At 36.2% G+C, this 576,716-nt stretch overlaps 2 protein-coding genes and 1 long non-coding RNA gene across 3 annotated transcripts; 1 reads left to right on the top strand and 2 right to left on the bottom strand.

Moving 5' to 3' along the window:
• Positions 1–127,348: 127,348 nt before the first annotated feature.
• On the top strand, positions 127,349–335,418 carry PIP4K2A (phosphatidylinositol-5-phosphate 4-kinase type 2 alpha). The gene is made up of 10 exons (XM_051961622.1): positions 127,349–127,562; positions 238,621–238,718; positions 240,033–240,129; positions 272,181–272,333; positions 298,527–298,673; positions 302,986–303,024; positions 317,520–317,633; positions 328,699–328,942; positions 330,265–330,368; positions 333,120–335,418. Exons 1-10 carry the CDS (start codon positions 127,419–127,421, stop codon positions 333,198–333,200), a joined length of 1,221 nt encoding a protein of 406 aa, XP_051817582.1. The 5' UTR covers positions 127,349–127,418; the 3' UTR covers positions 333,201–335,418.
• Positions 335,419–374,467: 39,049 nt separating this feature from the next.
• Positions 374,468–414,545, bottom strand: LOC127564614 (uncharacterized). The gene is made up of 3 exons (XR_007954319.1): positions 414,316–414,545; positions 378,165–378,236; positions 374,468–375,652 (listed from the first exon to the last, which is right to left on the bottom strand). It is a non-coding gene; the product is annotated as an uncharacterized LOC127564614 (long non-coding RNA).
• Positions 414,546–495,566: 81,021 nt separating this feature from the next.
• SPAG6 (sperm associated antigen 6) lies at positions 495,567–573,017 on the bottom strand. Its single transcript, XM_052001411.1, has 11 exons — positions 572,857–573,017; positions 572,262–572,357; positions 548,767–548,933; positions 546,124–546,307; positions 529,355–529,560; positions 528,126–528,299; positions 526,939–527,091; positions 524,255–524,446; positions 512,916–513,032; positions 507,065–507,210; positions 495,567–495,877 (listed from the first exon to the last, which is right to left on the bottom strand). Exons 1-11 carry the CDS (start codon positions 572,879–572,881, stop codon positions 495,811–495,813), a joined length of 1,527 nt encoding a protein of 508 aa, XP_051857371.1. The 5' UTR covers positions 572,882–573,017; the 3' UTR covers positions 495,567–495,810.
• Between the last annotated feature and the right edge of the window lie 3,699 nt (positions 573,018–576,716).

Raw genomic sequence — 576,716 nt, 5'->3', positions numbered from 1 at the left:
TTAAAGATGTTAAGTGACATTCTGTCAGTTAAAATTCAAGCCTTTTGATAAAGTTTAACCCAAAGCTCTTCTAAGTATACAATAGAATCACTTTACACCATTGGTATTGAGGAAAGTGTTAACCTTAGCATGGATTTCTTTAATGCATTTATGTTACAGTAGGTATAAAAAAGAGACATGGAGCTCTATAATAGTTTGCCTCAGGGTTCAGCAGTGGAATTGGTTGGTTGTGTTCCTGGAGAGTAACCCAATATCACTTGCTCTCCTTGCCAAGCACCCAAATGCTGACTTTGCAACATAAAGCAGTTATTAGTTTGAAATCCAAGTTTGAAAATCCAAGATGGAAACTCTTTGCCTCTTTGAGAACAGGTATTAGATGTTCAGTCATGAAATATATAGGTAACCTTGGTTTTTCTAGGTATCACATATTTGGAAATAAAGTCTGACTTATTTTTTAAAAATTAATCAAAAAACATTTCCCTGAATTGTAAAACCTTACTTATTCTGCTAAATTAAGCTTCACATTAGTTTGGATGGGACTTGTTGGAATCCTTACTAACTGCTAACTAATTAGAGTTGATCTAATCTTACAAGAAGATGTTTTGGGCAGAACCTGAAACAAGGTACTAAGTAGAACTAAGTTCAATGAGTTCACACCTCCCTTGAAGCTCGTTGGGCCAGAGAGCACTATGGGAGAAAACCCATAATCCCTCTCTCTTGTATCCCACAATTCCTCCCTCTTGGATAAAAGAAACAGACAGAAGCTCTCGGTCAGATTTCAGTAGAGTTACGCCAGAAGCCCTCTCTCCGAGGCAAGGCAGAATATTTTCCACTTGGCTGGCTGGTGGCAGAAGTGTTCTTCAGAGAGTGAAGATGCTACAAGTCGAGATTTCAGCGGAATGACATGAAGAGTTGGAGCTGGCTGGAGGCTGAAGAAAACTGAGGCAGAGGCTGAAGGACCAGACCTTTGGATTTGGTGACATTCGGAGAGAGCTCTTGGAACCAAGCAGAGAGAGAGGCCTCTAAGCTAACCGGGCTATATTGGGATAATAAAAGATCTGAACTTTTATCACCTGGCTGTGTTTTGAGAAGAAAAAGCTCACCACATTTGGCGCCCGAACAGGGACCGATTCAGATCCATCTGAACTAGATCACAACATTTTGGCGCCCAACGTGGTGGGACAAACAGACCCCTCAGTGGATTTCAGTGGAAAAGCTCCGATCCTGATTCAAGTGGAAAAGCCTCTGATCCTGATCCAGTGGAAAAAACTTCAACCCAGAAATTAGGGTGAGTGCAACAAAGAAATTTTGTTAGAAGAGTTAAAGTAGAATTTCAGCTAAGATGGGACAGATATTTAGAAAACAGTCTGTTTCTGTTCAAGGAAAATGTTTAGAGAGCATTGTCAAAATTATGGAAAGCCAAGGTTTAATTATAAGTTTACAGCAAATCACTGAACTTTTACAAACTGTAAAGGACATATGTCCTTGTTTCTCTCTTGATAAGGAATTAGATCTAAATGAATGGAAATTGGTTGGAGAGGATCTTTGTCAATTCTATGACAAAAATGGGCCTAACTCAATAATTAATACATATAATGTAATACAATTGGCTATAAGAAGTTATTTAAGTGATAGAATGATGAAAAGGAAAGTACAGGAGGAAGTGCCAACTTTACTAGGTGAAAAGGAGGATGAATCAGATGAGAATGGAGTTAATTACAATTCTGAGTATGATACTTCACAGCAGGAGGAATTAGGTGATTCCACATCTCATGACCCTCCCCCTGCAATTAATCCTTCATGTGTGGAACAAGGGGGAGGGAGAGAGACAGAAACACAGTCAGCTTCTCCTGTAAAGCAGAATTTGACAAGATTAGAAAAAGCATTAATTAAAGCAAAAAATGAAGGAGAAGATATATCTGATTTTATAAATGCATATCCTGTGATTGAAGAGCTTAACTCCTCAGGTCAAAAAGAGAGAAAATACACTGCTTTTAATTTGGGAAAAATTAAAGATTTGAAAAAGGGTTGCACTCTTTATGGGGCTACATCATCTTATGTGAAGATGTTACTGAATAATTTGTCTTATGAAATCCTAACCCCGAATGACTGGAAATCCATAGTGAAAACTTGTCTAGAACCAGGACAAAATTTATTGTGGCTTTCAGAGTTTCATGAATTATGTAGGATTCAAGCCCAACGCAATAGGCAAACAGGAGCTATTGTACAAGTTGCTTTTGACCAACTAGCTGGTGAAGGTCAGTATGCAAAGAGTTCAGAACAGATTTATTATCCCATAACAGTGTATGAGCAAATTTCTAAGGCTGCAATAAAAGCTTGGAATTCTCTCCCTGGACAGAAAGATGGAAATAATGTTTTCACAAAAATAGAGCAAGGTCCCAATGAACCTTTTGCAGATTTTGTGGGACGTTTACAAACAGCTGTAATAAGAACCATTGGAGACAATGCAGCAACAGAAATAATGACTAGACATTTGGCTAAGGAAAATGCCAATGAGATTTGCAAGAGAATTATATGGGGGCTAGACAAAGATGCTCCTTTAGAGGAAATCATAAGACGCTGTGCCATGGTAGGCACAAATGCTTATTATGCCCAGACTATGATGAACATGGAAAGACAAGGTCCTTCTTGGCAGAGGAATTCTAGAGAAACTCGTCGATGTTTTCAATGCGGAAAAATTGGACATTTGAGAGCTCATTGTAGATATGGAGATAGAGTGAGAAGACAGGGTGAGAGAAAACCCAAAACCCCATGTCCAAAATGTAACCGAGGCTTTCATTGGGCCTCTAAATGTATATTGACCCAGAGGAATGAGAGGCAGGGCCCAGCTCCAAAGTATCAATCAAAGGACAGGTGGGGCATGATAGCAGCTGAGGTTACACCCAGAGAGACTTTAGAAATTCAGAACTCTGATGTCATCAACCAACAGAAAAGCAATCAGGATTACAGTTGGGAAGAATACAGGCCTTTTAAGACAACAAGACAATATCCAATGCAAACAGCTCCAATGTAATTACCAGATGATGAGGAGAAATCCCAAAAGTGGTAAATAGAAGAGAATTAGATAGGTTAAGTGCTTGGGGAAGAGGATCTGCTTATATTTCCACAGATGAAGAAAGAATCAGATGGCTGACAATGAGACTGTCAAACAGGAATTATTAGATTCCTGGCACATGAACTAATGGACAATGGATTCCTTATGGACTATTTCTAGGACTTATGGACATTTGTAAATTTTCAGGTCGATTTATGTTGTTACATTACTACTAGCCTGTGTTATATTACTATGTGCTTATGTATTTTAAGCAATTGCAAGAATCATTGGATTTCTTGAGATGAAAGATTGTTGATGAGACTTTTGCAGTAGTTAAATTTTCATGTTGATTCATGTTATTTGTTACATTACCACTAGCCTGTGTTATATTGCTGTGTGCTTTTGTAAATTATGTATAATGCCTCCCATATTGATGGATTTATGTATACCATGTATATCTGTTACAAAGTTCTGGCCCATATTGATGGATTTATGTGTACCCCTTCAGAAACCCCCTATGTTTTAAAACAAAAGAAAGGGGGAGATGTTGGAATCCTTACTAACTGCTAACTAATTAGAGTTGATCTAATCTTACAAGAAGATGTTTTGGGCAGAACCTGAAACAAGGTACTAAGTAGAACTAAGTTCAATGAGTTCACACCTCCCTTGAAGCTCGTTGGGCCAGAGAGCACTATGGGAGAAAACCCATAATCCCTCTCTCTTGTATCCCACAATTCCTCCCTCTTGGATAAAAGAAACAGACAGAAGCTCTCGGTCAGATTTCAGTAGAGTTACGCCAGAAGCCCTCTCTCCGAGGCAAGGCAGAATATTTTCCACTTGGCTGGCTGGTGGCAGAAGTGTTCTTCAGAGAGTGAAGATGCTACAAGTCGAGATTTCAGCGGAATGACATGAAGAGTTGGAGCTGGCTGGAGGCTGAAGAAAACTGAGGCAGAGGCTGAAGGACCAGACCTTTGGATTTGGTGACATTCGGAGAGAGCTCTTGGAACCAAGCAGAGAGAGAGGCCTCTAAGCTAACCGGGCTATATTGGGATAATAAAAGATCTGAACTTTTATCACCTGGCTGTGTTTTGAGAAGAAAAAGCTCACCACATTTGGCGCCCGAACAGGGACCGATTCAGATCCATCTGAACTAGATCACAACAGGACTGAACTGAGCACTAACAAGCCTTTGAATATTTATCAAATTGCATTAAAGTTAAGATTCTTTGTATCAGGAAAAACAAAAAAAAATTTACTAATGCAAATTCAAGATTTCTGTTCTTCATAATTTTCTCAGTGATTTTTCTCCTCTTTGCTTCAGATAACAACTCATTCTTATCCTATCCTGTGTTAATCTGGTCAATGTTTCTCATACTTTGCAAAGTATCTCCCCAAGGCACTAGAATCCTTCTTTTAGTTGTTTTTAACATCTAACATTTAATGGCTAATAGTAAAAGATTCAAGTTGTCTACCCTTTGTCTCCTCTTACTATATAACCTCCACATTTCCTTTTCTAATCTTATGTTTTCTGTATAGCATCAATTACAATACTTTTTGCTTATAAGTAATTATTACTAATATGCTGCATCCTACTTACATCCTCCATTCATCTTCCCATTGCCCTTTGGATCATCCAAAGTTCTGATTTTGGGGAGATTGTGGCATTGCAATTTTTTACTTTACATAGCATTGCTAAAAAAATTTTTTTGGCATTAAAACTGTGGGGTTTTATATCAGAGAGCAGCTTGGGATCCTTGAAAGGCTTACATTACTCAAATACTATCTTTTCTATCTTCATTCTCTGACTCCATTGGACTCCATTGATTATCTATCTGCAGTGCCAAAGAGCTATAAAATGATGAACCCTCTCCTGCATGGACAACTGAGATTCATCATAGGCATATTTAATTCAAATGTCATTACTTATAAACACATCCCTACTCCTAACTTTCCTATTTTCCAAGAGAATTATACCACTTTTTCTTGGCCACTTAGTTTCTCAATCCTGATTCACCTTTAACTCTGTTCACTCTCTCCTACTTTCCACATCTGATCATTGTCATCTTATCAATTCAATTCCTACACCATCTCATATCCACCTCCTCTCCAGTCACTTGGCTGCTACTCTAATTCATCAGCCCTTGTTTGAACTGTCTCAAATAGACTCCCCCAATCCAGTCTTTCTTTTTCCAGTCTCCCTTCAATACAGTTGTCAACTTGCTATTGCTAAAGCATAGGTTCCACTATGTCACTTCTTTGATCAAGAAACTTCTATGGCTTTCAGTTGCTTCAAGGATTAAGCAGAAATGTTTTTGCATTGCATTTAAATTCCTTCACAATCTGTATTCAATATATCTTTTCAAACTGATTTGACATTATTTGTTCTCACACACTCTTTCATCCAACTTGATTTTATTACTGTTATATGTGCATAATCTTCTATTTCCTCCCTCTATGCTTTTACACATGTTTCCCCTAATTATTTTTGTATCTTAAAAACCTTAGGTCTCTTTTGCAAAAGCTGAGCCTTCATTATTCTCAGTGTTTCATGCCCCTTCCCAGCCAAAATTAATATTTTATATTTATTTCTCTGTATACAGATTTTTCTTCCTAATAGACTAACATAAGAAGAACTCTTTCAGTTTTGTCTTTAAATCCTCAAGCTCTCATACAATGTCTTACATATGGTTAATGCTTAATCATGGGCATTGAATTGAAATAAATAATTCAATATCTGAACTTTACATGTTAAAGTCAGGATGACACGAATTTTTTCATCCATGTGGATTAGTAGACTAAACTCTTGTGAGAAAACTTAAGTCCAATGCATATAAAAGTGTTTATTGAATTGAATTAAACCTTTAAAATGTCATTTGCAAACAGGAGCATCTAGAAGACTTCATTATCTATAATTAATTACACTAAAAATTGATAAGTCATTAAAGGTTTTTAAAAAGCAATAGAAATAATTAATTGTGTACATGGAACATTCACCCTACTAAAAAAAATTAACATGGTTTAAGGACTTTTGAAGTTGTCTAGTCATGTCTCTTTATGAGATGTATTTAAACCAACTCATTAGCACACATATAGTTGATATAAACTCCCTCCCTCCAACCTTTCTTTCCTTTCTCCTCCCTCTTTTTTTTCTCTCTCTTCTTCTCTCTCTTTCTCTGTCTCTCTATCTCTGCCATTCTGTTTCCGTGTCTCACTGTCTTTGTCTCTGTCTCTATCTCTGTCTCTCTTTCTCTCACACACCCTGACACATATAGACACACGTGTACATTGCATGCAGTTTTTGTAAGATCAAAAATAGAGGAAAGAGAAAAAATTTTTTAAGAAAATTCATAATTCAGTGAATACACAATGAAAAAGAGACATTGATAACATGGCAGAATACAAAAAAAAGGACAAAATTCTTTGAAAGAAGGGAAATAATAATGTGACTACATCTATAGATATGATAATGGAATAAACCTCCAAAAGAGGTCCATAGTAAATTTTATTGTTATTCAGTCATTTTAATTATGTCTGACCCTTCATGACCCTTTATGTGGTTTTCTTGGCAAAGATACTGGAGTGGTTTGCCATTTCCTTCTCCAGCTCATTTTACAGATGAGGAAACCAAGGCAAACAGAGTGAAGTGTTTTGCCCACTCAATTCATATTTGTCCAAGGTCAGATATTAATTCAGGAAGATGTGAATTCCTCTCTTCAGATCCAGCACTCTATCTACTGTGCCATCTAGCTACCCCCATAGTATTTTAGACATACAATAAAACAATAAAAAACAAGGTTTGACCAGAGTCATAGCTATAGCAAGGGGTCTAATACTTTGATGACTGCTAAGGAGGGATTCCTGTCTCTCTTCTTCATTACTCATTCTATTGACTCATGCTGAAGGATGGAAAGTGAACTCCTGGAGAAGCTTAGCGAGCAAGTCATGGGCCAGTACATATCAGGAGATAGAGGAATAGAAATGGGATGCTCTTCTACCCTATAAAATATATTGATACCAATACCAAGACAATCATTCTATGTCTTAACCGCACTACCTTAATTGTGTTTACCTTGTGGAAAAATGTAATCATATCCCTCTTCTGCTCTTAGAATCTCTTAAGAATGCTAAGGAATTTCTTTTACAATAAATGACAAATTTCTTAACTGAGCATTTAAAACCATTCATATTGAGTTTCCTGTCTGCCATACATATTTCATATTATTCTTTTTCATGCATTTTCAACTCCAATCAGTTGTCACTTGCTTCTCTTTGAATGTAGCATTTGACCTCTTGCTTCTGAGTCTTTGTACACTCTTCTATGCTTGAAATGCACTTCATCCACTGAATCTTTATCTCTATCTAAGAAAGGCAAAGAAGTGCATATACCATGAAAAGAATGATTATAAAATCAATATTTACATTCTGCAAGGATTCAGAGGCAAGAGAGTTGTCTTTTCAGAATTTTTTTCTCTGAGAATCATCCAGAGAACAGGGCAAGAGATTGAGGAGATGAAAGGAGTGAGGAAAAATAAGTAATGGAGCCCCACAAATGGAGGTCATCAAAACAAAGAGATAGGAAGTTCAGGGTGGATTGCACAAATAGAATAGAAGTTGAGGAGTAGGTACCTCAAATTATACTCATCTTGCTTGGAAAAAGGAAAAGACAAAGGTACTGCCTTTGTGAGTCTCATTAGTCTGAAGATCAGAAAGAAAGAGTATTCATGTCTAGTGAGAACAGATAGATTTATCTTTTTTTTTTGCTGAAGCAATTGGGGTTAAGTGATTTGCCCAGGGTTACACATCTAGGCAGTATTAAGTATGAGGCCGGATTTGAACTCAGGTCCTCCTGACTTTAGGACAGGAGCTCTATCCACTGTGCCATCTAGTTGCCCAAGATAGACTTATCTTAAAGGAGGGAAGGAAAGTGGGGAGAGAAGAAGAAACTAAAAGGAAGATTGGATAAAATGACTCATTTTTTTCATATAGAGAGATTGAAGTCAACATAGCTAAGGTAACTCACTCAGCATCATGTCGCTGGTGTGTGAAAGACTTAGAGTTGAACCTGATCTGCTAACTCCAGACCCAGTGTTCCCTTACTGTATACTATGCTTCCAATTAATGAATTAATATTTCTTTCAATGGGACAATGCAGATGAAAATCATTGAAACAAATTAGGGAGGTTAGGATGGGAAAGATTCTGAAGCATATTCTCATTTGGATTCAGCAATCAAAGAAACACAATTTTCCTTTTAGAAACCTCACTTTATTGAGAAGTAAGAAAACAAAACCAGAATACTTATGGGCAAACTGCATAAAGGGAAATCAGATGTAAATAATCTAAATGAGGGAAATTAAGGGAGAATGTGAATTTATTGAAATGAGAAGTAGGAGATGGAGGGATAAGTAGAGAGAATCTTTACTTACTTTACTTATTTAAGCCCATTAAAGAAACTGTAAAAATAAAAAAAACAATAAAAGAGAAATCAGGTGATTAATATATGAACTCTCCAAGTACTAGAAATAGATAAATCAATTCTACCAAACATCTGTAGATGAATTCCCTATTCTATGTAATTTGTTTTCAAAAACAGCAAAAGAAGGCTCTCTACCAAGCTTGTTCTTTGGGATATAGTCTAGATCCACAATCTAGGGAGACATAATGCAAAAAAAGAGAAGTATAGACATATAAATAATTAACATTGATGCAAAAAATGAAAACAAAATATTAATGATAGGGCTTTAAAATATTTTTCAAATACTTTTTAAAAGATATTATGAGAAAGTTGAATTTATGTCACAAGACGCAAGAATAGTTCAACATTAGGAAAAACCTTTAGCAGAATACTGATGACAACAATAATAAAAGTCACATGATGATGATAAAGCTTTAATAAATAAAAAGACAGTGCTCATTTGTAGAATTAGTATTGAGGGACAGGAATAACACTAGCTTCCCATGTTACTTATGTCATCAAATATATGTAGTTGTGGTTATTATGTTTCAGAAGAAATGCTTTGACTCATGATATATCCAAATTCATACAATAATGGTGAATAATATATATAAATTCTATATTATGAAGGGCATCTTTGGGACTTTCATTTGTATTATCAAAATACAAATTAATTTTCTGGTTTCTATGGTCTTCTCTGAAATAAAAGCACTAAAAGCTCTGCTGGAAATAATGAAGTTTTATGCCCTCAGAACAATGTACCACTAGAAAAGATAAGCTTCCTAGGTAAAGCCAGGTACAACTTTCATTGTCATTCCAATAAACTATAGCTTCTGATACTCAATTCCTTCTTCAGTTTCTACTTCTGTATTTTACATACTTTATTCTTCAAACCATAACTTTTGCTTTTTCCATGATTACTTCACATTCCCAAACAAAGGACTTTGATTTATTTCTGTCTCTGGCTCATTCTCCATGTCAGTTTCAAATTCATGAGTTTAAAAAATTTGTAAGATTTTAACTCAGTTTCTTTCATTGTTCTTTTTGACCAAAAAGTTTTCAAAAGAAGAAAAGAAAAGTAACTGAAAGTTCTCCATTGTATTTTAGCCTCATAGTACTTTAACTTCTGTCCCCAGATTTAGTTCAAATACTCTGATGAGCATAGATAACCTGACAATAAATTATTCCATAACCAAGTAAAGTCACTTCAAAATACATTTATTAAATACTTTCCAGATACTTGATAAGTTTTGGTAATAAAATATAAACAAATAACAAAAACAATTCTTGTCCTTAAGCTAACATTCTATTCATATAAGTCAACACATAAAAGAACCTCAAGACAATTCTAAGACATAAATAAATGAGTATTTGTATTTTTATAAATAATCTTACTAAACTCTCTTAGGGCTGAATCTTCATTAAATTAAACTGAAATTATTGAAATTGTTTAACTAGAACTGTCTGGTGGATTATATTTCTTCCCCTATTTCTCCTTGTCTCTATTCTTCTTTATTCTATTTCCCTTTTTCATTTATCTTTCCATTAGCTTTGTTCAGTCCTGAAAGAGAGTATTAAAGCCTCCTATAATTTAATTGCTCTACTACTATGTATGGGATTTTGTAAGCTAACCAACATTAATAAACACCTATTACATTCAAGGCATTGCAATAAATCCCAGGAGTTCAATTAATTTTTCCTTTGTGAAAATAGATGAATTGCATTTGATGTAGGTATTGGCAATGGTTCATTGTAGTTCTTTAAAACATAGTTTCCCTATTTCTCTTGTTATTGTGAATTTTTATTTTTGCTTTATCTAAAAGAATAACTACAATTCCTGCTCTTTATTAATTTAATGTGTAGCAAACATTTTTCAAGGCTCTCATTTTTATTCTACATTCATATTTATTTTTCAGATGGCTTTTATGTTTATGCCTTTCCACTGACCTTTGTGTGATATTCATTTTCAATTCTTTGGAGACTGTTGTGATCCATGATTTACAGACAGAAAACAACAGAAATAGTTGGTGGGTATGATAAGGCAGTAACATATAATCAATGAGAAATGTGGAGAAAGAATAAGAATAAGAGATATTTTTATGGAAATATATGATAAGAAAAAAGTTGGACTTCTCACATGATAAGTTGCTGGTATATTTGAATTTCTTGTAAATGTAAGCAAATTGTTACATTTTGTTGTCTTATCCTTTGAATGAGATTATTTAAATCATATATACTTAATACTTTAATTATTAGACCTATACTTACTTCCATATTTTTGGACTTATTTTATTCCTTACTTCTTTTAAATCAGGACTTTGTAATTAGAGGCAGTTAGATGGTAAAGTAGATAGAATGCCAGGCCTGAAGTAAGGAAAACTCTTCTTCCCAAGTTCAAATCTGGATTAAAAAAATTACTAGCTGTGCGGTCTTGGATAAATCAGTTAATACTGTGTACCTCAGTAAATGAGCTATATGAGTAAACAGTAAAATGGACTGGAAAAGGAAATGGCAAATCACTCCAGTATCTTTGCCAAGAAAATCCTTAAATGCAATTGTGAAGAGTTGGACGTGACTAAAACAACTGAACAAACTACTTTGTCATTGCAATTAGTTTTGTTTTTATCTATCCCAAGCAACTTTAAGAACATAAGTTGATAATTTGCAATAAATCAGTGAGTTTCTTAATAGGAAGTTTCTTCTTACCCTAATGAACTCAGAGATCCACAAAAAGAAAAATATCTTTGATTCTGCTCTACTCCCCTACTCTTCCCTTACTCCTGTTTGCCAGCTTTATCTAAAGTTTTTTGAATTTGAGTACATTGTTAATTTTTGTAATTATGTATTTCTTCCCTGCCTTTTTTACATTACTCTTTATTTGCCCAGTTAGACAAGTAGTTCAAAATCTTTTCAAACTCTTATTTTAACAGTTGTTATTTTGTTTTGGGTTTGGGGTTTTCAAGATGTCTTCAAGACTTATCTTCCTTATTAGGCCTTTTCCCTCTCAATCTGTGCAGGATTTTTTTTTTATTCATTAGCTATATACCATTATTTGTTCCTTCTCTATTTTATCTTGGTAAATTCCTAATTTACCTAATTATTCCTAATAATAAATTCCTAAATTACCTAATTATCAGGTAAATTCCCTGATATCCTACTTATTTTTTTCTGTTTTCCTACACATCTCTATTATTGAGAAACTAGAGATTAGGAATTATCCCCTCTCTGTCTTTACCGTTCATTTACGATATGATAGAAATGTATCATCCACATCTCTTTGTCTTTTGCTTTTCTTCTTCCCATTCATACATTCTACTAATCCCATCCCAACAAGAATACCCATCCCTTTATTTTGCAGGACAAGACATTTGTTCATGATATATTAATTCAACTCTTTTATCTCCCTTCTCCTGATCCCTTATATTGCCCTTAAATTGTAGCCCCCTAAGAGGCTACCCTTGCATCTTTTTTTATCACTTGTTGATCCTACTGTTTATTCTTTTTCTTCATAGATAATCCTATCTCTTAAAAAACACTAATTAAAAAAACACTAATAACACTTAAAACTAATAACACTAAAAACAATAATAACACTTCAAGGGCTGAGATTATTTCCCTTTTGCGTATATATATTTCCAGAAGTTACAACAGAAGCTTGCTCACCATAGGCACTGGATTAATGCTTGTTGAATAGTGGTAAAGATTTTTCTCAAACTAATGATCACAACTTGCTCTGATAAATATGCTCACATAGGAAACTAAATGAAAACTTTGGTAAGCAAATTCATCTTACACATCTTACTATAATGAATGTGTAAACTCTACATCTACATTCTAATCCTGACTCTATTGATATCAGAGGAGTATTTATAATACCAAAACATAATTCTTTTAACACACATTTTATAATATAATTCTCAGCATGATCAACATAGAAAAAATAAAAGGGGATCTATCTACAAAAGCTACACAAGGGTACTCTACATCCTTAAAATAGCCCTCTATATAAAAAACAACATTCTTCTATTGAAGGATCTTTTCTCTTTGATTTTTATTATCATTTTGAAAATGTGAACCCATAAAACTTTTTTGTTTTGTCAAAAAAGGGACAAATTCCTTTTTTAATAAGAAGTCTAAATCAGACAATCATTTCTTGACAGTATGTTCAAATCAAGACATCATATGTGCAAAGTAAAATACTATCATTCTCTATCAAGTCAATCAGAACTCACATTAAATGAGTGTACTCAAGACAATGTTCCTCTGTCATGTTAGTATCACTTTTTCTCTAGAGTTATGCTTGGATGTCAAATTATAGTGAAATGGAGATGTAGAGTCTCAAATGCTCTGACAAAAGATATGGACAGACAATTTTTTATATGAAGAAATTAAAGCCATCTATAGTCATATGAAAAAATTCTCTAAATCACTATTGATTAGGGAAATGCAAATTAAAACAACTCTAAGATACTATCTCGTATCTCTCAGGTTAGTTAAGATGACAGGAAAAGATGATAAATTTTGGAGCGGATATGGGAAAACAGGGACACTAATGTGTTGTTGGCAGAGTTGTGAAATGATCCAACAATTCCAGAGAGCAATTTGGAACTATGTTCAAAGGGCTATTAAACTGTGATTAAGCCATCAAGCTCTTTGACCCAGTAATACCACTACTAGATGCTCATCAACTGGGGAATGGCTGAGTCATGGTGTATGAAAGTAATAGGATATTACTCTTTTATTAAAAATTTGATGAATAAGCTCATTTTTAAAAAGCCTGGAAAATTTGCACCAACTGATACTGCGAAACAAGCAGAATCAGGAATACATTGTACATAGTAACAGCAAGATTGTGTGATAATCAACTATGAAAGATTTGATTCTTCTCAGTGGTTTAGAGACTCAAAGCAATTCCAATAAACTATAGATAGGAAATTTGTTGTGTCCAGACTAGCTCTCTGGAGGATCTCAGTATTAATCTGAGTCCTTGGTCTTAGAAGAGGAGTGAAGAGGTGGGACTCATGTGGAGGGTTAGTATGGAGTTAATTTATTCCAAATTCTCTCAGCCTTATATACCCTAATGCCCTTATATAACCAAAACAACACTGCACATGTGCTAACTATATACTGACATGCAGGACCACATAAACAACTTGCCATTATATGTAGATGACTCTTTGCCACTTAGTAACACTCTGTTTCAACTACAACACAGGTTGTCACTGCCCTCTGACTTCTCAGGAAGGCTGAGACCCTTAGGGGAGATGGGGAGCCAAACCAGACATTGTCAGCAGGTTCCCTCTGGGCTGAAGGGTCTTATACCTCACCCAGAGTTCCCCCCTATCTGTGGCCCTCTACAGAAAATGCCATCTGCCTCCAAAAAGAGAATTGTGGAGATTTAATGTAAATCAACACATGTTATGTGCACTTTTTTTCAGTTTTTTTTTTCTCTCCTGCTTTTTCCCTTTTGTTCTCTCCCAACATGATTCATAAAGAAATGTATTGTATTTTTTATTATAGCTTTTTATTTACAAGTTATTTGCATGGGTAATTTTACAGTATTGACAATTGCCAAACCTTTTTTTCTAATTTTTCCCCTCCTTCCCCCTCTCCCCTCTCCCAGATGGCAGGTTAACCAATACATGTTAAATATGTTAAAGTATAAATTAAATACAATATATGCATACATGTCCAAACAGTTATTTTGCTGTACAGAAAGAATCAGACTTTGAAATAGTGTACTATGAGCCTGTGAAGGAAATCAAAAATGCAGGCAGACAAAAATATAGGGATTGGGAATTCTATGTAATGGTTCATAGTCATCTCCCAGAGTTCTTTCACTGGATGTAGCTGGTTCAATTCATTACTGCTCTATTGGAACTGATTTGGTTCATCTCATTGCTGGAGATGACCACGTCCCTCAGAATTGATCATCATATAGTATTGTTGTTGAAGTATATAATGATCTCCTAGCCCTGCTCAAGGAAATGTATTGTATTGAATTGTATTGTATTGAAAAAGTTAATATACATGTATAACCATAAAAAATAAATATTTTTTTAAATGACTTTTGCAATAAAAAACAAATCCTGACCTGTCCTACCAGAAAGTCAATCAGGCAATAATATGCATATAATAAGTGACCACTCCATTAAGCCAGCAAAGGTAGGCTAGGCTAAGAAAAAATAAAAATGGAAAGTCCCTGATTATGTTCTTCTAGGAATAAGATTGTCTTCATAAGTTCAGAAAGCCTCATCCTTAGGACAGCTGATGATAATAACCATTTTAGTCACTAGCAAGGTTGAAGGCACCATATATTTTAAAATTATTAATAGCTTTTTATTTTTCCAAATATGTACAAAGATAGTTTTCAACATTTACCCTTGCAAAAACTTGTGTTCCAAATTTTTCTCCCTCCTTCCCCTCTGACTCTCTCCCATTCTTGATGGTGCACAAGAAAAATCAGATCAAAAAGTAAAAGAAAAAAAAACAGGAGGAAAAAAAACCAAGCAAACAAACAACAACAAAACATGAAAAAACTATTCTTTGATCCACATTCTCTTTCTGGATGTATATGGCTCTTTCCATACCAAGTCTATTGGAATTACCTTGAATCACCATATTGCTGAAAAGAGTAGGGCACCTTATATTATACTATAGTGGGGTTGTCGTCTGTGTTGATGGAGGTCACATCCATTCCTACAAAATTATAAATTCCTTTTGGAGGCAATTGGGGTCAATTCACTTGCCCAGGATCACATAGTTCCTAAGTGTCTGATGTTAATTTTGAACTCAGATCCTTCTTATTCGAGGCGTAGAGCTTTATCCACTGCACCACCCAGCTGCTCCCAAATTATGGGTTCTTTAAAAATTATTGAATAAAACACTAGTACAACTAGAGGACCTGATTATTTATTAGCCCTATTATTTACTAGCTGTGTGACACTGGGCAAGTCCCTTAAACTTTTTTTTTTTTGTCTTCAATTTCTTTATCTGTAAAAAAGAAACAGGGAAGTAACCTTTCAGCTACTAAAGCAGTGATCTAATATATCTAGTTTTAATACCTGCTTTTTAAGCTTCTTTGATTCTAAAAATTTGTTATATTTTCAGCCAAGTGACATCTTACAATGTCAGAATTTTTTTTAATGGTTCTGGTTGTTTAACCTGCTGGTCAAAGGAAATTAGAAGTAATTAAGTGCCTACTATGTTCCAGACATTATGCTAAATGTTTTACAAATATTTTCTCTTTTGATTCTGATTTTGATTTTTGAGAAAGAAATATGTTTTTAAAATAAAAGTAAAAGAGAATTGTGAAAATTATTCTAATTCCCAAGGGAGCAAAGGATGAGATAGAACCTGGATTCAAATAATACCTTTTTCTATTTCTTGTATAACTTTGGACATGTCAACCTCTGTGAACCTCATTTTCCTCATTTGGAAAATGACAAAGTTAGATCGAATAAGCTCTGAGATCCCTTTTTGGTAAGCATGTAAAATATATTCCAGGAGTTCCTGAAATTACAAATGGTTGGGAACTTAGGAGCTTTGTGCTCTTTGAATGTGAATTTTATCAGACTACGCAAAGTGAAAGTTCAATGTTCCTAACCCCACATTATGATTCCCAAATTGCAAAAGAAGTAAAAATGATTCTTATTTTGAAAAAAAAATTGTGTAGTTTCTTATATACAAACATACATATGCCCTATGGGAAAGCTTATTAAACCCTATCTTCTAGCAGTGCCCCCTGAACAAAGAAATTATTGTATTTATTTCTCAATTTCTTATTTCCCTTTCTTGTCTTATTTTCCCCCTCATTTGTCTTGTTTTTTTCCTAACACAAAAATCTGTTTTCTTTTGCTTTAGTTCTACTTTCCACCCCTCTCTCCCAAATTCTTGGTTCTAGAACTATAATAATACTGCTCCTGCTCCTGGAAAGGATGTGTCAATCTACACTGCCCGCCCCCCTCCCCCCCCCAACCACAACTACACTCACCATCTCTGAAAACTTCTATTTTTCTAAGTTTCCAAACCAAAATACCCTTCCAGGAATCTCAGTCTTTCTCCTTTTCCCTCTCTCTTACTCTCTACCTTTCCCTCTCTCTCTGCCTCCCTCCCTCCCTCTCTCTCTCTCTCTCTCTCTCTCTGCCTTCCCCCTCTCCTTCTCCCTCTCCTTCTCCCTCTCTCTCTGTTTCTCCCTTTCCCTCTGTTTCTCCCTCTATCTCTGTCTTTTCCTATGTTTCTCTCTCTCCCTTTTCTTCTCCCTCTCCCTTTTCTTCTTTTTCCCTCCCTCTCTCTGTCTCGCTGTCTCTCTGTCTCTTTCCTCCTTTATCTCTCTCTCTCCTATTTCTCCCTCCCTCTGTCTCTCTCCGTCTCTATCCCTCTCTCTCTCTCCTCTTTTCTCTCTTCCTCTCTCTCTCTCTTTCTCCCTCCCTCTGTCTCTTTTCCCTCACTCTCTCTTTCTCTATTGTCCTCTGTATATATGTGTATATATACACATACACAAACATAAAATGCACATAATGATCTTACTCATTAGAATCTAAGCTTCCTAAGGCCAGGGATTTTCTCTGTTTTTTTATTCATATCCCCAGCATTTAGCATAGTTCTTGGCACATGATGTTGTTTAATTATTTTTAATCATGTCCAATTCTTTGGGATCCCACTTGGGATTTTCTTGGCAAAGATATTAAAATAGTTGCCATTGTTTTCTCTAGCTCATTTACAGATGAGGCAAATAGGGTTAAGTGACTTGCTCAGGGTCATACAGCTGGTATCTAAGGTTAGATTTGAATTCTGATCTTCCTGGATAAGCCCCAGCACTACTACCCCCTCCCAGCTGCCCCACCTTATCTGCTTGGCATATAGTAAACCCTTAGTAAAGATCTTCTCATTCACTGTTAAAAATTAGCTACATATCCATTGTTGGGGCCATAAAGTTCATTCAAAATAATCTAATCATATTAAAAGGCTGAGGTTTGATGGCTGAGTCATTATTTTTAATGTTTCTGTCCTTCACAGGGTTACCTTGGAAATCGTTTTTGCTAAGCTTTTATAAAATTACCTTAGCACAGTGTGATATGAATGGATAGAAAATACGTGCTAATAATAATCTTTAATAGTATTTTTAATAATTACAGTACAAAATTTCCAATTTAACTTTCCAATTTAAACTTTCTAATTTAAAATTGTAATTTTATTTAATTGTTGACTAAATTGTCTTGTTCATTTTTTTAAAATGTGTGCTGTGCTAAAAAATACTTGCTTACAAGTGATTTTTGCTGTTGGTCATCAAATTTGGAATAAAATAATAGAATTTTAGCATAAAACACTTTATCATTTGCTGTTATTGTAGGCTGTTTCAGTCAGCTGAATGGCTGAATTTACCAAACAACTATATCAGAACCAGAGAGGTGCAAGGTAGTTACATTTACAACTATTTTTTCAAAAGTTAAATTTTTTTTACAAGTTCATATAGATTTCCCACTCTGTGCCTAGATATTTGTCATTTCTAGTGCATTAAATGAGTTTTTGAATCCTCTTATCATTTATAATGAGAAAGGGAAATAATTTGATTAACAATAAAATGATTTTACTAGTAACTTTGGCAGAAGCTCATAAAGCATTTTTTTTTGCTTGAGAAACTTACCTTCTTTAAATGAAATCTAGCATTTAATGTCTCCTATTAGTATTTAGGAGAAAGCATCCAACAATCTATGTTCCTTTATTAATGTAGTGATTGTTTTTAGCCCTTGTCCTAAAAAAAATATAGAGAGACTGTTTATGGTTCAACCTACTTTTCTATTATTTTATATTTTCCTTTCCCTTTTGCTTCCTTGATCATTTTTTCTTTTCACTCCTAAGGAGTCTAGAGCCCTTATCCCCCAACTCTATTAAATAACTTTTATAAATGGTCAAACATTCACAGAAGTAAATGACAATGAGACTTATTCATTACCCCTTTCCAAAGAGATTTTTATTTTAACTAGAGACAAAGCCTTTAAGTCAGAAAATGAATCTTGAATGCAAGAATTTCAGGGATCAATTAATTAGGGAAAATGAATTATGAAAGGATGAGGTGCTTTTCCAAATCCCCCTGAAATCACACCATGTAGACTACCAATTATGCTACATAAGAGTAGTGCTTCTTGTACATATTGAATTAAAAACATCACAATGAAAAGAAAAACAGCTTAAAACACGAGATTAATTGTCTTATTGATTAATTTGCATTACAACACTGTTGCTGCAATTAATTGGGCTATTTAAGATACCTTAAAAGTCATTTGAAAAAGAGTTTGTTTAGTGGGCCCATGGTGGTGATTTTGCCAGGAAAAATGTAAGCTAGGAAGAAAAGATGGGCTGGTTATTTGGAAAGCAGGGAAGGGGAAAACAAAGAAGGCCTCCACTATATTGGGTGAGCCTAATCTGGTGAACTTTGTGGAAATTATGGACAAAAGATAGCCAGAAAGAGCAAGTATGGATAGATTATGATTTGTAAAATTATAAGAAATATTCAAATCAGTGAGATCTAATTCATTTGAAAATTTAAATGGAAAACACTGGCAGTTGCACATTGTTGATGGACACAATTGCGTCCATTTTTAGAGCCATAAAGGTGTGATAATCAGGGCGCTGGAAGGAGAAGAAAATAATTTATAATCTAATTTATAATCTGGCCCCAAACACTTATTAGCTGTATAACCCTGAACAAGTCTATCAGTCTCTGTCTCACTTTCCTCAACTATAAAATGAGAATAATAATAGTACCTATCTCCCTGAGTTCTTGTAAGGCACAAATTAGGTAAAATTTAGAAAGTATTAAACACAGTGCTTGATACATAGAAGGCAATATGGAAATGCTAGTTATTATTATTGTTGTTGTTATATCAAAGGCACAGAAAAACATTTCAGACCTCCTAAAAGGTGGGAGGAGATAAGAGTTTGAGAGAATATCAGTAAATGCTTTTCTACATGCTCACTTTCTCATTCAAATGAAATTTTCATGAGAAATAATGTACACAAACATCAAGAGTGAAAAAGAAACATGGATTTTGCAAGGGACATGTTGTTATCAGCAGGTACATGATGGGCTGCTTCTACCAGAATGCATCTGTAAATACATTCACAGACAACTCCAATCACTTTCCCTTTTTGGTTTTATTTTTAAATTGCTATCTAGTTTGTTATTAAAGCAGACTCGGATATGTTTGCAGAATGAAAACCACAAAATTAAGAAGTTGTTGATCCGATGTAGTAGGTACTAAATGGAAGTTTTTGCTAAGTACTAATAAAATGTAACTATTAACCAATAATTTGCATATATGACCTCTATTTTGTTCAATCACTATTAATTTGTTGCATTTTGTTAGTTTCTAATTCACATCATCTAATCATTAGAGAGCAAAGTAGATTTGACATCAGTAAGATGTATTCAAATCCCACCTCTGACACCAAGTTCACTTGCTCTGAACCTAAGTTTTCTTATCTGTGAAATGGGGATAATAATAATAGCAACCATTTTACAGGGTTGATATGAGAATCAAGTATTTTGTTTCTTAAAATTCAATATAAATACATGTCATCATGTTTTAGTTATATTCTTATTTTCCTCTTCTTTAATCTATGGTTCTTTATAATGTACATCACTCAAAATAGACAATATAGGAAAAATACAGTTTACCATTTGAGTAAATCAAAGATTAATTGCTTTGCAAAAGGCTTTCCAGTGTAACATTTCTTTCATATTATGTTCAGTACTAAATGAGTGATCTTAAGCACAATACGATATAGACTTTTTTAAAGTTGAATTAAAAGTTGCTGTATGATTTTTTTCATTGTTGCTCCCATCTTTCTTCTCCCCTTTCCTTTATTCATGCTTCTTAATCCTTTTTTCTTTCTGTACTTACAACCATCTTCTTTTTCTCATATTTTCCACTTTCTCTAATGCCTCTTTCTTTTCTCTATTTACTTTCTTAACTCTTTTCTCTTCCTTTCTTTTCTATCTTTTCCAATTTCTTCTCATTTCACTTTCTTTTCCTTCTTCAGCTTCTCTTTCCTCTATTTTCCTTCTTCCCATTTTTCATTCCTTTCTTCCCTTTGCTTTTTTTTCTAAGACTTTTTCTGGATGCCATTTGGAAAGAACATATATTTCCAACATTCACTGAAGTTATCCTAAGCATATAACTTTCACTCTTATATACTAGAAAGCCAAAATGTTAATTGTTCTACTGGGTTTTTTAATCAACAAAATATTATGTTGTTCTATTATTTTTTGTTATGCCGTATCTTTAGTTAATGTCTTTTGAATGCACCCCAGTTCTATCTCACAAGCTAATCATAAGTCTATCTCTTCACTGCATGGTTAGTGAAGCAGAACCAGGTACATTTTCTGTGTATGGTCCAGAAATGGGGGGCATGAATCTTCTATTATGTGTAATCATCACACCTTTCCAGAAGTAGACTCCTTAGTTTCTTCTCCATGGGCTTAAAGGCACAGACAAGGCACACAAGACATATTCTGAGAAAGGAGCTTCCCCTGGGCAGGCCCCCATTACATATTTAACCTCAAATCCTCATGATGCAGCATTAAAATGTTTCCACTGTCCTCAGTAGAAAGGGAGAGAGCAGCTGACCACTATCTCCATATATTACTCTTTATATAATTAAAGATCATGATTTCATTACTTTTAAGCCTTCTTTTCTCCACACTATTCTTCAACTTGCATTTAAGATTCAAAGAAATATTCTATTACTTTCCACTGATTGTTCATTTCCATTCCCCGGCCCCCCCCCTCATATTCTAGCACAGAGGGGGAATCGGAGTAGCTGGAAACAATTGGTATTTAAGAAAGCCATAGACAAAGAGAGGTCATTTCCCCAGCAGTGACAGGGAAGAAACTCAAATTATATTAGTCACTCTCAAATTAGAAGAGCAGGGAAGGGCCCTAGCATCTTGTGGGATAAGATCAGAATTTAAAATAACCTTTGCTAAATTGGAGTAGTGGTCAGAAATAAAAAGAACTTTCATTAAGGACAAATGCAGGGGAGGTCCTCAAAAAACAGCAGTACCACGTGAGAACTGAGTGGCTATCTTCAGGACTGACCGAAAGGGACCTTGGTATGAAAACTGATGACAAGTTGACCAAGCATCAGTAATTATATCGAAGTTCTAAAAAGAAGCACGTTAGCAGAACACATAAATAAGTGTCACATGAAGTGATCATCCTAGTATGTTGGACAAACTTTTATTGGAGCACTGTGTTCTGTGCCGGGCTCCCCAAATGAACAAGGACATTCCGATCTTGGTCAGGATCTAAGGTAAGACCACAGTGTGACATCATGGAACGAGCCTCGGACTTGCAGTCAAAAGACCCGAGCTTGGATCCAAGCTAGGTGATGATAAACAAATCACCTAATCTCACTGAGTCTCAGCCTTCTTATCTGCAAAACGGGAAGAAGAATACTTCCAACATACAGATCTATGCTGAGGAAAGAACTTTGTAAAACATAAAACACTGCATAAATGTGAGCTATTACTAACTTCTAATCCAAGGCTTGGAAACAAGTTAAGGGAGCCAGAACATTTAATCTGGATGGGAGAGACATATTGTAAATCTGTGCACGGGAAGAAGATTGGAACCTCCCCACTTAGAGCCACCAGATAGCCTGTGAAGATCAGTCTCCTGTCTTGGAGTCAGGAAGACCTGAATTCAAATCTGGCCTGAGATGCCAGATGTGTGATCCTGGGCGAGTCCTTCCTGCATCAGTTTCCCCAGCTGCAAATTGGGGATCAGAATAGCATCTAACTGCCAGGTTGTTATGAAGATCAAATGAGATATTTATAAAGCACTAACTCAGCACAGTGACATAGAGGATGTTTAATAATTGATTATTTCTTTCCTTCCTTCTTTATTATGTGCCAAACAGTAGGGATACAAAGAAAGAAAGAGAAACAAATCCCTACTCAAGGAGCTCATATTCTAATGAGAGAGATAATGGTAAATAAGTATGTACTTATACGTAAATATAAGTATGTAAATATGTAAAAGACACTTATAGAATACATAGCAAGTAACCTGGGAAAGAAAGGTTCCAGCATCTGGGGGGACCAGGAGAGACTTTGTACTAAAGATGTGCTTTGAGCTGAAACATGAAGTTAGGGAAACCAAGAGGCAGAGGTAAGGGAATATAAGATCCCTGTGGAACAGCCAATATTATAAAATGGGAGATGATCTGCCACATCTGAGGAACTACAAGAAGACCAGTATTGCTACTGCTAAAATGCATGGAGTAGGGGAGTCAAATATAAGAAAAATGGAAAGTTAAAAAGGGACTAGGTTATAAAGGGCTTGAAAATCCATACAGAGGAGTTCATATTTGATCCTGGAGGCAATAAAGAAAGACTTATGGAGCTTATTAGCAGGGGACAATGACATAGTCAGATCTGCGTTTTGGAAAAATTACTTTGGCGTCTGAGTGGAGGGTGAATTTGAAAGGAAAAAGTGGAGGGAGACTTGAGGCAGGTAGATAAATGAGAAAGATATTGCAATCATCCTAATGTGAGATAATGAGGGCTTGAACTAGTGTTGTGATTGTATAAGTAGAAAAAAAGAGGACACATATGGAGACGTTGTTGGATATGTAGGATGAGTGAGAGCGAGGTTCTGAGAAAGATGACAAGTTTGCCAGCCTGTGTGACTGCAAACATGGGGATGTCCTCTATATTAACAGGGAAGTTGGAGAGAGTTTGAGGGGAAAGATAATGAGCTCTGTTTTGAACATGTTGTGTTTCAGATCTTCAAAAGGCTGGATATTTAATCTGGGAATCATCTGCAGAGAGAAGATAATTGAACCCATGGGAGCTGATGAGATCACCATATGAGATAGTATAAAGTGAAGGAAGAAAGGGGTCCAGGACAGTACTCTGAGGGCTACCCACAGTTAGTAAGCATCAGATGAATGAAGTACCTGCAAAAGGGACAGGGACTCAGTGGTCAGACAGCCTGGAAGGGAACCATGAGGAGCAGCCTTGCAAATAAATAGAGAAGAAATGGTATGTGGTAGGAGAAAGTGATCTACAATATCAGACTGCAAAGAGATGGAGAAAGATGGGAACAATAAAAAATGTCATTAGATTTATTGGATAAAAAATAATTTGGTAACTTCAGAGAGAGCATTCTCAGTTCAATGATGAGGTCCGAAACCAGATTCCAAATATGTGAGCTTGGAAGCAGGAGGACTAAATTAAAGTCTTGTCTCTCATCTTATTAACTATGGACATAGCATTTAGATTCTCTGAGCCCCAATTTTTTTCCATAAAGTGGGACTGATTATCTACATCACTGTATTGCCTATAATCATAGAAAATTGTGATTAAAATTAAATTTAAAAATTAAAAATTAAAAAATTAAAATGAGATAAAACATGTAAAGCGTGTATATATGACTGTATATCATCAATTTTTTCTCTACCTAGAGGCATATCTATTGTTTTGATTTTTCTTGTTTTTATTTTTTTAATTTCTTTTCTTTTTTTCTTTTTAAAATTATCTTATGTGCAAACATCACTTTGATCCTGTCCTCTCCCTCAAATTTTATTCTCTTGGTTCTTTTACTGAGCTTTCTATCCTATGAAGGATCCCCCTTGTCTGTCTGGGTTCTGTCCCTTTAGCTACTGACCCACACAGTCGTTGTATTGTATATTTTGGCACCTGTCATTGTCAGTACCCACAGATAGTGCTAGCCTCCAGCTTCTGGTACACGCTGTTCTTTTTGGCATTTCTCTGATTAGTTGTTTTCCTATTCTAAACTTGTCTTTGCATTCTCAGTTATTTCCTTTTTTAACATCAGGCCCATCCCTTGCCTGGGACTGTCAAGAAGCTTTTGAAAGAGTTTTCATGGAAGCAGAATGTATCAGACAGTACAATGCTAAAAAAAGGATTTTAGCCTTTTTTGCTTTCCTTCCTTTCCTAATGGGATAAGAGATGAAGATGAAGTAAAAGATAATATTAATAATACTAAATTAAGATTAAATACTAAATTAAGAGATAAGTTGTGCTTTTTAAAAAATATGTTACAGGGTCAGCTCTAGGAAAATATCAACAAGGGGTTTGTCTTTGAACATATTTCCATCTTTTGAGGTCCAATTTGGACTTTGATGATGACTCCTACCCTCTGATACCCATTTCCAACTTCTTAACTCCTCCATATGTGACTCTGAACTCTCTCTCCCTAAATATTCCATGTCTCTATGCTTAGAGTTCTTTGCACTCATTGAACTTGCTTTCACATCATAAGTCTCTGTTTGCCTTCCCCATGACCCCTGATATTGAGCTTTATACTGCATCTAACTTTGCACAGTTAGTACCTCACAATAAGGAACACATAATAAATATATGTTAAAATAATGAGTACCATCCCTTTCCAAGTCTAACTTCTCTAGATAGGGAAGATTCAGTAGCGTGTTCCCTGCCCATCTAGAGTTTATCTCTGCTGAGCTTTTATCTCTTCCTTTCCTAATAATAGCTAATTTTTTCAAATGCTTTAGCATTTGCAGAGTGACTTACATTTATTTTCTCATTTGATACTCACAATGAGCTTTGAAATAGGCACTATTATTATCCCCATTTTCCAGATGAGGAAACTGAAACCAGGAAGGATTACACAGCAAATATCTGGAAAAGAATTAAAAACAACCATAAATTTTCTGCCTTATCCCCTATAATTCCTACCTCCAATGAGGCTTTATTCCTTTGGTTAAGACTCCTAGTATCTCCATGTTGATAGGTAGGTAATCTAATAAACTATATGCATGGGAGAAATCCTCCATCTCTTTTTAGATAATATGGATTATAACAGTGTACTTCTGAAGACAGTTGTGTTGTTAACTCAAAGGCTGGTAAACTGATAAACTGATAAACTCTCACAAAAGTGGGAAGGTAGATAAGTCCCATGGGAAGGATCAGGGATGCTACTTTTGAACAGACAGTGCTTTGCATCACCTTTCAAAATACAAAGTGTAGGTGGCTACTCATCAGACATGGACTATAATAAGCCTCCAAAAAGCGGGGAATGAGAAACACAATAACTTAACCTTCTTTTAGTGGCTTGATTCTAAAGTATTCTCCATTACTCTGAGGAAGGTTGAACAAGGAATATATACTATTAAGAATTATCTTCTGAATTGCACATATTTAACCTATGTTGTATTGTTTGCTGTCTTGGAGAGGGAGGAGGTAAGGGAGGAAGGAGGAATAATGAGGAACACAAAGTTTTAAAAAGATAAATGTTGAAAACTATCTATACATGTATTTGGAAAAATAAAATATCATTAAAAATTCTTCTCCAAATCATTTTATAAATGAGGAAACTGAGGCAAACAGTGTTAAGTGATATGGCCAGGGTCACACAGCTAATGAGTGTCTGAGGCCAGATTTCAGCTCCGGTTTTCCTAATAACAAGTCCAGCAATTGTTATCCCCATTTCACAAATAAAGAAGCACAGAAGATCTAGTTAAGCTCTGGACTTAGACCAGGACGACCTGAATTCAAATTCATACTTAGCTGTATGATCATAGGTAGTCATTTAACATCTGTCTGCCTTATTTTGCTCAACTGTAAAATGGTGGTAATAGTAGTCCTGATCTCTTCAGGTTGTTTTGAGGATCAAATAGTGTCTGGCATGTAATATACACTATGTCAGTGCTATCTGTTATAATATGTAAGAGCCTATAATTGTCCCCTCCGTCTAAGCATCCACAAATCTGGATTACTACAAAGCCTGCAGAGTTTCAGCCTCTCCAAGGCAAACCAAAGTACTGAAAAGATTATAATAGACAAGAGTCCTTCTTTTAAAAAGAGCAATTTTAACATGTAATTTGTAGAATTTGCCTCCTTCATTTTCAATGGTGCCACAGAAGTGTGTGTATGAATATGTGAGGATCAACTGGGTCCATAAACTCGTTAATATGAATATTCACTCCTCTGGTGCTTCTCATAATCCATTCAAGCTTTATATGGTAAAGGCCTTACTCAAAGTTTTCATATATTTGGATGGTAAATCTTGCCATATGATGGACCCACCTCCTTTTCCCATAATGCACTTCCTTAAGATATCCCCCATATTACCACTTATCACATGTAAGCTGTCATTGGAAATATGCCATGGCTTGCTTGTGTCCACTATACATTCTTCTGGGTTACAGAATCCTTTGATTCTTTGGAAACTGTAGTTCCTAATATTTTCAGTCATTCAATATCTCCAAGAGATCATTTTTCTAAAACAACAACAACAACAACATGGGTTCTCACACAGGGGAGCAGCTTGACATCATTTATAGTGTGGCACAATTTCCCAAATTCATTCCAGCCCGTTCTCTTCTTCCTATTCAATTCCCAGCCCAATTTACTGTCCATCTGTAGTAGCTATCCACAGATATCGGTACTGATGCACTAACTCAATGGCCGAGCCAACCAACTGCATGTCGTGAACAATAGCCTATCACAATGGGCGTTTTTCATTCGTTTAATTTTTCCTGTGTGACTTGCCAGGGGGATCTCTTGAATAATACTGGCATTCAGTAAAAAGTTACTATAGTACTCTAAGGTTTGATGTAATCACATTGTCTCTTTAAAAGAGGAGCATCTGGAAGATGGCAGCATCTCAAGGGAGTTCCCCTTCCATTTGGACCTTTGTAGGGCATCATCATTTATTAGAACATCTATTGGCACATAAAGGCAGGACAGTCTAGGGGATGGAGTGCTGAATGCAGAGCCAGGGAGTTAAGGATTCAAATTCTATCTCTGACACTTCCTCACTATTTAATTCTGAGTATACCACTCCCTAGATAGGCTGTGATTTAGCGGGATGGGGGGAGTTTTCATTCTGGGAATCTGACAAAATCATAGATGCTAACTCTTTGTACAGTGGAGATTTTGGTAGTTGTGATGATGGTTATAATAGTGATTTAGACTTAAGATTCCATCAGTGTAAGTAACTCCCCGTTGGGAAATTCTCTCCACTAATGCAAATCAGCTACTCATATTCTAAGAGTGTTTGCTTGGGGGCATTTAGAAACTAAGAGATATGTTACAGGAAGGACTTTTTGATTCTCCATCATGCTACATAGATGTGTGTCTAGGTCATAATTATTTTATAGCACCTTCCAGGCATCTTCCCCTGGAGTCAAGTTTCTACCTGGTTTCTTCCAAGCGGAAGAAGGAACTAAAGTACACACTGGAGCTTCCCCTACTCCTCTATGAACATTTGTTTTGCAAATGAGCATTTGTCCTTTTTGTTTTTGAACCGTGTCATATTTTAACCAGGTCTGGTTTTGCCAAGTACCGACTGTTTGCCTCCTCACTTATAGATGTGCAAAGGATGACTGATGCTAAAGTACCTTCCCATGAGAGAGTAAATTTGAAGGACTAGTTGATGTTGAAGCTTTTAACTAAGCAAATTGGCCACAGTTCCAATTCACCTCCCTGTGAGACTCCAAATAGAAAGTGGAGACAGAATGCAGCCTTTCATGATCAGATTTATAAATGTCATTTGCTTTAGTGAACAGATGTGGTTTTTGAGTGTTTTGGCCATGGAGAAACCAAACGAGGTAGGAGAGATTCCAATCACTAGAACAATTCACATCAAAGCAACATCTGATACCCTTTTACACTTCCTCTTGATGACCCCAAAATTAAGCATGTTCTACTTAAAAGTATTTATACTCTATTTCAATTGATTATATAAGTTATAAAGGTTTTCCTCTAAGGTGATTGATCTACTGGTCTTGTGCTTAACATGAAATTCCTTTGAATAATTTATAGAATTTGTCCCTTTCAAAAGGAAAAGCCTTTTCCCATACTGTGTAGAGCTTTGGGAAGTAGTAGTGGCTCTGAAATCAGGAAGGTCTGAGTTCTTATCCAGTCTCAGAAACTTACTAGGTATGTGATTCTGGACAAGTCACTTAGCCCTAAGTTCCTGACACAAACAATAAAAAAAAAGTCCTAGACCTATGACCTTAGCCTCTACTCTATGCTATGTAGCCATAGTCAAATAACCAAACCTCTCTGAGCTTAGGTTTCTTCATGGGCTAAAAGGAATGATAGATAATAAGGACACTTGCCATACCTGATGGATGGGGTTTTGGGAAGATCAAATAATACAAAATGTAATAATCTTTTTGCAAGCCATTAACTTCCACATGAATGTCAGCTCTTTTTATTGGAACATACAAACCAAATCTGTCCTTGGTTCTCACATTTTTAGGAATTAAAATTGCCTAGGGAGAAAAATGTTTTAAAACATTATTTGGAACTCCCCTATGGTGCCTGGAGGTGGTGACATTCTTTGGGGTGGGAGAGATCGACAGGTCAGTGGTACATGATGCTAGATCTTGGTGATCAGAGCCTGTCAGAGGGAATCAAGCACTTCTAAACGGTGGCCAATTACATTTGCCATTGATCTGTTGAGTAGTTTCTGGAGAGTTAACCTTCATGTGTAAAGCAGAAGAAAGAATATTGACCACAGGGGACTCATAAAAATTAATCGCTCTGTTCTGAGCTAGGAAATCCACCGATGTCAGGTTTATAGAGAAACGAAATGCTGTAGCTATTATATGAATACACTTGTGCCATTTATTTCTCATAAAACTTACCATCAAATATTCATCAGTGGTCAGAGTAGAATGTTCTCTTTTAACCTAAGAAATGAAATCTTGGAATTCAGCCTTTGTAAGTGAGCATGAAATCCAACTAACAGGACTACATGTTTTAACAAAGAGGTCTTTGAGATGATGAAGGATGTTCCCCTGGGACATGGATGTTGTAAACAAGTCATTCATAGGAGTCAATACTGCGCCAATAAACTACAACACATTCCCTCACTGAAAGGGCTGTTTTTCCCCCTTTTGTCCTTTGAAAATAGATTCTATATAGTGTAGCTTTGGGATCATGCGCTAAGGTGAATCACCTTCTGGATCCGAGGACCAGGAGGACATCAACTATTTGAATCTGGAAAATGATAAATTCATTTAAAATTTGCCCTCATTGATCAGTTTGACCATTAATAATACCCTACTATCAAAGGAATTTTTACTCATATTAACAGAATTTCATGAAGTTTGAAGAATAGAAGAAATATTTTGCTGTCAATAAAGATCTTCCTTTCTCTATTGACCAAAGTCAAATCAAACATGAGGACTTCAGTGCAGCTGTTGACAAGTCATTGCTTTTTATTTAAGTATTCCGCTTTTAAGCTTTTATCATTTTCAGAGAATCACAGGGTTTCAGAGTTGGAAGAGATTTCCATAACCATCTAATCTGACTGAAAAAGAATCCTACATGTAACACAATCTGCAAGAATCATCCAGCCTTGGTCTTCAAAAATACTGAATTTTTAAAAATATTAATGTTATTAATATATTATATATTGACATATTATGCTGTTATATTAAAATATCATTAAATTTTATTCATGTTTTATATTTAAATTTTTTTATTATTAATTTTTTAAAACCCAGCACATTCTACTTTTGGATAGCTTCAATCATTGGGAATTTCCCCCCTTACATCAAGCCTAGGAACAGGGCATTGAGGTGGGAAAAGCTCTGACTTGGAGTACTAGAATTGAGTTCAAGTCTTGAATCAGCCACTTAACTAACTTGTCTGATTGTGGGAATGTCATAACCACTGTTGACCTCAATCCCCTGATCTGTACAGTGAGGAGGGGTCAACCTGGTGACCTCTAAGTCCATTCCACCTTAAGATCAATGTCTCTTTATTATTCCTTCTATTATTTTTCTGCCTCTGAAACCAAGCAGAATAAGAATGGCCCCAGGGATATATTGGAGCTGATTGTTTAATTTTCGGTGTAAATATTTATGCTTCAGAAATTGGCAAATGCTATAAGCCTAGATGAAACAATGGATAGAGCATCAGCCCTGGAATCAGGAAATCCTCAATTAAAATTCTACCTTAGAAACTTACTTGCTTTATGACCCTAACCAAGTCCCTTAATTTCTGTAATTTATCTGTGAAATGGAGATAATAACACCTACCTCTCAGGGGTGTTGTGAAGATCAAATGAGGTATTTGTAAAAACACTTAAAAGTGCTCGGCACAACATAAACTCTATATAAATGTAAATAATAATTATTAAGTTAGGGCTTGATTTTAATTGTCTAAACTTAAGAAAGTGATGGAAGACAGCTAAACAGTGCAAATTAAGCTTAAAACTATGCCATACGGACTTTTTTTTGGAAGGTCATTATCACCTCTTGTTTGGGACATTGAGGGAACTTCCAGCTTCCAGGTTCTTCCCTCTTTGCTAATCCATTCTTCATGCAACTGTGGAATTAACCTTCCAAATGTAATAAGCCTGATCAACTTCTTAGCAATTTCCCAATTTAAAACTTTCAATGACTTCCAATTTTCTAAACTGTCACTTCTTGTTCTGGATTCCTGACTCATAGGCCAACTCTTATTATATAATATAGTTCGGAGTAATCCATTTAAGATAAGAAATTGTGTAATGTTTCTATTAAGATTTCCATTAGATGATTAAAATTACGTTTTGGTGCTTAAAGGTGTAAGTTTTTCTAAGTTTTTATTATTTGTGGTCATATGGAATATTTCTTCTCATAATGGGATGAAATGATATCTTGTCTCTATACTTAAAGGAAACAAAAGAAAAGAGAAAGAAAAATTCTCAGAGTCTTGGCTTAAAGGAGGAGAAAAATAAGAAGGATGAAACCTTTTATACATATATGTACAAAATTTATCTTAGCAGCCTCCTTCATTTCCACAGGATAGGTATGTAGTTAGAGGTAATTCAGCCCGTAGTGTTAGAATGGTTCTGGGAAACAATTATGAAATCTGTGAAAAATCACTAAAACTGTGCTTTTAACCAGCAATTCCATTGCACCAGGGCATATATCCAAAGGATGTCAAAGATAAAAAGGTGGGGAAAGGATCTTACATATATGAAAATATTCAGAGAATCATTTTTTCCAGTGAGAGAAAAACACTGGAAAAAAAATTGTGAGTGTCCATTGATTAGGGAGTGGCTGAACATACTGTTGTTTATAAATATATAAGAATAAGGTTACATTCTGAGAAATGATAAAAATAAGGGATTCAGAGAAGGATGGGAAGATTTATAGGAGCTGATGCAGGGTGAAATAAATGGAAGTAAAAAATAATACAACAATAATAATGTAAATAAAAACCAAATTGGAAAGTAATAATTAATCTTTCTCAGAACAGATGATGAAACACATCTCCTTCTTCTCTGTAAAGGATGAGCTGGGGTGAAAATGTGGGTACAGCAGATTCCATATGCTGTGAGATGTTGTTGCTATGTCATTTGGTTTGTTTAGCTGTTTGTTTTTTGTTACAAAGTCTGGTTTCCTGTTGGAGGGAAGGCATATTGGGAAATTACTGGAATAACAAGAGACAGAAGTAAAACTTTCTGTCTAAAATAAGAAAAATCATTTTTCTACTTCCCACATGTTTGGGAAGTGAGCATTTTTCTGTATCTCTATAAAACCTGAAATTTGAGCTATTTCCTTTTCCTAGGATAGCTACTGCTTTCAGTAGAAAGTAAACTCCCTGAATACAGTGACTCTCCCATTTCTGTCACCATGTACCCAGAAAGCACAAAGTACATTGCCAGGCACGGAATAGGTACTTAAGAAATGCTTGTTGAATTAAATCATGTTTTCACCAGATCCATTCCTAACTCTGCTTCCTGCCAAACACTATCAATAATCTTTTGTAGTCTTTGTTCTCTATTCAGTGGATCTCTGGGAATCCTAAAAAATATTCAAGGAAAACACTGTAACTGACATGATTGATAATGAGCAAATTGCAGATGATCGTGAAAAATACAGCTGACACTATTCTCTGGCAACAGGATATAAACTGCTTGCTATTTGACACCCATTTATAACCAACTCCAAGACTGTATAAAAGAATGTTCCAGTATTGGAAAAGTGCCTGAATCAAAGCTAAGCCTTGACTCCTATAAAGTATTTATTATAAATTAAAGTACATGATATACTACTACATGAGAAACTAAGTCAATTCATTATTAGTAAATCCCTCTTGAAACAGATTTAAATAGATTTTATTTTAATAAGCCTCATTTTGAAGGTTTTCTTTTCAAACAATTTCAAAACACAGTCTAAGCTTTTGTCACCGTTTTAACATATGAAGAAATTTCTGTTAGGAAATTGGCCATTTGTGATGGACCCAGAGACTGTAAGGGTTGTTGCCCAGACACACTAGACTATCATTCAGAAGGTCTTTGTTTCTGTTTACTTGGAGTTACTGATCTTCTGGGACTTTTCCCACAGTTAAAAGTTATCACTTTCATTTTGGAAGCTACAAAAAACATGAAGGCCCCAGGGCCAGAGTTTATGAGTTCTGCTGATGCATTAGTTCTGCAGAAATTTGATTAAAATTTCTTGTAGATAGATCATTTTCACAAAACATGTTACATTTTAATGCTTGTCATTAGAAAATGTGCTTACTTGTAATCTGGGCTTTTAAAACACATTTTTTATTTTAATTTTATTTTATCAGTTAATTCAGATTTATTTGCTCTTCTCAATTCTTCCTCTCACCAATAGAAGGAAAAAGAAAACAAGACTTTTATAGCTCATATGCATAGTCAAGATAGAGAAAATCCCCAAATGTATTTCCTGTTCTGTACCTTGCATCTACCACCTCTGAGTCAAAAGGTAGATAGCACTCTTCATCAGCGATCCTCTGCAAATGTAGGTGATCTTTGTGGTGATCACAATTACTAAATGTTTCCAAATTATTTGTATTTACAATGTTGTTGATGTCATCTACGATGTGGAGTCTGTCACCAAACAGGCACCAAAAGCTTGGGTTTGGTCATATGAAGAATTCACAGCGGCCATTCTCTTTGGTAAAAGGTAGGTTTATTTAGGAAAAAGGATACAGAGAAAATGAAGAGATGCAATAGATAATGGGAATGGTAAATATGAAATAGAGTGGGAGAGCATATGAAAGACAAGTTCCCCAGTGGAACTCACAGTTACCAGTAGAAAGGAAGCACTGGGACATGCCCTTAGCTGTCCATCTAAATCCTAAAAGGGACTTAGCACCCTAAAAGAGTCAGCTGTAAGGAGGAGAAGTGGAGTTGAGGAACAATGAAATTAGGGGGGTACCCATGTAGCATGAGAGAAAAGGAAAGACACCACAAAACAGTGTCATGGTGAGCTGACCCAAAGGAATGTAGCAGCATAGGGTGGCCCACAAGTAGATTTTATAAAAAAATTTAACCTCAAGGACACGACTCTAGATTTCTGACAGATCATGGCAAGGTGAACCTGCTCCAGACCTCTACAGAGAGTGAGTCTTAGGATTTCAGACTGGACCACCTCCCCAGAGGGAAGAACCATGGAGCTAAACTGATCTCTATCAGAACCTCTTGCCTGCTTGCCTCAGGGATCTATTCTTTTGTTTCTCTTAGTCTAGAGCAATATTTGGGATCTCATCAGTTGCTATTATGTTAATTATTCTCCCAGTTCAATTCACTCTGAATCAGTTCACATTAGTGGATTCTATAAAACAATCCCTTTCACCTTTTATTAAAACTCAATGACATTGCGTCACATTCGCATACCGTGATTTGTTCAGTCATGTTGACTTCTTTTTAACTAGTGAAGGACACGTTTCTATGAGTAATTCTATTTAACAAACATTTAAGAAAAACACCTATTACCTGCCAGGCTCTGAATTAGATGCTGGAAACACAATGAAGAATGCTACAATTGAAGGTGTGGACCTTCAATAAAGGAACTTAGTTTCTGTTGGGGAACACAAGCTTTTAAAGATTTCCCTGTGAGTTGGTATTGTCCAATAAAAATACTTTGTTCAGTCAGCTATGAGTCTAACTAATTGTGAATTCCTGTAAGTCAGGGATTATCTTTTGCCTTTCCTTGTATCCCCATCTAGCACATAGAAGGCTCTTCATAATGCTTATTGAAAAAAGGACAGTTCTACCTAAATTAATCTACTTGTTCAGTACCATATTAGTCAAAATGCCAAGAATTAACTTTATAGAGCTAAAAAAAAATAACAAAATTCATCTGGAAGAACAAAAGGCTAAGATTTTCAAGAGAATTAATGAAAAAAAATGCAAAGGAAGATGGCCTAGCTATCTCAGACTAAAACTATATGATAAAGCAGTAGTCATCAAAACCATTTAGTACAGTCTAAGAAATAGAGTAGTAGATCAGTAGAATAAGTTAGTTTCATAAGATACAGTAGTCACTGCCTAAAGTAATCTAATCTTTGATAAAACCAAAGACATCAGCCTCTGGGATAAGAATTCATTATTTGACAAAAATTACTGGGAAAACTGGAAAATAATATAGCAAAAATTAGGCATTGACCAACACCTAACACCTTATATACCAAGACTAAGTTGAAATGAGTTCATGAATTAGATTAAAATGGTGATACTATAAGTAAATTAAGAGAACATGGGATATTCTACCTCTCAGATCTGTGGAAAAGGAAAAGGGAGAAATTTATAACTAAAGAAGAACTGGAGAACATTATGAAATGCAAAATGGATAATTTTGATTACATTAACTTTAAAATTTTTTGTACAAACCAATGTAATCAAAATTAGAAAGGAACCAGGAAATTGCGGGGGGGGGGGGGGGGGGGCGGTGGGGTGGTTTGCATCCAGTGTTTTTAATAAAGGCCTCATTTCCAAAATTATATATAGAGAAATGACTCAAACTTATAATAATACAAACCATTCCCCAATTGATGTGGTCAAAAGATATGAATAATTTTCTTATGAAGAAATTAAAGCCATTTTAGTCATATTTTTAAAAAAGTTTTAAATCACTATTGATTAGAGAAATGCAAATTAAGACAACCCTGAAGTATCATTTCATACTTCTCAGATTAGCTAAAATTACAGAACAAGATAATGACAAAAATTGGAGGAGATATTGGAAAATTGGGACACTAATACATTGTTGGTGGTATTGTGAGATCCAATCATTCTGGAGAGCAATTTGGAATTATACCCAAAGGGCTATAACTCTGTGCATATCCTTTGATCTAGCAGTGTCTCTACTGGGTCTGTATCCAAAAGAGATCATAAAAAAGGAAAAGGACCCACATGTACAAAAATGTTAGTGGCGGCCGTCTTCATAGGGACAAGAAACTAGAAACTGAATGAATGCCCTTCAGTTGGGGAATGTCTGAATATGTTATGGTATATGAACTTAATGAAATATTATTATTCTATAAGAAATGATAAGCAAGCTAATTTCAGAAAAGCTTAGAAACATTTATGTGAACTGATGCTAAGCAAAGTGAGTAGAACTAAGAGAACATTGTACACAGCAACAAGATTATGTCAAGATCAACTGTGATAGACTTGGCTCTTTTCAACCATGAGATGACTCAAGACAATTCCAATAAACTTGTTTTGTTTTGTTTTGTTTTGTTTTTAAATTCCAATAGATTGTGATGGAAAGGTCTATCCACATACAGAGAACTATGGAGACTGAATGTGGATAAAAACATAGTGTTTTCACCTTTTGTTGTTGTTATTATTTATTTCCTTGATTTTTTTCTCATGTTTTTTCTCCTTTTGATTTGTTTTTCCCCCACAGCACAACAAATGTTTAAATATGTTTAAAAGAATTACATATGTTATATATAGAATACACATATATATAACATATATAATTTTATATGTTTAGCATATACTAGATTACTTACTGTCTGGAGAAGAGGGGTGGGAGAAAGAGTAGGAGAAAAATTTGGAACACAAGGTTTTGCAAGGATAAATGTTGAAAATTATCTTTGCATATGTTTTGAAAAATAAAAGCTATTATTATTTAAATAAATGCTTATTGACTAGTATTATTCAGGCCATGTTTCTCCACTTTGTCTACAAAGATATTGTGAAAGTTTTGTTTAAATCTACGTATCATGAATAGAGATACTACTAGTAGTCTAAAAATTTTCCCCTAAAAGAAGATCGTCTTAGTTTGGTATAATCAAATCCATATTAATTCTTAGTGATTATCCTTTCTAAATGTACATAATAATCTGTGAATTTTTACTGAAGAGTAATGTCAAACTGGAGAACAAACTCAAGCTCATCAGTATATAGTTTCTATAACTTGCCTTTTGAATTTGCCAATCTACTGCCTTTTTTGCCCCTCTTCTATTCCTTCCTCACAATGATTAATTAAATCTGTAGCTAGGTGGCATAGTGGATAGACTGTCCACTACTGGGTTTGGAATCAAGACATTTATCTGCATGAGTTCAAACCTGGCCTATGATACTTACCAATTGTGTGATTCTGGACAAATCACTTTGCCTCAATTTCCTTTTCTGTAAAATGAACTGGAGAAGGAAATGGCAAGCCATTCCAGTATCTTTGCCAAGAAAATCCCAAAAGGGGTCATATAGAATCAGATATGAGTAAAATGACACAAAAACAAAGTTTTGTCTGCAGATGTTCATTGATGGTGAGAATTTTCCCACCATCTCCTACACACTATAAAATGAAATTGCAAACCTGTATTAATACCTTTATCTTAAAAAAAAAGTTAGATTATAGAGTGAGATGATAGATAGGCTTCTCCCCCCCTTCAGAACATACATAAAATTAACAAATATATTCTAGAAATTGTAGAAGGATGAGATATTTTTGTGACATGGATGGTTGAAATATGTCTTCATTGTTATTTCATTATATATTTCTTTATTGCTAAGATATTTCATTTCTTTAGGTAATTTTTACTGCACACTTGGAAAGACAAGTATTCTTTAAAAACACATTTTAATATATTGTAATAATCTTGGGCATTAAGGCATTATTCCCTTTTTATACAAAACAGATGGTGCAGTTCTTATAGTGTGCATGGAAATCTTTATCTAAGACAGCCTTGATTGATATCTGGAGCATGAGCAGAACTTGTGTTCTTTTCTTCTCTAATTCCATGACAGCTACAATCATAAGACCAAATGGAGGCGAGTCATATGAAAATCTCCATCTCTTCTGTTCTTTTAGTCTTCTTTGGGCAGATAAATTTTAAACCAATCCTTTCCCCTGAATATTGAATAGAGTCTATGGAGATTTATGACTGTGGTGTCAGATGAATTAAAGCTTCCGTTGTTATCTCTTATTCTGGGTTTAAGCAACATCAGAAGGGACATTATGTTAAGATGCTGGACTGCACATTCAGAGACTTTGTAATCACACAGTCAGAACTGATATCCAAATACAGTAAAAATAAACATGCATGCATTATTTTTCCCAGAAGTAGTCCAGTGGTCTTGAAAGCAGATAAAGCCAGCTTTGTAACAGATATCAAGTTATTTTAATCCTCTTATGTCACCCCTGTCTTCCAGATCGCCTTGGTCAAACAGCTTATGATTTGTTAATGATGCATTCTTCATATGCTCTTTTATTTGATGCCTCCTATGAAATTCATAAATTCTGCATAAAAAGTGAGAAGGCCTGGAACACATATGTCCTCATTTCAAAGGTATGCTCTCAAGTTTTTTTTCTATAATCCACAGTATAAAATGATGTATTTAAGCATCTCATTCTTGAGAAACTGCCTTTTTCTTTTTATGTTGTAAATACAATAAATATCCTAACCATTTCTCCCTGCTTATTCAAATAGATAAGTTTATAATATGGAGTTACAGAAAAGAAAAAACCTCTCCTCTGGCAATGTGAAAAAGGAAGTGAAACAGTCATCTATATAAATTTGTAACGTAGAGAGTAAAAGATTTGCCTTAATATTAGGAGAAAGTGATGTTTTAGGCTCAGAATTATGCATTCATTATGGAAATAAAAAATGTTTCTATGTGAGAAGTTAAAGGAGAGAAACGAAAGGCAATTGACAAAATATATTTATTAAATTCTACCAAATGCCCAACCTATTTTTTGTTCCTTGGTCCAAAAAACTTGTCATCCAAAAAGTTCTGTGTCCTACCTGGAGGCCTATTGAGTTTGAATCTTAAGATCATCAGAATGCAATTTTTTTGTTTACATGTAGTACATTATTCCTCCAAAGACAGGGGGAAGGGGGGAGATAAAAATGAAACTTCTTTCAGCTCAGGAGGTCAGCAATTCAGCTGCATCCTGAAGGCAAAGGCCTTTTAGAAATAATCATTACATTGTCCTTTTAACATTAAGAAACTACAATACTCTCATTTGTTTTTATGGTGTCAGAGATTTATCCAACAATAATCGCTGCAGGCAGAGGGAAAGAAATATACCAATGTAAATCTGGTTTTGAAAGCTTTCCCACAGGGAAATGCAAAAATGGAGAGCATATGCTCAAAATCACGAATTAGTGTGGGTATTATTTAGATCATACTTGAGAAAATGAGAATCAAATAAAATAGGTCTCTTCTCTCAAGAATTTAAGATCCATGTTGCTAAAATGTTCTTAATCTACATTTCAGGTACCCATAGCTAGTATTCCTGGTCCTGTCTCTGGGACACCTCAGATTTACCTGTATTCCCAAAGTTGTTGTTGTTGTTCTTTGTCCTTCATTTTCAAAGCAGACCAATGACATCATGAGAGTGATGTCTTGGCTTGTGACTGGATTGATTTAAGTGAGGCAGAACTGCACAAAGTTGTCAGGCTGATTCTTTCTTCCAGAGTCATTGGAATTCAGGAACAAAATAAAAATCAAGATGACTGGTGATGGCCTAGGATGCAGGGGGATCATCTTAACATCTTTGATATCTTGTTAAGTTGTAAAAATGCCATGAGTTTAAACCCCATGAAATTAAATCACATTGTAAGCCCCTCAATTGCTTGACATTCCCTACCAGTTCTTTTTGTCCCATTCCCTAACTCCTCAAAAATCAGGATAAAAAGAATTTTAGTCCTCTTGATTTACTAGTCATTTTTCAATGATTCAGAATTTCCAACAATGACCACAAGAAAAACTCCTACATTCTCTCCCATAGTCATTTCCAATTTCAACCAAGATCAATTGTCTTTGTACTGAATTCTGCCATTTTTTGCTATCCTCAATGCATGCATATCGATCAAATAAATAGTCATTCTAATTAGCTGATAAAAATGGGCACCAGATCAGCCCCCCTTCTTTGACCCAGTCTTATCTGAGCTCTGAAATTATTTTAGGAAAAATAACTAAATATTGGTTTCTCTGAAACTCATTGCTAGTATTATTTTTCTTTCCCCAACATCTATTCCAGTCCCAGGCACATAGTAGAGACTTAAAAGTTTGTGGTCTATTGTCAATACCAAATAACACTTGGTTTTTTTGGTTTTCTGAACCTTAGAATTATTTTAGCAGGTAATTCTAGCATCCTGATCAAATGATGAGAAAGTAGATGTGAGTTAAGACTAGCATGACATGTGGAGATTAATGGTCATGGCAGTGGTGATCGTGGCAAAGAGCTACCTGGTCCAGCTCACTTCTACTCACCAGAATTGGACTCGGGTAACAATTACAACAATGAACTTAGATTTACAAAATCATAAAATCGTAGAGTTAGAAGGGAGTAATAGGGTATCTAATCCAATTTATAGTTGACCAAAAATGTCTTCTACAACATGGTACAATGGAAATAGTGGCTCATATCCTTACACTGCCATTTACTACTTGTGTGGCCCCAAAGCGTATTTCTTTATTTCTCTAACCTTTGATCTTTTTGTCAAATTAGTGGTTGAACTAAATGACCTTTTAGCATTAAACCTAAATCTATGTTCCACTTATGATCCAACATTCCAGCAAGTAGTCATCTGGCCTCTGTCTGAAAATCTCCAAAGTGGGAAAAGATTCTATTCATTTGGTTTTCAGTTGGACAGCCTAGGAATTTATAGAGCTCTGTGGGGCCCAGATTTACCTTCATAGTTTATGCTTATAGTCAAATTTAAAACTCAGCATTGGAGTTGTTGCTAAGTATACATTGGCTTTAGGATTTAATGACATTTCACAATTTCTGTTTCTGAAAAGTAATGTGATAGTGCAAGGCAAAAAAGCATCAAATTTAAAACATGGAGTCTGGTCTTAATTCTTAATGGTATCCAGGGTCAGATAGAGCCTTTCAAAAGGTTTAAGAGCACTTTTTTATGTTAGGTGCTGTGATTGAATTATTGATATTTCTTCTTCTCATTTGTCTAACTTCTCATAAATACCAAAAAAAGTCTGGGTAACTGCTAGGTGTGACATTGCTAGACTTGGAGTAAAGAAGATCTGGATTTGAAATCTTTTCTCAGACGTTTATAATTGTGTGACCCTGGGCAAATCACCTAATGTCTCTCAGCCTATGTTTTCTTGTCTGTAAAATAGGGATAATAATAATAGTACCAACCTAACAAGTTTATGTTGAGGATCTAATAAGCTTTTAAATATGTAAACACACACATACATGTGTGTATGTAAACACACATATATGTAACAGCTCATCTAAGTAAATATGTGTAGGCAATATGTGTAATTACATGTATGTATAAACATATACAATATCATGTTGAATATATAGGTGTATAAATACAAGTTGTAAAATACATGTGTGTAAACACATGTATATAACTGTCTTTGTGGACTTTAAAATGCCATGTAAATGATAGATTTTATTATTAGAAGTTTACATAATAGATCTAATATTTTCCATTGTAAATTTGTATATTTTGAGCCTGGAATTTTCTTATTATTCAGACAAACATGTCAGGAATACATAGTCGTAGGTAGAGATTTTTTTCCTATTATTGTACAACATATCATGTGAAATAATTGTTAGATATAATTAGCTATTTAGATAATTGCTGTCCTCTTCAGCTGACAGGTGGAAAAATGGAGTCATCTCAAGAGACAAGTAATGTTTGCTTGAGATAAAAATTGCCAACCACATTGTAATATTTAGGTCAAAATATTTTTTGTCTGTTTTGTTTAACTTATTTTCACAGAATACAATGAAACATGGAAGGGGACAAATAATCGACATACTTGGCCTTCTCTTATAACCTCAACAGTTTACTAATTCATACAGATTATATGCTAGGCCTGTGTTTACTTTGTTTCATTCTAAACCAAATGCAAATTGGGGATCTATTGTTAGATAAATTACAGTGAATCTTTTCAGTAGATCATGCACCCAAATGGAAGTTAGTACCTCTCTCTTACTATCCAGTTTGGAAAGTGCTATTGCATGTCTCCTTTAATAAGATTTATAAGTGTTGGGTGAAACAGTACATAATATTCTATGTAAAGTCCCCATGGTCTGGAGATCTGACTTCTGAAAAAAAAAAAACAGTTTGAAGATAGATCCATCTCTCCTTTGGAGGAACAGCTGAACTCAGTACATATATCCACTATTCGACTTTAAGGCCATACTTGAAGAACCCAGTAATAGACTACTCTTCTAGAAGCTCATGCTGCTCATGCAGCTACTTATCTATCCTTCCACTCATCAGTACAGATGACCATTGACAGCTGCCAATAACTCTGCTCACTAGAAAGTGAAGCTTGCTTATGTATAACAACTCTTACATCAGTTATAAAGCATTACCAGGACAAGGAAAGACACCTAGGCTAAAAAAAATTGTTATCCCCCCTCAAATATTTGGTCAGATACCACTCCTCTCACTCTTCAGTATGACAAACAAGAATATTTTTTCAGACAATAATATTTAAAGACAAATATATTGCATGTTGATTTGACTCATCTATTCAACTCAGTTTATGCTTATATTTCCTCTAGTTTACTTTTTGAAATTGGGTAAAGCAGTGGGGGAGGGAACAGTGTTAATATGTAATTGTGTAGACCTTGTGATTTATTGAATATCATATACAAAATGAGTGATGGAGCTAAGAATAAAACAATTGACTCTTCTGATTCCAGATGAGTATTTCATTCATTAGATCTTCTCACAAAAGTGGTTAGAGAGAGAGAAAATTGTTGACTTGCTGACCAGCTGTTACAAGTTTTATATTTATTTGATACATATGCAGTGAGGACACAAAGAAAAAGTCCCTTCCCTCAAGGATTTTGTGTCATAGATGGGGAAACAATATATACGCATATGATTAGATGTTATAAGTAGAACCATATGGATATATTTTTTTTAGTTAGTAATACAACAGTAGCAATATTTGCAATAACATTTGACTTTTGTAACAGGGCAACAACTGTCTCTCTCACACACACACATATAAAGATATATATATATACTTATACATACCCAACTTACATGATTCCTGGACAAAAAATAAATCCTCTGAGGGCAGGGGCAATTTTGCTTTTGTCTTCATATCCCCAGTACACTATTATGGAGTGAAGTAAGTAAAGGACTTGACATATCCCAAGTGTTTAATAAATGTTTGTTGACTGCTTGATCTTCATACTTTATATTATTGGGTTTCTTTTTCTCATACATCCTCCCTTCTAAATCTATTACTCCACAGGAATATCTTGCTATAGACTCATTTAGAACCTCTCAAATATTGATCGCAAAACTTAAAAACTGCGTGGCTTCCCAGCCTAGGGGCTCTCAAAGAGATCAAATGAGTAGGTGTGCAGGAAAACCATCTCAAGCCGGATAGAAAATTCCCCAAAGAGGTAAAGTGTAAAATTATTGATCCAGAAATAGATGAATTACTAATGCCCAGTGTAGGACTTTGACTATAAGCTTCCTTCTTCCAGATTCTAGCCACTGTTAAATTGAACTTTGATATTAAATAGAAGAAGAACTATACAATCTACTGTTTTGTTACCAAAGAGTTTTCAGTAAAATAAATGGATTCTTAACCAAAAAAGGTTTAGGATTCAACTAGAGGAAAATATTAAAGATAAATATTTACCTTCTAAAAAATTAGGCAAAAAATTCAACCTTTGCCTAAATGTTGGTGATTTTCCTAACTGTGGTTTAGGAGTAATTGTTACTGAACTCATAATTCTTGATTGAAATATGTTCCCTAAAGTCAAATATAAAAGTACTATGTGGATTTGGGGAGTCAATATATTGTTTCTCAGGCTTAAAATGAGCTGATTATTGAAACAGTGTATTATTGCTGAGTTATTGTAATTGTGTCTAACTCTCCATGACCCCATTAGGGGTTTTCTTGGTAAAAATAGTGGAATGGTTTGTATTTCCTTCTCCAGCTCGTTTTACAGATGAGAAAACTGAGGCAAATGGGGTTAAATATTTTGCCCACAGTGACATAGCTAATAACTGTCTGAAGCCAGATTTGAACTCAGAATATGTATCTTTCTAACTCAAAACCCAACCTACTGTAGCACTTAGTGGTCCTAACAGAGTGCTGCAAGTCAAAACATCATCCTCACGATGTTGTTGGTTCTCTTTGAGAATGAAAGACAAACAATAATAACAATATCCAATGAGATCAGAACTAAAAATATGACCATCCCATTTTATAAGTAAAAAAAGAATGGAGGTTAGAATGATTAGGTCATTTGCTCATGGTCACATAACTAGAAACTACCTGAGGCACAATTCACACCCAGATCTCCATAATTCTCAGCCTACACTCTCTACATCCTTTATTGCTATTCTGAACAAAAGTAAAGCATCTTTTCCTACAATTAAGCTCTTTTCCAACTTACATGTTTCTCTTAATGATGCCACACCACAATTCTTTCAATGCCCCAAGTTTGAAACTTCAGGGTCTTTCCTCTTTGACACACCCCACATATAATCAATTGCTCATTCTTACTGACTTGACTCCTTGGTTTCTTGTTGTTAGTCTTTTTCAGTCAAGTCTGACTCTGGGATTCCATTTGGGGTTTTCTTGGCAAAGCTATTGGAGTAGTTTGCCATTTCCTTCTCCAGATCATTTTACAAATGAGAAAACTGAGGCAAAGGGGTTAAGTGAGTTGCCTGGAGCCACATAACTAATAAATATCTAAGGTCATATTTGAATTCAGGAAGATGTCTTCCTAACTCCAGGTCCAGCACTCTATCCTCTTAGCTATCTAGCTGTCCCTTAGTATCTTTTGTAAATTTCCAAAAAGATATATGTATGTGTTGGAGGAAAAGAGAATTTAGCTGCAAATATCTTGACAATTGAGATATTAGTAACGAGGGTAATTAGATTATCCTTTTCCTTTCCTTCCTTCTTCTCCCTCCATCCCTCCCTCCCTCCTTCCCTCTTCTCTTCCTCCTTCCTTCCCTCTTCTCTCCTTCTCTCCTTCCTTCTCTTCCTCCTCCTCTTCTTCCTCCTCCTCCTCCCCCTTCTTTCTAATTTTTTCTTCATTCTAATTTCTTCCTCAGTACTGTACTTAAGTTTCAAAGTAATCTTTGGAATGAGGAAGATTTTTAAAAGTCTAAGGAAAAAGATAGAAGTGTTAAATTATTTGGAATAAATTAGGAAAGGATTAAGAATCAATTTGTAGAGTTAGGGTTATCCTTAGTTGTATAGGGTATGGACAAAAATGCTTTTATGATCCAAATATGATGATTTGTTGTGTGTTTATTATAGTCAGGAGGAAACTGAAGTAAGTGACAGAAAGGAAACCCTATTTCATTCTGACATTTCATTGTGATTACCATTCATTCAACTATCTTGCATTTTGTGGCAAACAACTAACCATTTTTTCTGTCCAAATTTATCCAGGCATTTTGTGCAAGATCAAAAAGGTGGAAGATTTAAAATTCTGAGTCTAGACTTTTGGGCTGATGGCATCTTCTAAAAAGAGAGAGACTTGCACTTGCATTCATTTAAGTGAAAGGCATTAAGAAGTAAATCATAGGAAGGCTGAAATGGAAACTTCTAAAATCAAAAATTAAATTTGTCCCTGTTTTAAAATATTTCATGCTGTGGATTTGATCATCATAGAATAACACTATAATTAATCAGTAGGAATGTAAGCTCCTTAAGGAAAGGGAACACCTTCTTGTCCATATCTTAAGCAGCTAGCATCTGCTTTACACAGAATACAGACTTAGCACATATCTATTTAATTGGATTGAAGGAAGGAATAATTATTGGAGAAGTTACTCTTTTCATTTATTGATTAAAATACATTAAATATGAAGTGATAAAGCACAGTTACTGACATACTGGGAATCAAAAATATATAAATTGCAATTTTTGATTTGAAGTAAACTTAGATCTTTTGAAATACTATTTCAAATCCTATTTTCTTATTTTTTGAAATCTCAATATCTTCTGATACTTATCTGCCCTTCTCAAAATCAACTATTGAAGTACAGACTAAATGTATCAGATGAACATTGACTGAGAATTTCTTCACTACAGAAGTGCCAATGTCTGGTATACTTTTAATTATTCAAACAGATTGGATTTTTCTTTCAGATCATGAATATGACTAGAAATTTGGATACCCAATCAAAAAATTTCAGAATGAATCCCCTTGAGCTTTGCTGAGTGAAAAATAAGATGATTTGTCTGTGTTGGGATCATGTATTTAATAATGTGTTCCTTTGATGCCTCATCATGGCATGGCCAGGAGTCTAATACAGTGGAGTTCAAACTCTGACTAGCTGGACTCAGACTAGAAAGGTTTGACAAACAGTTTGGCATATCTGATGCCTTAGAATCAGCTTAAATAAGTTCAGAAAGGTTCCTCACTAGATTCACTTCCTACACACACACACACACACACACACACATACACACCATAAAGATATGTACTCCAAAAAAGTCATTGATTAAAAAAAAGGAGACTTTCTATGTAAAGTAAAAGTTATAACCACTTTTTGTGGTGGCAAAGAACTGGAAACAAAGTAAATTTCCATTGATAGGAAATTTTATTGGGATTCGATTGAACAATTTAAGGTATAAATATAATGGAATATTTCTGTGCCATGAGAAAGTTATTACAAATGGTTGTGTTTTTTTCCAGCTGAAGAAGTATGGAATGTGAGAATATTCACAATTTCATTTTCTCCTTATCTAGAAATCAGATTTCCCACAAATTTTAACTATATAAGATAGAGTCATGACTAAGAGCAAACAGAAAAGAGGTAAATCTCACAAAATCTACATACTTTAGGCATTGCCAAGTCCAGACAATTATGTATAAAATAAGACAGTGCATTAGAAATGGAAAGGTGATAACTTGGAGGAAAGAACAGAACTATTAATATAAAATATTGGGGGGCATTTATTGTGAGGACAAATAACAAGTACTACCTCAGTAGCCCCACAAAACATCAAAGTTTATCCCAGTAATGAGTCTAAAATGATGGCCCTTTTTTACAAAGAAAAAGATTGAACAATGTTTGGTATTAGTTGTTTAAGAAGATAGCAAAATATAACACACATTTAAGAAAGATTCTATCAAAATGAAAAAAAATTTCAGTATTAATAATGCTAAATTTAGTTATTCAGAAAATTACTACAAGAAAAACTTTATTCACCAATAAGGCTGAAAAAAACAAGGCATTATTGTCTTCCATCATTGGTATAAGTGAGATTTCATTGACATTTGTTTTCATAGCTCACCTTTCGTTCAAAAACTTCAATATCTTGCAAGACATTACCTAATATACCAGTAAAGAAAGTAAATAATAAGCATTATTATCTCTCTCTTATTGACAGATAATTCTCTGACTACTTGAGTTTAATGTCTTAAACTAAATCCCATCAAATCTTTTAAGACAATTACATAAATGTCAATGACATACTAAGGAATTTGAAACTCATACATGTACCACTTTGAATTTTTTATTTTAGCTTAAAATGCCTTACTTGAAAATTAGGGGCAGTGAGAATCATCATTATGACCCTGGCATGTAATTTTTTCACCTCAATTAAGTTGAGACCATCACATTTCAAAATTCTGTACATGAATTTGCATGATATCTAAAGGTTATAGAAAATTTCCCTTGCTAATACAAGTGGGTAGCTTTCTTAAAGGAAAAATTATCCTTCTTTTAAAGTATGAATAAAGGTCATTTGAGTAATTTGTGCATCTATAGTGTCTATTTTCTACATTTTCTGTGGGCATCAAAGTACTTTTTTTCTTGAAGTATTACCTGACAGTATAAATTCTTAAATTCTTCCAAATGTCATTTCTATGGAGTTTATTATTTTTGTTTTCAGTTTGATCTCTCAATTTTAGACTTTCCCAAAATTTCCCAAAATTTGAGGCAAGTTAAGGAAAAAAAACTAGTATTACATTTCATAAGAATTTGGAAAAGTGACAAAATAAATTTAAGTGAAAGTGAAATTCTCTGTCTTAAAAGCTGTAGATTTTGAAAAAATGAGTTCCTGAAAACCCAGAAATTGTACAATTAGAACACAGAGGGTTAGCCCAGGAAATTAATCATAATGTGGACATTTAGAAGACTCTTCTTTATTGGGTTAATGTCTTAAAATCATTCCAATAGTGACTTATGTCAAATAGGATTTTGTTATCAGAGAAGTTCTCAAGGAACTGAGCCCAACATGAAAACAAACTACTAAGATATTCAGCATCACTTAAAAAGTTTGAGATTGCCCTGCAAGCCCTGCGAAAGGAACTCATTAATTCTGACTAGACAATCTTCTTGCACTTTGGATGGCTGCCACCAGGGGATGCCTATTTTCAGATACATACATCTGTGATTAAGTCATCCATCCTTAAAACATAGAAAACCAAAAAATGCAAAATTGTAGCTTCAAATTCACTCAATGAATTATCTACAAATGATAACTATTAAACTATTATGGACACATCTTTTGATTTAAACTCTAATGCTTAGATTGCCATAATATACAATTTAGAGCAAAGTTCAAAATAATATAAAAATCTAAGTATAATTTAAACAATATGTTTAAATGTTACTGTTCGACCTTCACCTTTATCCAATTTTATTTAAATGTTTTTTTTCTCACCTATTGGACTATCCCATAGCTCATTCACATCCATCTTTCTTCTTCCTGGTTGCTCCTCAGAATACAAGTGTTAATTGTCTCCTAAAGGTTTTCCCTTAACAGTAAGTAGCCCTTACTCTATTTGCCTCCTTGTCAGGATCAGATTACTTTTACTTTTTTTTTTCTTTTCTGGCAAAGAATTTGAATCTCACTTTTTCTGTTCTTTCTTGTCTAGTAATTCACCCCAAGCAATTCCCTAAGGGAGAACCATTTTGTATCTTTGCATCAAAGTCATGATTTCCTATTATGATCAACAGTTCTCTTAACAATTTATGACCTGTGCCTGTGAATCTTATTTAGCTAATTAATAGAAATCTGGGACAAATAATGGAGAAGTGAAAAAAATTGAGAAACTATTGAGTGACAAGATATATATTTAGAACTGAAAGTCAAAAAAGTAGAATACTGAATTGGTGAACATTTATTGAGCATCTACTATGTGCCAGACACTATGCTAAGTGTTGAGGCTACATAGAAAATCATTTGACAATTCTTGTCCTCAAAGAGCAATCAAATTAGGGAAGAGAATACATTAAAAAGGAGCATATCCCATACTATACAAACTATTTGAAAAACTAGGGAAAGGACTCCTACCAAATTCCTTTAATAACATAGATATGGTACTGATACCTAAACCAGGTAGGATGAAAACAGAGAAAGAAAATTATAATTTCCCTAATGAATATCGATGCAAAAATCTTAAATAAAACATTAACAAAGAGATTACAGAAAGTCATCTCCAGGATAATCCACCATGACCAAATAGGATTTATATCAGGAATACAGGGCTGGTTCAATATTAGGAAAACTATTAGCATAATTGATTATGTCAATAATCAAATTAACAAAAAAAATATGATTATCTCAATAGATGCAGAAAAGGCATTTGATAAAATCCTACATTCATTCCTATCAAAAACACTAGTGAGTATAGGAATAAATGGGCTTTTCCTTAAAATAATCAGTAGTATCTATTTAAAACCATCAGCAAGAATCATATGCAGTGGGGATAAACTAGAACCATTCCCAATAAGATCAGAAGTGAAACAAGGTTGCCCACAATCACCATTACTATTCAGTATTGTGTTAGAAAAGCTGGCTTTGGCAATAAGAGAAGAAAAAGAGATTAAAGGAATTAGAATAGATAATGAGGAAACCAAATTATCACTCTTTGCAGATGATATGATGGTATTTGTAAAGAACCCTAGAGAATCAAATAAAAAACTATTAGAAATAATTCAAAACTTTAGCAAAGTTGCAGGATACAAAATAAACGCACATAAATTATCAGCATTTGTATATATCACCAACAAAGTTCATAATAAGACATACAAAAAGAAATTCCATTTAAAATAACTGTTGATAGTATAAAATATTTGGGAATCTATCTTCCAGGTTAAGCTCTCTCTACTCCTACCAATAAAAGGAAGGAGGGATCCCAGAGACATAGCATGCTGATGAAATTGATTTCATCTTGCAGAATGCTGAGTTTCTCAAAATTAGGAAATTTTAGATAGGTTATGCCACAGAATCACAAAATTTCAGAATGAGAAGGGACCTCAGAATCTACCCAGCTCAGAGAATATCTGAATTAATGTTTCCTCTATATAGGTCAGCAATTGATTATATAGCCTTTATTATATGCACTCTAGCAGGGGGTAGAGGTGAAGTGGAGAACTCTGCTGTTTTGTATTTTTGTGAAGCTCTAACAGTTAAGAATTTTTTCCTTATATCAATACAAAATCTGATTCTGCACTTCAAATTAATTTTATATAGAAATCAGAATTCATCATCTTCTAGCCTCCACCAAACCAAATCAGCTCCTCTTTTTGATCTACTGTTTCTGATAGTGATACAACCATTATTTTGAAATCTTGTAATTATCTTTGAAATGCAATATTCCAAGAAAATTTATGTTTCCATAAGAAAATATACAGAATTCTTACTCTTGAGATATCTGTCAAAAATTATACAGAACCATATAAATTTGCCATATGAATCATAAAGACTGCTAATTTTTCAAGAATTCTTTGTTTATGAGTCTTTTCAGATAGTCTCTTTAAAGGATCATCCCACAGTATGAGGAACAAAATTTTCTAGTTCAAGAAAGGGCAGTATAGGAAAAAAAACCAAGTTTCACTGTTATATTATTTTGAACTTAATATTAACAGATATATATATATATATATATATATATATATGCACATATAGAATTTTAAGGTTTGCAAAATGTTTTACATGCATTATTTCATTTTTAATTTATATCAATATTATGAGTTAGAAATTACAGATATTATTAGACACTTACAGAGAGGGAACTGAAGCACGGTGAGGTTAGGAACTTGCCCAAAGTCATGCTGCCACTGGAGATTGCATTAAAAACCTATCTCAACTGATAGAACCATAGGTTTAATACTAGAAGGGAAGTCACACTCTAAGATCAAGTGATTTGCCCAAGGTTGCACAGATAGAAACTGAGGCAGGATTTCTTTTCAATGCACCTTTTCTTGAATCCAAGTCTATGCTACCTTTCTAGAATTTGATTCATTTTTTTTATTTTTAAATAACTTTTTATTGACAGAACCCATGCCAGGGTAATTTTTTTACAACATTATCCCTTGTATTCACTTCTGTTCCGATTTTTCTCCTCCCTCCCTCCACCCCCTCCCCCAGATGGCAAGCAGTCCTTTACATGTTAAATAGGTTACAGTATATCCTGGATACAATATATGTGTGCAGTACCAAACAGTTTTCTTGTTGCACAGGGAGAATTGGATTCAGAAGGTATAAATAACCCGGGAAGAAAAACAAAAATGCAAGCAGTTTATATTCATCTCCCAGTGTTCTTTCTTTGGGTGTAGTTGCTTTTGTCCATCCTTGATCAATTGAAACTGAATTAGCTCTCTTTATTGAAGAGATCCACTTCCATCAGAATACATCCTCATACAGTATCATTGTTGAGGTATATAATGATCTCCTGGTTCTGTTCATTTCACTTAGCATCAGGTCATGTAAGTCTCACCAGTCCTCTCTGTATTCATCCTGCTGGTCATTCCTTACAGAACAATAATATTCCATAACGTTCATATACCACAATTTACTCAACCATTCTCCAATTGATGGGCATGCATTCACTTTCCAGCTTCTAGCCACTACAAACAGGGCTGCCACAAACATTTGGGCACATACAGGTCCCTTTCCCTTCTTTAGTATCTCTTTGGGGTATAAGCCCAGTAGTAGCACTGCTGGATCAAAGGATATACACAATTTGATAACTTTTTGGGCATAATTCCAGATTGCTCTCCAGAATGGTCGGATTCATTCACAACTCCACCAACAATGCATCAGTGTCCCAGTTTTCCCGCATCCCCTCCAACATTCATCATTATTTTTTCCTGTCATCTTAGCCAATCTGACAGGTGTGTAGTGGTATCTCAGAGTTGCATTTCTCTGATCAATAGTGATTTGGAACACTCTTTCATATGAGTGGAAATAGTTTCAATTTCATCATCTGAAAATTGTCTGTTCATATCCTTTAACCATTTATCAATTGGAGAATGGCTTGATTTCTTATAAATTAGAGTCAATTCTCTATATATTTTGGAAATGAGGCCTTCATCAGAACCTTTAACTGTGAAGATGTTTTCTTAGTTTGTTGCTTCCCTTCTATCTTGTTTGCATTAGTTTTGTTTGCACAAAGGCTTTTTAATTTGATGTAATCAAAATTTTCTATTTTGTGATCAATAATGGTCTCTAGTTCATCTTTGGTCACAAATTTCTTCCTCTTCCACAAGTCTGAGAGATAAACTATCCTATGTTGCTCTAATTTATTTATAATCTCATTCTTTATGCTTAAATCATGGACCCATTTTCATCTTATCTTGGTATACAGTGTTAAGTGTGGGTCCATGCCTAATTTCTGCCATACTAATTTCCAGTTATCCCAACAGTTTTTGTCAAATAATGAATTCTTATCCCAAAAGTTAGGATCTTTAGGTTTGTGAAACACTAGATTGTTATAGTTAACTATTTTGTCTTGTGAACCTAACCTATTCCACTGATCAACTAATCAATTTTTTAGCCAATACCAAATGGTTTTGGTGACTGCGGCTTTATAATATAGTTTTAGATCAGGTACAGCTAGGCCATAGTAGGTGGAATTCTTTTCCTTGCAATTTCTAGGGTTTTTTTGTACTTACACCTTTGGGTCAGTCTTATATAGAACACTTGTGGTGTTCCTCTAAACACTAAAAATCAAAGTATGACTCATCTATCAGTCAATAATCATTATTGCAACTATTGAATTTTCCAGATTTTTCTATTTTTATATTTATGATGGGTCTGTGATTTCTTCAATGTGGATACTCTCTCTGAATTCAGATAGTAAGCCATCTATGCCTTTGCATTCTGAACAACTTTTATCCATATCCTCCTAATAAATCCTTTATAAGCATATAAACAATTTACTAAGAGTATTTTTATCAATTTCTTGATATTCATATATGTGTATAAAGCATCAATTAATCAACAACTATTCATTAAGTGTTTGCTATGTGCCAAACACTGTAGATATAATACTTCCTATCCCTCCCACACACACAAATTCTCCCTACTCTCAAGGACTTGAAATGTGAGCTGTTTGTCAGTTATCACTCCAGTTATTCCTCTACTCTATCCTGTTTTCCACTTAAGCCTATCTGTCAATTGGATGTTAATCATTAAAATGCTACTGCAGGTTTCTTATCAGCCTTAGGTGTTCACATTGAGATAATGACTAGTTAATCAAAGTTATAAAGATTTTGTCACTTAACTTGCTGATTTAATGTTGGCCTGGTGCTATTCATTTTGGATATCAAAAGCTACCTCAAGGTTTATTCTATCTTCCACAAATTGCCTAAAGTCCCTCAAAAGACTACCTTTTTATTTCAGAAAGAAGCCTGAGCTTTACAGTAAAATAGACTTAAAAATGAAGTTCTATGTCTTTTAATATTGGGTACACCATGTTCTAGCTTCTTAAAAATAAAAAAAAACAATCAATATGTAATTTGAATTTATGTATCTTTCAAAATTACATGTTTTTTTTTGTTTTGACTGATTAAAATAACCAATTATTTAACATTGAAGTTTTGAAGATAAACAAAAATGTTTAGATGAGTTGAATTTGGGTCCATTTCTCTTGGCCCGATCATGTCTCCTTTATCTGGTCCTCATGAAATTAATTTATTAAAATCCAAATATAAAGTTTTACTCTGTTTACCTCTTAAAACTTCATATTCTGGGGCTGCTAGGTGGCGCAGTGGACAGATCACCAGTCCTGAAGTCAGGAGGACCTGAGCTCAAATCTGGCCTCAAACATTTAACACTTCCTAGCTGTATAACCCTAGGCAAATGACTTAATCCCAATTGTTTCAGGAAAAACAAAAAAACTTCATATACGACTTAATTAAATTTAGCCCAGTATTTTAGTCTATTGAAAGAAAATTATGAAAATACAACAGTGTGGTAAAAGAGGCATGAAAAATTTCAGAAAATGATACCTTAAAAATATAATTGGCCAAATAACTCTTTAAAAAGCAGGATTGGCCAGATGTAAAATGAGGTACAAAAGCTCAATGAAGAAAATAATTCCTTAAAAATTAGAACTGGGCAAGTGGAAACTAATGATTCCATGAGACATCAGAAAAAATAAAAACAAAATCAAAACGAGAGAAAAAAGAAGAAAACGTGAAACATCACATACAAAAAAGCAATTAACCTGGAAAATATATGGAAAAGAGATAATTTAAGAATTATTAGATTACCTGAAAGCCAGAATCAAAGAAAGAACCTAAACAATATATTTCATATAATTATTAAAAAAAAAAAAAGCCTGCCACAACATTTTAGAACTGGGGATAAAATAAAAATTGAAAAAATACACTAATTGCCTCCTGAAATAGATCTCAAAATGAAAACTCCGAGGAATACTGCAGCCAAATTCCAGAATTCCCAGATTAAAGATACAACACTTCAAGGAAAAAACCATTCAGATACTGAAGAGTCACAGCTGGGATCACGCCATTATTTAGTAGCTAGTAGCTACCATTTTAAAGGAGCAGAAAGTTTAGACTATGACATTCTGGAAAGCAAAAAAGCTGAGATTAAAACCATGAATAATCTACCCAGCAAAACTGAATTGAATTTTCAAATGGGAAAAAAAGAATATTTAATGAAATGGAAGACTTTCAAGAATTCCTGATGAAAAGATCAGTGCTGAGTAGAAAATTCAATTTATGAGGAAGAGCTTTTACAATGGAGGGGAAAAAATTATGAGAATGGGGGTAGGAAAGGCAATGTTTGAACCTCACACATAATTAGCTTCAAAGACAGAAAAAACACACACACACATACACATACATATTTAATTGGTAATAAAAATCTATCTTAATCAACAGGAAAACAGGTAGGAGAGAGTTAAGAAAAAAGTGGGAAAGGTTATAAAAGGGTGGGCAGATTAAAAAAAGGCAATAGTCAAAAGCAAAAGAGACTTCAAAGGAGGGATAGGATAAGAAGAGAGAGGAATAAACAAAAGAAAATAGAACAGAAGGAAATGCACAGAGTATCATAATTGTGAACATAAATAGGATGAATTCACCCACAAAACAGAAATGGACAGCCGAATGGACTAGAATCCAAAACTGAACAGCACATTTACAAGAAGCACATTAAAAACAGAGAGAGTCAAAATAAGAAGCTGGAGAAGAATCTATTATGTTTCAGCTGAAGTAAAAAAGACAGGGATAGAAACCATGATCTCAGATAAAGCAAAAACAAAAATGGACCCAAGTAAAAGGGATAAGAAAAGATCTTGCTAAAAGGAATCATAGATTACAATGTAATGTCAATACTAAACATATATGCACCAAATAGCATAGCATCAAAATTCTATAGAAAAGTTAAATGGATTACATCAGGAAATAGCCATAAAACCATACTAATGAGAGACATCAACTTTCCCCTCAGACTTAGATAAATCTAAGTACTTAGACAATAAATTGTTATAAATATACAACAAAATAAACAAGAAAGAAGTGAAGGAAATGAGCAGAACATTAGAAAAGTTGGATATGATAAACCTCTTAGGAAAAATGAATGGAAATTGTAAATTTTTTTTCTCAGCTATACACGGTACTTTTACAAAAACTGACAATTTAAAGGATATGAACTGACAATTTTCAGATGAAGAAATTAAAACCACCCGATCATATGAAAAAGTGCTCTAAATCACTATTGATCAGAGAAATGCAAATTAAGATAACTCTGAGACACCACTACAGACCTCTTAGATTGGCTAAGATGACAGGAAAAAAATAATGACAAATGTTGGACTGGTGGGAAAACTGGAGCACTGATACATTGTTGGTGGAACAAATTCAGCCATTCTGGAGAGCAATTTAGAACTATGCTCAAAAGTTATCAAACTGTGCATACTCTTTAATCCAGCAGTGTTTCTACTGGTCCTGTACCCCAAAGAGATCTTAAAAGAGGGAAAGGGACCCACATGTGCAAAAAAGTTTGTATCAGTTCTTTTCATAATGTCAAGAAACTGGAAACTGAGTGGATGCCCATCAGTTGGAGAATGGCTGAATTAAGTTATGGTATATTGATATTATGGAATATTATTGTTCCTCAGGAGAATGATTTTAGAGAAGCCTGGAGTGATTTACATGAACTGATGCTGAGTGAAATGAGCAGAAGCAGAAGATTCTTATACACAGCAACATTGATATTATATAACAATCTATTCTGATAAACGTGATTCTTTCCAACAATGAGATGATTGATGCTAGTTGCAATGATCTTGTGATAAAGAGAACCATCAAAACCCAGAGAGAGGACTGTGGAAACTGAGTGTGGATCACAACATAACATTCTCACTCTTTTTATTGTTGTTCGCTTGCATTTTGTTTTCTTATTCATTTTCTTTACCTTTTAATCTGATTTTTCTTGTGCAGCAAGATAATTATACAAATGTTTACATATATTGGATTTAACATATTTTAAAATTTATAACAGATTGAATTGCTTGACATCTAGGGAAGTTAAAGGGGGAAAGGGAAAAATCTGAAACACAAGGCTATGCAAGGATCAATATTGAACAGTTATCCGTGCATATGTTTTGAAAATAAAAAGCTTTTAATAAATAAACTGACAATGTATTAGGGCATAAAGACTTCACAGTCACATTCATAAAATCAGAGATATTAAACAGGCCCTATTCAGATCATAATTCATAGAATCAAAGCAAATTGAACACTAAATAATCTAATGCTAAAGAATGAAAAGATTTTTCAAAGAACAAATCATAGAAACAATAATTTCACGAAGGAGAATAACAATAAGATCACATTCCAAAATTTGTGGGATGTAGCCAAAGCAAAAATTAAGGGAAATTTTATATTTTTAAATGTGTACAACAATAATAAAGAGTAGATCAATAAATTGAGCATGGAACTAAAAAAGAAATATTTGAAATACCCAATTAAACACCAAAATGAAAATCAAAGGAGAGATTAACAAAATTGAAAGTAAAAAGACTTTTGAACTAATAATTTAAACTAGGAGCTTTAAAAAAAATTAGATAAATCATTGGTAATTTGATTTTTTAAAGAAGAAAACCAAATCACTATAATCAAAAACAAAAATGGTAAATGTACCATCTATAAAGATGAAATTATAGCAATTGTTAGGGGAATTAGATGGCAGTAAAACTATATGAAATAAGTAAATATTTATAAAAATATAAATGGCCCAGATTAAGCAAAGAGAAAATAGACATGTAAATAACTTATCTTAGAAAAGGAACTTTATAAGGTTTTATATGAGTTTCCTAAGAAAAATCACGAGGATCAGATAGATTCACAAATTCTACCAAATATTTAAGGAATAATTAATTCCAATACTGTAGAGGGCTAAAACTCTGAATCAGACAAGAGAGCACTTAAGGCTACCTATCTGATGTGAGACAATGGTTCTATTAGCATATATTTGAATAATGGCTCTCCTCACCATTGGTGCTTGCTGAATGTTTGGTAGTGAGGTAATCATAGGCAAGCATTGGAGGGCAGAGGGAGAGTCAGAAGCACTTAGCAGCAGGATGAGGAAGAGAGAGGCTGGAGATTCCAGACTCCAGAATCCAGGAGAGATCTTTGGCAAGCCTTGTGGCAGCTTGCCTGCCTCCTTCACTTTTCTCCCTAAAGACCAAGGACTTTAATTTGTCCTGACCCTGGATGACCCTGAAGATCTCCAGGGAGCTAGCCCATACTCTACACAATACTCTATACATTCTTAAAAGAAAAAAAACCAGGTAAAGAGTCTTACCAAAATCCTTTTATAACATAATTATGATTTTAATACTTAAAGCAGGAAAACAAAAAAACAGAAAAAATATAGATCAATATTCTTGATGAATATTGATGCAAAAAGTTTTAAATAAAACAATAAAAAGGAAAATACAGAAATATGTCACAAAGATCACAAACTATGACTATGTGGAATCTATACCAGGAATTCAGGGCTAGTTCAATATGAGGAAAACTATCAGCATAATTGACCATAATATTAGTAATAACAACAAAAGTCATATGATTTATATTAATAGATGCATAAAAGCCTTGCAAAATACTAAATACATGCCTATTAAAAGTGCTAGAAAGCATAGGAACAAGTGAAGTCTCTTGTAAAATGATAAGTATGATTTATCTAAAACCAATAACAAGCATTATCTATTACAGGGATAAACTATAAGCCTTCCCACAAAGATCAGAAGTGAAGCAAGAATGTTTAGTATTATTTCCATTATTGACTATTGTGCTAAAAATGTTAGCTATAGCAATAAGACTAGAAGTTGAAGGAATAAAAATAGACAATAAAGAATCAAAACTATAACTCTTTGTAGATGATAATAATATACTTAAAGAACCCTAGAAAATCAACTAAAAGGCTAGTTAAAGAAATAAACAATTTCAGCAAAGTTATAATAAATATACACAGATCACCAGCATTTCTACACACTACAGCAAACCCAGCAAGAAAAAATAGAGAAATCCTATTTAAAATAATTACAGATGGCACAAAGGACTTGAGAGTCTACCTGCTAAGACAAAGATTATATGAACACAATTATAAAACACTTTTCACCCAAAGGTTCACCAAAGGTGAACCATTGAAGAAATATTTATTGTATATGGGTAGTTGAAACAATATAATAAAAATTACTATTTTACCTAAAGTAATTTACTTATTCAGTACCCTAACAAACAAACTGGGCAGCTAGGTGGCATGGTAAAGAGTTAGAAGAACCTGAGTTCAAAAATGATCTCAAACAATTATAAACTATGTTTGCCTCAGTTTCCTCCTCTGTAAAATGAATTAGGTCAGGAAATGTCAAACCAATCCAGTATCTTTGTCAAAATAGGCTCACAAGAGTTGGAAACAACTGAACAGCAATAACAAAAACAATAACACTACCAAAGAATTCTTTTGTAGAGTTAGAAAAATTAATAACAGAACGGAAGAACAAAAGGTCAAGAATATCAATCAAATCAAGGGGATAAAAAGACGTTAAAGAAGTTGACCTATTGTTTCATATTTCAAACTATATTACAATAAGGTAATTACCAAAAACAAGTTGGTACTGGTCTGAATTACTACTGATTAGAGAAATGCAAATTGAAACAACTCTGACATGCTACCTAATATCTATCAGAAAATGACAAATGCTGAAAGGAATGTGGTAAGTGGAAAAATTGGGACATTAATATATTGTTGGTAGAGTGGTCAATTAATTCAACAATTCTGGAGAACAATTTTGAATCTAACCCAAAGGGCTATAAAACTGTATTTACCTTTTTGGCCCAGAAATACCACTACTAGGTCTGTATGCTAAAGAGCTTAAAGATTAAAAAGGACTTGTTTGTACTTACAGGAGTTCTTTTTGCAGTGGCATAGAACTGGAAATCAAGGAGATGCCTATCACTTGAGGAATGGCTGAACAAGTCATCATATAGGATTATGCTAGAAAAAAAGGATGAGCACAATGATTTCAGAAAAACCTGGGTAGACCTACATGAATTTGTGCAAAATTAACTGAGCAGAATGAGAAGAAAATTGTATACAGTAATAGCAATATAGTAAGGATGATCTTCTGCAAAAGAGTTAAACATCTCTGATCAAGATAATGATCCAAGACAATTTCAAAGGAAAATACTTTCCACCTCCAAAGAAAAAACTGATGAACTCTGAATGCATATTGAAACATAACAACTTCATTTTATTTTGCAACATGGCTAATATGAAAATGTTTTGTATGACTTTATCTGTATAATCAATATTAAAGTGCTGCCTCCTCAAGAAGGGAGGAGGGGCTTGAGGAAAGGACAGAATTTGGAACTCAATTTTTTAAAAGAATTGTTAAAATTTTTATACATAATTGGAAAATAATTACTGAAATTAATAAAGATAATTAAAGTTTTCTAAAAGCACTTGTTACCAGCCAATTCTTGCCCTCAAGGCAGGAGTTTATAATCTAATGGGGGAAGACACTCAAAGGGAAATTCAAAAGTTAGCAGAGGAAAGAAGGTATCTTGTATGAAAGAATGATGATCATGCAACCAAATCTAAAGAATTTGGTTGGTGGGAAATCACGAGTTGCCTGAGCTTCTGAGTTCTCTTTAAATGGAGGCTTTGGGAGTAGTGTTTTTTTTCTTCAATCAAAGGGGCAAAGACAACTCAGATACTAATGAACTTTGATTACTTAAATAATATATTACATCTAGGTGGGTTTTGGCCATTCATTTATTCCTTTGGTAACAGGAGCTGCATTTATGAACTTGCCAACATTTGTAATTTCTGTCCACGTCTCTTCTCTTCGCTATGGGGAAAGATCTATTCTTTCATGAATCTATATCAGTCAGTGAAGCAACCTATGCTTCAAATTATATATATATATATATATATATATATATATATATATATATATATATATATATAATCTGAAATCTAACCAGTAATATTAATTTTCTACTTATATTTTCACATTACTCTTTGGACAACAGGAATTACTTATCTATTCCCACAATTGTGAGGACTGGAGGCATCCTGGAGTACATACTAGTGTTTTCATGCAATTGTAAATTAGATCAAAGCACTTAGCAAACACTCACTGCTGTCATAAAAAAAGAAAAATGAAAAAAGAGACTGAGCTTTGAGAGGCAGATGTCTTTAGACAATTATTAGCTCATTTTTCTATTGCTATACATTCTTATCTCCTTACAGACTTCCCTTGATTGAAAGTACTTCTCTAGAGTTTCTTGCTTCCTGCTTCTGTAGGGCTTCTTTAAATTTAACAGATCTAAGAAACTGGAAGCTGACATTTTCTGGTCTTTCATTTGTGCTCATATTTGTGAATCCCTGCCATTCTTTCCCAGAAGCTTCTCCCTCAATCTTGATGATCGCCCTAATACAATATCAGTCACCCCCCCACCCCAATCATAGAGAAATCCAACCTCACCAGAGAAGTGCTGATGAAGGCAAAATTAAGTAATATTATGAAAACATGAATTATAATATTACTTAAAGTTAACACATATAGGTGATATTTATATCTGTATATGTGTATGTATATACACTTATCAGCAAGAATATAAGTAAGATCAGAAATTCAGGTTGAGAAGATGAGGTTGAAGATAGTTTCAGAAATCAAGGTAAGCAAAAAGTCTTAAACTTAGATAAGCAAGCAAAGTCAGGTAAAAGCAGCAGGACTGTAAGTATCAGGATCTGAACTTGATTTTGAGAAAAAGTCTATCTCATCAAAGAATTCCCTATATAGAAAAGCACTCTTAAATTCATTGGAGAGTTGCCCTATATAGCAGTACTCTTTGTCTTCCTGTTTCTACTACATAATAAATAAGACTATAAGTAGAAATAGTGAAGAGCCAAATGCCTTTTCTTTAATAAGTCCCAGAAAATATATTCTGAAGAAGGCATTTCCTGTTACCCTTTAGCTGCTAGAACCCCCCCCCAATATTTAATGTATATATTTTGTATTTATGTATACACGTATATGTCATTTTTCCCTAATAGGTTGCTCCTCTGCTCCTTGATAATATATTCATTTTTGTTTTTGTATACCCTGTAGTTGTCATTTAGGAGAAATTAGTTCCTAGGTAGATCAGACCTAGAATAAGGAATATGTAAGATCAAGTTCAGCCTGCAACACTACTAGCATAGGAAAGTCACTTATTTGCTATCTGCCTCAGTTTCCTTAACTGTAAAATAGAGATAACAATAGCAATTTATGAGTAACAAATGAGATAATATTTGAAAAGTGTTTAACATAATATCTGATATAAAGTAGATGTTTAATAAATGCTTATTCACACCCCCTACAGGCCTGAGTTCAAAGATGCAAATGAAGATGTGACTACATTTAACCAATGAGGGTGTATAAGAAGGGAATTTTCTCATAATTATAAGACAATTGTAAGTTCTTACAATTATCTATAAAAATATAGGTGAAATCAGACAATATTAGAAAAGTTAGACATAGATATAAAAATATGATATATACACATATAAGTATATACATATATGTGGTTTTATATATATAGATAGATAGATAGATAGATAGATATGTATATATTTTTTTCCCCTCAGTCCAATTGACAAAATCACTTCTTGTAAAGGGTTGAACCTCTGAATAGGTGCACTTGAATCAGACAAGCAAGCACTTAAGGCTAATTACCTATTGGACAATAATTCTATTAGCCTGTTTGGAATTTCTCTTCTCATAGTTAATGCTAGCTCAATGCTTGGGGTTAAGAGAATTGTAAAGAGGGGTTAGGGGGTGGAGTGAGATGAGCCAGAATCACTTTGGAGGAGTACAACAAGAAGGGAAGTTGGTAGAGAGTCTGTGGAATCTTTGTCCATCTCCTTCACTTCTCCCCCTAAAGACCAAGGACTTTTGCTTATCCTAACTCTGGCTGATTTTGAGGCTTCCAGGGGGCTAACTCGGACCTCACAACTTCTCAGATTCTATGGGGTAATTTGCAAACCATAATATTGTTGCAATGTAGAGCTTTAATGAAAAAAAAATTATAATGAAAACTATCTAGGAAAGGAATAAAAGAAAGAAATCTAGGAGTAAGAAATCCAGGTAAGGAGCCAAAGGTGAATTACTCAATTACTTCTGACTGAAGACTTTGCCCCACCCCCACCCCCCACTGCTAACTTTACTATTCTTGAAAGAGCTCCAGCTCTATTCACTTTGCTCCCAACTCAACTCTCCCAGTTGTTCCACTCCATCCCAACTGCCTAAACCCCATTTGAGTAACTCCCACACACACTTTTCCAGCTCTCCTTTATGTTTCCTCTTCTTTAAAATGTAAACTCCTTGAATGTAAAGATTATCAATTTCCAGGGGTAGAGTTAAGGAAAGTAGTAAAGGTGGTGCAGTAAAGTCAGGAAGCTGCTTGAGCTCTCTTAGCTTCCCTCAAAAAACCACCTGAAATCAAGCCTCCGAACAGAGTCTGGTGGAATGAAAGTACTAATCCCTCTTCAGCTCAAGGCAGACTGAAAAAACTTCAAAAACTGTCAGTCTCACTGGGGTAAAAAGGATGTTCAGCCCAGCTTAGATAGACTCTGGGAAAGGTGGTGAGAGGGTCTTAATCACAGCAAATAAGACCTTCAGTCCTGGCTCAGTAGTGGAGCAGATCACTGGGGCAGCTTTCAGTCCCAGTTCAGAAGACAAACTCTGCAAAACCAGGTTTTTTCCTTAAAAAAGCGGGCAAGCTACCCCCTGCAAACACAAGAGGCCTCTGTGCTCAAAGCCAAGGCTCAGAGCTGCACAAGAAGCTTGGGACAGTTCCCCTTTTATCCCAGGAGCAGAGATCAACCATAAAAGTAAAAAAAAAAAAAAAAAAGGTGGGGGGGGGAATACCAAAAGAAAAGAAAAGAAAATGAATAAGAAACAGACAAGAATCTTGACCATAGAGATCTACTATGATGACAGGTTAGACCAAAACACAAACTCAGATGAGGACAGAATGTCCACAGAAGAAATTTCAAAGAGTAATATGAATTAGTCTCAAGCCCAAAGAAGCTTCTCAGAAGTGCTCATAAAAGACTTTAAAAGGCAGATAAGAGAGATAGAAGAACAAAACAAGAAAGGAAATGAAAGGTATGTATGAAAGAGTCAACAACTTGGAAAAGAAAGGGGAAAAAATTGTCTAAAGAAAACCCCTTAAAAAAAGAGAATTAACCAAACAGGAAAAGAGATACAAAAGCTAATTGAAGAAAATCACACAATAAGAACTAGAATAGGACAAATGGAAGCTAATGACTCTGTGAATCATCAAGAATCAGTAAGAATCAGTCAAACAAACTAAAAGGATGAAAAAAAAGAAAATGTAAAATACTTCACTGAAAAAATAGCCAACCTGGAAAATAGATCCAGAAGAGATGATTTAAAAATTATTGGCCTACCTAAAGGCCATGATCAAAAAGAGAACCTGGATAGCATTCTACAAGAGACAGAATTTTTTCTGAGGCAACTGGGGCTAAGTGACTTGCCCAGGTTCACAAAGCTAGGAAGTGTTAAGTGTCTGAGGCCACATTTGAACTCAGGTCCTCCTGACTTCAGCACTGGTGCTCTATCCACTGCCCCTTCTATAAAAGATCATTAAGGAAAACTGCCCCAATAATCTAGAAACAGAGGGGGAAATACTAATTGAAAGGATTCATTGATCACCTTCAGAAAGAGATCTCACAAGGAAAATCCCAAGGAACATTATTGCAAAACTCCAGAACTACAATCTCAAGGAAAAAATACTGCAAGCTGTCTAACAAAAACAATTCAAATATTAAGGAGAAACAAGATTACCCAGGATCTGGCAGCTTCTACAATAAAGGATCAGAGGGCATGGAATACCATATTCCAAAAGATAAAGGACCAAGGATAACAATCTAGAATTAACTACTCGGTCAGACTCACCATCATCTTTCAAGAGAGGCAATGGAGCTTCAATGAAGTAAGAGACTTTCAATCGTTTCTATTGAAAAAAACAGAATTAAATAGAAAATTTAATCTACAAACATAGGACTCAAGAGAAGCATAGAAAGATAAGCAGGAGGAAAATAGATATTATTTAAAGGTTAAATTGTTTACATCCCTAGATGAGAAAACAATATCTGTAACTCTTGAAAACTGTATCTGTCATTGGGGCAGACAAAGGGGGAGAGCATTACATGAACTGAAGGTGTGATTGTGAATAGATTCTGATATGATAATATCAAAGAAAAAGACATTAAAGAGTGAGAAAAGGTCTGTATTGGAAAAGAGAAAGAAGGGGCATAATGGGATAATTAATTCACATAAAGAGGTGCAAAAGACAATCAAGGGAAAAAAGGGAGGGAAATGAGCATTATCTGAAGATTGATATCATCAGTTTTGGCTCAAAGAAGGAATAATAATTATTCAGTTGGTTATAGAAATTTATCTAACCCTATAAAAAAGTATAAGGAGAAAGAGGAAAGAAAAGATAGAGACAAGACAAAAGGGAAGAGAAAAGGGTAAGAGAAAGGAGAATGGGGTGTTGAAAATAAGATAGTGGGTGGGGTGGGTAAAAAAACACTACTAAGGACAGGTTGGAAAGAGAGAACAAAAGTATATACATAGAAGAAAATAGGATGGAGAGAAACCAGAGCTGGTAATCATAACTGTGATTTTGAATGGGATGAACTCTCCCATAAAACAGAAGTGAATAGAATGAATCTTTAAAAAAGAATCATACAATATGTTGTTTACAAGAAACACATTTGACACAGAGAAACACATACAGAGTAAAGGTAAAAGGCTGGAACAGAATTTATTATCCTTCAGGTGAAGTAAAAAAAAAAAAATCAGGGGTAGCAAGTCTTATCTCAGATAAAGCAAAAGTAAAAATAGATCTTATTAAAAGAGATAAGGAAGGAAAGTACATGTTATATGAAACAATGAACTAGTAACAATACTAAATATGTATGAACCAAGTGGTAGAAGTGGAAAATTCCTATAGAAGATTTTAAGCCAGTTGTAGGAAGAAATAGACAGCAAAACTCTTCTAGTAGAGGACATCAACTTCCCCTTCTCAGAATCAGACAAACCTAACCATATAATAAACAAGAAAGAAACTAAGGAAGTTCACAGAATCCTAGAAAACACAGATATGATAGACCCCTGGAGAAAATTGATAGAGACCAAAAAAATAGAGACAACTTTTTCTTTTTTCTTTCTTTTTTTTTTAATAATAACTTTTTATTGACAGAACCCATGCCAGAGTAATTTTTTACAACATTATCCCTTGCAGTCACTTCTGTTCCGATTTTTCCCCTCCCTCCCTCCACCCTCTCCCCTAGATGGCAAGCAGTCCTATATATGTTAAATATGTTGCAGTATATCCTAGATACAATATATGTATGCAGAACTGAACAGTTCTCTTGTTGCACAGGGAGAATTGGATTCAGAAGGTAAAAATAACCCGGGAAGAAAAACAAAAATGTTTTACATTCATTTCCCAGTGTTCTTTCTTTGGGTGTAGCTGCTTCTCTCCATCATTGATCAGTTGAAACTGAGTTAGGTCTCTTTGTGAAAGAAATTCACTTCCATCAGAATACATCTTCATACAGTATCGTTGTTGAAGTATATAATGATCTCCTGGTCCTGCTCATTTCACTTAGCATGAGTTCATGTAAGTCTCTCCAAGCCTCTCTGTATTCATCCTGCTGGTCATTTCTTACAGAACAATACTATTCCCATAACATTCATATACCACAATTTACCCAGCCATTCTCCAATTGATGGGCATCCATTAATTTTCCAATTTCTAGCCACTACAAACAGGGCTGCCACAAACATTTTGGCACATGCAGGTCCCTTTTCTTTCTTTAGTATCTTTTTGGAATATAAGCCCAGTAGTAGCACTGCTGGATCAAAGGATATGCACAGTTTGATAACTTTTGGAGCATGATTCCAGATTGCTCTCCAGAATGGTTGGATTCATTCACAACTCCACCAACAATGCATCAGTGTCCCAGTTTTCCCACATCCCCTCCAACATTCATCATTATTTTTTCCTGTCATCTTAGCCAATCGGGCACGTGTAGTGGTATCTCAGAGTTGTCTTAATTTGCATTTCTCTGATCAATAGTGATTTGAAACACTCTTTCATATGAGTCATAATAGTTTCAATTTAATCATCTGAAAATTGTTAGAGACACCTTTTTCTCACAATACATGACACCTTCACAAAAATTGACCAAATATTAGAACATAAAAACCTCACAATCAAATGCAGAAAGCACAAATAGTAAATTTTTCCTTTTCAGACTACAATGCAATAAAAATTATATTCAATAAAGGGTCAAGGAAAAATAGACCAAAAACCACCTGAAAATTAAATGATCTAATTCTAAAGAATGAGAGGATTAAACAAAACATCACAGAAACAATCCATAATTTTATCCAAGTGAATAACAATACTAAGACAACATACCAAAACCTATAGGAGGCAGCCAAAGCAGTTCTTTGGGGAAATTTTATTTCTCTAAATAGCTACATGAATAAAATAAATAAAGAGGAGATCAATGAATTAGGAGTGCAATTAAAAAAAAACTAAAACAGACCAAATTAAAAAACCCCAATTAAATATCAAATTAGAAATTCTGAAAATCAAAGGAGAGAATAATAAAACAGAAACTAAGAAAACTATTGAACTAATAAATAAAACTAAAAGTTGGTTTTATGAAAAAACCAACAAAATAGATTAACCTTTGGTTAATTTTATCAGAAAAAGGGAAAGAAAAAACATAATCACTAGCATGAAAAATGAAAACTTACTACCAATGAAAAAGAAATTAAAGCAATAATTAGAGCTATTTTGCCCAATTGTATGGCAGCAAGTCTGACAATATAATCAAAATGGATGAATAGTTACAAAAATATAAATGGCCAGATTAACAGAAGAGGAAATAAATTACTTAAACACTCCCATTTTAAAAAAAGAAATTGAACAAGTCATTAATGAACTCCTTAAGAAAAAATCTCTAGGAGTGAATTCTACCAAACATTTAAAGAACAATTAATTCCAATATTATGTAAACTATTTGGAAAAATAGGTAAAGAAGGAGTACTGCCAAATTCCTATGACAAAAATATGGCAGTGATATCTAAAGCAGGAAGAGCCGAAATAGAGAAAGAAAATTATGGAACAATTACCCTAATGAATATTAATGCAAAAAATATTGAATAAAATATTAGCAAAGAGATTATAGCAACTTATCAGTAAGAGAATACATTATAACCAAGTGGGGTTCATACCAGAAATATAGGGGTAGTTAAATATCAAGAAAACTATTATTGTAATTGACTGTATTAATAACAAAACCAATAGAAATCATTTGATAATTTCAATAGATGCAGAAAAAGTTTTTGACAAAATACAGCATCTATTCCTATTAAAAATTCTACAGAGCATAGGGATAAAGGAAGTTTTCCTTAAAATAATAAGCAGTCACTATCTATAACTTCCAGCTAGTAGTATTTGTAATGGAGAGATGGATGCATTCCCAACAAAATCAGAGGTGAAACAAGGATGCCCATTATCACTATTATTGTTCAACATTGCACTTGAAATGTTGGCTTTAGCAATAAAAAAAAAAGGAAAAAAGGAATTAAAATAGGCAATGAGGAAATAAAACTATCACTTTGCAGATGATATGATTATATGCTTAGAGAATCCTAGGAAATCCTCCAAAAATGTACTGGGAACAAAAACAGCTTTATCAAAGTTGCATTATATAAAACAAACCCACACAAATCATCATCTTTCTATATATTATTGACAAAGCCCAGTAGCAAAAGATAGAAAGAAAAATTCCATCTAAAACTATTGTAGACAAAATAAAATACTTGGTGATATACCTGCCATGACATATCCAAGAACTATATGAGCACAATTACAAAACACTTCTCACACAAATAAAGTCAGATCTAAACAATTAGAAAAATATCAATTCCTCATGGCTAGGCTAACATAGTAAAAATGACAGTTCTGCCTTAATTGGTCTTATTGTTCAGTGCCCTACCAATCAAACATTATTTTATAGAACTAGAAAAAATAATAAAATGCATCTGGGAGAACAAAAAGTCAAGAATATCAAGGGAGTTAAGGAGAAAAAATATAAAGGATGGTGGCTTAGTAGTATCAAATTTAAAACTATATTATAAAGCAGCAATCATTAAAACCATTTAATACTGCCTAAGAAATAAGAATGGTGGATCAATGGAATAGATTAGATACACATGTCACCATAACCAAGGCCTATAGCAATCTACTATTTGATAATCCTCCAAATTCCAGTTTCTGGAATAAGAACACAATACTTGATTTTTAAAAATTGCTAGAAAACTGAAAAATAATATGTCAGAAATTCAGCATAGACCTATATCTCACACCACATGCCAAAATAAAGTCAAAATGTGTATATTTTTGTACCCATTGGTACAAAATGGGCATAAAAGATGATACCATAAACAAATTAGGAGAACAAGGGATAATTTATCTATCAGATTTATAGAGAAGGGGGTATTTTATGATCAAAGAAGAAGAAGAGAACATTATAAAAGGCAAAATGGACAACTCTGTTAACATTAAATTAAGAAGTTTTTGCACAGACAAAACCAACAGAGACAAGATTAAAAGGGAAATACAAAGTTGAAAAAAAATCTTTAGTCAGTGTTTCTGATAAAGGTCTCATTTCTAAAATATATAGAACTGTGTCGAATTTGTAAGAATACAAGTCATTCCCCAATTGATAAATTGTCAAAGGTTATGAACAAATTTTCAGATGATGAAATTAAAGCCATTATGGTTATATGAAAAAATTCTCTAAAGCACTATTGATTAGTATTATTAAATTAAAACAAATTAAAGCAATCTCACATCTGTCAGATTGGTTAAAATGACAGGAAAAGATAATGATAAATGTTGGAAGGAATGTGGGAAAAGTGGTATACTGATGCATTGTTGGTGGAACTGTAAAAAGATCCCACCATTCTGAAGAGCAATTTGGAACTTTGCCCAAAGGGCTATAAAACTATGCATACTCTTTGACTCAGTAGTGCCATTATTGGGTCTATACCCAAGTAAGTCATAAAGGAGGGAAAATAATGCACATGTGCAAAAATGTTTGTAGCAGTTCTTTTGTGGTAGCAAAGAATTGAAAAATGAATAGATGCTCATCATTTGGGGAATGGCTGAATAAGTTGTAGTTTGCGAAGGTAATGGAATATTATTGCTCTATTAAAATGATGAACAAGCTGATTTTAGAAAGGCCTAGAAAGATTTACATGAACTGGTGCTGAGCAAAACAAGCAGAACCAGGAATGCATTGTATACAATAACAGCAAGAATGTGTGATGATCAACAATGAAAGGCTTGGTTCTTTTCAATAGTTGAGTGTTTCAAAGCAATCCCAACAGACTTTGGACAGAAAAAAACCATCTGCATACAGAAAAAGAACTAAGGATATTGAATGTAAATCAACACATGTTATGTTCACTTCCTTTTTTGTTTTTTTCTCTCTCCCATGGATTTTCCTTCTTGCTCTGCTTTCTCTCTCTCAACATGATTCATAAAGCAATGTGTATTAAAAATAAATAAATTTATTAGAAAAAAATGAAATTAAATGAAAAAACAAAGAAAGTAAAGCTTGTCTATGGATATCCTCCTCCCCATCTGTGCCATTGACTAGCACATTTGTCACAATTCAGTCATTTCAGTGGTATCCAGCTTTACTTCACACAGTCATCATAAAGTCATAGGATCATCAATTTAGATGTGAAAGGAACTCTGAAGCCATACAGTCTCAAGGCTCTAAGACATGAAAGGACTTATTCAATGTCACCCAGTTAATAAGTGTGGGCAGAATTTGAATGTTAAGTCCACTTACTCCAAAGCTAGTGCTGAGCTTTGTGAGCTTTGTAAATTTTGCAAACTATGTATGACTAAAGTGTCAAGGTCTTTTTTATGATTAAGTATTCTTAATAACATTTGATGCCTTCAATGAATTATCTTTCAACATGCTATGAAATTAAAGATAATTGTACTACATTTATAAATTATATCTGTTCTATATTTCCCTTAATAATGCTGATCCCAACCTATCCCCTGTCACTTATCCACAGCCTTCTTTTGTCACAGGTGGTTCATATACACAATTTTAAGGAAAATACTATACCACAACAGATGTGGGGAAAGTTTTGGTTAAAATCCTTGCTCCTCACTCTTATTATCTATGTGACTCTGAGCAAGTCCTTTAAACTCTGAGCAATTTGGATTCAAAATTTGAAAAGAAAAAAAGTTAAAATTATCTTTATATGTAATTGAAGGGAAATAAGATATTAAATTAAACTTTTTCAGCTTCATTTTCTAATCGGCAAAATGAGAGGGTTTGATGGTCAAATTCCAACTCTAAATCTATCAAAACTTTGGAAATAGAAGGTGCAACACAGCATCTCAGACAATCTTGAAGACAGCTGGAATCTCTAACTAGACCTCTTAGAGCTAAGCACGAAGGTATAAGAAGCAAATCCTCTCAGAGGGTGATCAGAAAAGGTGTGATAGATATGCTTAACATGAGCTCTAGCATCCATGGAGTTACTGAGAGAATACTAGCAATGAAGGGGTTTTAGTTTTGGAAGACGTCCTGGGATTACTGCTGAAAGGAAGAAAAACAGTCCTTATCTCAGGAAGTGAAAGACTGACATACTGCTTTGGCTTCTTTCCCAGGACATATGAAGAATCTGGCCTGGATTTTCTGGGCTCGTCTGTGTGTGCCGAAAGTGTGTTCTTCCTCTGGGCCTGAGGTGACAGACAGACATATCACATGCCATCTCCCTTTTTTTTCTATCTTGGTTCCAAGCTGGCAACAAACAAAATCATCACCCAGTCTGTCTGAGCCATGTGGTTTCCTTAGCCAGCTGAACAAAATATTTTCAGAATGTGGAATGTAAACAAGGTTCCTACTGTTAGCAATCCCATGCAATTTACTTGTGGTTTATTTTATTTTACTTTAAGTCCAATTTAAATCCAAAAGATTGCCAGTCTGCATGTTGCATGTAAACAAATCAGAAATATAGATTAGAATTTGCAAGTGATTAGTTAGCTGTGAAAGCTTCTGTGTAAAAGCAAGGAAGGAAACCTATTATGCTTTTGGGTTATTGCTTCTCCCCAGGAAATTCAATTGTGAAGGTGGTTTGAGAGCAACGGCTTTAGTCATTTCATGTTTTGACACACTGGTTACAATAAATGCCCAAATAGAATACTTGGGTAGGTCCTCTGTTGCTGCAGAAGTGATAGTGTCTCACAAAGAGACCCACTACATGATGAAAAATTCTGGGAGGAAAAAAAGCCCTCAAAGAGACATTAAACTGTAATCACCAATTTATAGGTCTGAAGGCATTGTAAAAACATCACCACAGTTTCCCAGTTCCATTCCTCGCTATTACTTGAAAACATATACCCATAGTGCATGGTGCTGGGTGATCACAGATTCATGGATACCTAGAGTGCTCAACCAAAACTACATTACTGATCAAATTAGGACCCGACTTCCTTTCTCTGTCATTCTAGAGACAGAGGTATGTCTCTACCCCCCATTAAATAAGGTATGACAATTCTCTTATTTCCCGAAAGCCTAGTATTGCTACTAGTACTGGCATAATGATAGGATATTAATATTTCCTAATTTGTAATAGGTCTTTAATTATTCCATTCCCATCTTTCTGTATTGATTGAAAAATGAGTACATTTCTTTTTTCGATCTCCCTGTGTTTCTCTCTGTCTCTCTCTCTCTCTCTCTTTCTCTCTCTCTCTCGTCTCTCTCTCTCTCCTTTCTGATATGTTGTCAATAAGCAGTTGCTGGTGTTAGAAACCAGACAAGCAGAGGCAGATGTACACCTGTTAGCTGGATGCATTCTGCCTAGAGTTGCTACTTCCTCCTTCACTCAAGAGTAATTGGGTGCCAGATCAGCCAATTAGTCTCATCACACATTCTGAAGTGATACCAGCTGTATCTTAATTCAAGCAGGAGTCTTCTTTAATAGAAACCCTATGGAATAATGCTCTGTACCCTGCTGGATTAGACACCTGGAGGATGGAATGAACAATCATCTTGAACCACAAATCATTGGTGATTTGGCAAAGAAAAAGCAACTTCTTCAACCTGATGTAATTTGAAAAAAAAAAGTAATAAAAGTGGAGGGGAAACTATCTGAAAAAGAAGAAATAGATATCCTAGGGAAAAAATATTTAAGTCCAATAGGGGTGGGGGAGGGAAGATAATCCATGCTTTGAATTCAATTGAGTTTTATGTTTATTCTACACTTATAAGCTTTGGACAAAGAATAATGAAATCTCATACCTAAAAAATGTTAAGCCTTTAAAATAGACCTAATACAACAACTGTATATGTAGGTGGAAGCTGGCATCTTCTAACACCTTTGCCTGACATTTTATAATGAATAATTATAAAATATCCATTGAAATTCATTGAGAAAAAGCTGGGTTGTTAATAAAGGTTTTTTTTTTTTATGTTTCTCTTTGCTCTTTCTATAAAAAGTCAAGCATCTGCTTTTGTCCAATCTGGTTTCTCCACCCCTGTTTTAGTCTACATAACTAAGAAGGAACAGTGCTGGATAGATAGAGGACTGATTCTGGAGTCAGGAAAAACTGGATTCCAATTTTCCCCCTGCATATAATGGCAATGTTTCTAATGTTGTGTCATTGAGCAATTCCAATATTTTCCCAAGAGGTATGTTCAGTATAAGCAGTTACCCCTTGGAAATCAGCAAATGTTGTGAATCAAGGCGTAATAGGCTGTTTTATTGACTGCCTAAACTAAAAACTATGATGGAAAAAAGTTAATAAAAGATTTAAATTTAAATTTCTTTTGGTAATTTATTTTAATATCTAAATACTTGTAATGTAAATCTACTGGCTTTACAGCAAAAGAATTTTTCCTTGTTCTATTCTTAGGGGAAGATTTTATCTTCATACATGTCCCTATGTATAATTCAAAGCTATTTGCTTTGTCCAAGACAAACAATGTCAATGACTTCAACATTTATTTCCCTTGGACCTTATTTTCTGACGCTTAAGTTTCTGCAACTTATCTCTAGGCTATCTGTAATTTCTAAACTGTGTGGATTTCAGTATTAGACATTGCAATCTATAAAGATCTCATCAATATATAATAATTATTTGTGTTATTACATGATTGATAATTTTCTTTTTATTGCATTTAAAAGACTATTTAATGTTACAAAATTCTCTCTCCTATTTCCATCAGCTCACTGTACGGTAATCCGCCTGTATATTCTGTCATCTATTTTCACACATTGTCTGGTTTAGCCAAGCTGCATAGTAGCAAACATGACTTTAAAGTTAACATACTGAGGGCATTTCAGTATCCTAATTATCCCTTCGTGTTATTTATTGTTATAAGTATGATTCACAGGTCATAGTACTGAAAATATTGAAGAAACCATATTTGCTGCGATTTTTGGCAAGTCAAAAGAACATTGTACTCTATCATTGCTATAGGTTTTTCATTCAATTTCAGTCAATATGCATCTGGATGTCATGCTGACATCATACTTTGCCACTTCCTGAAAGAGATGCTAGCTTCTGAAATTTGATTTTTGACTTCTTTTGCCTATTGACCATAAGAAAGTGTGCCATTTAGGACAAGTGGAAGAAATAAAATAAAGTAATAGTGTGAAAACTCTTTTTAAATCCAAAAGTGAAATGTTTACAATTGTACAAAAAAATGTTACTCATTTTGTGTTTTTCCTTTGGGAAAGAGAGAGGGAGAAAAATACTCTACTCATCAAATTTTAAAATTTAAATTATGAAACAAAATATTGTAATCAATAATAGAACAAGTAATTTTCCTTGAAAAAGATGCTTGGGGAAAGAGAAATAAAGGAGGAAAAGAATGTAATAAAAAATGAAGGAGGGAATGAACAATGACACAGAACCAGAGGAAGCCAAATATTCATAAAAATCCCCATCCTATGTTCATCTAAAACATATCTTAAGTCATGTTGTATTTTTGCAACTACAGACATAAATGGAAATTTTCCATTTCTGATTTCTACGCAAAGAAGTTCCCATTGCCCTCTGAAACTTATTTTTAATTCTTCAGAGATTGTTCTAGGACAGATAGAAACAAACTGATAAGTGGGTAATTGATGTTAAAATGAGTCATTGTTTCAGGGAAAAGCTTAAGATGATTAAGGAGCTTTGCAATTTCCTTAAGGTAATACAGGCCCCTATTCTCTTCCTGTTTAGTTTTGGACCTAGATTATCGTTGATATATGGTGTTTGTCCCAGGTATTTGTACTGGTAGATAAATTTTATATCTTCTCCATCTAACAGCTTATTACAATCTGGATAATAAGCATTCTTTATCCATATATTTTCCTCTTTGTAGCCAAGGCAAACCTGAGTAATGCTGGATCTGATTTGAGAAGTTCTATAATATTCCAGGGTTTGATAGGATGAACACAATGTAGTCCGCAAACAGGCACATCAGAGGATGCTGGACCTCCTGTGACACAGTGGCAAATACTTTGATGAATCTCTATCTTCCTGTTGTTTGCCTTTCCTGGTAACAGCAACCAGAAGATGTCAAGTATTGTTACATCTGTCAAAATCTTTTATGAAAACTGATTTCTGACATACAAGATGTCTCTTGTTATGAGATGCCTCACGGGAATAGATATCCTAAGGTGGCATTTTGCTATAGCATATTTGAATTATATTTTAGACAACAAACAGAAAATATGAGAGGATCTTTTGTTCTCTATATCTTTCAGTTTCCTGTTTAATTGCAAAGATCTTTTCTACTATGGAATTAAAATTTGCAAGAAGACTTGCCATGAAAAACAAAACAAAATGTAGAGTATGAAGCCTCCTTCACCAGCAACGATATTCAGGTGAGCATTCAGCAGAAATAAGCAGATGCTTTTAACAATAAAAATTAACTTAGATATCTTTTTTTGAAAAATTACATATCCAACAGTCACATTATATAGATAAGAAAACTGAGGCACAGAACAATTATGTCATTTACCCAGGTTAAAAAATGTTTTTTAATGTGATAGAACTGGGATTAAAATCCAGTTCATTTGATACTAAATTCAATAGTCTTTTTACTGTCTGATTGCTTCTTGATTTATTTGTATTATGTGTATATGCACCCATATGTGCTAGTAGGAATGGATGGGGCTCCCACAGATAGATTCCTGACAAAAGAGATCCTGGACTAGGCTACATATTGGGCAAAGTCAGAAGAAGGGAAACCTCTTTCCATGTTTCCATTCCTACTCCAAAGATTCTCCTCTAGATGGGGATATCTGTCCTTTGGGAAACCAGACTCCTTCTTAAGTATGCTATAAGCAACCATATATTTTTCTAATTTAGCTTGACCTGAATGAGCTTTATGATGTGTAGATGAAACCAAAGTCTTACTATATAGAGAAAAAGTTGAACCTGCCTTAGTAAGAGAGTGGATCCCATGGATATGAAAAGAAGCCTAGAAGCTTGTTATCAGGTAATCTGACAATGCAGTTCACTCTGGGCCACCTCCCAGCCAGTAAGTGCCCCCTAAATGCAGGGGAAGTATAGAGACTCCTAAGGAGAATTGGGTTTGTTTCTTGCTGCTTCCTCTGCTCCTGTCTAAGGGAGAGGCACATAACTCAAAGGGCCCTTGGTTCTTTCCAAAGCTGCAACTATCAGCCCAAGTGAAGCATCTCATAGGGTAGCAGACCTGGGAGATGCAGTAATATATATGTATACACACAAACATATACATATATATACATACATATATATGTACACATATATGGATATATACATACATATATACATACACACATACATACACACACATATATATTTTCTAAAATTCAAAGACCAGATTTCATTCTCTTTTTTTCCTCCTGTTTTTACATGTTTATCTCCACCTCTCAGTGTTATGCCTTGTCTCCTAGAAGTGATAGTGTTTCATTTTACAAAATTGATTTTTCTTAGACTATATTAGTTTTGGAAGAACTACTATGAAATGGCATTGCATATACAAAATCCAGCTCCAGAACTGAAGGACCATTGTGACAAGAGATTTTAGATCTAGAAAGAAAGATTAAGACATGCTCTAAGCCAGTGCAGTCATTTCACAGATAAGGAAAGTGGGACCCCCAAAGATGTTCAAGGTCATACTAAGAATAAGAAGCAGATCTGGGATTCTAATCTCACTCCCCTGAATGAAGATCCAGTGTTCTGTATATTACAGCAGAAGTTTCTTCTGCCGTACTTACACAGTGCCCACCTGTTTTCCCATTCCTTCTCCAACTCACAAGTTAACAATTATTCAGCTTAGGAAAGTAGCCCAGATTCTCAGGACAAAGGCCTAAAAGAAATAATACTGTAGGCAAGTAATTTTTTTTAAATGAAATTTAGACATAATCTTAATAAAACCTCCTTGGTTTTGGTTAGCTCCTGATGCTCGCTGATATGATTTATATCACTTAGAAGACAGAGATAAATGGGGGAAACACTGAACTGGTGAACATTTTGAAGAACAATACATTTTGACAGGGCAGAAGACTTTCAAAAGCTCTGTCAAGTTTAATTCAGTTTAACCAACAGTTTTTAAATTTTTTTATAATATCTTTTTATTTACAAAACATATGCATGAGTAATTTATTCAACATTGACCCTTACAAAACCTTGTGTTTCATATTTTCACCTTCTTCCCTCCACCCCTTCCCCTAGATGGCAAGTAGTCCAATACATGTTAAATATGCTAAATTATATGTTAAATCCAATATATGTATACATATTTATACAGTTATCTTGCTGCACAAGAAAAATTGGATCAAGAAGTAAAAAAAAAAAAAAAACCTGAGAAGGAAAACAAAAATGCAAGCAAACAATAATAGAAAGAGTGGAAATGCTATTTAACCAACATTTTAAATCATCTTCTATCTTCAAGGAAGGCACTATTTTAGATGTCGAAGAAACATAAAACAGAAATGGGACCATCATTGTTCCCTCCAGTTCCCTTTCATTTTTCTATCAAGGGTTAATGGAATGGAGGAATTAATGGGCACTTATTAAATACTGTGTTTCGGACTGGGGATACAAATACAAAGAGACAATGTTTGACCTCAAGGAGCATACAGTCTAACAAGGGGGAACAATACATATCGGGAAGGGAGAGATGGTCAGGGAAGGGCCTGGAAAGTCACAGGAAGACATGGAACTCTATATCATACTCATCATGTGGTATATACTTCCCAGAAGCAAACTACTGTTGGTTTGATTACACTCCCTGTAGCAAAAGAAAAAAGAAAAGCATTGTGGAAGGAAGTGGTGGTGGTTATGAGTGAAATAACATGATAGGAAGATGTTTGTGGAGTATGATTGAGTGACTGGGACACCCAAAACATGGGGAACTTTCACTAATCAAGCAGAATGATGTCAGAGGAGTCACTAGAAAGCTGTTGGAGGGGAGATGAGATAGCATTGCTCTAATTTATTAAACTATTTGGAGTTTAATAGTATTTCTAAAAAGGTAAATAAATGCTGATTTCTATTGGAGAAACTAAGGAAAATCAACAAGAAGAATTTTTTGAAAATGCTTTCTAGTGAATTAAAATTAAAGTCACCAATATGTGTGATGTTGGGGTTTGGGAATTTGAATGTCTATCTGAAACATTTCTTCTATTTCTTTAATTATTTAAATCTTTTCCCTCCTTCAGGGAGTATTGCTTTCTCTGTGATTCTTTCCCTAATTTTTCCATCCCTTTACCCACACTAAAAGTAATCTTTCTGTCATTATATTTCTGTTTGACTTCTTCTATGCCTTAGTAATATTTTATCATATATTATATTTTTAACATTCAGAAGTGTATTAATAAATGTTTAACAACTGGTTCGCCCTCCAGGAAAAGAAATAATAATAAATGGTGTATTTTAAAATTTGATCTGCTTGATTAATATTTTCTCTGTTTCTTAAATCTAGACAATCAGCAGAATAATAAATCAAACCCTGATTTGGAGCATTTGGCAAATTCTTAAGTGTAAATTGTCACACTGAAAATTTAACAATCTGCTCCTGAGTCATTTGGAACTGGCTCCAGCACACTCCTGTCTGCATCTATCCATCTCTTTATTGATTAATAAATGATCAGCTCTTTGAGAATAGATTATTTCACTTTTCATCTTTATGTCTTCCCCAGTACCTAGTACAACTAAGTCCTAATACTGAAAGTCCTTAATAAGTGTTGTGACTAATTCTAATATTCAGAAGAAATTTCTGAAAGTATCAGAACTGCAGCTTCTGGTCCCAGAAATACATTACAAAATCATGCTTGAAGTGAAACTGATAATTAAGCTAAATGTTCTAAGTATGGGTAATTTCCTTGATTCTATTAAAAATTTCTAATTTAATCAATCAATGAAATAAGAGAATTTCATTATTACAGCAGGGCTTTCAAGCAACCTTTGGGTTTGGTGGCCCCAAAGCTAATACAGGATCCCAGAAAACAATCTCTAAGTCTAATGATGACTAATATGGCATTTACTGTCCAATCTACAAATTCAATTAATATGATAATATTAGCAGTACCATGAAAGCAGAAGCAAAGTATGTATGTGCATATATAGATATGTGCACTGTGTATGTATACACACACACACATGCACTGTATATATGTGTTCAGATTGTGTGTTGTTTAGTATTAGGAAATGTTTGTATTAGATAAATTATTTGGAATAAAAGTATATCAGATTTGAAAAAAATAAATTGTCATGCTCACTTTTGGTATGAATTTATATATAAGCAATCTACATAGATCATGCGGACATGAGAAAGGAATAGCTCTAACAAAATTGAAATGAGCTTTCAATGTCTGTAATCTCATATACTTTGAAGCTATTTCTCCACCCCTCCCCTCCCCCCCGAAAGTAGTCTGTTGCTATTTCAGGTCACCTTCAATATGCTGTAATAATTGTTTATATTTCACTATATCGTTACTTCAAAATACTTTGATTAAGTGAGTCAATACAACAAATATTAAATAAGTCTATTAGGTGGAAAGCACCTTACACTGAAAGAAAGATTACTTGCTAATGAGCACAGAAAGAGAGTGAACTGATGTCCACCAAAAGAGAACAGTAAATAAATTCACTGTTTAAAGTTTCTGTTTATACTACTAAGGCCAAGGCTAATTTTTTGTTACATTCTTCTGCCTTTATTAGTCTATGAACATGATTTTTGCTAAGCCTAACTCTTTGGCATCAACTTTATTTTTTTTTTAATTTTATTTTATTTAATAATAACTTTGTATTGACAGAATCCATGCCAGGGTAATTTTTTACAACATTATCCCTTGCACTCGCTTATGTTTCGTTTTTTCCCCTCCCTCCCTCCACCCCCCCCAAGATGGCAAGCAGTCCTATATATGTTAAATATGTTGCAGTATATCCTAGATATAATACATATTTGCAGAACCAAATAGTTCTCCTGTTGCACAGGAAGAATTGGATTCAGAAGGTAAAAATAACTCGGGAAGAAAATCAAAAATGCAAATAGTTCATATTCGTTTCCCAGTGTTCCTTCTTTGGGTGTAGCTGTTTCTGTCCAACATTTACCCATTGGAACTCAGTTAGGTCTCTTTGTCATAGAAATCCACTTCCATCAGAATACATCCTCATACAATATCGTTGTCGAAGTGTATAATGATCTCCTGGTTCTGCTCATCTCACTTAGCATCAGTCCATGTAGGTCTCTCCAAGCCTCTCTGTATTCATCCTGTTGGTCATTTCTTACAGAACAATAATATTCCATAACATTCATATACCACAATTTACCCAGCCATTCTCCACTTGATGGGCATCCATTCATTTTCCAGTTTCTAGCCACTACAAACAGGGCTGCTACCAACATTTTGGCACATACAGGTCCCTTTTCTTTCTTTAGTATCTTTTTGGAGTATAAGCCCAGTAGTAGCACTGCTGGATCAAAGGGTATGCACAGTTTGATAACTTTTTGGGCATAATTCCAGATTGCTCTCCAGAATGGTTGGATTCGTTCACAACTCCACCAACAATGCATCAGTGTCCCCGTTTTCCCGCATCCCCTCCAACATTCATCATTATTTTTTCCTGTCATCTTAGCCAATCTGACAGGTGTGTAGTGATATCTCAGAGTTGTCTTAATTTGCATTTCTCTGATCAATAGTGATTTGGAACACTCTTTCATGTGAGTGGTAATAGTTTCAATTTCATCATCTGAAAATTGTCTGTTCATATCCTTTGACCATTTATCAATTGGAGAATGGCTTGATTTTTTATAAATTTGAGTCAGTTCTCTATATATTTTGGAAATGAGGCCTTTATCAGAACCTTTAATTGTAAAGATGTTTTCCCAGTTTGTTGCTTCCCTACTAATCTTGTTTGCATTCGTTCTGTTTGTACAAAGGCTTTTTAATTTGATATAATCAAAATTTTCTATTTTGTGATCAGTAATGGTCTCTAGTTCATCTTTGGTCACAAATTTCTTTCTCCTCCACAAGTCTGAGAGATAAAATATCCTATGTTCCTCTAATTTATTTATAATCTCATTCTTTATGCCTAGATCATGGACCCATTTTGATCTTATCTTGGTATATGGTGTTAAGTGTGGGTCCTTGCCTAATTTCTGCCATACTAATTTCCAGTTATCCCAGCAGTTTTTATCAAATAATGAAATCTTATCCCAAAAGTTAGATTCTTTGGGTTTGTCAAACACTAGATTGCTATAGTTGACTATTCTGTCTTGTGAACCTAACCTTTTCCACTGATCAACTAATCTATTTCTTAGCCAATACCAAATGGTTTTGGTGACTGCTGCTTTATAATATAATTTTAGATCAGGTACAGCTAGGCCACCTTCATTTGATTTTTTTTCATTAATTCCCTTGAGATTCTCGACTTTTTATTGTTCCATATGAATTTTGTTGTTATTTTTTCTAAATCATTAAAATATTTTTTTGGAAGTCTGATTGGTATAGCACTAAATAGATAGATTAGTTTAGGGAGTATTGTCATCTTTATTATATTTGCTCGGCCTATCCAAGAGCACTTAATATTTTTCCAATTATTTAAGTCTGACTTTATTTGTGTGGAAACTTTTTTGTAATTTTGCTCAAATAATTCCTGACTTTCCTTTGGTAGATAGATTCCCAAATATTTTATGCTATCAACAGTTATTTTGAATGGAATTTCTCTTTGTATCTCTTGTTCTTGGATTTTGTTGGTGGTGTATAAAAATGCTGAGGATTTATGGGGATTTATTTTGTATCCTGCTACTTTGCTAAAATTATGAATTATTTCTAATAGCTTTTTAGTAGAATCTCTGGGGTTCTCTAGGTATACCATCATATCATCTGCAAAGAGTGATAGTTTGGTTTCCTCATTGCCTACTCTAATTCCTTTAATCTCTTTCTCGACTCTTATTGCAGAGGCTAGTGTTTTTAATACAATATTGAATAATAATGGTGATAGTGGGCAACCTTGCTTCACTCCAGATCTTACTGGGAAAGGTTCCAGTTTTTCCCCATTGCATATGATGGCATCAACTTTAAAACAAGACACTCAAATGCATTTCTTTCATGGAAATCATTCCTTTCTTTTTATATATACAAAACACCACGCTTAACTTAATCAGTTAGCTGTGGCAATAGAAAGCTAACTAGAAACACAATTCATGACTCTTCTGATTTTTTTGCATCATCACTAAAGATATTGGCTGATATTACACCTTTTTCACAGGCATAGAAGTGATGTTTTTGAAGCGGTATAAACAAGGAAACATTGAACAGTATTATAGAATTTTACAGATTAGCATAGAAATTCTAATATAGACAATTTAAAAGAAAACTGACAGAATAAAATAATCTGAATGAATTCATTCTTGATTTGGGGAGGCTAAAATGATATGAGATTTATGAATTTTAAAAAATGAGAATATGAATTGAGCATTCTTCCAACTCTGTAAATATAGCCAGTATTCACGCATTAGATATGATCATGTAAAATGAATAACTTAAAAACAAACAAACAACTGTCTCTTTTCCTCATATTCTGTAAAGCAGAAGTTTCTAACTTGCAAGGGCTATATGAAGCCCACAAAGCTCCCTACTATGAAATGAAACAGATTAAAATATAAGTGGGAACTATTTATCAAAATAAATTAAAATACAATAAAACATATATAATGTTAATCTGTGGTTTTTTTTAAGTCAATGTGTGGTGAACAGGAATCCATTGCTGTTTGACTTTGACCCCATTGAAATAAAGCATATACACATAAACATCTCTAAATGCACATATACATGTCTTATAATACATATGCATGAGTATTGTGTATATACACATATGCATATGAAATATATAGTATATGGTCCATCTCCACTCTTCCCTCTTTTGTAGCTTCAGCTCCATTTATTTTCTTTACCAGATTTCTTTCTCTTCTTTGATAGGTTTTCCTTATCTTTCTTAATTTTTCATAAGATAGCTGGGATTTATGTATTTAAAAATAATAATTAGTAATTTATCAACCCTTTCTTTAGACTCAATATTCCCTCTCCTACATTACTATAACATAGATTTTTTTCAGCAATTCCCCCAATTAATAGGCACCCACTTTTTTCCTAATTCCTTACTAAAGTGTACTGGTCTGAGTACCTACTATATACTGAACCTTTGTTTCTGTCCTTGAACTCTTCAGGGCATAAACCCAGTAGTGTGAATTTTTGGTCTACAGAGCATCATGTTTCTTGTATAATTCCAAATTAATATTCTAAAGAGTTGAACCGATTCACAACTTTCCCAACAGTGTGTTGTAGACTTGTCTTCCTACAGTGACCTCCAACATTGATTGTCCTTAGCTTTTGCCATCTTTACTAATTTTTAAGACATGATGTGAAACTTCAAAGTCATTTTATTTTCTCTTTGTCTTAATTTTTGTGCTTTAGAGCATGTTTTTATATTACTAGTACTTATTTATAATCCTTTTTTTGAAAATAATTTGTTCATTCTGTCCCTTATTTTATTTATGTTCTCAGAATCTAAAACAATACTTGGTACATAGTAGGTGTTTGTTCATTGGTTGATTCACTGATTTATATCCAGATTATCTTTATATAAATATATATTTAGATATATACATGTACATACACAACCATATACACATGTACATATACATATAAAAATAGAACCATATGGGTAAAATATAATGTAAAATATTATGTCTGGGTATTAGTTCCTTATATTTCTTAATTATCACATCAATTTATGCAAATATTTTGTCCATTCACCAAAGTATTTTCTTTTATCTTGATTAATTTTATTCTTTCAAATTATTTTAAATTTTATTTTATCAAAATTATATATTTCATACTTTATGATTTCATCTAATCTCCATTTCATTAAAGATTTTACATCTAGCCAAAGTTATAAAAGTCTCTTGTTTTCTTTTAATTGTTTTTATAAAATTACAATCTATAATTAGACTATATATGCATTTTGAATATATTATAGTATTTGTATACTATAAAAAGATATTGTATTAAGATATTGGTATGAACATAATTTATGCCAAAGTGATTTCCAGTTTTCCTAGCAGTTAATGTCAAAATGTAAGTCTTTAATAAGTTATGTTCTTGGGTTTTAAAAGTATTAGGGTATGCTTTTTCTTTATTCACTGTCTTTCAATTTCTATCCAATACAAGAAAATTTTGACAATTATTTATTTGTAAAATGGCTTGAGGTCTAATAATTCCATATGCCCTCCATTCACACTTTTTTATTATTTTCACTAAGATTCTAGAACTTTTTGTTCTTCCAAGTAAATTTTATTGTTGTTTTGCCAACTTCTATTGGGTCAAGTCAAGGTTTAAAGGATTCTTAACCTTTTCTATGTCATGAACCTTTTGAAACTCTGCTGAAGCCGATGGTTCCCTTCTTAGAATATTTTAAATGCATAAAATAAAATACAAAGGATTAAGAAAAAAACCCATTTTATTGAAATTCCACTATTAAAATATTTTTAAAATAAGCTCATGGAACCCTGGGTAAGAACCCCTGTGGGTGTTAAATCTATAAGTTAATTTGAAGTTCCATATGATATTTTTAAAATTATGTGTGACCAACCTAATGTTTTAATTCATTTTTAAGTTGCTCATTAGAATTCTTGTAGGGGTATTCAGCTTAAAAAAATTTAACTTTCACTAAAATTTCCATTCTCTTTCTCTGTGAAACTATAAAAGCAACATTACCTTACTTTACACCCATCTGGAATCTGTGTTGAATCATGCAGGCTATAGTGGGGTTAGAGAAATTTTCTAGTGCTGAAAAGAGGGGGGTAGGAAATGGCAAAGGAAATTCTGATAAAGAATGGGAAAAGCCTAATGAGAATCTACAAAACTCAGAATGAAAGCTAGATAATGTGTCTCAAGTTTATAGGAGTGGTGGTAAAAATTAGTTTCATTAAGAAAAAATGGAAACTAGAAAGCAAAGAGATATTATTGGAAGAAATTTATGAACATCTGGAAAATAGTATTCAGTAAAATACTTCAACAGATCTATGATCTCATCAATGTGGCTACTTCTTTCACTGGTGCAGATCCCAAATGATCCACGCCTTCACATTCCATGTGATTTCTGTCCCATTTTCTTATAGATCCTTCATGAACATCCCATCCATCTGTTCTATTCCATACCTCCTCCCCATCAACACACAAAACATGCTAAGAGACTAATGAAATACTCTGGCTATCCATCTCTTGCCCTTCACTCTCATACAAGAAACTATGTATCAACCAACACCTTACACTGTATATATCAAGATAAGATCAAAGTGTGTTCATGATTTAGATATAAAGCATGTTACCATAAGCAAATTAGGGGAATATACAATGTTTTCCTGTCAGATCTATGGATGATGAAAGAATTCAAGAGCAAATAAAAGATATAGAGCAATATGAAATGCAAAATGAATAATTTTGATTATACTAACTTAAAAGTTAGTGTGATCCCAAACAGAACCAATGCAGCCATGATTGGAAGGAAAGCAGAAAACAGGGGGAAAGGAGAAATTTATAGCAAGTATCTCTGATAAAGGCCTCATTTTTCAAATATATAGGGAATTGAGTCAAATGTATATAAAAAGCCATTCCCCAGTTGACAAATGGGCAAAAGATATGAAAAGACAACTTGGGGATGAAAAAAATTAAAGTTATCTATAGTCATGTGAAAAAATGCTCTAAATCATTATGTTTTAGAGAAATACAAATTTAAGAAAAACTATGAGGTGCCACCTCACACCTATCAGAATAGTTAATATATGAGATAAGAAAAATAACATGTTGAAGGGAAAGTGGAAAAAAATGGGACGCTGAGGCACTGATGGTAGAATTGTGAAAAACAGTCATTGTCTTTTTAACAAACCTTTCTTGGAAATGGATAAATCTAACAGAAAGATAAATTAAGAAAAAAAATAAAGAACTAAACAAACTATTGCATAATTTGGAGCTGGTAACTTGATATAAAACATTGACAGTGAACAAGAGCTACAATCAGATTATCAGTGTCACAACAAAGATAAATGACACTTATGGCACAGTAACTAATCCTCATCATGGATCATGTTCATCTATACCTAATTAATTAAGGGGCATTTCTCTCTTTTTTGCAGTCTGTTCCTATGCTAGGGTCAATACCAAGATTTTCTACATACCCCAAATCATTATTTAGTGTTTCTTGGCCCATACTGTTTGTATTGTTTTCTTGGCTCTGCTTACTTCACCTTCAATCAGTTTATATAAATCTTTCCTTGCTTCTATATATTCATTACACTCATCATTTCTTTTTTCTCAATGATATTTTATTTTTTCCAAATACATGTAAAGTATTTTTCAACATTGATTTTTATAAGATTTTGTGTTCCAAATTTTTTCTCCTTCCTTCCCTTTACCTCCCCCCACTTCAAGACAGCAAGTAATCTGATACAGGTTAAACATGTACAATTCTTTTAAACAAATTCTCTTGTCATGTTGTACAAGAAAAATTAATCACAAGAAAGAAAAAACAAACAAAGAAGATGAAAATACTATGCTTTGATCTACATTCAGTCTCCATAGTTCTCTCTCTGGATGTGCATGGCATCCCAAATTTACGGAATTGTTTTGCAATCCAATCATTCTTGAGAGCAATTTGGGACTACCAAAAATACCACTACTAGATCTTTATCCCAAAAAGAAAATTTTAAAACAATGACTTATATGTACAAGAATATTTATAGTAGCTCTTTTTGTGGTGGCAAAGAATTTGAAATTAAGTGGATAGGTAACCATCTATTAGGGAATGGTTGAAAAAGTTGCGTTATATAATTGTAATGAAATACCATTGTATTATAAGAAATGACGAATAGGACACTTTCAGAAAAATCTGGAAAGATTTGCATGAGCTGATGTAGTATGAAATGAGCATGAGCAGGAGAACAATATGCATCATAACAGCAATATTGTACAGTGGTCACCTGTGAATGACTTGGCTATTCTCAGAAATACAATGAGCCAAGATAATTCTAAAGACCCATGATGAAAAATTCTATCCACTTCCAGATAAAGAACTGATGGATTTTAAGCATACTGTTTTTCACTTTATTTTTTGCAGGTTCTTTTTTGGTCTGTGGTTTCTTTCATATCATGACCAATATGGGAATATGTTTTGCATAACTGCATATTACTTACCCATATTAGGAAGAGGAGAAAAGAGGGAGAGAATTTGGAACACAAATTTTTAATGTCAAAAATTGGTTTTTCTTCTAATTAAAAATTATTCAAAAATAATGTAATTATAAGAATAATAAAATGGAACTAACCAATTAATAAATGGTCAAAAGATATCGTTATATGAAGAAAGGAAAAACCTATGTATAATCATATGAAAAAATATTCTAAATCACTGTTGATTAGAGAATTCCAAATTAAAACAACTCTAAGTATACTACTTCATCATATACCTATCAGATTGGCTAACATAACCGAAAAAAGAAAAAGACAAAATGTTGGTGGGGATGTGGGAAAATTGAAACACTAATGCATGGTTGATGGAGTTGTAAATTTATCCAGCCATTTTGGACAGCAATGTGGAACTATGCCCAAAAGGCTATAAAACTGTGTTTTTCCTTTTTCCCACAATGCCATTATTAGATCTCTATCCCAAAGATATCATACAAACTGGAAAAGGACCATGTACAAAAATTGTACATGGTCTCTTTGTAATGGCAAAATATTGGAAATCAAAGCAATGTCCATCAATTGGGGATTGGCTGAACAAAGTGTGGTATATGAATGTAATAGAATGATGAGAAGGCAAATTTCAGAAAAACCTGGAAAGACTTCTATGAACGGATGCTGAGAGAAATGAACATAACCAGGAGAACATCGTATTCAGTAACAGCAACATTGTTACAGTGATCAACTTTGATAGACTTTGCTCTTCTCAGAAATATAATGGTCCAAGACAATTCCAAAAGACTCATGATGGAAAATGTCATCTGAATTCAAAGAAAAATCTATGAATTCTGAATGCAGATCAAGGAAAACTATTTTTACTTTTTTTGTTATTTTTTTCTTTCTTATGATTTTTCCCTTTTACTCTGATACTTTTTTCACAACTGACAAATATGGAAATATGTTTAACATGATTGTATATGTATAACCTATATCAAATTGCTTGCTGTCTTGGGAAAGGGGAAAGAGAAGGAAGAGAGGGAGAAAAAATGAAAATCAAAATATTGTAAAAGTAAATGTTGAAAACTAATCCATATTTAAAAAAAACATGAAACTGAATTCATGAAAAAAAGAAATTAATTCAAACATGGTTATAAGGAAAGTTTTGTTGTTTGTTGATATTTAAGGTTTCTTTTTTTAAAAATTAATTATAAAAAACCTAAGTGTTCTATGGATGGCTTACAATCATCAGGTTTTCAAGAAGTTTCAAAAACAGTCATTTAGAAAGATTTCAGAGTTTAGGTGCCATTATACTAGACCTTGAAGAAAAGATAAAACTTTACATTAAGTAGAAAGAAAAGAGGGTATTTCAGACAAAGAGGGTAGCATGGGGAAAAGATATGTAAGAATGAACATTCTCCAGCAGAGTAGTAGATGTTACTCTGAACCAAGTTTTCAGAATTCCAATGGATTAGGGACCTTACTCTAAACATCGCAACTTCTTTTTCATATTAGTATAGTTTAATGGTTGTTCCTTACTCATCCCATGATATTCATTATCTAATCAGCCTTCCTCCTGTTCTAAGTCTCTCCTGTCTCCCAGTCTAATGCACATCAACTTCAAATAAATGAACACAACATGGCAGGTAATGTTCCTGATTCTTAAGCAGAAAAGCTATTTTGTACCTTTCTAAAGTATGAATTAATCTATTCAATTTTGAGCAGACATTTTAGATAAATATTGGGTTAAACTGAAATTGAGAAGTACTAGTAATTCTTTTAGTGACATACTCAAATTTGTAGTCATCTACAACAAAGTCTAAAAAGGCTTTGCATAGTTACGTTCCTTAATTTGGTGAGATGTCAAACGCCTGGGCCCTAAATTGAACATGACATGCCATAGAAGAAGGATTTAATTTTTCAAAAATTTAAAATGTATTGTGCCCTAAGCTTGTCTTGAATGTACTTGAAGGACATTTCTCCATCAATGCTGACTTCAAAAAGGAATCAAAATAATGAAATTTGCTGCCTTCTGCTCCTTAGCTTCTCCTGCAAAGTATGGGACCTAACCACACAATTTCAGAACTATACAGAGAATGTTTTACTATTTAACACAGTAACTGAAATTGTTTCAGCCGTAAAAATGTGCTTCCTCTGAAGGATGCAAATTTTGGCAACTGATCCTTTAACTTGTCTTAAAAGGGCAGCTTTGCAGCAAGAGAAAAGGAAGTGGAGGTGGCAACCTTTTATCTGTAGCAACATAGAAATATACTAAATGTATGCTTAAAATTGGAATGGAGAGGTGCAGTATGGTTATTACTTTAAATTATATCTTTGTTATTTGCTCTAAGAATTCAATCCAAATTTGTATATTTATAAATTAACTTTCTTGCATATATATACTAAGATGTTACAGCTGCAGACACTTTATGACACATAAGAGGGGAATTTTCTGATACCTAAATATGTTCTCTATGTAAATTTTATACTTCTCCCTAATCTTCACATTGATTGTATGCTTTGTAAGTAACTTGGAATGTGACAACTAAAATGTGTACTTCATTGAAATAACATGTAAGCATTACATAAATGAGTCCCAAATATTCATGAGCTATTTTCAGGAATGATATTTATGAGACTATTAACAATAACTCATTACTTTAGCAATTCCTCTCATAAGTTGACAATTAAGCAGAAGTTATTTATATCACTGCCCTAGAGACAGTCATAATTTTAGTTTAGAAAACACTTGCATCTAAAATATATCAAGCAATAAGTAAATAAATAAATGATGAAATGAATAAAATATAATATATCAAGCAACTGTCATTATATTAATAATTTTTAAAAGTATTCCATATTTCTATAATATCTATGATTAGATCTAGTTCTATTAAAGAGCCATATAATGATGGACCATTATTAGTGGTTTTTTTCCCATGATTATTTATGTGTTTAAAATGTTGTGCTTTAAAGGGACAAATATAACACTTGTAAGAATTCTCTTTTTTATAGAGACAACATATGTTCTAAAAATCTAAGGATTTAAGCATGGGCTCTGTCATTCAATACACATGTAACTCCATCCAAAGTCATTTCATCTTTCTGAAAGTTTTCCTCATTTACTTATTATATAAAACTGGAGTAATAAAACCTAGTATTTCAACTTATTGTTAGTGTGATAAAATTGTCTTATAAACTAGAAAGTCTTATAGAAATGAGAATGATTATCATTATCATTCATATGATATTATTGATTAAGGTATTATTGATAACTATAAGGTCTAATCAGATTGGGAAGGAAAAGGGTCCAGAATTAAATCTAGTTTGGGAATACTTTAGTCTGTATGAAACCTTGAGATCTGCCCTATCTATCCTATCACTCCTTCATTACAGATGAGACTAATTGGAAAAAATAATGCATATGTTTCAGACAGACTTCTCTGGGCTATAAACCTATTGAGATTCTTCTCAATTGTCCAAGCTATCGTAATTTATTAAAAGGTATTTATCCATGCTGTTTCTACATTTTTCAAGGTGGGAGCTGGTAGCACAGTGGATAGAATACTGGGTCTGGAGTCAAGAAGATCTAAGTTCAAATCAGCTTCAGATTTGGTCCTCATACCTCATCAATACCCCCCAATTAGCTTTATCCTTTTATTTGAGAGATAGAAGATGGAGAAAAACAAACAAACCTTCTCCCAATGTGTCCCTTTAAAGAAAGCCCAGAGACTCAGCCAATTCATTTCCCACCAGCTGAAATACTTCTCCACTATCACTATGCTCTCGCTGGATAAACTCATCACCATAGAGTTTGCTTCCCTGTAATCTCAGTGGTTTCTGTCCCTCTAATTGAAGGGCTGGAGGGTGGAGCAAAAACTGTTTCCAAAGCCTTTCTTTACAGAAGACTCAGAAGTTCAGCCAACTTTTCATTCCCTATCAGCTTTACTGCCAAGTTTAAACTCTACTACCACAGGGGATTGAGAGGGGAGAGGGGATAATGAGGAAATCTTTCTTTCCCCACCCCACTCCCCATGTTCTTTTCAACTTTTTGTGTACTGCCTTGCCTCATTAAATTGTAAGCTCCTCAAGGGCAGAGAAAATCTCTAGCAATTCTGCATAGTGCCTGGCATAAAACAGACTCCTATTGAGTGTTTATTATATTATATTTTATTCAAATCTAGCTTCAGATATTTATTAGCTGTATGACCTTAAGTAAATCCTTTCATCTCTCTTTTCTTTGGTATCCTCCTCTGTAAAATGACACCCCCACCTCTCAGGTTTGTTTTGAGATCAAATGAGATAATATTTGCTAACAGTACAGCACAGTGCCTAGTATAGAGCAGGCAATATATAGGTGCTTGGTCTTTTCCCTTCTTTCTCTTCTAGAAGCCTTTCCTAATCCCATTAATGCTAGTGCTTTCTCTCTGAAATTATTTTCCATCTTCCTTGAAACCTTTATGGTTGTAGTTTTTTGGATGTTCTCTACTTCATCAACTCCTTGACAGCAAAGGCTATTTTTGCCTTCCTTTGTATCCCCAGAGCTTTGCGTGTTGCCAGACGTGACTGACTGATTGATTGTTTTCTATCAATGATTTGAAATGATGACCAATTAATTTGCTTTTGTTGTTCAAAAACTCTTGGTTAATCCACTAAAGATGGTACTAATAACTCATCTGCACCCATTCACACCTATATGCATTCCTACTACTTTTAGTGAACAATGGCACACATTAGTAAAAGCAATGACAGAAGCCAGTACTGAGCACAGAATATTAGCACAACTCACACTGTCAGCTGTTACATTAAAAAACAACCCCCAAAACTACAAACAGAACTTCTATTATCATCAAAATCCAGCAAAGTATAAATGACTTCTTGATGCAGAGGAAACAAAAGGAATTTTAAAGCTTTTAGAAAACACATCTCCTAGCTCTGCTTCTCATTTTGATACCCAATTTCCTGTGCTACAGTAAATCATTCCCATAAGATCTTATAATTTTTCTCAGGGCTAAGTGCTTCTGTAATTCCAGAATGATGACAAGATTATACATTAGCTATCTAGGCAACTGCAAAAATACAAGACTTTAGCACTTTCCATGAAAAACAAAAATCTACAGAACAGGCATCATGGCATTGTGCTCAATGCCCTGGACTTATAAGCAGGGGGCCTGGCTTGGCATCCCAGCTTCAATCTTTTTGGCTATGTCGCTCCATAGACCAGCCACTTAATCATTCTCTGCCTCAGTTTCCTTGTGTGTTAAATGAAGATAAAAATTCTCCCATTAGCTACTTCCAAATCTTGTTAGGAGCAGCTGATGGCACAGTAGATAAGAATGTCAAACTTGGAGTCAGAAAGATATGATTTCAGACCCTTATTAGCTGTGTGATCCTGGGCAAATCACTTAAACTAATTTTCCGCAAGCATAAAATGAGGGCTATAATAACATCTATTTTGTAGGGTTATTACGAAGATCAAGTGAGATAATATTTGCTAAAATTACTTTGCATAGTTCCTGCCTTGTAGTAAGCCCTGTCTAAATGCTTAACCCTTTTGCTTATTTCACTTTGTTTTGAAAAAATGCTCTGTAATCTTTGTCAGAAAAAGATAAAAAAGCAAGCAAACAAGAACAAAAAATGTGAAAATACTATATTGTGATTCACCCTCAGTCCCCACAGTCCTCCTTCTGGATGCAGATGGGTCTCTCCATAACAAATCTATTGGAATTGGCTTGAATGATTTTTGAAAAAAGCCACTTCCATCAGAATTGATCATCACATAATCTTCGTTCTACTCACTTCACTTACCATCAGTGCATGCAAGTTTCTCCAGGCCTTTCTGAAATCATCCTGCTGATTATTTCTTACAGAATAATAATATTCCATTATATTCATATACTATAACTTATTTAACCATTCCCCAAATGATAGGTATCCACTCACTTTCTAGTCATAGGACAATATCGTATACAGAAACAGCAACCTTGGGCAATGATCAACTATGATTGCTTAGCTCTTCTCAGAAATACAACTATCCAAGACAATTTCAAAAGATTCGTGATAAAAAATGCTATCCTTGTCCAAAGGAAAAAACCTATGGAATCTGAATGCAGATAGAAGCCTACTATTTTCACTTTTTTTGTTGTGTTTTCTTTTGTATCTTTCTCATGGTTTTTCCTTTTTGTTCTGATTTTTCTTTCACAACATGACTAATGTGGAAATGCATTTAATGTGATTGTACATGTATAATCAGATGTCTCGGGGAAGTAGAAGAAAAGAGAAAATTTGGAACACAAAATCTTGTAAAAAACGTTGAATGTTGAAAACTATCTTTACATATAATTGGAAAATCTACCAAAAATATTTTTAGTTCCAAAATGGGTAAATTATAACATAGAAATGATATGAATATGATGTAATATTATTGTACTATAGGAAATGATGGGACAATTTCAGAGAAACCTGAGAAGCTTTGTATGAACTGACACAGAGTAAAGTAAGCAGAACCAGAACAATTAATACTGTAATGGGCTGAGGTTTGAGTTGATGCACTGAGGTCCCAAGCACATGAGGCTAAATAGTAATTGGACCATACTCTATTAATATATAAGCTTGGAGAAAGAATGGCCCCCGCCCACTCTTTGTGCAAGTCCTGATGTGTTGTATAGGAAATGACAATTCTGGTGGGTGGAGGCAGGGGAGTGAAAAAGGAAGGGGAGGAGAGCTCAGGCCCACTTTCTCTGCTAGCTGGCTTCCTGTCGCATCTGCCCATATTGCTATCGCAATCCTTCTTGCCCATATTGCTATCACAATCTTTTTTCACCTCTTCACTTCAATAAAGACTGAAGATTTTTCCCTTAACCTGAGTTCCTGACTCCGGCTGATTTTAAATATGCGATCATTACATAATACAATAACAATAATAATGGGGCAGCTAGGTGGTATAGTGGATAAAGCACTGGCCCTGCAGTCAAGAGGACCTGAGTTCAAATCTGGTTTCAAACATTGTGACAAGTCATTTAACCCTGATTGCTTCCAAAACAAAAACAAACAAATGAACAAACAAAAAAAAAACCAACACAATAATATTATAAGAACAAGTTTTGGTTGACTTTTTGTAATTGGGATTGATTTTTTTTCTTTCTCAATGGATATAGATAGAGGGGAAATATAAGGAATGTTCACTGACCAAAACAATAAAATTTAATGTAAAACAAAGCATTATTACTGTCTCTCCTACTAAAAGCAACAAGTTTAAGAGGGAATTCTGTTCTACATTGACAGAAGGATTTTCCTTACCAGAAATTATATACATAAATGAGATCTTGGGTTCACTGCAAAATAAATTGTATACTTTATCTATAGTTATAACTATTTCACTGCAGTATATAGAGGGCTAAACTTGAAGTCAAGAAGATTGGAGTTCAAATTCTACCTCAAATATTAGCTGTGTCATCCTGAGCAAGCAGTTTATTGTGTCTCAGCCTTGATTTTCTAATCTGTTCAGTGTAGATAATAAATAGCACAGGGTTATTGTGAAGATTAAATAAGATAGCATATGTAAAGCACTGTGCAAACTTTGTGATTAAAAAAATATACAAATGCTAGCTATAATTATCATTAGTATTCAATATACATTTTTAAAAACTATGCCAATATCCTAACATTTATATAGTGTTTACTATGTGTCATGCACATTAAGAACTTTTACAAATATTAGGTGATTTGACAACGAATAGTTAGCAGTTCAATATCTAATCCTTTTTTTCTATTTGTATATTCAAATGCAAGTTTGTTGATGTTCACAAGAAAAAAATTAAAAATTCAAATGGCAGTTTTAACTATTTACCCAGCCCCAGGGGAAGATTCACCTTCCTGAATTCAGATCCAGCCTCAGACATGTACTATCTGTGTGACACACCGGCAAATCAACTAATGCTATTTGCCTTAGTTTCCTCATCTGTGAAATGGGCTAGAGAAGGAAATGGCAAGTTATCTTTGCCAAGAAAACCCCAAAAGGAGTTCAAAAAAGCTGGACACTTCTGAAGTGACTCAACAACAACTATATCTAAGATATCATGTTGGTTTCCAATATGTCTTCCATAGATTGCTGCAACATCTTCCTAAATGATTTCTTGCTAGATCCTCTCCTCCTATCCCAACCCCTTACATCTTAGAGATCTCTGTCCTTCAGTGTCTCCTGTGTACAGCTGCCAGAGCAACTATCTTAAAGCACAGCTGTGCTCAGGTTATTTCTGTCATCCTTGTGTCAAAGGCTCTCATGTAACTCAGAGATACTTTGGGAGAACTTCCCATCCCAGTGACTATTCACAGCCACCACCCAGAAAATTTGGGAGTCTCCCTATATATCCCTGTGCCCCTTGCAAAAACTCAGTTCACAAAATTCAAATGAGAAAAGCTTCATCTTAGCATGGTGTCTGGCACAAAATAAACACTTAATAAATACTTGTTTCCTGCCTTCCTTTCTGTTTATAGGTCAAAGAAAAAACAAATAAAACTCAATATAGAACCCGTGGGAAAGGACACCTGCTGATGAAAGTGTGTTCTCCCTATGCTTGTTAAGCTTCAATTACTCACAACCCTGGGTTAGGTGAAGGATCCCAACTGGGGTTCCTTTCACAGATGCTCAGGGGATGTCTCCTTCTTGCACTTCCGGATAGTTTTCAGTGGCTGTAATAGTATTACTTTCCTGGATTCTTCCCTCAGATATTTCTTTGCGTCAGATATTTCAAGACTCTTGAATCAGAAGAAAATCTGCTGTGCTGAATCTGGTTCTGGCATTACATAGGAAAGCAGTCCCATTTTCTCAGCCTCTATAGGAGGCAGAGATCTCACTACTTTCAACTTGAATCCAGGGCTACATAAGAAACTCAGTCTGGATTGGTTCCCTCCTAATATGGTTCTTGCCAAGCTCTGGTCTCATTAAAGCCTGCTCAAGCACTAAGACAACACCACCCCTCGAAGTTGCTGTCATGGTTGGTAGATACAGACATGGAGTCTCCTGACCTGATGTCCTCTCTCCCTCCAGCATTTGTGCTATAGGCTCTCCTCACACTCCAGTGAACACTCTCCAAGAAGCCAAAGCTTCCCAGTTATCTCTAGTATTCCCATGAGTTGTTCTGGTAGGAGTTGGGAAGAATTATCACCTCAGATGCTGATGAGGATGTCACTCCCCCCCCCCCCGCGCCCCCCCCTTCCCCAGCTCACACTGAAAACTGGAATAGTATAGAGTGGAGAAGAGCAGTCTATACACCTTTGATCAGAAATCTTCAAAGGCATTCATTGACTGTCTTTCCCAAAAAATGCAGATTAAGATTGTATTTTGTCCTCCACATTTTGGCACCAGCTTCTCACTACAGTCTTATATCCCAGTCCATATACTTTTTGTGGTTGTTGTTTAGTCATTTTAATCCTGTCTGACTCTTTGTAACCCTATTTAGATTTTTTTTTGGCAAGAATACTGGAATGGTCTGCCATTTCCATCTTTAGTTCATTTTACAGATGTGAAAACTGAAACAAACAGGGTTAAGTGACTTACCCAGGATCACAAAGCTAGTAAGGAAGGTCAAAGGTCTTCCTGACTCCAGGCTTGGTATTCCATCTATATCATTATCCCCCAACCCCACCTGCAAAGCCTAAACAATCAAAATGAAATATTTACTTTTACTTAAATGTGCTTTCCTACTTCCTTCACTTAAGTTTTCCCTCCCTTTGGCTTAAAATTCTTTTCCTTCCCATTTCTACCTTTTAATATCCTATCTGTTCTTTAGTTCTCAGTTAAATTTTACCTTCTGCATGAAGCCTTCTTGATGCCCTCACTCAGTGAGAGGAGCTATTTTCCTCTTCCCATGCTCCCTGGCATGGCTCCTTGTTTGTACCTTTACTATACTTGGGTTGTCTTATAGTTATTTATTTAAGTATTTTTCCCCTTCTGTTAGATTGTATGGTCTCTGAAATTTTTATTTTTCTTAAAAAATAACTAACACTTATGTAGCCCTTAAAAGATTTTAAGGCATTTTACATCTTCCTTCTTATTTGAGCCTCAGCACCACCACAAGATGGGAACTACAGATGCTATTACCCCCATTTTATAGATGGGCTCACCAAATCTCAGAGTCCTTCTGACCTGAGAGAAGCTAGAAGTAGGATCCAAAACCAGTTTTTCTCTAACCCAAAGTTCAGCATTCTTTTCAAGAATTCTCATCCCTTTTACCTCAGTGCCTAACATGGTGCCTCCCATATAATGGTTGACAAATAAATGTTGGCTGAATTGAATAATTATAAAACATAGTTAAATTGTTAACAGAGTTATCCCTTTAAGGAAAAAAAGTTATATCTCTCTAAAGCAGAGGAATTAAACAGCTAACAGGAAGTGACTTGCCCAGTATCAGCTTACTAGCTGTGTATCTGAGGCTGGTTTTAAACTCAGAAAAATTCCAGACCTGGCACTCTTTCCACCAAGTCACCTAGATGCCCAGTTTTGCTCTTAATCTGGCATTAGCATTAAGAAAATTTACCAACATCATATTTTTCTACCCTTTCCCTTGTTGTCAAATGAAGTCTTCTTCCCACTTATCATATCACTAAGCTCAGAAAACACAATCATCTACCCCAGATCAGATAAAAATGAAGTTCCCCCTACTAATACAATGAATTCTCATGAAAAATAAGTAAAAAAAAATTTCTCTATTTCTCATTCAGCTGTCTGATTGCTCATAGTATTATATGTGAATTGTCATGGTTATAGAATATAATTACTATTAATGAACAGCAAGTGCTGCTTCATAAAGTGTTTAATTTGTCACTTGACAAACTTAAATCCTATCACAGGAAGCTTTATAAGTAGGAGATCTAAGCTCTAGATTTCATTAACTTTCTTTAAGGACCATTTACATACCAAGGAGAAGAGTTTGCCAGAGAGAAGTCAACAAAGTTCAGTCTTTGACATATGAAGCCTGTGAGCAAGTCATTTCCCATGTTGTAGGCAAATCTAAGACTGTTTAAGTTGCACATTTCTGCGGGTTAACAAAGTTTCTTCTATATCCACCAATGAAATTACAGATCAGATCGCTATCCCTGTTATATATCAAACTCAAGATTTATAACAACTTCATCCTTACTCATACTAGAACTTTATTTATTTATTTTTATTTATTTCCTTATTTAAAAACTCAGGCATATTAGTGTATAGTGTATAAGATATTATGTGTATTGTTAATGTTTCTTAGTGTATAAGATCTCAAAATTGAAACAATGCCTTCTTTCTTAAATGAAAGAAGTCTGATAAGATGATAAAGATACATTGGAAAAAAATATGCTACTGTGCCAGTTTTCAAAAGAAGTGTTTAAGATAACAAATCTATTATTTTATTAGTTAAAGAAGTATAAAAATAAAGGCACAAAAACTCTAGTGGGAATTCTTGGCTTAGTCTCCAATAGATCTGTAATTTGTATACTAAGTTTCTGTTTTGTCCTCCCATGAATTCCCAATATTTTTCTCATTAAAGATGTTTTTAATATTTCCTGTCTTCATTAAGTCTTTATCTACAACCATAAGTTTTTATATATTTTCACACACTTTTACAAATATTTACTGGAAACCTATTATGTACAAGACAAGATAACATTGTGGAAGTAAAATCAGCAACATTCGATAGTTTATTAAAGATGAACAGGCAGAGAGACAGAGAAGAGCAGAAAAACAGAGACAGGGATAAATAGTAACTATAACTCAAGAGAATAGCGATTTCAGTGCAAAGAAAAAACATGCATATTTTGGATGAAGTCCGTGGTTGAGATATTAAAGATGAGCAAAATAAGAGAGATGACCGATTGTGAAGGGTTCTGGAAGGGGTGAAACAGAATGAAATTAAGAGCAGGCGTTATCCCTGAAATGAAAACAGAGACTTCTAAGTAAGATGGAATGGAAGGCAAACTACCCAGATACATAATCTAGGAGGACATCATGGACTTTTGAGGGCAGAATAGAGAGCAGTTTACAGCAAAATCTGTTCCTTGTTTAGTGGAATAGAGCACTTTTAAGCATTTCTAATGAAAAATAGGAATTTTGAAATGCAAACATAAGAACTAAGGAACACTTGGAAAAGTCAATGTATTTGTACAATTTGAAGGAGCTAATATAATAACATGCATTCTCATAAGAAAAGAAGAAATAAGTACTTCATCCAAAGGGTATGAAAAGAGTTAAATTAAGACAGAGAACTTGGAGATGAATTAATTCTGTACAGATTTTAAGAAGGGAAAGAGAAAGGAGGATAAAAAGAAGGTGAAAGGATAGAACTTAATATTCTCATAAATGAGCTAAAGCATGTTACTTCTTCCTGACAGAGAGTTGGTGGATATGAAGTGTAGAAGGGGACATAAATACTTGGACATATGCACTCTGTAGAATCATTTTGTGTGAATTTATTCCAGATTTTTTCCTTCAATTTTAAATGGAAGATTTTTACAGAGGTGAAAGTATAGCAATGGTGCTGCCAATAAAATGAGGGCCATTGAAACATTTTTTAAAAATATACAGAAGAGAATAGGAGGAAGTTCAGAAGGAAACACAGATAAGCAGGATATTTTTGAAAGCTATATATGGAATTTGTGATATACTTTTTTAAAAAGTAAGTGGTGTGAAATGGAAATTCATGGTCTTTGTATTCTGCTGTAGATATGGAAATGCTTTATTAAGTAAAATTAAATAAGAAAGGAGAAGGAACATGAGAGAGCAAGAAAGAAGTAATGAAGATACTGGCACATTTTGAGATAGAAAGGAGTGAAGTTGAGGGAGGTTTTATAGATGATATATATATATATATATTTTTTTAAATTAAAGTAGGAAGTTATTCCACTCTTCTTGCAAAGATGGGGGCATTACAGATGCAGAATACCACATAATGTTGGACTTTGTTGATGTGCTGTTAGCTTTTTTGAATTTTTTTCCTATTTTAAAATTCTTTGTTATAAGGAAGAAATGTAGAAAAGGTATATGATGTAAAAACAGACTATATCACTACTTTTAAAATAATTTAAATATAAAGAAAGGGATAAAAAATTGTGAATATTTGCTTCATGGAATATAAAAGAGAGTTAATCAGACATGAATTATGGTTAAAACTATTGAAAATGATTGCTATTATAATACTTTTAAAGTTGCTAATTTTCAGTTACAATACTAATTCTTAAAATGTGTTATAAATGATATAAAATACACAGGTTTCCTTTATGCTTTGATACTAGAGCTTAAAAGTCTAACAGCAACAACAACAAAACTATGTATAATGAACAAAATATACCATGTTAAAACAGTCACTTATCTTTATCAAATACTTCCTACAATATTCTGAAGCAGGATAAGGTGTATTGATTCACTGTAGATGCTTCTCCTCTTACAGCATCAAGGTCAACCACCTCAATGCCATGCTTATAGAAGCATCAGGAAGATCCCATCAATCAGTCTGTCAATTGATATTATTGGGACAAAAGAAATGTTGCCAAATAATTGAATTTTTGAAGCATAATTCAGGTTTCAAAGTTCTACTTTATTATATTATTTCATTAATATTTTATAGGTACTTATCTTGAAATTTATTGCGATTTCCTAAAATATTACAAATGTCTTCATACTATTAAACAATTTTTGGTATAACTGCTTTTTTTAACTTTGTAGAATTCCTGATCATAATTGCTTTAGGAATTTCTTTAAAATATGATGGTGAAAATTTCAAAATGTTCCATAAATGAACCTGAAAATGGCTAACAATATTAAATATGTGTATATACACATACACACAGAGATATATACATATCTTTGAATATGTGTATATATGTTTATTTACATATTATTTTATAGAGATTTTTTCCAGCTTTACTTTTTTGAAGCATTGAGATTTTTCAAGTGATTTATCATCAACAAATTAAATATCTTGTACGTGACAAGCATGATATTGCTAAGTATTGGAAGCAGAAAGAAATAAGGAAATAGTCCCTGTACTCAAGAAGGTTACATTTTTATTGAGGGACACAATATGTACACATATAAATGTATCAATATATAAAATATGGACAAATTTCTCATTGAAAGTATTTTTCCAGGCTTTGGAAACTAATGCAAAAGACAGCATAATGTGTGTAAATAAAATGTTGTATTTGTGATCAGAAGACTGAGAAAAACCAAGGCTCACAATTTCTCTGAGCCTCTGTAAATCTGTAAAATGAGAGGATTATCTGATTTAGACCTGCCAATTCTTTATCTATGACACTATGAATTCAGAGAGCTAGCTACAGAGAGAATTGAGGGGTGGAAATAACATTTGTTTGATCCAGATAAATAAGATTCTCTTCCCTATTTATGTCTCACTTTCTTATTAATATTTACTGAGTGTTCACAGTGAACACATAACTACAGTAACTATTTAATTTTAGTGGTACAAAAAGATGTACCATTCTACCACAAAGAAACTAATCTCTTGATTAGAAACAAAGAGTTGACCATTTTCACAAAAATAACCATTTGCTTAGACTTTTGAATGATGGTACAATAATGGTTAAATCTGATCAAAATTAACCTATCAGGTAGTTGAGGAAGGAAACCTGATGTTTTGTAGCTTTAGAGGAAAACTGCCTAATATTCTATCTCCAGGAGGTGATTTCCTGCTTGGCCAGTCATTTGGGGCAAGGTTCAAATCATAGTGCCTCAACTGTGCTTATGCTCTCTTTTTATGACATCAACTTTTTTTGGAGAGGAAAAATCACCATTTGACTGAGTACCTTGTTGAGTGTCCTTAAGGATTTCTTAATTGCTAAATCTAGTGTCCTTTTCTCAGTCCTTGTTTTTCTTGGCCTTTTTGTAGTATTTGACCCTATTGATCACTTGATTCTTCTGAATACTCCATCCTCTCTGGATTTTTGTGAGCCTGTGGTTCCTGATTTCTCCATTTTGTTTGACCACTCCTTCTAAGACTGCTTTCCTAGATTTTCATCCATATCACACTAGGGTCCCTCCTCTTTTCCTTCAATACCAGGGATTCTTAACTCCTTTGTGTTTTATGAACCCTTCTGGGTCAATTCTCAGAATAATGCTTTTAAAAACAGAAAATACAAAGAATTACAAAGGAAATAAATTATATTGAAAGAAATTCATCAAAAATTTTAAAGAATCAACTTCTTCCTACCCATGCTAAGAACTTCTGCTCTATACTATATCACTTGGTGATTTCATCAGCTCCCATGGGTATAATAATCATCTTTAGGCAGATGATTCCCAAAGCTACATATCTAGCTCTAGTCTATCTCCAGAAATACAGTTCCATATCACTAACTACCTTTGGTATATCTCAAAGTGAATTAAACATATCCAAAATAGAGCTCATTTTTCATCATCATCAGTTCCCATCCTCACCTCCCCCCTCCCCCCAAACCCTTCCTTTCTCCCTTCTCTTCTTTCTAATTATGGTTAAAGGTACTGTCATCTTCCTAGTAACAAAGGCTCTAAATGTCAATGTTACCTTCAACTCTTCATTCACATTCACTCTTCATATTCGTCATATTCACATTTTCAAGTCCTGCTATTTCTTTGACATCATCTCCCATACTGCTTCTCTTGACTCACATAGCTGCCATCCTGATGCAGACCCTCATCTCTTCACAAATGTACTATTTCAAGAGCTTTCTGAAGTTTCCCTACCTGAGATCCCTCTACCCACCAACATATCCTCCACTCAGTTATTTAAAGGCTGAAAAAAGCCAGTCTCCCACTTCATTCGGGGCCATCTCCATTTGTCATGATCTATATCTTGTCACTGGACTCAGATGGCTGCAGAGGAGAAAATGAAGCTGGTGACTTTGCACAATCTTCCCTAACTTAAATTCAGTTCATTTGTAAGTCATGGTATTATCTTTCTGATGTCATAGTCTTCTTCAAGAATGAAGGACAAATAACCTGTGAGTGTAGTACTTGCTGCCCTATTGGGGACCCCTTCCCTTCACTCCCTCTCCTTTTCCCTCTTTTATCTCCCTCTGTTTACATAGGATATACCTACCATACTCTGACCAGAAGAATGTAAATTTTGATCCTGGCTATTTCCCATGATATCTTGGGATTTACCAGTTATGTTTCTTTCTCAAGAACCAAACTTTAAACCTAAATCATTCTGTATCTCATTGAGAGTCCAAGTCCAGGGGTCATTCATTGTTTGAGGCCTGATCACTCAAAAGGAATGTAAATAGCACTTATTTCTCTTTGGCCAGAAACCCCAAGCAAACTGCCCTCTCAGATGGATTTTCTTTTTTGATTAGGTAAAAGAGTCCATTGTCTGCCACATTTCTTATCTAACCCAGAGCCATCTCCAGTGATCCTAATCTATATCTGGCCCCTGGACCCAGAAGCTCTGGAGGAAAAAGTGAAGTGACTTTTCATAGACCTTCCTCACTTAAATCCAGTTCATCTGTATGTCACCTTCCTGTCCTCTTCAAGAATGAAAGAGGAACAAGAACAACAATATTTAACTACCAGAGTGATTTTATTAAATTGTGGGTCAACCTCCATCCACCCTCCATTTCAAGTCAAATAAATCTATATTCAGGAGTGTTGATTGCTCATCCTTCATTATCAAAGAGGGCCAGTGACAGCAAGAACATGTCTTGAGTTGGACCCAAGGTGGATTTGAGTAAGGCATTATTGAGCCAAGTTGACAGTTTCCAGAGCTCATATTTGGGAGTACAGCCTGGAAAAGAATGAAGACATCCCTCACCTGGGTATCTGCCTTAAAATAGAGATTCTGGGAGGAGCCGGACAATCAGAGGAAGAGACGGAAGAGACAGAGGATACTTCCAGTATAAAAATTCTGGGGTGGAGTGAGCATCTAGGACAAAGAGATTTCTGTTAAGTTCTTTACTGCCTCTTCATTGCTTAGAATAATGTCTGGTACACAGTAGGCAGTTATTATATGCTGATTGATTGATTGATGGGTAGAGAAAGCCCATGAAAAGTGAGGACTATTGTGTCTAGAGGAATGAAGAAAAGAATATTTAGCCTAGTAGCTACATATTAGTTCCAAGATGAAATATAAACTCCCATGTTTGGCATTTAAAATTTTTCAAATGCCAGTTGCCCATTTTATAAACTCCAGTGGCTCCCTGCTGCCACCAGGACAAATATAAAATCCTCTGGCTTTTAAAGTCCTTTCTAATTTGGCCCTTTTCTGTCTTTTCAGTTTTCTCAAACTTTCCATCCTTTCAAGCATTCTGCAATCCAGTGACCTTGTCTTGCTAATAGTTTCTCATGCCAACTCCATTTTCTCTGAATGTCCTCATGCCTGTAATTCTTTTCTCCCTGCTTCTATCTACATCCCTTCAAGTATCAGATAAAGTCTTACCTTTCTCAAAAGGTCTCTGCTGGTCTTCCTAATACGAGTGCCTTCTCTCTAAGACCATCTCTGATTTATCCTACCTAAATCTCATTATTATGTAGTTATTTACATGTTGTTTCCCTTCATTACTTTGAGCCCCAAGAAGAAAGGAACTGGTTTTGCCCTTTTTTGCAAACTTACACTAAGCACAGTGCCTAGTGCCTCACAAGTGCTTAATAAATGCTTGCTGAAGACTTCAAAACTTAACTCATTCATCTCTTTTCATTCTTTCTATACTTTACTATATGCATTGTACCACCCAACCCTCCTGGCTTATTTACTGCTCATCTAAAACAAAGCTTTTAAACTGTGGGTTATGACTCCATATGGCGTCTTATAACTAAATATGGGGGTTACAAAACTGTGATTTGTTATCAATAAATGCTTGACTTGTATAATTATTTTACATACCTGGATATCTGAGGTTGTGTAAAAATTTCTTTGGCAAAAAGGTGTAGCAATTGGAAAATTTTGAAGAAGTACAGCTCTAACATAACACTTAATCTTGGATCTCTGTTTCCTTGCTTGGCTGTCCCCCAAACCTGGAATGATCTGTCCTTCATGCCTGCCTCTTAAGTTCCTTCACTACTTTCAAGACTCTGTTGGCTTTCCTTCTTTAACAGGAGGACACCTCTGGTACCCCCCTCCATTGCTAGTGCCTTTCCTCTGAGACCATCTCCCACCCAAGCTGTATCTGTCTTGTATGTATCTAATTATGAACATGTTGTCACCCTGATTAGATTGTGAGCTACTTGAGGACAAGGGCTGTTTTTGTCTGTCTGTGTATCCCCAATGCTAGCATATTGTGAATACTTCCCAAATGCTTGTTGACTGATGGGCTAAAAAGGGAGTTTTCTTGGGAAGTGTAGCACAGCATGGGCAGCCCTGGGAAGGTTTCAATCTACATCAATGACAGGAATAGCCACATCAAAAAGATCACTGCTCTGCTGGAGTGACTGATATGTGACCCACGACTCAAGTTCATTCTGCATGAGTTCTCACTGTTGAAAAATGCTCTGTGCCTGAGTGAGGGGCAGAATGAAGGAGAGCTTGGGAGGGAAGAGACCCTAGTCCTTTGATTTTAAGAAAAAGCACACACACACACACACACACACACACACACACACACACACACACAAAGTCCTAGGCTCTCTTCAGGGTAAGACTCTGGGAAGAAGCCAACATGGAGAAGGGCTGGTATATATGTACACACCTGCCCAATGGAAAAGGTAGCAGAAGACAAAAAGTGTTAGGTAGCATGAGGGAGCAGACAATATAAATTAGAGATTACATGGATGACAGAAGTTGAAGAAGTCTATGGAGGCAGCAAATGAAACATCAAATAATAATTAACTTAACTTGATAAGAAAAACTTTTGCTAGTACCTTAGATGTATGGAAGTGAAGGGGCAGAAGGACAAGAGGAGATTCTTTTTGAACCTGAAATTAAGAAATAATCATTATGTAAGATTGACAATTATATATGTAAATGCATCTTTGCTTAGGAGTAACCCCATCATATAATAATATTCATAACTTTTATCAAACTCTATTTTAAAAAAAACTAAAATACTTCTTTAAAAACAACCTTGGGGAAAAGTTAGTAAAAATATTAAAATCCCCAATTACCAGATGTGAAAACTGAAACCCAGAGGTTAAATGACTTGTTAATGGTCACAGAGCTCCAATAGAATTGCAAAGGCTGCTTCACAAAAGTGGCCAAGGAAGGCGTCTTGCTTAGCTGTGGTTAACAAACAGCATGTAAACCAAGATTTTGTCATCTTTTTTTTGTGTTATAAACTCTTTTGGAAGCCTGAGGAAGCTTAGACTACTTCTCAGTAAAATATTCTTAAATGTTTTGCACATAGGTTTGCAAAGGAAACCAATTATTTTGAAATAGTTATCAAAAAGATTAAAAACAAAACAAGTTCATTAGGTGACACAATGAATAGAGCACTGGCCCCGAAGTCAGGCCAATCTGAGTTCAAATTGGGCTTCAGATACTCATTAGCTATGTGACTGGGCAAATCACTTAACTCCAATTGTCACCAAAGGGGGAAAAAAACACAGATTTCAGGTTGCAAATCCTTGTAGGAACCTTGGTAAGAGAATATTCATGCAGACTGGAGCATCTGACAAAGCCAGACATCATCCAATAAATGGGGGGAAAAAACTGATCCAATTTGGTAGAGATAGAAATTAGCTACTTGGTTCCATATGGTAAATAAATAAATAAATATATATATATATATATACATACATACATACATTAAATTTTTAGATGTCCTCAAATATTCTGGAAACACATGAACTTGAGTTTAAGAGTTAGTGACTGATTAGGTTTGGGGTAGAGAGGTTTGTTTTTAAAGGTTCATTCATAAATCTTCCAATATGAAAGGAAAAAAGGTTGAGAGGTAAGTCACATAAGAAAAGGATATCAGTGACATCTGAACATAATAAAAGCTTCTGAAAGAATTCCTTAGACTCTTGTGGCTCTAGAGCAATTCTCCATTGGGAATCTGTTTATAAATTTTGCTGGGTCCAACAGGCTAATTCCTTTTTCACCACATTTTAAGGCTAATTATAACCTGATGATTTTTTTTTTCAATTTTCACATGTTAAGGCAGCCACAGCAGCCTGCAAGTCCCACGGTCACTTATCAAGAGCAGACACAGTCTCTTACATATAGAGGAAGGAAACTTGACAAGAGGATAAGACCTTCCCAGAATGGGGGAAGCAGAAAGATTCAAGAGAAGAGGGAAGTGGTAAATTGAGACAAAATTCTCACAAAAGGACCAGAAAATAAAGGCATATAAATGACCAAAAAAAGAAAAAAAAAAAGATATATTTGGATTAAAAGATTTTTTTTTAAAAATGAAGATAATACAGTATTTAAAAAGACAATAAAAATATAGAACTAAATTAGCTAGTTTGCCCATGCTTACCATCTATTAACTTTTATATTTAAAAATCAAATTTTTAAATATTGCTACTACTAATAATAACAGTCACTGGGTTATTCACACAGTCTTTCACTTCAGGTAAATACAAAAAACAAAGTGTTTACCTAGAATGATATGGCAGAAAATCATTGGATTCTGAGTCAAAAGGCCTAAGCCCTCGGCTTGGCACTGCTATCAACTGTGTGACTGTGGAAACATCAGAGAATTTCTGTGGTTCTCAGTTTCCTCATCAATAAATGAAGGGTTTCAACTTCATGATCTCTATTGTCGCTTTGAGCTTCAGCCTTCTATGATCTTTTGAAAGAATCCAGATATGAGTATGTTTTACATTCCACTGATGTAAGTAGGAAATAGGAAAGTTGTCACCATTGAGTCTGCACTATTAAAGCAGGAGGCATTTTGGCCTGTATTTGAGTTAAGAAGGTAAATAGAACATTTATTTATTTGGAGTATGCCCGGGAAAGTATGTGCTAGACTTTTTTTTTTCTGCTTCTTTACTTTTTCTTTTTCTATCTCTTAACCCTCTAAAATCTTTGTGAGAAATAACCTTTAAATATTGCGATATTTTTTAAACAACCTGTTCTTCCAGATTTGAGATTTCTAAAATTCAAAATTTGTTTGAGGAAATCAAGATAAGAAACTCAGAGCATGGTGGTTAGATCAAACTAACTTTTATTTCTTTCCTGCTAGTCCTGAAAAAGACAAAGAAATAATGAAGAGAGCTTCCTGTGACTTGCTTGGTTGAGGATGGATTGCGAATGCAAAAGATGAACTCTGGTGAAATGTGGGAAGGTCCACAAACTGCAGCTGTGGGGAAGGGCTCTCGTTTGTTTATTTTGTAAATGGGCCTCTGTGTCATCCTGACCTTTCTGTAGAAAGGGTTTATAGGTCATGAAAACAGGATCTGCAACTTTCCAGACCTAAGTAAATCATTTGAAGTGGATTGGACTCCAGGCTTATGTCCTGGATTACTTAATTTATATCTACTTTTATGTTCCTGTAGAATATAATTGTGATCAAAATCTGATCTATTATATCTATTTCGCATCTACCTACAAATGTACAGGTCATCTTGTCTGATAAAATATAATCTCCTTGAGGGCAGAAATCATTTCAGGTCTATTTCAGTGTCCCTGGTGTCCAGTATAGTGTTCAGTACATGGCAAGTGCTTAATAAATGTTTGTTGATTCATTGCCTTGATTTTGATTTTCATATGGAATTCCTTACAAGATGAAAATGAAATGCACAGAAGAGAGCAGTCAATCTCCAGTGAAGTTTGGAAACAGAAAGCATTGAGGCAAAATTGAGTTATCTTCTAAACTTGAGACAAATACTCAGCCTGGATAGATATTTTCACAGGAACACATAGACCAATTACTGCCAAAATCACACCCTTGAAAGAATAAAAATTATAACTTTGAAAGTAAATCCTACAATGCTATTTACACCAAATTCAAAAATCATTACCTAAATGACTGTCAACAAAAAGTAAAAAGTATAAATTACTCTGTCTCATGATCTAAACTGAGATCTCTTATTTATCAAAACAAAACAACATTCACCCTAGGGTTTATCTAAGGTTATTTTAGCAAAAGACCCTACACAAATAGCAAATATGTGTGCTTCCAAGTGTCTGTGTATGTCACCATCTAAAGCCCCAAGGGCTAAGGTTGAATTCTATAGGAGTTAAAGTGCAAGTAATAACTTCATTAAAAATGTAAAGCTCAACTTTATAGTCATTCTATAGAATGGAAGCTCTCTCAGGGTAGGGCTTGCTTTGTAACTTCAGGTGATATTATGTATCTGTGAACCCGAGAAAACCAGGATCACAAAGAAATCAAAATGCCAGTCATCCAAAGGGCAACATGCAGTGGGTGTGAACCCATAGTATGTACCCATTGAAGAAGCACAAGTAGAGAAATGCATAGAAAATATCTCCACAGAGATGGATAGTTGGAAAAGGAAGGCAAGTCATGTAGCAAGAGTGAGTGATAACAGATTATCAAGATGTATCCTGTTGCTGAGGTAAAGTTGAGGTCTGGGGAAAGATCTCTAGCATGGACCACCCAGGGGAAATTTATGAGAAAGGGCAGACTAGATAACACAGCTAATGTATATTTATTGTTACTAAAATGCTTTTTCTGGACCACTCCTCCAAGTCATACCCACAGTGGTAGGTTGGGTAACTGCCTACAAAGTGATTATTACTGTGAGTTCTGTGCTGTCCTGCTGGTACAAACTCCTAACTCTGTATATTCTAAGCACTTAGCATTGAGCTTCCTCTTAATAGTCAACCAGTGGATAGCAAAGGCTGTTACTAATAAGGCACAAAAAGAACAATAGTTATAAAACATAAGCCTGAGATGCACTTTCTTACAAATACATATAGTGTGGGAAAAGTGGCTACAAAGTTAGATATGGAAGCATATATGTAGGGAATATATTAGAGGCAGCTAGGGAGTGCCACAGAACATAGAACATTTGATCTGGAGTAACGAAAACCTGAGCTTAAATCCAACCTCAGACAATTTACTAGCTGGAAAAATCATTTAACACCTGTTTGCCTCAGTTCCCTCGATTGTAAAATGGGGACTCCCAAGGTTATAGTAAAGATAAAGTGAGGTAATATCTGTAAAGTGTTTAATTCAGTGCTTGGCACATAGTTGGTACTATATAAATACTATCCAATGGTGACAATGATGGGGGTAATAATGGTAGTGGTGATGATGATGATGTGGCCAAATCAACTCATAAGTCCACATTTGGACAACACTGATGCCTTTTCTTTACCAATAGTCTTCACAAACCTCACTTTGAAGGGTATCTTTGCTGAGAAGATCACATGCTGCTGTGTTTGCAGGATAAATGCCTCTCTGCAGCTTGTCTCTAGTTGCTGAATCCATATTTTCCTTTCTTCTTTAAATCTAGAATTCATATTCCTTGAAACTTTCTGACCTTGGGTGACTGCTTCTCTATATTTCTGTTTGTCTGCAGAGCAGGAATCTCTGTTTCTTTCAGTTGTATCTCAAAGTCTCTTGAACTGACTTTCCAGCTGCTGTTTCCTCCTGAGCTCGGGGCTACATACCATGGCTAGCGGGGGCAGGGTGGAATGAGAGAAAATTCCCATCCCATCCATACCACACTCTCTCCCCACCCCACCCGCAAGAGGTGAAAAGCTAAATTCTTCCCTGACTGCTGGCTCTTGACAAAAGTGACTGGATTGTTTTCCCAAAGGTCAGCCCAGGATATGGCCAATCATTGTATATCCTGTGGCTGTTCACTTTCTAACTCACTCAAGGGACTTGTTTATACCTCAAAAGGCATCATCCGGTATGGCCTTATTTTTACATTTGGTCCAATGCTTCTTTGTCAGCTCTTTTTCTATGTTTAGGTTCTGGGCTTTTAGAGAACAGTTTCCATTATATGTAGCATTTAAAATGATGGTATCAAAGGGTCTGACAAAAATGGCATATTTATGTATATGACAAATACTCAAGAATTCGTGCCTAAATTATCTTTGTTTCTTTCCCAATACCTGTTCTGAGCATTGAGGTCAGTCATCTCTGCATATTTGTTGGTGGTGGTCCATCATTTTAGTCATGTCTAACTCTTCATTTGGGTTTTTCTTGCCAAAGACACTGGGATGGTTTACTAATTCCTTCTCCAGCTTATCTGATAGATAAGAAAACTATTGCAAACTGGGCTAAGTGACTTGCCTAGGGTCACATAGCTAATAAGTGTCTTAGGCTAGATTTGAACTCAGGTCTTCCTGAATACTTGTATTCTCTATCCACTGAACCACTCATCTGCCCTGTTCTGTCAGAGTTTACTGAATTGTGGAGGAAGACATTCAGTAAAGAAGAATGGATTATTCACTCTAAGTATAATTAGAAATGATTCCTAGCATTTAACAGGTACTTAATAAATATTTATTGAATGATTTTTTAACATTTACTCAATAATTATATTTTTAAATGCAATTAATATTAAAAATCTCTTCACAGGATCATACATTTAGAATGAAAAGAAACCTCTGAAGACATCTAGTTCAATATCCTCTTTTTACAGATAAAGAAACTGAGAGGCTTAAAGAGAAGTAGAGTAATTTACCAGATAGCACACAGAAAAAGTAAATGGTAAAACCCAGGATTTTTGAACCCACGTCCTTTGCTTTCAAATCTATTCCTCTTTTTTGGTATACCAAACTGACTTAAGCACCATGCCTTGTGTATTATACTCACATAATAAATATTTGATAAATGAATGAATGGCATGCTTTGAAGTGGACCAAAAGACTCATATATCTCAAAATATCATTGGTGTCTGAAGCTTTAGTCTTTTTATTAACTCTTCAGTTAAGACACGAACCACTGTTGGAAAAAACAAATATCAGATAAATATGAAAACAAAATGACAGAGCACAAGTCATTGGTATGTTAGCCTAGACATTATTCTCTTTTTCTGTTCAGTTCCCTAAAAAAGAGCATGGCCCTGATGAGAGATCGTGGGACCAGGAAGCATTAAAATAGATTTTTGAGCAATAGTATGGAAGCTCCTGCTTTGCCCAATGGGACAACACAAGGGAAGACCTTGGAAAGCCCAGGCTGACTTGAGGCATTGGACATCTGAGCCAGGAGGACTGGTACCTAAACCTTAGGAAGTAGGAGCAACTAAGATAAATTCCAATATCCAATTTTACTAAATGTCTATACTTACAAAGACATGGACTTTCCTGAATGTCCCCAATGGGTGATCTATAGCTGAAGTAAAATGGGGGTGGGGGGGAATAATAGGGATATATTTGAACCATATCTACAGAAATAGAACTTTTAAAGTCAGAATCTAGGAAGTAAGAGCAGCCTCACATGCACAGCAGTTAGGGTGACTTCCTATTCTTTTCCTTGTCCTTCTGAATAGAATGTACCAAATGAGGGGGTAGAATGTGGAAAGCTAAGAAAGTGCTTCTTTTGCTTGTGGCAGCATATGCTTGGATAATATGCCCATCCCCTAATTGGGGAGGGCTGTTTGAAAAGAGGAACAAAAGAGGCCAAGGGAGACTCCTACTGCTACTTAGGCTTTTCCCACTTCCTTCTCCTCCCTTTCAGTTCCTGAAATGTGCTCTTGCAGCACTATTTTCAAACAATGATAGCTCTGGAGAAGCCAGTATGGAAGCATTGCAAAGATGGTTCTAAACTCCAGTTTTGTGCCTCAAGGTTATGCTCTGAAATCTATCATTCATTCAGGAAATATTAAATGCAATGAATTGAGATGATGGTAAGGATGCTCCAAGATAAATCAGACATATCCCCAATTTCAAAGAGTCTATGATCTAATTAAGAGCCGTAAAAAATAGATTGAATAAATATAATACAAATTAATTAGAGTGTGATTATGGATGCTCACAAACATCACCAACTCAACACATCCAATTTATTCTCATTATATTCTTCCCCCAGTGCTTTCCCTCTTTTGAATTTTCCTATTATTTCTGAGAGTACTATCATCATTCCAGGCACACTTGATGGCAATCTCAGCGTCATACAATTCCCCCTCTCACTATCCAACATATGAGAACAGTAGCCCAAATCTTGTCATTTCCTTCTCCCCAATACTTCTTGTCTATGTCAGCACCTTCTTATTCACACAGCCATGGCTATACTTCAAGTCTTACCTCTCACTTGGACTATCCCAATGATCTCTTAAGTGCTCCTGCCCCTTAACTTTCCCCACTATATTCTACTCCATTCTCCTAACAGCCACCAAAATGATTTTCTTGAAGTAAAAATCTGAATATGTCATACTTTTCACCCTCCACTTAATAAGCTCTGATGGCTATTTTTGACCTCTTGGATCAAAAATCAGTAAATCATCAGGCATTTATTCAGTATCAGGCACAGTGGATACAAATACAAAGAATGAAATAATCCCTATGCATAAGGAATATATATTCTATCAACTCCTATTCGGCATTCAAAGCTCTTTATACTCTTGACCTTCTCCTACCTTTTTAGACTTCTTTCTCATGATTTCCCACCACACACTGCACAATCCAGGCCTACTGACCCATTTGAGACTCCTTACACATAATTTCTGATCTCTGTGCTTTTGCACTGTCTGTCAAGCATATCTTTTTAAATTTTAATTAATTATTTTTATTTTTAATTTGTAGAATAAAACAGGTATTTCTACAATATATAATTTTTAAAAAGATGATTGCATGTGAAACTGCAGATCTATTATATAATAATAGTTACCATGCATAATTTCTTTTTTTTTTCTCCCGCCTGCTCCTCTGTCCTAGAGATAACTACCATTAGACACAAGTATGTAATATATGTAAACTCATCTATACATATTTCTCTTTACCAGTTCTTTCTCTGGATGCAAATAGCATTTTAAAAAATATATCCTTATCTCCTAAATATTCTTCCTTATCATCTTTGCCTCTTGGGTTCCTTGGTTCCCTTCAAGATTTGTCTTAAGGCTCACTTTCTACAGAGATTTTTCTTGTTCTGCCAGTAAGTGTTTTCCCCTCTAATTAAGGCTACTTTGTATATACTTTCTGTATATCTTCTATATCTATTTGCATAATATATTACCGTGTTTCCCTGATAATAAGACACTGTTTTATTTATTTATTTATTTTTGGACAGAAAAACACCAGAGGGCTTATTTTCAGGGGAGGGCTTATTTTAATGAACATTGACAGCAATTTTAATAAACAGGTAAATGTGAACAAAAAAAAGTACCTTTATTCAATAATGATCATGTCATCTTCTTCAACAACATCGTCATAAGTGTCCATACCCTGAATTCTGTCCTGGATGTCTTGCGTCTCTATTTCCTTCAGAAGAAGTGGACCCAATCTGTCATGTCCAGTAGCATAGCTCTCTTTAAATGAACATGTCTTGTCCAGGTAACCTGCTCGTAGTGCCTTGGCGACACAGCTGTCAGTAATTTTATCCCATGACTTCTTCACCCAAGTCACAACTTCTTGCAGACAGGACTTCACAAAGTTTCCACGCTGATTTCTTTCCATTCTATTTTCAATGTAGTCATTGACTTCTATGCGCAAATGGTCCTTGAATGGCTTGTTTATTGCAATATCAAGGATCTGGAGATAGGCAGTCATTCCTGCAGGAATCATTACTTGATCTATTCTTCTCTCTGCAAGGAAGTTCTTCATTTCTTTAGCGTGGTGAGTCTTTTATCCTCCATCATGCCCCCTGAGTTCTTCTTTTATCCTCCATGATGCCCCTTTTATCCTTCATCATGCCCCCTCACTCCCGCTTACATACCGGGTTTTTATGTTGTCCTGCCTCAGCTCTCCTCTGTGGCACTACTCTCAATGGCTCCAGCAAGCAAATCACTGGGGAAGAACAGGATGATGCACTCACTGCTGCAGCTCTGATTGGATGCAGCTCGGAGCGCGGCGTGCGTTTCACCTGGGGCGGGGGGGGGGGGGAGGGAGGGGAGAGAAGGGAGGGGATGGTGCATACAGAAGGTACCGTAATGTAGCGTGTAGCACAGGGGATCACCTTCACTACAGTAGCAAGCTCAATAGGGCTTATTTTCGGGGGAGGGCTTATTTTAGAGGAATCTTACACAGTGAGGGGAGGGCTTATTTTCGGGATAGTTCTTATTATCAGGGAAACACAGTAGCCATTGGATGTAAACTCCTTGAAAGCAAAGACTGTTTCATTTTGTCTTTTTATCAGCTAGCACAATACCTGGTACATGGTAAACTCTTAGTAAGTGCTTATTGATTAAGAATATAAAATGTTAGGAGATTAGAAAAAAAATTCCCTAAATCTTAGACATTTATACTGGGAATCTATATGTACCTAAGGAGTTTGCTTATTTGTTTACATACCAAAGCTATAAAAATTATGGTTCTGACCTTGACTTTTCTTCTATAATAATTGTCTAATGAAGTATTTGACAGGACAACCTACTGTTCTGGTTCCTGCAGTCATAGCCCTTAAAGCACTCTCAAGAAATGTTGTCAATGTTGGAGTTATGTCACATCACATCACTGTCTATTCTGTCACTTCTAGACATGAACTAGTTGCCATTTTCTCTTGTGTTGGGAAATAGCTTTGGATACTTCAGGCTACATGTTGTCATTTTGGGACTTTATTCACTCTTCAAGGCCACTTTTGGTATCCATTTTAACCTGATTCCATTGACATATAATTATTGTGGGTTGTGGCTGGGGATGAGAACCACCTGCAGTTTGCCCTGGGTGCTGAACTCTGTTCTATCAAGGAGGCAACTGTCCAAATTTTTCATTTTACTGAAAAGAAAACTCAGTCTCAGAGAAGTAATGGCCTAAATTTGCACAATAGCTTCTCCACAGATCTGGGGCTAGAGCCAACCAGAGATGGTCCTGGGGATCAATGATCTTTGGGAATAAAAAATAATAATAATAATGTATTCTTGGAAAAAACAGAGCCCTCTAAGGCTGATTGCAATATGATAGAAAAGAGTCTGCTTAGGGCCAAGGGACATTCCTGATAATGTACATCCTAAAAAAAATGGACATTTTTATAACTTCTCCTTTTGTTCTGTCTACCTACCTTTTCCCTCATAAATGTGGTAGCCCAGAATGTTTTGAGCTGGACTTGGTGTTTCTATTTGCCTGCAATCTTAGGGAAACCCAATCACTTATCTCAGGCCTTGGTATACTCTGCAGGATTTAAAGCTCCAGTTTAGTCTAAGATTCCTAGTGTGAATTGTTTATATACATATAGATATGGACTATAAATTAAGGTTACTTAAGAGTGAAATAACACCTTATATCAACCTTAGAGCTGAACATGGTTTCCTGATGACCTAGAACCAGAAATGGACCAGAGATAATTAGGACCATCTGGCCCATAACATGGCTTCTTCACTGAGACAAAAAAGGGCTATAAATAAAATTCATTCAATGTAAAAATATATGTCAAATTCACCTAAGATTGCCAAAACTGATGACAGTTTAGCCAAATGCAGACAAACATTTAAAACTATTCCAAATTGCTAGAACAACTAATTGACGAGCTAAGACTAAAGCAACTGCTACCTCAAGTTTCTTTGTATGTCAAATGACAAGACTAAATTGTCAGTGAACCACAGCTGAAGTTTGACTGGATCTATCTCCTCAAATGACAAATTATATATTTATCTGTGTACGGGGTGGCTACTTGGCACAGTAACTAGAGTGGCAAATAGTCTTAGAATCATGAAGACTTAAATTCAAATCCAGCTACAGACACTAACTTGTGATCCTGGGCAGGTTACTTAATCTTGTCTGTCTCAGTTTCCCCACATGTAAAATGAGCTGGAAAAGGAAATGGCAAACTACTCTAGTATCGCTGCCAAAAATAAATAACCTCTCTCCAAAAAGAGGTCACAGAGTTGAACAAGACTGAAATGACTAAACAACAGCAGCAACAACAATAACTGTATGTGTTATATTCCATAAGAAAATGAAAATTCCTTGAGGTCAAGGACCATTTTTCAGTTTGTCTTTGTAAATATCTCTAGTTCCCAGAATTTGTAGTTTTTTGAATATTGTGGATACTTAATGAATGTTGGGTTGGATTGGAAGCTACCAAATGACATGCAGCGTTGAGCCCCATCCTTCCTGCTGGTATCCAGGGCTTTCATTCCCATCCCGACTCTCCCCTTTCTCCAAATGAATGAACACTTGTTGTCTCTTTACTTAAATGTAAAATTCCTAGTCATGGTCCTGAAAATAGTCCCTGGATCTTATACTGTAGTGGAGGAGGGGGGTCAGGTAGCCAACATCCACAAGAATTGACTGAAGTAAGTGAGGATGTTTAGTATAGTCTTTAGCAAGGATTCGGGATTGAGACATAATACCAATCTTCACTTACACGAATGCCCCATGGGAGAAGAATTGAATTAGTTCTGTTGGGCTCCAAAGGGCAGAACCAAGAAAAATATGAATAATATAAAGAAGTGACCTTATGATTGATATGAAGAAAGGCTTTTTAATAAGGAGAGCTGTCCCAAACCCAAAAGGCTTTTTAGAGAGATGGTGAACTCCCCTAATTAAAAGTCTTGGAGCTCAAGCTGGATGGCCATTTGCCATGTTATAATAGTTTAGAGAAGATTTGAGGGGATATAGTAGTTGTCTTGAAGCATTAGAAGTTCTAGAGTAGTTCCTTTGGAGTATGATTGCAGAAGGTTTCCAACTCTACATTCTGCCTTCACTGGTAAAACCAGAGCCACTTAAGGAAAACTAAGGCAAAATGTGTGTGGCAAAATGGATACAGGGATCAGCTACAATGCTTTCTAGCTGTATAACACTAGACAAGCCATTTGACTTTCCTGAGTTTCAGTTTCTTTATCTGTAGTGTCAATTAGTAAATAAATTATATTTACATAAAATATAATATATAAAAAAGATATATATTGTGTAAATGAAAGATAATTTCAGAGGAACATGGAGGGAGCTGTAAAGAACTCCAGAAAAGGGTGGGATGTCAGCTGAATCATTAAGGTAGCTAGGAAAATTAAATCACAGGTTAGTAGGCAGCTAGTCCAGATGCACAGAGAAGGGAGACAGCATTATGTGTGCAAAAGCAAGCAGTAAATTTAACAGAGTAGGTGTATTGGAGATACATATAGGTGAGAAAAATATAAAAAGATTGAAAAGGGTCAAGTTATGAAAAGCTTTAAATGTCAAACCACCATTTCTATATTTGATCCTGATTATGACTGAGAATCAGTGGAATTTTTTAAGAGGAGAGAGAGTGACATAGTCACAATTATCCTTTAGGAAAATTACTTGGGCAGCTGAATGGAGGAAGGATTGGAACGGTGGGAGCAAGACCAACCAGAAGGTATTGCAATAGTTCAATTATGAGGTGAAGAGGGATGGCACCTGTAGATGGGTGAATGAAAAGAGTTTGGGAAGGTAAAAATATGAAGACAACAGCAGCTTGAATACATGGGAGAAGTATGAGTGAAGAGTCCAGGATAATCTGAATTTAAGAATCTGGCAGACTAAGAGTGACTACCCTTGACAGTAATAAGAAATAGGAAGATGAGGGATTTGGAAGGAGGAATGGGAAGAGGAGTTCTATTTTGGACATGTGGAGTCTGAGATGTCTGAGAAATATCCAATTAGAAATATATAAAAGACAAGGATATATCTCTGAAGAGAAATTGAGCTGGATGCATGGATCTAGGAATCGTCTACATACAGAGGATAATTTCACCATGTGAGTTGATCCAATCATCATGCAATATTGTATAAAAGGAGAAGAAAAGAAAATCTAAGACAGTCTTGGAAAATAGCTTTAGCTGTTATGTGTAACTTGGAAAATCCATCAAAAGAGACTGAAAATGACTGTCAGAAAGGGAGTATAAGATAATTCTAGTACTACTTACCTCACAGGGTTGTTGTGAGACACACATGAAATAATGTATTCAAAGTGTTTTGCAAACTTTAAAGAACTATATAAATTGCAGCCATTATTAACATGCAATGAATATAATGGCCTTCAAAACATTGTTCATGGTGAGAGGAAACAAGCAGAGTGTGGATAGGGAAAGGGATCTCACTTTATACAAGTATTAGATTCATCAAATGTTCCTGTTGACAGAAAGGTAGTGTGACCCAACAGCAGATGAGCTCTGACTCAAGTCTTTTGTCCTAACACTTTATTTCTACTCCTATTGAACTGGAGGCTTCCCAAAGAGAATATTTATGGGAATATATTTGGGGACTTATTTGCCTAAAATGTTGGGAATCCTTCTCATCTCTTTCTGTTGGTCATTTTGAGGAATTTACCTATTTATATGAGGGTCCCAGAAGGAAAATATTTTCTTCGTGTTTTCTGAGAGTAAGGACCTGAACTGGGACCCTGTTAATCTAATCCTCTCATGAGTAATCAGAGAAAACTGATTGTGATTTATCAGTTTATTAAAGAAAATTCCCACTATTGAGAATGGACCAAGAATTCTCTAGTTTACTCCTTGGCTAAAAGGGCATTTACACATAAATCAAAATATCACTCTCATAATGTCATAGGTCTTATTCAAGAACAAAGAGCAAACAACAACTTTCCCCCTGGAATCTCCCATCTGTACTATTATCTTTAGAGTACTTCAGAAAGAAGCTATTACCCTCAAAGAGATAATCTATAGATAACTTCCAATTTTCAAATTCTATGACTCTCAAACAGATAATTTATTCTGCTTCTTAAGTTATTAACCAAAATTATGAATATTTATTTGTTACCCAAATCCTTTTAATGAATGGTTATTTGGTTTTTTATGATTTTGTCAAAGGTGGTTTTGGTTCCTTTTCAGTTATAGTTTTCTGAGAAGCTCCAAATAATAATTAAAAAAAACTCCTGACATTCCCAAAGAGCATGGATTTTTTAAAAGGGAAAAAAAAGTGACCAACGCTAACAGTTTGTTCTACGTAACTGAAAGATATTGCTCACTTGTTTCTTACCTACTACTGAAGACTTACTGTCACTTGAAAAACCCATTCCTAATCAATAAAATGGGCAAGTATCTAGGAATAAAGGATGCAAGAGTTAGAATGTAATGTATCTACCCTTCTGTAAGAATGTTAGCAGAAGCATGAAAAATGTCAAGATAGTTGGATCCTACTGGATCCCTGATAATCAGACTTGTGTTTTAAATACATCTTATAAACTAGTAAAACACCTGATAGAATGCAAGCTTCATGGGAACACTATCTGTTCCACCTAAATTGCCCTTCTTGCTTTTCTTCAGATAAAACTATTTTCCATCTCAACTCCTTTGTACCAGCTGTCCCCCATGAAAGGAAAGTTCTTTGACCTCAATGTTGCCTTTCATGGTCATAAATCTAGAGCTGGAAGGCACTTCACAGGACAACTAATCCATTTGAGAAATGAGGAAATTGAGGCCCATTGAGGAAAAATTATTTGCTCAAGGTCACATGTAGAAAATGTTTTGGATCTAATTCAACTCTAAATCCTCTGACTCCAGAGCTATTTTGTTTCATTTTATTTAGTCTATCACAGTGACTAAGTAGCACAGTGCCTAAAGTCAGGACAACTTGAGTTCAAATCTGTCCTCAGACAATTACTGTGTAACCCTAAGCAAGTCACTTAACCTATTTATCTCAGTTTCCTCATCTGTAAAATGGGGAAAATAATAGCACTGAACTCTTAGGATTTTGTGATGATCAAATGAGACACAAAATGCTTGAGAACAAATGAAATATAAAATAAGAATAAACTACTTGGCAAAGCGCCTGATACATAGTAAATGATACACATTATATATACATGTATTTATATGCATGGCTATTATCATTGTTGTATTATGAAGCCTCTTAAAATCCCTTGTTTCATTCAGATCTTTGAGACACTTCTTACATGAACCTTTTTCTAATTCCCTTCTAGCTGCTAGTATTTTCCCTGACCCAAATTTGTTTGTGTTTATTTTGTGTGCATATATTTATTTTAGTATGTGTTGATTCTCTCAATAGAATGTAAGCTCCTTGAGAGCAGTGATGATTTTATTTTTATCTCTGTATCATCAGTACACAATAACTTGCCTAGCAGATGCTTAATAAATATCTTTTAAATATGAGATTGAAGAGTGCTTTCTGATTCAAAAAGTATTGTGCTTACATTAATTCCTATGATTTGCATACAGAAAACCTTGTAAGGTGGATCATTCCTTTATTTTTTGGCAGGATCTGCATGCATGAACTCATCAATATTGGAAAAATCTCTGTGTAGTAACTCCCTCCACTTATGCATATTGGCAACTCATCAGCAATTTATCATCTTAGAGACTTCACTTCCTCAGTGAGAAGTTAAATGTTTATATAGGACTACCTGTCATCTAGGAGAGGGGATGGAGGGAAGGGGGGAAAAGTTGGAACAGAAGCTTTTGCAAGGGTCAATGTTGAAAAATTACTCATGCATATGTTTTGTATATAAAAAGCTATAATAAAAAGGAAGTTAAATAAGTTAGTGTTATGTTATATTCAAGTGTTATATATTAGAGAAAGATCTGGAACTTGGTCTTTCTGCCTCCCATTATTCCATGCTACCTCTGCATCCAACTATTACTATCCCCATTTTACAGATGGGAAAGATAAGGAGTAGAGATTAAGACCACCTGGTTCAGGTCACTCAGTTGGTAAGTGGCAGAGCCAGCTTTTTGTCATTTTGGAGCATTGTAGATATGAAGGCATATAGGGCTCATCTAATCCAATTCGCTCATTTTACAAATTAAGAACTGAGAAAAGGTAATATGATCAGCATCATTTAGGTTAGGTAATAAGTAACAGAGCTAGTGTTTACATCCGGATCATGGAACTCTAGATGTCCAATTCTTTCCACTAACTCACACTGCCTTGGCAAGATAAGTTGGCCCTTCAAAATAGGTAGAAATGAGTAGGTTTCTATATATGTCATAACATACACATAGAGTGTTTATAAAATCTCAGTACAATTTGTACAATTTTAGTTATACATGTTAAAGCCAACTGCAAACAATGCCCTGAAGCATAATTTGTTACACTGGAACTGAATGAATTGCAGATTTCTAGGCTTTAACACAAACACCATCTTTGGGGAGACATTTTTCAAGCTTGTTTCCAAGTCACTGGAATCATTTTTCAGTTACTGCTGAACGATTTCATAAATTACATGCATACTCTTGAACCGACATTGCTTCAAGTAATGTGGTTTTTAAAAGTAAACAGTATTAGCAGGACCCTCTAAAAGTAGTTCAATGGGATTGTGCCAAATGAAAGCATTTCATTGGGCCTTTTAAAAATAGCCTATAAAAAGGGTTCATTTCTTTTTTGGATTTGACAATTATTTGTTATTGATGTATTTGACATTAGTAATGTCAAAATCCTCTTTGAAGTGAGAAAATTTGCCAATCACATTACTTCAATGATATTATTGATATACTTTAAAAAAATCTGTACTAACTATATTATTGTATGTGTTCTATAAAGGAATGACTTTAAATTACTGTCTAGCCAGAAATAAGTATGAGCATGAAGATATATATATATCTATATATAAATATATAGATATAGATATATCTATTGCTATTGCTTTATGATGGATGGATTGATTTGCCAAAGTTTTTTTTTTTTTTTTTTTAAGGTTAACTAATGGAACTGCACTCTTTACTATAGCTATAACTCAAACATTGCTCTAAAACTATAAATTGCAGAGTAGTTTTAGGTTTGTAATGGCAGATCCAGTTTCTTCACTGGAATTCTCTAGACCGATGAAATCACAAGCCCAGGTTAAAATGAAATAAAATAAAATTACAAGCAACAAAAACATTTATTGGGTTTAATATTTTTCCTGTGCAATTTGAGGATATATATATATATAAAGAAAAGTCTTCTGCTGACTGATTAATGACCTAATGAGGTTTTCAGGAGCCTCTTTCTAAAGTTATCTTTGGCATTCATAATATCCACTCTCCAAGACATCTGATGACAAGATAGGTTTCATTGTCCTCCAGGCCTGGCATCCCATGCCTTCCTTACCTCCTCCTTTTCTAATCCTTGATATCTTTAATATTCAGACTAAATGCTGCCTTCTATATGGAACCCTTTCTTTCTCTTCAATTGCTTATATCTTTCCCCACAGAAATAACCTTGGATTCATGTCATATGTATTTCTTTATATATGTGCACATTATCTCCTGTGACAGTTGGGGTCTGTTTCACATTTGAATTAGCTCTCCAGCACATAGCACAGTATCTGTCTCATAGTTGGTCACGAATAAATGTTTATGATTGGTTAATTAAACTCTTGGTCATGGGATCTTTATAGCTGTCTCACTAGGTAATAAACAAGGTTTTGAGGCAGAGAGTTCACCAATGTTAGTGAACACTGTTCCTAGAGTTCAGAAGAACTAGATTGGAATCAGGATTCTGAAATTAACTTTGGAATCTTGAGAATATTATTTAACTGAAGTGTCAATTTTCTTATTTGTAAAATGGGAAAGCAATATTTATGCTATCTTCAAGACAGGGTTGTTTTGAGGAGGGAGGTAATGTGTATACTATAAAGTCACTTGGTTAAATATTTGTTAAATGAATGACTTCAGAATTCCAAAGCTACTTCTATTGCGATCTAAGTAGCAAATGCAAAAGAAAGAAGAAAATAATTCTGATTTTAAAAAGCGTTAATTTGATTCAACAAACTTAGAGGCAATGTGGTATCTGAAATCAAAAATCTTGGTTTGAATTTGCTCTATGATTTACTATCTGTGACTTCTGGAAAATCATTTAATGTCTCTGAACTTCAGACTCTTCATCTGTAAAATGAGCAGGTTTGACTGGATGGTCTCAAGACTGCTTCAAATTCTAAATCTATGATTTACTGAGTGTGTACAATGTCCATGGAGGAAACCAACTAGAAATTTCACACTTCTGCTTCCTCCTCTTAAAATAGCACAGCTTGGCCAATATGTGTCCACGATACTTTAAGTGGGATGATGTTGGTCATCTGGTTTATTTATGGAAAGAAAAAGAAATATAGAAAATGCTGAGTGACTTTCAACCATTCTAAACACTCCCTGTCTTTTCTTGGTAACTGGCTACTAGAGCATTGCTTGCAAGCTCTAACAAGGGCATCCTTCTAGGATCAAAGTATAACACACTTTATACGAGGAGGTACAAAAGCAGGGGATTTAACTCTAGCCTTTTCTGACTCAGTTACATATCCTTACAGATCTCAGGCTCCTATGCTCTGTTTTCTTCCTCTTCTTCTTAATGAAATTTCCCTCCTTCCCCCCTCCCCATTTCCCTTTATTTTAAAAAATATTTGTGCCTCCTAGAAGAGAAATTCAGAAATTTTATTGATTATTGATAATTTTATTCTCCTTTATTTTTTTACATTGCTCAAATAAGTGTCAAATAAGTAGGATCAATTCACAGGATTTATTTATGACTTCATATTCACATAAAATGTAGGTTAAAAAAGCAGAGAAGTCAGTGTGGATGGATTGGAATGAGTAGTACTCTTATTGTTCTGGCTATCATTTAATAGCCAAGGATATGGAACAACCCACATATTCTACATTAACTTCAGTTTCCTCTTCTGTAAAATGAGGCCAATAATACTTGCACTATCTCCCTCTTTATCAGTGTTACAAAGGACTTTGCAATCAGAAAGCACTAAATTAATGGGATTGTGATGACTCAGTAGTTAAGCTTAACATACAAGATTCAATCTTCATCAGGAGATGTCAGACAAAAGAAAATTAGATTCAGTCTAAGTATCCAAAAAAGAATTTCTGAATTGATAACAGCTCACAAAATGTTTCCATGTGTAGAGAACCTAAGCATGTTGCATTAATTCAGTGACTTTTAACGACGTCCATGAACTTAAAAAAAAAAAAAAAAACTTAATAAAAGCATTTCATTATAATTTGTTTCCTTGGTAATTTTGTGTTTAATTTTATGTATTTAAAAACACTATTCTGAGAAAAAGTCCTTGGGCTTCATGAGGCTTCCAGAAAGATTTGCGATAAAAAAGGTTAAAAACTTCTCTATTATCAGAGTAGATGAGAAATAGTATGTTTCCTAACAATGAGGTTATTACACTGTTACTCTTATTTTAAAGATGCTTTTGTTTCTGTCATTAACTTCTAAGAATGTTCTCATCTTTTCCAGCCTCTGCACTAGCAAATGATTTCTCTTCCCATAATGGGCCTTAATCTCTGGATCAGAAGCAGAACTAGGCATTCTTGGACCTAGGGTAGAGGGTTTGAGAAAATGGAAAAGGCTTTGACCACACCTATGTGTAATTGAGAAACTGGAAACAGAGGTCATGGGAGTTGAGAAGGCTGAGGGAGTGTGATTTAAATGATAAGTTATCAAAGAAGATTGAGGAGTGGTCAGACAGGTAAAAGAACCAATAGAGCATTGTGACATGAAAAACCCAGAGAAAAAGCAACCAGCAGGGAAGGGCACTCAACAGTGTCAAATACTGCAGAGAGATCAAGAATGACTACTGAGAAAAGATCAGACTTGTGGACTAAGAGATCATTGGTAACTTCATAGGGAGTAATTTTAGTTGAGTGATGAGGTTCGATGCCTGAATGCAAAGAGCTGCAGAGTGAGTAAAAGTAGAGGAAGTGGACACAGTATCTCCGCTTTTTCTAGTAGTTTGACTGTGAAAGAAAGGAGAGGATGTACCTCCTGAGAAAATGATAAAGTCTGGTGAAAGTTTTTTTTTTTTTTTTTTTTAATTTCCAAGGCTAGTTTCTAAATAGGAGGAAGGCAGTGAGAGATCTGGTGATGGTTAAAAGTGGTTGCCCAGTTGGTAAAACATGGTGAATTTTTAGGATATGGTCTGTAAAGAAGTTCATTTTAGGGTTATTTAGGACAATTCAACAAACCTTTCTGAAAGTCAACTAATTTGAAAGGGACAGTATTAGGAGCTGGGAATAACAAGGACCAAAACTGACATGGTCTGTACCCTACCGAACTTAGGTCCCATTTTAGTGGATGAAACGACCGTTCACAAATATATTTTATTAGGAAGTTAAGAAGCAGTACGGCCTGATGGACCAGTCACTGAGAACTGGGCATATTTGAAAAGGTTGTGTCTGACGCTGTGCTTTGAAGGAAGTTAAAAATTCTACAAGGATTGGAGAGGAAGGAGTATAATCTAAACATGGGGTATCATTTGTTCAAAGGCAAAAGAGGGAGATGGAATAATGTACTTGGCATAGGAACCACGCAGAGGTACAAGCTGATTAGAACGTGGGAGAAGGGAAAGGGGGAATGAAGTGAAACAGACAGCGCCTGTCTTTGGACTCCTGCTGTGGACTTGCAACGACCCCGGACTTGTTCACCCTGGCATCTTGTGAAGGAGACAGTGAGGCTTCTCTAAAAGGGCAATGAACTTGGGGGTAGCAAAGAGCTGGGCCCGACTCCTGCCTCGGAGTTTTCCGGCATATGATACAGAGATGGATGCTCATACCTGTGCCCCGGTCCTAGGAGATGGTGTGAGATAATTATGTAAAGCCCTATAATAAAAGTGCGGCTGCCAGGATTCCCCCTCGCTTTTTCTCGCCTCTAGCGCAGGCAGGCCCTTCCAGTGCCTTTTGATCCCCGGTCTCCCCCGTGGGGTGGGGGTTTCCTTCTTCTTTGGTCCCCCTCCCCCCCTGCCTCACACCCCTGCCTGGGGCCGCGCTTGCGCTCGCGCCCGCTCCTCTCCCCGCCCCGCCCTTGGGGCGCGCCCCCAGCCACAAACGCCTCGGATTCCCCCCCCCTGCTCCCCGCGGCCCCCCCAGCACCCCCCCAGTGGCGGCCCCGCTTCCCGCCCGCCTTGTGCGTCATGACGCCAGCGCCCAACGCGGAAGCCGCTCTCGGCGCGCCTGGTCCAGCCGCGGGCTGTGAGTGAGGAGCGGGCGGGCGGACGGTGGACGCGGCAGACGCGGCGGCGGCGGCTCTTCGGCGGCTGCGGGGCCCCAGTCCGCTCGGGCTCCCGGCGCGGCAGCGGTAGCGGACGCAGGCGGCGGCCGTGGAGAGCGGCAGTGGCGGCGGGGCGCGGGGCCGGCATGCGGCCGCGACTCCCGGCCGGCGGCGTGTGAGCGAGGGCGGCTCCCCGGCCTCGGCGGCGCGGAGCGGCGCTGGAGGGGACCGAGGCGGCGGCGGCGGCCATGGCGACCCCCGGTAACCTGGTGTCCTCGGTCATCGCGAGCAAGACCAAGACGAAGAAGAAGCACTTCGTCGCGCAGAAAGTGAAGCTGTTCCGAGCCAGCGACCCGCTGCTCAGCGTCCTCATGTGGGGGGTGAACCACTCGGTAAGGCTCCGGCCGCGGGGGCGGCCCCCCTCTCCCAGTCTTCTCTCCGTCCTCCCTCCGCGGCTGCAGGGGGACACTGCCCTCCCCTTCCCTCCCCCCGCCCGGCCCGCGCATCCCGGCCCCTGACGCGGCTGCAGATAACGGGGCTGGCTGGGCTGCGCCCGCTGCTCCGGGCACACACCCTCCCCTCGGAGGAAATGGGCTGGGGGCTTCTTGGCACGGGGGAAGTTAGCGGGCGGCGCTTGGCCACCCCTTTCCCCATCAATGGGTGCGCCCTCACCCCGCAACCTGAGCTCCGGGGGCGGGAGCGTGCGCCCACCCTGCGGGCACTCATCCCCAGACAGATGGAGAGCCGGCCAGCCTGGGCGCAGTGTAAGCCGTTCCGAGAGAGGTCGGAGATACCTGTCATTGCGCTGGGTGCGCTCTGGGGTTTCCTTGCGGGAAGGAAACCCTGAAGTCAGGAGCACAGGGCAGCCGCTCGAAAGACTGGGCGCATTTCTTCAGTTAAGGGCAGCACTGTTTAACATAATGCGGTTTTAGGGGGGTGCAAGGGAGAGAGTCATAGAAAAAGACAACATAGATATGGCAACTGTTTTAAACCCTCCCCATCGTCTACTCCCTTTCCAAATTACTTTATCCCTCTGTTAACCTAAGGTATGCTTAGCCAGGCGTTCTCTCTCCCTCCCCCTTTTTCCTCCTTTTTCTCTCTCTTCTCTCATTTCCTCCTCTTTTGCTCCCCTTTCTTGTCCCTCCTTTTTCTTCTCTCCTTTCCTCTTAGCCTCAATCCTTCCTCCAATAGCTGGACCTAAGTCACGAGTTACAGAAGATCAGCACTTAGGGGTAAGAGTTTTGAGGTAAATGCACCGGGCATACTAGCATCCTGCTTGTTAAATTGTTATCCTTTTAGCACAATGCTTTAATGTCTCACTTAAAGGGGTAGCCGAGAGAGTTGAAGATGCACTGCTGTGGGCTATGCGGACTGCGGTTTGAGGGTCTGAAAGAAGCCTCTTGGTGATCTTAGAGTGTGAAACTCCTGCAGTTTTAATCTACTTAGAGTGGATCGGGAAACATGATAGTAGCTGTTGACAGAGCCAGGCAAGTTTAAATGTCTGAATTTTGTTCCTCATCTAACTGCAGTTAAATAATCATTTGAGGTGGAAAGTGAAAGAAAGCTCTTAGAGTTTGAATTTGAGTTGGTTTTATACGCATTGCCTTGAGTCTAATTGAAGGAAGAAGTAACATTAGATTAGATTTTTTAAGGATCCCAAATTACTGAGTTTATAACTTGCCTTTTTAAGTCGATGTTAGGGAAAGTTGATTTTATATGTACAGATATAGGTCCTGAAAAAAAAATATATATATATAGATAATGAATTGATTTTGTGGAATTTATTGTTAAGGAGGTCATAGTGGAGTGACTTCTTTTTAAAAGCTGAGGTTTCAAAATACAGGACTAAATCCATTTTAGCCTGACAACTTCTTTTGGTGTTACAAGTGCAAGATGTCATAGCTTAGAACTGAGAATATACCATTACACAAAAACTCTTAGGTTTCTTCTTTTCTCTTTGATGAATTTAATTTTCAGGGTGATATGTTTTTAGTGACTGGTCCTTTAATGCTTATTAGTATTATGCTGGTGACTGTGAAGTTTCTACTCATGAGTTTCTATAGGCTTCATTTGACTATATTGTGATTTTGGTTGTTACAGAGGTTCTGTTTTTATGGTTGAGACTGAGGCTGTGAATTGGCTTGCAACAGTAAAATAGTAGTAACTTTTCTTTGTACTTTTAAGCAATGTCTTACATCTCTGAGAGGGGCCTTCAATTGGAAAGCAAGTGTCTTAGAGAAACATTGTAACAATATATGCCAAATGTCTTGTAACTATTTATATTATTACTTTATATTAGTGTGACTGCTACATTTATTTTGTAGTAAGAAAAATCGGCTTGAAAAAGTTTGAAAAGCTTTGCATTTTTTGACAAGACAATTTAGCTTAAGGCATTTGATTTGGGGATCGGATTATGTATGGCATAATTGATGTATAGAAAAACTAATTTTAGTTATATATTGAGAATTCATCAGCTATTTGTATCTACTATATAAAATAAAAGATTACTATAAATACTAACATTTCTTTATGTGTAATATCTTTATTTTGAAAACTTGGAATTGACTTAGGAAGAGTCTTTGTGTTTATTTGGTCTCAGTTTCCTTTTTAACAATGTCAATCAATTTTGTTTAATTGGGTTTCAAAAAACAAGATAAAAATAGATGAACTTGCATTTGAATTAGAGCAACTCAACTGCCAATTTTATGTGAGGGGACAAAGGCATGTATGATATTTTGTATTAAAAGTAACTAGTTTTTATAAAGTTGGATATATATAAATATATAACATGAGAACTAAGTGGCAAAATGTCAACAGAATATATAAAAGAGTAACAATAACATTGTCAGTACATGAGGAACAGTGACTAAAAGAAAATCAGGAGAAGACAAATGAGTCTATAAGTAGTCCCTTCTCCACTTTTCTGACATAATTGATATTGATAGAAAATGTATTCAATTGAATGGTTTTAATCTGACCCTGTGTTTTAGTCTCCCTAATCATGTTAATTTGGACTGCTAAAGGAAAATGTGTGTTTCTTTTTCTGCTGTCATTAGCCATCAAGTTATAGTAAAAACTTCAATATACCTGAGTCTTTATGCTCTCTTTACTAATTAGTTTTGCAATCTTGCAAATGCCTGGGAAAGTCCATTGTATCTAAATGTCTTTATAAATAAGAGGATTGGACTAGATTATTGATAAAGCCCTTTTCAATTCTAAAATTTTTTATATAATTTGATAGCCTTAGGTATAAAAAATTATACAAGAAGCCATGGAATACAGATCCTAATCTGTCCTGCTATTTTGAAATGTTGCATGGTTACACGCAACTGCAGTATCTTTAAGATAATTTGTAAATCATTGAACAAAAAATTTAAGGAAATGAAAGAAAAACTTGATAGGTTAGGTAGATAACATCAGAGCAGGGCAGTGATCTTGTCGTTGATTTATTCAATCAATTTGAACTGTAAAAGTTAGAATAGAAATTTATTTAAACTTCAGTTAGTAGTGAGAATAAACATGGCATTATATTCACTTAGTGTGAAACTGCTTTCTAATTTAAAGTATCCATCAAAGTAAAGACCAATACCAACTTTCATTTCAAGTATTTTAAGCAGAGAATATAATTAAAAACTTAAAGGAAAAGATAATTTGTGGTATTTGTCTCCTTTAAATTAACTTAAAATGATCTGGAAATTGAACTTTTGAAAATGTATTTTAATACCACGTGAAATGTGTTTAAGACAGGAATTGTCTTAAAAAACAGATTTTAAAATATATTTGTATGCAAGGTAATCTGAAGTACTTAGTAAATGGAATTTTAATGAGATTCTTGGTAATTAAACCAGGGGAAGAAATCCGTTAGATGGTAGATATTTTAAAATGTTGACATACAACTTTGAACAAATATAAACAGTGACAACATTTAGAAATAATTAAATATACAGGGAATTTTTATTTATTAACATTTGCTTATTTTTTATTGACTAACTTTTCTGCTAGATCTATTACCTTGCATTAGGCACAGTAAAAGTCTGAGCAGAATGTGAAGATTTTATAGCATTTTGGTAACCATTCACTGTTGTTTATGAGAAAGAAACTATGAGAGATAAAAGGAAATACACCAAAAAACATGGTTGTTATAATAAAACATTTGGGCTGACTTAATAAAATCTTAACTGGGATTTGACAAAACAAAATCCTCACATAGAACATTTCTGTACTCCATTTCCCCCTGCTTTGGAAAAAGTGAGACAGTACAAGAAAAGTTTTCATAATGAACTTAGTTTAAAAAAAAATAAAACAAGAAAAAAAAGAGTATATCCTGATGTCTTTATTTACATAGATTTTTCTTGTCTACATTAAGAATACAGAGAAGATGAAAATTGGTGATTTGAAATATTCTTTAATAGTAATGACTATTTTGCAAAAGCACTTTATAAATGTTACTCATTTTGTCTTCACAACAACACTGGGAAGTAAGTGTTGTTATTTTGAGAGGGAGAATAGATGAGAAAACTGAGCATGGCAGAGCTTCAGTGACTTGCCCAAAGTCATACAACTGGCATCTGAGGCTGGATTTGAACTCAACTTTTCCTTTCTCCCAGCGGGACAGTGCTGCATCCACTACAACCCCTCCCTGCTATATCCAGAGATCTTATAGAGGGTATTCATGTGCTTAGATCAAGAATAATGTACTAAGCATTTTCAGTGAGTGTCAGACCTTCAGTTATTTATGAAAATTCAGCAAATCAGAATATCCTAACCTAGATTTTTCATTTGATTGATGGTTTATAGCATATTGTCACTTTCCTAGCCACTCGGAATGTAAACAAAAAAGAAAAGTGATCTCTGTCAAAACTGTCCTTAGTTACTTCTCATAGCAGACATCAGAAGACCTGGCTTCCCCTCTTAGCTCTGCTATTTGGTTACCTATGTGATGGGCCTTGGGCAAATGAGTTTATTCTTTTTTCTGGCCTCTAGTTCCTTAAACTTTAGCGTGAGAGGGCTGAGCTACATGACTTACAAGTTCCTTTTCAGCTTATGAAGTGATCATTAGGAAAAAATCACCAAATGTCATAAGGTTTTGGGAATCCTTAGTAAATTTAGGAGAAGACTTGGGGAAAGACTAATGTAGGAGATGTGATAGAACATTAACAGTAAGTTCTTATAATGCTTATTAATATGAGAGTAAATGATTTTTCCCTAGGGTATGTAGCATACTTAGAGAAATAGATATTAGAGGCTGAAATGAGATGACAACAATTTAACCCAATGTACTGGAAAGAGCATTGGATTTGGAGTAAGATTACTTGATATGGGTCCTTTCTCTGCCAATTAGCTATATGATCTTAGGTAAGTTTAACCCCCCCCCCCCCACACACACACACACATACACACATACACACTTCCTTACTTTGATCATGATTCTAAAATGGGAAAGGATGTCAGAGACATCTTATTTAATCCTCTTGTTCTACAATTGAAGAGACTAAGAAATTCATAAATAGAAATCAAGTGACTTGCCCAAAATCTTAAAGGCACCAAGTATCAGAGGCAGGTTTTGATTCCAGAAACTCTCAACCAGTTGCCTCTTTCTGAGGATAACAATGTTTGGAAAAAGGAAAACCACTGGTAAACTTGTGGTATTATGTAAATACTAATTTGATAGAATTTAATATTATTGGAAAATAAAAGCAATTGATCAGAATTAAAGTAGGGTAATATGAAAAGTGGAACTTGTGCTGAGAAGTAGTATGGTTAGTAGAAAGAGCCCTGGAAGACTCTAGAATTAAAAGACCTGAGTTTAAATCCCTCCTCTGGTACTTCCTATCTAGTATGTAAATCACCAAATCTCAATGGGTGTCAGTTTTATTATCTATAGAATGAAGAGATTGGATATTTTTAGAGATTCTTCAGTTCTACATTTATGATTTTATAATTTTATGAAGTTTGGCACTTATTTGGGCCTCTGTTTTCTCATCTGTAAAATATGAAGTTTAGATTAGATTCATTCTAAGGTGCCTTCCAATCCTAAAAATCCCTTCATTAATTCATTTAACAGATACTTATTAAACATCCACTGTGTGCCAGGAAATATATTGGGTACTGTGAATAAAGACAAAAAATGAAATTTTTTATCCTAAAAGGACCTCTGGGAAGGGATTTGGAAACTAATTCAATGCCCCTTCCTAACCAGGATCATTAATCCATTGATTTTTGCACTGGCTTAATCTCGACTAAAAAGAGAGATAATTTCTGTTGTGAACAATTTTGAAGAAGTAGCTGGCTGGAAGAAGACTAATAAGTCCTTACAAAACATTTGAACTTTTTTTTTTGGGGGGGGGGGCGGGATTTCTTCAGCACATATGTGTATATCAAAATGACTTCTAACCATTGAGACTGTCTTAAAAATCAAACAAACCCAAATCTTAAAAGCCAAGAGATTGAATTTGGTTGCAAATCAGGACGCCATTAGGCTGTATATTTGACATGATTCTCCAACTCACACAGAAAGGAGAAGTGCTACAACAAAAAAAGAAAAGTGATCTGGGTGCTTCTCTGCTTAATAGATGAGGGAGAACTAGAAAAAAACTCTAGAGTGGGGAAAGGAAGAGGGACCCTTGAGTTGCTGCTCTGTCCACTAGGGGAAAAAAGTATGTAGAAATTGAGCTACTACTAATTTATATAGCTGGAAAAGGAAGAAAGAATGGAAGGTGGTATGAGACATTTTCACTATGAACTTCCAGTTATTTACCATATGGAACTGAAAGCCTATGGACTTTCCCCCATTGGGCTAGGGAAATCAACTGAAGTATAATTGATTTTATTTTTTCTAGTCTTTGTAACCTGTTTTTCCTACTGTGAGTTTAAGTTGAACTTTCTGCATTTCAGACTAAATGTAAGATTTGAGGTTCATTGGTGGATGCTCCCTACCCCCTTCCCTCCAAAGGAGAGAGGTCAGTTTTTAAAACAGGAAAGGCCTGCTGTTTTAACAGCTTGCTCAGTCTATAGTTACATGGCTCATAGCTTCCTGTCTTTTTGACACATAGTAAGCACTTAGATGCTTTATCTTTTCTAAGACCTATTGTCCTTTTAGAGGTGATTGGTGTTTGTGAATTGTTACCTACCTCTCTTCCCCCAATCCAGAAATCTAAAAGGTATAAGAAATATCTCTTGATACTTTGCTTATTGGGATCATCTTAAGAGATTTTAAAGACAGAGCTTTAAAATACCCTTATATTTAGGGGGAAAGGATGAGGAAGAGAGCCCAAATAGAAACATAAAGGAAGATGTAGTAGTGTGGTAGTAGTCAGGATGGGTATAGCACCGGTTACATAAGGGAGTTTTAACAAAATGAGATAGGTAACTGACTGTGCTACAGAGTGTTAGGAAAGGTAAAGACTGCTGGGAGAAAGCCAGATTTTGTGAAGAGGTAATTCACTGGTGATCTCTGAGAGCATTCTCTGGTGATAGGGGTGAAAAGAGTTAAGGAATCCTTGAGTGATGAGGAAGCGAATAAGTATGCTGTGTGAAGGAAATGAACAGATAGGTGACTTGAAAAAGTTTAGTGGTAAAAGAAAGAGACAGAAAAACAATAAGTCACACTTTAGCAGGATTAACAGGAAAGGGTTTTTGTTTGTTTAGTTAGTTGCTTGGTTTTAGGTTGGGATGATCTTATAGAGTTGCTACAGTCGTTTCTAATGCATCATCTACAGCAATATGCAAGCTTTGCTCCTAGACTAATACAGTATTCGTCTTGCTTATTCTGTACCTCTATTCTGTGTTCCTGCACAATCAACTTTATAATTTGTGTAGAAAATTGTCAAATGCTGTCCGCTTCAATCAGGTTAACTCAGTGATGTCAGCTACATTTGTGAACTATTTTACCTCTATCTCCAAACTTAAAGTTCCATTGTGCATTTGACCACATATATGTGTCTGGCTCAAGTGGACAAAAGTACTTTATAAAAAGTAGGAGTTAAAGCTGAGAAAACAAGCATAATATTTGGGAGAAATCTCTATCCTTATAATTCCAGTTCTCATTTTTATAATCCTTAGGGATGATGACAACAGGAGAGCTTCCAGTCTTAAGATAAGAGTTCTGTTCTCAGTATTGTTAGAAGCATTATACTAAAACTGAAGTTCTTTCCCCATAAAATATAAATAATAACAACTATCTTTTTCCTAATGTTTTTCTTCTCTCCTTTTTAAGAACTGTGTTTAAGAAGAAAAATATTGCTTGGACCTACTGTTTTTTCCTTTCACCTGGAGAAGAAACATTCTCTGTTTTTAATATACATACACACGAAGAAATTACAGAACTGTATGATTCATTATTGAGAAATGCTGTGGGGAACTTAAAAACAGCATTTTATTATCCACAAGTAGGTGTTTTAAACTCATTAAAACTAGCAAACGTTTCATTCACCTATGGGCTTACGCAGTCTATTTAACATACCTATAAATTATAAAACATGGGAAGTTAATTTATTTTTAGAGTATTCAGCATACAAAAAAATGAAATTATTAAAATTGTTACTTTTTACAGAGTTTAAATTAGTCAAACCACTACTGCAGCTGGCATTCTTAAGTAGTATAAATTAATTAAATATCTAGAACTCTTCTTGTCTCTTTCTTCCCTCATTTTGCTTTTTTTCTTTTTAACTCATCTTTTACACCTTTACAAGTATGTGGCTTCCACTAATTCATTAGTTTCAGATACCATCAGTATCATATGTTGATTCACTATTTCTTCATCATTCATAGTTCTCACTGATCTACTTAGATTGTTAATTTAGAACAGCAAAAAGATTCCATCATTGTTATCAGTTCATAGTTTTAAAATGACTTAGAAAGTTCTTAATTTATGCTTTCAAATATGTACAGCTTAACTACTTATTTCAATAAATTTAGATAACATATGGTACCCACTATAGCTGTACATTTTAAAATAATTCACAATATGGTTTTGCTCCATTGTAGAACTGTATGGGATCATTTGGAGGTGGTATGTGTATGTGTGTATTTATGTTCTTTCAGAGGATCTTGGTTCATATTCCACTTCTGTGTGACTTAATTTGGGATTCATTTCCTTACTTATAAAATGAGGGAATTGGTTTAGATGTCTGAGTTCCCTTCTAACTCTAGCTCTATGTTTCTAATTTTCCTAAAATATGTCACTTTATAGTTAACAATTTTATTTTTGTTGGCTTTTGTTTTTATTGTAAATCTGAATTTCAGTCATATAAGGAACTCCCATTTGAAAATTTCCTTCTATTGATTTATAACTCATCATCTCTGAGAAATGACTTGTCCATGATCATATTGCTTTCACATTTGTCAGAGGTGAGATTCGAAACTGGATTTTCCTGATTCAGGATAGGTTCTATCCCTTGTCATGTTACTGCATGGTGCTTATGTTGGCTCTTTTAGAAATAAGTTTAGGCAGTGTGTTTTGCACAAAGCACATGGTATGTTCGAAGAGTAACAGCAAAATAATGTTCAAGAGGATCATCCTAGAGTAAGTAGAGATTTCTGATTTTTGGTAGGTTATCTCTCACAGCTTAATTTGTATAATTCTGTAAGTTAGAGTTCAGAGATGAAGTGTTGAATGTAGGGAACATCAAGGAGGCCAGTGTCACTTGGTTCCAGCATATATTTGAGGCAGAGAGATGAGCAGAGGAAAGTATGAGAATCTGGAAAGAGAGGGAGAAGCTAGATTATAAAGGGGTTTAAATGCTATACAGAAGATTTTATTTTGAATCCTAGACAAAATAGGGAGCCACTGGAGATGATTGAATGGAGGAAGTTCGAATGTAGTGACATAATCAGATTTCCTTTACAGTAAGATCAGTTTGACACGAGTTTGGAGGATAGATTGGATGAAGGAGACCAACCATAACTTTTGCTGAAATCTAGGCATGAAGTATTGATTTCCTGAACCATAGTGGTAGCAGTGTCAAAAGAGAAAAGAGCTGCTGTATGAGAGATATTGTGATGGTAGAATCAACAGGAGAAGAACTATTTGCTGGACAAATAGATCTGAAGAATATTTCCATAGAGATGATCATTGAAACCATGGGAGTACATGAAATCACCCAACAAAATAATATAGAGGAAAAAAAGAAGAGGGCCCAGAACAGAGCTTTGGATGGGGAGAGAGAAAATACACTCACAGCTATTGGATGTGACCTAAATTAGCAAAGAAGATTGAGAAGGGACGGCTAACACACAAGCAGAGAACTAAGTCTGGAAAGAGTAGTGTAACAACCTAGGGAGAAGAGAGTATAAAGGGAGAAAAGGTGATGGGCCTTCAAGAAAGCTGCAGAGAGGAAAGAAGGATGAGATTTGTGAAAAGGCTATACATTTGGCAATTGAGAGCTCTAGGAATTTGGGAGAGAGCAGTTTCAGTTGAATGATGAGATCTGAAGTCAGACTATAAATAATTGAGAGAATAAGAGAAAGGAAGTAGAAGCATCAATTGTAGGCAGTGTGCATAAGTAAATTAGCCCCACAGGGGAGGGGAAATATGGGATGATAGCCAGTAGGGACAAAAGACAATTAGCATGGATAAACAGATTAAGTAAGGGTTTTTTAGATCGGGGAGGCTTGAGCATGTTTTGTAGATAGTGTGGATGTAGCCAATAGACAGAGAAACTGAAGAGAAAGAACAGAATTGGAATGGTAGTTTGTTGGTGAAGATAGGATGGAATGGGACCACTTGTGCAAGTAAAACTATGCTCCTCGTCAAGGAGAAGGACCATCCTCCTCATTATCTGAGACAAAGTAAAGATTTCTGGAAGATGAGTTGAGAAGAGGAAGTACTTAGTGAATGACCTCTTTTTTTTCAGTGTAATATAAGGTGTTCTTAGCTGACATGGTTTGGGCTTGCAAGACAGAGGGAGAAGTGGAATGACAACAGAATGTGAATGGATAAGGGAATATCAATGTTTCTTTATTTGAATATGTTGTTATTTTGGATAATTTTAACTAGTAGAAAATTTTTTTTTCATTTATATCAAGCCTAAATCTTTCATCTATTTCTCTTAGTTTTGCCTTCTGGTCCTGTTCAGAACAATTTTAGTTTGAAGAATGTAATTTATAGGTCAGAGAACACTTCCACTGGATTAATAAAATAGTAGTTTTTATTTGTTTTTTGCATCTTATTTGTTCCATAATAAAACTATTATTATTCTCTGAGATGTCAAGTTCTATACTTTTTTGAAAGCATTCACATTATTAAATATTCAGTAATAATGTATTGTCCTTATTTGTCATGTATCTTCATAAAAAAAGAGCATTCAGATATTATAGTAGTTAAGAATTTGCCTTCTACTATCCTTTCTTATCTAAATCCCAGTGATGTTGTGCTATAATGAGAAGTATATATGTGCTATCCTAGAGGAACAAGATGATTTTAATTAACCCATATGGGGTTCATTCAACCATTTTTGGTGCCATACTATAACCACTGCAACATCATACGATATTATACATTTTCATTTGTCTTTGTCTTATGAAGCAGTTAAGATAAATTAATAAGAGTTTAAATATTAAGTAATAAGAGACTGTCAATGGAAATGTCAAAAACTGATGAAAATCTAATTGACAGGTCTTATTTTTTGGAGTAGGGAAGAAGACTGAAGAGTGGGAAGTCACTGAGCTTCTGAACTTCAGGGTTATCAGGAAATGGTTAGATCACTTGCAGAAATAAGGAAGTGGAGGAAGAGGCGCTGGTTTTAGTGGGAAGATCATTTTAGGTTTGCATCTTTTATTTTGAAGAGGCTGATATGTGCAGTTGGAAATGGCTATTGAGACCTGGAACTGACGGGTCAGAGTATGGGAGATCAGAATTGGAGTTAAAGAGTTGGGCATTTGCTATATACACTGGTGATTGTAAAGGGTAGAGGTGTTATGAACATCCTTCTTATATTCTCTGGAAAGGAGAAGAACATCTCTTTCATAGTCTGTGCCATCACTTTTGAATATTCTTCACTAGATTGTTTGGAATTGTATTTGAATGCCAGCCCTACCTTTGCTTGTTTGAGCATAGGCAGATAATCTCTCCAGGTATCAAAGTATCTCATCTGTAGTATCAGTGGGTTACATTAAATGACTTCTAGGGTCCCTTCTAACTGTAAAACTGTAATCCCAATTCTGAAACAAAGGTTTTGTACCCAATTTTCTGATGAAAGCATATTGTTACATATCATATTAAATGATACAATATGAAATCTGATATGAAAGTCTGATAGGAGGGATTTATGTACATCTTTGAAACATTTACTTTGTTCATTGTTTGTGGTTACCTCGTTTTAAGTCATAGCATTTTGTAGTAGCAGCTTGAATAGCCTTCTGTGATATAATCTTCATACTTGTCAAACAAACAGTTGTGCTGTAGCAAAAATTGCTTCAAAAATGACTAGGTCTGCAGGAATGGTCTTAGAATCAAATGTGTAAAAAAGACATTTTAAGTAGAACTTTATTTTGGTGTGGGATTCAGAGCTACATTGAGGTATTTTCTTGTACATATAAAGAGACACTTTAAAAAAGTACCTCTGCAGGGTTTTTCTTCCTTTAAAATTTTGTAGAGTTAGACATATTTTTGGAAATGTGTTTGTTCCTGCCATCCTTTTATTACTTTTAAATGAAAATATTTATGTCTGCTCCTTATAAAGCACCGTGTTTTATAAATTGAAGGGGATATAAAGATAGACAAGACACAGTCACTACAGTCAAGAAATTTATAATCTAGCAAATAAGATGACAACTATTCAGATGGCTAGAGTATAATGTAGTAGTACACACTAATGTAGATGTGAGATATATTTACAGCATTCTATGAATGTTCAGAGAGAAAAGTACAGGAGTGTGAGTAGGAAATTTGGAGCATGGAAAACATTGGCAGTTGTTGACCTTGGTGTTTGACAGGGTGATATCTTGATTTTTGACTGATTTGGATTAAAGTAAGCTGGAGTTACACAAAGTCATCAGCCTCTCTCTGGCTTCTAGAATCATCAGAATCCAGTGTCAAGACAAAAGTCAACATGACTGACTATGACCTGGCGTGCAGTGGATGAGCGGGGCATCTTCAATTTCTGACTAAACTCTAAGCACTTCCTCATGGCCCCCATGTTGGGGGAGATTTTCACATGCTTGGGTTCATACCTTTACCCAAAATATTGGTAAAGATGTTCTTGACAGGGCAACAGAAAGAGAAGAGGAAAGATGTTATGAACTGTACCTTTTTAAAATTTGGCCTAGAAATGACATATAACATGAAATATAATGATAAATGTTTTTAAGTATTTCATATGTAAAATATCTGTGCAGCTTTTTTTCTTCTGAGAGGTCAAACTTTTGCTAGTTCATGAGAACATGTTCTTTATTTAGAATAATTTTTCCTTTCAGCAGGAATAACTGAATGACTTTTAGGTATCCTTATAATATAATTAAAACTCTTCATTTTTATAATCATTTAAAACTATTAACCCATGTAATATGTTATAAAAACTTACAAGTTCTCATTCATTAATTAGTGTAACACTGACTTCTTAGCATTTTGGAAAGACCCTAAGAAAAAACAAAAAGAGCCATAATCCTCTATGAAGAATCTTTGAAGAGAATTTGCTGGTAGTTCAGAGCTATTCAGCTATATTTTTCTTCCCTTTTATATGGAAGGATTTTACTGTGATAGAAGTAATTACAGTTGCCAGTTTTTACGAGGTTCAAATTAGTGGTTATTTAAAATGAAAAAGAATTTAAAAGTTAGTTACTTCTTTACCCACTGAATAACTCATAGTGGAAGTGCAAGGTATGGAGTTCTCTCCTTCATTGTGACATTGGATCCAGGAAATTTGGACTGTCTAAAATGTCTCTACTTTATAAGTATAGATATATGATTCAAATTATCCCTTTTAGTCCCCATTTTTATCTTGGATACTTTTGTCAAAAGGCCAAATCCAATAGTTACATCCATTTTTTTGTTTGTTTGTTTTGTGGGCCTTTTCCTTAATATCTAAACCTCTCTTAGCTAATGAACACTTTTCATTTCAAAAGCTAAGGAACTTTTTCAGTGCCTCCCTTCTCTCTATCTCATGAAGGGTGGATCTGGAACTCTAGCCATTTATTCCTCTTGTACTTTATTGTCCGTATTTTGGTCATGTAATTATCTCTTCTGAGGACATAATAGTTCCCCTTTCTCCAGTTGGCCATATCCAAGACCTAGAGATTTCTACCATTGACTCACACCAAGCAATCGCTCTTGCTACTTCTTAGTTGCTACCTTCTTTTTAACAGAAAAACTCTGCCACTGCCATCTCTATTGCTACCATCTCAGGGGATTATGTCAAGATGATTGGGAAGTATTTCCTGGGGAGCTATGCTAATACACAGGTTTCATCACTGGGGATCAAAGATTGCTCTCTGGTCTTTGTGCTGTCTCTCTATATATCGGACTTGTGGTTTTTGTTTTGGGTTTTTTTTTTTTTTAAAGAAGTAGTAGTAGTAGTAGTAGTCATAGCAGCTTTTTTTTTGTTTGTTTGATTAAAAATTGTAAGCCAAAATTCTAAAAACAAAAATTTAGACAGAATACCTTTAGTCATAGATTGAAATAATAGTTTTGTCTTTGTATCCCCCAAATCTACCCAGATTTCTTTTATATGATATATTTTGAATTGAATTGCATGTCAGGTAGCTACATCTTATTCTCCCAAACTAGTCTTTTTTTCTTGACTTAATTGTGCAAAAAGGAACCTTTTCTTGAGTTCTCGTATAACAAATTATATCCAGAATTAAAAACCTTACATATAGTCTAGTCCAGTGTTTTTCAAAAATGTGGCCTGGAGACTACTGGTAGTTGCTAAAACTCTTTTAGGGGATCAGGTCATTCAGTCCTTTATTCATGTCCCATTCTTCATGACCCCATTTGGAGTTATCTTGGCAAAGATGCTGGAGATGTAGTTCATTTGACAGATAAGAAAACAGAAGCAAATTGAACTAAGTGACTTGCCTGGGGTCACATAACTGGTAAATTTTTGATACCAGATTTCAATTCAGGAAGATGAGTCTTTCTGACTCCAGGCTCATCATTCTCTCCCCTGTACTACCTAGCTGCTAAATTATTTATAGAACCCATGTAAACAAAAGCTCTTTGGGGGTGGGGTGGGATCTTAAGAGTATAAAGGGGTCTGGAGACCAAAAAATTTGACAACCACTGGTCTAGTTAATCCAACCCACAGCTAAACTGGAATTCTTTCATGTAGATATTCTTAATTCTCTTAGAACCAGAGGTTTTATATTTTGTCTTCCTTAATCATTTTCTTTTCTAATGAAATTCTTCACTACTATTATTACTATACTCAGACTTTTGCTGCCATGCAGGTAATCTTGAAATTAGCTTTAACTTTTCTCTCTTCCTATGATTGTAACAATCTATTCATGCTAAATTTTGTCAGTTATCCATTTATAACTTTGACCTTTTTTTCTTCCTTTGCATTTTCATACATACTTCTCTAGTCTGAGTGTTAAATACCTTGAAAAATGCTTCTGTAGTGATTACCTGATAGCCCATCTCACACTTCTCCTTCCTCCTAATCTGCTTCAAACAATCTCTTAAAATCAGCTGCTTCAGTTATGATTGTGGGTATGCTACTCAATCCACCTTGGTAAAAATCCTTCACTAGTTTCCACTTACGTCTTAAATTCAAATGCTGCAGGATATGCCACAAAAGGCCCTATCAAAGCACCTTTAACTCTCAACAGATCCTCCACAGAGTGGGGACTATGGCATGACAAACTGGGCTTTTCTCTAAGGCATTAAAATTTAAGGGACAGTGATAGCACTTGTGTTTCTTTGGCTTGGTACTGGTATAGCCCAAATAGTTCTGAAGGAAGTAGAAGCTAGTTTCTCTAGCATTGTTTTATTCCTGGAGTTATCTCCTGAACACTTGGATTAGCTCTGAGGCGTTGTCTTCCTTCTTCTTATCCATTGTGTTTGTCTTCAGCATTACTGGTTATGCATCTGTTTCTTATTATGATCCATTTCATTATTTCTGCTCTAGACTAGCAAACTGAATGATTTGCCTCAAGAAGTGTTATGTCAGCAAGTAAAAGTTAGCTTAGAGCCTATTTGGATAGAAGGGAAGGAGGGAACAGCCCTGTTAGAGGACAAATGCCTTTTTTTCTTTAAAAAAAATCATGTTTATTTTTAAAATTCATTTTGAATTGCCAATTCTCTCTCCTTCCAGCTCTCTTCTCTATCTTACTGAGAACAGTGTGATAACCATTATCATTGAAAAATGAAATCATACAAAACATGTTTTCATATTAGCAATGTTTCAAAAAAATCCCAAGAAAAATAAAGAAATAAATAAAAAATAAAGTGAAAAAAGTATACTTTAATCTGCTCTCAGAGTTCATCTCAATTTTCTCTTTAGAAGTAGATGCCATTTTTAATCATGAGTCTTTTGGAATTGTTTTCTTTCATCGTATTTATTGGAGTAATTAAGTCTTTCACAGTTGATCATGGTAATAATATTGCTGTTCCTATGTACATTGTTCTCCTGGTTCTGCTTGCTTCACTTTGTTTCAGTTCTTATAGGTCTTCACACTTTTTTATCTGAAACTATCACGATATTTCTTATAGCACAGTATTCCATTATATTCATTTACCACAACTTGTTTAACTATACCCCAGTGGACAGATACCCACTCGATTTATACTTCTTCGCCATCAGAAAAAGAGTTGCTATATTTTTGTACATATAAATCCTTTTGGTGAATGCCTTATAAACTCCTTCATTAAGGCCAGTAATGAAAAGTAGTCTAGTATTTGGCCAATTAAAAAGCTTCATTCTAGAGTTTTATAATCCCAATCTTTAGATTACCTTTTCTGTTTGGTTTTTATTTTTTTATCCTAAACTTAAACAACAAAAAAGAGCATTTCTAAATACACAGAACAACACTAAAAGAGTATGCTTTTTGAAACCATGAATCTCCATTTTACTGCACTTATTTTTAAAAAGTATGTAATAAATTCTATTCTTTACTTTCAAAACTATCCTTCTTACCAATGCTTCCTTCTTGTCTTCTGTGTATTTCAAAAAGTGTTTCATTGGTCTTTTTCTTTTAAATTATTTGATCATAAAAGAAATGCAAATTAAGACAACTCTGAGATACCACTACACACCTGTGGCTAAGATGACAGGAAAAGATAATGACAAATATTGGAGGGGATGTGGGAAAACTGGGACACTGATGCATTGTTGGTGGAGTTGTGAATGGATCCAGCCATTCTGGAGAGCAGTTTGGAACTATGCTCAAAAAGTTATCAAACAGTGCATCCCTTTTGATCCAGCAGTATTACTACTGGGTTTATATCCCAAAGAGATACTGAAGAAGGGAAGAGGACCTGTATGTGCCAAAATGTTTGTGGCAGCCCTTTTTGTAGTGGCTAGAAATTGAAAATTGAATGGCTGCCCATTGGTTGGAGAATGGCTGAATAAATTGTGGTATATGAATGTTATAGAATATTATTGTTCTATAAGAAATGACCAGCAGGATGAGCACAGAGAGGCTTGGAGAGACTTACATGAACTGATGCTAAGTGAAATAAGCAGAACCAGGAGATTATTATATACTTCAACAACAATACCGTATGATGATCAATTCTGATGGACATGGCCCTCTTCAACAATGAGAGGATCCAAATCAGTTCCAGTTGATCAGTGATGAACAGAACCAGCTACACCCAGAGAAAGAACACTGGAATATGAATATGGATCAAAACATAGCATTTCCTTTCTTTCTGTTATTATCTGCTTGCATTTTTGTTTTTTCTTCTCGGGTTATTTTTTTACCTTCTTTCTAAATCTGATTTTTTTTTGTGCAGCAAAATAACTATAAATATGTATACATATATTGTATTTAACATATACTTTAACATATATAGCATGTATGGAACTACCTGCCATCCAGGGAAAGAGAGGAAAAGTTGAAAGAGAAGTTCTGCAAGGGTCAATGTTGAAAAATTACCCATGCATATGTTTTGTATATAAAAAGCTATAATAAAAATAAATATAGATTTAAAAAATAAATTGATTAACCTGAAAAAAAATTATTTGATCATTATTGCTACTTTCCTTCTAATCAAAAGAAGCCCCATGCTTACAAACAAGTCCTATTATGAATAGTTGTAGTTAGTTTGAAATGTAGTATGATGTATTTTACTATACTAATAATCTTGTTTTTGGTGGCAGAGTTTCTATGCTATTCCATAAATGCCTAAATAACTCAACATGAATTTGTTTATAATACCATAGGTTATCTCATTTTAAACTCAGACTGGCCTAGAAGGACAGGTGGTACTCAGGAATTTGTTGAAGGTCTCACAATTGATAAATTGTGAACTGTGGCTAAAACTAGATTTTCTGATTACTAGTCCAAGGACTTTCCCTGCGATTGCTATATTCAGTGCTGTAATTATATAAAGTAATTGTTAAGTTTAGTACTAGTAGCATTAAGTGTATTATAAACGTGTTTCTATGGGAAAATATATTTAGACTTCCCTCTTGGGTTCATAGTGACAGAATGTTGGGACTAGAAAAAGCTTTAAAAACCATTATCTAATTTATACCAGTGACAGAGAGGCCAGTATTTTACCACTATTGAAAAAGTAGGGACTAGAAACTAGGTCACTTGACCATTTTCACATCACTATGATCTTTCTTTTGTAATCATTCATTTAATCATCAAGATTTTTGTAAGTCCTTCTATATGTCACGTATTGTGCTAAAGGCTAAAGGATGTGAAAACAAAACAAAACAAAAAAACAAGGTTCCTGCCCCCAAGGGACTGACATTCCCTACCAGGGAGATTACATGCAAACCTGTGAATCTATATATACGTGTGTGTATGTGAGTATGTATATATATATATGCATATTAATGAGAAATAGGCAGTGGGGGCTTGCCTAGGAAGGGCCTTGGATAGGTCTTTTTATAGAAAGTGGGATTTCAACTGAGTCTGGAAGGAATAAAAGTCATAGATAGATGAGGAAAGAGTTCCAAGCTTGGGATAGCCAGCCACTGGGAAAAGGCACAGAGTGGGACAGTGGAGTATACTGTATGAGTGATAGGAAAAAGACTGGGGCAGAGTATATAGAAGGGAATAAAATGTAAGAAAACTGGAAAGAGAGGAAGGTATCAGATTGTGAATGACTTTAATAGAGAATTTTATATTTGATGCTGGAGGTAGAGTGTTAAATGATCAGATTTGTGCTAAATGGAGGCTGGATTGGAGCTGGGAGAGAATTGTGAATGGAGAGAAGGGGACATGCTTGGGCTATGTTGTGAAGGTAGAAATGACAAGACTTAGAAACAGATCCAGAGTACAAGTTGAAGATGTTAGTAAGTTCTGAACCTGGGTGACAGGAAAGATGATGGTGGCCTTAGGAATAATAGAAAAGTTGGGAAAAGGAAAAGGTTTTGTGAGGAGGAGGGGTTGGGGGAGATAATGAGTTCTGTTCTGGACACACCGAGTTTGGGTTATCTGTGGGATATGCAGGAAGCAGTTGGTTGTGCTAGATAGGTCTGGAGGAATTATTGATGGCTTGATAGAGTGGGGAATTATCTACATAGAGATAAGTGACCTGCTGGGTGGGGAGGGGCAAAAGCCCAGTACTGAGCCTTAGGAAATATCCAGGGTTGGTGGGGCTTGACCTGAATTAAGAACAATGAAAGCAACCTGAAGAATAGTCACAAGTGAAAAGAGATGGGGAAAGAACTGTGTTTTGAAAATCTAGAAGAGAGAATGTCCAGGAAAAAAGGGTGATCAGCAATGTTTACATTTACAATGTTACCGAGAGGTCAGCGGGGATGAGAACTGAGAAAAGGGGGTTTGTCAATTAAGTGGTCATTGCTGACTTTGGAGAGAGGAGTTTGGCTTGAATGATGAGAATGGAAGTCATATTGCAGAAAGTCTCGAACTGAGGGAGGAGAGAGAAGTGGAGAGACCAGTGGCTTTCTTTGAGGAGTTCCACCAAAAAAATGAAAATAAATATTGAATGATAGTTGCAGGGATGGTAGGACCAAATGAGGGTTTGTTGTTTTTAAGGATGGAGACTAGGTGAAATATATTTATATTCATAAGCAATTGAAACGGCTTCAAGAAATTAGGGAGAGAGGGAGATGATGGTATTCTTAAAGCTTTAAATCAGATAGGCTATGGAGGAATCAGGAAATGGAGCCCCCCTAGCAGAAGCTGGGATAGCAAAAAGCACTTCAGGATTTGTTTTCTTTTTTGTTCCTTCCATCTCTTAGCTTTACTTGTTTCCTTCTCTTTCCATTTCTGTCCTTATGAGAGTGAATGATAATGGTTTTTTATAGATATTCCTTCCTCCAACCATTTCCCACAAACTGCCTCTGGGGCAGAGGTTCTGAACTTTTTTTCTGGGGGTGGGATAAGATGGGGGGGATAAGGGAGGTCTTATGCATTTCTCTGGTAGTGTCATAAAGTCTGTGTACTTAGAATGTCTTTAAATACATAACATATATATAATTTCAAAAAAATTAGTTATCTTGAAATATTTATCAAAATGTTTTTTTTTTAAAAAGCTAATTTGTGGACCTAAGGTTAAGAATTCTTGCTATAGAGTGAGGTATAAAGCTGAAAAGATAAGACAGGTATGGGATGACTTGAAGAAAAGGAAGAGGAGTTGCTGTGGTCTCCTGGCTGGGGCAGCTGTTCACAGAAGATGAAAAATATGGAAATTTATTGTATTGTCTAAATCCAGTTGTATTACTAATTAGGGCCCTGGGAAATGTGAATTATATTTTAGCAGTTTTTTTTAAACTATGGAAGCTTTTTTACTAACTACTCAAAAATTCCTTATTTATTTTATTTATTTTTAATCTTAATTTATTATTTATTTATTTTTGATTTATTTATTTTTATTTATTAATATTTTATTTTTTAGATACTGTAAGCAGTTGCAAGGTAATGTTTAAAGGAGTGGGGTTTTGTTTTTGTTTTTGCAAAGACCACCCCCACAAACTCCTATTTTTTTGGCTATTACTTTTTCATTATGTACTATATATTAAAAGCATTGTAATAATAAAATCAGCATGGTCTTTTCTGTTTTAAGATAAAATGCTATCGAATTCCTAAAATTTTTTTTAAATGCATACATTTAAAATAACATTTTAGAAGAAAACTTAACATGACCTTAGGCAAAAAAAATTTAGCTTGACTCTTCTGGGCTTCCATTTTATAACTTATAAGATGAGAGTGTTGGTCCAGATGATCTCTGAGAATCCCTTATTAGCTCTAAATCCAATGTCCTTAGCTGAATATAAAGTCTCACTACTGAGTTGAAATTTTTGAAACATCTATATATTTTACATAAATTTATCCTCTTCAGTGCTAAAAATAAAATTTGCCAGCTCATTAAAAATAAAAACCATGAGAAATCACCAGTTTATAGAAAAGAGAAAATACTCATTGTGACCTTTTAAGTAAAAGGATAACAGAAAAAAAGTATAATTAGTCATATGGAAGATGAACATTCAAGGTATACAGTAAGTCCTGGAAGAGATAGACCTCTACTATTCTGCTTTGGTTTCATAAAAAAAAATAAATAATTTAGATTAGAAAAATGGATTGTTTTCCCCTAGGAATAAACTGATATTTGTTCAAACTTTGGCAGTATGTTAATCATGTTTTATATTCAAATATGGAAGATAACCTGTTCTTTTATATCTTACCCTTGTTATTACCATGATTTTGTACCATTTCCTAGTAAGTCGCATCAGTGTATTCAGATATTGAAAGGTCATTTGTTAATAAGTGTCATCTCTTGTTAGAAGAGCCTGACTTATTTCATTGATTTTTTACTTTGTTCATGAAGAAATTTTTTTGAGTGATTCAGTATTACATTAACCTTTTGTGTTTTATTCATTACTGGGTCTTGACATTTGTTGACCCTGATAAATAAGTGCATAACTATTGATAAAGAAGTTCATCTGTTTTTGCATGTTATTAAAGATAATAATCTTTCAGAAAGAATCCTTTAAAGTTCTCTTTTTCTTAAGAAAAAAAATAGGGCTTTAAAAGAAGACAGTAGAGATTTAATCTATATGTTATTTTCATGGGTAGAAAATTTTAATCCAATATCTTTTGGTAAAAATGGATTGATTTTGATGTGTATTTTCTATTGGATTTGTAGAATAATTATGAGTGTAGTAAAATATTTTTATGCAGTAAAATATTTTTCTATCTTCTATTTTTGTTTAGGCCTATGATTTTATTCAATGGAGGAAAATTCTAGTGACATTCTTCTTCTGTCATTGAAAATCTGCACATTTTCTGCAATTTATAGGCTTTTGAGGATTACCTGGGAAACTGAAAAAAGTTTGCCCAGGATCAAATGCTATGTATCAGAGGTTCAAACCCAAGTTTTCCTGGTATGGAGGCTTGTTCTCTATTGTGCCATATTACCTCTCCCTTTTCTGTTATATTTAGGAAATACAAAGGTGAACAGGTAACATCAGGTTTTAATGTAATAGTTTAAATGATAATAGAAGGAAATATAATGTGATGAAAAGAATTGTAGACAAAAAATGTCAAATCTGGATTCTAGTCCCAAACCTACCACTTTGGACAATAACTCTTCCAATTTTCTCCCTACAGAATAAGGACTGTTGGCCTCAGCTGGAATTAAGATATTTCTTCATCCGACTTTGAAAGTTAAATATCCTATTTGTTATTGTCTGGCAGAGACCTTGAGAATTTGTTTTGAATTTATTCCATACAATCATTTTGATTTATTCCACAATACCATATGCAATGGAATGTTGATTTTTCTTGAACTAAACTTGTATATTTATAAAATATCCTGTTGAAAATCATTCCTCATCTTAACTTTTCCTTCCAGATTTTTCTTTGTTGTTGTATCCTATGGGGTTGCTTATTTCCTATACTTGTGACTCTGACTCTGACTGCATTCAAGAGATTTCTCTAGACTCCATTAAGGGAAGGGAAAAAAGGGGCAGAAAATCGTGCTGTAATTTAATTCAAATAAATTCTTCTGAAAGGTTGAATATCCCACTTTTAGATTATCTGCATCTTTTGTTTCTCTTTTTACATTCCCTTTTAGTTCAGTGCTCATTAATGCCTGTTAAAGGGACTAAAAGGAGATGTATTTTAAAATGTAATATATAGATTGTATCCCTAAAATTTTATCTTTTTGGAAGGAAGAAAAATCTTAAATGTATGCTGAAAAATTATTTCTCACCACCCTTAAAAAAAAAAACAGTACAGGATTTAAGTAGACTTTTCATAGATAAGGAAAATGAAACAAGGGGATTCCTTTCACACTTTCCTCTTTTCTTCATTCTCCACCTAGGGTAGTGCTTGCTCATTTGCATGCAAAGCATGGGATCCTCTCCCCTGGGGTTCTTACCCTTTTTTGTGTTACAAACTCCTTTGAGAGTCTATTGAACATGATTGTTCTCTTCTTTGAAGAAAGTTTTAAATGCTTAGAATAAAATACAGGAGAAAAATAAAGTGTAGGGATAAACAAGATGGAATTTTTTTCCCATCAAGTTTCACTGCCCCACTGGGTGCTAGTTTAAGAACCTCTGCCCTCTTTGGGCTTTTCCATTCCAGCCTCCCCTCCCCTTGCTTTTGCATTTTGACGTGGAACATCTTGGACTAGGCTTTGCAAGCTGTATCATGAGCAAGTTGCCTCCCAGGGAAAATCAGAGAGCTAGTGATGTGAGGTAGGAACAGACAGCTGGTTCTTCTTGAATCTAGGTCTCTTATGTTCCAGTCCAAGAACTCTACCATTGTAGGGTAGAGAGAGGGTATTATTTGATGCTGAAGAGACCAGGTAGGCATGAGATTGGTCTGTGGTACTAAGAGCACAATAAGAGGCCATATTAGATTTTATTTAGAATTTGGGGGAATAGAAGTGGACATGCAGCCTACATTTGAATCCATTTGGAATTTGTTGGAAGGGCTGGTAGCTTTGCTTAGCTTGGAGCTTAAAATAATCCTTATTTTTTATTTATTTGTACTAATGCAGGTAAGGATTGTCACAAATAATTAAAAACTACAGATTTTTATTGAGATTATCACAGGACATGACAAAAATTGCATCTTGCCCTCTGTAGCAGTAAAACTCAGAGCCTCCAAACCACTTGGGAACCAAAAAATACTAATACAAGACACAAACATGTTTAAGATGCAGAGTGGTTCTCAGAATAGCTAGGCCAGAATGACAGCTTTCTATGTCAAATTTATCTGTCACTGAGAGCAGAGCAGCTAGTTGGCAGGGAATCACTTAAAAATTTTTTTTCCAGTTAAAAAGATTTTTTTCCCCTTTCTCTTCTCAGACTAGGGGTGGAAAGAAGAAAAATAAAAACCCTTGAAATAAATGTGCAATCAGGCAAAGCAAATTCCCATATTGGCCATGTCTAAAAGAATATATCTCATTCTACTTTTTTAGGCCCATCACCTCTTTGTCAAGAGATGTATGGCATATTTGACAATGGATCCTCTGGAATTATGGTTAGTCACCGCATTTGATCAGTCTTCAAATTTGTTTATTTCTACAATATTTGTTATAATAAATATTGTTCTCTTGCCTCTGCTTACTTCACTCTTCATTCAATTCATTTCAGTTCTTCCCAGGTTTTTCTGTAATGATTCATTTTACCTTTTTCAAAAAACATCAAAATCATATTTCCTGATATTCATATACCATATTTTGTTCAGCAGTTCCCAAATTGATAACATCCCTTGTTCATAGTTTACAGTTCTTTGTCATCACAAAAAGTTGCTATAAATATTATTGTAAATACATGCCCTTTTGCTTTTTCTTTGATCCTCATGTGACACAGGACTAGAACTGGCTTAAATAGTATGGACAGTATAGTAACTTTGGGCTTATACTTTGAAATTATTTTCCTGGAAGCTGTACTGATTAGACAGCTCCATCAATATGAGAATGAGCCTCTGTCTCCAGAGACCCTTTCCATATCTCTTGTTATTCTTTTTCTTTTTGGTTATCTTTGTCAATTTGATGACTGTGAGGTGGAACCTCAGAGCTGCTTTAATGTCCACTTCTTTAATTTTTTGTGATTTGGAGTAGTTTTTTCATATGGATATTAATGCTTTGAATTTCTTTTGTTGGAAGTTGACTTTTCATATGCTTTGAACATTTATCCATTGAGGATTCACTTTTTTTCTTACAAGTTTCTCATATATGTATGTACGTGTGTGTACACACACACACACACATACACACATATATATACACAACACACACGTGCATACAAATAAATATGTGTGTATGTACACATATATGAAAGATATGGAACATTTACTGTAAAGATTCCATCCCTCCAGATGTTTTCTTTCTCATCTTGGCTTCACTGATTTTGTTTATGCAAAAACTTCAATTTTATGTAATCCGAATTGCTAATTTTATCTACCTTGATCCTCTCTATTCTTATTTGGTCATGGTGATTTCTTCCTTGTTCCTCTGATTAATTTAAATATGACCTTTTTATAATATACCTTTTTTTACATCTTCATTTGGAGCATTTCTTGATGTATGCTGTGAGATGTTAATCTGTTACACTTAATATCTGGCAGGCTGCTTTTCAGTTGTCCCAGCGATTTCTGTCAGTTATTGAGTTCTTACCCAGGTAGATGAGATCTTTGGGTTTACTGAATACTAATCTGCTCTTTTTGTTTGTTAATATGTTAAGGAAAGACTTCTTAGAGTATTGGATAATCTGCCATTGAATACTTTGGATTTACATGGTACCAATCTTCCTGAGAACTCAGATTGCTTTCGTGTATATTATTTCAGCCTCAACATCTTTTGATAGAAAAGACAAATATCCTCACCTCTATCTTGTAACTAGATATTAGTTTTTAGAAAATGAATTGTTTTTAGCTTAAAACAAAATACTATCCCTAAATCTTGGTCACTTTTGAAGAAAAAAACTTTATAGAATTAGATGGAATTTTTTTTTTCCTTTTTTATTCTTTGCCACAATTGTAGGATGATAAAAAGCTTAACAGTTTCATTCAAAAAATGTAAAGTATTCATTGGTTTTATTATATTAATACATATTTTCAAAAATAGAATATTTTGGCCATTTTTAATTGAGGGGGAATTTAATTAGTTAAATATGATGTGCCATAGTAAAATAATATGAATAATTACAAAGTTAAGTGAGACAAGATTTAATTTAAGTTTATAGTAATAGTATTATTAGAGTAACTTAATTAGAAGAAAATACTTTTGCATAAAGTGAATTAAAAGACATTTATAACACTTTTTCTCCTTTCTGCTGGGAATTAACTGTTTTTGAAAAGAGTAAGCAAGTTCTGGCTTATCAATTCAGTGATGTTCTTAAAGTGATCCTGTTTTTGTTCATCAATCTCTTGATTTGTAAATGATGTAAAAGAAACCAAAAGCATGAGCAGTCAGTGGAATATAGTATAGAATATACTAGCTATGGTCAACAGTTTGGAGTTTTTGTTTAATTAGCTCCTTATTTACTGTAGCAGTTTTTCTAAGGTATTTTTAAAATATTGCATAAACTTTTGCAAGTTTTTTAGTGTTGTTTTCACAAGAATTCTAGTATTTGTCCCAAACAAGGATCAATGGTTTAAACTTTTTATGTTGGAAGTTTTTTTAATGTTGTTTTCCCATGCAGAAGCAATTCCATTATTTGTATCCAAAAAAGTATCAGATTGATAAATCGCCAAGGAATAATTTTTTGAAGAGTTAGTATTTTAAAGTTAGAGGTAACTTTTTAAAAGATTACTTTTCTGTTCCAATTATTGGTATCAACTGTTTGTTTTAAAAGTGTGGCAAATTGTGATTAGATTGGGCTTATTTATTCTAAAGTCAAATATTGACTCTATCTGAAGTCAGATATTGAAAAAGGAGTTCTTTGTTGTTTGTCCTTCATTCTGGAAGAGGAATATGACATCAGATAATAGAAACTCACCTGATCTTGTAGCATTTAGTTATTTAACATTTAGTTATCAATCAGTTGCCATATTAACTTTATAAATAGAGAGCTTGGATAGGGAGTCAGAAAATTAATTTTGTATTCTGTCAACAAGCACTTTAGTACCTACTATATGTTAGGCATTATGCCAAATGCTGGGATATGAAGAAAAGCATCAAACCAGTCACTGTGCACTCTTAATAGGTGACAAGATGAAGCAACTATTTAAATTATGTGTGTGCATTATGTGTATGTGCATATGTACACACATGTATGCATACATTCACACACAAATATATATACATAATAAATTAGCGATAAACAACAGAGGAAGGGAATTGGAAAAAGCTTCTTGTAGAAGTTGGGATTTTTCTAATACTTGAAGAAACTCAGGGAATGACGGAGGAAGAGAATTCCAGTCATGGAAGGCATAGATTTCCAAGATGGAATATTTTCTTTAGGAAACAATGAGACTAGTTTCTCTAGATTACAGAATACTTGGACTATACAGGGAATAAGGTGTAAGGATATTGGAAAATTAGGATGGGATGAGATTTTGAATGGCTTCAAAAGGCAAGCAGAGGATTTTATATTTATTACTTGTAGAAATAAATGAGTTCCTATACAACAACAAATGGGAGTCCCAGGGTTGAATATGAGGGGTGGAGAGCAGGAATATAGTCATACCAACACTTTAGGATGATCAGTTTTGCAGATGGATGGAAGATAAGGCTTAAGTAGGAAGAGATTGGATAGAGAGAAAGTAAGTATTCCAAAAGGGGAATATGATTTTAAAACACTGAGAATTAGAGAAGTAATATTATGGTAAATGTTATAGCCTCTATAAATGAAACATGCTGTGCTTTGATGTAAGATGGGGCTTTCCCATAGTGTATTATCATTAACAATTAAAGAAAACTGTGAGTAAATTCATCAGAATTAATTCTTGGTTATATGATGACTGTTTTAAGCATTGCATTTTTGTATTGCTTCAATGTAGTACTTCATTTTGGCTCTATATATTTTATGCTCTCACTACTGTGCTCAACTACTGCAGGATTGCAGATTATATATTTCTATTTGTAGCATTTTGTTTTCCAACTCCAAAAAGTTTAATTCTTTTAAAAATATTTTATGCTATTCATGCATTTTGTGGATATTTTGTTAATTTCTAATAAAACATGAATACTAAATTTTCCCCAAATTCATCTATTTTAAGGCTTTGCTAAAATTTCAGGTGCCTTTTTTCCTAAGATTTTCTATGATAAAGATTTTTTAAGGATCTGAGTTTGAGATCAGATCATCTGAAATTACCTTCTCATCCCTTTTATAGATTTGGACAGACATTTCCTTGTCTATTTGATCCTTTTGATCAGCTAAAATATTATAGTACTTAGGACCTACTAAGGTAAGTCCAGAAAGATTTTTCTGAGCCTCTCTATTCCAGATTATCTTTCAAAAATTCCCTATACTCTTTTCTCCAGGAATTTACTATTCCAAATTATTGCTTGATAGTCTTGTGTAAATAAGAGAAGATAATAGCATATGAAGGGGGCAGACAGAAGCAGTTGGTATCAATTAATTAATTATGAAGCTCTGGTAAATCCAAATGATTTGTGAATGAATTCAAAGCTTTTCATTTCTAACTATTAGTTTAACTAAATTTTTACCTTAAAAAGCTTATATTTGTCATCAAAGAATATTTCAAGGATTAGCAGCTTCCTCAATATGAAATCTCTTTCCAATACTACAAAACATAACTTTCTCACATGCCATTTAACCTTCTGGTGATATCTTATTAAATTGAGTTAATTTAGTCCTTGAATGACAATCATGTTCCTCCATGGGCTTTGAATTCATTAATAATCCATTTGTTGATAGTAAAAAAAACATAATTTTTTATTGAAATCATAGTGGAAATAAAGAAGATCTGAAACAGTATTGACCTTAAAATAAATTAAAATCATTCTGAAACTTTGAATTTTAAAAGATCAAGTTGTATTCAAGGCTTATCTTTAACATTGAAGTGCACAAATGCTTGAGTGCCTGCTATATGTAAGATAATTTCTTAGGTGATGAACATTCATCCTTCAGTGATGATGAAGTACTTTTATCTATTCTTTAAAAGTTTATAATTTAATAGAAAGTGACACTCTTCCCAAAATATGCTCTGTTAAGAACATAACTATGAGCAGTGAACCTTCTCCCAGGGCAGGGCTTCTGACTTCATTTCATGCTCTCCCATTCATGATATTTGAATACCTATCCACATTTAAAAATGAATTTAGGAGCTTTATTTGTTCTAAATTAGTACAAGAAACTCCTGGGTGAGGAAATTCCCTTTACCAGAGCAGGTGCCTAGAACTCTGAGAGGTTATGCAACTTGCCCAAATAGCTTGGATGTGCCCCAAGTGGCAGCTGAACTCAGATCTTCACTGCTCTCTGGTGATGAGGAGATAGCGACATCTGAAAGGGCAAGACTGTACTGGTAATTTAGAGTTATGCCTGTAGACACAGATAATTACACCATTAACGCAGGATGTAGAAATCATTTGGTTGTTCTTAGCCTTCATTTTTTTCACATGTTATGAACTTCATCTTCAATTATTTTAGTTGACCTTTAATGTTCCGTAAAAGAAGTGGAGAGATAATAGCCATGCTCCATGCTAAGTGAGGAATCTCACATACAAATTCCTCTTCCAAAATAATGATTCAGAATCAGTGGCCAATTCATATTCTCTTTGCTAATAATTGTGAAAAAAGTGGCAATCTGAGATATATTTGTCCATTTATTTCCAATGTGATTTGGTCATCAGTGTTCTGTCCTTATTTGCACAATTTCTCCCTCTCAGTGACATGAAAAACGTCCTCAGTGTACTAAACTAGTTTTCAATTTGATAGGAAAAAACTAAACAAAAGATATATTTAAAAAGTAGAAAATAGTTCCTATAGCCTACATGAATAACAAACTGGAAATATTATTGTTATTATTTCATAATGTGAGACTTATAAATATCTGAACTTAGAATATCTCCTTTAGTCATCCATAAGAAAGGTAGATTTGCTTCAAATTAAAGCGGTTTAAATCCTGACAAGAGAAGCAAACATAATATATTAGAATTATGTTAATGTTAGAGAGCTGACATGTCCATTCTTGTAAATTTTAAAATACTCTTTTCTTTCATAATTTTCCAGATTCATTTTGCAGCTGCATCACAAAGCACAATTTTGATCCAGTTATTTTATTTGCCAAATTAATTGAGATACAGTGAAGCTTATTGAATCATTAAGAAGTAAATTATATCTAATTCAGTATATTAATCTGCTTTTGGGTAGCTCTCAGTGAAAACAAAAGATGCAGTTCATATAGAAGGGCTTCATCTTAGTTGATATAGCCAGCTCATTTCCCCCTCTGAGAGATATTGAGAGCCAGCAGAAAGAGCCCTGGCTGAGGAGGAAGAGAAACTGGGCTCAGGTCTCATTGGTGATGCTTACCCTGTAACCTTGGACAGGTCAGGCCACATCCTTATACTTAAGTTTCCACTTCTGTAAAATGAGAGAGTTCACCAAAATGGCCTCTAAAGATCACTTGAGCTCTTGGCTATGATCCTTTGCATTATATATGTTTTTCCCACTACAAATAGTCTAATTCTTCAAATATAGTAGATAAATATATTAAAATTCTTTATATATAATAATAAATATGAAAAGATATATGCTTTTCTACCAAAATTTACATTACAAACTTAGAATATTGAAATATTTAGCTAACTCAATCTTCATCTCCCCTCCCAATTCATTCATAGACTATAATAGAAAGATGAAATTTCTATTAAAATTCTCAAATGATTTCCCAACATGTAATGAAAACTGATTTATTTATTTCTAGAGGAGAAAACCATTCTTCCAACACATATTTACAAAACTACTACTATTTTCACTTCAGTAGTTTCTAACAAATTAAAGTTAATTCTGTCAGTTTATTGGTAAAACTTTTTTAAAGTTTCAATAGCAAACTTATTTCTTGAATGATTCATTTCCATCTGAAATTTATTATTTTTTACAGTTAGTATGAGTTAGTATAAGATATATGCCAGGGCCACAGTTAACTTTGACTTTAGTACTTAAGGAATGATCTTGGTAAGAAGTATTAAGGCTATTGACCATTAAAAATGAGGCAGAATTTGTAAATAATTTATTCATAAAATGTTTTCAAACCCATTAATATAATCTCACGAGCATTATTTGTGCTAAATTATAAATTGCTTGAGCATAGAAAATGTCTTACTCATTTCAGTGCTTAGCACAGTGTCTGGCACGGTAAGTGCTATATAAATGTCTTTATTATTTTATTGTTATGTATGCCTATATTACCTTGCACATAGTAGGCACTTACTGAATTTATTTTTTATTATCAATGTTATTATATTAAATGAATATATGAAATACTTTGTAATACTCCTTATTCAATAAAATCTTAAATGTTAACTTTTTAAAAATTATTTTAGCATTTCAAAAAGTCCTATTACATGTAAAAAATCTAACATTTAACTTTTATTTTTGACTTCATAGTATTTTTCTCCAATTACATGAAAAGATAGTTTTCAGCATTCATTTTTGTTAGATTTTGACTTCCAATTCCCCTCCCATTTCCCTCCTCCCCCAGACAAGCAAGCATTCTGATTTAACTTATATATGTATAATCATTTAAAATATATTTTCATATTAGTCATGTTGGGAAAGAAAAATCAGAACAAAAGAGAAAAACCATGAGAAAGGGGAGGGAAAAAGGTGAAAATAGTATGCTTTGATCTGCGTTCATTCTCCATAATTCTTTCTTTGAATGTGGGTGGCATTTTCCATCCCATGACTTTTAACTTTTAAAAACAATAATTTTAGAAAATGTGTCAAAGTAAATATGAACCCTATGAACCCATTTAACTGATCCAATATGGTAGTTATTTTCTATAAAGGTGGCATTTGCTAGGCAAAAAGCAAAGGATTTGTCTACAGAAATAACAAAAAAATAATCTTGAGAATAGTTTTCTTGTAAATAGATTATGTTTCTTGAAGGCAGGAACTATTTTTTGCCTTTTTTTTGTAGCTCCATTGCTTAGCGCCATGTTTGAAAGATGTTTAGTAAATGTTTATTGAATTAAATTAGATACTGTGAAAGAACTATAGGTAGGATGATAAGTGGCAAAATATGCATTTCATATACTTATGATAAACATCATCTTTTTCAAACAAAGGGGCTATATATCTAACAAGATTCCAATCTACCATGGCCTTTTAAATACCTCTTCTAAATATCCCACATCCTAAATCAGTATATAATAGGAACATATCATTTATAGCTCATGTTAGAGAGATCTGTGCCTTAACAGAAAATCATTTAACAAAAGTCTGACTATAAATTGCATATATCCACTCTGGAAAGTAACACCTTTAGTATTTGGAAATTTTGTATTACTTAACTTTCTGTTTTGTCTCAGTCACTACTACCATTAGGTCAAATGCCTAATCTTCTTAACTTGACAAACATTGAATATATTCCAAATGGTTGAGAATAGAATGCTTATACTGGCATAATTTATTTTTTGTTGTTTTCATGAATAATTAACCAGTTTTATACAGTATTTATCAAAGATTGCACGTAACACCCCTTAGTATATGTCTGATCTCCTACCCAAGGATCAAGTAATCAGCTCTTATGTGTTATAGGTGTTAATGATAAAAAAAAAAGGTTTGAAATGATAGATTTTAAGTTCAAGTGAAAAGTTTAACATAAAAGCAAACTTATAACATTTTGATGCTGTTAAAAAACAGCTATGTTGCTGTATTAACTTTAGTAGATCATCTGTTAAGCAGATGATCATATTGTAAATGATTGATGCTATCCTTATATATTTGCATTTGAGATTTTTTCTTTTATCTTTTACTTTGATTAAAACATAAGATTTATACTTTGGGTAGTTTTCTAGTTACATCAGAAAATTACCATTATCCCTTTTCTTAAGAATGTAATTTGTAAAGCGCGCATTTAAGGTTATCCTCACAGTGATTTTGTTTCACAAAAGAGCTGGCATTTTCTTTAATAAGAGAATATCTCTGGTTTCATAATGTTAAAACCATGGGGAAAAAATTCAGTTTACATAAATTTGTTTTATAGGACATTTTCATAACATGCACCTATGCCACCAAGAAAGAGATTTGTTACCTAGAAAGTTTTAGGTAGTCAAGATGATGGAATTAATTATTGTAGTAGAGAACGATGAAGAAAATATACAGACCTTTGGTAAAATAATTTTCTTTCATATATACATATTTGTCTGAGTCTTCTTGGTCTATTTCAAGCACTATGTGGTTTTGTAAGGTTTATAGTCTATTTCCAAAATGAAATGTAGTGCAAAAGAGAGCAATTAGAAGAAGGAAAAAAAAAAAAAAAAAAAAAAACCTCAGAAAACACTTGAAAGCAGCAGAGTTGATCCTAATACATATAATCAAACAAAAAATTTAAATTCAGCAATATCTTTTTGGAACTAAGGGGCCAAGTTTATTAAAATTCAGAAAACCCAGATAAACCATTACTATGTCCAAGTCTAATACAGTCCTGCATGCTGGGGAATGATCGAACATTCTTTGTTTAACTTTGTTTAAGAGAAGCTTCTGTCCTCAGGTCTCATTTCACTTAAAAGATTTGTCACATGAATTGAAATCTAAACACTATACCTAACTGCCCCAGAAAAAAATAATATGAATCCACAGGAAAGGAGTCTTTAGTGAGTAGTTTCCTATCATAAGCTTAGCCTTCCAGCAGTTATAGCAAGAGCAATTTGACTTCAATCTTGTCAACAATTTGTTTTCTTTACATTCTTCCAGGTAGAAAAAGAAGGGGTTCTATAGAATAGGGAAATGAAAGATGTAGAGAAGATTTGGGGATAACTAGTTTTGAAGTTCTGACAATAAAATCTTGTTTAAAGTCTTTTATATGTGTGTATACCTATACATACATATAGATGTGCAAATATATGTATATATACACATGCTTTTCCCTTAATGGCTTATTTCCCCCTGTTATGATATATATATATGACCTGGGTTCTCAAAATCTGTGCCATCTTCTAAACTGGAAAACACTGAGTTTGAACCCAGTTATGGACTGACTATATAATTTGTCCCAGAACCAGTTCTGGCTTAGTTCATATAGCTTCATCACCACATTGTCTTGTGATAAATTGTGTAGCACGTCCCCTTCTCCTTCCCCAACCCCAGGGCTCTCTGTAATCCAGTGACACAGGCTCGTTGTTATTCCTTGAAGATGATACTCCATCTCCAGACTCAGGATATTTTTCACTGACTGTCTCCCTTCCCTGGAATGCTTTTGTTCATCTTTACTTCCAGACTTCTCTGGATTTCTTCAAGTCCCAACTTAGATCTTTCAACTACATGAAATCTTTCCTAAGCCCTTTTAATTTTCTTGCTTCCCTCCGATGCTCATTTCCAGTTGATCTCTACAGACCTTCTTTGTCCCTAATTGTTCATATGTTGCTTTCCCCATTAGATTGTAGAGTAGGTCTGTCTTTTACCTTTGTATCCCTATTATTTAGCATCGTGCCTGGCCCACTGTAGCTACCAGCTTATTAATGGACTCCCCCAATTTCCCTTTCCAGTGAAAATCTTAGCTGCTGCAAGAATACTTTCCTCATCTCCCATAATACCAGTATTTTCCCATTTAAGATTATCTCCCGTTAATCCTATGTAGATCTTGTTTGTGAAAACTACTTTGCAAGATGTCTCCTTAGTATTGTGTCAAGAACATAATGAACATTTAACAGAAGCTTTTTTTGACTTAACATCCTAAGAAACTGTTTGCTACTAGTGGGTGCCATAGATAGAATATTGGACTTTGAGTCAGGAGGACATGTGTTCAAATCCTACCTCAGAAACTTATTAGTTGTATGATCTTGGGCTTTGGCAGATTCCATTTCTTTATCTATAAAATGGGACTAATAATATCACCTACTTTCTCACATTGCAACTATGGAATCAAACAAGATAACATTTTTACAGCACTCTGCACACTCAAGTTTTACAAATATTGTCTCTCATTATTGGTATTGCCACCCTCAAGAGTCATAATTGTATGCAAGTTTCATTTAACTTCCATTTAACCATGCAGTCAGAAAAAAAGGATTCATTTGGAGAAGAAATAACATGTACTTTTGTTATGTAAGGGTACAGAAGGCCAAAATAGTCCCAAAGGTATTTTGGACTTAGGTGGTGTAACATTATATCATTATAAATGTAATTATGATGTAACAATATAATACCTGGCTATATCCTGCTACCAAAATACAGCTAGAAGATAAATTTTCTTTTTTATCCTTACTTAATTGTATTTTATTCCCTTCCCCCAATTACCTGTAAAGATAGTTTTCAACCTTCATTTTTTGGTGAGATTTTGAATTCCAATTTTTTTCTCCCTCTCTCCTTCACTTACTCCCTCCCCAAGAGAGGAAGCAATCTGACATAGGTTATACATGTAGTCATTTTAAACATTTCCATATTATTCATGTTGTGAAAGAAAAATCATAATAAAAGGGAAAAAATCCAAAGAAAAAAAGGTGAAAAACTATGGTTTGATCCATTCATTCTTCATAGTTCTTTCTCTGATGTAGATGGCATTTTTCATGACAAGTCTATTGCAATTGCCTTGAATCATTGTATTGCTGAGAACTAATTCTATCATAGTTGATAATCACACAGTCTTGCTGTGTTCAATGTATTCAGTGTTCTCTTGGTTCTGCTTATTTTACTCAGCATCAGTTCATGTAATTATTTTTCTAGTTTTTTTTGAAATCAGCCTGCTCATCATTTTTCATAGAACAGTAATATTCCATTATATTCTTATACCATAATTTATTGAGCTATTCCTAAATTGATGGACATTCTCTCTATGTCCAATTCCTTGTCACCATGAAAGGGATTGCTACAAATATTTTTGCACTTGTGGGTCCTTTCCCCTCTTTTGTGACCTCTTTGGAATACAGACCCAATAGGAACACTGTTGGATCAAAGGATATGCAACTTTATAGTCCTTTGAGCATAGATCAGTTTACAACTCCACCAACAGTGCATTAGTATTCCATTTTTCCAGCATCCTCTCCAACATTTGTAATTATCTTTTCTTGTCATCTTAGCCAGTCTGATAGAGGTGAGGTGATACCTTAGAGTTGTTACATTTCTCTAATAAGTAGTGACTTAGAGCATTTTATATGACTATAGATGACTTTAATTTCTTCATCTGAAATTTGCTTGTTCATTTCCTTTCACCATTTATCATTTGGGGAATGACCTGAATTCTATTTTCTATTGGTACAAATGAAATTTAAAAAGAAAAAGGCAAAAAAACTGTTAGCATTAGTTTGCAAGAGCTGACTCTTCACTATCTTATACTTTTGTTTTCATCTATAAACATTGACTACAGCAGATAGGGCAATCAAGGAATCCTGAATTAGCTTTTATTTTTTTAAAAAATAGAATTAGCCTTATTCGTGTATTCCATTTATTGCTATGTGGTATTGTTCAATCTCATCAATCAAAAATGCCTTTTTGTAGCCCTATTTGAGGTTTTCTTGGCAAAGAATCTGGAATGATTTGCGATTTCCTTCTTTAGTTCTTTTTACAGTTGAGGAAACTGAGGCAGACAGGATTAAGTGACTTGCCCAGTTTCTGTATTTCTGAGGTTAGATCTGAACTCAGGAAGATAAGTTTTCCTGGGTGTAGGCTCCATATTCTATCCACTAAGAAAATTCTCTTAAAGCTGTTTTTGATAGTAAGATATAGCTGGCTATATATAAGATATACAGATAAGATGTGGCTGATTCTATATAATATATATGTGTATTATAACATAATTACATCTAAAAAGTAACCTTTGAAAGAGACATCCACTTCTTGAAGTTATCTGTTTTTCTTAATGACTTGTTCATAGGATGATTCCTCAAATCATTTTGCCTATTTTTGTTAGCTCTGTAAGACCAAAGTTCTGGTGTGATAAAACTGCTGTAGGTACCATGATAGAAAGAAGTTCTTGAGTTCATTGGTGTTAGTGTAGATAGTATTCCCTTTATATGTAGAAAGTCTCCTAACCATCATTGCTACTGAAAAAGAAATTTTTTTTGAAATTCATTCACTCAGTAGTCATTTGGTAAGTGTGAACTCTGTGCCAGTAGGCCCTATATAAAACTCTGCTGGGATACAAAGAAAGGGTAAAGTAGTCCTTGCCAGCCCTCATGGAGCTGATGCTCTAATGTTGGGGGAAGATAACTTGTAAATAGCTAGGTATGTTTAAGGTATGTGCAGAGTAGATGGAAGGTAATCCTAGAAGAGAAGTTATTAGTCTCTCAAGTTGGGGAGAACCAGGAAGGACTTTTGTAGAAAGTGGTACTTGAGCTGCTTTTGGAAAAAAAGCCAGTAAAATCAAGAGATGGAAATGAAAGGGCAGACATTGCATGCATGGAAGGAAGCCAGTGCAGGGCCTTGGAGAAAGAAGGTGGAATGTCATGTCCAGGAGCAGACCAGTGTGACTGGATAGTGGCTATAGTGCAGTGGGACAAGAAGATTAGAAGGGTAAAATGGGGTCAGGTTGTGGAGAGCTTAAAATGTCAACCAAAGGAGTTTATATTTGATGCTGGAGGTAATGATGTAAGCAGAATGCCTCACCCTAGAGGTGACTAGATTGGAGCCTTAAGCCACTGAGGCAGCTTGATAAGGTGAATTTTATTTCTTGATTTCCTTCTGATGACTCCTTAAAAAAATTGGAAAGGTTGACATTAAAACACAGAATTTCCAAGTAGTTCACATTTTAAAAAGTTGTATGTAAAGAAATATGTAGATGTAATAAAAAATTTAGAATTGTAAGATTAGAGTACTGATCACTCCCCACATAAGGCACCAAATTAAAGCACTCTAGGGGTAATGCCAGTTTTAGAACACTCTCCTTTCTGCTCATAAATTCTCTCTGATAATCATGACTTTGTACTTAGTCTAGAGGAAGCCTGGTAGAGATAAGCCATGGGAACAATTGTTTTGGAGAGATGCCATTAACAGACTGATGAAAAGAAAAGACAACAAGGATCACTGGAAAGGAATAAAGGAAGATGGTGAGTCATTTGAACATTTATTGAACATTCATTGTATGTAAATCTATGCGCTAGACTGGAACACCCAGAAGTTAGAAAGGAAGTAGAAAACATTCTTTGTCCTCAAGATATTGACTGTTGGCAAACAGAGTCAGGGATGTATAAATACATCGTTGGAGGGAGGAGGGAATGAGGACAGAAAAAGTAGAGAAGAGAAAAGGAGAAAATCTTAGATGATCTTCATATTTTGAAAATTCTTAAAAGAAAAATATGTTGGTATTTCAGTTGGTAAAATGATTGCTCATTTAGCTGTGATATCCCTTTGGGCTGGATCTGTGAAATCAATAAAAACAAAGCTAAAGAAAAGCCATTCTGTTTTAGGCAATATGTAATTAAGCCATAGAAATCAGTGCCATCCAGAATATTACCACGCCCAAAAGGATTAAGTACTGGTATGAATAAAAATAGTACCTATTATTGTTCTCAGTGGAGTGAAATTACAAGGATTGTCAATCATCCTGTTTCTGGGTAAAGTTGATTATTGTCTAGGTTCAAGAATATCTCTCTTCTTTTTCTTATTGCATAAGGTTAGGGATTTTAACTTTTTCTTTAAAGGTTGCATCGGCCTATAAGATATAGCCTTAGATTTGTTCTGATACGTGTCATAAAATTTTAGTCAGCCAGCTAGCATTTATTAAGTTCCAGCTATGTGCCAGGTAGTGTGCTAATAAACACTGTGCATACAGAGGAAGATAGAAGGCAGTCTGCTTTCGAGGAGCTTACAAAATGTGTTGAGGGAGAGAACACAAAAATGTGATTTATGTAATTTAAATTGAAATTAATCATAGAAGGAAGGCACTAGAATTAAGAGGGATTAGGAAAGACTTCCTGTCAAAGATGAGGTTTTAGCTGGCATTTGAAGGAAGCTAGGAAAACTAGGAAGCATCAGTGAGGAGGGACTGTGTTCAAGAGGTTAAGGGCTGTTAAGGGCTCTTCTGAACTTGACTTTTATTGGCAGTATGGACAGTCCGTGGAAATGTTTGAAATCTGGGCATGGAGGCCATTGTCACTGAATGGCAAAATGTATTTGGAGGGGATGGTTGGGTATAAATTTTAAGAAAACTAGAAAAATAGATAAAAGTGATGTTATGAATGACTTTAAAAGCCAAACCAGGGATTTTTTATTTCATCTTGGAGACAGTGGGGAGCCACTGGAGTTGATTGAATGGTGGTTTTGATGTGGTCATATCTGTGCTTTAGAAGATCAATTTGATAGCTGATTAAAAAGATGGAGACTTGTGGCTGGAAGACCAACTAAAAGATAGTTGCAGTAGTGATGGCTGTTTCTTCACCTTTCTACCTGCATTTGTAATTCTTATGATTGATAAATTCACAGCTTCGTCCACAAACAAATTAATGGTATATGCAGATAAAGAGAAGCATCAAAGAAGGTTCAATTGTTAGGATGCTATCTTGTTCTCCAGTGTTCTCCCTGGCTTCAAAATATTAGATACTTTTTATAAACCAAGAGTAAAATGTTAAGAATTTTGTAACTTTGGCCATAGATATCAGACACCAGTTGGAAATTCAGAATCTGTCACAGGTGTTGTATGTGGAGAAATAAATGTTAGAAAACAGAATGCGGCACATATATAATCTAGAGAAATCACTGTAGTGGGTTTATATAAGCTGAAAACAGTTGATATGAAGCAAGCAAGGAGATGGGGGTAGAATAAATCCACTGGCCAGTGTGCTCACCATTGCCTCTTTGAGAAATATTTTTAATCTTTGCACTCTTTGAATCTTCTTAAATATTTGATCATATATTTATAGGTTGATCAAGTTATCAAAACTGTTTCCTTAACTGTGTATTTCTCTTGAGTAAAAGGTGTCAGCAGCTGAATAAAGAATTCCATTAAGTCATAAGTTTCTCTTCCCTCTTTTGTGTATGTTCTAGTAAACTTTTCACTATTTTGGATGGTTGTCTTTAAAGTAGCAGTTTACCATCAGTAAATAATAATGAGATTTTTTAAAAAATTTTTATTTAATAATTACTTTATATTGACAGAATCCATGCCAGGGTAATTTTTTTTTTTTTACAACATTATCCTTTGCACTCGTTTCTGTTCCAATTTTTTTCCCCTCCCTCCCTCCACCCCCTCCCCTAGATGGCAAGCAGTCCTTTATATGTTGGATATGTTGCAGTATATCCTAGATACAATATATGTTTGCAGAACCGAACAGTTCTCTTGTTGCACAGGGAGAATTGGATTCAGAAGGTAAAAATAACCCGGGAAGAAAAACAAAAATGCAGATAGTTCACATTCATTTCCCAGTGTTCTTTCTTTGGGTGTAGCTGCTTTTGTCCTTCATTTATCAATTGAAACTCAATTAGGTCTCTTTGTCAAAGAAATCCACTTCCATCAAAATATGTCCTCATAATGAAGTTTTGTAGGCCTCAATTTTACATTACAAAGGTCTAGTTGATTCTCTTTGTACCTCCTACACTTACTATCTGTGTGACCCTAAGCAAGTCACTTAATTCTGTTTATCTCAATCTCCTTATCTCTTACTTAATGACCTCTCTGGTTCTTTCTCCCTACAATCTCTGATCCATGGGATGAAGCAGGTGACTTGTGCCACAGGGGCACAATATAGCAATAAAGATGGAGTCATTTCAGATGTATCTATTGATGTGCCCACACACATTAGAAATCGAAGTTACCTCAAAAACTCATTATAGGACAACAAGTAAGGGATGTTACTCATGAAAAAATCCATGCCCTAAAGAACTATAACAAGAGTCCAGTCACAGCCTTTCTGAGGCTGTTTCTTCCAATTACATCTTTGGACATGTGGGGGAAATGGAAACATTGGGAAGTGAAAGGGCTTCTCTGGTAGCAAGGTCACAAACAGCAGAACTTGGGGGTGGAACCATGGTTCTTTGATCTCTAGATCCAACACTCCTTTAGTTTTGTTTGTTTTTAATCCTCCATATTGTGGATAGCTATCCCGGTTTGCTCATTTGAGTTTGTGGAATGAAGACTTGAAAGCAGAATTTCTTTGTCCCAAATGGGAACCGATTTAGATGAAGATAGTTCCTTAGGGACTTAACAAAAATGAGGTGGAGTACAGGAAGAGAAGACAAGGAGGGCATTCAGCTGCATATTGTAAAAACTCAGGTATGGTGCTAAATGATTGGTTAAGGAAGACGGGATGTAGACCTCTTCTTTCCTATCATATGTAGTCTACATAACTCGTTGAATAAATGATTGCTGATTGAGTGATCACTGGAGTCTGGAACATGAGCATTCTTGAATAAATGTGTTCATGCCTTTACTCTTGGGCATTTCAGAAGTGGTTTTAATAATTTCTAATGGGTTTTTGTACCTGCTGTTTTTCCTCTAGAAACCTCTGAGTGCCTCACAAATTTTGGTATCTAACTTAATTTTTGTAGGATCTTCTTCAATCTTATTTACCTTTTGGTAGCAAGGGTACTTCTTCCCTCATTTCCTACAGACTTATGTCTTTATTTTTCTGTGTCTCAAGGTTTAATTCATCTGCTTATTTCCAGTCTAATACCGAGGCAGAGCAAAAATCAGTTTATGGAATAGGCCCCTTCCTGCTGACATACTTCAGTGACTACCAGTTTCCTTTAGCTGATTTCTGAGCAAATACTTTATGGCCCTCCTCTCTATTTCCTGATTTTGATGAGGGTTTTCATTACTCTACATTTAAGTCTTCCTATCCCAGTCAAATAAGCTAGATTTTTGTTGTTTTCTTGAAATCTTCTTTCTCTTTTGTGTCTAGCATTATATGATCAAAAATCCTATATTGGAGAACTGCAAGGAAACTTAGAGAGCTTCTAGTTCAACTCTGTTGCTTTTTTAGAGGAAACTCTGACTCATAAAATTGCCCAGGCACATAGGTGACAATGAGTGGCCATATTGGAAGCAATCAAGCCATTTCTCCTTTATGCAAAAACATTCTCTTTCCCATCCTCCTTTCAAATTTAGGACCTAGTTTAAACTTCTGGAAGAACTCTTAAATTAACCCCATCCATTGATTCTAGTTTGCTAGTAAATCAATACCATCTGTTTCTTTTAAAAGTTCATTAGATATGCCTTTAAGAAGCCCTGATATATGAAAATCTAAACTTGTAAATCAGATGAACTGCTTTTTTCTGAAAGGGGTGGAAATCACAGGAAACCGAATAAAAAAAGATCAGAAGATGTGTAAGTGTTCTCTGCTCAAAAGCTGTCTTTCTCTGAACTCATCAGACAAAAGAAAATACTTTAGAAGTCATTTTGAAATATTTGATATATTAACTACAGCCATCAAAGATCATAAAGCTTGGAATGTCACATCTTGTCTCATCAGCTGTTTGCCAAAACAAACATGGGCCCAATTTACATCGATTCTACTGCAGTTGCAACTCCCATCAGTTGGTTGTTTTTGTTTTTTAAAGAGTAGACCCTCAGAATTTGTTATACATAAAACATTTTAAAAATTACACAGTTTTAATGTACAGATATTAGTGAAAACTTGTACTCACTTTCAAACAAGAGAAGAAAAAAATCCTTTATGCTTTGGCAGTTGGTTAGAGCAGATGTAGCTTATGCAAGAGATCACATCCTCTTGTGAACCTTTAGTAGATTGCCACTAACAAGTCTTTTTTTTTTTTTAATATTGTGTTTTGCAGCAATAGGTATATATAAAGTTGTTGATTTTTAGTGATACGGAAAATTTAGTGTAATGGAATATAACATATTCTTACCATGTTGGTTTACTGAACTATTTTTCTTGTTTAAAAGAATTTATTTTGCTTACAAAAATTACCCTAGATTCCTTTAAGTATACTCAGATACACTGAGTATAGTGCTAACAAGAAGGAAGCATTAGAGCCGTAGCATAATTAAAATTATGGTGTTATATAACAATTGAAGATAATAACAACTAACATTTAGAGTGCTTTAAGGTTAAAAAACAAATACTTTACATTAATGATTTCAATTGATCTTCAAAGAATCCTGGGAAGTAGGTATTATTATTATTGTTATTATGATTATGATTATGATTATGATTATGATTACCATTTACAGATGAGGAAACTGGCTGAGAACTTGGGCCAGTGTCTGGGGCCTTCCTGACTCCATGCTTAGTGCTCTGTCCACTGTCATGGCATCTGTCTGTGTTTAGATAAAACATTTAGATAAAAACCTCTTGGAATAATGATTCAATTAAGGTATATTTCTTTTTACATTACTTATATCCCATTTACATGATATGCATTTCATGCAGGTCCAGTGAAACAAAATAGATTTTTCAAAGGTAGGATTCATAAACTCTAAAGAACTCTATTCTTTAATAGATTGGGGGAGGGGAGCATCTATGAACTTGCATGGGAAGAAGTTACTCTTTTATTTTTTACTAAGATCTAGTTGAAAATGAGCATCTCCTTCAATCATTGGAAAACATGAATTGTAAAAAGGGTCCATAGGCTTTAGTTTTTTGTTAAATCATTGGTTTATAAAAAAAAAAAAAATGTTTTAAAAACCATTTCTGTGCTTAAGAAAAGCTCAAGTTTGCATTTTATTATCAAAGTCATTTTCATAACCACTTATTAGATCATAAAGAAGTACTCCCCAGAACTCTGTGTTAGATCTATTATATATAAAATCTGTTCTTTTTTGACTGTGTTGCACATAGCCAGTTTGGTGCCCTTATATTGATCTAGCACAAGTCTAAATGAATGGGTTCAGTTACCTCATTTATCTCTGGCATGAAAAAAAGAAAATGGCTTTGGGAAACTATAGAAAGCTGAATTTTTGTATTATGATACCACTTTTTTTAATTATAGCTTTTTTATATACTAAACATATGCATGAGTAATTTTTCAACACTGACCCTTCCTTGCAAAAACTTCTCTTTCAACTTTTCCTCTCCTTCCCTACACCCCTTCCCCTATATGGCAGGAAGTCCCATACATGTTAAATATATTAAAATATATGTTAAATACAATATATGTATACATATTTATACAATTATCTTACTGTACAAGAAAGAGTGAATTTAGAAAGAAGGTAAAGATAACCTGAGAAGAAAAAACAAAAATGCAAGCAAACAGTAACAGAAAGAATGGAAATACTGTGTTATGGTCCACACTCATTTCCCATAGTTCTTTCTCTGGGTGTGGCTGGTTCTGTTCATTACAGATCAATTGGAACTGATTTGGATCCTCTCATTGTTGAAGATAGCCATGTCCATCAGAATTGATCATGTAGTATTGTTGTTGAAGTATATAAAGATCTTCTGGTTCTGAAGATCATTATACTTTTCAACAACAATACTGTATGAGGATGTATTCTGATGGAAGTGGATTTCTTCGACAAAGAGAAGATCTAATTCAGTTCCAATTGATCAATGATGGACAGAAGCAGCTACACCCAAAGGAAGAACACTGGGAAATGAATGTAAACTGTTTGCATTTTTGTTTTTCTTCCCAGGTTATTTTTACCTTCTGAATCGAATTCTTCCTGTGCAACAAGAGAGCTGTTCAGTTCTGCAAACACATATTGTATCTAGGATATAGTGCAAAATATTTAATATGTATAGAACTGCTTGCCATCTGGGGAGAGGACATGGAGGGAGGGAGGGAAAAAATCAGAACAGAAGTGAGTGCAAGGGATAATGTTGTAAAAAATTACCCATGCATATGTACTGTCAATAAAAAGTTAACAAAAAAAAAATCTCCTTGTTCTGCTCATTTCACTCAGCATCAATTCATGTAAGTCTCTCCAAGCCTCTCTGTATTCATCCTGCTGGTCATTTCTTACAGAACAATTCATTATAGCATTCATATACCACAATTTATTCAGCCATTCTCCAACTGATGGGCATCCATTTAATTTCCAGTTTCTAGCCTCTATGAAAAGGGCTGCCACAAACATTTTTGCACATGTGGGTCCCTTTCCCTTCTTTATCTCTTTGGGATATAAGCCCAGTAATAATCCTGCTGGATCAAAGGGTATGCATAGTTTGATAACTTTTTGATATAGTTCCAAATTGCTCTCCAGAATGGCTGGATTCTGGTACCACTTTCAATAGGAAAACCCAACTCAAGATTATATTCCTATACATATGTTATCTTTGCTACCCAGGTAGCTGTAGCCCCAGCAGAGCCACAAAATGAGAGACATTTGCAAGAAGCTGGTTGTATTATTAAACTTGTAGTTTCTTAAATCTTTGAGACTTCCTGCCTTTCTCTCTTGAATAGCGAGGTAGGGCACAAATCATTGTTGCCATGGTTGCATTTGAGTTCTAATATTCATCCCCTTTACTTCCTTTTTTGCTTTTGACAGCTTAAATTTATTACCCTTCTTAATTTTTCCATGTATTGACATCTGTTTCACACATGATATTAAAGAAAATGGCCTCTGATTTCCGTGCTTCTAATTAAATCTGGTACCAGACCATGGCTGACTCACTGCCAATGACTGCACTGGAGTTCATACTCCTGAGGCAGTCTGGTTATGGGAAATGCATCAACTCTTTCTAGGAAACCTTTCCTTCCTGAATGCCAGGCTTTCTTCCATTGTAGTCTCAACCAAATCTGAGCACATTTGCTTCAGGTTCCTTTTATGCAACAATTGCTTTTTTTTTTTTTTTAAGTATTCTAATTAGGAACATTTTTTTCCTTAAATAATCTTGTATTGATGGTATGACATTTTGCTTGAATTCTTTTCATGCCACTTCCAAAACACAGCAAACCCTTTGAAATTTGTATGCCAAGTTCTGAAAAGATCAACAAGGAAAGAACAATTTTCATAAGATTATTTCTAAGGAAAGTGAAGGCTTCTTATACATTATTCATAAGAAATTGCTTGGAAAAAAGTGTATTTTATTTTCTTTTTGGGATTTCTGGATGTATTTTTGATGGTGAGTATTTCAGAAGGCATGTCACCAGGGCTTTGAATTGAAAGAAAAAGTTTTTTAATAGCCAATCTTTCAAATCACTTTGAGCATAACTTTACTTAATGTCCATCTAACCAAGCATTCATTTTCTTCAGTTCACAGACAAAACTAGCAAATTTCCCCTTCTTTAACTATTCTTGGGACATATAAAATATGTCTCCAGTACAGTTGAGAACTTGCCCATGGGCCTAAGTATAGTAACTTTGCCTTTGAACCACATGTCTAACATTTCCTAGCTTTGTGATCCTAGGCCCTTGGGTCTCAATTTCCTGATTTGTGAAGTAGTGATAATAATCTAACTCCCAGGATTGCTGTGGGGAAAATGCTTTGTAAAACTTTAAAACATCATATTTGTTGTGATACCATTATCCCCAAAGGATCTGTGCTGTCATAGATGGTTCTTGTCCTTCAAGACTCAGATCCATTCCATCCATGCTTGCCTCCCTTGTGTAACTTGTATCCTTGCCTCCCTATAATTTCACTGTAGTATCTCTCTACATGATTTGCAGAAGGCTTTTGTTAAGCTCATCTGATAACAAGTGAACGTCAGTTCAGCATGTGGGCTGTCCACATTTTCCCTTGCTCTCATTTCATGACTGGTCCATTTTTTTTTAAAGTAGTAATATGTTCTTGATGACATCTTTTGCTCTTCTTGCATAAATCTTGGTAATATATTGCAACCTGCACATATCCACCATGGGCCTCCTCATTGCCCTTCGATTCTTAACTTAAATTCTAATGTTTAAATTTATAACTCCATTGCTCTTCCAGAGATGTATAAATGCAAATCATATAACACTATACTCTCTGAAATTTGAAGTTCAATATTAATTTTAGTAGCTCTTTTCCATCCCAAGTGAAATAATTAGATTACATCCTTAGGTACTGAAGTAAGACTGAGCTTAAGGTTGAAAATCACATTGCCTAGATTCTCATTCTGAGCAGTGTGTCTTTTCTTTGGCAGTAGAGGACATTTATATTAAAAAAGCAAAATAAACCAAATGGAGATGTGCAAATGCAATATTTGTCTTTATAGAATCTAACTTTTATTTCAGTGGCTTCTGCTGTCAAAGCAGAGTCTTCTTTCCAACCAAGAGGAGAAAGGAAGATTAAAGTCATGCTGCTCAGATCCTCCAGGAGAGATTAAAGCTGAAATTGGTCTTCTAGCTTCAATTGGCAACTAATATGCAGCACTCAGGGTGACTGCTTCATAACTATCCAGGGGTTGTATTTATCCAAGATAAAAAGCCCTTGAGAAGTTGTTTTAAAAAAATTAAAACTCAGTCTCTTAGATATCAGATTGTTGAGGGTAGTGATAAGGGGTAAAGTTTTGAGTTTTATTTCCCAAAGCCATTTATAGAGCTACATGACTTTTTTTCCCCCTAGCTATTCTTTCTACTAAATCTCCTGTGTTGAGGAAATATGAACTATGGGGTAAGAAGACACCAGAATTCCATTAGAATTGCCTTGGCTAATGTGTGAAGGTGATAAAAATGAAGGTTATTTTAGTTTTGAAATGCTACAAAATGGTATTTCATAGCATCCATAGGAACCATTTGTTTAATCAGGTAGAGTAGTGGAAAGATTAATAGATTTGGAATCAGGAAGATCTAATTAACATCCTGTCACAGATATTTACTAGCCATGTGACTTTAAGCAAACACTTAAACTTTCTATGCTTCAGTTCAAGTAGAAAATGAAGGAACTAGACTCGATGACTTCTACAATTCCTTCCAACTCTAAATGCTGTGATTGATGTCATAAGTATTTATTGAGGCCATACTCTATCTTGAAATGGACAGAGGACTGACTCTTGGAGTAAGAAAGACCTGGATTTTAGTTTTTCTTTTGAAACATATTAATGTTTTACATCACTTAGCATCTCCAGGCAACTCTCTTAAGACATTAAGTAATCAGTGAGTTGTATGTCTGCAGTAGGAGTGAAGAGAGCCTCTGTACTTGGAAATTCCAAATAGACAAATAACAGGTCCCATTTCCACAGATTCTATGTTCTAAGTGCTGTTTAAGACACTTTGTAGGATACAAAAGAAATGTAATATCTTATATGTTACAATATATTTTATCAGACACAGCTATTACACAGGAGGCAACAATAGAATAAAAATGTGATTAATAGTATTTCTTGTTCAGTCATTTCATTTGTGTTCAACTCTACACTATCCCATTTAGGGTTTTCTTGGTCAAAATACTGGATTGGATTGCCACTTCTCTTTCCAGTTTATTTTACAAATGAGGAAACTTAGGCAAACAGAATTAAGTGACTATCCCAGGGTCATACACTTAATGTCTGTGGCAGGATTTGAACTGATGCCAGGACAGTGTTTTCTAACCATTGTGCCACTCGTTGTTCTGCTTAATGGTAATAGAACAGCTAAAAAGTATTAGAAAGTTGTCAATAGAATATAAACTCCTTGAGGGCAGAAGACTGTATCATTTTTTAAAAATAACTTTTTATTGACAGAACTCATGCCAGGGTAATTTTTTACAGCATTATCCCTTGCACTCACTTCTGTTCCGATTTTTCCCCTCCCTCCCTCCACCCCCTCCCCTAGATGGCAAGTAGTCTTTTACATGTTGAATAGGTTATAGTATATCCTAGATACAATATATGTGTGCAGAACCGAACAGTTTTCTTGTTGCACAGGGAAAATTGTATTTAGAAGGTAAAAATAACCTGGGGAAGAAAAACAAAAATGCAAACATTCATTTCCCAATGTTCTTTCTTTGGGTGTAGCTGCTTCTGTTCATCCTTGATCAATTGAAACTGAATTAGTTCTCTTTATCGAAGAGATCCACTTCCATCAGAATACATCCTCAAACAGTATCGTTGTTGAAGTGTATAATGATCTCCTGGTTCTGCTCATTTCACTCAGCATCAGTTCATGTAAGTCTCCCCAGTCCTCTCTGTATTCATCCTACTGGTCATTCCTTACAGAACTTTAATATTCCATAACGTTCATATACCACAATTTACTCAACCATTCTCCAATTGATGGGCATCCTTTCATTTTCCAGTTTCTAGCCACTACAGACAGGGCTGCCACAAACATTTTGGCACATACAGGTCCTTTTCCCTTCTGCAGTATCTCTTTGGGGTATAAGCCCAGTAGAAACACTGCTGGATCAAAGGATATGCACAGACTCTATCATTTTTAATTTTTATATTCTTAGCATAGGTCTTACACTCTGTAAGTACGTAATGTTTGCTTGATTGGCTTGATTCAGTGGGAAGAAAAGTCATTGCAGGATGAAGTGATCATGGAAAACTTTTTAGAGCTAATTGGATATAAATGGGATCTGTAGAATGGTTAAAGCCGGTTTGACTATCCTTAGGATGAATGAATGTCTAACTGATATATTTATATATCATGTGGAAATATATCATATTTCCATTTGATCTACTCAACTACTAATGTTGTGTAAGGTCAGTTTTGAGAATATAAGAGACATGGAAGCTAAATTCTCTTAGCCTGAACATCCTTCAAAAAAAAAAAATCAATTATTTGGAAACCTGTAAGCTGATTACTTTGTTCTTTTAGTCTTGAAACACACATACAAGAAGATCCATAATGTCAAGGCACTGCAAATTTAGCACTGTGGTCTGCCAATGGCATGGAAACAGTGGAGATTACCTCCACTTCTGCACCACGAAAATGCTACAGGTACCAAACTTTTAATCAACCAAGCGGAACTGAAAAATTCCACCCAAACTTGATTCCTAAGTAGCCTGCTACTCAGGTTTCATCCATTAGTTGACAGAGAAAACTGAGACAGCATACTCTTTCTTTATGAGCTCTCCTGTACCTCTCCTGCCTGGTGACATGCCACAAATACTATATCATGCTCTCAACAAAAAATTAAAACCTGACAAGCCACGGTAATATGCACATTTGTGACTGGGCTTCCTGCACTTACCACAGATGTCACATCTGGCGATCAGCTGTTTGCCTTCTCATCCAGCAACGAAAATTAAAAACCTACACACCTTAAATGCCTAATTTTCCAAGCTGCTACATGATATGTAGACTCAGTTCTTATGTTCTAACTGCTGATAAAGATCATCTCACTTTGACATGGTGCTTTGAATTTTGCAAGATTCTTTTCTTTGTTGCACCCTTGGAAGTTATTAATATTAAATGTAGGATATCCCCAAAGTCTTGGTACAGTTTAAAGCTACTGACATTTAAAACATTTGGGATACATTGTTTACAAAACACCATGTCTTATAGTTATCATTGTATAGCCAAATAAACTGAGGGTTAAGGGCATTGAATCACAGCGAGCATGTAAGAGACCAGACTTGAACTAGTGTCACTGTTTTATCCTACTGTAGCATACTGCTTTTTTCCTTTTTGATTTTTATTTTTGCATATATCTGTATTATTATACTTACTTAATTTGGAGTATTCTTTTAGTAATAGACTGCCACAGTAGTAGTACACTGGCACAGTGTACAAAATATTGGATGTATATTGGATGTGGAGTCAAAAGAGAAGGATTCAAATCCCAGTACTGTCGTTTGACTACTGTGGCAAACTTGGCCAAATGATTTAACCTCCTTGGACCTCCATTTATTTGATAATGGAATACATGGCCTCCCACATCTCTTCCAGTTTGAAATCTTATGCAAGAAGGGAATAATAATGATGAATAATCTATCCATTATTTTCCATCTTCTTTCTGAATATAGAAAAATCTGTGACTTCAGAGTAGGACAGACCTCATGTGGAAATAGCCTCCACCAATACACATTGAACAACCTTTAGGCTACAATTACGACCGAGCAAGTTTAATAGCTGTCAAGTTATCCTGTTAGGTGGGAAAGGGAGTGTTCGATATTAGAATATGTTCTACAACCTGAGGAGCCCCCTTAATGAAGCATTCCTTTCCTTCCCTATGTTGACTATGGCTCTCGGTTCCTTTCAACCTGGGTTGGGAATGTTTTATTCTCTCTACAAACGATTTCACCCCCAGTTCCCCTATCTAGAAGACCACAATGGTCTTCAGTGAGAAGTTTCCATTTCAGACTGGCCATGGGACCAGAATATGCAGGTCCCATCTCTCAGCTGCTCTTGAGAGGCAGGCTGCTCCTCTCAGTGTTGAGGAGACTGGACCGAATATTTTCTGTGTAGCTAGACGATCTGATAACTAGCATATTACTATATTATTTTATGTGTTTTTAACCTTAATTTTTGAAATCTCTCTCTTGTTACAGTATCAAATATGTTACTACATCTAGGAAAGAGTTCTGGATATAGAATCAAAAGAACTTGGTTCAGATCTTGGCTGATATTCTTTTGGTTGTGTGACTATGGGAAAACCATGTAACGTGTCTGGACCTCAGGTTCCTGATCCACAGGATAAGGGTGATAAAAATGTTCTCTCTCTATGGGGTTGTTGTTAGGAAAGTACTTTGGAAATCTTAAGTACTATATAAGTGTAAGTTAATTGAGTTTTTGGGCAGGGGTTTGGTTTTTTTTGGAGAGGCAATTGGGGTTAAGTGACTTGTCCAGGATCACAGAGCTAGTAAGTGTTATGTGTCTGAGACTGGATTTGAACTCAGGTCCTACTGACTTCAGGGCCAGTGCTCTATCCACTGTACCATCTTGCTACCACAGTATTAATTCTTTAGTTATTAGTGGGACCACTCTACTCTTTTATTTCCCTTAGCTTAGATTATGTTCCCAATTTTCCCAAGCTCACTCAGAGTATGAGTTATTTAATATGGGATTTGAACCTGTTTTCTTGCTACAAGTGCAGTACTAAGCCCTTCATGTCCATTGTTTCATTGATCTTTACAACCACCTTTGTTGGATTATCCTTATTCTATAGACAAGAAGCCTGAGACTTGGAGAGTTAAAGAATTTAGACCAATGATGCTTTTCAAAGCTAGTAAGCACCAGAAGCAGAATTCTTCTTGCAACTCAACTTGAATTTTGTTTAAAGAATTAATAATTATTCTGGATTTAAATACAAGGAAGAATTGGGGTTCTGTTTTACCTGTGGTTATAAACAATCGTGCTGAACTTTGAGGAGACTAGATAATATCTTATTTTCTAGATCACTCTAAACACAGATCATAGAATCATAGATTTAGAGTTGGGAGTGGCCATAAAACAAACTGAATCTAGTGGCCTCATTTTACAGATGAGGCAGTTGGGGACCAGAGAACTGAAAGTTTAGAAATAAGACTTATTTTGGACTCAAACTCACTTTCAGATTCTGAGAGTGTCCTCTGTACCTCATTGCTTCTCCATTTCAGCTCTGCTTTCTGCCTATATTTTTCCACCTATGTTTTATTTTTTCACTTGTATTCTAAATAATAATTGTTAATTTTTTCTTCTTTAGTAGACTAGAGTCTCTTTGAAAATAAAAGACATTTCAAAATCTGAATTTTTCTTTTATAGCTTTCTGTAACATGCAGCATGCCCACGGTTGGAGTTCAGTAATTTTGAACTGACTGAATGACTGACCCTTGGGCAAGAAGAGTCTCTGTTCTTTTTTTTCCCTTAGCATTTCTGCAAATAATTATGAAACAAAAGCTTCATGATTCTGGAAGTGCCTGCTGTCCAAACCTAAGGTGGAAAACATTCCCAGTATTAGACAGCTACCTGATGCTGAGACCTGTTTCCCATTACCCCACTCTGACTTCAGAAATAGCGGGAGGCTTTTTCCTATTCAGCACTGTTAAATGTGTCCACTGTAGGATCCTGAGGGTTTTTGTTCCTCGCCACAAATGTTGACTGGTCCTCAGGGCCTCCGACTGTTTTATCATCTCTCTGTGTGACCAAGCCCATTAGGCGGTGTGTTTGGTGATGCTGTTACTTCCCAGTCTAGCGGATGTCTTGGATACAGGTGGGCCTTTACTAAAGCTGGTGCTAACTTTAGCACTGAATGATTGATAGCGTAATTTCAAAAATAGCAAGTCAGGGGCTCCCAGCATTATTCTTTAGCCAAGCTGAAGATAATCCCGCTAATGTATTATATCTTCACTCTGACAGCTCTTGAATGAGAATCATTAATGAGAATAATTACTGAGGAACATCGTGACTAAGAACAGATTGTGATGACTTAGTTGCTAGTGTCACTAGAAATATGTCTTCCTATAAAGTGGACTCTATGGATAGGAAAAGGATTTTGTGTTTTTAGGCCAAAAAATGTTCCATTTTCCCAAGGCTAACTGTTGCCAATACAGTCATTGCTAAGTATTGCTGAAAAGGCAAGTGGTTCAGGCTGGGTGCTTCTCCCTCTCCTCTCACTGCGCTCCCACCTCTTCCCACCTTTTGCTCTTTCCTTCTTCCCTTTCCCTTCCATTGCTGAGGAAGCCACAGAGAAAGTAGCTGAGGATGACAGTTAAACAACAACAATAATAGAAGATATGGGTAAAGTGAAGGGACTGCCTGTCCTCCCTTCCATCTACAACCTTTTTTCCTTTTTAAAAATATCCTTTTTCAACTCCTTTTGTTCATTTAAAACCTTGGTTTCTTCTTGCATACAAATATTAGGGTCTCTATACCCTGTAAGAATAGCCTGGCTTGAAAAGCAGGCTTCTTTCTTTAAGAAAGTTACAAGGCAAGCCCATATTAAATCTTTATGATGTGCTGGGTACCACTCCTAAGGAGGACACAGACCTAAGGAAAGTTTCTGCCCTCCTTACAGTCATTCTGTTGGGAGCAAACATCACACAAAAGGGAATTGTTGAGGGATGGGCTAGTGAATATATATTGTCTTTATCCTGTTGGCCCTTTTCTCCCAATTCAATTTTCAGTGTTGAAGTCCAGAAAGTCAGGAGCATGATTGTGAGGAAATAGCAGGATAGCCAGCAAGGGTTAGCCTGGACTCTTCCCTAATATGGAAACCCCAGCAAGAAGGAGATTAACAAAGCACACAATCTGTGTTGTACTGTGAGAAGGCTAGCGGGGATGGATGGGTGTTCCAAGGTAAAGAGGTTCCAGCATGAAACTGTAGCTGAGACATGATAGTGAAGTCCAGAATGTAGAAGCACAACCAAGGAGGAAAGTAAGATAATATAAATATGTCCCCAAAGTCTTGGTCTAGTCTAAGCCATTAAAACTTAAAGCTACCAAGACTTTTAGTATAATTGTATTTATGTCACTTAGCAGATGTGCAGTTGTTATATACATGTTATTTTTATTGTTATTACTCTCATCAAATCATTGTTGCAGTAGTGAAAGGACTTAAAATTGCAATTTATCCGTATTTTGTACATTGTAAGAATATTTTCCTGATTTATGGCATTTTTCACATTAGTTACCTATTGCATTGTGACCTATAAGAATATCTTATGAAATCAATACTCTGGAAAGGACCTCTCAGCAGAATTAGCTCCCAGAAGAGAATTTACCACACAGTGAATAATGCTTTTTTAGTTTTAATTATATTTGATGCTCTATTTAATTGGCTGTCTTTAAAATGAAATGTTACCCATTCTCCTTATGTTTAGGCACAGTGCTTTTTATTGCAGGTGCACACAACTGTTCTAAGTTTTTAAATATAGAATAATTATTAATTCTTTAAATAAAATACAGTGTTGGTTGACATAAAAGATAGTAACCATAGGAACATAATGTTTTTCGGGAAAAAAACCCACAAAATAATATGATAATTTCAGTGGTCTATAAGATATAATTACCCTCGCAGATTAGTCTAAAATGCTAGCTATGTTGTTAGTAGAACAGATGGCTACATTAAATGATACTTGCTTATATAACAGAGTCCTTTTTAAAAGTAGATATTGTACTGCTAGAATAGAGAGGGGTGGAGTTGGGAAGATGATAGGGAAAATTATTGTTCTAGGTTTCAATTGTCTTTGAAATGAATGAAGAAAACTTGAGGGCTTCTTTCTGTAATCACCAGAAAACTCACCAGTTAGACTGAATTTCAAAGACTAGTTCTTTCCATTTCACCCAGTTAATATCTCTTTAAAACTAAAAGAGATCTTATCTCTAAAGATCTTCTAGATTGGGATTTTTAACTTTTTTGTATGTCTGTGGAATCTTGTGTGTGTATGTGTGTGTGTGTGTGTGTGTGTGTGTGTGTGTGTGTGTGTGTGTAGAGTCCTTTGACAGTCTAGCAAAATACATGGACTGTTTGTTTTTAAATGTATAATATACATAGAATTACAATTGAAATAATTTCCTATGCATTGATATAGATATATGTATCTATCTATATAGTTCACATACCTTATATTAAGAATCTGTGATCTAGATTCAATGATTATTAGCCTTAGTATTTTCTAGGTCCTTATTCCAAAGTTATATAATGATTTGCTTCCAAATACTTGGTAAGTGGAAATCAAAATAGTTAAATATTTGGTTTACTGATTTCTAGCATGTTTCACTCTTGATTAAATTCACCATATTCATCATTTTTTAACTTGTATATAATTCCCTGCCACTCTGCTAACCCCACCTCCCAATCTAGGCTACAGGATTCACTCCTTGATTAGATGATAATAACTGGAATTGAGTGGCAGTCAAATAGTATGAAACGATATTCAATCCTGTTTATATCTTATTCACCCCAAACCACCTGTAAACATTTGACTACAAGTAATCTTTCTGAAATAATATTCCTCATCTACAAAATACAGTTGGATTCTATGTATACTTCATGATCCTCAATTCTGATGGATGTGGCTCTCTTTAACAATGAATTGATTCAGACCAGTTTCAATTGTTCAGTAATGAAGAGAGCCATCTACACCCAGAGAGAGGACTGTGGGAACTGAGTGTGGACCACAATGTAGCATTTTCATGCTTTCTAATGTTTTTTTGCTTGCAGTTTTGTTTTCTTTCTGAGGTTTTTTTTTTCTTTTTAGATCTGATTTTTCTTGTGCACCAAGATAACTGTATGGATATGTGTGTGTATGATTTAACATATATTTTAACATGTATTAGAACACCTGCTATCTAGGGAAGGGGTTAGGGGGAAGGAGGGGAAAATTTGGAACAGAAGGTTTTGCAAGAGTTAATGTTGAAAAATTACCCATGCATATTTTTGTAAATAAAAAGCTATAATAAAAAAATGAATAAATAAATAAATAAATGCATGATCCTAAGTGCCGGTAGGTGCTTCCTTACATAGAATAAGTTGAAATAGGTCTCTCCATTGTTAGTACCGTCCCTCTGAGATTACCTTCAATTTACTCTGTATATCTTGTGTTGTTTTTTATCTTATCCTGTAGACTACGAGGTCCCGAATAGTTTTTGATTTTATTAATAACCCCAGAGCTTAGCACATAGTAAGTGTTTGATAAATGTTCCTTGGACTGACTAGGATCAACTTAACTGTCAAACCATTGTCTTAATCGGTCTATTATGAAACTTTAAAAAGCTTATCAAAAAGAAAATTCCACCAAAGAGGCATTCAGATAGCTTAAGCCATCAAACTCTTTTCAGCTTGTTAATAGGATAGGATTCATTGAAAGGACTAGTTTCTCTTAGGAAGACATTGAGAGAATGGTACTTATTTTATTGTGTTTTTGGAGATAGTGAAAGAGTGGGTTGGAAATGTCTAGAATAAGGGAGCAAGATTTCACTGTTAGGGATATTTCCTTTGTGAGTGTAGACCAAAAACTCCTCCACATACCTTAGGTTGCAGCTTCTTGAATTGTGGATTGAGATTCCATATGGAGTCGCATAACTGAATGTGGGGGTCATAAAATGATGATTTATTATCAGTAAATGTTTGATTTGTTGATCTATATTACATACTTATATACTTGGGGTCATCTAAAAAGTTTCTTGTGCGAAAAGGGATTGTGAATAGAAAAAGTTTAAGTAAAAGTCTCCTTGAATGATTTCAAGAGCTGTTGGAACCAAAAGAGTTTTACTGATTAGTGGCCAACTTTCTAATGATGACCTCCTTGAATGGAGCTGTTTCCCTGGTCCTAAGACAATGGACACACATCTTATCAGGTCTGTACTGAAAACCTTTTCAGCATGCCTCAGATTGTACTCTGTTAGTCTAGCCGCTAGACTAACAGTGATCCTCAAACTTTTGTTCTCAATATCTTTATCCTATTAAAAATGATTGAGGATCTGTCCAAAGAGTTTTTGTTTATGTAATTTATAATTATAGATATTGATCACCTTAAAAATAAAAACTAATTATGAATTTGTAGACTCTCTGAAAGGATTTCAGAGATTCCCAGGATGCTCTGGACCAGACTTTGAGAACCATTGGCTAGCCTTTGAGAGTTCCTGATCATTGCATGGAAAATGATCAAACATTAAGATTTTCATTTGTGTGAAAATCCTTACCAGTATGAATATTCTCACCTTTGTTACATCAAAAGGGAAAAGCAACTAGCAAATATTTAGTCAGGCACTGTTAAGTCACCTCAGATATAGAGACAAAAATGAAACAATTCCTACCCTCAATGAGTTTACATTTCATTAGAATAAAGATTTTATCTCTTTATCATTCCACAGATACCTTATCAAGATATATCTTATCTATATCCACATATATCTGAGACTTTTTAAGAAAATATTTTGATAACTGTATTTCAGTGTAATTGTTTTCTTTTATATAATCCCATGAATTTTATGTCTTCAAATATATTGTTCTGAGAAGTCTGAGAACAAGCCCATATGCTTCATTGAAATGTGTAGGAGGGGTCCATGACACAACAAAGTCAGTTAAGAGCCCTTCCTATATAGTTTCTATACAGATGCCAGGGAATATTGAATGAATAATTTTGTATAGAAAAGAAATCCTTATGACATGTTTTCATAGGATCAGAGAGCTGCTAATTAGAGGTCTACTCCAGTCTTCTCATTATGAAGATGAGGAAGCTCAGGTTTAGAGACATTAAATTAATTGCATAGGGTAACATCCAAATTAGTAGTAGAAATGGGATTTGAATGGGTCCAAATCCATTACCCTTTTTGTATTATGGTGCTTCTCTATTCAATGTACTATCTCTCTTAGATTCAGAAGTGAAGGAGGGAGAAAATTGATTTGACCAGCAATCAATATTAAGGTGTGTTAATTTACAATAATTTTTTTTTACCTGTGAAAATCATAAGCAAAGAAGCACCAGCCTTAGACAAGCTTGCAGACTGATTTGATGGTCAATGATATAAGAGAAAAAGTTAAATAATTCAAAAGTTGCTTGATAGCTGGTTAATGAATGTATGATGGAACCTTTAGAACCTAGCAAAGACTTTCAAATAATCTATTAAACAAATGCATGTGATCATCTGGGAAGATTGTTGGAGAATATTTCATCTGGTCAGATTATAATGTTAAATATGAATTCTTATTGTGCGGAAGTGAGGATTGGTGTATAGGGCTGAATGATTTGAGCTTCATTGACAATATTATTGAATAATTCCTAATATAGTTTTTTATTTATGTAACTGGGGATTTTGAAAAACTTTAGAGGACCTGTTTCTGAAAATAAGATCTTGTTTGTTAGTCACAATGTGTGTGTGTGCACACGTGTATATTTTTAAAGTTGATATTTGATCAGGAAAAAATGAAGGCGGTTTCTGCCACTGAGTGCATCAAAGTCTTACATGAGTAAACTGCATGCAATACTTTTCTTCACTTGATGTTGATTCTCTCTGGTTGGTCATTAGCAATATGGATATTTGGGAAAGACCTTGATAATTTGGAGAGCATTCAGAGGAGGGAAGGCAGATTAGTGAAAAGCCTTGAGTTCCTGTCTTGTAAAGATAGATTAGAGTACCTGGGATGTTTTCCCTGGAGTGAAGACTTTGGGACTCAGCACAGCATCTGTCTTCAAGTTTTGAAGGACCTGGAAGGACAGATCTCTTATGTTTGGCTTTCGAGGACAGATCTAAAAGTAACAGATGGAAGTTTAAAGGGGGCGGTTTTAGTCTTGATATAAGGAAAACTTTCTAACAAATGGACCATCCCAAAGTGAAAGGGATTATAGTGATTGTTCTCTCTCTAGAATTGTTGCAAAAAGCCTGCTCAGCGCTCAGCAATGTTGTGAAGGGGGCTCAGTTCAGTCTCCGTACCGCCTCTGCTTTGCTGGGTCTCCCCATCACCCCCTTTGCCTCAGAGAAAGCCCCCTCTCATGTCCTCGGCACCTTGAAATCCCTTCCTGACTCAGCTCAAGCATCCCCTTCCTTAGGAGGCCCCCGATGGCCCCCCGGAGCTGGCTGTGCTGCCCCTCCTCCCCGATCACCCTGTCTTTCCTTTTAAGAAGAGCTGTATTAATAAACATTTTCGCTTTCCCCCTTGTTTCTTCTTCCCTATCAATGCATTGCATGTATCCAGCTAAGATGTGTGCCATCCATTTATGAAATGGTTTCTGTTTTAGGGTTAGAATAAAGATAGTCAAGCTAGAAATCCTGGTCTTCAGCCGGTTATAACAGGGTAGAGCAAAGAGAGCTTTACACCCAGCATTGATGTCTGAGACTGTTCTGTGCCATCCTCCCACCCTTTCCTGCTTTCAGTTGTTTTTACCCCCAGAGAAAAAAATGGCTTAGTTACAGCTCCGCTGGATTTCCAGTGTTTCTAGAGAATAACAGCGGTTGCTGGTGGTGTCCTTGGGGGAAGGAAAATGCAGAGAGCTGCAGTGTTCATTTCCAATCCTGGTTCCACCCTTCTTATTCCCTGGCCCTCTTAAGCTGTAACAATACCGAGGCTCCTCCTTGGAAGGCTCGTCAATAAAGGAGTGAAAGTGGGAGGCAAAATCTCTTTAACAAGCTATTTGAAAAACTCCAGTAACTTCTTTCAGCCACATTTTATTATTTTTTTAAAGTGGTACAATTCTTTAAGCAGAACTCTCCCCTTTTTGAATTGTACCTTTAAAAAAATACACACAAAAACGATTGCAATCTCCAGGGACCACTTGGTAAGATCTTTGCCTCTAGTGAAATCAGGCGAGGAGTAATAGTAATGAAAATAATCATGCAGCCTCGTGTTTATATACTGCTTCTTCTCTGAGAGTATAAAAAGCCTCTTTCAGAAGGCACTTTTGGATCCTTGTTTGAAAAGAGCTCTCAACTGTAAGTGCAAAGTGTTATTTATTTTTTATGAGAGAAAACAAACCGGATCAGATGACTTTCAGACATGCATTGACTTCTGGATTTCATTAATTTTTATTTTTTACCCAGGAATGATGTCATACAAAAACAAATTTCTTTCTAGAATGAAGCCTCCAGACCATCTTTATGTTTCTTTAATAAGAGGGCATAAAATAGAAGACTTTGGATCAGACCTGTGCCTTGTATTGCCAGAGTGTGTTTAGCTGCCAGTGAATGTAAACAGAACGTGGTCTGTACTGTGCAGATTCAAGCAGGACCCCCTGCTTACCCCCACTTAGGGTCAAGGGGAGGGGGGGAAAGAGTTCCTTCATGAGTTATGAACACAGCTTATGCACTGCAGCTTTTGCTCCTGATAAACAGAGCTGGGCATTCCAAACAGTTATTCTGAGAAGTTAAGGGTGGTCTTGATACTTTGCCATCCACACTAGTCTGCTTCCTGTCTTTTAGAGTCTGAAGCTATTTATAAGAAAAATATGTATGGTTAAAAAGAACAATTCCTTCTCCCTCAAACACACACACACACTCACACTCACACACACACCACTACTAGATAAGTACAAGATAATGTGCAGGAAAACAAAAAAAATGGCCTAATCAGGAGTCATTCTAAAGTCTTTGTATAATAGTACATGGGAAAATATTAAGCAAACATTAAGCACCTTCTGTGTGTATAGTAATATTGGGCAAGGGGATGCAAAGAAAAAACTCAAGGAAATTACAGTATGCATGTTAAATGAAATAACATGTCCTTTAAAGTTCTATAAGGTGCTAGATAATAATAATTATTATTATTTTCTGAAGGTAACATTTATATAAAGAAGTAAAAACAAGATAATTAAAGAAAAAATATTTTTATCATATTTTGAAATTCTCTTCATCTAGCCTCAACCTACCAATTTTCACATTATTTCCCATCGTATTAATTTGGACTAGAATTCTTTGAACTTTAGAGTTCATTTCGTGGTCCTTCATGCCTTCTCATAAGCTGATTCCTGCTGGGATACATTCATTCCCTCATCAGAAAGGTAATATGGGGATCCTCTTACTCCTAACAACTGGAGATACACTTCAAAGAAGAAGAAGAAGAAGAAGAAAAGAGGAAGGGGAAGGAGGAAAAGAATGAAGGAAGCAAAGAAGGGCAGGAGAGCCATAGGAAGCAGGGAAGTGAGAGAAGGAGAAAGGAAGGAAAGAAAGGAGAAAGGAAGGACTTTGTTGATTTCATTCCCCTCATGTTTGTAGAGACTTATGTGACTGATCTATGCTCATAAACCAGAATTCAAATCCATACCCTCTGACTTCCAAATCCAACATTCTTTTCACTGTTTTAAAAAAAAAAAAATTTTCTATTTGATCATGTTCTGATCTTTGTTCCTTGAAAGTAGTTTGCGTTACTTAGTATAAAGCATCATATTCAGTAATTTAATTATTTCATGGGGTTGATTTAGAACTGGAAAGACCTCAGAGGTAATCTACTTTCAATCCTTTTGTTTCGCTGCTGAGGAAATCAAGTCTTAGAAAGGTGAAGTGAGAGGCAAAAAAGCAAAAACTCAGATTTGTAGATTCCAGATGGAGTCTTGTTTCTCTTGCACTGCTTTAAACTGGAATAATAATGACAATAATGTGTATTTCTGTGATACATATGGGTTTATAGAGTGATGTCTTCCCAGCCATCTTGTAAAGTTACCCATATTTCACAGGTGAAGAAACTGAGGTTCTAGTTCTGGTCTTTGAAAGGAATGAGGAGGAGAAATAAAGGGAAATTGTGATAAGGGTTCCACTTTATGCCTGTGTGAAGAAGTCACCTGACTTTTCTAGGAGTCTGTCTCTAGACAGACTAGGGCTAGATATCTAGAGCTGGAAGACTCATTGAAACTAATGTAGTTAATCTGTGAAAACAAAACTTGGGAGAACAAAAAGATGCCTCTGGTCAGATTCCTGGGAGACTGACAGTGGGGGACATGAAATGGATAAAAATGCAGCTGGAGAGGTACCGGATTCAGGGGACCAGAGGCCAGAAAGGTGGGGGGAGATGAGTGAGTAGGACAACTATGACCAGAGAATATGGTGATGATAGTTAACTGTGTCAACACTGCAGAGGATTTAGAAAAGATCATTCGATTTGGCAAACAAACCATTGGCAGTTTCAGTGAGTGAATGAGGTCCAAAGCTACATTGTAGAGAGTTTAGATTAAAGAGAGGGGAGGAAATGGAGGAACCACTTGTACAGAGCCTTTTTCAAGAAATTTAGCTGAAAAGTAAAATCAGTAATTAATGCATGAAGAATGGCTGTATTTTCTGCTTCATGTTACAGTTTTTTGTGTACTTGTACCTGCAAGATGTAAGCTTCCCAAGGGCAGAGATAGTTTCAATTTTTGTCTTATCTCCAATAACTAGAGTAAGTAGTGCATCTAAGATCAAAAAAAAATCATGGCTTAGCACTAGAGAGAGACTTGAGAGATCACTAGTCATGAACCCTCTTAATAAGCACAAAAGTTATTTGTCTAATTGGATCCTTCTCCCTGTTAGATTAGACGTTCCTTCAGAGGAGGATATGTTTTATTTCATCTTTGTCTCCCCAGTGCCATGCCCAGCCACTTAATAAATGGTTTTTCTAATTGAGTTATATTGAATGGAATTTTGACTCTTGAGTCCTGTTTTTCTCACTATACTATGTCATGTTGTTTATCAGTTTTCCCACTAAAATTATCATTGAACTGCATTTGAACTTAAGAATAGTGCTCATTAGGCTTCATTCTATAATTAAATTGTTAGTGTCCCAAACTACACAAGATTCTTTCTTGACATATTTGCCAGGGAATTAGTGCAAAATGTTTACCAGAAATTGAGCTTATAGTGTTTCTGGTACTTGTCTATGTTCCTTTCCTTGAATATCATTTGTTTTTGATTAGTTGCTTTGGTTTTGGATGCGCACTGACATCTGACGAGGGTTATTACAAAAATCTTAACTTATACTAGAATTTAATAAATTGATATCTTTTATTTTTATATCACCAAATATAATATATATATATTCAAATATATCCCTCCTCCATCTCTTGTAACAAAGAAGAAAAAATCTAAAGAAGAAAAAGGCAATTTAGCTAAACCCATTAGCATACCTACCAGGTCCAATAGTATATATACAATGTTCAGTGCTGTACATAGTTGCTTTTCATATCATGAATTGACTAGAAAGTATACATTTTTTTCTGGTCTCCATTTATTTCATAAAAATTATTTGTACTTTTACTTCTGCTTGGAATTTCTTTAGCCTCTATAAAAGCTGCTTATGCAATATAAAGCCCAAGTAAATAATTTCCCTTCACTTTTATGAATTTTACATTAAAGTGTTACTACATCAGGTAAATGCCAGTCGGTTGTGGTGACCTGATTCCGTCACATATGATGCACTCTTTTTAGTATTTATTGGAGGGAAATAAAAGGATGAGTGAGCAAGTGAGCCCCCTTTAAACATAGGTTGTGCAATACTTTAAAGGTTTGGGTTTGCAGAGAAAGCCTCAAGAGCCTGTTTATTCCTTCTTATAAATTTTACTTGCAATTAGACAAACTGCCACCAGATGAGCACTGGTGACTTGGTTTGGGATTTGTGGTTGGAGCCATTAGCTTGGTTAACAGAAACCGATTGTTACATTTTCCCACCTAATTATCCTTTTCTAAAATTAAGAATTATGGTTTTTTTATTATGATAGCTAAGCATAAAAAATAAAAAATAAAGTAGACATTGTCATAAAAGAAAATTTTGGAACTAGGAACACTGTAAGCTATTATCCCTATTTGATATAATGGATAGCTTTTTACTTTTGGACTGGAGAAGATCAGGGTTTGAATACTAGGGCTCACTCACTAGCTGGTGTGACCCTTAGGCCCTTAACCATTCTCTATCTCTGTTTACCTATTTATAGAATGGAGAATGTGGCTCTAATCTTACAGGAAACTTTTAGGGATCAAACTGGATAATATATGTCATTTTGCAAATCTTAAAGTATTTCAGTGTGAATTTTTCCTTCCTGATGAATGCTGAACTGTATAAGTTGATTTTTTCTTTGTTTTTATTTGTAATGAATTATCCCTGTGACCACCATTTAATATTTATCCAACCAATCAGAAATTTTCTCTAGCACTTTGGAGATGCTGGCAGTTTCTTCTTTTAATATTACCACAGGAAGACAGCTGTAGAGCTGGAGGGAGCTGGGAAGTGTAGCATACCCTTTTCATCTTACAGATCAGGAAACTCAGGTACAGGGAGATGTTTGTGACATGACCTAGGAGTGACTGGGTAGTAACCATCACAGGTGGAATTGGAACCCAAGTCTGCTGATTCCAGTCACTGTTTTTCCACTGAAGCAGATTTCTCAAGTATAAGCTGAGTGAGTACAAGTATCTACCTCTTCTGGAGCACAGTATTTTGTATACAGTAGATACCTGATAAAAATAATGGCTGAATCATTGAATAAATGAACCATTTGCCAGTTGTTACACATTGCTTGGATTTGACTGTAAAAGAACTAAACTATGCTGTTTATTAATTCATTAATTTACTCTTTTGAACAAATTTGGTTTTGGATGCACACTGACTTCTGATGAGGGTTATTATAAAAATCTTAACTTATATTAGAATTTAATAAATTGATATCTTTTATTTTTATATCACCAAATATAATATATACATTCAAATATATCCCTCCTCCATCTCTTGTAACAAAGAAGAAAAAATCTAAAGAAGAAAAAGGCAATTTAGCTAAACCCATTAGCATACCTACCAGGTCCAATAGTATATATACAATGTTCAGTGTGTACATAGATGCCCCATCTCTGCAGTAAAGGGAATGAGGTGCATTTCTCATCTCTTCGGGAATAAGCTTCTTCATTATACTCACACAATGTTTTATTAACTGGTTTTGCAGCTATATCTCTTAACAACATATCTAAACAGTTTAGTAAAAATTTTTAATGTAGATAGAGTGGTTTCCTCATAGACCTTAAGGTTCCTTATATTTTCATCGATTACTTTGAAATTTAAAAGGCATTGCATATAGATGGCTTCTAAATCCCAGAGCTCCTCAAAATTTCCAAGTCTCTTCCCAACTCTCATTTCTTATGCCTTGATGTTTCAATACCAGTCAGTTCCCACTCTGCCATAGTACCATAGCTAGTAAAGATTATTTAGGTGAGAGAAAGGGAGGTACAAAAAAGATTTCAGATCTGTAAATGTTTATATATATAGGATGATGATCATCTGTTCTCCATCTCTGTGAAGGATAGAAAAGAGGAAATGTGGCTGAGGTATTTGGGTAACATAAAGGGGGGAGGAAAAAGAAATTTCTTGGCTAGGACACTTGCATGTCCAGGGGAATCTCTTTGTCTCCTCAGTAAAATATAAACTCCTTAAAAACCACATTTATTGTATGTATCCATTATAGTGCAAATATACTGAGAAGCTAAAAACATCATCTGGAAATGAAATTAAGTTCCTGTATGCTAAAAGTAATGAAATTATTTGCCAACAGCCCTGTGACCTAAGCCAAATTATTTCAATTTTTAAGCCTTGATTTCCTTAACTGAAGAAGAAGGAACTTGGAGCAGAAGCCTTTGAGGTTCCTTCCAGCTTGAGATCTGTGATCCTGTGACATCTCAGCTCCTGACTGGCTTTAAAATGTTCAGATTTTTCTTTGATTTCGAATACTTTCAACATGAATTATATAGCATACTGCAAATTTAGAAAGCAAAAGATTTATGGTAGTTTTTATTGGACAAAATCTTGTTTAAAAAAACTGTTAGTTGTAGGTTAACATTTAATAATATGGTATTAAAATATCTGCTGAGATGTACAAGTGCATGGGGACTTTATGAAATTATCCATTTTCTAACTGTACTCTGGCTTCCTTAGGATCCCAAGCATCCCTTACTCAGCTTAATCACTTATTCCCCTGGACCTCATTATGTAGCCCTTGCTCCTATCTTAGAATTGTAAAGATTCTTCTTTTTTCCCAATAAGAGGATGTGTCTTTTCTCTCTGCTGTACCTTGCAACCAAATTTGCATCAGGGAAAATGCTAACCAGAAAGGGTAACCAGAAAGCAGATCCCTAGCAGTCATTGGAGTCTGGACCTCTTTTTTTCCCCCCAGAGTGAGGGAGAAAATTAAACAGATAGAATCCAGCCAGAAGCTGTGTTTGAGGATGGCCTGGGAATTGTCTCTTACAGTCGGACTCCATGAAAAGGGGAGGCATAGTGACATAGGTCACTCCATTAGCAGAACTCACAAGCTCGCTCTTTTCTGGGGTAGTGGGTAGGTCTTGGCCATTCTACTGCCCATCTAGGCTAGGCTGCTGTTCATCAGAGCTTTCCAGTTTCGTTACAATTCATGTAACATTTCATTTCTGGGAACACAATCTGAGTCTGAAAGAAGACCAGTTCTGTGTTGGGGACTGAAACCCTGATTTCACATTTACATGATAAAATTCCACCCTTCCATTCCACAAAGAAACACCATAGACAAAATATTGTCCGTTTATAGAGTACTTGATTCTTGCCAAGGTGTGTAGGGTTTTTGTTTTTAAGTGAAAAAATAACATGATACACAGTAAAGGGAGATATTTAAGATGTGGATTTTCCAGGTGCATCATAGATACTCTTAGTTCTGTGATTCTGAGTCTCCATTATGTTAAGCTAAATAAACATTTTCTTTCAATATTCTAGAATTAATCAGAAATCCGGTGAACATCATGTCAAGGATTGTGTTTTAATAAAAGTGGTAATTCAAAACACCTGTTTCACTTCTGGCTTTCCATTCCAATCAAAGCCATGCTAATCCTTTACTCGGGACATCCTGAATATTTTTAGAGAAAGGGGGAAAAAGGAAAGGAAAGACAACATACCCAATTTGATTGAAATTTGATTCTTCTGATGTGAAACTGCCAGTTTTAATTAAATTTGGAAATTGAAATGAAGCTGGGAATTGGAAGAAAGCTTAAGAATTTTCTTTAAACATTCTGCATAAGGACCTTAGAATTATGCAAATGAAGTCATTTGTAGTATTTTAGTAGTTCCCACTTCTGTGAATTAAGCAAAACTTTCTAGTTTTAACCTTTTTAAGAATCATTTTCTGTTTATTGTTATGAAAGGATCATCCATAAGTATATATAAATTTATATTTTAGCACAGAACGTGACACATGGTGATAGATTTTTAATTAATGCTTGTTCACCTGATTTATTTTTTAAGGATTTGTTGTGTGTGCAAGATGGTGATTATATAAATATAAACACAAAAACAATGCCTCCCCTGAACAAGCTTACATTCTAATAGGGGAAGACCCACTTAAATGGAAGTGGCAAGGTATATTTTAGCACCAGGAATTCAATGGCCTGGGGGAAGGAAGTCACTCACTGATGTCTAGAGCATTTTTTTTTTTTTTTTTAATGCTTTCTGCTTGCCCAGGCACTGGGCTCACAGGCTGGGTAATACAAAGAAGGACAGAAAAAAAAAATCTCTGTTTTCAGGGAATATTCATTTTATTAGCATTTGATGGTTGCTTTCCAAGAATCCTAATGTTGATTTGATTTTTGTTTGCCAGAGCTTATACTTGGGTATAATTTAGAGATCTAGTGGTTGTCTGAAGTCAATAATCGGGATCAGAAGTAGCACTAAAATTCAATTGATTCCAGAAAAACTAAAATTAATTACGGAACCATTGCTTCAGTGGTCAAGGGAGATCATGGTTCCATTGAAACTTCACTTTAATAGAATATATCTTTTCCTATCTATAAACCTTTGTCTAACACAGTTATCATAGGTTAAATATATTATCTGATGAGGTCCTGAGATCAAATTTTCAGTTCCATCTCTACTTCAAAATTTGAGTCTCTGTCTTTCTCAGAATTACATATCTGTAGCAGAACTAAAATTTGCAAATTTTCATTCATATCCATACATGTCGCTCTGCCCAGCACTGGGAATACAAAAGTAAAATAAGAGATGATGCCATCCTTTACCTCCTATGAGCATTGCAAAGATGGATTGAAATTTAAATCAGAAAGATTATGCGATTCTATCTTTGCAAAACTTCCCCCCCACCTCCTAAATTCTTTTCTAAATAAATTTTGCTGTTAGTAGCCTTTTAGGAGTCCTGCAGTAATTATATTAAGATAGTGAAAGCCATAGATTTTTGATACAGTGAATTTTTAACTCACTCATCCCCCACAGGCAAAACTAAAAACCAAAACACCTTCTTTGACAGGATGTTGCTTAGAATGGAACTTTTTGGAAATGATCATGGTCTGTAATAACTAGGAGCTAAGAGCACAGATGAAATGAGGGAACAAGGGACAAACATTATTCCAGTATTGGTGGTCTATTTTACTGGGGAATTGAGTGGAAATCCTTTAGAGCCTCGCTTCTTAAACCCTACCTAAGGTCTCATAATTGAATGTGGGGATTGTGAAGTTATGGTTTATTATCGGTAAATGTTTGATTTGTATACTTAGTTTATATACTTACATACCCAGGGTCACATAAAAATTTCTTGGACAAAAAAAGTGTCGCGGGTGGAAAAAGTTTAAGAAGCACTGCTTTAGAGAAAGAAGAAATAGTAATGAGAAAAAGGAGTTGTGTTTTTTTTTTGTTTGTTTGTTTGTTTTTTTCCCTCTGTTTCCTGACTGACTTAGGACAAAGGGCATCTGGAAGAGGAAAGGATCCAAAGAGTTAGGGAAATCAATTTCTTGAACTTAGCACATCCTCTTCAGTTCCCTTTATCTGCTCCTTATCTCTGCCTTTCAGAATTTTCTTCTTTCTGGTTCAGGGATACTATCTATTCTGTGCACTCTGTTCCCCTTTTCCTGTTCTCTTTGCCCTCCTCATCCCCCCAACTATTAGTATTCTCTTCTTTCTCTGACTCTTGCCTTAATAAACTGTTCTTTGTATATTTATTCATTTATATGTCCAATTCCCCCTATTGGATGTATGCTCATAGGAGGTAAAGGATGGCATCATATCTTATTTTACTTTTGTATTCCCAGTGCTGGGCAGAGCGACATGTATATAGAGATACTTCATAGATATTTACTGAAGAAATGAATGAATGACTGCAATGGTATAGGAAATTCTGAGGGAGTAGATGATGGAAAGGAAAGATCTAGTATTATGTTGCTTCTAAGTTAAAATACAAATTCCTTTGGTCTTAAAGACTTTCACACTTTAGCTCCTTTCTAGGCTTTCCAGCCGAACATTTCTACTTGCCAGTTCTCTACACAGAACTTCCTACTCCCTGTCTTAGCCTGGGCTGTTCCCCATCCCTGGAATGCTTTCCCGTCACCCTGGTTTTTGGAATCCCTAGCTGGTTTCCCTCTTCCTCTTCTTAAGACATGGTTTAACTAGATTCATTTATTTTGAGCAAGTACAGACAGTCAGGAAGTAGAACCCAGCTCTAAAGATTATTATCCAAAATGCAATTCTCTGGGAAGTCCCACCGGGGATCATTAGCACAGATTCCACTGTAGGTCTTCATTGCTGAAAGGGTGCCCGGAGAGCGGGGTGATTTGAAAGGAAGCAAGCCAGAACACAGAGCGGAGGCCTCAGTGGGCCAAATTATCCAGAGATTGTGTCCAATTTTAGGCCCTGCCTGTTTCACTTATTTTTGAATTGTCCATTTATGAAACCATTATGCGTTGTGGAAAACGCCTCCCACCTGCCTGGGTGGGATGGTTCCGGAGCAGTTCCTGTAGGTGTCATAGATGGAGGCTGGTACCGAGTCCATGTGTCTTCCCTTTTTGGGGGTCACATTCTTTCCCAAGTGTGTTGGACACTTTGAGCTGTGATTATAGCTGGCGCCGGATGGCACATGGACAAAAGTTTGAAGTGAGGAACGGACCCTCTTGTGTTGCCTCATCTTACCAGGCTGCTTCTTTTAAAGCTAAACCTGTACCTTCAGCAATTCAAGAGTTCAGGACAAGGGGGTGAACTGGGGCATGAAATACATCCACTCCTTAGCCTGGCAAAAAGCCAGACTGCAGAAGTGGTTCTAGGAGGGGACGGGAGGCAGCAGGGCAGGCCTGGCTAGCCTAGAAACCATCACTCCAAAAGTCACCCCGTACACTGGGTACCACAGATGGGGAGCCTCGGGAGTGGGGAGACCTGCATCTCGGGCCACTGTCTGCTTTCTTTTCCTAGGTGAGTGACCTTACATGGATGGGAAGATGGGGAGGCTTGGTGGTTGTATTAAATAGGCCCTGAAGTCTAACAGTAAATCCTGGGATCATAGATTTAGAGCCAAAACAATCCTTAGAGGTCATCTGATAGGTGGTACAATGGATAGAGGTCTGGCCCTGGAGTCAAAAGTCCTGAGTTCAAGTCCAGACTCATTTACCAACTGTGTGACCACTTTGCCTCAATTTCCACATTTGTAAAATGGAAGTAATAATAGCATCTACCTCCTAGGGTTTTGTGAGGATCAAATGAGATAATAATTGTAAAGTGCTTAGCCCCGTAAGCACCATATCCATGTTAGCCGTTACTGTTTTACAGATGAGGGAACTGAGACCCAGAGAAGATTTATGATTTACCTAAGATTACCCAAGGAGCAAAAGGCAGTCAGAATTTTAACTTATTTCTCCTGGTGACTCCAGACTTGCTTTCCATTCACATTTCTTGCTGCAGCCTCACAGAACACTAATTTAAATAACTGACATTTGCAAAGGACTTTGGAGTTGGCAAGATGTTCCATATCCATTATTTCATTATAGCCTCACATGAGTCCTTCAAGGTGGATGCTACTGACACTACTCCTCTCATTTCCCGGAGAAGTAAGCTGCGGCTAGAGAGTTCTGAAGCGGACAGATTTAGAGCCAAAAGGAACGTTAGGGTTCATTCAGTGGAACCTTGTCGTTTAACGGTGAGGATGCCCATCGAGGTAAAGTGCCTTGCTCAGAGCCATCCATGTAGGGAGGAGCAAAGCCGGCAACTTTGGGTTCCCAAGCCTCTCCCTTGCATTGTCTCATGATTCCGTGCCCTTTCTCACACAGCTTGTTTCAGAGGCTGCATTTGGATTCCTGTGTCTCCTGTTTCCCCACTACCTGCAACGTAATAGCATGTAAATACCTTGAGTAAATAATATAGGTTATTCATTCCTCACATTTCCTTGGATCAAAGGATTTGGTGCTGAATGAGGGGAGGACCCAGCATTCCACTGGGCCAGCCCCTACATTCTACCCGAGGAAGCTGAGCCCCCAAGGGGTGGGGATCGTCCAGAGGGGAGGTCTGAATTTGAACCCACATCCTTCTGTTGCCAGATCCCAAGCTCTTTCCACTAAGCTCCCACCAGGAGTGTGGGGGTCACATAGAATTCTCCAAAATCAAACCATGGGCATTGAGCTGACACCGAGCACAGGAGAGAATGATACTCATGTGGAAAGAAATGGTAACTGATCCCACCAGGAGAAAATAACAGCAGCATTAAAAAACAAAACAAAACAAAACAAAGCAGGTGGAATAGAGAGAAACCCCTGGGTTATGTTGACACTCCCTTGGTACCCAAGACCCTGGAGCCCTCCTCTCCCCTCTAGTTTGCCATTATAGTCTTTCACCGACAACAGGGGACTCCTGCGTCTGCTCATAATAGCGTATGTCTAGAGTTCAACCTCAGAGAGCATCTGGACTAACCTCATCTTCTTACCCAGGAGTAACCTAAGGCTCGGGGAGGGCGGTCACACATCTAGTATGAGTCCAGCCCTTAGCACAGTGCCCGGCGCTTAGTAGGCACTTAATAAATATTGATTAGTTGCTTGATCAACGAATCAGAGGTGAGATCTGAACCCTTTTTCTCTATTCCCACTGTACTGATCACTCTCTTCCTGATATATTCTTCTTCAGGTAGCTGTTTTTCTCTGCTGCCCCTGAAGTGCAGTTATTTTCCACTTGTATTTTTAGTGAGTTTTTCTTTTTTGTGACTTGGTTTAACATTTTACTTCCATGTCCTATGAATAAGCATCCGTCTGTGTACAGCAATGTGATGTGATTGTAAGGGGACTTAATGTCAGGAGATACTCGAGTTTGAATCTTTGATCTCATTCTATATATGTGATCACAGGCAAGTAAATCACTTAAGTCTCTGGAAAATGGATAATACTACTCCTAGACGTACCTAACTCACAGGACTATTATGTAGAAAGCATCTTATAAATAAATCCCACAATACTATTTAAATTAAAAGTTTCCAGAAGGCAGGTGCTCTATCAATATTGTTATCTTTGTATATGTACACAGTACCGCGTGTGCATTTGCAAACTCTCCCCCTCCCCCCAAAAAAGTGCTTTAATAATTTTTAATGATAATGGGCTGTAATTTTCTGCCCATTCCTGCCGCTGTGAAATTTGGCAGAAAAGGACGGAGCCTCTTCCTTCCCATCTCCATTTAACCAACAAACACTTAGTAAATACTGTAGTCCACCCTGCATCTGAACAGAAATTGCAATTAAGTTGTCATCCCAACAGCATGTGTTGCCAACATGTACAAATAGAAGTTTTCAAGAAAAAATACACCAAGTAAAATTATAGGAAAACTTTGAAATTAAAGTGAATCACTGTGGCTGTTATTAACACTTAAATGATTGGAATGGAAATACTTAAAGTGACAAGTGAAAATTTAAATTTCACTTCAGAGCACAAATTGTTCATGCCAATGGGACACAGAAATGGAAATACCTTCGTAGATCAGAGGTCCTCAATTGTATAAGAAACATGAAACCTTTTGCAGAGTTAATTTAACTTCATAGATTCCTAACCAACCTAACAAATGTGTCACAATGTAGGACTTTAAGAATATCTATTGCATTTTTAAAGATCAAAGAAAATGTAGATCTAATGAAATGGTTGTGCCCATGAGGCATTAAATCACTTTATTAACCAGAAATAATAGAGCTAAAGAAAATCTTTGCCATTATTCAGTTTGGGGGTAATGCTTTCCTTCCATGGAAGTTCAAGGTTTCACAGAAGGCTGGAAAAGCACTTTAAAAAAATCCAATGGTCACTTTTAGGACTTGTCTTAGTACTTAATGCATTGAACTTTGAGGTTATGGGTGTCAGTGTTCATAATACTGAACAGTTCTTAGGTGACAAAATTATAGGCCTTTCTTATTTCATGTAAGAAATGTGTGTGTTCCTTAAAAGCACTGCATAAATCAAACATGTAGAAGCTGAAACATATATAATGCCTTAGAGGATCAAACTATTTTTTTACGTCTGCAGTGAAATTAAAAAAAAAATTATTTATGTTCAGTAGTCGCTCTCTACTTTGTCTTATAAATTCAGATTTTTCACTTATCGTTGTTTTATTGTTTTGTTTCTGTGTTGTTGTATCAACCAAAATGAACATAAACGCAATAATTGTACGTTTAAGCTAGGTGCCCTTGCATGAATTATGTCAATGGTGACATGTGGGAAGAGAAAAATGATAGCTTTAGAGTAGAAAGGGATTTTTTTTTAGTTTCACATTACATATGAGGAAACTGAGGAAAGTGAAACCTAGTGTATTACTTGTCTAAGGCTGCACAGGGAGAAAGGGTCACAGGTGGAATTTAAACTCAGGTTCTCCTACTAAAGAGTCAATGCTTAATTTAATCTCTGGGTAATTTTGGTAAATTTCTTCATTTTTCTAGGCGTTAAGTTTCTTCTGGAAAATTAGGATGGCCCAGAAAACCAGGATTTGAAATCAATCAAATGTCAAAGAATTCTGTTGGCAGTATGGATTAAAAATCAGAATCCAGTAATATGTTGTTTACAAGAAACACATTTAAGAATAAGAGAGTTAAAATGGAAGTCTGGAGTAGAATTTATTATTCTTTGGCTGGTGCAGAAAAATTATTGTTTTGTAGAGTTAGAAAAAAATAATAACAAGTCATCTACAAGAATAAAGATCAAGAGTATCAAGGGAATAATTTTTTTTTAATGTGAAGGAAGGTGGCCTAGCAGTTTCAGATTTCAGATGACATTAAAAGTGGTTCTGGCTAAGAAATATAATGACAGATTAGTGGAATAAATTAGGTATACAATATGCAGTAGTAAATGACCATATTAATCTAATATTAGATAAACCTGAAGATCCAAGCTTTGAGGGCAAGAACTTAACATTTGACAAAAATTACTAGGAATACTGAAAAGCTGTTTGGCAAAAACTTTAAATATAAATCAACTTCTCATACAATATACCAAGAAAAGGCCAAAATGGATACATGATTCAGACATAAGTAGTGATATAGGCAAATTAGAGGAACATGGAAAATTTATGGAGAGCTGTAGGTAAGGGAAGAATTTATGACCAAACAAGAGATAAATAAATAAAAGTAAAATGAATAGTTTTGATCACAATAAATTAAAAAGGCTTTGCACAAACAAAACCAAATGCAGCCAAGATTAGGAGGAAAGTAGGGAACAAGGGAAAACATTTCATAAAAAGTTTCTCTAGGTAAAAGCTTCATTTCTCAAATATATAGGGAATTGAGTCAAATTTGGCTCAAATAAAAGCCATTCTCCAACTGATAAATGGTCAAGGCATAGAATATGCAGTTTTTAGAAGATACCAAAAATATTAGTGAACCCATTAAAATGCTCTAAATCATTATTGATTAGAGAAATAGAAATTAAAATCACTCTAAGGTACTTCCTTACATCTATCAGATTAGTTAACATGACAGAATCATTAAATATTGTAGAAGTTGTAGAAAAATTGGGACACTAATGCACTGTTACTGGAGTTGTGAATTGCTCTAACCATTCTAGGCAACTATTTGGAACTATGCCCAAAATGCTATAATATCCCTTGACCCAGCAATGCTATTAATAAATCTGAATCCTTAAGGGATGAAAGAGAAAAGGAAAAGGACCAATATATGCAAAAATATTTATAACAGTTCTATTCGTGGTAAAGAATTAGAAATTGAGGAAATGCCCATCAACTAGAGAATGGCTGAACAAATTGTGGCATATGATTGTGATGAAATCAAAATTATACTATGAGAAATGGTGAACAGAATGCTTTCAGAAAAAAATCTATAAAGGATTACATGAATTGATACAAAATGAAGTGAGCAGAACCAGGAGAACCTTGTCCAGAGTAACAGCAGTATTATGACAGTTAACTGTGAAAGACTTATCTTCTCTGATCCATATAATTCCAAAATTCCAAATAATTGGAATCCAGATAATTCTAAATTTTCATGATGAAAAATGCTATCCATCTCTATCCTCTAGATCCCTAATCTCTAATTTTACTGTCATGTGATCTCCCAGTCTCAGTTTCTTATCTGCAAAATGGGGATAAAGCTGACTACAGCACTTAACTCTGAAGGTGTCTTCAAGGTCATCATGAGAGACTGTATAAAAACAATTTGCAAGCATGAAAGTGCTTTCTAAATGGCACTTGTTAAGACTAAAACAATGTAGGAAGAATAGTGAACTTGGAGTCACCAGTTCTAGATTCAAATTTTGTTTGAATCCAAATTTAAAGGCAAGGTCTCATTTATTCACAAAGGACAAGATATTAGAAGATTATGAATTGCCTTGAAAAAATATTCTAGTCAGGGGTTCCCATGCCATGGAGGCATGGGTTCCTAGCCTTTACACTGAAGAATATTAGGGGTTGTGGGATTATTGCAAAGCATCTTCCATAAATAAATAATCTGTAGGCCCTCCATGCTTTGTTAATTTCATTATGATTTAGCACCAGCAAAATAGTTTCCTTGTTCAGTGGGAAGATCTATGAAATTGGAGTTGGGGGAACTCATTTAAATCCCTGGCTCTGTGGGCCACTTAGAGTATGACCTTGAGTCTTTTCTAGTTCTCAAGTTCTTTATCTTTAAAATGACTTGGTTGGGCTGGATGGTTTCTGATATCTTTTTTAAATCAGTTATTCATTCATTTATTTTTAACATTTATTTTTTTTAAAAATTTTGAGTATCAGATTCTCTTGCTCTCTTCCATCTTTTGCCCACCCATTGAGAAGGCAAACAATATGATATCAGGTTATATATTTGAAGTCATATTATCCATATTGAGAAAAAAGGCAAGCAAAATAAAGTGAATAAAATATGTTTCATTCTACATTTAGAATTCATCAGTTCTCTCTCTGGAGGTTGATACCATGTTTCATCTTGTGTTCTTTGGAATTATCTTGGATCATTGTATCATTGGATCACAGTAGCTAAGTCTTTCACAGTCAAACAGCATTATAATATTGCTCTTGCTATGTTCATTGATCCTCTGATTTCTCTCACTCCATTTTGAATGAGCTCATATAAATCTTTCCAAGTGTTTCTGAAAGCATCCTGCTCGTCATTTCTTATAGCACAATAATGATCCATCACAGTCTAAAGTTGTTTCAGTGTTTCCCAGTTGATGAGCCATCCACTCTGTTTCTAATTTTTCTCCACCACAAAAAGAGTTTCTATAAATATTTTTGTCCATATGGATCCTTTCCCCCTTATCTTTGATCTTTCTGGTCAAAGGTTTTGTGTGGTTTTGTAGCCTTTTGGGCTTAGTTCCAAATTGTTCTCCAACATGTTTGGAACTGTTCAGTTTATAACTCCACCAATAGTACATTAGTGTCCCAATTTCCCACATCCCCTCCAGCATTTATTTTTCTTTTCTATCATGTTAACCAGTGTGATAGGTATGAGATGGTCCCTCAGATTTGCTTTAATTTATAGGCTTTAATCAGTGGTGATTTAGAGCATTTTTTCACGTGCCCATTGATAAATTTTATTTTTTTTCTTCTGAAGACTACCTATTCATATGCTTTGACCATTTATTAGTTGGACAATGGCTCTTATTTTTATGAGTTAGACTTTGATTTCTTCTTTTGAAAAATATCAGTTCATATTCTAGTGTTATTTTTGAAGTCTAAATCTATGATTCTGTAATTCTTATTGAATCATGGAGTAGCTTTTTTGTTATACATTTTCTCAATCAGCAGATACTTGTATTGTCTCAGTGAGAGATGTCAGACATGCTGCCTGCTGGCCACAGTGGCCTGCAAAACTCCCAAATGTGGCCAGAACCAGAATAAAAAGTAATTGGGAAATGTTAACAAAATAAGTAAAAATACAATACAGAAACTTTTCTGTGGTGCCATTTTTGATGCTAAAATAGTGACTATATAGAAATATCAAGATGATGGAAATCAGTAGCAAAGTAATTCTACTGCCTCCTCTTTGTTGATTATTTCTAGTTATATGTGTGTGTGTGTGTGTGTGTGTGTGTGTGTGTGTGTGTGTGTGCTTTTAGAATTGTTTGCATGATGTCTCTCCCATGAAACAATGAGCTCTTTGAAAACAGGACTTTTTCTGCCTTTTTGTATACTCAATGGTTAATACATTGCCTAGAACATAGTAGGCGCTTACTACTTGTTGAATTTTTTTTTCCTTTTTGATTGACTATTAAAGAACAGAAACAAGAAACAAGAAGTTTAAAAGGGTAATTGATATGGGATAGAAATAAATGGCAATTTCCATTAATGGGAGATATAATTAACTGCTCTAGTCCTAACCCATGCTAAAAATACTGAAGAAAGTGTGGAACTAAGAATCTCCCATGATGATACCAATTCTCTTTTTTCCCATTGGCTGAGTTCTGTGAAGCCAAATGGTTCCCCGGGGGATAGCTTTATGAACCACAAAAAGGACACAGCTATTCACTTCAGGGTAAACTAGATTATTTCTCACTTTGCTTTCAGGTCTAAGGTTATCTGATTCCCTAAAATCAAGGATTTCTGAAGTACTGTTCACATATGGTTCATCTGGCTATATATTTAACCAAGTAATGTGGAGAGATGGTCCCCTGACCATATCCTCTAACACTAGGGTTGTGTTGGTTTCCCTTAGTAACAAAATATGAGTCCATTGTATTTGAATTCATCAAAACCTTTTGTGAAGCTGGTTACATATGTGTGTGTATTTGGTCCTCTACTACCCCTTGAACCAAAAAGCTCCACATATTTTCTATTCATTTCTTTTTTTCTTAAAATCATCTCTTTCAAGCAGCAAGGGGTGTTGTTGAGATCCCCAAAGCTGGAAATTGATAAACAAAATAGGGTATACTCTATCCATTCTTTTTATATTTCTCTATCTAAAAAATCTGTAAATGCTTAGCTTATTTTTAAATGAACAAATACAGAGTCTTAGCAATTTTTGTGTGTAGAAGCAGACTGAAAGGTGACTGTTAAGGAAGGTTAGAAATACCTTTTTTTGGTATTAGTTTTTTTTTTTCATGTGTGTTGACTTTATATTACTTTTAACTAGCTTCCTTTTATGTGCATGTAAACTTTCTAGCATATAATTATGTCAATCTTCTCTAGTTTCTTAGTTGTACTTGTAATGCACAGAAAAAAGGGTTATCAAAATAAAGAGGGTTTTTTTTAAAAATTAGAATTTAGAACTAAGATTCCTCTTTATTTATTATTATGGGGGGGATACCTCTGAAAATTATTCTTTTACTTTGTGACGTTTCCCAGGACAGTGCAAGTACTTTTGCCCCAAGTTTAGAGATTTTAAACAGATTAGTTCAAATTCAGTTCAGTTTGATGAGCATATATTATGTATACATCTACCAAGTGTGAGCTGCTATGGTGAATGCAAGAGAAACAGATGCAAACATTTACTCAAGGGATTTTCTATTCTGGAAAAACACATAGATACAGACAAATAAAGACAAAATCTATAGAAAATGCTATCAGGGAGACTGGAGAACATTTTTAATTGGGATGGACTGGGAAAGGCCTTCTATAATAGGGAAAACTTGAACAATGTCAGGGATGGATTTAAGGAAACGCACTTATTACATGCTTACTGTGTGCCAGGCACTGTGCTAAGCACTTCGCGGATATTAGGATGCCCATTGTTGGAGAATGGCTGAATAAGTTGTGGTATATGGATGCTATGGAATATTATTGTTCGGTAAGAAACGACCAGCAGGATGATTTCAGAAAGGCCTAGAGAGACTTACATGAACTGATGCTGAGTGAAATGAGCAGAACCAGGAGATCATTATACATGGCAACAACAAGATTATACAATTACGTGACTCTTCAACAATGAAGTGATTCAGGCCAGTTCCAATGATCTTATGATGGAGAGAACCATCTGCACCCAGAGAGAGAACTGTGGGAACTGAGTGTGGATCACAACATAGTATTTTCACCTTTTTTGTGGTTATTCTCTTGCATTTTGTTTTTTCTCACGTTTCCCTTTTTGATCTGATTTTTCTTGTGCAGCGAGATAATTGTGGAAATATGTATAGAAGAATACATGTGTTTAACATATTGGATTACTTGTCTAGGGAAGGGGCTTAGGGGAAATGGAGGGAGAAAAAATTGAAACACAAGGTTTTGGAAAATTGTGCATATGTTTTAGAAATAAAAAGCTTTAATTAAAAAATGACAAATATTAACTCATGATCCTTACAGCCACTCTAGGAAGTGGTTATTATTACCATCCCCATTTTACAGATAAGGAAATTGAGGCAGAGTTTAACTGAATTGTCCAGAGACCTACAGCTAATAAATTGTCTTAGGATGAATCTGAACACTAAGCTCCCCGAGTCTAGGCCCAATGCCCTTTCTGAGGTGCCGCCTACCCAGTTCTAGTTGAGGATCCCACCGTTTTGCTTGTACAAAAGGAGGGGAGATAGAAAGGGCTATACAAGCACCCAGGACCACGGGCTTCTCTTGCCTGTCCCACCCACAGCCCTTAGGCCCTCTCCCTTGACTTCTCCCAAGGCTTCCCCTCCTGACCGCCGTCCAGCCAAGCACCTGTGATTTTCCCACCCCAGTACCGACCGCACTGCAGTAAGGAGGCAAAGTCATCGCTTGTCAAAGCTGTGGATTCCTGCAGTGGCCGTAGACCTTGGAACATCAAGAATGCCCAAGAGCCTCTTCCCTTCCGATTCCGGGTCACTTTATGAAGCCGAGTGGAATCTAAGTGTCAGACGCCATGTATGCCTTGAAGTACTCGAGGTGACTTGTGGGATGTGGGAAGAAGTCTCATCCTGGAGGCTGAGAGTGCTTTCCATTGCCCGTTCTGGAGTTTGGGGAGTGACCGTTCACATTTAACGGAAGCTCGTAGTTAAAGCTAGAAGGAGGTTGGGATCTTCTAGTCTACCCATTTTTCAGATGAGTAACTGAAATTACCCAGAATCTGATAACAAAGCAGTGGCTTTGGAGCCAAGTCCAGCTCTTGGTACTCTTTTTTGAATGTAAAAATATTGGGTCTCCTTTTCCTCCTTTGTAAAAATGAAGTAGGCTGAATTGGATTGAGTTCCTTCCCAGGTAGCTAGGTGGTGGGGTGGGGGGAATGCTAGTCCTGAAAGTTCCTAGAAGACCTGAATTCAAATCCATCTCACGGCATTTACTATCTATGTTACCCTAAGTCAACCTCGGTCTGCCTTAGTTTTCTGATCTTTAAAATGGGCATAAAAATAGCACCTACCTCCCAGGGTTATTGTGATGAACAAATGAGATAATGTAAAGCACTTAGCGATGTGCCTGGCGCATACTAAATGTGCTATAAACATTTGCTGTAGTATTGTTGTTGTTCTGCATCCAGCACTTTTCTCTGTGATAGACAATGGTTATGGTGTTCTAAAGGAAAATCAGCAAGGTTATTTCTGTGCAGCACTGAAGGCTGAAGAAATACACAATCTGGCTGAAGCGTCTGACTTGATATATTCAAATTGACAAGTGAAAGCAATCCCATTTGCCAAGTATTGTTATGCTATATTTTTATACTGGTTTGGATTTAAAAGCCATTTGATAATTATCTTTATTGTGAAGTTGAGTTCCTGCATGGAGGGTAGATTCTGTGTGGCTACCACACGGGGCCCAGGTAGCCCTTTTTAACAGCCAGATAATTTCCTGGACACTCTGTCAGGAAGTCTCAGCTTTAGTGCCTCGGGGCCGTTGTAGACTCGAGAATGGATGACATGATGCAAGGTATCATAATAAACAAGCCAAGTGTAAATCAAGCAGAAAATAGAAACCCAGGAGGAGAAACAGTCCAGGACTGTCAGCATTGCACCTCAAACGCTCAGAGGTTCTGTAACCTGTAGTTGACCCCCTGTTTCAAATGTCCACATGGATTTTGCCCGGGGAGAGAGAGAATCATTTAGGAGTCCTCCAAATCCTGAGGTTTAGGATGAAGAACTAGAGAAATGCAAATGTCCTCTTATCACCTAGTGAAGGTAAATTACATTTCTCTCTAGGAAGATAATCTTTTCTTAAAATGGAGAAATACTGAACTACACAGAAGCTGCATTTGACTGAAAGAAGGAAGCCAATTTTTTGTAGTGAATGGCTGTAGTTTTCCATTAGCTAGGTGTAAACATTAGGCTCTGAAGGCTTTGATTACTTCTGAAGTAATGGTTTCTCTAGAGAGTATGTTCCCTTTAGCCTATTAAAGAGACTTGAGAAAATGAATGTCTAGTTGGGTTAACACATTATGAAAAAGATATACATTTTTAAAAGCCATTATGGGCTAAGTTCAGGGGCCATTTATTCAGCAATGAGATTATATCATTTCATACATACATATGTGTGTATGTATATATGTTTTTGTTGTCATTTGTTAGTTTGTTTTTACTGTCCTATTCTAGATATTTTTAATATTACTTTTGAAAAATAAAGATTTCTTTTAATCATAAATACCCATAGAAGAGTTATTTTAAATTGTTTGGAATGCATACTTCTGAGACCTTAAGTGTGATAGAGGACTAGTTAATTGCAAATTACTTTAGTATTATGCACGTCAGCCACTTAAGTCAGTTCAACAAACAGTTTATTAAATCTAAGTATTAGGGAGAAGTAACTGGGGCTTGTCCTCCAGCTTGAAATTCTGAAGGCATAATTTTTTTATAATGATTAATTAAGTCCTTTAGCAGCAAAACATCTAATTTTATTATATGATCATCGAATTAGGCCTAACAAGGACCCTAAGAATCTTCTAGTCCAGCTTTCCCTCCCACTCGTATTTTTACATATAAGGAAACTGAGGTTCTAGGAAGGAACATCTTTTACACAAGGTTATTAAGAAAGTATATATAATAGAACTAATATTATATCTTCACCTATTTGATTCTCATTCTAGAGTTCTTCCCCTTTTGTTATTTGTTCAGGGTTTCTGCCATAGTTCTTAAAAAAAAAATATAGGGGGAAAAATGCATTTTCTGTAATTCAAGGACTATATGCTAACAGAAGTGAATAAATTTTCTGAGAAATTTTATTTCTCATAAAATTTTAGAAATGTTCAACCATTGGGCAACCAGCTTTTTTATTTTGTGAGTTATCTGCATGACTTAGTATGTAAAATGATAATATATGTGTTATATGATATCATTATATAGCGTTTATATAATGATTTTAGATTTACAAAGTGTTTCCAAATATTGCCTCATTTTGTTACTGAATTTTATCCTTACAATAACTTTGGGAGTAGATGTATTTATTATCCCAATTTTACAAATGAAGAAATGGAGGCAAACATTAAATAATTTACCTAGTGTCCCCCAGCTAACTAGTAAGTGTCTAAGGCTAGATTTGAATTCAGGCCTTCCTGATTCTAGTGCTATCCGGCACTCCATTCTCTAATAATTCCTAGTATTCCCCTCCTGCTGGGTATTTACAGGCAAGAAAGGGGTCTACCTCAGATACGAATATTTTCCTAATTAATTTCCTTTCTGATTAATTTCCTATTTTCTACCCCATAGAAACATGCAAAATAGGTAGGTTAACTAGGCAATTTCTATTCAGTTGTACAAAGTTTTATCTAGTATGGAAGATTCCAGGGAAATGGTGGGTGTGGGACTAAGCACATAGTCTATCACAGAAAACAACAAAAGTTTTTTTGGACCACCACATCATTCTATTAGTTTAACTGTTGAGTAACCTAACAAAGTAACTTAATGATTAATCTTCCTGAATGATTCATATAAATACTAAGATTTATCTTTGCTAGCCAAATGAATAAATATGAATACTAGCACATACATGATTTAGCTATACATTCACTATTCATTCAGGAAATATCCATTGACTATTTTGTGAAGGAAGACTGTTAGGTTTATGGGATCTTAAATAATAAATTTTTATTAATGTCTTTTTTTTAACATTGCTCTAGATTTTCTTCATCTTCCTCTCTCTTTGAGAACTTTCATTCTTTATTACAAAGACTGATTCAGAAGAAGAAGAGAAGAAAAAAATTCAGTAAACCTGAAGATCAAAGATATAGAGCTGAAAGACCAGCTACTCCAACTGAGGTCCAGAGAAACTCAATGACTTATCCAAAAACTCAGAATAGTAAGTGGCAGACTCTGGATTTGAGCTTAAGTCTTCTGATTTCATTCGTTCTTTTTTCTCCCACCCCATATTACATCAGGTATGGTCTATGGGGTAGGAGTAAAGTTATATAGAGAAGTATAAGAGTGTAGTTTCTGTTCTCACAGAGCTTCCAGTCTGATAGAGGCAAATAAGTACAAAAATAATAATATAACACAGGCTTTATCCATTATGAAAATTCAGGGTTTTTTTTTTCCTACTTTGAGCCTTTCCTTTATTTTTTAACTTATAGATATTAAGGTCCTTGGAAAAGAAGAAAGGGAATTAAAAAAAAATTATCACCCACTACTAGAAAACAAAGGAAAAATTTCAAATGAAAAGGTAGTGAAAGACCTAAATATCTGAGTAGTTTTTGTTTTGTTCTTTTAAAAACAGTGTTACAGAAAGTTGTAAAATGAAAGTGACTGCTCTTATCTGTGAGATTTTTGGCTGTGACTTCAGTGAGTCTCTTTAATTTCAGAGACACTTCTGTCCTCATCCTTGATTAGTAGGAAAAGACACTTCTGCAGTATCGAGCTATTTGTCTGTCTCTGTTCTGCCAGCACAGGTATTTTTAATGCTGAGTTAGTAAGGGTAAGCACTTGGAAGGTTTCCCTCTTTCTTTGGAAAAACACAGGTAATTATGAAAATGGTAATCTCCTGGGATTAAGCAAGGGGAAAAATGATATTGCTGAAAATTTCTCATAGGATCAATTTGAGATTAAAACTTGAAGAGGTTTTAGCATCAGAAGAATAACCTGGTTTTAATTTATGCCAGGAGTTATTACAACATGACTTTGAAGATTTCCAGGTGACATCCTTGTCAATTTCAAATATCCTTCCTCATTTCAAATTATAAATAGCATTTTTAGTAGGTTTCCTAGAACAATGTTTCTCAAAGAGAAGTTGCAGTCCAGCTCCTTTCTCAGCTTCCATTGGTGTAGCCTTGGGTGATGAGGTAAAAAGATGTCTGAAAAGAAAAAGGACTTTGGAATTAATGAAAAAAAGAGAGAGAGACTTTCAGCAGAAAACTTTTGTTACATATAATTTTAGAATATCCATTCTGTCATTTGTTAGTGTCATTTGTTAATAAGCCTAAATTCAGAATCGCTAAAGTGGTCATATGAGTTTCTGGCTTTGTTAGTTAAGAAGCTGTATGTCTCTGTGTCAAGTGTTGCCTTCTTTCATCTGTGGGAAATGCACCCAAATCTCCTGTAACTTTTAGCCTTAGAGATTAAATGATGTCCCCAAAAGAGCCCTTGCTGGGGAGCCAGAAGGCCCTGAGTTCGATTTTTCCCTTTGGTGTTTACCACTTTACATGATGCCTGAGGTAAGATAATTAACAACTCTGGGCCTCCATTTCCTCCTTGAAAAATGAGAATGTTGAACTAGGTGGCTGACTTATCAGGGCCTTTTTAATCCTCCAGCAAAGACCTTATGATCTTATTCCATTCAGTATTGCCTGATTTGAGATATTGCAAATTAACCAGTTTTTGTTATTTCCCTTTTAACAGATCTGAAACAGAATTATTTTTTACAGGGAAGAGAGAAATAGTTGGGCCTTTTCTTTTGTTTGTATAGGTTAGATGTGTGGAATTAATTTCAATTCAAAAAGCATTTTCTGTGCTGTGGGATTTACAAGATTTGGACAATAAAGTATACCTGCCCTCATTGATTTCACAATGTAGTCATTTATAGCTAGGTATGAAATACTTTTAAGCACAAAGGATACAAAATACCCTCTTAGAACACCAAAAAGGGCAAAAATAACTATTAAAAACAACTATGCTTTACAATTAAAAAAAATTACAAACCTGTTTCTTAAGGAAGGCATCTGAACACAATAAAATGTGATGGAAATGTAGTTTTGTTTTAATCTGTAGAGAAATGTTAGAGTCTTCCTGAATTTAATAATAATCTGTAGTTTTGTGGAACTTTTTCCAGTTAAAAAGGAAAACAGAAAGAATGTTTTCTGGTATGTCTTATAAACAAGATCCCTTCTAAATCTTGTTTGCTAAACATTTCTACTTTAGACATAGTTTAATTTGCTTTATTTTTTTTTAATGTCCATTCACTTGTTTTAATGGTCTTTTCAGTTGTTTTTTTTTTTTTTTTTTAAAGTCCTCGGGTATATATGCTTCTGATGGAGATGAGTGAATCAGAAGGACCACAGGCACAGCAATGTGCCTCCCCAAAGCTTCTTCATGGAGTAGATGATAGAATTTGAAGAAAGGAATTACTGCTTAAATTGGATGTTTCAAGGAGCAGAGTGTAACCCTTAAAACAGGTTTACCAGTTGTTGTTCTCTGTTATCTCTTGCCTTTTGCACAAGTTGTCTCCCTGGTTTGAAATACACTTCCTTTTCACCTGCCTCTGAATTTTGATTTCTTCAAAGCAGGGCTGATTGCTCTCTTCTACCCCAGGTCTTCTTGAGTCCACATCTCCTTTGGGCACTATCCACACTCCTTCCCTCTTGAAATGACTTTGTGTGACTTTATACCGTGTATTTCTATGTGGATTGTATCTTTGCACCCCCAGCACAGTAAAAGGTTCTTCTTGTTCTTCTACTCTCCTCCCTCCTTCCTTTTCTTTGTTGTTCTTCCTTTCTTCCCTCTTCCCTCTTACACATAATAGGCACTTAACTGTTTGTTGAATTTATTTCTGAATAAACAAGAGATTTAAACATCATCTGTCAGTGGCATGTTTTAATTTTCTAGTCCTAAACAAAATGGACTCATCCCCCAGGCCTCCATCCTACTGAAAAACTCTCACAATGCATCTTAAAAATTCTCCTTTGTAGGTCCTGCCCTCTCCCCCAGGCACTCATCTCTACTTGTTGCGGCTTTCCCTGTTACTTTGTCCTAGTCTGTGGGAACTTTAATTCTAGGCCTGGGAATCTTTGAAGGATACTGAGAGCTATGTACGTTTATACGTGGCATAGACACTACCATTTCATGGCAGAGTCATCTCTTCTTTGTTCCACTCCTAATTAACTGGGTGGCTGTTAGGAAAGTTGGCTAAGCCCTTTGTACTCCTTAACTTCAGTTCTGCTATCTATTCAGTAAACAGTCAGTAAAACAGTAAGCATTTATCCCTATGTGCCAACATTCTGCCTTATAAAGACAGGCAAAAAACAATCCTTGCTCTCAAAGGGATTTACAGCCTGATGAGGAAGACAAAGTTAAACCTACGATATACAAACAAACCATACAGGATAAATTGGAAATAATTAGCTAGCTAGGCAAAGCACTGGAATTAGGGGGGAATGGGATTTTGGATGGGACATGAAGGAGGCCTGTTTTTGCCTTCCCACAGTATCATTGTGAAGAAAGATTAATATCAGTAACTAGCTTCAAAACCTGGATCTTTTATTTACTATCTCTGATCTTATTATCTCCCTTCTCTGGTCCTGATTTTTTTTATCTAAAATATGAAGGAGTTGGACTAGATTGCAATAGTCTGGTTTGTTGTTAGGTATAATAAATATCTGAAAGAAGCATGTGTATATGTGTGTTTCTGTTTTAAAGTTTTTTAAAAGTCCATATCTCTACCTCCTTATCTTGCTGTATTTGGACTTATTTGCTTTTCATTCATTCAAAAGCAATATAGAAAATACTAGTTTTACAGTAAGCTTGAACTACTTGTCTTAAGGGTTCAGTTTTTATTTCTCCTATGAATTCCATCTCTGTAAGTCCTAACTAGTTACTGATGCCTGAAGTTTCTTGATTTTCAGCCAACAGCTGAGGATGTCAGATGACACCTCATAAAATTCTGTAGCCAGGTCTGTATGGATTGAGTCTCTAATAGTAAGCAGAATTCTGAGTTGCTTGGAGTATATTACTTATTCTGAGCAATGACTTTTGGCTGAAGATAAAGGTTCCACCATGCAATTTGACTTTCTGAAAGAGGAAAAAAATTATACTCAAGCCAGCCCAAGATCCTGCTCAGGATGATCCCTAAGCGGTAATACTGGGCTGTCCCTGAAACAGCCTTTCTCATCCAGAAGTAGGCATCAGGGTGGTGCAATGTACAGACCACTGGCCCTCACTCAGTTCGGTTCCTGCCTCTGACATTGACCAGCTGCCTGACCCTGCACATATCACCTAACTGCTTTCTGCCTCAGTTTCCCTAGCTGTAAAGTAGTGTTAATGAAAGCATCTACTCTAAAAGATTGTTGTCTCAAACAAGATTATATTCCTACAGTGCCTGTATGTTGTAGACTCTTAATAAATGCTTATTCCCTTCTCCTGGTCCAACCTATAGTTATCCATGGAGTTTATCTCTGACAGAAATCAATAGACTCACGTTGGGTCCTCCTTAACAAAATGCCTTTGAATATTTGGTTGAGAATATCCGCCATGACTATGGCACCTCATTCCCCAAATTGATGTGAATGACAGTCTGTAAAAAACTTGCTTGTGCTTCCTCTTACCTTTTATTAAGGAGATCAGGGATGTTCTACTTGAAACAATGGGCAGCAAAGACCGCATTCTTCCACTCTCAAGTTGACCCATTAAATACTTAAGTTGAAAGATGTCTTGACTTTGGAGTGAGGAAAACTTTGGATTCCAATCCTGTCTATCTCTGAAACCCCCAGACAGTAATTGATCTTAGCTTCAGTTTTCTTATCAGTAAAATGGATGATTAACATTCATGTAACACCTTGATGTTTGCCTACTTTGATTTGATCTTAACAATAACTCTGGGAATTAGATGCTGGTTATTATCCCTGCTTTTTAGATGAGTAAACAGATGGTAAGTTAGGTATTTTGCCCCCACACACACAGCTTAAATATTTTGGGGACACAGTTTGTGCTCTTATCTTTCTTTTTCTGGGTTCAGCTTTCTATCTGTCACCTGTCAGGGTTGTTTTGAAAAACAAATGAAAATTATATTGTAAAACATTTTATAAACTTTAAAGTACATATGGAAATACACAACTGAGCTGTAATTTCATCCAGATGGCATTCCATAGTGAGGGAACACCCTCTGCCGTAGTTGATAGCGACTGGTGTTATTTAGTAGTTAAATAGTAAGGCTTTTTCCACACAAGACAGTTTTAGTGACTTGACCAGGGTCACACTGCTACTAAATGTCAAAAATGAAATCGGAACCAAGGGCCTCCAAACTCTCTATATTGCCAGTTGCAATTATTATAGTCAAAAAAAATGGTAGAAAAGTTATTTTATGTGGTGATCTAGTATCAATCATTAATGAATACAGCCGTATCAAGAATTATTTTAAGACGTATCATACCAGTTTTTGTTTAAGAAAAGTTCTGATTTTCCATTATTTAAGAAATTTTCCCTTATTTAAGCCATGAATGCCAGTTAAAATATTACAAGATAATATTTATGAATGGTTCTCTTCGACTTGTTGGTTTCGTGTCAGATTTTTGGCTCACTGAACATTTTAAAAAATATTGTTCATTTTACATTTGATTGTGATGAGGCATAGTGTAGTCTAATGAGGCAATATATTGCATTAAAAATAACAACCCAAATGATCGTTTAAGCTTCTGAACACTGAAACTGACAAATATTTTGTCATGGCATTTGTATCCACATTGGAAATTAAAATAAGACTTGAAATGTGAGTTGAAACATTTCCAATAACACATTTGTTTTTGCTAGTCATTAATTTAAAGATTGACTAAATGATACTCATTCAACAGAAGAGTCCCTTTAAGTGTATTAATTTGGCCTTTGAATTTATAGTTGCTGAAGTGTAAAACATTTATTGCTTTTCACACAAATCTTACTCTACTCTGCTTACAGAGTAATTACTTCTCCATTTGCCCATTCAGAAGAAGAATCCAAATGATCCAGGCTTTTTTCCCTAGGTATTTCGAATTCATTTATTTCAGGAAAAGGTAGTTATTTGAATATGCTTGTGTATTTTTTATTTATGTTTGTATATTTCTACGCGGATGCTATTATGAAGTTGACCCTTTGCCTTGAAACCAGTGAAAATAATTTTCCAAACCTTTTAAACCACCTATTTCTCCTATCTCTATGATTGCCTCATATTTATTCTGCCTCCCTCACCTAATTCAGACCTCAAAGTCTTCCTAATTGCCATTCCATTTACAGAGAAAGTTACAATGAGAGACTCACCATTCTAATGATCTGTATCTAACAGATGCAGATTTCTGGGACATCTGGGAATGGACTTCTATGAACTTTTCTTTCCTTGGGTTTTTTAACCAATTTTCATTATTATTTAAAATGAAATGAAATACCACAAAATTGCCCCCAAACAGGAACAGGGTCCCCAAATTACTGATTTTTAAAATGAGTTTAGAATATTATAAATGAGTAACACATGGAAACATTATCAACCAGACTTAAAAAAACAGTATTTCATACCTAGAATTGTTCTTTCTAAACTTGCTAAAGACATCTAGGGGAAAGCAAGATATGCTCCCTGTGTTGAATATTTTCTGTGATGCTTTTCTCCAAAGAGCTTCAAGTACTTGCCCAATGTTATCTGTTTAGTCCGGAGGACTTCCCTTCTAGGATTAGGAAGGTGCTGTTATCCCCATCATTCAGATAAAAAAACAGAGCACAGAGCAATTATAAGATGACCTGCTCAGAGTCACAAATCAGAAATAGAAATTACATTTCAGGCACCTAATTTATTGATATATCTATTAAATCTTTTTCAGTTTCTGGAACCTTTGACTATAAGTGTGTAAAACATGTGTCACTCCCAAGGGTATGTGTATCTAAGTTAGATTATTCTGTGTAATCTGGGCAATCTCTTCTCTGGTACTTTGTTAATTAAGATTTTATTATTATTATCATAGTGCATCAGGTTGTCATGTATTTCTTTAAATTCTTCATTCTTCTTCAGCCATTTCCTATAATTGACTACCTCTCTCACCAGAAAAGATGGTGGCAAAGGAAGTTAGGAAATCATGTTCAAAGTAACATGGGGGGAAAGTGTGACATTTTAGGGAATTTTGATCAGTGCCACTTTGGAGACTTTCCATTCTTTTATTCAAGTTGTAGTTTATACTATTGAAAGGAAGACCCAAAAAAGTTGTGATGCCCTTTGGAGTGCTCCTTTGTCTTTGAGATAGGCTATGTTTTAATTCGATCCACTAGTGAATCTTCCGATTCATTTTGCTAGAAAAACCTAACAGCTTCCTCTTCCAAATTGCTTTTCTCCACATCCCTGAAAGTGGTCAGTACTTAAAAATATTTTTAAAAGTATTTTTTGCATATGAATTTTCTCTCTTAATTAATAAGCCATTTTTCTTTTTTCATCATGACCCCCAAAATTATACATGATTGCATATTTTGTATAGTATTTTGTAGTTTATAGCATACAGATAACATCAATCCTGTGAAGCAGGTAATATGTTATCCCTAATTTATAGATATAATTTAATTTTACAAGTATTGATAAGATATTATAATTTTTATTATGTTATAGTAAGTATGGGTAATATTACTACAAAAAAAAAAAAGAAGAAATTGTGACATAGGACTCCACTAACGTGTGACTAGAGCTCCATTGATGAATTTTGGGGTTGTTATATAAAGATACTAATTGGATCCATTGGTAATAAGATTGGGGTACACTCCTGTTTAGTAAATAGGTGGATGATGATGATGGAGAGCCATGAGTAATTAGTGGTTCAGGCTGTCTGGAATATAGCCTAGAGAGAAAAGTGTGTTACAGATACCTTAGGAGAAGACAATGTTCTGGGACAAGAAGTCATGGAGCCCTAATACAAAGTTAAATAAAAAGTGGGCCACTAAGCCATCTATAGGGATTGCTGGGCGCCATACTGATTCAGAAAACTTCATATTAATATCTACATTATGTTGTATTTTAATTTGTTTTGCTAAATGTTTCTCAATTACTGTTTATCCTTAGCCTCTCCACACCCTATCAAAATGTATAGAAAATTCAAGGAGAATGAGGCCCGAGATTAGAACAGACCTTTGGATTCTGTCATTGGAGGAGGAAATTTCAGTCATGTCATGGATTCTGAGGTCAGATTTCGAATGTTTGAGAAGTGAACAGGGGCTGAGAAGAGTCTCAGCAAGACTCATTGACTTTGCTCACCATCATGTACATGGCTAGTAGCATTTATGTGGGGCTGTTAGGTTTGCAAAGCACTCTACAATTACTATCTCTTGACAGTTTTTACAGAAGCTATTATTCTTATGTCCATTTTATAGATGAGGAAATTGAGGCAAATGGATTAAGTGACTTTCCCAGGGTGACACAAGTCTGAAGTCACAGTTGAACTCGGGTCTTCTAGACCTTGTTTGATGCACTCTCCATCAGCACTGTACTGTGCTGCTTTTCCCATATAGTATCCATGCTGGTATTCTGGAGAAAACTAACCATTTCTCAGTCAGAAGAAGGCCGGGGGAAGGGAGGAAATATTGCACACTTAAAGATTTAGCTCATGAAGTAAAGATCTTTGTTGAATCTGGGAACAGAATTGCAAAAGATATGGAAGGAAGGATGATGAGTCATATTTGAATAAAGAAGCAGTAGTAGAGACTTAAAAGAAATTGGTTTTGACATTAGTCATTCCAAATAGTACAAAGTCTCTCGTTTTTGATTCACATGAGAATTGGATTAAAATCATATATGAAAGCATTCATTTAGTAACGATATCACCATCTACGGCGATTAGGTTTTGGCCCATTCTCCGCACTCCCCTTCTAGACCTACTTTCATATGCAGAGGCCCTCTTTGGTTCATTATTCAGCAGCTCCCCACCCCCCTTTTTTTGGTTGTTGTTGTCAAATGGCTTGTTTTAAGCAAGATCTGGTTGTGTGGCCAGATGTCCAGGGCAGGGGCTGTTGTTTAAAAGATAACTAAGAATCAGCCCTACTCAATCTGCTTCTTTGATGAGGAGAAGGGCTGAATGGGCTCTGAAGGCACTGCTCTTCCTGGGCTGCACCCGCTGTGACAAAAACAGCTTCTGCCCGTGCCCATGCAGAGGTACCAGCCCAAGGCTTTTGCCTTTGTGCCCAGCCCCCACATCCCTCAGCTTCCCAGGCTGCCCACTTTGTGTTCCATCTCAATATGTCATAATTTGTAGTAAATTGTCTTTATTGTAATCAGATTAAATGTCTCCGTGTCTACCCTATGTGCGAGCCTTTTTTTTTTTCTTTCTTACGTTCTGACAGAATGAAAATTAATGGCTAATTATGCATTAGCCTGGTAATGCAGTGTTTAGGGTGAATATATCTGAATTAAATAAGTGTCATTAATAATGCCTTGCAATTTATGAGTGTATTCATTGCTTGGCTTAAAATCATATAAATTAGTGAAGTTTATTTAAAAACGTCACAGTGCAAAATGGCTTGGTGAGGAACCCTCTGTGTGCTTTCATTTCTGAGCCTGTTACCAGCTGGGTCTCACTTATTTATTCCTTGTCCAGTAGTCATTTATTGTTTCCATTTTTTTTTCTCCTGGCTTAATTGCAACCTCTGTTTTCTAGCCAGTGTGAGCTCAGTCTTAAATCTGCAGGAGTAATATGAGTTGCAATCAGCAAATCGTGCCCACAAAAAACAAACATATGTTTTACAGAGTTGGAGGTAACTTGATTGTAATGTAAATTTGAAGATTAAAACTACAGCTTTGGAACAAACTTATCAACTGTGAGTTGGCCTTAACTTTTTATTTAAAAAAAATATATCATAAGCTATTGCCACAAGTTTGATTGGATTGAGGCCTAATTATGTATTTACAGACTTCAAATTCTGAACTATTTGCTTTAATAAATATTTCTTCTAGCGATTACATGTAACATTCTCCAAGGATATTAATTGTGAATTCCTTGGATTTGTGACAAGTTTGTGGTTTGTTCTTGGGATCATAGAGTTAGAACTAGAAGAGATCTTGAGGGCTCCCAAGGCTATCCCTCTCCCTTCACAGATGAATAAACTGAGGCTGAAAGAAGTTAACTGATTTAGTGGGAGAGAATGGGTTAGTAGTTGGAGCCCAGATATAAAACCAAATCAATTGAATACAAATCCCATGTTCTTTCCATTGCATCATTACCTCTTTGGACCAGTTTTAATTAGAAGGAAATGGAAAAGAAAAGAAAACATTTTTTTTTTCCCATCAGTAAGTTAGACCTCCCTAATTTCAGTGTTTTAAATTAAACCTAAATATGTCTGTCAATCTGTTTATTGTAGCTACGGTAATATTCCCAAATAACGTTGCTCTGATTTATGTCCATTTAGAATGTCATTAATACCTCATAATTAAGCCCCACCATTGCAAAACCCAACTATGATGTCACAGCTCTCATGGGAAACTTTTGCACCTGGGGAAGCAACACAAAAGGCTGATTTAAAGGAGAGTGTATGTGTACATTGCCATTCAGTCGAAGGACCTTTGGCCATTGGAATGATGTTCCTGGGGAGACAGCTGAAGGGAGAATGAGGACCAGAGCAATACAGAGAAGGAGCGCATCAAAGGACTACCTACATGTCTTGTTATTAATGCCCTTTATATTTTGCATCCTGGACCAAAGCCCCAGTGCCCAGCCCTAGTTAAGATTTTGTGCAACGTCATTTGGCCATTCACCACAGTAGCTCAGATATTGTTGTTTGTCCTTCATTCTGGAAGAGAACTATGACATCAGGGAGCTGATGCCATGATATGCAAGTGAATTAGATTTAAATGAGGGAGGGCTGGGCAAGGTCATTTGCTTACTTTCCCCTCCAGAGCCATTGAGATCCAGTGGCAAGACAATTGGAGTTAACCATGGGTATCATTTTCCCCCTTTAAAGTTGTCTTCTCAGTTAATTATACTTACATTTCTTTTCATTTACTTATCTGCTTATTTTACTTGTTGCTCAATTGACTTAATTACTTAATTTATTTACTGCTTGCATAGCTTCTGTCCTTTGTAACAACGAATGTTGCATGAAGTTGGCATAAAATATAGTTAACAAAATCAGATTGATCCCAATCCCATAATAATAGTAAATGATAAAGGTACTTTCAGTGAATCCACAGATGACCTTCAATCCCAACAATTATTTACAAAGGTAAATCCAACACTAACTATAAAAGATTTAACAACAATATAATGGCTTGTACTCAGATGTTTCTTACTAAGTGTCAGTTATTGTGCTAAGGCCTGGAGATACAAATACAGAAAAACAAGACAATCTCTGCCCTCCGGGAGCTTACCTTCTCTTAGGGGAAGACTACCCAGAAAGGGGAGCTGGAAAGGAAAGAAAAGCAGAAGATGGACATAGGGGAGCCTGACTCCAGCCAAACTTCTTCCACTTCCAGCCAATGTTCCATCTATCAGAGACCCACAGTGGTCCTCCTTTCTAAAGGGATGGGGATGGGAAAGGGTGCAGGGGGGATAAGTGAGAATAAAGGCCAGAGTGGTTTTCTCCCAATTCACAATGCAGTATTCTTTTTATTCTCCACACTAAAATGTAATCCATGTAATTATTTTTTCCTTCTTTTCTGTGTGCTACAAATCTTTTAAAAATGGAATTTTAAAGAGCAAAGGAAAACTAATAGCCCATGTGCTGCTCTGGGAAGAGATCATTTTGGTGGAGGGTTCTTAACATATTGGGTGGACAGACCTCCTGTGGTAACTTTATGGGATAATGTGGATGAGAGTTGTGCAAAAGGGACAGGCCAGGTGGGTTGCTATCTAAATCATTGGAGGGAATGCTCACTAACTGAAGTCATAGAAATTACCAAGGTATCAAAATGCCCAAGTTCATTCTATTTCATTTAATAATGAAAATAATATTAAGTATTTGTTGTTTAGTCATTTCTAGTCATGCCCAACTCTTTGTGACCCCATTTGGAGTTTTCTTGTCAAAGATACTGGAGTGGTTTGTATTTCCTTCTCCAGCTCATTTCACAGATGAGGAAACTGAGACAAACAGGATTAAGTGAGTTGCCCAGAGTCACACAGTGAGTGCCTGAGGCCAGATGAGGAAGATGAGTCCTCCTAACTCTAGCTGCAGTATATTTATTAAGTATATTATATCTATTAAGATGAATTTATTACTATATCATAAATACACTAAATGTATTATAACTAATAAATAGAGCATATTTTAATACTATATGATGATGACGATGGTAGCTAACATTCATGTAGCGTCTGTCTGCCAGGCACTGTACTAAGCACTGTAAATATTATTTCCTTTGATGCTCATGACAACTCTGGGAGGTTTTACAGTCAAGGAAACTGAAACAGATGAAGGTGAAATGCCTTGCCCGAGGTCCCACAAAGCTGGTAACAGTCACAGGGCTTCACAGGGCTCCAGGGCTGGTGCTTTCTGCCTTTAGTTCTAACTAACTGCAGTCACCCCTTATTTTCACAACACATTAATATTTACAAAAGCTCTTTCCCCTAAATGTTCCTGTGAGGTGGCTAGTAGCATTATTCCTGTTTTAGAGATTAGCAGGGATGAGTTCAGTGATTTTCCTGCAGACACACACGGAGTGTGACTCTAGATTTGACACCCCCGACTCCAAAACTTTTCACCTTTATTCTATCTGTGTATTTCAATCAGTTCTTAGTCTGTTTTTAATTATAGGCTTTCATTTTCTCAAATGCTTAGAAAACCTTGAAATTACATTTTTTTTTAAGGACAATTAAGTGCATTGTCGATATTTTTTGTCCAGCCTGTCTATCTGAGTTTTGACAACAAAGCTTCTTTATTTTCCATGACTTTTGGGTACCAGCTACATCACTGTCAACACTGATGTAAGGATTGTACTTGCCCTGGCAAAACAAACAGAAGGTCCTGCTTTGCACTGATCAATTTACTTTTGGTAGTGACTGACACCATGTGCTTGGGAAAAGAGAAGGCCTTCGTGGAACGTTCAGAGAGCAAGCTGCCTTTCAGCATCTCCTGGTGCAGCAGGTGCCAGGGCTTCTATGCCAGTCAGGCTGGAAGCCTGCTTTGTTTCTCCCTTTTACTTGAGATTGACATAAATATATCAGTTCATATACATTTGGGGGTTTTGTTTAGTTTAGTAAGTCAGTGCTTTATGAAGAATTAATCAGAGTGGAGCTTTGTGTTTTACAGATATTTACTTATTTTCTTTTTACTGTAATAAAGATTTTAACTGACCCTAAGACACATGTATCGTTTTTTATAGATTTATAGGTTTGTCTTCATCATTTACACTCATTTTGTATTCATTATATACATATACATGTCTGCGTACACATATACACATAGATAATATCTCCTCTTTTGTGGGCAAATTAAAAGCTTTCTTTTGGAGGCATAAAAATGTACACAGTGAATACAGATGTGTTATTTATACATCACATAGAATTACATAACTTTGTCATTGGAACGGACCTTGAAGATCATATAGCCTAACTTATTTTGTAGCTGAGGAGTAGAAGTGCAGAAATAATTTTTTTTTTTTTTTTTGCCCAAGGTCTGAAAAGTTAAGTGTGGAAGCCTAATGGCAGAGTGAATAGAACACTGGGCTTGAAGTTCGGAAGACTCAGGCACTTACTAGCTGTGTGGCCCTCAACAAATCACTCTCCCCCTGACTGCCTCAGTTTCCTTATCTGTATGATGGAGATAACAGTAACCTTTTCCTCCTAGGGTTGTTGTAAGAATCAAAAACACTTATTACAGTGCCTGGCACATAGTAGGTATTTAATAAATGCTTTTGTGTTTTTCTTTTAAGTAATTGGTTAATCTGGGCATTCCTAGATCCTCTAGCTCCAGAACTATCAGTCTCTCTGCTTCGTCCTGATAACCGAATACATGCGTTTTCATATGATATAAAGAAAAGCATATGTGCCTTAATGAAAAACATTGTAGGCAGGGGGTAAATGCTAACAATGACAAGGGTAAAACAGGCCAGAATTAATCTGCTATCCTGTTTGGGAATAGGGTATATAAATAAGTTGGGTCAGGTGAAAAGCCAGACCATGAAATTAAAATTCTACCATAATAAATGAAGGACCTGAATACCTAACCTGAAAAGGCTTCTACTATGTCCTGAGGGTTAACAAGTCCCAGAGCTCCATCAAAACCAAAAATGAACAAATGAAATGGATAGAAGGGAAAATAGAAATTCCCCCTTAAACCTCAAGTGTTTTTTCTGTTAGCCACAATTAATAGAGAGTAAGTCAGAAATAATAATTCTAGAAGCATGAAGGAAACTAGTAGGACATTTTTATTCATTCTACACAGATTCGATTTATACATTGACTTTTCAGGAACAAATCTATGATGTAGCCTGAGGTGTTTGTGTAATTATCTCTTAGAAAAATAAATTCAGCAGCCCATATAAAATACATGTCTGTATCTTAGAACAGTCTGATTTACATAGACAGAAGGTTTAATGAAAGTAATTAAGAATGTTCTTACAGGATTGCCTACATCGTGAAGATTAATCACTTCACAAATCATTCTGAAATGGCTCCTTCCAAGAACCTGTGTAGGAAGTGAGATGATTTTTAGATTTTGCTAGCATTGAAAATCACTGGATAGGCAGCTCAATACCATCCTGAAGTCAGGAAGAGCTGAGTTCAAATGTGACCTCAGATACTCCATAGCACTGAAAAGGAGGTGATCACAACCCCCCTGACTTCTCAGGAAGGGAGGTGAAAAGCACCAAAGGGAAGTGGGGGTTGCTAGCGGGTTTCTGGGCTGAAGGGTCTTCTTATGCACAAACCCATCAGCTTGGGAGGTATTACACAAGCACATAACAATAACGCAGAGGCTATTAGTGATGATTCTCCCCACAGTCAGTACAGGCTTGATATGGTGTAATAAACAAATTGTACACGCAAGTAATGATAGAACAAACAATATAAATCAGCATGGTGTAAAAGATTGCCAGAAGTCCTAGAAGGAGAGTATGTAAACAGCAGTCACACATATGCCTTCTTCAGCAGCCAAGAGATAGTCCAAAACCAATCTATTGTCCATTGCTTCACATGTCAGGGAATCCAATGATCCCCCCCAAGTTTTTGAAGTCCTGCAAAAGTCTTTTTATGTGTTAGGGAATCCAATGATTCCAGCAGATTTTGAAGTCCTGTAACAGTCTTATCATTTCTCAGAAAATCCAATGATTCCTGAGGGCTTTCAAGTCTTATATCTCAGAGAATCCAATGATTCCTGAGGGATTTCAAGTCTTATATTTCAAAGAATCCAATGATTCCTGAGGGTTTTCAAGTCCTACAACAATCTTATCATGTCTCAGAGAATCCAATGATTCCTGAGGGTTTTCAAATCCTACAACAATCTTATCATGTCTCAGAGAATCCAATGATTTCTGAGGGTTTTGAAGTACAACAATTTTCTATGTCTATGAGTCAAATGCAATAACTGCCATGCTCTTTCATGGTGAGCACAATCAGCAACAGAACCACCCGATATTTCTTGGGTCTTCTCCTTCGTTTCAGGGGTCTGCTCCGTCTCTCTGCGATGGACAAGGCGAATATGGCTCGTTGGCACCCATCTGATTCCTTCTCCACCTGTAGAGATACAAGCAAACCCTCTCCCTCAAGCAGTTAGCCTATCTGGTCCCTTCCATTCACCACTTTCTGGGTCTGTCCATATCACCTGGCGATTATCTAAAGATAGTGGAGCTGCTCGCACTGGACACTGCCCTTCCGGTGGGTTATAAAACCTGTCTGCCGGAGCCAGTGCATCTTTGTCAAAAATCAAGAAGTTAATAATATAAAGTAAAATAATAAAATATATAAATAATATAAAAATATAAAATAATAATAATATAAATCTAGATTTAGAAGTTCTCTAGGGTTTTCTGTGGCTCCCCCTTTCTTTTGTTTTTGGAGCAGTGTCTTAATGTCTCTGTTTCTCCTCTCTACTATTGCCTGTACTTGAGGATTAAAAGGTATGCCAGTGGTGTGTAAAATCTTATACTGTGCACAAAAGTGTGCAAAATGTTCGGAGGTATATACAGGACCATTGTCTGTTTTTATTGCTTGTGGCACACCCATAATGGCAAATGCTTGTGTGAGGAATTCAGTGACCACTCGGGCTGTCTCTTTTGCTGGTGGTATTGCAAAAGTGAATCCTGAAAAAGTGTCTACCACAATGTGGATAAAAGACAGGTGACCAAAAGATTTATAATGGGTCACATCCATTTGCCAGATTTCATTGGGTCTCAAACCACAAGGTTCTTCCCTGGAGGGAGTGTAGGAGGGTGGAAAGGAAGGCAAGCCGTACAGCTTTTTACTATGCTCCTAGCTTCCTCTTTTGTCATCCCAAATTGTAAACGCAAAGCTTGAGCAGCCTGATGGCATTTAGAATGGGATTCCTGGGCCTCCTGAAATAAAGGCGTACTGGCTAACATAGGTAAAAGGCTATCTGCCTTTGAATTCCCATCAAAAATAGGACTTGGAAGTCCACTGTGTGAGTGGACATGCAAGATATAAATCTTTCCTGGATGCTTTCTCACTTGCTCCTGAAGTTCCTTAAATAGCTGATATATATTAGAACTGCACATTTTATTTGGGCTGTGGCAATTCTTTGTACCACACCTACTGAATAGGCTGAATCAGATATTATATTTATGTCTCCTGGGTAATAAGTGAGAGCTAGCTTGATCGCATATAATTCATTCTGCTGAATGGACTGAAAAGGAGTTCTGATTACTCTATAGTTAAGTCATGAGAGTATACAGCACAAATATTGTTTTTGGATGCATCTGTAAAGATAGTTGGTCCTTTAAGAGGAACTTTAGAAACTTTTTCTTCAAGAATCCGTCGCCAATTATGTAAAAGTCTGGTTATCTTTAATGGAGACCCATGTGTAAAATTTGGAGCCATGGCTACTAAAATGTGCCACTCTGGGATGGTCTCACAACACACATTAATTTGTGTATTGGTGTAAAAGGTGTGTATCTTATCAGGTCTTGTCCCAGATAATTGTATTGCTCGCTTAATGGCCTTTAATAAAATTCTAGCCACAAGCACAGGGTAAGGAGTAAGGCTTTGTTCTGGTTGTGGTGGGAGATTCACCCACTCTATATCACTGTCTCCTTGATGAAGGACTGCTGTGAGTGCCTCTTGTGTGGCAAAAACTGATATTTCCAAAGGTTTTTGAGTGACTCTTTCAACCACATTAGATAAAGCCAGTTTAACTTCTCTCAAAGCCTCTTGAGCTTCTTTTGTAAGCTGGCATGGTGAATTTAAAGCAATGTCTCCCCTTAAAATGTCATATAATGGTTGTAACTGATAGGTAGTCAAGCCTAACACTTTGTCACATCCATTGGATATCTCCTATCAATTTCTGAAAATCCTTTAAGGTGTTTAGCTTCTCTGTTCTTAAGGACAGTTTTTGTACTGTAAGCACCTTAGGGTATACTCCATATCCTAAATATTGAAAAGGAGCATGTCTTTGAATTTTCTCTTCAGCTATGTACAATTTGTAGTATCTTAGTGTTTCTATGGTCTTTTGTAGACATGCTTCTAGCATTTGTTCCTCAGGTGCACATCCCAATATATCACCATATAATGTAATAGCATAACGTTTGGAAATGCTTTTCTTACTGGAGCAAGAGCAGCAGCAACATACATTTGACACATAGTGGGGCTGTTTTTCATTCCCTGTGGCAAAACTGTCCATTCACATCTTTTATAAGGCTCAGCTAAGTTAACGCTGGTCACTGAAAAGGCAAATCTTTTCATATCCTCCTTATCCTGAGGGATAGAATAGAAACAATCCTTAATATCGATGACCCAAAGAGGCCATTCTCTAGGCAACTGAGTAGGAGATGGAAGTCCAGGCTGAAGAGTTCCCATAATTTCCATCTGTTCATTCACTTTTCTTAAATCAGTGAGCATCCTCCATTTTCCAGATTTCTTTTTTACAATGAACACTGGGGAATTCCAAGGACTTAGAGAAGGTTGTAAGTGCCCTTGTTCAAGCTGCTCCTGTACTATATCTAATAAGCCTGAATTTTATCGCTACTTAAGGGCCACTATTCTATCCACACTGGTGTATCAGTTTTCCATTGGATAGGAACAGGTGAAAGTGTTGGCAGGCCTTCAACAGCAGCCCTGCTTAAAAAACCGAAGTACTCATTTTTAACCCTAATTGCTGTAAAATGTCTCTTCCCCACAGATTGATGGGTATTTTTCAACTATAGAAAAGGAGTAAAAACTCCTGTTTTGCCTTCAAAAGTCCATCTCATAGGGGCAGCACTAACTTCAGCTGCTATTGATCCTCCTACGCCAGACATATAGGTGTCTGCTTTAATCTTTGGCCAGTGACTAGGCCAACTGGCACCTCTAATAACTGTACGATCTGCACCTGTGTCTACCAATCCTTCCAATGGTAGGCCATTTATATAGATCGTGAGCATAGGTCGGTCAGCTGTTACAGCTGTGTCCAGTATATTCCTGGATTTTGTGGCCTGCAGTCAGAATCTGGGTGACTATCACCAGGTTGCTTATTAGGATTCTGTATGAGTAAACCTGATGCTACTACGTCTCCTGGGTGATAAGTCACACATTGACTACCTGTATTAGTGACTGGGATATTATCTACACATTCCCCAGTTTCCCACATCAGTGTGTGGATGGACACTGTTTTGTACGTATATAAAGGAGATGAAATGGTCAAGCCTACTGTACCTGGAAGCAAAGGACCTATAAGCTGGAGAGGAACAGATTTCACCTCTCCAGGGGGTATCTCAGTTGTCCCAGCTGCATACAGCTCTATTCTCCCCAATTGTAATTCCCTTCTGCCATCAGGTTGCTTCCTGGCTGATTGACTGTGTAATCCCCTTCTCCCATCATATGGCTTTCTGGCTGATTGGTCATGTCTGAGTACTGGACTTCCAGGCACTCTCTGGGTGCACCATTGGCTGCCATCATGCCCCAAGTGTTTTTTTGCCTTGGACCCTGGGGCTGGGCCCCTCATCTCTTTTCCCTGAATCTGTCTACATTCTGAGGCCCAATGGAAGCCTCTGTTGCATTTTGGACATGGGGTATTGGGTCTTGTTCTCCCACCCTGTTTTCCCATTCTGTCTCTATACCAACATTGAGCTTTCAGATGCCCTACTTTACCACACTGGAAGCATTGACGAGTCTCTCTGGAAGTCCCTTGCCAGGAGGGACTCTGTCTTCCCATGTTGAGATCTTGGGAAGTCTGCATCATAGCCTGGCTATAAAAGGCATCTGTGCCCACCATGGCATAGTGTCTTATGATCTCCTCTAAAGGAGTCCTTGCACAGTCCTAGTATAATTCTTCTGCAAACCTCATTAGCATTTTCCTTAGCAAGTTGCCTTATCAAAATGTCTGTTACTGCATTTTCCCCATTAGTTCTTGTGATAGCTGTCTGCAAACGTCCCACGAAGTCAGCAAAGGGTTCATTTGGCCCTTGTGTTATTTTTGTGAAGGCCCCCCCCCCTTGTCATCTTTATTGTGGAGAGAAGCCCACGCTTTGATAGCATTAGCAGCAATTTGCTCATATGCTGCTATAGAATAATTAATCTGTACTGCGACATCTGCATAAGGACCTGTACCTGTTAGTAGGTCACAGGTGATTGCAGCATAAACTCCACTTTGACTATTTTGTTGGGCTTATATCCTACAGAGCTCACTATATTCAGAAAGCCACAAGTAGTTTTGTCCAGGTTCTAGGCATATCCTTGCTATAGATTTCCAGTCATTAGGGGGTCAAGATTTCAAAAGCCAAATTCTGTAATAACATCTTAACATAAGCTGAAGTAGCCCCATAAAGAGTGCAAGCTTTTTTCAGGTCTTTGAGGATTTCTATATCAAAAGGTGAGTATCTTCTACTTTCTTGACTTGAAGAATTAAACTGTTGAATTACAGGAAAAACATGGTGTTGAAATTTCAATACATTTCTCCCTTCCGCTTTGGCCTTAATTTGTCCCTTTTGCAATCTACTCATAGGAGCTGCTGGATGCTGGGGAAGAGGTGCTGGTGCTGTCACTGCTCCCCCCTACCCCCCACTATCCCTCCTCCCTCCATCCCGGAGGGTGGAGTTGATGGAGGAGAGTCAATTACCTGCTCCTTAGGTGGGGTTGAAGCTGCCTCAGATTCACCCCGCCCTTGAGCCTCACTTAAGTCTCCATGCCCTGTGGGGCTTTGGTCATTAATCTGTTCTTTGTCTTCCTCCTTTATCTCAGGCCCCATTTGGCTATTCCTAGAGTTTTTTTCCTTTTCTTCTAGAACTTATATAGTTTCTTAAGGCCAATTGTATCGTATTGTATAAATAGAATGCCTGGATGGAAATTGATTGAGGACCGATTTCATTGTAATATGCGGAGAGCTGTTGACCAATCAATGCCCAATTATCTGGAGAGATTTGCTCTTCCTCTAAGAATCAAGGGGAGATGCCGTTTTAATGTATCAAGAAGTCTAGCTGTCTGTTCCCAAGTTATAAGTAGCCCTTGATCTTCTATCAGCTTAAGCAGGCTTTCTATAGGGCCACTCCTGGGTGGGGCTGGGGGTGGGGGGTTGGGGTAGGGGATGGAGAATCTTTACCTAGGATCTGTCCCATTTCAGCCAAAAAAGGTTACTAGTTTAGTCTTTAAGAAATAGACCTGTTTGCCTATTACAATGCTTACCTAAGTTCCTGGTCATCTAGAGACTTCTTCATTGAAAGTAGGGTCCTTGGCTCCCACGCTTGGGCGCCAAATATGATGACCTCGTATTTAAAATCGGCCGGAGTCAGGAATTCAGGTTAAGGGAAAAATCTTCAATCTTTATTCTCAGTAGAGGTGAGGGGGGATTGTGATAACAATATGGGCAGCTGCGACAGGAAGCCAGCTAGCAGAGGGGGATCGGAGGTGAAGGGTCGTCGCGATAGCAATGTGAACAGCTGTGTCAAGACGCCAGCCAGCAGTCTCTCCTTCTGCTTCCCTTTCCCCTCCCCTGTCTCCACTCACCAAAATCGTCATTTCCCATACAACACATCAGGACTTGCACAAAGATGGGCGGGGGCCATTCTTTCTCCAAGCTTATGTATTAATAGAGTATGGTCCAATTACTATTTAGCCTCACGTGCTTGGGACCTCAGTGCATCAACTCGAGCCTCAGCCCATTACACACCATCTAGTGATTTTCCTTCTCGATTCATTTTCTTTTGACTTTGCTTATGGCTTGTATATATCTGGTTATTTGCATTTTGTCTCTTTCATTCAAACACGAGCTCCTTGAGGGCAGAAACTGTCTTTGCTTGTTTTTGATCCCCCTCATTTGGCAGAGCCTCCCTAGCACATAGCAACACTTAATAACTATTCGTTGACTAAGTATACTTTGTGGTTGGTAATGTATTAAAGACTACTCATGTACACCCTGTGTCTCTTCTTGCCCTTTGTCAACTTTTGAAGACTGTGGTAATTGTCACTTAATACAGTGGCAGTGACAGAATAGTTTTCTTAGAAAGATGGAGCTTTGCTTGAAGAATAAGCTTCGGTTACATAATAACACTGGTCAGTTTTCAAAACTAAGTATCCAAGGTTCGTTGTCATCCATAGTGTCTGTCCAAGATAAAGGAACTGAGAAACTGAGAAACACACAAAAACATACATATACACACCTACATAGACATATATTATTGATATTTATTATCACTTATATACCTATATATGTAATTAATATATATAATTTCCATCCATTTGCATATCACAGCATAGATAGTAGACATCCTTTGTTCATTGGCTTTTTTCCATGGGTAGTTAGACTAAAGTGTTTCAAGTGACTGATGCTTGTTTAGTTGCAGTGTCTCAAGCTTTGTACAATCAATATGACATCATTTGCTAACAGAAACATTTATTACTAAGGATATTAAATTTTTGTGTGTGGCTTAAATCCTGGTCTAGTGAAGCTTATGAAATTCTTCTCAGAATAATGTTTTTGAATGTTAAAATAAAATACACAGGAGTTCAAAGGAAACTAATTATATTGAAATATGATTATGAATATATGTGTATATATACATATACATCTGCATAAATCCACACCCACACATATAAATGGTTCATGGGCCTTAGCTTAAGGCTCCCTAATCTAGAAATCTCTGTATCCAGAAGGAATCCTTTTTTTTTTAAACTCTGAGCTAGACATCCTCCATGTTTATTAACTGATAAACTATTTCTATTCTTGAGCAAGGACTTTTTTATGACTGTGACATGTGATCTATGCATATTTACCCAAAGGATTTAACATTCAATAATCTAGCTGAAATATAGGGGAAGAACCTTACTGACAGAAATACAAACTTCTGAAAGTTGGTCTTTTGTTAACTATCTCTTTCATCTCCTTGTGAAAATAGATACATCATTGGATGTTCCCAGTGTGAAATTTGCTTTGTTTTCTAGTTATTTCTGTGTGTTTTATTTTTGCCACTGATGTCTCAACAAATCTAGAAAAGTATTTACTATGTATGTATGTGTTTATTCCATTTCTTGGTTTTTTGAGATCTTAGTTTGGTGTTGACTTTAGGGTCCAATCAAGTTTAATAGGTCCATATAAAATAAGTACAGAATGTTGCTGCTGTTGTTGTCTTTTTTTTTTTTTTTTCTAAAAGGACTAGTGACATCATGGGGTGATGTCTTGACTCACAGTTGAATTGGATTTAAGTGCAATAGAGTTGCATAAAGTCTTCATCCTTAGTCTCTCTTCCAGCGTCATCAAAGTCTAGTGGCCAGACAAAAATTAAGACAGGTGGTGATGGCACAGGATAGTGGATGACTTTGGTGTCTGATGTCTGACCAAGTTCTTAAGTTCTTCACAGCAGCTGCTTCAATGACCTTAATGGCTGTTGGAACATATTGCTCTTATCCTCTCATTCTTCTGGGGGAAATCTTCATATGCTTAAGGTACACACCCCTAACTCACTAGTGGGTTAGAAGCCTGTCAGTTGCCCTCAGCCTGAATTAACCTGTCCAGCAAGACAATTATTCCAACGGGCACTACAGCTTCTTGGAGCCACAGGTGAGAGGTGTATACCAAAGGTGGATGCAGCCCTGAAAAGGGCTCATCAAGCCCCACACACCCCTCACACTCCAGGTACAGGTGAAATACTTTTGAATAATGGAGGTTTTCTTCTGGACTTCTACCACCTGGGAAACTTTGTCAAGAAGCGAGTTTAATGAACTCAGAACACTTAGGCTTGTTCCAAAGTAGAGATAGGGATAAAAAGAAGACTTGTGGTTTGATTGATGTGATGAGCACTTAGATGAAGAAACTCCCTGTACCAATATAGATAGGCACTTTTCCTGAAACTTGGGATCTTAAGAGCACAAGTTATTAACATTCTGGGGTGGGGGGTCATGCAACTCTTTGACAGCTTAGTAAAACCTTCCTCAGAATATATAAAATATATAGAATTACAAGGGAATCCATTAAAATAAAGTTGCCAAAATGTTAAAAAATAATAATAATAATTCATGGATCCCAGAGTAAGAATTCCTATTTTAAAGACTTGCTTAGAATTTAGGTCAAGGTCATACAGACAGTTTATATTAGAGTCAGAACTTGAATTCTATTCTTCCTGGCTCCAGGGTCAGCATTATTCACTCCTGAGGTAGAATGAGTGATGCATGTGGAATCACAAGATCTGTGTTAAAATCCTGATGCACATTTCCGATTGGTGTGGTCTTGTACATGGGTTGCCTCCATTTCCTCATCTGTAAAATGATAGGGTTGAATTAAATGACCTTTAAGATGACTTTCAGCATGAAAATCGTCTAGATCCATGATCCAAACCAAAGAATTAAACAGAAAAAAAAAAATAGAAAATGGAACCAAACTGGCCAGTTGGTGTAGTTCATAAGAAAGGCTTGAATATTTCCTTGGATTGACCCTGAGGATATAAGTTCTGATCCCTGGACACTGTTTTGCCTTTCCATTAACTTTTTTTTTTTTAATGTTTCTGCAAGAGGGGTAAAATTACTTGCCCAGGGTCATGTAGTTAGTGATTGAGGTCATATTTGAATTCAGATTTTTCTAACTATAGGTCTAGTGTTCTATGCACTGTATCATCTATCTGTTATATATGTGTGTGTATATATATGGCTATACACACACACACACGTCCTATTGCTCTCAGAAAGCAAGGATGATTGTTCTTTGTAATCTTAGCATTTAGCACAATGCTTTCTATATATTGTAAGCTCAGTACATCATAGGAACATAAATTTAGTTCTAGAAGTGAACTCAGGGTCATCTAGTGCAAGTTTCTTCATTTTAAAGTTAAATCTTAGACCTAAGTAAGTTAAGTGACATGTCCAAAATTCCATTATTCAAATCCAACGAATTCTACAGATGTATCCCTGAACCTTATTTAAACCAAGACCTTTTAAATCCTCTCCCCTGGATCCTTCCCAGAGCAACTAAAAAGAAAGAATTACACTGATTTTTTTACTGTTTCATATGGTATGATTTTAAAAAAAAATAGTCTTGGATTTGAAGTCAGAGAACTTTGGTTCAAATCCTAGCTCTAACAGTTTTTACTTGAAGCACCTTGAGCCAGGTCACTTAACCTTGATTTGTCTGTAAAACAAAAGGGTGGACTAAATGACCACTAGGGTACCTTCCAGCTCTAAGTGTGTAATCCTGTGGTCCTTGCTCACCCTCTGGTGGAGATGCTAATGAACAGAGAGGAGGGGGAATTAGCTGGGGAGAAAAGAGGAAGGGGGGGGGGGATTCCAAGGCAAAGAGAATGGCTCATCTCTGAACTATTAAGACACTGAAATCAATGTGATCATTGATCACAGAGACCATAAATGTGATTGGAGATATGACTATTAAGGAGAGCCACCACTAAGACTTTCTTGTCATAGGATGATAGATTTGAACTGGAAAGGGATCTCACAAGTCACCTGATTTAACACTGTCATTTTACACGTCAGCAAACTCGTATTTCCCCAGAGCTGGTAAATGAGATGGTGTAGATTCCAAGCGTCCAAGCACCAGGTCATCTGGCTCCACATCCAGAGCCCTTGTCTGCTCTAGGTAGTCACCCTAAATTGTTGTATTCCCGCAGGCACATGCTCCCTTTGTTTTGACACCTTTACTTGCCTTATTTTTACATAAGTCCTCCTTTCCAGATCTTTAAACTATTTAAATAATTATCTCCATAACAGTCTCTTTAATTATAAAGTATATTTTAATTATCTGGCCCCAGGATTTATGTTAACAATTAGTAAGTTCTAATTATGGTTCTTGAGTTGATTTTTTTAAATGTAATCTTTCAAGCATTTACAATGTAATAGTAAAATGAATCTAGAGGTGTTTATCTGTCTTACAAATTTGCTTTGTGAATTACCCTGTACTGGTGAGGTACTTAAAACAATAGAGAATGAATCAAAATAGCTATATAATTTTCTATTATTGTTCCAGTTTTTATAAACAGCCTGTTGGTGTGTTTAAAAAGAGAATCATGCAAAGGAAACTCTGGAGATGTTACACTCCGGCAAAGCTCGGACGATCTCCAGGTGATGCTGGATTAGCTTCCTTCTTTGACTTGTGCTGTGATGTTATTTTGGCTTGGGTAGTAGCTGTTGGCAACAGTAAAAGAATCCTCAGAGCAATTTATGGCAGTGAAAAACCTGAGAGCTAATTGTATGGAAAGGTTTTATAAATCAGCAGTCTGTGCAGTACAAGAATTAATTGGAGAGTTGGTGGTTGTAATTAAGATTGTTTGGGACTGATTTAAGGTTTTATACAGGTCATCTCCCATTACAGTGAAACCCGAGGCTCTATTCTAATTCTTTTGTTATACTAGATTTGGGTTGTCCCAAATATGGTTTTGACTAGGTTGTTGCTGAAGGCGTAGCAATCTTTATGTTTATGTACACGTACATTCATACAGCTTCTTTGTTAGAATTGTGCTTATTTCAAATGGGTTTGACCTGTAATACCACACAGCCAATTTCCAACCAGCAATATCTTCAGCACTCGGTGCTGAAATGCTTTATAATATGATTTTAAAACATCAATAAAGCAAGCTTATCGGGATCAACAAACTCAGAATTTTTCTTAAATTTTTCACCTTTATTCTTTAAGAAGTTGTGATTTCATTGGTATGACTGTTTCCTACACTGATTAATAAGTGGCCTAATGAGTTGCTAGGGCCTTCCCCCCCAAAAAAAAAATTTGTCACCCAGTAACCAGCCTCCTGATGATGATACCCTCTGCATTTACCTCCCTTCTACAAGCAAGCTTTCCTCCTTTTAGGCTTTCTTGGTCCCCTTAGTATTCTTCCTCTTCCATTTTTGCCTTCCTCTGCATGTTTTTACCACTCTCTCCCCACCCCAGGAGGTTTTCAAGCTCTTCACACTGTAGCCTCTTCCTTTAATTCCATTCTGTGTGTGTGTGTATATATATACATATATATATATATATATATATATATATTTTAATCCCTCCTATGTTCTCTGTGGTCCAATCCTGCTGACTTTCTAGTTGCTCTTTCTCATGGTATGCTCTATCTTCCTTTGCCACGTCTTAGTATTGACACCCACCATAACCTGGAATGCCCTCACTCGTCACCTCTGCCTCCCAGGAATCCCATCTTTCCTTGGAGACAGCCAGAGTGACAGCTATTTAGGGAAACCTCTCCTGGTGCCCTCAGCTTGTGTTTGATTCGTATATATCTTAAATTTTCCTGTATTTGTACATGTGGTCTCCCCTGTTAGAACATAAGCTCTCTGAGGGTAGGAACTATCTGCATCTTTGTGTTTATCTCCAGATCTAGCAAGGTCCAGCACAAAGTAGAGTTCTTGGTTGGTTGAGGGAAGGGACTGACTAGTCCTTTTGACATAGTGTCTCTTGCACCTAGCACAACACATTATATACCCTATATTCTTGTAGAATTAAATTGCAAGGGGCTGAAGTTTGCATTTTAGAGGAAAGCCTAAGTTGTTCTTCAGACATTTCCTTTTGTCAACAAAGAAGTCATTCCCCCCCCCCTCCCCCCAGGGGAGAGGATTAGCACCTTGTACTTTGTAGATGGGGGAATGGTGAGGGTATTTAGAGTGAAAAAAGCCAAAATATTGTGAAGCAAATAAGGCAAGTAGAAGGAGGTAGAAGGGAGGGAGGGGAAAAGTGGAATTCCCCAATGGGGACTGGAGCCCACTTGGGCTGGTAATTAGGAGCAATTAACAGAAAGAGCTCTTGATTTTGGAAACCAACATTAAACTGGAGGCTCTATGACTGGAGCCAAACTTCAAAGAGTAACAAAATCCCAATGGCCACGCTGAAGTTAGCAGTGATGTTCTTAACAATTCCCCAAAGTGGGAAGTCAGCCTTAGAAAGAAGGAGGTGAGAGTGAACACATTCCACAAAGGGAAAAGGGTTTGTAGGTGTCAGCCAAACAATCCTTAGACCTGAGACACTGGTAGGTAGGAGAGGTAACCTTTATAATGTTGATTCCTTGAGAATAAGATTTGTTAACATTTTTTGGTTTTGTATTGTCAGTGCCTACCATAAGCTTGGCACACAGTAGGCACTTCATACTTTTTTGATTGATTGGTTCAATAGTGACAATGTGCTAGATAGTCCTCCTCATTTTGCTTAAGTGCCAGTGCCAGGGGGAGCTCCTGCTGCGAGGGTCTTACCTTTTTCCCCCACATTAGTCAACATATCCTGACCCTTGGTGAGAGAACCAAGCACCAAGGATCTGATTTAGGGAGTGTTAATGTAATGGGACTCAAGAGGCAGCTGTTTATATATCACAGTGGCAAGGGGATGGGAAAACAAGGGAGGAAAACCTTTAGAAGAGCAGCAGGGAGAAACGGAGAATCCTAAAACCAACGCAGGGCACACAGGAGGAGAAAATGAGAAGTGGCTTTCCAAACAATGATAACCACTGGGGAATGTTCCTTTTTTCCCTTCTAGATCAATGAACTGAGCCATGTCCAGATCCCTGTAATGCTGATGCCAGATGATTTCAAAGCATATTCCAAGATAAAGGTGGATAATCACCTTTTTAACAAGTAAGTTCAATTACCACCTTTCTCTTGTGCTGTTAGAGTTCCTGGGAGTTCAGTTTTTATAAAGTTTTTAAAAACTCCATTATTTTTCAATGGGTAGGAGTAAAGTTTTGCTGATTAAGTTAATCTTGTGATAAACACAACCATCTGTTCTGTAGAAAAAAGTAACAGCAGGGCCTACTGGGGAGTATCCTTTTGCCATATGCATATTGTTCTCTATGAATAGCTTACATGTTAAAAGTGAAATTCGCATTATAATGGGAATTTTTGAAAAGATGTAAATTATTTGGATTTTAGAAGAAATATAAGCTTGCCTCTTATAGTGTATATCCTTAAAAAGACTCATTTTGGATAAAAATCAAGAAAATTTGCTGGTGAATAAAGGTTGATATACATTTTTGTAAAACCTAATAGGAGGCCATATAAAAGACTGAAAATTTTACTCTTGTCTATGTGAATTTAAATGAAAGAATTTCTAAATAAAGCCAATAACCTGAGTGAAACGGGTAAGCCAGTCCTTGTCATAATATAATTTGGAGACTGGGCTTTCAAGAATTAGAAGGGTAAAAGAAAATCTTAATTCACTGTTTTGTTATCTAAATTGAATTTGAAAAGTAGTAAAAACAAAAAAGTAGCATATTCAGTATTTGAAAATGAGTAAGGGAGAGAGGATAGTCATTATTTTTTGGAGGACTCTAATTCAGTTCTACTACTTGTAAGTAACTGAAAAATGGCCTAGGAGTGTTCACACCTTTCTTTCCTGCTGCCCTCTACTTTTTTCTCTTTAGGTTCCCTTCCTCTTCCTGTCCTACTTCTTCCTTCCTCCTTACCTCTTCTTCCCCTCCTATTCATGACTTCTCTACTTTATAAAACATGAAACTGAAAACTAAAGGATATGCATGGTGAAGAGAAGGGAGGTCTGCATCATCAGGATAATGAAGGAGGAAAACCATGATCATTTCTCTCTAAGGACTACGTGTAAAATATGTACTAGAACAAACCATCAGGAAATTTTAGTGGGATTAGGCAAGACAGTAAAAGAGCTTTGGGTTTGTAGTTAAAACCTAAATTTGAACTCCAGCTCTTGATACGTCCTGCTTCTGTCTTCTTGGACAAATGATACAATTTCTCAGAACCTTAGTTTCTTTAACAATAAAAATGAAGCTGACAGTACTTCTGGTGCCCATCTCATAAAGCTGATGGAACTATCTAATGGGATGAATGTGTTTGTAAAATGCCTTACAGAATTTTTAAAAGCTACATAAACATTAGTTTATATGTGCCTTTGCATCTCATTTTGCGGTATTACAATTTCAGAGAAAACATGCCGAGTCATTTCAAATTTAAGGAATATTGCCCGATGGTTTTCCGCAACCTGAGAGAAAGGTTTGGAATTGACGATCAGGATTTTCAGGTGAGTGATAGCTGTTTTAACCTTTGCTTGGGATGGTTATTCTCAAGTCTCCCAGCATCCTGAGAAGGAAGGAAAAAGTACTGTTTTAAAACATGTTTATAGTCTAGCTCTGGTTCATATCAGTTATTAGTTATTAACTATAAAGAAAGACCTAGCAAATACCAGAGATACAGGCCCATTTGTTTAAATGAATCAAGTTTGAAAGGAATGAAGCTGCCACAGCAAAAACACTGAATTTTAGGTACCAGCTCAGAGAAAAACTAGAATGTATGGATCCTTGTTAGCCACATGTTGATATAGAAATCCATATTGACATCATCTATATTTTATTTTATTTTTATGTGTTTTATTAAGTATCTATTTTCAAATTACATGTAATGTGTTTCAGGCCACAGTCAGGGAGGTCTTGGGATTAACAATTCTGGTCCAGTATATTAGCTGAGAATTCAGAGTCACAAAAGCACGCTCAACCTTATTGGTTACGTTACCTAGGACAGATCAGTGCCTCTGTGTTCTTATCTGTAAAATGGGTTAGAATGGCTAGCCTTAGAGGTCTGCTCTGGTTCTAGAGATCCTGTAATTCTTATAAATAATATAATAATAACACCATCTTATTAGATGATTTTGAGGAAATCAGTTTATAATCTCTAAAGCCCTGTATGAGAAGCATTATGGCAGGGGTTCTCAAACTTTTTAAATAGGGGACCAGTTCACTGTTCCTCAGACCGTTGGAGAGCTGGACTATAGTAAAAACAAAAACTTTGTTTTGTGGGTCTTTAAATAAAGAAACTTCATAGCCCTGGGTGAGGGGGATAAATGTCCTCAGCTGCTGCATCTGGCCTGTGGCCGTAGTTTGAGGCCCCCTGCATTATGGAGTAGTGGGTATAGAGCTGTCCCTAAAGTCACGAAGGTTTGATTTCTAGTCCTGCTTCTGACAGGCTGGCTTTGTGACAAGATGCATTTTCAGTGCCCCAAATAACTTAATAAACTTTGGAGAGAGAGTTTCTTCCCTGGTAATCTCTCTCAACCCCCTTGTTATTTTTGTGTAGTTGTGTCCCATTCTCTGTGATCCCATTTGGGTTTTCTTGGTAAAGATACAGGGGTGGTTTTCCATTTCCTTCTTCATATCATTTTACAGATGAGGCAAACAGGATTAAGTGTCTTGCTCAGGATCATACAACTATAAGTGCCTGAGAATGAACTCAGGAAATTTCCTGATTCCAGTCCTGCATAGCTGCCTTAAGCCCCCTCCCCAAATCATTATTTTCATAAGAGAACATAGAGGGACGGAGCATGGTAAAATGCAGCATACATACTGCTCATTAAATTCTCTTTAAGAGTACAATTGGAACAATTGGATGGAGCAACAGATTGCATCAGAAGAGCCACATCCATACCTTGCCTCTGCTCCTTTACTTGTCTGACCTTGAACAGAGAGGTAACCTTTATGGGTCTCTGTTTCTCATGTGTAAAATGAGGGGATCAGAGGTTCTCATGATCTGAGAGCCTTGAGCCCTGCCATCAGTGCCCCAGACAACTCTCAAGAACCATGAATTGCAGACAGCTTTCCAACTTAAATCAGAGGAGGGACTGTTCAACTTGGGATTGTTTTCTCTGTGACAAAGAAGTGGGAGACCAGGACCCTCAGAAGAGGATGGAATACAAAGACTTTAGAATTAATTAATTTCATTCATAAAAAGCCGTGTCTTCCCTTGAAATAATGCCCTTGAAGAAAGAGATGCAGTCTACTCATGTAATGTTAAAGAATCACGATGTATTAGAGCCAGAATCAGTGTCTTAAGTATTAAAAGGTTTTGCTCGGGTGTCAGAAGTGAACCCATCAGACCCATTAGCCACTTTTGCTTCAGTCTAGTGTCACTCTGCTGTCTCTCTGAAGAGTCCTGGAAATAGCCAGCCCTTTGGCTGCCTTGCCAGCAGCTGAGTTATTTTTATTCAGGTGGTGTAGGGGAAGGCAAGCAGGTGAGCACTGACTTAGGAAGGGACTTGGGCCAGCAGTTGATTCCATAGCCCTAATATCTGGGACTTGCAAGCAAATCTAAGGCATTAAATAATAAGTAATCCCTTTGCTATCAGCAAGCTGAAAATGCAATAAGAAGACCCAAATGGCAACTGAGCTTGTTTGTTTGCAATGCTTGAGACATTGACAGATATTTAAATTTCTTGTCTGACCTCATTTTGTGAGTAGGTATTTTTGTAGCTACAAGGAATAATGTGAAGTTAAAAATCACTCTATACATGAAACCTTTAGCATTCAAAATAAGGGTTCTGTCAGTTCTGTACATTTCATATACACTGGTTCACTGTAGAGGTCACTAAGCAAATGAGTGTTTTCTCTATATAGAGAGGGAAATGAAAGGGAATAAAAGAACAAACCATCATGATGTTCTTAGACAGATGAACCTTGCTTTCTTAATAAGCAGATCCATATTTAGATCTCTGCCTTAAGTGTCATCTATAACTTGTATGCTTATATATTGTCCTTTTAACTGCATATTTTCCTTTTACTGAGAATTTGCCAAATGCTTTTTTCTTTGCTGATTTGCTGCTTTCCCATTTGAGAAGCACTTACATTTCTCCCAGTTTTTCTAAGAAAATGAAGGTGCTTTGACTTTGTTGATTTACGATATTTGTTTGCTGGAGAGTCAGCAATAGAAAGAGAAGGCTCTTGGGTAGAGGATTCTCACCTTATTTCTATATGTTCCACAACAAAATGGGCACTATTTTACCATGTGTAATAGAATATTGCATTTGTCATTAGAAAACCTGGGTTCAGATACCAACTCTGTGATCTATCCATTACATAATCTTGTTTAAAGTTCCTTAACTTCCTGGAGTTATGGGTTCCTCGTCTGTAAAATGTAAACAATAATATTGGAAAATGCCTTCTTCCCAGTGTAGTTATGAATAAAAAGGTCCTTTACAAATCTTAATGTTTATAAACATGAATTTTTATTATGCATTTATAGTTCTGTGGTCCCGAGTTGTGTTTCAAAAAAAAAAAAAAATTATCATGTTCTATCCCCAGGGTTGATTAATGGTTGTTTTTTCCTGATGAAGGGACCTGGCATTGATTATCATTTTCTCATCCTGCCAGCCAAATTCATAAAAATGCTTAAAAGCCAAGTACTCCGGATAACTGCAGAAGCCAAACAGCAGACACATTGTCTGCAAGGAGAATGGCTGGCTGAAGCCATAAAGTCCTTCAGATCTCATCAGTAGCTTTGTCACTTGAGGCAAGGTTCTTGGATTTCATTGATGTGGGCATTCCTTCCACCAACATTGCTTGCAACCTCTCAATGCTTTCCTCAGTATAAAAAGCTATTAGGACTTGGTGTAGTCTCCCAAAGTCGTGTCTTGATGTCTATCCTGATAATAAGCCTCTGTGATTTTAGCTAGCCAGACCCTGGGTATTGGGCCTTTCTATCTCAACCTTGCTTGAAGACTTTTCAGCTACATAAGACCAGCTAGAACTAGAATTCTGCTGTCAAAGCCCCTGGGTACCTAGGGCCACTTCCTTGCCATGATGGAAAAGAACTGAAAAGATTTTTCTTATATATCCCAAATGGAAAAGCTTATTGCATCTGAAATCTCTCCCTGATTAAACAAGACTCAAGTACCTTTTTTTGTTTGGTTGGTTTTATTTTGTTTTTGTCCTAGAGACTGCCGGAATAACAAAATAAAACTGATCCATTCCCTGCCTTTAGGAAGCTTATATTTGTGGGAGAAAGGGAAAAAAATGAGGAGGAAAATATAATGTGGTCAGAGATAACTTCAAAACAAAAACGTATATAGATTGGGGTAGCTCTAATAATTGGAAAAATCAGGAAAGGCCTCTTGAAGGTGAAGATACATGAGCTAAGGCTTGAAGGGAAAAGGAGTTTTAAGAGATGGATGAGACACTGCATTCTACTCATGGAGGTACAGTCTATACCAGGGTTCTCAAACTTTTTAAATAGGGGGCCAGTTCACTGTCCCTCAGACTGTTGGAGGGCCGGACTGTAGTAAAAACGGAAACTTTGTTTTGTGGGCCTTTAAATAAAGAAACTTCATAGCCCTGGGTGAGGGGGATAAACGTCCTCAGCTGCTGCATCTGGTCCTTGGGCGTAGTTTGAGGACCCCTGGATACAAAGGTACAAAGGTGGGAGATTTTTCCTTTTTTTTCATCCTAGCCAGTGAACCCTTCTCACTTAAGCTTATTTCACTCAATTCCTTCCCTCCCTCCTTTCTCTCCTTACCATCACAGTGTTTTGTAAATAGGACAGAAATCATGCTTTTTTTGTTTGACAGTTTCCTTGATCTAGGTTGACTGCTAGTAGCCCAGCCCCAGTGGCAAGATCATATGCTACCCACCAACAAAATTTCCCCGTGATGCCTCTGAAGCAGATCAGGCTCAGCGCTCCTTGCATGAAAAGCAGGGCTTCCTCTCCCTACCTTAATGTCAAAACTTCTCTGCTCAAATTCTTTAGAAACTGGCTCTTAAGTCTCCCATTACTATCATAAACATCAGGTTTATACCTCACCTCCAGGCCAGCAAACAAAAACCAGTAAGTAACTACTGTGTGCAGAGAGCATTGTGTGGGCAGAGTCAAAGCTTAGAATCTATTTAGAACCTTGTAGAGACAGTTAGCACAGCCAGTCAGAAGCAAGCTACAAAAAAAGGACTCAGATGTTGAAGGGAAGTCTGTCATGAAGCATTTCTAAGCTCTTAAAAGTGTCCTGTATTTTTAAGCATTGAAGAGATAAAAAAGGAAAAAAACCAGCCCGTGACCATCCTGGCTACAGGATTAGGTAAAGCATCTTAGAGGAAACAGTATCTGAGTGGGTTGTCTGACTGTTGGGGGCAGAACTAAGTGCCAAGGGTGCAAATTGCTCTGAGCATCATTGGAAGAAAGACCCCTTCACAATTAGACTTTCCTGCGAGTGGTACAGGCTGCCTTGGGTATTGGGCTTCTGTCTTTTCAGATCTCTTCAGGGATTCATTGAGGGCTCTGTAGTGGATGGTCTTCTTGTCTGAATGTGGGTGGGAGGCTGGTTTCTGTTCAGGGACTCTTCCAGCATTAATTCCGATTCTTTAAAGACTGGATGTAACAACAGCCAGGGGAAGGGAAGGCTTTCCCAACTTCGGAACCTGGAAGCAAAAAAACATGGCAGCAAAGGTAAGCATAAGGGATGGACAAGTAATTCACTTTGGTGGTAGCTCATAGAGAAGAGTATGTAACAATGTTGGAAATGTTGAACAGTGTCATTTTATGGTAGGATAAGCAGTTTGACTTTTATCCATTTGGCAGCGGGGACCCATGGAAGGATTTAGGCAAATGACATGTCCAGATCTGTAGACCTCAGAAATGGTCTAATTCTAATATTTTTGTTTGCTTGTATTTGTTTTCTTTTCAAATGAGTTTAGACATGTTTAACATATATTGGATTACTTACCATTTAAGGGAATGGGTGAGAGAAAATTGAAACACAAGGTTTTGCAAGGGTCAGTGTTGAAAAATCATCCATTTTGAAAATAAAAAGTTAAAAAAAAAATAATGGGTGTATAAAGAGGTTTTACAAAGTGAAGATATTCAATCTTCACTTTGTCTAAACCATGAGATTAGTCCCAGCGGCCACCATGTTCTCAATGGCATCTGATAGACTCATGTAGACGCTGGAAGAAGCTCTGCTGTAGAAATAAGGAACAACATTGTCCAAGCTGCCCAGATATCCCTTGGTTCACGGACTAGGACCATGATTAACTTAACGCCTCTAGCTTGAATACCATTTAATGTCTCCCCAGATGTTTTGCCTCTCACACTGATGGAGGCTAAAAGGAAGTGTGCACTCATGAGGATGTGGGTATGTTGGCTTTCTTTCTCCAAATCTGCAAGAGAGCCAAAATTGAGGTTTGGGTTCCTTGCTCAGAAGAGAACTTTGATCAAAATCTTGAACTTGAAATTTGCAAAGTGGGGGGAGGGGAAATTTTCCACCAAAAGCTTTGAAGTAAATCATTCCTGAAACAATTGAAAAAAGAAAGATTTGCAGGAAGTTGGAAAGAATGGACTCTCTCTTGTCCAAACACTTTAATTGCATGTAAGATGTTTTGTGAAAATGACTTTTATGATTTAAAAAGGAGAAATGGAATAAGCAGAAAACATCTTTGAACTCTACACAGAATCTATTTGCCTTTTTAAAGGAAATCAGCTTCTCTTCTGTTTACCACCACCGCCCACATGTTTTCCTTCTAAGCCTCCACAGTCCCTTATTTTTATGAGAAAGGAGAGAGTTCTGTTTTAATGCTGTCTTTGGAGTTCCTGTTGCTGTCAACCTACTTATAAATAATTAAAATAAGATCTTTTTCATACTTCCAATAATAACTGCTCTCTTATATAAGGGTCAAGATTAGATATTATATAGCTGAATTTCCTAAAATTGCTCAAATTGGTTACTGAAATAATGAGGTACAATTCAATTTCCCCCCTATTTTGCTTTTAAAAAAAACAGCAGAAGTTGATATTTAAGTAAGAAATGCAAACTGCTGACTAAAAACTTTGGAGGCAAATTAGGCAACTAGAAGAATGATTCACAAGAAACTAATTGGCTTTTCTGTTGAACTTTTAGTTTAAGAGATCAGTATAAGTAGAGTTGAGTCGAAGTATAATTAATCATTTGTACGCCACTCTTATCCTCTGCTAACTCTGACTAGTGCTTTTGGCATTTAAATTGCTGCCTCTCCTTAGAGACTGATTTTTCTATTGTAAAAAGTGTTTAAAGAGCTCACTAAGCAGAGATATTTCAGGAACTCCCTTCCCCACCCCATGTTCTATTCTCTTTGGATAGTAAGCACAAAAGTCAAGCATATATTGAGAAGAGCTTCTGTGTGGTCTAGGACTAAATGATGTCTATAAACCTTCAATCCATGATGATGATGATAGAGGATGGGAATTAGATAGAAGGCAAAGAGAGGGATTTATAATTCTCTACAAACATAACATGCACAGAAGCTAATGCTGATGTGAAATAAAAACAAGACTACTACACTCTCTGTAAAGAACTGGCTATCTCCCATTAGACATGCCTCCTTAATATGAATCAATCTGAATTTCTTGTTCACAAAATACCTCACAAAATGCCAATTATGTCCACCATGCTGATCTCCAGTCAGGTCGATGCTAAGACCATAACCTTCTCAAATACAGGGTCCTTGTCTGGAGGACTCTGAAAGGCACTTAAATATTTTTTGTGATAACACTTAAAAATTGCTATAGATGTAGCACCAGAACAACCAGCCAGCTCATTCATAATCAAATGGTCAGCTCAGGGGCAAGGAGCAAGAACCAGGTAAAGAAGTGAATTGATAAATTAATGGGGTATTAGATGGAAATGACTAATCAAGCTCCCCTCTCCCATTTAATAGTATTTTCTTTTTTCCAATTACATGTAAAGATAGTTTTCAACATTTATTTTATAAGATTTTGATTTTGATTTTTTCTCTTTCCCCTCCCTTCTCCTTAAGATGGCAACTAGTCTGATATAGGTTATACATGTATAATCATATTAAATGTATTTCCACATTAATTATATTGTGAAAGAAAAATCAGAACAAAAGGAGAAAACAATGAGAAAGAAAAAACAACAACAAAAATAAAAATAGTATACTTTTATCTTCATTCAGATTCCATAGTTCATTCTCTGAATATGGATAGTATCTTCCATCATGAATCTTTTGGAATTCTCTTAAATCACTGTATTGCTGAGAACACCAAAGTCTATCAGAGTTGATCATTGCACAATGTTGTTATTACTGTTGCACAATGTTGTTATTACTGTGCACAATGGTCTCCTGGTTCTGCTCACTTCACTCAGCATCAGTAAGTCTTTCCAGCTTTTTCTGAAGTTCATCATTTTTTTATAGAACAATAGTATTCTGTTTCCCAATTGAGGGGCATCCTCAATTTCCAATTCTTTGTCACCACAAAAGAAAGCTGCTGCGACCATTTTTAAACATATGGGTCCTTTTACCTTCTTTATGAATTGATCCAATTTCTTGGCAGCTCCACAAAATGGAATTACTACTGACAAAGAACTTGAAGCAGACCAATTTTATTTCCCAAAGCCACACACACACACACACACACACACACACACACCAAAAAAAACCAAAACAAAACAAAACAAAAAAAAACTTTGACAAATTTATTTGTGGAAGATAAGTTGGGTACCTATCAGTTAGAGAATGGCTGATCAAAATAATGGAATAGAATACTGTTGTCTGATAAAATAAAAATGGGGGAACTTAGATAAACATAAGAAGATATGTATGAATTGGTTAGCAGAACCAGCAAATAATATACATGATAAGTAAAATAAAATAATGGGAAACATCAAAAGGCAGAAACAGTGACTGATTGATTGTAATGCTCAATCTCTAGGTGATGATATTGGGAGATTACTAGTGTAGAATATTGTATGTGCTATAGGACATGGTTGCTGTCTGTTGTTTTTGCTCAATTGTTTGTTTACTTTTCTCTAAGGAGATTGAGGGAAATATTGGGAAATGACTAGAAAAGGAATCAATAATACTTTTTAAAAAACATGATACATATATTGTCTCATTTGATCCATAAAACTGGTGCAGCAGGGAGATTGGGCATGGGAAGGTAGCCCAGGTATTATTCGCATTTTACAAAGACAGAAACCTCTGCTCAGAAAGAAGATTAAGGGAAAATGAGTAACCTGTGGTCATATAATTGATAAATGTCAACTGATACATGACAAGTGATTCCTACATCTCGTGCTTCCAACTATACCAGGCTATTTCTCACAACCCAATTCTTTTATTTTATGACCATTTCTGAGTGAGTGACCATTTCTGGCCGGGTTCACTACAAATCGGTCACATAACTTCAAACTGTCCTTATTGCTAAAAGGCATTTTTTTTTACCCACTTCTAATCATCTTACTATTCCACATAGCAAGTCTTTCAAACTTTTTCCTCCCTTCTGAATCATCTTATTGTTCCCACTTTCCTTCATGTCTCACATGAGAACCTTATGTTTTACTGAAACTTCACATATTTGACCAAAAAAGTTGAGGTTACTTTTTCTCCATTTCTCCTCACCTCACTTAAATATACTATCCACTCCTTCTCCTCTGGGTCATATGAAGAAATGATCATTCTCTAAATGCCCAAGTGATCCCATTCCATCTTATCTTCAGTCTCTCTCTGTCTGCTGGCTACTTCCTTACAGCTACAAACCATGGCATTTCCCCATGTCCAACCTCCCCCCCCTTAATCCATCTGTGACCCCCTAGACAGCATCCAATATCCCTTTTCTCTCTGGTGGCTAAACTCCCGGACAAAGGCTATCTACAGTTAGTGTTTCCACTTCCTTTTCTCATTCTCTTAACTCTATAGTCTGACTTTATACTTTGTCATTCAATAAAACCATCATCTCCAAAGTTATTAATGATCTCTTAATTGCCATGTCTAATGACTTTTTCATGATCCTCATTATTCTTGACCTCTTTCCAGACTTTGATACATTTGATCAGCATCTTTTTCCTAAGCTTCCATGCTACTAGCTCTCCCCTAGTTCTACCAGCTCCTTCTTTGTCTCCTTTGCTAGATTTCCATCCAGGTCCTACTTTCCAACTTTGGGGTTCCCAAAGGGTTCTGACCTGTGCCCTCTTCCTCTTCCTCTTCTTCCTCTGTACTGTTTCACTTGATGTCCAGCCATCTTGCCTTATGTCTTGTCACAGACATCTTAAAGTCAACATGGCCAAAACTGAGCTAATTTCTCTTTTCCTCAAATATATCTTCTTCCTAACTTCCCTTTTAACTGTTAAGGGTTAATAGTTAACAATCCTCTTAGTTATCCAGACTCATGGCCTAGGTAACATTCTCCTCTCCTCATTCTTATACTATAGCCCTTCCTCTACTCAAAGTGGTCAAAGTGAGTTTACTGAGCCACAGGTCTGACCATGTCAGCACTCCTGAAATTCCAGTGGCTCCCTAATACTTGCAGGATCAAGTTTAAAATCTACTTTTTTGCATTTGAAGCCTTTCAAAACTGTCTGTCCCTCCCTCTACTGTTCTAGCCTTCTTACAAATCTCCACTCCTACTTCCTTACCTGGCCCCTATATTCCATGATCAGTGATCCTCCTTGCTATTTGTTCCCTTCAACTTGGCTTTTTCATTGACTGGATCTCCTGTCCGCAATGCTCTCTCATCTTTTCTCTAGAGTCTTATAAGTTCCAGTTTAAAAATTCCACCTCCTATAGGAAGCCTTTGCCAATCCCCTTTAATTATAGTGTTTTCCCTTTTTAGATTATGCCCTATTTATCATATATGTATATATGTGTGTGTGTATGCACAATACATACATTGTAAAATATGTGTGTATATATATTTTTATATTACATATATGTGTGTATATTTTTTGTGCATATATTTGTTATTATTGTTTGTACATAGTTGTTTGTATGGTGTCTCCCCCATTAGACAGTTTCTTGAGACCAGGGACTCCTTTTGCCTTCTTTTATAAGGTGATGGCTATTGATTGACTGGTTTATACATATATGACCTACCTACTTAATAAATCATATCTGTAGAGGATTAAACCCGTTCTAAACTCTCCAGCATAAGTTTCTTAAGATTGAAGCCTTCTGCCCGTATATGGAAGCATTAGATTCTTGAAGAGGATTGCCTTGTTTTACTGTGTGGCTTTTAAAAAGTGTTTGTTCTTTGTGACTTGGGGGAAAAGGGGGGGAATGTTGTAAATCAATATGGTGATAGTCATTCTCCCACCTGGTTTATTTATTATTCAGACTTTTTACATTAAGTTAAAAGGATAAATGGGCCTGATTCTTATTGTTTTTGTTAATGCCTTTTGCTCTACCTGAAAGGAGTCTGTATTGATCCGTGGAGACCCCTACAATAAAAGTAGAACATGGTAATTAGCCCACTTAATTGACCTTTATCAGAGTAAAGAAACAGTGAATTTAATCAAGCCTCTCAGGCTGAATGGGAAAGCCTGCTTCCTGCCCCACTAAATGTTTGTGGCTCTGCTCTCTCTTGTCTCCTAAATGCTGAGATTTCCTTTTTTTCTTCTCCCTGGCACGGAAAAGCTTTTAAAGTCAAAATGAGGCATCAGCTCACCAGCTACAGAGGCTTCAGCCTTACAGACTTCCTCCTTACCATTGTTATTGCGAAGTAGATGTCACTCCTGTTCCCTTTTCCAGCCCCCCTGTACTCTTGAGCACCCCATAACCACCACACCTTCGGAAAAAGCATCCCTCCTACGACACGGCCACTCAGGCAACCCTGTGGCTCTGTAGGGCTCCTGCCGCTACTTCCACTTTAGGCTCTGTTGTTTCAGGATCAGAAACTAAAGTTGTTCCCACCCAACTTTATTTCTTCACAAATGCATTCAATGCAGAGCCCTGGGACAAGATGAAGGGATCCAAAGACAAAACAAAACAAAAAATGCCTGACCTCAAGGAGATCCCATTCTGTCCTACTTTAAAGCGTGGAGATTCATGTTCATGTTTGACTTCTGTTGCATTCGCTTTTATTAAGCCCTTAAAGTAAGCGGTGCTAGGTGCTAGAACAAAGTTCGAATTTAGATTAGACAGGCTTTCGTGGAATTTTTATTAGAGCAAGAAGATACGACACATACACTGAAATAGTGCCCAGTGAGACGCGAGTGCAGTTGGACAGAGGAAATCAAAATACGTTTTCAGGTCCAGGAGTTTTACCAGTGAGAAGGCACACAGAAAATTTCCTGGAGAAAGTGGCATTGTAGTCGGGATTTTTAAAGAATAACAAGGAATGGAATCGACCTCCTTCCTTTATAGTCACATTGTGTGGTAACACTGGTCTGAGTTTCTAGAGAATCATGGTCTAAGAGTAAGATTTGGAAGGAACTTCGGAAGTGGTTTTATTGTGTCATGTCTGACTTATGGTGACTCCCTTTGGGGTTTTCTTGGCAAAGATACTGGGGAGTTTTGTCATTTCCTTTTCCAGCTCATTTTCCAGCTCATTCACTTCAACAGAGAGTTAAGTGACTTACCCAGGGACACACAGCTTGTTAGTGTCTGAGGCTGGATTTGAACTCAGAAGTTGAGTCTTCTTAACTCTAAGCGTGGGCACTATGTGCACTATAGTGTCACCTCTAGAGGTGGTTAGTAGTCCAATATCTTCAATATATTATATTAAGAAACAGGCCTCGAGAATTATGGAATTTGTCTGGGATCATAAGGATGGTATCAAAATTGCATTTGAACTGGGAGCCTCTGACCCTGAACAGGAGTTCTCAACATTTTTTTCTGTCGCGTATTCTTCTCAGAATAATGGTTTTAAATGCATAAGATAAAATACATAGGTAGGAAACCAATTTTATTGAAATTTAGTCAGAATATGAAAAACAAAAGAAAATTTCAAGGAAAGCCAGTTTCCTTTCCCCTGTACCACTCTGTAACATAACTTTATTTTAGCAGTTTTCTTTTTAATTGTCTCCACTAGACCTCATCTCTAAGCAATGTGTGTGTGACTATAAAAGAGAGACTATTGAAGAGTTACTCAAAGAGGATAGATCTTTGACAGGAAGAGAAGAATCCTTAAGTATCTTTAGAGTACAAATGAGGAAAAAAGCCTAAGTGACTTGCCTGTGGTCTCAGACAAAGGGAGAAAGGTAGGAAGTAGCAAGGCCAGAATCTGAATCCGAGTCTTGGGGTATCAGATCACAGCATCTTCCTCCTCTGCCATGTTCCCTCTCCTATTGACGGGCAGTGTTGCCGAGTACAGGCCAGGGCCCAGTACTCAACCAGGTCAGGTACGAGAGTCCTGTCTAACGCTGTGAATGACCCCCCGCATGATCAGCAGCAAAGGGCAAGGAGCATTAATTAGCCATGCTCTCATGCTTCTCCCTGAGCTGAACTCCAGACTGGAAGTGCTGTTGGGCGGGGAGCTCTTTGATCTCCAGGCCATCTCTAGCTTACCACTTCTAAAAATAAGCGGCTCAGAATTCCTGCAAGATTGGACTGGTCCAAGGATGCATGAAATGGAATTGCTTGCTAGCTGCAACCGTCCTTGGAATGGTCCTAGTATTTGTTTAGGGATGGAAGATGTGGAGACTGTCAATAAATGGCAGTTGTCACGGCCCCAGAGACATACGTGGTACATGGACTGTCTAAGCCTCTGGTGTCCTCTTCATACATAAATATACTGGCAGTGTGGTGCAATAGCAGGAGTCCTGACTTTGGATTCAGAGAACTGGAGTTTGAATTCTAACTGTGGCAGGATACTTGGGGGAACTTGGCCAAATCTCTTTAGCTTTCTGTGTCTTCAGCCTCAGAATCCTCATGAACTAGATCACCTTTGAGAATTCTTCTTCCCTCCTTCTCTTCCTCCCTCCCTCCCTTTCTTCCCTCATTCTCTCCTTCCTTCCTCCTTTCCTTCCTTCTCTTCCTTCCTTCCTTCTTTCCTTTCTTCTTTTTTTCTTTTCTTCCTCCCTTCTCTCCTCCCTTCCTCCTTCTCACCTTCCCTCCCTCCCTCCTTTCCTTCCTTCTTTTCTTCCTTCCTTTCTTCCTTCTACTCCATTTCTTCCAACTATATGTAATGATAACTTTCAAAATTCATCTTTGTAAGATTTTTGAATTCCCAATTTTTCTCCCTCCATCTCCAAAATAGCAAGCGACCTGATACAACTTGTATGCATACAATCATGTCAACCATATTTCCACATTTGTCATGTTGTGAAAGAAGAGTCAAAACAAAAGGGAAAAACGACAAGAAAGAAAAAAAAATGAAAATAGTGTGTTTTGATCTGCATTCAGAGTCCGTAGTTCTTTCTCTGAAGGTGGATGGCATTTTCCATCAATAAGTCTCTTGAAATTGCCTTGGATCACTGTGTTTCTAAGAAGAGCCAAGTCTTGTCATAAGTGATCAGCACATAATCCTTTTTTTCCCTGAGACAATTGAAGTTAAGTGACTTGCCCAGGGTCAGACAGCTGGGAAGTGTTAAGTGTCTGAGAGGGATTTGTACTCAGGACCTCCTGACTCAGGGATGATGCTCTACCCACTGCGCCACCCAGCTGCCCCCGATCGTCACACAAGCTTGCTGTTACTGTGTCCAGTGATCTCCTGGATCTGTCCCCTTCACTCAGCATCAGTTGATGTAAGTCTTTCTAGGAATTTCTGAAATCAGCTTGCTCATCATTTCTTAGAGCACAGAAGTTTTCTATTACATTCATATACCACAATTTGTTCAGCCACATTGATGGGCATCCCTTCATTTTCTTTGCCCTAAACAAAGAGAATGACTATAAATATGGGTGTGTGCTGTGGATTAAGGGTCCTTTCCAGCTCCCCTGAATCTGCCCTCTGTGTATCTCCCTACTCTTTTGTCTTATCTAAATAGCTTCAGTTGAAGCCTGAATGTTTTTAGTATTGTGTATATTGGACTAGGGCTCCTCTCTCTGCAGAGCTGGGTTGACCTCCTAAAGTCCACAAGGAAATCTCCTTTGTCCCTTGCTCCTCTTCTCTGCCGAGGTTCCACTTCCTGCTTTTTGTGGATTTAAGTGAGCCCCCTCCCATCTGCCCGCATTATTTTTATAATATCTATATATTTCTAATGTTGCTGCTCCCTGTAGCACAGTGAGGGGCCCCTCCTTCCAGCTGTCACTCATGCTTCCTGGACAGTTAAGTCCCCCGAGTTGCCACACCAATCTGACCCAGAAAGTTTGGGCTGTAATACTCACGTTTCCCAACAAGGGCGGACAGTTGTCCTTGCTACAGTCTCACAGTCAGGTTAAATGCCGCTTTGCTAAAGAAAGCTGACTCCTAACCTCTAGAAACCACTTTCAGCTTAAGGGAATTTCAAGATTTTGTCCCACAGCCACACACACACCCTCCTCCATGATGCAGTTAGGGCCTCCTTATTCAGAGACCTGATGGGGTCACTCATGTGCTCACTGTTAGCTTCTGGGTCAGGTTCAGACACCGTCCAGCCCTTGGCCAAGATGGGCTCCCCAGGGCCTCTCTGCACACTGGGCCACATGCGCCTTTCCCCCTCCGTGCCTTCGCGTCTATTTCCCAGGCTTGTTTTCTGCTCTCACACAGGTTTTTTTGAATTCCTGCCAGCCATCAAACTTCTCAGAACCAAGCCCTGTCAGCGGTCGGTGGTCCCGCCCTGCCAGTGCCAGTCCTATAAGGGCTCCTGCTCCCACGCTGCTGACTGGCCTCCTGGTCTCACACGTCCTGCTCTTGGCTGGTAGACTCAGCTCCCTAAAGCCTGGATATGATTGTCTCTCTCTGCCCCCGCCCATGTCCCCCAAACTCCCTGGGATCCCACAGAAAACTCTCTGGCTTTTTAATCCCTTCATAGCCTGGACCCCCATTCCCTCCCAGTCCTCTCTCCCTGGCTCACCAGGATGGGCTGTGTTAGGGGCCTGCCACATCCTGCCCGCTAGCACGAATGCTGCGAGGGCTGGCACTCTCTTTTTTTTTTTTTAAATATAGCTTTTTATTTACAAATATATGCATCGGTGATTTTTCAGCATTGACAATTGCAAATCCTTTTGTTTCAATTTTCTACTCCTTCCCCCCACCTACTCCCCCCGATGGCAGGATGACCAGTACATGTTAAATATGTTAAAGTATAAATTAAATACAAAATAAGTATACATGTCCTAACAGTTATTTTGCTGTACAAAAAGAATCAGACTTTGAAATAGTGTACAATTAACGCGTGAAGGAAATCAAAAATGCAAGCGGACAAAAATAGAGGGATTGGGAATTCTATGTTCACACTCATTTTCCAGAGTTCACTGGGTGTAGCTGGTTCAGTTCATTACTGCTCTATTGGAACTGATTTGGTTCATCTCATTGCTGGAGATGGCCTCGTCCATCAGAATTGATCATCATATAGTCTTGTTGTTGAAGTATATAATGATCTCCTGGTTCTGCTCATTTCACTCAGCATCAGTTCATGTAAGTCTCGCCAGTCCTCTCTGTATTTATCCTGCTGGTCATTTCTTACAGAACAATAATATTCCATAACATTCATATACCACAATTTACCCAGACATTCTCCAATCGATGGGCATCCATTCATTTTCCAGCTTCTAGCCACTACAAACAGGGCTGCCACAAACATTCTTACACATACAGGTCCCTTTCCCTTCTTTAAGATGTCTTTGGGATACAAGCCCAGTAGTAACACTCGTCACTCTGTCTTAACCAATGCACTTTCTGGTCCCCTTTCTCAGCGCTCTGTGCATGTTGGGGGTGGAACGAGTGAAGGCCTTTGTTCTCTGGGGAGTGGGGCATCAGAGCCCCTGGAATACTTCCCTTCCCTCACTGACCATTGTCTTGGATTTTATTTTTGTGCCTCATTTTAAAATTAGTAAATAAGGTTACTCTGCTCAGCCTTGTTCTGCCTTCCAAGGACAGTGACGTTCTCCAAGTGAGCTCAGCAGTGAGGCTGGTAAAGTACATTATTTTCTTGCTTCCACTCACCACTCAGTGCAAGAGACCCGTGTCCTCACCTAAACAGCAACCTTTGGTCATCTCTTTTAAAGATCGCAGGAGAGAAAATTGAGGCTGAAAGAATGTGAGTAACTTGCTTGGATTCACAGCAGGGTCACGTTTGAGGCTGGGCTAGAACTCAGCTCTCAGCTCTCCCACTTTAGTTCCCTACAAAGAAACGTGAATGGAAACATGAATGTTCTGCTGTCATCAAGGACATTTATGTCCAGAGTTGGAAAAGGGACTTTGGAGATCATCTCGCTCAATACCCTCATAGATGAAGAAGCTGAGAGCCAGGGACTCAGTCACACAGTTATTATGGTGGATTTAGGGTTGGAGCTCAGGCTTTCTCACTGCAAGTCTAGTCTCCTTTTTTAAAAAAAATTTTTTTTTAGGTTATAATATATATATGTACATTCACTATATGTGAACCATGTTGAAAGAGAAAAATCAGAAAAAAAGGAAAAAACTACAAGAAATTTTTAAAAAGAAGGAAATAAAGGTGAAAGTACAATCCTGTGTTTTCAGCAGACAGCCTAATCTTCTGAAAAAAACAATTAACTAAAATTTAGAAGGCCTGGATTCTAGTCTTGGTTATTCCACTTACTGATTAAGCAGTACTGAGTAGCTCATCTTAACTATGAAATCCTCAGTTTCTTCATTTATAAAATGGTCTTTAAAGTCCCCGTATTCTCTGATTCACTGTCCAAATGTAGAGGAGCAATAATTAAAATGGTCTCCCCAATCCACCCCGAGCACTGAAATTATTATCATTATTATTATCCTATCCAAACAGAATCTCAAGGCCTTTTATTTTTATAAGTTGACTCTTTAGCCATATTGAAAGTGTGCACAAAGGAAGTTTTATTAGAGCAGAATCTTATTTTTTCCTCCAAAAATCATCTTCTATGTAGCTAAAAAATACATATTAAAATAGGACACTAGAATTCCTTGGACCCACCATATCTATTAAACATTCAATATACTTAAATTTTCAAAATGATTAGATATTAAAAAAGGGGGTGAGGAAGTAACAGCCTCTAAATCATGACATTTTTATGCGATATATAAAAGATTAGTGATGAGAATGAGCTAATTAAATTGACCTTTAAATTTTCCCCACCCTCCTGGAGGCCCAGCCTAATCTTGGACCTCCCACTGTGGAGATAAACATACTCACTAGAGACTTATAGAAGAGAGAGGAAGAATGGTACCATTAATCTTTTTCTTTGAAAAAAATGTAATAAATCTCCAATTATAAATGTATAAAGCCCATCACAAAGCAAACTGGGTCTGTCTCATTCTAAACAATTATTGGCTGCCATGGCCCTTGCGCTCCTGCATCAGGAAGACAGCACTGTGTCAGGTTATGAAAATGAATCTGGGGGACGAGCCCTTCACTGATCAAACTTTAAGAATGAGGCCAAATTGAATTAAGAGTGAGCCACACTATGTTTCTGCCAACTCCAGTATTTTTCATTTGCCCTGTTAATTTACTATTAATTTGTTCCATCCCTCTGTCTGCCCCTTCATATCCTCTCTTCATGTTCACCCAGAGGTGATCTCTCATTCTCCAGTATCCCAGAATGTTTTTCCTTTAAGAGGGATCACAAACAGGCATCCAAAGTGAGAGGAGACCCCAGGGATCATGAGACTATTTTTGAACACTAGAGCTCCTAAGGAAAACCCCTGTGATTCCTCAGGTGCCCAATTAAAACTTTGAGAAACCCTTGAGATTTCCTTATGTATGAATTATTGGAAAGTCACTCATGAGCATTTGCAAAAATAATGACAAACATTTATCTGTAGCTGTATCTTGGTCATGGATTGAGGAGTTGGAAGCCATCACTGAGAGACAACATAGAATAATTCATAGAGTGTTGTACTTGCAAATAGGAATCCTGGATTCAAATCCCATCTCTGCCAGTTACCATAGGCAGTTTACTCAATTTCTCTGAGCCCCCACAAAGAGGGGCTAATAATGACTGTTGTAACTGTCTACTCACGAGATAATTGAGGAGAAATGAAAGGAGATAATCAAAGTTGAATATTACCAGTTCAGGAGAAAAGTCAGAATTCTGAACTTAATTCTTTTAAAAGTAGTTCCTTTCTTTTTCACCACTTTGATTTTTAACTGCTCATCAGTCAAGCCGTGTTCTGTTGTCCACAAGCTATCATTTTATTTTCTTGTCTTTTGTTTTTGTTTGCCCAACTTTTCTCTGCATGAAAACTGTATTTCATACTAATCATGATTATGAGCTACAATCCAAACCAGATACAAGCAGTTTGTGCTGGAAGAGCCAGGCAAAATTCTCTTTTGTTTCTGCTTGAAAAGAGAATATCCCCTCCTAAAACAAATTCATTTAAGAGATTATCCATCTCCATGAGATTATTGACTGTTTTATCCTGACTTGCAAAGATTTTTTTAGTTTCAGCATCTCCATGTGCTGTGTCCCACACTTATGAATGTTATTACTATATCCAAATCTGTTGCTTAGAAGTTCTTTTGGGAAATTGCCAGATTTTATCAATTGAGAAACTTTATTTCTTCAGGATTTGTATAATTTGTTGTTTGTTTGTGTTTTTGTTAGTTTTCAAGGTAAAAAAAGATCAGTACCCTTAAAGATGGACATTTCTTAGTTTTTCCTCTTTTTTCTTTTTTTGAACCTGCCCAAATCAATTATATCTAATTATAATCTATCTATATCTAGTATAGATATATAGATATCTAGTTATATGATTAAAGCATACATTGAGGGAGGCTTAAAAAAAAGGACATGGCAAGGCTCCCGACTCATCATTTGGTGCTTACTGGTAATTGGCATCTATACATTATTTGTGAATTGAATTCTGACCTGAGCAAGCCCTGTGACATTTATTTTATAGCTGGACTTCTCTTATATGAGAAGTAGAAAAATAAACCATTCATCAGGCTGGTGGAACTTAAAAAAACTAGAAGGCATTTAAGGAGAATCTAATGCACAGTGACTTTTCCATTAGGGAATCAGCATGTTTGAGTGAATCTAGCTTATGAAGAGACAGCATGAGAAAGAAGTAACAAATCTTGACTCACACAAGACAAAGCACAGAAATTAGTGCTTTGTACCTGCTCCTGCTCCAAGTAAATGGAAAAGTATGGTCATCCATCTTAAGCATTAGGAAATCATATTTAGCAGAGAATTGCAGATGAAAAGCACTTGCTGAGAAACTGAGAATAAGAGGGAAGAATGCAATATAAATGGATTTATTTTCCCCCCCTCGGTTTTATTTCCTTGGTTGGCAGTTTTGTGATCCATTTCTTGTTGTCTGTCCTGCACCATTAAAGGCTTCAATTTCTTTTAGATTTGAATTCATTTTCCATAGCTAACCCAGACCTTAGCATTAGTACTAGACTTTTGATTTCCATGGGCAAAGGGGAGCAACTCCTTCTTCCATTGCAGGGAATCCCTTTAATGTAACTTTGTCTTTGAGAATCATCCCAAGACCTGACAGCACAACGTGTGTGTGTGTGTGATAAAGAACTTGAGTTCAGATATTTCTGGCCCCAAGGCCCATCCTACTAATGAAAGTAAATCCATTATGGATCATATCAATGCATCAGTAGTGTTTGTGTCAATGTGCTTAGCTGCCAACCTGAAAAACTACCAGAGAACAATCCAAAGTGTCGCTGAGTTAGAGAAACTGCTTTCTGAACCTCAAACCCTTGAAGTGCATCTCTCAGCTTGGTGTCTGAGTTAGGTGTTAGGAACCCCGAATTTGGAAAAGCTTTCTTCTGCCTCAGATTGCAAGCTTATGGTAGCCTTGGAGCATCCTTTGGATGCTTAGAATTTCCTTGAGGAAATAACCAGATATTATCAATTGAGAAACTTACAAGTATGTCCTCTTATTTCTATGGGGATTTTGGATACAGTTTCTCGTTCATGTTTTTATTAGCAGTTTTCAAAGTAAAAAGAGCAGTAGACTAAAAGATTGACATTTCTTAGTTTTTCTTCTTTTCTCTTTCTTGCACCTGCCCAAAACAATTATATCTAGTTGTGTGATTAAAGAATACATTGAGAGAAAATTTTTTGAAATGACATGCCAAAGTCAAACCCAAAAGAGCTCCTGACTGTGCCCTAGCCTGGTCACCAAGGAAATACCTAGTACTGGGTTTTCCAAGTTTTCCAAACAGCTTGACAAGTTGCTCGTATCATTTAGCCTCCTTCTGCTTAAAGGACATTTGAGAATTTGAGTTCAAACATGCATGGTTGCTACTTTGCATGGAGCTTGACACAGAGCTTTAGGATTCCTCCCAAGCTTTCAGGACTATTTCCTGATACTGATAGTACCAACTTAATTCTAAGTGGGTATTTGACGTGGCTACCTTCTGTGCCTCTCTTAAAGCAAAGAATTAAGAGATGAATAAAGGTACCATTTTTGCTTTTATTAAACTTAAAATCTAATGAGAGCATAGGACACAAATATATCAGATCTTAAATATAAGATAACCAATAACTATAGTGCAGAATTGAATAAAAGAAAAGCATAAAACATGTACAAAAGATTATTCAAGGTCAGAGGGAAGGGAATATCATTTTCAATTGAGAAGATTAAGGAAGATTTTTTGGAGAAGAAAGTATTTTATCTGGGTCTTGAAGGATGGGTGGCTTTTCAAAAAGCAGAGGTAAGAAGAAAGGGGGAGTGTTTCCTGCTGTCTTGGGTTCTAGATTCTCTCATATATTGCCTTGGTTCCTTCCATGGGCTTCAACTTGCAACTTTCCTATTAAGATAGTTCTAAAGATAAACAGGATGTAGAATTTGACAAAGAAAAGTATTTACTCATTTGGAAATGGGCTCTTTAATAAATCCTCTTTCATTTTTAGTGTTTTGATATATTTATTGTATTGAATCACTAGAATTTCTCTCAGTATATCAACTACCCCTCTTCCTTTCTTCTCTCAGAGGAGAAATATGTGCATGCACATACATATACACATGTAGTTATGTATAGGTGAAAGACATAATTGCATATATAAGACTATATATACCCATATATAAAAAATAATATTTTAAAGAAAAATAAGATAAAATAGCAAAATTAAAGTCATTTGCATATTCATATAATATATGCATTGTACTAGATCTCTAGTCTGAAATGGAATAGGGTGGGGATCTCGTCTCATTTCTCTTCTTTGGGGCAGTAGATTTTGATTCTAAAATGACTTCTGCAAGGCTTGAAAATGTCAGGATCTCTTAAACCTTATTGTTTTTTCTCTGGAAAAACTCTTAAGATGATGCCTTTAAATAAGGAGATGGAATGAAATAGATCTAAGACCTTCTTTGTAACATAGAGATCTTGATATTATTCAAACTTACTTTTTTTTTCATTTTATTGACATATTTTGGTTTAAACAACTTTTTAAAGAAAATCTATCCTTGTCCTTCTCCCTACCCAAATATCTATCTGTTTTAGCAAGGAATAAAAAAGGAGAGAGGAGGCAGATCAACAAAACTAACCAACATGTTAAAAACTTAACATGTGTTTACAATAGTTTCTCACCCATCATCTCCCACTTCTATAAGAGAAAGAAAATGTATTCTCATATATCTTCACAGAAAACCTGAGTCATTTCTAATTACACTGTTCAGTTGTTATTTTATCCCTTCCATTTACATCTTTAGTCACTGTATATATTGTTTTCATAGTTCTTATCTCATTTTGCATCGTTACATCATCTTTTCCTGTTTTCTTAATGTTCCTTTTTTCTTAATGTGAAATAATATTCATTACACGTCCGTATCTGGGTTTTTCTAGCCATTCCCCAGCCTATGATGGTTCATTCTGCCTTCTGACCTATCGTTTTCACCTTCTCAGTAGCACAAAGCTTGACCAGAAGAGCATCGTCCCTATGATTCAGGATGACTGCTAACCTTAACTGCATCTCTTTGAGCTTCAGGTCCGAGCGTCTGTTCTCTGTCATTGCTTTCTTAAGCAGAGAAGACGAGGGTGTAGGTAGTGAGGGAGAAGCCAGTGACCTGAAAGAGATGGAAATCTTCAGCAAGACCCTCTGCATGTGCGCTCATTACAAGAGACATGGGGAAGTGTGCCGCGGTAACCTGATGATCTATGATGTGGTGCGAGTGCTGAAAGTTGCGGCTGCCTCGAAAGGCCCCTTGGGAAAACTGGAAGCTGGGGAACCCTACAGCTTTACCTATGCTGCATATGGATCCTATGAATCTAACCACGACGCAGCAACATATGGTTGTTTCTCCAAGCCCGGTTCCACAAACACACATCTGTTTCAGCCATGTCCTCCAGGGATGGCAACGTCCTCCTTCTCCCTCCCCCCTCACAGATGAAGGGAGAAAAGTGATGAGCACACTTAAAATGATTCACCAGTTTATTTGTATACATGTAAATAAAAGTGTAAATAAAAGAAGGATTCTGTATTTCATTAGCTTTGCTGCCACCGCTGCTATTGGGGATGTTTTTCTGTATGCTTTATTCAGCACTCTTGCAGACATCGAGGTTTGGTTCTCAGCCAGCTGGCAGCTTATCTAAATTGTTATTAAGATGTGTTTGTTGTAACAGAAAAAGAAAATCTATATTTAAAAGCCATTGTACATATAAAGACAGACAGGGCTGGGGGACACGTCCTCGTTTACCTGTGGGAGACCCCCATGGAGGCCATTTCATGACCTTATTTCTTCTTGTATCTTGTCTGAGATTTTCCTCTTCTCCCCCGCCCCCATCCAGCCAACCTTGTTTTAATGCTGTGGTTTGTATTTGGCACATAGCGAATGCTTAATAAGTGCTTGTTGAATGTCTCTTTTTCTTCGTGAGAGAAAAGCAAGCAGCCTTGTGAAATTCAGTCTTCGGTTCTCTCAGGAGAATGGACCATTCTTAGGATGTTCTTTAGATCAGGGCTTCTTAAACTTTTTTCACTTGTGACCCCTTTTTGCTTGAGAAGTGACTCCAATATACAGCTTTATAAAATAACTATGAAAATCAACTCACTGATTTATGCTTTATAAATTTATACAGATCTAACTTACTGGATAATAAATCATAGTTTTTATGCTCGCGGTCCCCATGTGAAGTTATGAGATCCCATATGGGGCCACGAACCAGTTAAAGAAGCTGGCCACCGTAAGCCACGACATATCCTTCTTCAATTTTGAATAGTTCTTTTTTTCTTCCTTGTGCTGCACACATCTGGAACCTATGAAATGCCATTTTCATGCTGACTTAAGAACCCTTGTCATCTCTCCTCAATTCTTGTTCCAAATGCCCTGAGTCGTCCCTCTGCCTCTGCTGAGAGGATCCCTGGGGTGTCCCCTGACAGGCTCAGCCCTCTCTTAGGAGTGCAGTTCAGTGGTCCTTGAGGCCACAAGAGATGTCCTGGAATGACAGAATTAGAGTTTGAGGAGACTTTAGGCATGAATAACTTCAACAGTCTCATTTTACAAAGGAAGAAACAGAGGGAGGCGAATGTTTTGCCAGCGCTGGCAGTGGCATTTCTGAGCTTTGGGGCCCCGGGTCCCTGCGCCATACCACAGTCTCTCTCATGTCTTGCTGTCTCTTGCTGGATTAGTGATACCACCTTATTTCAGAGGGTCACGTTCTAGGGTATATTTTTAATGATTGACTCTGACTCATGGCAGACATCATGATCTTATTTTGTGAATTGTTTCTTCATGATCTTCAAAAAGTAAGCAATGGTCTAGATAGCAGAGGCTTAATAAAAGATAGGATGGATGCCTCAGGACTGCTTCCCAACATTGATTGTAACTTTGGGAAGAATCACTTAGTTTTCTGTTACTATCCTTATTCTTCATCTGCTAAAGAGGCATAATAATATATCCCTCTTCCTTTCTCGTAGGGACCATATAAAGATCATGTATATGTATTTGGGGGGGTAACACACACAGACACGCATAGATATTTTGGAAAACAGAAAGTGCGTCTTTGGATAATCACACTCAGTCTTCCAGGAAATCACTTAATAAATTGAATTTTTTAAAGATGATAGTATCTCTACAAAGTCCCACTCTGGTGCCTGAAAATGGCATGGAGGTGACTGTGTATTCTGGGAGACTGCGCTTGTGGAGTGCTACCTCTGATATGTAGGTTTTACCACACTGGAAATCCTTGGACTCCAGTCCTGGTGATGGACTATGATTCAGTTTAAGTCACCAGGGGAGAACCATGAGGTGATTCTTTTTTGTGTGCACAGAAATCCATAAAACAAACAAATGAGAAGTGTGAAATGGCACCAGCCCTATAAAACTTTGTTCCCTTTCTGCAGTGATGTTGTCAGTGTTTTAAAAACCAGCTAGGAAGAAGTTGCTAAGAATCATACACTTTTTAGATTATCCATAAAAGCTCATTAAAAATACAAGTGGCCACATTGTTCAGTGGCCACATTACTACCCAAGAAATTGAATCATATCATAGGATCATGGATTTAGAGCTAGAAGGCTTCTTAATTTGGGGTCTTTAGTTTAATATCATCATTTTTATATATGGAGAAACTTAGGTTCAGACTTTAAGTATCTTGGTCACATAACTAATAAGCACCTGAGATGGGATTCTCGGGTGCTTATTAGTTATGTGACCCTGAGCAAGGTACTTAACTCAAGTTTGCCTCAGTTTCCTCATTTGTAAAATTTGTATAATAATAATAGTACCTATCTCACAGGACTGTTTTGAGGATCAAATGAGGTAATAATTGTAAAGCATAGTGTCTGGCACTCGAAAGTGTTCTATAAATGAGAGCTCTTATTATTCTTCAGATTCTGATTGAATGAGTTCTCTTTGCTCTGTGTGATGATCCTGCCATTCTCATTATGAATGAAACCAGAAGACAAAAAGAAGTCGATAGAAGGATGCCTCAGAGTTACTCCTTGGAAATAATGGAGTTGGTTTCTCCATATCCACATGACTGTGAGAAGCATTGAAGCAACAGGGCACTTTGTACTGCGGTGCACATGACAAGCGTTTACGAGAAGACCTCCTAGAGATAATGAGACCTTAACTGAGAGTATTGTTGAAGAGGACTTATTAGGACATGGCTGAAACATTGAACCGGGGAGACAGGAAGAATAGTGGGGCTTTTGATGAAAATAGGGAAGCTTGTAGTTATAGGGTGAGTTTAGAAGGGAAGATAATGAATTCTATTAAGAGACAGATTACCTTTGAGGTACCTCTAGTTGGAAGTATATTTGTAGAGTTCATTAGAGACACCCGGCTTACACAGAGAGATCTGGAAGTCATCTACATAGAGATGATAATTCGTGACAGATAATTCATGGGCTCACTAAAAGAAAGGATATAAAAGGAAAAGAAGAGCCTGGGAAACAACCACAGTTTGGGAGATTGTGCCATGGATATTATTCCAACAAAGAGGTCTGAGGAGACTCAATGGAAAACCCAGAGAGGGAGACAGTATCGCTAACCATGAATACCAGGGAACCCCTTAATAGTGTCCATTGGTCAGCAGATCACATGCTCCTCGGAGTTACTATCACCTCCTCCAGCCTCAGTTTCTTTATTTGTAAAGTGAGCCTTAGTTCACAGGGTTGTTGCGAAGACAAGGACTTTGTAAACCTTCCAGAAGTGTATGTGTGTGTGTCTACCAGCCACAATAATGATGATAAAGTAAGCATTAAAGCAGTAAATGGGCATCTAAGAGGTACAGTGACTAGAGCACCAGATGTGGAGTCGGGAAAACTCAGCTTTGGGAGTTCAAATATGGCGTAAGACATTTATTACCTGCATGGCCCTGGACAAGTCACTTAACCCTGTTTGTCTTAGTTTTAGGAAATTGCAAACCACTCTACTATTTCTGCCAGGAAAACCCCAGATGGGATCACAAAGAGACACGATTGAAATCACAGAACAACAACAATGAAGAGAAGTAACTGAACTCAAAGGAAACGTGAATACCTACTTAAGGAAGGGCTTTTATCTCTGCAGCACTTGCCGTGCCTGCAAAAAGCATCCTCTCTTGTATTGTCCCTAGCGATAGGAGCGCCAAGCTCTGCACGCCCCTAAAATGGTTACAGAATGGTTTCAGAATGACTGCTAGCACCCAAAGACTGCGGGATTGAAAGAAATGCCCACAGTCAATCTACTGAAGCTTTGGGTCCCTCATAAAGAAGTGGCCACATGCACTGAATTGTTAATGGATTACATCTGGTCCTGCCCTTCAGTGAGTATTTGCTAATAGGCAAACAGAACAAGGTTGCCATTCCTCATTTTCCATTCAGTGGCACTCTGGTCATAAGGAAAAAAAATGGTCCTCATGTATCGGTTGATTGTTTCAGAGGCTTAATGCAGAAGCTAGTGTTTTATGCATATCTGCGGTTGCATCTTTGGGAAAGGAATTGAATGCTAAGGGCATTTAAATACTGTTCTCCTTGGTCAGCAAGGATTGTTCAGCATCCCTACGGACATATTCACAGTCACCGCTACCTGCCTGAAAACAACCTTGGAAGGAGGACAGTTTTTCGAATCTAGAAATTAATCTGAATGAGGAAACATTTTGTGTCACACTAATAGATCTGCAAATCACCTTTGGGAAAATGTGCTTTATGCTCCAAATTTGAGGAGTAAAATGCTTTTCTATTACTGACAAAAGCAGTTTTCAGATACAGACATAAGGAAGACTCATTGTGAATTCTCAACCACTATGTACTATGTAATCTTCTGTAAAATGTGCTTTCTTTCCCTCCCCTTCTTCTCTTACCCCCCATGACCAATTTCTCCACATACCTCAAGAAATATTTAGTTCTGCAAAGGTGTTACCTGATTTCTCTGCCTCTTCCTTTTTTAAAAAACATACACAAATATTTGCAGTTTCATCAGTTCTTCTCAAGGGCATCTTTTTTTTTTTTTCTGTAGTGCTGAGCTTAAGCTTGCTCAAAGGCAAATAAGTAGACCATTTGTGGTCAAAAGAGCAGTTACATATACATAGCAAGTTGATACTTGCACATGCGGTACAAGTCACTGTCAACAAATTCACCATGTGCCAAACAATTTGTAATGGCTCTGCTTCCATACTGTGTCTGTTGGCGTGATAATATTTTTTTTCTCTTTGATTTAGGAAAAAGAATTGAGCTTATCAAATGTTTTTTTTTATAAAAATCCTTAAAGATATCAGTAGTAGTGAACAGATTACCTGTTTCTATAGCATGCTTAGAGTATACTAGAGAATATGCAAATAAACTTCAGAAGTGATACTAGTGATGTAATTTTTTTTAAAAAAGAATGTATTAAACATTAAATGCAATTAGCAATTTGATATAGAGTACTCCCAACAAGACATACCATGGTACTACTGATTCTTGAAGCATTATTCTAGGATATCAACTTAATATTTGTAGTATTTAAAAAGATAGATGGATGGAGTATGTAATACCGAGGATTTATAGATAGTTTTTAATTGATTTCCTTGAACTACCTTTGTCCAGCCCACTGCTTACATTTGACTATTAAACCCAGTAGTGCTGGACCACACCCTCTCTTTTCTATCTATAGCACTGCCTGACTGAGTTGTCAGTCAACATCCAGCCCATCAACTTCATTAAACATTGGTGGTTATAATATAGTAGACTGATTGATACTCAGCTGGCCAGTGATAAGGAATGTGTTAATTTAGGATAATGCCAGTCATTATTCCTTCTCTGAAGAAGAGACTAGAGCAAAAGCAGGCGTTTCAAAACTTCAGAGCTCAGCTCCATCCCTGCCTCATAACTAATCAGAAAGGGAATAGATTTCCATTCAGAACCAAAAAATTTCCAAATGAAGAAATAGCTTAGTTTGATCAGTGCCATAGCAGTCAACATTTCTTTATCTTCAGTTTTTGTTTCATTTCTGTCACAGATCCATAATATTGGGAAAACATTGTTATAACTTTCAGTATATGTGGTATAAATTATGTATTGCATAATGAATTATTTATCATATGCTGTGTAATAGCTGAGAAATAATAACTCAATACCTTGTGTTAAAAAAGGCAAGCTTCAATATCAGTGGAGTTGATGAAACTCAGTGTTAGCTATTTTAATTTTTTTTCCAACAAGTTAGCATTTTAAAGAGTCATGTTTGCAAGTTTTTCATCCCAATTCATATGGTTTTTGTAACTTGATTGTTTAGAATTTTAATTTTCATTTTACTATTCTTAGATTTCTCCAGCAGATTAATATTTGAAAAAATAAGATAAAGTATTTTCATGGTTCTTTTAACAAAAGCCAATCAGTTTGCTAGCTTTTAAATCCCAGTAAATGAATTAAAATGTATATTTTGTCGTCTTTCATTTTCTGTTCACAGGAAGCAACATGAGGGAGATTTACTGAGATAACCAATATAATTGAAAATTAATCCCCCATTAATATTACCTTTTTTCATACTGAACTATATAGGCTACACCCAGGTGAATTGATGAATTTCAATCTGCCTTGAAAATAATTTTAAAGTCAGTGGTTATTACATTGATTTTTTCCCCTCTTTCTCAAGTTTTGTAATACGATAAAGTAACAAGCAATATTATTTCTCATAATTTAACAGGTGTGTGTGTATGTTAAAATCAGGAGTCTATCTCACAATTGAATTATAAAGCCATTACTGCTGCAATATTTGTCTGAAAGAAAATATGAGCATGTAGTAATTCATTAGTAAGTGCCAAGCCTCTCAGAGCTGAGCCACTGCCCTTTTATTATACATGACAAGCTTGTATCCTGTTGATGATATCAAGGAAGGAAAAAGAATAATTGTGAGGAAAGAGACTAGCATGTCTCTATCTAAAATAGAAAAATAATCTTTTATTTAAAAGATTTATTATAAAAGAATTCTGACTTCCTGATGGGGAGGGCTGTTTTACTAAAGAGAGTTTTGTTCATTTATCAGGATGGTTTCTGAAGCTTTTGTAAGTCAACATTTAATTCAAGTGCCCATTTGGCCCATCATACCCTATAGTGTACTATAAGGCATGGTAGAGCAATAGAGAACAAATTGAAAGAGTGCCCTTGAGGAGCTTATGGAACAGAAGGGACAGAATGAAAACAAATACTCTCCAGCTGTAGGGCCAAATTCATGAGAAAGGGGGCCACCGAAGCGTAGGCTGGTAGGCTGGCTTATAAAACCGCATGTTACATTATCTGCGTAATGTTGTGTTTTTATTTATTTTGTTAAATATTTTCTAGTTACATATTAATGTGGTTCAGGCTCACTGGAGTAGTGTTTGTACCTCGGCTTCATCCACACACTTAACTGCAAACTGAGAGACTGTTGAGCCAGGCTTGCATCTAGCATAGATGGCATAGGGTGATTTCATGTGAATCTTGGGCTACTTGGAGGTTAAGATAATAAATCCTGGGATGGTAAAGTGGAAAGAATTCATTCCTAGTTCAGACATATTCAGGCTTTTGGAGATTGAGATTCCTGACTGTAAAAGGAAGTTGGACTTGATCTCCAAAGGCTCTTCCAACTCCATGTCTATGATCTTTTAAATGCTAAATCTCTGTAGAGTTGAGATTTCTGAGATGGGTTTTGCCCCAAAATGGGGCCGAGAGAAACCTTGGAGTTGTTTCTTCCAGTGTGTTCCGGAGTGGTTCTCAGCCACTAAGGAACCAAAAGGGTGAATGAAGCCCTCTCACCCCTTGGCCCTGACTTTATTTTCTCTGTTATTTTTACTTCTCTGGGGCACTGACAGCCCGCCCTTTGATCACTGCAGTTTAGCACATGCAGGCAGGTCAGTGTCCACTTAAACTCTGCTGCCCTGTGAGGGAATTTAGAATACAAGCTATGTAGATAAGAATATATTATCAGCCCAACTTCATGGCATTCAATCCCCTTGGGTTTGAAAGCAATCAATTGTGTCACTACAGAAGCAGCTGGAGATGGCTCAGGTCCGCGCGCCTGCAGTTTCCTCGGGATGGGCTGGTTCTTGCCTTTCCTGACGCCCTCGAGATCCTTTTGGACTGCAACGAATGCCCCATTCTCAAGCTCTTATAGGCCTCCCATGGGCCACCCTTCCCCTTGTATCTGCCCTGCCCTTCTTCTTACCGCTTTCTTGCTCTTTTTTCTCGCTAATCATAATAATTCAAATTTTGGACAGCTTGGGGATTTTTTTTATAGCACTTCCAAGTGTACAAAATGCTTTCCTCACGGCCTCCTACGAGGAAGGTGGCACAATCAGGATGCCCACTTTTGATCTGCTTGAGGTCAGGAGCTGAGAAACCAAAGAATCAAAGCTCTAAGTCCGGCTTCTGCCTCGTTTTTCTCCCATTCTCTCTGCCACTCAAGTCCTGGTTCTGGCACTTAGAATATAATGCCCATAGTTCTTGATGCTAAGAACTATTTCATTTTCCCTTGTATTCTCACTACCAGCATAGTGCAGATCACCTGGTAGGCATTAAATAAATGCTTATCAACTGATTCCTGCCTTGGGACCTGGTGGAGAGTTGCAAAGTAAATAAACTTGACATGGGGTCAGGAAGACCCCCTTTCAAGTCTCATTTCAGACATTTCCTAGCTGGTGGCCCTGAATAAGTGATTTAGTCCCTCTCTCTCTCAGTATTCTCATCTATAAAATGATGACCTTAAAGCCTCTTCTAGTCTTTATGAGTCTGGTAGCCTCTCAGAAACTCAGATTCCCCCTCTATAAATTGAGTTTAGACTTGATGTTCTCTGAATCTATGACCACCAAAGCATGGTGCTTACCCAAGCTACTGATCATTCTGCAAGCATTTATCAAACACCTACTGCCTGCCAAATGCTGTGCTCGATACTGGGGACATTAGTCATCTATCAGTAAGTTAGAATGTGTGTTAATAATGAATTTTCCTCGAGAGAATTTTTTTCACAGAAAAAAGAAGAAAAATGCTAAAGCACATAATCAGAGCTAGAATTTTAAACTGTTAAATTAGTAATAATTCTACTTTTTGTGATGTATTTAGATCTCTCTGGCTTAGTCTCTAGAGTGGTGCTGTTATTTTGTAAATTCCCAAAGAACATGAAAGGAATTGGGTTCTATGACTGCTTTTCTAGCTATGATTCTTCCCAGTTCTTTATCTGTGATCTTGTGATCATTGTCTTTTGTAGCAAAGTCAAAAATAAAATCATCATCATTATTTGAAAATTGTTAAGATATTCCATTTTTTAAATACCTTGCAGTTTTATATTGTTATCCTCCCTCTTTAAAAATATATCCCACTTAGTAGAATTAACCTCCATTTTACAAGTGGTAAAATAGAATCAGAACAGATAAGTGGTTTCTTCCAAGTTGTAACAGAGCCAGTGGATTTAAAAAAAAAAAAATGGTATCTGCTTTGGAGGTCTCCATCTGCTGTCTAGACCATAGAATCATGCTATCAGACATAAGCACTAAGCCATTGCTCAGTGATCAGTATGTAGAAAGGCAATATTGAAAGAGATGATGGCATAAATAATAATTATTTTGACTACAAAAAAGTAGAAATTTCAATAGAACCAGTGAATCTGACCCAGTTTTCTTTCTTTACCACTGTGAACAGAATTCCTTGACAAGAAGTGCACCACTTCCAAATGACTCCCAAGCACGCAGTGGAGCCCGATTTCACACTTCTTATGACAAAAGATACATCATCAAAACGATCACAAGTGAAGATGTGGCTGAAATGCATAACATCCTCAAGAAATACCACCAGGTAATTTTCCCTTTCTCTCCCTGTCTTTATGTGGAAATCTGAGAGTGGTTATAAATGATGATTAAATATTATTAAAGCTGAAGGCTTAACTGTAAAATAGCCAGAAAATGATTGTGTAAGGACAGATGTGATATATAAATCCCCTTTCATCAGAAAGTTTCTTAATATTAATATTAACTTGCTCCTATTACTGACAACTAATATGTGGGATTGCTTATACCATAAAAAATAGGGTTCTGTATTTATGTAAGAGCTTTCAGCAGAGTACCATCTCTAAATTAGAAGGAAACAACTGGTTTGAGTTTTCTTAAGTCTTAAAACTCTTGTAAGATTAAGGCTTTGTCCATACATCAAAAACTGTAGTTGAAGGGGAAAAATTTGAATCAGTCATTCAGTTTTGCCCACAGTTTTTTTGGTGACTTTTCTTTAGAAATGATTGAATTTTTTTCTCTACTTAATTGAATGAATCCCTTGCATGATTTGGTGACATGTAAATACTAACTTCATTAAGGGGTAAAAAGTCAGGATCAATAAGAACTTGAAAGCATGTTTTTGAGAGCAAGTCAAGTGTATGTAATCAAGAGTTGACTATGTTTTGAAACCATTGTTAATATTTTACTTATTTATTTAATAGCCCCTCCAGTTGCCTTCAAAACAATTTTTTACATTTGTTTTTAAGATTTTTGAGTTCTAGGTTCTCTCCCTTATCCCCACCCACAATTTAGAAACCACATGTGAAGTTATATAAACATTTCCATCCATAAAAGTCAAGTTGTGAAAGAAAGCCTAAATTTCCCACCATAATGAAAATAGAAATTCTCAAGAAAAATTGAGAGGTGAGGAGGAGGGAGGAAGGGGGAGAGAGAGAAACAGAGAGACAGAGAGAGAGAGAAAATGAAAATGCTTCAATCTGTATTCAGATATAACCAGTTCCTTCTCTGGGTATGGATAGGATTTTGAAACCATTTTAAAAAAAATTGTATAAGCTTCATGAAGTTTAAATCTTAAGTGTATACTTTCAGAGTTTTCAAATTGAAAAGATTCTTCTATCACATAAAAATCTTTTTTTTGTCCTAAGTTACATATGTGAAAAGTAAATAATGTGTTGGCTATCCTTTGAATCTAAAAAGTATAGTTAATTACCTGGCATTTCTTTTGAAAAAATATTGAGTTAATATACCATTCTTTGAAGATATTCCTTTAATAAGAATACAACATGACTTAATACAAGAAACATTTATTAAGGGTCTCCTCTTTGGCAAGTTCTCCGATGGTACAAAGACAGAAAGTCCCCTGCCCTCAAGGAGCTTATATTCTCCTGGAGGAATGCTATACTTATAAATAGACATATTAGGACAGAAAGGATCTAGACCTTGTTATAAAGAACTCCTTGAGGGAGTTCCCTCTACCACAGCAAATGTATCCCCATTCTGTAACTTTAAGTCTTAGAGAATCATCTAGGGCACTGAGACGTTAAGTGATTTATCTAGGTCCTAGGTGTGTGTCTGGGATGAGACCTGAACTCAACCTTTCTGCCTAAGACCAGTTCTCCATTTATTATTGTCCTACTGCCTCTTACAGACACCTATTGTGTCCACCCAATGTGGATCCATTAATGGGGAGATTCCCTCCACAGTCCATTTGTGCCTTCTCGTCCTTTGAGACTGTTGTGTGTTTCAGAGATCTTTCACAGAGGATCCAAGAGCTGGAAGCCTTTTTTTTTTTTTTTTTGGATCTTTTATCATTTCATAATGATCAATACAGCATTCTGATTGTCTTTCTGATATCCCATACCTGTGACTAATCTTCATCCTTTCCCAATCATGTTGTCTCAGTGACAATTATTTATTGATTATGAAATTTCAGAATTCATTGGGAGAATGTTTACTAGGAAAAAATGAGTTTCTTTTCTTTTTTTTTTTTTTGCAAGTAAGCGACTTGCCCAGGGTCACACAGCTAAGAAGTATTAAATGTTTGAGGCCAGATTTGAACTCAGGTCCTCCTGACTTCAGGGCTGGTGCTCTATCCACTGCACCACCTAGCTGTCCCTGGAGAAGATGAGTTTCTGTGACAAATCATAACCCAAGTTTATTAAATATATTGTGTAATTTCCCAAATGCAATCCAAATTTTTTTCCTATTTATTAGCGCTTGTGGCCAATACTGTTTCATGGGTTTCCATGAGTCTTTCTGGGCCACACCACATCAAGTAGGAGCCTCTCTTCATCTTTAGCCAAGATGGACAAGGCCTCTCCAAGGTACGAAGCAACTTTGAGGCCCTCGCTTTCTCATTTTACAAAGGAGATATCTGGACAGGAGGAAGGGTAGGAAACACCACATGTGAGCAGAGAAGAAGGAAGACCTAAATGACCCAGAAGGAGCTACTGAAGAGAGACTTCAAAGGGAGTAGACAGCATTTAGCTTCAACTGGGGCAAGAGGAGTCTAACAGACCCATAGGATAGCTTCTAACCCTCTTCCTACTTTTCAATTCTGGGCCAACTTATTCTCCCTCTGCAGAGGATATCCCAGATATATGTGTGTAACTAATTTCTGTGTCATAGCCAAGACAGGAAACATCTATAGATCCACTGACCCTTTGGATTGTTCGGATGATCTCTTTAAAATAATCATATATTTCATTAAGGATTTCAATTGCCAATCTCACTCTCGGGGCATGACCATGAACTAGCACAATATTTCCCAAATAGGAGTTTTGGAATACGTTATCTTCTGTGGGGAATCTTTTCTCATTTTAAACTCTACATGAAAGTTAGGTACTTGCTGGTAAAGTAAAAAAAGTTTGCTTAGGGAATTGAAGGATCCTCCCTCTGATATTTGCTATCTGTGTGACTTTAATCAAGTCACTTAACTTCTGGGGGTCATCTGTAAAATGAGAGGATAGGACAAGATGACTTCTGAAATCCCTTTTAGCTCTCTTTCATCCTGTAAGTGTTGGGAAATCAGGACCCTTTAATATGAGATATTTTTAGTGAAAATGATCAGTGCCTCTGGGAAAAAGCACACTATCTCCTTGTTTGAGCCCTTGCTTGGCATGAATAATTAGTCATTGAAAAAGTTATGTACAATTATATTTATCAAGGAATCTTATTTAATTTTAAATATTTGCATGACAGATTTCTTGCTGAAGGAGAGCCTTTACAACTGGATTTTGACCTGATGTGGTGCTGAACATTTGTAATCCTGCTTCCTGGAAGGCTAAGGCTGCTAGATCTCAGGAACTTGGTAGTTCTGAATTGCAGCAGACTAAGCCAGTCAGTCAGGTGACTGTATTAAGAAATGAAGTTCGGTAGTGATATTATGAGCCCCTAGGAATGCATGGCTACAAGCTATCTAAAAGATGTTAAATTACCCAGGTTGGAAACAGAGCAGCAGGTCAAAACTTTCTTGCTGATCAGTAAGAGGATCAGTACTGTGAATGACCAGTTCTAGATGAATCTCTGAATCTGTATGAATCTCAAAAAAGAAATAAGATAAAACTGTCTTAGACTACAGGACCCTTTAAAAATCAAAATCCAATAAATACAAGAAGATCTTGAAATCTGGCACTTTCAGATTTACATTACTTTATTAAAAGAAAAACTTTTAGATTTTGAAGTTCTTAAAAATATGTTTATTTCAATTTAAATATTTCCCAATCACATGTAAAAAAAATTTTAACCATCACTTTTTAAACTTTTGAGTTCCAAATTATCTCCCTATCTGCTTCATCTTCCCCGTCCTTGAGAAGGCAAGTTCTTTGATTTCAGTTATGCATAGGAGTTCATGCAAAACATTAGCCAAGTTGTAAAAGAAAACACAGACAAAATAAAACATCAACAATAAAATTTTTAAAAGGGTGTGCTTTAATCTGCATTCATAGTTCATCGATTTACACTCAGGAAGTAGATAGCATTTCTTATCACAGGTCTTTATCAATTGGATAATGGCTCTTATTTTTATAAATAGAGTTCTCTGTATTTGAGAAAGACAAAGAATCGACAGAAAAACTTGTTGCAGTTTTTTCTGGTTTCTCATGTTCCTTCTAATTTTGGCAGCATTAGTTTTGTCTGTACAGAAACTTTTAAATTTCATATAATCATGATTATCTATTTTACTTCCCATAATCTCCTCAATCTATAGTTGGACATAAACTCTTCCCTTATCCATAGATCTGACAGATCCATTCTTTCATATTATTCTTAATTCCTTGTGATATCACTCTTTATATCTAAATTAAGATATAAAGAGTGATATGGATCCATATACCAAAATTATTTATCCATTTTGACCTTATATTGATATACAATGTTACTGTAAAAATATGATCTTTTCTAAAACATTATTTGCCAAAAACTGGATTTCCGTATTATGTTTTCTTTTCTTAAAAAATACTATTTATTTTACTTTATTGTTTTTAAAAACATTATTCTGAAAAATATTATTCTGAAGCTTCATTAAAATTGTCAGGGGAAATCATGACATATATAAAAAGGTTAAGAACTCTTAATATGAAGCAGTCTTTTGAGACTTTCAAGATTTTGTTGATCTAGCATGGTTTTCCTCAGTATTTACTAGGTCTCCTCTAGCTGCTCTTTTCAATTTTATCTTTCTAAGCTTCAATCCTAATTCTTTTCACATAGCACATCAAAGACTACCTGTTAGGGTTAAAATGTTATTGCTGTTGCTACTAATAAAAGAAAAGTTGTAACAGGAATGCTGGTAAATTATTCGATTTTACATCCTTCCCTGTAGCCAACTGAACTTTGAAGTTATTAAGAAACACAGTATATTTTGATTTGACTAATTTTGACTAAATTGTTAGGTTCTTTTAAACATTCCTCTTCATCTTCTGTAATAGATATTGGCATGTAAACTGTAGCTCTCTCCATGGTGGATTTTTGCTTGTGCTCAATAAAATCAAACCCCAAGAAGCAATCTGGCTTAGTGGATAAAAATCCTGCTTTGGAGCCAAGAAAAAAATCGGGCTCAAGTTTCCCTTCTAATGCTTATTGGCTACTTTAGACAAACATAAGATGTGCAAATTTAGAGACATCTCCATTCCAGTGTTCATGTGGACTATTTGTGCCTGTCCTGTGATAGAGTCTTTTGAGCTCATGTTAGTCACCGATGGATACACTATACATTGATTCCAACATAGTGATGTCACTTTGGTCCTCTTCGAACATGAAGGACACCAAGATAACCTATAATCCTGGGCAAACCATACTGTAACTCTCCATCCAGTACTCTAAGCTCATCAAATTCAAATGGAAATGGGAACCACCTATCTGTACATAAAGATCCCAGTGTGCTGTATGTTGACTTAGTTTTCAAATACCATATTATTTGTGTTTTATTGTATTTATTTATTTTGTAAAATATTTCCCAGTTATTTTCTAATCTGTATCAAGCTCCACTAGGGAGTGTTATGGGCCCTTCAATCTAGGCAACTTTAGGACTATTGGTACAGGAAGTTTCCTTACCAGGAAATTCTCTATACCAATAAAATGACAGGTCCAGATGCTCAGCCTAGTCTCTATCAACAGGAATGTTGCATCTTGTTTTCTTTGGTTATCTGATAAAAACCAATTCTGCCCACTTGTTTTGCTCCCTAAGAAGAACCTATAAGTCATTCTTCCATTTAACTACATTCTTCTTTTATGTTCTCAATCTGCTATAAGTATTGATGTAGTTTAGGTCTTCAAAAGAGTATGACATTTTAATGATAATCCTGTAAAAAGACTCCACACTTAGATTATCTAGAGTTAAATATATAGGCAGACTAAAAATTTGAATTCCAACCTCTGATCCTTTTTCAACCACTCCATCACCATCATTATGAACTACCAAAGAACATATGGGATTGTGAAACATTTTTATTAAAGCTTTTTATTTTCAAAACATATGCATGAATAATTTTTCACCATTGATTCTTGCAAAATCTTATATTCCAATTTTTCTCCCCCTTCCTTCCTATAGATGGCAAGTAATCCAATATATGTTAAACATGGTAAAAATATATGTTAAATCCCAATATATGCATACATATTTATACAGTTATCATGCTGAACAAGAAAAATCAGATCAAAAAGGAAAAAAATAAGAAAAAGTAAAATGCAAGCAAACAACAACAAAAAATAGTGAAAATACTATGTCGTGTTCCACACTCAGTCCCAACAATCCTCTCTCTGGATGCAAATGGCTCTCTCCATCACAAGTCTATTGGAACTGGCCTGAATCACCTCCTTATTTAAAAGAGCCATGTCCATAAGAATTGATCGTCACATAAACTTGTTGTTGCTGTGTACAATGATCTCCTGGTTCTGTTCATTTCACTCAGCATAAATTTTTCAAAGTCTCTCCAGGCCTTTCTTAAATCATCCTGTTGGTTTTCTTATAGAACAATAATATTCTATAACATTCTTATGCCACAATTTATTTAGCTATTCTCCACCTGATGAGCATCCATCAGTTTTCAGTTTCTGGCCACTACAAAAAGGGCTGCCACAAACATTTTTGTACATGTAGGTCCCTTTCTCTCCTTAATGATCTCTTTGGGATATAAGCCCAATAGAAACACTGCTGAGTCAAAGGGTATGCACAGTTTGATAAATCTTTGGGCATATTTCTCTCCAGAATGTTTGGATCTGTTCACAACTTTGTGGAACATTTTGTATGTTTGTTTGGATTTCTGGAGAGATGATACAGCATAGTTGCCTGAGAGTGGATCTTAGAGTCAGCAAGACCTGGGCTCAAGTGGTACCTCTGACATATACTAGCTACATGACCCATGAGCAATTAACCTTACCATTCAGGGCTCCAGGCAGCTCTCTGCAACCACAAGTTTGTCTCCCTACCATGATAGAGAGGAATTTCTTCAAATGAGAATGCCTATGCCAATGAAATTACAGATCCAGCCCCCATCGCTCTCTCTGCCACCAAAGACATCTCCTAGTGACCAGAATTTTGACACTGTGCTCTCTGTTCTGAGCTTTTGCAAAAAGAGCACCACGAAGAAAAGTGCAGCTTCTCTGTCCGTAGCTGTAGCTGTTTCAGAAACTAAGGAGGAGAGAAATTCGATGAAGAAATTAGCAGCATCATCTCAAATTAAGTTACTGTATAGGTATGATTGAATACTTAGGGATGATCATAGAGTGGAAAACAAAAATATGAATGAAATGAAAAAATGGTTCAGGAGTAAGAAATGAGAGCAGCCAGAAGTCTTAAACCTATATGTCAAGAGTATTTTTTTCATATGTAAACAATGGGATTGGCTGTGTATCAAAATTGAGAGAATGCCAATGGACAACTTATATGCTTTTTTGAAATTCACACAGTGCCAAAAGGAAAACTCTCAACATGATGGGTGACCCCTTCTGAAGAATTTGTAAGATGAAAAAAGAGTCACAAAGAGTAAGATGTGGGTGGGTTGTGATTCTCATCACTGGACTGGTGGATTACAAAATCATAGAAAAGTATGTGAATCTGTCTTCATGTCCATAAAAGTGTGTGTATGTGCATATGTGTGTGTGTGGGGGGGGTGTATTTAAGCTACTGAAGTTTAAAACTACATGAAGATTATTGGAATGCCTTGTGTTTTCCTTCACTCTATAAAACAGGGAGTCTGTTGATGTCCTTCTTGGGATAATGTTCTTAAATATATAAAAAAAATTTCAGAGTATTACAAAAGAAATCAATTATATTTAAATACAGTTATAAAAACATTTTTTAAAGATCAGTTTCACAGGTTAAGAATTCATGCTCTCAAATAAGTTTTTTTTTTAAAGAACTTCTGCTTTAGAATGTTCAGTCAAGGCTCATTCTGACCACTTTGAAGCTTTTTCATTGGTGGCTTCCTTTGTAATTTACTTCGTCAAAGGACGTAGGGACAACCTGGCCCAGTGAATAGAGAATTAAGAAAGAATTCATATGACTCTGGACAGGTCATGCAACCTGTTCTTGCTCTGAACAACCTTCAAAAACATTAAGTTTCAGAAAAGTTGCTGGCCTATCCTGGTAAAGAAAATTTCTCAACAAGAACACTTTACACCAATGAAATTCCCTGTACCATAGAGGTCTTCTCACAAAGTGTAGTGAGGTAACAAATTAAGATTTGGAAAATGAAGGGCGAGTTTAAACTGAGCTTTATTCTGTTGCCAAATCCTCCGGTCACATTTTTAGAATAGAGAACAGGTCAACTGCTTATGTCAAAAAGGTCGTTGATATATAAGATGTGACAACCGTCTTGGTGCAGCATTAAACTTTAATAACTTATAAACCGTCTAACAGTGATAAAGTTTACAGCTGCCCTGAGACTTTTGGGACACCTTGTCGCTTGGTGGAAATTGGCACAGGCAGCAGTGCTGAATGTCCTTTACAATTCACCTGCACAGTACCAAAAGGGCATCTGGACCTTGACCAAATGTGTTGAGAGTTCAGAAATTCAGGAGACCCATCCTGAGGCCTCAAAACAAGTAGCATGAGGAAGTCAGACAGGCAGCAGACAGGTGGAGAGCTCAGTGAGAGGGAACTAGGCAGAAAGCAGCAGATGGAGTCCTGGCAGTGGGTAGTAAGGATCTAGTTACAGGCACTGGGCAGGGAACCAAGACAAGAGCTTGGACACAAAAAAACAGGGACTCGTTACTGGGACATAGAGGGCGGCTGTTTGGTCATAAGAAACAAGGTAAGACACTGATGACTGGCACTGTGGTCCAGCCACAAAGCTGACTTGTTCCTTGTCTCATCACACTTCGGCTGTCTGGGAAGGAGATAGACTGAGCCGGGCAGGAGGTAAAGGAGGTGTATGATGAGTGAGGCAATGGGAAAAAATGGAAGGGACACCTGATTAGTAGTCAAAAGTTCTGCGTCCCAGGTCCGACTCAGCAAACACGACAAGCTTTGTGAATTTAAACCGATCACAAATCGGCTTCTGGAGTATGAAGGAGAGTACCAGAATGGGCATCCAGAGGGATCTGGAGGTTGCATTCTTGCTCCAATATTTAACTTGCTTTCTGATCATCAGCAAGCCATTTAGTTTGAGTCAAACTCTCTAAAATGTGTAATGGGCTGAGGCTTGAGTTGATGCCCTGAGGTCCCAAGCACATGAGGCTAAATAGTAAATAGAGTATTGGACTATACTCTATTAATATATAAGCTTGGAGAAAGAATGGCCCCCACCCACTCTTTGTGCAAGTCCTGATGTGTTGTATAGGAAATGACGATTCTGGTGGGTGGAGGCAGGAGAGTGAAAAAGGAAGGGGAGAATGCTAGCTCTCTCTCTGCTAGCTGTTTGTTTCTCTTCTTCTTTGTGCTTTTTGCTGGGGCAGTTGGGGTTAAATGACTTGCCCATAGTCATACAACCAGGAATTGTTAAGTGTCTGAGGCTGGATTTGAACTCAAATCCTCTTGACTTCAGGGCTAGTGCTCTACCCACTGAGCCATCTCCTCCCCTTCTTCCTGACTTCCTTTTTCACTCCCCTGCCTCTACCCACCAGAATTGTCATTTCCTATACAACACATCAGGACTTGCACAAAGAGTGGGCGGGGGCCATTCTTTCTCCAAGCTTATATATTAATAGAGTATGGTCCAATTACTATTTAGCCTCATGTGCTTGGGATCTCAGTGCATCAACTCAAGCCTCAGCCCATTACAAAAATGGAGATAACATACCAGGAAAATATACCTTACAGAGTTGTTGAGAATCCAGTGAAATAAGTATATGAAGTACTTTATAAACTTCAAAGCCTTGTGTAAATGTCATCTATTATTCTTATTTTTACTATTTTATGTAAAAGGAGAGGTTTAAGATTAGATAATCTTTAAGGACCTTTCCAACTCTTTAAGTTCTTAGATTACATGAATGACCCCAGTTTTAGACACTGGAGAGATTCCAGCCAAATTGGTCCTTCACAATAGTAGAAAAACAAATCTAGAAAACCATTTACCTGGAAAAAAGATTTGGAAGCAGTATAGACAAAAGTGACAGATTACAAGGAAAGATTGTGTAAGAATTATTAGGTTTCCAAAGAAGAGTGAAGAAGAAAAGACCCTGATTGCTATGTTTCAGGAAGTAGCAAAGGAACATTTTTCTAGTGATATTGAAAATGAGAAACAAAGTACAAATTGACCAAATTCACTGGATGAACAAAGGATGGAGCACAAGATTCAACTCTGATAAATCATTGTCAAAACTATAATGACAAGGAAATGGTTTTTTCACCTCTATAGATAATGTTCCTAATCTCTTCCAATCTCTAATATTCCATCACTAAATGCCTATTGAACATTTCCACTTTGGCATCCCATAGGCATCCAAAATTCAGCATATCCAAAGTAAAACACATTCTCTTCCATTGTAAATGTGTGTCCTTCTCCAAACTTCCCTGTTTCTTTTGAGGTCATCTCCATCCTTCTGGTGTACCAGGTTTATAACCTCAATCATATTTGACAACTCTGTTGTTATAGTTAGGTCCTTTCAGTCATAAACCCCAATGGGGTTTTGTTGGCAAAGATATTGGAGTAGTTGGCTGTTTCCTTTTCCAGCTCTTTTTGCAGATGTGGAAACTGAGGCATAGAGATTTAAGTGACTTGCCCAGGGTCACATAGCTGGTTACTGTCTGAGGCCAGATTTGTTCTCTGACACCAAAGCTGCTGCTCTATTCATTATACCACGTATTTGCCAGCAATAATTCTATTACTTTTCATCTGTGTGACCTTGAGAAAAGCATTTTGCCTTTCTGGGCCTCAGCTTTCTCAGCTATAAAATGACCAGATTAAACTTAATTACTTCCAAGTTCTTTACACTATCTCTCACATCAATTCTCTTTTAATGTTATTTTAAAAAATTGATCCCTGTGCATTAAAGTAGTTGTATAATATACTTCCCTACTTTATTGAAGCTTCCCTATAATCAGTGTGTGTCTGTGGGAGGGAGTTAAGTATGACCCACAAAAGGATTGAGTATGACTAACTTTATTATAATCTGTACCTGTGTCCTCCAGCTATCTTCCAAAAGGAAGAATATGTTATCTCATCTGTTTGCTGTACCAGTGAAATCACAAAACCAATCCCCATTCAATTATCTTTTAGTTATATTTTCACCTACATACGTGTAGTCAGCGTTTATATTGGCTTTTCAGTTTTGCTTTATTTGTTCTCCATAGCCCCACACAAATTTTTCTGGTTCTCCCTATTCCTCATATATATTCTGCTATTTTCATATAGAAAAAATAGGAAAGCCCACGAAGCTCTCCCACTCTCGGAAGACACCGCTCTTTGTTAATCGGTTTGCTTTGCTGATGCAGTATTATCTAGGTAAAGATAGATACAATTTAATTAAAAGTATTTCCTTAGAATGTTTTTAAGATTCTATTAGGAGTAAGAATCTGTGTACACCATAGAATATTAGGGCTACATTTTACATTTTAACTGTAGAAAAATAAACACTATTTGCACTTATTAAAAACCTTATTTTAAACCAAATCAACTCTTTTTTTTTGAAGATGGTGTTTATTTGGCCTTACAGAATTAGCTCAATCTCTAGTTTCATTTGGGCAATCATAAGCACTTTAGGGCAGCTTGGTGCAATAGAAAGATCTCTAAATTTGGAGTCAGAGGATCTAGGAGCTCTGATGCCATCTCTGTCACTTTGCAATCTCTGTGACTGTGGAGCAAATCTGTAAGCTTATTTGATCCTCAGTTTCTTCATCTGTAAAACATAAGAACTCGACTACATGATTTTTAATATCCCTCCCAGCTCTAGATCAATGATCCCCTGATTATCAGAGCCCCAGCATTTGTTGATAATTACAGGGAATATATAGTTCAAGACTGATTTCATTAAGCTGAAGGAAAAAAAATAAATTGTTCTGTAAATATCAGACTGACTAAAAGGTTTTTTTTTTTTTAATGCTAATAAGTCTTAAGTAGCTTCAGAAATATATGAGATAAATGTTGAGTGCTCTTAAGGCTTATATCAGTGACCCATATCTATTCTGTGATTCCATTATGCCAAAATACATCCTTGATTGAACATTATTCAGTCTAGTGTGAGTTCATTAGTTGGGATGGAGGAAGAGTGAGAAGATCTGGTCAATCAAAGCAATTACAAGTTTTCTTTTTTTCACTGGTAACATGATGATGAGCACACACAGAGCCAATAAGTCATTTTGAACATTGAGGGAGATTTAATTTTTTTTAATTAAATGAAACACACATAGGAAGTATTAAGTGGATATGATTTTTTGATAAGCATAAATGGACTAAGCATAGGAACAATAATTGCCTATTAGCCAGAAAATCAAATTCATGATATCACAGAAAACAATTGATATTTCCATATTTTGGTGTATCACTTAAAGTTGACCTCAACTTAAAGCTACATCTGGTTCTTAATCTTTGAAAGTCCACATTTCATTTTGCCTTGAGACAGGTAGCAAGTTATGGATTTGTAATGGTAGTCATTTTTGAGTGACTATGGGATGAAGAGCAAATGGAAACTGAAGTCTTAAAACATTATAGTTTATCCATTTTAAACAATGATACTTAACCTGGCACGTAGTAGGCACTTGGTAAACGTTTATTGGTTCATTGATTAAACTGTAGCATTAACTCTTTGGCCAATCACTTTGTTGCTGCTTTAGTGAGCTGACTGGGGAAAAATTCCCTGAGGGCCCTGAAGAAATAAAATGTGCTTTTCTGGATGGTTATGAAATCACAAATGAGTTTTTAAAAGAATAAAACAAATGCAGAAAATATTACAGTTGGAAATCCAGAGATCCAAATTGGTTACTACAGACAAACAGTAAAGTGTTCATCCTGAAGAATAATACAGAAAGAAGCAAATAAGCTAAGGAAAGTCCTGGGGATTGTCAAAATGGAGGGCATCATTGAAATCAAGCCATTCAGTCTTCTTGTTTCATAGATGAGGAAGCTGAGAATCTGAAAGATAAAGTAGCAGTTGACAGAATTAGGATTTGAATACAAGTTTTCAGCCTCCAAATCTAAACCCTTTCTCACATGCTTCCATGTGGTAGTCTAGGAAGATGCAAAAATAGAATATATATTACTGAGAAGTGTGAATTATGGAAGCAGACCCTGGAATCATTCATAACTTATTTGACTAAAGGTATAATAAATGTAGTGAGAAGTAAGGAGAAATTCCATTTAAAATAGGAGTTGGGTTTTTCAAAATGTGCTTACTCAAAGCCTGCTCAGTGTTTCATGATGAAAGAAAATATTCATTCTTGTTGATTAGTCACCACCTGACAAGCAGAACCATACATACCAAGTGAAAGAACTTAGCTATAGGTCATTCAGAAAACCTATGGAAGGGAGAAGTAACAAGCAGACACTGAGCTGTGAGTGGAAATGCCCTACATTATGAAAAATGTGGGTTCTGACTGGTTCTCATATCAAAACAAGACAGACCTGTTGTGTATTGTCCATATGCCATGTTTGCTCTCCAAAGAGACTGATTTCTCATGGCTGACTTGTGACACAGAGTTCTGGACCCAGTTCTCGTCTGGAAGATAGACTTTGCTGTGCATTTGGTCCATTTGCTTCCCAGGCTCCTGTGGGACCACCAAGCAACAATAAACATGATCCAGCAGACTTGTCTGGGGGCCAGGAAGGAGTCTGCTAGACTGCATTCTGTCATTGCACCTGTTAAGTCTTTAAACTGAGATGTTAATAGAGTACTGCTTTGCTTCCAACGCTGCCATCGTGGAATTCGTTTGGAAAGAAGCTCTCCAGCTGGGGAACACTTGTGACGGCTCTGCCCTCGCTGTCGGCTCTAAGGAATTGCTCTGTGGCCAATTCTGGACTCTCACCCCAAGTGCAAGTAATGTTTGCACCGTTCCTACAGACCAAAATGCAAGAGGTGACTCAAGGGAATGAGTATTGTCCTGTTCTGGGCTGCCATTCAGAAATAAACCTAAGCAAGTGGAAGAATGATTACTGGGAGGATCTGCAACATGCCAACCTGCTTTGGGAACTTCCTCCATGCACCTTCTGTGTGATTCGGTCAATAAGACCTAGAGGAGCTGACTTGAAACTTTTACGGCTTAAGTGCTGCCCCATAATCCCATGGCTAGTAAATGTCAGAGGCTGGATCTGAACACACATCTTTTTGACTAAATGCCCAGTGGCACCTCTCCCACTTTGTTGCTTTTTTGGCCAGATACCCTCTCTTTCCCCCATTCTTCCTCTCTTAGTCTGTTACTCTTTTGGGTGTGTATGTGTGCCTGTGCATGTGCACATATGAATGGGTATGTGTGTGTGAGACATGGGGGGTCAAGGGGGGGAATCCCTCTTTAGATTGTAAGCTCCTCGAAGGCAGAGACTGTCTTTTATCTTTATTTGTATCCACAGAATTTAGCAGAATACCTGGCACATAGAAGCTATTTTATAAACATTTATTGATTGACTGTCTCAATCATGTAAAATTAAAATATGCAATTGTCTAAGGTATTTAAAACAATAGACTCTACTGATAGTTGTCATAGTATGGAGTGACATCAGTTTTCTCATCTATAAAATGGGAGGGTTAATAGATCAACATTCTTAGCCTGAAGTCTATGATTAAAATTTTTTTTATAATTATATTTCATTATATTTGGTTTATTTTGAGATTCAATTTTATTTTATGTTGGAATCCTTACTAACTGCTAACTAATTAGAGTTGATCTAATCTTACAAGAAGATGTTTTGGCAGAACCTGAAACTAGGTACTAAGTAGAACTAATCAATACAAGGCTTGTGTTAACACCTTTACTCATTGGAGTTCAATGAGTTCATACCTCCCTTGAAGCTCTTTGGGCCAAAGAGCACTATGGAAGAAAACCCATAATCCCTCTCTCTGGAAGGAGGATAAATAGGCCAATGGGCCAGTCGAAGGAGTGCTTCAGAGTGAAGACGCTACAAGTCGAGATTTCAGCGGAATGACATGAAGAGTTGGAGCTGGCTGGAGGCTGAAGAAAGCAGAGGCAGAGGCTGAAGGACCAGACCTTTGGATTTAAAGACATTTGGAGAGAGCTCTTGGAACCAAGCAGAGAGATAGGCCTCTAAGCTAACCGGGCTAATAAAAGATCTGAACTTTGATCACCTGGCTGTATTTTGAGAAGAAAAAGCTCACCACATTTTGGCGCCCGAACAGGGACTGATTCAGATCCATCTGAACTAGATCACAACATTTTGGCGTCCTGAACGTGGGACAAACAGACCCCTCAGTGGATTTCAGTGGAAAAGCTACGATCCTGATTCAAGTGGAAAAGCCTCTGATCCTGATCCAGTGGAAAAGACTCTTCAACCAGAAATTAGAGTGAGTACAACAAAGAAATTTTGTTAAAAGAGTTAAAGTAGAATTTCAGCTAAGATGGGACAGATATTTAGAAAACAGTCTGTTTCTGTTCAAGGAAAATGTTTAGAGAGCATTGTCAAAATTATGAAAAGCCAAGGTTTAATTATAAGTTTACAGCAAATCACTGAATTTTTACAAACTGTAAAGGACATATGTCCTTGTTTCTCTCTTGATAAGGAATTAGATCTAGATGAATGGAAATTGGTTGGAGAGGATCTTTGTCAATTCTATGATAAAAATGGGCCTAACTCAATAATTAATACATATAATGTAATACAATTGGCTATAAGAAGTTATTTAAGTGATAGAATGATGAAAAGGAAAGTACAGGAGGAAGAATTGCCAACTTTACTAGGTGAAAAGGAGGACGAATCAGATGAGAATGGAGTTAATTACAATTCTGAGTATGATACTTCACAGCAGGAGGAATTAAGTGATTCCACATCTCATGACCCTCCCCCGCAATTAACCGTTCATGGGTGGAACAAGGGGGAGGGAGGGAGACAGAAACACAGTCAACTTCTCCTGTAAAGCAGAATTTGACAAGATTAGAAAAAGCATTAATTAAAGCAAAAAATGAAGGAGAAGATATATCTGATTTTATAAATGCATATCCTGTGATTGAAGAGCTCAACTCCTCAGGTCAAAAAGAGAGAAAATACACTCCTTTTAATTTGGGACGCAATAGGCAAAAAGGAGCTGTTGTACAAATCACTTTTGACCAACTAGCTGGTGAAGGTCAGTATGCAGAGAGTTCAGAACAGATTTATTATCCCATAACAGTCTATGAGCAAATTTCTAAGGCTGCAATAAAAGCTTGGAATTCTCTCCCTGGACAGAAAGATGGAAATAATGCTTTCACAAAAATAGAGCAAGGTCCCAATGAAACTTTTGCAGATTTTGTGGGACGTTTACAAACAACTGTAATAAGAACCATTGGAGACAATGCAGCAACAGAAATAATGACTAAACATTTGGCTAAGGAAAATGCCAATGAGGTTTGCAAAAGAATTATATGGGGGCTAGACAAAGATGCTCCTTTAGAGGAAATCATAAGACGCTGTGCTACAGTGGGCACAAATGCTTATTATGCCCAGACTATGATGAACATGGAAAGACAAGGTCCTTCTTGGCAAAGGAATTCTAGAGAAACTCATCGATGTTTTCAGTGCAGAAAAATTGGACATTTGAGAGCTCATTGTAGATATGGAGATAGAGTGAGAAGACAGGGTGAGAGAAAACCCAAAACCCCATGTCCAAAATGTAACCGAGGCTTTCATTGGGCCTCTAAATGTATATTGACCCAGAGGAATGAGAGGCAAGGCCCAGCTCCAAAGTATCAATCAAAGGACAGGTGGGGCATGATAGCAGCTGAGGTTACACCCAGAGAGACTTTAGAAATTCAGAACTCTGATGTCATCAACCAACAGAAAAGCAATCAGGATTACAGTTGGGAAGAATACAGGCCTTTTAAGACAACAAGACAATATCCAATGCAAACAGCTCCAATGTAATTACCAGATGATGAGGAGAAATCCCAAAAGTGGTAAATAGAAGAGAATTAGATAGGTTAACTGCTTGGGGAAGAGGATCTGCTTATATTTCCACAGTTGGAAAAGGAATCATATGGCTAACAATGAGACTGTCAAAAGAACTTTAAAATCTTCAGCTTTCAGTTCCTGAAAAACCAGCAAGAATCACTGGATTCCCTGAGATGAAAAATTGTTGATGAGACTTTTTGCAGTACTTCAGAGCTTACAGGAATTATTAGATTCCTGGCACATGAACTCATGGACAATGGATTGCTTATGGACTATTTCTAGGACTTATGGACATGTGTAAATTTTCAGGTTGATTTATGTTGTTACATTACTACTAGCCTGTGTTATATTGCTATGTGCTTATGTAAATTATGTATAATGCCTCCCATATTGATGGATTTATGTATACCATGTATATCTGTTACAAAGTTCTGGCCATATTGATGGATTTATGTGTACCCCCTCAGAAACCCCCTATGTTTTAAAACAAAAGAAAGGGGGAGATGTTGGAATCCTTACTAACTGCTAACTAATTAGAGTTGATCTAATCTTACAAGAAGATGTTTTGGCAGAACCTGAAACTAGGTACTAAGTAGAACTAATCAATACAAGGCTTGTGTTCACACCTTTACTCATTGGAGTTCAATGAGTTCATACCTCCCTTGAAGCTCTTTGGGCCAAAGAGCACTATGGGAGAAAACCCATAATCCCTCTCTCTGGAAGGAGCATAAATAGGCCAATGGGCCAGTCGAAGAAGTTCTTAAGAGGAAGACCCTACAAGTCGAGATTTCACCGGAATGACATGAAGACTGGAGCTGGCTGGAAGCTGAAGAAAGCAGAGGCAGAGGCTGAAGGACCAGACCTTTGGATTTAAAGACATTTGGAGAGAGCTCTTGGAACCAAGCAGAGAGATAGGCCTCTAAGCTAACCGGGCTAATAAAAGATCTGAACTTTGATCACCTGGCTGTATTTTGAGAAGAAAAAGCTCACCACATTTTGGCGCCCGAACAGGGACTGATTCAGATCCATCTGAACTAGATCACAACATTTTGGCGTCCTGAACGTGGGACAAACAGACCCCTCAGTGGATTTCAGTGGAAAAGCTACGATCCTGATTCAAGTGGAAAAGCCTCTGATCCTGATCCAGTGGAAAAGACTCTTCAACCCAGAAATTAGAGTGAGTACAACAAAGAAATTTTGTTAAAAGAGTTAAAGTAGAATTTCAGCTAAGATGGGACAGATATTTAGAAAACAGTCTGTTTCTGTTCAAGGAAAATGTTTAGAGAGCATTGTCAAAATTATGAAAAGCCAAGGTTTAATTATAAGTTTACAGCAAATCACTGAATTTTTACAAACTGTAAAGGACATATGTCCTTGTTTCTTCTTGATAAGGAATTAGATCTAGATGAATGGAAATTGGTTGGAGAGGATCTTTGTCAATTCTATGATAAAAATGGCCTAACTCAATAATTAATACATATAATGTAATACAATTGGCTATAAGAAGTTATTTAAGTGATAGAATGATGAAAAGGAAAGTACAGGAGGAAGAATTGCCAACTTTACTAGGTGAAAAGGAGGACGAATCAGATGAGAATGGAGTTAATTACAATTCTGAGTATGATACTTCACAGCAGGAGGAATTAAGTGATTCCACATCTCATGACCCTCCCCCCGCAATTAACCGTTCATGGGTGGAACAAGGGGGAGGGAGGGAGACAGAAACACAGTCAACTTCTCCTGTAAAGCAGAATTTGACAAGATTAGAAAAAGCATTAATTAAAGCAAAAAATGAAGGAGAAGATATATCTGATTTTATAAATGCATATCCTGTGATTGAAGAGCTCAACTCCTCAGGTCAAAAAGAGAGAAAATACACTCTTTTAATTTGGGACGCAATAGGCAAAAAGGAGCTGTTGTACAAATCACTTTTGACCAACTAGCTGGTGAAGGTCAGTATGCAGAGAGTTCAGAACAGATTTATTATCCATAACAGTCTATGAGCAAATTTCTAAGGCTGCAATAAAAGCTTGGAATTCTCTCCCTGGACAGAAAGATGGAAATAATGCTTTCACAAAAATAGAGCAAGGTCCCAATGAAACTTTTGCAGATTTTGTGGGACGTTTACAAACAACTGTAATAAGAACCATTGGAGACAATGCAGCAACAGAAATAATGACTAAACATTTGGCTAAGGAAAATGCCAATGAGGTTTGCAAAAGAATTATATGGGGGCTAGACAAAGATGCTCCTTTAGAGGAAATCATAAGACGCTGTGCTACAGTGGGCACAAATGCTTATTATGCCCAGACTATGATGAACATGGAAAGACAAGGTCCTTCTTGGCAAAGGAATTCTAGAGAAACTCATCGATGTTTTCAGTGCAGAAAAATTGGACATTTGAGAGCTCATTGTAGATATGGAGATAGAGTGAGAAGACAGGGTGAGAGAAAACCCAAAACCCCATGTCCAAAATGTAACCGAGGCTTTCATTGGGCCTCTAAATGTATATTGACCCAGAGGAATGAGAGGCAAGGCCCAGCTCCAAAGTATCAATCAAAGGACAGGTGGGGCATGATAGCAGCTGAGGTTACACCCAGAGAGACTTTAGAAATTCAGAACTCTGATGTCATCAACCAACAGAAAAGCAATCAGGATTACAGTTGGGAAGAATACAGGCCTTTTAAGACAACAAGACAATATCCAATGCAAACAGCTCCAATGTAATTACCAGATGATGAGGAGAAATCCCAAAAGTGGTAAATAGAAGAGAATTAGATAGGTTAACTGCTTGGGGAAGAGGATCTGCTTATATTTCCACAGTTGGAAAAGGAATCATATGGCTAACAATGAGACTGTCAAAAGAACTTTAAAATCTTCAGCTTTCAGTTCCTGAAAACCAGCAAGAATCACTGGATTCCCTGAGATGAAAAATTGTTGATGAGACTTTTTGCAGTACTTCAGAGCTTACAGGAATTATTAGATTCCTGGCACATGAACTCATGGACAATGGATTGCTTATGGACTATTTCTAGGACTTATGGACATGTGTAAATTTTCAGGTTGATTTATGTTGTTACATTACTACTAGCCTGTGTTATATTGCTATGTGCTTATGTAAATTATGTATAATGCCTCCCATATTGATGGATTTATGTATACCATGTATATCTGTTACAAAGTTCTGGCCCATATTGATGGATTTATGTGTACCCCCTCAGAAACCCCCTATGTTTTAAAACAAAAGAAAGGGGGAGATGTTGGAATCCTTACTAACTGCTAACTAATTAGAGTTGATCTAATCTTACAAGAAGATGTTTTGGCAGAACCTGAAACTAGGTACTAAGTAGAACTAATCAATACAAGGCTTGTGTTAACACCTTTACTCATTGGAGTTCAATGAGTTCATACCTCCCTTGAAGCTCTTTGGGCCAAAGAGCACTATGGGAGAAAACCCATAATCCCTCTCTCTGGAAGGAGGATAAATAGGCCAATGGGCCAGTCGAAGGAGTGCTTCAGAGTGAAGACGCTACAAGTCGAGATTTCAGCGGAATGACATGAAGAGTTGGAGCTGGCTGGAGGCTGAAGAAAACTGAGGCAGAGGCTGAAGGACCAGACCTTTGGATTTGGTGACATTCGGAGAGAGCTCTTGGAACCAAGCAGAGAGATAGGCCTCTAAGCTAACCGGGCTAATAAAAGATCTGAACTTTGATCACCTGGCTGTATTTTGAGAAGAAAAAGCTCACCACAATTTTATACATTTAAAAAGCATTATTCTAAGAAGAGATACATAGACTTCACCAGAGAGCTTCCGGGAGGGTCTATGACACAACAAATTTAAGAAGTCTGAACTTTCTGGTCTCTAAAGTTTCTTACAGTTCTAAATGCTTTGACTGTCCTGTTTTATGACTCATTTTCTAAACCTCATCCTGTTACATCTGGAAACCGTTGATTCTTAATTTGGCTCTATTCTCTGTTTAACTATCTGGAAGAATAGATCATCATTTGATCTTACAAGCCATGTAAACCAAAAAGGATTTAATATATTTAACTACACAATTGGATGGGATCCCACGTTTGATATTAGTGTGACTTGTCTTAATAAAATCAAGCATATGAAAATTCATAGTTTATTAAAGAACAACTAAGAAGTTCTTCTTGATATTAAGGAAAGGCATTACAAAGCTATTGACATAAACATTTTCAGTACATCATTGCTTGCCTGAAATGAAGCAAACTTGGATGAGTATATCGGATCAGGATTTAGAAGGATTTGGGAAGGTTTGAGAACTGACAAAATGCAAGTGGAATAAAGTTTAGTACAGATTCAGGGGTATGGGGGAAGACTGTACAAATGGGACAATTGTAAGAGAATAATGTCCAGCAAGGTAATTCAACCACAGTAGCATTGAGATTTACCAAGCAAACACTACACGGGGAAGTGCGTGTCTATGTAGTACAGAGATTTATCAAGTAAATACTGTGTGTGTGTGTGTGTGTGTGTGTGTGTGTGTGTGTGTGTGTGTGTGTTGGAAATAGCAAAAGGTAACATTCTCATTATATTTGGTCCTGCTTAGCTTAATCTTATGTCTGAGGACTGTGTTCAGGTCTAGATCCCACAATTATATTTGATTTAATTAAATAAATATTAACATCTCTGGCAGTGGGAATACAACAACTCCCTCAAAAGAAGAAATAAGTTTAGGGGATGGGGATGATGATGATCATTCCATTGTGTGCATGCAGCTAAGATTATAAACACTTACTATGTATTGTATAATGGGAATAACAAAAATAAAACCATTCCTTCCCTCAAGGGAATTATGTTATATTATATTATATTATATTATATTATATTATGTTATGTTATGTTATGTTATGTTATGTTATGTTATGTTATATTATATTTGGAAGACAACATATATAGATTTTAAAAATCAAAAGTTATTTGAGAGGGAGGAAACTAGCAGCTGTAAAGGGGGAAGGTAAGATCAGAAAAAGCCTCATATAGGAGTTGATGCTTGTCAACAGAGTAACCAGATGGGAACATCCAGCAGAAGGAGAATGTGAGATAGGGAGTTCCAGAGGAGGATTAGAGCTGAACAGCAGAAAAGACAGAAACACACACATACACACAAAAAAACAGACAACAGAGATATGCATATATACAGAGACAGAGAAAAGGCACATAGCTATACGTAGCAGTAGTGATGGATAGTGTGGAAGCTGATGAAGTCACTTTAGGAGAGAAAGTATAGAGAACAGAAGAGGCCCCACAGTTTGGGGGCTAGGAGAATCAGCCAAGGAAATGGGATTCCGTAGACAGGCCAGAAATACCACAGAGAGCAAGGTCGCAGTAGCCAAAGGAGAGAACATTTAGAAGCAGCAGGACTTGGGAAATGACATTGGTTAAATCGGTTCAGAAACTTAGGAGAGAGCAACTTCATTAGAGTTGTGGAGTAGGAAGCCAAAGTAGAAGAATTTTAGAAGTTATGGTCAAGAAATGGAAAAGGAAGACTGGATTTCTCTTTGTAGGGATGTGTCAATGAAACGATGATAGCCAGCCTTTATCTGAGAGTCTATGAGAAGGCAGCTTGAGAAAAGAGAAGAGGATTAACGGGTTTTAAGTGGTTGAGGAGCTCACATTGCTCATCCTTAACAACTCCTCTCCTTTGTATACCCCATACCGGGATCATACTGGACTTCTCCCTGCTCATAAACGTGACTTATGTTCTTTTAGGGTTTGGGCTTCTCTCCTTCATTATAGCTAGAATTCTCTCCTGTCCCTCCTGTCCCTTGCCCTCATTGAAATCCTTACCAGTTTAAATACCCACTCTGCCAATACCCTTCCTGATCTCCCTAGTCAAAAATATTTTATCTCTTGGATCTAGCCATAATCCAGTCTTTCTTTGGCATCTGTGTTTTACTTTGTATTTTAATCATTTGTTTACATGTTTCTATAATCTCCCTAAACTCAAGGACCATATCTTATCTTTGTATACTCAGTACCTATTGCAGGGTTTTGCACACCAGATGCTTAATAAATGTGTATTGAAAGTGTTATTGGTAACTATTTCTAAGACAACACAGAGTCATTTTTGCCCTAATATTCAGTTGGCTTTCTGGTGTATATTCTAAAAACTACATACTCTCTAAGCAATGACTTGTTTAATAATACAGTGAAAAATTTAGTCACCATATATCTGTTTTATGAGCACAAATGTACTTTTGGACTTCAGAGTAAAGGAGCAAAATTAAATTTAGAGCTAATTGCTCAATTTGTATGAATTTTAAGTCCCTTTTAGAGACACAGTGTTTCTCCCAATCTTTTTTCTCTCTCCCTTAATCTTATTGTGGCCATCACCATTTCCTTGCCCAACCTTTGCCTTATTCCAAACTGGTACTTTGAGTAATTTGATTTTTTACACATTATAACATAATTTTTATGTGCTGAGGACAAAGTAATTTAAAGATTAAAGTCACAAATTGATACTTTAGTTGATTTGTTTTATATAAAATTTACCCAGATTTGGCTGATACTCTAACATCATTTAAAAGTAGGAAAATGTTTTTAAAATACAACTTCCAGAATGTTTAAAGTAAACTCAATCTTTTCAGCACTTCTTAAATTGACCTTAACTTCACCACACCATTAATGCAATTTTTCTGACAGAAAAAGATGTAATTCAACAATAATTTCACTGTCGTAAATTTTTTCCAGTGGCAAATATATGTATCATCTTTTTTTTTTGCTTCCATGAATGTTCTGCATTTATTAGAACCAACATGAGGAAAAATCTTTTCATATAAATCAGATAGGTTCCCATTTTTCTCCCTCAGGAGACCAGAATTATCATGATTAAATAACTTGGGGTCCTAAACATTAGCTAACTGTAGTGCTTAGAAGAGTAGGTCATGGAATACATTTTGAAATTGCATTAAAGATTGTGTGTGTGTGTGTGTGTGTGTGTGTGCTTGTGCATGCCCACCTGTAACTTAAAGTACAGGCAAAACATTCCTTTGGGTAACATGTAATATCTAAGAATATCCAGTCATATTTGAAAAGAATATATTCAAGCAGCTATATGAAGCTGCTTGACATGTTATATAGTGTGTAATAACTTAGTGGTAACTCATTTTGTGACAGAGCTCAACTCAGTTTTTTTTAAAGGTTGTTTCATTTTAAGTTGTGATATATAATCAATGACAATTGAATATATTATTGTCATCTGAAAAAATGACAGGCTAATTGTTTTTAAATGTAATTTTTGGAGGTTTTTTCCATTGTCATCATCCATAACTATTTTTATTGAATGTCCACTCTGTGGGATGTTATACAGAATGTGCTTGAAAATGGAATTCAGTAAAAAGAATCTTTCTGTAGCCTTAGGGAGTTGGGATTCTAACATGAATAACACATTGTTTAGGACACGCTGATTGGAACTGCCCAACTAGAAATTTGGTGTGATGAGAGCTTGCAATTATTGTTACTTTTATGAGTTCCTGTATATGTGTATGTATGTGTATATATATATCCAGTATATATTTTATCCCTTTAGTGTGGAGATGAGAAAACTTTATTTTCAAGTGAGAAACTCTACTAATGAAAAAAAAAATAAAACCCTCATTAAACAAAATTCAATTTCCCTTTTTCTTTTGAGAAAAATAGAAACCATCCTGCTTGCCTGCTTTATAAATTAGATTGTTCAATAACTGTGTCTAGTATGACTTCTTCAGGGATATGTGATTTTTTTTAATGTCATTACTCCCTCTGTCCATAGAGACCCAACCCATCCATGCTTAATTGAGGAGGTTGATGAGTTCCTCTACCCTAAAAAAATGCATCACCTTGTGGCAAACTTTCAAAGCCTTGAATGAGAGACTTTGTCTCCTCTGTTGCCATCACCTTGTGGCAAACTTTCAAAGCCTTGAATGAGAGACTTTGTCTCCTCTGTTGCCAGAATTCTACACAAAACCTTTATCACCAGATCTATCAGATCTACAGAGCTTGATGTACCCTTCAAGAATGAATGGTTCATTTCACGCTATTACACTGAGACATGAGAATAGGATTCTAAGATTCAATAAACAGCTAATTTGTTTTTTTAAAATTCTGTTCTGTAGCATAGTCACTTAAGGGATAAACACAGACAAAGCTTTAAGGTTCTCTAAAGATCCAAAAGAGTGAGAGAAATCAATCATGCTATTTTAGGGGATGGGTAGAAAGCAAAAAAGAGAAATAAAAGCTAAAGATTTCTTAAATGGCTAAACATTGACAGCATTTGCTGTTCATAAAGTTGAAAAATTGCTTTATTCTTGAAGTCTTTCCCTCATTTTCAATTGAAAACAAAAAATTAGTTCTCTGTTTCAGGGAATATATCAATGCATTTGGCAGTAGAAAAGATCTCATTTCTTGGAGTAGTATCTCTTTCTTGTGGCCTTTTAGGATATTATTTAAAAATTAAATTATTAGGGTTTTGGGGGAAAGGAGTTCAGTTTGCATAATTTGACTCCTCTCTGGGTACTTGTTTAAGGGCTGGATGAAATGAAGTGGAAGGCTAGAGATTCTATTCCCCCATTTTAGAGAAAGGAGAAGGAATAGATAGCAGAATAAAAACTGGTTTTCTACCCGATTCTTTTCCTCAAAGAAAGTCTGTCTTTAGCTTTTTACCATCCAAAGCCAACGTAATCCATAGTATTTCTAAGCGTTAGATAATTTTTCCCAATTTGACCGGATTCTAGCTTAGAAACTAAAACCAGAAATGAGCCCTTTTTGTTGAGTATTTATATATTCTTTCCACAAAATGATCTTCATTTCATCTACTTTAGTTATTAAGCCAGGTTTCATGGAAGAAAGTGATTTTTAGTGGCATGGTAGGAAGGTACAATTAAAGGTTAATATCTGGTTTAATGTTAGTACATGGAGAAGTCAAGTAAAGGGTAATTATTTAAAAAGAATTATGGGAGGACACCATCATTTATGTGTTTTGGGTAGTTACCTTGTCTTCTGTATAAGATTTGCAGTTCTGCAAAGCAATTTGGGCATTTTCCCACCGAAATAAAGCTTCTCTGTGCAGGTAGAACTATGACGTGTTATGTACTTCTTGTGAGTAACACAGATTTAACCTAGACTGGGTTTTTGGAAACATAAATATAGCTATTTTTTTTGGCAAATAAGCCCATAAGGAAGCTTTTTCTGTGTACACAAATAGATGAAAAAGTATTGAACCTTTGATCTTCATGAATATCTGTTGCTTGAATAATTTCTCTCTCCCCTTTCTCTCCAAATATAGTACATTGTGGAATGCCATGGAATTACTCTTCTTCCTCAGTTTTTGGGCATGTACCGGCTTAATGTTGATGGAGTGGAAATATACGTGATCGTCACAAGGAATGTGTTCAGCCACCGTTTATCTGTTTATAGGAAATATGATTTAAAGGTGAGAACCATCTTGTGATTTAAAGGTAGTTGTCATTCACTTTTTATTCAGTTTAACATTTATTAGACACATATATAAATCACAGTGCCAAGCTCTTGGGATGCAAAGACAAAAATTAATCTTTGCTGTGCCCTCAAAGGGGTTGTGTTCTTCATGAGTTCATCTCATCTTTTTTCAGTCCATAGTGTCAATAACAGCAATAAGTTAGCAAGCATTTATTAAACACCTGTTATATACAAACCCCATACTAAATATTGGAAGATATAAAGAAAGGCAACATCGTCCCAGTTCTCATGGAGCTGATAATTTGATAGGGAAGAAAACATTCAAACAGTTACATACAAACAAGATTATACAGAATGATTTGGACCTAATATCAAAGTGAAGACACTCTCCATAGTTTGGGTCAGAGACAGAGGAGTCTTTCCTATTTCAGAACAAAAAAAATCTAGAAAACTAGAATAATTAACCCTTGTGGATTCTACCTAAAGACATTTCTACAGTTATTCGTGTATGAACAAAGTGCAGTTTGGATTGGAAAGGGAAGGCAGCAAGCATTTTTAAGTGCTTTTTAATATGTCAGACAGTATGCTAAACATTATAAATATTCCCTCATTGATCCTCACAACAACCTAGGGAAGAAGGTTGCTATTATTATCTTCATTTTATAATGTTGAGGAAACTGAGGCAGACAAATATTAAATGACTTGTCAAGGTCCATCCACACAACTATTAACTGCCTAACACTGGATCTGAATTCAGATCTTCTTAACTCCAAGCCCAGCAATCTATCTACTACAATACTAGTGGGAAAGATGCTTGCTAAATTAGAATAGATGCAAAGGGATGGAAATGAAATAAATTTGAATTTAATTCTGAATCTTAATTTTAAAAATAATATTTCATTAAGATTAGGAGGTAGCAGGTAATAGGGGCTTAATTATATCTTCATCTTTTAGAAAGCTCTATGGAAAGCCAGGTGGCACTGTGCATAGAGATTGCAAGGTGTGGAGTGAAGAAGATTCATATTCCTGAATTCACTAGCTGTGCGACCCTGGAAAAAGTCACTTTACCCTTTTTTGTCTCCAATGCCTTATCTGTAGAATGAGCTAGAGAAGGAAATGACAAAACATTCTAGTATCTTTGCCAAAACGATCCCAAATGGATCACAAAGAGTTGGACACAAATGGAAAGATTAACAACAACAAATGGAAAGCTAGTGTTCATTTTCACTAGTCTGCTTATGCGTGCTCTCTCTCCCTTTGTGTATGCATGTACACACACACACTTATGATTGAGATTCCCAATTCTGTCATCCCTTTTTATAGGTAGAATATCTGTGTTGTTTATTTAGTTTCTGGAAATATTTGATTCTGGCCCTGTTTTCTTAAATGGGATAGCTTGCACACATTGTCATAGCTTGTGACATATGATGGAAACATTTAATTTTACTTATATCTTTTCATCATTTTTCATTGGACATTTGTTAAAATTTGACTGAGTTGTCTTCCAGACACCTGATTTGCAGCTACTTGGAAATGAGGCTTCAATGAGAATCAAAAACCGTGTTATGTTTGAGGGAGGAAAGGAAAAACTAAAAACATTTGGTTAGATAGCTTGGGATATAGAGTGTAAGGAAACATTTTCCCCTGTGTCTAATATTATCAGCTTTGTTCAGCTGTTAAGAGTACCCTTTAAAAACATTCGACTTAGAAATATTAATTGTTGGGAATTAGGGTGTAAGGGGAGACATTCATGACATATGTAGAAATCCCTAAAGGGAGAAGAAGTGCTATGCCATTGCATCTGGATTTTTGGCTGTGTGTAAAAAGCCAGGCTGATGTTGCAATAGTTGCAATGGCTGCAAGATATGTTTGCTTTCTTCCCTCCCTCTCCTTCCTTGCATAAACACTAGGCTCTTGGACCATTGCATAGTTCTTTCAGATGACCAGCGATCCCAGGAAAATGAGAACCATGGAGTTAGAGACTTGACAGTTGCTGGTTTCATAATCACATGGTTCCAGTGTACTCTTGGGGGAATTATGGTGGCTCTTCACTTCCTTCTCTGAAACAGACCTTTTTTATCAGGTGGACCCAACTGTTTAAATGGTAGCTAGTATTTGAATAATTGTTTAAATTAGTCTCGAAAGCATCATGGCTTAGTGGATGGAAAGATGGTGTCAGGAGTCAGGAAGACTGAATTTGAATTCTTTCTCTGACAATACATAAGCTGGGTGTCCCTTGACAAGTCATTTGACTTATTAATGTTCTGGACAATTCCTGAAGGAAGAATGAGAGTCCCTGGTGTGGGTTTCTTTAATTTGCTTCCCAACAAAAGGTGCGTGAGTGCTGATCATGGAATTCTCTGCACCAATGAAATCACAGATCAGGTTTAAAAAAAAAAGGAGGGGGGGCAAACTGGAGACCACTTCGATAACTCATGTTGAAAACAAAATTTCTCGGACAATAATGAAGTTTTCCATGGCCACAAGTTTAGATTTAGAGAAAGACAAGAAATCAACGCTCGTCCCTAGGATATGGAGCCTTCTCTCAGCTCTCTCGTGAAACAGAGCAGGTGAAATGACAGCGGCCTCCTCATAATTAGCATGTGATCCTTATGACCGCTCTGGGAGATGGTGCTGTGATTTACCCCATCTGACAAATGGCTAGGCTGAGAGTCAGGTTTTCCTGTTTGTAGGTCCGGCCGTCGGCCCCTTCTCCCTCCCGGCACCAGATCCTTTCCTCCAGTCCTTAGTGACCTCAGGCTCAGCTTCCTGCTGGCCATCGTCCTGAGGTCGGGCCTCCATCAGGAAGAGCCCCGGGGCCCAGCTCCCCCTTTGCTCGGATCCTTTGGTTTGGGGGGTCCGCCATCCCTTGGGAAGACAAGACGGCTGTGGGGAGTGAAGGGGGTGCACACCTCCTACTGAGCGCACGCCGATCTCCCCCTGCCCGGAGGTTCTGATTCCAGATAACTGCTCAGAAGCAAAAACATGATCGGTGCCAGCTGTGATAAAAACGAGTGAGGGGCCGAACTGCTTTCACCAACGGGAACGAGAAAGAAAAACTAGCAGGTGCTTCTGACGCAGAGGAAGCTGAAGGATGAGCACAAGTGAGGGGGGAATGTGGGAGCACAGGCTTTCCCAAAGTTGGGTCCGGGTGCAATCCCTGAGATCCGGGGGAAGCTTCATGGCAGAGTCAGAGACACCTCTTGACAACACCCTTTGGGAATACTGGAATAGTCCACAGCCCATTTTACAGATGAGGAAACTGAGGCAAGCAGGGCGAAGTGACTTGGATGGGGTCACACAGCTGGTAATTGTCTCACTGCCACCAAGCCCAGCACTCTGTGCACCACGGTGCCACGTGGCAGAGCATCCAGGCAGCCACCCCAGAGCCCTCAGAAGCCCCCTGCTGGGCCCGGGCCCTCTCCCACCTCTGGCAACTAGTGTCTGTGCCACCGGGGGCGAGTCACTCCACCACAGCAGCCGAGGGGGCCTCCGAGTCCCTTCTGGGTACCCGGGCCGTGGCGTCGAGGGGCCTTCGGGACAGACAGCGACGTGTCCGGGTCTAGAAATCTCGTTTCCCACCGCGCCTCCCCTGCCCCCACCAAACAGAGATGTCCTGAGAAGAGCAGAGGCCCGGAACCCTGACCCGGCTCCTGACTTCCTCGTCGGCTCAGGCCCGAGTCGGGCCAAAGAACCCAGCCCGCAGCCGGGGCAGCCCGACCGTGAGAGGGCCCAGTCAGCGGGTGCGGGAGCGAGATTTGTGGTTGGGACGGCTCGTGGGCAGAGCACGGGCTCCCCCAGACACTTGCCGGACAGATCCCTCAGTCTTGGTCTGTCTCAGCTGTGAAATGGGGACGATGACGGTAGCCGCCTCCCAGTTAGGAACACCTCGGAAGCATTCGGCAGTCATTAGTGCACTTTATAAATGCTAGCTGTTGTTATTAGCTGATTAGGCGAGGGAGGAAAGCACAAGGAAAACAAGTCTCAGTCTCAGGAAGGTTTGGGGGAGGTGTGGGAATGACCTGAGAGAGAAGAGTACAAAGAAAACAAAGTGACTGGGCCAAGAGGTAGAGATTTGTGCATAATTTGTCCATAAGCCACAAACTTTCATCCAGCAACTTCCCTTCAAACCAGATCTCAGGTCTCAGTGGGTGAGGTCATCCCACGCCCCACCCACCCCAAGGTTTCCCAGGTTACCTCCAGGCCCTGCTCACACACAGAGAATGATATTAGGGAGCATGACCCTGTTCTAAAATGTGGACGTGGATTGCCATTGTACATGCTTTCATATACTTTTTCTTTTTCAGGGTTCTACTGTGGCTAGAGAAGCTAGTGACAAAGAAAAGGTACAGTAATGTTATAGTTTTGTTGTTTGATTTTTTTTTTTTCCCTTCAGTTCCTACCTGGTAGTGTGTCTGAGAATGGGTGAAATTATTCATTATATCCATCTGGCCAATTTCCTTCAATTCCCTTAGCCTTGACTCCTTCCTTCCTTCCTTTTTTTTTCCTTCCTGCCTTCCTCTTTCCTCCTTCCTTCCCTCTCCTTCCTCCTTCCTTCCCTTTCCTTCCTTCCTCTCTCCCTTTCTTTCCTTCCTTCCTTCTTCCATCTCTTTGCTCCCTTCCTTTCTTTCCTCCCTTTCTTTCTCTTTCTTTCTTCTTTCCTTTCTTTCTCATTCTTTCCTTCTTTCTTTCCCTCTTTCCTTCCTTTCTTCTTTGCCTTCTTCATTTTTTCTCTCTCTCTCCCTTTCTCCTCTTTCTTCTGTTTCTCTCTCTTCCATTATCATACTTTTTCTTCTCCCCCTTCAGCTGTTAGTAGTGAAAGGCATATTATGGAACAGAGCCTGGGATCCCATTACATCACTGCATTACTGAGGAATGAGATTGGTATTAACTTGTAAGGTATTGGAAAAGCAGAATCTCCTATTCAACATGCAAAGTGCTGATGAAAGCATTGACAGGGACAGCCCAAAGCCATGTGATGAAGAGAAAACTAGATGGAGAGTCACGTGGGCAGAGCTCCAGCCTTAACTCCATTGTTATCTAGGGATGTGATCCTGGGCTAATGCCTTCTATCTTCTATAAAATAATTAAACTAGATGTTCTATAATTACCCTTCCAACTCTAATCTTCCATAATTCTGTAACATTAAAATACATATATTTTTCTTTGTTTAAAAAATTGGATGACCACAGACATTTTTGTTTGTTTCCTCCTCCTCCACCAAGGTAAATTAATAATAATAACTGACATTTAGACACTATGTGTCAGGAACTACTCTAAGAGCTTTACAATTTTTATCTCATTTGATCTTTCTTTACCCTATCCCCAAGAGGTAGATGCTTTTATTATCCCTGTTTTATAAATGAGGAAACTGAGACAAAGAGGGATTTTAAGTGACTTACCAGGATCACATAACTAGTAAGTATATGAAGCTGGATTTGAAGTCAGGTTTCCTGACTCCATGCCTGGAACTCTATCCACTGAACTATTTAATTGCCTTCTACCATTTTTCACTTAAAGCTATATTGCAACATCGGCTTTTTAATACTTCATCCAAATGCTAAGCATAAACTTGTGTTTTCCTTAATATATTCCTTCTGAAAAATATCAGTCATCATATGATTTTAGAGGGTCTAAATTCATCATTCTGGTGACTTTCCAGTAGGGACCCCTCTTTGGTATTTTGTTTCAGTGGGTGCCTTTGTTACTGTGTCTGTACCCTATTATCTTCCTGTGACAATCATGCTGACAGCTCCAACATGCCCAAGAAAGACAAACTTTTTTGACCGCAGGCTCCCATACTCCTCTGAGCAAGTATTGCTAACAGGCCTCTCCTGACTCAAGATTTTGCTTTTTAAACCCATGAGAAATCCAGAAGTGTGGTGGGATTTTCTTCCCTTTCTCTTTCTCCCAAGGTGGGGAGGGGATGCCTGGACAGTTAAGGTCTATGAGTACTTCTCAGCCTTTTGACAAACATGCCATCCTGACTAGCAGCTGCTGAAGAAGAATTGGGTCCATCAGGACACTAGGATTGTCTGTGTCATTTCTCCTCTTTTTCTTCAGTTTATCAAGTCTCTCAAAACCACAGCAGGAACTGCCATATCTTGCCTCAGGTCCATCCATTTTGATTTCTTAGGTTCTGTCAATAGATGACTGGTCTCTTAAACCAGAAAAATAATATGTTCCTTTGCTTTGAAAGGGGAACAAGTGCTAAGGGAGAAGAGAAAGGAACAAACACTTGTCTTTCAGCATAGTTTGAATGTTTCATCTGAAGCAGGATGTTCAAAGATACAATTACCACTTTGTAGTCAGGAGGTTTTATGGGTCCTAATCCCATATATGTGCTCTGGGTAGAAGAAGGGACTGGGTGGAGCATTAGAAAATGTATTGTCCGGGCTAGCTTTCTGGAGGACAGGTCTTGGTCTCAGCAGGCTAGTCACCACAAGGATGGTCAGGAATAGAGTCTAAAATCTTTATTGTCTCCTTTACAGTCTGTTCACTCTGACCGACTGACCCAGTCCCCAGTTCTCTCAGCTTTTAAATACCCTATTGCAATTACATCATTACAGCGTACTGAGTACGTGTGAACTAGAGAGCCATTACATCACCATGCTAAGTACTAAGTATATGTGAACTAGAGAACCATCATCTCCTCAATTCCACCGAGTTAACACCTTGTTGTAAGTATTCTTGTTTCAATTATACTTCTCCAGAGTTCCGGCCCTCTACAGGAAAATGTGATTTAAAAGCTAGCTTCAGAGTTAAGAAGAAGGGTTCAAATCTTGCCTTTATTTATTGATTGTGTGTGACCTTGGGCAAGTTGTTTTACCTCTCCCTGCCCTGGGCAAATCCCTAACACTGAAAGTTGCAGAACAGAGACCAGTTCCCTTTGCCAATGAAATCACAAGTCTGATCCAGAATATATAAATATGGCACTGTTCATGTGAAATTATGAGGACTACAGCTCTCTCCTTGGTAGGCTCAGAATTCATGCATTAGTGCATAAAGTTTCCCCTTTTCCGTTAGTTCCCTTATCTCATAGAGAATAAAAAATAATATCTAAGATTTTCCCAAGAAAAATCCCAGGCTTGTAGGAATTATCTCCACCACCGCCATCTTAGTGCCTCCATTTTGTTTTCATATTAGAACAGAGTAGTCTGAGTTTTACAGGGGCTATAGTACGTATCCAAAGGATTGCCTTTTAGGCTTTGAAATCACCATGGCTGCTCCAGAAATAGTACAGATCTCAGAAGATAGGTAGTCTTGAGATTATCCTTCTATCCTTCTTTGGCTAGGAAACTTCAAAGCTCTTTCTCTCTCTAGAACCTCTTATCCTGGGCTGCTGTTTCTCAGGACTGAAGGGAGATCTTCATTCTGAACATCTTCTTTTAAGATTCAGCCAAAAGCAGAGTGGCTGATGGGAGTTATCCAAGAATACCCCAGGACTAGCCTCCATTGTAGTACTCTCCTTACCAAACACTTCAGCATCCTTTTGTGAGAAGGGGTCTGATTTTATGGCGTTTTATAGCATTTGACTTTGCAGCCAACTTTGCTAGAAATCTTGTATGCTCTAAAGTGAGGGCAGCTAGACTGAGACATCTTCCTTTAGTTACTTCAGTGTGGAATTAATCTGTCATTCTAAACTAGTTTCTTTTTGTAATTTCTCATTAAACTTTTTGGTGATAGCTATTTGTATACAAGTCTTATCTCCTTGACTAATCAGCAGGTAATGTGTTTATTCTGCTCACTTTGTGTCTCCTGTAGTCTCTAATATTGCATGTGGAACCTACTGGGCACTGTCAGTTTTTTTAAATTAAAAACTTAATCCTAGATTTTTGGACCTAAAGAGAACATTAGAAACTCTACTAGAGTGTGTGTGTGAACAGATAAGCCCCACATTTTACAGATGAGGAAACAAAGGTCCAAAGATTTCAAGCATCTTGTCCAATGTAAAAAAGCTATTGCTTTTGAGTATTTGAAACTATATTTATCACAAAATTGCCCACATAAATAAAAATTGTAATGATATGTCATTTTCAGGTTTGCCAAATGCTTTCCAAATACAATCTCATGTAGGTACTGTTATCCCCATTTTATACATGAAGAATCAGAAAAGGATGAAAAAAGGTGAAAATCTTTTTACCAAAAACATGGATTCATGAGAATAATAAACCCACCAACCCCCCTCAAAAAAAATACCCGGGAGAAAATATTAATCAATTCAAACTTGTTTTAGAAAAAACTAATTCTGGGTTGTCATTTTTTAACAGTAAACTAGCATTTTGGTACCATGTAGGCAATGCAACTGATTTGTGGGTGAGGGAGGAAAAAATTAAATTCCTTTTATTTTTCTAATTGAAAATTTTTTATACATTAACACATTGTACCTCATTTCATATTATTACATTGATATAATCTAGTTATATTAATAAAATTAATATTAATGTTATTAACATTATGCATCTTTTATATATTAACGTATACATTAGGCAACATTAATAAGGATATTCTTTGTACTGCAAAAAACATCTAAATTTGGAAAGCAGAGGATGAATGTTTTGAAGGTTATAAGAAATAGCAATATGAGCTTTGGTATTATTTTTATTTTAATATTGTGGTCATTTACTTGTAATTTTGAAATAAACATATCTACTTGAAGATATCTGCAAGTACAACCAAAATATTTAAAAGTAGCAGCAGCTAAACCATTCATGATGCTAAATGATTAATGGGAATTTTGAGAAGACCTTCATGTTTTGAATTGCATTTGAAAGCATTGACAGTGTCTTTCACTTTTCTTCTACATACTGATTTTCAGATTAATCATGAAGCATCTATTTGGTGTTAAGTGTTGTGTTTAGGGAAACACAGAGATTAATGAGACATTTATCCTACTCTGTTCTTGTCTCCTGATCAATATTCCTGACCCCCTAAAGCAGCATCATTTCTCTGTCCCCACAAGTAAGATAGAAAGCTCACCAAAATATAACTTGCTGACTGGGATTTGTTTATGTGAATCATTTTTTCCCCTTTTTGCTTTGGGGCTGCTAAAACACAAAATAAAGCTCTACTCAAGAAAACCAGGCTCTATTTTAATTACTGTTCCACCGTATACTCTACCGAATTTATTGTCATGAATTTTTCATAGCAAGCCTCTGTGGCAGTGACTTAATTAGTCCTTGGAAATCTTCTTGGTTCTCATTTCTTTCCAATCATTACAACTGTTTCATGACCCAGTACTTTTAACTTGTTGATGACAAGTTCAGAAACTGTCATTTCAAATATTTGGTGATACTGATGTAGACAAGCCCCATCCCAGCCATTTCCACTTGACACGTCATTAGTGTGATTTGCATTAGCATAAGAATAAAAGGGAAGCTGATGAAAATAAAGAAGTGATATTTCAACAATGCAGAGATCACTTTCGTGGCAACAAGTATCAGAACTTGCATGTACAGATGTCTTGTATTAATTTTTTTTTTAAAGGCAAGTGTAGAGTGTTTTTTTTTTTTAACAGTTGTCAAATTCTGACAGCTGCTTTGACTTGTTTTATTCTTTTAATTCTTTTCTTTTTAATGGAAGGGCATCTTCCATTCATGGCTCTAGCAGTTTAGCCCCCTCTAAATGAGACAGGGAAATGCGTCGCTCCCCGGTGGTCGATCTTTTCACAGTTGCGCTGCCATTCCAATGTGACATCAAATTAGTAATTATAGCTGAGCGGACTTCTTTTTACAAATGACAGTGTTAGCGTGCTGCCAGCCAGCTAGCAGCTCAGCAGGGGAGCCAGGCAAGTAAAAAAGAAAACATAACTGGACTCACTTGATTTCTGGGAGATTTGACCCGCTGTTTAAAAAAAAAAAAAAAAAAGGCCATGTTCTCAGGGGTTTAGACAAACAAGCTTTCTCTTCATCTTCTACCGTGGCTTTTCTCAAAATAATATCCGATTTTATTAGGTAAAATAAAAGCCATAATAAAGTCCCAGTGTCACATTAAGAAAGTTCTTTTGAACGGATAACCAACAACCTAGAACCCATTTGAAAGAAACCAGCTGCCCCCAAATTGGCATATATCAGCAATAATCATTGTTGACACTTTCCGAATAGGTTTAAAAAATGCCTTGTCGATTCTTATGCATCGTAAATTGTGCCAGCGATTAAAGGACTGTCAGGCTCTGACATTTTACCTATTACTGTCTGAAGGTTACAGGAGAATTAGTGGCTAATAGCATTACAGCTAACAACACTTTCCTAAACCAGTTTTCGGCATTTCTTTTGTGCTCCTTAAATTGTAACAAATTATAATTAATTACTACCTTTATCTGATTCTTTGGACTGCCACTGAAGCCAAGGTAACAAGGATGGCAGTCTCTGGGGCACAATAGCACAGCAGTGGATCCTTGGGATCTTTCTTTCTCTATCAGTTAAAAAGCATTTCACATTTCCCTGTCAGTGGATGATTAGTTAAAGGGAAACTGTCAGGTTTCATAGTCCTAAATCCAACCTAAACCGTTTGGGGTTTTTTGTGTTTTTTTTCCCCTTTCTTATTCTCTGACTTTACATTCCTGCAAAGATAGAACTCCTTGCCAGCTGGTCAGTAAAAGCACCTAGTGTTGCTGCTTGGAGTTTTTAGATAGATAATCCTTCCCAGAATCCCCTGCCTAACCCAGTCCTTCATTCACCAAAGATTTGTGTTAAGCTTCTATTATAGATGAACACTGTGCTAGGGAGGGAGGATGTGATGACTGCCCTCGAGGAGTTTAAATTCTCTGGGAGCCACACACCTCTTTTACTGTCCTAAGTTGGAGACAAATACTAGTAATGTTCATCGGTTGCTTAAGACTGTTAAGATTCAGTTTGTTTTCAAAGGGCAATCCCCTGGAAAGCTGTTTTTAATTGGAGGGTGGAAAGGCCCCGTGAAGTGAACCTCATTGTCAAGACAGAGCTGACGTATAATCAATCAGTCCACAAGCATTTATTAAGCGCTTGCTCTGTAGATACAAAGAAATCACCAGAAGGTGAGAAGAAGCGCTCCTGCATTCCACTTTCAGATTTGCAGGATTGATTCCCAGAATTTTTACTCAGGGAGGTCGGAATGAGGGGGGAAGCAGAAGGAATGTTGAATGTATCCCCCAGTTTTGCGTCCAGATGGTACCACATGGGAGCGATATTTATCAAACCAGCCTGCATCGTTGTGGGATCCCACTGCTAAAATGGAAAACGGTGTCATCATTAAGAATTGCATAAGCAGAGGTGTCCTACACTCTGTAATTCTACAGCTTACAGCAGTGGTTCTCAAAGTATGGTCGAGAGAATCCTGGGGATCTCTGAAACCCTTTTAGAGGGTCTACAAATTCAAAACTAGTTTTTATTTCCAATATGGCAAATGTCTATAAATATAATCCAGATAAACAAAAATGCTTTGGAGAGATCCTCAATCATTTTTAATAGGATAAAGATACTGAAAACAAAAGTTTGAGAACCACTGGACAGTAACCAAACCTGGTGGAGCTCCCTTGGCTAGCTCTTCCTTCACATCCCTGCAACAAATCAAGTTAATAATGCAGAGGGGGGGTCCTCCCAGCCCAGTTGGATTAGCACTGTGCCTCAATCCCTCGCCTGTCACACTGTAGACACTTAATAAATGCTGAGTGACGGTTTGATATTTAACTTGGCTGCCCAGTCATACCCTTCCAGGGAATGGGTCAGGCCAGTCCGAATGGATAATCCCAGGCCCTCTCCACCATTCTGACCATGGCTTCCAGTGCAGTAAGATTCACCGGCCCTTGGCGAGGACACCGAGGAGTGCAGGAGAGTCTTTGTTTTTGCTGTTCAAAACCTAACCACGCTCACAGACTTCCAGCAAGGATGGAGAAATTATTGAGGAATTTAAAGTACAGTATACCAAGGGCCAGAATTATTCTGAGAAGCATTCGCCAAGCTCTTGCAGACCCTTATCATTTCCTTTTCTCCTCTTTCACAAATGTACGATTGATCCGTAAGACAGTGACAGAAACAAACTTCCTGAATTATCAGGCACAGTGTTGCCTAGATATTTTTTCTGCACACTAGTATAATATTAAAAAAAATCTTCAGAAATGATTATAATCTACTTATTTTGCATGTTTTCATTGCAGTTCAATTTGTCCCCAGCAAAGTTTATCCCAGAAGCTTCAAACAATGATATTCAATCTCATTTTAAATAAGGCAGTTCTTTTCTTAGAAGCTTGACAGTATTGGTATGGAAGGCCATTAATTATAAACATGATAATCACCATAACTGGCATTTCTATAGAGCTTTAAGTTTTGCAAAGTATTTTACATACATTATCTCAGCAATAGCTTCATGAATTAAATATTATTAGCATCCCCATTTTTATTAATGGAGTAATTGAAGCAGTATGCCCCAGATGATATTATGAATAAGTGTTTGAGGCAGAATTCCTTGTCATTCTGCCTTTCATAGGTTATATATCCTATATAGGTTATAGGTTTTATATCCCATCCTGCCTCTCATAGATTATATAGGGATGAGAAGGAACATAGCTATAGCAAGTTGTAAAATTACAGGAAGATATCAGCTGTTCTGTATTTCTGAATGATAATCATGTTGGAGCCAGCATTTGGAAGGGGATTGCTTTATTTCTATAGTTGTACTTGAAAAGATTTAGGAAAGACCTGAATTAAGAGATTCCAAGTCCCAGATGCCAGCCTACAAAGGATATGCTTTTGTTCTTTTGTGGAAATTAGGATGACTTGGTGAACTATCAGGCTGTTTAACTCAAGTCATCATTTTGCTTGTTTAGTCAAGTTTTGCTTTTATTGAGAAAGGAAGGTGACATGAGCATTTTCTTTGGGGCAACACCTGTATCCCCAGTGCTTCAGTATGAACTTTCTCCTTCTTTTCCAGTTTCCTACTTTATGGATTAGATTTGTAGCTGGAATATTTTTTTTGAGGAACAGAGCTCATTTATTGTAAATCTTTAGCAATCCAACCTGCCTTCCAATGGCCCCTATGTGCATGATGCTGTTAAATCAATTGTCTTTTGTATCGGGTCCAGAGTAAGTTACCTAAATATGCTCCATTATTGAATAATTTTGTGTTATATTTTAAGTGCAGCAGATACTGATTTTTATAAAAACTGTTGGCAAGTCCTCTGAATGGCTGGGTTCCAATTTCACATTTGATTTATCCTCTTTTATAAGTTTATTTTCATTTGAGTGAGCTTGGAAAAACACTCAGATCAGGAACATGCGCCATACCTAACATCAGACAATAATTAACACATATTTTATATGTTGTGCATGCAGCTCGATCTGTCACAATAACAGCCCATCAAAGGGACACTAACCAGTGATCTTTGACATCGTGGCTTACAATGAGACTTTTCAGAAATGGGTTGCCAAGTGAACACATGGAACAAAAATTCATTTCTTTCTGAAATCTGAGTCCTTTAATCAGAGTGCATCATGATATGTATTATCCTTTGCATTGAAACCTTCTGGTGGCAAAATCTTGTTTGCATTAAACACTTGAGTGTGACAGGAATGAAGCTCATTTTTTCATTTAAGTTTCCTTTCCCAACTGCAGCCCAACTGGGCTTTGCATTCTATAGGTCAGGGCTATGTGCATGTTGTAGGCACCTCCTTATATATTTTCGAATTGATTTTTTTTCCTACCAGTCCTTTTGCATTCTTTAGCGAAGATTAAAGTAAGGAAAATTCAAAATGAAGTTAATTATTAATTCAATAGAATGCTGGTATGTTTGGATTCTCTGATGCTTTTCAATGATAAAATCTTGTACACTTAATATGATTGGAATATTCTTATTCTATACTGAGAATTTTGCTGTTTTAAAATATTTGGGGCTTATTTAAGATAAGTTACTGAAGTTACAAGGCTCTTCAAATTTGGATCCCTTTATAATTTGCTATTGATTTTTTTCTTCATTTTAAACTGAACCTTAAAATTTACAGCATAAATTCAGTTCAAATAGGTCTTTATGTTAATACGTGCCAACTAGCAGTCATTTTGTTTTTAAAAATTCATTTTCTTAAAATGCCAAATAAAGTAGTTCATAAAACTAAACACATTTGTTACCTTTTTAAACTTTGAAAACCTACTAATGATTTCATCTTATTGCTTTACATCCATTTCAAATAGACAGACTGCAGCATTCTCCTGCCTCTTTTCTGGAAACAGCCCACTCGATGGATTCCATGACTTGCTTGGCAACTGCCTTCCATCCACAGACCTTGCTTTGCTGATTCAGCCCACAGAGCTGCATGGTCATTTCAGAAATGAGAGCAATAAATTTCACAGCTGTTCCTTTGGAATTTTTTTTGTCCTGTTCTACCCCAAGCTCTAGATAATTTATATCTGCTGTTGAGCTCAAGGAAGTAACCATTCAGTGTCTGGTTGGACCCAAAAACATTTTACTTCTCTTTAAATCATCCTTGTTACTTCTCTTCAGACTATGAGACCGTTTGTTATATGTGTACTAGAATCTCATATCCAGTTTTCTCAGGAAGCTGAGTCTGTGTTCATTTGTGTTCTTATCATATGTGTTTGTGATTCTCCATAAGCCATGAGAATAATTTCATATGGGTTTCAGATGAATAATTACAAGAGCTGATATATAGTGCTTTAAAGTTTACAAACCTTTCATGGCTATTTCATCAGTCCTTATGGAAGCCCCTGGACATGATGGAAGGGGAAGAAGAAGGGGAGAAGGAGTTCTACAAGTGTTAGTATGGATATTGTGCCCACCACCATTTACAGAAAGAATAAGCACCTAGATATTAAGACTCATGGAGTGATTCTCGTGATCACACAGGCAGTAAGTATTGAAGGTGTGATTTGAACCTAACAGTGGAGTACTCCTGATACCATGCAAACCCATTCTCCCTGCTTTCAGTGTGCTATGAATAATGGCATTCTTTGGTACTTGAAAAAATTTTTTTTGTTTGTTATTCTCAAACCTTGCCTCATTTCTTATCTGCTCTGAGACCTGTGGAAGACCTTAGCTTCAAAAGGCCATCCATCCAGAGCCATCTCCAGTAATCCTGTTCTTTCTCTGGCCATTGGACCTAGATATGGTGGCTTACAATGAGAGGGGAAAGTGAGGCAGGTGACCTTGCACAAGCATCCTTTACTTAAATCCAATTCATTTGCATACCATGCATCACCACCCTGATGTCATTGGTCCCTTTAGAAAACAAAGGACAAACAACAACAGTCTTGGAAATAGTTGAGACAAAAATAAATAATTCTGGTAACAGTTCCAGAGTATTTGTAGAGTGGCTTTACTTTTTAAAAGCATTTTCACTCCCATTAACTGATTTTATTCTCACAGCTGCCTTCTAAAGTTGATAGGATAGATATTGTTTTCTCATCTTACAAGCAAAGACACCTCCATGTATACCTAGTCAAGTCAATTGTTTTCAAAATATGATGAGTTTTAAATGGAAATTTTGTGGGATGGATTGTTGATTGGTTTATCAAAATAAAAAGATAAATTAGATCCTGGAAATTCTGGTTTAAGAAAACAATTTTATTGGAGGAAAGAATAATTATTTGAAATAATTATTCAAATGAATAATTCAAGAAATCTTTATCATCATGTATAATATTAATATATGTATAATACTGCTGACAATGTGGTCCAGGGATTGATGATTGTGTTTGTTGGTCCATCATTGTTCTGTTCTCTTCTCAGGACTCACATAGTCTCTGGACTAAAGGATGAGGGAAGCAACCAAACATAATTCTTAGCATATTGAATAAGCTGAGGCTTTGTGTCCCTTGGTTTAAGCAGCACTGTCACAGCTAGCATAATTAATGACACATAAAAGGTACTGATATGCATTCCCTCAAGTCAGTTGGAAAGTAAAGCCTCATGCTCCTAGGGAGGATTATAGCATTTTAGAGCTGAAAGGGAGAAAACCAAGTTCTAGGAAAATTTAACTTGCCCAAGATCAAAAAGATCCAAAAGGTTACATGTGGCAAAAACAGAATTTAAACCCAGATTTGTTGATCACAAACTCATTTTCCTTCCCATTGTATCATTAAGTCCCAAAAACTCCAAAGGAAGAAAATAGCTTCCTGAATTGTCATTCCATGTAGGAAGGAAGGGGAAAAAGAAAGAGTTTTTTTTCTACCTGTTTTCCAGATCCTATTTTTTTTTCCTTCTTCCTGTAAAGGCCTACTCAATGCCTTATCATGGCATGCAGACACCTTTGGATTATCAACTACTGTGTGCCAGTTGATCACAAGGTCTGATAGGTCCTATCAAGTTCTAAAGGCTCTCAGGAAGGACCCCGCAGTGGACACTGTCTTTCATGTGATTACCTAACTTAGCAGAGTTTGGTGAAAGCTTTTATCAGAAGGCTGATAACCATGTGTTTTTATTTTCAGCTCTTAAACTAATGATGATCAACTACTAAGGCATAGAGGGAATACCTCCATGAGATTATCAAGTATTTTCTTCTCCAGAGAAATATGAGTTTATTTCAATTCCCCTTTACCTAGGGTTTCTCAGCTAGCTCTCAAATCTTAGAACTTAAGGATACCCTGAAATTGTATTTACTTTCTACATGATTTACATCTCCTTTGATGTTTGTTGTTTTCTCCTCTTGCATGAATTACTTCTGCTGGTCTAGGGAGCATTGGTTTAATCTTTATGAATTTGAATTAATTGTATTGCAAACACAGATCCAATTTGTAACTTGCTGTCTATCTTCCTAGATCCTAGCAGTCATACTTACAGGTTTCTTTTGCTCATCAAAAACCAAATTCATTTCCTTCCACTTTCTCTGCTCAATGGCATTTTTTTTCTTAGGCAGACAACATAAAAGGGAAAATTGCAGTAATTTTCCTAATAATTCAGGTCCCACCTGCCCCTTTCCCTCTTCTCTTCCCAAAGAATCAATCCCTTGAACAAAAGGGTCTAAATTATCTGGACTAAGAATGACTCCATTTCTCTGAGCGCTCCTGTGTTTGTAAACATAGGTTTGGGGATTTCTAATGAGTTTATGCTCATTTTTAATTTTTTGTTTGCCATCTTTTGGGTCAAGTGCTTCCCTTAAATTTCCTTAAATTTCACTACGTTTATTATCAGTCTTCACAAGATTGTTGATTTAGACCTATGAAGGAGTTTAACAGTTCTCTAGTTCAAGTCCTTTATGGATGAGGAAACTGAGATATTAAAAGTGAATCATTCATTCATTCACTGTGTGCAGTTCTTTCTTTAAAAAAAAAAAAGTTCATGTTTTCCTAGTAAAATTGGCTCAACAACCACCTTGAACTTAGTCATTCTCAGACTGTTTAAATCGTGTTTATCTTCTCTACATAGTTTTACAAGTATTCATGGCCAAAATTTAGAGGTTAAGTTGGCTTGGCCCACCTTCGTGTTGCGCCTTCAGTATTTCCCCATTTCTCTTCTTTCTTTTCTGTGTCTCTGACACTTCATAAATGTATTGCAGAAGTCAGTCTGTCTTTTGATTTTTTTTTCAGCACAATCTCCCTATTATTCATCTTTGAATGTTCCTGGTTTTGCAAGGATAATTATTTTGGCAAGATCTTTAATATAATCAAGAATATAACACCATTTCAGACTTTTCTTCTCAGTAAATTTAAACCCAATTAGTAGGGTTTACCAAGAGTCAGAAGTGTATTTTTTTTTTAATTAGCAGCTCAGGATTTAGGGAAATGATTCAGTGAAACCATCCAGTGAGTTTCCTTTTGTCACTCTAAGTGGTTTTATTTATTTATTTATTTATTTTTATTTGATGTCACTTTCTTGGAGAAGAAATTTCTTTTCAGGAGCGATTGTTTTCCTTCAATTTATGTGTCTGAAAAAAGAACAACGTTCAAGGGTTCCTTAACAATACTATCCAAGGTCACAGACAGTGTATTGAGTTGGATTCCTTCCAACTAGAAGGAGCACATGATGGCTAGCTAAGTTGTTTGGGATTCATTTTTTTTAACTGTTTCACTCCCCTGGAATGTTTATTACATTCAGTGAAATGGGATACTCGGGACAGGTGTTTTAAAAGATGGGGCTGTTGCGCATTGCTTTCACACGTGCGCATGTGCTCATCATTCATTGTGGGGCTCACCCTGAGCCCTCCTTTTCCAAGCAGATTATGACAGCCATCTTTAGCCGTGCATTAGTTTGCTTGAGTGGAATCGAATTGCATTCTGAATCCCTTATTTATTGGAGGGGATGGACTTTTGCCATCTTGAAAAGTTTCCATCTTTTAAAAGACGCCGTTTTCCCGAACTCTGTCCAAATCGAATTAGAATTGCCTTCTGGGTGCGTTCTCCCAAGACCTGTAAGAGTTGTGTAAGGCGTCCCAAGCTCGGCGCGCTGGCTCCGTGCCAGGCAGCTGGTTCCGACCCAGGCAGCTGGTTCTCGGCACCGGGCTGGTGGATCGGTCTCTTGGAGCCGGGGCGCACTTTCTGCCCGCAGGGACCGGTTTGTGAGAAGGGGCTGAGGTAACGGGGCGGTTCTGGGGGGCTAGCTGCTTTTGTGCCAGGGAGAGGACCCCTCAAGGGCCTCCACTAGCAGGCTAGCCCGGGACAGAGTCGGCCCCATTTCTGTGAAAAAGTGAACCACGAGGAGGGGACGTGTTCATGATGCTCCTCGCCCTCCACTCCCAGAGCTTCTGCTGCCAGGCGTTGTAGCTCACCGGTGCCCCCTTGCGGTCGTCAAGACTCTTTGCTGCTTTTGTGTTCAGCTGTCACGGAATAACCATAATTTTTCTGTGGAATCCAATCAAAGAGGAACACGCCTTTTTCGAGCTCCTGACCCATTTTTTGCTTTTTTTTTTTTTTGTCTTAGGCCAAAGAACTGCCAACTTTAAAGGACAATGATTTCATCAATGACGGCCAAAAGATTTATATTGATGACAACAACAAAAAAATATTTCTTGAGAAACTTAAAAAGGATGTGGAGGTAAGAGGAATCGGTCTTGTTGGTGGCTTAATTTTACATCTGGGAACAATGCTTGATTCTGAAAAGGTTTTTTTTAACCCTCTGGGACAAAGTCTGACTAAAGAATCTGACTTCCATGACCAGAACTGTAAGTGTTGCAATGACATGGAAAGTGAAATATGCTTCTGGTTTGGGGCTCTTGAAATTAGAGAACCATGCAAATTAGGAATGAACAGAAAGTATCGAGGGACCTGGGTTCAAATCCTCCCTCTGACTCTTAGTGTCTGAATGACTTCAGCATCTATTTTGATCTCAGTTTCTCCATCTGTAAAATCAAAACATTAAAACAGTTGGCTTCTGAGATCCTATCCAGCTCTGAATCTAAGATCCTGTGATCCTGTGAAATTGCCTTGTCTGAATTAAGGAGGTTTATCAAGGCACTATTCCCAATCCTCATTTGCCTGTGTGTTACTTAATTATAATTATTTTAGGGGGATGGCCAGCTAGTAAGTCAGGGTTTCCTAATCATTTTTGTATCATAGACCCCTTGGGAAATCTGATGAAGACTGTCTTTTGATTTTTTTTTCCAGCACAATTTCCCTAATATCCATCTTTGAATGTCCCTGGCTTTGCAAGGATAATAATTACTTTGGCAAAATCTTTAACATAATCAAGAACATATTTTTATTTATTTATTTATTGGAATAATGTAAATGCATAAAACAAAATGTAAACAATTACAAAAGAAACTAATTTTATTTTGCTAGATATACAATCAGCAAAAAACCCAAGTTAAGAATATATCTATCAAAGATGAATCAAGACTCAACAGAAACCAATATAAGCTCCAAGAAGGGAAATTCAGTTCAGTCACACAGTTGTTTCAAAAGGAAATAATTAACTATTTCTTTGAGTCAATCCTAGTTTTGTTTTGTTTTGTTTTGTCTGTTATAATACTCATCCAAGTATTATATATTTGGCATTTAAATGGCCTCAGTATATACTTTTCTTTCCTTCATTCCAATATACTCAGTTTCCCAAATAGTACAACAAGCAAGTCTCAAGAACATTTTCCATGTGAGCTGCCTGAGAGAAATCTGCAAAGAAAAACAAGAGACATTTTGGAAACCAGGGGGAAAAGAGGCAGGGAAGGAAGCAGCATATCAAAATGGATCCTTCTCCCCTCCTCTCTCCCTCTCTCCCCACCCCCTCGATTTTATTTGAGTACTTAGCAGACATGACCAAACTTCAGACTGCTAAACTGGAAGAGGAAATGTTTAAATATTAGTGCAGAAATCTCTTTCCAAAGAGACTTTGGGTTAGGTTTTTGTTTTGTTTTTTCTTTTGCACTATGCCCCTTTCCCTTCTCTCAGACTGCCCCTACCACTTATGTATATCTGATATTTAATACACATATGAAGAATCCTCTTTCAAAATTATTATTTTCTTTTCAAGACAACTAAAAAATATTGTTTACTTCTGTCTCATTTTATTGGTTGCGGGGAAATGGGGTATTATAAAGTCTCATTTCTACTCTCTTATGAAAAATATGTGGAAAATATTTAAGAAATAAACTGGGACATTGTTCAGAGCAGGCATTTTCTTCTATTTTGATGCGTTCCAAGATAATTCAGAGAGAGTTCCAATTGAGGCAATCATTATGCCAAGTTGTCCTCAGCTGGGTTTACATATTCTCTTATTAAATAACTTTTTTTGGAATAACCTTTGGTTTTGAAATAATCTTCCTTAGACCAGAAAGCATAGCTGCTGCTTAGAGGTAGGTAAGTCTTCAGGCTCTGCTAGTTTTGAAGGACTAACTGGTAGCTTACATTCCATTTCTTAAGATATATACATATATGTATGTATATATGTACATATAGAAACATATAGATGTAGATGTTCACACATACATACATCTCCTCTAGGCAAACAAATCAAGAAATATTAAAACCAGATTTTCCTTGGAAAGGCATAAGGTTCTGAGATATTAATAGACTATAAACTCCACAAAGCCAGGAGCAATGCCTGTTATATGTTGTTATTGTTAAACCATTTCAGTCATGTCCAACTTTTTGTGATTCCCATTTGGGGTTTTCTTGTCAAAGATTTTGGAGTGATTTGCTATTTCTTTTTCCAGTTCATTTTAGAGATGAAGAAACTGAGGCAAACAGTGATTTACTTCCTTTGAATTACCTCCCCATCATCCCTACACTTGATCCATATAGAGGTTGCCATTTCAAAAGTACTGAATGACTGATAGAGATTCATAAGTACACTTAAAGCATAATTTTATTTGTGATGTTTTAATTAAATCCTTAAAAATGTTTGAATACTTACTTTACTAATCATAAGTAATATGTACATAGTACTTGATGATTTATCAATTGCTTTATAAATATAGTCTCATTTGATCCTTATAAAAACCCTAGGAAATGCTATTATAGGTGCCTAGTATTACCCCCATTTTACAAAAGAGCAAACAGTGGTTAAGTGACCACTAGTTCAGTGTCACACAGCTAAGTGACTGAGGTAAAATTAGAACTTGGATCTTCCTTTCTCCAGATTCAGTGCTCTTTCTCCACTTTTCTCTATATCTTGTTGAAGACCTCTAATGTCAGTTATTGAGAAAGGGCAGAAGTGTTTAAAACAAACTTAAAAGCTCAATGCTATATATATTTTTTCTCATCCTGTCATTAATGGAAATCAGTCTTCATGTTTTCAATAGCTTATTATTAGTGGTGTCCATTTGATTATATAATTTTTTAACTACCTGTGTTCTACTGTGATAATGAGTAACTTTCCCTGAGAGAGGCAACAAGATATGTAAGGCAAAGGAATGAATGGGCTTAGATCCAGGAAGACCACTTCCAGTATTTAGCTTTATGACCCTGGACATAACCTCTCTTCCCCTCAGTTTTCTCACTTGTAAAATGTGATAAATAATGCCATCTACCTCACAAGATTGTTGTAAGGATCCAAAAACTTTAAAAGCTGTTTACAAATAACCTTATGTTCATATGTTGTTTATTATTTATAAAAAAAGCATTTACACACATTATGTCAATATAGCCCTTCAATCACCAGAAAACTAAGAACTTTGGGGATAAAATAATCTCTTTATTTTTAGCTTTTGTTTGATGACAAACTTTTGAATCTCCCATATGAGTTTCTAACCAAATGAAATTGTTTCCTTTACTCCCTTAATAGATTAACATTAACAAAAACAGTAATAATTATAATGCACTTATAGTTTTAAAGAATTGTAAGGTTCACAAAGTACTTTACATTCATCATCTGTTTGATTCTCACAAAAACCCTATAAAGTAATTAAGGATAGATATTATCCCCATTTTACAGATTAAAGAAAGGGAAGCTTAGAGATAAGGACTCGTCCAATGTCACATGGCTAGCAAATATCAGAAAAAGGATTTAAGCCCAGGTTTTCTGACAAGATCAGTGCTTTTCCTCTAATGCTGTGATCCCCTCTTTTAGAATAAATTGGTAGTATCTTTCGATACTTTCAGCAGTCTCTAGCTCTGTATTTGGTTGATAGACTTTGATATTTTTAATATTAAATAAAACTTCTTTATCATTGCTAAAAATTAAGGCTAAGTTTTAAAGAGTTCTTCCATCAAAAATATCTCAAATGACAAAGCATCTAGTCAGTTTTAAATTTTGGGAGCAGAAACATTAAATTTAAATGCAGACAATTATAGTGAGTCTGGCATTCGATCCTGATAACGAGAGGTCAGAATTTAATCTCTCTCTCTCTCTCTCTTTCTCTCTCTCTCTCTCTCTCTCTCTCTCTCTCTCTCTCTCTCTCTCTCTCTCTCTCTTTTTAATACTATTGTTATTATCTAAGTTTCTTCCTAATACTCCTATTTCGCTAGAGGGACTGACTGATTTCTGCATAGTTATTTCAAATAAATGGTTTATGGTTTTAGAAGTCATAATTTTGTGGTTACAAATGGGAGGGAAAATCAACTGGTGATCTTACTGTACTTTTCCCCCACAAGTAAAGTCCTTATCAAAAATTAGCACACTAAGCATGATATTCTATAAGAGACAGTCTTGGAAATAAATGCCCACAAATGATTTGACTTGTTTGTTTTTTTTTTTTAATCCTTTCCCCAGGGAGTTATTTCAAGCCACCTAAAGCAAAATCAGCTTTCTTTATTCATCTTCTGGTGTGCTTGATTATTGAACCTAAGTAGCTGTTTTTCAAGGTCCAAATAAGAAAGAAAGCTTCTTAATTTAGGGGCCATGAACTTGAAAGTATACATACACAACTGCATTCATTAAAAATTGGTTTTCTTTGTAATTCTCTGTATTTTGCTGGTAAAAGCATTATTCTGAGAAGGGGCCCATAGGCTTCATCACACTATTTCCAAAAAGATCTATGACAAAAAAAAGGTTAAGAATCCCTGCTCCAGGAAAAAAATTAATAATATCTTCGCTAAATGATTGTCATTTAGCCAAGTTCAAATATTTTTACTTTTCTTTTTAAAAGCTAGATTTAAAGATAAATAAACAAGTTCTACTAATATGTATTAGGTTTGTATTAAATGGCCACTATGTACAATACTGTGCTAAAAGTATAAATACTTTTAGTATAAATACACAGCTTTAAAAAGCAAATGAAGAAAGCCTAGACATTTAAGAAAAGAAAAAGCCCTGTAGTATGAAAGAAGAAAATGCACTTTGAAAACTCGGAGTGGATTGTTCTGTGAAGGAAAGGGTCGGGTATTGGAGAGGCCAGGAATTGGAGATTACAGTTGCATCTCTATTCTTTCAAATAAATTTTCTAAAGGATGATTATTTTAATTTTTAGTAAATTCCAATCAGGTTGATTGCTACATTCTTTCTGTTACACCAGATGTGTTTCCAGGAAGGTAATGCAAAGCAACATATAAATAAAAATTTCAAACTAAGTCTCTTCTAAAAAGTAATCTTTCAGCTATTCTTGTGCCTTGTACTTCTCTTCTTATGAACTTTGTTGCAGTGTTCCCAAATAGGTAGATCCTGCTTCAACTTAGGGCTATATCTTCTAGAAGATTTGGGGATAAAAGAAATTAGAGTAAGGGATTGAGGTCCATAAACTTCTTCTTCATATTTTAATAAACTTGTTTCAATAAAATTGGATTCCTTTGTAATCCTATGTATTTTGTTTTTATGCATCTGAGGAGTGCATACTCTTCACCATATTGCCAAAGGGGTCCACAACATACCAAAAAGTTAAATACCCCCGAATCAGAAGGTAAATTAGAAACTAGCCAGAGTGGGGAGGAAGAAAGGCTTGACAAATGATTGTTCTGAAGATGGAGAAGAGGAAAGTACAACTAGGAAATCCTGAAAGAAAATAACAACCCCAAGATCTCTGAGCTCTTATGTCTTTGCAAATAAACAAGCAGAGTCCATAAAGTTGAGTCCATTACTTCAAGTGGTCAGCTGAGAAACTGTTAGAAATTAGTAGACACTAGAAGCAGACCACCACTGGGAAGAATTGGCCTCCCAGCAGCTCTTACAAACTGCCTTTGTCTTGCTTTTTTCCTTGTCCCCTCCTAAACTCCAGCTTTCAGTGCGCTGTGGTTTGGGGATACCAGAGTTTTAACAGAAATCTTCAATTTACTCACAGCATATTCATTTTAATGAGATCCAGAAAGGGTGACTTTTTTTTTTAAGTTGACAGGAAAAGAGCTATCCAGCCAACCCCCTTGGCTATATGCTTCTTCCTCTACCTTCAGTTTAACATTTTAAATGCAGATGTTTGTTATAATATAGAGCCTCTCTTGGACTTAGCTGTGTGGCCCTGAACAAGTCAAGTTTAATTTCTCAATCTCACCACCTGCCTCACTTCTTAATAGGCTCATAGGTATTTCCAAAGGGGTCTGAAAGGTTTAATATTCCTGAATTAGAGAGTCAGTAGGGACTAGCTGGAAAGAAACTTAAAAGCCATCAAGACCAAACCTTTCAGTTTACCGATGAGGACATTGAGTCCCAGGTGGGTTAAGCAATGGCCCCAAGATAATGCGTTACAGAGGGAGGATCACAACCTCCAAGTGACCTACATAAATGTGAGTTTTCACTACTGTTATTATCATTTCTATCCAAATGGTAGGTCGGAAAGAGCTTGCATGCTTACACTTGCATGTTTTATTGCTGTTTTCCTTATTACCATATTGGGAAAAAATGTCATGTTTTACCCACTTGAGAACAAGGAAGTACTGGATCCCACCTCCCACCCCCCCACTCCCCACCCCTCACCCCTGCTGATATCAAAACTGGGCCATGGGATCAGTCAGAGGGACTGATAATGATGATGTCATCCAGTTTAACTCCCTGATTTTTTACAAATAAGCAAACTGAGGCAAAGAGAGGCTAAAGCTTTAACCAAAATGACCCAGGGAGTAAATGACTGGAGCGTGCTTTGATTCTAGGCCTTCCGACACCAAATCCTTATTGTTTTCTGCTCTACCAGAAGTGTTTTTTCCATTCCTTTAGTGTTTTGCCTAGTAGGTGTGCCTAGGAAGTAACTACATTTTTATCAATTACGTCACTATTTTCCTGCTAAAAGAGGCTGTCCAGAAGTAGTCTAACCAGAGGCCTCAAAGCTGGGAATGTAATTTCATCACAGACCTTGGGTAAACGTTCCAGGCTGTGGGTCCCAAACATAGGCCCTGTCTTGGTAGGAGCCCAAGCCTAGTCCCTAGAAAGGGGCTTAGAAGCAAGATGGAGCTGGGAATGAGTATTTACCTAGAACGTTATGGTTGACTAAGCACTTCACATCTGTGATCCCTTTTAATCCTCACAACAGTCCTACGAGACAGGTGATGTTTTTATCTCCATTTTACAGATGGAGTAACAGAGTTTGAGAGACTACTAGCAACTGTTGTCTTATTTACACAGTGGATGCTAAAATGCCCCCCTCTCCCTTTATGGCAGAGTCCTGTGTTTCTGAAAAGTTGGCACTATTTGGCACTCTATAGAACTTAGTGGTTCATAGCAAGATGAAAGAGATTCCTTGATTTAAAACTAAAAGCCAGCTTGTGTAGCTCTCATTTTACAAGTTTACTGAAATCCCTGAAGATCAAATTATTTGCCCAATTATACAAATAATAGATAGTAGGGTCAGAATTTGGACCAGTTGGACTTTGGCTTCAAACTCAGTGTTCTCTTCACTACATCATTCTGCTTTTACTGTAATCACAGATTCTTAACCTTTTGGGAGGTCTTAACCTTTGGGGGACCCCTTGAATAATCTGGTAAAATCTGTGGCCTCCTTCTCAGAAAAAAATGTTTTTAAAAGCATAAAGCACAGAACATAGTATTAACAAGGAAGCCAATTATTTTGAAATAAGACTTATTACAATATTTCTTACAAACTCAAGTTCAGAGACCCAAGATAAAGAACTCTGTCTTTTGACATGCAGTTCCTGGGTACACATCCCTCATCTGCCGCTGATGAACAATATGCTCTTGGGTAAGCCTCTCTGGACCTGTTTGCTCATCATATTATAAAACTATAGCATCATAGAGTTAGAGGTGAAGGTCATCTGTCACCCAGCCTGGGTGCAACTCAGAATGCTTCTAGAGAGAACCTAATTATCATCCTCCAGCCATCATTTGGAGCTCTGTAGTGTTAAGAGAGCTTATACCTGCCAAGTTCATCCATTCCAATTTTGGGCAGCTTTAGTAGATAAAAAGTTATATTTATCTGAAATCTTAGTCTCTGAAACTTCAATAAGGAGTTATTAAGTGCTTCTTGTGCCCATTTACACTTAGTCTGCCCTCAGGTAAAACAAGTGTAATCCCAAAAAGCAAAACAAATGTAATCACTTTTCCACATAACAGCCCTTCAAATATCTAAAGGCAACAATCATGTCCCCTGTAAATCTTTTCCTCTCTGGTTCATTCAACTAGTTCTTATGTAGCAAAGTTTCAGTCCCCCTCTCCATCTGGTCTTCCATAAGGCTTGCTCAAGATTATTCCTTTCTAAAATAGTCTGCCCAGAATGCGCAAGATTTCCTATGTGGTCAGAAGATGGCAGAGTACAAAGTCATTCTCACCTCCCCTTCATTATGGACATTATGCTTCCATCAGTGTAGTTAATTATAGTACTTGCATGATGTACTTCACATGGATTGTTGTGCTCATTGAATGAGATAATGTATGTAAAGCACTTTGTTAACCTTCAAGTACTACCTAAATGGCAGTGATGATGAGGATTATGATGATAATTAATTTTCTACTGATTTTCAGGAAGGTATGTTAAATTTGTTTAGATCCAGCTGGGTCTATGTGCTGGCTCCATTTTGGGCAAGGCAGTCAGCAGAAATATGTGCGTTGTCTATGAAGCTAGATTTGAACTCAGTTCTTCCTGACTGCAGACCCAGTTGGCTATCCCAGGTGTTGGTTCTCCTCCCTTCCCACGCCCATCCCCATTTCAGTCAAGAGTGAATCAGATGAACTAGTCTCTGATCCCAGCTCTGACACTTTTTATCAGTGTGCCTTGGACAACCACTTAATCTCAGATACTTCATCTGTAGAATGAAAGAGTGATATTGGCTGATCTCTGAGGTCTCTCTCAGCTCCAAATCTGGGATGTTCTCAATAAAATAATCAGCCTATAAAAAAATCGGTTAAGGCAGAAGGAGATCATCGGAGCAGAGATATAGAACTGAACGTAATCCTTCTTGCAATTCATAATGCTAATATTATTGTCATTCAGTAACTTTCAATCATGTCCAACTCTTCATGACTCCATTAGAGGTTTTCATGGAAGAAATACTAGTTTGCCATTTCCTTCTGCAGCTTATTTTATAAATGAAGAAACTGAGACAAATGATTAACAAATGATTATCTAGATTTACCTCACATAGCTAGTAAGTGTCTGAAGCCAGGTTTTACTTCCAGCTCCAGCACTCTATCTACTGTATGTAGTTGCCCAATCTTCCAGCATGATAGGCAGGAAAAGATGAAGAGAAGAGAAGCTAACCTCATCTTTTCTTTTGAGAAAGAAAACTGACAAATTAAATATGTGCCAGTCTTTGCTGGATATGTTTTATCTTGTCTTACCATATTAAATACTCCCCATTCTTGATGATGTATAAATGCTTTTATCTGCTAAAAATTAGACTTCTACTTGGTTTCAATTAATCACTTTCATAAAATGTTTGTATTCTATTTCTCTTTCCTCCCAAAGCATTTAGAATGATACTGTGGGATTTTATGATTGAAGGGCAAAAGTAGTAAATAGAAGCTAAAATAAGAGTTAGGAAAGAAGAAGATAGGGCACTGTTAGTTTATTAAAATGAAGCTTTTTAAGGAAACACTTGTGGGATCAATGTCTCTTCTAAGGATGAGGAAAGAAGATGACAATAGATATGGCCTTAAAGTCCCCCTCTTAACTATCTTACTTTTAGGCGATGGGGTTAAGTCAGAATGGATAAAGCACCTCACTTAAAGTCAGGAAGATGAGGGGAAAACCCTGCTTTAATCTCCCTCAGCCTCAATTTCCCTCTCTGTAAAATGAAGATGATAATAGCACCTACCTCACTGAGTTGTTGTGAGGATCAAATGAGTGAGCTAACTCATAGAGGCCCTTTACAAATTTTACAGTACTGAATAAATGTTTACCAATATAATTAGCTTTTGTTATCATGAGAGTATAAGGTGGATCTTGCTTTCAATTCCAAGGCTGAGCTTCCTCAGTATTAAGGAAATTGCAACAACAACAACAACAACAAAAAAAAAAAAAATCCAAGAAATAGAAAGCTGTTCCTTTCTTCTCTACTCTTAGCTTTCTCCCATACTCCCAAACCTTGAAAGCTCAGCCCTGTATCTTTACTAAGAAAGCCAATTTTATTTTTCAACTTCTGACAGTAGAAACCTGAGGACAGTCAGCTATTCTGTATCATCCTAATGGGGTGAACAGTCAGTTCTTCAAGGTCTGGGTCAAGTCCCGTATAGGGTCGTGTGCATAATGGTCAGAACCGAGTTGGAGCCTGTAAGGAGCCAGCAACCAGAGGATAGAACAGAGGCTTGAGTGATGTAGCCTAGCTGTTCACCTTCAACCAGCAGGTAGGCAGCTGCACCTTCTTTGTCCTGTGTTATTTTTTAGAATTATAAACCTATGCCTAAGGTCGATTACATCTACCAGATCTATCATGGAATTCCAGCAAATCCAGATGAGTTAACTAGCAAAGAACTACACGGCCAGACTCGGATCTCTTTCCCCAAAGTCCCTTCCGTTTCCCTTCATTACCACACTTGGCCTTTGTCGTACACTGAATAGGGAACTGTCTGGAAGGGAAGGAAAGGATATGGTAGAGTTGAAATCCTCAGAGAAAGCAAACCACTTTCAATACTGAAGGGAAAACATCAGAATGACTGCTTAAAACCACATGTTTGCCCTATAATTTGGGACATTTGGGCTTTTACTTATTTGCAGGGACTGATGGTGGGTGGGAGGAAAGGGGATACAACATAACAATCTGTCCTCATTGGGGTTTTTTAGTGAGATTAAAAGTAGTTTTAAGTGTAAATGGTGCAAACCATATCTAAAGACTCCTGGTCCAAGCTACTTGGGAGGTCCAAGATCAGTGGACATTAGTAATTCTTCACTAAGAAGAAGAAAAAAATCTCATAAGGAAAACAAATAAACAAAAACCATCTCTTAATGTTTTTTTCTGTGGCACCCTGGCCTTCTGTGCATTGTTGTGATCTAGCCTAAAGATGACAAATGTATACATTGCAGTGCCCAGGTTTGCTTTTTGGAGGAAAAAACACCACTTCTAAGCCAGCCAGAAGTGTGAGGCAACATTCTTGGCCCATGAGACAACCTTAGAAACTAAGGGCTCTCATAAATCAAAACATGCTCAGAGGCAACTCACCACCTTTCAGGGAAACACTCATCTTGCCTCAGGAACCACCGTATTCTCACCTGTCCCCATCCCCTTTAAAATATTTTTCCTCAGCTATTGGGATTTTTTTCCCCCCGATCTTGATTTTTTAAGTTTTTAAAAGCCTTTTTTGTTCACACTTGGGTAACTCACAATGGTGTAACATTACCTTTCACTCCTTCTAGTTTCTTGCCCAGCTCAAGCTCATGGACTATAGCTTGCTGGTTGGAATCCATGATGTTGAGAGAGCAGAACAGGAAGAAGTAGAGTGTGAGGAAAACGATGGTGAAGAGGAAGGGGAAAGTGATGGGACCCACCCTATTGGAACTCCTCCAGACAGTCCAGGAAATACACTCAACAGCTCACCGCCCTTAGCTCCTGGTGAATTTGATCCAAACATCGATGTCTATGGGATAAAATGCCATGAAAGTAAGCTGAGTTCCTAAAAACTATTTGTTTACATGTGAAATGTTATAATTCTTGCACGAAACTTTTTTTTTTAATCCTTAATTTGACTAAATAAATGTGAATTGCACTCTTTAACATATTCTTCAGAAGTCTAAACAAGTTGATTTCAGAACAAGGGAATGTTGAAGTATGTATAATCCCCGTTTTTCCAAATTTAACAGTTTGACTTTTTAGGCATGATGTCTGGGGATAGACAAGCTTACTTATTGAGCTAATTTATGCTGCCAATACCAGGAGATCTAAAGTGCTTTATGATGACCTTAAAACTTTTCCTACTTCCTATCTTCTCCTATCCAACAGATACTAAGAATATAGTCAGTTCTGATGAGAACTTTTACTAAAGATGTCCTTGGATATCTCATATCCATAAGTTAATAGCAGATCCTCTTTCCTTCATATGAATATTGAAAGGACTGAAAGAATTATCATTTTAGCTTCACTTAATTACATGAAACAAGTCAGAAGTCCTTTCCAGAGACCAGCAAAAATAAAATCTCTTTCATCATATTGTTGTAAAAACCACATCAGAATGGACATATCAAAGGAAGTTGGCTTTGTTTTGATTCTGTTTGTCAAGTTGCTTTAGTAACAGAAAACCGTGTGGCCAAATATTTTTCCTTTTGTACATTAGTGAAACAATTTCTTTGAGACTATGAATTGAAAATAGACATCATCTTGACTGGTTCCCTTTTCTACTCTTTTATAATATTAGTTCTCTGAGGTTGTTGATAAACCAGAATGAATCCCTTGATGATATGTAGATTCCAAAAACTTAATTATTCAACACTTATTTGAGAAAATTTAAATTTTTGTCATTGATATAATATATTTAGAGACAGCATTGAGCATGAATTTGAACTTATTAGGCTATAAATACTCATGTATATTTAGACACATACTTATTTACACATGTACTTGTATATATAATATTTGTATATGTGTGTTATGAGAAAGGAAAATGCATATGACTATTTATAGTAGTAGTTTAAACTTCTTTTTATTAGAATCTGTTTCTGACCCCTTCCAATGTTCCTATTCCTTTAAGATGTTTTATATATATATATTATTTTAAAAATAAATAAATATATTTTTTTAAATGCTTAATATGTCACTTTAATCTCTGTCCTTCCCAACTGGTTGTTTTTTCTCCTGCCATCATTCCTCAGAAAAACTTTCACCCCTCTATAAGTTCTACTTTTCATTGCCTGCTGTCTATACTATGGAAGGGATAAAGCTCATATGAAAATAATTGTTGTTACCATTTTGTTATCATTCTTTTTCAGATGCCCCTAGAAAAGAGGTCTATTTTATGGCCATTATTGACATTCTTACTCATTATGATGCAAAAAAGAAAGCTGCCCATGCCGCAAAAACTGTTAAACATGGCGTAAGTCTTTGTTTTTTCTTTTCTGTCTCTTTCTGAGCTCTTGGAATTGTTTATACCTTGGTGAAAGGTGGGATTCTCCAGGTGGTCTTCCTCTTATGGAAATATAAAGCAGTGTATGTTATTGAACACCATATTATGAACCTACAAGTACCATCTTCTAATCCCAGGGCATATATTCCCTTTTGGCAAGTCACTTAAATTCCCTGTCTTAAGATGTTCACTCTGCAATCTGCAACCTATTAATAGGTACATGCATCACTGGGACATTATATGAATTCATTAGCTCCTGTTGGGAAAATGCTTTGAAAATGTAAAGTGCTGAGGATGTGTTAAGAATTCTAATATTAAATGTTCAGAATTAAGGTGCTATTGCATTTTTAATTATGGTATTCCCTGCCCGAGATTGTACCAACATGTGTGGTAGTATTTTTTTTTTTTACCTTTCAAGGGATTTCATTTTTGTTTGTAATTAATCTTTCTAAAGTGCTAAGCCAACAAGTTACTGGGTGATAAAATTCCTTTTCATAATTTGATAATTATTAAATGATGCTTGCATTAAGGGACCCTTTTTTTGGCACTGTGGGTGAACTAAAAAGCCATGCAGATGAACTTAAGTACTGCAACACCCATAAAAAACAGGAGTTTTCTATTTGGAGTCTATACACTTGGCTTCTTAGTTTGTTTTAATTTGGATAATATAGTCTCCTTTGTAATCCTATATATATATATATATATATATTTAATTTAAAAACATAATTCTGAAAAAGGGACCGTGGATTTCGTCAGATCACCAAAGTAGTCCATGACACAAAAAAAGTTAGGAACCCTGGGCTATGAAAGGTAGTACTTTTTCCAAGAGAGTATGAGAATCCAGCCAGATTAACCAGAACCATCAAATGTTCAAGATCCCATTTCCTTCTCTGAGAGAACAAGCTGGCATCCCAGAAACAGTCATTCTAAGTCAGTATTCCTTTTACCAAAGAAATCCTTTCACACATTCATCCATACATACATTTATTCAACAAGTAGTTATTGTGTGCCCAGCAGGTAGGAAAGGAGCTGACCAGAAAATCACCCACCCCAAAGAAATTTCCACATGAGCATAGAGGACTCTCCTTGTAAATTTTTAATAGCAAACGCATTCTAAACGTCACTCATCACTTACAATTTCCAACAGTCTCAGGACGCATACCCAGCCAGCTCCCAGTTTAGCCCCATAGCAGGATCAGAAATTTAGAGCTAGGAGCCCTATGAATCATCTGGCCTAACCCCTTCATACATATTGGGAAACTGAGGCTCTGAGAGGCTTGTCACAGAGATAATATGTGGCGGAGAGAGAATTCAAACATAAAATCACATAGGCCTCTGATCCAAATCCTTCATGTAACAGCAGAGAAAACTGAGGTCCCAGGAGAAGTCCAATAAAGTCAAGTGAGAGCTAGGCTTTGAAACCAGATCCTTTGCCTTGAAATCCAGTGTTTGTTACTTTCTCCTGTTGTGTAATGTACTGTAATGCGTGCTGTATAATTTAGTCTAAAAACACTTGCATTTTGCAGGACATTGAATTTAATGGCACCATTGATCTGGGGCTCTGTTGGGTGCTTCTGTCCTTTATCTTAATCCTTAAATTTCTGAGGTAAAACGCAGCATATTACACCAGACACGAGAAATAACAGGTTACTCAGTCAATACAGGTGCCTAAAAATATCCTATGGTGACTCACTAAAAGCCTGGAGTTACTCTTTACACTCAGGAAATTAATGAGCTCACCAGTAGTTGCTTGACAACTGATTAGCAGCGCTACAGGCCTAAAAATAGAGACCCCCTGACTGACCCACTCCGGGAAGCCGGGCCCCCCTGGCCTTGGGCACAGCTTGAGAAGGGCTCCGGTGAATGCATCTCCTCTCCTCCTGCCGCGGAGGAAATCCAGCCCCTCTGGTTCGGATGGGGTCGTTAGCCCGGAGAGAGAAAGAGCAAGGGTGGTGGTGAGGAAGTAGGGGGCACAGACATCGAAAGATCTGCTTTGTAGCAAATCACTATTCTGGGGAACAACCCAGGCCCTTCTGTCAAGGAACTTGAAGTCTAATGGAGGAACAAGTACACAAGAAATGGGGAGAGGAGAGCAGAAGGGATGGGAGGGAAGGAGAGAGAGACAGAGATACAGAGACAAAGAAAGGAAAAGGTGAGAGAAGGGTTTGAGCAGAATGCTGTGAGAAATTTGAGGAAGAAAAGCTCAAAGTGATCTGGAGCTCCCCCAGAATGTATTCTGACTGGCTTGGCTAGGCCAGCTGGTCTCTGAGTCTGCCGCTGCTCCTATTGTCTGTCCCCATTGTGGAGGACTGGGCCACTTAAGCCACTCATATGCTAAGAGGGCTATGGACAATTAAGGCGTCCTTATGCAATCATCTGGCTGAAGTGTTGATCTGCCAGATGTTTGGCTCTGTCCATTCTCCTCTTGCACCACACAGATTTAATCCAAACATGGTTGATTTCTTTTTTCCCAAGTTAGCAAAAATCACATTACTGCTCATTGTTTTCCATCATCCCTAGGAAAATCTTGATTATTTGAGCCCTTCTGCTAAAACATTAACAAATCAGAGGACTAACTAGATACAGCGGTGGCTGAGTCACACTCAGGTGTGACTACAGTTGGCAGCGGGCACGGAGTAGTGGGTTTGGTTTAGAAATTAAAAGAACTGCAGCCACGTCCACATCCCCATCTTTATTTTGTTTTCCTTTCAATTGGCCCAGGCTGGTGCAGAGATCTCCACCGTGAACCCTGAACAGTATTCAAAGCGCTTCTTGGACTTTATTGGCCACATTTTGACGTAACCTCCCATGTTGCCCGGGGGACGGACAGACATGAGATGTGGGAACACAGCGGAGCTGGCTTCAGATAAGGAAAAAAATGGAAATGGAACTCACTGACATGCTCTTCTTGCAGAAAAGCAAGCCTCCTCACGTTTACCTCCTCAGGCCCAGATGACGGACTAGGGGGCGACTTGCTCTAACAGCTACCTGATATTTCCCAGCATAGCTCTAGCTACTTCTGACTTTTTTGTGTGTGTGCATTTAAAAAAAAAATTAAATATAATTAATTAATTAAAATAGATTAGCTTTACTCAGAGCAGGTTGCAGTCGCAACTCTCTGATACAGCTAGCTGTGGTGGAGTGAATGAGTGAATGAGCGGGGGGGAAGGGAGACTCAGATGCATGTCATACCGGCCATGTTGGCGGCAAACTGTAAACTGTGGATCAGTTTATTTTTTGAGTTGAAAGACATGAGACAGTATTCATAATAATAATGATAATAATAATAATGATGATGATTTTAAAAACCAACCAACCAACCATACCGCGAATGTTACACTTGCGCTCCGCACGCTGACACTCCTTAATAACTGTAACATTAACCCTTGGCACCTGATGGGGTCAGCGTCCCCCGTCTTTGCCTTTGCACTGTTTTGCCTCAAGTACATCATGTCAAAACTTCCAGCGTCAAGGAGCTACTTCTCTCTCCTAATGGGAGGCTGATGCCGTAGTCGCTCTGTCAGTTACATTTTCACCTCAGTAAATTATGTCAAGGAAAAACGCTTCTTCTCTTTTATTGCCTGAAGCTTCTCCATTGTTACACTCTTCTATTGCAACATAGGAATTAATGCTACATGGAAAAAATAGCTTTTGGGGGGGGGGACTGCATAGTTTTGGGCAATAGTATCATCTTCCAACTTGAGAGAATGAACAAAGTGATAGAAATCTCAATTCTCCTGTTACAGAAGGAAAACAAACCTAAAATTTTAAAATGCTTCTGTTTTTGACCGCTGTTTAAGTGGTGTATTTTGTTATAAATTATCCCTTTCATGGAAACCTTCAATTTTACTGTTTACATTATTAGGAAAACAGGGATACTTTTGAATCTAAAATTTTATGTACAGTATGTGATTTTTTGAAGTTTACATGTAAAGTTATTTTGCAGCGTAGATGAAACAATGTTTGCATTTCGTGAGGTGTATCATTCAACAATGTACCAGAATGGATAGATCTTCCAGGTCCACAGGAGATAAGTCTTTTACAAATAAACTACAAAAGGCCATTCTCTTTTTGTTTCCTCTCCAAATGTTCTTTTATCAACTGAATATTATTTTTTTTTCAAATGTTTCTCCCAGATCTGTTTGTACAAAATCATTGCCTAAAACTGTGCTGATTGCATTTAATCATGTTAAAAAACAAAAACCTTCAACATTGATCATGTTTCTCCCAGCTTCCTTGCATCCTCTGAAAGGCGCCAAGCCAAAAAAAATTAGTTTTGTTTAAAGGATGTTATTAACTCATACACTGTGTGGAAGCTGTGCCTTCAAAACTCTTTGTTTAAGTCATAAGATGATTTTTTTGGTAGGCATTTTCAGGGGGGAAAAATCACACCCTTCGATGATTACTCCAGCCTGGCAGGATGCCTCTTCCAGTAATGTTAACATTAGTGCTCTTCCGACTGCAACTGGGCATGGCGTGTATAGGGTTCACTTCAGAGAAACATTGAAAGGGCTGAAATCAGAGCATCTCCCGGAGCCCAAGGCAGCACATCCCCATTGCCGTCTACTGATTTTTACATAGTTTTGTTACACTCGATGGAGGAAGTTAACACCACTGTAATATAATTGTACAAATCTATATTTTATGTATTTAAATGAATGGATACTGTGATTAGATTCTTGATCTGGCATCAGACCCATTTCATTTTTTTTAACCTGCCATGGTTTGCCATGGTAGGAAGCTGCGAAGAGAAAAACCCTGAAGTTAAGATGTGGTACCCAAACAACATTTGAATAGCTTTTCTTCTTTGTGGCCAACCTGTTTATGCTTTTTAAAGGTTTACAAAAATGCCTTTTTTTTTTTTTTTTTTTTGGTCTATAACAGTCTTTGTCTTTCATTGCTATCAATAAACTGTTTATTTGGACAAGGTAAGGAAGTGCACATTGTATCTCCTAGTGCTAATATTTCACTCCAAACATGAGCAAGGCTTTATACAATAAAGCATTTTGATTACTCTCAAGGTAAAGCCTCTGCCCACTCTGTTCCATCTAGCCTTCTCTCCTCTGCAGATAAATTTACAAATGTGGTTGCACTGGAAAGTTTTGGGGGACTCTTCACATGCTGAATCTGTGGTTCTGTGAAGTTCCATATATAAATAAGCCTTAAACTTGAAAGAAGCAAAATCAAATGAAATTGCCCATTTCCCACTCCCCCCAGAACATTTTGTTTAACCTGTGCTGAAAAATGAGTTTTCAATGGAGAAATGTTTATAAACTAACCAAAACTCCTACAGCAAAAATAACGTAATGAAAAAAAAAAAAGAAAACCCATTGATATTCATGTAACAAGGTATAGAAATAGGATTAGTATTAGGTTTCAGTAATATACTTCACAGATAACTGAGATGAAAGGAAGCGGGAGGGGGAGTCCTTTCCTTTCTGTGATGTAGTATTCTGAAAATTTCTCAGGATGGGTATCTTAGCCATTACATTATAGAATAACAACAAAATGAAAATGGGGCAGTTGAAAGAGAAAGAATTCTACCTGTTGATAATTGATAATAAAGAAATATATGATAGGAAAAACAATATGTACACTATTTCAGAGGAAAATGCAGCAAACTGAAATCTAAGTTCTGTCTTTCCCTTTTATTAGATTCATCTGCAAGATAAAACCCATCTGCTGAATGTTCTCTCCATCCCCCAGCCTCTTTCCCAATACTCTGACCTGATGTTTTTTTAAAATGACATGACATCATATTGTAAAGTGGTCCACAATACCAACTAAGAAAGATGGGAAAGGTGCTAAAGGAAGGGTAATTAATGAATTACTAAGGGAGATAGTGGAAGCTGTTTTTCTAGTGCCCTTGAAGAATAGGATGAATAACCATTTGCCAGGAAAAGGCTTAAGGGAATGCACTCTAAAGGACTCAATGATTTTCTTTGTTTATGATTTAGTAAAAATCCAACTTGGGAGAAGTGAAAAAGAATCGTAGGTTCCCCTTTCCTTCTCTCCCCCCCACCGCACTTTTAAACACTTGAATTCAATGTGTTTGAATGTCAGTGGTACAATAGCTATACTGTATTTAGGCAGATAAATCACAAAGGTGAAAGAAATTTCAAAATCTATGACAACTAACATGTATCAGTACACACACAGGTGTGTGTATATACACAACAATTTACAAAAGATAGGGAGTTTCAGGTAAAGGAAAAGTTAATAACAAAATATTCTTGTGACTTCACTTAGAGACCCTGATTTAAAACTCAAGACCCACCTTCTATCACTTTATAATTAATCTCTAGAGATAGAAGGGAAGATATTGGTAGATTTATTAGAGTCACTGCTAGTCAAGAAAGGGGAAAGAAAATCCATGAATATGGCCTGAACTCCGTTTGCCAGAGTAATCTGACAAAATGAGATAGCCTTAAAGCATGTTTCTGGTTATGGAATCCATGGAGAGCTGGAAGACTGACAAGTCATTTGGAAGTTGACCTCAAGTCATTGGTGAAAATATTTGTAGGAGAAAAAAAGTAGTGAGGTCTATGCCGAGTCCTGGTGTGTATTATACACATACACATCAGCACACGTACACACATTAAACCTTGTAATATGGCAAAAATGTAAAATATAACAAGTATGTATATATTTTCACTTTATAGTCTTAGAAAGTCTCCTACATCAGTGCAAGATTAAGTAACTTACCCAGGACCACACAACCAGTATGTATTAAGCAGACTTGAACCAGGTCTTCCTAAATTGAAAAGCCACAAAGGCTTGTAGTATAGTGGATGGGCTCAGGAAAACCTGGGCTCAAGTCTTTCTCTGACACATACTAGCTGTGTGGTCCTGGACAAGTTCCTCAACCTTTCAGGAAAGACTCCTGGAAGACTCTTTTAAGTTGCAGTTCCCTATCTTAATGAAGGCAAAGGTTCAGTCCAGTCCAGTGTCTATTTGTAATTAAAAATAATGCAGGCTTTCTTTGTGGCTCTCTCAATTTTTCTTTCTCTCACTTCTCTCGAACTTTCTCTGTGTCTGTCTGGCTGCCTCTATCTGGCTGTCTCTGTCTTTCTCCCTCTATTTCTGTCTCTCTCCCATTCTCTCTCAATAGATGTAGATGTATATATGCACACACACACACACACACACACACACACACACATATATATTTATACGTTACATGTGGACACACACACAAAAAAGAAATGTACATTTTAATATACATATTCGTTTACAAATCTACACTGGTAGAAATAGACACACAGAATATGCAAGGAGAGGGACAGTATTAATACCTCTTGAAGAGAGATTCCTTTTAGATCATTTGGCCCCTTGGAAAAGGCCAAATAAACTTCTGTTCTTTTTATTTATTTTCCTAGCAAACTCTTTGGTCTATGCAATTTCAAAAAGGCTTCTCCCCTTCTTGAAAAATCACAGTAAACTCATTTGCTCCTTTGGGGGGAAGAAAACTTATATCATCTCTCTAGAGCTTCTTTAATGCTCTAACTTTTCAGAAATAATTAATGATTGCCAAAAAAAAAAAAAAAAACACAGATTAGTTAATTGCCTTGGTACCCAAAGATGCAGAATGTCCGGGCCCACAGATTAATTAATAGATTAATATTTTTGAGTTATTCCTTTAGCAATTATTCACCTTGGTAATTAATACTTCTCTGTTGTACTTGTTGCCTTCTAATTATTCCCACTCATGGAATAGAGCTGGGGACCCCCACTCCAACCCTGACCTAAGCCAAGTCACAATTTGATCCAAACATGGAAAAGACTTCTTTTATTTTCTTCCCTTTTCACCCCAGTCTAGAGCAAGATATAATCAAAATTAGTGAAGATAATCCTTTTAACCCTCAAAAGGGACAGCATCATTTCAAGGTGTTGTGTTGAAATAAATGGATTCCATCTTTGACCATAAAAAAAAAAAAAAATCAAGGTGTTATGTTCCTGAATGATAATGATTCTCCCTAAAGGAGAAAACACATAAGAGTTACATTCTAACTTTGCCATATTTAAATTATTATTAATTCACTTTCATTGTACTTGGGTTCATCTTTATTGACTGAACAATTCATTGAGTGATTGTGTTTTCATCTTTCTGTGAATGATAGTCATTTTCTATTGATTTTTTTCATTGGCCTTGGCAAATTTTATATGTTTGTGTGTATGTGTCTGTGTATATGCACATATATATTTGCCTTCTTATTTTCCCCTATAAGCCTCATGTTATCCCATCTATATTTATTTTCCTCTTAATTACCTGTATAGTCTGCTATCTTTCTTGGGTTTTTTTTTTTTTATTCTGATGGTATTTTTTATGTGTCCAATTAAATTATTTAATCTTTCTCTTTTTTTAATTGTAACTTTTTATGAACAAAACATATGCAAGGGTAATTTTTCAACATTGACCCTTGCAAAATCTTCTGTTCCAACTTTTCACCTCCTTCTCCCCATCCCCTCCCCTAGATGGCAGGCAGTCCCATATATGTTAAACATGTTAAAGTATATGTTAAATATAATATACATACACATATTTATACAGTTTTCTTGTTGCACAAGAAAAATTGGATTTAGAAAGAAGGTAAAAATAACCTGGAAAGAAAAACAAAAATGCAAACAAACAACAATAGAAAGAGTATAAATGCTATGTTGTGGTCCACAGTCATTCCCTGTGTTCTTTCTCTGGGTGTAGCTAGTTCTGTTCATCACTGATCAATTAGAACTGATTTGGATCCTCTCATTGCTGAAAATAAACACTTCCATCAGAATTGATCCTCATATAGATCCTCATTTAAGTCTCTCCAAGCCTTTCTGAACTCATCCTGCTGGCCATTCTTACTGAACAACAATATTCCATAACATTCATATACCACAGTCTACTCAGCCATTCTCCAATTGATGGGCATTTTCTTTAATCTCTTTTTCTTAACTAGTTGCAAGCATCTAGTGGGAAGAATACTAATCCTTTCTTCAGGACCCTCCTAAGCACCTAATGTGCTGCAGGTATAGTCCAGGTTCCCTAAATGCATGTTGACTAGTTGGCTAGAAGGCTCTACTCAATAATAATGACATACATTTACATAGTGCTGCAAAAGCTTTCATAGATACTATCTTATTTAGTACAACAATTGTTTGAGAAAGGAAATAGAATTATGATTACCGTCACTTTACGGATCAGAAAACTGTACAGTTGATAAAATGAACAAAGCATTTGAAAGCAGGCCTTCTAATTCCAAGTCAAAGACACTTTTTTTCAATACATCTTATTCATGGAAATCAAGTCTTTCCAAATATTTCTTACATTTATCATCATAAATATACAAATTCTCTGAAGATATTTTTCGAGGTAAATACAATTGATTTCGTTTTTAAAAATTAATTACATCAACTCCTCATTACAAATCTGTCTTTCCCATAAATCTCTTGTTCCCTTCTCTCCCATTAAGTTTGGTTTAAGTCCTGAATTGAGTCTACCTGAAACATTACTAATGTCTTTTCTCGTACCACTGCAAAACAATGACCAACATAAGGCAACTGCCACCATAAGTTTTTTTTTTTAATTGTCTTTTTTGGTGCCATTGAAAAAAAACTCAATTAACTGTGAAATGGCTCTCCTTGCTGTTTAGGAAAAAAATTTTTTAATTAAGATGAAAAAAGGATGTTTGTTCCTATTTCACATGGTACTAGAAATGCTGATCATCGCAATAAGATTTTTTTTTAAGTGGGGAATTAAGCATAGGCAAAGAAAAAACAAAATGATCACTTTTGCCAGATGATTTGATGGTATATTTAAAGCATTCTAAGAAGTCAACTAAAAATTTAATTGAAATAATAATTAGTAAAATTGCAGGGTAAGAAATTAATCCAAACAAAACATAAGCATTTCTATATGATACCACTTGGTGAATCCCAAAGCCTTAGGATGGACTAAATCTTAATGAAAGTTACTGATCTGTCAAAGACTGAAGGAACATCTGATAAATACTAGGCTAGAGGTAGACTTGGATTTGAATCTTTCCTGTGATGATATGTCGTTTAATCTCTAAAATAAAGCCAATAATGCTTACTTCTAAGTGTTGTCATGAAGCTCAAAAAAAAAAATTATGTATAATATATATTAAGGGCAGCTAGGATACAGTGGATCAAGGAAGACCTGAGTTCAAATGTGGCTTCAGATACTAGCTGTGTGACCCTGAGCAAGTCACTTAACCCTGTTTGCCTCAGTTTCCTCATGTGTAAGATGAGCTGGAGAAGTAAATGGAGTCATAAAAAATCAGACACAGCTGGACAATAAAACACTGATTAGGGGCTGGAAAAAAATAAAACCTGGCAAAGTTCGTGTTTCACTTAGAAAACTAAATATTTAAATTTCTAATTTTTTTAATCTAGATAATGTGTGCAAGATGTTGTACAAAATTGAAAGTATATGAGGATCCATGATTCTTCCTACTATGTGTTCCTTTGTAACATTGGCTACTGATTGTTCAAAGCTCTTAGTTTCCTCTTTGCAGGAGAGAAATTGCAATATGTGATTTGTGATTCTCTCATACATAGTTGTCTTTCGGGAATTTTGTTCAAACATAAAACAGAATCCACACCCTTGCAGACTTAGGTCTCTTTGTGTCTTAAATGGCATTGATAGAAACCTAACATCATAAATCTCTAGGTGGAAGAAAGCTCAGAGGCCATCAAGTCCAGCATCCCATTTTAAAGATGACAAAATTGAAAACCAAGAGAGGTTAAATGATTTACTCAACATCACACAGGTAATAAGCAGCAGAGATATGATTTGACGTCAGACTCATAAGCCTTAAAGCATTCTAAAAATATGTTAACCATGATTGCTTTTCATAAATGCATTTTCTCCTCCCACTTGATGTCTTTGAAATTCCCTTTGCCATTCTCAGTTTTCCTCTGTCTGTATAATAACCATTGAGGGCTTCTTGAAGGATGTAATGGAGATTTTATGACTTTCAACAACTTTTATCCTACAAATCTCCATGATTGCCTTAATTTTAATCAAAGCTAAGTGATACATTTGACAAACCAACACATCCTGTGTATAGAGAGCAACAGCCTTAACAAGAGTATAAAATGGCAGAAGATAATTTGGAGTTTGAGAACCACAGCCTCAGATACTTCCTTACTGAGCAAATCATTTTACCTTCTGGGTCTGTTTCTTATATAAAGTGAGAGGGTTGGGCTAGATTCCTTGCCTACTCCTTTTCAGCTCAATTTTTATGATTCTATCATTAGATTTTTTTGTTTCCTTGATGGAGTGTGTGAGGTGTTCAGGGAGGTCTAGAACCTCTGGTGTGAGGGCTGCTTATCCACCTCCAGTGTCCACCTGATTCTTACCTATGGCCGGCCACAAGAAGCTGTAGCATGTGCAGCAACCGCATACTGGCAAAATCATTTCCAGGGGTCCTCAAACTTTTTAAATAGGGGGCCAGTTCACTGTCCTTTAGATTGTTGGAGGGCAGGACTATAGTAAAAACAAAAACTTTGTTTTGTGGGCCTTTAAATAAACTTCATAGCCCTGGGTGAGGGGGATAAATGTCCTCAGCTGCCGCATCTAGCCCGCGGGCATAGTTTGAGGACCCCTGAAATTTTAGGCAAACAGGCTAAACCAGGTTGAAGGTAACCAACAGACTTCAAACCCAATGATGAGTGAAGGGGAATACCTATGTAAGATATCTCACGGTGGAAGGGGCAGATGAGAACAATTTGTTCCAACAGCCATGAAGGCAGGTGCCACTCAGAACTTGATTGGACAACAAAGATGTCAAGATGACCCATTGATCCTGGGCCATCACCATGGATTTTGATAACTCTGGAAGACAGATTGAGGCTGAAGACTTTGTTCAACTCTGACTCACTTAAATCCAATTCACATATGAATCAAGACACCACCTTCTAAAAAAAATGAGGGATGAACAACAACAGATTTGGTGAATTCAACAAGAAAAGGCAGACTTTTCTAACATTAAAAAATGCCCCCTTAAAAATAATATTTAAAATCAGGTGTGTGTACACATAATACCTTACCATCCATATTGATCTCATTGTGTCTACAACCCTTTCTACAATAACTCTGTTAATTATACACTGTTCTGTATGTTCTAATTATTTTCCCAAATTCCCAGAAGAAACACCTTTCTGTGATGGTTTTAGCTACCTTCTGCAAATCAAAGATGAGAACAGAGGCACAAGTCTAAAATGGAAAATAGAATTCTCACTCTTTTGTCTCTTCTTTGGAAGTTGGTCAAGAAGATTTAGCAAGGGGGAATTAAGATGAATAACTAATCACATGGTAAGGAGAGGATGTTATAGTCTCAAATCCAAATAAAATCCTTACTGTGAAAAGTGGAATAAAGACACTCAAATTCTCAGAAATGACCTTCCAAGGTAGAAAAAACAAAAGTTGATCAATCTATGTCTAAATGCTAAAGTTCAATATTCAACTAAATTCAAATTTAGGTTTAATTCATATTTTTTTTACCTTCAACTTTTTTTTTTTTCCAGAGAGACAGTTTAACATAATGGGTGCTGGGGAAATTGGTTCAGATCATGCTTCTGAAATTTACCAGCTTTATCACCATGGAGAAGCCATTTAACTCTCTGAATCTCAGGCAATTCCATAGATAGATGACAGATAGATAGAGAGCTAGAGAGAAGGAGTGTGAGTTGTCTCCTAAGTAGTAAGAGATTATCCACATAGACAAAGTCACTAGTCAGCAATGTAAATTTTTGCTTAGATTTACTTTGTGTGATATTCTGATGAACCTGAAAAGGTCCTTGATGATAGTGAGCTACAACTTATAACCCAAGAGGAACATTAATATTGTGCTGAACACTATATGGAGACCATACCAGGTGATAGATAAATAATAAAGGCTTCTCTGAAGCTGCCTAATTAAAGTTATTCCTCAACAACCTGATATTATTCTTTTTCAGAGGCAGCTAGATGGTCACAGTGGATAGAGTCCTGGGCCTGAAGTCAGGAAGAAATACCTGTGTTTATATCTGGCTTCAGACACTTATCAACTGTGTGACTTCTGCCTCCACTATCAAATGGAGAAAATAATTAGCACCTATCTCCCAGGATTGTGTGAGGTTCAAGTGAGAGATGATTAATAAATGCTTGTTTCTTTCCTATGGCCTATTATATATAATATATGTAAATATTACATATTTCCTGGATGAATAAGGTTCTATGATATCCCCAGAGAAATCTTTTCACTGAAATAGACAGCTTCAACTGAAGTTGAGTCAAGTGCTGAAAGAGAGGCAAAAACTGAGAGGAATTTATCATCTGAACCTGGAAACAGTATTAGTCTGTCTGGGTTTTGTGATTCACCAGAAATTGCTTCCTCATGTCAGATTCCTATTCACTTCACCAGTCAGTTAATATCCTTCCTTATTTGGAAACTCTTACAGCCTTAAAAACAGTCTACTAACTCTAATCTGTAGAAACACCTGAACTGTGAACAGAAGGAGAACAGAATTAGCCCCCCTGCCTGCTTCTCAAATCTGACAGTGTGGACCTTCCTTCCACCCCAAGAACCTAAACTCTTGAGACCACTCTGAGCATCACAGGCAGTGCACATGCTAACTGCCAGCTATCCTTATTACTTCTCTGCAAACTGAGTTCTCCATAGACTCCTGACTTAGTAAGCCAACTGGAACTGTCCCTGCAAGGCCTGCAGGGCACTGGCTTCCAAATCCAGCCAGGAAGAGCAAGCTCCAGGAAAAACATCATGATGTAAGAGGCAATTTTGCAACTGGGATTCGATCCAGCTTCCAGGTAAGACATTATTTAATCCATATTTCTAAAGACAAATTCTCTGGCTTAGATTTTTTTTCTTTAGCTAATATCTATATATATGTATATATAGATATTAGCTAAAGAAAAAAATATATATATACCTGAAAACTAAAGTAACAAATTTCTAGCTATGAGGGATTTCTTGGATTATAGATCATATCTCATAATTCAATTATTATTTTTAAACGGTATAAGGAAGATTGTCAGGTTATTAATAACGATGTCACTTTTACAAGGAAAAAAAGTGAGCCTCTTTTCACAGTAGAAAAGGAATTAAAATAATGTGTATTTAAGACAGGTTGGTGTAATAGCCCCAAGCCTCCATAATTCATAGCTTTAGCTAAAATAATAATATTCAGTCTTTTCCCCCTTCTCCCTAAGAATGTCTCAGACATAAGTAGAAATGAGCTCTGTATTTAAAGAGTATTCTTTGATTTGTCTTAAAACATCAAAATTCTATTAATTCTTATGATCAAGAGATCTTATTTTTACTTATTGACCATGTGGTAGGCATTACACTGGGTCACTTAGTCAGTCAATATGCATTTATTAAGAGTCTACTGTGTGCCAGACAATCAATTCAAGAGAACAACCCCTAAATGTTTTAATTAAAAATTCATGTGATAGAAATTAATATAATATAAAAGCTTTAAAGCTTATAATTAAAGATAGTTCTGATACAGGTGAGGCATAAAGGAAATGTAAATGACTGGGGCCACTTTTTAGAAAAACAAGAATTGAGGGATTAAGGAACAGGTCCAGATAAGAAAAAACTAAAGGCTAGTTTTGTGTTTTGTTGTAAGAAAGGGGAGAAAGTCAAAGAGCCACATCAAAAACTGAGTGGCGCCTGGGGCCATTGGGCTGCTCTTTACTAATTAGGCAGGGAAGGCTTTGTGGAGGAGTTGGTTTTTAAGGAGCTGCTTTTTTTAAAGAGAATTGTAGGTGGGGAGAGAAATGTCCACTGTGGGAAGGGAAGGGTGAATGGAGGGAATTGGAGGGGTTATGATTAAAAGGAGATTATCTAAGAGTTCTCCTGAAATGAGGGGAGAGGTCAAGCTAGGGATCAAAAGACTAAAGGGAAGAAGTTGCCTGAGGAAGTATTCTGCAATAGTTCTCAAATTTGCTTCCCCCTTTCTTCTATTGGGAAGGGGAAAGGAAATAATTATATTGTATTTTCTATGAACTAAGTGCTTTACAAATATTATCTCATTTACAAATATCATCTGAATGAAAATATTATCACAATCACCTTATTTGTTTTGCCGAAGTAACTGAGGCAGACAGTGGTAAAATAATTTTGCTTATGGTCATGGAATTGTTGATTCTCATTCAACTGTTTGAGTCATGTCCGACTCTTCAGGACCTCATTTGGGGTTTCCTTGGCAAATTATTGAAGATATTTGTCATTTCCTTACCCAGTTCATTTTATAAGATGAGGAACTAAGGGTTAAGTGACTTGCCCAGTATGAAGCTGGATTTGAACTCGGGAAAATAAGTTTTCCTGACTCCAAATCAGGCATTTCATACAGTGTAGGTGCTATCTACACATAGTGGGTATAAATACTTTCTTGCTCCCTTCCTCTACCCCTTTTCCTTCCCAGCCAACCTTGTTTCAAGCCCAGATCAATTTTCCCTAACACTAGTATAATTACCTACTGCCTTTTCTGCCATCTTCAAACATCCATCCATTACAGTGCTACAGAGGATTCTTCTCAATGCACAGCTCTGATCACATTAAGCCTATTTCAAAACCTTCCCTTGGCTTACCAAGTTCAGAACTAAATCCTTGGCCTTTAAGTCCCTTTGCAACTGACATCATTTATATCTCTATTTTCAAGGTCCACCCTCTGCTGTGAGTTGCCTTTTTTTTTTTTTTTTGGATGGGGGGGGGAAGGGGGGATGAGGTGGACAACTAGTTAGTAGAGTAAATAGAACACTGGGCCAGAGTCAGGAAAACTTACTGTGGACTCTGGTCAAGTCACTTAAACTCTGCTCAATTTCCTCCTCTGTACAAATGGGGATAAATGTTTGTACCTCCTTCTCAGGGTTGTCGTGAGGATCAAATGTGCTTATCACAGTTCCTGGCACAGAGAAAGTGTTGTTGTTATGATTATTAATTATTCCTTTAACTAGATACAGAGAAGCTCATTACCAATAAGTAGGTAACTTGGTGACAATGCAAAAATGCCCTTTCCATCCCGGAGGGGGGCACCTCCTGTTTTCAAAGTGACAATCACAGAGGGCAAAAATGGGGATATAAGGTGCTAAAAACACACAAATTTTAGATTGTATATAAATATGAATTTGGTTGATAATACTCTAAACATGACAACATTGTCTAGTGAGTAGATAGGTCACCAGTGGAGGATGAAAGCATATAATTAATTCTCACTCTAAATGGAAGCAGAATACAAAAGGTAGTAACCAGTTAAATAGAAGGATGGTTTAGGGGTTCTTCTTGGAGTAGTAAGTAAAGGAAAGAGGGGGTGTCATAATGACATAGTCTTCCTGACTTCAGATCTAACTCTCTTTCCACCGCTCCATCTTCTGAGTCTCAATTTCCTCATCTACCAAATGAAATGATTGGATTTAATTGGACTTTCAGTTCCACATCTATAATTATCTGAGGATGATGAGAATGAGTCCAAAGATAAACATCATTTCATGAGATATTTGATGTATTGACTATTAGGAGCCAAAAAGTACCACCATGGAAGTAATTGCAGCTTATCTCTAGCATCTGTTACAGGAAAGGCATGGAGAGGTGGAGAACCTATGAAGAATTAAATTAAGACTTTCCTAGTAAATCATCTTTTATTTGGTAACTTAGATTGCAAGAATAGGAGAAGGTGAGATATGGTTCAAGAAAGCCTTGTGGGTTATACATACGCTTTATGTTTATATGTCCTAAGTATCTTCTATAAGAACATAATCAAAAGAAATGTCTTTGACTCTGCATAGGACATCACTAAAAAAAAAAATTGAAACTGATTATATGTTAACAGACAGGGAATAGTTCTTCACTGATTAAGACTCAATCTCGAATCAGTTCTCTAGTCAGACCATAAATTGGTTAGAACAAAGACAAAAAACTGAGGCAAAGCATTTTTTTTAAATGGTACTGTTTATAATTAAGACAACTCCAATTTGAGCACCTTGAATTTTTTACACTTAAAAATAGGAAAAGGACACTGAGATCACTGATTATACTTATTCCAGAGTGCCTATTGATCTCCTTAGCTTCCTTAAAATCCCAACTAAAATGTGGAATTCTATGGGGAACCTTTCCCCATCTGCTCTTAATTCCAGTGCCTTCCCTCGGTTAATTATCTCCTATTTATCCTGCATAGATCTCACTTTGTATATATTTGCATGTTGTCTCCCTCATTAGATTGTAAATTTCTTGAGGGCAAAAATTGTTAATCTCTTTTTGTATCCTCAGAACTTAACACAGTGACTGGCACTTGGTAAGTGTTTATTGATTGATTGATCGATCATCAAATAAGACTGAATCAAAATTTAGTGCTGGACCATAAGGTTATTTATTCAGTCCCTATATTCTACCAGTAAGAAATCTGAGACTAAGATATGATAAGTGACTTGCTCCAGATCACACAACTCACACCTACCAGAGTTGAGATTCGAATCTATCTTCTGACTTCAAATCCAATATTTGATCAGAGGTCTTAACCTTTTGTTTGTGGGCAGATTCCTTTGGCAGTTAGCCTATGGATGTACCCTTCTCAGAATATTTTAAAGGCATGAAATAATATACAGACTTACAAAGAAGGGCAATTATATTGAAATGCAAGAATCAAAATATTTGATTAAAACACACACACACACACACACACTGAAAGGCCCCAAGAAGTGCTGCCCTAGTTTCTCAGTCTATTGTTCCATCCATTAAATTATAGTCAGTTGCTTCTAAGTGAATTTTACACTTCATATTTTTCTTCTTTAAAAACTGGCAGTGCATGTGTGGTATTTGATTAACCACAGTAATCGACTTGACCAGAATACTCCATTTCCCATTTGTTCTGGATTAATGGGAAGCTCTTGGCATCCTTTTGCCAATATAAAGCACTTGATTCCAGCCCTTCCCTTATTCACTAAATGCTTACCTCAGAGCTTCTGTCCCCTTTCTCTTTGTACTAAGCCCAGCCCTTATCAGTATTTATTCTTGGCAAGAGATGGAAGAAGAAGATAAGAAAATCCTGCATTTTCCCAAGTTCCTCTCATGCCCCCTTATTCTCCATTCATTACCTGGAATTTGGCCATTTTTTCCCCAGAGATGTTAGAGGGGTTTTGTTTTGTTTTGTTTTGTTTTGTTTTGAACAAAATAGGCCTTTCATTTACACACACACACACACACACACACACACACACACACACACACACACACACACCTTTTTAAACCTTTCCATTTGCAGAGTAGTTTTTGTGCTCTGAGTTAAACCAAGGTAGAGAAGTCAGACATTACCTCATCTGGGTGTCAGTCACATGGGGTTCACTGTATTTACTTTCCTTTAAACACTGCCCAATCTGCTGTCACAGACCCTTTCCTGATCAATTATGCTGGGCCATTTGAACATACATCAGATCCTTTTCAAAGGCAAACTTATCACTAGATCTTACTTTGCCTCCACAATTCCTTGACCCTGGTGTAAGGAATACATCATGCATGAAATCTGAAATAATAGGATTTCTTTTTAAGTAATTAAATGTTTTCACTTTTTAAATGTAAGGATTACAAATTGGAGACAGAGCCACCCAGAGTTTACCTGTGTGGGAACTCAATGCATCATTCATATAGAATAATATTTTAACAAGGTTACTCTATTACTTCCCTGAGCTAGTGGGCTGCCATTAGACCTAACAACTTCAGTTTGGTCTGGATTTGGGAAAGTGAGTCCTATTTGTACAAATGTTACTTGATTTCATTGCTGGTTTCTTGACTGAAGGTGTCTGGAAGAGGACTGCATGGGAGAATTTTGAATGAATGGGGCCCCAGAAATAGTTATAGGTCACATAAAAATGTAAGTCATGGGAGGGGGGGCTGGTGAGAGGAGCCAGCCCTCCAGCTAGGATCCAGGCATCCCGAAATGATCCAGGTAGCTGGAGAACTTGGTCTGAAGTTCCCTGCAATCAGGGCCTTTGCATTCTCTCCCTTTAAAATCAATCACTGCGTTTTGTTTTGCTTTGCCTTTGGGAGCCAGAATTCCCTGGAAATGTGCTCACGTTCAGCCCTCCCCTTGCTCTGTCAGTGTCTGGATGTTACTTGTCAGTACATGCTAACTTTCCTTTGTCTCTTTACATGCTACCATTTGTCTTTTTTTCTTTTTTTTCTCCCCCTCAGATTCTTAAGGTAGACTTTGAAAAAACTGACTGGTAAATTTATTTTAAAGGGCACTGAAAGCCTAAGGTGTTATCACTGTTCATATAAATCACAAAAATGACTATGAAAGGCCAGTTAAACTGCAGTTAAGTCCCTTGCAGCTGGAGATAGTTGGAGTGATTTATTTACCCCCACAGATCTCCTTCTCAAAGCTGCTCTCCCCTCCCTTGCCTCCCCCCAGCAAGGCCCATCGGCTTTGCTGGTTCCACCATGAAAATCAAATCTCTGTGCTTCCCTGATCTGGATGCAGCAGGAAGGCGCCTGCTTTACCTAGGAAGACTCTTACAATCATTGTGGCTGGTAAAAGATGGAATGATTGAGGAGACAAAAGATTCAAACTTGCAAGCGTATGTCTTTATTAAATAATACATGCAATTGCTCACAAATCAGGGTCCAGTCCTAAACTGAATCTGGCATCCTACATGTATATGGACACATCTATCTATCTATCTATCTATCATCTATCTATCTATCCATCCTTCTATCTATCCATTCATTTATCCATCTACCTATCCTTCCTTCTATCTATCCATTCATCTATCTATTTATCTATCTACCTATCCATCCTTCTATCTAGCCATTCATCTATCTATCTATCTGTCCATCCTTCTATCTCTATATCTATCTATCTCTCTATCTATCTATCTATCTATCTATCTATCCTTCCTTCTATCTATCCATTCATCTATCTGTCCATGTGTCCATCTGTCTGCCTATCTATTTATCCATCCATCCTTCTATGTAGCTATCCATTCATCTATCATCTATCCATTCATCTATCTATTTACACACATATATACATATACATATATGTGTACACACATATACATATATGCACACATATGTATCATGTGTATAAACAGAGGTGTAGATATATGTGTGCACACTGTGCATGTGTGTGCATGGATGGGACTGTACATATATGTATGTACATGCAGTGCATGTAAATATATAGGTACTTGAACATATATTCACACATGCATCTTAGTACCATTATATATGTATGTACATACACACGCACACCTGTACATACATATGCATTCACATATACTTGCATGTACATACATTTAGGCATTTTTTATCGATATAGGTTATATATACATGTATATATATATATATCTACATACTTCTACATGAATATGTAGGTCTATATTTATACCTACATATAAATATATTATATAATATGTACATTATCTTGTCATCTCATTTGACAGGTCTCTCCTACTCTCCTAAATCTTACGTATGTGTTAAAAGGCACTTATAAAAAGTGAAAAAGGAAATGTTATATAACAGTCATCCTGGAAGGAAGGTTTTTCCCCCTAGAATTCAAACAGAAAATGAGGCACAAGCAGATTAAGCATCTACCCTGACATCAGTCACAGTGGAACTTGTAAGGTGAGGGCAAGTAAAGTGGGGAGGCCTTAAATGATCCCAGTTTCTGGGGTGGAAGCTTGACAATACACTTTCCTGTCTCCCTTCAGGCCAATAAGCAATATTAACTCAGAAATTAATGTTGCTATTACATTCCAATAATAAAGGTCACTTTCAGTAATGGGGGAAAGGACACATTTGCATAGGCTGCTTGCAATTTCTTTGTCCAGAGGACATCATCATAGCTCCAGAGGCATCTTCACTCAGGACGATTTTGGGCCCGTTATCACTTGCACTGGTCCTGTATCTATACTCCATGTCACAGTTTAAAAAAATGTGACTGTCAATTCAAGACAGGTTTGCATTACTAGAAATGCCACTGGACATGGAGTTTCTCTTCTTTTATTTTTTCATTAAAGCCATTCTTTAAATAGACAATGAACTCTTTCTTGTGACCTTATTCATATTTTTTATGCATCCTAATGTTAAAAGGGGAAAGGGAATAGGATGTCTTGGGTTGCATAAATTTGCCTAAAGAAGGATAAATTTGCATTTTGAGTGTTCCATTTGTGGGTTTTTGTTGGCAGCTTACTTAGGACAGCCAAGAATCACCTGTTTTTGAAGCAGATTTAATGAAGAATGTTCCATGAACGCTTTCTCTTCTAGAATTTAAGGGTAAAATAACTATTGGATTTTAGGCTTTTAACTAAAAGCTTGATTTATGTACACCTTCCACTAACTTCATTTCACTGCTTTTATCACATGTTAGCCCCATGCTCCACCTTTTTAATGATAATGGTTTCCTGTATTATAATAACAATAATAGCTAACATTTATACAGCTCTTTAATATTTGCCTCCATCATGTGAGGTGGACCCCTGGTGGGTGACCTTTAGAGAGGAAACAGTTAAGAGTCTCGTGGGAGGAGCAGGCATAAATGGCTTGCAATCTACATAATAACTGCATTATTTCATAATTAATTAATTATAGTATTATTAATCATAATATCTAACATTTATATAATACTTTAAAGTTTGCAAAATGTTTTTAAAATATTATCTCATTTGATCCCTCACAATAATCTTGGGATGAAAATACTATTATTTTCCTCATTTTATAGATAAGAAATGGAAGCAGACAGATATGTGATTTGCCCAGTGACAGACATTAAGTATCTGAAAACTATTTTGAACTCAGATCCACTGAATCTATGTGTATTAGCCCTTCCATTTGAAGGAAAATACTTGAGAATATGAGTCCATGTGTCCTGTCAAAGTGAAAATTTGGGAATGACTATCTGCAGACCGGTAAAGATTTCCTCCCAGGAAAAACAAAGCAAAACAAAACAAAAAAAAAAATCTTTTTTGTTATGATTTTGAAAGCTATGACTGAGAGAGACTGAGAGAGGAGGGCAAGAAAAACCAAAAATAGGAATGGCAAAGAATTAAAATGTTTTTTCTTTATGTAATAACTGTTACATTTGAAAATGAAATATAAAGCTGTGTAATTATAATGATCAGGCTTGGCCCTAGAGAGCAGAGAAAATGCACTCTCCTCCCCTCTTTTCAAAGGTGGGGGATTATGGGTGCGAAACTGCATATAATTATTCAGTCTTTGTTGATACACTGGTTAGTTTCTGTGAACAGCTTTCTCTCTCTTATTCTTTGTTACAAGGGCTGGGAAGAGAGGAAGATCAGATTTGAAAGGGAAGGTTATATAAAAACAGAAGACAGTAATACAAATTTAAAAATGAAATGAAATCTTTTCCTGGATCTAGATTTACTTTTCAATTAACTTTGCACATCAATTAAAAAAAACAAACAAACAAACATCTAGCAGCCTGCAAGAAGCATTGTCAGCCCCATCCATGCTGTCTTCTGTGACTGGTACCCTCCTGAGCATAGATAGCCTAGAGAAGTTGTCTTAATTTGTCCCTTCCTGCAGCCTAATTTATTTTCAGTCTGACAATTTTACTGAGTCATTTTTCATTTCCCATTCTAGCTAATGACAAAAGAGAAATAAATAGGTGGTGGTGATTTAGTTAAGGCCCAAGAAAGGACTTCCAGACAGACAATATTGGCAAACCGAGCTAAGGTTAAGAAGAAAAGTTGGTGGAGAAGCAATCTTCCCTGGCTAACCTCAAGAAGGGGGCAATACAATTTGATTTAACTCCTCTTGGGAGATAAGTCCCTTCCAGCTAAGGAGTCTTTGGATTCTATATTATGAAATCTTTAAAATTGGATCAAAACCTTTTTTGCTCTTTGCACAAAAGTGCATTTTTTTTTTTAAATCAACAAGCACTGCTCTTTGAATAGTAGCACATGATCAGCTTCTCAGCAATGGGTGACTCAAGGCAATTCCAATAGACTTGGGATGGAAAATGTCATCTGCATCCAGAGAGAGAGAGCTATGGAAACTGTATGCAGAGTGAAGAATACCATTTTCACCATTTTTTGTTTGTTTGCTTTTTCTTTCAAGAATTTATTTTCCCTTTTGGTCTGATTTTTCTTGTACAACATGACAAATATGGAAATGTGTTTAAAAGAATACCTATATCAGATTGCTTGCTGTCTTGGTGTTGGAGAAGGGTAAGGGAAGGAGTGAGAAAAATTTAGAATACATACAAAAATGAATGTTGGGAAAAAAAAACCTTTATGTGTATTTGAAAAAATAAAATACTATTGGGAACAAAAAGAAAAATAATGCAATGAGTAATTTTCTAAGAAAGATACCTTCTAGTTAAGAGCTCATTTTTCTGTCAATGTCACAGGATCAACTCCCGATTTGGTTAGTTTGAATGTGACTACAACTATTATTCCTCCTGGACAATCACTCTGTAGTGGATAATTTTATGCTTGCTATATTGATGTTAGTAAATTTCTCACTTGAGTTTTGGGTTTTCACATTGGGAGTATGGAATACCAGCTATGGTGATGGACTTGGAGTCAGAAGACCCAGGTATTTCCTAGCCATGTGAGCATGGGTAAGACACCTAATTCCTCTGATTTCCTCAGATATAAAGTATGGATATGCAAGTCTCTAACAGAGTGATTTTAGGACCAAAGGAGATAATGGCAAACAGAAAACTCTATATTATTCTCAAAAGACCTACTGAGCACCATAATCTATTTTAGATGCTTCAGGAAAACTTGAAGCACTTTTTCAAAACTCCCTAATATTAGTGGAACTAATTATTGGCTTCTTAAGATACATATATATATATAATATTTTTTTAAAAGGATGTGGAGACAGGGAGACGTCTCCTATTTTGATACACTCACCTGTGTAGGAACATACTTAAGCACCATGAGACTAACCTGGAATCACAGACTTGGAGAATGTTAAACTTTTATGGGCTTTGGGGAACATCAAATCCAACCATCCCCATCCTCAGAAACTCAGAGAAGGGGAATCAGCTTGCCAAAGGTCACACCACAAACTCATTAGTTAGTAGTGAAGTCTACCCTGAGCTTTGTATGTGCCCAAGAAATTTTTAATAAAGAGAAATTCAGAACGGTAGGGGAAACACAAGAATTGCCATTTTTACCAAGTGAAGTCAATCAGCTTGAATTCTATCCCTCTAGCTATTAACACTCTCTCCCGATATAAGATGTGTAATAGGTGTTTGTTGGTTTCAGTGTATTTCCCCAGTAGAATAAAAGCTCCGTGAAGGCAAGGACTATTTCATGTTGGGTTTAGATTGTCACAAGCACTGTGTAAAGCACTGGAGATATATGTGCCTAACATAGGGTTCTGACCAAAGAAGATTGACTTTGAGAGCATCAAAGCTGCAGAGATCCATCCCAGGGGGCTTGCTTCCTCCTCCCCAGTGAATGCTTCCCTCCTAAAGCATGCTGTCTATTTTCCCCAGCTCATGGGAAGTTTAGCCATATAGAATACTTTGGCAGGTATATTTTTAGTATGGCAATCCCGACTTCCTCTTCAACATGATCAAATAGCAAAGGACAGACAGATGCAGAAATGGAAAATCTGCATGCCATGAAAGAGAATTTACTCTGCCTACTGACAGGAAGCATGTCTGCTTTGAGCATTCTCCCAAATTATATGAAACAATTTATTCAAAAGAGGTTTTCAAATCTGTGTAACTTCCCACCAAAAAAAGGCTCCAGTGAAACTGACTCCCATTCGTAGGTGAGCATCCACATAACTTTTGCTATTTAAAATATACGATTTTTGTACATTGCCAATGACAAAGTGCTTTGGCTAGATTCCCCAGAATTACCCATCACTTGTATCTCTTTTCATCCTTAAGGATGAGCCTCAAAACAAATGCTAGATGTCAGAGACAGGGGGCTCTTTCAGAAGTGAGGTGGGACTTCTCTACCTCTGACAAGCTTTGCTGCCTCCGATGGAGGTGACAGGTTTGTCAGGAAGTTAAACTGCTCCCTTCAAGGCTTTCTTGCCATTTTGAATTTGACAGTGAATTCACTCATTTGTTTTCCTTATCATGTACTTATCCATTTACTTTACCTATCAAGCTTCTACTACTTTCAGGCTGATCACTTTCTGGTATTGCCCAGGATTACAGAACAAGGGAAAATAAAGTAACTCCAAGTAAAGTAACACTGCAGAAAATAAAGAAAAGTAAAAGTAAAAAACTTTCTATTTGTCAAATTCTGACTACTCTCAAAGAACCATTATATGTAATGGGATTATTGGACATCTCCTCCCTCCCATTTTTCCTTTTCTTCCTTCTTTTTTTTCTTGTACAACATGCCAACTTGCCATTTGGGTAATTTTTTTTCTCTTCTTCCTCCTTCTTCTATCTCTTGTTCCTTCTTCTTTCTTCTTCTTCGCATTCTTTGTCTTTCCTCTTCCTTTTCTTCTTCCTACTTCTTCTTCCTCCTCTTTTTCTTCCTCTTCTTCCTCCTCCTCCTCTTGCTTGTTCTTCCTCTTCTTCCTTCTCCTTCCTTTTTCTCCTCCTTTTTCTTCTTCATCACCAGTCAATCAGTCAATATTTATTAAGCACCTAGTATGTGACAAGCACCATATTAAGCATTGGAGATACAAAAAGGTGAAAGACAGTTCCTGTCCTTAAGGAGCTTACAGTCTAATGGGGAGGACAACATGCAAACAAATATATACAAAGCAATGCATAAATAAGATAAATAGGAAATAACAAATAGAAGGAAGGCATTGGATTTAAGAGGGATTGGAGAAAGGCTTCATGTTGAAAGTAGGATATTAGTTGAAACTTAAAGGAAACCAAGGAGGTCAGTGGTTGCAGTAGAGAGGGAAGAGCATTAAGGGCATGGAGAGTTTCTTATTCATGGAACATCTTGGAGGCCAGGGTTACTGATCAAAGAGCATATGCCAGGTAAGATGGTGCAAGGAGATTAGAAAAGTGGGAGGGGAATCAGCTATAAAGGGCTTTGAGTGCCAAAAGGAGCATTTTGAATTTGTTCCTGGAGACAGTAGCAAACCACTGAAGTTTATTGACTGGGGGAGGGGTGAGATGATATATCTGACCTGTGTTTTAGGAAAATCATTTTAATGGCTGAACAGAGATTGGATTTGGAGGAGGGTGAGACTTGAGACAAGCTGATTCACCAGCAGGCTATTGCAAAAAGCCAGGCGATGGAGATCTGCTTTCGAGTGATGGCAGTGTCAGAGAGCGAAGGGAACATTTTTGGGAGATGTTTCATTCAAACAGCCCTGGCAACAAATTGGAACCAGAGGGTTAGAGACAGTCCAGGATGATTCTTAAGTGGGAAGCCTGAGGGAGTGGAAGGATACTGTTGCCTCTACAATGACAGTGAAAGTAGGAATAGGAGTTTAAGGGGAAAAGATAATGAGGTCTATTTAGGAAATATTGGGCTTAAGATGTCTTCTGGACATTGAAGATTGTGAAAATAGAGAGATTGGGGCAGGAAAGATAGATTGGGGAATTATCAACATAGAGATGGCAATTACATTCATAGGAGTAGATGAGATCACCAAGTGAAGCAGTATAGAGAAGAGAAGAAAGTCCAGGACAGAGCCCTAAGGGAACCTACAGCCTGCGGATGTGACCTGAAGGGACATCCAGCAAAGAAAATAGAAGAGAGATCAAATAGGGAAAAGAAGAAGGGAAGAGTGGTATCCCCAAAACCAAGACAGAAGAGAGTATCAAGGAGGAAAGGGTGTTAAAGGCTGCAGAAAAGTCAAGAAGAATCAGTATTGAGAAATTGGGATTTGGTAACTAAGAAAGAGATCATTGGCAACTTTGTAGAGAACAATTTTGGTGGAATGATAAGGTAGCAAGCCAGATCATTAACTAACATTTATTCAGCACTTTATTATTATTTAAAGATCTAGTTCATATTATTATAGAATTTATTGTGGAATATAAAAAGAATATGTAGAGAACATTTTTGGTGGAATGATAAGGTGGCAAGCCAGATCATTAACTAACATTTATTCAGCACTTTATTATTATTTAAAGATGCAGTTCTTATTATTATAGAATTTATTGTGGAATATAAAAAGAATATAGATCTTTTTGATTATAATTAACAATTAGCATTTATGTAACATTTTTATTATTATTTAAAGAAAATATAGTCATAGAATATATTTTAAGATTTTATTTCTATTAAATTTATTAATTACATTTATTTAATTTCCTTCCCCTTTCTATTACTAATCAATTATTTAAAAGACATCATTAATAATAAATTAAATACATTATTAATAGCTAGCTTTCATATAGCATGTTAAGTTTTGCAAAATACCTTACATACATTATTTAATTCATATTTAGATATATTTACCTCCCTGATTTTTTGAAGAGAAAAAAAGATGGTTGTTCAATCTTTCTGTTTATTGGTCAATATGTATGTATTAAGCACCTGCTATGTGCCAAATCCTGTGTTTAGTAGTAGGGATACAAAGAAGAGCAGAAATATCTCCCCTTCCCTCAAGAAGCTTACATTCCCATGGAGAAGACAACAAATAGTTGTTGTAGGGACATATAACAAGTACAATGCATAATCTCAGAAATAAGGTGTTATATATTGAATTTAACATATTTAATATATTGAATTTAAACATATTTTACATGTATTGGACTACCTACCATCTAGGGGAGGGGATGGAGGGAAGGAGGGGAAAAGTTGGACCAGAAGATTTTGCAAGGGTCAATGTTGAAAAACTACCCATGCATATTTTTGTAAATAAAAAGCTTTACCATAAAAACAGAAATAAGGTATTGATAGAGGGGATGAAAGGGGGCAGGAAGTGGGCAGACCAAACATTTACCAAACACTGCATGCTAGACTATAGAATATCTGCTTCAAAAATAGCATCATTTTGTTGAGTTCACAAGACACATGCAAATGAAATAGTTAAATTGTAAGGTAGGACAGCACCTAATCAAATTTGGTTAACACTTATTATTCATTAATAAGTGCAGGGCTCTGTATTTGGTGCTAACTAGAAAAAATAAAAATAAAACAGTCCAAAAACAATTCAAAGACCTTATGTTTTTCTTGGAGATGCAACATGCCCACAGATAACGAAATACAAAATAATAGGAGACGGGAAAGAGAACAACTTGGTGTGGAGGGAAGGGCAAGGAAATAGAAAATCCCGAAAGGCTTTCTGTAAATTCAGAAAGTGGCATCTGAGCTGATGACCAAAGAAAACAAAAGATTCTAAAAGTCAGAGGCAAGGAAGGAGAACATTTCAATGATGCACAACCTGAGCAAGATTTATGAATAGAAATGTGATAAAGTAACAAAAAGACAATGAGTCCTGAAGAAGCTCAGAAAAGGAGCTGCATGGATTAAAGTGATCATCCCTGATTTTGTGGGAAAGTTTGGATTTGGCCACTGAAAAATGAGTAGGATTTAGATATGCAGAGAGACAAGAAAGAAGGCATTCTGATAAAGGAAGAACAGAGGTAGGGAGGGACAAACATCTAAGCGAACCACAGAACATTAGAATTTTGGAGCTGGGATGAATCTTGGTGATTATCACTACCCATGATGCCTTGATAAATGAATAGAACAATGTTCTAACAATGAGATATTAAATAGTGAAGCCAGGAGGACAAATATAGAAAGAATAACTAAACATTTACAATATGAGGTGACTTTACTTAATGATTTATAATAGTAAGCCAAAAATGTCTAGCCTCTTCTTTTACAGTAAGTCAGTTCTGGATAGTGTTTGAGGCTAAAACCAAAACCTCTTGTTTATCAAATTTATTTTATCAATTTAAAGTGATAATATGGTGTAATGGGTAAAGAGTCAGCTTTGGAGCCAAGAAGGTCTGAGTTAAAGTCCTGCCTGGCTGTGGGACCCTTGTCAAGTCACAACCTCTCAGTGATCCAGGCAATTATCTGTTGTTAGGTCCAACTCTTGCTGCCTTCATCTGGGGTAGTTTTAAGAAAGATACAAGAGTGATTTGCTATTTCCTTCTCCAGAGGAAACTGAAACAAAGGGGGTTAAGTGACTTGCCTAGGATCACACAGCTAGTAGGAGTCTGAGACTGGATGTGGATTCAGGTCTTCTTGACTCCAGACCTGGTGCTCTATCCAATGCATCACCTATCTGCTCTATAATCTGGAGAGAAGATGCTGACAAGAACTAGGAGAGAATGCTTCCTCAACCAAGATGTTTTCTTTACCAAAGAGATTCCAGGTCCAGATTCAATCTCTATTCATAAATTCAGATGGCCTGAGAGTCTAAGTATATTTTCACATCAATTTAAAATATGACTAAAATAGTAACATCAAGACACATTTTAGTTTCTTTCTGAGCTCTACTGATGCATATGCTTTGAGAGCTTTGTAGTTTTCAAAAATAAAAAGGGTAGAGAGGCTATTAATAATGGCTAACCTTTACATGAACTGTGCCATGAACTGTGTTAAGTGCTTTACAAATATTTGAGAGTCACAACAATGCTGAGAGGTATGGTTATCCCTGCTTTTTAACTGAGGAAACTGAAGCAAACAGAAATATAAGTGATTTGCTCAGACTCACACAATAATATCTGAGATTGGGTTTGAATTCAAGTCTTCCTGAAACCAGACCTGGAACTCTATTTCTATCACTTAGCTAAAATGCAACAACTTATTAGGCCTATTTTCATGTGACAGGACAATTATTGTTGTATTCAATATTTCCCTGGACTAGTGATTTAATCCAAGGGGATATTTCCTCCAATAAAGCACATCATTACCCATTCATACTCTCTTGTTATTCTGTGTGATATCTGTCCATGTTCTCTCATAAATCCACCCAAGGAAAGCCGCTAATGTACTAAAGGCTTTCCTTTAGGTCTCAGTGCTAAAATTATAGAATTCAGAACTGAAATGAACCTTAATGATCATTGAATCAAGCACTTCATTTTACAGATTAGAAAATTTGAGTATTGGAGAGTGAAGGTAGCTTACTTGAAACCAGAGGTAGTCTTCCGGCCAAGATGGCGGAGAGGAAATACACTTCTGTGTAATCTCCGTGTTTTTCTCTCACTATTCATTTCATTTCATGCCTCTGAATTAATGCTCGACTGAAAAAAAACCATACAATTACTTACCAAGAGAAACCATCCTTGAGACTCGTCAAGAAAGGTCTGTTTTTGCGCGAGGGCGGGGACGGTATTTGGAAGCAGTCTGCGGGCAGCAGCGGCAACCAAAGCACAGATAGCAGCTCAGAACCGGGTGGAGCGGAGAAGGGGTAGGACGCGATCGCAGCCGTCCCTGCGGTGAGAGCTTTGCTATAGGAGCAAGTCAGCAGCCCAGCAGAGAAGCTAAAAACACCGGGAGTGAAGAATACAATCCCAAACAGCTGGAGTTTCTCGGGACCTGGCCACCCCTCCCCCACAGTGTCTTAGCCCGCTCGGATCTCAGAGCGCTCGGATCTCAGTGCGCAGGCGCCATAGCACAGTAGGACCTGTGCCTCACGAATACCCTGCCCCTCCCCCAAAGAAAGCAGCCTCCATTCAAGGGGTTTTTTTTTCCTTCTGTTTCTTTGATAGTTTGTCTTTGATAAATAGACAGAATGAGCAAGAAACTGAAAAAGAATTTAACCCTGGACAGCTTTTATACAGATAAAGAGCAGACTCTAAACCCTGAGGAGACTAAAAACAAACAGTCCCCAGGTGAATCCCCGAAGGAAGAGACCTTATGTCCCTCAGCACAGATAAATCTCATGGAGGAAATTAAAAAGGCTCTCACAAGGGAGCTAGAAGAAAAATGGGAAAAGGAGAGGGAGGCTCTGAAAAAGGAGAGGGAGGCTTGGCAAAAGAGCCTGGAGAAGTCAGTTAAAGAGAGAGTGGATAAAGAAACCAAATCCTTGAAAAATAGGATTAGTGAACTGGAAACAGAAAACAGCTCTCTAAAAAACAAAATTGGCGAAATGGAAAAAAATTCCACAGAACAAAAGAACTCAATTGGACAATTAGAAAAAGATCTTAAAAAAGTGAGTGAAGAAAATACCTCACTGAAAATCAGGGTCGAACAATTGGAATTGAATGACTCGAGGAGACAAGAAGAATCAGTCAAGCAAATCCAAAAAAATCAAACAATGGAAAAGGATGTGAAATACCTTCTGGGGAAGACAACAGACCTGGAAAACAGATCCAGGAGAGACAACCTGAGAATCATCGGACTTCCAGAAAAGTATGATGAAAAAAAAGCCTGAACACTATCTTCCAGGAAATTATCAAAGAGAACTGCCCAGAAGTCATAGAAACAGAAGGTAAAATAGACATTGAAAGAATTCATCGATCCCCTACTGAAAGGGATCCTAAAATCAAAACACCAAGGAATATAGTGGCCAAATGCCAGAACCCTCAGGCAAAGGAAAAAATACTGCAAGCGGCTAGAAAAACCCAATTCAAGTATCAAGGAGCCACAATAAGGATCACCCAGGATCTGGCAGCATCCACATTAAAGGATCGAAGGGCCTGGAATATGATATTCCGAAAGGCTAAGGAACTTGGTATGCAACCAAAAATAACTTACCCAGCGAGAATGAGCATCTTTTTCCAGGGAAGAAGATGGACATTCAACGAAATAAGCGAATTTCATCTATTTCTGATGAAAAAGCCAGAACTTAACAAAAAATTTGATCTACAAGCACAGAACTCAAGAGAAATCTAAAAAGGTAAAGATTAATCTTGGGAACTATATTTCGGCTGTAAAGATGTATAAAGAATACATGTATACCTTGTTCTAGAAACTAGTTGTGGAAAGGACATTGTACTAGAAAAAAGGGAAAGTGGGGGTACTACATTTCATGAAGAGGCAAAGAAAACCTAGTAAATCTGAGAGAAAGAATGGAGAGGAATGAAAATAGTGAGTATTTTACTGCTTTCAGAATTGGCAGTAAGAGAAGAATTTTAGACATATTCATTCTATGGTGAAACTTCTCCCACCTCATTGAAAAGTGAGAAGGGAAAAGTGAAAAAGGAAGGAATAAGCTAAGTGGAAGGGAATACGGTAACTGGGAGGGAAAGGGGTAAGTTGGGGGGGGGAACTCTAAGGGGGGGGAGGGATACTGAAAAAGGGAGGGCTGTGAGAAGCAAGGGGAGCTCACAAGCTTAATACTGGGAAGGGGGGTAAGGGAGGGGGTAAGGGAGTAAGAAGGGAGAAAAGCATAAACCGGGGTTAACAAGATGGCAAGTAATACAGAATTGGTCATTTTAACCATAAATGTGAACGGGGTAAACTCCTCTATAAAGAGGAAGCGGTTAGCAGAATGGATTAAAAGCCAGAATCCTACAATATGTTGTATACAGGAAACACACATGAAGCGGGGTGATACATGCAGGTTAAAGGTAAAAGGTTGGAGCAAAATCTACTATGCTTCAGGTGAAGCCAAAAAAGCAGGGGTAGCCATCCTGATCTCAGATCAAGCTAAAGCAAAAATTGATCTAATCAAAAGAGATAAGGAAGGGCACTATATCTTGCTAAAGGGTAGAATGAATAATGAAGAACTATCTATATTAAATATATATGCACCAAGTAGTGTAGCATCTAAATTCCTAAAAGAGAAATTAAGAGAGCTGCAAGAAGAAATAGACAGTAAAACTTTAATAGTGGGAGATCTCAACCTTGCACTCTCAGAATTAGATAAATCAAACCACAAAATAAATAAGAAAGAAGTCAAAGAGATAAATAGAATAATAGAAAAATTAGATATGATAGATCTCTGGAGAAAATGTAATGGGGACAGAAAGGAGTACACCTTCTTTTCAGCAGTTCATGGAACTTATACAAAAATTGATCATATATTAGGACATAAAAACCTCAAACTCAAATGCAGTAAGGCAGAAATAGTGAATGCATCCTTTTCAGACCATGATGCATTGAAAATTACATTCAATAAAAAGCCACAGGAAAGTAGACCAAAAAATAATTGGAAACTAAATAATCTCATACTAAAGAATGATTGGGTGAAACAGCAAATTATAGACATAATTAATAACTTCATCCAAGAAAATGATAATAATGAGACATCATACCAAAATGTATGGGATGCAGCCAAAGCGGTAATAAGGGGAAATCTCATATCTCTAGAGGCCTATTTGTATAAAATAGAGAAAGAGAAGGTCAATGAATTGGGCTTGCAACTAAAAATGCTAGAAAAGGAACAAATTAAAAACCCCCAATCAAACACTAAACTTGAAATTCAAAAAATAAAAGGAGAGATCAATAAAATTGAAAGTAAAAAAACTATTGAATTGATTAATAAAACTAAGAGTTGGTTCTATGAAAAAACCAACAAAATAGACAAACCCTTAGTAAATCTGATTAAAAAAAGGAAAGAGGAAAATCAAATTGTTAGTCTTAAAAATGAAAAGGGAGAACTCACCACTAACGAAGAGGAAATTAGAGCAATAATTAGGAGTTACTTTGCCCAACTTTACGCCAATAAATTCGACAACTTAAATGAAATAGAAGAATACCTCCAAAAATATAGCTTACCTAAACTAACAGAGGAAGAAGTAAATATCCTAAACACTCCTATCTCAGAAAAAGAAATAGAACAAACTATCAATCAACTCCCTAAGAAAAAAACCCCAGGACCAGATGGATTTACATCTGAATTCTATCAAACATTTAAAGATCAATTAACTCCAATGCTAAATAAACTATTTGAAGAAGTAGGGATTGAAGGAGTCCTACCAAACTCCTTTTATGACACAGATATGGTACTGATACCTAAACCAGGTAGGCTGAAAACAGAGAAAGAAAATTATAGACCAATCTCCCTAATGAATATTGATGCTAAAATCTTAAATAAAATATTAGCAAAAAGATTACAGAAAATCATCCCCAGGATAATACACTATGACCAAGTAGGATTTATACCAGGAATGCAGGGCTGGTTCAATATTAGGAAAACTATTAACATAATTGACTATATCAACAACCAACCAAACAAAAACCATATGATCATTTCAATAGATGCAGAAAAAGCATTTGATAAAATCCAACAGCCATTCCTAATAAAAACACTTGAGAGCATAGGAATAAAAGGACTTTTCCTTAAAATAGTTAGGAGCATATATTTTAAACCTTCAGTAAGCATCATATGCAATGGGGAAAAACTGGAACCTTTCCCGGTAAGATCTGGAGTGAAACAAGGTTGCCCACTATCACCATTATTATTCAATATTGTATTAGAAACACTGGCCTCTGCAATAAGAGTCGAGAAAGAGATTAAAGGAATTAGAGTAGGCAATGAGGAAACCAAACTATCACTCTTTGCAGATGATATGATGGTATACCTAGAAAACCCCAGAGATTCTACTAAAAAGCTATTAGAAATAATTCATAATTTTAGCAAAGTAGCAGGATACAAAATAAATCCCCATAAATCCTCAGCATTCTTATACACCACCAACAAAATCCAAGAGCAAGAGATACAAAGAGAAATTCCATTCAAAATAACTGTTGATAGCATAAAATATTTGGGAATCTACCTACCAAAGGAAAGTCAGGAATTATATGAGCAAAATTACAAAAAAGTTTTCACACAAATAAAGTCAGACTTAAATAATTGGAAAAATATTAAGTGCTCTTGGATAGGCCGAGCAAATATAATAAAGATGACAATACTCCCTAAACTAATCTATTTATTTAGTGCTATACCAATCAGACTTCCAAGAAAATATTTTAATGATTTAGAAAAAATAACAACAAAATTCATATGGAACAATAAAAAGTCGAGAATCTCAAGGGAATTAATGAAAAAAAAATCAAATGAAGGTGGTCTAGCTGTACCTGATCTAAAATTATATTATAAAGCAGCAGTCACCAAAACCATCTGGTATTGGCTTAGAAATAGATTAGTTGATCAGTGGAAAAGGTTAGGTTCACAAGACAGAATAGTCAACTATAGCAATCTAGTGTTTGACAAACCCAAAGATTCTAAATTTTGGGATAAGATTTCATTATTTGATAAAAACTGCTGGGATAACTGGAAATTAGTATGGCAGAAATTAGGCAAGGACCCACACTTAACACCACATACCAAGATAAGATCAAAATGGGTCCATGACCTAGGCATAAAGAACGAGATTATAAATAAATTAGAGGAACATAGGATAGTTTATCTCTCAGACTTGTGGAGGAGAAAGAAATTTGTGACCAAAGATGAACTAGAGACCATTACCAATCACAAAATAGAAAATTTTGATTATATCAAATTAAAAAGCCTTTGTACAAACAGAACGAATGCAAACAAGATTAGTAGGGAAGTAACTAACTGGGAAAACATCTTTACAATTAAAGGTTCTGATAAAGGCCTCATTTCCAAAATATATAGAGAACTGACTCAAATTTATAAAAAATCAAGCCATTCTCCAATTGATAAATGGTCAAAGGATATGAACAGACAATTTTCAGATGAAGAAATTGAAACTATTACCACTCACATGAAAGAGTGTTCCAAATCACTATTGATCAGAGAAATGCAAATTAAGACAACTCTGAGATATCACTACACTCCTGTCAGATTGGCTAAGATGACAGGAAAAAACAATGATGAATGTTGGAGGGGATGCGGGAAAACGGGGACATTGATGCATTGTTGGTGGAGTTGTGAACGAATCCAGCCATTCTGGAGAGCGATCTGGAATTATGCCCAAAAAGTTATCAAATTGTGCATACCCTTTGATCCAACAGTGTTTCTATTGGGCTTATACCCCAAAGAGATACTAAAAAAGGGAAGGGGACCTGTATGTGCCAAAATGTTTGTAGCAGCCCTGTTTGTAGTGGCTAGAAACTGGAAAATGAATGGATGCCCATCAATTGGAGAATGGCTGGGTAAATTGTGGTATATGAATGTTATGGAATATTATTGCTCTGTAAGGAATGACCAGCAGGATGAATACAGAGAGGCTTGGAGAGACCTACATGGACTGATGCTAAGTGAGATGAGCAGAACCAGGAGATCATTATACACTTCGACAACGATATTGTATGAGGATGTATTCTGATGGAAGTGGATTTCTCTGACAAAGAGACTTAACTGAGTTTCATTGGAGAAATGATGGACAGAAACAGCTACACCCAAAGAAGGAATACTGGGAAATGAATGTGAACTATTTGCATTTTTGATTTTCTTCCCGAGTTATTTTTACCTTCTGAATCCAATTCTCCCTGTGCAACAAGAGAACTGTTTGGTTCTGCAAATATGTATTGTATCTAGGATATACTGCAACATGTTTAGCATATATAGGACTGCCTGCCATCCTGGGGGGGGGGAGGAGGGAGGGAGGGGGAAAAAACGAAACATAAGTGATTGCAAGGGATAATGTCGTGTAGAAATTATCCTGGCATGGATTCTGTCAATGCGAAGTTATTATTAAATAAAATAAAATTTATTATAAAAAAAAAAAAAAAAAAAAAAAAAAAAAGAAACCAGAGGTAGTAAACAGTAGAACCATAATTGGAATTCAAATTAAGATGACTTTTTCTTTACATTGTATGGGCTGTCTGTTACCCTCACTCTAGCTACCTGATTGGTTTACTTTCTTGCTCAATCATACTTTTCCTAGATGACATCTTTTTTTAAAAAAAATAACAGCTTTATTTTCAAAATATATGCAAAGATATTTTCAACATTCACTCTTGCAAAACATTGTGTTCCAAATTTTTCTCCCTTCTTTTCCCTTACCTGCTCCCCTAGACAGCAAGTAATCCAATATATGTTAAACATGTGGAATTCTTCTGGACAGATTTCCATATTTATTATATTGCACAAGAAAAATCAAATCAAAAGGGGAAAAAATGAGAAAAAAGCAGGCAAACAACAACAAAAAGGTAAAAATACTATGTTGTGATCCACATTCAGTCCCTAGTCCACTTTCTGGATGCAGATGGCTCTCTGCATATCACAAGACTATTGGAATTAACCTAAACCACCTCATTGTTGAAAAGAGCTGTGTCCATCAGAGTTCATCATTTAATCTTGTTGCTGTGTATAATGATCTCCTGGTCCTGCATTGGTTCATATGAGTCTCTCCAGGCCTTTCTGAAATCATCCTGCTGGTTGTTTCTTACAGAACAGTAATATTCCATAACATTCATATACCACAGTTTATTCAGCCATTCTCCAATTGATGGGCATCCATTCAATTTCCAGTTTCTTGCCACTACAAAGAGGGCTGCCACAAACATTTTGGCACATACAGGTCCCTTTCACTCCTTTAAGATCTCTTTGGGGTATAAGCCCAGTAAAGACACTGCTGGATCATAGAGTATGCACAGTTTGCCCTTTGCGCATAGTTCCAAATTGCTCTCCACAGTGGTTGGATTAGCTCACAACTCCACTAATAATATATCAGTATTTCAGTTTCCCCACATTCTCTCCAACATTCATCATTTTTTCTTGTCACTGGATGACATCTTTAAACCAACATTTTGCATGCAAATTTTTATTTGTATGCAATATGTTAAATGTTTCCACTTCTCCACTTTAGAGAGACTGGGCCAATAGCAAATAAGACATCCAACGAATAACTATCAGAAGCCAACTTGGACCAGTGGAGAGAAGGTGGGATTCTACCTCTGAGTCTATGTCCAACCTTCTTTCTTCTGCATTATAGTCATGCCTCCTTTGTACCTATATGTAGATCAGAGATATATGGTGTATTCAGGAAGTTCCAGCACCTCTGGTGTGAGGGCTTGCCAAGCCCTTTTCAAGGCTGCTCATCACCTTTGAGGACCACCTGATCCATCCACCTTTCATCCATGGCTGCAAGAAACCATAGCATATACAGGAGTCAAGGTCCATTTTGGCAGCTGAGCTAAATCATGTTAGATAACTGATGAGTGAGTTACAGGGTTTTTACCTCAAGCATGTGAAGACTTCCCTAGCAGAAAAGAGGGATAAGAACAGTTTGTTCCAACAGCCAGGAAGATACAGGCGTTATATGGTACTTAGAGCTTGGTCAGACATTGAAGGTATCAGGTTTCTCCATCCTAATTGCCAGTGGTCTTGACTTTTGTCTTGACACTGAACTTTGAGGACTCTCGAAGATAGAACTCAGATGACCACTTTGTGCCATTTTGTCTTATGTAAATCTAATTCATGTATAATTCAAACATCACCTGAAATGTCAGTGATCTTTGAAAACAAATGATAAACAACATCAGGGATTCCACTAGATTCTGTCCTGAAGGAACCTTCTAGCTCGAAAATGGTCATGAAGAACACTCAAAATGGGTTGTCCACTCATACATGTTATCACTCAGGTCTAGATGGGATCAGAGAGAGATAAAGTGTGATTGCCTAAGGCACAGTACTGATCTTCAGCAATATGGTGAAATGAACAGAGTCCTTTTCAACTCTCTACCTTCCCCTTTGAAAGTTTCAAACCATTTTCTTCTCTCTTTGGTATCTCCTTTCCCCAAGGATGAACAATGTCTTCAGAAACAAGTTCCACCATCTGATGCAATTAAAAACATTGCTCTCAAGGAGAATATAGATTCTCCAGCTGCCCAACTTCTAGAGTCTAGAAAAAATGTAAACCTATTGAAGTTAAGAATTGTTTTATTTTTGTCTGTGTCCTAAATACCTTGTACAAACCAGGCATCTAATAAATGTTTGTTGAATTAAATTGAAGATAATACCAGTGATCTACACGCTAGTGATTGCCTCTTGAGAGTGGAGCTTTCATGTTTTGCTCTCTCTGTAAATGAGGAATAAAATATTTTATATCTTTTCCAAGGAATTTTGGAATTGGTATATTACAGGGGTCTTTAACCTAGACTCTGTGAACTTATTTTTATAAATATCTTGATACTAGATTTCAATATAATTTATTTATTTTGATTTATGTATTTTACTTTGTGTATTTAAAAACATTATTCGGAGAAGAGGACCATAGAATTAAGCACCTGGTCAACCGAGTTCATGATACATAAAAAAAACTAAAAATCCTTATAAAGACCTTTTCTCTATGCTACAGGTATAACTGAAACTGTCAGATGCATGTAAGCAAGGCTACGAATTGATTATAAATATAGGACCACTGGCTCAAACTGCAAAATGTAAAGGGCACAGCTTTTCCCTTTACCAGTTGACCTTCACAGAAAGAGGGAGAAAAGGGGAAACTTTTTTTTTCTTGTATCTGTAATAATTCTCTAAGGTGTAATGATATTCTATGGTCCATCTTGATTTGTGGCCTTGTAGCAGCTTAGCTGGTTATGAGATAGGAAATCAGAATTAATTTCTATTATCTAGAGGCCTGGCTCAGCTCGTGCCTTGCCCACTTTCTTCAGAATTCCAGTGGAACTCATTAAAAATACATTGACCCTAGCTCCACTTGAAGAAAAAAAAATTTTCCCCCAGAAACTTGTTAAGGTGAAATTCTAATTCAAGGCTTTCCCTATTTTTTTCCCACAGGATATTTTCACTTCATTGTGTTTACATTTTCGGCTTACATTGAAAGACAACCAGTTTAGCTTTAAGAAAAACAAAAACCCAAGTTTTCTCTGGGGTTCTCCCTTCCCCCTTTCACTTTTCCCCTCCCCCCCAAGTTACCACGAAGAAATAATGCTACATCTGTATGGGCTAAACCTGTAGTGCAGGTTTCTGTCTTTCTCTGTCCTTTCTTTTCCCGCAGATCACAAGAATATTTTGCTCATGTGTGCTACATAGGCAAGAGATGGATCCGGGTTAACTGAGGAACTCCACCAAATAACCAGAAATCAAAGGAATTTAAGAGGTTTGGGTTAAGGATTTTTTTCTAACTTTTCTGTATGTGTCAGCATATGGGTGGAACAGTCACGCTTCAAGCCCAGATTTCCATCCAAAAGGGGAGGGAGGGTTAGGTTCACTGGAGAAGGCATATAGATAACCTTTCATATGCAATCTGCACTTGGGTAAGTAAACTCTGGGATAGATTCTAGCTTTCTCATCACCTCTGATGTCTTTTCATCTTTTACTCCCCTTCTCCCCTTCAAAAAAAAAAAATCTGAAAAAAAGGAACAGTTCAACTGCAGAACTAATGCAAACTAAATTAAAACAATAAATCAAATACAAAAATCATGAGGTGAAAAAAGTAGAGAGAGATGAAAAAGAATGAAAAATTAAAATTCATTTTTAAAAACCCTACAAAAATCACAGAAGTTTAGACAACAAATGTATGGTTCTTTTTTACTTTTGGTATTAGAGATTTTTAGCAGTGTCATTTTATCATTTTAACTTATTTTAAATCAATGAATATATTATCATTATTTATTATTAAGATGATGATAATGATGATGAGCTAAAAGGGAGCTGAACAGCTCCATGGCTACTAGTGCTGAATTTGAGTTCAGAATCTGAGTCAGAAAGACCCAACCTCCAATTCTGCCTCTTGTCTCATTTAATATCTTTCAGCCTCACTTTCCTCTTCTGTAAAATGGGACAATAGAAACATTTATCTGAGTATAATATGGTGAGCACCAAATGGGATAATATGTGTACAGAGCTTTGCAAAGTTCAAAGCTCTATATAAATGTTAGTTCTTACTGAGTGCCCATTACGCACCAGGCACTGTTCTAACTCTATATTTTGCCCAAGGACTAAAAAATAGTCTTTCCCTTCAAGAAGTCTTTGTTCCATCATGCAAGATGTGCATGTGTATGTGTCTGCATATACATGTATGATATTTGAAAGACCATTGGCTCTGGAGTCAGAGAAATGGGGGTTAAGCCTGCCTCCGACATTTATATGTGACCTTATGCAAATCCCTTAGATTCTGGGGCTATTTTCTTCATGACAAGATAACTAGATGATTTCTGAAATCCTTTTTTTTTTTTTTTTTTTTTTTTAGCCTGAGGTCTTATAATCTTGGAGAGGAAGTAAGGCTGTTTGGTGGGGCTGGGGCTAGTGGGATTCTTAGAAGCTGGGGCTTGAGCTGAGTCTTGAAGCATTAAATAAGGGATTCTAAGAGGCAAAAGTGAGGAGAGAAAGCATTTCCATCATGGGAGACAGAGGACAGAGGGGATATAGTTGAGTGTGTAAGTTTATGCTACTTTGATACATCAATTTGATAGTATTATCTATCTATATTTTATTTTTTAATACTATTTTTTCTTTTAAATAGTATTTTCTTTTTTTATATTACATGTAATCTACCTATATTTTAAATGATCATACTTTCCTTTTATAGAAATAGTAACCACACCAATCATATACATATTTATTCATAAGCTCTTACAGTAGGATGTAAGTTGTTTGAAGGAAGAGACTTGTTTTGTTTTTCTCTTTATATCTTCAGAGTATAGCAGTTTCCCACATATAGCAAGTCCTAACCAAGTGTATTGAATTTCTGTTAGATTGTTTAGTGTGGCATCCTACTAACTTCTACCTGGTAAATTCTAGTAAAACAAGAAGTCTGCTTATATTAAGTGTTATCTCTCTTACATTCCTCAAGGGTCAAGACCATTTGACTTGCTTTACCTGGAAATCAGAAAAGCAACAAATGCAGTGGATGTTCGTTGACAACGACCTGAGCCATACATGGCCATTGATAGTCATTTTGATCTTCATCTTTCTACTGGACTTTGAGTGTCAGGCTGATGACTGCGCCCAGTCATATCCAGTACTCATAGCTGATTCATGTACAAGTCAAGACATTGCCTCATGATGTCACTGATCTTTGACGATGAGGGATGAACAATAACAAAATGGCAATGTGGAGAGAGGCTTAAGAATCCTGGAAGCCAAAGGGAAAAGGGACCCACATGTGCAAGAATGTTTGTGGCAGCTCTTTGTGTAGTGGCTAGAAACTGGAAACTGAGTGGATGCCCATCAATTGGAGAATAGCTGATAAATTGTGATATATGAATGTGATGGAATATTATCGTTCTATTAGAAATGATCAACAGGATGATTTTAGAGAGGTCTGGAGAGACTTACATGAACTGATGCTAAGTAAAGTGAGCAGGACCAGGAGATCATTGTACACAGCAACAACAAGATTATAGGATGGTCAGTTCTGAAGATGTGGCTCTTCTCAACAATGAGGTGATTCAGTTCAATTCCAGTGATCTTGTGATGAAGAGAGTCATTTACACCCAGAGAAAGGACTGTAGGAACTGAGTGTGGTTCACAACATAGCATTTTCACCTTGTTTGTTGTTGTTTGCTTGCATTTTGTTTTCTTTCTCATTTTTTTTCCTTTTTGTTCTAATTTTTCTTATGTAGCATAGTATTTGTGGAAATAAGTATAGAAGAATTGTACATGTTCAATGTTTATTGGATTACTTCTGTCTAGGGGGAAGGGAGGGAGAACATTTTGGAACACAAGATTTTGAAAGGGTGAATTTTGAAAACTATGTATTTTGAAAATAAAAAGCTATTATGTATACATATATGTACCTATGTGTATATATACATATAAGAATAATCCTGGAAGCCAGGAAAGCCATGTTGTATAGTAGTAGTAGAGTAGAGCAATAAAGAAGGCTGAAAAGGTGCTATCAGAGATAAATCTCTTAATCTCCCTGGATCTCCTCATCTGTAAAATGAGGGATTTGGATTTGATGGACTCCAAGATCCCTACCAGATCTGGATCCAGAAACTCATGAGTCTATGACAAGTAGATAATGTCATAACATCTGTTTGGCCATTTTGCAAGTTTTTTAATTTTATAAATATTTAATTGCTACTATGGGGAAAACAAGGTTGCAGAGAACAGTGGATTTTGACTCACTTGAAATAAAATACATAGGCAACACTAAAAGAACCTAGAAAATCTTTAGAAAGATAACAACAGAAGAAATATTCAAAGAATATACTAAGAAAATATAATAAACAATGAATATTGCTATAGATTATTATATGAATTTTTCATATTGTCTTTTTAAACATCTTTTTCCTTCCCTACTGTCCCCTTTCCTTCCCATATTTGAAGCAGCTGCTTGGGAAGTTAGAAAACCATTAAAGATGTCTAGATGAGAGATTACTTTCTATCTCTACAAATATATGCTAGTTTGTTTTGAGGAGAGGAATTGTTAATTCAGTCATTTTGTCATATCCAACTCTTTGGGGTTTTCTGGGCAGAGAGACTGGAGTGATTTGTCATTTCCTTCTCCAGCTCATTTTATAGAAGAGGAAACTGAGACAAACAGGGTTAAATGTCTGGGCAAGTGAGGCTGGATTTGAACTCAGGATCTCCTGATTCCAAGCCCTATCATCTATCCACTGCACCACTTAGTTGTTATTTTGTCTGCTTTCATTTTTCAGTCTTTAGGGGAAAGTATGGGAGAAGGAGTCCAGAGTAGTAATTTCTTCCCATAGAAACTCCCGCCACTGATGCTTGGGGCATCTAAGATAGAATATGTCAAAAGCGGGGCTTGTATACCACTTTTTCTGTCTCTGAAAGTCAACTCCATCTATTGCACCACCTTGCCCTTCCATTAGTTCTTCATATAGCTTAGTCTATTAACTGCATCAAGTTGTGCCAAATTCTATAATGTTTATTGGATAGAAGTAAAGACTATTATTCTAGGGTGGCTTTAAAAAAAAAATCAGAGCTTTTAAAATCAGTAGATAGGAAGACCTTTTTTCCTCTATAAAAAGTGAATTCTTGTTTGCTATTACTTTAATTAATCTTCTTCACAACCCACTAGTAGACATATGCTTAATTTTTAAAAGGCATACTACATTTTAAAGCAGTTATTTTGAGGGTGAGGGAGATTTGCTTCCTAACCACATTAAAAAATTGAATTACTAATTGACAGCAAAGCTAATTAAAATAGATATTTATGAAGTCATCTGGCAGTGAATGGTTTAAAATTCAACAAGTGAATTAATGGATTTAAAAGACATATTTTTTCCATGTTGTATTTAATGGTCAATTGGTACTGGAAATATCAGGCATTTTAATTGTACTATTTAACTAAAACAAAACCCAGTCCCTTGAGTATTCTGGCTGTATCCTTTTCTTTAACAATCTTTTTTTCTTCAGCAGTCACAATACATCATTACACAATACACAATCAATGCATTTTTTATTAAAATGCATTTTTAATGTTTTAGTTACATTTAATTTACGCATTTGGGGAGTATGAAGATTTGTTTCAAGTAGGCAAAGCCAAGAAATGCAAAATATTGTCTTGTGAATATAGCAAAAACTCAGTTTTCATTTTCTTCTCTTTGTTTATTCATAATCTAGAAAAAAGGGGGGGATTTCTTTACTCTTTTTAAATAAGAAAGAGAAGAGTTTGTGAGAACAGTATTAATTGAGCTTCCAATATATGGACTATTGTGACCAATTCATAAAGTTCTCCAACATCTTACACATGATATTATTTGAATTTATAATCGTTAGTCCATTTCTTTACTTTTGAGCTTTAAAAGATCTTAAATTAAAGTATTTAAATAATGTAATCTATTTAAATCACAGCTCCTTCCCTCCAACTTTAGGACGTATGCCAAGAGATAAATCCATTAATATTAGGGATAGTTTGGGCTGATGAGAATTTAAAGTGGGCTTGGGATGGAGAAGTTGGAAGGTACTGCTCTCATTACTATTATTTCCCAACACTTGGCAATTTTCTTTCTTTGCCGTTAAGGTCCATCCTTCATTGTGCTCGCCTTTCTAGAAAATACAAGAATGACACCGGCAGCTGTAGAGCAGACTGACTGTAGCTGGCATGAGAGTGGAATCTATTTGTACTTTGTTCACAGTGGGTCGATCTTTTACTTTTTTATGGCGGAAAGGATAAATAAGCCTTTGGGTTCCTTTGATGTAAAAGGCAAAGGAAGTGTTCAATTATAAAAGAAAAACAAGCAAATCGAAGGTTTGTGGAGTATAGTCTCCCTTTTACAAGGAGCCCAATGACAATTTCTACTGTTTTAATGGAGACTTGGAGAGTTAATTCCGCTAGTCCTTTCTCCCAGAAATGTGACTAAAAAAAGAGTTCTCTTTATCTTCTTTTATGGAAGGGACAGCCGACTTTTTCACCCTTCTTTCCTGCCAAAATGGCTCAGTATGTGCCCCTAGCATCAGCGTTAGCATTTCCTGAGAACTTTGTATTCATGCTCCGGATTAGTTGTGTTCCGTAAATAAAAGTGAGTGGGTACAGGTTACATTTTACTTCCAACAGATGCTCCAGAGTGGTTCAAAGCACAGTAGCTTCAGAAAACAGGATATCCTTGGACTGTGAAGTTAATTTGTCCCATGTGCTGCCTAGAATACCAAAAAATTAGTCACTCCAGCTGACTTACTGCCAATATATGTTCTCTTTCCCATTCTCCCTTTATCCCCTATATGGTATTTTAAAATGACATATCCTGTTAATGAGACAGAACATATATGTATATGTGTATGTATATATGTATATATACATACATAGACACATCTATTGTTGCCATTTAGTCAATTAGTCATGTCTGATTCTTTGTGACCTCATTTGGGATTTTCTCAGCAAAGATACTGAAGAGGTTTTCCATGTCCTTTTCCAGCTCATTTTATTACATATATTAATTAATACATAATATTATTAATAACATTAATTATTAGCATAATATTAATTAACACATAATGTTACATATTATTACAGATAAAGAAACTTAGGCAATTAATAAGTGACTTGTCCAGGATCACATAGCTCATACATGTTTGAGGACACATTTGAATCAGTTTCTTCTGACTCCCTGCTGGCACTCTATACACTGTACCAACTAGCAAATTAATAGATAGATAGAAATATATTCCCTGACACTCAGAACTCTGGGTGTAGGTCCTCTTCACCTAGCTACTACAGAAGGCTACTGCAATAGGTGAGTCCTGCCTGATTCATGTTTCTCCCTATTCTAAGCCATCCTCCATTCAACCATTAAAATTATTTTCCTAAGGGGCAGAGTCAACCCTGTCACCCCACCCCCCACCCATAATCATTGAACTTCATTCACTGGGTGTCTATTTCCTTGAGGATCAAATACAAAATGATCTATTTGGTTTTCAAAGTCCTTTCTAACCCTACCTTTCCAGTCTTCTTACAACTTTATCCCTGCTGTGTGTACTCTTCCATCCAATGACAATGACTTTGTAGCTATTTTATGGACAAAACTCTTCTTCTCTCCATTCTGGGCATTTTCTTTAATTATCTCCTGTGCCTATTTCCTCAATTTCATCTATTGATCTCCCTGGATTTTTTTTCGACTCTTCTAAAATCTTATCTTTACAAGAAGTCTCCATTCTTCTTAATCTAGTACCTTCCTAAAGTTAACTAATTCCTATTTATCCTGCTTTGTTTATATTTGTTTGCATGTTGTCTCCCCCATTAAACTATAAGTCCCTCAAGAGTAGGGACAGCTTTTTGCCTCTTTTTGTGTCCCTAGTGTTTATTTAGCACACAATACCTGGAACATAGTAGGTGCTTTAAAATGTTTATTGACTGACTGATTCAATGTGGATTCAATAATTCATTTACTTCAGATATTTTTTGGTAAGAGACAAGATCTGTGATCTCATTGGTTTAACAAATTTCTAATGAGGAATTTATTATACTAATTCTTCTGCATCTTCTAATCTTAAAAAAAAATTGTCTAGAGCACTGAGTCGTGATTTTCCCATTGTCTGACTCATACTTAAAGACTTTGGCAAACACTATTAGAACTTAAAAATCACTTACTGGGCTTTGAAACTCCCAGATTTCCTCCATGTTGTGATAAAGTATTAGAATAGCATTTTCTACATACCTGTATATATTTATTTGTTCAAAAATCACTTATTTGTGACACAGTGAAAGGTGTTGGGAGCGATTTGAAAATGACTAAGACTTGGTCATACTTTGAAAAGACATTAAAACTCAGTTTGGGGATATATGACAAATATACAAGTAAAGAAGCAAATTAATAAAAATGTGATGTTTTCATAAGAGGATCCTAAAGCACTTTATCCAGGTTCCTAAGGAAACTACTTCTATTTGCTGTTTTTACTTAAGAAAATGGACTGTTTTTGGAAACTTGTAGCTTGAATTTTTGATCACTGCAAATTTTCTCTTAGAAGGATATTGAAAGGGCTGATTAGAACACTGATAGTGGAGAATGGGGAGAATTGTTCATTCTCTATGATAGAGTACAGCAACTATTTCTGAAGAATATGAAATATTGCATAATTTGAACACCTGAATGAGAGTCCTTGCTAGAGGAAAGCATCAAGATATTGGTTTATGCCTTTTCATGCCTTTTCATAATCATAAGCTCATTAGGATAAATTCCACAAGATTTTGTTTTCTTTACATCTTTCATTCAATTAATTGATGACAAAGATGTAATCTAATGTGGAATATTGCTTGCAAAAACATTCTCTTCTCAGCCCTAATCAAGGATGCCCTTAATTTATAGATAGATTATTCTCGTGAAGTTATTTACTATTATCACAGAAGAGAATCCAAGTCAGAGAAAAATTCTCAATAGATCTTGAAACCTTTTAAATGTCTACTTTTTTTGAATGATATTGTGGTAATTGAATCAAGCCCCAGAACATTGTAGAGCCCCCTAAATGAGATGCATAATCACTAAAGAATTTGACCTATTGAGGAAAAACACAGTTTTGAACATCTAAGAGCCTGTTATATAGATTATATTGATATGCAGTTAGCTAAACAATATAGAGAGTTTGTTTAGCCATACATGTCTTGGAGAGATACTGCAAATGGACAATGAGATGGACACAGACTGAACAGATAGATTACCTTTAGGAAATTTCAGAGTTCTTTTAATTATCCTTAGTTTTCTCCCTGGATCTCTGAGCCTCTGTTTCTCATCTGTAAAATGACAATAGTAATGACTATGGCACTCTACTTCATAGGGTGGTGGTTAATTCAGTCTTTATACCGCAGTATAGTGTTTGATGGTAAGAATGAATGCTTGCAATGTCCCATGATGAAGACTTTCATTCTGTTGATTAATCAGTGATAGTGAGTCCAAATCAAAGATTAGGATTATAGAATATAGGGAAAACCAGGTAGTACAGTAAATAGAACATTGAGCCTGGAGTGTGGAAGGCCTGAGTTCAAATGCAATTTTAGATGGTTTTACTAGTGTGACCTTGGGCAAGTCAGTTAATGTCTTACTGCTCAGTTTCCTCATTTGCAAAATTGGGGGTAAAAACAGGACTTGCCTTGAAGGTTTGTTGTGAGATCAAATAAAATAATAATTCTAAAATGCTTAGCACAGTGACTGGCACTCTCGGGGAGGTTTTCTGGAGGCAGCTTTAGTTTCAGTTCAGATCAATAATTACCCCAAATGCAGCCAGCTGGTAAAAATGCAAACGTTTATTTTCTCCTTCCAAAATAGCCCAGTTAGTTGAGGTCTATCTCTCTGCTTGGTTCCAAGAGCTCTTGCAGATTGTCCTTTGCTTCTGCCTCTGCTTTCTTCAGCCACCAAGCCAGCCAAATGGAAAAACGGAATGGATCTCTCTTGCCTCGGAGAGAGGGCTTCTGGCGTAATTCCATAATTTATATAGTGCACTATATAAATGTTAGTTATTTTTGTTTTTTTTGATTTATTAGAGATAGTGAATCTAAATCAAAGATTAGAATTTTAGGATATAAAGGCAGCTAGGTGATATAGAGAATAGAGCACAGGTTCAGAAGTCAGGAAACTCAAATCTGGCCTCAGACCTAACTGTGTCACTAGACGAGTCACTTAACCTCTATTTGCCTCAGTTTCCTCATCTGTAAAATGGAAATTATAATAGCACCTGCTTTCCAAGGTTGTTGTGATAAGCAAATGAGATAATAATAAAGCACTTAGTAGAGTGTCTAGAACAGTGAGTACTATATAAATGTTGACTTTTAGCTATCAGTGATGAAAGAAACCTCACAAATAATCTAGTCCAATTACACACACCTTTGTCTGACATGTAAGGAAAATAGATGAATTTACTTTTTCTTTCTTTCCCAAATACTGATTCCCATGGAAAACAAACAAATCAAGAGGTTACACAAAAGGAAGAAATTAAATGCTCAATTATTTCATATCATTTGCCAGATCAATTTTCCTGAGAATTTGGATATCTTGTCATGTAAACTGATGTTTATTTTCATGTTTGTCCATTAGTATAGGTATAATTTATAAAGGTTAATATACAATTACACAAAGCTAGTCTTTTTTTTTTTTTTTACAAAGCTAGTCTTAATGAACTAAAATTACCAGATTAGGCAAGCAAGTAAAAGGTATAAAAGCAATTTATTTGTTAATCTGCTTTGTACTTTGAATCATTCTAAGCACTGAGGATACAAAGATGAAAGAGAAAAGAAAGAAAAAGGAGAGGAGAAAGAGAAAGAGACTGAGAGAGAGAGAGACAGAGAAGGGAAGGAGGGAAGGAGTGAGGGAGGGAAGGAGGGAAGGAGCAAGGGAGGAAAGGAGGAAGGAAGGAAGGAAGGAAGGAAGGAAGGAAGGAAGGAAGGAAGGAAGGAAGGAAGGAAGGAAGGAAGGAAGGAAGGAAGAAAAACCAATCCTGTCCTCAAGGAGTTTATATTTATTATGTATGTATGTATGTATGTATGTATGTGTGTGTATATATATATATATGTATATAAAAAATACACATACACATAGACAGTCATAATAGATAGAAAGCTGGCCTCAGGATTAGAGAAACCAGTTTCAACTCTTAGATCTGACAACTAATAATTGTATGAACCTAGGCAAATCAACCTCCCAGTAACTCAGGCAGAAAAGATGCAGAGGACCAGCATTTATAGAATTCTCTCATTAGGATTTCCTAGTCTGGTGAAATCATTGGTCCAATCCAAAAACAAAAGTATACCTCCCCCAAAGCAAGATAATTGGAGAGGGGAGCAATAGCAGCTGGGAATGTCAGAAAAAAAGAATATTCCTCTGAGTCTAGGGGATGGTACTTGGGCAGAATTTTGAAGGAAGCTGGAGATTTTTTGAAATATAGGTAAGGAGGGAATTCATTGCAGCTTTAGGGAGCTAGGGAATGTTGCATATAAGGAAAAGCAAGTAAGGCAGCATTTGTGAGTGAAGTTAGGAAGGAAAAAAACTTATTAAGCACTTACTATATGCCAGACAATTTTCTATAATACATATATAAGCAAAAAGAAAGCCAGTTCCTGCCCATAAGAAACTTATATTGGGGAAGCTTAATGGGGAAAGACAACTCATAAAAGTAAGTTGAAAAGATGTGTGTCCGAGTGGGGAGGGAGGAGAAAGTGAAGAGAATATTCCCACTGGAGAAAGGTAAAGAAGCTGGCTGAACTGGGTTTTGAAGTGAATATAGCTGACTGGGTACTTTCTCAAGTGAAGCTTCCAAGGATGAACTCAATTGAAGAAGGAGACCATAGAGTTGAGACAATGTGAGAATATAAGGCTTCTGGAATGGAGGTCAGAGACCCGGGAGGTTACAAGAGCAACTTTCAACTGCAAGAGCAGTGATGTGTTATAAATCTGGAAACGTAGATGGAACCAGATTGTGAATGGCTTTACATACTTAAAAGAAGCTTGTATTTTATTCTAAAGGCAATAAATTGCCACAGATGTTTTTGAACAGGAAAGTGACATAGTCAAACATGTATGTATGCATTGATGAAATGCTTCCATTGTTAGGAATATATCCCAAAAGTTTTATAAAATACACCAATAAAAAGAGCTATTATTCAGAGTTTTTCACAGAAGCTTTATATGCAATAGCAAAACAACAACAACAACAACAACAACAAACCCCAAAAATAAACAAGTGTGGTGGTTAAAATGATCTAAATGGTAAATGATAGAGAATTGGTCAAATAAATACTACTTCATTGATGGAAGGGAATATTTTACATTGGAAATAAAAGCCAACAAGTATGGAGAATACAATGAAATATTTAAATACATTTGTGAATAATGCAAAGCCAATTTAAAAAAAAAACAGAAACAGGATTAAGTACACACTAACTATAGACATGCAAGAAGAAAAGTGAATGAAAAGGAATGAACAAACAATCTTAACAGGGAGTTAGAAGTGACTGAAAAGTTCTGGTTTTGTTGAAATTGATTTAATTATGTTTAAAATCAAAAAAATTTAAAATTGTGTTAATTTTCAATATTATTTCTAAATAATTATTAAATACATTTTCAAAATGTGTGTGCCATTAGAAACAAAAACTTGAAAGGAGGTGTAGAAACAAGGATGGAATGTGCAGATGGCTGAGTTCAGTGTAACTCAATGCCAAAAAATGGGGAAGCATCTGCTCAGTTAACAGTAAATCAATATACGATCTTCACAAATGAAGAATGGCCTGTTTATACCTCTCTGTAGCTTACTTTTGGCTACAAACTATATCACTTTGTGCAAGGTTTGGGGCTGTCTTTGATCCTGATTCCTTGAGCTGTATAACATGGCTCCAACTGGTAACTTCCATTTTGGATCAGTGGTCTTCCTGCTATTTCCATTATTCTTCTTAGTTGTGAGGCTCTTCTCTAGTCTTTAGATTCTAGAAGACAGAATAGTGTATTGGGGAAGATATGGGTTCAAGAAAAACCCATAACAATCATATGAAAGATTCCTCCAGTTCATTAATAATTGCAGAAATAATAGCTTTCAAAATTACTATTCTCATCTTTTGTCATCCTTGATGGTGTTGAAAGCACTATGGGGAAAGAGCTAATGCTAATTTTAATACATTATTGGTGAAATGGAATTGTTTCAACCATTCTGGAAATCAATTTGAAATTATGCTTCAAAAAATTATTAATGTTCCACAGTCTTTGACTCAGTCTTCTAGACATATGTTCCCAATAGATCAGGCACAAAAAAAAAAAAAAGGATCCATATATACCAAAATTTTGATAGTCTCATTTTGTGTATGGGTGCAGTAGCAAGAAACTGAAAACAATGGATTAAGAAATTCCCAAAGAAATTTGGTACATGAATGTAAAAGCATATCATTGTATCATAAAAATTATAAGTATGAAGAATTCAGAGAAACATGGGAAAATATATGAATGAATTAAGATTGAATTAGAACTAAGAAAAATACAGAATAACTACAACAATATAAATGAAAAGAACCCCCCAAAATTTAACAGTATTATATAATTATAACAATCAAACTTGGCCCTAAAGAAAAGTTGAGAAAATATGCCTTTACTGCAAAGATGGGGGACTACAAGGTATATAAAATATTGCTTATAATATCAGACATGGTCAATGAGTTGGTTGATTTTTCACATCTGTGTGTGTGTGTGTGTGTGTGTGTGTGTGTGTGTGTGTGTAGGGATTATTGCTTTAAAATCTTTTTTTCAGGAAAAGGCTTGTTGAGAAAGAAAAAAGTGAGGCATATATTCAGAAATGAATAATATGCAAAAGCAGAGGACATCAATTTTAAAAATTAATTAATGCTGACATTATCTGGATACATTGAACAAATCATTACACCTCCCTCAGCCTCAGTTTCTTAGAGGAGTAACAGCATTATTGTGAAGAAAAATACTTTGAAATACTATATAAACATGAACTACAATTATTAAGTATGGTCTATAATTGTGATTGGTCCAGAAAATTAATGTGATCTCCACAGTGGACCTGGAGATTGACTGCCTGCCTACGGTTGGCCACCAGCTTTACTAAGTATTTTTAGTTTGGCCTAGTTGTTGATGCTGTGTTGATACCATGCTCAGCTGTCAGTCTGCTGACAGATGTGCTCAAATTCTAGATCCTTATCTCCAATTGCTCCTTCTGGTCATATAAGGTCAAGACAGCAAAATTCAAAGACATTTTTCAAGTTTTGTGTTGACAGTAAAGATATGGAGCTGTTTATTGGGTTTTCTATGAAAACGTTGATACTTGACCTTACTCTTTCTCAAACCTTAAAGTAAAAACATATAATCCAGTGCAATGATATGAAAAGGGAGGGAGAAAAGAGAAAAGGTGAAGAGAAGGGCAAGGGTAAGTAAGAGGATAAGGAGGGGAGAGAGGGAAAGAGGGAGGGAGGGAGGGAGAGAGAGAGAGAGAGAGAGAGAGAGAGAGAGAGAGAGAGAGAGAGAGAGAGAAGATACAGAAAGAGACAGAGAGGCAGAGAGAGAGAAGAAGAGAGAGAAAGAGAGGAAGAGAAAGAGAATGAGAGAGGAGGAGAGAGAGAGAGAAAGAGGAAGGGAGGGAAAGAGGGAGAGTTAGAGAGAAAAGGAGGGAGGAAAGGAGAGGGAGAGGGAGAAAGAGAAGAATAAGGAGAGGGAGGAAGGGAGTAATCTTTTTTTTTAGGACAATCATCCATGTAGAATAATTTCAAAATGTCTCAAATATTTTATAATATCTGTTTTCTTGAGATGAATGTCTGCCTGTAGCAAAGTCTCAAAAAGACTCACAGATTTCTCTGTTTTTAAAGAATAGTATGTTGTGCTTCACTTGTCTCTCCCATCCAATGTTCCCATTTTCTTGGTAGTAGAGCCAAGGTAGGTTTGAAGAAAAAGAAAACAGTACTTGCTCAGTTTCGTTCTGGAGTTGCTTAAGTCCATACTTTCCCAACATGGCACTAAAAACTGCAATTTAGTTTATTTTCTTTAAGTTGCTGCTTTACTGCCTACATAGAAGCAATAAATGAAGAATAGCTGTTTCTGAAAATGGAATCATTAGATCTGACTCAAATCCTAACATTTCTAGTTTTCAGACTCTGGGCAAAACATTTCATTTCTCCAAACCTCATTTTCCTTATTTTAAAAACAAAATAAATCAAAACAACAACAAACAAAACAAAACATGTGACCTTAAAGGGTTTATTGTGGGGAAAACAATTTTTAACCTAAAGGTTCAGTAAAAATTTAACTTTTAAGGATGGGCAAGATTTGACATGCTGCCCGGCATCCAGCCTTGAAAAGACCATGTATCAATCTTTCACGATCTTCACTGCCCCCAGGAACTCTAAACTGATAGAGAAGATATTGGTTGCCAATCAAGATTGTAGAAGTTTTGGTGAGATTTCTTGCATCGTTCAGGCTGGTGAACTATTTCTGGCAGTTTCCAAACTCTACTTTCTCGGTACTGCACAATGTGAGATATGATTTAATTTCAATGGAGAGGAATCATTAACCGAATACTCTGCCCTTCCAGATCCCATGGACTTCTGGAACTAGACAAAGTTACTTCTTTTGGGTGGAGGGGGTCTCCCTGATAGGTCATCTAAAGTTGAAGTTAAATTCACAGTGTTTAATTGTTACACTATATTAATTTACAATAGGCTGTTGTTTTTTGTGTACTTGAGCTGTGATACAATTTCATTTTAACTTTATACACTAAAACTAAACACACACACACACACACACACACACACACACACACACTCCAGAATATAACCCCGTTCCCACCAATACCAAAATCTCCGGTCTATGGGACAGCAATCATAGGATTAAAGAAGTCAAAGGATAATATTCTGCATAGCTGCTTATCCAAAAGACCTCTAACTGGAACCGGGAAGAGGAGCGCTAAGTAAATTCTCTTTGAAGGGCAACCATCGTACTCTTCAAAACCGCAAAGCAGACTTGTCCTGGGCCAGGTCTGAGAGATCATGATAGAACCCACTGGCTCTCGTTGGGCACATTTTCCCCCTAGAGGACCAATGCGATCCGGAGAACCTTAGCTTTCTTTCCCAGTGCCTACGGCTCTGAAATTTCTCCAGCATCTCTGTCTAGCTATCTCCCGCGTCCTTCGCTTTCCCCCTCCCCCCACGGTGCTGATTCTGTTTAGCAAGCGAGAACAGCATTGTCTTTTTGTCTCTGCTCTCGACTGCACCCAGACAGAGGGGAACAGCCTGTTGACATCCCTCGTGGTAAATTGAGCAAAGGTGCAGGGGTGAATATCTAAAGTTGGAAGGGAGGGAAAAATAACCGTCGGCTCCCCCCACCCCACTTCGCCCTTCTCAAGGTTTCTTCGCGTGAATATATGCCTGACTTTTTTCTTTCTCAACAAGCCTTTTTCTGAAAAAAAGATTTTTAAGCAATAGTCCCTACACACACACACACACAAACACACACACACACACAGACACAGAGAGAGAGAGAGAGAGAGAGAGAGAGAGAGAGAGAGAGAGAGAGAGAGAGAGAGAGAGAGAGAGAGAGAGAGAGAGAGAGAGGTGGAAGTTTCCAGAGCTTCGTACCGCAAGTCACTCCTTCCCTTACTCACGCCTTGCCCCCACAGGATCTCAGTTTATTGTCAAACTCCTTTAGGAAGCCCAGGAAGGATATCGGTTTGGGGTTCTGGGAGGGCTACGTTTAGCAGCCTCGAGTTTTGGGGCTGTCTCCTTGTGCCAGTTTCCCAGTCCTTTTTACACCGGCGTCCGGGGCGCGAAAATGTCAAGTAACCTCCCTGGAGAGGGAGGACACACACACAAAATACGCGTGTACACACACACACACACACACACACACACACACACACCCCGATCCCTCCCTCACCCTACCTCCCTATGGCTCAAAAATTCGCTTAAAACGAATGCGATTTCCCTCCTTAAGGTGGACTGCTGGCTCAAAAGTGGGGGTGTCTTGGCGCGTCCCTCCTTGTCTCCCCGGTGGCCCAGTCACCCGGCAGATGGAGAAGGCTGGAGCAGGTCTGCTTGGGATTACTGCTCATCTGCAGCAGGACCTAAGTTTGGGGGTGGTGGCAGCGGAAATGCAAGTACAAGCGGTCTAGAGGGGTCCGGGATAGCCTACCCTGCTAAAAGCTGCCATGCAAGCATCCGAACTCCTTCACTTCGGCCACGAAAGCTTCCGAGCTCCTTCACCTCGGTGTCGAGAGAGGGAATTTTCTAGAGTGGCCCCGACGTCTGCGCCAAACCTGTCCACCTTCTCTGCTAACGGAGTTTACCCCAAACTTCTAAGATCCCAATAATTGCACCCAAACCGTGGGCGTGTTCTTCCGAAGCTGTCCAGTCTCCCCGGTTCCGGGAGCCTAGCCCCTCTGTCTCGGGCCACAAGCACACAGAGAGACCGCGACCCAGGGGTACCCTGCACCCCTCTGGCACAGCTAGCCCAACTGGCTACAAAGTCCCCGTCGCAGGTGCCTGCGGGGCCCCTACCGTCCGAAGCCGGCCTGTGCTTCCCGCCCTCCTTCCCAGCCACTTTCCTCTCCAGGAGGTCGCCTTGCTCGAACTTTGCCCCGGCCTCTTTTAAAAAGGGTGGGAGGTATGGCGCACTGGCTATGGTCTAGGTGGTGGTGGAGGCTGGATTCAGGGGGAGCCTGGGGAGAAGGCGGCTAACGAAGGAGGCTCGTATGAAAGGGGGGAGGGAGCATCAGCTCAAATACCTTTGTGTGGGACTTTAACACGCCCAATAATTCAGCATATGGTTTCCGTGTCTCGCTGGCTGAATACAAAGAATGACTCCGAGCCAAGGGATTCTCCCAACACCGAAACCAAATGATCCTTATTTAAGGGGTGCCTGAGTGGCAGGAGGATGGATTTTTGGTTGAATTGCAATTAAGGGGAGATAATTACGCCCTGAGCCTCTCAGTATATTAATATTTATAGCCTCGGGGCTAGGGAGAGGATTTTTTTTTTCTTTCTTTCATTTCTCCGGTTTCCCACTGTCAGTTTTGTTCCCAAGCCCCCGCCCACTCCGCATCCCTTTAATCCCCCCTCCTCCCGTACACACACACACACACACACACACACACACACACACAATTTCAATCCCTCCCAACAGAGCATGGGAGCTCTGGTTTCTGCTGCCAAGGATTCTTGGATGACCTAGGAAGGGAAAACCTAGTGGGTTAACTAGGGGCATCTGAGTGCAGCCTTCGGGGCTTCTTCTAATTAAATGTGCTCTAATCGTTCGGTAGATTGATCCCGCTTGAGAGAGTGATCCCGCAGCAAGCGTTGTGAGACCCAGTTGACTAATGCAAATGTTGCTTGGTGTGCCGGCTCTTTTGCACGGATAGGTAGGATCTATGGCCGCCCCCGCCCACCTCAGGCACTGAGCTCCTCACCTTCGGCGCTTTGCTCAAGTCCCAGGATTTCACATTATTAATTACACAAATATTGCATCGCCTGCAATATGCTTCCAGTTCCCAGGACATATGTGCTAAGGAATTGTTCCAATAATTAGGCCTCTGTGTTTGAGGCTTGCCTGCCTTCCTGCCTGCCTTCCTTCCTTCCTTCCTTCCTTCCTTCCTTCCTTCCTTCCTTCCTTCCTCCCTCCCTCCCTCTCTCCCTCCTTCCTTTTATTTCTTTCCTTCCTTCCCTCCTCTTCTTTCCTTCCTCCCTCCTTGCTTGCTTTAAAAAATGAAAGAAAGAAAATAAAACGAGAGGAAAGACGATTGAAGTGAGAATAATATTAATTGACATTCATAAACTCACAAATCTACAACAGGCAGAAACAAAAATTTTATTTTGCGGATGAAGAAACTAGGCCCTAGAAAGACAAAGCAACTTGGCCGTGAAAGTAGGTAAGAAGAGCAGTTAGACTTAGGGCCTTTGATTTTCAGGTCAGGACTATCTTTCCCGACGTTGTCTGCTCCTCACATGCTGGGGTATAAAGTATGCTCAGTCTTAGCCCCATTTTACTGAGGAGGAAACCGAGCACGAGAAAAGAGACGCCCTTGTGGGAGATGCGCCAGCTAATGAATGTGATCATTAGGGCCTGAATAGAAATTCACATCCTCCATCCCCAAACACAAGAACAGAATAGATTTTCCACCTTGCCAGGACAGGATGGCCAGTGGTTTACTACATAAAACAATTTTTAAAGAGAAAGCAAGGGACAGCGCCTGCTCAGGATTGGTCCTAGCCATGCTACTGCTAAACGTGACCAGGCTTCAGGCCTCGAGGACAAGACTAAGGCAATCCAGTTTGCAAAGGAGCTTTCTAACCCCTTCTATATATGCGTGGGTGAGCGAGGGAACACACACACACACACAGAGTCACATGCATACATACACACACAGTCACATGCATACATACACACCGTCCTTTAGGCTTTGATCATCAAACCCATCTTCACCAGCCTGCCACTCATCACACACACACACACACACACACACACACACACACACACACACCTCGTCAACAGCCTTTGACCCAATTTGGAGAAGGTCCATGAGCTCCTCTAACCCCCGAGATTTGCAGGAGGCTCCACCAGGAACGTTCCTCCTTTCTGCCTGCTTTTATTAATGTGTCTACCAGTCATTTGGAAACGTTTAACTGACAATTGCAATTTGTATTTCTTGGCGTTCACTGATTTATGATACTATCCTCCCGCCCCCAACCGAACAATGGGGGGGGGGGGAGATGGAGGGACTGAGGCGAGACTGGACAGGAGGGGTAGGGTTGTACATCTTGCCAATCGGGAGCTGGGGGCTGAAAGTGTCCCCGCCTCCCTTCCCTCTACCCCAACCCCCCTGAAGGGCTTCCCTGCCCCCACTCTGCCCGCTGCCATCAGCAGCGCCTGGCGCTGATCAATTCTCATGTAATAAACGAGTGATTCCCCTGGGAGCTCGGGCTCGTGGTTCCCATGGCAACCGTGACTATATACTCGAACCTTCCTATCTGAATCGGGCTGCTGTAGGAGGCTGTAGGAGGCTGCGCTGGTCCATGGAGCTTCCCGAGGCTGCAGTTGCTGCCTCCATCTCCCCAGTCGCCGCTGCCACAGGGTCCACAGCCACTACGGGCTCCGTCGCCGTCGCGGCGGCTCTCTTCTTCCTCTTGGTCCTCTCCCTCGCCGTCCTCATCTTTCTGCGTACGGGTCCGCTGACCCGGGAGGTCTCGAGGAAGCGGCGAAGCAAGGAGGATCCCGCGGCGCTGAGATCCGGCACATAGCCGGCCCCGCACAAAGGAAAGCTCCCCCCTCCGTCCCGCTCGCTCCAGAAGAAGCTCTTTCCCAAGCCCCCAATGCCGCTGCTAACCACGTCGCCCCTCGCTGCTGCTCGGTCTCGTTCGGCCTCGGGCCAGTTTTCAATGCTAAATGCATCTGGTTTGGGGCTCTGGCAAACAATGAGTGACCGGGAAGACTAGAAAGAAGTGTGTTTACCGAGAGGACCAAGAAAGTTGAATTACATTGATTTTATTGATCGTGCATTATGTTCTATCTTCGTCTGTAGACAAATAGCCTCATAGACATACATACAAATGTTCTTCCTAATCTCTGTTGGGCAGTAAGAAAGGGGCAAAAAATCAAAACAAAAAAACCTGGTTTGTGGCACAAAACACAAAAATGCCCTTGTCTAATTGTCCAAATAAACGTTACTGTATCTTAATTTACCAAAAGTGGAATTAAGGAAATGAGCTGACCAATGGTGCTTTATGATAACTGAAAATGACAAATACAATAAAGTATTCTACCTGTTTGTCAGTCCAGCCTCATTTTATGTTAGCTGAACTAAGAGAGAGGGAAGGGAGGGAGAGAGGGTGGGAAGGAAGAAGGAGGGGAGAGAGACACAGAGACAGAGAAAGAGAAAGAGAGAGAATATATCATTTTGTTTATTATTTTATCATAGGATAACGCTCGATGAAAATACATAAAAGCATTTCACTGCTGTGGCTTGTTAGTCACAGTTCAAATACAGATAATATGATTTATTGATTTTCTTATTTATTACTTTCAATAATTCCCAGAAATGTTTTAAGTACCTGTCATGTCACCCCCTTTTGTATGAAAAACCAAATCCAGAACTCAAAAATTTGTCAAACAAAAAAGGAACTGGTTGTTCAGATGTTTGTCATTAAAATGTATTTGTATGGATTTTTTTCAAATGTATACACAATTCAATAATTGTAAATGTTATTTTTAAAAAAACACCTTCTCAGTTGACCTTTGAGGTGTGAGAACTTTTTTTTTTTAATAAATATTTTCAATTTCTATTCCAGGGAAAGATTTATTCCAACAATGTTGTTTTAATAAGAGTTGTTGATCATTCTGTTCAACAGTGTTCTGCTGGAAACAATTTATACTGCTGACTGTTCCTTTTACCAGGATGTTTTCCCATCCACCAACAGTGAATTCTGGGAAAGATCCTTTATAAATGCACAAGAGAGGGCATGAGTCCTGTATAGCTAAGAGAGACTGGCAGACTTATTTAGATGACTCATCAATTTTATAACCTTAGATATCTTAGCTTAGTTTAGAATCACAAATCTCAGAACTGAAAAGGACTATCTAGTTTATTTCTTTGTAATATAAACTGACAAAAATACTATAACATCATTTATACACATTGACTCCAGGCATTTAAGAGTATAGAAGCATGTTGATAGACAATAGCAGCTTAATTTATTTCCAGAATTAGCAACAAGAACTTAAATCCATAAGAAATTTAGAACCTAATACGATCAACTCAAAGATTCATTTTTAGATTATGTCACCACATTTGCAATAGATACTGGAGGAAAAGAAAATACCAAAAAAAAAAAAAAAAAAACAGAAGTCTTAAGTCATTAGCCTAATTGACATCATGTTACCAATTCTGTGGTCAATATATAGTTAATGCTTCATTAGTGATCCCTGTTATTTCTATCACACTTTGCTAATATATAACATTTCCTTTTCATACTGAAAAAAGTATGTTAGGAAAGATGTTCTTTTAACAAACCGACTAATATAAATGTACAAAGCCCAACTACCTATCCACTTGTGTGACTTTTTTATTTAAACTATAGTCACTTAATTGTCTTCCAAGATAAAAGGGAACTTTTTTGGTTTCTTTTTTTTAATCTTTCCATCACCAGCACCTAGCACAGTGCCTGTCATATAGCACTTATGTCCTTAATAAATAGCCTCTAGGAGGAGACATATAAGATATATGGACAACCCATGACACAGAAGAGACAATAATAGAAATTGAAATTTAAGGTTGAAACAATTAGTATTGGGTCAGAGTTGAGTGGAGGGCCTAAAGGGGGCCAACTTTTCCCAAACATCCTTATGATTCTGATTTATAAAACTCCACATGGGGGGAAGGTTTCTCTGTAGGTAGAATTTTGTCTGCAGGATCCTAAGTCAAGGGAAATACACAGCTAGTAATTCTAGCAGCCCCCTTTTGGAAGAAATGTTAGTTAATGTAACTGCAGTCTGGCCACGTTCATGCCAGTGAAATTCTGGCCTGAATCAGACTTATCTTTCACAACCCACAAGTTAAAATCTAATCCAACTGGGGTGAAAGACTGTTCAGAAGGTATGAGTAACAGCAAACAGATGGTTTTCATTTTTACCGAGGCAAGTGGAGAAGGTTCACCAGTCTGCATAATTTAACATAGAGTTAAATACACAATATTTCAGTCATTTCTAAAGCACTGATCCCAATACAAATCAGCCTCTAGGAATAAATGCTGACTAGATTGGCTATTCTTAAAGAGAGAATGTAACAGTCTTAGCCTCTTGAAATTCCTAGCTCCCTTCAAAGCTTAGCTCCCGTGTTACTTCCTGTATAAAGGCCTTTCCTGATTATTCATTTTCATGCTCTTCCTATCCTGGAAATTACCTTATATATTTTTTGCATTTATCTGTGTACATTCTACAGAAGCTCTTTTGAGAGCACAGACTTATTTTGTCTTTATCCCCCCAGCCCTATACATATTAGGTGTTTAATAAATGCTTGCTGAATGTTTCACGAATGACACTGATTTTAAGTTTCATGAAACCAATTTCCATCCTAACGACATGTAATTTAAGATGTTTATGTGACAAACACATGTATTTGTATGTCTTTTCTGAATGGAGTCAGTTAATTCTGATTATCTTCTCACCACACATGTTTGGGTTCACTGGCTGGACCCCAGATATGTAATCTCCCATTCTATGATGGGAAAGCCTAGGAAATAAAATCATCAGTCTGGTAAACAAAACAAAATCCTTCCACAAATTGTGCAGTTGAGTTTTCTGACAAAGTGAAATCACAGGGATCTGTAAAACTACACTGTGAAGGCTGACCCTCACTCTTTCAGAAAGAGACAGTTTTTCTTCTAATTCAGAAGCACCTTATTTGAACAGAAATTGGTGGTCTGTTAATTCAGTCAATTATATGGTTAAAGAGGCCATACTCCCTGACTTAACCCCCAAGTGGACCAGTTTAATTTCATTTCATCAGTTTTTATCCTGTATCCATAATAGTCACAGCACAGGGCTAGATACTAGTAATCATATTTTAGTTCATAACGCTGGTTTGGACTTGAGCTGTGACTAACTAGCTAGTTCAGGATTCCACGCCTATGCTCACAATTAAAGGCCAGTTAATTCAATTCAGTTGAAATTCAATTCATCACAACTAGTGAGAAAATGAACCCAAGTCCAAAGCCTATAGATTAGTAATACCATCTTATACAAAGGGTCAAACTTTTTAGTAAGCACTGCAGGCCAGTATAACTAAACCTCCTAGAAGAGAATGTGGAACATACTGTAAATAGCCCACATTTGAAGCAGATTCCACTTGTGGAATTTTGAAGTGACAAATTTGAATTTTAAAAAACAACAAGGAGCTAATTTGTTTTGTAGAATGCAAGGCACTTTGCAAATCTTGAGGCACTGTATAAATGTCAGCTATTGTTACTTTTAGAAGATGAAACCTTGTGTTAAAGGAATTTTGTCATGAAAGTATTTTTTTATGTTGAAATACTGTACCTACTGGCGCAGTGTGATATTATAGGCCAGCTCAGCTGGAAACTGAAAACACTCAGACAATAGGGAATAAGAAGGTACACTGAATCCTAGGAACAGTATATTTGGAGACGGGTGTCCCCTGGGGGAAATTCCAATGGTCCAAGGAGAAAAGGAATAACTGTAGCACATAAGAGAAAGCCATGCATCCAGAAAATGCTATAAAATGCTGTAGGGTGAATGCTATGTATTTTATATTATAGCATCTATAATTCCCCAACCCTTGCGTGTTCACATCAGTCTATTAGAGGGATTTCTTCTCTTTGAGATGGACCTTTTGCTTAAAAGTCAAGGCTAAAAAAAAATTTATTTTACAGAAATTCATTTTTCCAGCTAAGTAGGCTGGGATTCATTTCTTATGTAAAATGAAGAATGGTTTTTATGTTTTTTTAGTTGATGTCCTCTAGTTCTATAGTTTCTGAAGGACTAAAATTGTGTATCTTTTATCTCTGTGCCTTTCCCATTCTTGGAATACATTTCCTTCTTTCCTCAAAGATGCAGTTCAACCACCATCTTCTTCATGAAGTCTTTTCTTATTTCCACAACTGCTAATGTCTTCTTTCCTAGACTACTATGTATTTACTTTAGATAAGTTTGTATTTATTACTTTATATTTATGCAGTATATTTTCAGATGTACCTGTTTGCTTCCTCATTAAAATGGAACATACTTGTCAATAGGGACTGTCCCCCTTTTTTTTGGGGGGGTGTATTTATATCCTCAGTATCTTGCATATAGAAGGAGTTTAATGAGGGCTTATGGTTGATTAACATCACCAAGAAAGCAATGGAATAGTGTATGGCAGTTGTGAGCAGGCTGCCATAATTATCCATAAGGAATTCAGCAGAAATGATATATAGGATGCCAAAGAAATGAGTGATCAAAAAGAGAAGATGAGCTAATCAAGAAATGAGCATGATGGGTAACTGGTGGACAGTGAGTATCATCACAATGTTAAGCACCTCCTGAGCAGTATTTAAGGGAGAGATCAAATCTAAAAAATCTAAACCATTTTACTACTATGATAGCTATCATTTTGAGTAATTGTGAAGAAACCATAGCCAAGTGGAGAGAGAGTTAGTGTAGGAGTCCAGAAGCTGTCAAAGGGCTACCAATCTGCATAGGAAAGAGGAATTTTACACTGGAAACCTCCAATCCCAAAGAAATAATAGATTCTGACCCCCCAAAAATGCATTTGTGGCTAGGTCATAAGAATGAAGGATTAAGAAGAGTTCATTTGTTAAAATATGTGTTTATGAGCAGGTCATAAGAATGAAGGATTATTTATTAAATACATTTATTAAAGTTTTCCTCTAGTAGTCTTTACCAAGCTGGAAAAGCCTTAAGTATAGACATGATAATGAACATATTTCCTTGTGTTCTGAGAACCAGCTTGATTAAATGTAGAAAAACTGATTCTCAGAAGATTGGTCATTGGACAATAATTATTACAATCACCTTTTGTCATAGAAGTTCATACAATCCATCTACTATGATATAGAAGGAGCACATGCACTGATGTAAACCCAGATCCCTAAAGCTCTGGAGTAAGTATGTCACAGAGAGATAAGGATAAGTAATGCACAGAGTAGGAGGGTATGGATATGTGGGGATTTGCTTCAGTTTGGGGAGTTCCATGATGATTTATATAATAAGCTGAAGGGGAATAGAAGAGTGGGAAAGAGAGACAGAATGACAAAGATAAACAGAGAGGAATGAGAAAGAAAGAGAGAGAGAGAGAAAGAGAGAGCGAGAGAGAGAGAAGGAGAGAGAGAGGAGAGAAGGAAAGAGGGAAGAAAAAGGAAGGGAGGAAAGGGGAGATAGAAAAATAGAGACAAAAGGAGAGAGGAAGACAGAGACAGGGAGATAGAGGGGAAGGAAGGGAGAAAGAAAGGAAAGATGGAGGAAAAAAGAGAAGAGGAGAGATATAAAGTGAAAGGAAGAATGAAAAGAGGAGAGAGAAGATGAAGAGAGAGGGAGAGAAGGAATTAGTGGAAAGATAAAAGGAAAGGGAGAGGGAGAAAGGCAGTATGACAGTTGACAGAAAACTGCCTTTGGAGCCAGAGAGACCTCAGTCCAGGTTCTCTCTCTGACACACAAACCGGGTAATCCCAGAAAAATCCCCTAACGTCTCAGTGTTAATATTCAGAGAAAGTGGCCACATTGGTAAAGGGAGTTTCCCTATCTGAAAATTCTCTTTTGTGAATAAAACCATATTCCCATAATATTCTTTAGTCCTTTTCTTATTTCTAGGTTCTGTTTGGATTCTCTCTTCCCTCAGTTCCCAGGACTGTTAGCATTTCGTCTGTAAACAAAATTAAATGACATAAACAAGGGATTCTATTTTGAGAAATAGAATTGTTTACAATAACAAAAATAACTAATAAATACGTGTGACATTTGGGATCCTATTCCATAGACAAACTTAGTCAGGCTCTGCCCATGTGATCCCCTATCAAGAGAACCTTTTCAAAGTTTCATTTGGATTTTTTTTTCCAGCCAAGAGAAGGGCTTCTGGACTTTGGTTCACTTGTGTTTTCCATCAGCTTTTGAGGCCCTTCTAAGTGTGGCCTGGAATATGAATCTCAGCAAGATGGAATGGCCAAGCCAGCTTTCTTGCCAGCTCTTTACTCCTCTATCTCTGGGAATCCGGAAGGAACTCGAGCAGGGCTGCTGCTTCTAGGCTAAGATGCTTTAAAAGCGAACTCAATTTGAGAAGTTACTTTTAAGGGAGAATGAGGTTTAATGGAGCAGGAAGTTTGTGTTTGGAGACAATGGCATTTCACCAGCCTCCGTGCCTGCCAAACCAGGGAGCCCCAGACAAGAGTCCAGTGAGTGGCTGATTATTGTATGGCCGCCCGACTCTGGGGCCACTTCTTTAAATGGTCCAGGCTTCGCCACTTAACTCTACACATTCAAGCCCAAAATATTTAAGATGTGGGGGAGAAGATCAGGGAAAGAAAAATATGCAGGGGTATTAGTGAGGTGAGAGGAGGCAGGGAGGAAGAGAGTTTCCTAAGACTCCTGGTCTTTTTATATTTTATATGTGTCTCATTGGACAACCAATGTTGCATCAATAACATGCATTAAATGCCAACTGTGTGCATTACACTCTTCTGAGTGTTGAAACAGCTGTTGAGTTTTCTCTTTTTAGCAATTAGGGGATTTCTTTGAAAACTTTAATTTCTTTTAATTTCTCTAGTCCTATGTGTCTCCATTCTCTACTCATATGTGTTTCTTGTCAACCTGCTTTTCATTTTTCTTGAGCTAAAACAGTATGGGGGAATGAAATACTGGTTGCTTGGTTATGGGATGAAATGTGTGACATTGGGGAGCTGAGATACTAAAATAATACATTTCTGATTCTTTTCCCAGTGGGAACCTATCATTTAAATATTTCTCTAAGTTTCATTAACCTTTTCAATAGACCTTTTGAAGTACATTAGTATAGTTCAATTAGCTTACATAGAAGCAGTCAGGTAGTGTAGTGGATAGAATGCTGGATGCTGAGTCAGGAAGAATTGAGTTCAAATTCTGCCATGCCAAGTGACTACTTAACTTCTGCCTCTGTTTCCTTAACTGTAAAATAAAACATAAAAATAGTAGCTATTTCCCCCAAGGTCATGAGGATAAAATGGGATAATCCCTGGAAAATTAGCATCCTATAGTTCTTTTTTGTCAGGTAGGTGGCAAAGTAGAGAGAGTCCTGGGCCTAGAGTTAGGAAGTCATGAATTCAAATCTGACCTCCACCATTTACTACCTTCGGGACCCTAAGCAAATCACTTAATTCTATTTGACTCAGTTCCTTATCTTTAAAACAAAGACATTCTGGAGAAGGAAATGGCAAACCACCCCAGTATTTTTGCCAAGAAAAACCCATAGACAAAATTCAACAATAAGACTTGAAAAAAATGTTTCATTGTATAAATATACATACACAGAATCTAAATTGGAAGGGATTCCAGTGATCACCTAGTCCAGCCCATAGGCAATTAAGAATTATACCTTAATCCCAAAGGGGTCATCTAGTCTCTAGCAGAAGATCTCTAATAGAGGGGACCCACCACCTCCCAAGTTCTTCCTGACATCAATTTCCTCTTTGCTCATTCCTCCTAGTTTTGTCTTCTGGAGACAGTGTTTCCTCATGACAATCCATCCTCATGTCAGAAACTGAAAAGAAATTCCCATTTCCTTATCTATTAACCTCGTCTCTCTGCATACCCCTTTGCGGAACAGCCCTTTCGAAACCAAAGACCATTCTTTACTGTGCTATATTAGACAAAGTACAGATGAGGAATCACAAAACCTTCCATTTTTATAGTAATCTAAGGCTTGCGAGGTGTCCTTTAAATAATCCCATGAAGGAGCACAGACTTAATTAATTTCAATTTACAAGTGGAGAAATGGAGGCACAGAAGGTGAAATCCCTCACCTGTATTCTCACAACTAGCATCTGCAAGCAGTCTTCAGCCCTCACATTCCCAGACCCTTTATATCCACTTCCCCACGTTGCCAGTGGGTAGCCAAACTACAAGAAACTTCCTACTTTCCACTCACTTATCAAGCAAAAATCACATCAGTTAGGCAGAATTCCCATTTTTTTCTGGAAAGCTCGCGCCTTCTGGTTTGACACGTTTGAGGCAGACTGCCTCGTTTGGGCTCTGTAACAGGGGTCGGGCAGATTGGGAGCACTGTGGATGCTTCTCACTGGTGGGAGAGGCGAGGAAGTCTGCTTCCAGGAAAGTAATGATGACATGTAATCGAAGCACCTTGGAGAGCCTGGAGCACATGTGGGTTTCCTGTAACTGGTTGCAGACTGCTAACCACATGGTTAGGAGAAGCTGTTCTGTTGGCTGAAAAGATGGAACTCGGAGTACCTTCAAAAAGCACAAGTAACCAGAGTCTTGGCTCCATCCCTCCTGGCTACTCACCCTTAGTTTTATTCCTTTGCTGACTGTCAAGAGAGATACAATGAGGAGGGGCTGCCTCCCCACCGAGGATGGGATGTGACTGGGAAGATGCATTTTGGTCTTGTTGCCTCATCGTTTATTCTGTTTAATGGGTGGAATTCCTCAGGGACCCTAGAATCCTGAGAGGGCAGATGTAGAAGGTTGAATCTGGAGGAATGGGACAGAGCATAATGCTCCATGTGTGTATGTATGTGCACATGTGTATGTGCATTTCTCTGCATGTGCACCTGTGCATGTGTGTATGTATTCCCAGAAAACTTGTGGCTGCACCTGCAACACTTTCAGCACCTGCTGTCACAGGGAATTGAAAATTGGGTGAGAGACACAAACTCGGGCCTCTGACATGGCAATCTATAACACATATTAAGAAAGAGAGCTGGTTCATTTTTGCTAGAGAAGGTAGTTTGATGGTACGGGTTCTCCTAAGCTTCCTCATCCCTCCCCAGGGCTATTCAGAATGACTGGCCGCTGCAATCATGGTTGCAAAACATACAAATGCTGACAGAAAATTACAACTTCTTAACCCTTCTTTCAGACTCTAATCCACACATGAAATGACTATAACGTCGAAAAGAAACATTAGGTAGCATAGTGGACAGAGCCCTGGACTAGGAGTCAGTAAGATTTAAATTGTAATTCTGTCTTAAATCCTTGTAGGCTCTGAGACCTGGCAAGTCATTTCATTTCTCTGGGTTCCAGGTACCTTGAATGTAAAACAGAGCCAATAACCTCACCCACCTCACAAAATTAAATGGGATAACACGTGGAAAGTGTTTTGTAGACCTTAGAGCATTATCTCAATCCTACTTGTTATTATAGGTGGCCATAGAAAGTGCCCAGGGTCCTGGATGGTCACACAACAATAAATGGTAACAATAACATCCTGTTAATCTCTGTCAGTTTTAAGGGAAGAGGATCAATTACCAGATCAACGATACTCAAAACCACAGACAGAATTGAGCAATTTCTTCGTGAATTTGAGCAATTGCCTTTTTTTTGGTATCCATCTGAAATAAACTTCACAGCAACATGATTTCGAACTAAATCATCAAAGTCATCAAGGTTAAATGGGGATCCATTTTACAGATGAGGAAACTGAGGCAAACAGGATGAAGTGACTTGGCAAAGATTATGCAGCTAGTAAGTGTCTGAAAGGAGATTTGAAGTCAGAAAGATGAGCTTTTACATCATTGCCTCACCTAACTGCCTGTGGCATTCAACTCAAATGAAAATGGACTAGTGGGCCACATGTTGATTTAGAAAACAGCAAATTAACATTATTTATATTGCATTGCATTTTTATTTATTTTTGTCAAATATTTCACAATTAGATTTTAATCTGATTTGGGTGGCACTAAGGAGTTTTGCAGGCTGTGAATTTACATACATACATACACACACACACACACACACACACACACTACACACACACACACTATTTTAATAAAATTGGTTTTCTTTGTGACCTTAAAATATTTTGTGCATTTGAATGCATTGTTCTAACAAGGGTTCATAGACTTTACCAGTGTACCAAAAGGAGACAAGACACACATAGAAAATTTAAGAACCCCTAAGTACTAGCTTAAGTCTAATGCAACTAAAAATTTGAGACTGAGTCTCCTTTTCTCACCCAAGCAGAAAGCACTTGTCTGTGGTTCCCTATGGGCTTGATTTCACTACTGTTCAGTATGGGAACTTCGACCAATTCCTTTTCGGAACTGAGCTGTGTTACCCTTCCTTTATAATTATAAGAGAGTACTTAGTGTTTGAATTAAAAGTATTAATAACTACGACTAATTAATCATCTGGCAAGACACTTAGTCTTACAGAATCCCAGGAACATGGATTTCATCTTGAAAGGGGTCGCTGAGTCCAAGCCCTTCATGTTGCAGATGAGGCAATCTACTCCCATATTAGACTTAGTGTGGACACTCCATCAGCTTTATCCCTATTATATCTTGCCAATTCTGAACTCAAGGGATCTACTCTCCCCAGTCTCTCCCAGGAGCGGGGATTATAGGCGTGCCCCATCTTGCTCAGTCTCTGTTTCCTAAATTCTCTAGATCTGGAACCTTTGTGCAGGATGTGATTTCTCTGTACAGTTTTGCAATGCACTTCAAGGGGGGTTAGGAGTATGGTGCCCCCAAGATCTGGAAAATCTGAGTAAATTTTTTGACTCTCCCTTTATTCCCAGAGGAAAAAAAAAAGTCTGAATTATTATGGTATAAAAATATGTTAACATCATATAATACTCTACATATATTTAATGCATTTCTGAATTCTAAACTTTTTCCGTGTTTTCTGCTAGTCTCCGCATGTCACCTGCAGTTTCCATAAACTTCCCAGACATTAACATGTAATTTCTTATGCTGACCTACTATATAATGAATCTATAATGAAGAAAGTCATGATGTGGAAGGAATAACTCTATTCTTGTAGTTTACCTGAAAGAAACTTCAGTCTAACTGGAATGATTTTGAAAATTTCAAGTAGTGTTGGAAGAAAATAATGGACAATATACAATATATTCCAATGTTTTATGACAGTTTTAGAGCCTCCTCTTTGAGGAGACTAGTACCAAAAAGCTTAAGTAATTTACTCACACCAACATAACTAGTTAATGACAAGGAAAGACTAGGATCTAACTCCTGATTCAGAACTCCTTCCATTATATTACAGTGCCTTTGCCATTGGTCTTTTCTTTAGGACTCCCAAAACATGTTGGTCAAAGTTGTAGCAGTCAGTATGGTTTAGTGGAATAAGCGCTGACTTTGAAAGCAGAGGAACTGGATTCAGATCTTACTTCTATTGCTTACTGCCTGTATTACCTCAGATATATTCCTTCATTTCTGTGGACCTCATTTCCTCATCTGTAGACTTCCAAGTTTTGGTTAGATAGCCTTTAAGGTCCTTCCCAGGACCTTAATCTATCATCCTATGAGATATTTAGCTTTCTAGCTATGAGATTTGTGATTCAGTGTAAGAAATGTCCTCAGGGATGTCTATCAACTGGGAAATACCTGAACAGGTTGTTATATATGATTATGATGGAATATTATTGTGCTATAAAAAATGAGAAGCAAGATGCTTCTCAAAGAAAAACCTGGAAAGACTTACGTGAATGGATGCAACATGAGATAGATGAGCCAAACCAAGAGAACACTGTATATAGTAACAGCAATATTGTATGATGGTCACCTGTAAATGATTTAGGTATTCTCAGCAATACAATGATCCAAAACATTTCTGAAGGACATATGATGAAAAATGCTATCTATCTCCAGAAAAAGAAATTGTGGAGTCTGAATACAGATCAAAACATACTTTTTCTTTACATTATTTTTCTTAGGGTTTTTTTTTTTTGGCTTGGTGGTGATTTTTTAAAAAATTTTACAACACAAGTAACATGGAAATATGTTTTGAATGACTGCACATACATAACCTATAACAGATTGCTTGCCTTCTCAATGCAGGTATAGGGAGGGAAGGAAAGGAAGGACAGAATTTGGAACTCAACAAATTTTTAAATGAATATGAAAATTTGTTTTTACATGTAATTGGAGGAAACTAAAATTTGGAATTTAAAAAGAAAAACCCTCTCAATTCATACTTACCCTCTGTTGGATATATGCCTCCTCCCCTGATGCCTTATTATAGATTAGGGGTGACCTTTTCGTCTCAACTTCCTTAAGGTCCTATAAGTATCATCACTGGAAGTATGTTGAATCATTTTTTTTCCCTGAGTGCATGTGTAACAATCAATCACTGGTAACGTTGAGGGTAGAATTTGATTCTTGCTCTATTTCCCTACCCAAATTCTAATTTCCTTAGACACAGAGTTGATATTCTAACTCTGAGACTGAAGGATGTTGTTCAGAACTTAGTATGATATGTAGAACATAAAGTAAGTACCCTTTGTGGTCAAGAGACAAGCAGTTGATTTGAAATCCTTGGTTTTGAGGGAAAATCTTAAATTACCCATCATGCTTCTAATTGTGGATCTGTTTCTACTCAGTGCAAGATTTTCTGTCAAATAAACTCATAATTTTGCAAAGTATGCAAAGGATTCATGACTCATAAAACTCATAGGTTGTAAGCTAAATTTTCATCATGAAACACAATTGTGATTAGAAACTAGACAATAGACTTTACATTTAAAATATATATGTATATATTATATTTGAATATATTTATACAAATAATATGTATTGAACATATATTTAATATATATTTGAATACATTTATATAAAAATATTAATAAAATCTACAGTTAGAGGTTTTTACATAAAACCAAACCACTCTTTTTTTAAAAATGGTTTATAAATAAGCTCAAGGAACAGACTGAAAATTTCCTTTGTGTCTCCTGTTTTTTCACATAAAAAACAATAAAATTAGAGTGTGTAGGTAATATCTAGCTTTTGTGTGAAAAACTAACTCTACAAGTCTTCCTGTGTCTCTCGAATGTCCAATTTCTTCTTTTCAGTACAGGCAAGCATGGATTTATGTCAACCCGGCGCAGCAATCTTGTTGCCACGGCAACTCTTCACCACATTAAGTGGTTGTGGAACCAAAGGTGGCAGCCGTTTTCTCAGCAGCCAGATCTGAACATCAAAGTGAGACCCCCTCCAAGGGGTGATCCCTTCCTACCACACCAGATGATTCTGTTTCTGCCATCTCCTTTTATGAGAATCTGGGGTTGAGGCTATAATAAATAAATAAACTCTATAATACTCCAAGGACAATATGCGATCAAAAAAAAAATCAACAAATAGATAGCAACCACCATTTTCATCATCATTTTTGCCATTCCTGCCAGATCTTTACATCTGCCACAGCAGTCTCAGGATACACAGAATTCCCACTCCAATTCACCCTGGGTGATATCCCTTTACTTTCTTATTATTGCCCCTGTAGTAAGTCATCCAGGAAGATGGGGAAAGGGGGCTGACACTTTTGGGAACAGCCCAGAAAGGGAAGCCAGCTTGAGCTAGACACAGTGTAAATTGGGCAATATGTTAACTCTTTATAGGTCTCTAATAAGATGGCCAGTAGTTGATTGACAAGATTTCCTTATCAAGATGGCGAGTTGCCAGTCAACATCTGTTTTACTCCTTTTATGCCCCTTTTCAACATATGTAACTGATCACTAGCAAGAAATGGAGCTCAGCCCTAACTTCCTACATGTGGAGACTCTTTTCCATTGAGGCCCATAGCATCTTTATAGCATCTTAAAATACAATTTAAAAAGCACACACTCCTTCAAGGGACTGCCAGAAGGCAGTCCAGCCTCCCTCCCCCACCTCCCCCTGTCTTCAGGCAACTTTTTCCTAAGCCATCTCTATAGTGACTTTTGATGATAATATCAAAACTGAATGATTTTAAAGATAAGGGATGAAAATGAATTCCCTCAGAATCTTTTGTATGATTTCATATTTATGACATGCACACTAAAGAAACAGGAAATACCACAAAGCTGCTAAATCAGAAATTTGCAATTGTTTGGTCTTCCCCCAAGAATACTACAATAATTTAATGTCCATGTTTTCTTTCTTGGTCCAGGCACACATGAATTTATATCAACCTGATGCAGAAATTGTGTTGCTTTGAAGCAATATATAAATAGCTCTTAGAAAATTATATTTATACACAGTTAATTTTTATATTTATATATGCAGAAAATTATATATAATTAGGAATTAACAGCACAATGCAAAGAACAGAAATGAAATAAATGTAAAAAAAAATTTAGCAAATTTTAAGTTACTATATAAATGTCTCTTGAACTCGGGTTTTCCTGACTTTAAAAATAAATCAATAAATAGATTTCAGCCTTTATTTGCTAGTTCATCATCCATACCAGACTCCTGAACTATAGACGTCCTCCTGTAAATTCTGTCCTGGACCGTCTTTTGTTTTCTCTCTCTCTCTATGGGCACTTGATAATTTCATCCTCTTTTTTAGGTTTAATTAGCATCTCTATGGAGATGACTCCAAATCTCTCTCCAATCCCAATCTTTGCCAAGTATTTTAAGTCCACATCACCATTTGCTTATTGGAGGTTTCAAACTGGATGTTCCATATGCACCTTAATTTGAACACATCTAAAACAGAACTCATTTTCTTTCCCCCTAAAACTTTCTCCACTTCTACATTTCCCTATTTTTATCAAAGATACTACCATCCTTTTACTTTCCTAGTTTATGACCCTCCCCCTTTCACTTTTCTTCATCTCTCTTATTCAATCAGTTGTCAATCTTGCCATTTCTAAGTTCACATCTTTTACTCTGGAGTCCTTCTCTCACCTAGTTAGGACCTTATCATTTCTTGCTTAGATGACAGAAACAGTCTCTTTATTGGTCTCCTTGCCCCTTCAATTCATCCTACATATTTTTACCAAAATGATTTTCCTTAAGGCAAGCCAAAGCTAACTATCTGTAGCACAGGGGAACATGGGGGTAGGGAAGAAAAAAAAGAAAGAGGAGGAAAAGAAATTTACATGGTAACTTTAAAGCAAGTTGTGGGTAATAGATTTGCAGTTTCATATGCAATCTTTTTTATTATACTATGTTATGGAAATGTTTGTTTTATCCCACAAATTAAAAATAGAATAAATAAAAATTTTTAAAAATTAAGATGCTAGTTCTCTAACTCAACAAACTTCAGTATCTCCCTGTTGTTTCTAGGACCAAACAAAAACTCTTGTGTTTAGCTTTTGGAGCTCTTTATAGCATTGTTCCCACCCACCTTTCTCCTTATTTGATATTTTGATCCAAACAAATTGATCTTATCTTTGAATGTTATGTCCATGAAAATGTGGACAATTGTTTTGTCTATAATAATGTTCAATTTCCAGGGGAGTTTGTTAAATTCTCAAGGATATTTGGAGATTTGCATTTGTGATCTTTTAGTTTATAAAAGATAAGTTTGTAGTATATAATTAGCAACCTAATCATGCTTTCTGGGTATTCAACAGAGGCTAAATTTTTGAGACCTGCAATGATACATTACAAAGTTTTAATTACTTCATTGTAAAGTCTTCAATGACCAATAAAAGATAATCTTTCTAAAACTAACTGGTGACAATGATCTGATCTTCAAATCATAATCATAAACCTCTCTGTTTCTGCAAATAAATCCACATTATTTCGCCATTTTATGATGATTTTTTCGTTGTTGAGTTTATGTGGATGGTCCTGTGAAGGGACTATTATTATAATTATTAATTGCATTGCACTGTGAGCTCCTGGGTTCTTATTCTGCATTTACTATGATTTTGTTGAATAAACTCAGAACTTCTCTTAAACTTTCTGTATTTTTGATTTTTCTCCTCTGTAAAATGAGGAATAATGACAAATACCTTATCTTTGATACCTTGTAACAAGAAATGTGAAAAAAGGTTTACAATCAACTGTGTTTGCCTAAAGAAAGCAGTAACTTTCACTGGCTTTTTGTTTCAGATTTTTGCTTTTCTATTATTACAGAGGCTGATTTGCAATAAGGTTGGCAGCTCATGCTTTGGGGACTTTCCTTCCAAAGACCCAAGAAAATTACCATATTTTAATTCCTCAGCATTGACAGGAGGGACGAAGCTGCACATCTGGATCGGAGTGCATTCCATTTGCCAAGCATCTTCAGGACTTCTATTAAATTAACTCATGTGTCCATCTTACTTCCCTTCTCAATCGCTGCGTGTCTGGGCTGAGCTCAACATCTTGTTGGAAGTTCCATGAAATGTTCCTGCAAACGGCTTAGAAATTGCCCCCTGAATTTAGAATACCTGGGATTTTGTGCAGATAGTCAAAGATACTTCTTAATTATGAGAGTAATGAGATGTTTATTTTGACTGAGTCGACATGGAATTTTTTAATGTTTTCCCGACACTTGGTGCTGGCTGGAAGGAGCATCTAGCATCCTATTTGGCATCAGGGATTAAAAACATTTTTAAAGTGACAGAAAGGCTGTGCTGGCATAGATTTTAATATATCTCACTCGCTCCTAACAGGCTGTCTTTCATGAGACTGCTTCTGTTCTCCAGTTTTTATTACTTCAGGTAGGAATGCTGACAAATGCAAAGGCAATTATGTTCACACAATCCCTTTTATTCCTAAAAAGAGAGAAATACAATATCCTGTCTTGGGTTTCCAGACTGTATGTAAGGCTTAGCTCATGCTAATTTCATTGATTGATTGCATATATATTCATTTCACTCAGTACACATGCTGAGATGCTATGTGTTCTCTCTTTGAATTTACATTCTAATGGACCCAGGAAATAATAATAACAATGATGATGCTGTTGCTGCTGGCTCATATACATATTGCACTTTAAAGTTTGCACGGCACTTTATATTATCTCATTTCATGTTGACAATAATCCTGTAAACCAAGCATATCATTATCCCCATTTTACAGATGAGATGCTGAGAAAGGTTAAGTATCTTGTCCAGATCCCTGCAATAAGTGTCGATGACAAGATTTGAACTAGAAACTCCAAAACCAATATTCTATTTGCTGTACAATCTAGCTGCCTCCAAGTTCAAGTTCTGAACCCAAGTTTTTAGATTCTATAGCAATATTCTCTGCATTTTGTCCTTATGCTAACAGTAGTAACAAAGATTTTTAAAATGGTATTTCAGTGACCTTGAAAGAGAATAACTCCCCGACTCCAGAGAGTACTGTCGTTCTGGAAAATGTATGTTGTGCTAAGTACTGTCTGGAGAAACAAAAATTAAATAACAGTATTCTTGTTCTTGAGGGACTTTTAATTTATTCTAATCTTATCATGGGGGGGAGCTAATACAAGTACATAGATTATAATAAAGAAGAATTCAATCTCATTAAATAAAATTCATTTCCTGTTATGAGGCAGCTAGGTGATACCATGAAAAGGGCACTGGTCTTGGAATTAGAAAGAATTATTTTCCAGAGTTCAAATCCGGCCCCAGAAATTTACTAGCTGTGTGATGCTGGGCAAGACTCAGTTCCTCCTCTGTAAAATAAGCCAGAGAAAGAAATGGGAAACAACTCCAGTATCACTGCAACAAAAACAACCAAAAAAACCCTACAACCAACAAAAAATGAATGACGTCATGAGTCAGATACAATTAAAAAACAATTCAATAACAAGGTTATATGCAAGGGATACAAAAGTAAGTGTGACCCATGGCCTGTTTTCAAGGAGTTTACAATCTAATTGGGGAAAAGATAAATGCAAAAATAATTATAATATAAGGGAGAACAAAATAAGTGAAAAGAAGAGATCTGAATAAAGTGTTATGAGAAATGGGAAGAGCACTATCTGGAGTTGAGGGGATAAAGAATGGAGAAAGAAAGGTTTCATGTTGGAACTTGAAAGAAGAGAATGACATCAGCAGACTATTTAGTTTGGGTAAAGAGCAGAATAAAGAGAAGGGCAGAATGAGAATGAATGATAAAGAATAGACCAATTTTAGGGACAGCTAGAACTCCAGCTTTGAAATCAGGAGGATCTGAATTCAAATTCAACCTTAGACACTGCCTAGCTATGTGATGTAGGCAGCTCACTTAACTCCATTTGCCTCAGGTAAAAAATAAGGATAAAGAAAAAAGAACAATCCAATTTAGCTGGAAATTATATGAAGGAGAACAGTTTGTGAAGAAACCAGAAATGTATTAATAATATATTAATGATTAATATGTTGATATATTAATTGTAATGTATACATATATAAACTGTAATGCATTGGTAATTAATTAATAACAATGTATTAGATTCCTGAATCAAAACCCTTATTTGGTAGCCTATTTAAGTAAGAAGGAAAAGTCGAGTGGGTATGAGAGATTTGATCAACTAGCTATCATATAGAATAGTAAAAATCAGGAAATGTTCATAGATTATTAAACAAGATTCAAAGGGGCAAAATTCCCTTTAATCAATTGCCGTAAAAATTATGGTCTTAGAACTAAAATTAAAAAGATATATTTAAAATCATTTTTACATGTGCTAAAAAAATGTAAAAACTTTTCAGAAAAAAAAATTATAGCATCAGAGTTATCTAGGGCACTAAGGGTTTAAGTGACTTGCAGAGGCTCATACAAGCAGTGTATATCAGAGGCAGGTCCTGGGTCTCAGGTCAAGATTTTATCCATTAAGTCATACTTCCTCTCAGTTCAGTTATTAAAACAATTAAATTTATGAGACCAGATGTGCATTCAAGTATGCTAAATACCAGGGGAAATATAAAGAATAGAGACTTCAAAAGAAATCTATAACACTGTTCCAACCTGCAAAGAGCCATTTATAATCTAGTTGTCAAAACAGCAACACATGATCAGGTCAAAATAGGGAATAGAGAGTGACCTAGGAAGAAGGTCAGATAGGAAAGAGGAGCATAGCCCAGTGTGTTATGATGATCAGGGAAGCCATTACTGAGAAGGTGAGATCTGAACTGGGCTTCAAAAAATGGGTAAATTCTGGAGAGACAGGGGTACATGGAAAAGCTGGAGGTAGAACCAAGTATAACATTTATAGGTGACAGGGAGGATTCCTGAATGACTAGGGCATGCAATTCATATGAAGAACAGTAAATTTTGCTCTTTGAATGGTTTTGCTGAATGAAGGGAATGAAGGGAATTAAGACTACAGAGCTCCTTGAATATGAGGATGAGGAATCTGAACGCAATCTAAAAAATAATGGAAAGATTTTGTGGGATCTAAACTAGAATATTTTCTGGAATAGAATAGATGACAGTAAAAGAATTCTTTTTAAAAAAATGAATACCAATGACTATTTCATTATTTTGGCCATGTAAAATAACCAAATTAGATTATAATGTAGGCTAATTTAAAAACTGATTAGGTAGATCTCACGGACCCTTGTAATCAAAGGTACATATGTCAATATTAGGCAAAAAACCCTAATGAACTATCAATGTATCCAAACTAATCAAAACACTAAAACCTTTTTATTTTATATTTTGACATTTGTTAAGGAAAGTTATTATTATAATAATGACAAGAGTGATAGTAACAATAATGATAACACATTTACATAAACCTAAAGGTTTTTTAAAAAATACTTTCCATGAATTATCTCATTTAATCTTTCAGCTTTGTCAGATAGTATCAAGTCATCTGCATCTTACAAATGCCAAAACTAAGGCTCAGAGAGATTGACTTGCTTGGGATTCCACTATTAAATGTCCAGAAGAAGAATTGCCTATTTTTTGTAATCACCACCATTCTAAAAAAAAGTGTTAAAAGCCTTTCATGTGATTTCATGTGATGTTGCCATCATACAAAGAGAGTTAGAGGAAACAGGCAAGAGCCTGGGATGCCTACACTATAGGACAGAAATGAACATCACTTCCAGATCTAAAAAGGCCATTCTAATAGAATAAAAGTACAAAGAGGGACATGGAAACTGACAAAAGTAACAAAAAGAGTCTCCAAATTAAATAGAATAGAGTCAGTGGGGAATTGTTAAGCCTTCACCTTGATATAAGTTTCTATCTGAACCTATGATGTCAAAATTCCCAGAAGCAGAAGTTCTGCTTTTTTTGTGCTAGAACAAAGTGATAAACACACAATAAATATGAATAAATGACTGATTCATTCTTTCTCCTTTCACCACTACCAGACCATTTCTTTTCTGAAATTGTCTCAGTAAACACCAAGAAAGCAGCCATTTTGTCACCCAGTTTTATGTCCTGGTGATTTCCTCTCAAAAAACCATTTCATCTACAGAATTTTCAGCAACCTCTTGTTCAATCTTGCATGGCCCCTCTTCAGCAAAGTGCCTTTTGCTTCTATTAATGAAGCCAGAAATTTTTCCAATGTCACTGCAACTTTAAAAAGCACAGTGAAATCCAACCAAAAAGACACAAGCCAGACTGAGAGTGGTTTAAGTGGGGTAGGTTTCTTTAAAACCTATTGCCTGAATTTCATTAAGTCAAAGATCTGGTATCCAGATCCAAATTTAGGGTGGGACAACCAGGATTCTGCCCTAGGGCATGAAAATCTAGAGGACTTGACAATACTTAAAATATATTCAGCAGCATAGAAACAACTGAATTTAGCACTAGTTTAGCAAGAATAAATGGTTAAAGTAGGAAACTTCCAAATAGCCCACATTCCTAGGTGCTGGCTGTATTATTGGTGATCGCCTTCAACTTCCTCCTCCACCCAACACTCTGTCTCTGATAATGACTGGTACCTCTTGGTTTCTCTCTCTGTCCCACTCCCTACAATCAAATTTGTCTTAAAAAAGTTGATTTGAAGCATTTTTCCCCCCATGGCATTCACCCTGATTATGAAAAATGCTATTTGGTGAACATTTCTAGAACCCTGGATATTCGGGCCAATGCTCATTTTATGGTCAAAATACCCATTGGTTTTTCAGGGACTTCTTGTTCACTGACCCTTTTACATGGTGGGATCACTTATTGAGGAAAGTACAAGTATACCATGGAGGAGGAATTTCCATTGTGAACCGGCATCGCTCCAAATCCCTATTCTGGCCTTTAATCTCTGTTTTATTGCATGTAGCATGGCTGGTTATTGCTAAGGACTGGAAATCCACTTCTGTTTTAATGCTCTGCTGGCAGCAGGTGTGGAATATAGTCCCTCATTCCCCCTAAGCCAGCTGAAGCATGGGATAAGCCATTCTGACCACATTGGGAGCCTTACCCACCTTTATTTTTTAACTTGGATTATTTCTTTACATTTTTGCTATGATTACTTTGACCACAACCTGCTTCCTGATCTGTCGCTAAGACCAGACCGTGTTTGAGGAACAGTTATGTATTGACACTCCTTCAGGAGTATGAGAAGAGATGGCTAGTCCGGGGATGGAACATCCCATTTTTGTCAAGTGGCTGTCTTCCTCCCCTTGGCTGACCTTATATATTATTAGCCCCCAGCCTTATAATGCCTTATTCTCCTCTAGATTCCCCATTTTAATAAATAAACCCTGTGTAGGAAGTTAGCTTGACTAAAAAGAGGGGTTCAGTCATCCCTGAAAGGATATAAGGTAAAAAAAAAATATGGAAAAAAAAGCTGTGGCAGCATGAGGAGACAACAGCATTTTAATTATGAATCTAATATATTTGTATCACAAAACCTGGCAATTTTAATGACAAAGTGCTGTGATTACACAAAGCATTTTTAGAAATAATAAACCTCTACTGAATACTTGCATGAACCATATTAAGATTCAATTTCAGCTTTCATTAGTAATACCAAATAGCATGTGGTGGGTTGGTTATTTAAAAATGTATTAAATGTAAATTGATTTTGTATTGTCAGAAATAATATTGAGCGACATTCTCCAGTCAGGGTGCTGTTATACCTTGTACTGGCTGCTGTTCCTTATGTGCCTAATTATGGGAGATTTACATATCATTTTAATTTTCATTGTTTGTCATATTTATTGTCTATTAGGCAGTGGGCATACTTTGCTTTACAGCAATCCTGAGTTCATAGAGTGAACAGGCCAGCAACAATACCTGAGCGCCAAGAGCTGCTAGGGATGAGGGGTTTGGAAGCAATATTCAAAAAAGCAGCCATTTATCCAAGGCCTATTTGGCTGATCTGTGCCCCAGTCCCATGAGTTATTGGGCCAGAAATCTCACCCAAGTTGGCTCTCCCTAGAGACTGCTCACACTTCTGCTGCCAGACTTATTCAAAGAAAGAGGGAAAAAACAAATTCTGCTACTAGATCCAATCAAAATCAGGGAGAAAAGGCAAACTAGACTGTAACCATCTAGGCCCTCCCTCCTTGCTAAACGGGTCTCTCTCTTCCCCACTCTTGCTTTAAGGGAAAGCCAAGGGTTAGAAGTAACTCATTTTATGTCACTTTAAGTCAGGTCAAGACTCGCTAATCCTGAAATACCCAGAGCAAATGCAATTGTTCTGCTCATTAATAAGATACATTACCAAGAATATTTAGCATACATGAATAGTGCAGGGGCACAGCAGAAGCTCAGTCTTGCTTATTGAGAAGGAGATGGAGGAAATAATTCGGGTCCTATGATCTCGGGGTTTGTTTCAGACCCAGCCCAGCCAGAGTTGAGGCTACCAAATGAAAGCTATCAGGATGGAGAGAAATGAAGGAGAGAGAAGATGATGAAAGATAGGCTGGTAATGTATCTCTCGTACGAACTCCTAAGATCCCTTGCTATAAGCAACAGCCTTTTCTCAAACTTCCTGAGAAATCTCTTCTTCTGCGAAGTTATAAACAATACATGACAAGATTATATATTGTAGTTTTTCTAATCATAAGACTTCCCTTGCAGCTTTATTGTTAAGATAAAATGAGATAACTTATATAAGGTGTTTTAGAAATCTTAAAACACTATATAAATGCTAGTTAGTATTGGTATAATTGCCAATAATGTCAATTAATATTATTAGCTAATATTAGTATTATTAATACTACTTTCACTTTGATCTCAGTTGCTTAGGGGGTTCAGTGGCCAGAAGAATGAATGGTCTGCTGTTCCTTTCATAAGGACTCTGTTCTATCTATTCTCAGCAATCCTTCAATCCCTGGAGTCAAACTCGCCTGGAGAAAAGTAATCATAAAAGAGGGTACCAATGTAGTTTAGCCATAGTTAGTTAAGTGGTAAAAAAAAAAAAAAAAAAAGAAAAAAAAAACTAGTATTGAATAGAAACACACAGTTTCTAATTCTACTCCTATCATTGATTTATGGATGATGGTCATTCATCATTGCCATCATCAATGTCACCACCAAAATAAGCAAAAGCAATAAGACTGTGACATGGTGGCCAAAACAACAACAACAACAACAACAACAAAAAGCTAATTCATCCATTAATGTATTAATCAAAACTGTATGGAACAAGAGAGGTGATTGTTAATCAATCAATCAATTAATAAGCATTTATTAAGCACTTATATCAGGAACTGTCTTAACTATTAGACACATAAAAAGACAAAAGCAAAACGGTCCCAAACTGATAAAGTATTAGCAGAACGTACCAGTCACTCTCTATCTCAGGATCTTCTTTTTCCACTTTCCCATTCATTCTAGAAGCAAAGTCCTTACTCTTGATGTTTCAACACCATTGAGTTCCACAGTAGCTACAATTTTACATTCATATCCCATCCTTCTTTTAATACATCTTCCTTCTCCCATATCCATTCTGACGAATAATGCATTTGAGAAGTGGATCTCATACCTATCTCCTGTTCTTGTCCTTGCAAAGGAAAAATTCTGAGAAAAGATGACTGCAGTCATGGAAGGCTTCCTAGGAGTGGGACTTTCTGTGGAGAGCCTAGAGTTTTAGATAAGTGGAGAAAAAGAGTAGGGAGCCCCAGGCAGAGTAAATATCCTCTGTCAAAATGGAGAGTCTGCTACACACAAGGGATGTTTGAAGACTATTAAGCAGACCAGCTTGGCAAGAAAGAAGTGTTCATATAGTGATGACATGAGATTACAAAGGTAGGTTGGAACAAATAGATTCAAACGCCAAGATAAGACATTTAAACTTTTCCTTATAGGCAATAAAGTTTAGAAACAAGTTTAAAAGTTAAAAATGGTTAAATTCTAAATTAGAAAGCAATGAAACAAAATCCAAGCAAGTAGCAATTTTATCAAATTTATCATGAAGTCTATTCCCTGGGTAAATTCTATGAGGTTAGCAGATCAATAACAACACTCACTTTGAGGACTAGCTATTTTATTTTACTCCTCTGTAGGTCTTTTTGTAACCACAAACCTAAAGGCTTTTTAAATAACTCTTTTAATAAAAAAAAAATGCCATGAACTATTTAAGAACCTTTATAAATATACGTAGATGGAGGAATCAATATTGGATTTGGAGGACTAGGATTCAAATTCTGACTGAAATCTGACCCACTTTGTGGGAGAGGGAGATACTCAGTTCTGCAAAGAAAGCTGCTTTGGTAGTGTGTTTAAAAAAAAAAAAAACAACTATCATCTATTTATTTATCTCTATCTATATTGTTGTTGTTTCCAACTCTTCCTGACTCCATTTGGGATTTTCTTGCCAAAAGTACTGGAGCTCATTTTACAGATGAGGAAACTGAGGCAAGTGATTTGGCCAGGGTCACACACTTATTAATCGTCTGAATCTGGATTTGAACTCAGGCCTTTCTGATTCCAGATCTGGTGTGTCTATTTCCCTGTGTCTCCTAGTTGCCCCTACCTCAGGCAATTTAACTCAACCGACATTTATTGGGTACCTTTTAGATAAGAGAAACTCCAAGTTCTTGAGAATACAAACACAAAAAAATAAACAATTCATGCTATCTAGCAACTTGCATCTTACCTAGAAAGGGAGATAAGCTCCGTGGGCCCCGGTTGCCTCATCTGCAACATGAAGGGTTTAGACTCAGAGGCCCCTTTTGGGTTGAAATCCATGTTCCTAGAATTCTGTGATCCTCAGTGTCAGGTGATTAATTAGCCATAGTTATTAATTCTTTTAACTCAAACACTACACATTCCCTAGGAAATATAAAATGAGCTGTGCCAGTGTCAGTGCTTCTGACGTGCTGTCATATTATCTGATAACAGCAACCGAAGAAATTAATATCTAGCTTCTTTTTAATGGCCTTAGTTGGCCACGATGCTTCCGAGAGTGTCACTTACCCTCCCCGCCCCCATGGAAATGTGGTATCTGTGAGAAGATCCCTGGGGTTGAGAATAGTCTTCCCACTAAGCACTTGCCTCACGTGGACTGCTAACCTTTAAGTGCCTCCCAGAGCCCATCTGGCAATCAACACTAAACAGACTATAAGGCAACGGAAAAACAGAGCCCCCACTCGGGGAATAGACAGATCGGGTACCTAAAGCTGTGCTTTTCTGCCTGTTCAGACAAACTGCCCCAATCAATTTACAGATGTATTAATGGAAAGCTCAGAGCAGGATTCCAGGCAGAATCCACTTCAAAGACCAAGTTCTAAGGGAGGATTTCTAACACCCTCCAGCTCCCTCCAGGATGGGGCCCCGGTGCTTAGGGATGAGATTGAAACTTTCCTAAAATCTGGGAGGTTGTAAGTGAAATAATCACTTACAACCAATCATTGGTTAAAAGAGAATGAATGCCTCAAGTCTGACCTACTTTGTGGGGGAGGGAGGGAATTCAATTCTGCAAAGAAAGCTGTTTTGATGGCATGTTAAAAAAAATCTAAATACCCATCTTTCTCTTTATATACTGTCTCTGTGGATCTCTTTATTTATATATATTATTCCTACCTCTATATATACTATGTCTCTATGTATATACTTTATATATCTATCCATATAGATCTGTATCTATCTCTATCTTCATATATTATCTATTGATCTCTATCTCTCTTTATATACACATATACATATATCTGTATATATGCCTATATACAGAGAGAGATATAGTGTATATTATATATAGTATATACATATATATACACTATATCTCTCTCTCTCTCTGTATATATACCATCTCTGTCTCTAAATGTATATACTACATATTTCTATATAGATCTGTAGCTATATGTATATTTATATCTATATTATCTGTCTATTTCTATCAATATCTATCTCTATATATACTATGCATATATATACATATATATGTCTCTACACATATATATATATATATCCCTATCTGTAGATCTACATATATAGAGAGATCTGTATCTCTATCTCTTTCTCTGTATACTATCTCTATTGATCTTTATATCTCTTTATCTATCTATATTATATATCTATTTCTATCTGTATATATAATATTTATGTCTCTGTATGTTTATACTATGTATCTCTATAGATTGGTATCTATATGGACCTGTATCTATATGTATATCTACCTATCTCTATATACACTACCGCTTTCTATTGATCTCTCTATATATATACTATCTCTATCTCTATATACTATCTCTGTCTCTATATGTCTGTCTATAAAGATCTGTATTTATCTATGTATCCATCTGTCTGTCTGTCTATATCATTCTACAGTAGAAGCAGAATGAGAGTGTAAAGATTTCAGGATCTGAAGTGAAGAGGAGAATTGGGTACAAATTGTAAATCTGACATCTGCTAGCTGTGCATATTGAGTCTCAGTTTGTTCATCTGTGTAAATGAGAATAATAATAATACTAATGCTAATGACTTTTATAACCTTATATATCCTTATATATGTTTATATATACATAGATATATAGAAGGGTATATATATATCCTTATATATATATAATATATATAGGGCACACACACACACACATATATGTTATATATATGAAAGAAGAGTGCTTTGAGATGTGTAATATATAGTGCCACCACAAGCTATTATTTCAGAAGATTGGTTTTATACTGATATTAGGAGAAAACAAGGAAGATCCCTAGTACATTGTATGGATCTCTTATAACAAAATTATGGGATTGCACTGGACAAGAATCACACAAGACAAGCAAGGATGGATAAACTGGGATCTGAATGGTTAGAAGGAATATTCAAGTCAGTGAGATCATGGATCCATTTGAGTTTTTAAGATTTTATAGTGACCCCTCTTGGCTCCCAGAGGCACACATTCCTACTTTCTAAGAAATTTGGAACTGGCTAGAACCAATCAATGCCAGATGTTATTGTCATTGCTGTGGGAGTCAATCTATGTAGGAAGTGCCGAGGCTGAGTTCTCTTAAGACATTTCCACAGTTTGTGGGAACCTGGGTTCTCTGGAGCCAAGGAAACCAACCGAGTTTTGATAGGAGTTCTTCATGGCAGTGTCAGAACTATGGAACCAGCCAACGGTTGCTGGACCATGAATCTTCACTAGCCCTTTATGGTCCATAGGAGATATTCTCTGTTACAGAATATAGGGAGACCCTGGTGTGTAGCATAGTCAAACCTTCAGTCCCCTCATTCTTCAGGAAATGCTATTACTGTATTGACACCTAAGGAAATTGCAATCTGGTGTCATTTATCAGCCTGGTGGCATTTTTAAAATTTGCATTATGTCCCAGGAAGGTCATGCAAAGCCAAAGACTATACTTTGAAATAAATTTTTAAAAAGAACTCATCAACATGTCATAATTTGGACAATTTGTATTCTTCAACAGAAAGAGAGTTTGCAGTCAGAGGATATGAATCTGAATCCTGCTTCTGCCCCTTGTTACCTACGTGATCCTGGGAAAGTCACAATGTCTATCAGCCTCAGTTTCCTCCTCTATAAAATGGGGAAGTTTGATTATCTTAGACCTCTGAGGTAGCTTCCAGTCCTAAATCTTTCAGCGTAGGAATTTGATCCAATTTAGGGGTTTGGAAATACAATTAGCGAATACTCAAAATGAGATTTTGGCTAATTATTGACAAAAGTCCTGGACACTGATAAAAGCTCATTGATGATGAGGGTCAGATTCTTGTCCACTTTGAGCTATTTCACATGACCTATATCATTGAGTATTGTCCCTATTAAGATTTGCATCAGATTGAAGAAGAAGAAAACTGAAGTAGATAAATAATGTATAAAGCAAGACTAAAGCCGACTTCCTGGAAAGAGTTATTTCTTATTCAAAGCCATATTTTCTCCTTACTATCTATGTGTCATTGTATAAATCACTTAATTCTCTGGGACTCAGTTTACAAAACTGTGACATGATTTCTAAAGTCCCTTTTAACTTTGTCTATGATCCAGGGAAGCAGAAGGCATAAAATGATAGCAATTGGCAACAGTTTAGACTGTTTTTTAATCAGAGAGATAATAACAATTTATATACTTTTATGCAATTATATAAAATTTGTACAGTTCAAGTAATAGCATTATCATTCCCATTTTCTGAATAAGAAAACAGGATTACAATGACTTAGCCAAGGGCGGGTCACCTAAGAGCAGTTACACTAAGGGTAGTGGAATCAGGAAGCCTCATATTCCTGAGTTCAAATCTGCCCTCAAACACTTACTATCTGTGTGACCCTGGATAAGTCTCTTAACCCCACTTTCCTTAGTTTCCTCATCTGTAAAATGGTTTGGAGAAGAAAATTCTATCATCTTCATCAAGAAAACCCTGAACAGGATGACAAAAACTTGGTTATGACTGAAATGATTATATAATAACTACAACATGTCACCTAACAAACTTGGAATTATAACCTAGGTATTCTGAATACTCTTTCCGTGGCTTTCACTAAAAAGGTCCTTTGAACAATCCATCTGAAGCATGATGACAGACAAAAAAAAAAAAAAAAAAAAGTCTATTTCTCTCCAGGAAAAGCAGACGGATCATTTGTTGACTTATCTCTCTCTTCCCTGTGCTGTCCCTCCATGAAACTGGACACCACCAGGGGGGGCCCAGGACAAAGGAAAGGATAATTAACAAGCTAGTTGCTTGGCATCCGGCCACAGGTGCCTTGGCAACATGGACACTTTAGCTGTCAGCAATCACACAGCAGTCAACTTTCAATTGTTGATACTAATGGAGGGGAACAGTGACATGGATATTCCAAAATAGCCGAGAAAATTTTAAAAATTAATCCCTCTGATTTGTCTTTGGAATTGATTTTTTTGTTGTTTTCTTTTATTTTTTCCCCCCTTTCTTGTTGTTTTCCACACAGGGTAATTATGAAATCGATTGGTCTCTCCAAGCAGACCAGTCCAAATGGTGGAAGATATAGGGATCTAGGCAGTGATTTTTTTTTTTTGGTAGGAGATCCACAAAGAGCTAACCACAAAGTTATCTTACTCGCATGTAATAAAAATCTTAGAATTTCAGAGTTGGAAACAGCCCAACAATGAGATCAGAGAAGTTAAGAAAGGTGAATAAGCATGGAGTAATCTGTCCTTATGAAAAGAATGCTGGGGTTGGTAAATGAGAAGGAGGAAATTCAAATTTTGTCTCTAACACTTGTGAGATGTGTGATCACAGACCAGTCATTTAATTTCTCTTCTCATCTTAAAATGGGAATAACAATGCCTATGGTACTTCAGTATAGATTTGTCACATCGACTGAAAAAAAAATATAAAGGGTTTTGCACATTAATGCACCATTAAATATCAGCTATTGTTGATTCATTCTCATCCAAGTTATTTAATGTTCATCTAGCTTTCATTCCTTCATTTTAAGACTTTTCTGCATATTCAATAATTTCTTTTCTATTCTTGCTATGAAAGTCTTGAGATCATGGGTGGATGCTACTTAAGCATCTTCTTGTAGGACTGGGGGATCAAAAGAGTATGCTGAGAGAATTTGTAAAAATATTTTTCAGTGGCCTAGATTTTAAAATTATTTCTTTACTTGGAAAGGTATCAAGAAAAAAAATTAATATTTGGATGAAGTATAGGAATATATGTAAGAAAAATATTCATTTAACCTGAAATTGGATTGGGGGCTTTTAATGACTGAATATGAGAGCTCTATTATTTTAAAAAAATCAAATTACACACTCTTACCATTGTTTACCCAGGCTACATGCTGTAGGTTATAATAATTCATTCACTCTAGGTTTATAAGGTGTGACTACAAATTAACAAGGCTAATTTTACACACCTTACAAGAAAGTCAGTTTCATTTCTTTATAAACGTGCCTCCTTGTATGCTACACTCCAGACAGACTGGACCACACGCTGTTGTTCCATCCAAGTCTGGCCTTTATGTCCTTACTTATTTTATTTCCTAGGCCTGAAGTGTTTTTTCTATATTATCTCTTTTGTGATTGTCACAACAATCTCAAGAGTAGAGTAAGTGCTATTATTATCTTTTCTTTACAGATAAGGAACACCTGACTTGTACCAGAGTGCTGAAATAGAATTTGAATTCCAGTCTTCCTGATTCCATGTTCAGCACTCTCTAGATTATAAACATAGTAATCTCTTGGTAATAAAATCTAGTCTTTATATTGTGATTTTTAAAGGTGCTTTTCATATAACATCTTATTTGAGCCTCAAAAAAATTCTTTATGGTATAAAATATTATTATTATTCCTTTTTTTTTTTTTTACAAATAAGGAAACTGAGGCTAAAAGAAATTCAATGTCTTGGCCACACAGTAAGTATATGTAGCAGAATTCTAATCCAGATCTTCCTAATTTCAAATCCTAAATTCTATTTTCTGCACCACTTTGTTGCTTCTACTCCTACCTCCTTTTAGAATTTTAGCCAACCAACTTAGAGCTCAAAAAGAAACGTTATATGATTGTGATGGAATACTATTGTGCCATTAAATATGAAAAGAAAACATTGTGACTGCAGAAAAGCATAGGAAAATTTATATAAATTCATGCAAAGTGAAATGAGCAGAACCAGGAGAAAATTGTACACAATAATAACAATATTATAAGCATGATAATATTGTGAAAAGACTTATTTTTTTCTGATCAAACAATGACCCAAGACGTTTTCAAAGGACCCATGATGAAAAATGCTACGCACTTCCAGAGAGAGAATTGATGAACTCTGAATGCAGATAGAAGCAGGGTTTTTTTCTCTATTTTAATTGTTTTATTTTGTTTGTGTTTTTCTTTTGCAGCATCGCTAATATAGAAATGTTTTGCATTACTTTCACATGTATAATTGACATTAAATTGCTTGCTTTCTCAAGAAGTGGGGAGGAAAGTTCCGAAAGGAGAGAATTGAAACTCAATTTTTAAAAAATTATTGTTAAAAATCTTACATGTAACTGGGAAACATTTAATAAAATATTTTAAAATAACTTTTAAAATAAAAAAGAATTATATGGAAGATTGAAGTAAAGCCAAGTAACAGAGGATGAAGAGAAGCTCACAGGATCATCTTATATACAGGCATCAAATACTTGTTTTATTTTGCTTTGTATCTGTATAGGGAGAAAAAAAGGAAGGGAGAGTTCTTGTTGGGGAGTGGGAGTGTGAATGGGAGAATGATAATTGACATAGAAAACAGAAAAACTATTTACTGCTCATTTTGCTTCTGGTCTCTTTGCCAAGGACAACAACCTCTGTGCTATAAATGACAGAATAGAAAGCAACACTAGAGAACCAATATCCAAGATCAATGAAGCTACAGAAACAGAAAACCCAGCTGCCATTGGTGAACTCAAGATACTTTGCCCAGATGAATGTGTCTCATTGCTACTGAAAGAATCACAAAATGTGATTGCTTGACCATTATTGGTGATATTTGGAAATGGAAAATGGAGGAGATACTGCATTATTGGAGAAGGGCCAGTGCTACCCCAATTTCCAAAAATGGGAGATAAGTAAGATTTGCTAACTGAGAACAGTGAATTTGACTTTGATTCTAGAGAAATTATAAAGTAGATAATTAAAGAGATGGTTGAAAAACATCTAGAAAAAGGAACAATGATTGTGAAAATCAGGCATAATTTAGTCAGGAACAGATCATTCCAGACTAACCTGGTTTCCTTTTTTTGATAGGATTATTAAACTAATAGATGAGATTAATATTACAGTCAAAGTTTGGTAAATAATGTCATACCATTCTCACAGAGAAGATGAAAAGACATGGATTAAATGTTAATACAATTGGGGCTAGATTTAAGTGATTATATTAAATGGTTCTATATCAACAAGGAGGAGATCTCTGTGAGAATATGCCAGAGATCTATACTGGACCTTCTGTTTTTTGACATTTTGATTAACAACATAGAAGAAGCCATAGATTGTATGATTACAAAATTTGCAGATGATACAAAGCTAGAATAGTTAAAATATTGAATGACGGAATTGGGATGTAAAAGATATACGAAGGCTAAGCCAACTCCAAGATAAAATTCAGTAAGGATAAATGTGAAATCCTATACTTGAAAGAAAATTCAGTTTCACAAGACCAAGATTTGAAGAAATGGTTAAATAGCAGATATTTTGGGGAGAAAAAAATCCTGGTGGTCAATATGAATCAATAATGTGAAGTGGTAGCCAAAAAAAAAAAAAAAATGAATGTAATCATGAACAGTGATAGTCCCAGCATATTCTGCCCTCATCAGATCTTATCAAGTGCACTGTGTTCAGTTCTGACTTCAGAAGGACATTAATAATCTGGAAAGTATCCAAAGCTTGTGATTTAAGAGGGACATTAATAATCTGGAGAATGTCCAAAGAGAGCAGCCAGTATGGTGAAGGACTCTGGTTCCATGAAATGTGAAAACCAGGAAGTAACTGAGCATGTTTAGTCCGGAGAAGACTCAGAAAAACATGATAGCTGTCTTCAAGTACCTAAAAGGTTGTCATATGAAGGAAGCAAAATATTTATTTTATGTAATCCCAGGAGGAATAATCAAGAGAAGTTGCAAAGAGGTCAATTTTGGAGTGAACTCAGATGAAACTTCCATATAGAATTATAGCTGCCAGATAGTAAAATGAACGACTTTGAGAAGTGGCAGATTTTCCTTCCTTAGAAGCCTTAAAGCACAGGATGGATGACCATTTTTCAAATATATTAGAAAGAAAAGGCTGGACTAGGTAGCTGCTATACCCCACTTTTAACTCTCAAAACTTGTGATTCTGGGACTTTATGAAATACTATCTATTCAAGGAAGTCTCTGTTCTTCCAGTTAGGAATGATTCACCTTCTTCTAATTTCATATTAACCATTGCTTCACCCCTCTCTGATGAACTTTTCATGAACCATTTTTATTATTTGTCTTTGGGTATCATATCTCCCCTACTAGATTGTGAGCTCCATAAGAGATCATGCCTTATATAATCTTTTTATTTCCCCCATGGACACTAAGAAGGAAGGGGGCAATGAAAAGGTACATAATGAAGGCAAGCAAAATGTCTTTGAGGAATTCTGAAGAACAGGAGTAAAATAGACTATAAAAAAATCATATATCAGTAAAAATTGATGGGCTATTCACATAGTAAGAGAATTTTTCATGAACCATTTTTATTATTTATCTTTGAGTATCATATTTCCCCAACTAGATTGTGAGTTCTGTAAGAGTAGGGATAATGCTTTATGTAATCTTTTTATTTTCCCCATGGACACTAAGAAGGAAGGGGGCAATGAAAAGGTACATAATGAAGTCAAACAAAGTCTCATATAACCAAGGAGGAATTCTGAAGAACAGGAATAAAATAAACTATCAAAAAATCACATAACAGCAAGAGTAGATGGGCTGATCATATAGTAAGAGTAATGTTGGGGTAGAGGCTAGAGCATTCCACTGGTACCCTTTATTATATCAGGAAAAAGTGAGGGAAGTCCAAGCATAGCTGTAGTCCATGGGGTGAATTTTAGGGAGGATATGAATGAGAGTCATACCAGATGGGAAGACATGACTGAGTTATAATCATCATTGGAAGGAACTTTTGAATTGATGAGATCATAGATTCATTTGGGTCTCCTTCTCAGTGCTAAGTATTGTGCTCCATAGATACTCTACTTAATTAATTGCTGAAATTATTGATTTAACTAACTTCTTATCTTGCAGCAAGGTGATTCAGTGGCTAGAGTGCCAGACTGGAGTCAGAAAGACTCAAGTACAAATTCAAGCTTGGATACTTACTAGCCTTCATTATGTACCTTTTCATTGCCCCCTTCCTTCTTAGTGTCCATGGGGGAAATAAAAAGATTATATAAGGTATGATCTCTTATGGAGCTCACAATCTAGTAGGGGAGATATGATACCCAAAGACAAATAATAAAAATGGTTCATGAAAAGTTCATCAGAGAGGAAATAAAGTAATGGTTACTATCATTTCACCTTTTTCTGCCTCAGTTTTCTTAAGCATGAAATAGCCCCTACCTCCCAGGGTTGCTGTGAGAATCACATGAGATAATGCTTATCCCAGTGCCTGCCACAGAGTAGGTCCTTAATAAGTGCTTTTTCCTTTCCCTTCCCTACTCTGATGCCTTGTAAGTAAGGATTTTCAGAGGCTATGCTAATGAAACACAAATGCTGGCAGATCCTAGTAAGTTGGAAAGTCTTCAGGCACAAACCCAATGATAAACTATATATTTGCTGTCAGAAAACCAGCCTATGGTTCACTTTGACTATATATAATGAGACCAGGGTAGCAAATTTTAGAGAGATTGATTGCAGGGTTGACTTCATTTTTAAAATTTATAATAACTTTTCATTACCACTCTCTAAATCACAAAGATTTTGTGATCTTTGGCAGTGGATAGGATATGTTATTATGATTTAGGAAGTGATGAATATGATGCAATTTAGAGAATGACTAGAAAATTTGTATGAACTGATGCAAAATGAAGTAAGCAGACCAAGATCACAGTATGTCCAATGGCTATAACAGTGTAAAGAACAACTACAAAACCATCACAAGCAAATGCTGTGAAACTATAATTTAAAGTTAAGTTCTATGCTTGGATTAAAAAAATATGCAGCCATGATTAATTTGAGTGGAAAATATAGTCAATTAGCATGTCCAATGAATATCATATTGCTTATTTTCTCAGTTAGTGGGGGAAATGGCATTTTTAAAATGCCGTTATTGGCAAATCACTATACTAGATGCAGGAGATTCAAATAGAGACAGACACAGACACAGAGAGGCAAAATAAGAAGGAAAAGAAAAAGAAGGAAGAGGAGAAAAAGAGAACAAAGTAGAAGTAAAAATAGTAGTAGTAGTAGTAATAGTAATGGTAGTAGTAGTAGTAGTAGTAGTAGAGTAGTAGTAGTAGTAGAGTAGTAGTAGTAGTAGTAGTAGTAGAAGAAGAAGAAGAAGAAGAAAAAGAAGAAACTAAAAGATAGTAAATAAGTATTAATCAATTATACTATATATATTTATATATTTCAACAATACTATGTGGCAGCCTAAAGAAAAGAAAATCTAATTATGCCATAAACTATACAGAAATAATGTATCCAGAATGAGAAAGATTATAGTGCCTCTATATTCTGTCCTAATGAGATCACAGTTAGAGTATTGTCTTCAGTTCTGGATGTGTGGCAAAGGAGGGAGGAAGGGAGGAAAGAAGAAAGAAGGAAGAAAGGAAGGAATGAAGGAAGGAAGGAAAGAAGAAAGAAGGAAAGAGGAAGAAAGAAAGGAAGGAAAGAAGGAAGGAAGAAAGGAAGGAAGGAAAATAAGTGGATAGATATGTGTGTTTTATATATATATATATGTAAAGAGAGAAAGAGAGAGAGAGAGAGAGAGAGAGAGAGAGAGAGAGAGAGAGAGAGAGAGAGAGAGAGAGAGAGAGAACAGCTAGCTTTAGTAGACATCTGGCCTAAGAGATCCCTAGACCTAGGTAATCCTGGCTGCCTGTGGTCACTTTTTGCCAACTTAAACATTCCTCATGCCTCCATTCCTCACAACAAACAAGACTATGCCATGAGCAAGAAAGTCTGAGCCATTAGTCAGTGACATACCTTGCCAGAACTATAACTAAGGTTGGAGCAGTCAGGGATTTATCTGGGAGCACCTAATTTAGGGCTTGTATTTCCTGTCTTCCTCCCATTCTCTCTCCCCAAGGGCCAAGGCAAGTCCCAGAGAATGAAGCCATAGTCTGGTGAAAGACATGGCGAGCCAAGGGACAGTCTGCTCCCTTTCTAAACACAATCCCAACCAAAGCTGGCCTTTCCTTCCCCCCCCCCACTCCCCAATATCCCACAAGTGAAATATTTACACGTATAGCTCTTTACCTGATCAGCCAGACTTTCTTTGCAAACAGTGCTGAAGACGTGTGATTAATTCACTATCATGCAAAGCAGCCCCTTTCTGGAAAGATCAAATTATTAGGAAGTTTTTGCTTCCATCACTCAATTTGCCTAGATGTGACTTTCTCTTAAGGATATCTGGTGGCACAGTGGATAAAGTGGTAGGTCTGGAGTCAGGAGCACCCAAGTTCAAATCTAGCCGTAAACACTTTCTACCTGTGTGATCCTGAACAGGTCATTTAATCTTGTTTGCCTCAGTTTCCTCATCTGTAAAACGAGCTGAGAAAAGAAATGTCAAATTGGCACTTTGTAAAAAAAAAAAAAAAATCCCCAAATTGGGTCTCAAAGAGTCAGACATGACTGAAAATGTCTGAACAACAATAAGTTTTCTCCTATCACTCCCAATTTTATTTCCCTTCTCATTTATATGGTAGAATATATCCAAAGGAAAGCAACATAAGGATGATGATGTTCAAAACTATGGTATACATGGTTCAGGAGAAGGACCAGAGGATGTTTGAGAAGAAAATAGCCTCCAGGGGAATTATTATAATTATATTAAGGTATTCGGAGGATTGGGGTGCAAATAATAGTGGCATAGTGAGTAGAAGGTAAAGAAAAGTTGATTTTAGCTTGATGGAAGCAAAAAAAAATTCCCCATCAGTCTATTTTGGGCTGAGTTTAAATGAACTACTCCAGAATGCAGTGAGTTTCTCTCAATAGAATAAGGCTTCTTAATCTGGGATCCATGTACTTAAAAATGATTTTTATAACTATTTCAGTGTAATTGGTTTCCTTTGTAATCCTATATTTTTTATTTTATGTATTTAAAAATGTTATTTTGAGAAGGGATATGTAAGTTTCAACTACATAACGGATGGGATCCATGACTCAAAATAAGCTAAGAATCCATTTAGTAAAGTTTTTCAAGTGGACCTTGAAACTGTTATTGAGAGAATTCCTGGTCATTTCTATTTCAGCTGATTTTAATTTGGAAGCTAAAAACTACTGACCAATCTAAAGCATGGTTTAATGTTGAAAAAAAATATTGACTTTGGAAAGAGCTCGACTTAGCCTTGTGCCACATGGGACTTGTCAGTCTGCACTGGGAGTGAGAAAGGATCTACCCCAGTCCTCATACTTGGTAACCCTACCTTTTTACAATCCATTACTTGACTTCATTGGAAATAATGAAATATCTCCAGAACAAACTGGTATAGATGGGGGCCTTCCAAGCAGCATACTCTGAGGGGAAGGGAAAAGGCCAAAGAAAAAATTTGTTTTAAGCATGCATGCATGCATGCATATATTGTATTGTATATATTTATATGGTATGTGTTAAAATACATATATGCTCTATCTTTATATATATGTGTACATATACTCTGTGTGAGTTCACAGCTATATACATATATGGACATATGTATTATATATGGTTATGTGGTATGTATGTACAATGTATTGAGAATATGTTTACATGTAAAAAACTACGTGTTTGAAGATTGGTTATATAAAGCCCAACTTCTTAAACTGTGGCTCATGAACACATATGGAGTCTTGTAACTGAATATGGGGATCCCAAAATTATGATGTTTTATCAGTAATTGTTTGATTTGCATACCTATTTTATATACCCACCTGGGAATGTATAATAATTTCTTGGGTGAAAAGGAGTCTCAAGTGAAAAAAAAGGTTTTTTTTCATATTTTTATTTTTTAAATAAAGCTTTTTATTTTCAAAACACATGCATAGATAACTTTCAATATTCACCCTTGCAAAACCTTGTTTCCAATTTTTTTTCTCCCTCCCTTCCTCTCTCCCCTCCCCTAGTTGGCAAGTAATCCAACAAAGGTAAAGCATATACAATTCTTCTATACATACTTCCATATTTATCATGCTGCGCAAGAAAAATCAGATCAAAAAAGGAAAATGTGAGAAAGAAAACAAAATGCAAGCAAATAACAACAAAAAAGGTGAAAATACTGTGTTGTGATGCACACTCAAATCCCCACTGTCCTCTCTTTGGGTGTAGGTGGGCTCTCTTCATCACAAAACCACTGGAATTGACCTGAATCATCTCATTGTTCAGAAGAGCCACGTCCTTCAGAGCTGATCATCATATAGTCTTCTTGTTGTTGTGTACAGTGATCTCTTGGTTCTGCTTATTTCACTCAGCATCAATTCATGTAAATCTCTCCAGGCCTCTCTGCATTCGTCATTGTTGGTCATTTCTTACAGAACAATATTCCATGACATTCACATCCCATAACTTATTCAACCATTCTCCATGATGGGCATCCACTCAGTTTCCAGTTCCTTGTCACTACAAAAAGGGCTACCAAAACATTTTTGCAGATGTGGGTCCTTTTCAAGTGGAAAAAGTTTAAGAAGCCCAGATAAAAAGCGTCTCTAGGAATATGTGTTAAGTACTAAAAGATCTGGGGATAATATCTAATGAATTAACCAATTAATCAATGAATTAAATACTCATTATAGGCAGATTATTATGATAGCTAATTTTTTCCATAGCAAAGAAAGCTAAGAAATGGTCGCTACCCCTCAATAAGTTTCCAATCTTATTAGCGATATAATACATATGCACATAAAAATAATGATGAGTCACAAATGCTTAATGCAGTAAATATAATCATCACTATTTACTTCACTATGTGAGCTCATAAAAGGACAAGGGGCTGAAGGGATCTGAGAAGCCTTTGTCTAGGAAATGGGGGTGAAAGAATAGCTCCCAAGCCTGGCTGTGGATTTGAAAGGATGGAATCAATCAACAAGCATTTATTAAGAGCTTACCACATGCTAGGCATTGGGTTTGCGAAGTTAAAAGTGAAACATTTCTTTATGATGGCAAAAAAACAATAGAAACTAGCAGAAATTTCATCAACTGGAGAATAGAATTGGGTACAGTACGTGAATGTTATCACATAAGATAATAGTGGATAAGAAGTGAGAAAATAGATGCTTTTAGAAAGACATGGAAAGAATTATATAAACTGATGCTAAGTGAAATAAGAAAAATCAAAGCAACAATTTATACTATAACATCCATTAAAAAATACAATTTTGAGGACCTTTATAAATTAATGAAAAAAGACATGAACAAAGCCAAGAAAATAATTTCTACAATAATAGTGACACTCTCAAAACAAACACTTTTGGAAGCTTTAAGAACTATGATTAGTATAGTGAACAGTCATTGTACTAGAGGACCAAAGAACAGCAAATTGAGAGCTAGGGGGGAGTTCTATACATGTGAAACATTGCATGAATTTTCAGATGAGATCACTTCATTATTTATTTTACTTTGTTAGAAGAGACTTCTCACAAAGTGGGAGTGATCTATAATGTTTGTAATAGAAAAACAAAATATCAATTTTTAAAAATAGGATTACTATATGTACCAAGTACTATGACAGCAGTGATACAGTGAATAGATACCTGTAATCAGGTAATTCTGTCTCAAACACTTACCAGCGGTATAATCTTAGATAAGTCACTTGACCTCTGTCTGCTTCAGTTTCTTCATCTTTAAAATAGGGATCTCATGTGATGGACTCAAAATACAAAATTTGTATGTATTTTTAGGCATGACAAATATGTGGATTTATTTTCCTTACCTATGCTTATTCATTACAAAGATTGTGTTTTTCTTCCTCTCTCTCCCCTGCCCTGTTTTTTAATTGGAGGGGAACTGTCTTAAGAGGGAGAGATGAATCAGTGATAGGGTTCCCTCTCACAAAAAAGTCTTGAAAGCATTTGCACTAAAGAGAAAGAAGTTCAAAAGAAAATATAACCAGACAAGCAGGACATCTTTAAAAGCAATACATTGAATTGTGTACTTTAAAAAAAAAAAGCAAATTATAATAGAAATTTGAATTTTCACATGAACTCCTGTTTGTTTTGTCTTGTAAATGGAAATAGCCTGTTTTATATTTGTTAAATCAAGACCAAAAAATGTTGTCATTTAGCTAATTGACTTATTGAAAAAAAAATAGGGATTTCAGGGTTGTTGTAGGGATCAAGAGATAAAATCTTTGTAAAATATTTTGGAAACAAGTGCTATGTAAATGCTAGCTATTATTATTATTATTAGATACAAAGGCAAAAGTGAAACACCCGGAAGTTTTCACTGGATTAGAGTAATGGATAGTGAAAAGGTTTACAGGGAAGTGTCGCAACAAATTTTTAGTCATTCACTCAAATTGAGAATCCTAGGGTCAAGTTTAACTATTATAGTCAAAATTTTGTGAGGAATTCTTTATTCCACTCATAGAAAAATAGATCAAGGGAAAACCTGCCTAAATTACTCTACTGAGCTCTATCCCCCCACAAACACAGAGATGCAATAAACTTGTCTATGAGCTAAAGGAGAAACTCATGTACAGTGGAAGAAGAGACTGAAAAGGTAGCTGGGGAAGATTGTGTCAGGTCTAGAATTCCATGCTAACCACCTTAGACCTTATTCAACAAGCAATGAAGAGCTACTTTTTTTTTTTAATCTAGGAAATGATACGATCAAAAATGGCTCTTTTAGAAGATTAATCTGGTGATGATTTATAAGAGGGATTAAAATGAGTACTGATGACAGGTGAGGTTTGGACAAGATGTCTGCTGAGAACCCCTCAAAAACCTAAAAAACTCTGATTCTGAAAGACTGGCTAGAAGCTGCTTACAGTTTGTCCTCTTGAGGCAGTAAGAGGCAATAAAGCAAGATGATGAAGTAAAAGTAAAGAAGAAAAGACAGGAGGGAGACATATTGCAAAGAAGCACTTCTTAACCTTAAGATCAAGATCACAAACCTTCAGGAAAATAAGTCCCATTCCCTGAGAATTGCAAACTGTTGCCTCTCTGAAATTTCAGAGATCTACACTTCTGAACTATCACACTGTGTGAAATCTTGCACCTTCTATATAGGTGTGATATCATTTTAAGCATCTCTTGGGGGCCTTTAGTCCGCAAGTTTCTTTTATTATTTGGCCTGTACATTCCTGTATTTTTACCCACTTTCTGATGTGTTGTGCATTAATGCTATCCAGATTGTGTATATACTTCAGAGAGTAAGAAACACAGCCTTTCTTTTCCTACCAATTTCTGGATTCTTACAAATTCACCTGTCAGAGGATTTAAATCAAATTGCATCTTAAATTTATACCTTTTCCTTGGTGGGATGGTGATAGTAGATACAGGGCAGGAAGGAGGTGGGAGGTGACCTCACCTCAGTTGTATAGCAGAGCCACAACTAAAGTGAAGCAAAGAAAGCTTTGCTCTAGGATCCCAACAAGCTTCCTGACTGGGAGGATATAAATACTTTTCCCCATTATTTGTTACTGTGCCCATGATTGTCCCAGATACATTTATGTCTAGTTATGGCTCTGCTGTATAGGAAGGCAGAAGTCCATTACCCACAGGGACTTTCAGAGATTCATTCAAATATTTGCTTTGTTATTAGCCACAGAAGTCGTGCTTTCTAGAATTTCACAGGTATTTGGAACCAGTCCCACTATACCAAGAATTGTGTCTTGTGGGATTTTATAGAATAATAGAATATTAAAATCAACAAGCCCATCACTCACAGTACAGATAGCAAAACTAATGCTGAAAGGTTCAACCAGTCCACTACTCAGAAAGGGAAACCAAGGTTCAAGGTTCTATAAGTATATCACTCATTGTACAGAAAGAGAAATTAAGGAAAATTAAGTTGACCAGTACCAAACAACTAAGAAATATCCAAGATAAGATTTAATTCAGGTCTTTCAGTTCAGTACTCCATTGACCATTTCATGTAGTTTGACTCTAGTTTGTCTCTTTGTTCTGTCACCTGATATTTTGGAATGGAAAGCTCAATACACATTTGCTTTTTTTTTTTTTTTTTTTTTGTCACATGACAGATTTACATCCAGTCTTCTGTCTCTTTTGACATCAGTTCTTACTCATTTCCTGTAAACATTTAAGTCGGGCTTCAAGAAGTATTCTCAGATGCCTCCTTTATATGGCTATTGAGTATTTTTCCCGTGGTCTGTCCCAAGAGGACAAGTTGGCCAAGAAGTTTGGGAGAACTCTGATTTCATCTTTGGTCCAGGTGAATCTTTATGATGTTTCTCAGGTGATAGGAGAGGTAAATGGTAGAATAGTAGAGAATAAAGTCCCATGAAGTTGACATTTGGTTGATTTGGTTATATCAACTTCAGAGAAAAAAAATCAGACCCTGAAATAATTATATGCAGCCATGGAAAGATTTTAAAATGTCAAATTAGTTTAAAACTGGGAAGTGTTTTTATATTCAAATTAAATTCTGATGTTCCATGTATAAAAATTAAGATGGTAGGTATCTTAGCAGGGAAGGTTCATAAGTACAGCATTACTTTGGGGAGTCCAGTTGGATCATACTGAGTGTGAAATTCACATGCTTTCTTATAACCATCACTGAGGACAATAAGCTGTTTTATAAAATAAATTACAGATGTGACTCATGGACCAGAGCTGAAATTCTGGGGCCACATGTTTCCCTCCCCTCCTGGGGCCCCTGATGCACATGTTTCCCTGTAGGGGTTGGGGGGCCATGTGATTATAAAGACTTCCCTTCAGGGTTATGGAGTCTGTTTGTCTGAGTGGCTTCCATCTGTTGTTCTCAGATCTCCATCCCTCTCTAAGTCTCCTTTCAAGTCCAATGATGTAGCTCAGATTATGGCCAGCCATGACTCAATTCCACAATTCAATAAGCATTTTTAAGGCTCTACTACGTGCCAGGTACTGTACTAAACAATGAAATTAAAACATTCCTTTCCCTCCATGACCTTATGTTCTATGAACATAGTAAGTAAATATGGAGACATCAAATAAAAAACGATTTCAGGGGGTGGGTTCTAACAGTTGGGATTAGGATGGACTTTCTGGAGGAAGTGACCCCATCTGAGTATTGAATGAGCTAGAGATTCCAAGAGAAGGAGGTGAATGATGGTGGACAGTCTGTACAAAAACATACACACGGGAGATAGAATACTGTGTTTAAGCAACAGTGAATAAGCTAGTCTGGCTAGAACATAGAGTACCCAATGGTCAATTAGTCTGGAAACATAAGTAGGAGCCAAATTGTGGAGGGCTTTAAATGTCATACAGAGAAATTGATGTTTTATTCTAGAGTCACTGAACTTTCCTGAGCAAGGAAGGAACTGACCAAGCTGGGTCTGTACTTGTCTAATATTAGTTAGTCTGCTATGTGGAAGACAGATTACAAAGGGGCTGATTCAATAGAAAGAGAACAATTAAGGAACTTGGAATAGTGTAGGTGAGAGTTGATAAGGATCTGAATTAGCTCTGTGAGTTTGGGATTATACAGAAGAGGATAAATTCAAGAGATGTTTTGTAGGCAGAAATGATCAACTTGATTAGATGACATGGGAAGAGGAAGAGAAAGAATGAAGATGATTTCTCCATTTAAATGTAGCATCTTAGAAGCATGGTCGTGTCCTCGAAAGAAGTAGGGAAGGTAGGAAGAAGGATGAGTTTTTTGGGAGGAGGATTTAATATATTAAATAGACATGAGTACTCAAAACAAGGCAAGTTCTTAGCTTATTAAAGAGAAACCATCCATACCAAAATAAAGACTTTGGGTTAACCTTGTTAACAAGGAGTTAATCTTGTTGAAAGAATCTACCAGGGGAATCTTATCACCTTTTACACATAATATTTCATCTTCCACAACTCTGTTCCCTTTTTCCAATGGTGAGGAGCCCTAAAAGGTGGAATATGAAAGAAGGAGAGGAGAGTGCAAGCAGAAACTTAAAATTAAATGGGGCCTGCCAAATTAAGCAAAAAAAAAAAAAAAGTTAGCAAACTTAAGATGCATTCTAAACTATATGAAACTTCATCAACAAAATTTGGGATGAGGGGGATGGTTAGAATAATATTTTATTCCTAGAGAGATTACAGATGCTTTTTTTTTAAAGAAGAATTAAATGTATGTTTCCCAATGCTGGAGCCCCCATGTCAGTATCACCACACCTTGTTCTGTCTTCAAGATAAGAATGCTTGGCCAACCACTGTTTAACTTGTAGAACTTTGGACCCTGAAGCAAGGAAAGACAAATTTCAAAATCCATTTATTGTTAAAGTTGGTACTGATTCTATTTCCTCCTCAACTCCCCTAATCCCCACTTATTTTGGACTTAGTTCAGTTTTAACGCTGTAGATGCATTTCTAAAAAGTTGCTAAGAAAATAAATTTCTAGATGATAAATCCTGTTTCCTATTGTTTTTTATTAAATAATTAAAGATATATTTCCCTGGGGAACATTTTTGTTACACGATATAATAAAACCACGCTTATTTTTAAGCCTTACATTTAAGTAGAAAAAAATTGATTTTCAGAATAAATGTTAATGAAAATATTCAGAGATGATAACACATGAATGCATATGATCTGAAAATGTTTTTTCCATGTTTGGTTTTTGATAGTTGAATCACAATCTTCCATCTTTTACCTTCTCCTCCTTCCTACCTTTATTTTAAGTAAAAAATCCAAAAAAAACCAGCTACAAGATGCAAAGGAAGATCATTAACGACAGCCTGCCTGGACCAGACACTAAACTGAAAAGGGCATTCAATTTCATCAATCCCCTTTCCCAACATCTCTACCCCAGGAGAAAATGCAACTGCCTTGGTTGCTAAGCTTCTGTTTTCTAGCATTCTGGGCAAGTTGCTGGCTTTTAGAAAGGAATCGATAGACTTGGCCAAATGGAGGACAAGATGCAGAAATTCATGCCTGGCAATGATTCAGACTGCAGCCGTAAATGAACAAAGCACATTTATGAGAACATATGGTCAAAGGGCGTTGGAAAATTCTGTAAAGCAGGTTTTCCCAACTTTTTTTTTGGTTGTGTGTGTGTGTATGTGTGTGTAATTTGGCCAGACTGCATGTTCAGCAGCCATTAATGGATCCATTTCTATCACTAATAGGTAGAAAAGCACTTATTCTCTTTCCATTTTAGGTCTGTTCATCCTGCCCCTTTCCCCCCACCACTTAGGCAGACTCTTGCCTGTCCACTCCCCACCTAGGAGCTTACCATATTGGTGCTGGACTTCGTGTGGACACCTGATCCACATAGGGCAGTGAAGCTCAGAACTCCTGAGTTCAAGCAATCCACTAACCTCAGTTTACTAGTTATTTAGGGATTATAAATATGCACCACTGCACCAAGAACTTTTTAAAGCTATAGTAACTCTGCCTCAGTTTTTATAAATATTGTAGTTTTGTGATAAATTTCTGTACCCCCAATATTTTACATAGACAAGTCATTCACATATCATTCAACTTAAAGCAGGGGTTTTAAACTAGGGTTCACAAATCCTGTTTAGGGAAACTGAAAGTAGTTGGAGAAAATTATATCTTATTTTCACCAATCCCTAACTAAAATTTTTCTTTGGTTACTTAAAATTCTATTCCAAAACGGAATTCATAGACTGCTCCAGACTCCCAAAGAGATCCAGACACAGAAAAAGGATTAAGAACTCCTGATTTAAGGAAAATTAAGCCAATCTTTGACATCCTCTTCCTCCTACCTTTTCCTACACCTCTGACTTCACTTCCTTCCTTTTCTCTACATTCATTTTAAAGGAGCAATTCTATCCCTCCATTCCTGTATGATCCTATTTCCAGCATTTTAATCATTAGTCAAATATTTATTAAGCATCTACTTTTTTGTAATAGGAAGTAATGTGGAGAGGAAAATATACATTTCTATAATGCCTACTATGTGCCAGGCACTTTACAAGTATGATTTGATTTGATTCTCAGGTACATTTTACAGTTGAGGAAACTGAGGCAAACAGAAGTTAAGTCTGAGGCTGGATTAGAATTCGAGTCTCCTGTGCCCTGTCCACTATATTACCTAGGTGCCTCTCTTCAGTTATTACACTAAGTACTATGGACACAAATACAAAAGCCTTATGGTCCCTGCCCTCAACATTCTTCTTAATGTTTTGAGTTATTAAAAACTAGATAAAGATAAGGTATAAGGCTTCAAGTTAGGAAGACTTGGGTCTCACCCTTGACTCTTGCCAGCTATGTGACCCTGGGCAAACGCTATGTTTCAGGCAACTCCATAAGATTAAGTTATAAAAAGCTTGGAATTTGCAATGTCAGAAGGAATTTCCACATGGGAAATCACCCACAATATTTGACCTTTCTGTGCATTTTAAGATTTGAAAAGCATTTATAGACAATATTGAAGTCAGAGAAATGAGGTTCAAATCTCTCCTCTTCTTTCTAGTGGAATAGTCTTTGAGGAAGTAATTTGGGCTTCCTGAATCTCAGTTTCCTCATCTGTTAAATAAGGAAGTTAACATGTTTAACATGGATTACTTGCCATCAAGGGGAGGGGTGGGGGAAAAGGGAGGGAATATTTGGAATATAAGATTTTGCAATGGTCAATGCTGAAAAATTATCCATGCATATGTTTTGAAAATAAAAAGCTTTAATTAAAAAAATAAGGAGATTAAACTATTCTCACAGCTCTAAGCTTATGATACTGTAATTATAAGTCCTTCACAGCAAATTATTAAAGTCATTTGGAATAGCATCAATCATAATACAAAAATACATACACTTCCCTATTTTCTATCTCTTCTTACCCTCTTTTCTCTGTGATTTCAAACATGATTTCATTTAGAGTCAAAATATCCCTGTATGTAAAATCCTTCTATTAATACAATTCTACATCTTTTCTGTATCAGATTACCAGAAAACAGCTTCCTGGAGGTACTTCTTTGTTTGGCCTAAGGGCATCATGTTTGTCAAAAAATTCAACCCAGGTCATCCTAACTCCATTCTAGGAACTCTATTTATTATGTTGAGTTGACTTTAGAATAGTTCATCTTAAGGGGAAAAAAATCCTACGGAGGATTACCTAACCCCAACCTACCATTTCTCTTCTCCAGGTAAGGAACATGCTTTTTCCATAGTGGCTTTCTAGAGATATCACCTATCCTTTGTTCTCTAATGCAGAGAAATCTCTCTAACAGTGACAATTTAGAAGCAAGTAGGGAGCCTATGGGACTGATATATTTGGACCTATGGGCCTTGCTTCATCTCACTGACGGGTGACCATCCCTTCTATCTAGACTTAAAACATCATCTCAGCAAAATGACTATTCTGAGAATACAAATTATAATAACTTTTATCAGATACTATTAAGACCAAATGTACTAAGCTAATGCCAAGTCAGGGATTATTCAAGAATGTTGAATTACAAAAACTAGAGAAGTAGATAAAAGGCCAAAAAAATACAATCACAAACTGGATATATACTGCAGGAGGAAACCATGCTCTTTTGTTCTTTCTGACAATATCACTGTCTGGCTTAACTGTCAGTCATCACCAGATATGACTGAGAAAATATCTTGGCCAATTAAAACTGGCAGCTGCTTGCCTAAGATTGACAGCTCAGCCTGCCAATAACAACTGGCTGAGGAAAACTAAAAGATGCTCTTCTCCTTCCCACTAACCACTCAAGGTAAAAAAGTCCAAGTTACAGTTTGAGGATGCTAAATGGATGCTGCTGCTTATGTTGCTATAAGGTTTAGAGAATGTTTTTCCTTTCCAACAATTCTTCATGTAGCATGTCATTTGATAAAATGGGGAAACGGAGGTACAGAGAAAGTGACTTGCTTGCTTAAGTGACACATTTTATAAATGGCAGAGTCCAGGTCCTCTGACTACAAATCCAGGAAGCTGTCCATTGTACCACTGCCTTACTTAATAAATATTAGAATCTGAATTCCCACCCAGATCTGCTAAGTACCAATTCAACCTTTTTTTTTTCCTGATAGACCATGAATACTACTGAACTGTTGGGCTGCTGCCTACATAGGTCTCATGCATTATATCCTATGATTGATGTGTTGGAGATGATTGACAGCTAGGAACTAGACACCCCCCCCAAATAGGGCAATGTCCTAACATGTTCCACTGTGAATGTGGCCTTAAGCCAAATGTAATTAATGCAGTCTTTGATCACATTGTCCCCAGAGCCTTCTCTGCTTCTGCTCATTGAGATTTCTCCCTTTCCCTTGGATAATAATAAAAATCTCAGCAGCATCACCTCCTTCAGGAAGCCTTCTCTGGTTATTTTTCCTTTGCTGATCAACATAGAGAGCTCTTCTGCAGTTACTGCTGAAGGAATAACTTATTCACAAATAGCAATCCTAAAATAGAATGCCAAAACCCAAAATGTAAATCATTTTACAATTCAGTCTGTCTCTGTCTCTGTCTCTGTCTCTGTCTCTGTCTCTTTCTCTTCTCTTCTCTTCTCTTCTCTTCTCTTCTCTCTCTCTCTCTCTCTCTCTCTCTCTCACACACACACACACACACACATACACACTCACACTCACACTCACACAGAGTGCTTTGGAATGGACACCACCTGGTTAGATGAAATTTAACAAAAAGCCAGGATCAAACAAGATCCCAAACCTCACAATTCCACTAAAAGGCTGTTCTTGAGAAACTTTTCTTTACTGAAAGTGTAGAGAAAGTATAAAATACAACTTTAAAAAAGGTTCATGTTTTATAATATTAACATTTGATCCACTTTTAAACCAGCCAGACAAATAATTAATTCATTGTAAAGAACCTTTGAAAACTAAATTTGAACGTGATTTTGTGCTAACAAAAGTGCAGATTCCATCCACAGTTCAAGGCCATTGTTCTTCTCATAATTGACCATGATCAAGGGGGCTTTGCTGTCTGGTGTATTAGTAGCAAATCATTTCAGTAGACAGTAATCTGCCATCCATCATGGAGATAAAGAAAGGTTCTTTGGCATCCAAAGGAGTTGAAGAATACATCTGATAAATGTATGTGACATTTTGGACAAGGTTCAAAGTCATTTTTTTTTCTGAGTACAGAAACTATCTTGAGAAGGAAGAATTGCCTTCATTCGCTTTCTCCAAATTCCATAAGCAACCATTTATATTTGCATATTCCTATGATTAGTGGCCATTAACAGAAGTTTCTCTTTCAGATTCTCTCCCAAGAATGGCACTTTAGACAGGCAAATTTCTATGCCAAAATTTTCTTTTTCTTTTTTTTAAAGCTCTATAATTAATAGATAGAACATGAATTTACTATTAGTTGTGGCAAAGTTGTAGAGTGGTTACATGGGGTTGCCCCAAACCATAAAGAACGGGAACCAGGACTGAGGTATCTCTTTCCTTAGAATTCAACAGTTTTCACCACTGAAAGCACTAAATCCAACCCTTTTTGCTCAGATAGTCCGACAGATAATTTTCTAAAATACAGTAAAATGGAAAAGCATGGACAAGAGAACCATACACGACAAATAGGAATGAATGAGTTGAAATTCACATTTGTAAAATTAGAGATTGAACTAAAAATTCCTGAGATCCCTGATCTCAGAGATCCTTTCAGCTCTTAATCTGTGATCCTATGATGAATGGAGGAAAAATATCCATATTAATGAGATCACAGACACACTGGAATATTGGAATACTGTGTAACATTCATATTCTGTTACCTTTTCCCTCTATTTTCATTGACATCATTGGGAGGAACATTAAAGATCATTTAATTCAACTCTTTACCCAGTAAATGAATGTAACTAGTGAAGGAATGAACTCTACAACTGCTTTGACAAGTGATTATTCAGCTTCTGCTTTAGATAGTGTCAGAGAATTCACTATCCCTGAGGGGTCCCCATTACATTTCTGGAAAGCATTAATTGTGTGTGTGTGTGTGTGTGTGTGTGTGTGTGTGTGTGTATGTGTTTGAATTAAAATCTGCTTCCCTACAATATTCACCCATCACTACAAATCTACTTTTTGGAGTAACTTGACAGGTCTTTAAATATTTGAAAACAATTCTCTTATTCCTTTCCTCAAATATTATCTTCTGCAAGTTTCTTAGTTCTTTAAATGATGACATAGTCCCAAGTCTTTTCACCATAGCACCCTTCTTTGAATATGGTTTCAAGTATTAAACAGTGTTGTAAATATGCATTTGATTTTTGGACAGCTCCATTTATTGTTGTTTTGCTACTTAGGAAGTACTCCATCATAAGTATACTGAATGCCTATGCAAGATCAGTTTTGTCAACATTCCTTTAGAATGCAGCTCTCAGAATTGAACATCATATTCAAGATGTTATCTGACTAGCATAGAGGGAGAGATTAAGATTCTTTGTTCTGGATACTAGATTTCTACAGTATCAATGTAGCCAAAGATCACATAAGGTTGTTGAGTTTGAGTTGTGTTTTGTTTTTGGTAGACATATCAACCCTGTTGACTCAGTCTTTTTTTTGTATGAAACCTTATCCAGAACAAGTGCAACTGAATTTTTTTCAACCCAACTTTACAATAATCCATTTATTCTTATTGAGTTTTATCTTGGTAGATTTGACTCATCCTTCCAGTCTGTTGATATTTAAGTCAATTCGATGAGCATTATTTAGATACCCACTATTTGTAAAACATTGCTAGACCCACTAAGCTCTATCTCTTAGATGTATGGCATTTGCAAATTTACTAAACATTTTATGTTTTTAAATTGTCAAATGTTATTGTTTCTTTTTCCACAGTTTTCATATCTTCTCTTCCTCTCTACTCAAAGGGTCACTACCCTCATTCAAATCCTAATCACTTTTCACCTGAATAACTGAAAAAAAAAATAGCATCTTAGTTGGTCTCACTGCCACAAGTCTCTGCCCTATGTAATCTGCCCTCCACACAAGTGCTGAAATGATATTCCTAAAGTGCAAAAATTGACTTTTGTGGTTTCAAATGTAATTTCCCATGACTGGCCCCCAAATATTTTTCAACTTTATTATACATTTTTCCTATGCCCTTTGGTTTAGTCAGATTGGCTTCCTTGCTTTTCCTCTCACAAAACTCCATTTTTCCATCTGCATGCTTTTGCAGTGATTGTCTCTTATTTCTGGATGAAACCCTACTCAACTTTCATTCTCTGAGAATTTGGTTTCATGCAGAGCTTCCAGATCATCACCTTCTACACAAAGCTTTTCTTGATTTTCCCAAGCTGCTAGTGCCTTCCCCTTCCAAAATCTGCTTTCTATTTATATTACAGATATTCCACTTATTCATTAGTATGTACATGTCACCTTCAGAGGGAAGTAAGTTCCTGGAGGGCAGGAGCTACATTCTTTTTTGCTTTTGTATCTTTAACACTTAACACAAAACCTATGATGCAGTAAGTCCCTATTTATTGTTGATTGCTTTCAGAAACTGATTAAAAAAAAAAAAGTTCAAGAGACTGACCAAATAACTCTATAGTGAACCGTCATTTTTGTAGGGGAAGAGTATGTCACTGATAAGTTCTGACATAGAAAATGCCTCCCTCTATAAAGTTGGAAAAAATCCTCATTAGGATTATCCCTTCTGAGGGAGGGGTTATAGCCAGCATTTTTTTGGTGGCCTATAGTGCTCTGTAGCTCTCCCAGAAAATTTTCATCCTCATTTTCTGTGCACCAGTTTGCCCTGTTTCTCAGTTCCTGGTCACTGAGGCTCCTGTTAAACAATTTTTAAGCTGCTGACCAATCCGTTTCATTCACACAAAATCTTGTCTCATCTGCCAGGCAGGCCCTTTCAGTTAATTCAGGTGTAAGCAATTAGCAATTAGCACTAGGATGCTAGCTGCTAAACTAGGCCAAATCCCCAGGTTCCTGAAGCAATCACGAGATAGAATCAGCAAACACAGAGTCCCCAGACAAAAATAAATAAAAATTTCTCACTCACTACTTCTGGCTATTACATTTGCCACACTTTAAAGCAAAACTGTTTCAAGGTGGTGAGGGAGGTAAAAGAATTCTTCACTTCTACTAGAAGCAGCATGGAAGGATCCTAGAATAAAAAGGACCTCAGAAGTATAATCCCTACCTGACACATAGATTCTGTGTCACCATATCACTCAAGAGTGGCAGAGAATTCCTGAAGCAGCTCGTTTCATTTTTAGATAGCTCTAACTGGTGAAACATTATCTCTTTGCCAAAATCTACCCTTCTATAATTTCTTCACAATGGAACTATTGGAGACAAAAAGGGAGAAAAGGGAGGGAGGGGAAGACTGGGTGAGTAAGAAGAAAGGAAAAGGGAATAAGGAGATGGACAGAGCAAAAGAATAGGGAAAAGGAACAAATAAAGGGAGGAAGAAGCAGAGGGAGAGAAAGAGAAAAGAAGGAGGAAAAGAAGGATTATATAAGGAAAGAGAGGAAAGGGAGGGAAGGAGTTAGAAGGACAGAGACAAAGAATTCTGACAGAGAGCCCTGAACATTACTGCATAAGAGCTGGAAAGGCAAACAGGGAGAAGTAGTAAGGGAAAAATGAAAATTTTTGTTGTTGTTTTAAGAGAATCAAGTATGTGAATGGCTGTAGTTTGTGTCTCTTTCTAAAGTTATATATATATTCTTTTTAAAAAGATAATTTATTGATGCTTTTTTCCTAATATCTATTTCTACCTAACATATCACCTTTACTCCCACCTCATTGATTAGAAACCTTTCCTTATAATAATGCACACATCTGTATAATATATATATGTATGTAAACACATATGTATACATATCAGGAAAACAAATCAATATACTGACCATGTCTAAAAAATTCATAGATAGCCTTTAACTTTTACTTTAGCTGTTCTCGATTTTTTTTTATCTTGACTCCTTTATACTCTTAAAAATTATGATGGATTCTTAAAACTTTTTATTTAGGTTGTATTTGTTGATATTAACATTTTAAAAAATATTTATTTATTAATCTACTCAAAAATAAAAAGTACATTATTACTAACTCAATATTATAACTGTATTTTAATATAAATATTTTGTGAAAAATAACTATATTTTCCAAAACAAAAAGGAAAATTATAGCATTGTTTTGCATATTTTTACAAATCTCTTTATCATCGGGCTTAATAGAAAATAGCAGTTTCTAGACCCAATCTGTTATGATACACTGTTTTGAAGTGTCTGAAGAAAATCCAGCCTCACACAGATATCTCAGTAAACATTATTAAGCACTTACTATGTGCTAGACACTGTGCTAGATAAAGGGAGGAGTATTTTAATAGACAAATATTATCTTGGTAGTTTTAAGCTTTGATAGGTTAAAACTGCACTAAGACTTTTGGAACACCCTTTGTTATTGTAAAAATAGTTTTGATCTCCCCAACACCCTGAAACATCCTGAAAGGATTTCGGATCACACTTTGAGAACATCCATTCTAGTCCATTACTTCTCTGTCAAGAGGTGGGAGGTATCACAACCATTCGCTGCTTTCAAATTTGTTTTCCTTAATATTGTTGTCATCACCTCATAAATTGTTCTCCTGGTTTTGCTTCTGCATGAGTTTGTACAAGTCTACCCATGTTTCTCTGAAGCCTGAACAGAAAAGTCAAACAGTACATTTTCCATGGTAGAGAAAGGGCTGGGGGAGTGGGGGTGGGCTGTTCAGTGGATATAAAATAGGGGGCTTTTCCAGGTATGGGGATAACAGTAGATAAAAGAGAGAGTGAGAAAAGGATCAGAGCTGAGGATCAGGCTGCTTAGATAAAAACAAGTTGACAGGAAAGCTAAAAGGAGGTAATTTAGGGGATAGTTCTGACAGGATGCTGGTTCGACAAGTCAAAGTGGATAAGCTGGATGTGAGTAAATTTTGGTGGGGAGAGAAGAAAGGAAACTGAGAATGTTGGATTTTGAACTTTTTGGACTTATTAGGAGTTGGAAAGCCAATTGGTAGGATTTGAATTCTCATGGAAAACAAGAAAACTAGGGCTTTCAAAATTCCTTCTGGCATTCCACACTACAGCAATGTTATCCATGCAAACTGTGTCCCTAAGCAAAAATATCAGTAGGAGTCTATTCATTTCAAAACTTTAAGGAATAGGGATTTTATATGCATGAGTATGCTTTCATACAGAGAGAGGCAGCCATGAAATTAAAAGGATCTGGAGTTCACTCTTTTGACACAGAATCAGTGTTCTAAGGAAGTCTCTAAGACTTCATCTTTCAGAGAAGGAAGTTATCAATCTGCTTTAGTAAAGGGAAAGTTCCTTATACCCATGAAAGCGCAGCTCCAGTTCCTATTGGAGAGTTGCTGTGTCTGATTCTTTATCCTTCTAGTAACATGGCAGAGAGTCTCTGAAATAGCTAAGCTAGCCTCCACACAACAGACATACAGACCAAAGCTTCCCAAACTGTGGGTTGTGACTCATATGGGGTCAAATAACTAAATGTGGGGTTCCCCCCAAAATTGACAACAGTAAAAAGTATCAAATATTCTGCCAAGATTTAATTTTTATGTAAAAATAAACAAGCGCACTCATCTCCTTAATATGCAAATTTGCTTTTGTCTTTAATAAATGGTAAAATTATATGTACACTGAAGAATGCCTTAAAATAAATTTCTTTATGATTTATTATCAATAAATATTTGATCTGTATACCTATTTTATATACCCATATATCTGGAGCCATGAAAAACTTCTGAGGTAAAAGGGAGTTGTGAGTGAAAAATATTGAAGAAACCCTAATATAGATCATCACTGGACCCAAACTTAAAGCCTTTTCAACTTGATAAGACCTGTCCTATCAAAAGATGAGGAGGAAGTCATCTTTTATTTTCAAAGGTTTTCACAGGTATATCCCTTCTACAAATGCCTCAGGCTAATAATATACATAGCCCTGACCAGCTACTAGCCTGCTTCTTTTACAGACTTACTCCTTAAAAAAATAGTAAGAATCATCTATTTGCAGGATCCCATATTTTTTAGATGCTTTTCATTTCCATCTATGGCAACAACGGGAGAGAAACTACAAGCTATCCTTTTTCCTTAAAATCACAGTCTAAAGAACAAAACATTAACACACAAATGATCAAAGACATTTTGCCAAATATAGAGATCACAAACTTTTTTTTGCCAAGTTATTGATTTTTATTAGTTTGTTCAGTCTGATGCGATTCGTCCCAAACATTTGTTACCATCGTTTTGACATGAGAGTAGAGAGCAGGAATACATGTGGCAAAGGGTGAGGAAGGAAGCTGTTAGGGATGGGCTTGGAGAAATGAGAAGCCTGTGAATCATTGAACAGTTACCAAAAGGAAGTTTACTTTGCCTTTGTATAGCAAGAATATGCAACAAAGATTCAGTGACACAATTTCTATAGATGCCCCACTTCTGCATATGGAAACCTGTTATTATCACGATGAGGTTGAGTGACTGGTTTTTCAGAAATCCATTAAAGTCAGAGAAGCCCCAACTCCATGTGGGAAGAAGAAAACTGGATCAAGAAAGGCGGAAGCCAATTAGTTACCCAGACACATTTTAGTGTCTAGGAAAAGTAATCCTTGCAGCATCCCTGTTATGGGAGGACCAGGTAACCCTAGTTGACATTAACCCTTTCCTAAGAACAAAAGGACAAAGAGAGGAAGGACAATAAGAGATTGATGAGCAGCCGATGTGAGAAGATATAGTCAGAAAAGACCCAAGTATGAAGAGACTATCATAGCATCTGGAACTTCAGGGAACCATAAAGATCATATAGTTCAACATTTTATCAATAAGGCAACTGAGGCTCAGAGGATTGAGTAATTTTCTGAATTTGGGTCTTCTCATATCCAAACCAGAACTAGAACTCTTAATGGAAATAGTCCATATTTCACATATTTTAAATGGTCTTCACTTACTGTCCCAGGAAGAGGGAAAAGAAGGGAAGCAGGGAGGGATAGAATTTGGAACTCAAAACGGGCAAAAAAATGTTTAAAAATTATCTTAAAATATAATTTGAGATTGGGGCAGCTAGAGTGTGCAGTGGAAAGATCACTGGTCCTGAAGTCAGGAGGACTTGAGTTCAAAACTTGCCTCAAGACACTTAATACTTAATAGCTCTCTGACCCTGGGCAATTGCCTCACCTTCAAAAATGTAATTGGAGAAAAAAATATTTTAAAAAAGAAATAGTCCATATTTGCTTTCAGAGTTCCACAAAACTTTATTCATTGCATAGAATAAAGAGATATAAAGGATCAAACCACAGACATTCTCATATTACTCCAATATGATTCTGCCTTGGGAACAATAGGCTCCATTTGTCTCAAGGAATAAGGGAAGGAGGATGGTGTGGAATAAAAAGGAAGAGAAGAAGACCCAAAGAAGAGAGGAAGAACAAAGTGCTGGGAAATAAAAAAGGAGAAAGAAGAGAAAAAGAGGCAGAGAAAAGAGAGAACTTTATTTTGCACTTCACTGTTTAGGTACGGGTCCTCAAACTTTTTAAATAGGGGACCAGTTCACTGTTCCTCAGATTGTTGGAGGACCAGACTATAGTAAAAACAAAAACTTTGTTTTGAGGACTTTTAAATAAACTCTATAGCCCTGCGTGAGGGGGATAATCATCCTCAGCTGTTGCATCTGGCCCGCGGGCCTTAATTTGAGGATTCCTGGTTTAGGAGGTAGGTAAGCTGACCAGGGAAAATTTGTGGGGAAAAGATGCAAATTTGTGAAAAATAAAAATAAAAATAAAAATAGGATATGGTATATCATTTCATAAAATAATTTTCATTATACCTAATCTCAGACACTATTTGTGTGACCTTGGGCTAGTCATTTAAATTCTATTTGCCTCAGTTGCCTCAGTATATAAGGATAATAATATACCTACCTCCCAGAACTGTTGTGAAGATCAAATGAGGTAACAATTGTAACACACTTAGCACAGAGCTTAAGTGCTATTTAAGAGTTATTATTACTCTTAATATTAGTCGTAGTTGTTAGAAATTTATTAATATTGATATAGATATATATAAAATGACAACCCCTTCCAGTATTTTTGCCAAGAAAACCCTAAATGGGGTCATGAAGAGTTAAACACAACTAAAATGACTCAATAACAACATAAATGCACATATCACTTAAGGAAAGGAGAGTTTGGAAAGAAAAACACAGGTGAAATCAGCCCCTCCAGGGCAGAACAAGGACCAAACCAGTGCTGGCAACCAAAAACACAGCAGCAGCAACACAGGACAAATGTTTTTTAAAAATGTGTTGACTTATGCTGAAAGATCTAAAAACATATTATTTGTAATGTATAAAGACCTGCAAAACACCCAGTATTCCCATTGTGCTGTATTTAATAACATAATAACATGTCCCCAGGCTAGTACCCTCTTTAGGCTCATTGGTTAATATTTGCTATTATTATGTTATCCATTTCCTTCATATGCTATCATTATTCACTAATTATACACATTAGTACAATCCATTTTGATGTGTATTTTCACAGGAACTCCACAGCAGCCTCTTCCTGGGAGGTAAGACATGATGGAATTATTTACCACATGCCCCTTTGTTAGTTTTGCTCAGAAAAATAAAGCTAACAGTTCCCTCAACCTCCTTTCTTCACACCTTAAAATCTCTCCAAATCATCACCTATCTTCTTCCTTCTGATTCCAGAGCCTTTTTTTGTTGCCAGGCCAAGCCTTCCTATTAATGTCCTTGACCCCATTCCCTTCCACCCTACCTGGGACTTTGCTTTATCAATCACGCCCTCTCTCTTCTTCCTTTTCCACTTCACTGTCTTTCATCTCTGTCTCAAGCATGCTACAGTTGTCCATTATCTGAAACAATCACCATTAATTAATCCTTCTCTTGACCCTTCCAGGCCCTTGAGTGGCTATCCCACCTCGTCCTCCCTTTCACTTCAAGATACCTGGAAACGAGCAGTCTCCGCTTGATGGCTCCGATGTCTCACCATGCCTTCTGTCATTCCTCACAAACTGGCTTCCATCCTCACCATTCTACTAGAGTTGCTCTAAGGTTACCTCTTACCGAGTGGCTTTTTCTCAAGCCTTAGCCCATTCTACCTATCTGCTGCAACATTACTGTTGGCTATCTCTATTATGAATTTCTCTTCTAACCCTTCCTTTAATTTCACTTCTTTTTCCCCCCTTTCATGGCTCCCCACCATTCTTTAATGTAGGTATTCTATATTATTATCACCTGTTTCAACTCTCAGAGTAACCTCTTGATTGGTATTCCTGACTAATTACTCACATCTAATCTATTTTCTACAACACTGCTTCATTGCTTAATGCATGGCCGTGATCACATCATTCCTCGTCTGATCAAAAGCTTTCAAATTCTTTTCCTTCCCAAATATCTAACAAATAAAGTCAAAACTCGGTAGCTTGGTTTGTAAAGTCCTTAACCTGACTTCAGCCCCTTTTCCCACCATTTCCCTCTCTGTACTTTATGTTGCCATCCCTTGAAAACAACACACACACACACACACACACACACACACACACACACACACACATTTCTGCATCTTTATTTGTGTAGTCCATTCTACCTGACATCCATCATTCTGTCCATCCTTCAGGACCCCGATCAAATGCTACTTCCTTGAAACCGTGTCTGATGCTATCATGCATCCAGAAGTATCCTTCCTCAATGCAGTACAGTGAAAAGTACACTGGCTCTGGAGTCAAGGGATGCAACTTCAAACCCTCTAGCTCCTGTTAATTACTTGTATTATTTTAGATAAGTCATTAGCATCCCTGGGACTCAGTTTCCCAACTGTAAAAATGAAGGGATTAGACTAAATGGTTCCTGAACTTCCTCTTATAAAATTGGAGAATATACCAAATCCCACTCTCCCTTCTAGATTTTAGAGGCAAGATATCTTTGTATCCTCCTTTTATTCAAGGAAAGTATGTGGGATGGATAGAGTGAATTGAGAGAGCCAGAATTTGAATCCTCTTTTTGCCCACATAATTTTGGCTAAGCTTTTCTCGGAGGACATGGAGTTAGATGATTTCTAAGGTTTCTTCCAACTCCACACTCTAAGACCCTAGTTCAAGAAATGTTTTCTCAACTGTATTGGATTTTATATTTGTAAAGAAAAGATTGTTTTTAATGAACTGCTTTTTAAGCAAATATGGTCAATGAACAAATTTCATCCCACTTCTGTCAGAAATTTTTTTGCTGCCTTTTTGCTGATGTACATGAGCTCAAAAATTTTATTCCTGCAAAAATATTCCCAACTCTATGTCTGAGTAGAACAAAACATTTCCCAAGAAGTTTCGTCAGAAGAGTCCCATCCCCCCTCAAATCAAGACCTCCCAGAAAGGGCTCCACACACTGTCGGAAGGGTCTCGCACAGCGGCTGCCTTGCCTGCTCGTGGCTGTGAGTCAGCGACAGAGTGTTCCCATCAGCTCTGGCTCCAAGGGAAGGTTGACAGGAATGCTAATTAACAGCCAGTTCATTCAGGCTCTCCTAAAGCCCAAGAACAGAAAGACCCACCTTTCTGCTGCAGCCACAGAACCTCTCTCTAATTAAGAACATGATCCACACGCTCTTGTGGCACTGGACATTCTTGTATCCCTGACATCATAATTCATGTTTGCAAAATAATAATAATAAGGGTTATATTGATATAGGCAGTCAGGTGGTCTTTGGAAAGAGTGCTGGGCTTGGATCAGACAAGATCTGATTTCAAAAACCACCTCAAACACCAGCTCTATGATCCTGAGCAAGTCATGAAATATCTCTAGGACTCAATGTCATTATCTGAAAAATGAAATGTTATAGCATTCTCACTCTTTGTTGTTTGCTTGCATTTTGTTTTCTTTTGCAGTTTTTTTCTTCCTTCTTGATCTGATTTTTCTTGTGCAGCAAAATAACTGTAGAAATATGTATACATATATTGGATCTAACATATATTTTAACATAGTTAATGTATTGGACTACCTGTGAGCTGGGGGGAAGAAGGGCAAAATTTGGAACAAAAAGTTTTGCAAGGGTCAATGTTGAAAAATTACCCTTGCATATATTTTCTAAATATAAAGCTTTAATTAATAAAAAAAAGAAAAATGAAATGTTAGACTCTCTGACCACCTCCAATGGAAAGAAAATCCCAAGAAGGAGCTATCTCCCCTCCCCTTTTTTTTGTATCTCTAGCACTTTGTGAAGTGAGCAAACAACAAAAAAATTGTTGCCTTATTAGACTTGACTTATGAGGTCCCTTCCAGCTCTAAATGGATGACATATGATTGTACAGGTTTGCAAAAAGCTTTATAAATATGATCTCATCTGATCCTCACAACAACCCTGTCAAATAGGTGTTATTATAATCTGTTTTACAGCTAAGAAAACTGATTATCTTAAATGAGTTGGGTTATATGTGATAAGCATTGGAAGCAAGATTTGAACCCAGTTTTTCTTGACACTAATGTCATTACTCCATCTACTCCATGCTGGATCACAATATAATATAATCCAGGTCCATTTTTGACAAGGGACTAATTGCCAGGAAACTGAAAAGGACTTTGTATTGAATTATATCCAAAACAGAACCAAGACAAAAGTCCTGAAACACGTGTAGCTTGGGGCTCAAACCAATGAGAAAATGTAATTGAATGCTGAGAGTATATTTGTCACCACTCCAGAAGGCCCAAAGCCTCATTATTCTCCTCCATGAATATTTTAAGCAAAAACTCTATTATTATAGAAAAATATGACATGGAGAGTGGAGAGCCCATGAAGGAAGGCATGAAGAGGTTTGGCTTTTCTCCCTCAATTGGCAGTGACATTTCTAACCAGATCCAACGTCAACTAAATCAGTATCAGAATAGTGTGAAAATCTAGGGCTTCCTGAGAGGCGAGAAAGATATATTCCACATGTACCTCATTTTATTAGCCTTCTCTGCAAAGCTGGCTGATGGCAGGTAATGCCTCTTAGCAGCGGCTTAAAAATGGATTTCTATAAAACAGTCAGAGCAGATTTGAGTCAACAGATTTCTCTCTGGTCTGGTGGCTTTGGTGGTTTTGTTCTCTCATAAATGTATTTAAAACACTTTATCATCCTTTCTTTGCTTTGTTAATTTCTAAACTGTTTCTGAGTTAAGATGAAATTTAGTGGGAGGAGGGAAGGAGAGACAGAGAGAGACAGAGATAGAGAGACAGAGACAGAGATAGAGAGATAGATTGAGACAAAGACAGAAGAGATAGAGTTACAGAAACAGAGACACAGAGCAAGAGGCACAAATTCAGAGAGAAACAGAAACAGAGACCCACACAAATAGAGACAGAGATACACAGAGACAAACAGAAACAGAGACAGCGATAGACAAGACACCGAGAGAGAAGACACGGAGAGAGACAGACACAGACAGATGAGAGATAGTGACAGAGACAAAGTTAGAAATAGAGGAACAGAGAGAGAGATATACAGAGAAAAGACATAGATACAAAGACATAAAAAGAGACTGTATCAAGTAGAAGAGTCCTGAATTTGGAATCTGAAATACCTGGATTCAAAACCTAGATCTTTCTTCTATTAACTAGCTATATGTCTTTAGGCAAGTCATTTGATTTCTCTTTCCATAGATTGTAAAATGAAAATTGGAATTCATAATTCTTGTATTACTTACCTTGAAAGGTTTTGTATAGACAAAAGGAAATAGTATATGTGGAAGCATTTTGTAAAGTAAGGTTAAAACATCAAGGTTACTATAGTTCCCTACTTTTCTAGGCTGTCTTATTCTATATTCTATTTCCTAATTCTTGAAGTTATTAGTGTTCTTCCCTATTGTTCCTAAATTAATTTGTATTTATATATTTGATATATATACTTATCTGTGTACTGAGGGGCACACTGGTAACTATTTAACAACTGACTCTGGGGGACAGTGTATGTATGCACAACACACTTTTAAGTTTAATTGGAATTATTTACATTTTCCCATCATTTTCCATCAACAGAACAATAAATCAAGCCCTGGTTTGTAGTGTTGATTATTTCTGAGATGAAAAGATTCACACTAACAAGTTAACCATCTTATTTCCTCACCCCTCTGTGTACATGATGTTTCCATTCCCAGTTCCTTGAGGACAGGACCGCTTCATTTTTCTCTATGGAAACTCAGCACTGTGCATGGTGCCTGGAACATTGTAGGCTCTTAATGCTAATTTGATTGAATTGATGTATTTCTTGCCTGACCTGTGAAGTAACTTGGAATAATAGAAAGAGCAATGATTTGGCTTTTGGAGAGTCTCAGTTCTCTGTGCAATATGATGCAAGTCACTTATTCACTTCATTGTTCATACAGAGAATGGAGTAAACAGTTATGATTCTAAATCTACTGCATGATCCTATGAATGGAATGTAACGGAATTCTAGCCTATTCCTCTTTTTATTATTTGTTCTTTTTATATTTGATATTTTATTTTCCCCAGTTGCCTATAAAAACCATTTTTAACATTCATTTTTAAAACTTTGAGTTCCAGATTCTCTCTTCCTTCCCTCCCCAAGTTCCCTCTTTGAGAACACAAGCAATTCAATATATATATATAGCCTATCCCTCTTAGGCCTACCAGTTTCTACCTTTTGACCAGTGGGGTCTCTATAAGGGAATTCCAGCAGATTTGTTTCAGCCCCATCCTTCTTGAGATTCCCTAGTGTATGTTCATCTATCCAAGGTAACTCAGATTCAGTCAATATTAAGAAGGGATAATGAACTCTCAAGAGGCAACAAGTTGGATGGCACCATATGGAAGGAAGGAGCAAAGTTTGGATAAAAAATGTATGCCATGGAACTGTGGGGAGAGTTTAAACTTTTATATTTTCTTAGATTTAATCAAACTGATAGGAGGAAAATGAAAAACGGTGGGTTTTAAGGGTCCAGAGAGATCAGAAGCTTAATATAAAAATTCAAAGAAGTAGAAAATGTCATAAGCCTAAGAAATAAAATACTGAGGGAACATAGCATAAAGCAAGACAACTCTTTATCACTTCAGAAGTCTGGGATTCAAAAATGAAATCAAAATATGGCATCAACAATAAGCAAACCTAAGTATAGGAAATCATAGGAAAACTTGTCACAGGCTCTTCTTAACTTGCATTTGCCTCCTTTCTCTAAATTATAGGAAAAAATTATGCGTATGTTCCTCCATTCCCCACACTTAGATAATCTGCCACCTGGAGAGAATGGGCAGCCATTCCTAAGGACAAAGCTTCCTTATAAGTCCCTCTGCTGTCCCCCAAATAACCACTTACAGGAGAGGAAAAATCACTGCGGCTTCTCCTTCGGACAATAGCCCCAAACTTCACTCCTTAATCCTGGAAAAGGAAATTTCTAGCCTTGTTCTTGCAAATTAAATCTCTCATGATGTGAATGTCAGCATCAGAATATGGAAGTACAGAAGTGGGGAAAGATTTAAAGGTTATCTTTTCTTTCGTTTTTTAAGATGCTGCTTTTTGATGGGCAAGAATGGGGATAACTGGAAGGGAGAAAGCTTGACTCTTAATTTCTTCACCTACACTAATATTACGCTGTCACACAGCTGAGAGGCAACAGTGTGGAGAAAGTGGAACTGCCCAATACTGCAGATCTAAAGCAACACACTGTGACTATTTTTAGGATGGGAAATAAAGTAGTCTGTGCTCAGCTTAGAAATTAGAGAGGTTGCATGTCTGGTTTTTGAAATTGGGTTGCCACATCTCTGGGCGTGGGCTATTTAGTCTTACATAGAAAGCCTCTATGTAGAGAGAGCAAAACCATCTACCCTCTCAGTATCCTCGGACAACTTTACAAGATTTTAAGTCCTATAAGAGCTACAGAGCTGGGAGGGAAGAGAAAATTTCCTTATCAGGGGCCTCATACTAATGAAGACACAGGAATTTTAAAAAATCCTTTTTCCCCCTTTCTTGGGAATAGAGGATAGAATCCTGGAGCTGTACACAGAGTTGAATTCAAAGCTTGTCTCTGATACTTGTATTACAATGAGCAAAGAGTTTTATCTTTCTCAGTTTCCACTTAGAGGATGCCCCAATGAAGGGAAAAAAATCCACACTAAAAAAATCATGTCTTGAAATTCTGTCTTCCCAAAGGGCTATTCCCAAGTAATCATTTTTAGAACTGGCATTAATTATGACAAAGCTTTCAAATACTGTTATATTGGATTGATGAAATTGTAGATTTTTCCCTTTAAATGTTATAGAGAGTAATGGATCAAAAAATCCATATGGACATATAAAAACATGATTGGGACGTTAGCCACTTGTCATATGGGAGTAGATCTGAGGTCTTAAGGAGGCTAGTCACTCAGAGAGGCAAGGCTTCTCTTGCACCTCTCAAAAGGAACTGACCACTGAGGCTGGGAGGCTTCCACTTTGCATGCTGGCTGATCCAACCCTAAAAATAGATGGGCACCATTCTGCCCTCCCCAATATGGCAACAGGTGCCCAGAGCCGAGTCTCTACAAAATGCATCTGCAGACATCCGCTGTAGCTGGAGCTCTGCCCATAATCTTTTCGTTATTCCCCATCTCCCCCAAAGTGGGAGTGGATAAGTAGATTTTGTGATAGATATAAAATCCCAAAATATTATTTTGTCTCTGAGATGATTGTCTTCAAAGGATTAACAAATGCCAAGGATTTATTTGCCCCTAGGGAAACGCTTTAGATGGAGAGAGAAATTGAATGATTATGTTATCTTCAAACACTGGATCTTGACATGGGTATGTTAAGAAAGATTTTGAAACAGGAGTAAATGAGAAACTGCTTTTAACAGTCTTCTCGAAGGTTTGCCCCAGTCCCCTGGACTTATGGGTTCGATCCAAGCTCTGTAATTCAGAATAGAAGATGCTGACGTTTAATAAGTGCTTCGCACTTTTGTTCTTCGAGTCACCTCCAACGTACTCCTTTCACACCACAGAGCCAATCTTTCTGCACTGTAGGACCTGTGTTTTATTCCAAGATGGGATGTCAGAGACTGGTTCACAAAAGTTACCTTTAAAAAAATTTAAGAATAAATTTATTTATGTCTGGTTTTTATGTCATTGTCATTTCTGGATATAAACCGCATCACAATTTCACATTCTGCTTTTTAACAATAAAGTCGGACAAGTAAAATTCAGTAAGTGGAAATAACACATATGGTGGTGACCAGTGGAAACTGCCACAGCTTTCCCACTTCTTTGCCAGAAAGAGGGAAGTATGTTTTATTGTAAGAATTCACATTTTTTGTTTCCTATATCCCTTAATTTTCAATAAACTTTCCTGGAACCTTTGCTCCATATGAAATTTGAAACAAATTTTAAAATTTACTATACCCACAGATGATAAATGAAATAATTGGATGATTAATGTTTAAAAATTAGTCAATTATTAATTAGATTGATTTTATGTAAAGAAATTGATTTTACATAAAGAAAAAAAAAAAACAGCCCTTGACAAGCTTCTGGATTATGCATACCCCAGTATAGAAACCCTTGTTTTATTGTCTCTTCTCTGGAACTTATTCAGAGTTTGCCTTTTATTTGGTGTTCCTTTACAATATAATTGTAGCTAGTATGTATATTGTGTAGGTTCCATTAATTTCATTATGTATCATTTAATACTTGGTTTTCTGTTTTTCTGAATTCCTTCTATGTCATTTTCTTAATTAACTAATGGACAAGTATTTATTAAGCACCTACTATATGCCAGACAATGTGCGAGTCCTGGAGATGTAAGTAAAAAAGAAAGAATTGTTCCATACTTGGGAGGACATTACTTTCTAAGCGGGAGGTGGGAGAATCATACATAGGGACACATGTTGAGGAGAAGTCCATTAGCAACTGGGAGTAGCAGTCAGTTGATCAACAAGTTTTTATTAAATACTTACTATGTACCAGGTGAGCAGCCAAGTGGATCAATGGAGAAAGTGCTGAGTTTAGACTCAGAAAGACTCATCTTCATGAGTTCAAATGCAGTCTCAGGCACTTGCTAGTTGTGTGATTCTGGGCAGGTCATTCATTTGCCAAAATTCCTCATCTGTAAAATGAGTTGGAGAAGGAAGTGGCAGAGCACTGCCAAGAAAACCTCAAATAGAGTCACAAATAATCAGACATTTTGAAAACAACCAAATGAGAGATCTGTCAGACACTGGGTAAAGCATTTAGGAGAAAAAAGGCCAAATGAATCCCAAAGAGATTTGAAAAAGAAAAGAAAAAGAACTTTTATTTATATATATACATATCAGCTCTTTTCTCAGGGAAAAGATTGGAAATTAAAGGGATGCTCATTACTTGATGAATGGCTGATTAAATTGTGGTATATGTAATTATGAAGGAATATTATCATTCTATAAGAAATAATAAACAGGATGCTCTCAAAAAAACCTGGAAAATCCTCTATGAGCTCAAGCAAAGTGAAATGTACTGTCTACATAGTAAAAGCAAAGTTGTAGGATGATCAACTGTGAATGACTTTGCTGTTTGTTCTCCACAATATAATGATCCAAGGTTATTCCGAAGGACCTATGATGAAAAATGCTATCCATACCCAGAGAAAGAACTGATTGGGTCTCTGAAGCATACTTTTTAAAAACTTTTTTTTTCTTGAGGGTTTTTTGGGGGAGGAATCTATGTTTTCTTTTGCAACATAACTTTTATGGAAATGTTTTGCACAACTTCATATGGGCCTTCTCAAGGGGTTGAGAAGGAAGGAGGAAAAATCTGGAACTCAAAATTTTAAAAACAAATGTAAAACAATGGTTTTATATATAACTGAAGAAAACAGAAATAAAAAATATTGAGGAAAATGTCAAAACACAGTCTCTGCTCTGAAACAGTTTATTTTCTAAGAAGAGAGACAAAAATCTAAATGACTAAGTACCTACAAGATGGATACAGTATAAATGGAACATAATCTTAGAGAGAAGGAACTAACAGTGGAGTAGGGGAGTAAATACTGAAAAAAAAAACTCTTGGAGAAGGTGGGATTTGAGTTGAGTCATGAAAAAAGTCAGGGAAACCAAGAGGTAGAATGAAGAAGAAAGATCATCACTCCAGGCATGGGAAAAATCTGGAGATGGAGTCTTTGTTTTAGGAACAGTAAATAGGCTTGGTTATAGAGTGTACTTCAGACAATAAGAAGATGGAAAGGTAGGAAGGGATCAGGTCATAAAAGGCTTTAAGTACCGAAAATATTTATATTTGATCGAGAAAATAGAAAGACATTGGAGGTTATTGAATGGGGGTGGTATGTATTTTAGGAAGATCACTTTGACAACTGAATATAGTGTGGATTAGAGTGGGGAAAGACTTAAAGCAGGGAGATCCATTGGAAGACTATTTTATTTCCTTAACAATCATGATATCTTAACATATATTTATATACATATAAAACAACTATATGATATTAACTTTATACATTTAGATAACTGGAAAGATGGTGGTGGTTGACAATAATAGGAAAGACTGAAAGAAGGGAGGATTTGGGGAAAAGAAAATGAGTTCTATTTTGGATATGTTGAGTTTCCAATACCTATAGGACATCATTCAATTCAAATGTCCAAGAGAGATTTGGTTATGTTGGATTGTAGTTTAGGGGAGAGATTAAGAATGGTTATATAGATCTAGGAATCATCTGTAGAGAGATGATAGTTGAATCCATAGGAACTGAAAAAATCACTAAGTGAGATAATATACAAAGAAAAAAAGGATCTAGGTCACAGCCTTGGAGGACACATGGGGAGTGAGCATGACATAGATCAAAGGGGACTGAGAAGGATTCCCTTTGGCAAGCCAGGCAAGAACATTGTTAGGAAAACTTAGCAGGGAGAGGATCTGGGGAGAAGAGATCAATCAGCAGAATCAAAGGTTTTAGAGAGGTCAAGGATGGGGATTGAGAAAAGACCATTAGATTTGGAATTAAAGAGATCTTTAGCAATTAAGGAGTTTGGGTTGAGTAATAAGATTGGATTGCATGGGGTTTAGAAGTGAGTTAGCAGATAAAAAAGAAAGGGACTTAGCAAAGTTGGATTTTCAGAGGATATCTCAGAATGGATGTCCTGTTAGCTAAAAAAGAAAGGAGATTATAGGATAATAGTTAGTAGGGATGGTAAGATCAAATGAAGGGTTTTTGTTTTGTTTTGAACTGCTGCATTTTTTTTTCAGGATGAAGGAGTCATATTTACAAGCAGCTAGGAAGGAACTAGTAAACAGACAAAATTTTGGGAGAGAGAATGGGAATTAAAGTGGGGCAATTCACTTTACCAAAAATGAAGGGTGGCCTTATTTTCAGAGACTGGGTAAATGAAATTGTTCAGGATGATATAAAGGGATTTTTAGATGAGGACGGAAATGTTCACAATGTACACCTTTATCTCAGTAAAGTAAGAAGGAATGTCTTTAGATGAGGAGAAAGGTAAATATGGGAGATTTAAGGAAAGAAGAGTAGGTTTGGGGAAAAAAAATTTGCAAATGAGATAAGGAATTTATTAGGGAAGAATAAAAGGATTGTTTTGCTGCTGGTGAAGTTAGATAAGGTGAATTTGCAGTATAAAGTTGTACAGTTACATGGTATAGTTCATAAGTTCCAGGCCCGGAGTCTAGGAAGCTCAAGTTCAAATCTAGTTTCAAATACTTGCTAGGACATGGCTGCAGTTTCCTCATCTGTAAAATAGAGATAATAATAGCACCTATTTGCCAAGGTTGTTGTGAAGATCAAGTGAGATAATAATTGTAAATCATGGAGCACAGAGTAGCTGTTATATGTTAGCTATTATTGTTATTATTATATTACTTCCTCTGGTTTTCTTCAGATGGATGATAGAAGTAACCTACAGCTGGTGTTTGTCAAGGGATGAGAATGAATAGAACAAGAGACTGAGGGATTCAAGAGTAAAAATGTAGAACTGAACTGGCTAAACATAATATCAAGACTGAAGAAAAAAAAAAATTGAAGTCAGAGCCTGAGAAAGTACTTGGGGGTAGAAGGACTGGAGTTTTTGAAGATGAAGAATGACTCTCCCCTGTGCAAACAGGGGGAGACAGAGTGATAGAAGTTATGATCAGATAAAAAATGTCCATCTTTAATTAGGTGAGTATGACATCTATTTAAGAACAATGGCTAATTCCAGTGTGTGACCATCCTTTTGTGTAGATAAATTAGAGTGAAGTCGCGGAGAGTAAAGACTTGGGAGCTTGGGGAGCATTAGAGCAAGGAGTTAGGGAAGAGAGAAAGAGAATGAGTCAGCTGTTAAACTCTTTGAAATAGAAGAGAGAATGATCTGGGGAGAAGATATATGACATCTACCATAATGTAGATTGAGTGAAAGATTTTTATAGTGTGAACTTCAAAGGAGGAAGGGTTATTGGGTGATGGTGATAAGAAAGGAGTCTAGAAGTAATAACAGGAAGAAAAAAATAGTCTCTTTTATGAGTAGTGTATTGAAGAGTAAGGGTGAAAGTATGTATATTATATACATTAGGGATGTAATTTCATCAAGGGGAGAATAAGATCTGAATGCAAATAGATGGAAGGAATGTGAGAAAAAGAACTATCAGACAAAAAGAAGTTTGTTTACTATGGAATAAGAATTCCAGAGAGCACCGTGTAAAGGGTTGTTGGAGTTGGAGTGGGAAATTAGTTCACAATAATATTACATTCATTTACCTTATTTTATTTATATAACACATTTATATATTTGTCCAGTCCTGTCCCTAGTTGAGGGACCCAGATATATTTTTCCCTTGTATTCTTTTCACCTCCAAAACTTTATTAAGTTTGGAAAGCAATGATTTATGCATTTCATGACAGAAGGCACTTGTTCTACTGCTCTGTCCCGTCAACATTGGTTCTTGAAGCCAGGTTCTATGCCTTCCTTCTCTATCTCCTGCCCAGCATCTGTGATTTGATCAACAGTAATGTTAGCTATGACTGGTCACAGGTCACATGTTGAATAGCACATTTACACTTTTTTTGACCACCAAAATCCTTCCTTTCCTGGTTACTTAAAAAAAAAAAATTAAAAACCCTCTTCTTACATAATGGCTATCAACACATGGATCTGATGAACTCAGAAAAATGGCTTCAACATTGCAGGCCAAAGGTCACACCTGTAAGCCTTCCATCCTGCTGACAGTGACGCTGCATTATGATAGACTTGTTTGTCTTTTTATTCTGACTTACTAAAGCATTTAAAATACTTTCCTTTTATTTCTAGTAAACTGAGTTTTATGTCATTTCAAATAGGTTATCTGGTAGCTAATGTCAAATGAAATTAACGCCATCCACCCATCACAGACATATATAAAAATTTCATCTTTGATACTAATTACATTATATTGCCTAGAAATAAGGGGCATTATAGCGGAAGGACACATGGATATTTTAGTAAAAAAAAAAATACCCCCCAAAATATCGCGGCCTAGTAGATAGAGCGCCAGACTCGACATCAGGAAGCTCTCAGTTCAGATCTTACCTTTGGCAATTTTCTGGGTGATTATGTACAAATCTGGGTTTCCACCTCTATAAAATGAGGGGAATAATGCCCCCGACTTCACAGGGCTGCGGGGAGCACCATATTAAGCATGTTCGTGCATCCCCAGAGAACTTGTCATTTTTATAGCGCCTGCATTCACATCCAAGCGGACTCAAACACAAAGGTGAGGACTCTAGCAGCCTTCCCGCCCAGGTTCAGCTCGTTCCCCGGTCGGGACTGTGGGGCCTGAATCGCAGAGACCTCAGAGTCAGTTCGCTTAAAGGGAAAGCCTGCGGGAGAAGGCGGGCGGAGGCCCCGCCATGGGGGAAGAATGGCTTTGTCGAAAGCAATCTGCCGAGCGCCTGAAAGGGCGGTATTGGGCCCGAAGGGCCACGTCCCCTCCTCCATCCTCAGGCGCGGAATGCCGGGGCTGCGGGCGTCCGGGACGCTCACAGCCCAGGGCGGCGGGGGCCCCGAGCCTGCGGAGGGGGCACCGAGCCTCCGAAGGGACGGGGAAAGGGCAAGAGAACGTGTCAGCAGGCGGCCCAGGAACGGAAAAGCCTTTTCGGAGCGCCGCGCTCTCGGGCCGTTCGTCTTCGCGTTGAGGCCCTTAGCGGCGTCATTGGAGAGGCGATGGGGCGGAACCGGCGGGGCCGCGGGCCGGGGTCCGGAGGCCAGGATCCCTCAGCCCCGACCTTACAGCTACGTCACCGGCCGGCTCAGCCCGGCACGCGGAGAGCCGGCCCGAGGAGAGCCCGCGGCAGCGCCCGGCAACCCGGGGTCTACGGAGGCCGCTGGAACCGGAAAGGGGATTCTAGGAAGAGAGGCCGAGAGACGGAGACGGAGACGGAGAATCTAGAAGGGGAGAGAGAAAGAAAGAGAGAGAAAGGGAGGGAGAGAGACAGAGACAGAGACAGAGAAGCTAGAAGGGGAGAGACAAAGAAAAAGAGAGAAAGGGAGGGAGGGAGAGAGAGAGAGACAAAGACAGGCAGGGAGAGGGACAGAATCTAGAAGAAGAAGGGGACAAAGGAGAGACACACAGAGAGAGATAGAGAGAGAGACAGACATACGGAGACACATAGAAAGAGAACTGTTGGGGTTGTTAGTTTTAAGGTACTATAAGTGTCACTAAAGACTCCCACCAATTTTTTTTTTTTTTAAAGAGTCCAACCCTCCATTTCCTCATTTGTAAAATGGGAATAATAATATTTGTATTATTTAGTGCCTAGGATTATTTTGAGGCACAAATGATATAATAAATATAAAGCCTTTTACAAACTTCAAACAATTTAAATGCCAGTTCTTATTATCACTATGCTAGGAATTCATTCTTTCATTCAGCAAATATTTGTTAAGCAACTGTAACCTCCTTCATTAAAATGCCTCATCCTGGCATGGAGACGCCTCTGGGTTTTCAAAAACCCTGGATGCAGAAAGTGAGTTGTAACAGGTCTCACCAAAATGAAAAGGTTTCAAATGTGGGCTTGGAGGTAGTTTTGGTGACTTTTTTCTGACCTATAATAATAATAACAACAACAATAATAACAATTACTCATCAATGATTTAAACAAATGACCGTGTTTCTGGGTTCCTCCAGATCCTATTAAGCTTTCCTTTGTCTAGTATTCTCCTATTTTGTCATCCCCCCTGTAGATGATAAGCTGAATCTTGAAGGAGGTAATAACAATAGCTAACATTTTTACCATTCTTAGAGGTTTGCAGAAAACTTTACAGACATTATCTCTTGATTCTTCTAACTACCCTGTGAGATAGATGCTATTTTGGCACTATTACAATTCCCATTTTACAGATGAGCAAGCTGAGACCCAGTATCTCCCCATTCTCCTAGCCAATAAATAGCTGAAACAGGATTTGAATCCAGATGCAGAGGAGTTCAGCTCCAGGCCTTAGCCATCAAGTGAAATTTGTTCCTCATAATACTCACAAAGACCATCTGGAGTAAATGCAGACAAAGCATTTTTCAGTGCACTGAGATAGTCTCTGCCTTCAAAGAGCTGGTGAGGGAGATAAGACATACACATAAATAAATATAATTCATCAGGAAAGAAAGCTCACTTCTGGCTGGGGCAGAAGTTTCGTGAAGGCACCTTCATTGATCTTGAATACTGAGGAGGTAAAGAAGGAGAAGAAGGACATCCCAGGTAAACAAAGTAAAGGAAATGGATAGGAAACTCAAGGTGATTCTGTGAAAAATGCAAATGAAACAAAATTCATTTTAAAAATGGTCAGAAAGGCAAAGAGACTTAGAACATGAAAGGAATCCCTTCCACTAGAGACACAAGTTAGTAAAGGCCATGGAACCAATCATTTTCAGAAGAATCGAGAGCATTGATCTAAAGACAGACTCCATAGAAGAAAACTACCCTTAAGGAGATTGTAGGAAAATGTCAGAAAGTGAAGACTGGTGGGCATCCAGTCACAGAAGGCATGAAAAGTCACACCCAAGGAAATGATCATTTATCAAAACCTGTAAAATCGCAAAATTAAATGAGTCAAATCTATCCATGACATTCCCAATATGTTGAAGCAATCAATTTCCTTTCTTAAAAACAGTATCTACACAACCATTTCTAATCTCCTGGAATACCCATTTCTTTTTCAGTGTCGTTATTCAAGTCTTCTTGGGGGTTTCTGGCTTTGTTTCTTTCCAGGGTTTTTGTTGGTCGATATGAAAATGAGATACAGCTAAGTGGTGAGGGAGGTCAGGTGGACCCTGAGTTTAAATCTGGCCTTGGGCACTTCTTAGCTATGTGATTCTAGGAAAATCAGTTAACCCTGTTTGCTCAATTTCCTCATCTGTAAAATGAGCTGGAGAAATAAATGGAAAAATTCTCCAGTATCTTTGCCAAGAAAACCATCCAAATGCAATCATGAAGAATTTGTGACAACTAATTGACAAAACAACAGTAGAAAATGAAGGCGTATTTCTAAACTAGAGAAGTTGATTGAGTTCTTTTATGCATTTTTTAAACTGAGCTACACAATACAATCATTGCAATCGGAGCAAAACAATTCAGATCTGACTATGTCATTCTTCTGCTAGAGGAACTTCATTGATTCTGGACTTATACACTTAACTAGGCTGTGTGAACCTGGGCAAGTCATTTAATTCTGCTTGCCTCAGTTTCCCAATCTGTAAAAATAACATCTACCTCTCGGGGTTATTGTGTAGATCAAATGAAATAATATTTGTAAAACATTTAGCAAAGTGCTTTGCACAGACAACATTTTATAAATGTTTGTTATTATTATCATTTTTATACTTTTTATTGCCTCCTCTGTTTAACATTTAGAGCTCTTTACAATTGGTCTTCAACATCTTTTTTTAATCTTATTATACATTGTTCCTGGTCTGCCTCATGTTCTCTATGTTCCAATCAAACCATCCATCCCATTTACTTTCCCCTTACCCCATAGTCCACCTCCCACCTCTATATAGTTTTTCAGAGATACCTCCCACTATGACTGGAATGCTCTAACTTCTCAACTCTGGCTCTTGAGAGTCAGCTCCCTTCAAAAGCTCTGCTCAAGTTCCATTTCCTTCAAGAGGCCTTTGATGATTCCCACCCTAAATTATTAGCAATTGTCTTTGCCAATTTTTATTTTACATACATCCTGAGTTTATCTCTAAGCAAGGTAATCCTCAAGTAGAATGGTAAGCTCCATGAGGACAGGAACGTCACACTTTTGCACTGGTATTCCTAGCATCTAAAAGAATACCTGGCATATAGAAGGCACTTCTAAAAATGTTGATGGATGGATTGTAATCAATTACTCTAATTTCAAGTAAATTATTAATACAATGATAGAAATATAAGACTAGAGAAGATGCAAGATGGAAGTGGTATTGTGTTAACATTTAATTCTATTTCTTGCTTTTTAGTGAAGAAATCATTTATTTATTTTTGGTGAGACAATTGCCCAGCGTCACATAGCTAGTAAGTGTTAAGTATCTGAGTTTGGATTTGAACTCAGGTCCATCCTGACTTCAGGGCTAGTGCTCTATCCATTGCACCATCTAGCATTTCTCTCCTTCCTTCCTTTCTTTCTCCCCTCCCTTTCCTTTTTTTTCCATTAAAGCTTTTTATTTTCAAAACATATGCATGGATAATTTTCAACATTCACCCTTGCAAAATGTTGTGTTCCAAATTTTTCCCTCCCTTCTTCCCACCCCCTTTCCTAGACAGCAAGTAATCCAATTAACATGTGCAATTCTTCTAGGCATACTTTGTACAATTATCATACTGCACAAGAAAAATCATATCAAAAAGGAAAAAAATGAGAAAAAATAAAATGCAAGCAAACAACAACAAAAAGAGTATGTTGTGCTATGTTATGATCTCCACAGCCCTCTCTATGGATGCAGATGGTTTTTTCCATCACAAGTCTATTGGAACTGGCTTGAATCATCTCATTATTGAAAAGAGTCACTTCCATCAGAACTGATCATCACATAATCTTCTTGTTGCCGTGTACAGTGTGCTCTTGATTTTACTCATTTCATTTAGCATCAGTTCCTGTAGGTCTCTCAAGACCTCTCTGAAATCATCCTGCTGATTGGTTCTTACAGAACAATAATATTGTATAACATTCATATACCATAATTTATTTAGCCATTCTCCAATTGATGGGCATCCCCTCAGTTTCCAGTTTCTTGTCACTACAAAAAAGGCTGTCACAAACATTTTTATAAATGTGGGTCCTTTCCTTTAATTAATAGTCAAAAGATATTAACAGGCAATTCTCAAGGGAAAAAAATTCAAGCATTCAAGAACCATATGAAGAAAATGCTCCAAATCGGAGAAATTCACATTAAAATCATTATAAATTTCTACCTCAAGTGCCATCACATTGATGAAGATGACAAAAAAGGAAAATGACAAAAAAAGGAAAAGGGAGGCCATGAAAAGATAGACATACAAGTAGGGTATCAGTGAAGCTTATTGGTCTAGCAAGAGACAGACAAGTAAGATAGCTTTGAAACTGTGGAATTTATTATATAATTTTGAAGAGAGATGTAAGCTATTCATAATAAAGATGAGGATCTTTATATGCAATCCTCTTTTTTTCTGTTCTTCATATAAGCATATGCTCATGTTCATAGATTTTAGCCAAGTAGCAAATAACAAAAATAAATACATAATAATTACTTTTTATAAAGAAAATGAAAAGTTCTCCTCTCATTGGTAGAGATGGGATACTATTCTACATTGTCAACTTTGGCTGACCTCTTGGTTAGTTTTGCTGAACTGCTTTTTTCCCTTTTTGAAAAATTCTTTTTTAAAAAATTATTTTACAAGGGTATGATTCTCTGGAGAAGAAAGGAATGAGATATAGATATGAAAATTAAATGATGAAAAAATAAAGGATATCTATAAAAATTTTTGAAGAAAGTGAACAAGTTTCAGGTAAAAAACAGTTTTCTGCAATTTGATTTTCATGCCTAGAAAAGACCTATCCTTGATCCAAATGATCCCAAATCATTCACCAATGAATCTTATTGAAGAAAATAGTTACCAAAGAAGTTTCTGGTGTTTTGTTCAAAATAGGTTGTTCAATAAAATTATTTGTTCCTGGTCCAGAAAAAAATTAGTAAGCATTTGCAATCCATGGCATATATATATATATATATATGTATGTATTGGTGATCCTATTTATTCTGCCCTATGGTCAGCCCACATCCAGAGTACTCTCTTCAGTTCTGGGCTCCATAATTTCTGAAGAACATTGGTAATCTTGAAAGTTTATAAAGGAAAGCAATCGGAATGAAGGACTTTTGAATCTACATCATAAGAATATTGATCGAAGGATCTAGACATGTTTAGCTTACAGAAGACAAAGATTAAACCCTATTTAAAGGCCGTCATATGGAACAGAGATTCAGCACCTTCTGTTTGGTCCCATAGAGCAAAACCAAGGGTAATGAGGTTCATTTGAGCATGAAGTCAAGAGAATCTTCCTAACTATTGAAGAGCCTTGGCTAATGGCTCCTTGACCCTCCTTGGGGATCCTCAAAGGCTGAAGACCAGTGGTTGAGTACTTTAAGCCAGAGATTCTTTTTGGGATATTGGTTGTACTAAATGAACATGAAGATGCCTTCTAATTCTTAAATCATATGATTATTGTGTGAATAAAATGTAGGGATGATTCGAAAAAAGAATATTTTAACCCTAGTGGTATTTATGAAAACAGAAAAGAAAGGTGAGGAAAAGGAAAAGAAATAAAGACCCCAAAGGAAAATTTGCTAGAGAGTGAATGAATAAAAACGTCTTTATTAAATGCTTACTATATGTTTGGAATTACATTAAACACTGGAGATGTCAATACAAAAAGCAAAACAGTGCTACCCTCAAAGAACTTAGATTTTAATAGGAGAAGATAAGAGATATGAGTTGGTAGTGTCCTGAGAGGGATGTTTTGCTCAGGGAAGTTCAAAATGACTGGAGTCAGTGGGCACAGAGAATTAAGGAATACCATCTGAGAATGGAAGAGGTTTCAGTAACCCAGTACAGAGGGCTGAGATTCAAAACACTAAAAGCAAGAACACAGACTTCAAGATGAAAGACAAGGAAAGGGTAAAAATTTGGTGGATGTTCTCCTAGAAAAATATAATTCCCCGAAGATTGTGCCCATGTGGGATTTTAATTACCCAGACATCTGTTTAGCGAAGTCTATGACTAAATAGGGATCAAATACAGAGCTCAAGTTACGTGAGCTTGAGATGACATTCATGACTCAGAAAGGGGAGCTATCAGCCAGGGGAAAATCAATCCAGGCTTTGCTTCGGACCGACAGAGAAGCAATTATTTTGGGCACAGAGCTACTTAGCCTCCCTGACCATGAATGTAATTAAGTAATTCCTGTCCCCTGCCCCCAGCCGCAAACAGAAGAAACTATGGGATTTAACTATCAGTAAGGTGTACCCCCAATTCCTTCCTTCCACTCCCTTCCCTTCCTCCCTCCCACATATTTTTTTTTGGTAGTTTCTTTTCCTATTTACAGCACTTCCTTCCCTGTTTCCTATTCTCATCCAGAAACAGAAGAGAGGTCCTATTGTCAGTGTTCTTACACTTGGCACATGTGTAGAGTCATGGAGAGATGAATTCCTTCTTTCGATTGATCATCTTTGATTTACTCTGTGTTCAAGATGTTCCAAAAATCTTACTGCAATTTTAAGCTATCTTGTTTGCACTTTGTTGTCTCACACGTTGGACTGTGACAGGTACTCAAGGGCAGGTACTATATTTTATATAGTATATATAATATAGTTTATATAGTACAAAGAGTATCCTCAAATATTTATATAAGGATACTCTTTATATCCTCAGCATTTATCACACTATGTAGTACATCTAGGCAGTTAATATTTATTGACTAACTTCCAGCAATATAAAGAAGATGCATAAGAAGATAGATACAATTGTGTATGTAATATATGTTTATCTAGACACACATGCATATATAGTATGTATATATGCAGTGTAATTTTAAGTTTGCAGCTTAAAACATATCCATATGTATGTACAATTGTATGAATATAAAGATATATCTCTGATTTTATATGTATATTTATATAAACATATATATTTATTCAAACCTACAAACACACCTGTATGTGTGTAAGCATGTAATTACACATGTGTATACACATATGTATCTTAGTCATTATTATTCAGTCATTTTCCATTGTGTCCAATTCTTCACAATCCCCTTTGGAGTTTTCTTGACATATTTATTGGAGGGTTTTGCCATTTTCTTCTGCAGGTCCTTTTACAGATGAGGAAACTGAGACAAACAGTCTGAAGTGATTTGTCCAGGGTCACACAGCTGATATCTGCAGAACTTAGCACAGTATCAGAACATAGTAGGTGTTTCATAAAAGTTGATTGGTTATATAACCTCTCTGATCTACATGACCCACCTGTCCTGTAAAACATAAGGAGTAGGCGAAATTGTTTGTTCTTAACTGTAGGTTCATGGACAGATTTCACAGGTCTGCTCACGTGGGTGGGAAAAAATACCATTTTCACTTTCATTAGCCTGTAACTGAAACTGAGCATTTCATAGTTTTTATTTTATAGATTTAAAAGCATAATTCTGAGAAGGAGCCCATTCATATGTTTCACCAGATTTCCAAAAGCGTCTGTTTCACACACATATAAACACACCTGTCTAAAGAGCTCTTAGACTGTATGATCTCTGAAGTTCCTTCCATGTCTGGGTCCTATGATCCCATGACAGCCACACATTTAGTGTCATTTGAGAAGCAGCCATGAAGGCTATATAAACTATTTGAGAAAATAGGGAATGAAAACGTCCTCCTAAATTCCTTTTATGATACAGACATGATACTGATACCTAAACCAGGTGGGAAGAAAACAGAGAAAGAAAATTATAGACCAACCTCCCTAATGAATATTGATGCAAAAATCTTAAATATTAGCAAAAAAATAACAGAGAAGCAGCCATGAAGCCTTGCCTGCTGAAAAATAAAACAATCCTACACTCACCCATAGATTCATGAGGCCCCAAATTCCTACTTTTGAGTCTTTCTCTTGGGCTAACCAACAAGAAATAACCAGCAAGAAATGTTTATAGACATTACCTGCCATCAACAGACAGCCCTCTAACTCTTTCCTCTTAGGATGGATTATTCTATTAGGTTAGCTAATTGACACCTTGCTAGTCAAAGAACCTATGCCCAGGAGGAAGCACCCAGGAAGAAGGGTGGGTTTGAATGACAAAAAAAAGGGAAGAGTTTGAGGGCTCTAGATCAGGAAAGGCAAACATGGGCAGGCACTTAGTAGGGGCTGGGGAGTGAGAAAGAACAAGAAGTTTGAGGGTGAGTGGGAAGGATGAGGATGACCAAAATGTGTCTCTTACACGTGCTGATGGAATCACTGGTCAGTGAACTGAACTCTGTGGCTCTCTCATACTCACCCCTAACCAAGAGTAGGGTCTTCTTGCTTCTCTGCCCCCAACCCAATAGGACAGAGTTTGAAGATAAATATGTCCTTCTATCCGGCTCTTGTCCCATCTAGCCAAACAGGGAAATGGGAGGAACAATATCCTGACTTCTTTTCCTATGCAAGTTGAGCTAACATTTCTTTCTTGATTTTTTGAAAAAGGTATAGAAAGCATGGAGGTAGCTAGGTGGTGCAGTGGAGTGTGCAGCCCTGGAGTCAGGAGACAAATGTATGATTTTGAGCAAGTCCCTTAATCCTGTTTGCCTCAGTTTCCTTATCTGTAAAATGATCTGGAGAAGGAAATGACAAACCACTTCAGTATCTGTTCCCAGAAAATCCCATAAGAATCACAAATAGTTGGACACAAAATAACTGAAGAGCAGCAGAGTATAAAAAGCATCCTCTATTCTGGCTGCTTGTTTAGGTACCCTTCTGGTGCAGGTAATGTTTGGTGGATCACAATGGGCATTCTTCAGCATCCAACTTCTTCCTAAAAGTCAACCTAGAACTCACAGAGGGAAAAATGAAGACCTTGTTTGTTTTTGACCTTGTCTAGCCTTGGTCCTGAGCCTTTCTCCCAAGCCCTTTCTCAGCTATTGTCTTCAGTCTGGCCAAGAACTGCCTCTGAGCATAACCTGGGTGGTACCTGGAAAAGGAGAGATCTAGACCTGATGAGTTGTGTTGGTATGATGAAGAAGGCTGGGAATTCTCAATATCTTCATTTAACTTCCTACAAAGACTGAGTGGAGAAAAGGGAGATAGACAGCTCTACATTCTGAACATGATGCTTCAGAACTAAGGTTTAATCTCCTGGGTGGATTGCTCCAGGACTTAACTGGGAGCCCTTTGGGTAAGAGGAGCATAAAGAAGATTTTAAGATTTGGGTTCAGAGCCTGAGAATTTTTAATTACCTGAGGAACTACTTCTACCTAGAGGCACAGGGATGTGTTTTTAGTAAAACGATTTTTGTTTGAACTCGAGCTTTGACGATCTCTCAGGATCATCAATGATCCACATGCTGAACTTTGGCCAGACTCAGACATTTGGAAAATGAAAGGATCTGACTAAATGGCCTCTAATGCTCCTTCCAGCCCCAAATTTATGATTCTATAACTCTAATCCATTTCCTTTTAAAAAGTCAAACTATCTTTTGCTTTTTACAACACCTTTATTATCAATGCCTAGTTTCTGCTGTACTATTTTCCAATTTTCCCAGCAATTTTGTCAAATAGTGAATTCTTATCTCAGAAGCTGGAGTCTTTGGGTTTATCAAACACCAGATTACTATGGTCATTGACTATTGTCTTGTGAACCTAACCTATTCCACTGATCAACTACTCTATTTCTTAGCCAGTACCAAAAGGCTTTGATGAACACCGCTTTATAATAGTTTTAGGTTTGGTATAGCTAGGCTACTTCCATTTGCACTTTTTTTTCATTAATTCCCTTGAAATTCTTGACTTTTTGTTCTTCCAGATGAACTTTGTAATTATTTTTTTCTAACTGTAATTTCTTGGCACTTTGATTGGTACAGCATTGGATAAGTAGATTAATTTATCTAGAATTGTCATTTTTATAATATTAGCTCAGCCTACTCATGAGCACTTGATAATCTTCCAATTGTTTAGATCTGATTTTATTTGTATGGAAAACACCTTTATTTTCCAATACAAAATTTGAAGGGCAGGGTTGTTCTTTCATCCATCACTATTGATCCCCTGTACTAAAAAATCAAAAAAGAAAAAAAATACAAAACTATCTAATTGATGAAACACTTCTGCCAAATCTGCCATAACAGATTTATTTTTAAATCAATTTATTTTTAAAATTCAATTTAATTTTTAATCTATGAAATAAAATAAGTATTTCCATAGCATAGAATTTTTAAAAAGATGGTTATACATAAAACTGCCAATATACTATGTACAACTTGCTATTCCTTTTAAATATATAATAAAGTTATATGATAACTTTTTCCATTTTTTTCTTCCTTCTCCCACCCTTCCCCTAAAGATGATTACCATTAATACCAATACATAAACATACACACAAACATAAAATTATTTTATACATAGTTATATTTATCAGTTCCTTCTCCAGTTGCACATAACATCTTGATAACTTTTAATTTGGGTATTTATAATAATCAAAATGATTGAGTTGCTCAAAGTTGTTCTTAAAACAATATTGCTGTTACTATACACTATATTCTCTTCATTCTGCTCATTTTACTCTTCATTATTTCATGCAAGTCTATCCACGTTTTTTTTAAATCAATGAGTTCATTATTTCTTATAGCATAGTCATGTACTACAATTTCTTCAGCCATTCCCCAGTTGATTGATATCCTTGCAATTTCCAGTTTTTTGCCACCACAAAGAAAGAAAGCTGCTATAAATATTTTTGTACATGTAGATCCTTTTCCTTTTTGTTTTTTTAGCTCTTTGATATACAAATCTAAGAAGTATTGCTGGATTTACAGATAAGAAAACTGAGGCTCAGAAAGTTTAATGATGACTTGTTCAGTGATTTACACAGGATTCAACCCAAGTCTTCCTGACCACAAATCTGGTGGTCTATTATCTTCTCTTTCCTTCTTCCCTCATGTCTAGTCTGTTTTCAGCTTCTACTGCCACCACCTAAATCCAGGTCCTCATTACTAACTCCTAGATTATTACAACAATCCTTTAGTGTCTCATGAGCAATACATTGTTACTAGAGGAAGTCAAAAAATTGTGCTAACAATTTAAATTAAATATAATTATTTTAATTAATTTTATTTATATATTATATAAATAATATATAATTACAATTTTAAATTAATGCTATCTAACTTAGCTAGATCCTCACGTCTGCACATCAATCCTTTTATTATCTCCTACTGATTCCCCACTGAAGCTCTTCCAGCCCACCTCTCCCCTAGGTCCCTGACCACACACTTGCCCTCAGTTTTCTCAACAGATAACCTTGTCTTCTCTATTGAATTAAGTCCATCCAAAGGGAATTCTCTCACCATATCCTCAGATTTCAAATCTATCTTCCTTTTCCACAGTCCCAGAGGCAAGTGGTCTTCCTCCTTGTCAAGGTTAACCCTTCACTGAGCTTTTGATCTTAGTCCCTCAACTCTGTATCTGCTGGGATTTTGTTTCATCAAACATCTCCTCTGTCTCACTGTCAATTTCCCCTCTTCTCTGCTTCTCTACTGGCATCTTCTCCTTCTACTTATATGGAAAATATATATTTCTTCTTTCCTTAAAACAAAAAAAATTGCCTTCTAGAAACCCCCTCAAACCCATTATTTTCTTTCCCTTTCCTTTCAAACTTCTAGAAAGATACTATACTCATAATTTTTCATCATCAACTCTCTACACTCTGTATTCTATTTCCATCACTCTACTGAAATTGCTGTGTTCTCTACTTGTCAAATCCAAGAGCATCCCACACAGTAGAATCTACTCAGTCTTCAATCCCTTTAACCTTTTCTACAACATTTGACACTGTTTATCACTCCTCCCTTGACACTCCTCCCTTGACTCCTATGACACTTTCTCCTGGTGTTCTTCCTACCTCTGATTGATCCTTCGGGGTCCCCTTCACTTCTCCTTCCCCCTTGGGTATTTCCCAAAGTTCTTCCATTTGTGCTCATCTCTCCCTGCCTTTTACTGTAGATAATTCAGCCATTCCCAAGGCTTCGGTTGTTGCTTCTATAGAGCAGACTCCCAATCTGCTTGTCTAACCTTAATCTTCTCTCTGAGTGCCAAACCTGAATACCCAGTGCTCCACTTAGATATTCTTCTACTATCTCAGACACAATATGTGCAAAGAAAAACTTACCTTTCTCCCAATCCTGCTTTCTTTCTAATTTGCCTTTTTCTGATGACACATTCTTTTCTCAAGTCATCCAACCTTGAAATGTTAGCCATTCCTTCTCTTACCCTTATCCCCCACCCCAGAATTACATATCTAAGTTGATTTGGTAAGACAATTCTTGCACAATAATTTATTTTTTCCACAATTTCTCTTGTATTTTCCCTCTTTTCCAGTTCCTAAGTCATCCTACCAGTTCAGATTCTCAATGCTTCTTACCTGGACCATTGTCCACTGGGAAGCAGCATGGTAAATGGGGAAAGGGCTGGATTTGGAGGCTGGGAATCTGGGGTCAATTCTTGCCTCTTGCACTCACTCTCCATGTGACATGAGGCAAGTAACTTAATGTTTCTGACCTTCAGTTTCTTCATCTATAAAATGGATGTTCTCTCACTAGGAAATCTCTGAGGTTCCCTCCAGTTTAAATCTATGATCCTAAGTGATCTGTCACAACTGGTCTACTTGCAACTCCATTCTCTCTTCTTTGATCCACCCTTATTTCTAATGCCAAAGTAAGATTTTTTAAATAACTTTTTCTTGATAGAACCCATGCCCAAAGTAAGATTTTTAATACATAAGGCTTCAAATGTCATTCCCATGCTTAAAATTCTTCAGTTCTTTATGGAATAAAACACAAATTTCTCACCACTCCATTCCAAGACTTTCAAAATATGGCTTTAACCTCACTGTCCAGCTGGCTTTCACTTATCCATCTGTACATTGTCTCTGATAAACTGGACTTTCTATTCCCCAAATTTGCCATGTATTTACATGTTCCATCCCCTTTCCACATCTGTACTAGATGGATTCTTCTTCATTCTAGACCCTGTTAAACACCCATTTTTCCACAAATCCCTCTGATACCTCCAATTGGAAGACCCCTCTCCCTCTTTCCATCTCTCATACCTCATTTGTCTCCTAGGCCCCCCACTGAAACTAACTTTCATTGGTGTGTGTGCCTCTCGTTCCCTTGCTCAGCTGTTAGGATAAAATGGTGTCTCCTTTAATCTTTGAATCCCCAGTGCTGAGCATAGTGCCTTACATATCATTAAGTGCTTAAAAATGTTTCTGGAACAGAATGGAATTAGTTTACTGCTCCAATGGACATCTCTGCCAGGATGTCCTGCCAACATCTTAAACTCAATGTGTATAGAGCAGGATTCATCATCTTCCCCTCCCCCTAATTCATCTTCCATCTTTCTTCCTTTTTTTTCTGTTAATGACACCCTTCTCTCAAGAATTATCCGACTCCCTCCTGTGCTACACTGCCCATATCCAGTGAGTGCAGGTGTACTTTATTTTTACCTCTGCAATATTTCTTAAATTGATCCCTTCCACATGTATGAAATGATAGAGTAAAATGAGCAAACTCCTGAGAATAATAACATTATTTTAAAAAAAAACTTTAAAAAGACAGAAGAATTGTGTGTGTGATCAACACAATTACCAACTACAATTCCCTAGGGCCAGAGCTGAAGAATATTGTTATTATTCAGTCGTGTTTGACTCTTGGTGATCTCATGGGGTTTTCTTGGCAAAGATGCTGGAGCACTTTACCATTTTCTTCTCTGGGTCATTTTACAAATGAGTAAATTAAGACAAATAGTAAATGCTTTGTCCAGGTTCACTTAAGCAGTAAGTGTCTGAGGCTGGATTTGAACTCGCATCATCCTGAGCCCAAGCTCTATGCTCTATTCACTAGACCACCTAGCTGAAACATATTTCTTACTTCCTGACAGATTCAAGATGTAGAATAAGACATACATTTTTAAATATATTGGGTTTTTTTTATGTATATTGGATACAAAGAGGTTTTTTCCTTTCTATTTTTTTTTTGAGTGGGGCAAGAGTTGGAGTGAGTTATTGATAGGATTACCAAAATGAAAAAAAAAGAAGAAAAGTAAGAAAGGACAGTCATTGAAGCATTTAAAACCCACAGAAGAGAACAGAAGGAAAGTCAGTAGGAAACAGACAAGCAGGTCAGCTTTGAAAAGAACATGTTGAATTTATTATATTCTTGAAAAGAAAAGCAAGCTGTAAGTAATAAAGATTCATAGCATCATACACAATCCTTTTCTTCTGTTCTTACTTTGTATATGGAGATACTTGTCTTCTTTAGTGTTCATGTACAGAATAGAAAAGAAATTTTAAAAGAATAGCAAGAAAAATAATTGATTTCATTCTTCCCATTTACAATGCCCCTATCTTAATTCAAACTTTCCCTACACAGTCTCATGAGATTCCTAACTGGCTTTTCTATCCTGGGTGCCCAGATTTTCCCCTCTCCATGTTTATCAAATGACTCTGCTAATACAAATATATAATATCATTTTATTGATTATGGAAGGGAAAGACTGTGGAGACTGAACTAATATTAAAGACATTGTTAGTAATCATTCAGCAGGAATAATAATAGTACTTATTAGCATCTGTATAGCACTTTATGGCTTACAAAACACTTAGCTAGCTTGTGAACATCTGAGCTCAGACTTACCTTAATTTACCTTAACTTACCTTGAACTTAACCTGTTCAGTGTCTAAGTTCATATTTGAATTTAAGTTTTCTTGGTTCCAGGTCCTGTGTTCTACCCACTGTACCATCTAGCTGCCTCAAAGAAGGCCCGATTACTCTGAGCTAGCATGTCTTCATCAAGAAACAGACCCTGCAAAATTAACCTCATTTCCATTTCCTTCCAGAGTTACTAAACCAATGCAGAGGTTTTTAAATATTTTGGTGTCAGGACATTTTTATACTTTTATGTGGGTTTTATATATAAATTTATTATCTTTTATGCGAGTTTAACATATAAATACATTACCTATAATAAAATATGATTATAAATTATATTATAAATAATATGTTATGTATGCTATATTATCATATCCCATCATATAACATACCTCTTTAATATAAAATACTTATCATTTTATTAGTTATGCTATATATTGATGTACCAAACATTATTATATTTTTACATTTATCATATTAGAAATTAAAACATCTTAGTATTATTATTAAAATAGCTTTGACTTAATGAATCCTCTTAAAAGAATTCTTTATAGATTCCTGTACTTTGAGAATCACTGGAAAAACAGATGAATAAAAGACAATAGACATGATATACCTAGATTTCAGCAAAGCATTTGACAAAGTCTTTCACATTCTCCATATAGACAAGACTAAGAGATATAAGCTAGACAATTGTGCAGCAAGATGTATTCAGAACTAATCAAATAGTCAATCTACCAGGTCATAATAAACAAGTCAATGTCAACTTAGAGAGGGATCTCTAGTAAAGTTACTTCAGGAATCTATTTTAGCCCCTGTGCTATTAATTTTTTAATCAAAAATATAAAAAATAATATGGTATTTTTAATCAGTTTATAAATGACATGAAGTTTAGAGAGTTCAAATATTTGATCAATATTTTAAAATATCTTCAGAGGATAGAAAGATGTGTCAAATCTAAGACAAAATCTAATAGAGAGAAATGTCAGGTCTTACCCTTGAGTGAAAAGAATGAACTCTCCAAGAATAGTGCCATCTAAAATTATTTAACATTTATTAATATTATACCACTATTGTAGACATTTGGCAAACAAATCCAAAAAATGGATTAGCCCATCCTCTGGGGAGCTGACATTCTTCTGGGGGTGAGAAGGGGAATACAATATATATGAAAATAAATAATTTATATGTGTGCCTACACATATAATATAAATTACTTATTTTACATATATTACATTATATGTATATATTATATTATACATATAATATAATATATTACATATATATATATGTATAATTTGAGGAAGGAAAGAACATAATCAACAGAGATGGGTTAGGGAATGTTAGGAAGGACTTCTTATAGGAGATGGTACCAAAGTAGAATTTGAAAGGCAGCTAAGGATTCTAAAGGAAATTCTAAAAGGAAATAAGGGGAGAGGAAGTGAATAATAGGCCAGTAGGAAAGCATAGAAATGGAAAAATGGAATGTCAAGGTCAGGGAATGACCCCTTGGCTGGAATGTGAATAGGAGCTATGTGGAATAAATCTGGAAAAATTGGTGGGAGCCAGAATTGGAGGGAAGGCTTCAAATGAGTATGTATTTTCTCTAGTCAATGGGGAGCCATTTTTGAGGAGGGAAGTAGCATAGCTAGAACTGTCTTGAGAAATTTAATTGGCAGCTGTGTGGAGGATGGGTTAGAAAGGTTAGAAAGAGTATTTCCAATTAGAAAATTTTTCGATTTTTAAAGCACGAACTGAATGAATGGCGTGTAATGTAGTTGAGTAGCAGTTAGTGGCTGATCAAAAAAATTCAAATAATAAAAAGTGGAGGGAGAGAGATGAAAAGAAACACAAAAAGTCAGGAGAACCATCAAACCAGGAGGTTTGTGAGCTCAGCCAAGGCCAGGATCACAGCTGGAGGGGCTCCAGAAGGCCCAAGCAGCAGCTCGAAGGGGAGGCAGGGAGGCTCCCTCTGACAACTAGACCGGTTCTTGTTATGTTTTGGAATTAAAACCTAGGGAGCCAGCGGCAGTCGGGGGAACCGCCTGCCTCAGAGCCCTTCGGCCTTGTCCGTGATGCTAAAACCACTTGACAGCTTCCCTCCTCTCAGTCTGTTAAGCTGAAACTTTTTTTCCTTTCTTCTGACTCCTTTCAAATTCTACTTTGGTACCATCTCCTATAAGAAGTCCTTCCTAACATTCCCTCCTGACTGAGGCAGGGCTGAGGATTTATAGATGTTTTTATTCTCTTTGATCTGTAAACAGATGAACAGGAAATGACTGGAGAATTGTGACATTTTAGGTGAATGAGTCAACCATGAACGCGTCCACTGAGGTTAACCAGTCCAATGATCTGAATCAGCAACATTTTCCACTTAGTCCAAATAACACAACATATGTACCTAGTGAGGCTGGGGCGGGGGGAGGAAAAAGAAGGCCACAGGGGAAACCATGGACATGTTTGTGTAACCAGTTCAATCTTCCCTTCAAAGCAAGCTCAGTGTAAACAGTGGACTCCCCTGCCTGAACCCTGAGAATCCCTTCTCCATCATGGATGTGATTCAAAGGTCATGCATTTATTAGTAGGTGAGAGAGAAAAAAAAGAAAAATATATATATATATATATACTCATATATATGTATATATATATGTATGTGTACGTGTGTGTGTGGAAGAAGTTGTAATTATGAAAGTTAAATTTCATTTTTTCTGTTTTCTAAGCCATGTTGATTGTTTTATAAATACTATTTACTTGCTCTCCATGATATGATCCATATGCCATTGTTATGGAGGAAATGTATACAGATGTTCTCTAAGGGAAGGGACTACTTCATTTTTGCTTTTGTATCCTTATCACCTAGCACAATGATCAACACTTAATCGATGGCTAATAAATGACTGAGCAGGAAGCTTAGAAAGTATTAGACTAGGAAGGGAGAGATCAAGTATTTATTAATCTCCTACTATATGTCAAGAACTGTGTTAGATATTTTTATGGAGTCTCACAACAATCCTGTGAAGTATTATAATTCCTGTTTTACAGCTGAGGAAACTTGGGCAGATGGAGGCCTAAATCACTTGCTCAGGAAGTATCTGAGGCTGGATTTTAATTTAGATCTTTCTGACTCCACATCCAGAGCTTTATCCACTGCAGTACTTGATTGCCTTTAAAAGTCCAAAAGATCTGAGTTCTAGTCTCACAATTATCATTAACTTGATGGAAGCTGGTTAGGACAGTCTCCTTTCCCTATAAACAAAATTCTGAACCTGAGTTCTTAATCCCTTGGAAGCCCATGAATAGATTTGGAGGGGACATGAACTTGGATAGGGAAAAAAAATGACATTTTTGTTTTAATACAACTTTTTTTTTTCAAACTATGCAATTGATTTTATGTATTAAAAGCATTATTCCCTGAGAAGGAGTTCAGAAGCTTCACCAGACTGTTCAAAGGGATCTATGACTCAGAGGAAGGAAAAGGGGGAAAGGAAGGAAGAAAGGAAAGAAGGAAGGAAGAAGAAAAGGAAAGGAAGAAGGAAAAAAGGAGAGAGGGATGGAGGAAGGAAGGAAAGAAAAGAAACAAGTATTTATTGAACACTATGCACGAGGTATTGTAATAAGTGTTTTACAAATATCTCATTTAACATGGAATTTACTTTCAAATATCAAATGCAAAAATTAGTGTAATGCAGAGTTGTCAAAAGCACCAAGAGTAAATATAAGAAAGAGATGCCAAATGCAAACCCCCAGTAAAGAGACAAAAGGAAAAACAGGTGAACAAAGCATCAGGCAATACTGGATAAGAAAAAAGAGCCAGCTGTGGTCGTGCAGGTTAATGGGAAGTCTATGAAAGGGAGATTTCAGTGGAAGGGCTTTGTGATAGCCCTACAAAGCAGTGTCATCTCGTGGCTGTTGGCACTCTGCCGCCTCTCTTTATCCTGTTCCAGGTCTTTCCCCCTTAACCCGAACAGCAGTGGTTCTCAGGCAAATTAAAATTGTCCCAGCTTTTCCAGTGGTCTGGGAAAGCCCAGTAGCCAACCTCTGTTGCTTTCCTAGGCTGACATCGGGCAAATAGGGTATAATAAAATGATAATAATTGGGCTAACCCCCAAACCAAGGTAACAAACTAAGACTGAGGCAGCTGTAAGTATGGGAAAGAGAGCTACTTGATCTGGTTGAATGTCAATAAATAAAAAAATAAAACCCTCCTTGTGGTTTGGAGCATATGTTGAGTTTGCCTTGAGGAGATTGAAGAAAAGAATCAGGATTATTGTCATGACTGTTATTTATTTGTAGTTGGGGCCCTACCATTTCATTGTTAAGAAGTATAATCTCCCTATCTAATATAGTTAAGAACTATAAATTCATTCATGTTAAGAACTCTGAATTCCCTACCTAAAAATGAAAACTTGGAAATATTTGGCACTCTGTTTCTGTACTTGGAATAAAAAGGCCTGCGATGGAATCCAACCTTAGACATTTACTGGTTCTAGGACCCTAACCAAGCCACTTAACTTGTTTGCCTCAGTTTCCTCTTCTGTAAAATAGGGATAATAACACCTAACTCCCAGGGTTATTGTGAAGATCAAATAAAACCATACTCATGAAGTACTTGATACAGTGCTTGACTTATAGTAGGCCCTTAATAAATGTTTATTTCCTTGCCTTTCTCCCCTTTCTTTTTAGGGTAGGCATAAGAATAAAATGAGATATCATTTGAACTCTTAAAGTGTACCTAAATGCCAGCTATTATTATTGCCATAAAGAATTGGTGGAGGCCACTGAGAGACACGTCCAGAGTCACACAGCTAGTATATCAAAGGCAGGACTCAAAACCCAGGTTTCCCAAGTCCAAGACTAGGATGCTTCTAAGCTCGTAAAGAAATAATAATAAGCTTAAACTCCACGGAGAAAGGAATCAAGCTCGATTCTTTGTGTCTTTCACCATAGTGGGTATTGCATCTATATGAGAATGAATCAATGCGTAAACTTCCAACCTATCATTTTTCTGCATTAGGCAATAAATAGAATTTTAGTACTATAGGTAAAGATAACAGAACTCTGGGAGCCCATAAGGACCTTTGAAGCTCATCCACAGAATTTTTGGTTGATACAATCCCAATAAGAAAGAGTTGGTCAGAGAAAATCTTTCTCACCTGTGAATAATATGACAGATGGTCCTGTCTAGAAGGACCTAACAAAGCAGCCTAGAGCCACATATACAACTAGAGAGAGAGAGATAGAGAGAGAGAGATAGATAGATAGAGAGAGCGATAGACATAAGACATAGAAGCAGAGAGAAGCAAAGAGAGACAGAGGGAGAGAGACAGAGACAGAAAGAAAAAGACAAAAAGACAGAGAGGTTGATTGATAGTGCTTTAAAAAAAAAAACTATACCAGCAAATCCTGGCTAATAGGCCATCCTGCTATTTAATGAAACTAATTAAGTAATGGAACTTAGTAATATCAATTATAGTAATAGCTAACATTTATATAGTACTTTATGGTTTACATAGAATTTTTTCAAACATTATCTCATACATTAGCAGCCAACATTTCCAAACCAATATTGAAAAATTAAACATATGGTCCTGGCAGCAAACCCTGTGGAAATCAAAGTCACTTTACAAGTATTAGTTGGAAAAATTAGAGACCGGGAGACCTGCTGTGCTCTGGCATCAAATTAGTGAAGGGAGGAGTTCTTAACTTCTTTGTGTATGGTTGGACCCTTTGGGCAGTCAATCTGGTCATCAGCATCACAGTTTTAAATACATGTGTAAACTACATAGCATTACAAAGGAAACCATGAATTATACTGAAATACATTCATCAAAATATTTTTAAAACCAAGTCATTGACCCCAAGTTAATTACTTTTGTTCTATAATTTGGAATTCAGCCCCAAAGTTATGAAAACTATACCTATCAGTTGACCCAGGGATACTTTGGAATCTAGATCTCAAACAGATTAAAGGAAAAAAAAGGGATGTTTATATGAATCAGCCAATTTTTCAGCACTTATTATATTCTAGATACCATACTAAACTGGAGTTTATTGAGTGGAGAAGGACTGGGGCAAACCTGACTCAAGTACCCTTTTGGTTCAGGTTTGTATTGGGATGAAATAAGGCATCTTTAGGTCAATGAACAATTATGAAAGGTGTTTACAGCCCTAAGATCAGAGATATGAAACAAGGTACTTACCTTCTAGAGACCTGGTCTCCCTCATCTCCATGTGGGACCAAATCAGGCAGGTACCAGTGTGATAAATCTTCAGACATCCCAGGGCCTGATTCAGTAATGGTGGGATGTTTTATGCCCCCAGCTGCTGAAGAAACTAAATCAACGCAGTTAGGGGCCATCAGAGAAAATGTTCCCCATGGCCTCTCTGTTTGGCATTCAAAGTCCTAGTTCCCTCCTCTATTTCCAGTCTTTTCGCATCATACTTTCTGATATTTACCCTTTAATCCAGTGACACTGGCCTCCTGGCCATTCCATCAATCTCTCGGCTTTGGGCATTTTCTCTGTCTGTCCCCCATGACTAGAATGCTTCCCACTTCTACTTCCCACTTTCTTAAACTGTGAAGTTGTATATCAGAATGGGGGGATCAAAAATTATGATTTATCATAAATAAATGTTTGGTTTGCATATTAGTTTTATATATCTGTATACCCAGGGTCACAGAAAAAGTTCTTAAGAGAAAAGAAGCCATGAATAGAAAAAGTTTAAGAAGTCCTACCCTACTCCACCTACTGACCTTCTAATCTTCAAGTTCCAATTCAAAAACCCTCTTTTGCCAAAAGCCTTTCCCAACTGTTCTTAATGCTAATTCCTCCTCCTTATTAACTATTTCCTACTTATCCTGTCTATAGTTTTCTTGATGCTAATTCCTCCTTCCTATTAATTACTTCCTATTTATCCTGTCTATAGTTTTTTTCTCAGTATATATTTCTTTGCATGTTTTTTCCTTACTATATTGTGATGGCAGGGATTGTCTTGCCTCTTTTTGTATACCCAGGACCTGGCACACAGTAGGCAATAATTGTTTATCAATTGATCGATTGATTTAATTTTTGGTATTATTTTTGTCTTTATATCCCCAACATCTAGTACAATTCCTGACACATAGTATTGCTTAATAAATGCTTGTTGATTTTGTGTATCCAAACACATTAATACAGTACCTGGCACATAGTAGGCAATAATTATTTATCAATTGATCGATTGATTTAAATTTTGGTATTATTTTTGTCTTTATATCCCCAACGTCTAGTGAAATTCCTGACATATAATAATTGCTTAATCAATGCTTGTTGATTCTGTGTATACAAACACATTAATACTCATGAGAGTTTGATTCTAGATTTCTCAGCAGAAAGAAGGGAGAAATAGCCATTAACACCAGGAATGTTTGCAGGCATAAGCACAAAATGCAACAAGGATTTCTTTAAAACAAAAATATGGGTTTTTGCATTTTTATGAATTGATTCCTTAAAGAAGACATGAGTTCAAATCTCAGTTTTCCATTTATTAACTTTATGAACTCTGGAAATTCACTTTACATCTCAGAGGCCCCAGAGATCTCATCTATAAAATGAGAAAGTTGAATTCAGATCATATCTGAGATCCTTCCTGATCTAAGTCTAGAAGTCGATCAGTCAGTTATCAAGCATTTATAAGTGCTTACTATATATCAGGCACTGTATTAGGAGCAAAGCATTCAAAGAGAACTCACGTTCTAATGAAGAGATAACAAATAATTATGTATGATCAAACTATAAACATAGTAAATGGAAAGCAATCTCAGAGGGCAGGTACCAGGAAGGGAAGATTTGTACAGAAAAGGGAAAATTTAAATCTAGCATTGAAATAAGGTCAATGAAGTCTGGTGGTAGGGATGAGAGAGAGAAAGAATATTCCAAGTTGAGGGAGAAAAAGCAATAAGAGACATTTCTTCCAGAGATGGAGTGTCATGTCTAAGGAATAGTGAGAAAAGCAGTGCTATTATAGAATATATGGTGGGGACAGATAAAAAGAAGCCAGATTAATGGGCTTTAAAAGCCAAACAGAAGATTTTTCTATTTAGTCCCAGAGATAACAGGGAGGCACCAGGATTTATTGATTATATGAATGACATGGTCAGACTTAAACTTTGGAAAAATCTCCTTTAACTTACGAGAAGCTATGCAAAGCAGAACTAGGAGAACATTGTACACAGTAACTGCAATATTGTGCAATGATTAACCATGATTGATTTATTTCTTCTCAGCAATACAATGATCCAAAACAACTCAAAAGACTCATGATGGAAAATGTTCTCAACATCCAGACAAAGAAGTGATATAATGTAAATGCAGATCAAAGTATACTATCTTCATTTTCTTTTTTTGTTGTTGCTTTTTTTCTCCTTTTTGTTTTGTTTTTTCTTTCACAACATGACTAATATGGAAATGTTTTACATGATTGCATGGGTATAACTTGTATCAAATTGAGGAGGGGAGGAGAAAATGTGGAACTCAAGATTTTATTTTATAGAAGGAATATTAAAAATTGTCAAATTGTCTTTACATATTTTTGGAAAAAGAAAAGTCCCCTTTGGCAGCTGAGTAGGATAGATTAGAATAGGAATGGATCGACCTATTTCAATAGGCCTGATGAGAGTTGATGAAGACATGCTCTCTAGAGTAGCAGATGTGGCAGTGGAGGAAAGGGAACACACATGTGAAGTGCTGGGGAGGAAGAAATGACAAGATTACAAAATGAGTTTCTACAGTAACCTAAAATATAGAATTCTCCAAACAAGATCATAACAGCCAAATATCTCCTCACTTTTTAAAAGAGCAAAACCCACCGCTGGAAACACTGTTATCCATCATAAAGAAACTAATTAGCTAATAGATTTTGAATTAAATCGTAAAGCATCTCTAATCATGTATGTTTGACAATCAAAAAACCAAATACTTCAAATAAGCATATTATTAGTTAGAGGGCCAAATCTAATTGTGAAGTTGCAGTCTTCCTTTTGACTTATTATTTCACCATTTGCAAATAGTTATGATTCTCATTTCAATTGATTTAAACAGGACAACAACAAAGAGAACAACCATAAATAAATAATTTTCCAAATAAAATACAGTGACCTTTATAGGCAGCATAATCTATAACCCTTAAGCCCCAACTTCTGCCCAAATTGATCTTAATCAGTATTGACCATTTGAAAAACTACAGAGAAATCCTTCATTCTTTCAAGGTTAGACTCTAAATTTGACATCTGAGATTGGAGATGGCCTCACTTAAAAATTTAAGGTCAGATCAATCAAGCAAAACATCAAACTCATGTGTCTTTTCTATTTTTAAGTTTAATTCTTTTTCTTCTTATTTTTTTAAAAGGGAAGAGATAGACAAGATGGTGGAACATGTGTGTAGCACACTCAATTTACATATAGAAGAAGAGATAGACTTGTCCCCAAACTTAAGTTTTCAGTCATATTAACATTATTGAATGACAGAAGTCATTTAACACTTAACCCTGACTTAAATAACTTAACTTTTATAGCCCCAAGTAACACAAAATGAATCCACAATTGTGACTTAGTCCTATGGTTCATTGTCCCATATTGATGGAATTGCACAAGCAGCTGCAGATTTTTCTTTCAAGATTGATTTCCTATTTGCTTCCCTAAACTCTTTAAAAAAATTTATTGATTTTTTTAACTCCACAGTTATTTCCTAGCAAGCTTCCCCTTAACCCTCCAACTAACAAAACAACCACCGCTGATAATGTATCCAACATTCCACACCCATAATCCCTCGCTTTTTTCTCATCTGTTTTTTAGGACCAAGATTAATCATTCCAAGTAATTGAGTTCAGCTTCCTTTTAGTATAGCTTCCTACATTACTGTAATCAATGTACATATTATTCTCCTTTAGTTTATTTCAATCCCCATCTGTTTCTACAGGTCTTGCCACATGTCTCTGAATTTCCAACATTCATAATCCATGATATTTATACACTTGTGCTTTGGTCTGTTCAACTATTCTCCTAATCCATGGGTTATTTTCTTTTCAGCTTTTTACTAACTACCACAAAAAAGAGCTGTTATGAACATATGGGTGTATATGGGAGCTTTCTAGCTTTGACTACGTTGGTTATACTCCCAGTAGCTTTCACTATATGTGCTGTAAAGTTACCCAGTATGACCCCATTGTGTGTGACTAAGAACCTCCCTTCATTATATCCAAATCAAATATGAACCTAGAAAGATGAGTCATATAAGATCAAAAATTGACTAAGATGATTCTTTTTTAAAATTTTTGATAATAGCTTTTTATTTTCAAAATACATACAAAAAATAATTTTCAACATTCATCCTTGCAAAAATCTTGTGCTCCAAATTTTTTTCTCTCCCTTCTCCCAGCCCCTGTACTAGAGAGCAAATAAACCAACATATGTTAACTTTGTAATTTCTCTTTATATATTTCTGTATTTGTCATGCTACCCAAAAAAAAATCAGATCAAAAAGAAAAAAGGAGGAAAAAATAAGCAAACAACAAAAAAGTGACAATACTAGCTTTGATCCACATTCAGTCCCCATAGTCCTCTCTGTGGATGCAGATGGCTCTCTCCATCTCAAGTCTATTGAAATTGCCCTGAATTACCTCATTGTTGAAAAGAGTCAATTCCATAAGATGATGATTCTTAATCTACCTGCTAATGACTCTTCCTTGAAAATAAGTAAGCAAATCCTTAAATAAGACTTAGGTTATTTTTTTTAATATTCAAAATAGCATAAGTGGAAAAAAAAATCTAAAACTGTCCTTATAGAAAAAGTGAAAGTGAAGAGGCTCATATTTAAGTTAAACAATGATTAAGAACACAATTGAAATTTAATGGGTATTTATATAAAATTTAATATTTAATTTAAAATTTTGATAAAATAAAATTTAGTGTTAAAAGTTTAATGTAAAAATTTATATAAATATAATATTTATATAAAACTCCTATTCTAATATAGCTGTCACTAAACATTTCATATCATGAGTAGCTAAATATTTGGGAATAGGGAAGGATGGGGATAATTACTGGACCTGTGATTTCACTGAGATAGGGAACTCCCAGAAAAGGGAATTCCTAGAAAAGCAAGTCAGCACTGTCTCTACAAATTAAAAGTCTTAGAAAGTTGCCCAGAGTACCAAGGCAATCAGAAACAAGATAGTATAGTAAATCCAGTGTTAGGTGTGGGATCAGAAAGAACTGGGGTTCAAAACTTGCCTCTGATACTAGGTGACTTCACTAACTCACTTAACTGTTTTGTGACTGTTTCCCATTTGTAAAATGGGTTGGGGTAGATTCATTGGGTTCTAAAGCTGCTTCTAGTTCTAAATCCATAATCTTGCATGTGGAAAGACAAAAAACCATATCTCTCTCGGAGACCAACCTAATTTGATTTAGCCTCTAATAGTTATCTTAAGAGGAAAAGAATCAGCTAGAGCTCACAATTATATTTGTTCCCATTTTTTTTTTCCTGAGGCAGCTAGGTGGTCCAGTGGATAGAGCTTAAAATCAGGAAGACTCCTCTTCGTGAGTTCAAAACTGGCCTCAGAACTAGCCATGTGACTCTTGGCAAGTCACTTCATCCCATTTGTCTCAGTTTCCTCATTTGTAAAATGAAGTGGAGAAGGAAATGGCCAAACACTCCATTATATCTGTAAAGAAAACCCCAAAACATGGTCACAATGAATCAGACATGACTGAACAACAATAATTTTTCCCCTCAATTATTCACAAGTGAGGAAAGACTAAAATAACTGGCCCATGCAATCAGAACTCAGTATGTCCTTGATGGGACCTACCTGATTTACAGGCAAGATCCATACAGAAGACTGCCTTTTAGGGTTATCCTTTTAATTTAACTGGGCAGTACAGTGGGGAGGAAGACTGGAATTCTAAGATATTTTGGGGCTGGGCAGGTTTGGTAATCCTCGGCTATTATTTATTTGCTACCTTATAATTTACAAAGTCCTTTTCTCACATACTCTCTGTGAAATAAAGCTGAAATCATCCAAGCATTATTTGTAGACAAATTTCACATAAATTTTTGACTAGGATTGACTTTATATCCCACAGATTATTTTTTATCTTTAAAATTTTCATATTAACATATTTTGTCTTGATACATCCATTGCTTTCAATCCAGCACACATTCAGTAAGTAGCTAGTATGTTCAAGGCACTCATGTATAATACCCAGAGAATTCAGTTCCTACCTGCAGGGAACCTAAATTCTACTGGAAACTGTAACTTGGAAAATGATAAGTATATACATGATGATTTGGGGAGGAAAAGCTCCCTGGAATGGGGGACCAGAAAAGTTTCCCTTAAAAAAGAGTAAAATCTAACACACTGAGAAACAGGTATTGTCGAGGCATGGAAAGGTACAGAAGAGAAGATAAAATGCAAAATTCGGGAAACAGCCAATAGGTCAGTTTTGCCAGAAGATAAATTCTGTGAAGGTAAGAAAAATGAAATGTCTGGAAAGAACAGATTGGAGAGGCAGCTCAGGGCCAGTCCTGGAGGATCTGAGTTCAAATGCAGCCTCAGATGCACACTAGTTGTGTTACCTCAGGTAAATCACTTAACTCCATTGCCTCCCCCCAAAAAAATCTCCCAAAGTAGGCTGGAGTCATATTATATAGGACAAGGAAAAGGATTAGCTGAATACTCAGCTTTTTATTTGAAGATTCCAAGGTCAGAAATATGGGAGACTTGAAGGATAAAAGTATCTTCAATAGAAAAAGAAGTATTGGGTGTAATAAAGTAATAAAGTTCTGTTTTGAACATACTGAGATAGAGATGCCTATGGGACAAGCTTTACAGAAAATGCCCAGAATCCCTGCTATGCAGTAGGAGCTTCATAAATGTTTATTGATTAACATCTGGAAGAAGTGTGAGATAAGAAAACTGAGCCAAAGAGTATAGATAGCTATTAGTGGAAATTTGGCTGTGAAGTTGAGGAGGAAGGCACACTGGTCGCTTGAGGGGATGGATCAGTAAAGAGTTTTTAAAAGATGAAAAAGACCTTAGCCTGTTTGCAAGCAGTAGGGGGAAAGCCCGAGGAAAAAGATTGAGAATTGGAGAGAAGATTGAAAGATTGAAAATTGGCTAAAGGGGCAAGCTCTTGGAGGAGCTATTGCTATTTAAATATGGCATATATAAATGATTTGTTTCCCCAGCTAGATTGCTTTGAAGGTAGAGACTGAATCTTACACTTATTTTATATGCCCCCAAAGTACCTAATACAGTGTTATATGCATATTTAATTAAAATAATTCAATCAAATTCATAGCCCATGTTAATGTCCATATACGTTCAGTTTTAACTATCATATTACCAATATCAGTAAAATTTCAGATGAACAGTCATTAACTCATTTAAAATGTATCACCACATTCTTTTGCCATAAATTGTTGCACTTCACTAATTCCATTCCTAAACTGACTTTCTAAAATCGTCTGCTTTTACTTAAGTTAAAGTCCCATCAATATTTGTGAATCTTATATGAACAAGGATGGAGGGAGATGCCCGAGGGAAATGGCATAATACAAGCTACTAGGGATAGGTTCTGGATCTGTGATTTCATTGGTTTGGGAACTCCCAAGTAAGGAAAACCCTTCTACAAATACATCTTGGCATTTTTGATGCAATTTCCAATCTTAAGAGCTTCCTGGAGCACAGAGAGAATGTTTGAACTGCCTGTAGGTGTCAGGCAGGACGTGGTCCAAGGCCATCCTGATTTTGAGACCAGCTTGCTATCCACAATCCCCTACTGCTTCTCTGAAGCCTTTAAGTGAAGATATATCAGAAAATATTTCCTTTATATTGTTTACCACCACATAGAAATATTATCTTGCTGCTGGACAAATTGAGCAAATTTTCTTTCTTTAATTTTATTTGTTAGGTTTTTAAAATGTAAAACAAATTTCATTTCACTAAGTATTTCATATCAAGTAGGAGCTTCTATGCATATATTTTCCAAATCACAGATTCTCCACATAACAACCACCCTCCAGACACCAGGGAATAATTCATTACTTCTAGAAACACTCCTGCATAAAAATTAATTTATTGTTATTGGATGAAAGAATGGCGTGTGATATGAGAAATTTTGTAAACACAAGGAGCAAAGACGGGGAATATATAATGAGAAGTGAGCTAATGTTAATTACCACCAGTCTCCTCTGTCTATAAAGTCGGTTGTCTTTTTCTTTTCTAATCTTTCTCCTCAGCAGTGTAATAGAACTGGCCCCTAAAGAAAGAAAGATCCAGATTTGGGTTTCACCTCTGCTTGTATCACACCTTGGGCAAGTTAATAAATCTCTACCATCAGCCCGACAAGTCACTGTCACCAGTCTGGTCTCAGCCTCATCACCTGATTCCTGTATTTGGTTCATCTTCCTACCACAAGCCCTCCTCACTAAAGTCCATCCTTCACTAGCTGTCCACGGAATCAAAAAGCCGAAGGTATGGTCATGTCACTTCCCTACTCAATAAATTCAATGGCTCCCTAGTCCCTCCAAGATCAAATAAAAAAAAGATCCTGTTCCTCATTCAAAGCCTTTATAACTTATCGTAATTTTATATAACCTATACCTATAACTTAACCTACAGCTTACCTATAATTTAACACCCCCATAGACTTTTCCAAGCATCTTACACCTTTCTCCCCTCTATACACTTTCAATCATTGACACGTCTCTTTACTACTTCTCCCACAAACCACTTTCATCTCTTGATTCCCTGAAATTTCACTCTTTAATTCTATGCTTATAATTCTCTCTCATCTTTGCTTCCTGGCTTCCTTCAAGTCCCAACTAAAATATCCCCTTGTATAAAAATACCTTTCTTGATACCCCCTTATTGCTGGCACTTTTCCTTTTCTAATTACTTCCAGTCTAGTCTGTAAATGCCTTCTTTGTACACAGTTTGCATTTTTATCTCCATTACATTGTGACAAGGTCTTTTTTTTTTTTTTTTTTTTTTGCCTTTTGTATCTTCAGCATTTAGCACACTTCCCGATATGTAGTAGCAGCTTAATAATTATGGACTCTTTCTCAGTCTGTTGCTCTCTTTATCCCTACCTCTGTCTCGTCTTCTCCTCCGACCTGTCTCTCTCTCTCTCTCTCTCTCTCTCTCTCTCTCTCTCTCTCTCTATATATATATATATATATATATATATATATATATGCATACACATATAGATAGATAGATAGATATAGATATAGATAGATATATAGATATGGATATGGATATAGATAGATAGATAGATATGGATATGGATATAGATATAGATAGATAGCTATGGATATGGATATACACTCACACATATACATATATGCTTTTAATTGCAGTTTTTGGGAAGGAGAAGGGGAAAACAGAACAAAGTAAAAAGTGCATAGAAAAAACCCCCAAAAAACAAAAATGAGAAAATCTGAACACAATGTGTAGTATTATACAGATTTTCTTAAAATGGAAATTTATTGCTTTATCTTTTGAATCCTCTCATGCTTTGTGGTGCACATAGCAATGTTTTTTCTCTCCCGTTTTCTGTTTATCTTCAATATAAATAGATAAAAAGGGAAAAAAAGAAAATCATTGGTTAAAAAAATTATGAACTGATTCTATGACTCCAGGTTACTAAGACAATAAATAAGTTGTATTAGTGGTCATTTGCATTGGTAGAGGGAGTTTCATTACCTAAGAGTTCCTATGTCAATGAAATCAGAGATCTGGACTAAAACAAATTTCCTTCTTACCTCTGAGAATTTAAATACATTGATTGCATTATTACCAAACCAATCTCCAATAGTTTATTAAAAGAGATTTGGAGTGAAGAGACTAGAAGCAAAAGATCCAGCGTGAAATCTAGACAGCACAAGTCCCAAACCTCAGGCTCCTGCTATAGAAATACAGATCTATTCACAATCTGTCTTCCAGGATGGTGATGGGAAAAGCCCTTTGTAAACTGTCAATCACTATATAAATGTGAGATTCATTCATATCGTTTTTTTATTTTAAAAAAATCAAATTATTCTGGGCCAAACTGATGAAACATTCAGGTGAAATCTGGTTTCCCTTTTCAGCTTCTTTATCTTAGAACTCACCTGCCCATGGTCCCCAAATGAACAAACGGTCCCGGACTCCTGATGTTAGCAGGGCCTTCGCTAAGCAGAGAATGGTAGGCTGCTGATGGAGAATATCAAAGCAGATTCAAGACAGAGATGAACAATGTTTAATTACTTATTTGCTGTTTGGGGAAAGGAAGTGGAGGTAACCACAAGAGAGCAAAAGAGAGAGCTCAGAAGGTACCTCGAGGCCCAGTTTCAAAAGGAGCTAGAAAGGAAATGACTGCAGAGAAGCCTGAAAGACTGGTGGGAAGGGCAGAAAGAGCAGAGAACAAAGAATCCTAGATTCTAAGAGGTAGGGCTGGAAACAGCATTAGGCCGTCAGAGTGCACAACTTGGGTTCCTCTGGAAGGGAAAGAGAGTTACCTGGCCAACTTTGCAGCCACAAGTGAGAGAAATCACAAATCTTAGTGTGACATCCTTATACACACATACTGCCCACAGAACCATATCAATTCACAAATAAACACACCATCCATCAAGCCTTTCACATAAATTGAAAAAATTCTAGCCCACTCAAGTTCCCCATTGTCAGGGTTGTATCAGATGGAATCCACTCATCAGTGTGTGTTTGAAGGGATAAAAGAAAGGGAGGGAATGACAATTTTAATCCTGTGCTTATACTGAATATATATATAGCCAAAAGTCTTTCCCATAAAAATGGTTTTTTCAAATTCTGAGGACTCAACATTAATACATTGGCTATTCCTACCACCTTTACCACCATAAATAGGTGAATGGCTCAATAAACGCTTCTCTTATTTTTTTTAACCCTGAAAGACATGAATTTTCTTTTCTAATTTAGTCAGCTGACTTTTTACCAGGAAATTCCAGCTTTTAATATTTTGTGAAAATTGTTTTGAGAACTCACAGTTAAGAATTATCACTCTTAATCATTCCCCTGAGAAAACTTTCCTCAAGTGGGTGGTACAAAATGGGTTAAGTGATTCATCAATATAGTTATACCATTTTTCTCTTTTCTATCCTCAGAGATATAGGAAAAGGTGAATGATAGGAAATGGATCTCTTAAACAAGGGATTAAAAACCCAGAAGAGTAAGGTGACTGGGGAAAGATGTTATTACTATTATCTTACTACTCTTTATTACTACTCCCACCACCACCAGTAATAATAATATGGCTTCTTTTCTTGTCAACTGGAGGTTTTCCCAAAAGATAGATCTTACCACATAAGATGGTATCTCTTCAGTAACTTTGTAAATAAAACAAATGTGGTACATCACTTTGTCCCTGTAGGAAAAAAATATGAACTCAGGGCCTGCTCTATTTTCAGTTTCCTTCAACCTTTCAACATAAAACTTTGAGCTTTTTTTTGTAATCCTTACATTCTTGAAAACCTAAATTTATAAAGCTATAAAGCTCAAAAAAATTGAAATTTTCAACATCTAGTTTCAGTTGTCATAATCAGCAGATATATTTAAAATTAGTCATTTTCTGTCTCTTTTTTCTCTTGCCAGTCACTACTGCCTGTTTGCCACACTTCTCACTGTGATGTGCCCCCAATACAAGATTCCACATGCAGGTCAATGTTCAATAAATTAAGTTCATATCCTCTTTCATCTAAGTCTCTGAAACTGGAAGACTAGAGAGATTAGGAATCCCATGGACCTTGCCATTGTGGTTCTTAGATCATATGCAGGATTAACATGCTGAACCTTTTTTTTTTCAGTTAAAGCTTTTTATTTTCAAATTGGTACCAATTTTTGAGAGGAGCATTAAGGAACTGGAATAGATCCTCAGGTGATCAGCATGATGAAGAACTCCATACCAGATCATCTCAGAATGAGCTGAAGGAACTGAGGCTATTGAAGAAGCTAAACACCCCGCCGCCCCTTTCACAGGAAGTCTTTCCCAAGTCCCTTTATTGCTAGTGCTTTTCAAGATTATCCACAACTGATCCTGTATAATCTTATGTTTTTTCATGTTGTTACCTTCAGTAGACTGTGAGTTTCTTGAGAGTAGGAATGATTTTCTTTTATATCCTCAGTACTTAGATCTGTGGCTGGCATATAGTAGGCATTTAATATTTATTAGCTGAGATGACTTGAGGAAATCTTCAAATCTCTCCATTTGAAAGGTGGTTGCATGTAAGAGGAATTTGATTTTATCATGAATAGCTATGGAAAAGAGAACTGGGAGCAATGGGAAGGAGGAGTTGATTTCAGATATATATATATATGTGTGTATATACATATGCATATATATATGAGTATAGAGACATATATGTGCATGTATTTAGATCTATACATACATGTGCAATATATCTGTATGTATGTATATCTATATAGATAATTATATATCACACATTTGGCTATATTATATATGTACATCACATATATATATGAAAGAATATGGATATATATGTGTATATATATATATATGTGTGAACCTTTTAGCAACTAGGGTTGTCAAAGAAGGAAATAAGCTGCCTTGGGAGGTAACGAGCTCTTTTCTCAAGCTGTACAAGAGGAGGATGGAAGACTACTACTACTTGTCAGGTCTTCTGTAGGAGGGACTTACACATTAGGAAAGCTGTGCATCCAGATGGTTCCTGAGGCCATTCCCACTCTGAGATTCTAATAGTTCTGGATTAAATGGGTCCCCTTGCCTACATGCTAAGTAACCAAGGCAGGTAAACAAACAATAGAAAGCTTCTGGTGGTTGACAAAATTTTCAATCCTAAATACTCTCATCCTACTTCTTTCTCAGGAGCAGGGTAAGTAATTTAATCTATTGTAGTTTCTCAATAAATATTAGTTAGTTGGCCAGACAGATAAGGCACATGGGGCAGAGATTTTGCTTACAAACTGTACTTGAAGACGTGTGTATCGCTGCTAAGTCAGCAGCTGCATCTTCATGAAGCTGGCAACAGAGTTCGCTTTCAAGTGTGGTTCTCCAGCATACCACCCAGAAGCTTTGTGAATAGATTTCCACAGGTCCATCCACAATATCAATCATTTGTGATGTCCGTGATTGAACTATCTGCAATTTCATTTTTTTTGCGAATGTATTTCAAGATGAAGTTTGCTTTGTAATCCTATATATTTTATTTTATATATTCAAAAACATTCTTCTGAGAAAGCATCCATCTATAGTCATGACAAGATTGTTTCCAAAGGGGTCAGTGACATGCAAAAAGTTTAAGAACCCATGATCTAATTCAACTCTTATTTACGGATAAGGAAATTGAGGCTTCCCAAAGGTCACAGTGGAGAGTGCTGGGTCTGGAGTCAGGAAAACCTGCGCTCAAATTCAGCCCGAGACCCAAGTTATGTGACCCTGGACAAGTCAGTAAATCTCTGTTATTTCAGGTTCCTTAATAATAAAATGAGGAAAATTATATCATATAATTCATGTGATACTATATAGGGTTATTATTGTAAAGATCAAATGAGATAATATTTGTAAAATGTGCCTGTTTCATAGTAGGCACTATATAAATGTTGCTATATAACCCTTTTTGTAGTGACAAGGAGCTGGAAATTGAGTGGATGCGCACCAGTTGGAGAGTGGCTGAGTAAGTTATGGTATATGAATGTTATGGAATATTGTTGTTCCGTAAGAAACAAACAGCAGGATGATTTCAGAAAGGCCTGGAGAGACTTAGACAAAGTGATGCTGAGTGAAACGAGCAGGGCCAGGAGATCACTGTACATGGCACAGCAAGATTGTACAATGATCAGCTCTGTTGGACTTTGCTCTTTGTAGCAATACATTGATCCAAGACAATTCCAATGGACTCGGGGTAGAAAATGCTGTCTGCATCCAGAGAATTATGGAGATGACTGAATGTGGATCAAAGAAAGATTTGGAACACAAGCTCTTGCAAGGGTGAATGTTGAAAACTACCTTTGCATGTGTTTTGAAAAATAAAAAGCTATTATTATAAAAAAAAGTTGCTATATAAATGTTTGTTCTCTTCTTTTCCCAAGATTAGAAGATTATTTTATATAGCTCTACCCAACCTCATCTCTATCTCCAACCTCTACCCTCAGAAATATTAAGCTGGTCCAGGTCATTTCAGAGAACTTGTGGAGCAATCTCTAAAATTTTGTCCAGGTTTGAATCTGAATTTAAACCCATTGCCCACCCAATAGCCTAGTAGTTTTATTTTCATCGCAATATTAATGGAAGCTTTGACACTTGTGCTTTTTATTTTGCTTTAGAGGTAAAGCTTACACATACAAATGACTGTGAATTGTGTATCACATAGTAATTCCATCTTAGCAGTATTCTATGACTAGAAAAACAAGGCGGAAAAATGAATCCTGGTGAACAAATTGAGGGTGTACTTATTTCAATCACTTAACAAGAGCTTTAACGTTTATAATCCACAAAAGCTCTCCTGTAAATGTAACTTATACCAAATATGATCCTGCTTATATAAGAGGTTGATAGCTGTCCACTCTCTGCAGAAGTGTCTCTGAATATCCAGGGGAATAATACCTGAAAAAGAAAATTTTCTATTAGATTCCTGTAAATGCATCTAATATGCTAGATAGAAAAAGGTTCATCCATATCAGGTGTATTTATCTGAAATGATTCTTTGAGTCAAACCTGAAATATACCCTTGAGAATTCTGCATAATTTTCCTGCAGTAATGCTTTATGCATAACTTAAGAGAATATCAATGAACAGAACACTGTCTCAGAATAATGGCCATCTTCTACCAGATAAATGGCAAAATATTTAAGGAAATAAATGTCATAGCAAGGAGGAGATATTTATTTTAAAAGCAAGAGACTTACTATGCAATGACAATATTTTATTATATGAATCTTATTTCTTTTATGCCAAGTGACTGGTATGACTTTAATCATTTTATCTAACAGCTCTTTTTAAATAAGAGAGACAGCCCAGTGTAACATAGTCTACCAGCTTGACCATTCTCATTGGTCTAGAGACAAATCCCAATCCATGCTTTAGGTAAGGGAGCAGCTCACCCCTAAAACCCAAATATTTCTGGGACTATATTAACAAGCTGCTTTAGAATAGCTGAACTCACTTAAAATTTTTTCATTAATGAATAATAGCCATTTGCCAGGCTTCTGAGATAAAAGAAAAGGACTATAATAAATAACTAGTTTGCAAATTTGTTCATCTCATAAATCTTACAAAATTCATCATCTCTAGAAGGTAATTCTTGTACCTCTAGGGCACTATGAATTTATGCTTTTATAGAGCTAATCTTATAGCAACATCACTTTTTTAAAATTAATATATCAGAGAGCAGCTTGATCTTTTATTTGTGATAAAATGGCTTCATATGACATGAAAAATATATGCACAGAAAACAGTGGTAAATAAAACTGAGCAGACTAACTAAAAGATATAATGATAGACAGTGACTTTTTAACAAGCATTTATTAATTACCATTATGTGTCAAGCGTTAGATTAAATGCTTTAGAAAGCATTTAACCCCCCTATTGCAGATGAAGAAACTGAGGCAGACAAAAATCAAATGACTTGTCCTGAATCACACTGCTTTGAGACAAGATTCAAATTCAAGTCTTGCTTGTCTCTGAAGTACTATACTCTATGAATTTACACATTTAACTGCTTTCTAGAGCAAGGAAATTGAGGAAGACAGGTAAATAAAATTTTACCCAGATTCACAGAGCTAGTAGGTGTCAGATGTTTGCTTTGGACTCAGGTCTTCTCAGCCTCAAAACTTCTACTCTATCCACTGTTCCATCTCACTATTTTATTCAAGCTATGGGATTCTTGAAGGAAAATGGATAGTAAAAGGCTGCAAAAAAGATGTTAGCTCTTCAACCTCTCCCTAAAAATAGCAACAATCCAAGAAAGGCAAATCTTACTAAGTTATTTTCTCTAGACAAAACCTAAGTATAGTGGATATGTTTTGCTGTTTTACCTCTCTATTCTCAGATGTCTGATCCAATTTTTAAAAATCACATAATTTGCATTAGACTATATGTGTATATTTACTTACAATTTTTCAAGATAAGGTTAGTAAAAACATCTCTACATTTTTTCAACAGACTGCTTAGAGGCATTCATTGTAAAAAAAAAATTAAGTCTCCCCTGGGGAATGTATCCTTAAAATCTTCCTATCCTTGAAAATTTTCCTTTAGCAGTAGATCCCTTTGAAGTATTTGCACTGAGAAATGAATAGCTATATCTCACTATTTAATCCTTATACTGGGCATAGCATTTAAAATATACTCCCAACTCCTGGACCCCGTGTGTCTGTCAAGAATGAGATTAAAGGAAGAATTCCAATAGATTTTTTTAATGAGGAGCAAAGGAAATAATAGGAGGAAAGGTCTCTTTAAAATTCGAGTTCTCAATATACAATCTATTGGTCAATTTTGAAGCCTCAAACTGTTTGCCATTCACAATTCACATGCCTCAGTGATTCTCAAGAATCCCCAGTAGGGACAAGAATTAGACTATAATATCAGTATTACTTCAGACTTCAAACCATCATATCCAGAACTTTGAGGAAATAAAAAAGAGCATTTCAGAAAAGAAGGAGACTTCTGCTTTTAAAACTTAAAAAAAAATCCAAACCTTACAAAAGTCATGCTTCAGGTTTTTTTTAAAAAGATTTATATTTATATGCTAGTCATCTGAGAGATTTTAATCTTAAAAGTAAATCTAAAAGAAAGACTATAAATGTTCAAATGGTACCATTTGACTGTTCCAATCATGTACTGTTCCAATCAAATCTGATATTCCCATATTTGTGCTAATTCTTTTGTTTAAAGCAATGATTCCATCTCTGGATAGTCACACCTTTCACCAACACAGACTGAGAATTAACCCCTCACCACTTCAAGGAGTTATCTTCTTAAGTTACCTCATCCCTAAGTGACCAACTTCAAGGTAATCAGCTTCTCTGCATTTCACTAGGCTAGTCAAGTGACAGATATGAAATCCTTTGCTGGTCCTTTGATCCAAACCTTTCTGCCTTGGTAGGATTTGCCCAACTTTATACTCCACTGACATAGACTGAGAAACTGCGATCAGCTTCATATCATAAGTAGTCATTTGAGTAGAATTTTAGTAACGTATACTCCCATAGATAATAGATATTAGATGCTTGAGTAGAAGGAAAAACAAAGGGGAATGTACTCAAGCCAAATTTTTTTTAAAGTTTTTTCCCCCCATAAGACCATTTCTCTCTATTCCCAAACCACGTATATCCTTTAAAAATGTCAGGAAAATTTAAACAAATGAAATGTTTGTTAATGACTTACTGTGTGCAAAGAACTGTATTAAGTGCTAGAGACAAATACAAAAGTAAGGCAGCCCATGCTCTCAAGGAATTCACATTCTAATGAGGGGGACAACACATATGGAAGGTGTCAGCTGCCAGTTGGATGGAAAGGTCCCATGATCCTTAGGGTACAGCAGCTAAACAGATGGCAATGCTTCCTTTTTAAATGTCATTTCCATTAAAATAATAATAGAAGTTTCTATTTGACACTGTAGGCTGGAAGAATTACTATTCCAAAGCTCCAAATGCTCTTCAGTTTAGGAGCATGGGCTGCCTCCAAAAGAGTAAACAGTGGTCAAGATGGTATTCAGGGCTGGTTCAATTTTAGGAACACTATTAGTGTAATTGATCATATCGATAACAATGACAACAAAAATCATATGATTATATCAATAGATGTAGAAAGAGTCTTTGACAAAATACAATGCTCATTCTTATTTTTAAAAACACCACTAGAAATCATAAGAATCAATGGAACTTTTCTTAAAATGATAGTTTTTAGCTAGCTAACTATCAGCTAAGTGGTACGGTGGATAGAAAATTAGCTTTGAAATCATGAATTCAAATCCAGTCTCAGACACTTTCTAGCTGTATAAACTTTGGCAAGTCCCTTAATTTGATGCTGGAAAAGGTAATGGCAAATCACTCCAGTATTTTGCCAAAGGTTCACTGAATCACAAAGAGTTGGACAAAACTAAAACTACTGAGCAACAACAACAATTTATCCAAAAACAAGCATTAATTATAATGGGGATAAACTGGAAGCCTTTCCAATAAGATCAGGAATGAAGCACACATGTCCATTATCACCATTATCACAAGGCAAGAAAAATAAACTGAAGGAATAAAAACAGACAATGATGAAATAAAATTATTACTTTTGGCAGATGATCTGATGGTTATATGGGGTAGTCAGGAGGACCACACCCTTGGTATGAGGGCTTTTCAAGACCTTTTCAGGGATGCTCATCCACTTTTGGTGAACACCTGCTTCACCCAGCTCTCATCTATGACTCCAAGAAGTTGTCGCATGTACAGTCACCACATCCAGATAAACCATCTCAGCACATGGGCTGAACCAGGTTGAGAGTAACCTATAACCTCAAATCTGTTAAGAGTTAAAAGAAATGTCTCCCTGCAATGTGGGAAGATTTCCTTCAGTGGACTGGGGAAAGTCCTCTTTGAAATTGAAAGTCAACCTACAGAACCCTATAGAATCAACTCCAAAAATACTTGCACTCTTGCTGGAGTTGTAAACTGATTAAAACATTCTGTGGAGCAATTTGGAACTAAGCCCAAAGGGCTATAAAACCAAAACCCTTTGACCTAGCAATTCCACTACTCGGGTCTGTGTCCCAAAAGATATTTTTAAAAAAGGGAAAGGATCCATATGTGCAAAAATATTTATACCATCTCTTCTATAGAAAAAGAACTGGTCATTGAGGGGGTGCCCATCAAATGGGGAATGGCTAAATAAACTGTGAAATGCAGTTATGATAAAAGATTCTTGTGCTATAAGAAATGATGAGCAGGATGCTTTAGGAACTGGAAAGACTTCCATGAACTGTGGCAAAATGAAACGTACTGTGTACAAAGCAATATGGCAAGATGATGGGCTGTCAATGACATAATTGTTCTCAGCAACACAATGATGCAAGACAATTCTGGAGGATTTAGGATCAAAAGTGCCAACTGTCTCCTGAGCAACTACTGATGTTGTCTGGATACAAATGAAGCAAACTTTTTTTTTACTTTATTTTTTCTTGAGGGTTCTTTTGGTGTATGTTTTCTTTTACAACATGGCTATTATGGAAATAACTACACATGAATAACTTACATCGCACTGCTTTCATTCTCAATGAGGGGAGATGGGTAGGAGGAAGAGAATCTGGAACTCAAAATTTTCTAAAAGAATGTTAAAAATTGTTTTTACATATAATTAGGGGGGAAATAAAATACTAAAGGAAAAAAGAAAAAAAACTAAATGATACAATTAACAACTTCAACAAAGTTGAAGGATATAAAATAAATCCATAAAGACTTAGGCATTTCTATATTCTACTAACATCGGGAATAAACAATTCATTTAAAACTATTATAGACAATATAAAATACTTAGGATTCTACATGTCAAAACTAACCTATGGATAATGTGAACACAATTGCAAAACACTTTTGAAAATGTTTTGAAATTTGAAAAGAAAAATTTGAAATTTCAAAGAAACAATTTTAAACAATTAGAAAAATATTAATTGCTCATGGGTAGGCCAAGCCAATGTAATAAAAATGACAAATCTACTAAGTTAACTTATTTAGTCAATGCTTTATCAATCAAACTAACAAAGAATTATTTCATAGAGCTAGAAAAATAGTAATAAAATTCATCTGGGAGAACAAAAGGTCAAGAGTATTAAGGGGATCAATAAAAAAAGGAAAGTTAAGAAAGTTAGCCTAGCAATTCCACATTTCAAAGATATTACAAAGTAGTCATCAAAACAATCTGGCACTGGCTAAGAAATAAAGTGGTGAATAAGTGGAATAGATTAGGCACATAATCATAAATAACCATAGTAATCTAGTGTTTGATAAATTCAAGGATCTAAGATTTTGGGGTAAGAACTCCACATTTGATAAAAATTGTCAAGAAAACCAAAAGGCAATTTGGCAGAAACTAGAGAAACTTTAAAAAGGAAGTTAGTTGGAACAGTGGATAGAACATAAGGCCTGGAGTTAGGAAGATCTGAGTTCAAAGCCAGCCTAGGATACGTACTAGCTGTGGGACCCAGAGGCCATTTAACCCCTATTTACCTCAATTCCTCATCTATAAAATGGGGTCTTTGAAAAAAGAAATGGAAAACCATTCCAGTAAATTTGCCAAGAAAATCCTTATGGACAACATCCATGAGGTCACATAAGAGTTGGAAAGGCCTAAACAAAACAAAGGCACAGACCATTATCTCATATCTTATACAAAGGTAAGTTCAAAATGGATAAATGATTTACTTATCAAGGATGATATCAAAAGTAAATTAGGAAAGCATGGAAAAATGTATCTGAAAAGATATATGGATAAGAAAAGAATTTATGACCAAACAAGATATAGAGATGATTATGAAAAGTAAAATAATTTTAAGTACATGGAATTAATCTTTGCACAAAACCAATTGTGTAAATTTAGAAGAAAAATAGGAAGCTGGGAAAAATTTGCTACAAGTTTCTCTGATAAAGGTCTCATTTCTCAAATATGTAGAGAACTAAGCAAAATTTACAAAAATAAGAGGCATTATCCCATTGATAAATGATCAAAGAGTATGAATTGGTAGAGTTGTCAACTAGTACAACTATTCTGGAGAAAAATTTAGAACTGTGCCCAAAGATCTATAAAGTTGTGTATACCCTTTGACCAAGCAATACCACTATTAGATCTGTATCTCTAAGAGACTGAAGAAAAAGGGAAAGGACCTATTTGTACAAAGTCATTTATAATAGCTCTTTTTCTGGTGACAAAGAATTGGAAATCAAGGGGATATCCATCAATTGAGGAATGACTAAACAAGTTGTGGATATAAGATTATGATAGAATACTATTCTGTAATATTTAGTAAATATATAATCATATAAAAATGACAAACAGAAGGGTTTTAGAAAAAAACCTTAAAAGACTTACATGCAAAAGTAAAATGAGCAGAACTAGAAGAACACTGTACAGAGTATTAGCAATGTTGAAATGATGATCTACTGTGAAAGACATAAACTACTCTGATTAAGACAGTGACCCAAGATATTCCAAAGAATTCATGATGGAAAAATGCTATCCACCCCCAAAGTTTTCTTTTGTGACATGGAAACATGTTTCACATGCATAACTGGAATCAAATACTTGTCTTTTCATGGTGGGAGGGAGAAAATTTAGAATTCAAAAAATTTTAAATGACTGTTAAATTCTTTTATGTGCAATTGGAAAATATTTAACAGTAAGAAATAATTTTTTAAAAGAAATTCATTGAAAAATTAGAATAAGTGGCTTTTTCCGCTCCAAGATCTGAAGAAAAAATTAGCTAGAAACACATGGGCAGTAAGAAAAGGGGCATACAAGAAAAGAGTACTACCATAAACAGAAATCAACAATTCTATGATAGCAAAAAATAGGAGAACAAATAAAAGATTGAAAAAAATAGAAGGAAATATAAAACATCTGCTATCAAAATGAAAGTGGAAAACGGGTCACAGATAAATTAAGGATCATCAGATATCCTAACCTTTAAAAATATTTTAATCTTAGGCATTATATTTCAAGAAATAAAAAATAAAAACTGCCTCAATCTATTAGAACCAATGGGCAAATAAAAAAAGAATGAATATACCAATCACATCCTGAAAGAGTACCTCTAGGGCAGAATGTCTCAGAAAAAAAAAAATCCAGAGTTTCCAGGCCAAAGAAACAAACATTACAAACAACTAGAAAGAAATAATTCAAGTTAGGAAATACAGTTAGGATCACACAAAACCTGGAAGCTTATTTAACAACTGTGAATAGATCTTAGAATACAGTGTTCTGAAAAAACAAAGCATAAAGGCTTATAACCAAGAATGGCTTATCCTGCAAAGTTGAATATAATCCTGAGGAAGAAAAATGGATCTTCAAGCATTCCTGACCAGAAAATATCTATAAAGTGAGTAGAAACTTTGAAATGTAAATGCATCAAAAGAAACTAGAAAGATAAACTTATTTGAAAAATTTGAAGTGACTATACAATGAGGAAATGCTAATGTTGTAATATGTGGAGAAGAAGTGTCCATTCAGATCCATAATGTCTTCAAAGGACTTTGGGGGAATCATATAGGAGAGGATAAGTTCTTTTCAGATGGTTTTAAGAGAAGGTCATTGAAACATTTTGTTTTAAACACATGAAAGAAAACATAAGTAAATTCAAAAGGAAGCAATGACAAGCAGGACAGTTTTTGAAAGTAATAAACTTTTTTCTATATCTTCAGTTATATGGAATAAGGAATCATAATTTCATATACAAATCTAACATTCTAATTTGTATGAGTAAATGTTGATTTTAGTGAAGTTTTGTTTTTTGTTTTGTTTTGTTTGCTTAGGACAAAATAAAGTTATTTTAAAAGGTGGAGGAATGTTAGGGAGAAAGTCCTTATTGTCTTTCATAATTCTTCAGTTTTTAATCTGTTTGAAGGACAAGTATATGGGATAGAAATTATTTTAGTTAAGCACAGTTGAGAAACTGGATTTATCTACATTATGTAGAAATATATGAGAGTTCATAATTGATTTCTAAATGTTAGCTGTAAAATCTTTTTTCTGTTGTCAAATATTCGCAAGCATTGCCTAATTGCACAAATACAAGAACACTGAATTTTCTGATTTGGCCACTTTAATAATAAAATTTTCAGATATCTATAAATGGCATTTAGCAAACTTTATTCTGAAAGAATTTGATGATCAGCAATTAGTTAACAGATAGCAAATAAGTAAATATCCAGAAGTCATTCCAGCTCAAAGCAAAGGAGACATTAATGATATGCAATAGTCCGTTGTTAAAAAGTCCCAGATTAAATTCTGCCTTGCCAGAATCATCACTTTTTCCACTAAGATCTTTCTTTCCAAATTAGTATCGTAAGGAGACTTTTTCCATTTTTTAATGTCCATTTATGTTTTTCCCAAAAATTATGTTTATATTTATTTTTATATAGGCATCTAGTTGGTACAGTGGATAGAATACTGGATCTGGAATCAGGAAGACATGACTACAAATCATTCCTCAGACACTTAGCTGTGTGACTCTGGACAAACAATTTAACCTCTATTTGCTTTTGTTTTCTCACCTGTAACATGGGGATAATAACAACACTTATCTTCCCAGAGTTGTGGTGAACATCAAGTGAAATTGTAATTGTAAAGCAGTTAGTACAGTTCTTAGCATGTAGTAGGCACTGTGTTAGTTTTATCCAGTAGTAGTAGTAGTAGAAATAGGAAGGAGAGGAAGAGGGGCAGCAGCAGCAGCAGCAGCAGTGTAATTATAGTAGTAGTAAGCCACATTGAAGAACAACTGGCTTGGGGGGGTGAGTTGTTATTTTTGGTCCCAGTTTGCAAAACAGCAGCATTTCTAAGGGCTTCAGAAACATGTACTATTCTTAATGATAACAATTTCTTAATTTTTCTCTTCAACAGCTGTTTCAACATTTTACTCCTTGCTCCTTTAAGTTAAACTCAAAAAAAGATTTGTACTCAGAAAAACTGGCAGTGTTCATCACTTGTTCTTAAAGAATAAGAAAGATCTTTGCAGATCACCGACCCTTGTGCTAAGAGAATTATCTTGTGAGCCAGAAGATCTCAATTCATACACTGGCTCTGCTAGTTTACTATTCCTATGATCCAGTGTGAATCACAAAATCTTTACTTCATTTCCTCATTAGAAAAAGAAGATTGTATTAGACAGCCTCTAAGGTTCACTCTCAAGCTCTCAATCTATGATTTATGATAAGATTAATAAATCATGTTCATATTACTGAAAACTGAAAATTATTGAAAATTGAAATTATTGAAAAAATTATTGAATATTATTGAAAAATGGTTTTTTTAATGAGACCTGTGATTCTACTGATTTAGAGATTTGCTATTCAGGAATTCTTCCTACCAGTACAGATTGGTGCCTGGTTTTCCCCTATGAAAGAATTCAAGGCACTCCACATGCACTCTACTCAGTGGAATCCTCAAAAATCCATAATTGCATTTGCTCTTTAAAAATTTACATTTTTATATTTATATTATATTATTTTTTATATTTTTAAAATTGTAGATCTTGGAGGGACTAGAACCTAGGCTTTCTATCTCTTGGGCTAGCTCCATTTCCATTATATTATGTTACCCCTCCTTAAATATCTATCAGTTGTTATTATTAGTTCCACCTGTGACATAAACAAATTTGTGTGGCTTTGGACAAGTCATTTACTTTCTCAGAGACTCAAATACTCCGAGATTATAAATTGTAGAATAGTTGCCAATATACAATGATAAAAGGAGTTTCCTCACTAAAGAGCTCTCTACACCAATGAAATCACAGTCTGGACCAAAACAAACAAACAAACAAATCCTGGCAAGCTTTTATTCCGAATGGATATTGATAAATGCATACGAAATAAGGCTTAGAGTTAAAAAGACCTAGGTATAAGTCAATTAGTCAATCAATAGCCTCTGTTAAATGTCTTTCAGGCACATGGTAGACCTGCTCCAGAGGCCCAGGCAATCCCTAAGGCACTATATCACAGAGGAAGTGTTTATTGATAGAGGAAGTTTTTATAGAAGTTCTTACACTGACTCAAATTACAAATTTGGACTGAAAAAAAGGTTTTGGCACAGAATACTTTTCATGACCATAAATTCATAAATCTCTTTATCTTTGTTCTCATTTATTTTGTATTCATTGATTCCTCTTGGGCTTTGGAAAGCCAAAAAATTTCACCACTAAGGTTAAGGTGTAATTCTCATCTATCAACTTCCTTTTCTTCATTTTCCTGTTGACAACAAGTATTTTATTTCTAATGCTCATTTACTTTTTTACTCTGAATTCAGAGTATTCCACACATAGAGAATTCTACTCAATGGAACCCTCCAAAATTCATAATTTGCTCTTTGGGAATGACAAGCAATATATGATGGTGTAGAAATCAAATCATAATACTGAGGATAATTTTTGCTGCTATTAAAATCAATGTTATCCTAAACTAAATAAGTTTAGGATAAACTAAGCAAATTATAAATAATTATTACTAATAACAAATTGGAAGGGTAAATATTATATTACATTTACATTAATGTATAAAAAACTTTCTGCTACATTATTCTAGGTATTCTCCACATAGTCAATAGCATTATTTAATTTCTTGGCTCCTAAATAGTAGGTCTGTTCTTTTCTACACTCTGCATCTCTTTTCTACTTGCAAAGCTCCCTTTGAAGTCAATATGAGCATTATGCAGAGAAGAGATATGCAGAGCAAAGAGAAAAATGAATTTATATATCATGGGTCTTTTGCAACCAGACATTCAAAATTTAAGGCAGTTTAAACTGAACCTACTCTGTATTTTATTAATTTAATTTGCATCATACGTCTGGGATAGTGTTTATGGAATGCATACTAAATGAGCAAAGTACTGTTTCAATAGGTATGTGTCCACACTGACTGGTGAATGATTTTTAATGAAAATATTTTTGACAAAAAAAAGAAGGGGTAGAAGAGAAAAGAAATGCATACACAGATCTCATGCAACATCAAATTCCCCAAATGGAAGCAGTGAATAAAAAATCTCAGTCTGAAAAAAGCCTAACAATATTGCGATTGTGAATAATCAGTAGTTCATTTTTCCTACCTTACTATTTCTTCTGGGTAACAATTGTTAATATTGTTAATGTATTCTTGAAGAAGTGATCCAGGTTCTGCCTTTATCTCTTGAACCTTTTTAAGACCACCACTTGTGACAAAAAGTCGCCGTGCTTTGCTGTCATGGGGCAGCACCTAGAAAAAGATGGGATAAAATTAAAATGGAAGCTCTTCTTTTACAGGATCTTTAAACAATATTAGGTCATAACTATGTCCAGTGTTCAGAATGAAGTAAAAATAAAGTTAGAATCAAAATGCCTATGGCATAATGAGACTAATCTTGCTGATAAGATTTTTCTTTTTTAAAATTTTTATTTCATTAAATATTTCCCACATTTAAAAAAAAATAACATTTTTTTAAAATTTGAGTTCAAATTTTCTCCCTCCCTCCTTTCTCCCACCCCTTGAGAAGACAATCTATTGGTTACACCTGTGGAACCATGCAAAAATATTTCCATATTTTGATAAGATCTTTAAATATTTTACTTTCCTTAATTACATGTAAAAACAATTTTCACATTCATTTAAAAATTTTTTTGAGTTCCAGAATTTCTTCCTTTCTCCCTTCCTGAGACAATAAGCAATCTGATATAGGTTAAGTATGCGCAATCATGTAAAATGTATTTCCATATTAGTCATTTTGTAGAAGAAAACTCAGACCAAAAAAAAAAAAAAAAGGAACAAAGAAAATAAAAATTTTAAATTAGCTTCAATTTGCATTCAGATTCCATCATTTCTCTGGAGGCAGATTGCATTGTACGCAGTGGTCTCCTGGTTCTGCTCACTTCCCTCTGCATCAATTCATAAGTTTTTCCAGGTTTTTTCTGGAATCGCCCTGCTCCTCATTTCTTACAGAACAATAGTATTTCATCACAATCATATGCTACAACTTAAAAAAATATATCAATAAAAAGGAATGGGGGAACACTGCCTTCTTAGGACAAAAACATGTCACTCAAATTGCTCCCAGAAAAAAAGTCATTTAATCCCAGTTATATAGAAGAAAATCAAACATTTTTGGTGCCTATTTATAGGTTTCTTGTAAATTCAAATATTCTTGATTATCTGCTTTTCACTGAATGAAAATCTAGTCTTGGAATGAAAAGGATTTCTGTTCTTATGGGTGTGCATTCAGAGAAGGGAGGTATGTATCCATCTCTGCACTTTCTCCCTCTTCCTCTCCTGAACAGAATGCTTCATCAGTGACTCATGCAAAGCTACCCATCTTCCTTCCACAACTCTACCAAGCAAAAAACCACAAGGTCATTTCTGACTCAGATCTGCCCTTTATTCTGTCTTGGTTGTAGGTGCCACTGCACATTTGGCTGCTTTTTTTATCTTAACGTTGCTTAAAGTCTCTGCAATGAGTTAGATGGACAGCAATAGGTCATATAACCATCCCGGTGGTTAGGGGGCCTGCTTTGATTTCTTCTGCAAAGCAGCTATCAATATTCATTATTCTAGCCTTTCCCTAAGTAACATGACCCGGCTTCCCAGTTTAAAAGTCAGCTACACTTCTGATGTCAAATCCTACGGACGGGTGGCTTGGATCTATCAGAACCATCGGAATCATAAGCATCCGGCAAGGAAATGAGGAGAATGTCTAGAACGAGGGAGGCAATGTTGCACCCCAGCCCCCTAGTTGGATCCCATCTGGAGCATGGCATCCAGGTTTGGGAACCAGCCCATAAGATGACTACTTAACCAAGATGATGAGGGGATTCAAGATAACACATGCAAAGGAAGGGTGAAGGAACTGGACAGCTTTAACCTAGAGGGAAAAAGGGAAAATTAGGGACTGACTGCTCCTGTCTTGAAATATTTGAAGAGCTACCATGATCAATAAATGAGCACTTAGACTCATTCTGGTTGATCTCAGAAGATAGAAATAAGAACAATGGGCAGGAGGCAGAGGAATGCAAATTTCGACTCATAAACTAGGAATCAAATTGGCTGCTTTGGGAGGTACTGAGTTCCCAAGCACTGAAGGTCTTCAAGGACACAATAGAAGACTGTTCTAGATCTTTTGTGATTCTTGGTTCTCTTCCAACCCATCTTATTGTTTTTGTCCTAATCTCTCCATGAATCATCAGCCAAGTCCATTCTTCCAACTGTAAATATACCCTAAAGCTCTATTCTGGGCTTTTGGTAAATTCTCTCTCTCCTCTTTCTCCGTCTCTCTCTTCTCTGTCTCCGTCTCTCTCTCTCCCTCCTTTCCTCTCCCCTCTTCTCCCCTCCCCAAGTGATTAAATTATCATGTCTATATACTTAACTCAAAGTCTCAACCCATATCTAACCCGAGTTTTTATTCTCAAATCCAGGATGTCTGTGATACTGGCAGCACCATCACCAGATCCTTATTGGATTCCTTATTTCAGACCAGATGTCCTTTAGACAGCTTCAATTCAACATGTCTTTTAAAAATACTTCATTATTTTGCTCTCAAAATCCATCCCTCTTTTAGCCTCCCCCTTTTCTGTCAAAACCAGCATTCTTACAGCACAGGTTCAAAGTCCCAGAGTCATTTTCAGTTCCTTATTGTCCTTCATCCAACACATCCGATCACTTGCCAAGCTTGTCAGTATTACACCCCTCACGTCCATCCTCACTTCCCTACTCATTGTCTATTATCTGGACTAGCCTTTTCTGTGCTCTCCTTTCAGCCACACTCCTCCCTATGTCATGAAATAGTTGAGTGCTGGACCAGGGGTCAAGAGGACTTGTCCTGGGGGCAGCTGGGTGATATAGTGCATAGAGCACCAGCCCTGAAGTCAGGAGGACCTGAGTTCAAATCTGCCCTCAGATACTTAACACTGCCTAGCTGTGTGACCCCGGGCAAGTCACTTAACCTCAAGTGCCTCAGCTTCAGCTTCAGACATTTGCCATTTGTTTGACTCTGGCCAAGTCACTTAACCTGTTTGTCTCATTTTCCTTAACTATAAAATGGGAATCATAATAACATCACCCTTCTAGGGTTGTGGTGAGCATCAAATGAGTTATCTGTAAAATATTAGGCACAGGGCCCGCCATGTAGAAAATGCTTAATAAATGCTTGTTTCCTTCCCTATAAATGTTATTCCTTAAAATGGTCCTTCCCAAAGTGTGGTCCAGAGCATCCTGGGGGTCTCTGAAACTCACTCAGAGGATCTATACAGTCAAAATTATTTTTTTTTATTTCCAATATAGTAAATATCTAGAAAAATAACCCACATAAACAAAAACTCTTTGAACAGATCCTCAATAATTTTAATAGTATAAAGAGATACTGAGAACAAAAGTTTAAGAACCACTGCCTTAATTTATTATTTTACATATGCCTCCTAACTGGTCTCCCAGTTCTCTCTCACATTTCTAATCAATCTTTCACACAATTGCCCAAGTGATATTCCTAAAGCACAGTTCTGTTGCTTCACTTCTGTTTTCTTTTTTTTTTTAATTTAATTTTTATTTAATAATTACTTTATATTGACACTTGTTTTTGTTCTGATTTTTTTTTCCCTCCCTCCCTCCACCCCCTCCCCTAGATGGCAAGCAGTCCTTTATATGTTGGATATGTTGCAGTATATTCTAGATACAATATATGTTTGCAGAACTGAACAGTTCTCTTGTTGCATAGGGAGAATTGGATTCAGAAGGTATAAATAACCCGGGAAGAAAAACAAAAATGCAGATAGTTCACATTCGTTTCCCAGTGTTCTTTCTTTGGGTGTAGCTGCTTTTGTCCGTCATTTATCAATTGAAACTCAGGTCTCTTTGTCAAAGAAATCCACTTCCATCAAAATATGTCCTCATACAATATCGTTGTCGAAGTGTATAATGATCTCCTGGTTCTGCTCATTTCACTTAGCATCAGTTCATGTAAGTCTCGCCAGTCCTCTCTGTATTCATCCTGCTGGTCATTTCTTACAGAACAATAATATTCCATAACATTCATATACCACAATTTACCCAGCCATTCTCCAATTGATGGGCATCCATTCATTTTCCAGTTTCTAGCCACTACAAACAGGGCTGCCACAAACATTTTGGCACATACAGGTCCCTTTCCCTTCTTTAGTATTTCTTTGGGATATAAGCCCAATAGAAACACTGCTGGATCAAAGGGTATGCACAATTTGATAATTTTTGGGGCATAATTCCAGATTGCTCTCCAGAATGGTTGGATTCGTTTCACTTCTGTTTTCAATAAACTCTAGTAGTTCCCTACTATTTCTAGGATCAAGTACAAAGACCTTTATTTGATATTTTGAGCCTTTTACAATGTGGCCCCAATCTGCCTTTCTGGTTTTACTATATATTGTTCCTCTTCATGCACTCTTCAGTTCTTCCTGATATTCTTTGCACACAAAATTCCATCTCCTACTTCCTTGCCTTTATAGAAGCTGTGTCTCATGCCTGAAATTCTTTCCTTCTTCACTTTTGCTTCTCGCCATAGATTGCTTCATTTCTTTCAAAGCTCAGCTCTAACTGCACAACGTATTTAAAACTGTCATGTATACAGTGGGTGGATGTGTCTTACATAAAGCACTTACTTTGTATATGCTTATATATGTACATCTTGTCTCCCTCCCTCACAAAGGAATGTAAGTGTATTGAGGGCAGGAATTTTTATTTGTGACTCTGTATCCCTAACACTATGCCTGGAACATAAAAATAAAGGGAAATTTCTTTTATTTGTATATGTACTTATTCCCTGAGAAAACTAGAAAATATTAGACTACTCTTCAACAAGGAGATAATCCAGTCCAATTCCAATGATGTTGTGATGAAGAGAGCCATCTACACCCAGAGAGAGGACTGTGGGAACTGAATGTGGATCACAACATAGCATTTTCATTCTTTTTGTCATGTGCTTGTATTTTACTTTCTCATTTTTTGCCCTGTTCAATTTGATTTTTCTTGTGCAGCAAGATAATTGTATAAATATGTATGCATATATTGGATTAAACATATAGTTCTACCCTGTTAAAAAAGTTAAAGATTAAGAAAAATAAATCCCACTTGCTCTTAAGTATTATCCTGCTGATGAATTGCTGTGATCTCTTTGCTAATATTTTATTAAAATTTTGCAACAATATTAACACAAATGTTAGAGTAGCTCTGGCAAAATATAGCGATGAATAAAGAGTAATTTAGGGATTAGGTATTAGTTTCATTTTTCTATCTTTATATCACATATTACACATATTTGACAGATAACTGCTAATAAAAAAAGTCCCTCACTAATACACTATTGGTGAAATTGTGGACTGATCTAACCATTCTGAAAAGCAATTTGGAACTATTCCCAAAGGGCTATCAAATTGTGCATGCCCTTTGCCCTTTGACTGGGCTTATATCCCAAAGAGATCTTAAATGAGGGAAAAGGACTTACATGTGTAAAAATGTTTGTAGCAGCCCTTTGTGTAGTGGCCAGAAACTGGAAACTGAGTGGATGCCCATCAGTTGGGGAATAGCTGAATAAGTTATGGTTTATGAGTGTTATGGAATATTATTGTTCTATAAGAAATGATCATGAGGATGATTTCAGAGAAGCCTGGAGAGATTCACATGAACTGATGCTGAGTGAAATGAGCAGAACTAGGACATCATTGCACACAGTAGCAGCAACATTATACAGTGATTCTGATGGACGTGGACTTTTCAACAATTAGATGATTCAAGCTAGTTCCAATGATCTTTGGTAAATGTTGAAAATATATTTTGAAAATAAAAAGCTATTATAAAAAAATTAAGTCCTTTAGTTAATGAAAGTAAATATTAATTCAGTTGAGAAAACAAGTTAACACAATGAATCCTTTTCTGCTTTCAACTGCAAGTAAGAAGAGATTTTTGCTTACCTTACTGAACTGTCCAACCACATGTTTCAAAATGTTTGGAGGAGCATCATATAGGAATGGTTCAAGGGCTGGTAGATATGTGCATTTTTGGAGAATATTTTTAATAGCTTTTTTACTCTGTTGAGGTAGAAAGCAAACATAAACAGTAAGCAATCAATGAAATTTCAACAAGAATTCAAGTCTTACATAGCTTTTTTCAACAATGAGATGATTCAGGTCAATTCCAATAGATTTGTGTGGAGAGAGCCATCTGGATTCAGAGGGAGGACCATGGGGACTTAATGTGGATCACAACATAATATTTTCACCTTTTTTGTTGTTTGCTTGCTTTTTGTTTTTTCTCATTTTTTTCTTTTTGATCTCATTTTTCTTGTGCAGCATGATGATTGTGGAAATATGTATAGAAAAATTGAACATATTTAAACATATATTGGATTACTTGTCTAGGGAAGAGGTGGGAGGAAGAGATAGAGAAAAAATTTGGAACAAGATTTTGCAAGAGTGAGTGTTGAAAACTATCTTTGCATATGTTTTGAAAATAAAAAGCTATTATTTGGGAAAAAAAAAAGAATTCTTGTCTTATATTCCCAGAATTTGAAAATGAGATCAATTTCTTGGTCTAATCTGAAGTTGTGTTTTATTTTTTTTTAAATAACAGATTTCAGGGTGAAGTATGAATTATATTGGATTAATTTAACATGAAATTATCTGACCAATTTCTTTCTTGTTAAATTTTAAACTCAGTGACAGAGTGAGCTCAAAATATCTATAAGGAAAGAGACTGTGAATTGCAAGTGGCTAAAAAAAATAGGATGGAGACCGAACATGGATCAAAACATAGTATTTTCACTTTTTTGTTGTTGTTTGCTTGGGTTTTTCCTTTCTCATTTTTTCTCTTTTGATCTGATTTTTCTTGCACAGCCTGAGAATATGGAAATATATTCGGAAGAACTGCACATGCTTAACCTATATTGGATTGCCTGCTATTTTGGGGAGGAGGACAAAGAAGGGCGAGGGAGAAAAACTTGGAACACAAGATTTTGTAAAGGTGAACATTGAAAACTATCTTTGCATGAATTTAGAAAATTAAAATGCTATTAAAAATAGGAAGTAATCAATCCTATTCCTGACAAGGTAAGGGATATGAGAAAAAAGTAACTTAGAATTCCACAACAAGAAAATGATCAGTCATTCCATTTTCTCTAGAGGAATTAATGATTTAAAAATCCTACGTGTACACACTGGGCAAAGTTTCACTGTATAGAAATAAAGTGTAAATTTGCAGATACATTTATATCATGAATAAAATGTAGAAACCTGCCTCATTTTATTCAACAATTCAAAAAATATTTACTGAATAGTACAAAAAACCAAGATAAGCAGTGAGGAGCAAGCAGTGTACACAAGCCAAGAGAGTAGAAGAGATTAGGAAACAGAAGACTGAATGCAAATTCTCATTCTCCTTGCTATTGAGTGACAGGACAACTTTGGGCAAGTAGCAGTTTCCACATTTGCAAAATAAATGGGTTGGCCTAGATGCTCCAAAAACTCTTCCAAGTCCAGATCCATAGTCTAGATCAGGGTTTCTTAAACTTTTTCTCCTTGTGACCTTTTTTAACTAAAGAAAATTTTATATGACTCCTGGTATATAGGTATATAAAACAGGAATACAAATCAAAAATTTACTGATGATAAATCACAAAGTAATTTACTTCAAAGCAATTCTTTGGTAGATACATAATTTTATCATGTGTTAAAGATGAAAGAAAATTTGCATACTAATGAGATGGATGGCTTATTTATTTTTTTATGAAGAATTAAATCTTGGGGGAAAGTTTGATACCTTTTACTGTTACCAATTTTTTGTGACCCCCCCACATTCAGATGGGATTGCAACCCCCAGTTTAAGAAGCTTTGCTAGAACATGAGGAGTCCCAAAATTATGATTTATTATCAATAAATGTTTGGTTTGTATATCTATTTTATATACTTATATAACCAGAGTCATGTAAAAGTTTCTTGGGTGGAAAAGGGCCACAAGTAAAAAAAGTTTAAGAGGCCCTGCTCTGGAATGTCAAGGTAAAGAACCCCACAGTCCCTGCCTACAAGAAATTATCACCTACTGCGAAGGAATAGAGTCTGCACATGGAGAAAGTATTTTCACAGTCATCATGCTGCAAGAGAAAAATCAGCTCAAAAAGGGGAAAAAATGAGAAAGGAAAGTACTATGTACTAGGTACTGTGCTGAGTGCCTTACAATTATTATCTTATTTGATCCTCACAACAAAACTTTCAGGGTAGGTGCTATTATTATCTTCATTTTACAGATAAGGGAATAAATGCAGACAGCAGTTTAGTGACTTGTCCTAGGTCAACACAGCTAGTAAAAGTCTGGGGTTGGATCTGAATTCAGATCTTCCTGACTCCAGGCCTGGATTCTACTTTATCACCTAGTCATGTCTCACCTGAATGCCAAAAGTCAAGATTGCTTTTGCCTAGAGATATTGAAAACCTTCAGCTAATTCTTGGGAATAATTACCCACAAAACAGAGAAGCTCTGTTCCAGCCATTCTGGGGAGCAGTTTGGAACTACCTCCACTAGGTCTGCATCCCAAAGAGAGCACAGAAAAGGGAAAAAGCCACACACAGGCAAAAATAAGTATAGCAGCTCTTTTTATGATGGTGGATTGGAGGAGGATGGAAATTGAGGAGATGCCCACCAATTGGGGAACAGCTAAACAAATTGTGATGGAAGATAGTAATGGAATACTGTAAGAAATAACAAGCAGGATGATTTCGGAAAAAACCTGGAAAGACCTACACAAACTGATGCAAAGTGAAGTGAGCAGAACCAAGAGCACATTGTATACAGTAATAGTATTGTGTGATGATCAACTGTGAATGACATAGCTATTCTCAGCAACATAGTGATCTAAGACCATCCAGAAGGACTCATGATGAAAAATGCTATCCATCTCCAGAAAAAGAACTGATGAAGTCTGATTTCAGTTTGAAGCATGCTATTTTTCACTTCATTGCTTTAGGGTTTTTTTTTCCTTTTGTTCTGTTTCTTCTTTCATAACCTGACTACTTTTTTACATAATTGCACATATATAACCACTATCTAATTACTTGCCATCTTAAGGAAGGGGAGGTAAAGGAAGGAGGAAGAAAATTTGGAACTCAAATTTTTAAAAAATAGAATGTTAAAAATTGTCTTTGCATGTAATTTGAAAAAAAATAAAATATTATTAAAGAAAAACAGTAACAGGGAAATGGCTCAAGTGAATAGAGTGCCATGTCTGAAATCAGAAAGACTTACTTTCCTGCCTTCAAATCTCTCCTCAAAAATTTGCCCTGAGACACTAATACATTATTGGTGGAATTGTGAATACATCCAACCATTCTGGAGAGCAATTTGGAACTGTGCTTAAAAAGTTATCAAACTGTGCATACCCTTTGATCCAGCAGTGTTTCTACTGGGCTTATATCCCAAAGAAATATTGAAGAAGGGAAAGGGACCTGTATGTGCCAAAATGTTTGTGGCAGCCCTGTTTGTAGTAGCTAGAAACTGGAAATTAAATAGATTCCCATCAATTGGAGAATGGCTGAATAAATTGTGGTATATGAATGTTATGGAATATCATTGTTCAGTAAGAAATGACCAGCAGGAGGATTTCAGAAAGTCCTGGAGAGACTTACACAAACTGATGCTGAGTGAAATGAGCAGGACCAGGAGATCATTATATACTTCAACAACAATACTATATGATGACCAATTCTGATGGACGTGGCCCTCTTCAAGAATGAGATGAACCAAATCAGTTCCAATGGCGCAGAAGTGAACTAAACCAGTTACGCCCAGTGAAAGAACTCTGGGAGATGACTAAGAACCATTACATTGAATTCCCAATCCCTATATTTTCGCCTGCCTGCATTTTGGATTTCCTTCACAGGCTAATTGTACAATATTTCAGAGTTTGATTCTTTTTCTACAGCAAAATAATGGTTTGGTCATGTATACTTATTGTGTATCTAATTTATATGTTAATATATTTAACATCTCTTGGTCTACCTGCCATCTGGGGGAAGGGATGGAAAGAAGGAGGGGAAAAATTGGAACAAAAGGTTCGGCAATTGTCAATGCTGTAAAATTACCCATACATATAACTTGTAAATAAAAAGCTATTTAAAAAGTTAAAAAAAAATTTGCCCTGAGTTTAAAACTACATGACCCTGGAAAAGTTACTTAAACCTGTTTGTCTCAGTTCTCTCACCTTCCAAATGAGTTGAAGAAGAAAATGGCAAACCACTCCAGTGTCCCTGCCAAAAACAAACCAATCAACCAACCCACCCAAGTAGGATCATAAAGTGTGGAGCATCTGCAAATATACATCTTTCTTCCCTGAAACTTGTTATATAGACACAACAATAGAAACATATCCCAAACATTTCTCACAATTCCTTATTCTTCAAGATACTTTTCATTCAAGTATGACTAGAAACAGTCAATGTGTGATTAATACATGTTAAATTTGTAAAAACAAACCAAAAAACCCTGCCCTTTGACCTCCAGCCATAGCTATGACTTGCAATGGTAGTCACTGCTGTAGTTCAGTCTCCTGACACCACATACAAGCATCCCTGCCCTGTTCTCACTGATTAATGCCACATGGCACTGTGCCTCCAAACTCCAGGTATTCTCTTTAATGTTTGGTTTGGGGCTTCAGTGTGTCCTTAAAGAATGTATTCTGGTCCATCTGCTTATAGTTAGTCACTCAGTTTCAGTCCATAGCACAAGCAGGCCCTTGGGTATTCGGTTTCCACTTGGGTTCTCGGTATATCATAGTTAATAATAATGGCTAACATTCAAGTAATGGTTTGGTGTTTTTTTTTTTCACTTCAAGTTCTAATTTGCTTCTTGACTAGTCTTCTAATGCAGTTTATCATTAGTTTTCTATAGGTAACGCAGATACCTAACTAAATAATTAGCTAACATTCATGTAGTATTTTAAGATTCACAAGCTTTCTGTGCATTCTCTCATCTGATTTGTACAGTCTGGAAGATTCAATCTCTAGGATGCACTAATTCAATACTAGGAATTTTCCCTCTGAGATCTTATTAGTGATACTTTCATTTAACAATAATTACGACTTACAAGTGATACACATTTGAATTTTAAGAAGTTATATGTGATGAAGATAAGGACATATATTGACTTTTTCTAGAGGGTTGGAGGAGTAAACAATATTTTGCATATTTATCCTCATGTACTCTTCCCCAAAATTATATTGAATAAAATCTTAGCCATCATATATAGTTCTATTGCTTTCTAATAAAGTTTGCATTAATATGAAATCAATATCAAAACAAGTAATCATACCAGCATGAGAAATTTAAGACTCTTAGAAACCATGAAAGATTTTTTAAAAGAACTAATGTAGGTACTAATTTAAGAATGCAAGAAAACAAGCATTTATTAAGTACCTACTAAGTGTCGGCCACTGTGCTCAGTGTTTTAAAATACTTCATTTGATCATCATAACATTAGGAAGATAATGTGTTTGGTGAGTATCTCTAGAGTTATTTACATAAGTCTCACCACCAACAGACTCTCCTCCTTTGATGTAGACATCAAAAAAAATTATCAAATAATCAATTCATTTTTAAAAATCATTCCTGTTATAAAATTGAACTACCTATTGATCTTACATAAGGTATTTTCCATTTTTTAATGCAATTAGTAGCATTAAGTCAAATTAAATGCTTGAATTTCACAGCAGAGTTATGGATTCAGTCATTACCCTACCTATTTCTAACACCTATAGTGAGGGATAACTTCTGTTTTAATAACAAATTGCTGTAGTGAAAAGAACTCTGGGCTTTTTCTGTCAAAACTTAGAATAAGCAGATGATATATATTTAGAAACCCTGTTTTTACTTTTAAACAGCCTCCACGATAAGAGCATCAATTAATAAATTCAGCAAGTATAAATGATCAACATTAAATTATCAACATTTAATTAGAACTTGTTACCACTTCAAATGTTTTTGGCTTTGGTGAGATTTTTTTTCCATCACAGGGGAGGGTGGAGATAAAGTTATTAATTGCTGTTCTCATTAATTTCCTGTAAAATACTTGAAAGTGAGGGGAAAATGTTGCTGTCAGAAAGTTTCTATTTGCTCTGAGGTCAACCTAGTCTAAGTAAGGAGTGCTCTGGCCTCCCAAACAAGAGGGAAAGTCCCTAAAGCCAACAGTGTATTAGCAGACCACAAAATTATCTTAGAAGTAACTTCATAAATGAACTGGTAGCCAGAAATAATTGATACTGCCAAAATGGGATGATTGTGGTACTCGAAATCCAGATTAAAAAAAGAAAGAAAGAAAATTGAAATTACCTGAGTATTTCCAACAAGGTAAACCTTATGTCACAAAGATTAAATTTATAACTAACAGACACTGTTCTTTTGTTTACATCCAGGTTATCTGCTCTGAAATAAGACACAAAGCTAAGAGTAACACTGCTTGAAAATATACAAATTCTAAGACTCTGCCTGATGACTCTTCTAGGATCAGAATCAATTAGAAAGTGGTTACAGAAGCTGACATACCTTGGGGACAGAATGAACCTCAGCTTGACTTTATAATTTGAAACTTGCTGAAGATTAGCAAATGAGGAGCCTGGTTAGACAGTTCACAACTCTCCTGGATAACAATTTCCCAGGCTGAGCTGATGTCAAATCAAACAGACTTGAATGGGCATTTTGAGTTCTTTAAAACAACTCCTAAAAGAGCCCAAGGGCCATTAGGGGAAAAAAACAAGTCAGCAATATAATAAAAAATATTTGATTGGGCTTGTTGCCTTAGGAAAACTATTGGCAGGGTGAATGACTGATGAAGATGCCCTTTTTATATAGAATTTAATAGGCAATGTAGCACTATCTTAGTGGGTTGTATACAAGAGTTTTTAAAGATATAAACTAAAGTTAGTGTCATCTCTTAAAGATGATTATCAATCTTGATCCTCCTTTCTCCCTTCCCTCATACTTGTCACCATTTCATTTCTGAAACAAAATAAGTGAAAAGCTGTTAAAAGCCTACCTTAAGTCAATTCATTTTAACCAACATTATGGGCCTGGTATGTACCAGAAACTAGAGATTCAAAGCAAAAATAAGGAGTGCTCTGGTCCCCCAAAGAACTTACATTTTGTTGGGGACTACAAGAGATGCATAGGTAAATTAATGTAATCTAATTTGAGATCATCTAAATTGGGGCTGTTTTAATTCATCCACATGAATGAGATGAGAAATGGGAAATGGGTTGGGAGGAACAAAGAATAGTGTGGCTCCAACACGGATTATATCAGAGACAGCAATGGGTAATAAGGGTCCCAGAGAACAAATAATGAAGCAGACCGCCTCTCTCCGCAGGGCAGAGGGGATCTGTGTGGGCAAACATTTCAGACACTGTCAGACATTGTTTAAGTGTTTTCCTTTCTTATAAGGAAGAGTTCAATTTAGGGAAAGTTGAATTGTCTATTCTGAGATGATGATTTAGAAGGAAGGATGGGGGAAGAGAGGAAGGACAGAGACAGACAGAAACATAGAAAGAGACAGAGAGACAGAGACAGAGATAGAGGGACAGAGACAGAAAGACAGAGAGATGGAGAAAGAGAGAGACAGACAGAAAGAGAGAGACAGAGACAGAGAGACAGAAACACAGAGAGAGACAGAGAGATAGGGACAGGAGCCAGAGACAGAGAGAAGACAGAGACAGAGATAGATACAGAAAGACAGAGAGAGAGAGAAAGAGACAGAGAGAGAGACAGAGACAGAGATACAGAAACACAGAGAGAGACAGAGAGGGACAGGAGACAGACAGAGACAGAGAGAAGACAGAGACAGATACAGAGAGACAGAGACAGAGACAGAGACAGAGACAGAGAAAGACAGAGAGACAGAGACAGAGAAAGACAGAGAGATGGAGGAAGAGAGAGAGAGACAGACAGACAGAAAGAGAGAGACAGAGACAGAGAGACAGAAACACAGAGAGAGACAGAGAGATAGGGACAGGAGCCAGAGACAGAGAGAAGACAGAGACAGAGATAGATACAGAAAGACAGAGAGAGAGAGAAAGAGACAGAGAGGGACAGGAGACAGACAGAGACAGAGAGAAGACAGAGACAGATACAGAGAGAGAGAGACAGAGACAGAGACAGAGAAAGACAGAGAGACAGAGACAGAGAGAGAGAGAAAGAGAGAGAGAGAGAGAGAGAGAGAGAGAGAGAGAAACCGACCAGAAAGGTAGGTTACAGCCAGAATGGGGCGATGGGACAGACATTAAATGTCAGACTAAGATGTTTATATTTTATCCTAGAGGCAGCAGTAAACCACTGAAAGTTTTGTTAGCAGAAATGTGACATGTGCCTTATGACAATTGTTTTGGCAGCTATGTGGGAAAGGGATTGGAGAAGGGGAGAAAACCTTTCAGTTCTGCTTCTTTCTTGGAATAAAAAGAAGGAGAAGTGAATAATTAGATTGTGGAGTGGTAAGTCACTGAACATCCTTAGGTCTTGGCTTTCTCATCTGTACAATGTGAAGGATCAGAATATTTCATAGAATCACAAAATATCAGAGCTGAAAACTTCAGGGGCATATAACAGCACTAGAAAAGCCTCATCAGCTCCTTCTGACAGCAACCATTCCGCTTATGAATAATTCTGAGGGTGATGAAGTTTGTCTCTCCATTAAGCCAAAATCTTCCATCCTGTGATTTTTCACTAATCCTCTCTAATTGTGCCCTCAGAGGTCAAGCAGAAACAAAGCATGTAACAGTCAGGTACCCAAAAGATAGCTATAATATCTTCTCTGGCTTTCTCCTTTTTTGGATAATCACTTCCTATATATCATGGTCCAAGAACTTTCACCATTATGGTGCCTTCTTCTGGATGCTCTCTTGCTTATCAATCTCCTTAAAAAAAAGTAGTGTTCAAAAAACAAATATAATATTCCAAGTGTGGTTTGGGAAGGCCAAATAATGGTAGAATGAATACTTCTCTAGTCCTAAACATTCTTCCCCTTTTAATTTGCCATATGACCATATTCATTTTTTACCGCTATGTCACATTGTTGACATATTGGGTTTGCAGTCCACTAAAACTAAGCATTGAAACTATTTCTAGTCATATGAAAAGGTGCTCCAATCACTATTAATCAGAGAAATTCAAATTAGGACAACTCTGAGATACCACTACACACCTCTCAGATTGGCTAGAATGACAGGGAAAGATAATGACAAATGTTGGAGATGTGGGAAAATTGGGACATTGATACATTGCTGGTGGAACTGTTATGGACTCAGCCATTCTGGAGAATAATTTGGAACTATGCCCAAAGAGTTATCAAACTATGCATACCCTTTGATCCAGTAGTGTTTCTATTGGGATTTTGTCCCAGAGAGATCTTAAAGGAGGAAAAAGGACCTAGATGTGCAAAAATGTTTGTGGCAGCTCTTTTTGTAGTGGCAAGAAACTGGGAACTGCCCAGCAGTTGAAGAATTGCTGGGTATATTATGGCATATGAATGTAAAGGAAGATTATTGTTCTGTAAGAAATGACCAGCAGGATGAATACAGAGAGGTTTGGAAAGACTTACACGAACTGATGTTGAGTGAAATGAGCAGAACCAGGAGATCATTGTACACTTCAACAACAACACTATAAGATGATCAATTCTGATGGATGTGGCTCTCTTCAACAATGAGATGATTCAAACCAGTTCCAATTGTTCAGTAATGAAGAGAGCCATTTACACGTAGAGGACTATGGGGACTGAGTGTGGACCACAATATAGCATTCTCACTTTTTTATTGTTTGCTTGCATTTTTGTTTTCCTTCTCAGGTTTTTTTTTCTTTCTAGATCTGATTTTTCTTGTGCAGCAAGATAACTATATAAATATGTATACATATATTGCATTTAAAATATACTTTAACATGTTTAATATGTATTGGACTACCTGCCTTCTAGGGGAGGGGGGAGGGGAAAAGGAGAGGAAAATTTGGAATACAAGGTTTTGCAAGGGTCAATGTTGAAAAATTACCCATACATTGTTTTGTAGATCAAAAGCTATAATAAAATAAATTTTTTAAAAAGGAAAATATTTCATCCCAAAATTACATGTATAAATGATTTTTAACATTTAAGTTTTGAGTTCCACAATCTATCCCTCCTCCTTTCTCTTCTTTCTGAGGCAGTAAGTTATACTTACTTAACTTAGTATAAGTTAAACATGTACAATATTTACTGTATTTTTAAATTATGATTTATTACATTTTGTGATCAAAACATTCTGGTTGAATACATTTATTTTATAATGCAAGTTAATGGGAAAATATTTAATATAGAGCTTTGCAGGTGATTTTCCAGGAATATATCTAACATTTAAACTGAGTTGTATATATATTGAATTTTCCTGCCTTTTTTTTTTAACTTTTAATTGCATAAAGCAATGAGGTTTTCAATGAATTCTAATCTACCTTTTTTGCTCTAGGCCACCAAAGCAAATTTTTTTGGCCTATGTAAACAGACTGAAATTCTATTCTTTCTGTCAAGTTTTATATAACATGTTCATTATTACCCTTTGCATATTACCCACGCATTCCATAAAAATTTTTAAAATTTCTTAAAGATATTAGATCTGTTGTGGTGGTCTGAGACATAAGGAAATATTGCAAAAATAATGATTATTCATATGTTTACCACGTATATTAAATTTCAAAGAGGAAATACTGTCAAAAAGAAAGACCTTTCATATAAATACAGGATTCTTAGAAAATTTAAAAGTGAACCAAGCAGAATCAAGTAAATGAATAACCCATTTTTAACAATGTTATTAATATTTATATTTCTAATGAATTTAGCTGATCTGTTCCGGACCATTGGTGTTTTTGAAATCTAAAATTGTGAAATAATGCAGGTATAAAAGCAAGATTAAAAATAATTTTAAAGGTTAATATGCCATTGTGAATCATTCTTACATTCCTGCCAATGTGCAAAATAGCCAGTCACTATCCTTCTTTAACCAAGCTTCAGAATATCTTCTTCTAACCAGTTAGTAATATTTCTAAAATCACATTAATTTAGCTTTTAGCTTGGAATTATAAATATTCAATTACATAAACCAGATGGTGATTATTTATTAACTCTACATAGTATTCCTATCAAAATATCAACATTGTAAAGCAACATATTTCTAAGCAACTAAAGTTAACAAATCCTTCCCCAAACACAATCACAAATAGTTAATCAAACCCTAGATGAATTGACCACAGTGCTTACTTTTATTTGAAGATCTTCGGAACTGTCTTGTGACATGTAGAGACTAAGTAAAATCGGCAAGGCATTTGTCACAGCCACAGCACGTGCATGCTCAGGAGTGTGTCTTCCAATCTGTCCTAAGGCCCAAGCAGCAGCCGCCTTAATATGATCTTCTGATTCTTCTGACAAGCAGACTGCCAACTGGGGCACTCCCTGCCGTGTGGATCAAAAGAGCAAGTGTTATGAATCTCGAGCAGGATTAAAGAGCCTTCTTTGGCTCTGAAACATTAGAAGAAATCATTTTAGTCTTGATCCCTTTCCCACTAAACGGCTCAGTAGATGAGCATATCACAGGGGCTGTCATTTTTGGAGTCAATAAAATGACTAGAACTAATTTACTTTAATTATCTGTAACAATCCAACTAAATGGAGAATAACTCTGCTAGATTCTTCAAATCAGCATTCATTTAATCAAACAACAGGCACCACAGACTAGATAGTAGATGAAATGAAACACTTTCAGAGTGACAAAGCCTGAAAATATTTAGGATTTCAAGATCTCTAGCTTAGCTTTGTTTTAAATAACCAATCTACTCTTTTTAGTCATTTTTCACCAAATAAAATAAATCTGAGAGTAGTTATATTCTGGATTGATGATGTAAGCTGGACTCCTTAAAGTAACCTAAGTTATTCATTGAAAATAGGATTTTTTTTCAGTAAAAGCAAATTAATCCATGAAAAGGATCAATATTTAAACATAATCTTGTATTTTTTAACTTGTATTATTGTATCATATTTTATTTTGCATTATTGTATTGTATGGTATCATGATAACTCTTTAAAATATAAATAATTAATGTACATCTGTTGTAGGCTTAAATGTTTTACTTTGAGTCTCCAATTAATTTTTATATTCATAGCAGAAAGCTAGAAGATTCAATATATTCACTAGTTTATACTCCTATAGAAAATACAAATTGTCCTACTAGGATTTGTATGAACCTTATTTTCAAATGATTTCATAGTTGTAATTTTGATCATCTTAAATTTATAACTGTAAGAACTCATATTTATACACTCATGCTACTGGAGTGGAAATTAAATCATTTTCTATTCCTTTTGGTGCCAGCCCTTTAGCATGCCCATTAGAATTAATTTACTTTAAAAAAATCTGCCTAAGCACTTAATTGGTTTCTTTTCTAAAAAATTAAAGATGGGGCTGCCAGTATAAAAGGTCACCCCAGTCCTCGAAGTGAGATCTCTACCCAGGGTGTCCACATTTCAGCCGTTAGTCAAAAAAGACAGCAATTCTTAGCATCCCCTTCAAATTCTGTAGCTTTTGTTGTTCTGACTACCTTGCAGGGTTATAGGGAATTTCAAACAAGATATAAATGTGAAAAGTGCTTTGGAAACTGTAAAAACAAGACCCAGAAGTGAGATATTGCTAACATCAGTCCATCCTGCCAAGAAGGTGGTAGGAGAGCTAGCCTTGTCTTTGTGACTGTGGATGGCTTGCTCTCCGACCAATCTAGACATAGACTAGGAAAGGGTAAGGTCACCTTGTAAGTCTGAGAAGGAAAAAGTACAGGTCAAAGGCAATCCTCCCCTTTCCCACTCTGTCTATGTTTATGCCTTCTGGTTACCTAGGAAACCAGCAAAGCCATGAAACATTAATCCTATTGGCCCAGACATAATCCCCACCACCATCACTACCACCATCAGCAGAGACTTCACTATGACCAGAGGCTTAAACTAACTTTCTCAAGTTCACATGACAACTTTCAAGTCCATCTCTGAGAAATGGAACTAGAGAAAGAAATGTAAGGTTTCTAAATGTAATTAATAGCAGTAGTAAAAAAAAAATAGAAAAATGGGCAAAAAAGGGAAATGGAGCAAAAGGGAATCATAAATTAGATGGCAGATGAGGATGGATGATGGATAGAGAGAATGTTCTGAGGATTAGCAAGGGATTGAAAAATCCACATTTCTCTTCAAGCAGAGAAGCAGGTTTTCTACACTGATAAGAAGTCCACACCTTAGGGGTCCTTATAGACGCCATGACTATTTGACTAACATTTTCTTCCTTTAGAAGGTCAACACAAAAAGCGCAAAGCCAAAAGAGCAAAAATAGGTCTATATTCTTTTCTTTCCTTACTGCCTTCCATCTATCAAGTCAGTTTGTTTGGAGGAATGACAAATGAAACCTACCTGCCTGAATTCCTTTGCCCCCTCCCCAACTCCTGACTGAAGTAGAAGTTCCAAAATTCAAAGAATAATAATGACCTTAGTTTTGAATATGATAATTTAAGTTATTAATGTAGAAAAGCCACATTAATTGCATGTTTAAAAGCTCACTTGTCATTCCCAGAAGCTCATTAATAAATACAAAATACCAAAAACATAGGGTTTCAAATATACTTGATATTTACAGTTACAAAAATTGTTCAACTAAAAGGACTGTTTATTGCAAGGGCTAAGGAAACACTTTACTTAAAAGCTCATTGAAATGGAAGCCTTATCCTGGCCCAGTACATTAAGAAAGTTATCTGAGTATATGGCTAATAAAAAGATGTATGTTCAGAGATTCTTTTCCTCTGGTTACATAATATGCCATTTTACATATTTTATGCTATGAGAACAATATCAGTTTATAGATCTTTCTTGGAATCTCATTGTAATGATAATAGGAAATATGAAGAACTAACCTTGGAGATGATCACTGCCATAGCTAGGTTCTCAGAATGTGCAGCTACATAGCCCAGCATCATGATGCCAGGAAGCCTTATATTTCCTTTGCAGGAACCAATACAATCAATCACAGCGGCAACTCCTCCTGCATTAACTATTAGTTGTGAAAGCTGCAAAAAAAGGACCAATGTAGAAACTTCAGGCAGATGGCAACAGGATCCCTTTTTCTTGGTACATTTCTATGGTACCCCAAATATTTTTTATTTAGGATCCCCAAAGTATGCTTCTTAAATAGGACATGTGCTTATTATCATAACTTACTTCTGAAGAAAAGTAAAATTTAATATACGGATTTCCTACACATTTACTGAAGAAATACCTAATGCAGCCTTCCTGCCTCTTCAATGCATCAATATATATATATATATATATACACTTGTGAGGCTTATTCTGTGGTTTAATTTTTCATGCATTGATGGCACAACTTTTATCCCTATTATAATGGGTGTCAAAATTTCTCACCTAGACTCTGAGCCTAGGGCTAGCTCCTAACTAGCTAGCTATTGAAACTAACAATCATAAGTGGGTCTAAGGATGATTAATCATTGAGTAGAAAATACAGTGTCACATTGGGAATATTCTAATCTAATTATCCTTCCTTAGCTAGTAACCATTTCCAAGTGATTTTATTTCAATCATGAAGTCTCTAGGTCAAGTTAAGATGTTTGGTGAAATGAAAAATGTATACCTTAAAGGAAGGAAAAATGTTTAGTCAATGTGGCTATTGCTAAAAATAAACAAAAAACCTAGAAACTACTTGAGAGTCTGTTCACTTTCTGCATCTTATTATTTCATTATTTTCTATTCATGTAGAAGGCACCAGGAAGGAAATAAATGTTACTCTGCATAACCTTTATACAAAGGCAGTGTCTATTATACAACCATCACAATTATGAAAAACTGCATACCTGTCTGAGGAAAGATCAAAAATGTGGTAATGACTAGTATTCTCTCCACTCTGGAAATGGAGAAACTGAGGCCGAGAGAACTGAAACGTCTTGCCCAAAGTCATTTTAATTGCAAGTTTGTGAAGGGAAGAAGTGCGATTTCTGACTCCAAGTCCATCAGTTTAACCAATGCAAGGAAGCTAAGGTGCCATTTTATTTATAGGAGAATTATTTTGTTGTTTTTATTTACTTTTTACCTCAGGTGTATGTTTTGCTATTTCTCTAATTAACGTGGAAGCATTTTTCTTGACGTATTCATCTTTGTCCTTCAGGCATGTAAGAACCACAGGGAAAATTTCTGCTTCAACAACCATTTCCGCCAGGTCCACCGAATGCTTGGCTATCTGACTAAGAGCAGAAAGCACTTGACGCTATTGAATAAGAATAATTATTTAGACTCCATTAGAGAGGGTTTGTAAACAATTTTTTTTTCAGACTTTCATAAGCTTTTCTACATAGACTTTCACAGTTTGGGGCATAAAGGAAAACAAGCATATATTCATGTAACTTGAATTTCATTTATGTCCAACTAAGAATGCCCACTAGTATCTAAAGGCAAAGGTTTCTTTTCATTTACTCTACTAAAGCTTCACACAATGGTAAATGATCAAATAAAATAATCTTCAACTTAACAAAATCCCATAATTATGCAATTTTCAAAATAGAAATTTATGCCATATTTAGGTTCCTGTTGCTAAAAACTGACATTTTAGGCCCAAGATTTAAATTTTGTCATAACATTGATACCATCTTTTAAAAATTCTACTTTTACTTTAATGTAAATAATAGAATTTTAAAATATACTAAATGACATTACACATGTATAACCTATGTAAAATCAATTATTGTCTCAAGAAGGGGGAGAGAGAAGGAAGGGAGGGAGATAATTTGTAATTCAAAATTAAAAAAAAAAGAATGTTAAAATTGTCTTTAACTATAATTGGGGAAAAGTAAAATATTATTTAAAAATATATAGATGTTTCAAAAGTCTTCATGTGACTTTTGACACTTTTTTGAGATACCAAAGAAGTCTAACATCCATATTAATAAAAAAAATCACATTTAAGAAGTGATAAATCTATAAACAAGATAATATTAATATGGCATTATATTGTTCTACTTTAAAAAAACAAGAATTTGTTTTAGTGGAATGTTTTAATTATTAATACTATTGATGTGGATACATTTATGCTCCTTGAAATATTTCATTCTATTGCAAAGCGATTTTCCTCCTTGTAATTCTGTTTCTAAAAATGGATTTAATGGATTATTTTTATACATCAGAAGACCTAAGCAAGGTAGCATCTGTTCTCAATGAAAACTGAGTGATTATTTTAGGAATTTTATTTTTAACAATTTAATTCATAGGAATTTTTTTTCTAATATTAATAATGGAAACTTAAAAAAAAAAACATTTTTAAAGTACCTTCAGTTTAGCATCAAGGTTCAGGATCATCTGTGCTAAGTGAGCAATTGCTCCTGCATCCACCACTGTTTGGGCTAACTCTGGAGAATGCTTTGAAATATCGCTGAGAGCTGAGGCAGCAATCCTTTTCAAAGCAATTTCTGGCTCCTGGATACAGAGTACTAAAAGGGGCACTGCTCCCGCATCCACCACAGCTTGCGACAGTTCTGTGGGTCCAAGAAAAGTAATTAAGTGAGTATGGGTGACTGACCCTTGTGCAAGCCATTTTTCACCCTGACAGATACAGCAAAGAAAAAAAGGGGAGGGTAAACTGCACTGTCTCGACATCTGCATTTCAAATCAGCCCTCCTGGTTTTCATAAACCATGTGGACCAATCCTGAGCTGAAAAGAATACAGGTCAATCGATGGACCTCCATTTACATGCACACATTTGAGGTAGATTAGGCTGAAATGGCTTGTTATTCTGCTTTTTTTTTTTTTTTTAAAGAGAGAGAGAGTAAGCAGATGTCAGCTGTTTAAGCCCTGACTATTTTGCGTTTATCAATAGGCAAGCATTTTATGCATGGTTTACAATAACAGAGAAAATTAAAGTACCAAAATTTGACCAACCATCCTAATTAGGCAGTATTTGTCCTATTTATGTAAGCAAACATTAACATGGATCATGTGTCAATGCAGTGATAAAGAATTTTTTAAAATTCCATTTCTTTTGGATCACTTATCAAAAATTATTTTTACTTTATAATGCAACACAAATATCTAGTTACAGTATTTAAGAACTTTTAAAACATGCTTTCCTATTAAAAACCATGTTCTATGATGTATCTAAATACTAAATATTTAATGTTAATATTTAATCAGTTCATCTTTACCACATTAAAAATCAGGAATCAGAGCAATATTTTAAGTAATTTGAATGTTTTCATCATATGATATGCCAATTAATGTGCATATTCATTAATAACAGTTCTACGGGAGTTTTAAAATTTGAATAATTAAAGATCCATATAATCCATGTGAAAAGATTTTGAAAAATTACCACAGAGTAAGATTAGGACATTGTTCATATCTACATTGATAGATATGCATATAATTTTTTAATGTTCTTTTAAAAATTTTTAATGAAAAAAATATCCTTTTTTTAAAAAAAATGTTAAATCCCCTTTCTAAAGTGGCCCCTTCTCTTCCCTTGTTTTATAGTACTACTACAACTTAAAACTATTATATCACAATTATTTGGATTTTCATCAAATATTTTGATCCCATCTTTCAATTAAGAAGATATGATTACTTCTTTTATTTGAAAAAAAGGGAGGATGTGCTGCTAGTAAAATCTTACTTTTTCAAAAAAGTGGTCTTACTGGAAACACTACTAGAAAAGGCAGCTGCTGTTTGCTCCAACTTTGTTTTTTGTTTTTTTAATTATTTTAAGAACACAGAAGCACTTAGTTTCTATCACATGATATTTACAGTTTAGGTAGGGTATAGGAAATAAGTTAGAGCTTATGCATTACCTACATAACAAATGAAGAACTCAACAGTTTTTTAATGCCTTACTTAAAAACGCATCTGGTTTCTGAACATGAAGGGATGTTAATATGTAATTTTCTCCAAAACTAAAAGCAAGTAAAAGAAAAATAAAGCTAGAAGACAAAGGCAGCAATAGACTTCTGGAGTATCAACTTAACAATAAAATAGATCCCTCTGAGACAGCTTCAAAGCTGGTGATGAGCAAATAGGTGATAATATCGCTGGAGTAGAAAGAGAGCTCATTGTATCCTTTCCTAATATTCATCTTTTGTAAACAATGAGAGCAATGGAACTACATAGAAAGTTGAACTGTATATGTCTCTAATCCTATATCAACTAAGTCATTTGATGTTTCCATTGCATGTGTGTGATGCATGTATGTATATTTGTGTATATCTATATCTAGATAGATACATAAGATAGATGGGTTTTTCTTGAGTTCAGACAGTCTATCATTTGTCATATATATATATATATATATATATATATATATATATATATATATATATATATATATATATATATATATTTTAGTTAGGTCACATTAAAACTTAACACAATATAAATGTACAATGAACTGAACCCATTTGCTTGAAGCAAGCCGCCAAATTACTCCATCGGTTCATGTTTTTCTTTTTAGATTATATTTAAATTTTATTGACCATTTTCACCCCCACATGTACTTTTTCTTTCATTGTGAAATCATTAGGCTTATATCTTTACTGCTTCCCCAAATCCTACAAAGCTCAAATCAAACCCTGTTACTTGAAGTTCCATGAAAACAGAAAAATGTCTTGTTTTATCTTCCATCTTAAGTAGATAACAAATGTTATTAAATTGAATTCCCCTGGCTATTTTTAACTACTCAGTTTATGCTGTCACCCTTTGGAGTGCACATGATGTATGCATACAATAATACAGAATGAGGCTAGATGTGGGAAAGTAAGGTCTTCAAGGTGTTTTTAAATACTTGAAGAGCTGCTTTATAGTAGAGGAATAAGACTTAGTCTATAGAGAATGGTGGATAGACATTAGAAGAAGACATTTCAATTTTATATCAGAAAAGACATAATAGAAAATATTGTACTTATCTGTACATATATCTTTATCAATTGATTTTTTATTTATTGTTTACATTCACTTTCACTCATTGGGAAATACTTTGCATGAAAAATCCTTCTACTGTTGAAGACAAGCATCTCGTCTCTAATTTCTATCATTAGAGAAAATGCCAGAGGCTTTATAAGCTTAAATGATTTTCCCAGTTACAATACCAAGGAAAGTTAGAGGTGGAAATGGATACCATTTTTTCTTGACTCTTAAGGCTAACCCTCTATGATATTCCTCTAGCAGTTTTCAAACTTTTTGATCTCAAGACCCTTTTTTATTCCTAAAAATTATTAAGCATTCCTCCCTCCCCTTTGGGGGAAAAATTCACATTTTTTATGTGAATTATTAATAAAATTAAAAATTAAAATATATTACATTATGATGAAAACAGGTTTGACCTTATTGACCTCCTGATAGTCTCAGAGATCCTTACGTGTCCCTGGACCACAATTTGAAAATCTCTCCACTGTCATTGTGTTTCTTGTGTATCTATGTGTGTGTGTGTCATTTAATGGCACCATGAAGGAACAGAAAGGCGGCCAGCTTTCGCATCAGGAAGAGCCAGGCTCCAGTACTTGACCCTGTTACTTATTAGACAATTACCGATGTCTGTGACTTTGTATATCAGTCTCACCTTCACTCGCTCCCCATGTCCAATCCCAATTGCCAAAATCTATTACTATCTCCATGTCTCTCACATCATTATCCTCAGATTCCAACAAGACTCAGCTAAAGAATTGCTTTCTGCATGAAATCTTTCCTGTTAAATGCCTTCTTTCCAGAATTACCTCTATTGGATATGCATGTATGTGTGTGTATGTGTGTTTTTATGTATATCTATGTATATATGATTCCTGTGTGTGTGTATATACTATATGCATGTCATCTCTCCCTGCTAGCATCACAAACAGGGACTAACTGGTTTTTCTAGTACAATCCCTGGCACCTAAAAGATTAGATCTTTGTTAATTGATTGACTGAACAAATCATTCAGCCTCTCAGTTCCCCAGGCAACTCTCTAAAACTGTAGATTATAGATAAATTGTTTATCCCTATAGCAGGAAAGATTTAACAAATTAGGAATTCCCTAAACTGATCAAATAATATATTTGAATCCAAAAAGGACATATTCTTTTATACTGTATGGTATTAGACATCACTGAATCCTAGCAGAAAAAAAAAGTGTTAAATTTGGAGTCAGGATAACATGAGTTCAAGTCTTATGTAGTAACAACACAGTAGCTCCAGTTTCTCCATTATTTATAAAATAGTGATGATAATTCTTGAGCTATCTACTTCATGTAATTCTGAGAAGGGAATTTTGCCAGTGAAATGTTATATAAACACGATGGTATTTATTCCTAACATTTAGAGTAGTCCAAAAGTGGGATTGAATTGCCTTATAGAAATAGGGAGGCCCCTTTATGGGAGATGATCAAGTAAAGGCTAGAAAAGCCACATCATGTTTCATCAGCCTCCTTATCTGATGCAGACTTTTAAGAGAAAAGAGTAATCCTTGGTGTTCAAGCATATTCTAGCTTGGATGCCTTAGGCAAAAAAAGCAGTGAAAGATGAACTCATGAATAATGTTGATAAAGATATTAGACATTTATTATTTTAAATTATAGGCAAACCACCAAATTATTATTTCCTTTTAAAATATAGCTTTTCTTCAAAATGAAAAGCAGAGAGATAAAGTGGAAAAAGTCCTGAACTTTGGAGTACTCAGATTCACATCCTTGTAAGGCCTCTTTGGGGTTCCACTAATTTAGGGAACCCAATTATCCTTTGAACTTTATTTTTATGTAAAGGAGCAACAATAATATTCATCCTATATTTACAGGGCTGCTTCAAGGTTCAAATAACTTAATAACATGAAATACTTTGTAAATCACAAAGAATCTCATAAGTGTAAAATATTATTATGATAGGTCTAAAGATAATTACTGAAATAAACAAGAAAAGGAGTAAGAATATAAAGATTTATTACATCAAGAAAAAGAAACATTCTCATAGCATATAAGATCACTGACATTTGTTTGGTTTTTTTTTTAAACAATTAGGGAGAATTGCATCTCCTATGTGGATAAAAAAGTAAAGGCATAATTAGTCATTTTTAATCTAATCTATTACTTGATATAAAGCAGAAGCATTCTTTCTCTTTAGTTTTTCATCTTTTCCCTTAATCCTCTAAATCAGTAAATCCTTACTATCTTTGAAAAGGTATTATTTATCCTAAAAAACAAAAAATTATTTATTTTAATAATTGTACATTATTAGTAATAAAGACAAGTTATTTGAATCGTATCTTATTTACCCAGAAAGGATAGGAAATATGCAAGCTGCTCATTGCAAGCTTGCAGACAAGTGAACGTACAGTGTTCAGATTTGATACTAGACCATGCCAGTAAAGGAATAACTGGTGCCTTTCTGCCCCATGAATGGCTCATTGTTGAGCAGCAAAACTGAGCCAGCCTCCTCTGGGGACTGTGACATCAGACACAAAGATCAGCTAATCACACTCCTCTTTTGTTTTCCTCATCTTTTTTTTTTTAATCCTTCTGATAACATCTATAATTCCCCTAGAAAATGATGGAACTTACACAGATATGGCTCTTTGAATATGTATAATAGGAGAAAAAATATGCCTTGAGTATTTTTCCTTCCTTAGTCCCTAATATAGCTACTGTTTTCTTTAATACAAAAAGTACAATACTTTTATAATTTGTGTGGGAGCTTATTGAACCTCCATAAATTGTTTTAAGTTCTAAAAGCTCAATAGAATATACACTTGTTGAGGGCAATTCCACTCATTTTTGCTTTTGTATTCACCCTGCTCCTCCAGAATCCAATAGAATGCCTTGCAATTATTCTTTAGTTGGCCAGGATTTAAGACATAAGTGAAAAAAGATAGCGAAACTCTGTTTTGGTTCTGGAAGCATGTTAATGTTTTAAGAATATTAATAAATTGAAGGCTAAAAATTGACCCAAGGAGAGGGAGGGAGGAAAGCATACTTTGCTTAATCTTTGCCTAAGTAACTATAAGAAAAAGACTAGGAAAGGAACAGATAAGTGATCTGTTCAAAAGAGTCAAAAGAAAAGATCATTCTAAAGATAAATGTTCTAACTTAGGAATCTATAAGCCTATATAAAATGAGAAAAATATGAATAATACCACAATAATAAGTGAATATAGTTTTACAAAATGGTTACTGACAGATTTTTAAAACTTTTATTATTTTATTGCTTTTTATTGTTAACTCAAAATGTAATTAGCTGTCTTTAAAAAAAAAAAACAAACTGTTTCTAATCCTACAAAAGTTATGTTTAATTTTGGTATTTTTCCATTCATGAGTAATTTTTTTTTTTTTTTGTACTTGGGAAGTTTCCATCTGCCAATTGAAAGATGGGTCAATTTTTTTCATATGGCTTTAACACATATAGACATTTAAAAATCTGGTCACCATTTAGAACAAGAAATGTAAATCAGTGTTCTGGCCTGATGCTTTCTGTGATGGGCAAAATGTATTTTTTTCCCCAAAAGATATGGTTCAGATAATCAAAATTCCTTAAAAACTAATCTAATTGTTTTTCATTACTTCCAAAATGAAAGTGATCATATTTTGATTTAATAATGCATAATGATAATTAAATAAAATTTGTGTAATTCACTGTAGCTTGAACATACCAGTCCCTTGTTATTAGACATAATTGAAATTATAAAGAAATTTGTTTTGTATGTGTTTAATTTTTTTTCAGGGATTTAACTCTTTAAGATGATTGGTTTGATGGTCAGATCCTTTAAAATTGATTGGTAAAATGTTATCACATTCACTTGGAAAAATCACAGCCCAAGTGAAAAATCAGGATCAGCAGAGGCAAATGCAATAACATTATAAACCACTTCTTTATAAAATCAACCCGGAATTGCTCAAAGAAAAAGTAAAGAGGCATACTTGGGAGAGCTCATTCCTAGTTTAGTTCTTAAGGTAGAACTTTAAAGCAAATAATAAGAGATGCTAATTTGGTATTTAGCTTTGGATTCCACTTTAACACATCCCCAAATAAGCTGACACACAAAATAAATGCCTTGATGACAAAAGCAAAGAAAAAAGCAAAAAGAAAAAGTGGATACTTACTAATATTATCTGAAATGCCTCATACATCACCAATATGCATATATAAATTATGTCAAAAGATGTCTACCTTATAGTTTTATTTTAGATAGATAGAAAAATCTCTAGTTGGCCCCAAAGAGTAATTTTCTCTATGGGATTTTCCCAAAGTAGATCCCATGGTGGGACTTTCTGAGCTAAGAATGGTTCTTTTTCTTCCTGTAAGTCTCACTAGGAAGTAGATAAAGGTAGCTGAATAATAGATAAAGATAACTGAGCACTGACCAAATATGCCCAACTGAGAAAAATCTTCATATAGCATATGTATGTATGGAAATAATTCAAGTTTATATGTTTTTTTTTTTGGAGTGAAGGTGCTCTTGTCCTAGGAAAACTTCTATTCTAGATCTATATTTGATTTAATTCTGTCCATTCATTTCTAAATGTGTCTTTTTGATGTAGAATATGGTCTAAATGTCATGATAATCCTGGGGAATATAGATAGAGTGAAAACTGATGTTTCCCCAAGTGTCCCTCGGAACACGAGGAATTTCCCAAAGCCTTACTGGGGGTTGCCCAAAGGAAAATGTGATTCACTGTAGGCAAACACACAGTGCAACTTCCTCATTTCACCATCTATCAGCTGTGAACAACACATTTCATTTGCTGCTCAAGATGACTGTCAGATACCGGCTAAAACCGATCAACTTACTGAAAACTTGGCTGATAAACCAATCGCCAGAGAGATGATCAATCAGGTAATTCCAGGTTTGTAAAACACTATCATCAAGTTACTGCCTACTATGTGTTAGATACTGTGCTAAGGAGAGGGGTTACAAAGAAAGGCAAAAAAAAGCAGTTCCTGCTTTCAAGGAGCTCACAGTTTAATGGAGAGAAAGTACAATGATGTATAAAATATATAGGATGAATTGTAGGTAATCAGTAGAGGAAAGGTACTAGGTATTAATAAAAGAGAATAAAAAAGGCTTCTTACAGAAGGTGGAATTTTAGCTGGAACTTAAAAGAAGGCATCCAAGAAACTGAGATGAGAAGAAAATTCCAAGCATGAGGCAGCCAGTGAAAGAAAATGCAATGTGTCAAGGGATGAAGTATCTTGTGCTAGGAATAATAGAAACTAGATGTAGCCACTGGAATTTACTAATAGGGGAAGACAAGGTCAGAGCAGGGAAGGATAAAGATCAATTTGCCATCTTGTGGACCTTTTTATCTCCTTTACATTTTACATTTCAGGTTTTTTTTTTAAATCAACACTGTACATATGTTCTCCAAGTTCTTTTAAAAAGGTAATATAACAGAGATGCTGCTGTCTAGAAAAATCATATTTCATATGCATGCTTGTTAATAATTTACTGTTTATTTAGAACTATAACAGAATCAAAGAAATACAAAAGGAAAAGGAAATGACTGAATAAAAAATCCAATAAGCTTCGAATTGACTGCCTACTAAGTCAAAGACAAATAACTCCCTCTATCCTCAAGAAGCTTCCATTCATTCCAAGGGCAGAATACAACATGTAAACATGTAAACCCTAAAAACAACACTCTTCTGAGAGAATATAAACCACCAAGGGAATCAGGAAGACTTCCCATGGTGTGTGGCTGGAAGTTTGAATGAGGCTAGGAATTCAGAGGCAGGGAATGTATTCTAGGAAAGGAGGGCAGGGCTAAAGCCTGAAGGAAGAGCAAGGTGATGAATGAGTTTGGCTAAAATAGAGAATACCAAAGAATATAAAATAAGACTTTAAAAAAATAATCTGAAACAAGATTGGAAAACACTCAAGCTTCAGAAGTTAAGTAGTTTATGTTTTTTTATCCTGGAAGTGACAGGGGGCCACTTTATACTTTTAAAGAGTGCAAAGCACATGATCAGACTTGTGCTTTAGGAAGATCATTTTGGCAACTTTGAGGATTAGAGAAGGGAGAGAATAGAAGCTAGCAGCCCAGTCAGGAGAGTGATTAAAGGTAATGAGGCTCTGAGCTACAGTGGTAATCCTAGGAGTAGAGAAAGGGGGTTGGATGTGAGTTGTTGAGAAGCTATAGAATCAAAAAATGTGGAAAATAATATTGTATTGGGGCACAGGGTAAGAGAAAATGGTTTCAAAGTTTTGAACCTGAATGGATAAAAGGATGGTGATGATCTAGATAAAAATTGAGAAGTTTAGAGAAGGGTTGGGTTTTGAAGGACGATAATAGATGCTTTTTCCTTCGTCCTCTTAATAGTATTTTATTTTTTCCCAATTCCACCTAGTTTTCATCATTCACTTTTATAAAATTCTGAGTTCCAATTTTTCTTCTTTCTCCCTCCTTCCTTTCCCCCTTCCCAAGCTAGCAAGCACTCTGATGTAAATTATAAATGTATAATCATATTAGACATTTCCACATTAGTCCTGGGTTGTGAAAGAAAAATCACAACAAAAGGGGGAAAGCAAGAAAAAAAAAGGCTGAAAATAGTATGCTTCAATCTGCATTTAGAGTCCAAAGGTTTTTAGTTGTTTTTTGGTTTCCAGATGTGGATAGCTTTTTCTGTCATTAACCTTTTGGAATTGTCTTAATTCACCATTTTCCTGAGAAGAGTTAGTCTATCAAAGTTGATCATTACACAATGTTGCTGTTACTTTGTGTACAATGTCCTGGTTCTGTTCACTTCACCAAGCATCAATTCGTATTAAGTCTTCCCAAGTTTTTCTGGCATCTGCCTGCTCATCATTTCTTATGGCACAATAGTACTCCATTACATTCACATACCACAATGTATTCAGCCATTCCTAGTTGATGGGCATCCCCTCAATTTCCAATTTCTTGCCTCCACCAAAAGAACTCCTATAAATGTTTTATACAGATTGGTCTTTTTCTGATAATAGATTTTTTTTTTGGACATAACTGAGCTAGAGAGAACCTTATAAGCCTTCAAAAGTCCAGTCCCTTATCTTTTGGAAGCAGAAATTAAAGACCCGAGATGTTAAAATCAAGTCACAAAGGTAAGCAAATAGCAATTCTTTAATCTTGAACTCTGGAATCTCTCCCTTCTCCCACTGATCACAATCTCCTATTTTATTTTTCTCATTGCCTCACTCATTATTCCAACTCTAGACAAATCACAACCTGTTTACCTCAGTTTCCTCAGTAATAAAATGGAAATAATAATAGTATCTACATTTCAGAGCTGTGAAGATCAAATGGGAACCTATTTGTAACACACTCAGCACAAGCAGGAACCATATGAATAATGTTGTGGTTGTTATTCCCTTTCTGCCAACATAATCAGATCTATGCCTGACTTTTATTCCTATGTCCCTCTGAGAAATGGGTATTCAAACAATGTTAGCATCTCTTATGTGAAGGCTTTCCCTTCAATGTCATTAATCCTCTTCAAAAATGAAGGAAAAACAACAATTATCCCTAAAGACTTGGGGAAAAAAGCGATTCCCTCTTATTTTCCTCTTCCATCTGATGTAAGCCCTTGGTATCTGAATGTGTGAGGAATAAGATTGTAAATAGTTTAAGTGCTATTACTCTTCTTTATGTATCATTCAAGGAGAAGGTGAAAGAGCCAAATTATTCTTAAACTATTCTGCTGTACTTTATCTCCTAGGATTATAAAATTTCAGAGCTATAAAATCCTTCTAGATAACCTCACCTCTTCATTTCACAGATAAAGCAAGGGCAAATGAATTATCCAAGGTCACTTAGATCACAAGGATCAGGTTCCCTGTTACCAAATTCAGTATTTTCATTATACCATGCTGGTTTCCTCTCGGTAGCCATGGGGCAGAGGCAGTTCCTCCCTTTCTCTCTCCATTCTAAGTGCACAGAATGTAGTCAATGAGAAATATTCAAAACATTCCACACTCCGCAAATACCATTGTTATCTCCCAATTTTATTGGCTCCTATTTGGCTGACATGGGATTTTCCATTTGATCTCTAATACCTAGTGAGACTTCAGTGGGTTTTGAAATGTGTCTGTAGGATGAGGAGTGTTCTCGCATGTGGAAACCAATCAGCAGGAATTAGAAACAGCATTATTCAATAGGATTTTCAGATTCTCAGAGAGAGACAGACAGACAGAGAAGGAGACAGAAAGAATGAGAGGGAAACAGATGGAAACAGAGAGAGATAAAGGAATAGAGACAGAAAAAGAATGAGAGACAGACAAAGAGATAGAAACAAAGACAAAGACTGAGGGACAAAGAGACAGACAGAAACAGACAGAAACAGAGAGATAGATACAGAGACAGAAACACAGAGGAATAGAGACAGAAAAAATCAGAGACAGAAAGAGATAGAACCCGAGACAGAGAGACAGAGAAAAAGAGATAGAAACAGAAACAGAGTGAGAGACAAAGAGATAGAAAAAGTGAGAAAAGCAGGAGAGATAGAAACAGATAGAGAAAAAATGAGAGAGACAGGAAAGACAGAAACAGAGACAGAGTGCACAAATCAGCAAATATTATAGAGATGTTCCTTTTCACCCTAGAAAGGAAACACAGAAGCTCTTAGAAAGTTTGAAAACCCGACAAAGAATTTCATTATAAGTTGTTGTGTGACCCAGAACACATCACTTTATTTCAGCTTTCTTCTCTATAATATAACAATGACATCCATTAGCAAAATCAGCCCCAGAGTATAAAAACACTATATAAATATAACCCATGGGAAAACCATCACAACTCCAGCTTTCCTCTGTGGGCCAGGCTATCTTTCAAAGCAAAAGGTGAAAAAAAAAAATGTACATGGATGTTTTTGATTGTCCTACATCTTTTCCCACACCTCTGGCCAAGTTATTCTTCTCACCCCATTTCTCATTCCCTTTCCAACCAGTGCCTGAGTCTAGAGAGGAACAGACGAAGCATTCCCTAGAGCACCCTTCCCCCTTGAAAGCTGCTGTGCCTATAAATAGGGCCTAGATTTTGGAGACGTTGCCAAGACAGAAGCACCCGAGCAGCCGAAGGAGTTTCAGAATGTGGTCCCTCTGGTGCTCCGATCCCCCCAAATGGTGGGCCGGCTATAACCAGAAGTACAAAGCCAGAGCGTCTTCATTCTCTCTTACCCTACTCTTAGCCCATCCCTTCATGTCGGAATAACACAAGCCTTCTCCCTAAAGCAGGAGCACTGGTAGAAACCAGAGGGAGTTTGGCCTTGGGAGAAGGCAATGTCCGGGTACCAGAAGTACCACTGCAGATATTTATCACCACGTTTGTTATCTTCTCTCCAGGGAATTGGTGTAAACTTAAAAAGAATGGCTTATTGGTCACCAGACTATTTCTACAAAGCATATATTCTTCGATCACTTGAGACTTGGTAACTCAATCCTAGAGACTTAATGACTTGCTCACATCATACAATGCTGGAAATGAAACTCAAGATTTCTGGTTTTCCAGTTTTTGTTCCCTTCGTTATTTGCCAAGTGCTCTGGGATCTGTAAAGAGAAGTCACTATAAAAATATTTGGTTTTCAAACATCAAGGGAAAGGCTTTTAGATAATACTTATTATTCCATTTCCTGGCTTAGAGATCTACCTATTCTGTTATTGTTTCCTGTGCCTTTCCACTCAATTCAGTTCAATAAACTCCTTTTCTGGATCTGTGGTATTTACAGCTGTGGATGCAAACATTTTCTTGCCATTATTAATGAGTAAGTGAAGAGGCCTGAATAAAATATCCCATCATAGACCAATACACACCCCACCCCCTTGCTTTTTGAGAAACCATTAAGAACAAAATCAGATTATTTGGAGGCAAATCCTCTATCCATGCTGGGGTGAATGTGAATGATGTCCTCTTTTTTATCTTACTGAATAACAATTTCCTTTCCTTCTGAAAAATCTATGCAGTAATCTCTTCTGGGAGCTTCTGGGTCCCAGACCCCTAACTACTGTGAAATATTGAAATTACAGTGGGAATTCCATGTGGGCGCCAGATTATAGCAGGAAATTGGAATGGGATCTCTAAGACAGAGCCTATTTACGAGCTGTAATCATTTAGCCCCAGACCTCTAAAGAGGGAGGAATGGAGGGGTTCTATGCGGTGGGTGCCTGCCCGAAGGTGTCTCTGTGTGTTTTTATTTTGTTCCACAGAGAGAGCCTTCCTCAAAGCTCTCTGGCACAGCACTCCCGAACACTTAATGCTACTTTCCGCTTGGGATAAGATCCACAGGCACACAAAAACAAAACCCACCGTAGCATCATCCATATTTTTGAGCTGTCGTAATCAGGACCCTAGCATGCAACTCCTGTCAAAATCCTTCAGTTTATTTGATCTAAAAAGGCAACAAGTGGTCATGCGGGCTCTGCTTGAAACCATCCAGTAATAGGACATTCACTCTCTGTGGAGGCAACATTCATTTTTTGGAAGGCTCACTTCACCATGGACTGAGCAACAATTAATCTCAATACCTCCCACTCATTTGCCTTCTTTTGGCTTCTGGGGTCAAGCTGAATAAGTCAAATCATTTGTCTAGGACAAAACCTATTCTAAGACATCTTTTATTCCCGACCCCAACCCCAGGTCTCTTCTCCAAGTGAAAGATCTCTAGTTCCTTCAACCAATCTTCATATGGTACTTTTTAGTTCCCACTTTCCCCCTCTCAACTTCCCTATGAATCTGTCAATATCTTTCCTAAAATATAGCATTCAGAAATAGAGAAAATATTCCAGGTAGAATATAATCTGGTCAGAGTATTATTCTGGACCTATTCTTCTACTAATTCGGCCTACACTCAAATTTACTTTTTTCCCCTTTTTTTTTTTTTTTTCTCTTGCTACAATATAAAACTGTTGGATCAGTTTGAGCTTATAGCCCACTAAGACTCCAAAATTGTGTTCTGGCCTTAACCCCTTTTCCTGGACCTGTGATTCTTCTAATGCATTAAATTAAGAGTTCTTTCAGGGCAAGGATTATCTTTTGACTTTTTGTAGCCCCAGGGCTAAACACAGTTCCTGGTATAAAGTGGGAGCTTAATAAATGATTGTTGACAAATACAACTTAAGACCACTGTTCCTTTTTGGGCTGTCACATCAAATTGCTGGCTCTGCTTGAGCTTGCACTCCACTAAGACTCCTAGATCTTTTTCACAAACATGACTGTCTAGCCACATTTCCCTCATCATGTACTTGCACATTTGGTTTTACAATACACAAATACAAGACTTCACGCCTATTGATGTAGACTATTGTTCTGGCCACCAAAATTCTTCTGATTGTTGTTCTAGATTATCATTCAGTACATTGTATCTTTCAGCATATCCTTCCCACCTCCATGTCCTCTGCTCAACATATATCCAACTCCAATAGCAAGATTCATAAGGAATGGGGTGGGGAGGGAAGAGTGGATAGTGGCTATCCTTTGTGGGAATCTATCCCTCTCTCAAATGGTAGGATAGCTGTAAGTTAAACAATTTCCCTTTCCCAGACCATGCTTCAGGTTATCAATGAGTAAATAGTTTATCTCCAATATTACTCCAATTTGCCCCAAATACAATCAAAGCAGAACTCATTTTCCCCTAAACTCATCATCCATCCTCAGAAGTTTCCTACTTCTAATAGGGTTCCACCACTCTTTCAGTCATTTATGTGTCCATCTTAGGATCATCCTTGATTTTCTACTATCCTTCACCTCTTACATTCAATCATGTTTTTCAGTCTCCAATGTGAGAGATGCTCTCCATTCACACCTCCTTACCTAGACTATTGTAACAGCTTCTTCTGTTCTCTGGCTTTCAAGTTCATCACTCTACAACCTATCTTTCACAATGTTCCCAAAGTGAAAATATTAAAACATTTATCTAATCAACTTATCCCACTTCTACTCAAATATCTCCTGTGGTTCCCTCATTTGCCTCTAGAATAAAACAAATTACTTGGTTTGGCTTTTAAAGCTTTCCACCATTTGATCCCACCTAATTTCCAGCGTTCTTTAATATTATCACATTGCAAAAAGTCAAATTGGCCTGCTGGCTTTTTCATTTGCAAAATTCCATGTTTGGCCTGTATGTACAAGTGGTCCTCATGTTTGGAATGTATTCCTTTTTCACTTTCATTCCTCAGAATTTTGAATTTCCTTAAAGTTCAGGTTGATGAGACTTCCTGATTACAGGATTATTTACTGCCAGGTATTAGCACTGTCTCCCCCTAAAAATTACTTTAAAACATATTTTGTATTTGCTTGCTTTATGCAAATGTTGTATAAGGTGAATTTGAAGGAATGATGTGAAAAAAATAATTAAGGGATGAGAAAGGAGTACACTACATGCAAAAGGAAGAGACAGATAGAATGGGGTGAATTATTTCACATGAAGAAGTACAAAAAAATCTATTACAGCAGATGGAAAGATGGGAAGGTGGGCAACTGGCTTACTTAAACCTTGCTCTCACCAGTACTCGTTCAGAGAGAATGATACACAAAATAAGTTGAGTATAGAAATCTATCTTACCCAACAGGAAGGCAGGAGATTAAATAAAGTTTGGGAGGAGGAGGAATGATAGAAGAAAGGACAGATCAAGGAAGGTGGTAGACAGAAGCCAAACACTATTGAGGGGTGAGAGGATAAAGGGAAAAAATGAAAAAAAGAGAGAGAAGGAAAAATAAGAATGAGAGAAATACACAAAAATTATATCTGAGTGGGATGAAATTTCCCATAAAAAAAGGAAAGTGCATCTATAGACAAAGAAGTACTATCAATACTAACATAAATGTACCAAGTGATATAGCATACAAATTCTTATAGAAGACATTAAGTGAGTTATAGGTTCATAACCAAACATGAAATAGAATTATGAAATGTAAAACAGATAATTTTGATTCTATTAAATTAAAAACTTTTGCACAAACAAAACCAATGCAGCCAAAATTAGGAGGAAAGCAGAGGGGCAGCTAGATGGCACAGGGGACAGAGCACCAGCCCTGGAGTCAGGAAGACCTGAGTTCAAATGTGACCTCAGACACTCAATACTTCCTAGCTGTGTGACACTGGGCAAGTCATTTAACCCCAACCAATCTGTACACATCCTTTGATCTAGCAAGATCAGGATTATGTTTGTATCCCAAAGTGATCATTAAAAAAGGGGCAGGACCTACATGTGCAAAAATGTTTGTGGCAACCTTTTTCACTGTGGCAAAATATTAGAAATTGGGGTGATGCCCATCAACTGGAAGTGGCTGAAGAAGCTTCATTCTCATCAATGTAATGGAACACCACTGTGTAACAAGGAATGATGAAAAAGCAGATTTCAGAAAAACCTGGAAGGACTTTTACAAACTGATACAAAGTGAAATGAGCAGCAACAGGGCAATATTGTACATGGTATTAGCAACAATATGTGATGATCAGCTATGAATGACTCAGCTCTTCTCAGTAACAAAATGATCCAAAACAAGCACAAAGGATTCCTGGAGGAAAACACTATTCATATCCAGATAAAGAACTGATGGGTTCTGAATGCAGATTGGAGCATACATTTTTAATTTACTTTATTCTTTTTCATGGTTTCCGCTCTTTTGATGTTTATTCTTTCACAATTGTGACTAATAAAGAAATATGTTTACATGATAGCAGATGCATAATCTTTATCAATTTATTTACCATTTGGGGGAAAGGAGAAAGGAGGAAGGGAAAAATTATAACTCACAATCTTGTAAAAATAAATGGTAAAAATTTTCTTGTAAATAACTGAGAGAAAAATTAAATACTATTTTTTAAAAAATTAAATATCAATAAGAACCTCTATATAGCTGCCAGGCATAGGGTAAATGAGACTAAAGAATTCAGTGCCAAACAGATGAAATCATTATTGTAAGTCATCCTAAAAGTCAGCAAATTTTTAATTTATCTTTTACCTTTACTCCTCCCAAAAAACACCTTTGCTGACATAAGTACTGGAATGTATAATACAACTATTTGATAACTTACAATTGTTCTACCACTGGTTAATTCAACAGTAGTCAAAGCAATTCTAGTAATGCAACAAATCATCTTTTTTTAAAAAAAAATTCATTACCTCCATTGTGTCTTGCAATATATCCAAGTGCCCAGGCTGCTGCTTCTTTTACTCCAGGGTCAAAATCTTCCAAGCATATGACCAATGTATCCAATGCTCCACAATCAACTATTGCTTGTGCTAACTGAGGAGAATGTTTGCCAACCGCTCTTAATACAAATGCAGCTGCTTTCTTATAGAAACGCTAAAGAATATAAATATATTTTATTAGAATTTCATATTAGAACACAAAAATAAAGACAGTGAACTTACTTTTCAATGCTGCAAATTATATGCAAAATAATTTCAATTATATATATAAAGTTTTCCAACTAAAGCCAGACTCATTCAATAAGCAAAGACAAAAATTTAAGTTTTCCTTTTTATATTTTAACTTTGTTTTACTTTTTGCAAATGGGTTATGACATAAAATGTATTTCCAACATTTTAATAAAATGAAATTATATTTATTTGAATAATATAAGAAGAAACTAACAGATTGTTTGCATGTGCGGATAAGCTATGTTAACTGACAGTAATGAGTTCACTCCGCTAGTTCTGGAAGTATGACAAGCCTTTCACTGGTACCAAAGTAATCTTCCTGGTGCTCATACATGATCTGATTTGTGAATTGTCAGCATGTGACAATATGACAGAACACAATGCAGTACAATGAAACAGACATTGGATTTGGAGTCAGAGAACCTGGGTTCAAATCTTGACTCTGTTTAGGGTGAGTCATTTAAATACTTTCAACCTCATTTTCCTCGTCCATAAAGTCAGGGGATTCCAAATAAAAACAAAATTTAAAAAATATACATTTAAATCTATTTTAAAAATGAAAATTAATAGAGAAGATAATATTTAATTAGAAAACAATATTTGGTATCAAAAAGTAGTGATAATGATAGCATTTTGTTTTCTTCTCATGAATAAAGTTGAATTACAACTTCATTTCAGATTCAAATTTTTGTAATTAAAATGTTTAAAATGCACAAAATATTGCCATATATCTAAAATTTTATTTACCTAATAACTGTAGACATGAAATTTTAAATATCAAATATATATTACTAGCATTTTGAGATTTTTGTTGAGTTATTTTTCAGTTCCTGATTCATTGTGATCTTTTCTTGATATGTTAGTACCAAAAAATATGTGAACCAAAATGTTTTGATATGTTTAAAGGAGTGTTGGTATTGATAATTGGATTTTCCATATCAATTTCATATCAATTAATGATGTTAATTGTGTGACAAAATAAGTTAAATTTGAAGTGTAATTGGTATAAGTAGAAGAATTCTTACTGGTTTTTTAGTGGAATATATATATATATATATATATATATACATATGTGTGTGTGTGTGTGTATATATATATTTAAGACAGTTTTTTAAAAGTTTTAAATAGAAAAACATTGTTCAGTTTCTAATAACTTGGAAAGTGAGAATTGGAAGTACATTTTATAACATGAGAATTGGTTCATTTGGTTTCAGTGTTTATATTCTGCAGCTGACAATTTTCAGAACAAAGGAGCACACCATTACACCAGAAATGCTCACACAACTATTCTACCTTATATCCCCCTCTACATTTTTTCCCCTATCCCAACATTATTAATTTTCCTTTTGTCCCCTTTTACGCAGAATTGTCCTCTGGAATAGAACTGGGGAAACACAGGACCTCAAAAAGGCCACAGAATTTGGACAAAATGGAAGATATCGATAGAAAAGATCTCTGTTTTTCAGTTCTTTCTGATCTTTTCTCCTTCTAACTTGGCAAATTTGGGGGATACCAATATAATAAAATAAGCCTCTTTCACCTTTCCTTTCCCATGTAAGGGGAGGAGAGAGAAAACACCCTTCAGAGATCTTTTCAATCTGTATTTAGAAGTCATATTTCAAACAAATAGGGATCAACTCTTGAAAATGCCCAGAGAAAACGAATCCTCAGGCTCCATAATCCTGCTTAAGAATATAACAAATTAGATTCTAATGCATGGGAAAGCTGTCCATTGTTATAGAGGCTAGGAACTCAGAGTAATGGAGAGACACATGGGAAGAAGACAGGATGAAGAAGGACCTCTGTCATTTAATACTCTATTCTGGGACACTCTTCTATATCATCAGCAAGTAAATCTGCCCTTGTTACTGATGAAGGACAGGCTGGAACAGTAGACCCACCCCCTTACTCACAGCATATGCAGCCCCCATTGTCCCCATCATTCTGTGCTATCTCCTCCCTTTTGGCTGCCTCGTTGCCCTACCTCCGTAACCCTGATGACTTTAGCCAGACTGCATGCTCCCCAGGTTGCTCCAAGCCTTCCAATACTCTCACAACAAAGTCATTTTTTCACTGCTCACTCTCAGGAAGTTCTACTTCACTAACTTCCTACAGCAATTTAAAACCATTTCCTCACAACACTCAATAGTAATGGAGAAAAATGATTCCCCATCCTCCAGTCTTTATATGCTCAAAGACAATTACTAACGGTCCGAAGAAAGAAGGCTAAGTGGTGGTGACCTAAGAATTCTAATACCCTCCAATTTTTATCAACTCATTCTCCATATGCACTTGGATCCTCTGTAAACAGGGCCTGTAAAAGAAATGTGTGATGGTCTTAACACTGGTATACATTGCTTATTTAAAAGTAACAGTCCTTACATTCTGTTCAGCCAACGAATAAACGAGCTGTGGAAGAATGTCTCCCTTCACAACAGCCTCTGCCAGGTCATCATTATAATTAGCCAATCTCCCGAGAGCCAGGGCAGCGGTCTGCTGAATAGTTGGGACAACATCCAAGAGAAGTGGTCTCAGCAAAGACATTACACCTGAGTTATATTGGGAAAGGAGGGAAGGAAAGTTCACATCATGAGCAAAAAATTTTCTTTTATATGTAGTTCCATCATATGAAGAAGATACCTCTTGTTTTGAAGAAAAAAAATTTAGTATCCACTGAAAACTAATGACTATTTTCAAATTTCTAACTAGCTGTATTTTTGAAAAATTCTAGCTTCCTAGAATGAGAAATTGAATTAAACCGTTTCCAAGTCCTGCCTCTCTGCCAAAGACCAGCTCAAATTCAGCCTTACTTCCTAAACCGGAATAAACTATCCACTAGATATTACCTTATATGATCATGAACAAGTCACTTCCTCCCTAAGTCTCAGTTCCTTACTTCACATTCTGTTGAGAAAAATTCATAAACTTTAAGTAGCTATATAAATGGAAGTCAGTACTCCAACCCACACTGATCAAGACTCATGGTCTGTACCACACAATTAGATCCTAATTATATACTTGCTTATATTATACTCTAATTGTCTTGTCTGTTAATGTTATTTTTTAAACAAATTTTAATATCCTTCTGGGGGGGAAAAACAGATCCTAATTTATTTTGTATTCCACAAAGCACCTTGGATAATGCTAAGCACATATTAAGCACACAATAAATATTTAATTGATTGGTGTAAAACAATGCTTTGGGAGAGTAGAGAAATTGAGAAATTATTAATTAACATTTACATTACAGTATTTTCAGCTACATATATTAGTTTGTCTTCACAAAATTTTTGCAATATAGATGGCTCTGTTCATAAAGAATTCTATTTCCATTGATTATACCATCATCCTCTCAACAAATTCATTATACTTTGATTCACTTATTATATATGAAATATATTGTATGCAAAACATTATCCTAGGTCCTAAGATATACAAATGAAATTTAACTAATTTTCCTCACAGAGTTTGTAATATATTTGGTGTGTGGAGTAAGGATTAAGCACATTCTGAATCATGGTACAATGCTGGATGTGAACATTTTAAAACAATGTCCAAACAAAAGGCTCTGCAAAATCTGGAGAGAAGTCATTGCCATTTAAAAACAAATGAGATAAAGTTTCATGAAGAAAATAAAGTCTTGAATTGAGTCTTAAGGGAGAGAGAAATTTTAGCAAAAGTTTAGCAAAAGTGTATTTTATTTGCAGAACTGTCCAAGCAAAAAGACTAGTTACATCTCTTTTGTGTTTGATGAAATACTTAGCTACCATTTTCATGATTTCTATTTATTTTATTACTTCATGAAATTAATCCTCAACATCTGATTTTTAGATCTCTTTTCCCTTTGTTACTTAGATCCTGGTGTGAATGTGGTCAAAATGAGGTCTCCCTAAGCTGTTCTGAAGTCAGAGACCACCTCCATAGTCATAAAGGAAGAAGATGGCAATGGTATAAAGTAAATCTATCACCCCTCCTAGAATATCAGCTCAACACCCATGCAGTTTCATTTTCATATATAAGGATTGCATGTTTATTTAAAAATTGAAAATAACTTTTGAAAAATAGCTTTAGATAGATATCTGTATATTATATGAAATAATCATAGTAGAATGTGAACAAACTTTAGAAGCCAATTTTTTTAAAATTAAGGCCTGGAAAAAGGAAATGGCATGCAAAACTAATGGCAAGGCTAACCCAGGTATAAGTTCAAGGTCACATCCATTGTTATATGGCTACATTTTTCCAACTTGTATTAGAAATTTGAACTTTGCAAAGCTGAAAAATGTGAAGTTAAGATAACCCCTCAAAACCACTAATTTACTCTTATCATCATATAGCAACATATAATTATAATTAGATTACATCTTTTGTTTGTTTTGTGAGGTAATTGGGGCAAAAATAAGTTGTAATTCTTATCGATAAAGAATGCTTTCTGCTAGTAGTTAACACTTTTGGATTAATTTGCCACTATTGTTACTGATTCAGATTATATCTGATATTTGCTTATCTACTGTCTTCATAATCAACTTTTCCTTTCTTTTTTTTTTAGCCAAATACTTTTGATGATTACTACCTTATAATTTGAATTTTTAAAGTGTTATTTTATCACTATTACCTTATTTTTTGTTATTTCCTTACATGTTTTAGATTTTTTTGGCCTCAAAATTTTTTTTCTTATTTTTTGTTTTAATTCTGTATAGAAATATCTTTGGTATCTTGATTAGTATAGTACTAAATACATAAATTCATGCAAGTGGAACTATCATTTTTTTTATATTGACATGACCTAGTCACAATCAATGACTAGCTCTATGTTCTGTCTTCCTATATTCTGTAAAGAAAAATGTGAAATGTTCCCAAAATTTGTGACATCCTGCCTTATTTCAATGTAAAATATGTTATCACCAGAACAAAAACACTCCAATTTTTCCAGCCTTATTTTGCACTACTCCCCAACACATGCTGATTTGACTATTTCTGGTATCCTATTTTCAATGGTCTGTTTGCCTATATTTTTTCATTATATGTTGTCTTTCAGAACCTTTCTTTCCTTTTTTTTAAGAGTTATCTTCTCCATGAAACCTTTCTTCTCTGATACCTTTTCTAAAAATGATCTCTCCCTCATAATAATTTTATTTTTATTAGTAAAAATTATTTTATTATTAAAAATAATTTACTTGTTCCTCTCTTTTACATTTCTACTTTCTGCCTCTTTTGGTTATTTCTAAACAGCTGAATCTTTCTATTAGATTGCAAGCTTTTTTCAAGATGCAATGTATTTCTTACTTAAGATTCCTTACACTTAATAGGCACTTATGTTTGACTAGTTTTAGTATGATCAAATAGAAAGAACATTGGGACATTTTGTTGTAACAAAAAAAAAGTAAAAATGTTAACTGATTATGTCCCCAACCTTGTTTTTCTATTTTATCTCAAAGATAACTTTTTAAAAGATATTTCATTCAGAGGATTTCATAACTTATTAAGCAAAGGATCAAATTACCTCTTATAATAACTAAAAGATTAGTTTCCATCTATTTTTATATCATAAAACAATTTTGAAATAAGCATAACTAAGGTTTTTATATCTAATACTTTATAATAATAAAATGAAGGTTAAGTTTATCTTCACCAAAAAAAAAAGCTAAACTCCAAATAATGGAAAAACCAAGAAAGTCCTGGAGAATACATAAGGAAATAATATTTCTTTCCTCAAAGTGAAGAAGAGAAGAACTAGTAGGACAGAATTTTGTGTATGTTGTTACCTAAAATTTTAGTATCAGATATTTTTGTTTAATTGTTGTGCTTTGTCATGGAGAAGGGTTCAATGGGTATGGTGAAAGGGGAGATGAATGGCAATGATTTAAAGAGAAAATAAAATGATTTTTTTTAAAGTTCAAAGATATCAAAATAAGTAAACTGTTATTACATATTTATGTGTCTTTGTCTATAACCAAGTAATAGCAATGACATCTGCTCATAGATCCTTTCCATAAGTTATCCCACAAGGCAATGTAATATCTTACTTTTTCCAATCCAGCCATGTACCCTCGACAATTATAAAAACCCTAGTACAGCAGAAAGGGCATGGAATGAGAAGTCAGTAAATCAGAATTCTAATTCTGTCTCTGCCACTTACTACTTAAGTAACCTAATTAGGCAAGTCACTTTTTTTTTTAAAGCCTCAGACAAATGGAGATGAAATCATAACATTTCATAGTTGCTATGGATCTCAATTAACATCTTGTCTAACTCATACCTTAAAATGAACTCCCTCTCTAACACCTCTAACAAATGATGATCTAGATTTTTCTCAGACTTCCAATAAAGGAAAATCAACTACCTAAGAAGGATCCATTACATTTTTGGAGAGCCCTGATTATTAGAAGATTTTTCTTTAAGTCTGAGTTGATGAAATTTCCACTTAATGCTCCTAGTCCTGCTCTGTGAAGAACTCTTAATTTTTTTTTCTGGACAATGACCCTTTAAATACTATAAGAAAGCAATTATGTTCTACTCCCACCCTTACCTTCATCATAAAATGATCGTCCTGAAAACTTAGCATCCCTAGTTCCTTCAAGGGATACTCATATTACATGAAGCCTTTATCCATTCTGATTATTTTCTTCTGAGTACACTCTGGTTTCCTTCCTAAAACATGGTGCTTCCAACTGAACACAGGACTCCAGAGGAGCCTGACAAGGGCAGAGGACAGCGAGATACTCACCTTCTTGTTCCTGGCTGCTCTGCGTTTTTAAAATTCAGATTAGGGTGCAATTTTACTTATCCCTTCCACATCAAGGGGGAAGCATAGCACCCCATCGTGATCTGGAAAATCCTTATAAAATTTGTTGCCCCTCCCTTTATACTAGAGAAAAAGTCTGAATTGTTATAGTATCAAAAGATATTTGGTATTATACAATACTATAGATATGCATTTCTAAATTTCTAAACTTATTCTGTGTCATCTGTTGGCCTTCCTGTATCATCTGCATGTAATTCTGCAAAATTCACCCAATATTCCCATTTAATTTCTTATGCTGAGTCAAGATATATTGAAACCATGATGGGAAAAGTCAAGACATAGAAGGAATAACTGTCTTTTCTTCCACTATCATATCACACTGCTGACTCATATTAAGTTTGCAGTATATCTTTAAAAGAAATAAACAATCTCAGTACTTTTCTCTTTTTTATATGAATTGCTTCTAGCCACACTTTTTTTCATTTCGAATTCACAAAGTTATTTTTTACAAATCTAAATATAATCTTTTTTTTTTCCATTTACGTTTCATTTTGTTCAGTTTAACATGATGTTCAATGTGAATTGTCAAGGTCTTTTTGGATCTTGATTCTATGGGATCATAATATCACAAATCTGGAATTGGAAGGAACCCTAGAGGTAATCTAGTCCAATGCTCTCATTTTACATATGAGTAATTGAATGCTAGAGACAGTAAATAATTAGATTAAATGACTTGCCCAAGCTTACAGAGATAAAATGACAAACAGAACAAGGATTCAAATTCAGGTATTCTGATACCAAATTGAATCCTATTTCCATTCTTGCCTCCCACCATGCTCCTTAGCCAGCAGAGCCAAGCAGAGATTCCTGAGGCAATCCAGAGAGACTTTCTTCCAAGTTAACCTTAAACAATTAATAATTATTGGGTCCAGGGACTCAACTAGCTCCAAATCAAACCAGCTGTGTTCTCATTTTGGCCACTCTAACCGTCCTTTTGACAAAAAAAAAAAAAAAAAAAAAAGGAAAAATTTCATCAAATACTCACTTAAAAATCTATGTAAATTGTATTTCAGTATCCCCCTGAGCTGCTGTATCTTATAATGATAATTATCATTTTGCTTTTCACCTTAGTAGTGATCCCATCCTTTTTTTGTCTTTTTTTTTTGTCACAGTTTTAAAAAACTCTGTCATCCTTAGCTTTCCTTTCCAGCCTCACCTCCTTCTGAGATTTAGCACTCCAGACACTATTCTTACAAGACCATAATAATAATCCCTGCGTTGCCTCACCCATGGAGTCATTATGAAGATCAAATGAGACGATGCACGTAAAAGTGTATTGTATACTGAAAGTTCTATATAGAAGGAAGACAGAATTATTCTTTTTCATAGACTAATCAACACAAGTAGCCTGAGGCTTTAACTCTCATAAGATTCCATAGCTGCCTCCCTCCCACAGTGAACAAAAACGTGTCACACTAGAAAAGAGAACAAAAAGAAAAAGTTAAAGACACAAGAACAATTCAAGAATAGAAAATTCTTTCCATTATTTTCCTTTTAGTAATAAGCTACTTTTTCTCATTCTTTTCTCATTTGACAGTATTGTAACCTGCCTGAAGACAAGGATTCTTGACTACTCATTTGCTATTTTAATGAAGACAAAACTAAAAACATTTCTATCAGACAAAAACAATTTCAAAAACATTTATCCTATGCTCAACAAATGGTGCTCAATACATGGTTTTTTTTTTTTTTGCCGGTAAGGAATAGATTTAATCATAATGAAAAATATTGAAAATATCCCTATTTTTAAGCATATTGATCATATTATCATACATTTAAAAATGCTAACAAAAAGCCTTGGTAGTAAGTTAATAATAGCTGACCTTTGTGAAGCACTTTGGAATTTATATACATGAGCTCACTTAGTTGTTATAACAACTCTCTATGAGGTAAGTAACTTTAGACATTATTGCCCCATTATTCAGATGAGGAAACTGAAAATTAAAGAGATTAAGTGGACTGCAGAGAGTCATACAGCTCTTAAGTGTTAGGGGTGAGATCCAAATCAGTCACTCCTACCTCCCGATATAATACTCTCTCCATAATCCTATACTGCCTCCCATAGATACGTCTATTTATCTTAAGTTAGACTTAATTCTACTTTAAAAATGAAAGTTTTTTTTAATTCCCAAGTTCTCATTACAAAGATATACAATGAGCATTCCAAGGTAATTTAGGTAGCAACTTGTAGGTAATTCCTTAATGTCTCAGAAAACCACATATTTGTGAGCTTCTTGTGAACAGCATTGTTAGAGACACACAAAGAGAGACAGAGACACAGAGAGAATCAGAGAGACAAAGACAGAGAGGGAGAGACACACACACACACAAAGGCAGAGAGAGACTGAGACAGAGACAGACAGACACACAGAGTGTGTATATGTATATGTCTACCTTTCCTAGTATCCCCAGCACTTAGCATAGTGCCTGGTATATAGTAGGGTGTTTAATAAATGCTTTTTGACTGAATTCTTCATCCATATACAATTCGATATTTTCTTCTCTGTTTAGAAACCACTCCCACACCCCACTGCATCCAAAGAGACTTCTCTTTCATCCTTAACCTCTCTATTTAATGTCTTTAATTTCTCCTCCCTTACTTTTAAATATGATTATTGCCCTTATCTTCGAAAACACTATACCTCTTATTAACCTCATCTACTTCTAAGCTTTATGTGGTTGTCATTGACAACTTGCCACGATTCCATTTGGGGATTTTCTTGGCAAAAATACTGGAGTGGTTAGCCCTTTCCTTCTCCAGCTGGGAAAAGAGAAGCTAACAGGATTAAATTACTTGCCCAAGATAACAGCCAATTAAGTTTCTGAGGCTAGATTTGAATTCAGGAAAATGAGTCTTTCTGATTCCTAAACTAGTGCTCTCCATTTTCAGACTCCTTAAACCAAGATACAATCCACAATATTCCTCTGTATTAGCTTTCTTTTTTAACCTGATGCAAATTATTACATTTCTGCCTCCAAAACTACTATGAAACCACCCTTTTAAGATCATTAAAGGCTCAAGGCCTCCCAAAGCCTATTTTGATCTTCGTGTTCCTGACTTTAACATTTTATACTACTCTCTTCCTCAAAACACTTTTAATCTTTTTTCTCTTTCCTTTGATAGTTCCTCTTCTTGACCCCTTAATTTAGGGCTTGTCTTTAAACTTCTAGTCTTCCCTCCATCCTACCCTATCCTAATTGAGCTAATTCATTCAATTAATTACTTCTGTGCTGTACTGACCATTTCCTATTTTTCTGTGACTGAGGATTCACCTGTACTCTTAATTCTGTTTCCAGATGTTTACGTGGCCTTTCTACTTAGTCGGCCTATTGTGAGACATTGGGTTCACTTCAAGATGTCAGATTGGGGGGCAGATGGATGGGGCAGTGAACACTAACCCTGGCGTCAAGAGGACTGGAGTTCAAATGCAGCTTCAGACACGTCACACTTACTGGCTGTGTGAACTAAGGCCAAGAGATAACTCCAATTGCCTCACCAAAGAGAGGGAAGGAAGAGAAAGGGAAGGAGAAAGAGAGATGTCCAAAATTGGTTCCTTTATCATCTTCAGAGGAACCTGGAGACCATGAGGTTCAATCCACTTTGTAGAGAAAGACAGAAATTTTGTGACTTGTGGGAGGGAGAAGGTACCATTTGAACTCACAGTCTTCTTGAAATCTAAAGACCTGGCCCTTCCCTACTAAGTCATCCTTCTCTTTGTATTCACTTCATTGATATCACAATTCTCCTAATCTTTCTATTTTGTAAACTTAACTCATTTCTCTATTACAATTCAGACAGCTCAGATGTTAACTCCTGGATGTGGGTTTCCTCAGACTATAATGTCTTGTCTTTAGCTGCTCTTCGATCTAAATCCCACCTCAAGCCTTCAAGGTCCAGCTGCTCAAGACTTCTTCCATTATCTTATCTACTTCTGTCAATTCCCTTCTGGATCCCTACAGTATTTATAATGTGTCACTCTGTTTAAATGGACTGTTTAGATCTAACATGTAAGGTTCCCAGCCTCATACAAAATTATAAAATTGGGAAAATTTGTCTTTCCACCTCCCTTATCAACAACCCCCCCATTCTTTCCTTACTGACAACACTTCTGACCTTGCCTTCTAGGTTCTCCTTATCCTACTCCCCAGGCATTTTCTAGCCTCTATTTTCTTACTTTCAGCTGCCTATCTATTAATCTCCTCCAAGGTGTTGTTTGCTAATAACACGTTTGCTGATAAGCACTTCCAAGGTGTTGTTTACTAATAGTTGATAAGGGATTCTTTCTTTTGAGGTGTTCTTTTCCTGTGTTTTTTTTTTAATGTTTATTTATTTTCTAATTATAATGTATCATATAGTCTGCCTAACTCTGTTCTGCGGCCTAAAACTTCTGCACACCAGTTCCAGGTACCCTATTTTCAGGAGAACATCAGCAAATTGATGAAGTGCAAAGCAGGGATATAGTACTTTTGGATTCCATAGTCTTTTTCTACTATGCATGGAGGTGGACACTGCAAGTGTTATTATACTCATCCTGAAACACAAACTCAGAAATCTTGAATGGTTTCCCACAGAAAGTGGCAAAATATAAACATAGATCTACTGACTCTGAGTACAGCATTTTTTTTCACTCTGCCTCTCTGGGATGATGGAAGGCTAGAAATCATGCTATATGAGCACAATAGAATATAAATGATGTCTTTGTTCATTTTAGAATTGCACAAAGTATACATTAAGTGCTTGATAAATGCTTTATATTTGATTGAAGAAGCCGAGCATTTAATTTGGAAAAGAGAAGCCTTAGGTAAAAGACACAGAAGCTACCTTCAAGTATTGGAAGGACTGGGATTAGACATGACCTGTGTTGGCCCAAAGCGAAGAACCAGAAACAACAGGTATAAGGACAAGTTGGTTTTGTGCAGGAAAAAACTTCCTTGTAGAACTGCCCCAAAGTGCAATATACTGCCTGAGAGATTATAAGTTTCCTGTCACTGGAAGTCTTCCAACAAAGGCTGAATAACTACTTGCTTCTGTAAGAGAATTCCTTTTCAGATACAAATTGGTTTGTGATTGAGGTCCTTCAAAATACCGAGGGGCAGCTACATGGTGCAGTGGATAGAGCACTGTGCTTAGGATCAGACTGACTTAGCTTTCCTGAGTTCAAATCTGGCCGCAGAGTCCTATTTGCTAAGTGACCTTGAACCAAAACTCTTCACCCTGTTAGCTTCAGCTTCCTCATCTGTAAAATGAGCTGAAGAAGGAAATGGCAAACCCTTCCAGTATCTCTGCCAAGAAAACCCCAAAATGGGGTCACAGAGAGTCAGCCCTGACCAAAATGACTTAATAACAAAAATGCTGAGAAAAAAATCTGTGACTGCATGTTTAATAAAGTTTAGACAACTGCAGTCTCCTTTTCAGAGGATACACACAGATGAAATGGTAGATCCTTGAAAAATTCTTGAAGACTGAAATATTCTCAACCTAGAAGGACTGTCACCCTCTATTTCCCCATTCTTCCTAAGGGACGGAATAAAAGAAGATAAAAATATATAATTTTATTGCCCTGAATCCCATGCTCTTTATTTGCACAGAACTTAGCCCAATGTTGAACATATATACTAGGCACTTATATAAATGCTTTGAAAAAGAAATATATCCTACCTCAAATTTCATATAACTCACTACTATAAATATGTGTGTGCATTCCAATCAAGAAATAATTGCCATTCCAAGTCAAGCCATTCATTTGAGAAGATACTGACAAATTAATGCATTGTGTCTGAATTTGTGTGGTCTATGTATATTGTATATCGTATGGCAACTGGTTTTGTAACAGGGATAAGAATTTAACAGTGTGTCCTTATAAACTATTTCTGTCCTCTTTCCAAAGTCAAAAGATGAAATGTTTTACAAAACTGTGTATTTACTGTCTCTTGTGTTTTTTCCCTAGAGTGGACATAGAGAGCCTTTAGTCCACAGGTAATATCATTATGGTCACAACTGCTGCATTTGCTCAAACTATCAGAAAGGTAAAAAAATTACCTTTTTGTTACTATTTTCCATTTTTTTCCAAGGGAACCATTCCCCCCATTCCACCCTAGCCCCACTGATACACTCATTGCAACATGAATCTCTCACATGTTGCTAGAGTGCTTTATGATTTCTGTGTGATTCTACATATATAGGAGAATCTTTTTATAGTTTATTTCAAATCAGAGCTACAAAGATTCTATACAAGATTTCCATATGAGTCCAAATTAGTATACCATTAGTTTTGTTCTTAATTTCATGTGATTAATGTAATTTAATATTTAAGAATATTTAATATTCTTTAGTTTTATTTTAGGTGAGAATTACTTCTATTTTTTTCGTAATTTATATGTATATATATATATATGAGTTAATCTTATCTGTAAAACAATTGTAATATCACTTAATACTACCAACTTCAAAGAATGGCTCTAAAGAAAAAACTCTGAATTTTAAATTTCTAGATAAATGGGAATGTTTAATAAAATTCTGGTTAAAATGATGGTTGACAAAAAAAAATATTGTCAGATGTTAGAAGGTATTTGGGAATAGCATACATGTTCTAACAAATACTTAGAAAGTGTTCCTTCCCTCTACAGCAGGTTGTTTGAAAAATATTTACTTGTTGACATTGCTAGCATGTATGTACAACACTCTGTCCCAATTTAAAAATAGATTCCTTAATAACGTATGTTTTCACTGACTTTTGGCATCTGTTCAGGAAGTGATTTCTACTGTCAGGTATCATTCAATCAGACTATCACTGAATATTTATGTAGTCTGCTAACAATATCATGGGAAAACTGGGTGCATTTCTAGATAAAATATACAAGCCAATCAGGGTCCAGATTGTAGGATGTTCTTATCCCCCCATAACTTAAAGGGTGCCTAGGATTATGTAAAGGATATATTACAATAATGATGGATATAGAAAATAATGGATCTATAATCCTCCAGTGTTCCAAAAGTTCAATCCTAAAATGACTCTATTTCAAAAGGTCCCAGAAGGTTAGGTTCTTTCTGGGATCCCCCAGGGTTCTGATCAGATTGTGAGATTTCACACAGATGTCCTAAAGTCCAGCACAACAAAGCAGTGAATATGTAGGCCAGACTCACCAATGATAGCCTTTCAACAATCTAGAAAATGATTATGTATACAGGCAATTTTGTACTTTTCTAGAAAGCTGTAAGTTCAGTATTATTTAATATAATCAGAGAAATAAGCTTAGGTAGATTTTGTAAAATGTAGGATGTTATATAAGTGTGAGCAATCCATATATTATTATGTATATTAATAACAATGAAGCATTACACTACTCTTAGGACAAGGACATATAGTACTGTAGACTAGAACTCAGCAATCTTTCAAAATATAAGCATCAATTGTCTTATCTTTTTGCCTTCCAAAGAGTCAGAGAAGAAATTGGGGAATAGTGGGAAGAGCTTGGGACACTCCGATGACTGGCTTGAATCCTAATTCTGCCACCCGGCTGTGTGACCTTAAGAAATCCACTTCATCTCTAAAAGTCTCTGTTTCCTCATCTACAAAAATGCAATAATCAATATTTTCACTTCTTGCCTTAGAGAACTACCTGGAAAAGCAAATGAAATAATGTACATAGAGTGCTTTCTAAATGTCATTTTTTTGTAGTATCATTACACTGTTCGGTGGTCGGCAGAGATTTGGCAAATGTTAACCAAACATGGCATATGTTAATCAAACACTCACCCGCCTTGGGAAATAGGTCGGGAGGGTGTTGTAAACTCTTGCAGAGAGTGGTCAAATGTTCTTACAAGCAAGAGAGAGAGAAGCATGAGGGTGGCCAACTGCCTGCTTGCCAGTGAAAATTAGCTCAACATATTTAGCATTCGTGCCAGTTACTGGCACCTATCATCCTCTACTGTGTTACACATTACTATACCTATTAATAGTTATTCGTTATTGTTTTAAAATCACTTTTGTGACAGGATACATTTTAAAAATCTACTATCTCCAGCTCTTCAACAGGTCAGTCCAACCACATGGTCTTCATAATTGGCAGACTTTCATAAATGCATAAAATATTTCAGTAGTTATAAGATTTCATTGTTAAATAGTTACATATTTTGACATTCACATTATGTTTTAGTACAGAACTGGCTACAAATTATGTTTGTAATTATTATGTGGGAAAATACAAAAATAGGTTTTAATAGAAATAATTTCCATATGTTCCTGCTTCTTTAAGTTTAATAAAGAAAAATTTAAAAGATTAACATGTGTAAATAATTTGCCTTTTCCCTTTTAATCTAAGATTTTGGTTGACAAATTAATATCTATATATGTAGTGTTTTTCTTCTAAGAAAAGTTATTTTCTTAGAATCATTAAAAGATTATCTAGTTCTTTTCCTTGTCTATAAGAACACAAGTCAATAGCATAAATAGCTTGTTTTTATTTTTGAAACTTTTGAGACAATGTAGTTTTCTCTACAGATCCCATGTTTCTTGCAGCTTCCCATATCCCTAAATTAGGAGGTAGCATGCTACATTGGATAAGCAGTGGTTCTCAAACTTTTGTTCTCAGTATCCCCTTATACTATTAAAAAATTATTGGCAATGTGTCCAAACAGTTTTTGTTTATGTGGATTATATTTATAGATATTTACCATATTAGAAATAAAAAACAATTTTGAATTTGTAGACCCTCTGAAATGGTTTCAGAGACCTCCAGATTCTCTAAATCATACTTTGAGAACCACTGAGATAGAACAATGGGCTTTGAGTCTGAAAAACCCCTTTTCTCATTCTGAGAGACAGCCAGCTGTGAAAATTCATAGATGCAAGGACTTGGAATCACAAAGACTTGAGTTCAAATCCTGTCTCATACACTTACTAGCCATATCTCTGAACAAGTCACTTAATGAAAAGTGAATACATGCATGTACACACACACATACCTACTCTAATTTACTCATCTGAGATAAGTAGCACCTATCTCATAGGATTGTTGGAAGGATTAAAATGAGTTAACATAAGTAAAATACTGTAAAAACTCTAAAGGACTACATAAATGACAATTATCATTATTGTTGTTGCTATTTTATTATCATTATTAATAGCATCTACTTTACCAGGCTGCTATAAAACAGTTTAGCCTCAGTGAAATATTGCATAAAATGGGAATATATTTGTAAATTGCTTAGCAAATTTCAAAGAATTACATAACTATTAGTTATGATGAATAATATTGCTATTGACATAGCAGCCCCTAGACCTATTATTTGAATCCATGAGTAAGGGCCTATAGATGGTGACTATCCTAAGGTTTAATGTAGTCTGTAGATCCACATTCCAAAAATTATGGCTCATAAGCTCCTACCAATAAACTTCAATTGTCGATCGGCTGGCATGAGTGGCTCAAAGTAAAAATTGTTACAAAAATGGCATAGCATGAATCACAATAACAAAACATTTTCCCCATTAGCAAAGGGCATTCTTCCCCCAAAACACACATTAGTGGAAAAAGTTGACAACATATACTGCATACTATGGCAGAAAAGCAAACATTTGAGGGATTACAGAGAGTCAAGGCAAATCACATTTTCGGGGCTGCTGGGCCCTGATGTTCTTTCTTTACTCAATGGGCACATCATGTATCAAATAATTTACTCCATAATTATAGTTGGAGAGAAAGTTGTTGCAAGGGAAAACTTGTAGATACTTCTTCACAACTTATTGTCAACTTAGAGCTCTCTCTCTCTCTCTCTCTCTCTCTCTCTCTCTCTCTCTCTCTTTTTTCTCTTTTCTCCTCTCATTTCTCTCCACCAAAAGAACTCCTCCTGTTTCAACTAACTTCCTAAGACAGCATCTTGCTTTTTTAAAGGTTGCCATGACCTTGGCTGATTCTAAAGTCCACCAATGATTTGACATCCCACCCTGTAATGATAGCAAGAAGTTGACTGAAGAACTACACTACTTTCCATTACTTTAAGAACACCTCATTGTTTCTGTTACTTGATCCATTATATTCTAGTTTCATCAAATGTTCATAGAAGAAAGGATTAAGAAGTGTACCCAAAAAATCAATTGATCTATAGATCCCCTGATCATAGAAAAGTGAATGCATGCGAGTACACACACACACACCTACTGCAACACACCTTCTCAGTGGTTTTCTCAGAATGAAATGGAAATTTTTGCTACAAAAGTGGCTTATAATAATAGAGCAACAGTAAGAGGATAAAGAATTTTGAGGATTCCTACAAGTAATATGTTAATATATGAACCATCAACAAATATTTTGGCAGACTAGCAGCTCAAAAGAATCTATCTTTAAAATGTTGTTAAATGACACAAACACAAAAGAATAAACAGATAAGGGAGACACAGATGTGTTCATATCAAATAAATAAATATTCACCAACCACTTTCTATATCCAAGAGATGCCTTGTAGCATCTGACCAACTCAGTAACTTCAATTCAACTCACATTTATTAAACTTAGCATAAGTGCAAGGAGAGAATTGTGCCAGTCGCTAGAGATAAAAGAACAAAAGAGCGTGTCTTCAAGGAGTTTATATTCTCCTTGTTGGGAAGGTGAACTTGACATTGTGGGTTCTAAAAAGTGGCTCTAAGGGTAGAATCAAGATGGCAGAGAAAAGCCAGGAAGTTGTCTGAGCTCTCCCCAATTTTCCTCAAAACAACTTTAAATCAAGCCTCTGGATGAATTCTGGAGCGACAGAACCCCCCAAAATGAGGTGAAACAAAATTTCCAGCCCAAGATAAGTAGAAGAATTGTAGGAAATGTGCACAGCCCAGTGCAGCCAGAGCCGGACAAGTCAGTCAGCAGGAGGCTCTTAGTCTAGCACAGATGGGCAATCAAGGCTCTGAGATCCTGAAAGCAGGCCAAAATAAAAAATGGCTTTAAAGTCTCCCAAGTTCCCTCTAAAAACTAAAGATCTTGAGGATATTCTTTAGGCCTGGACAGTCCTTAGGTCCAAGAAATTCATGAAGATACAGGTTGATTATACATAGTTTTAGAAGCTATCCAGTTTGATTTTGATCCATGCCAAGAGTCAAATGTCTGGAATAGAATCCTGGATGGAAAACGTTTCTGCCTACTTTGAGAGTTTTTGAAACTCAACTAAAAATACTATTTCTCACTCCACCAGGTGATGCTGATTCAGACTTCTGAGATGATTCTCCTGGACCCCAGAATATGCAAAACAATGAAATAAACCTTCCACAATGTTACTATTGGCAAATCACTCTTATGTTGATAGCAAAGGAGGACCTTTTCTGGAAATCTTTCATCAAAAAAGGCAACTATTTTTCTAGGATAGATTTAATGTATGTCAATCAAGAGCTGTTGCCTCAAATTCAGCATCTAAAATTAAACATTGTTTTGGCCTACAAATTCCTCTCCTTAAATTACCTATTTTTGCCAATAATATAATTTCTCAAGTCATACAAACTTGAAATTTCTTCATTATCTGAGACAATGGACTCACCTCCATATCTGTTATATGGTGGTAATAATTTACATTCATCCTAATGTGAAAATTCTATGTTGATAATGCAATTTGCTCTGTTCATGTCCATATTATGCCTCTCCAATTATCTGGTTGATTTAAAAATTTAAGTCTTTGGAGACAATGGCATTCAGTGATTCATAGCCATATAGCACCACTATATAATAATTATCAACAGATAATATTTTTAGTAAAATATAGGCCTTTGTTTTTCAAGGAGAAGCTCAGGGTGATTAAAAGTTCTGTACAATTTCCTAAAATCAATCACCCCAAGTTTTTCCTCCTATGTAATTCTGGACCCCAGAATATGGTCTATTTGCAGTATATGACCAAAATATATATATATACTGATGGGACCAGCTTTATAAGTGGTCTACTTAACAACAAATCACAATCTAGACAATCAAACTGTTTTATTTGTTTTGTTTTCCCCATGTGATTAGGTCAGACTCTTTTGAGTAATTATAGTTCTCCTTTAGGAACCTCTACAACACTTTTCTACTACATGAAAATAAGTTTTCATTCACAAAAAAGAATATCTTGAGCCCTACATGCAATCAGCGTGCCATAATCAAGAACAGGTGCATTTGGAGAATATCACCATCTATTGGGATAACTTCTTCTGTTTGCCACTTGCACAGGATATCCTCCAGGGTTTACACTTACCTTTAGTGACCATATATTTCCCTATTTTGTGCTTCACTTAATATCATTAATAATAGGGTCAGTAAAAACATCATCTCTGTTGTTGCTGCATTTTTTTCAAGTAATATTGCATAATTTTGACATTATGGAAGAGCCTATTCAAGATAGAATTTTGTTCTACTGAAGCAATGTTTTTTTAAATAATCAGTTCAACAAAACTATCTGGTATTTTATTTGCAAATACAAAATATTTACTCTGTATCTGTACAGATCTCCTATGAAGGACTTTAAGTTCCTTGAGGACTTTGCACGTTCAACCTGAGCATATAATAGTCTCTTAATAAATGCATGTGGATTGATTCACTGTTGTTCTTCAATCTCTGCCAACCCTTCATAACCCCCTTTGAGGTCTTCTTGGCAAAGATACTAGAGTGGTTTATCATTTCCTTCTCATTTTACAGATGAGGAAACTGAAGTAAACAGGATTAGATGACTTGCCCAGGATCACACAGCTTGAAGTGTCGGAGGCCAGATTTTGCTCACTAAGATGAATTTTCCAGATTCCAGGCCCTATGCTCTATTCACTTCGTCACCTAGCTGCCCTGTGGATTGATTGGTCTGTTGTAAAATTTCCTTTTTGAAAGCATGCTTGTTCTCTTCTCATATTTTCATCAAATTCTTATTAAAAATAAATAATAGAGATGGAAAAGTAGACAAATGAATTTGTAATTATTGGCTTTTTTCCGTAACCTTTTGTCCATAATTATGAAGTCTGAAATTTCTTTCCTCAAACTTTTGATATTCTCTCCACTATCAAGGTACCATGAAAACTAGACCTCAGCATCTTCAAAATTGTGGTCTCCAAATATAAATGATCCAGTCCAGGTGCTCTTCCCATATTTATTTTCTTTCATGACATTTCATAAGTGGCCCATGATATTACAATCTAAACGTGGTAATTCTACCCGCATAAACGAACAAATATTTGTCATAGAAATCTTTAAAGATCTTTTCTGTTCTAATCAGTTTGGAACTTAAAACCATAAAATCCTTTTGTTTTACATTATTTTCTATTCAAATATAGATTTTATATACTCAACAAAATTACAAAAAATTCTAAAATCTACACATCATATTAGAACATTTTTCAGTGCATTCCTATTAATAAGACTTATCTAAAAGAAAAAAAAAATATATCATTTATCTTCTTTAATTCATCCCCACATTTATAAGAGCTATAATAAGGATTGTTTAATGTTTGGGACAGTTAACACATTATACTATATAACTTTATTCTATATACAATTAAATTCATGTCATAAAATCTCCTTGAAATTATTTAATAAAACCAAAAACATTAAGGTTAAATCTTGAAATTACAATTTACAAATTTTCTATTCTCTTTAACTTACTTACATGATTTCATCAACTCATACTCACCTTGTTGACCTTTTTTCGTATTCTGAGTTTTTATAGAATATAACTTGGATAATTAAGAATTTTTCTTTTGCTTGTAAAAGATTTAAAATATTTTTAAAATTTTCTCTAAAATAGGAAAAAAATTACTAAACAAAACTTTCTGCTGGATAGGAGAAATATGATAAGTTGTTAAATAAACAGGTTTCGACAAGGTGTGTGGTGTGTGTGTGTGTGTCTGTGTGTGTGAATTTTTTTAAAAAACATTTCAATGTTTGCTAAGTACATGTCAAATTTAACTTAAACCCAAGGCAAGACTAGTCTGCTTAAAACAAATCTTTAAAAAACTCATGAAACAGAGAAAATTAAATGTGAGAGTAAAAGTCAGAAACTTTTGTGATTTTTCTAACATCACTAAGAGTAAAATGCTATGCCGGATACATGAACTTCAGAAATTAAAATGCTGTTTGCTGCCATGGATAATCCTGATCCAGATAAAGAAAAATAATGGTCTATGCATATGCATTTTTATACCTTTGTAGAGTTTGTGGGCAATCACAGTGACTATCAAACTTCATTATCTTTCACAAAGCAAATGACATCTTCCTAAAAACCAATGAATATTTTAGAGAAAAACAATGAAATCCCTCCAAGTTAAGTGAATTTGGCCTAGAAAAAGAAAGATACCAATTGAGTGATCCAACCTGGAATATATAATAGTTTATGTTTTCCCAAAATATGTCTTCCCCTTTTTTCCCCTCAAGATACTATAATTTGAAAACTCCACTATTTGTTATTAAAAATGTGTTTCAATTATTTTTAAATTGCAGCATTTATCAATGTAAAAGTAAAAAATTAAATGACATTGGTTATATTTTATTGGAATTGCCTTACTATTATTATTATTTTAAGATTCAGTGTTTTGGGGAATAGCTAGTACCATCAGGACAGATAACAGTATATCTGAAAAATATCCTATTAGTGCTTACTGGGGGAAGTGGGGAAGGGAAAACGGCTAGGAAAAGGTTCTCCCATCAGAATATGTTAATCACATTATTTTCCTTTTATTCATTTTTAAAACCAAAAGTAATGATTTTAAAGTCAAGGGACAGAGAAGAATGATGTCCTGCTTGCAACAATCATTACTTTATTCAAATAAAGTAACCAATTTTACAATCTTAATGGAGTTCTTTAGCATTTGGGTTATTTCGTGTCAGAATTTGGAGTTCAAATTCTGACTAAGGTGTTTCCTACTATCTTTGTGATTTCAGATGAATCCCTTGTCCTTTCTAAAATTCTGTTTTCTCATCCATAAAATGAGGGTAATAGCCCTTGCACACCCCACGGCACAGGGCTGTTAGAGAAAAAACACTCTATAAATGTCAGCTGTTTAGCAATTACTATGCCAAGTACAATGAATAGTTGTGATATTTCTTTATTACTACCCCCTATAGTACTTAGAATACAAAATAGAGATTCAATAAATATTTGTTAATTTGGTTTTATTTATTTGGACAGTCTAGACAGCCAATCCATATAAATTAGGCTGGGAGCTAGAGTTTCTTTGTCCTAAAAGCAAGCTTTATTTTTCTTTACCTTTTTTTTTGGGGGGGGAGCAGAATTACCCAAGTAATTACCTCAGTGTACCATGTTACCTATACATAGACATAGGCTTTAAAAGTCATGTTGATATTTCTTTATTCCCTTCCTCCTATACAAAGTGTGTAATCTGGTTTTCAATGCACTTTATTATTTTATTATGTTAAGTTTGATGTATAAACTACATTTTTAAAGGTATTCCCTGCTTTCCCTCTAAGACCATAATTAAGTGCACAAACATTTACTTCATATTAGTAAGTGGTTTTAAAAGAATTCTCCTGGAGTTTTTATTAGTTTAAATACAGACCACCAAACATTCATGACTTTGTATGCCAACATGGTAGGAACTGTGTGCCTTATGTTTCTTTTCTTTTTCTTTTATAACTTGCTGCTCCCAGTTTTAGAAATTCTGCAACTATTTTATATGACAATACGTTATCTCTACTGATTATTTAGAGGAATAGTCTAGTCATCTTAGGGTTAATTGGAAATGAAAAATGCAAAGGAAGCTGTTGAAAGAAATGCTAGGGACTCATACTTCACAAATATGTAAAATTAAGAAAGTAGATTTGTGTTCATATGTAATAAGGGAATAAAGCTTTGCAAAATCTCTTAAGTAGTGACACTGGAGTTATTTTTGTCCAGATATTATTGAATACATATTTTCAGGGCTTCCAGATATATTAAAAGATTAATTACATGCACAAAGCCAAGTCACCAAAAAAAAAAAAAAAGCTAAAATTACAATTTAATAGTCATCAAATTAAGAATTCCAATTAAATTATAGGGGTAGGGATTGGATTTGGGATTTCATTGATAGAAGGAATGTTCAGATGAGGAAATTTCCTCTACCAGAAGCTTCTAGTGTCAGAAAAGTGCTTACAGCAAAGAGAGTTCAGGGGATTTGCCCAGGGTCAAACAGCCAAAGAACAGAAAAAGTAGAACTCTGAACCCATGATCTTCCTCATACCAGGCCATCAACCTTTCCAATATACCACAGTTCTTCTCAATTAAAGAATACTTATTACTAATAGCAACGTGTGTGTGTGTGTGTGTGTGTGTGTGTGTGTGTGTGTGTGTGTGTGTAATTTGAATTACAAAATGCATTTCTCACAGAAGAATGGCATAAGAATAGCAAGAAAACAGCATCCTCTCCTTGGATAATAATTTCCCCAAGGTCATATATTTATTATGTTTGAAGTTGGCCTAAAATGTAAAGACGCTACTTGCCTCTTACAGAAAGTTTAATGTTTTTTATGCATTTCCAATCAAGATTGCCACATTGAAAATTTTTTTAAATGGGAAAAAACAATTCTATTATGATAATAGAAAATGTGTAAGGAATTAGAATTACTTAATATTTTTCTTGTTTGGATTTTAAGTATAAATTATATTGATTTTATTTTAAAACCTCAATAAATCTGAGAATAATATTTAAAATAATTAAACGCCTTCAAGTAACATTAAATGAATTATGTAAGTATCTCAAAAAAATTATATTGGTAAGGCATCATGACTGTGGATGCCAATACCAAGATTCAAGTGACATTTGAAAATTGTTTAAATCCTATTACTTAAGTAAAAAGACTAATAAATAAAATATTGTCAACCAATCACGATAGAAGTTTCTATAACAAGGGTTTGGGTTTTTTTAAGACTAAATATAATGGAATTATTTTCTTTATTAATTTTATGTTTAAAGTATTACATTTGAAATTTGAAAACCATCTGTAGAAGATAAATATTTCAGAAAAACCTAAGTACATTCTAAGAATACAAGAGTATTTCATTTCTACACAATAATCTTTAAAAATTAATTTTATTCTTTTCTCTACCAGCATAAGTAAATCCTGAATAAATAAAAATGGACAATTATTTGATGTTATATTTGTCTCAGATATGCTATAAATTCCCTTGGCCTAACTATTAGGATTCATTAAACTCTGTAATAATCTATTAGACACCCTACCTTAAATGTTTTTAAGCCTGTAATAGCCAAAGGCAATCTACCTCTACTATATAAGAGCCATTTAAAGGCAGTTATAGAACATAACTAAAATGATGCTAATATATTTATAACTACCAATCTTATTTAAAACCATAATGTTCAATCACTTCTTCATTCAACCATCAGATACCACTTTGTTGTTTGCAAAATAAGATTATGCTAAAGTTAGCATTACATTTTCCCAAATTAATTTTCATTAGTAAGTGACCATACCCAAAGGTTGGGGGAACATTGAGTGAAGTGACTGAAAACTAAATTATATTCAAATAAGATACATGTGCCTGTAAAAATTTAAACCCATCAGATTGTCAAATATTTCTTGTGCAGACCTTCTGCAGACCAGCAAAAAAAGGGAAAAGAAAGCAATAGAAGTTATCTCCACTACTCATCCCCCAACCCCCAGCTAAATCTTACTATTTAGTTGGAGAAACAGAGCTAACATGCTCTAGATAGAGAACAAAAGGTTTCAATGCAAGACTCTCCAAGTCTTCCCTCCCTGCAGGTAACTCAATTGAGAATAAAAAAGAAAAGTCCCAGGGATAGAAGGAAGTTATCAAAGACAGGGTAAGGAAGTCTGGTAATTACCCCTTCCCCCATAAGAAACAGAATGAATATAAAACTTCCAAAGCTTCTTACACTATCAATGTTTTCTTTGACCTCTTTTCAGAAAAGAAAAATGCATGTTTAAACTAGAAACATCCTGAAAAGAAATAAATATCCCTAAAAGAAATACACATCTTTTTTAAACTATAAGAGTCAATATTTCAGAAAACCCAGATGTCAAGTGAGGTTATCTTCAGTCAAAAGAGTACAAAGATAGGCTTGTCTACCACTAGGTTCTCACATAATTTCAATGCCCAATAACTATAACTTTTAAAAGAAGCCTATAGATTCTGTAGTATAATCTATAGTATTAAGGGCATGATGGATTCTGTGGGAACATGGGAAAAGGAAAGAAATATGGAATGATGCCAGAACCTCACTAGACTTATTCTTTTAAATATTCGGAATCTTTTGGAGCGAATATCTCCTTGCTTGTGCCCCTGTCTTCTTCTATAAAATAGGAAGATAAACAAAAGGTCAGCTACTTGGGAATATTTTTTCTGGGAAAAGCCAGAGATGTCAAAAGGAGAAAGACTGTTAAGTCCAAATATGTTCTAAGTGTCTAGTCTGGATAAGAGCAGTTCCTTGAAACTGACTTGCAGCCAGTTCTTATGGTCTTGATGCAGATCTGCAAAGTTCCCTCCGCACAATTAAGTGACCTTTAAGGTGTGACTGGAAGTCTAACCTAAAGATTGAAAAAATCTTGAATGCCTTTTTCTGTGTTCAAATTTTGGATTAGGAGTTCCTTAAAGCTAATAAGGCATAAGAATTGGGAAATTTTAGAGGCAACTTTCCACCCACCTAGACCAGGGGGGAGGAGGGGGGAGAGAGAGAGAGAGAAAGAGAGAGAGAGAGAAAGAGAGAGAGAGAGAGAGAGAGAGAGAGAGGAAGAAGAAGAAGGAAGGAAGAGGAAGAAGGAGGAGGAGGAGGAGGAGGAGGAAGGAAGGAAGAAGAAGAAGGAGGAGGAGGAGGAGGAGGAGGAGAAGGAGGAAGAAAAAGAGGAGGAGGAGGAAGAAAAAGAGGAAGAGGAGGAGGAAGAAGAAGAGGAAGAGGAGGAAGAAGAAGAGGAGGAGGAGGAGGAGGAGGAGAAGGAGGAGGAGGAGGAGAAGAAGGAGGAGGAGGAGGAGGAAAATAGAGAAATTAAACTCAGTATTTATAAGTAGAGATAGCAAGCAGGGCAGGTAGCTGGGGCTCGATCCAGTCTCACGATAGTAACCAGGGGAGAAGGCTTGAGGACTGGGATGAAGTAGTTAATAACTCACCCGCATTTTGCAGTGTCTCGATGTTTTGAGGTCTGGTCGCCAACTCTGCCACCATCTGCACGAACTGAGTCCGAGCTTTCTGGTACTGTTCGAACACTACAAGAGAGCAAGAGAAGAGAGACTGAGGGGCTAGGGATGCGGGGGCATACGGGTACTTCTGAATGCCTACTCCTCTCTTTTTCCGTCTTCGTCAATTTTTTTCTTGCCCTAGCTCCCCGTCTCCGCTACTTTTCCTCATTTCTAACCCTTTCCAAATACTTTTCAATCTCTCATGCTACTCCCCAGTTTTCCTCTCCCTGCCCCAATTCTCCCCCCAATCTTTTTCCTGTTGTCATCTCCAGCATCTCCTCCTCAACCTTTTCCTGTACCGTCCCTCCCCTTCATCTTTTCTCTATCCCCGAAACCCCCTCCACAAAAACTTTTCCCGCACCCATCTCCACCTTGTTTCTCACCTCTCCTTTACCCTTCTCTGGACGTTTCCCACAGGCTAGGAATGTCAGGAAACACCCCCAGCTGCTCAGTGTCTGAGCCTGTTCTTACTGCGTCCTCCATCGCTCCTCTCCCTCAAATAACAGCCCCCCCGGGTGGGGCATACCTTGGAGCACCTGCCTCTGGCTCATGGTGCCTTTTGCTTCTCTTCACTATCTCGAATCTCGGCTTCAATTGCTTTCCGGCTCCTCTTCTTGGGGACCTCAGGCTCTGCCCACTCAGCTCCAGACGATGTGGGCAAGTTTGTGTTCCCCAGTCTCCGGGGCAACCTGCCGGAAACGGAACGAGCGGAGCCTTCGGGCCATTCGGGACCAAAGTGGGCTCTGACGCCACAGAGGAGACTTCTTTGGTTCCGCACCACGTCCGGCCCAAGTCTCAGGTGGGAGCTCGCCCACCCACTCTCAGACTTAAGCTGCTGCCCAGCTTAGTGTCTTAGAAACTTAGGCTCACCCCGTCCTGGGCACGGAAAGATCAGCTTCATTCAAGGGGGAACTCCCCTCTCTCCCCTTTTCTTAGGTTGTCAAGACTGCAGGAACTAGGATTTCCCCCAAATCTGCTAGAATGACTTAGGCTAAAGAGGATGCGAAGGAACTCAGTCACTGAGGGATGTCCCTCCCTACGCTGAGAAAAGGGCGTGAATGCATGGACATTTGCGGACAGTTAGAGGGTTTCCTGCAAAATAGAGCCAAGCTTTAGCGGGTGATTTCCTGACTGCGGCATCCACGGTCAGTCAAGCTATGGGGGGAAAGCCCCCTGTCCCTTCGAAAACACAGACGAGGGTAGGCGACAAATGAACTACAGAACTTATGCTCAATGTAAGAGTTAGAGCAAGTGCACGAATCCTTCCAGTCTGAACCGAAGGGATTTTCAGACATGGCACTAAGCTATTGGACAATTGCTTTTTAAGAATTTGGAATTCCATCTACCAACGCAAGCTGACCCCTCTCCTGCAATTTTTAGTACTAAAGAGTTGGCTATGGGTGCTGAGAATTTAAGGGACTTGACCCCCGAACCCAAGTCATCATGATGTCGAAACCGGCTTCTCAAGCCAAGTTTTCTCTTGTAAGGACTTAATTTGATGCTCAGGATCCCTTTCAAAAATAGCAACTTTTATAAGCCCAGATCCTTGGAAGTCAAAGTAATCGGTCTATATTCTCTGCTTATATAAAGTATATGGAAGAATGGGTGTTTTTTTTTTTAAGTCTTTGTACGTTCCAAGAGAAAATGAAGACTACCCTAAGATGGAGTTTTAAAAAATACCTGAATTTCCATGACTAGCTCCTATTAATCTTTAAATTTACTGTTTCTTCATGTTTAATATTTCTTTTAAATCCTGACTACATAACTTTTTGTAAAAGAAGAAAAAAGAATATGGGGAAGAAGAAAAAGGTCTAAGTCCTTTTTAAAAGAATGAGTCTTCATTCAATTATTTTTACCAAGTTATTCTTGTGTAAGACTTCTTTAGTTCAAATAACCTCAACTCTTAATTCCAATTTTAAAATAAATCTTAATCCAACCACCTGTAGGTTGCCTTAAATCCCAAAACAATCTAGCAAATATTTTATTGAAAAGTTGAATTCTTAAAACAAATACTTTCTGGAGTCACCATAATTTCCCATGATAATTCTACCTGCTATGAAATCTGTCTGTAGCCTCAGCTCTCTTTAAATAAGGGGGCATAGGAAATCTCTTGATATATCTCCTGCTATAGAAAAAAAATGCTCTTTTTTTTTTTTCTTTCACCCATTATATTTGGGTTAAGTCTATCTTGAAGATCTTTGATATCTCTTCTCTGTCCTGGACAGACACTGAGATTGCATGCAGTTCTCTAGGGAGTATAGTAAATGTACTGGCAATAGAAAACAGTGAAGGGGGTAAATGTGTTCAGCTGTGCACCTGCCGCCCTCAGAGCAGGTGCACTCTCTCCCCTTTTAGCTTCCCCAGTTAGAATAGAGTGGTACACAGCATAAGTTTATACAGCTCCCAGGCTTGTTTCACAATGAACCTCTTAATATCTCTAAAGGAACAGGCCCCTAAAAAAAAGTCAAATTACTCCCTGTTCCATATAGAGATGTAGGTGGGAAACAAACATGGCAATGAATATCATAATTAAGGTTTCAAAATAACCATTATTGTAATCCTACTTCAGTCCCTTGTTGCATTCTGAAAAAGAAAAAAAATTATATTTAAAATTAAAACTTTTTATGTTGGGTTTCAGACCTTAAAAAAACACTATGCTAATTCAGCCCATCTTTTTTATAATACTTGTTTGGGAAAACATTAACCTTCTACTTTAAAAAAAATCCTGAAATTATTTAAAACTATGGGAATAAAAAGGCTTCCTCTTACACTCATTCCTGAACCAAAGAGGCTATATGAAGTAGAAAAATTCTATAAAGTTGAAATTTTGAGTTCAACAATAAAACTTGTTAATATTTTAAAATTTCCACTATAGACTATAAGCATGACACTCTGAAAAAAGTCAGTATATGAAACTATTTCCCTAGAGAAACTGCATTATACTATTAATGGGTTAGATACTTAACTTGGAAATACAGAAATACTTGTGTTTATGTTTATTCTAACTTTTTTTTTCTAAAAAAAAGAAAAGGCTATCAAGTTAAATACAAAAATTATAATGTAAAGTGATCTCCATGTGTTTAAAAATTTAAATGTTGGCAAATACAAATGTAAAACAAAGATATTTCACATATAGAACTTCTGTGGTCAAGAAATACTATATATTCAACAGCCAGTTAACTGATAAAAGTTATATACTCTGTTTTTCAATTGACTACTTTTCTCTATAATTAAGTGTCACCTGACAATTTTAGTTAATAATGAAAGGAAAGTAATTAACCCCCAGTAAATATAGGAATAGTTCAATACCAAAGAAAAAAGTTTTGAAAATAAAATGAGAAGTTTACATATTTTATCATCTGCATGAGATTTAGTAAAAACTGCAACACAACACCTAGGACTGTGTCTAATACAAAGTTGGTGCTGAATAAATTCCTTATTGATTAGTTGATTAGATGAGTTTTATTCCACAGATGGATTTTCATATGTATGTATCACATATAAAGTAAAAATTTAAGTGGTTTTACATATGTAAAATGTAAATTGAATAAACATTAAATGACATATACTTACTAACCAATTTTCCCCTAGAGGAGTATTTTCATAAAAACCTGATTTGGGAGGATTCTGATCTTTATTGTAAAATGCTAGTCATATTTTTAAAATTCCATTTATTTAATTTACCTTTATTTACAGAAGAATGGGAATAAAAGCACAAAATCTCATTCACCTTATTAGCAAACAAGCATTATATATAATTTCTCTTACTTTCAAACAAAAGTTTCACGAGTTCAAAAAAAGTCTATTGGCTTATTGTCTTATCTTCTGTATCTCCCAAATGAAAAATTGTAGTGGCTTTTACATTAAGAAGATTTTTTCCTCTTCAGATTTATCAGGAAAACTTATTACCTAGGACTTTGATACACTGAAAATTTCAATTTTTAAAATACAACTTCTTGAATATTTCTTTGTGTATATTTTAAATTGCATTTTAAATAGTGGATGCTGCTTTGGCATTGACAGTTCTCAAAAGTAAGTCAAAAGATTTATCCAAACTTAGGAAAAGCCAATTAAGTTGAAATCTAGTCTGTGAAAGTTTTAATCCACAGGTTAAAATTTGTAAATAATTAGAGGTTAGTAAAACAATACCTTAGCTTTAATATAGATAAGCAATTGACAGTTGTGTGTAAATATTTAAAGTTATGGTAGAAAATTGCTTGGTTTGTCGTCCAAAAGGGGCAACTTTTTTAAAAGGAAAGACCCACATAGCCATAGTTGAGTTTATCAACATAAATTGAGAATAGACATTTAACAGCCAAATTAATGGACCTAAAATGTATCTGTGGTGAAGCCACAATGAATGATGAGTAAACATGTGATTTAAAC

The sequence above is a fragment of the Antechinus flavipes genome, chromosome 5 (genome assembly GCF_016432865.1).
Source record: "Antechinus flavipes isolate AdamAnt ecotype Samford, QLD, Australia chromosome 5, AdamAnt_v2, whole genome shotgun sequence".
In the NCBI taxonomy this organism is placed as follows: domain Eukaryota; kingdom Metazoa; phylum Chordata; class Mammalia; order Dasyuromorphia; family Dasyuridae; genus Antechinus; species Antechinus flavipes.
This window is presented reverse-complemented; position numbering and strand designations above follow the sequence as displayed.

Excerpts from the sequence above, each read along its gene's own strand:
- PIP4K2A (XM_051961622.1), top strand. The coding sequence starts at position 127,419 with ATGGCGACCCCCGGTAACCTGGTGTCCTCGGTCATCGCGAGCAAGACC. Across the intron at positions 272,334-298,526 it reads TCCTCAAGAAATACCACCAG|TACATTGTGGAATGCCATGG; the intron begins GTAATTTTCCCT and ends CTCCAAATATAG. Across the intron at positions 328,943-330,264 it reads TGGGATAAAATGCCATGAAA|ATGCCCCTAGAAAAGAGGTC; the intron begins GTAAGCTGAGTT and ends ATTCTTTTTCAG.
- SPAG6 (XM_052001411.1), bottom strand. The coding sequence starts at position 572,881 with ATGAGCCAGAGGCAGGTGCTCCAAG. Across the intron at positions 546,308-548,766 it reads ATTCGTTGGCTGAACAGAAT|CGTTTCTATAAGAAAGCAGC; the intron begins GTAAGGACTGTT and ends TATATTCTTTAG. Across the intron at positions 527,092-528,125 it reads TAGCAAAACATACACCTGAG|CTTTCACAACTAATAGTTAA; the intron begins GTAAAAAGTAAA and ends CTTTTTTTGCAG.